The following is a 576,716-nucleotide window of genomic DNA, read 5'->3' as shown; positions in this document are numbered from 1 at the left end:
ATGTTCAAAAGAATGAAAAACAACTTTGGTCTCCAGAACACAAGAGCAAACATATGTCTCAGCTCTCGTTTATCAGGCTTAAGGAGTAGTTTCAAATGTCCTTAGGTGGGATGGTTTCAGAGAAGAAGATACAGGGCTAACGTTAAGCTAAGCATATTAAGCTAAGCAAACTCTCAGATGATGAATTTTTTTCTTTTTTCTATGATCTGGGAGAAACTCAGACAAATGAGAAGGTGAGTCATGCTGCGGTGTCTACAGTGGAACACAATGGACTCAATACACACCGCTTCCCCTGCTGTGTAAGGCACTCCCAGGCTAAAAACCCCACTATTAACGCCTGAGCATCAGAATGTTCTCTGGATCGTGAGGAATGCAGGTGCATTGTGTGTGCCTGTTCAGGTCACTTAAGCTCAGTTGGCATGACCATATTTAGTTACAGTGTCACAAGTGTCATTTAAAATAACACAAACTGACATTTAAAGATTTGACCCTTAGATGTCTAGCCAGAGGTTCCTATTGTGATCACAGTCCACTTTTTGAGTATATGATGGGTAGACTCTCAGAACACTTACCCCCAGACAGATTTGGACCAATTATAGAGAACCTCTAAACAACCACCACCAGTGTTTTCTTTACATACCTTCTTTTGCACGCCTGTCTCATGGAAAGCCAATTTTTTCTCCAAAGAGTTTGGTGATGTATTGCACCTACAGCAGTTTAGACCTGCCCATTCACACTACAAGTACTAAAACAGCCACAGTAAGTTTTTGTCTGATCATTTCCAGCCTCTCTTTATTCCATGGAATTAAACATGCTGTTTTTGTTACCCATAATGTTTTGTCATGCATTAGTTTAATTTAGCTTCAAGAATGATTGATAATTCTGAGAATTCTTTAGATTTCTGCCTGATTTGCTACCACTGCTGTTCTCACTGCACGTTTGTTTTGAAGAGTTCAGTGGTGTTTTTCCATCCTTTCATGGAGAAAGGAATATTTGGAGATGAGGCTGAGAGGTGTGTCATTCATAATTATGCAAAAGTTGTGTACAAAAAAATTTCCTTTTGTTGAATTACATGAATATGCTAATTCTCCAGAACACCCATAGAAACTCACATTGAGCTGGTCACGATAATCCTTATTTCCAGATGAGCACAAACATTAAAAACACTATGTTGGCGATTTATTTGGTATTATTAGTATTTGGCAGCCCTGCTCAGTAGATTTGTTCACATGGGCAGAATTGAGTGTGTGTTGGAGTGTAGTGTAGTGCTTACAGTGTAGTGTATGTGAGTTTCACTGGTTTTGAAGGTTCCTTAGGGACTCTAATACGACTTCTAATACTGAGTGAAAAAAACTTTTTAAAATGCCTCTTTTTCTGTTTCCCTCTGTTTCTCACTTTCTCTTGCTCTGTCTGTATTTCTCTGACTTCTCTTTTTTTTTCCTTCTGTCTCGCTCACATTTTTTTTTTTTCCTCTCTCGCTCAATCTTTATCCTGGTCTCTTTTCCTCCTTTTCTATCTTCCTTTTTCATTTTTTCTCTCTCTGCCCTTTCACATCTTTATCTCTCTGTGTCTTCTTCCTCCATCTTTTTCTCTCTTTTTGTTTCTCTTGGTCTTTCTTCTCTCTCTTGCTTTCGTCTCTCTCGCTCACATTCTGTCTTTTCTCTCTCTCACACTCATTACTGTCTTTTCTCTTTTTCTCATTTTCTCTCCCTTTCCCTGCCTCTTTCTTCTTTCTGTCTTGATCTGTCTTTTTCTGTCTTTCTCAGACTCTCTTTGCCCCTCTTTCTTTCTTCTCTCTTTTTTTTCCCCTCTCTGTCTGTCTGTCTGGTAATTACAGTTTGTGAGCTTGTATGTAGTGTGTGTGTATGTGTGTGAGTGATGCTGTAACTCCTGCATGTCTCTGCAGGTTCTCCTGTCTGTTCTCACACATGCTGGACTCTTGAGACGCTCCTCAGGAGCAGAACATTCTTCTGTCACACCAGCAGTTTGAAATTCTTCAATTTGTATACATCGTCTGCTAAAAGTTGGGAGGCACCCCTGCTTTCTTTTGACATTTTCAGAAAAATGTTTGACTTTCATTGTTACGTTTTTTTTTTTTTAAAAAAAAAGAAAAAGTAGAAAGAAGGATTTAGCAATAATAAAGCAGCTGTGTGCTGATCCTCTGGGTGCACAGTGAAGCACATGTTGGTTTTTTGACACAATCTTTTGATGTAGTATGTAATCATTTGTTACAAGTAGCAATTCAGCCCAGACATCTTTTTAGATTAGCTGTACAGGACAGCTCATTTACATAGCAAAAATCGTATTCTCAATAACAAACTTTTCATGTGTTCCCTTTTCTATTCCCTTTAACTCCCTTCTGTTTCTAAATCTATACTGTATAAGCTGTTATTGCAAAATCACCAGAATGGTATAATGACAAGTCCAGGCTTTTGAATGTTAAGGTGTAGATTCTGACAAAAGTTGTTTCTTATGATGATGTTGAGTTTCTAGTTTAAAATGCTGTGCTACCAAACTGGGCTGTAAAAATGTATTTGATTTTCTGTCAAAGGGCATGTATGATGTTTGATATTGGGGTGGAATATCAGAGCAGGGGACACTAAACCACACCTGCAGTTTGTGAAGGTGTGTGTTTTCAAGCTGTCACTCATGGCTATAAATGAATGAATGGGTGAATGCATGCATGCGTATGTGTGAAAAAGCAACAACCCTAGTCCTGGAGATCTACTATATTAACCTATATTAACCTGTTCAGAAGTTCTTAACCCAGTCAGATGCATTAATGGTACTAGATGGTGGGAGAGGGCAGCATGTTAAATGCAGGTAGGACCCAAACTCTACAGAAGGAGGGCTGGTGACCACTGCTGTAAAACTATTTATCTGGGTAGTTTTTTTTTTTTAAAGTAAATGTTAAAAAAAGAAACACTTGGATTAGAATAAATCCAAATAAACAGTCCATTCTGATTGTTCTGTGTTCGGTGTTAGCTTAAGCATTTCTAAAGATCTCCTTGAAAATGTCCAGTATTTACAGTTACCATCCAACACCTAGTTTATCTGATCTGGCCTTCACTAAATTAAATTAAATTAAATTAGATAATTAAATTAAATTAAATCAGGTCCCCCTGATGGAATTGAGTATATCAATATAATGTCTAGAGTGCAGCTAGAAGTCAGGAACCAAACCTGTGCTCTTCTAAACAATAATCTCTGACTGTATTTATGTGTGTTTGTATTTATTAATTATTAGATCAAGTAAACAGTATATAGCATTATAAAGTGCTTTTTAAATGAAGCAGTAGAGGTCATATTGCCCCCTACAGTTCCCATAGTGTATTACAATCTGTCACAATGACTGACTGAATCATATAAACGTAGTGGAGCATTATAGAGAACTTTTTAAAATAAAAGATACCCATCCTGCTCTGGGCTACACTGGGTAGTGCTGTTAGGGTGCAAGTAAGACAAGTTTAGAGGGATTGTTAAACAGATGCTTTGGAATGATTGTGGTTTTCGTTCTTTCTCTTTCTGTTCCCCTGATCATAAACCCATTCCTTCTGTCTCCAACACACATTGCTCGTGTAGAAGATTCCCACGGCCCTGCAAAAACCCATCATTTAATCATGAATAACAAACACAGCTTACAACATTTCGCTTTCTGTCTTTCTCTGTCTCGCTCATAGTGCTCTACTGTCATTTTTGCCAAAGCAAATAGAATACACTAATAAAAAGTAAAAAAAAATCTATAGAAAAAGTTTTCAAGCAGCCTTTATGTGAGTGCATAAAGCTATTTTAAGATGCATCCATTACTGACAAAGAGTTCCAGTTCCTTGTAAAAAAAAAAAAAAAAAAGCTTATATAATCTACCTAGAAAAACACTGACCAATAGAATGGACACTCTAGAGCAGCCACACAGGAATAGAGATCATCATGTGCAATGCCAGGCGTCAACTTGATGGGTATAAAGCATTCTCCTGGAGTGAAGGAGCTCCATCCAGTATCTTTGGAGTAAGTCTGAGTGATCCAGAACTAATCGTCTGACGTAAGTACCTGACCTTACTAATGCTCTTGTGGCTGAGTGCAGTAAAAACCTCACAGCAGTGTCACAACATCTAGTGTAAATCCTTCCCAGAAGAGTAGAGGCTGTTACTGCAGCAAAGGGGTACAAACTCACTACTAATAATCTTGATATCAGAAGAAACGTTGGAGCAGCATATGTCTACAAACTTTTACATTCACCGTCAAAACAGAAACACATGTCTATGTAAACTCACTGGCCACTTTCTTTTTTTTGAAGAACGTACCTTCAGTCCATCTTATCAGCTCCACATACAATTTTAGTTATATGATTTCAGACTGTAGCCAATCTGTTTCTATGTATAGATTGTTTGACCCCCCATTAACCCCATTCATCAATGGTCAGGACCACTACAGTGCAGGTATTATTTTCCCACTGGGGTGACACTGGCATGTTAGTGTGTGCTCCAGACATCAACATTGCTGAAAGTATTTGGGATTACTTGCATCGTTAGAAGCAGAAAATGCAACCAAGTTCTAAGGGGTGTGTCAAAAATTCCCTGTAGAGAAACAGTTTACTTATTTTCACTCAGCACATCAGCAAAACATTTGCATACAACAATACATGACAGCTGTCATGTCTAACATTTTTACCATTTTTTTACAGCCTTTCCTTTTCCAGCTGCAGTGTCATGGCAGTGAATGTAATCCTCACACACTCACAAAAAACTTCCACATAATTCTGGTATGCTGCATACTGCCACCCCCACAAGGGCTAAAACTGTCTTCTGCTTCTTATACGCACTATGAGTGGAAAGCAGACTGCATTCGCAACAGGACATCAACATGTTTCTGTCAGGGTTAGGTTGAAGGGCAAGATGGTTTGTAGAGCTGATAAGATGGACAAACACACATTTACACTTGCTTTCTAGTTTGTTATAGAAAATGAGTGTAAATTAGCATGTAGAGGTGTGTGTGTGTGTGTGTGTGTGGTTGAGGATGTACTGTTTGGGTGTGTCTCTCTCTTAAACCTACTGTGGTGGAGCAGAACTGAACTGTGGAATGCATTAATCACCACACACACACTCTCACTCACTCTTATTCTCTCTCTCTCTCGCTCTTGCTCTCTCATTTCCCCTTTGATTTTACACAGAAAGGAATGAGAACTTGATGATACACATTCTTTGCTGTGGTGAATCTGTCCTTATTTAAAGACATTAATATAAATACAGGTGATGATATTTTCAACAGAGAGCCTGTATGAGCTCATTCTGATGAAGAGGGCTGGTAGTGCCCTGAGCTTCATTACTGTGGTGTGTTGTACTGTACACAGCTCTGAGAGAGCATCACACACTGCATTAATACATTTCATTATTATTGCTCATTTCAGTAACAACTCTCTTTAGTGGTGTGTGTCCTCTACTGCTTACATAAAACATCCTACGTTTGACTCTCCTTTCATTACAGCAGTGCAAGTTGCTGACCTTACACTGATTTCATTCCAAGTTCCAAATATTTTTGCACCTAATATTTCAAACTAGTCTTTTGTTATAATCAATTATAGTTAATTCAGACATTCCAAAATAACCGCCATCAAATCAGTGCATATTTATACCTCTTTTAGATGGCATATGTTTTTTCTTCCTTAATGGTAGTTGGTTGTTTTGTTGGTTTGGTTTATTGTCTTTTAGCTGTGATTAGAGGCATTTATATTGAACTTGACGTTTAAGCTTATTGATCTTTCTGACCTCATATTTTACTCTAAATTTTCCATCATCTCACCTGATTCTAATTTCACTTTTTTATGTTTTTCAAGTTTTTTTTAATTGATGGCACAAATTCTTCCTGTGTTTAAAGTGATAGTTTAGTCAAAATTCCAAACGCAGTTGATTTAACCAGTGTGCTTATATCCCACCAATAGCCAAAACCATCACATACTTGCCTTAAATAGTGTTTAATTGTTAAGTAGTCTCTTATAGACATGCTTAGGCGGTTTCTGACACTGTCTGACACACTCTTATCTATGGAAGCACAATCAGAATCACAGATTTTTGCTTCAAACACTTGACTGGCTGATCTGTGTTATGGTTTTATGAGGAAAATGACGTGAACACTCCATTTGTATGTATTTGAATGCTGCTGCTGCAGCACTAGTTTCAAAATGTCCCATCCAGAATTCTGTATGACTCAGTGTGCTAAACAGAAAGGCTAACAAAAATCAGCCAGTTTCACGGTTAAATCTTAATTGGCATTAAAACTTCATAATCACTGCAACCACAATGTTCTCTATAAAAATGAGCAACAAAACATGACCTTTCTCAAAACAGTAGCAGCATCTTGAAGCCTGAATTCAGTTCATATTTGTGCCTGTTCATATATTTGTAGTCATACAGTGTCAGAAACTACACATGCAGGTCTATTGGGGCAGTCATGGGCTGAAGGTTAGGGAACCAGCCTCGTGACCAGAAGGTCGCCGGTTCGATCCTCAGAGCCGACAGCACATGACTGAGGTGTCCTTGAGCAAGACACCTAACCCCCAACTGCTCCCCGGACGCTGCGGATTGGGCTACCCACCGCTCCAGTGTGTGTGTGTGCGCGCTCACTAGTGTGTATGTGGTGTTTCACTTCACGGATGGGTTAATTGCGGAGGTGAAATTTCCCCATTGTGGGACTATTAAGGGTCACTTAATCTAATCTGATTTGACATTTCCTAGCAACTCTCAGTATGAGGCAAGATTGTGATGATTTAAGCATGCACTTAGCACCTTGCTAACAGGTTTTCATTGCTTGTTAGCTGCATTAGCCTCGTAGCTCCAGTGTAAAACTAAAGAAGCAAATTCAGACACCAGACATGTCTTAGCTGATCTGTGTTTGAAGTAAGTAGAGAAACTGTGTGTAAGTTAGACACCCCCCCCCCCCCCCAAGCTAATCCCATAAACAGTCGTCTACATTTCTTAATGCTCACGTATCTTCCGTGCGCACCTTTAGCTTCATTAGCGTAAAACAGTGTATGCTCGCTTTAACGGAGAAAGCTAGTCAGCTTCCACATAATGCTTTCAAAGGAAAAAGAAAGAGATAATTGGAGTTTGTTCACAATCCCCTCCTTGAGGCAAACTCAAATGAATGTCCTCCAGTTCCTTTATTTATTACATTTTTCTCCCGGTTTGAAGATTAATTCGTTTCTCAGTTTGAGCCTGATTTCTCTGTAGTCTTTTTTTTTTTCCTCATGCATAATTTGTCGAATTAATGTAGTTTTACTTTTACTCCTCAGGAATGGATAATGTTTGCTGTATAAGATTGACAGTTGTAAATGCAGGCTGTGAGTGTGTTTAGCTGGTGCTTAGCTGGGGATACTGCATAAATCACTGGAACTGCTTCATCTGCAAGCTATAATTGATTTTTTCATTAGAATACGCCGATTTGCTGCTTTGGCTTTTTGGATGCTGCTGTGCTGTGAATATGAACGAGTCGCATTGGTGTTCAAGAGATTTGCATTGGCCCTTTTCACTGTTAAGTAAAAAAGGCTAATGCATTGGCAGAAATCCTGCCCCTCTCTTACCCCAGATGAGACATGTTTGGTGTCTGAAGTTTGCTTCTTTAGTTTTATGCTGGAGCTGTAATGCTGATGTAATTCGAATGTATGCAGTAGTGCTAACACGTTATGAGGCTTGTAAGCCTGCTAATTAACATGGTGATTAACTTCTTGATCATCACACTAAATCATCACACACTCCTCTTATACCGTGTTGAGGGGACTCTCTGGCTAAAACAACACATTTAATCATTACTCCATCTAGTGTAAACACGTTTATGTTTACTCGCCTCCTACAGCGGTGCTGCAGTAGTTTCCAGAGCGAACGATTTTCTGTGTGAATGCAGAAGGAAGGTCTACTAGGTCACATGTGGTTCTTGGTTTCTTCTCTCTGCAGGTGGATTTTCTTGTCTTATCTCCTCAGAAATCTCTCTTAGCCGTTTTAGATGCACTTGAGAAAGAAATTTGTGAGGCAGCTGAGGGGTGTTTGGGTAGTGTGAATGTTGATTTCTCTTGTCAGTGACTGGCTTTTGTTGAGAGGACACAGCTGCAACTGGTTGGGATTGGAAAGAAGGTGTTAAAGTGGCATAATAGTAAAGAATGTCAAATACCAATAGATTAGATATTATACTTGGAGTGTTGGAACTCAGTGGAATTTCCTGTTAAATATGTTTCCTGCTTCTTTGCCAATGCTGAACAATAAAATAACAAGTACATAACAGCCGTTTGGACTAGAGATTAAATAAACGAGAGGGGGCTTTCTTGCTTTTGCATATTACCAAAAAGAATGGTATTAAATGGCCATGTCTTTGGAGGCAAATGTGCGATGATTAAGGCACACGGTGCTAAATAGCATGCTAAGCCTCCATTGCTTGTTAGCTACATTAGCGTCATACTTCCAGTGTAAAACTAAAGAACAAACCAACCCTAGCCCTCACACCTGTCTTGGTTGATCAGCTGCATTTGGGGTGGGGGGACTGTGTATATTTGATTTCCAAACTTTCACTTTGATGCCTGTATTATATGCAGGACTCCAAAGACTCCAAAGCCGACTGTGTAAAACTGTGTTTGTTCAATCATAAGGAAGCGTATTTACTCTTCTGCCCTTGTTCTGAAGCAGTTTGTTTGCTTTACGGGGGAATTGTTCATTCTTTCTGTGGAATCCAGATGGATTCTAAACAAAAAGCCTGAATGTGTAGCTTTGGGAAAAAAAGGACATTGTGTGCTGTTTGCTCGTCTTCACACAGGCTGTGTATGTGAATGTGTTTACTGCAGCGAGAGACTGCAGAGGCTTTCAATAATCTTTTCCAGTTTGTCAAGAAATTTGTTCACGGAGTCTGGAAGACGTGTTTGACTGTGGGCTGACAGGGAGGGGAGCTCTTTTTGGTGGATTTATGTTTTGTGCCACTCCTCTTGTGTGTGTCCCAGTGCGTGTGTGAGTTGATGAAAAAACGTCTGCAAGTGTGAGCGAGGTGCTCACATTTTTAATAATAAAGTAATTTATATATAAGCAACTGGATCTGACCATATGAGTTGATTTTGTTTTGAATTTTGGTTCTGTAGGAAATTATTCAGTGTGTTATGAAATTCACTAGAATTCAATTAAATGAATTACTGAAATTATTAATTGAGGAAAATGCATGGTTTAATCGGGACTGTAGAGCTACGACTAGTAATAATTTCTATTAGCAGAAATAACCGATAGGATATTGTTTAGGTGATAGACCAGTCTTCTTTGGTTCTTCTCTCTGTCATCATTTAAATTTCCCTCTGTACAACAAGTAATTTCAGTACATCGCCCCCACACTTCCTGTATTGTATTACAGGCTGTCAGAATGACCAACAACAAAAACATATGCATATAACATTATTTATCAATAATCAACTTTGTTGATAATTAGTAGACAGAAAGTTCTCCTCTCAGCAGTGGTCTTTCATAACAACACAATTATATTAGAAGGCATCTCAATACACAAAATACACTAGTGTTTGCAATCCCATGTCATATTAATAATTGCTTTTTTTATTCATTTATAACTCATACAGTTTAGATGGTTTTTTTTTTCCTCAATATTTCAAGTTCTTGGGGACACCACAATGTTACTAAATGGTACTAAAATAAACAGTAATTATATATTTAAAGTAATTTCTTGATACATCATCTGCTTCATATTTGATCACCACATTTAAATACAGAGACATCTGGGCATGGCTTCATAGGAGGTTCATTTTTGATGTTTTACAGAGTTCTCCAAATTCAGATGATCTACTCCTCTGTTCACCATTCTGGAAGTGTCTAACATTTTTCTTTTTTCACTTCCTACTATATGAAAACTGAAGTTGTAGAATAGTAGCATCATGCATCAAAAAGAATACAGATATGTAATTTATCATGATAACAATAATCCTGGCATATCAGACCCCCCTCCCCACCTGCTCTAGCAGTGATTGCTGAGGAGTGAGCTGGACCTGCTGTCTTGTTTATTTTGGCCATCCTCACAGCCACAGTTATAATGAGGTTGTTTAGATCGGAGTATTTCAGGAATCTGTACTGCTGTAATTAAAATTAAATTTCACCATTGTACTCCTTGAGTGTAATATCTCTTTGATTTTCTTCCATGAAGTGTCCAAGGCAAACGAGACTGTTCTGGAGCAGCTGCCAAACAAGTGAATGAAGTTACACAACGGGCATAAAATTAAAAAAAAAAAAAAACGGCCGGCCCAAGGTCACTGTCGCTGTGGCCTGTGTTTACACAGCATCCTCCACTATTGGGCTCTGAACAGCCTCCTGCATGCAGTATGGATGGAAAAAGCTGCTGTGGCAGATTTTTATCTGCTCAGCTGAGTGCAGTGTGTCAGAGTAGAGCGTCCAAATCAGTAGATTCCTCTATTTTTTATTTACTTTAACCTTTTTTTTTTTTTTTTGGGTCAAATATTTTCTTGATTGATCTGTCCCAGTTTAGTCTTGGCCTCTTTTGTTCCTAATCTTTAGTTCCTCCCACTAGCTAGGTCTCTCCCTATCACTCGATGGTACCATACTGGAAGGGTAAAGGCTAGCAAGAGCTTCCTCCAGGTGAAGCTCCGCCTCTTCTTTTCAAACTGCTGTGCCATTGGATAGCTCAACACAACAGCTAACAGATGCCTGCATTGGCGTGCATCATACTGAATGATGGAGAAGGGAGGAAGATATACCTGCTTGCCCAGAGAGTACGAGTACAATTATATTCTCTTGTAAGTTTGCACACCCCTGCATTTCAGAGACTGCATCCCTGTCCCTTATGGCCACATGGAATACAAATAGACCTTGTTCTTTTCAAGTAAATGTTTCCCTGAGTCTAAAAAAATCTGATTGAGAATCGTCACTACAGAAACATTTATACTGCTGAATTTGGTGACTGGAGCTTCCTGGTATATCTAATTTGCATTACTCTTAATTTTAAGACTCACTTCTAGTGGTATATGTGTTTTTTGTATGCTATTTAGATTGATAGTATGCTGTTTGGGACGCAATAGAAGTAAAGCATCAGGAAATCTCAGCCATTTAGATTTCAGCTTTCATTAGTTTGACTGCAGCAAAAAAATCTAATTAAATCAGAGCAGTACACTCAAATATTTTGGTTAATACGCTTTAAAATGAGATTTAACCAAATGTTCCAACAGAAGTGTTTTGCTGCCTTGCTGGATCACTTATGGTTTTGCTTTCTTGTCAGATTACCACAGCACTGCTGAATGATCTGCCTACCAAAACGATGGCGTGATATCATCAGAATGCTACAAATAGCAAGCTAGGTAGAGTGACTTTTAACTTAGCTGTTGAAAGTTAGTTTCATAATTTAATGTAGATTTAACCAGACTGTGATTTGAAATGAACATGAGTTCAGATAAATACTAATGTACTTGTATGTGTGCATTTACATCACTAAGTTTGACAGTAGACAGCATGTATGTTGCTTTAGGCTATCTTAAGAAGCAGCTTCCATCACTCAAAGCCTGCTCTTTTAGCACTGGCGAAAAGATTTCCCCAGTTTCATTAATGTTAACGTTGTTTCCACAATTATTTTAGCTTTAAACAGACTTACATTCAGGTGTTCTTGATTCTCAGATGTATGTCAGCACTAAATATTTGTAGGTTTTTTTTCCAGATTTACCACTATTTTACTATCCACAGCATTACTCATAAAATTTAGACATGTGGCATTACTGGTCATTTTGGGCAGCAAAGTTGTAGACATTGTGGCCCCTGCTTCTTGTCACACCACTGTAACAAAATCTGAATCTGTAAGTTTCTTTGCAATTAACCAATTATAACCATTTCCGAATCAGACCACTCTGAATGACTGTTACATCTCAACAATTTAACTTTTTCAAGTTAGAGTTCCCCTTTAATACCATAAAATTGACCTCCAGTCACCACTGGTAAACAAATAAGTTAATAAATCTCTAAAAAAATTGGCTAGTGAAAGTGTGTGTGTATGTGTGTATATGTGTGTGTATATATATGTGTGTGTGTGTGTGTGTATATATATATATATACATATATATATTAGTCCTGCTCACCATTATTGGCACCCCTTCATTTTTTGCATAACCTGTACAATATCTTCAGAAATAAATGGAAATTTACCAAATTTATATTATCAGGATTTTTAAATTGGAGGTTCAGAGTAATATAAGAACATTGTTTTTCAGCTTACATGCTGTCATTTTAAAGAAGAAACAGAAAAAAACGGCATGTGCATTAATAAAGGCAACCCTCCTTAATATTTGGTAGCACACCCTTTGGCAGTGATGACAGCCTCCAAACGTTTCTTGTAGCAGTCTATAAGCTTCTTGCACTTCTCAGCTGGTATTTTCTCCCACTCTTCCTTTGCAGTTTGTTCAAGCTCTTGAATGTTTGCAGGGTTCTTTTTCCCCAATGGCAGATTTCAGCTCACCCCACAGATTTTCAATGGGATTGAGATCAGGACTCATTGCTGGCCATTTTAAAACAGTCCACTTCTTCGTTTTCAACCATTCCTGTGTGCTTTTGGATGTGTGCTTTGGGTCTTTGTCTTGCTGGAAGACCCATGATCTTCGACTCAAATGAAGTTTTCTTACACTGGGTAGGACATTTTGCTGTAAAGTCTCTTGGTAATTCTCCGATTTCATGATTCCTGTGATACGGACAAGGACCCCAGTACCAGACGCTGCAAAACAGCCCCACAGCATTATGGATTCTCCACCATGCTTAACTGTAGGTAGGGTGTTCTTTTCCTTATATGCTTCATTGCGCCGTCTGTAAACAAACTGTTGGTGCGCATTACCAAAAAGCTCTATTTTTGTTTCATCTGTCCACAGAACATTTTCCCAGAAGGATTGTGGTTTGTCCAGGTACTCTTTGGCAAAGCCGAGTCGTTCCATTTTATGTCTTTTCTTCAGCAATGGTGTCTTTCTTGGCCTTAGCCCATAAGACTCTGCTTGGTTTAGTGTGCGCCGTATGGTACTTGTTGAAACCATGACCCCAGACTGTTCCAGGTTGGCCTTCAGGTCTTTGGATGTTTGACGTGGTGTTTTTTCCACCATTTGCACCAACCTTCAAAGACATCTCTCATCAATTTTCCTCTTCCCTCCACGTCCAGGTAGATTCTTGACTGTTCCATGCTTGGCAAATTTCTTAATAACATTGTGCACTGTTGAAACAGGGATACCAAGGTTTTTGGAGATGGCCTTATACCCTTTGGAGATCTTGTGTTTGCTAATAATGGCACTTCTGATGTCCTCAGACAGCTTAACCATTGTGACAAAGGAACAGGGAATAACAATTGGCTTTTTAAAACACTCAAGTCATCATTCATTGGGTAATTAATGTCATATGGGCACTGACAATTTATCACAGGTGATTCTCATTTGGGATTTAGCACAGGTGAGTCAAAATGTGTTTCCATACTGATTTACTGTAAAGGGTGCCAATACCAGTGCCACAGCAAGCTTTAGGTTTTTCTATTTTTTCTCTCCTGTTGTTTTTAGTTTTAAATGTTGTTTATCATTTGCTCTTTTGTATCAAACAGAAGTTCTCCACAGAAAAAAGCTGTTACACTTGATACATTTTTTCCAGGAGATATTCCACATTATGTACTTAAACATCATGGGTGCCAATAATGGTGAGCAGAACTGTGTGTGTGTGTGTGTGTGTGTATATATGTATATATATAATGCAAATACACAGTCACAAGCTTGCCATGCATTAAACGGCTTAACCACAAATATGCCCAGTATCTTGTGTACATTCTGAGCATGTGATTGTGATTGTAATTTACTCATTTATAGATGGGAAACAGGGACGCTGTTTAAATCCATACACCCCAGGCTGTGCTTTCTGATCTGTTGCAGAGTCTCAGCTTTGGTTAGGCCTGAAGAGTTCCTGCTGTTTGGAATTCATTAAGTACCATCGGATGGGTTTAAAGCTATCAAATGTCCCCTAATGTCTGAGGAATAATATGAATTTAATTAGGATCTGGTTATTCTCAAACGAACACAAGGGATCAGCGTGTGTAAAAGACTTTTCCTGCGGTTTCACTTTCACATACTAATCAGCTCCTGAGCCACCTGCACCTTCGGATTCAATAGCAAACTGATTCATACACATTTTATTCGCGTAATGAAAAGGATCTGAGTGCAGCAACTTGAGCCTTCTATTTGATGTCCCACTTAATCACTTTGGTCAATTCATTTTCTGGACCAGTTATTCTGTCGCTATTAAACCTTAAGGGCCTGTGTAATAAATAAATTGGGTTTTTTATTACCTCTCTCAGTATTGCAGCCCATTTCTGAATTGGGCAATTTGTTTTACATTTAGGATGGCAAAAATTAAACATCACAATACTTGAAGGCATTTTATGATACATGATGGGTGCCACAATATTTTGTTTTGACACAAAATGTCCTAGCAAAATAGCAGTGCTGCATTTAAAAGTGCTCTGAACTAGGGCTGCAAGTAACGATTATTTCAATAATCAATGAATCGGGCGATTAGTTTTTCGATTAATCGATGAATCGGAGGGTGGTGGTCATTTCCATGTCTTTATTCAGAAATAGAACATTGAATAACAGAACAAATAAATGCTTACAATAATTAAATAATAGATTAAATCAAATAACATTTATTAATAAATTATAATAAAATAAATTAAACAAAGAAAAATAAGTGCTTCTCTGATGCAAACACTAAATACAAACTAACTCACTGATACAAACTCACTCACTCCCTTTCTTTAGGAACTTTGCATTGCAAAAAGTGTTGAAGTACCAGGAATGCATAAATAGGACTTGGCTAGCCTAGCCAATATAGGATATCTATCTCTGTTAGCTTTCCACCACTGCAGTGCATTTTGTTCCTTGGCAATGTTTCTTTCTCCAAAGTATGTGAGGACTTCATTTCTCACTTGGTTTTGAACATCGTCCCCTTCGCTTGCTCTGTCCTCGTCTTCACCATCAGAACCAAGGAGAGAATCCAATAGGGTGGCACGAGGTCCTGATTCAGCACCTGGAGTATCGGTGGAGGTGCTACTGCAACTGCCATGCTGCTGCACATCCATCTCCCTTTTCTCTGCGTCGGTCATGTTTCCTTTGTAGAATTTATTTATATGTTAAAGATATGTTAAATGTTAACTTAATGTTAAACTTATTTTAAAGAATCCGCCTCCGCTCCGGCTCCGCCTCGCTATGTTCAACTCGCTCTTTTTTTTTGCGTTGACGAAGCGCCGCAGGTGACGTAAGCTAATATGACAAGGCGAGTGAAACATAAATCGTGCGACACAACGAATCGATAATCATATTCGTTGCCAACACTTTTAATAATCGATTATTATCGATTTTATCGATTCGTTGTTGCAGCCCTACTCTGAACAGCTACGTTCTAGTCAAGCGGCATAATACTGAGACTTGTCTACAGCCAAGATGGTAAAATGTTACTTCAATAAATGGACATAAAATCTTGTGCATCCCAGGGTGGGTTGACTTTTGTTGAAAGTGAGGCAGGGGTGCCTAGAAACACGTATTTATAATTAATGATGCTCTTTTCACTTCTACACAGTGTTCGCTTACATGGAAAGTTCTGCAAGTATTTAATAAATGTGATCTGTTTAGATAAAGTGAAATGGGATTTTATGTACTTTTGAGCACTATAACATATAAAAAGTGGACATTTTTAGCAACTTATACAAGGATTAATATGTACAGCTTATTCGAACCCAGGAGAAATTATTGACCATGGTTGGACTTTTGACTAGAGTTAACATACCCTCCAATGTCACTTAAAGATTTTTTTTCTCTAACCATGTTGTGCCCTCCACTAAAACTGTGATCAGCAGATCAAATTAAGTGTCATCATTAAGAACACTGAAGACTGACGCTTGCCATTTCAAGGGTAAAACAGATGGAGATAAAACACAGTAACCTTTGTGATCTTTTATTTTTCCATTCATATTTTACCATGCAGTCATACAGTCTTCCTGAAAATGGTCATTTGTTGTCTTTTCACTCAAAGTTGGCTGTGTTTGAGTGTGTGTTTTGCTAAGATGCCAAAGACTGCATGAAGCGCCGGCCTCAGGGCAGTTTAATTTCTGGAGCAAGAGGCCAGAAACATCTACATCTAACAGTGTCCCACTAGCACAAACCAGTGTTTAATTCACGTCCTGTGGATTAGTGTAGTTGTAGTGTGTCTGCGTGTGTCCTCTCCAGGCTCCAGACTATCAGGTGTCTCCTCGTGCTGTGAAGCTCTAATCGCTCCTCCAGACTCCTCTCAGGCTACTCAGCCTCATGCAGCAGGCAAAGCTAATTTATTTATATTTTGACTTAAAAGAATATTTTGCCAGAAAATCAGATTTACCCAGTTTCTCCCTCCCTTCCTTACCCCAAATGTTTCCAGTCAGCAGAGAGATGCTTGGTGACTGAAATTTGTTGATGTAGCTAACAAGCGTCTATTACACCAGTTAGTGGTGTGCAAACTGTATGACTAAATCATCGCACATTTGAGTTAAGCAATCTCAAATGGACTTAAGTGGTTTCTAACATACTGTTGTCTGTAAGCATGGACAAAAATACATTAGCCAAACTTCAAATCTACTGTACGTCTGCTTTCATAGATTAGTTATATAACATCAGAAACCACACAAAGGTCTGTGAGATTACAGCTCAACATGGTTTGAGGGGAGTGTGTTGATTTAGGCATTTTGTCAGCTAATTGCTGTGCAAATAAGCCTTCATTACGTCTTAGCTACATCAGCCTTGTAGCTCTGTATAAAACTAAAATCAAATCAAATTTATTTGTATAGCGCTTTTTACAACGGATGTTGTCACAAAGCAGCTTTACAGAATTTCAGAAAAGACAAAGTTTCAACAGGATTGTAAGAATGTACAGAAACCCCCCAGTGGGCAAGCTGGGGGCAACAGTGGCAAGGAAAAACTCCCTCAGAACTGAGGAAGAAACCTTGGGAGGAACCAGGCGAAGAAGGCAAAGAAGCCGTGTATAAAACTGAAGAAAACCTGATACACCTAACACATCTTGGCTGATTGCCCACATTTGGGTTGAGTATGAGGAAAACGTTTTTTCCCCATTTTTGTTGTTTTTTCATCAGCGTATTGCTTTGAAAGGCTAGCATATGGCCAAAGGTAGAGCAGCGTTTGAGGGCCAAAACAAATCCTCAGTTTTGGCAGTGTCTATGCTACACATGTGGACTCTGCTTTGTTCTTAGGCTTACAATCCATCATGTCCACACTTAGGATTCAGACTTGTTTAGTTCCTTTTTTATTATTTTACCAAGACACCTGAGGCTTTTTATTAGCTGAATGTAATATACTTTTCGCTGTGGAGAGCACTCTTTCTTCTGTGTGTTTTTGTATTCTTTTTTTCTCTATCTGGACAGGAAATGAGAAGAGGTGAAGTGCAGGGGTAGCAATGAGCTGCAAGTGTGTAGTACAAGTTGAATGTAATGCTAGTGGACGCCTGAAATCATTGCTTCTGAGCAAAACTGAATAATCATATATTTTGTCATTTGGTGGTTGTGGATGTTTCTTTTGCATGCTGGAATAAACTGAAGTTTTTGTTCCATGTCATGTGTTTCAAATCACGATTTATGGCCAGAAAAACGAATTACATTTGGCTAGTTCACAGTTTAGTGAAGAGCAGAAGTTGCTACGTGGTTACACAGATGGTTTGAGTTAACAATAATTAGCCTGGATTTCCTAAAGCTTCCAGAGTCTTTCTGAAATACTACCTCTGCTGCACTAGCTAGTGGTTTGCAGTTGAGAAAATGTGTGGAAAAATAGCTTTGATATGATCAAGACTGGAATTAAGGGTGCAGGTATTTTTAAGACTTCCAAAAATGGAATGTGATGGAATGTTTTATTACAAAGAGAGCATATGTAACACAAGTTTTGTTCCCAGCTTTTTAATGTTATATTCCAATTGCTTATGTCTAAAACAAATTAAAAATTGCTTACATTCATCATAAACTTCGCTTTTGTGACCACGGCAATGAAAATTATGAATTTTTATTATAGAAACAGACGATTTTGCATCTTCTCATTTATACAGTCAGACTAAGAACACTATAGGCATTGCAAATTTACACAGATTACCTAAAACTGTTCAGAAGTGTGTGGTTTTCCGAGATTTACGACTATACTGCAAATCAGATTCACGAATCAATCCCCAAATATAGTCGCCAATCATGTTCTCATTATATTGTCCTTGGTAACGGCATTCAAAGTTCATAATGTCCTGGTGGAAGCGCTCGCCTTGCTCCTCTGAATAAGCTCCCCTGTTCTCTTTGAACTTATCAAGATGAGCATCAAGGATATGGATTTTGACATCCTGCAGCCCATTGCAGCATAGTTCTTTATCAGAGTCTGGACCAGTTGTACATAGTTTTCATCTTTATGATTGCCTAGGAAGCCGCGAACCACTGCGACAAAACTGTTCCAAGCCGCTCTCTCCTTCCTATTCAGCTTCTTGGGAAATTCACTGCACTCTGTGATCTTCTTGATTTGTGGTCCGACGAAGCTTTGATCTTTGCTTCAGACAGCTTAGGGAAAAGATCTTGGAGGTAATTGAAAGCTCTCGACTCCTTATCTAGAGCCCTGACAAATTGTTTTATGAGCCCCAACTTGATGTGTAGTGGTGGCATCAGCAACTTGCGTGGGTCCACCAGTGGCTCCCACTTTACATTGTTCTTCCCCACAGTGAACTCTGTCCGCTGAGGCCAGTCCCGCCTGTGGTAGTGCGCTTTTGTATCCCGGCTGTCCCAAAGGCAAATAAAGCAAGGATACTTAGTAAAACCACCTTGGAGGCCCATCAGGAATGACACCATTTTGAAATCTCCAATAACTTCCCAGCCGTACTCATCATACTTCAAGGCACCTAGGAACATCTTGACACTGGTGTATTCCTCTTTCAGGTGCACAGAGTGAGCTACAGGAAGAGATGGGTACTTGTTCCCATTATGAAGCAGCACGGCTTTGAGGCTCTTGCATGAGCTGTCTATGAAGAGACGCCACTCATTCGGGTTACAGGTGATACCTATAGCCTCGAATAGACCGGCCACATTGTTGCAGAAGCACAGTCCGTCTTGATGACTGAAGAAGGTGGAAAAAACTTGGTGACGCCTCCTCTGACCTGTGACTTGGACGCTTTCATCTAATAAGTTCCATTGCTTGAGCCTTGATGTCAGAAGCTCAGCGTTGGACTTGGCCAAGGTCTCTGATCAGATCGTTGAGGTCTTTTTGGTTAGGGTAGTATGGCTTCCACTCCTCATCTGCACATGAAGAGAAATCGTGATCTTCAACATCTTCCTGGGTGTCTGACCTGCTGCTTTCTTCTGAAGGTGGTGTTGCTCTGTCTGGAGGTGTTGGTACAGGAAGTTCAGGGCAGTGTGGTACTGGGGCAATGGATGAAGGAATGTCAGGATACGTTACAGGCGTTGCATTTTTGCCAGTGCGACGTTTGGAAGGGTCCACCATGCAGAAGTAGCAATTTGTTGAGTGATCAGTCGGTTCACGCCAAATTCTTGGGACAGCAAAATGCATGGCTCTCTTCTCTCCCCTGTACCAACCTATAAGCAAACAAAATAAAATTTGGATTGAGAATTTGATTTAGGCCTATTTCACAGTAATGACTAGTGGTATGTGCGATATTAACACAGTTTGAAATCTGTTATATATCAAACAATAAAATATATCTGTATATATTTGATATATTTAACTACAACATGTGAAAAGGTGTTAATTAAAGCTCTTTTAAACTTTTAACTGATTTAAAAATTTTGCAAAATAAAAATTTAAATCTGCTATTTAAGAGAGTATCATTTATCCGCTTACCTTCAAGAGTTTTCTTGCAGTGCTCACATGTGAAATGAGGAGCCCATGGTTTGTCTTGGTCACCAACAGGCATGCCGAAGTATGCTTTGTAGGCCTCACACATCTTAGTAGATGCTTCCACAGAGTACTTTTTCGCTCTTGTCTTTATAAAATGGCCACATACATAGCAAAATGCGTCTGCTGGATGTATGCAAAAAATGCGTCTGCTGGATGTATGCAACCTCTTGACCCGGTAGCAGAGTAACACACAATATATACATTTGAAAGTAGTGGTCCTTCCTAAGCTCCTCCTGTAATGGGTGTGGGGTGAAGTGTGAATACTGTCGTTATCAGAATCTGAGTAGAGAATGAATTCACACCTGTCTGTCTAGGTCAATTCCCCTTTGTCTGTGATGGCTGTTGCCCACTTACTATGCAATCCCAATCAATTAGATCATGCCTCTCCGTCTCTCAGGAAGGGCTATAGTGGCCCTATATAACTGTAGTTATACAGCTACCTACAATTCTGTACAGTACCAGAAAGTTCTAGATAACTCTGGACAGTTCTAGAAACCTCTTGATAGTTCTCACAATTCCAGAAGCTTCTTAAGTATCTTGAAATATGGCGAATATCCTTAAAAATAGATCAATTTCAAAATATCATTGTGCTGACCACAAAAGCAAAGTTTACAGGGAATAATAACTTTTTTCTATTCATTTAGGGTACAAACAATCAGAAAAACACACTTAACAACTGGGAAAACATTATTTTTGAAAATTGTTACATGGATCCATGCCATGCAGTGAGTGTAACATTGTATTAGATAGTTGTAGAAAATGATTGTATAAAATGATTGTACTTATAGCTTTATCAGTTTTCTTAAATGTGGCAGTACTGGGGCTTGGTGTGCCAGCCAAACGATCAAGGTGTTTCCTACTGTTTGCACAAAGACCTCTGGGATAGGTTCCAGCGTCCCCATGACCCAGGAGCATAAGTGGATTAGATTTTGTGTGTGTAGCTTTCTTTTGCAGTCCTCTACATTGATGCAGGATGTAGTATCATATCTTATTATTAGCAAGGTTGTAAGTACAATTATACTTGCAGTAAATATCAAAGTAATCTCATATGCTATATTGCCAGTATTCGCTTTTCTGCCTTCACACGCATATGAACTTGAATATGACATCCCATTCTTAATCCATAGGGTTTAATATGATGTCGGCCCACCCTTTGCAGCTATAACAGCTGCAACTCTTCTGGGAAGGCTTTCCACAATGGTTAGGAGTGTGCTTATGGGAATTTTTGACCATTCTTCTAGAAGCGTATTCATGAGGTCAGACGCTGAGGTTGGACGAGAAGGCCTGGCTCACAGTCTCTGCTCTAATTCATTCCAGAGGTGTTCTATCCTCTACTGAGGTCAGGCCAGTCATGTTCTTCCACACCAAACTCACTCATCCATGTCTTTATGGACCTAGCTTTGTTCACTGGTGCGCAGTCATGTTGGAAAACGAAGGGGCTGTCCCCAGACTGAGCATGAAATTGTCAAATCTCTTGGTCTGCTGAAGCATTAAGAGTTCCTTACACTGGAACTAAGGGGCCGAATCCAACTCCTGGAAAAACAACCCCACACCATAATCCCCCCTCCACCAAACGTGGCACATTGCAGTCAAGTGCCATTCTCTGGTCAATGGATTGCCAGATGGAGAAGTGTGATTCGTCTCTCCAGAGAACACTAGAGTCCAGTGGCGGTACTTTACACCGCTGCATTCAACGCTTTGCATTGCTTTGGTGATGTAAGGCTTGGATGTAGCTGCTTGGCCATGAAAACCTATTCCATGAAGCTCTCTACACTGTTCGAGCTAATCTGAAGGCCACGTGAAGTTTGGAGGTCTGTATTGACTGACTCTGCAGAAAGTTGGTGATCTCTGTGCGCTATGCACCTCAGCATCCGCTGACCCCGCTCTGTCATTTTATATGGCCTACCACTTCGTGGCTGTGCTGCTGTCATTTCCAAATGCTTCCACTTTGTTATAATACCACTGACCGTTGACTGTGAATATTTAGTAGTGAGGAAATTTCACAACTGGAGCAAATTTCACTGAGCTGCTTTTACTCTAGGTTCAGTTTTGTTTATATGCACTATAAACAGACAAGCACATTCTGTGTAAGACCTCTATGTATTTTATTTGTGTACAGTCTTTTTGCATCACATAACTACCCTACATTTTGACCTTACACAGTACTGTGGAGCTTCTACACAGTTAATATGTAGAATCTTTGGCATTTCAGTGTGATTTAGTTGAACTGCCTTGGAATCTGCCATTATGATAACCAATATAATTACCTGGTGCTTTAGAGTTTGTACCTCACATTTACCTGATTATTACTTAGAAATTAGGGCTCTTTGACCAACCACTTTGACCTGCATTTACCTTTTTTTTCGTTTCTGAGTGACTCTTGTAAATAATAACGCAGTTGCAGTGGAGACAGTGTTGATTTTTTTTTCCTTTGTAAATTCTTTGCTTTCTGCATGTTTGCTTAGTTTGATTGTTTTACTTCTTAGAAAAATAAGCCACTTTGATCATATAGGCAATTGCCTTCTTAATAAATGGCATGCTTTGAAACAACTTAACCATGGCTGTGTTAGTTTTGCTTTAAGTTCAAACTGTTAGAAACCCCAGAGGACCATGATCAGATGATAATGTCAATGCAGCACGATATGGAAAGAATCTGTGATGTGATTATATTGTTATATTGTGTTTACGAATCAACATGCAATACATTTAATATTGTTATATCAGTGTGACATCGTTAAAGATTGACCTACATTATTTTAAAATGATTTTAAAGTGATTTTTGTTGGATTGCATGAATACATTGATTTGTCAAAACTTCCACAGAAACTCATCTGGAGCTGTGATTGGTTGCAGCAAACAGTAAACAACACTGTGATTGGTTAGAGGGCTTGTCATGGCCAAGATCATGCTTAACGATTAAAAAACTGCAGTAGAATTAAAAATAAAGTTTTTCTGATTGCTATGATTCATGACCCAAGAATAAAATCGCATTTCTAGATTTCCAAAACCAGCGTTTAAGGTTTTTTCAGCTGATGCAGGAATGTGCAGTTCAGTATGAAGAGATTTATGTGACCCATTTAGCAGCAGCGTCTCAGATGCCAGCAGTATTTGTTTTGTTGCTTTAAGACATTATCTCCCCAATTAGAGATGAGAATGGCTTGCGTCCAGTCTGCTGAAAACAGAGTGGAACGACTCGGGATTTTTTGGAAAAGGTTCTCCAAGCCTTTTGCTTTCTGTTGATAGACAGTTTTGGTGGGTTTTTTTCCAACCAGCACTTCTTTCCTGCTAGTACAAACATTATGTGGTAAAATCATTGTGCTTTAAAAGCCTTTAATAAAAAGCCTTTGTTATAGCACAGCTGTGGACAAAAAAATCTTGTGCCTTCATCAGGGAGAGTAATTTTTTTTTTTTTCATAGCCATGAAGAATGCCATGATTTTATACTTTTTCTTTTTTTTCTGTAGATTTTGCACCCCTGGCCATAGATCACTATCAGTACTAAGTGGTTATTTCCTTACCAGCAGGGCTCAATTCCTGTGTTCAGTACTGTGTTCTTTACTCTGTTGAGACTTGGAATGGTACTTAAACTGTGATTCAGTGAAAAACGTCTTTAGTTTTACACTGAAGCTATGAGGTGAATGTAGCTAACAAGTAATAAAAAGATTGTTAGCATGCAAATTAGTGCTAACTGTATGCCTAAATCATCTCACACCTGCTTCAAACTGTGTCGTTAAGTAATCCCAAATAGACTTCTTTGTGGTTTTAGCCACTGTATGACATGCTGTTATCTCTTCACGTGGACAAAGACAAACTTCAGGCTTCAAGATGCTGTTACTGTTTTACGCTATGCTAACATAATTCGCTCTGTCTACGGTTGGCTGTGTCATACAGTGTCAGAAACCACATGAGCAAGTCTGTTTTATTTATTATTTATTCTGATTATTTAACTGTTTGACATGATTTGACACATACAATTAGCATGATGCTAATCCGAGGTCTAGAAGATTCTGTTACTTGTTAGTTACTTGTCTTATAGCTCCAGAGTAAAAGTAAATGAGCAAAAAAAAAATGACCAAACGTGTCATTTTAAATAGTATCTTCCTATGTGTGAGATTGACCTGCTGAAAGATTCGGCCTGAATGAGCTGAAAGGCTGGCAGAAAGTGAGATATCTTTCAGTGCTCAGCGGCTTTTTTTTTTTTTTGTAAAGTACAGGAGGACTTCAGGTCTCTGCGACTCTTTTTGTAGCTTGAGTATGTCTGGATGGAGGCCAAAAAGAAAAAGAAAGAAAAAAAAAAACCGACATGAACACTTTACAAAGCTTGTTGCTTGGCTCCTGCAGCGCCGGCTTGTTCTGTCAGATAAACTCAATCAGAGAGCTACACAGCAGATGGTTTTCTCCTCTTTAAGCAATTGAAAGGTTTACTCACTACAATGTCCCTGCCAAGAAAGCTGTCCCTCTCTCTATCTGTCTCTCCTTTCTCTTTTTCTCTCACCCTGTCTCTTTATCTGTCTCCTTCTTTTCTGTCTTTCTCTCTCGCCATCTGTCCGTCTCTCTTCTTGTTCTCTCTCTCTCTCTCGGGGCTGCTGGTACTGCTGTTTAAATGGTTGGTCACAGTTCTGGATGTAATCAGTGTTATCTCATTGTGTGGTGTGTGTTTAGCAGGCAGACCAGGTTAGGGGGTTGGATAACATTTGGATGCCAGAGATTCTTAGAGTGTGAGGTGTCTGTGGAAGTCTGGCTACACACACATTCTGGGATGCCTTGCCTTGACAGTTGCGGGTCAGCAGGTAGCAGCTATTGAGAGGCCCATATAATGAAAAACAGAATTTACCTGAGTTTTCTGAAATAAGTTTGCTTCCTCCGGGAAGCATGAAGCAGCACTGCGTCTTGTCAGCCTGTTGCTAACAAAACATCACTGGACAGCTCAACATGCTTGGAGGAAAAAACTTGCTGTAAATTCTGTTATGTAGGCTAACAGACATTAGTGCTGAATGATGAGGGGGGAAGGAGGATCATCCACCCAGAGAGAGGGAAGCAAATTGTTATATCTTTGACTCCTGACCGCGGATGGCAGCGTCATGGAACAAATTGAACTCTTTCCCCACTTGATCAGTTTTCTTTAGTGTGCTTCTGTACTTTTACACTGTATGTACAAGGCTAATGTTAGGCTTATATTTCACCAGTTAGCATGGTATCAACATTTGAGTGGCATTCTCTTATCTGTAAACATGGGTGCGTATGGACGCAAGTTCAGGCTTCAGATGGCTGCTGCTGCTGTTTTTAGCTGTGCTAGCTTATATTTCTGTCCATATTCAGGGTCAGAAACTACTTAAGCAAGTCTTAAGATTACCTATCACTGAACTGCATACAGTTTGAGGAGAGTGTGTGATGTAGACATGACATTAGCTACATTAGCCTTGTAGCTCCAGCAGCTCTAAACCACAAAAGCAAGTTTCAAACACCAGACATGTCTTGGCTGATTGACTAAAGTTCAGCTTGTAAACTAAACTGTTGCTTTAAACCTGTATGTTTATGTCTACTTGCTTCTGGAATAAATCCCAGCAGCAGCTTATTGGTTGACAATGAGTCAGCAAGTTTGGTGACCAGATGAGAATGGACATCATTAGATAAGAGGGACAGTAGGAAAGGCTTGCTGCTGTAGGAGGGTTGGCAAAGAGTGGGAGAGAGAAAAGAGGAGTGTAATAAGGAGGAAAGGGAGGGAGAGTGATGGTGTGACTGGTAGGTTAAAATTTGTCCTTTTGCCCTGGATGTTCTTTAGCCTGGCTGAACTTTTCATGAACTCTATTCCTGTGTTGGTGGAGTGAATGTGTATGAGCAAGAATAGAAGTATGTGTTTATGGCTGAAATATAAAGCCAGGCTTTTTGGCTCAGTGTGAAGTTGTGATATTTCTGGTTTCTGTAACCAGACTATTCAGAATTAGTAGTAATTAAATTGATTGTATTAAATTAATTAAGTGCATGCTGGCATTTTGGAAGAGAAGTTGCACAAATTGGACACTACAGTTGCATCACTGTTGCTGTAGCTACAACCCTGAAGTGGATGATGGCCAAGAAAAATAGCCAGAATGATAACGCAGAAGATGAAAAGCAACCGCTCCAACTGTCAGTCACTTGTGCATACTTGTTTGGTCATCAAATTATGAGCTCGGTTAACACTTTAGGTAAAATGAACAATACCTTGTTGGAGCCTGTTTTATGTGTATGGCACCTTTTTTGTAATTTGGCATTGTCCAAAATAGCTCAGTGTATTGTTTGGAAATTGCTATGGCAAAATTGATGTTTGTAATGCTGATTCTGACACTGTATGGCTTACTGTTATCCATAGTCAAGATGGTGCTACTGTATTTAGCTATGTGATGTATTTTTGTCCATGTTTATAGACACAGAACATAATATAGAACATTATAAACAGTATACAGTGTCAGAAACCACAAAGTCTTTTTGAGATTACATAGTCTGTGACAAATGTGTGATGGTTTAGACTTGCAGTTAGCAGCATGCTGATAAGCTTCTGTTACGTCTTTATTATATATTATATATTATATTATTATATATTATATATCATATAATATAGCCTCATACCTCCAGGGTAAAACTCAAACGTCAGGCTCTAAACGTGTCTTAGCCGATTGACTTGTATGTTAAGATAATATTTTTTGGGAGGGTGGTGTTAAGACAAATTTACCATCTCTGTTTGCTAATTTAGCAGTGAAGATGCTTGAGTGCTTCAGCAGCGCTAGATATTTCTCCTTGGTTTGAGTTAGCTCTGTGCCTCAGAACGAATAAGCAGATGTTAAACTTATTTGGCTGAAAGTTAGAGTTCTTTTCAGTACTTGCACTCTTCTCCCGAGCTGTTTTGTTTGTGTTGTACACGAATAGTTTCATAAGAGGTTTAGTCAGATATGAGGATATGAAAGGTTTTCTATAGATGGATCCATCTTTATATCATTATTTTTCCCTTCTCTGTATTCCTTCCATCTGTGGTTTGGTTAAAAGCTTGCTGTTAGACATTCTCCTGGCCTTGGGTCTCTTCTGCTCCATTCATGTTGTAAATGAAAGTGGCGTGTTTGAAATAGGTTTTGAAAGAAACCCAGCACATGAATCAGAAGTTATGATGCATCGGGTCTTTGTGGAGCTTCTCAGGGTTTCGTGTCCTCGAAGAGGAATAGAATGTACAAACCAAAAACTCTGAGCTGGTACATGCAGCAGGTAATGATAACCTTGCTAATCAAGCACAAGAGAAAACAAACACCAGAGTCTGTCAAACTGAAACTTGCTATTACGTCATAAGCAGAAGCATCTCTTCACATTTACAGAATGTATGTGTGTCTACATGAATAATGATAATGATGATGATAGCAATGACTTTATTTGCATAGAGGCTTTTCCAAAAAATCTGATCCAAAATCTAAAAGTGCTCAACAGAGTATGTAAATAAAACAGTCTATGTAAAACGTGTGCAGTGTAATGACAATATAATACTGGAATGCAATGTAGCTCTGTGCTCTGGTTGGCCGTTATTGGGCTTTAAACAGTTTTAATGCCATTTCTTTTAGTACAAATGGACGAACTTGGGTGGTTTATGACAGAAAACGACAGTTTGTTTTTCAAGCCATGTTCATTCTCTATTTTCAGAGCAGTTATTATTTACTCATATTATCTGAATAATGCACATCTTCCTCGCAGTAAATTCAGCTGAACAGCCTGCAGCTAAATGCATATTAGGAATTAGAGGCAGAACCATGTAATTAGCCAATCCGCCAAATGATTGGAAAATTACAGAGTGGGCCGTATGATCAGCAAATTTCATGCACTCAGGCCGCGTAGCAGCCGCTCCAACTGTCAGTCACTTTTGTGCCTGCTTGTTTAGTCATCAAAGCAAGAGTTTGGTTAAAGTATCACACCCCCCCAAAACCCAGATTAGGTTGATCAGCCAAGGCATATTGGGTATCTGAAGTTTGTGTCTATAGTTTTATGCAGGGGTGGATTTACCTACTCTGGGGTAAAAGACAGGAATGAGGCCCCCTGGTTGCACATTTTTAAATTAGTTGAAGCTCAGGCCTGCTGAGTGGCTGTTTACACTGCAGAAAATGAAATCTAGGTAAATGAAATCATCCTAAATTAAGTTGATATAACTAATATTTATCATTTTCAGATAGTGGGACTTTTCAAAAATAATATTCGAAACAAGCAACATTACGAGGCAGTACAATGAAATTCTTTGGAATAGACTAACATAGGAGTGAAGTAATGGGTAATGACAACACTGGATCTGTACTAACGTTATATTGAGTCTATGCCTCATGCTGTCCTGACTGTAAAAAAACAACATACCAGTGTGTCTTTTTGCAATTGAGTTATCAAATAACATGAAATAGTCCATTATAGCCATGGTCCTTGTGTGTGTGTGTGTGTGTGTGTGTGGGGGGGGGGGGGGAGGGGGATAACCTATGTATTTCAGAACAGGTTATTTTACACCAACATGTACAGAATTTTCCCTTGGCTCATTGATCCCCTGGGCGAATACCCCTGTTTTTTCTCTGGAGCGATGAGCTCCAAAGCTGATGCCCCACCAATTGGCATGGTGTTAAGTGCATGCCTATATCATGTCACTTGCCTTGAATAGTTTCAGTTTATCTTAAATATATACTTATATAGTTTCTAACACTGTAAGGTATACTGTTATCTATAAGCATGGATAAATGTATGATTCACTACCCTTTATGATTCAATTCACTACTATCTATATAATGTAAATTTTGTCAGTGTTGAGACGTAACAGTATGTCATAGTGCCAGTAACCACATAAGAGTCTATTTGTTGTTAATTGGAGGGGTATTAGCTTCCATTCCTTATTTTCACATTAGCCTCATCTCTGTAGTGTAAAACTAAAGAAGCAAAGTTCACACCCCAAACAAGCAGCTTTACCTGAACACCTATTTGTCATTTTGGCAATCCTCCCATTAATTGGCTTCTGATTGTAATTATAGTGATATTGTCCTTGGCAATAGTGATATCTTAGAAGTCTTCAATGTACTTCTGACAGTCGCTGTGTGTTGTGAGCTTCCTGACCAATCACAGCTATGTATAGCAATATGAGTTTCTGAATAAATATATTCAAGTAATCCAAATGTCAGTTATTTTAATGAAAATAACAAAGGATAATCTTTAAACATTTTATCTGCATAGCTGAATTTTTCTTTTTTTTGGTCCATTTTTTTTTTACCTAGAGCACAAATATTATATTTTTTTCTGTTGAATCAAAACATTCAGCCAAAACATAAGCCAAAAATCGAGCTTTTGTAACTTATAATTTTCTTACATTGTGAATAAAAGAGAAACCGTATGCACTGCTAGATGTTCATCCAAGATATAACTGTACAAATTTCATCACTTGAGCACTATGTGTTTTTTTTTTTTTTTTTCTCATCACACTGAATTTAGTTGTTGGACATGACTGGGTTAAGATGTGAGGAGTGTTGCAGTCTCAGTAAATACAGCCATAGTGGACAGCCCTTATTGAGCCTGTGTCTGTGGCCGCTTGGTGAATAAAGAGGCAGCTGGACAGGGCAGCAGTTGGAAATTACAGTGTAAACCGTAGGGCAACACGTGTAATTCTCACAGACCGGAGATTTATGAGCTGCTGGCAAAGGGTTTTAGCGACTTGCTGGAAATGTCTGGGTTTGGGAGTGAAAGCTACCATTTTAGGAGAGAAGTCTGCTTCCTCAGACCTCCAGAACATTCCTCCCAAGCCTCAAAATATGGCCAGAAGACAAGCCACCCAAACCACGGTGGTTACGCACCCAGACCAGAAAGATTCTGCTGAAGTGCTGCTATATACTCCACTGATTAAACTCCAGCAGAGCCCTAGTGGTGGTCTTGTTCTTTTGTGTAGTACCAATAATAGAAGAGGTGTCGCCCACATCCATTTCTGATATTTTAGAATAACAGCAAAGAGAAGAAACTCATGAAAGTAAGCAAAAAGGTGTCCAAGAAATCCAACAAATTCAAAGTAGCCTCCTCTTTTGTCTTAATGTAGCTTTTATGGACACCTGCCTGTCGTTTCTTCTGACATTTAAGGGTAATAAGTGGGAGTTTGCCTCCTTTGCTGCAGTAACAGCCTTTACTCTTCTGAATTTAGAATTTACAACCATTTGTCTCTGTGGTTGCACACTGTGAAATTCCATCCATACATCCATCCATTTTCTAAGTCGCTTCTCCGTCAGGGGTCGTGTCCTGCCTTCCGCCCGAAGACTGCTGGGATGGGCTCCAGCACCCCCCCCCCCCATGGCTGTGAGAAGTTGATTGCATTCAGCCACAAGAGCATTACTAAGGTCAGGTATTGATGTTGAATGATCAGTTCTACATCACAGACTCCACTCCAACTCATCCCAAAGGTACTAAATGGAGCTCCCGCACTCCAGAGAATGCAGTTCCACTGCTCTACAGCCCAGTTCTGGGGGGCTTTATACCCCTGTAGCTGATGCTTGACATTGGGCGTGTTGTCCTTGGATGCCTTTGGACAATTTGTATAATCTCGTCAACTGTACATTAGCTTTTATGGAAGTACAGTTTTACAGTGAAATTGCTTTTTATGGGCCTAGTGGTCTGCAGGTGTTGATGGAATAGTTTAGATTTTGTGCTGGCTTGTTAAATTGAAAAGTCTCTTAATGGTGAAGGTGCTGTTTCACCTCTTTTAATGGGATCATTGTGTTTACTTGCCCTTGGTGCCTTTTTCTTCTTTATGAGGCCAAATCCCAAATCAGCCTCATGCTGAAAAATCCTCAACATTCTCAGGAATGTTCTGAAATAAAATAAAAAATAATGATATTTTTCAAAACAGGGGGACAGAAAGCAGGCAGAGAAGTGACAGGTGATATATCAGCTGCTGGAAGACGGATCAGTGTGTGTAGTTGGCCATGGATGGAGGCCTGAGAGAAAAAGGTTTATGCTTTATGATTTAATAGCCAAAAGCTCCCCATCTACTGATGCTGCCAGGGTGTGTGTGTACAGGGCAGTATCCAGAGCAGAATGTACAATAAATATGTAGTGGATGTGAAAAGCAAAGAACTGGATGCAAATAAAGAATATATAAGTTATTCATTGCTGCTTTCACCCATTCGCTATGTCTCCCTCTAATCATACAGGGCTACCAATCTAGGAGGATGGCTAGTAAATGTGCTTCCACATGCCTCTAGACACACAAAGTGCCACTATATCTTTTTAATCTGCCACTAACTAATATTATTGGACAGCTCAACATGCTTGGAGGCGAACACTAACCGCTAATTCTGTTACATCAGCTAACAACGTTGGCTAGCATTGGTGAAGCCAGTTATACTCTTATTGGACTCGCAACCACGGATGGTTGTGGCATCACTGGTGGTTGCCTGATGATGGGGCCAATGCTTAGATGGTTGCATGATATGTTGCACTATATTTGAGGATCATTTGAACTGCTCAGTCTTGTTCTTGTTCAGGTCAAGTACTGTCACTGCTTGCTTCACAGATTTGCACAGTGCATAGCTGGGGATTTTGGTTATGAGCGTGAATTGAGGCTGAAACTTTCACATGCATATCGGCCTTAAAAATGTATAGATTTCCCATATTCATGTTGGCCTTTTTAAGTCTTGCAGATGCAATTCGACTTCACCATTCTGGATGCTTATAGGTCCAGCCCACAACGCTGGGTGGAGAGCAATGCACACACTTTACTTAGCTGTCATATTACTAGTATGTCGAACTAATACCAGCTAATACTGCATCTACAAACTAAGTTAATGATTCCTAACCTCAAAACTTTAGTACTGTTACCAGCTATTAGTAATGCTAGCTTAACCTAGTTCTCAGTCTAACTACAGATTTTTCAATCTTATCTTCAGCATGTAGTTTATTATAGTCCAATATAGTTGCTGTAAACCTTTCCTTATGTTTGTCCATGCTTTTAAAACTTTTAAACAATCTGAACAATGATGACAAATTAGCCACGACACGAGCATTGGTTTAATTACAAAAAAAAAATACACCCGATGTATGCTGAACATGTGACCTTTCAAACACACTCAAAATAAAGGTCATTTTAAATGAATATCTCACTCTAAATGTAGGTATTGTGATGTAAACTGAGTTGTGAGCTGCAGTTTCTCATTAGGTTGAATGAATATCTCACTCTAAATGTAGGTATTGTGGTATAAACTGAGTTATGAGCTACTGTTTCTCATTAAGTTGAAGGGGATTTATGCTTACATTCTGTAAAACTCTCTCTCTGCTCTAAAGTGTAATACATCGTCCTAATGTTTTTCCAGGGCAAACAGCGTTTGATTTAAATGTGCAGTCATTAAGCTCAAAACATAAAGAAGCAGAAGCAGCGCCCCCTGTCAGACTCTAATGATAAACCTTTCTGGCCTAAAACTGACCAGTGCCTGCAGACATCTTACAGCACTCCATAAAAAGAAAGGCATGTTAGTGAAAGGATCCAGATGAGAGCACGCCATAATAATCTCTATAATGATGATGTGTCAGTGCTAGTGTTTGTGCTTTTCCAAAAGTGCTGAAGTAGACCAGCTTCTCATATTTTGATAAATAGTGAAGTGGTTGACAGACCTAATACAAATGAGCATGTTTTGTTTGCTGGAATATAATAACATGCCATCTTAAATATAAAACTATTTTGATTTTTCTTTGCAAAAACTGCAAATCTAAAGGCACAGCCAGTAAAAGCCTTAAATAGGGAATAAAGCCACACAGTTGATCTCCTTTGTTGTGATGTCAGCACTCATCAGTACTCAATCCTTTCAGCTGTTTAAACCACATTTACACTAAAAGAGTTTCATATGTGCTTTTAACAACAGTTTACAAAACAAAACTTCCAGATCATTAAGTAGAACCTGCTTTTCATACCCAGGAAGACACTTTGATGAACATTAAGCTGAGTGTTGTAAAGATACCCAAAGCAGTCACAGTTCATTTTTAACCAAACATTTTTCAACCTCTCTTTATCCCTCAGAATGTGACTGAGACATGCAAATGAGCTCTGTTCTGATTGGTTGCCCAATCTATTCAAAAAGCAGTTTGGGTTGAAATACTCTATATCTTCAGTGGAAATGGGCAGAGCTCAACTGCTATAAGTTGAATAGGCATACAGTCCTGCTTGAAGGCAACTTGTGAACAGTATCATTTTATGAATTTCTACATAAATTTGACCTAAAATATGATCCGATCTTCATTTAACTCATAACAAAATGTAAAGCGAATCCAATTCAACTAATAAAAAAGGTTTATTATACCGTAATGACAGCAATGAAACCAAATGGTTTCCGTAACTGTTGATCAGGCCCGCATATTGACTTGGAAGAGTCATGGCTCATTCCTTTTTACAGAGCTGCTTCAACTGTGTTATGTTGGTGGGCTGCCTTGCACAAATACAATGCCTTAGATTCTGCCACAACATTTCTATTGGATTAAGATCTGGACTTTGACAAAGCCCTTCCAGAATGCAAAATTTCTTCTGCTTTAACCATGCTTTGTAGACTAACTGGTGGTTTTAGGGTTGTAATGTTTGTGCAGAACCCACCTTCTGTTGCGGTTCAGTTGGATGGATGCCCTAACCTTCCCCTGTAGAATTGACAGTCCAGAATTCATATCATCAAATGATGGCAAAACATTCCCAAACTGTGATACTGCCACCACCTTGTTTGAAAGTTGAGGTTATAGTAGAATACATTGTTCGGTTTTGCCAAACATATCGTCTCTCATTTAAGCCATAAAGATAAATTTTTGCCCTTTTGTCTTGTCCTTATCCTTGCCAGAAGAATACTGAAACTGGAGAGGAGTGGCCTCCACTTTGCTGTCATTGCATACACATATTCTTTTTCAGTGTTTGATTTTGTGCTCATGAACGCTGACCCTGTAAGAGAGGCCTGCAGATCCTTAGATGTTACCTTGGGGTTCTTTGTGATCTGATGGAATATTGTACACCTTATTCTTAGAGTCACTTTAGGTGGATGGTCACTCTTGGCAGGGATAACAGTGGTGTTGACTTTTCTCTATTTGTACACTATCTGCCAGTGAATCAGCAAAGCCCAGACTCATCAGCAACCACTTCTAGCCTAATAAGCATTTGCAAATAATTTTCTGAGGTCCTCAGAAATCTCATTTGATTGCTACATGACATGCACTAACAAATGTGTGTGGTTGAGAAACTCAGTGATATTTTTTAAACAGTGTGGGGTTTGCTACACTCATACCTGATTTTCATCCAGCAGATGGAACCTTCTGACCCAAATTATCACCCATACCAAAATTATAATTCTAGAGGTTCACTTTTGTCAACAAAGAAGTTTAATGTTGGATCACTTTTTCTAATAAATAGATGAAATACAATGTAACGGTGTTATTTTTTTTTTTTCTATTCTTGTGACTTAATGAAGATCTGATTATGTTTCATGTGTTTCATTATGTTGTGTGTGTGTGTGTGTGTGTGTGTGTTATTTAAAGAAGACCATGGGCCCTTTAATTGAAAAACATTTTTCTCTGATGGTGAGTTGTGAGCTTTCGAGGATGTGATTTACTCTTTAACGGACAGAGTTGGATCCTTTTTGTACCTCAAAAAAAGACAGAGAGGCCATAATACTAATTTAAATTTTGCCATGTTGGGCATTCTTGCTCTAAGGCGAGAGATAAATTGTAGATTGTTATTTATGTTTTTCCACCGGCGGGATGCGAGTATTTCCAGCCGCACATGCTTTCCTAATAAAGCAGAAAGAGTGGAAGCAGATGGAGGGATTTTTCTCCTTTCTTTGCAGCAGAATCGGTAGAAAGTTTTTGGTGTGAGGTGCCCTTGTGTTTACGTGCAGAGAAAAGGTCAGCAGCTAATTTCTGACCAAAACACTTGTCTGTCACTGTGTAAACAGGAAAGAGAAGGAATTTGGTGTCAGCTGCTTCTAGTCTATTTTCACTCCCTCTCCTCCCTCTTTCACCGAGATAAACTCACTACTAGTAACTGTGATAGTGAATATAAATCTTGTTCAGGATTGTTTAGGTGAGTTATTTTAAAGATTTACAGCCGTTCAAAACTTGTATGAATCAGCTACACTGATTAACTAGCCTGCTATCTCTGTTTGTCTCTATCTCAGTTCTGCAGTGGCTAAACAAGTGACAGCTTTGTCACATAATTTCACTAAAAAGGTAGCATAAAATCCCAAGGGGGATTAGCTAGTAACATAATGGGTTTTAGCCTAATATCATGGCCATTAAGTAATTGCCCTTTTCTCCTGGATTTGGGTCAGATTTTCTGTGTAAAGCAGTGATAAATAAGCCTCCAATTATGAAAACTGTCAGGACTAAATGAGAATGTTCTACAACCCCAATTCCAATGAAGTTGGGACGTTGGGTAAAACATAAATAAAAACAGAATGCGATAATTTGCTAATCCTTTTCAACTTGTATTCAATCGAATACACTACAAACACAAGATATTTAATGATCAAGAGGATATACTTTATTGTTTTTTGCAAATATTCACTCATTTTGAATTTCATGCCTGCAATATGTTCCAAAGAAGTTGGGACAGGGGCATCTTTACCACTGTGTTACATCACCTTTCCTTTTAACCACACTCAATAAGCGTTTGGGAACTGAGGACACTAATTGTTGAAGCTTTGTAGGTGGAATTCTTTCCCATTCTTGCTTGATGTATGACTTCAGTTGCTCAACAGTCCAGGGTCTCTGTTGTCGTATTTTGCGCTTCATAAAACGCCACACATTTTCAATGGGAGACAGGTCTGGACTGCAGGCAGGCCAGTCTAGTACCCGCACTCTTTTACTATGAAGCCACGCTGTTGTAACGTGTGCAGAATGTGGCTTGGCATTGTCTTGCTGAAATAAGCAGGGACGTCCCTGAAAAAGACGTTGTTTGGATGGCAGCATATGTTGCTCCAAAACCTGTATGTACCTTTCAGCATTAATGGTGCCTTCACAGATGTGCAAGTTACCCCATGCCATGGGCACTAACACACCCCCACACCATCAGAGATGCTGGCTTTTGAACTTTGTGCTGATAACAATCCAGACAGTCCTTTTCCTCTTTGGCCCTGGAGGACACGACGTTTCCAAAAACTATTTGAAATGTGGACTCGTCAGACCACAGGACACTTTTCCACTTTGTGTCAGTCCATCTTAGATGAGCTCAGGCCCAGAGAAGCCGGCAGCGTTTCTGGGTGTTGTTGATATATGGCTTTCGCTTTGCATGGCAGAGTTTTAACTTGCACTTGTAGATGGAGCAACGAACTGTTCACTGACAGTGGTTTTCTGAAGTGTTCCTGAGCCCATGTGGTAATATCCGTTACAGAATGATGTCGGTTTTTAATGCAGTGCCGCCTGAGGGATCGAAGGTCACGGGCATCCCAATGTTGGTTTTCTGCCTTGCCGCTTACTTGCAGAGATTTCTTTTGATGATGTTATGGACTGTAGATGATGAAATCCCTAAATTCCTTGCAATTGCTTGTTGAGAAACGTTGTTCTTAAACTGTTGGACTATTTGCTCATGAAATTGTTCACAAAGTGGTGAACCTTGCCCCATCATTCACATTGCTTGTGAACGACAGAGCCTTTCAGGGATGCTCCCTTTATACCCAATTATGACACTCACCTGTTTCCATGTAACCTGTTCACCTGTGGAATGTTCCAAACAGGTGTTTTTTGAGCATTTCTCAACTTTCCCTGTCTTTTGTTGCCCCTGTCCCAACTTCTTTGGAGCTTGTTGCAGGCATCAAATTCAAAATGAATGAATATTTGCAAAAAACAATAAAGTTTATCTGTTTTAACATTAAATATCTTGTCTTTGCAGTGTATTCAATTGAATATAGGTTGAAAAGGATTTGCAAATCATCGTATTCTGTTTTTATTTGTTTTACACAACGTCCCAACTTCATTGGAATTGGGGTTTTAGAATTCTTGTGGGAACCCAAGACCCACCTGTATATCACTTGCAAACATAAAGGCCTGCAGGAAAACAACAAAAAAGGCTTTAAAAATCATTTTTGGACAGGCAGTGTTTGGGAGTCGTAATATTTGATGTGTATTACTGAATATAAAATATTAACCAATTAGATCAACATAACATCACTGTCAAAGAAAAACTTACACCTATCAGGCGTAACATCATGACCACCTCCTTGTTTCTACACTCGTTGTCCATTTTATCAGCTCCACTTACTCTATAGGTGCACTTTGTAGTTTTACAGTTACAGACTGTAGTCCATCTGTTTCTCTGATACTTTGCAGCAGGACGCTGTTGGCTGGTGGACTATTCTCTGTCCAGCAGTGACACTGAGGTTGTTTACTGCTCCATTTTTTGTGTTTTTTACGTTCCTGAATCATTTGAACAAGGCCGATGTCCCTCACGTTGTGTGACAATTTCATGTTGAACAGACCGATAGAAATGCTTCAGAATTGCTTGGAATAAGTTTAGATGTTTTTCTTTGGACAGTGACAACCAGCTTGGTTAATGGTTGAAATCAGACAAAATGCTAGCATGCAAAGCAAAATGTTTGGCTCATGACTGAACAATTTAAATTTTGTTTCTAGAGGCAAGATATAGATGAAGCGGCTTTGTGTGCTGCTGTTGCATAGCTGTATTAATATTATTTACAGTTTGAAAACATTCAAGGTTTCTTTCAGATTATGTGTTATTTTTTCTATCATTTTAATAACAAAATGCCATCACTGACCCAGTACATTGGCTCCCCCTAAATACTGGCCTGAGGACCACCAGAGGGTGCTTTTCAGCCCATGTCTGCAGTCCAGTGGTTGAGAAACTCTAATCTAAAGGGTTAACAGAAGATAAACCTTCCAAATACTAAATAAAGAAACTAAAACCAATGTAACAAATTAATACTCAAGTAATGAAATTATTCAACTCAGACCTCCGTGAATTTTTAAAAATGATTCTGAACTGTACCAGAATAACAACTGTAACTGAATGGAGTCAGTATGAGGTGAAAGATTGAGATCCCTTATATAAATAAAACATTTTTATTATTATAGCAGTAAAGGTGCACCAAACCTGCCCTTAAATGGGTAACTCAGTTTCAGTACTTAACCTGTTCCAGTAATAACAACTGACATTCAGAGTGGTCAGTGTTGCAGTTGTATTGCTTGTATTGTTTGAGTTTTGATAAAATCGCTGTAATGGGTACCAAGACGTTGAAAGTGAGCAATAACATTATTTGGGTATGATTCTGGATAAACTGTTATTGTAGTTAAAGTGTAGTGTTAGAGGCCACTCTGCAGTCAATCACTGATTTACAGCTTTATTTATATGTTTTTATGACTGCTGTTTTTGTTTTTGTACTATGCTTGTATCCAGTGGGATTTTAGTGGTGCCTTAACATCTCCCCCTGAGAGTGAGTCACATCCTGTGTGTGTGTCTAGGCTTTTGTGTGTTACAGTGTCTGTCTATCAAACTCACTGGCCACTCTATTAGAAACAGCTATGTTGGTTCTACGCTTATTGTCCATTTTATGAGTTCCATTAACCATATAAGTGCATTTTGTAGTTCTGTCATTACAGACTGTAGTCCATCTGATTCTCTGCATACTTTGTTAGCCTTCTTTTACTCTGTTCTTTAAAGATAAGGACCTCCCACTGGACCACCTCAGAGCATGTATTATTTGGGTGCTTTATTCTCATTGCTCTAGTGACACTAGACACTAGGTAGAGGTTTGCCTGTTAATTTTTCTTTGCCTTTGCTGCGGTTTCATGACAGTTAATGTAATGCTGCATTCGTATGTTTGCTTTGAAAATTGTTGTTCTGCTCACTCATGGCAGTATGTGACAAATAGCAGCGTACTTGCGTGGAAGTGTTGCTATGGTTACAGTGTTACAGGTGAAAATGGATGATTATCAGAGTAGAGCTTTCACAATGTTGTTCGTTCATTTGAGGTGGAAAAGAATCATCAGTGATCTTAATTGTTTGAACTGTAATACTGTATAAACCTGGTCTTCAACAGTCAGAAATTTTAAATAAAAGGACCCCAAAAAAATCAGCATCCAGTTTTGACCCCACTGCAGGTGACTACATAAGTTTGAAACGCTGAACTCTCTGTGGAACGATCTGCTTACTGTTGCGTTACGGTGCAGTTTTCTGCCGCTGCCCATTTAAAAGCAGTATCATTCTGCTGTTGTCTGTCTACCACCGATATGTCAGTGCAGCTTCAGTCTTACAGGGTTTGCACTCTCAAAAATACTTTGTTTCACAAAATTCAGGTGTGCTGCACATTGTCATCACAGCAACAGCTAATACTGGACTAGGCTGCTTATTGGCAGTTCACTGGCTAAAATAGCATCATCAATATTAAAGAGCACATTATTTTACAGATGATATTATCTATGCCAAGGTGGTATTACAAAAACATTTTTTTTTTAATTGGCCCTCCAACCAATCACAGCAGTGTTTACTGTGTGCTGTGAGCATAAAATCACAATACTGGAATGTCATCTGCATCATGCATTGTGCACTTTATACGTTGTGTTGTCACAGTATAATATTTTCTCCATTAAACACAGCATCATCTTCATCATTTGCCTTTGGTAACCCACGTTTGCCTGAATGTGTTTTTAGAGTTTGGATGAGCTGGATGATGATGATGGAGGAGAGAAGGAGAGGAAGCGTGAGGAAGCCCTAACACAGCACAACACAGTCCAGAACGAATCCATGACCTCTGACCCCGCAGGACACTCAATACAGGTCAGACTGATTGTGTGTGTGTCTTTGTTTATATGTTAAGTACATTAGTATTACCTGCAGATGCTTATACATCAATTATTTATTAATATTTATTATTGCTTTATATCATTATTACTGTTATTATATGTTTTGTGACACATATACAACCATATAGTGATCGTATGACCAGACAGTAGTGTGTGTCTGTGTGTCTGTGTGTCTGTGTGTGTCTGTGTGTGTTTGGTGCTGCCACTGAGTTGCCAAGCAGTGGCACTGTTGGCCAAAGAAAATCAACAGTGTGACCATCAGCATTAAAGACCATAAACACCTGTGTTTTATGTATTTATACAAAGTATTAATATTTATACAAAGTATTATATAAAACAATATATCATTGCTGTCGAAAGAAAAACATGCATCTCCATTTTTTTTTCCACTTTTTAACATCATTTGCGCATGACAGCGGGCCTTTACATTGTGTGAACACTGTATGATGAATGGACCAATAGAAGTGTTTAAAAATTGCTTGGAATAAAATCATTAACTTTTTACAGTGACCATAAATAAACATTTTTCCTGTCTCCTTTGAAGTTATAATTTGTTCGTTGGACAGCGACAATATTGCATAGATTGTGTATATATAATGTCAAATTATATAATAAACATTTCTTAAGGGACCCTGGTTCAGTATTTTGGAGTTTATGTGGTCTCTCTTTATCCCTTTAAATTAAACAGGTTATTTTTCTTGCTGTAACTTTAAGACTGATGCATATAAATTACGTTTATTCTGATTGGCTCATTCAAAAATGACTCCTGTTGCACACACTTATCACTTTTTTACTTCATATTACATCATGCTCTTGTTTAAAAAAAAGGAAAGAAAATACATTAAAGGCCTGTTTTACATAAAAAATTACACATATCTAGCCTATTATACATGTCTTAATGTAGTATTTTTAGTGTATCAGCTGTGGAATTTGCCTCCTTTCTTTGTAATCGTTTTAATTCTCTTCAGAAAATAACAAAGGACAAAATGGCCTTAAAGCACTTAAGCAATGAGAAAATGTATCATTCACTGGCGATTCCCACTCTGACTCACTGAACACGAGTGAAACAAAGTCCCGGATTGTCATAGAGCATTGCTGGAGTGCTGCGTGTTTTCTAGATCTAATTTATTTTTGTTTCACTTTGGCTTTTATGTTATTCTTATTCAGCTCAGGACAGAAAGAAAGTGAGAGGGTGGAGACATGAAGAGAAAGAAGATAAAAAAGGTCCAATTATATTTTTCAAATGGAAGTTATTACTATGTATTCAGCTTGTGATTTTGACACGTATTATTATCGATATTATTGAAGAACTGAAGAATTGAAAAAGTTTCAGTATTAGAAAAGTTATACTTCGTAGTACTTTATTAGAAATCCCTACCTTTTACTTCCACATGCTGGCCAACCTTACATTTCCAATACAGAATTACTCAAGAAATACTAACCCAACTGCCAGCGTTGATATTTATTTTTGTATTTGTTTTTTGGTAATTCCTACATTTTTATTTTTTATTTATTTATTTATTTATTTTTAAAAGACAGAAGTGCTTGTTGAAGGATTAACTGGCACAAGTCATTTTCTTAGACAACATAAAATATAGACAAAATATAAAGTGCAATATCTAAATAAATGTAACAAAAATGAAAACTATAAGGCTACATGTCAATATTAAATAAGCTAAATGTTTGTATATATATATATATATATATATATATATATATATATATATATATATATATATATATATATATATATATAAATAATATAGTGTGGCTCTTACCTTTTGCCTGAAATGAGTGAGAGGGCATTTTGGTAGCTTTTAACATCTTTATGAATTGTTAGCGTCACAGTTTCTCCTTGCTTGTTTGGATAGCTTCCTGGACCACAAAAGCCCTTCCTGGATTGGGGCCTTGTCGTGGCAGAAGGGCTTGTGTGGTCTAGGAATCTTCAGAGCTACGTCGTCGGGAGCAATATATGCTCCTGGTAGGGTCTCCCACGGCGAACAGGTCTGGAGTGAAGACCCAGACTAACCCAGAAGCAAAATCTAGGGTGTAGGAAAAGCTCGGCTTCAAGGAGGTTCTGGACAACTGTCCGGCGACTCAGGAGTGGTCGGGGTGGCTGCGCCCAAGGTGTATTTGGCAGGGGTGGAGAAACTCTGACTTCAAGTGAGGATATTGTTGGTTGTTGGAAGGAGCACTTTGAAGAACTCCTTAATACTGGAGCCTCCCTCACAGGAGTCAGGGCTGGAGGCTTCTGGCATGTCAAGCTCCATTTCCCTGGTGGAGGTCACTGAGCTAGTTGGCAAACTCTTCAGTGGCAAGGCACTGGGGGTGGATGAGATTCGTCCAGAGATGCTTAAGGCTCTGGATATTATGGGGCTGTCGTGGCTGACGTGCCTCTGCAATATTACATGGACCTCAGGAACAGTACCCTTGGACTGGTAGACTGGGGTGGTGGTTCCTATTTTTAAGAAAGGGGACTGTAGGGTGTGTGCCAACTATCGTGGTATCACACTGCTCAGCCTCCCTGGGAAAGTCTATGCCAAAGTGCTGGAATGGAGACTTCGACTGATAGTTGAACCTCAGATTGAGGCGGAACAATGCGGATTCCATCCCAGCTGTGGAACAATGGAACAGCTTTTCACCCTCTCAGGGATTGTTGAGGGAGCATGGGAGTTTGCCAACCCAGTCTGCATGTGTTTTTTGTGGATTTGGAGAAGGCTTATGACCGTGTTCCCCAATGTCCTCTGGGAGTATGGGGGGTTGGGGCTACTACTCCAGGCCATTCAGTCTCTATTCCCGGAGTGAGAGCTGTGTTTGTATACTCCCATTAAGTCGGACCCTTTCAGTGTTAGCGTTGGACTATGGCAGGGTTGTGCCCTGTCTCCACTCCTATTCGTGACATTCATGGATAGGGTGTCAAGGCATAGCTGAGGTCAATAGGGCATTATGTGTGGAGGCTGGAGGGTGGCGTATCTGCTATTTGCAGACGATGTTGTTCTTTTGGCTGGATCACATGGATGTCTCCAGCACTCAGTGGAGCGGTTTGAGTGTGAAGCGGTTGATATACGGATCAGAACCTCCAAGTCTGAGTCCATGGTCTTAGCCTGGAAAAGGATGGCATGCCCACTCCAGGTAAGCGAAAAGGACTTGCCCCAGGTGGAGGAGTTTAAGTATCTTGTGGTCTTGTTCACAGGTGATGAAAAGAGGGATTGTGAGATTGGCTGCAGGCTGGGACAGGTGGCAGCAGTAATGTGGTCACTGTACCAGACTGTAGTGGTGAAGAGTTTACCGTTTGATCTACATCCCGACCCTCACCTATGGTCATAAACTGTGGGTAATGACCGAAAGAATGAGATTGCGAATACAAGTGGCGGAAATGAGCTTTCTTCACAGGGTGGTGGGCTAAACTCTATTTGATAGGGTGTGGAACTCCGCCATCCGGGAGGAGCTCAGAGTAGAGCGACTACTCCTCCGCAATGAGAGGAGTCAGCTGAGGTGGTTCGGGTATCTGATCCGGATGCCCCCTGGATGCCTCCTGGTGGGGTGTACCAGGCATGGCCTAGTGGGATAAAACCTTGGGGTCGTCCTAGGACCCACTGGAGGGATTACAGACAGTCAGACGGGTGGGTGGGTAGCTAGGTGGGTTATTGATCCCAGAGGAAATCTTGCAATTTTGTTGTTAATGTCACTGCTAGGTTGAGAGTGGACCACCACCAAAAAAATCTTCAGTCAAGAGCGGCTCTTCTATCCAGCTTGTGTGTGTGTGTGTGTGTGTGTGTGTGTGTGTGTGTGTGTGTGTGTGTGTGTGTGTGTGTGTGTGTGTGTGAGAGAGTGAGAGAGTGAGAGAGTGAGAGAGAGAGAGAGAGAGCGACGTACAGAGAGAGAGAGAGAGAGAGAGAGAGAGAGAGACAGAGAGAGAGAGAGAGAGAGAGAGAGAGACAGAGAGAGAGAGAGAGAGAGAGAGACTCAGACTCCTGATTAGTGTGGGGTCCATCTGCTTCTGTTTAGTCAGCTTTTCCTGCCTCTGTTCTTTCTGCCATAGAAGGAAAACTCTCCGCTTTACAGAGAATCAGCGGAACATGCAGGACATTCCAAAAAATTCCAGACTATCTTCTCTGATTCCTGTCTCAGACTTCTCTGAGTTTAACTCTTTTTCTCCACTTGCTACTTTTGAAAAAGTTTATTTAATGAAATACCAGCACAACTGCACATTATTTTTCAGTTTTATTTTGTCTTGTGTAGAGTGAGTGGGGGGATTTTTAATTTTTTTTTTTTTTTTTTTTACTCTACCATTTTTTGATTTTGGGTCAAACACTGCATTAGATGCATCACATAGAATCGATGTGTAACTATTATTAACTTATCAGGGTTACCAAGGTTAATAGTTGTCATGTCACAAATGTGAACACATTTAATTGAAACTGCCCATTCAGCCTATAAAAATTTAGGTCCACCCTTCTGGCCTACAGCAGTTTACCTCCACCCATTAAATCTGTAGCAGTTCAACTCAACCCTTTAAATCTATAGCAGTTGAGCTCCACCCAATAAATCTATAGGAGTTTAGCTCCACCTATTTAACCTATAGCTGTTTAGCGCCACTAATAAAGCTATAGCAGTTTAGCTCTACTCATTAAATCTACAGCAGTTTAGCCCCACCCATCACATCTACAGTAGTTTAGCCCCCCCCCATTAAGTCTACAGCAGTTTACCTCTTTTTGTTCATAAGTCAGTCTTAAAGGTACTGTAACAAAAATAAGAATAAAGAATGGTTGGAAAATGGTCATGTAGAAATAACTTTCAACTCTTTGATACATAAACCCCCACAAACGTAGGTGGAGGCAAAAAATAAAAAGCAAGAAAAATGTAGCACACCGGCCCTTTAATTCCAGATGTTGCCTCTCTCCCTGCCCTCCACTACTCTGACAGCTCGGCCTGTCGCTGTCCACACCTCGCTTATTTGCATTTTTAATTAGCACCTTTTCAACTTGAGATATTTATAATCGTCTGTGAGGATTTTCCCATGCGCTCAGAGTCGACCCACATCACAGTTAGACAGATAGCACTGGCAGGCTGTAATTTTCACAGAGACAAACCATGAGAAAAGCCTATTTTAAAGTAATAGTTTGGCAAAAAATCAAATGTGCTTGGATTTTCCTTCCTTATGTCAAATACAGTTGATCAGTCAAGACATGTTTGGTGCCTGAAGTTTGCCTCTATATTTTTAGTTACAAAGCTATTGTACAACTCAACACGTTTAAGGCAAGTGTGGGATGATAGGCATTTAGTTAGCACAATGCTAATTGGCATAATAATGAGTATTCATTACTTGTTAGTTATATTAGCCTCGTAACACCAGTGAAAAACTAAAGAAACTTCAGTCACCAATCATGTATTTTGCTGATTTCTTTACATAGTCATTTACGGGGCAAAACTGAACACTGTTATATCAGGAAATTAGCAGACAATTTTGTAATTGCTCATCAGTTTGATTATATTTGCTAGTCTTGACCTTATTTCTGATCGCTTTATCATATGTGTGCAAACATTGAGAAACGTGTGGGACCAGGCTTTGGCTGCCTGCCTTGGACTCAACTCTACAACGTTTATCAGATTAGCTGGGAAAAGATAGGGAATTCAGAGCACATCCACAAAGCTGTGGAATACCAAAGCAGCTCTATTGTTGTACCTGAATTAGGCTTTTGCCTTTTGAGATTTTCTAATTTTAATGGGCTGTCAGAATCACAAAGGCTGGAAGATCACAAACACCTATGAATTTCCTTCTTCTTTTTACAAAATGCGCATGTGATTTATACGAGAGGAGATTTGGCATGAATAATGCATCAGAACACACATGCCCACACACACACACACACAAACACACACCTGATGGGCTGATCCTTTTGAAATTAAAGAGCCTATACCCTTGTACCCTTGGATGACTTCACTGTCTACTGCTGTTCGAAATAAATAGACAGAGATTACTCCCTGTTTAAAGTGATAGTTCAGCAAAGCAATCAAATCTCTCTTTACTTCAAAAGTAGCTGATTAGCCAAACATGTTTAGAGTCTGAAGTTTGCTTCTTTGATTTTATACCGGATCTACGAGGCTAATGTAGCTAAGAAGTAGTGGAAACATATTAGATTGCTAATGGGACCAGCTGCATGCCTAAATTATCACACACTTGCCTGAAACTTTGTTTAGTTGTGAAGTAATCTGAGACTTGTTTATGTAGTTTTCTCAGCGCATAACATACTGTTATCTATATAACAAATCAAATGTTGAAACTGAGAAATTTTACTGTTTTTTGAAAAATATATGCCCATTTTAAATTTGATGCCGAAAACATGTTCCAAAAAAGTTGGGACAGGGCCATGTTTACTACTGTGTTTCATCACCTCTTTTAACAACACACTGCATGCTTGGGAACTGAGGAGACTGACTGCTGTAGTTTAGGAAGTGAAACGTTTGCCCATTCTGGTTTGATATAGGATTTCAGCTGCTCAATAGTTTGGGGTTGCTTTTGTTGTATTTCATAATGCGCCAAATGTTATCAGTGGTGAAAAGTCTGGACTGCAAGCAGGGCACTTCAGCGCCCAGACTCTCTTAATGCAGAGCCATGCTGTTGTATATGTGCAAAATGCGGTTTGACATTTTCTTGCTGAAATAATCAAGGCCTTCCCTGACAAAGACGTCATCTGGATGGCAACATGTGTCCTTCAGCATTAATGGCGCCTTCACAGATGTGCACATCACAGTTATCATGTACACTAATGTCCCCTCATACCATCATGAATACTGGCTTTTGAACTGTGTGCTGATAACGAGCTGATTAGCCTTTAGCCCAGAGGACACAGTGTCCATGAGTTTCATAAAGAATTTCAAATGTTGATTCGTCAGACCACAGGATACTTTTCCACCTCCTCCCAGTCCATTTTAAATGAGCTTGTGCCCAGAGAAGGTGGCAGAGTTTCTGGATCTCATTTATATATGGTTTCTTCTTTGCATTTTAGAGTTTTAACTTGCATTTGTGGGTGCAGCGACAAACTGTTGTCACAGACAGTGATTTTCAGAAGAGCCCATGCAGTGATTTCCACTACAGAATCATGTCTCTTTTTAATGCACTGCCAGCTAAGAGCACAAAGGTCAGTGCCAGCAAATACTGTTTTTTGGCCTTGTCCCTTGTATACGGTAATTTCTGCAGATTCTCTGGATCTTTTAATGATATTATGTGCTGACGATGATGAAAAGCAAACATTCTTTGCAATTTTATGTTAAGAAATGTTATTCTTGACTTGTTGCATTTGATTGTGCAGACTTTCACAGTGTCGTGAACCCTTCCACATCTTCACCTCTGAAAGACTCCACCTCTCTGGGATGCTCTTTTTATATCCAATCATGTTACTGACCCATTGTCAATCACCCGGTGTTTTACACAATGTTACCAACCTTTTGTTGCCTCCATCCCAACTGTTTTGGAACTTACTGTTGGCATCAAATTCAAAATGACCATATATTTTATAAAAAACAGTAACATTTGTCTTTGGTAATGTTTCACAATGTTGCTAACTGGTATTTCATTCAGTTCCATTGCCACAGGTGTATAAAATCAAGCACCTAGACATGCAATCTTTGCAAACATTTATGAAAGAATGGGTTGTTCTGAAGAGCTCACTGAATTCGAGCATGGCACTGTAATAGGATACCATGGCTGCAGCCAGTTCATGGGATTTCTTCCCTCCTAGATACTCCATGATCAACTGTGAGTGGCATTAATGAAAAGTGGAAGCAATTAGGAACTGCAGAAACTCAGCCAGAAAGTGGCAGACAATGTAAATTTACAAAGCAGGTAATAGTGCATAGTGCATAAAAGTCACCAATGCTCTTCTGACTCAATAACTGAGTTCCAAACCTCTTCTGGCATTAACATGAGCACAAAAACTGTGCACCAGGAGCTTCATGGCATGGCTTTCCATGGCCGAACAGCTGCATGCAAGCCTTACATCACCTACCACAATGCTAACCATTGGATGGAGTGGAGTAAAGCATGTCGACACTGGACTCTGGCAGTCTCAAGGATGAGCCTGTGTTTGGCAAATGACAGGAGAACATTACCTGCCTGGCTGCATTGTGCCAACACTAAAGTTTGGTGGAGGAGGGATAATGCTGTGGGATTGTTTTTCAGGGGTTAACCTAGGCCACAGTTTCAGTGAAGGGAAATCCTAATGTTTCAGGATGCCAAGACATTTTGGACAACTGAAGGCTTCCAAATTTGTGGGAACAGTTTGGGGAAACCTCTTTTTTTGTTCCAGCATGACTGTGCCTCAGGCATGAATGGGTAAGTTTGGTGTAGAAGAACTTGACTGGCCTGCACAGAGCCCTGACCCCCATTGATCACCTTTTGGGGTGAACTAGAACAGAGATTGTGTGCCAGGCTTTCTCACCTAACATCATTGTCTGACCTCATAAATGGTCTTGTGGATGAATGGGCAAAAATTTGTAGAAAGCTTCCCAGAAGAGTGGTAGCCGTTATGGCTGCAGACGGGGTGACTGACTACTGGTGACCATATGGTGTTTCTCCAGAATGTCTGTTTCACTCTTGAGGTTTCTCAATGGCTCGTTCATGATATCCATCTGATCAGCTGATCATCTTCCTCTTGTCCCTTAAGCTGAGTAACACTACGTAAAATGTAACATTTTTCCCAGATAATTTGTTCCTCTGAGAATATATCTAAAATAAGTTAGTTTTAGTGTGGTTATCTGAGGCTTGATTTGGTTGAAGATCCTTTTTTGCCAAGGTACTCGCAAAAGCCTTCATCAACACTAAAGTTCTAATGATTCAATATTTTTCCTGTCTTACTTATTTATTGTCCACTTTTCACATCAGTAAAAACCAACAGAGAAGACCACAGCCTGGACAATTCTGATCTTTGTCTTTTAAGACAAATCATTGCATTTGAAAGTGCTTTCTAGCTCCTTCATTCTTGGTTTGCCAAGTGCCAATCTGTGGCATTCTTGTGTGCTGGATCTTTTGTTGTTAATAATTGATCTTAATAGGGAAAAGCTGTCCACCATTTCCACATTGTCTCCATCAGTAATGATATTAGTGGTCCTTCCTGTTGTCATAACAGTCATCCTCTTCATATTGAGCTGCAGTCCCATCTGCTCACGCTGTTCTTTAACCTTCAACATAAGGGTCTTTCAGATTTTCAGGTATGAGTATTGTATCATACACTGCAGATCGGAGGTCATTGATTCTTCCACCATTCCTAAATCCTTGAACATCTTCCTTCTGTCCAGCTTCTCACATTAAACGTTCTGTATGGTGATGGTGTCAGGAAACAAAATATATCAAACTTCGTGGCATTTATTTTAAACAGACCATTCCAAAACTGTTATTTTCAAGTAGTCCTTTCAGGTGGCAAGTGTGCTTCAGATCATTATTTCTTTTTAGACCTCTGCAGATTTGTGTCCAGAATGCCTTGGCACACTTCTTAGTTCATGATCTCATCAATGAACACAAGCTCACCAACACCACTATAAATCCTGCTTTTATGCTCTTGGTGTAGTCTCATTGCAGTTCAGGCTTTCTCTACACAGAGTCTACGATCAGTTTGATGTTGTGCTAAAAATATTTACCATTTTGTAACACATCTTTTAGAGTCCCTTAAGTTCAAGACATTAAATATGTTATACAAACTCCAAAGTGCTATGGAATTATTTGGGGTAAAATAAAGGAAACCAACACGGACTAACTAAATTACACTCTTATAGATTATAACAGGTTATAGATATGAACCTATTAAATGGCATAATGAAATATCTCATGATTGGCTATTTAATTATTTGGAATAGAAAGGTACTAAGGACTAACATACTCTAAATTTCACTGAAATGTGACACATTTAAGCATTAAAGATGGTAGTGAAAATGGTAAAGATGTCAGAAAATGTTTCTTTTACAGCCTTTTCCTGCTTAAATTTGTGACCTCCACAGTGATCCAATTGTAAATATCTGTGTAAATTTAAACTTTAACTATTTAAGCTATTGGTATGGCATTTTAAAAGGCCCATATCCTAACATTTCCTTGCATTTGATTTTAGGTTCACTGTGGTCAAATATGTGGTTTTATTTGGCTAAATCAGTCATTCAATTTTACTCAAGCAATTTCCAATCATTCTTTATTAGAATTAAATATAAAGTTGTTTTTGGTACTGTGCCTATGACTGATGTACACTATATTTCCTAAAGTATTTGCTTGTCTGCCTTCACACACATGAACTTGAGTGACATCCCATTCTTAATCCATAGGGTTGATGTCGGCCGACTCTTTGCAGCTATAACAGCTTCAACTCTTTTGGGAAGACTTTCCACAAGGTTTAGGAGTGTGCTTATGGGAATTTTTGACCTTTCTTCCAGAAGCGTATTTGTGAGGTCAGACACTGATGTTGGACGAGAAGGCCTGGCTCACAGTTTCTGCTCTAATTTATCCCAGAGGTGTTCTATCAGGTTGAGGTCAGGACTCTGTGCAGGCCAATTGAGTTCTTCCACACCAAACTCGCTTATCCATGTCTTAATGGACCTTCTCTGACCCTACTCTGTCATTTTACGTGGCCGACCACTTTGTGACTGAGTTGCTGTGGTGATGTCGTTCGCTTCCACTTTATAATACCACTGACAGTTGACTGTGGAATATTTAGTTGTGAGGAAATTTTGCGACTGGACTTGTTGCACAGGTGTTGTCCTATTACAGTTCTGTGCTGGAATTCACTGAGCTCCTGAGAGCGACCCCATTCTTTCACTGTTTGTAGAAGCGGTCTGCAGGCCTAGGTTCTTGGTTTTATACACCTGTGGCCATGGAACTGATTGGAACACCTGAATTCAATGATTTAGGTGGGCGACTGAATACTTTTGGCAATATAGTGTATGTAAGTTCGGTCTTGATTGGCTACCTTGATTTGTGCCTTATTCAAAGTCTATGGAGCTAAACCGCTGCGTGGTGACTAGAAAGATATATGTGAATGTGTTGGTTTTCAAGACGTTATAAAAACAATTAAATATGGGCTGTTTTGGCAGCGTATTTCCATATATATATGGACTGTAAAGACTCAGGAGTGAATGTTGATTATTGTAAATTAAACCATATTCACATACCATATCAGACATTCATTTGAAACCAGTGAGGAAAATTCAGTTTTTCATGATGGGGACCCTTTTGATAATCCATCATAATTCTAGCTAATATAATAACCAAATTACTGCAGAATATTCCATTTTACACTGTCTTAACAACAAATCTCTTGACAAAATCAGTTTTCGCCTAACACACAAAGTAACTTTTCTCCAATATATACTTCTTGCTGTTATCAAAAGGTGGGATATTATTTGAGCTGAACTGTTTCTTTTCAGCATTTCTTTTCTGCATTAGCTTATCTTGTGGCTAGAAAAGAAAAGGGTACTTTATCTGAAGCTGCTGCATGTCAGACTGGAGCGAGCATGTATTGTGCTGGCTGACAGTGGAACTAAAGCATGAAAAATCCAGCGACTCCACCTGTATGCAGTTTCCCTCAAAGCTCACTTGCGTGGTATTAACCCTACACCTTCTCTATCACATACACGCACACCCCATACGCTTCCAGTGCAGACATCATAAATGAGCGATTTTACAGTGTTCTAGTTCATTCAGACCTGTCACACTCACAGAATGGCTCAGATTTTCCAGTTTTGCATAGGAATAGAGCTCCTTGGTAACACTTTATTCAAGTTGGATTGCTTGTGTCAAGGGACTGTACTTACTCTTTAAAAGGCCCATAACTGACATTTTTCTAGTTAGGTCATTTTGTAACTTTTGTGCAGGTTTATCTACCAAAAGCATCATCATTTATTTTTACATTTTTACTCCCCAGACCATATAGGTTATATTTAAAAATTATACTGTAAAAAAACTAAGTAAGGTCAATAACTAAGGTCCTCGGACAAAAAATTAGTCACCTTGCCTGTTAAGGTGGTACTAACTTCAGGCTCCTACAGATGGCATTGCATGAGAATGATCAAGCTATAAATACCTGCGGGGTATGCAATGGGATTCATAGATTGAATAAAGGTGGTACAGTGCAGTGAATGTCTCAATGTGTGGAAAATGGGTTGCAAAGCAGATGTTAATGATTGTGGTTGCATTTTGATGTGTCAGAGGCCATAGTGTACAGTCATGGAGTTCTACCAGCAGTGGCAAAACTCACAGTCTACAGGAAATTCTCATCAGAATTATGGCCAAAGGACAAAACTGACGGACGGGGACCAAAAGATTCCCATTATTCCAAGATGGAAGTTCTTGCGTTCACAGGGCTGCAAATGTGACTGACTGGCATGATGAACATTCAAAAGAATTCTGCACTGGCCTGGATTTGAATCTTAAAAATCTGTGGGACTACCTACATCTAGAAACTTGGCTGTACTGAATTAAATCGTAGCTGTTATTCATGCTCTTGGATTACACAATATCAGGTACATTTTAGTCACAGGTGACCATTTTTTTTTGTCTGGTGAGCTTATTTATACATGTATAATATTCTTCCTATGCTTGATGTGGTCACTTGTAAAACAACAAGTAAATCACATGTAGTAAATCTGTGAAAGCCAGGTGTCCCCAGATTTTTGACATTTTTGTTGTATTCACTTTTAATGCTGCTATGAGTGCTGTTATAAAGGTCATTCTAGTTTTTGTATTTTTAAAAGGTATGAACTCTTTATTTAAGGCTGCTGTTGCTGTAATGAGCAAAGCATTGACAGAAACGTGATAAACATGCACTCTGTCCTCTTGTGGTCTTTAGTGAAGCAGCTGCATCTGTCTGTGTAAAGGTTATAGTGAGTGTGTTTAAGCGCTAGGCTGACTGTATTGGCTGTTTGTGCCAAAGGGTGTGTAAATCACAGTGATGGAGAGTGTTTTGATTAATATGTGCTGGATTGCAGTGCTCTGTTTGACCATGGACAATTCCACAGAGTTTTCTCTCAGAATTTCAGATAAAGAATAATCGAGAGGAAATAAAATGTATTGTTCCATGTTGTCAGTATTTTCCAAAACGTACTGACAACATACAATACTGTGCAAATGTCTTACTACATCAGCACATTGTTTAAAACCATTTATCTTGGCAAGAAGTGTGTTTCAAGACTCGAGATTCGACTCAGACTTGCACCCCATAGACTCCAGACCCAACTTGGCCTCACACTCCGCTCGACTCAACACTCGACTCAACACTTGCAAAAAGCAACATCTCTGGTATATATGCATTCAACACTGAATGTATGCGTGTGCAAGTGTGTGTGTGTGTGTATGTATATGTGTGTGCGTTTCCCATCTGTTTTGTGTCATCTTTCAGATTTCTGTCTCAGCAGTTTCTTTGCAGGCTTTCTATTCACTGCTAATGAGAAAAATCTGAATGTGCAAATTACACTGTCCTGGAATTTCAACGTTGATTATAATAAATGTTTTTTTTTTTCTTTTCACCAGGACACTCCAAGATCTGGCACCAGCCGCCATAAGACGTAAGTTACCCCTACCCTGCATCTACCTTGTATTTACACTGACTGACCATTTTGTTAGAAACCCTTACATTTTGCTTCCACTCATTGGCCACTTTATTAGAAACACATACCTTTGTTCTTTCACTCACTGGCCACTTAATTAGAAACACATACCTTGTTATTTCACTCACTGGGCACTTTATTAGAAACACCTACTATATAGTTCCACTGTATAAGCGTATGAAACTGTAGCTCATCTTTTTCTGCACAGTCTATCGGCCCCCTCTACCCCATTCAACATTTAGACAGTTTCTGACCACAGAACTGCTGTTAACCAGGTATTATTTAGTGTGGTGGACAGTATATCAAAAGATGGGCTACAGTCTATATTTGTAAGGCAAGGTGGAGCGGCAAAGCAGGGGGTTTCTAATAATTTGGCTGTTAAGTTTATATTGAGGAAGGTGAAATGTGTTTTCATGCCATATTACAGTTGCATGCTTGAAGCATTGAAAATACAGATTTTTGCAGCTAATTACAGATTATTTGTCTTTGTTTGTCCTGAAGGTCAGGAATAGTAGCTAATACCCTTTCACAAACCTGAAAGAATTTCTTTTTTTCAGAGGCCGTCTCAGCAAAGTACCAAAAAGAACTCTTTTGTCTGAACAAACTGCCGTTTCAAGTCAATTTAAAGCTTCTGCAATCTCTCTCTCTCTCTCTCTCTCTCTCTCTCTCTCTCTCTCTCTCTCTCTGTCTCTCTCTCTCTCTCTCTCTCTCTCTCTGTCTCTCTCTCTGTCTCTCTCTCTGTCTCTCTCTGTCTCTCTCTCTGTCTCTCTCTCTGTCTCTCTCTCTGTGTCTCTCTCTGTCTCTCTCACTGTCTCTCTCTGTCTCTCTCTCTGTCTCTCTCTCTCTCTCTCTCTCTCTCTACTATCTCTCTCTCTCTCTCTCTCTCTCTCTCTCTCTGTCTCTCTCTCTGTCTCTCTCTCTGTCTCTCTCTCTCTCTCTCTCTCTCTCTACTATCTCTCTCTCTCTCTCTCTCTCTCTCTGTCTCTCTCTGTCTCTCTCTCTGTCTCTCTGTCTCTCTCTCTCTCTCTGTCTCTCTCTCTGTCTCTCTCTCTGTCTCTCTCTCTGTCTCTCTCTGTCTCTCTCTCTCTCTCTCTCTCTCTGTGTGTGTGAGAGTTATTGTGTGTGTGTGTGTGTGTGTGTCCGCCAGCAGAACTGTTCACTTTCTGAAGGATTTTTCTGCTAAGCCTTGGCAGCAGCTGTGGAACTGAATTTTCACTCCTCATTGCGATGTGGAGAGTGATTTTGGGATCAGGCCATCCACTAAAGTCTAACATCTAGCACTCCTGACATTTCACACACAGTTTGAGTGGGATTGAGATTTACTTTGCTTTATTCTTTTATTATAACAAACACTTCTGAAGTTCATATCAGAATGTGACCTGCTGATAGTATAATAAATAATACAGGCATTTGTATAAATATATGCAGTATAGTTTGATTTCATGCTATAAAATTTTTGATAATAGGAATGGTTTCAACTGTTATATTTAAAACAAACCATGAATTGGCTTAAAAGTGGTAATCAGCAACATTAAAAAAAACTACTGCACAGCTCTTGACACAAAAAAATTGGATTGGTTAGCCTTTCTTGGATGGTTGATTAGCAGAGCTGTTTGAAATACTGAGGTTTCTCAGTCAAGTCCAGTAGTGATGGACAAAAGGTGCTAGGGCAGTTGGTGACTGTGTGCTCACCACAAGGATCAGATAACTGTGCTTATGCCTTAACTATGCTAACTTTTTTGTAATGACAAACCCCCCCAAACATGTCAGTTACAAAACGCAAAGATAAAGTTTGCCAGCTTCCTACTTGTATTTTCCATTTCGCCTTAAACAGAGCAGCAAGTACGTGTTACTAAATTTGAATATAAAGCTGACAAATAGGAAGCCCACTTCATCCTCACAGAGGAAGCACAAGTCTCAGCAGGTGCTTCTCACAGGATTCAAGCAGCCGCTAAACGCCGACTCTGAATGAGGGAAACAATAACTTGCTCTGTAGGAATGTTAGTAGCTACCAATTTGACCTCTACTTGTAGTTGTAGAATCCATCTCTGTTCAGTTTTAGAGTCCACCTCTGTTTGGTTGTAATTCGGCTATAGAGACCACATCTAATCAACTGTAGTCCTATTTAGTTGTAGTTTGGTTGTAGAATCCAGCTCTCTGTTTGGCTAATAGAGTGCATGCCTGTTTGGCTGTAGAGTGCACCATGAAGACACTGGAAAGACACTGACTTCAAGTGTAAATAAATATAAAAACACATTTATTAACATTGCCCTGCTGCAGGCAAATTATTATATCTATTGCAAATGCACATGTTAGTTACATACAAATAATAATATCAATAAGACTTTCTGTTTTCTTGATTTATTTATTGGTCCTTTAATTGCAATTATGGGACTGTGGAAAACATTTTTTTCTGTGAAAATAACATGCTATAGAGCAAATGTCATTCTGTTTGCACATCGTGTTTCTTCTTCTCAGCAAATTAAATACACATGACATGGTATGTAGATCAGTTTTTATGTCATAACTGTGCTAGTGATGTAACGGATGGCAGTTAATATCTGTTTCTGATGGATTTGGCTCCGGTACCACACCACTGCTCATATTGCTACACATACCACTACCCATATGACGAACCAAACCACTGCTCATATCGCTACTCATACCACTACCCACACGACCAACCAAACCACTGCTTATATCGCTACACATACCACTACCCACACGACCAACCATACCACTGTTCATATCGCTACCAACCATACCACTGTTCATACCCCGAGCCAAACCACTGTTCATACCATCAACCAAACCACTGTTCATACCACCAACCAAACCACTGTTCATACCACCAACCAAACCACTGTTCATACCAGCAACCAAACCACTGCTGATACCACCAACCAAACCACTGCTCATATCACTACCCATACCACTGCTCATGTCGCTACCCATACCAGTACCCAAACGACCACCCATACGACCAACCAAACCACTGTTTATATCGCTACCCATACCACTACCCGTACCACAACCCATACCACTGTTCGTACCACCACCCATGCCACTGCTTGTACCACCAACCATGCCACTGCACATATCGCCACCCATACCCCTACACGTGCCACCACCCACGCCACTGATCGTGCCACCACCCATGCCACTGCTAACACCACCACCCACGCCACTGCTTGTACCACCAACCACGCAACTGCTCGTACCACCACCCTTACCACTGTTCATACCACCACTCATACCACTGTTTGTATCACCACCCATGCCACTGCTCTGTTTGTATCACCACCCATGTATCACCACTCATATCACTGCTTGTTGCTGCCTGTACAAATACCCACATCATTCCTCATAAAAATGCCCCCCAAAAATACTGCCCACATAAATTCCTACATCACTGCCCATACAAATACATATATTGCTGCCCATGCTTAGTTCCAAGCAGGTGCTTATAACTGAATAGTGAATTTACTGTTTACTTATGTGTTAGTTATTAAACAATAACAGAGGGATGGAATTAAGGAGAGCATACTTAATGACTTAGTAGTTTAGGATTATGCAACCTTAGAGATGTATCTGCTTAATAAATCAAACACCACAGGACTGATTTAGGAATCACACATGCATATATAGGTTTATGTTATAATCTATTTAAATGAAAGGCATTAGTATAGATAGTACATACAAAATTGTCATTTATCCGGTGGTTTCTATTACACAGCAGTTGTGACCAAATAACACACTCAGTGAGCAGTTAGATCGCAACTCCTGTACCCTTATGAATTGTCACTAACGGAAACACATTTTCTAAATTCAGTAAATGTTTTTTGTGTTTTAATGAAAATATTATTCATTCATTTTATGAATGTACAACTGTTCAAAGCTGTGTTAAGTCATGTATTGGCTAGCAGTTTTGAGTTTCGCTCAGAATTGGCTAAAATTGTCAGTAGCAGAATTGTCACTACAACATGGTCACATTTGGTAACGTTTTGATAGTGTAGTGATTGTTTTGTTAATGACATAATGGAATGTTCGATATATGTAGAGTCAATAGGCTCTTCATATAGTTACTCAAAGCAAAAGGATTTTAGTCTGAAGTCCAAGTCAGTTAAAAGTCTGAAATGTTTTTTGAATTATCTGTACAAAACAATAAAACCCAAGATTAGACTGTTAGAATTTAGTGTGTTTTATCCCTGATTGTAGTTGTCTATTTTCAGTCGTGCAGGACATTAGGTTTCCTCTGTACAATGGCAGATAAATCCACGTTACTCTCATCTAGAGCAGGAGATTGAGCATACACATCACTAAACGACAGATAAATAAAACAATAACAGACAATAAAGTGGCCTGTCAGATTGCGGTATAGTTCAGACACACAGATGACACAGTGTTCCATCACTTCTATATAAAGCATTCCTTTTTCTATATGAACACAAATGTCTGTGATTTGTTTCCTGGACAGTTATTTGATTTCTACAGTGCAAGTTATAGCCCATCTTTACAAAAACGTCAGGAAGCTTGTGAGATTGTGGATTGCGATAGCTGGAGATTCAGCTTTTTCTGACCATTGCAGTAGTAAAATATCAGTTGATCAGTCAAGGGCAACTAGGATTTAATGGAAATATGAAAGTTGCAGAAATTAAGGGGAAAAAAAGCCTGAATTTTTATCTTGTGTCATATTTATACTCATGTGATTCCTGACACTGTTTAACAGGGACAGAAGAGCATGGACTGAAGAATATTAGCATAGCTGAAAACTGCTAGTATGGTCCATCAACTCAACACGGTTTGAGACGAGTGTGTGATGATGTAGGTAACTTCAGTGAGGTGACTATAGTGACATAGGAGTGAGATTTCATAGGAGTGCTTTTCCATTGCAATCTTGCTTAAGACAGTCATTTGCCTGTTTTAGCATGTAGCTCTTAGACCTCTTGTTCTCAAAGGAGAAGATTCACTCTGTATTCTTTGTTCATACTGATTGTTCTTACAGTCAGAGAATCACTTCCATCATTTCCACCAGTGCTTACGAGCCAGTTTTAAACAAGGAATGACGCATCAAGCCTTAAACCCACAAACTTTGCTTAAAAGAAGAGCATCAGTCAGTTGACATTTGTGTTTCTCCCAGTGGATAATGTGCAAATGTTCATCACATGACTGTAAACTTACCTTGGCATTTGTAACGATCAATTAGTCTATAATATAAAGAGAAAACCCCAAAGCTCCACCTTTCTGGTGGAGTTGTTTCTCACTCCGCTCAGCACTTCAGATGCTCTCACATCTGTCCATGTTACTTATACACAAATAGCAGATGGGATATGCAGCCAGTGTCATGAGGAGCCAGTAAAAATACAGAAAGAACAAGAATAGTTTGTCTGTTCTGACCATGGAGGTTAGTTTGCCATTTACTGTACTTGCACAGCGCAAGAGCTTGAAACTTTTCTGTCTTGCACACATCCATATTCTTTCTCTCTTTCTCTCACACACACACACACACACACACACACACACACACACACACACACACACACACACACACACACACACACTCACACACACACACAGTCTCCAGCAGCACATCATTACCCATGTTTCCCTCTGTTTCATCCTAGCAGGGGGCTCATGCTCCTGAGTGACTTTTATACTCCCTGGACATGAACATTTCCAATTGGACATCTGCTCCATTCCCCCAGAGCACATCACACTCAATCTGCCTTACATGCTCCGCTTTAGCAGAGTCATCAAAGAGGAACACACACTGTTTCTGCCAAGCCTCCCCCCCTCCAAATGTATTCTCTCTCGCTTTTCTGATTGTCCTGTTTTGTTTCCATAGCCGCTCTTCTTTGTAGCAGTGATTTTATGTGAAATTGGTTTTAAGCACTAGAGAAATAAGGTGAGGAATAGCATCCGCTGCAGACATTAGCCTCAGCCTGCTAGGCAGAAGAAGAAGGGTTTGCTTTTGTTGTTTGTGGCATGTTCACCCATGTTCGTATTGAAAGAAACAGCAAATTTCCCCACCCTTTTGCCAAAAGTAGTTAGTCATTCGACATAGGTTTGGTGTCTGAAGTTTGCTTCTCAAGTTTTAGCACTCTGTCTACAAGGCTAATGTAGCTAACAAGTAAAGGACCTCCGACCATTACCTAATTTCATTTAACTAATGATCTTCTTCTTGCCTCTGATCAAGGCTACATATCTCTCTTAGTGCTACTTGACCTTAGCGCAGCTTTTGATACAATAGACCACAATATTCTCCTAGAAAGGTTAGAAAACATGGTTGGAGTCATGGTTCAGATCTTACCTATCAGAACGTTATCAGTTCGTTACTGTAAACAATTTATCGTCCAGTTATTTAAAAGTGAGATTTGGAATTCCGCAGGGGTCTATATTAGGACCATTACTATTTACACTATACATGTTACCGTTAGGCACAGTTATAAGTAACCATGGAATTAACTTTCATTGTTATGCAGGCGATACGCAACTGTACATATCAGCCAAACCTGATGACCAATACAGGTTAAAGAAAATGGAGGACTGTGTAAAAGACGTGAAATGCTGGATGTCACGTAACTTCCTCCTATTAAACAGTAACAAAACAGAGGTTCTCCTTCTGGGTCCAAAATTAGCAAGAAGTAAATCACCAGATTTAATCTTAAATCTCGCCGACTTTCCAGCCACACCTGGATCAGCAGCAAAAAACCTTTGCGTTATAATAGATTCAGATTTATCATTCGATCAACACATAGGCAGCATCACTAGGACAGCTTTTCTGCATCTACATTTTATTGACTTATAAAGCCCTACATGGTCTCGCTCCCGAGTACTTACAAGACCTTGTTTCTCATTATGAGACATCACGACCACTCAGATCCCAGAGCGCTGGCTTATTAATAGTCCCCAGAATTCAGAAGGTTTCATCTGGGGGAAGAGCTTTTTCTTATAAAGCCCCCAAACTCTGGAATGATCTTCCAGAAACTGTTCGGGACTCAGACACAGTCTCAATCTTTAAGACTAGGCTGGAAACTCACTTGTTCAGTTTAGCTTTTGGTAGCTAATGTTCCCCCTTAGATAAAGGCAGCAGATCCAGGGGTCCATGGACACAGGGAATTATAGTAAACTGAGACGCTGTTGCTGTCGTCCCGCTGCTCGCACGCGGTCACTCAAGTTTGGACGGTGGAGCGGAGGGATGCCGAACTGTTTCAGAGTGCTGCCGTGTCTGTGTGTCCTTCTGGTTCTCTCCTTTTAGTTAAGCTGTCATAGTCAGATCTGCCGGAGTCGTTAGCCACACTCTGTAAATGTTTACATTCCCTGTTTATGTACAAACGGATAGAATAAAACTAATTCCATCTCCCTGCTTTCTTTCCGAGTATACAATCACCCATATGTCCAGCTGGACACTGAAGGACGACTGACTGCTGAGCCCTCCTGCTACCCACTTCAGACCAGCTGCCCCATGCCCCAGCTGCCATCACCTGCCTTGGACGAGCTTCCCACCCTACGCTGATGTTCTCATAGACTCCTAGTTATTCCTAATACCAATATTACTGCTATTAATATTAGTAGTATAATCACTTGTAGGTAGTTTGACCAGAGGAGGATGGGTCCCCCCTGGTGAGCCTGGTTCCTCCCAAGGTTTCTTCCTCAGTTCTGAGGGAGTTTTTCCTTGCCACTGTTGCCCCTGGCTTGCCCACCGGGGAGTCATCCTTCAGTGTCCGGCCGGACATGTGGGCGGTTGTATACTCGGAAAAAAGGCAGGTAGAGGGAATTAGTTTTATTCTGTGTCTTTGTATGTAAAACAGGGAATGTAAACATTTACAGAGTGTGGCTAACGACTCCGGCAGATCTGACTATGACAGCTTAGCTAAAAGGAGAGAACCAGAAGGACACACAGACACGGCAGCACTCTGAAACAGTTCGGCATCCCTCCGCTCCACCGTCCACAAACCTGAGTGACCGGTGCGAGCAGCGGGACGACAGCACCAGCGTCTCAGTTTACTATAATTCCCTGTGTCCATGGTCCATGAAAGTGAGTTTTCAGCCTAGTTTTAAAAATTGAGACTGCAGCTCCAGTGCAAAACAAAGCTGGTTAACTAGAGTGAAATTTTTGTGAATTCGAGCACTTAAGAGCACTTAACAAAAGTTTTGTCTCACAATAATATATGCACATAATAATGCTGCAGTCTGAATAACACATCAACCAAACCAGGAATCTCTCAGAACATGTGAAGGTGAGGATGAAGTGTTGAAGGGAGATTTGATTCCTCTGTTCTGTATAACAGCTTTACATATCTGATAGCTGATAAATCTGCTGTTATTGTTGCTGAGAGAGATGGAATAGTGTGTGTGGAAACACCTTTATTTCTGTTCAGAAACCTTCTGTAGCACATTCCCTTCAGTTCTATTCATAGGGCTTTTGAAGTGTTTAAGTTAATCTTCCTGCTGTTTCTTACTGTCATATATGCTACACTGGTGTGGCTGTTACAGGCTTATTTATGGTTTAAGAGTGAACAAAACATGCATTGCTATGTAGAGATTTAAATGTTGCATCCTGCACCACAACAACGCATAGTATAGCTAAAAATAGTTAGTTGGGATTGGGCCATATCCATACTTGACAGAAGGCTAAAATGTCTTAGCTTCCATAGCTAGCACACTGTTTAGAGAGTGCTGAGCAATTTGGGATTCAGCTTGTGTTTGATGCTGCTTCTGACTGAAACTGACTGAAAATTTAAAGCATGTAATCCATTCTGGTGATTCTTTAGACTTTAATATTGCAGTTTTACAGTGTGTCATATTGTAAGTACTTTAATTCAAGCCCATTATTACTGATGGCGTTGTTTAGGCTGTTAGCTATTTTTAGCCTGTTAACTAGCTGACCAGCCTAGTTCTACTTAAGAAAATAAGTTGCAAGCCCCTCAGTATAAACAAAAAACAGGTTCTTACTTTATCAGTACACTCTGTGGTCAACATGAGCAGCATTAGAGTCAAAGATTGTTCCATTAGGAGCACAAGCAAATTTTGCGACGTGACAATTGCTGTGAGGCAGTCATAGGTGTAAACATCATGTAGTTTACGACTTCGAGTGCAGCTCAGCGAATCGGATTTTAGGACAAACTATCCTTTTAATAATGGCCCTTTAAGCATCTGTAAAACACCTACACTGGACCATCCAAATAGTGATTTAGCCTTTTAATTCTGTTTCTTGCTTTTGCTTACTCCGTTCTTCTTAAAAAAAAACAAGTGAAATGGTCCGATAAGCTTTTACATGCAGCTGTTACATTTCTTTTGTGAAAAGGATAAACATAATTTTTTATATTTATTCATTCATTTAATTTTTTATTTTTTCCACACCTCTTGAGAGCTCGTCCATTAGCGATACAAAATACTCTGTGAGCGAGTTATGGATTGACAATGCCATTTCCACAGCATGATTTTCTGTGCACATGAATAGATGTTTTTCAGCTGATGTTTTTCTGTGTAGGCAGGTACATTAGTTAGCATTAATGCTGTTGCATTGTTGGTATGAGGTTAGGTGGCACGTTTAAAGGGTCCATGTCCTACATTTTTCTTGTATTTTTTCCCCCTGAGATCCACTTATGTTTGTGTGGTTATTATGTACCAAAAACAGGCAGAATTCATTTTTACATGAACATTTTTTAACCTCTCTTTGTCCCTATGAATAAAACAGGCTGTTCTTGTTACTTCAACTGCCTTCAACAGTGATATATGTAAATAACTTGTCTGGCTGACTCTTTCACAAGTGATTTGAGGCACATCATGGTCTTGTTTAGAAGTAAATGAGGAAACTCTATGAGGTATATAATGTCAGTGTTGTGGATATTAATCAATGTGTGTGAATGGTCAGCTCAGGTGTACTTTTTTGTTGCGTCATTGAAGTAACATTAGTATGGTGGCTAATACTAACATTTCCAGCCTATCTTGGATTAGTTGCAACAACAGTATAGTGTTTTAAACTGTGAACTTTTCTATGTAGCAACTGTAAACAAAGATTGCTACAGATTTTTACATGTTTGATTTGATCAATTTAGTTAGGGTATTTTGGTTTGATTAGGATTTAGTTGTTAAAATACAAGAATACACAATTGTGACTGGAGGATGCAGAAAGGCCCCACAAAGACAGGAATGTTAACTACTGTGTATGTGTTTGTGTTGTGTGTGTGTGTGTGTGTGTGTTTGCAGTGAGGATGATGCGGGAAACAGGCATCGTCAGGGTTATAGTCGCCATGGCAGAGAGAGCACATCACCTACTAGACTGGAGAGGAGGATCGAGGAACTAGAGAAGGTATGGTGGTGTGTGTGTGTGTGTGTGTGTGTGAAAGACTGTGTATGTGTTAGAATCCTGTTTTATCTCACTCATCATCAGTTCTGTTGTGCACTTTGAATCTGGTCTGTAAAATTGAATTAAATTGTATTTAATATACAGTAAGAACATTGTGAACAGTTGTGTAAAAGTTTAGAGTATTAGACTTTTTTTTACAGAGTTTATAGGACCATCTTATAGGAGTTTATGGATCGTCTTTTTACATGTGTATTTACCTATATGTTATATGTATGAGGAATATTACTACTACATATAAATATTGACATACATAATACACGTAAAATGTAAGGGCCATATTACACACACACACACACACTCATAGGAAATATTGTTATTACATACAGTACTATAATACTTATGATATGGGACATATTCTAATATAACCTCATATCCTGTCAAGGTATAGCTTGTACGTGTATTTATGTGGGCATGTATCCAGAGAAGCAGCTTTCTCCTTTTGTTCTGTAACATATGAAATTCTCAAGGCCAAAAGGACGGTACACTTATCTTCACTAAAATCAATCCTACACACACACATACTGTGAAACATTCTCCTATCTAAAGCTATGGAAAATGTAGCCTTTGCAGGTCTTTTGGGAGGCTGAGAGAGGGTTGAATGTCAGGACTCAGTGCAGCTTGGATTTTGTGGGGTTTTTTTCTGGCTGAAAACCTGCTTCTTTTGTACTTGAAGGTTTACTATGAAGCAGTAGACTAAAAATCAAATGTGCAAATTATGTATATATGAACACTCCCCTTTATCTCTAGTGTAATTTATGAACCAAGACATGTTTGGTATCTAAAGTTGGTATCTGAAGTTTACATCTTTAGTTTGCACCGCATGTAACTAATGTGGTAAACAAGTAATGGAAGCTTATTAACTTCCTGCATGCCTACATCATCACTCACTCACAAACTGCCTGTAATCGTTAAAAAACCTTAAATAGACTTTCTGAGAGCTATCTGTAAAAGAAATGGCAATGAAAACCAAGTAATATGCTGCCTACCTCTTATTATCCAGGTTTATTTTGTCCATCTGAATTTACATGCCCAAATTGTAAGGCAAATTATTCAGTAACTGCATGAAATTTATTTTTTTTTGTAAAACCTCCCATCAAATTGAAACAGAAAATGTGTTTTATGATCATACATATATAGCAATATGCTTACATTTTCCTGCTTAAAGCCAAAAAGCTTAGATGCTCTTTATATTTTTTTTTTTATAAAAATAGTTTCTACAGAGTAAATTGCTGAAGAGAGGGATCCAGTTTATAGCTCAGATTTGTGGAAAATGGGTCGACTTTCAGTAGAAAAAATTGTGAGTTCAGCTTCTTTTATTATAAAGGTTTAACATTACATTACCCATCTATTTGACTGGAAAGAGGACAGTTTCTTATATGACACCCACCTTTTGAATGTAGCTTATGAAATATGAAAGTTATGAAGAATATGTGTGTGGAACCACTGGTGGTCCCAAGGAGTTAAAAAGGTTCACTTGTGCGAGCTGACATATTGAAGCTTAATTTTTATCTGTAGGTATTTGTATGTATATAAAAAACAGTATGTCATATTTATGGTGATGTTGGTTCTGACTCTGCATGACACTGTTATCTGTAAAATAGGCAAAAGTACTTCACATGGCTAAGAAAAGTATAGCCATGTTTTGCTTAAATAAACCAGCAGAGCTCATTAACACTCTTCCACACACAGCTGTTTAGTAGTTCAGTCCCACTCTATTTTGGACAGTTCCCTCTAGATGATCTTTAGATCTTATAACAGACAAAAGTACCAACAAGATTCAGACTTCATGATGCTTAGCTGTGTAAAAGTGCTTTAGTCCTTGTTTAACTTTATTAATGATTAATTAGCTGTAGTGAGTGGCTAATGGATAACTACAAGCTTCTGTTACCTCTGTTAGCTACATTAGCCTTGCAGCTCCTATTATGGGTATAAAGAATATACCACAAACATATATTACAGTCACATGCAAAAATTTGGGCACCCTTTACATGTTGAAGTCAATAGGTGGCATGATGGGTTCTTTAAATGTAGCCTGTGTAAAAGTTATGGCACGTGTTTTTTAAATTCAGCAAATAAATAGAAATTGTTATTTTCACTGAGAAACTTTTACATGCGACTGTGTAAAAAAAAAAAAAAAAATCTCCCTCTTTCTCATTCTCTCTCCTGACCTTTCTCTCAGAGATATCTCTGCTCACTCCTCTTATGAAACGCCAAAACTCCCACCTTCACTATTCACTGTCAAATGCCAGTGAATTTCACTTTCAGCATTGCCCATGTCCTTTATGTCCAGATTTAGTAAGGCTTTAAAACTGCACTTCTTAGATTCTGAACAATGCCTGGCTTTACACTTCACATTCTAGCATATTTCACCAACATTGCTAATAACTGCTCTCACTTTATTGCCTTCTGTTATATTATGCAATTATAATTCAAGCGTAAAAGTTCAGCTCGGTGCTGTTTTACATTACAGAGACGAATGCTGTGACTTACAATTCAGTTCAGAAGCCCCTGGCCACAGAAAACGCTCATGCTTTACACTTTCTCAGGGTTTCGGCAGAAGAGGACTCATGCATTATGATAAAGGAAACAGGGCTCAGTTGGCAGTGCAGTCTTTTATTCACCCAGCATAAAGCTCATAAATAATAATGTTTTACTCAGAATAGGACACGATTTGCAAGTAATTCTGTACTTTAACACTGTGACACAGCTGAACTTGAGGTGAATAAGTTGTTTAGCAATAATTAAAAAAAAAAACAATATTACTACTACTACTAACAACAACAGCAACTTGTACAAATTTATGTTGATGTCTTGCATATAACAAAGTATGTGCAGGGGTGTTACAGCTAAGTTCTAAATATGTGTAATGTAGTATTACTGTTACTTTAACTTTTAAACTGAAGATTTATGTTTGTAAGTAAAAACAACAGAAATCACCAGTGTGCATCATGCATATGATTGTGAGTGATAATGAACCACTGTTATAGAATAAACCTTTATAAAGATGAACATTATAAAGTTTAAATACCCTCAGTTACATAAAATATTGTTGATAATAATAATAATAATATGCAGTAGGCATGTGTACTTATGTACATATTGGTGATTAATTTGAATACTAAATTTATACAGTTAAAGTTTGACTATTATAAATATTTACAATTAATGCACATATTGAAGACTTTTAAAGTTATAAACATTATACATTATCTACACGTTTAAGGATGCTAGCAGTATAGGTCACTTTGGATTGATAAATTTCAATTTTATTATTAAACTGTAAAGTAGCATAATCTTACAGTATATACATTAGACACATAACCACACATATTACCATACTGCACAGATACATAATGTGTAATAAGAACATTGATAGTAATAGTAATGATGTGTTATTGTTCCTTACACATAGTCAAAATTGCTTTACTCATAGTTGTAATTTTTAGAATTTAAGTTTTGTAAACTGTGTGTGTGTGTGTGTGTGTCTGTGTGTCTGTGTGTGTGTGTGTGTGTGTGTGTGTGTGTGTGTGTGTGTGTGTAGGAGCTGGCTCTGGAGAGACAGGAGAACAACCGGCTGTTGAAATCTCACCAGGACAAGGACGAACTGATCGTTAAACTGAAGGAGGAAATCGATCTGTTAAACCGGGTAAGGAACACACCCCAGTCTGCCAGCAGGGGGTGACAGTGAGACTGATCAGTAATTGGTGATGGTGATGATGAGAATAACTCTAATAATTATAATATTATAATAGTAATAATAACCTTTCATATATTCAAATGCAGATCAGAATGTTTTACTAAGAAAAATCGAGCAAATTTTAAAGTAAAGCAATTTGACTTACTGCATAACTTTGATGCATAATGTACAACATTGACCAAAAGTCAAAACATCAGCATTCTGCATTTAAAATAATTAACCTTCTATTTATATCCTCCCTGGCCGCTTTATCGGAAATCCCTCTCTTGTAGCCCCATCTCGCTGGTGTCCAGTTGGAGTTAATGTTGTTTGTGTTAGCCGCCCCCTATCCCTTCATCAGTGATCAGTTTCTGACCAGAGAGCTGCTGATGGATGGATGTTTATGGTCAACTCTGACAGATGTAAAAAACCCTAACACTGCTGTGTCTGATAAACTCATACCAGCATCATACCAGTGTCACTGCTGTACTGAGAATTATCCAAAATATCTTGACAGTACTGCCTGTAAGTGCACATCTATGTAGTGGAAGTATAAATTATGGGTTCCTAAAAAGTGGACGCTGAGATGACGCACAAGGTAGGAGTTTGGCCAGCTTGCAGTTTTAGGGGTTGATGAAATTTCTATGTATTACTCCGTCTCTCAGATGAAAAAATCTATCCTCTCCATGTTCAACAACATTCCACTTTACCCTTCTCACTGTTCAGAAACAGATGTGAAACAGTGACCAAATTGCGACCCCAATATCTCCCTGCAATCAGCTGCGTATTGTAAAGCTCTTCTGCAGCTTAATGGGCGATTACAATTATCCTCCTCTTTTCACCAAGTCACCCTCACAGATCCAGCTGTGCGATTCCCCACCGCTCAGCTTTCCGCACGCTGTGGCTCAGTTGGACCTGATTGGTGTTTGATCAACATTTTAAACTGATTGTAAGCTGCGGAGATTAATGCTCAGAGCTGAAATAGCAAAAAAATTGAATTTCTTCCTGAACAGAGTTTTCTGTAAAGCTGCAAGTCTAACCCTGTAGCTAACAAGTAACAGTAGTAATACAAAGAGTCTGCGTCACTTGATTTTCACTGCACCTGTGCAGAGAATGTTACTTTTTACCAGCACCACCCAGGCTGTACGGCATACATTTAAGCATTTTATGGCAGTTTAAAATTGTAGTTGAGCCATAAAAAATGACCATGTTCATCAGTCGTATTTAGGGGTGCATTGTGCACTCTTCCCTGCTTGGTTGGAAAGCTATTGTACATGTTTATCAGTGAAAGCACAAAGCTTTAAAGGTGTGATTATCTACCTGAGCGGTTCTGTTTTGTGTAAGATAGCATTCTATGCCTCTATGGGCGCTACAATAACAAAAGTGTGAAGAAAGCTGGGCAAATTTTAGGCTCATTCTCAAATGGCTTCATTCTCTGTATGTAGTGCGCACTACAGAGGTCATTATATAATAGCTTCTACACACAAATAGTGTCTAAATAAAATTTATTCATATTCAGTCAAAGCTACTCATCAGTTAGTGCTCTATTCAGGTGTAGAAGCCATAGTTTCATTACCTATGCAGCACATTACATAAGGATAAGGAGCCTTTGGAGATTCAGCCACAGACAATCTCTCAGACTAAACCAAAACGATGATGTTGATGCTTTTAACCTGAATTTTTTCACCCATAGAAAGAAACTTAATTTTAGCTAGTATTAAACCAGGAAGGAAAATAAGACAGCAAATGTTTTCAGCATTAAATACTCCAAGCTAATCCGCTTATATGAAGTCATAAAAAACATAGGAATGCAGGGTAGAGCGATTGGGCAGTACATTTTGTTCTGATTCTTTTCATCTGCCCTCAGTTGGTACGTGGAAATACGCTACTATACTGGGAACGCGTGCTTATGGAGGCCACCAGTCTAATTATGTCAGTTCAGTGCACAGTAGCATGTAACATGTTAATATTCATGATAAACATCATATTTCAACTGTTTAACGACTTTGTAATTTAAAGGATCCAGTGATATTCAAGAGAAGAATGTTCACAGGACAAAACGTATCATGTACTGAACATTTTTTCTACCGCAGGGTGCGATAGAGGCGATTTCTCGAAAACCTAATTCATGAAATTGAGCTAAGTTCCTAATATGGGCATAAGAGTATGACGCCAACTACAAAATGACGACACCGCTACAGTGGTCTATGGTGCACGTGACTTCAAATAAGGCAGACGACGCAGATCGTGTACCGACAGGGAGCGTGCCCATTAGCCTTGTACTAACCACATGCCTAAATCACCTCGCTTGTCTGAAACTGTGTGGAGTTCCAAGGTTAAGATTAAAACCAAGCAATTCAAAGCAGTTTGAAGCCATTGTTAAAATTATTTATTTGTTTGTTTGGTGCATTAGCACATAATATATAATACGGTTTTAATAAAAATTGATCAAAAACATGGTCTTCATATTGAAACCCAGGCAGGTTAGAATAAAAGGTAGAAAGACAGTTTTTAATCTCTGATGAAAAGGTTCTTAATATTCACAGAAAAAAATTATGTTCAGTGTTTTCACTCTGTGAATGACAAGCGCTGCAAGGCATGTTTTCAAACAGTGTTTTTAGGACAGTTTTTTGCTTAAAAGTTTATTGTAAGGTGGAAAGTTGTGCTTCAAATCGTTTGATATTCTGTAAATGTAAAGCTTGCTGATAAATCTAGATAGCTTTATTGGGATTTTCACATCACACCGCTCTGTATGACTTTGTTTATATCTTGACCATTTAATTATGGACAGTTTTTTTTAATCCCAGATAGCCTTGCTTATGTGGTTTCTAGCACTCTTACATTGTCCATAAACATGGGTAGCAACATCATAAACTGAAGTGTTTCTGTCATTTTGACCATGTTTATAAAGAACAGTATATTATTTAGAAATAACAGTAGCAAATCTATTAACGATTATTTAACCAACTATTTGTTGTATGTGTTATGCTGGTACGAGTGGATCAGACACAGCAGTGCTGCTGGAGTATTTAAACACTGTGTCCACTCACTGTCCACTCTATTAGACACCCCTACCTTGTCAGTCCACCTTGTAGATGTAAAGTCAGTGACAATAGCTCATCTACTGCTGCACAGTTTGTGTCGGTCATCCTCTAGTCCTTCATCAGTGGTCACAGGACGCTGTGTGCTGGATGTTTTTGGTTGGTGACACTGAGGTCTTTAACAACTCCAGCAGCACTGCTGTGTCTGATCCACTCAGACCAGCGCAACACACATTAACCGTGTTGGTGTTACTGAAGTGCTGAGAATGATCCACCACCCAAATAGTACCTGCTATGTGAGGGTCCATGGTGGTCCTGACCACTGAAGAACAGGGTAAAAGGGGGCTAACAAAGTATCAGAGAAACAGATGGACTACAGTCTGTAACTGTAGAACTACAAAGTGCAGCTATACAGTAAGTGGAGCTGATAAAATGGACAATGAGCGTAGAAACAAGAGGGCGGTCATAATGTTATGCCTGATTGGTGTATAAGCTTCTGTTTACTTGTTTGCTACATTAGCCTAAAGCAGTAGACTTTAGACACCAAACTTAGCTGATCGCCTGTATTTGGGGTAAAAGGGGAGGGGAGTGTTATTAAATCAGAATTTTTATTAAACTGTTCTTTTGACAGCTGTGTTAAATTGTCTTTGATGTAGCAAATCATGTTCTATTTTAAATAATATCTCCTGAACCGCTTCAAGTCATTATGTTGAATTCACATTTTTCTCTCCAGCTTACGCCTCTTAACATGTTTGAGACATTCAGGCAGGATGAGTTAGCCTCCTGGCAACAGTAGCGCCTCCAGAAACGCTCGACTTCTGTCTGCTGCAATCCTGCCAAGAATGAGATTTGTATTTTTTTTTCCCCCTCACAAAGATCAGCAAGGTCTTTCTGTCTGTCCCAGAGCTCTGGCACTTGCTCTGATTCACTGTCCCACACAGCCAGAACTGTCTTTCCCTGCTGCACTCTGATCCAGGGTCAGCGCTAGCTAGCAAAACACGCCTCAACTCTCAGCCTTTCAGCAGCGAGTGGGTCTAACCCGCTCATGTCAGAAATAACTCCGTCTGAAGCTGCAGTCCAAATCAAACAGCGCTTCAGAGTATGCTGCCAAAAGATACACGCTGTGCTGCTGCACATTTCAAGCCCAGAAAAGCATCCAAAACTACTGCAAATATTTGAAGAAATAAATAAAATAAAATATGAGGTGGTTCCCTGCATATCACTAAAGGGACCATGTCATGGGAAATCAAATTCTCTTCGCTTATTTATGAGTATGTGATACAGTATGTAAACACTGTTGTAGTTACAAAATACACCATTCCATACAATCCATATATGGAAACTCAGCTAAATTCAAAACCCAGCATATTTGCATATTTCCACACATTCATCCTATAGCACTTTCAGATTGAAGTCCAGCTGCTTTTTGAACCAGGCTCCATACAGGGCACATTCAGAGCAGAGCATTTACATATAAAAACACAGTAAAGCTGGACATGCACTACACAACTTTAAGTCCAGAAGACAAGAGCATCACACTTCACATCAGTATTTCATAGAATTTCTTGACTTTTTGTCACAAGTATCTAACTAAATCATGTAGTGTTCATTCCTACAGTACGGCTAACTAGCACTATATTAGTGTAATATTTCTGTCAGTGACTGGACAGAAAAAAGAAATACAGAAGAAAACACTGCAGCACAAAAAGACAACATATATTCTAAGTAACACTTTGACTTGATTCTGCACTAGTGCCTCTATGTTTAAACTTATTTGTGAAATAATTTAGAAGCCTTAGATGGTAGTAGATGAGTGTGGGACTGAAGGAACAACATCTTAGAACCGCTGCTGTACACTGAATATTTCAGGAGATTCAAGGCAAAACACAAAACTAAGCACGGTCACTAAGTGGATGAATCAGTAAAATCCAAAGAATGTTCTTGCGCTTTCTGGGCCCCACAAATCTGCCAAAATATGGAGTGTTTTTAAATTATCTGGAAGATTTAGCTGCTCTCACATGAAAAAAAAATCCCAAGCAATTCCACTGGCAATGTTGTTATCAGAAATAAAAATATTTCCAGACGCTTACTCAGTCAAACAACAAGTAACAGTAAAAGATTAGCAATACATCATACATTGTACATGGCAAATAAGAGGATAGTAAAAGGAAGCATTGAAAAGTAATGAAAGTTCTCAGTTATTTTTGGGAAATGTTCAAGGTCCATATCATACTTTTTTTGTTATTTTTCATTGCTGTTTTTTTATTTTATTTTATTATTTTTTTTACACAACTTTTTTACTATATCTTTGTCCCTTAGAATTAAACAGGATGTTTTGTTATTATGGCTTTCTGACTTCAGCATGAGTGGGTGGGGCAAAATTATTGCAGGCTCAATAGTACTTGTGGGCAGTATGACCAAATATTTGTCACAGTTTGATTAAAATGTATTACAATTTTACTATATATCACAAGTTTAGATGCTTAAGTGAACCCATTTAAGATTAACAGTGGCTACTTATTCTGTGATTTGGCTTCACTTTTTAATAAAAAACATTTTAACAATATAGGTAAAGCCAGTATTGCTTTCTGGCAAGAATGGTACTAAATGTTAAGTCACGTCTGAATTTGGCATTTTGGAATTTTCCATTCCACCTTAAAGGCAGCAGCAGTTACACATGTACCTATTCAGATGCTTGAATGTAACTGCTGCACCATTTAAGGTGGAACAAGAAAATTCAAGTAAGAGGTCAACTTCAGCTTTATTAATTTCTCAAGTCATTTACCTCATACATGCATCCCATACCATCTCGTACCTCCGATTGTCAAATGCTGTCAGAAATAGGAAAATATTATAGATATTCCTGCTTCAGTATGAGCTACAACATGGTATTTCCCGGCAAGGAGGGGAAACTGGGACAGTATCCAATGCAGCTGACCAAGTCCGGCGGCTCATCAGCCAGGCTTCATCTGTGTCCATGTTAGAGGAAGACTTACTCTAAAAAACCGCAGTTTCTTTGTATCTGCTGCCTTGAAAACAACATGGACTTCAAACAGACTCAACAGCAGGAGGTGATTTGAAGCATCCTTGGCACAGCCACCCAGCTAATGAGGCTTACATTAGTGTGGTTTGGACTATTTGTATGCCACATTATCTGCAGGTATTTGTGGTATACTAGTATCACAAAGCTTGAAATTTCAACCAGTATATCCTGTATACCACCCACTACTACTAACAGGCCAGAATGTTGAATATGTTGCTCTTTTTGACATCACAACCATGATTTAATTCAAAATTATGTGTTTTTGCAGAAAATAAAACAGGAGAATAAACTAATTTCTCTATACTTATACATATGTATATTGTTTTTTTTTTTTTTACCTCCACTTTGGATCAGTGCAGTTGGCAGTGTTGGTCCAAAGGAGGACACAGTTGCTAATTTGGTGACTTACCAACTGTAGCAGTCAGGCTGTGATTTCAAGTGGGAATGAATGGTGTTTTCCATTAATCACCGTGCTGAGGCGTGCCCTCTCTTGTCCGCTCTCGTTTTAAACTCGTGTCCGACTCCCGCGTAATCTCCCCCACTCAAGACTCTGCGACAGGCTGCTAATCCAGCCGATTGGCTGCATCCGTTGTTGATGGAGGAAAGTGAAAATGAGAGTTGTCACTTTCACGGCTGTGCTTTGATGAGGCAGTAGGACGGCTCATTTGCAGCTAATCAAAGCTGCTGATGTTTAATTTGTTATGATCAAGCATGCTCGGCTGAAGGGCAGAGCCATTGTCTCCAAAACAGCTCACATGAACTGGAGAGACTTTGAACAGTGCGCTACTGTAATTAAATGATCACTTTCTGGTTTTATATTGGAATTAAACTGGGGAATATTCACTTGCTGGCCACTTTAAACTCCACTTACCCTAATGCTTCACTGTGCAGGTGTACAATTTCCGATCTATTGCTGCACAATTTATCACCCCTTCCACCCCCTCATTCTTTTTGGATCAGTTTTTGACCACCAGACTGCTGCTGACCAGGTGTTATTTGGGTTGTGGATCATTCTCAACTAAGAATGGCTGTGTGGTCAGAAACTGACTGTTGATGAAGGGCTATACCGGTGGCCATCAACCCCTTCTCCTAGAGTTCTACTTTCCTGCAGTTTTTAGTACCAGTTTGCATCTAACATTCTGCCCTCTCCTTACCTGACAGTCAGAGGCTTCTGAAGTTAACTATCTCGAGCAGGTTTGTCAAGTTGTTGTTAAAACTAGACTCTGCAGGAGAGGAGATCTAGAGGACCAGGGTTGGTAACCACACCACGGGATAGAGGATGGCCAACAGAAACAAATCAAATCAAATCAAATTTATTTGTATAGCGCTTTTTACAACGGATGTTGTCACAAAGCAGCTTTACAGGATTTCAGAAAAGACAAAGTTTCCACAGGACTGAAAGAATGTACAGAATGTTCAGAAACCCCCCAGTGGGCAAGCCAGGGGCAACAGTGGCAAGGAAAAACTCCCTCAGAACTGAGGAAGAAACCTTGGGAGGAACCAGGCTCACCAGGGGGGACCCATCCTCCTCTGGTCAAACTACCTACAAGTGATTATACTACTAATATTAACAGCAGTAATATTGATATTAGGAATATCTAGGAGTCTATGAGAACATCAGGGTAGGGTATAGAAACAGTCTATAGTTGTACACCAGGGGTACAAAGGTACTATAAATACTTGACATTCTGTAAAATACATATTCATCAACTCAGATCTCAGAGTAAGTAATAAGTAGTTTCCTACATTATAGCAGAGACACTGGAATTGTAGTGGGCAGTGCATGTGAACGGTGCAAACCTAAATTTTCCAAGAAAAACAAAATCCTGTGTATGCACAGAATGTTACTATTTTTTCTTTTTAGTAGTTTAATAACAACCATAAATTATATCATTAATGGAATGAAGTGTGTAGTGTTCTGTTCAAAAGACAAAATAAGATATGAAATATTTATATAATAGATAAAAATGAAATATGGAGTGGAGTTGGCAGGGAGGTGGCATCATGATGCTGGCTGAACATTGTAACGTCATCAATGACGATGGACGACGGCATTGCCCATCAGCCGAGCCCTAATAGCGCCAACATACTTGGTGCTGTATAAAAACCTTTTATACATCATAGAGAAGAGCCATTTAACCATGGCAAGAACCTCTTACAGATTTGCGTTCTCAGAGTGTTTATAGGTCTACCCATAAGCTTTGCCTTTACAAAAGAACCCTAAAGAACTCTCAACAAGCCACATTTGTAAAGGTGTTGAACCACTTTCACATCCCTAAAGAACCTTCCGGTAAATAGCTCCTTAAAGAACCATGTTTTATACATGTTCAAAGAACCTCAATCTAAAAGTTCTATACCAGTTCAAGTATTTTTCCTAGAACCAGTCATCACAGCAAAAAGAATCATTAGGAACCTTTATTTTTCAAGGCCCATATCTCCCTCTGTGTGTGTTCTGCAGGATCTGGATGATATTGAAGATGAAAATGAGCAGCTGAAGCAGGAGAATAAAACCTTGCTGAAAGTCGTGGGCCAGCTGACAAGGTAGAACAGGAATGGGAAGTGACATCTACCCTCCAAAATCCCACGAAGAACATGGGCTTCTTTCTGCTTTGGCCTGTTCCGTCTGTCCGTTTTTCTGTCCATGATGATGATGTTGCTTTTTCTGGAAGAGGAACGCTGTGTGTTGGTGTAGGGGAAAAAAAGCATATGATCTCTAAAGATGCTTGGAGATGACACACCTTCAGTATCTCAAAGTCATGATGTTCTATTTAATGTAAATGTGTGTGTACATACAGCATTCCAATTGTTTTGAGGAACTTCAAAGAAAAAAAAAATCACTACGTAAATTGAATGTACCATCTCTCTTCCCCATTGTTTTTCTACTTGAGCTGAAAAGGGCCCTGATATTCAAACTAATAATCTCTACAACCAGCATGAATGAATGTGTACTTCTATGTATGTATTTGATGTTCTGGTGAGACTGAGAGTGTCTTTGGGTCAAACAACAAAAAGAAAAAAATTGAAAGAGTCATCATGACCAAAATCAAAAGGAAAAAGTTCTTCTTTTGGCCAAAGTTGTTACAATACCGTGCACATTTCCGCAATGTCCCTGAAACACATACTACCATTTCCAAAGGCCTGGTGCTCTCGGATGAGAAATGTCAGTGCCGGCTCTCCTCTCTCCTGCTACATAGTACATAAAAGGAATATTCTGGTTGAAAAGAAGATTTACAGTTTTCATCCTTACCTCAAATATAGTGAATTAGACAAGAAACATTTATGTCTGAAGTTTGCTGGTTTTCATGGCTTGCCGTTTTTAAGCTTACACCAAAAATATGAGAAAAGTGTGCTTTTGGGACCGAACGCAGGTTTTCATACAGCATTCATTCAAAGTTTTTTTCCCCCATAATTAATAAATGGCAGAATATTGAGAACATTCAACTCTTAACTGCTGCAAATGAAGTTACAAAGGACATCTCTGTTACATAGAGAGTAACAGAGTAGCAACCACCTGGGATAACATAGCAACAGCCTAGCAAAACCTTAGCAATTACCTGGGATACCATAGCCAAGGCCTAGAAACACCTTAGCACCCGTCTAGAAAAACACCAATTACCTGGCAACCATCATAGCAGTGGCTTAGCAGCACCTTAGCAACTACCTGGGATGCCATTGCAATGCTTGGCAACCAGTTGGGATACTGTTGTAATGGCCTAGCAAACCTTAGACACCACATCTGATTCCATAGCAATGGCCTAGAGACATCTTAGGAACCACCTGGGATTTCTTTGCAACAGCTTTGTCGAACCAATTTAAAATGAACTTTCCCCTTTTAGGTTACTTTTGCACTATAACTACAAGGCTAATGTAGCTAACAAGTTTAGCAGTTAGCGTCATGCTAAATTATTATGCACCTAGGTCAGGTTGTTACATAATCTCAAATTGACTTGCTTATCTGGTTTCTGACAGTACATCATACAATTAAAACTACCAGTTAAAGAAGCCGATTAGTGTCATACGAGCTGTTGTGTTTTCTCAGTGTCTATAAATAACAGTGTAGTGTCAGAAACAACAGAAGCAGCTCTGTTTGACATTAATTAACAGCTCTACACAGTCTGATTAGGCTTGCAGTTAGCACAATGTTAATATAGCTTGCTTTACTTATTTGCTACATTAGCCTTGTGGCTCCAGTGCTAAAACTAAAGAAGCAAACTTCAGACACCAAACGTCTTGGTTGACCAGCTACATTTGGAGAAAGGTGGAAACTGACATTTTTTGCTAACCTATTCCTTTACATTCCTAATTTTTGTCAGATCTATTCACCAGCCGTGCGCCTTACACACTTCCAGAACATTCATAGAGGTTTTTCCACTTTCTAAGACTTATCTTGCTGTATGATGTATGTAATATCATGATTCCTATGTGAGACGCATCATTTGAATGTTTACAAGTTTGTTTTTATTGGCGAGTATCATTAGATGTAGCTATTCTTGATATACATTTAGGAGATTTCTAGGCTGTAGACTCCTGCGGTGCATTTTAAATAACCAAATCAACTGATGGAAGAGGCGTTATAGACGGCCGGAGAGCTGAGACTGTGTTGCTTTTGAGCAGTGCATTGTTCTGCTGTTAGCTTCTTTGCTCCCCATTGCTGGGTTTTATATCCACATAAATGCAACAATGCTAGCAAAGCTCAGCAGATGCTGTGGAAAAGCCTGATAGAATGTTTTATTGGGAGCGCAATCTACATCTCTCGCTCTTTCTGTGTCTCTCTCTTCCTCTCTCATTCCTTTGCATAATGCATGTACAGAAGATGAAGTCATTTAATAAAAGTTTGATTATCTCTATCACTGTGCGTATTTGTTTATTGATTGTGAGTCAGATGTGGGTATATGGAGAATTTTTTTTGTGGCAGAATGAAAAAGAAATGAGAAAATGTTAAAGAGCACTGTCCACGTTAGTCATGTCATTATAAAGTGGTCATGGATGTCGAACAGTGTTCATTTAAATACTATTTTCTTCCCATAGGAAATGAATGGTGGGAGGTAGAAAATTCATACTGCCTGCTAGTGATGTCACAAAGGACCTCTCTTACACTGCCCCTCATAGACATTACACAAAATATAAGCAACCACCTGGGATGTCATAACAATAGCCTAGTAACAGCTTGGCATCCAGCTGGGATAGCAACGGCCAAGCAACACGTTAACAACCTGGTGGATACCGCTGCAACAGCCTAGCACCACCTTAACACCTAAGAGACCATAGTGATTGCCTTATAAGTCACCTGGGATACCTAGCAACCTTGTCTTTATTTTCAAAATCCTTTTAAAAAAGATCTTTTTAAATTTATAAGTGAAGCTGAAAGATTTGTTTTCATGTGTTTAATTTTTAATGAAAAAGTTCTGTCACTACAGAAACACAAAAGCTGCATTTGGAATGGTCCACTGTTTAACATTTGCTCTGTAGTAAACTGACTGGGAGCGGCCAGAAGACTTTTTGGGCACTACATTCAGAAGCACTGCTTTATAAAACAGACAGATGCATCATGCACATGAGAGATCCGTGAACTTCTTGACCTGTATTATTGATTTTGGAAAATGCTGTCTGTAAGGATGTTTACACATTAAGTAAAAAAAAAATTCAAACTGAATCATGTAGGAGAGGAAATCTGCCAGCAAAGCATTTTTTATAGTTGACATTTGAACGGTTTTGTGAGGAGCTTCACCAGCGTTACACAGCTGTTTGTCGCAATAGGTTTCATTAATAAAAATGTTCCCTGTGTCTGTTTTGTTTCTCACTGCGCAAGTTTTATGTGAATAAAAGACAACTGCTCATATAGCTCTCTCTCCTACATCTCAGATATTCTGACGCATCCAAAGAACTTGTAGAATTGCCACTCTGTAATGTCTTCCAGGTTTCTCAAATGCTAGAGGGCGCTCCAGAGCGAGTCTAAAATGAATGGGTTAAGACGGAGTATTTGAGCAAAATCATAGTTTATAAATGATTAAACATTTTTAATGTAAAATAATGCAATAACATCCTCAACACAGAACAGCATAAAACTTACCACTGCTGTTATAATTTTGTGCATTTTTTAACTTTATAGGAAATTTTTTTTGTTTATAGGAATTTAAAACGGTGCCTGATGTACATTCAGGATGTCAATGAATGCGAACAGCCAACGAGCTGCTCCGCTTGCCAACTAATCCGCACTCAGTAGCAGTAATGCTAACGCCCTGCTGCCCAAAACCCATGTGCTATAGAAAAATGGAAACACAGGTACATTTTCTTTATTTAATGAAATCAAAACTTTTTTACACATTGAGGACTTGTGGGCATCCTCTGCCGTTTTCCAGTCCTGTTTTTCACATAACGAGGGAAATGGGAAGAGGCCAGGCTCCTCACTGACTGGCTCTAATGCATTTCACTCAAATTCTCACACCATCTTCTGCTACCTGCTCATGGTCTAAATCACTGCATTAGTGAATCATAACAAATGAGTAAGACACCGTTGCATCCTGTTATATGTTGGAATTTGTAGTGTTCATTGTCTGTAAACTAAAATGTGCAATGCATTATGGGTATTTTATAGTGAACTATATTGGGAGTGAAATTTACTACAAAATGATTGACAAACTATATAGTGAAATATTCCTGTAGTAATGAGCTTTTCCAAACACAGTGAAAGAGGTTTTTAGTTCATAGTGGAGCCTTATTTTTGCTACACAGAAAGGCTGCATCCCTGTCCTTCATGACTACATGGCGAGCAGTTAGATCCCATTGTTTTGAAGTAAGCATGTCTCAAAATCTGAAACTCATTACATTGTCAATACTGAAACACATTTTCTGCAATTAAATAAAATATAATATTTTATGATAAATATGATATTTTGTGTGTACAACTGTTCAAAGCTGTGTTTACTAGTCATGTACTGGAGTTATACTCAAAACTAGCTGAAACAGTCATGACTGAAACATTTGGTAAAGTTTGGGTTGTTTGTTTTGTTGATTGTTTTGATAGTCACTAAAGGGAATGTTTAACCACTTGTTTTAAGGAAATAAACAAAAAGTATAGAGTCACTCAAAGCAAAAGGATTTTGCCTGGAATATGTCTTGAGTTCTGACGGTTCGGTAGAATGATCCATGTAATCCTGGGTAATGCCGTGTCCATATCCTACACTTCTAATTTCTAATTTCCATCATATTTTGGTTTACATTTTACAGCATTAAATACACATTCAGTTTCTTTAAAAGAAACCCATTGATTTTGTTTGATTTTCACTGATTGTTATCAGGTGACAGTATACAGATTTTACCAGTGCATTTGATAGCTACAAATGATGGGATACAGTATTTATTTTATTTATCAATAATATGTAAATGCAAAAATAGCCAAATTATTACAAAACCTGTACTTCATACCAAGCTTCACCAAAGGAAGATTGAACATAAGGCTGAGCATTATACCCAAAGCATCCTTTAATGTTTCCTTTCCAAGACAAAAAGAAAAAAATAGATTTTTTTGTTGATTTCAGAATCAAACATAAACAGTCCAACAATTCTGAAAAATACAAAATGTCTCCAAACTTGTGAAGCACAAAGTATTAACACCCCCTCCACCCCCAAGCCTAACTCTGTGTGTGTCGCGCTATCAGAAGGATGCAGCTCCTGCAGTAAAATCATGTCTGCATATTAATAAAGTGATGCCACTGCGGTCATTAAAGCGCTCACTATGAGTGCGTTTCTCCTGCTATCGCTCTAATACTCCAGTAATTGCTTCATCCCCCTCTCCACAGCTCCGGGACACACACACGTCTGGATTAGCATTTTTATGGGTAGAGAGAGAGGCATCTTTTTTCTCTCACATGTACTCTTTCAGCCTCTTCTGCTTTCCCTCCCTCCTTTCCTCTGTCTTCTGTTTGTACAGAAGCCTCCTTCTCCTCCTTTCTTCTCTTGCCTTCTGGTCTGTCTGTATTTTGACAGGGACGTCCCGTTGAGAACTAAAGACGTTTCCAGGGGGCCAAGCAAAAACAAACATATTAAAATTAGCTCATGCAAACGCAAATGGATAGTTTGTTGTAAAAATGGTGTGAGTGAGCACCATGGCCCACTGTCCTGCACTGTTTCTGCTGATTTAGGCTGAGTTCAGACAACAGAGCCTTTTTGAGAGCCCATAATGGTATCATATACACCAAACAGGCATAACATTATGACCTCCTCCTTGTTTCTATGCTCATTGTCCATTTTATCAGCTCCACTATCTCTATAGGTGCACTTTGTAGTTCTACAGTTACAGACTGTAGTCCATCTGTGTCTCTGATACTTTGTTAACCCCCTTTTACCCTGTTCTTCAATGGTCAGGACCCCCGTGGACCCTCACAGAGCAGGTACTGTTTGGGTGGTGGATCATTCTCAGCACTGCAGACGGTAGTGTCATGAGGTAACCAATCAGAAAAGGAGGTGGTGGGTAAAACTGAACTAGAGAGAGAACACAGGGCTGAAGAGAACAGTGTTGCTTGTATTTGCAATGTAAATATTCTCAGCTCAAAGATGTACATTAATTCACTGGCATACGTACCATCCTGTACACTATTATCACTGACATTTGCTGAATAACTTCAAATAGACAATGAAAACTCTTAACCCTCTTGATGAGTAGTTTACATTAATGTAGAAATATGTCTGCTGGTTGTGGGGTTAAGGCACTTGCTGAGCTTTGTTTACATGGGCTTATAAGTAAGAATAATAAACCTGGTCAGAAGCGCAATAAGTGATAGTTATAGCTTAAAAATAGCAAATATGAATAAACAGAGTAACTTAGTGCTTATTGTTCTGCTTTTGAAGGGGAAGGAGGGGGGGGTAAAAAAAACCCCTAAGCACCACTGGGTACATGACGTTCATCAAAAGAGAGAAAAAAAAAAATCAGCTTGTCTGTGAGCTTTGCTTTGATGATGCGTGATTTATTGGGTACTTTTGGCTGAACAAGGATGAGTTTGACCTCCTGCTTCAAGTGATTCGGCCCACAAACAAAAGATAAGATACCTGGTACTGAGAAGCCATCAGTTCTGCTGGAAGGCTGTGTGTTTACCTCAGGTGAGCACAATGTGTACCAGCTATGGTATTCATATTACTCAAGTGGACAAGTGACACATGATGTTGATGGAAATTGTCTACTTACATGCATGTCCTATGACTTTTATGTTCTGTCTGTTTATTTCAGGTACCTGGCCACAGGAGACTCCTTTCATAGCATAGCTTTCAACTACCTTCTGGAGTAGTCTTGTATCACAGTACATGGCACTGCTGAAGATGGAAGACTAGAAAGCCACTGCCAGTTTTACCCACAGCTCTGGTATTTCACACATTGTGTTGGTGCAATTGATGGGAAGCATACAGTACTTCAGGCTCACAGTACTACAGCTCTATGGGGTCATTTTTTTGTTGACAGGTGGTAGATGCTACTGCTTCAGAGTAGTCGATGTCAGGACATATAGGTGAAGCAGTGATGGAGGTACACTGGCTTCTTCTGCACTGGGCAGAGCTCTTCACTTGGGAACACTCCATCTCCCTGAAGATGCACCTCTACCTGGAGCAGTCCATCTAGGACCTGTGCCACTTGTGTTTGTTGGTGATAAAAACTTTCCTCTCCACACTAATCTGATGAGGCCCTGGTAAGAGTCTGCCAAAACAGACAGGCAGTGTTCAAGTACTGGCTGTCCTGTGCCAGGTGGAGTGCACTTTTGGGATACTGGTTTCCCAGTGGTGGATATACAGGAGGTTGCAGAAGTTGCTGTGAAATCAGCCTGTATTCAGCTGTCACTAAAGTACAGGATGTATAAACACATTTTACAGTAGCAAATTGTGTACTGTACTGTAAGAATACTGTAAGTAACTAGCTTTAATTGGTAAATATGTAGTACTTACAAGTCATTTTCTGGCATGTACATAGTAACATATAAAAAGTACCAGCACCACAGCAGCATTTAATGACGTATGTAGTACTTACACATAATACTTTGTGCATACTTTGCAGGTTCAGTACGTAAGAAATATCAGGAATATATAAGTTACAAAATAGTGGTAAGTACTACAACCTAACTGAATACATGATAGATAACTACTTTTATTCCAATACAGTAATTCCTTGCATTTTAATTGGTATGTTTATGAGTTTTAAGATGGAAACAGGACTGTAAAATAACTTTGTGTAACTGTGTGCACAGTAGTTACACAGCAGTTGCCTGTTTTCTTGCCTTTGTGGGTATGCAGAGCATAATCATAACTCAAAGTACCAATTAATATGGAATTAATTAACATACTGGAGAAAAGGTACTTACTAAATACTCAGTAACAGGTACCCTGCACACATGCACCTTGTACCTACTCTTCTTCATCATTTATATTAGAGAAGGCATGTATTTACTGAAACAGTTTGGTTGTGCACAAGGCTGTGTAACTTCTTAGAATTAAAAACTAAAATATAACTCATATTTCTCACATTATTTGTATTTATATATCGAATTTGCAGAGTATATACCAAGTATTCCTTGTAAGTACTATTTATTTATTACTTGCCATTAAATCCTAAATTAATGATGATAACATAATGATATAAACACAAGTAGTGCAACTACACAGGAAAAAAAATTCAAAGTACTATTAAACATAATAATTTTTTAAATTTAGATTTTATGTTAGTTATGATTTATTTATGATTTTCAGAGCAGTGAGAGCATAGGATTAAGATAAGACTAGCTTAGCACTAAGACTAGCTCAACAAACTAAAAACAACCACTAATTTTAATTGTATTTAGACAACAACATAAACCAAAGCAACCAAGCTGAACAGTTGACAGAAACGTTTACAGAAAAGACAGCAAAATGATGATGAATGATGAAGCTGAAGGTGGCTTCTTTGATTTGTCTGTTCCACCTTAAATGGTGCAGCAATTTCATTCTGATGTGTCCAAATTCCAATATGAAGCTGGCAAATAAGAAGCCAAATTCAGCTCATGGGTGAATGCTGCACTTGTTTTTAGTTGCAGAAGCTGTTAAAATCAGTCGAAAAAGAGACATCTGTGTTTCTTTTGTTTTACTAACATGAGGAAAAGGATCATTTCACCAGGTACATTTCTCCATAAGACTGCAGTGTAAGCGCTGAGTGAGGGCTTATTAAAGTTATTGATGCTTTGCTTGCTTCTAGCTTAAGCATAAGCAGAGACATTTGACGACACTGATGTATATCAAATTCATAACATGAAACAAATCCATTCACATGAAAAGTAACTGGCTGTACAGTTAGATGCCACTCCATGTTTCTTCCACTTTGGGTCTGGAGCCTTTCCGAGTCATAAGGCTGAAGTCTGAGTCAAGGCCCGAGTAATTGGTGCTCAACTCAGTCAAGTTGCAAGTTTTTCTGTTTTGTCAAGTCTCAAGTCATCAAATTCGTGACTCAAGTTGGACTCAAGTCAAACTCATATGGCTCGAGTCCACACCTCTGGTGTTTGTGTTTATCACAAAGTCATGAAAACCATTTCATGGCTATAAAAAGCCATAAACTACTGTATTTCACATATCTCAAGCCAACATCTCTAAAAGGATAGTATGGAAATCTAAAAGCCCATCTAAAGATAATCTTCCATTTAAACTGCTGCCATCATCATGTTTATGGTTCACCAAACTAGTTTACTGCCTTAAAATTTCATTCGTACCTCAAACCTTTTCTTATAAGAAAAACATCTGAACAGTGGCAGAACGCTTTGAACGGGACAATCAAGATGATTGAGCAATGCTCTGTGGTATTCAGACATTTCTTGGTGTGGTAACACATCTTTTTCCGGGGACTACCTCCATCTCTTCCTGCCTGCCTCCAAGGAAACCTGCTTCTGCTCCCTATCCTCTGTTACATCACTCCCTGTAGAGCTCCAAACTGCTTCTCCAAGCAACATCAGCAAAAGAACGGCAAGCATTTCATGAAATGGGTTTCCATGGCTGAGCAGCTGTACACAAGCCTAAGAATACTATGCACAATACAAAGTACCAGCTGGAGTGGTGTAAAGCACAACACCACTGGACTCTGGAGCAGTGGAAATGTGTACTCTGGAGTGATGAATCACACTTCACTATCTGGCAGCCTGATAGGCAAATCCGGGTTTGTCGGATGCCAGGAGAACCTTACCTTCTGGAATACATAGCGCAAACAGTAAAGTTTGGTGGAGGAGGGATAATGGTCTTTTTTTCAGGATTTGGGCTCAGCCCCTTCATTCTAGTAAATTCAATTGTTACTGCTGCAACATGCAAAGACATTTTTAGACAATTAAATGCTTTCAATTTCATTGCAGCAGCTTGGGGAAGACCCTTTCCTGTTCCAGCATGACTGTGGGGGGGGGGTGTCAGGTGTCACATACTTTTGCCCATACAGTGTATGTGGCTGGTCTCATTGTACCTCATACAAAAAGTGGTCTGGGCTAACCTTGTAACTTCAGCATGAGTAGGTGAGGCTAAACTGCTATGGAGACATGCATGTGTTGGTTTTGGTAACCACAAAAATAGGCTTTTCTCAAAACAGGCTTATTTTGCTGCTTAGTTTCCACGTATGAACTGTGTGAACTTGGTCGGGGTCAATTTAGTTGTGACTAGGGCTCTTTAAAATAGACTGATTTGTTTACACTGCCCATATAAAAACTGTATATATTGCAACATGTTCAACAATGTTTCACAGTGCAAACCATATATGTTGTGATATTTATTTTTCAGTGAATCCAAGGCTGTGCCAGTCGCCATCAGTAATGTTCAGATTTGTTTTGTCTGACCAGGGACATTTAGTTGATCATTTGCTGTCAGTTTTGGGTCCCATCTTAATTAACAGCTGCAGCTGGGAGCCATTTCTGTGCTTCAGATGATTTGTCCTGCATCTTTTCAGCTTTTTAAAGAAAATAACTGAAGCAAACCCATTACACACACTCAAATGGATGTTCAAGTGTGTGTTTGCTCGTTAATGGCTCATTAACTGTGTGTTGAGGGGAAAGACGATGTACAGGGTGTCATGTAGAGCTCAGAGAGTTCAGAGTCATCAACATCAATTTTTCACTCAAAATCTATTCATCTGTCTCAGAGTGACCACAGAGTGAATCAAAAAAACATGCTGAATAAAGGTAAAACTTCAAATCCGCACTTTATGCCAAACGTTGTCGATCAGTAAAGATGTTTGGCGTCATCAATAAAGTTTGCTTCTTCACTGGAGGTATGAGGCTAAAGTAGTTAACAATTAGCTTTACACATGCTGTCTGAATTTTGCTAGTACATTTACCGTTTTGGTTTGATTTGTATGATTTTTCCAGATTTCTCCCCAAATTTGTTGTATCTAATCCTACCCAGCTTGCCCTTGCCCTTTCGATGATACATGATATATCAAGCTGCGAGAGTGTAGGCTAGCAAGTGTTTCCTCCAAGACACCACTGCATCTTTTCAAATGGCCACTAACACAACATATTGGACGACTCAGAATGCTTGGAGGAAAATGCTAACTGCTAATTTTACAATGTCAGCTAACAGATGCTGCATTGGCTAACATTATTCTGAGTGATGGATGAGAGGGAGGATCATCCCACCTACCCAGAGAGAGTGAGAACAATTATCTCTTGGAAATGGAACCTGTACTTCAACTTTTACCAGATTTACTTCTACATTTATTTGAATAATGGATTTGGTACTTCTGCCACTTCTGCCACCCAAAGGTGACCAGATTTCTGAAATGAAAACAAGGGACATATCCAGTTTGGAGGTCAGTATATCATTAAAATAACTAATGTTTTTATCTATCTTATACTAAGTAAAAAAGTGAGGGAATGCTCTGTGAACAAAATGGGAAACGGAGATGACCTGGTCACCATAGGTTACCCCCAAACCGCTAATTCATGATGCTAATGTAGCATTACTGGTTAGCTGCATTAGCCTTCTTTCTTCATTGTAAAACTAAAGAAGCAAACTTCAGACACCAAACATGTCTCAGCTGATCAACTATTTGCAGTAAATATGTTTGAATTTCTTACCAAACTACTCTTTAATCATCACTTCATAACAGGATAATGCTGGAAAGCAAGCTGAACTTGGTGACATTTGCATGGCATGTCACGGAAATCTGTTTATGCCACAAGGATGACGTTTTCTGATAAAAATGTCTATCCTGTGTTCCATCCATTGCTTTTAAAGCATGGCCTGTAGATCTACACTGTGATGAAACTGCTGGCTGGAAACGTAGAAGGATGTAATGGTGTTTAGGAGGGTCAAAGTCATGTAAACCGAAATGCATTTGATCCTGAGGAGCTGATAGCCTTGAGAGGCGCGCACACACACACACGCGCACACACACACACACACACATACACACGCATGCAGCCTCTTATCTTCTTCTTGAAGGAGCCCATATTTCATTACCCAGAGAACCGGACCCACTCAATCTCCACTAGCATCTCTGTGGGCTCTACACTCAACCAACCCCAGATATGCTTTTTATCCTCTATTTCAGCCTTATCCCATAAAAATACAGACATTTCAGCAATCAGAAATACCCTTTAACCCCTCCATTAATACCTGTTTTGCCATATCATATCTATTAGTGCTACTACAATATGACTCTTATGTGTTTATGTGGCTCATGTATAATACATTTGACAAAAAATAAGATAACAGTTTCCCTTCTTACTCCAAAAGTAGTTTACCAACCAAGACATTTTTGGTGTCTGAAGTTTGCTTCTGTAGTTTTAAGCTGGAGCTACGTAGGCTAATGTAGCTAAGACATATTGCATGCATATTAGCACGCTATTTGCCTCAAACTGGGAACCTTGACTGTTCAAATGTATTGACATGTAAGCCTCAGTATGGTGTACATATCCAGTGCTATTTACAAATGTTGTATTAATTAAGAACTTTACTTAAAATTTACTTAAATTTTTTAAATTTTAAATTTCCTTTACTTAAAATGACAAAACAAGTATTGGTTGCCATTTTGTGGCATGAAATGATCGCTCTCTCTCTTCACACTGCTTTAAAGATCTAATATAACTCAAATATATAATGCAGCCTTTGGTCCAGATGACATACCTGTGGAGGTATGGAGATGTTTAGGAGAGAAGGCAGTGGACTTTTTAACCAGGTTGTTTAACAAAATCCTGGAGAGTGAGAGGATGCCTGATGAGTGGAGAAGCAGTGTACTGGTCCCCATTTTTAAGAACAAGGGCGATGTGCAGAGCTGCAGTAACTACAGACGTATAAAGTTGATGAGCCACACCATGAAGGTATGGGAAAGAGTTGTTGAAGCAAGGCTAAGGCGAGAGGTTCAGATCAGTGAGCAGCAGTTTGGTTTCATGCCCAGAAAGAGAACCACAGATGCAGTTTTTGAGTTGAGTGTTGGTAGAGAAGTACAGAGAAGGTCAGAAGGAGCTACATTGTGTCTTTGTGGATCTAGAGAAGGCATATGATAGGGTGCCAAGAGAGGAACTGTGGTACTGTATGAGGAAGTCAGGTGTAGCTGAAAAGTATGTTCGGGTGGTGCAGGACATGTATGAGGATAGTGAGACAGTGGTGAGGTGTGCAGTTGGAGTGACAAATGGTTTCAAGGTGAAGGTAGGGTTACATCAGGGATCAGCTTTGAGCCCCTTCTTGTTTGCAATGGTGATGGAAAGGTTGACAGATGAGGTCAGGCAGGAGGCTCTATGGACCATGATGTTTGCAGATGACATTGTAATCTGTGGTGAGAGGGAGGCAGGTGGAAAGGTGAAGATGCAAGCAGTAGAGGTCGTAAAGGTGGATGACTTCAAATATCTTGGGTCAACCATCCAGAGCAATGGACACTGTAGAAAAGAGGTGAAGAAGAGGGTGCAGGCAGGATGGAGCGGGTGGAGACGGGTATCAGGGCTGATGTGTGACAGAAGGATAGCAGCAAGAGTGAAAGGGAAGGTTTACAAGACAGTAGTGCCTCCTGCTATGATTTATGGTTTGGAGACTGTGGCTCTGTCTAAAAGACAGGAGGCGGAGCTGGAAGTGGCGGAGATGAAGATGCTGAGATTTTTGTTGGGAGTGACAAAGATAGACAAGATTAGAAATGAGCAGATCAGAGGGACAGTGAAGGTGGAGCAGTTTGGAGATAAGAGAGACCAGGTTGAGATGGTTTGGACATGTGTTGAGGAGGAATAGTGATTATATAGGTCAAAGAATGTTGGAGATGGAGCTGCCGGGCAGAAGGAGAAGAGGTAGACCCCAGAGAAGGTTTATGGATGTAGTGAAGGTGGACATGGAGATGGTTGGTGTAAAAGTAGAGGAGGCAGTGGATAGGGCAAGATGGAGGCAGATGATCCGCTGTGGCGACCCCTAAAGGGAGCAGCCGAAAGAAGAAGAAGATATAATACAGTCTTTCCAACTTTAGCTTGCGCATTGACATTACCCAAGAGAAAAAAAAAACTTTTATTGTTTATATTATTTTTTGAAAGGCTACAACCAGAGGACATTATCACAGTGCGACTGTTGTGACCAACTAAAGGGCTGAACCAGCACCAGGCCAGCATAAACCGGCTTGTTTTATTCAATAAGGTATGCAATTACATCATACAATCATTGGGAATCCCTGCAATGCTCAACCAATCCTGTATAATAATAAATAAATATAACCAAGCTAGCATTAGTGTAACCTCTCCTAGCTAGTAGCTAACGAAAAGACAAAGAAAAAGATTTGAAACAAACATTGATAATTTGGAGACAAATGGACTTATTTGTGTTTAGAATCACTCCAGCTGGTTTCCTGGTACGTTTAATCTGCAACGAGAAACTGTCAAACACTAAATAAACCACAAAGCTGAAGTTTCTCGCCAGCTTCTTGCTCGCCAACTTCTTGTTTGAACTTTCCCATTCCAACTTAAATAGTGCAGCAGTTATATTCTACATTTAAGGTGGAATGGGAAAATTCGAACATGAGCTGGCAAATGAGCAGCTAATTTGAGCCTTGTACAAAGTTGAACATTCCAAGAAGAAAATATTCCGCTTCTGCATAAAAGTTTCCTGCCAGAGATGCAAGAAAAGTGACCATAGCTGAGCTAAAGCTTGAAGCAGAGCAAAGTCTGCATTTTTTTAAATATATTTTTTAGCCCGTACGAGTACATTAGCATGTACTGCGCACATATTTACAGCCAAGATGGCAAAGTGGACATAAATGTTGCAGCTTCCAAGGTGGTTTGAGTTTTGTTCAAAGGACAAAATGGCTCCTCTTAACATTTGGGTTGCTCTAGACATTACAGTGGCACTAGCTTTTTACAACAAACATACAAGCATTATATTTTTCATTTTGGCCAGATTGTCCCTTTAAGTAACCTCAATAGACTTGCTTATTCCCATTGCTCCATTGTAAAACTAAAGAACAAAATTCAGACACCAAACATGCCTTGGCTGCTTGACTACATTTGGGATGGGAAACTGAGTAAATGAGCCTGCTTTAAGATATTAGTTTTTAGTCAATCAGTTTTTTGAGTTCTCTCCACCATGTGTAGGGAATATGGTGTAAGCCTGCTGTCTGGTGTTATCCCGCGGTTGTTTTTCCCACCTAACATGAAGCGTGACGGTGAAAGCATGAGTCCTGCAGAGGCCCCAAAGGTCAAACTGCCTTTAAAGGGCAGGATCATTTATCCTTGTCACAACAAAAGGCCTTTTTCCTCTCAGATTCTTGTTTATTGTGGTGAAATAAGCTCAACTCAAGGAAAATGATTTATTTATTTTTTATGCTTGTTTCATCAGGACTATTTGGGCAGTGTAAACAGATAGGAAATAGTCTCTCAAACTAGGCGCAGTGGCGGCGTCTTCACAGTCAACTAGGGACGATCAGATGCACTAGCTTTGGTAAGCAATTCATTTTGGTTTTAGGGGCATAAATTAATGGCAAAAAGATAAAGCTGATGTGCAAATTAAAAAAGTTAAGCTTCATGTGATTTGCTCTATCTAAAATTAAATCAGATAAATCAAATCAAAATGATTTACATATCATCAGTCATTTCAGAGCCACTAGCTTTATTTATGGTATGAGTGGGCGCTCATGTGTAAATGTGTTCACAGTTGTGACATCATTTCAATGACTTCATTTTGATGAACGGACCAATGTGTTGATGTTCGACTTCACAACCATGATTATGTTCAGGCTTTTTTATTAACTGTCCAATTTATTAAATGGCCCAAAATGGGAGTAAATAAGTTTTTCTCATTCTCCTGTAATGTTAATATATATATAAGTGAGTCCACTTCACAGTGAACATGTCCAAATTGTGCCCAATTGTGTTGTCCCTCCCTGGTGTCATGTGACTTGTTAGGTGGCATGTGACACGGTTCCAGGTGTGAATGGGAAGCAGGGCTGTTAAATTTGGTGGTTTGGGTACAATTCACTCATACTGGCTACTGGATATTCAACATGGCACCTTATGGCAAAGAGGATGTGAGAAATAGAATTGTTGCTGTCCACATAGATGGCCTAGGCTATAAGAAGACTGCTGAAGGAATTTATTGTTTTGAATTGTGCTATATCTGTGATATACATTCTGTGTCTGTGTGCATGTGTTGACATTTGTATTCTAAGCTGTCTATTTCTGTGGTTCCCCCTATATGGTCATGTTTGTCACACCTATTACTTGTCCTGTGTGAGCTGTGCCTATTCTTGGCATCAGTCCAGCTATATAATTGTGTTAGCCCAATGTCTTACGGACTAGCTGGTTGTCTTGCGCTTGACGTGCTTGACGTGCGCGCAATAAACTGCACTGCTGCAGACAACAGACTATGTCCCCTGGATCCTGAGGGTTTGAAATTATTAACTGGTAACACCCTGAAAGTCAGCTATAGCACGGTGGTCTAGGTTATACAGCATCCAGGACAGGTTCCACTTGGAACAGGCCTCATCAGGGTCGACCAAAGAAATTGAAAGAGAAAAAGAGTCCACGTGTTCAGCATCATATCCAAAGGTTGGCTTCAAAAATAGATGCATGAGTGCTGCCATTGCTGCAGAGGTTGAAGAAGTGGGAGGTCAGCCTGTCAGTGCTCAGACCACACGCCGCACAATACATCAACTTGGTCTGCATGGCCGTCGTCCCAGAAGGAAGCTTCTTCTGAAGCTGATGCACAAGAAAGCTCGGAAACGGTTTGAAGACAAGCAATCCTACAGCATGGATTACTGAAACCATGTCTTGTAGTCTGATGAGACAAAGATAAACTTGTTTGGCTCAGATGGTGTCCAGCATGTGTGGTGATGCCCTGGAAAGGAGTACTGAGAAGGCATGGTGGTGGTAGCGTCATGGTCTGGAGCTGCATGAATGCTGCTGGCACTGGGGAGTGCTGCTGGCACTGGCACTGGGCTGTCACCGGTTCAATGAGGTAAACATGAATTCCAACAGGTACTGTGACATTCTGAAGCAGAGCATGATCCCCTCCCTCAGAAACACAATAATGACCCCAAACACACCTCTAAGATGACAACTGCCTTGCTGAAGGTAAAGGGGATAGACTGGCCAAGTATGTCTCCAGACCTAAACCCAGTTGAGCACCTGTGGGGCATCCTCAAGTGGAAGGAGGATGAGCGCAAAGTGTCTAACATCCACCAGCTCCATGATGCCATCATGGAGGTGTGGAAGAGGATTCCAGTAGCAACCTGTTCAGCTCTGGTGAATTCCATGCCCAAGAGGGTTAAGGCAGTGTTAGATAATAATGGTGGTCACACAAAATATTGACACTTTGAGCACAATTTGGACATGTTCACTGTGAGGTGTACTCATTGGGTTGCCAGCTATTTAGAATGGCTGTGTGTTCTTTTCAGAGGACAGTAAATCTATACTGCTATACAAACTGTACACTGACTACTTTTTATTTATATACAAGTTTCATTTCTATAGTGTTGTCCCATGAAAAGATAGAATAAAATATTTGCAGAAATGTGAGCGGTGTACTCACTTTTGTGAGTCATATATTCATATGCAAAAGTTTGGGCACCCCTGGCTAAACAACATGTCCAGCATGTTGTTTAGCCAGCTTTCTGCTTTAGCCAATTACCTTTTTCAGAAGTCTCTGATTGGCTGGATCAGAAGTATGCTGACCCCTGGACTATACACATTGGTTTTCTTATGACAAAAAGAAAGAAAAAGGAAAGATAGAAAATATAAACACATAATGCTGTAGATTTAAGGGAAAAAACACCACTGTACCCCAGAATCTGTTCTGTATCAACAGGAAATAAAACATTTTATTGAACATTTGTGTATATGAAGTTATATAACAACAGTCAGAAACTTCACAGAGTGAATCACTACACAAAGTCAAACGAAATTGTAAAACACCTCGTCAAAAATGAAGGTATACACAGCAATATAACCGTTGGCCGCCGCGGGGCCTTATGGCAGGAAAAAAACACTCCAAACAGTTCTACAAGATTACAGAGAAATTTTTTTTCCACACACAAAAATACTCAAGCAGGCAGTTGATATACACAAAGGCAACTGGGATCTTTCTACAGCATCAGATTCTAATTCTATACACAGCTTCTCCTCGAAAGGTTAAGTGTGGCTTTCAGTTCACTGGTTGGAAAGAATTGGAGGAGTTCTTTGTCACAGAGCGAGTCATTGGGTTGTTTTCTTTTATCCTTTTAGTGTGATAGCAGGATCAGGGTGAGTGTTGTGTGGTCTTAAAGGAATACTTAAGTGCTTTTTGAACTTAATCTCTATCTGCTGCATTGGTTGCATTGCCTGTGAAAGCTCCACCCATATATACAGTAATTCCTGCAAAATGACTAGTGCCATCTCTGAAAGAACAAATTACACAGCTTAACAACTTATTTTATAAGTAACTTTGAAAGTATTCTACAAAAATACATTTGGCAACTGCCCATTGTCTTATTAGTGAATTTAGTGTCAGTAAGTTTTCAGCTCTTTAATAAACACAGGGAAACATTTCAAAATGGCTGTTTGTGTTAATCGTCCATACACTACCAATGCTCCTGACAGAGGTTAGGTCAAAAAGTGCTGGAGTATTCCTTTAATTGAGCAGCTTTGCATGCTTTGGTAAGCTGCAGTAAAAGTCGGCATTGCTTTGCAGGGCTAGAAATGGCTTTTTCTTGGGCTACTTTACAAACCTCTGAAGTGCACAAAGCAGTGCTGCCTCTTACTGTGTCAACTTCTACACTCTTTGTGAAACGGTATAGAAATTACAGTCACACCCCAGTGATGCATTAGTGAAGGCTGTAGAGTCACTCTACAAAAAACTGCGCTTTGTTTTATAAACAACCTTATCCTAAATGATTAGATATCGATAGTATAAACGATTAAAATAGGAATTATCGTACCTACAGCTGCGGTTACATTTGTTGTAATATGTTTACGGTTTAATATGTTTGGGGTGGATTCTTCTTTCTAGGTTCTTCCCGACAGGGGTTCTAAAATCATAATCAAATCGATATGATTGAAAAAAGGTGTGAGTCAATATTTATTGCGACATTGAAATGAAAGTGCCAACTATAACTTGGTCCCACAATAGAAGCAAGAACAAAAAAGAAATTATAATAATAAAAACAAAAACACACAGTCCACACTGTACATTCTGAGTTTCATCATACTAAATATAAAATGATTCTCCAGAGGGCACTAAAAGGAACAATAACCAGATGTTAGCGGTGAACATAATTAAAAGCGACAATAACAAAATCGTCAATCCATACTGATACTGCAACAGATGGGTTTCCGTAACAACGTACAATTCTCCGTATAGTATCCATGGTGACCTCGATAATAATGAAGAAAGTATATCAGGACAAATATAAAAATATATACACACATTTTTGGAGGGGAGGAAGGTTATATCTTTATATATATATTTATATATATATATTTATATTTGAATAATTCGGCACATCCTACATGAGTTAAATCCATAATATTGAATGGCTGGATCTGTGTGTGGAATAACAAAAGGGTTTGGGAAAAGGAAAAAGGGAGGAAGCCTTTATAAACACGTTTGTAGATGTTGAGCTCCGATATTACACAGAATCTACATGTGCTGTGTGCTAATTACATCATAGTACATCTAACTGGATAAGGATAACCCTTATTGTTTTTTTTTGTTGATTTTTTTTTGTTTTTGAGTAATTATTATTATTCTTCTTCTCAGGGCAGCTCCACCCACTTTAACACTATGGGGATGAACATAGAAGTATTGCACAGTGCTCAACGAAACGCTGTGTGAAACGACCTAAATCTTCTCGCTTTATTTGAGAATCTCCGACTTGACCCAAAATGGTCAGAAACCCATGATGCTATACATACAACTTCTCTCTTTCCACTCTTATCGGTCTTGGTATGTAGGCAGGGGAAATGGCTGCACGACAATCACTACAGAACAAACTGGTTGCTACCTATTGATAAAACTCTACGTTTCTAAGCACACACGGCAGTCACAGTGATACACGAAGCAGTCGTTAGAGACTTCTATGGAATGACGAATAGTTTTTTTTTTTTTAAATATAACAGTGCTATCACCTACACAAGAACATTGAAAAACATTTAGAAACTCCTCCTGAAGCTAGCATCTAGTATACAAGAGGTTCCTCCAAGATAAGAGTCATGGTTTAAATGGAGTAAAACATTTTCTTTGTTGCTTCGTCCTCTTGTCAGACCCGTACTAAAGGACATTATGGACTAATGTTATCACCTGTGCAGACCATTAACTCTTACGGTTACTATTCAAGATGCTTAAACGTGGCCGCAAGAAACAGGCCCACCATGGCTATTTCTTGGCTAATAGCGCTAATAGTTCCTTTCTCTAACCTGGTGTCCTGGAAGAAATGAAAGGCTACGTTCACATTACAAGTTCTGAAGACTGGCTAGTCTCACCTTGCAAATGTCCTCGTTTTATATTTGAGGACATTCCAGAGAAAGTATTCTTTGCTGTGAAGGCTTGTGCTAGCTTCATTTTATCACTACAGCCCTGCAATTCCCTTCATTTTTCCTTATTGTTGACTTCCACCTCCTGAGCTTTGTATCTGCACCGTACATGTATGATGCAATTGCAAGGAAGTGTGTGGTGGTGAAGTTTAAACATTCAAATGCAAACAGAGTTGCTGTAGCTATGTGCGCTACACTTGGCTAATTAGCAGCTAATTGTCAGGGTAAACGAAGCTAACATTAGTTCCTATAAGCTTTTGCTTATATTAATTACAAAAAAATTGCAATTGCATTCAGCAGCACAGATAATGTTAACACATGGTTAACTAACACAGGTCTATTACTTTTACACAGTTACATTTAGCTAAATAGCAAGCCGATCTGCTATCAGGGTAAGCTAATATCAGTTAATGTTGGTGAGTGTCTAAATTAGTTTCAAGACATTGTGGTTTACTAAAGTTTAGAGTCAGCATGCACAAAGAATGATAAAATGATCAAATATGGCTATCATTAGCTTTGAACATTATCTGTAGCTAGTGGGCCATTCTGCTAACAACAAAAGGTAGGCTACCATTAGCTATAATTAATTTCAAAAGACTGCTGTTTACTGAAATAATCTGTAATCTGCATGCATATAAACACAACGATAAAATTAAACCACACAGGACTAGCTAATGCTAGCTTCCACAGATAGTTACACTTAAATAACTAGTGGACCACACTCCTATCAATGCAAGGTACAACAATTAGTTACTGTTAGCCAGCGTTTATATTAATTTCAAGCATTTTAATAAAAAAAAACTGTAATCAGCTTCCATAGACAACAAAGATGATGGGGACAACTCTTAAAATATGAATTTATAAATATATAATGCTGCTAGAAGTCTACAGTTTTGTAGACTCCCTCCCTCACAATCGTGACAAATTTGAACAAAGGACTGTATCTGAGAAATGGCCAATAAAGATGCTTGTAATGTGAACGTAGCCTAAGTCATTGTTGCTGTAATCCAAAGAAGGCTATTTTTTTCAGTAAGCCATTGTTGTTTCCAAAATTACAGTGCAAAACAGTAGCCACAGCAGAAAAAAGACTGGCAGTAAAAGCATGGCTAGCACTATTGTCACTGCAAGAAGGCAACGGAAAGCAAAGACTGCTATTTTAGGGCACCATCGTGGCCAAAGGACATTTGAGTTCTCAGCGAACCAAAGCTACAGCCACTGTCTAAGTAACGTGTGCATGAGGAGAGATTTGTTATACATTTCTTTACCTCCCTGAAAAAAATGGCAGTGTTTAAAAGCTTGTCTCTCTTTCTTCAGGTTCAGTATTAAATACTGACCTGCCTGGATAACAAACCAGCGTCAAAGTTATACTTTAGCCATTGACATGCGCATAACTTTTGAGTTTTTTTCCATTCTTACTTGAAGGCAGAGGGGTTTTTTCTGAAACGGACACATACCCCCAGTGTGAGTAAAATTCGCCGACACCCAAAGCCTTTAGCAAAGATCAGTTAAAAAAATCATGCAATTACCAAAAATATTCCAACATTGACTTAATCTAAAAAAAAAAACCCAAAAACAATATTTCTTTTAAAGCTAGAGTCCATTCTGAAGACTGCGCATCAAATTCTGAACTAAAGAAGTCCACCTACAAGGCTACTGAAAGTAAAAAGTCAATGAAAGATCAAAAGGTCAAGCTGTTAATCAAGCTTTAAGGATACAATGGCTACAGCTTGTGACTCATTTTTACATGTTGTCAGATTCCAGAGGGGCTATAAGAGAGTGACAGTTGGTTAAAAAAAGGGTGGGAAAGGTTCAAATAAAAGGATTTAAGAAGGTAAAAGTGCAGCGGAGGGAGGGGGGGGCCTGAAACTAAGGACCAATTTTGCTAAGAGTTAAACAGTAGAAGGTTCTTTTGGGTTGAAACGAGCTGAAAGGAAAGAAAGGCTGATTGGTTTGCATCAAGTAAAAATTCCTCTGAATATCATGGTCCAAGCATAGGTCCTCAGCTTGATAAATTAGTACAAAAAGTCTTTAAGAAATCATGTGCTTGTATAATTTCCAGCTGCATATTTATCCCAATGAACCATAGCAGTTAATGGCCTATGTTTACCCATAAGAAAATGAAATATACTGAAAATATATCACAATATATTGAGTTTATATTGTGGAGAATACACAATATATTGAACTATATATATATATATATATATATATATATATATATATATATAGTAACATATTGCAATATATTCCATCATATATAGAGTTTACATTGTGTAATTCTAACAATAGGTTGAAATACATATATGGAATATACATTGTGACACAGTGCAGTATATTATAATATTCCACATATATTCCATGTTGAGTTCATATTGTGGAATACACACAATATATTGCAATATATATTACAATATATTCATCTTAAGGTGTGGAATATATACAATATGTTGCAATATATATGGCAACATGCTGCAATGTATTCCACCATATATTGTTTATATTGTGGAATATGCTCAAAATATTTACAATACAGAGGGAATATATTACAATATATATGACATTTTCATACGGGTTTCTCTTTGTATTTTTCAACATATCTAATTTTTTAATGGTTCTTCAAGTAAACATGAAGCCTAAAATTGTCCTTTGAAATGTGAGTACCCCTCAACTCGCATCTTGCAGGTTGGAATTCATTATGTATATATTATATATATATATATATATATATATATATATATATATATATATATATATATATATATATATATATATATATATATTCATAAATATATATTTTACTGGAATGCAATAAGGTAGAATTCTTAAATCCTGTTCATATATATATATAATATTGGCTCTTCTATATCTGCATTTACATAATTTAAAATAGAACATCTTATTAAAAACATCAACATGTACACAGATTAGGAAACGGGTAACAACATATAAACACAAAAACTAGAAATCATTTTTGTCTGCATACTGATATATACACCTTGTGGTACACTTTTTCCATTCATGCGCTATCTACACAAGATCATATTGCTTAAAAGAAGGGGGCATTTTGGTCTGGGGTTAAAGGTGATGGATGGATGATGGTCAGAACAAACAGAGGAGGGGAAAGGGACATAGAGAAACGCACATAGAAACACAACTTTCAACTCTGTGTGTGTTTATGTGAGTGTATATTGAGGGGGCAATCAAAATACCAATAACTATTATAAAAGAAGGCATTTTGTCAGACAAGAGAAGATTTAGAGGGTGTGAAGGATCCATATAATCACTGAGGTATGTACACACTGGGTTAGGAGCACTATGTAGGCAGGGCTTGGGGGGATTTCTTTATTTCTTAACGGCCAATTGGGCGTCCACTTCCTCCTCGGGCTTGAGGACATGCCACTGGGCGATGGGTCTCCGTGGATTGGCCAGCATATCCGACCAATGGCGAAGCTCCGTTCCTGTGCTGTTCAGCCCCACAAACACTTTTCCAATGGCATCATTCTTGCCGATCTTGTCATAGTCCAGAACAGTTATAACAATTTGAACTTTCTGTAGGGGGAAAATCAGAGATATGGTGGTTAGAGTTGAAAATATTTATCAATTTGTAATGTGGCAATTTTGGGATAATGTTAATTACTTTTCTTAGACAACATAAAACTCACAAGCTATTTTTGAACATAAAACCAAACAAAGGCATCAATGGCATGGTGACGCATTGATCTGAAGGTGCTGATTGGACTACATATATTTGAGAAATGTTATAATTGATCATTATCATTTGTAATAACATTTAACAAAGAATGTGCTCAAATTTTGGCCAAAAATAAAACATACATTGATCTGAAATCAATTAATCAAAAGTATCGATTTTAGAATTTTGATAATATTCACTAAACTCTTTGCTTTGTTGTTCCTTGGGCAGTATGATGGTAAAGTGTGTATGCATTTTTTTGGCCAAGGTGAAATTCTTGAGTTTTTTTCAACAACAAAAAGAGAAGGAAACTGTGAATTGATGCATCTGAATATCTGAATATAATGAATGTGGTAACAGAACTCCATTAATTGTGGAAGAGTTAGAGTTGATTATAATAATATTAATTATTTAAAAAATCTATTTTTTATAATGCTTGTGTATTTTAATGTTTCCATACACAATGGGCCTCAATCACCAACTCTCCACCAACCGTTCTTTATAAAACCCATTTACATAGTGTCATGAAAATCCAGACATTCACTAATGTTTTCTTATATGGGATTTGTTCGTAGGTAAGAACAGAATCTACAGACAGTCAAAATCACGAAGGTCTGAACAATTCTGCGGTTTAAACACAGAATAAATTTATGAAGATATTGGTGAATGAGGCCCATTGAGATTACTACTAATACTACTACTGCTACTGCTATTAATAATAATAATAATAAATATTTGGTGTACTGTTTTTATTATACACTGTATATTTCACTATTCTGGATTATAATCAAACCTTGATACAATCTGAATATTATCAGATGTAATTCATCATGTGACTATTTATGCAACTAATAGCATAATTGCTTAAAGATGTGTCTGCTGGTGTGGATGAGACTATTTTTTAGAATAAGGCTGTCAGACTGCAGTGCTAAGTGTTTTCAAAGACCTAAAATTAAAATTTTTTAATGAGCTGAAGAGTTGAGTCAGGTTTGTTAACGTCCCTGGGAACAGCATGTAAAACATAAAAAATTTGTATGATGCTAAAATTGAATGTTATATTAAACATCCAGCAAAGTGTGAATAAAAAAAATAGAAATATAATTAAACATGGCTTAAAAATTGCTACTCAGACATATCTGAGATCTGTCTATGTGTGGCCTAACATTCAGGTGAGCATGCGGTATTGGCATGCCTCAGTTCAACACTCCTGGTTATATCAATGAAGCAGAACTCAACAGCATGAGTGAAGAGAAATGAGTGAAACAGGCTGTACATATTATCAGTGTCAAAAAAAACTAAAACATATATTGCCATTTTTGTTGATTTTTATTTTTCCACATTATTTGAACACAGCGACTGTTTTCAATTGTGTAAACATTTAATGATGAATGGACCAATCTGCTCCAATATCACCTGGGATAAAACCTATTTACATGAACTTTAAAAGTTAAGAATGTTTTTGTCTTCTGTCAAGGTACTATTTTGGAGATGCATGTTTTCTTTGGACTGTGAGAATATGATGGTGTTCTACATAATGCAGGCTCACTAATAGCATACAACCTATATATCACTGCTGTCAGAAGAAAAACTCGTATCTCCATTTTTGTTGTTTTTCAGTTTTTGACATAATTTGAAAATGCCTGTTGCCTTTTACATTGTGTATAAGTTTCATGAAGAATGGACCAAAAGAAATGGCCCATAATACGGAGAAAACCATCTGGTTCCTTTGGCTTACATTAGAAGTGAAGTAGTTTTTTTCCCTCTCCTGTAAAGTTACCATTCTGGAAATATGAGGTTTTCTCAGGATAACAGTGATATGGAGATGTCCTAAAGAAGCTAAGGTTCTTATGCACTTTACTGTTGGACGTGCTTCCAGGGAATGTTGACATTGCTGGCTAAATTAGCAAATGGCAGAAATGGACGAAGTACACAAATCATGTACTTGAGTTAAAGTAGAGATACCCAAGGTGAAATACTACTCCAGTAAAAGTATAAGTCCTTACTCTAGAACTCAACTTGAGTAAAAAGTACAAAAGTATTTGCCTTCAAATGTAAAGTATTGAAAGTAAAAGTACTAAAAGATTAATTATAGCTCTGATGTCCTGTTATCATTTTTATAACAAGACTCGCTTCATGAACTCATTTTAGGTGAAAATCCTCCAGCGTCTCTCTTGGTAAACCAGTCTTTTAATAGAACGTCATTAATTAGTGACGCTGACGTCTATTAAAATGATAATAAACACAAAACACTGAAGGTAAACAGTTTCCATCAGGGAGAACCGAGTGGCTCTGAAATCACTTTTTACACACAAGCAAAGTTTCAGTTTAAGATTACTTTGTAACTTAGTTACAAGTTGAATAAAATCTTGCTTTAAATGCAGGATCACAAATGAGTTTTCCTTTACTGTATTGATCTGTAGGTCTCTGCTCATCAACATAAACTAACCAAAACTTTAAACAAAAATTTACAATAAAATGAAAGTGTTTGTGTAAATAGAACACAATATAGAATTATGTACACATATGCAGCTGTGACTGGCATGTTTCTTTTTTTCTGAATTCATACAAAGTTAGGTTAGTTCATCATTTAGGTAGACGTATATGTTCCCAAATTTTTACGCTGCTGCACTGACGTTGAACAGTGTGCTGCACTCAGTCGGTATGACCAACAGGTCAAAACAAGCTCAGAACAAAGTGACCGCTGTGCCCTGATTGGTGCTCTGGCTTTGCACTTCTTTTGTTTTGACATGTTGTGTTTTTATACACACAAAAACCAAAAGGAACGACAGATTTCTCAAAGTGTAGTGGAGTAAAAAGTAAGATATTTGACTCTGAAATGTAGTGGAGTGAAAGTAAAAAGTCGCCCAACATGGAAATTCTTAAGTAAAGTACAGATACACAAAAAAACTACTTAAGTACAGTAACTAATTACATTTACTTAGTTACTGTCCACCAAATGGATGAATGGATGGACAAGACAATGGAGAGACAGCTCAGTTTTTCTCATGCTTTCTGGTTAGGCTAGGTTGCTCATCTTTAGCTTTCTCTTAATAAGGATTTCTGATTGTGTGGGTGGGTGGTGGGGGGATACAGGCTGTGGTGGAAATAGCCTAACAAATATTTTTCACATACTGATTGTGAAAAGATGTAGTAAGTAGTATGCAGTATGTGACCAACATTTATTTCTCTAGTACACCAAATACCTGGGTGACGTACTGCTCTGGCCAAACATTCTGATACGTGGACAGAGCTATCTCTGTAATATATTGCATCCCAAAATGCAACATGGTCATTTCCAGAGAATGCAACTGCCTGGTTCGCTCTGAACAATTTACCAGCCTGGGATTCAGTCCTATATTGATATATAGATGACATGAACTAAATCATTTGTCCTGTCGCTGCAAGCGGTGTAACACTGAAGCCCCATCAGTTCTGACTTCTGGTCTTTGTGGTGGGTTTGTTCACTTTATCTATTTAATAAAGTTAACTTACTACATGGATAACGTGGTTGAAACAGTAAATTAACAAAGTGGCTCTCAACTTAAATATCCGTATAGCTCAGCTTTTGAGTCTCATGTGTCGAGTCACACTGCTTATTATTCAGTCAAACTATCTCATATCACCATGTAATGAAAACAAAACATCTAGTCGCGCCCCTGTAGCTCAACTTTGGTCTCATACTTGATACTACACTGTATCCTTCTATGATGAATAGTACACAGTATGCCATTTCAAACGCAGCCACGGTTTTGTTAATGTTATGTGGGCTTATGAAGAAGTTCCAGAGGGCTGGGGGTTATCTTGGCTTTTGAAAGAGACTCGGCTCAGTGTAATGAGTTGAGCCTTGGATATTCTGATTAGCAGTCGAGCTCTGAATTGAAAAGCAGGACCCACAGAGAGAACGTCCTGAACCATGAAACGCAGAATCAATTTGGAGCAATTTGCTCCTTTTGCAGTACGTCTACTTTCCTTTTTAAAATTACACTCTTTGCAACATTTTCTAAAAAGGCACCCCGTAGGGCATGATCACATTTAGCACATTTAAAGTGTAAAAGCTGCTTAATCGCATCACTAGAAACAAACAAGAGTGCTGTGTTTACCTGGATTTGTTCAAATGGCACTTCGAAACTGAAAGATTCATTGTAATAGGGGTTGAGGGTGTTCTTTTTGATTGTCGTCTTTTTCTTCTTCAGACGCTTTCCGTTCTGCATCAGGTGAATCTTCACATATGGATCTATGAGGAAACAAAAGACAGGCAAGGACAACATTAAAGGAACGGTTCTGTTTGTGTAGAGATAGTTTGTTTGTGTACAGCACCACACACACACTTCCATGACTAGTACCATGTCAGTGTCACTGCTGTACTGAGAATGATCCACTATCAAAATAATATCTGGATGACAGCAGCCCTGTGGTCAGAAACTGACCAATGATAAATGGTGTAGATGGGGGCTAATAAACTGCAGCAAGAGATGGACTACAGTCTATAACTGTACACCTACATCATGTGTGGAAGCAGGTATGTGTTTCTAATGAAGTGGCCAGTGAGAGGAAGCACTAAGCAGTTGTTTCTGATATAGTGGCCAGTGAGTGGAAGCGCAAGGTTGGTGTTCCTAATAAAGTGGCTAGTGAGAGGAAGCACTAGGCAGTTGTTTCTGATACAGTGGCTAGTGAGTGGAGGCACAAGGTAGGTGTTTCTGATAAATTGGCCAGTGAGAGGAAGCACAAGGTAGGTGTTTCTAATAAATCAGCTGTTGACTGGAAATAGAAAGTAGGGGTTTCTAGTAAAGTGGCCAGTGAGTATACACTGAAAAAAAATTTATTTAATTTATTGGACTGAAATGTGTAAATGTGAATAACATATATTCAGTTTTGGCCTTTACTATTGTTGTGCATTTTTTATTTGTGTGGAAATCGCAAGTAAATTTGCTGTATTTTTTAAAGGGTACATTCTCTCTCTCTCTCTCTCTCTCTCTCTCTCTTGCTCTCTCTCTCTCTCTCTCTCTTGCTCTCTCTCTCTCTCTCTCTCTCTCTCTCTCTCTCTCTCTCTCTCTCTCTCTCTCTCTCTCTCTTGCTCTCTCTCTCTCTAGTAAATGTGCACAGTGAGCAAATTTAATCTCATTAACCATGTACAAGCACAAATTTAAAACAGCCAAACCAATCAGGAGATTAATCTGTACATGTTCTGTTGGAGCAGCTGCGGAACGCCAGCATGTACAGATGTGCGCAGATGTTAACATTAAAAAGATTTGCATTTCCACCAAAAAAGCATTTACAAAGAACAAAGATGGAAAGCTTTAGTTCAGCAAAAAGAGCTGAGAGGCAGAAAGCCCATTAAAACACCCTGACACATGAGGTTACAGGGAAAGAGCCAGGATTCAAACATGAAAATAAAAGAAAAAATGGGAAAAGTTTGTTAGAGTCCAGAAAAGCCCCAGGGGTCTTAAAAAAGATAAAAGCCTCTCTCTCTCCACTGACCTATCCTAATGCACTAAACTATCTGACCAGAAAAGTGTACATTTTAGACCTTCAACTGAAACATACAGTGACCTTCCATTCACCTGTGTCTTAACTGTGTCAAGTTGTTCAGTAATCTTAAACAGACTTGAAGTTTCAAAATAGAGCTACTACTGCATTTGGCTAAGTGACATGCTTTTTATCTAGATAGTCAACATGATGTTAACATGTTAACCTGCTAATAATCTTCCATTTCTTGTTACTTACATTAGCCTCATAATTCTAGTATAAACTAAAGAAACAAACTTCATACATCAAACATGTCTAACTACACTTGCAGTAAAGTTGAAGGGAGTGTAAATGTTTTGCTGAACTATCACTTTATCATTGTGAGTGGCCATAATGGTGTATGCGTGTGTGTGTGTGTTTGTGTGTGTGTGTGTGTGTGTGTGTGTGTGTGTGTGTGTGTGTGTGAATGGGCTCAGCTCTATCTAAAAGAGAATCTCCCTCACACCCTCACTGCGCTGGAGTCCATCAGAAGCATTAACACATGGCTCCTTTTCATCTTTTACTATCTTCGCTTCATCACTGCACTCTTTCTCTCTCTCTCTATCACTCGCAGAGTGCTCCTCTTCACTCTTCACTTTCACCCATTACTCCAATACACAACACACTTTTCATCCAGCTGTGCACATACAAAAACATAAAAGAATTTAAAAGAATAAAAGTATTTAATGTCCTACTATTATGAAAACACAGAATACTTTGTTTCTGTTGAAGACTTTTTAATGTTTTAATGTGTACTCCCTTGCAGTAATAATTATTAAACAGATAATATACATATTAATAATACAGATATACAGATACTAAAATATATATTTTAATCACAAAAGATAAAGTCTTGCTTCTTTCCTTTATATGTGTTAAAGTGGATTTTTAGCAGCAGTTATTCAGTAGCCTACTCATCTGATTTACTTCAAAGAATCCTGTGTAATCAGGACTAGGCTTAATCCTGCTGATGCTGGGTGATGTGGTGCTTAGACATGCTGAATAGAGCTGGAAGTGGAGTGGTGGTGGTGGTTTGTGCACTTAAAACCACTGATTTAACATTTCTGACACGATGGCCTTATGGGTCGAACATCACTTTGTTCTGTCAGGAATGAAATATGCAGCTTTGCTTTATCAAGTTTCTACATGTTTTCATTCACTGGCAAATTTATTGCTTTTTTCATTTTTTCTCTGTTGATGTTGATTTCATGTGCACACACACACACACACACACACACACACACACACACACACACACACACACACACACACACACACACACACACTGTTGGTTCCTCTTGCTATCTTCCCAACCTGTCACTCATTCCTTTCTGTAATTTGCTGTGGAGCAGATAAAAATAATAGTAAAAATAATAAAATATATCTCTGGCATTTTTCTGGCATCATATTTCCACAGATCAAAACACTCTTTATCTACAGAGAGAGAGAGAGAGAGAGAGAGAGAGAGAGAGAGAGAGGAATACAGAGAAATGGAAAGAAAAAAGAGAGAGAGAGAGAGAGAGAGAAGAGGGAGAGAGAAAAGAGGGAGATAAAGGGATAGAGAGAGAAACAAAGAAAGTAAAAGGTGTGTTGAACTCAGAGCTCTATATTCAACTCTACATAATATTGGATGTAAAACAACCTTAATGTTAAGCAGTGAATTTAGTTTTCATTGAATTCTAAATTCAGAGCTCCTTTATGAAAGTGAAGCACTATTTGTGGTCCATGTTGTGTAAGTTAAAACTCTGGCTGTTTTTTGGTGTGATGTGCATCAAGCTCTGATTTTGAAATGATAGCACACACTGCCTCCTGTTGAACAAGACTGACACTGCATCTGGTGAAATACCAGTAAAACGCATACCATTTCTCTGTACATTAGCATAATGTTGCTGTGCCATATGGGAACTATGTAGCTGCACTGTTAGCAGTCTGCATACTGTATTTTTCATAGGTCTTTCCTACTGTATGTCTGTTTATTTGTACACTTTTATTATGCTAACATACGTTATGTTATTGCTGTTGTCTTGTCGTGCATAATTTTGTAAGCCTCATGCTATATAAATAAAATAAAATGTAGTAAAAATATTACAATACACTGTTATATACTATGTACTAATTTTTGTTATTACCATGGTGGGCTATATAATGAGGAAAAAAATACACTGGTACTTCTGTGGAGGGCAGATAGGTAATTGAATTAAAGAGAGATGCAGGATTTTGCAGTAAATTTTTTGATTTTTAAGCAGTTGCCTGGCAACAGGCAGACAGATATTTCGGGCTGTTTATGAAATCTGTGACAGTCTACCCTCACGCAGAGGAAACAGCAAAAAACGGCACTTCAAAAGTCTGTTGGCGACAGTTCAGACACTCGTTTTTAGGTCAGACCCTGACCCTTTTCAGCAGAAAATGTCTACAAGAAATAACAAAAATCCAAATGCTGTAAAACTGGAGCCACAAGCATCAACTTTCTCAAGGTAAATGTGCAGATCCTGGAACAGTTTGTACTGTTATCTTCTATGCTTTTCTGTGCTCTGCTGTAAACAAGGGTTCTTTGTGTGATGCCACAGAAGAACCATTTACTGGTGTTTAAAAAAGAGATGTGTGCATGTGAAGAACCTTTTAAAGGTTTAAAGAAACATCACATAACGTAAAGGTTATGTACCAGCTTAAGGCAGCTTTCACGCCTACCTTGTTTGTTGCAGACTTATCAAACATTTTATTTAATTTGGTTCATTTTAACAGGTGTGGATGCGCCAGTCTGCACCAAACAACAGAACCATGGTTCTCACATAATTCTCATGGTACTGTCAACATAATTTGCCTGTCTTACATCTGAACAGACATTCATATTGTGTTCATAAGTGTCTCTATTTTCATGCAAAAGTTTGAGTTTTGAGGTTCATAACGTGGTATAGTGACAGTAACAGAGCCCTTAAATACTTATGAACTTGCTCTGACCAATAATCATACACTTACTTTAGCTGTTGCAATGTGAAACCAACTGAACCACATAAAAAAGACACAAAGTTACAAACTCCCAAAATTTGGTGTGGACTAGGTGTGAAAACAGCCTCATTTAACCCCCTCTAAAACCCACCCCAATTTCTTCAGTTTAGCTCAAATTCAAAACTGATGGCTTGACTTTCCCAAACTGACAATTCTTTTGACATCATATACTCTGCTGTATCTTCAGAACTGCTGCCCATGCCCCAGCTGCCACCACCTGCCTTGGACTAGCTGCGCACCCTACACTGATGTTCTCATAGACTCCTAGCTATTCCTAATACCAATATTACTGCTATTAATATTAGTAGTATAATCACTTGTAGGTAGTTTGACCAGAGGAGGATGGGTCACCCCCCTGGTGAGCCTGGTTCCTCCCAAGGTTTCTTCCTCAGTTCTGAGGGAGTTTTCCTTGCCACTGTTGCCCCTGGCTTGCCCACTGGGGGGGGTTGTACATTCTTACAGTACTGTTAAAACTTTGTCTTTTCCGAAATTCTATAAAGCTGCTTTATGACAACATTCGTTGTAAAAAGTGCTATACAAATAAATTTGATTTGATTTGATTTGAACTGTGAATGGTGGATGCCACATACAGCCACTGCCAACCCGATGTATTCATTTATCTCTAGCCCAGTGATGTCTTCTAAAGCTACAGCAGACTGTTTTAGCGTAACTATTTTTCCATTCCCAGCAGTTATGTTTATCTGCTCACACAACACACATCTAACATGCTTAACTGGAGATTTTTGGCAGGACGTTTCAGCTATGCTAACTTATGTTACATCCATGTGCTAACGACAGGCTTGATGTTCGTCGGACAATGTTCAGCTATTGCCTTATTCTTTAAGCTCTGCATTCACAAATCATTGGACTCATTTAAAAATTTCTCTTTCATCTCCTGTGAGACTAAAACCACATGTTTTACCACCATGAAGTTCACTTTTCATAGGCAGTATATAAATGTCATGTAATATAAGCAAGTCTATGATTTGACAACTTGACGATGTAGTTAGCTACATTAGCCTAATAAGTCTAGTGTAAAACAAAAGAAGCAAACAAAATGTAAATAACACTTGGTGAATGTTTTTAAAAAGCAAAAAAAAAAAAAAAATTGTGCTTTGAAAGTGACAGGATGGCTCAAGAAGGTTGTCAAAATCAAGGCCCTGATGACCTCCTGTAGAAACTGTTCTAATTACATGTATTCTAATTGAAAGAGCCCATGTCTTGTCTTTGAGTTGCACCAGTGAGCGATTAGTCAGGGTAAACAGGGTTCGAGCGAAGAAAGGAATAAATTATAGGCTGCCGATGAGTTATTCTCCCTTGGTTCTGAGTCATGATGAAGATAGTCACTAATTATTGGCATGATATATGCAGGCCTATTGTTCCAGCCATGTGACAGCTCTTTGGGCATGCTTTGAAGTCTCTCTCTCCCTTTGGGACAATAACACACCCACAACCACAATTACACGTTGCACCATTAGCGATGCCATTTTCATGGAGGCTTTGAAAAAAGCACATAAAATGAAAAAAAATGATTTCCAGGGTGAGTCTCAGGCCTGCTTTGAAAATGGACTTTTTAAATTCATGTTTAGTCAACCAGGCTGAAAAAAAGTCCCCATGAAGGTTCAGCCAGAGACTTTCCCCTTTCCAGTCATGTCATGCATTCAGTTCAGATGGATTTGAATTACCTTGAATGGTTGGATGGAAACCACTTTAGCCAGCTCTCTGATAGCCAGCAAGAGTGAGGTACCAATGCTAGCTTTAGCAAAACGTCAAAGCACAGCCATCTAGCTTAGACAGCTCTTGGAGATATGTCCAAATCTGAACCTGCTTCACTAATGCTTCCCCCAACCTATCTGCTCCCCTACAACTCCATCAGAAAGGCTTATCAGAGCCGACTGATAGTGTATGAACAGCTTAGCCTAGCGATGCTAAGGGATTCCATGGGGAGACTCAGCTGGGTTGGCATTTTACAAGGTAGAATCCTATCACTGTATAAAATCCAGATCTATCCTACACATATATTCTTGGGATACGTTTACTACTCTCTGTTCTGTTGAACAAAAATGCTTGACGTAGCTTACATATCCACTGACTGCAGTATGACAATCAATGTGAAAAAAATGAAACGATGTTTTAGAGGCAGGGTAGAAATCATGACATTTTGACTCTCAGAATCGGCTGGAAGCAGATTAAATGCACTGTGTGTTTGTATGTGGTCTGGATAGTAGCACAGGCTACAGTGAGTCACTGCTATGAAATAATACTAAAACTAATGTCTGGCCCTAGCCATCAAAAATGTATTTTGCAGACCCTATTACAAAGGACCAGTAACCCATGACATTGAATAAAACGCCCTACAAAATAACAAGTAAAATTGGAGTTGCAAATGTTAAACCACTTTTTGACATGTTCATGCCCGGATGCTCACACTTCTTGTAAAAATGTGAGAACTTGTACCCATCAAACTTTGACAAACTGCATTAGAACACATTGCGTTTCACAACAGCCAAAAGCTACAATCACAACAAGCCAAGCAGAAAATCAGATCAAACCTGCAAAAGATGAAGAATGAGGGAAGTTAAGTTTGACAGAAATGATGTGCGCAAAAGCTTTTAAGTTTGCTTTTTAAATCAAATTTATTAATAAGGAGCTCGTCTCCCTAGGCTTCACACTAGATGTTGGAACGCTGCTGTGAAGATTTGATTGTGCAAAAGCATAAGTGAGGTTGGGTACTGTTGTTGGATGATCAGTTCTGGATCTCACAGAAATTCCACTCCAACTCATCCCAAAGGTACTGGATGAAGCTCCATCACTCCAGAGAATGCAGCTCCACAGCCTTTATACCTTTTAGGGCTTTATACCATTCTAGCCAGAGCTTGGTACTGAGCATGCTGCTCCAGAGTAACCCATTCTATTGCCAGTGCTTTTCTGTGGAGATCATACAAGCTGTCTGTGAGCAATTGAAAGAAAAAGTCTTCAGTGTGTTGTAGTAGTAAAGCAGTATCTTAATAATTAATTTTTGCATGTGTAATACATAAAATAAGCTTATTTATAAGTTCTATAAGGCACTGTCTTATCCTCCTTAAACCTGTGGATTGAAAAATGCCCAAGATGAAGAAGCATGTGGTGATCACTGTACCCTTCCTTCCCTGGTCACCCTTTGGAAAATGCTTCTAAGTAGTGAACGCCTAGTCAGCACACTCACTAACCAGCTCTACACAGGACTCTTCTTGCATGTTTGTGTATTTTCTGCAGGACTGAATTTTGCACATTTTACAGCCATATCTTGTCTGATCTATACTGCTGCAAATATATTCTGTATGCTCGGTTTTCATACTGAAGACGCTATTTGTTGCCGTATTTAATGTATTTTTTCCTATTTCTATTCTGCAGTGGCAAACAGTGACTGTTGGAGCTGGGCCTTCTGTTCAAGCCACATATGTCAAAATTCTGTCAAAAATGAGACACCTCTATTATATTGCTACTGCTAGTGTCTCTATGGGATTTCTCATAGTATGTTAGCACTAAGCCTGTGAACATTTTTGGTCATTCTAGATAACTGACATTTGCTAAGACATTCCATATATTGTATCTGAAGCTTGTAACAAACAATAACATATTTTTGAACTTGTATGTAACTGTTGTACTGTGACTGTATTAGTAAAGAACCCTGTCATAGAGCTGCCACTGCTGTTTTCCATGTCTAACCACTGAGTGAAACCTGGTTAGATTACGACGTATTCAGTCAGTGACTTATCTCAGGCTTCCAGAGGAACTGGTGTGACTTTTTTACACAAAATTAGTCCTGTCCATTGCCAATCAAAATGTAATCCACTGTCACTACCTAATTTTGATGCTTGTTAATCTGTCTTCAGTCCAGCTCCTGTAGTCCTAACCAATAGGAGAGCTCTCGTGGTTATATCCGCCTAGTTACCATGGGGAATTCATCCTGGTTGGTGAATTTTCTGTTTTAACCCTGAAGGGTCCAAACTGGTGTTCTGTTTTGTCCGTTTCCCCAAACAAATGCAAGCGAACGTGACAAATAAAACTATCATGGTTGTGATGAGCACTAGGAGAGATCCTTTCACTTTGTAATCTTTTCTTACCTGACAGGCCTCCCACATCCATCTTCTTCAGGTTCTTAGCCTCCAGGATAACTACGGTCAGTTTTCCAGCAGTAGGCACGTAGCGAAGAGAGAAACAAATGTCTCCAAGCTTCTCTTGCTGTAGGAGATGATGGACATAGAAGGCTCAGCATATGCAAGATCAAGATCAAGATGATTCACTACAGTCATGCTATGATAAGACTCTTGTAGCAAAAAGGGTTCTATATCAAACCGTTAAAGGTCTAGAACTGTAATAGGTAGTGGAACCCTTTTTGTTGCTATACAAAACATTTTTAAAGGTTCTGAACATAAAAAGCGGATGGAGATGCATAACAATGAGGCCTTAAAAGAGGAAAATAATGATAAGGAATAAAAAGAAAATGAAAAAGAAGAACAAAAAGAATTTGAGCAAAAGAGAACATGATAACTGAACATCATAATTTTGCAGAGGCAACCGTAGCATCATTATAATGTTACACATAAAAAGAACCATTTGGTTTGGTTCTATATATAAACATTGCCTTTACTAAAGAATAGCCTTTTTTAAGAATGTGGATCATGAATTCTCCAGGGATTCTGTAGTTCGACACCTCTCACTGTTTGCATAGCCATTAAATGCAATTTCTGCATTTTTTGAGTCTTTTAGCTGAGCTATTTTTTCTTGAACAACAGTGATGGAAAATATTTTGATGGAAATGTCTATGATTTACAGAACCAGACGCAAAGTGGATTTTCATCTTCATAGGCATGCAAGCAAGTCAACATTTATAAAAGTGTTTTTATAAAGCGCAGTAATTGTTAAGTTTTCATTGTTTTATTTGTACAATATTTTTAAGAACACTGTAATTAGTCCTCACTCCTACCCTTCTAGCCCTCATTATTCACTAGCAGCTCCACACAGAGTCACACATATAGAGCCAACATTGTCTGCGTTAATCTTCTTAATCAGTGTCCGAGTTAATGTCCTTGTTATTTGACTATATTAATTAAAACGTTTTATATTCCACAGAATGGCCACTAGGGGGACTGCAGACAGCACTTAATAGGAGTGTCTGCTAAATGAATAGATTTAATTGAAAGTGTAAAGCGACAACATACAGGGAGACAGAACACAGAAGCTATGGTTGTCTACTCAGACTGTTTATTTAGCTTTATTGCCACTATTAGACATGATGTACTATACTTTCTTGCCTTTCTTTGATTCAGAATTGCACCTATTGTCCTTGACCTTGCAACCAAAATGTTCCTATGTATAGTGAAACCTCTTTATATATTTAGACTTTTATTTTATTTGTTCATTAGTAAATAAAGTCTTATTATTTGTTTTTTAGTCTTTATTTTTATCTTTAATGGCAGGCATCACACTTTGGGAGTTGCAAACTTAATTTAGTTAGTATTTCTATTCTATTCTATTCTATTCTATTCTATTCTATTCTATTCTATTCTATTCTCCTCTGCTCTATTTCATTCTATTATGTTGTTTTATACTATTCCGTTGTATTTTCTATCATACCTTTCTCTATTCTATTCTATTCTATTCTATTCTATTCTATTCTATTCTATTTAGCTATTTTCTATTTTGGTCTGGTCATTCTATTATGTTCTATTATGTCTATCCACTGCATTCTATTCACTTGTATTCTATTCTATTTTAACCTATTCTATTATGCTGTATTGAATTCTATTTTTCTATTTTACTCTATTCTATTCTATAGACTTATGGTTACAGATCTTTGGATGCACTCATAATGAAAGCCAAAGAAATATAGGCTACAAGGACTTTCAAGCGCTTGGCAAAATATATGTTGTCCTTGCGCTCTGTTATATTGTCCATGTTTTACACTCCACAATAGGTTCAGTACTGTGCTTATATGAGGGCATTTGTGATTGACGCCGTGTAATTGCATTTCATATGTGCACACATGTACGTGTCGTGGCAAGATGGATGCTAAGCATGTTTCATATGGCATGTCCTATAGTATGCATGAAAGAGGCATGCAGTGAGCTAATAAACAGGGCAAAACTAAAGGTTAAAGTTTTGGCTGTAGTTTGAAATGATTCATGCAATCTTCCAAACAATCAATTTTCCACCCATTAAAAGGTCATCAACACATTAAAAAAAACAACGTTTATGGCTCAATTAGCGGAATTCTTCTGAGTAAATAAGCTCGCTCAGATGCTGTGCTGGAATGCACAAATCCAACAGCAGCAGCACGAAATCATCCAATTATTCTCACATAATAATCTCATTTCAAAAACACTTAATTAGTTTTGTGCAAAAACCGAGTACACAGGAGTTCAACCGTGCTCTGATTACTTTCCTCGCTCTTCCGCATACTTTTCTCATCATTTTTAAAAACAGGCACAGTAACAGCAGCACAAGGAAAAGAAACAACTCCAGAGGAGCCGAGTTTCAGAAAATATTGCTAGCTGCTCCTTCCCTCTTTATCAAATCACAGAGACTCTGGTGACCTTGTAAGTTCGTAACTTGAGTGACACTAGAAAGGTGACTTGTTTGGAACAAGTGGAAGGATCTGAGCCGTGTCACCAAATCCCAAAAATAGAGATTAGTCTTTTTTTTGAATGTCCTGTGGGACTCAAGAGTGTAGAGGTTCATTCCAAGAGCAGTGAAAAGAGCATTTCTAGTGGAGTTTTTCTATGTATACTCATGTACGCCACCAGATTTGTACTTTACTTGAATATTATTGAAACTGAACACTTGTTCTTTTACTTGAGTAAAAATTATACTTTATATTTTTTCTTTTTTCATTTAGACCCTTAAAAAAATTTGGTTACATCCCTATATTTTTTCTTGCAATATGCATCCTTATCATGGGTGGGTAAGTAATGTTTAAATGTATTTGAATTGTTTGAACATTTAAATTAATGTTATATTTGGCACAGCATTGTAACAGCACTCTGTGTCTTTTTTACATGTTCATTCATCAATGATCTCTCTCTACAGTACTCAGCATGCCTTATGCGAATACATAATACAAGCAATGGAAGCTCCATTTAGTGTAATAAAGAAGGTTTATAAATACTGACATGCTAACGTTAGTTAAAGGTAATTTTTTTTCAAAACTTTTTTTTTGAAAGGTTTTAGTTTATTGGTTAATGGTGCTTTGTGGAGACTGATGGTGTTTGCTGAAGAATAATGGTGTTTATGGAGAATAATGTTTGAACATGGTGCTTGTTGGAGAATGACGTTTTCTGGAGAATCATATTCATTGTAAAATGATGGTACTGTAGAATGATCTTTAGTGGAGAATGATGGTGTTTGTTGGAGGATGTTCATATTTGTTGGAGAATGATGGTGTTCGTTGGAGAGTGTTGGTGTTTGCTTGAGAATGATGGTGTTCGGAGAATGTTGGCATTTGTTGGAGAATGATGGTGTTTGTTATTTGTGAATGTATAGGTTGGTTTGACCAGGCAATATTCTCTTGAGTGCTCTGGAATGTATCATGGATAAATGATAGTATCTGTAACTGTAACAAACACTGGCCTTTTTAAAGAGACTGTTCAGTCATACATGTTGCTAAGAGTGAAATAAAGTGAAACGTCGCCATTTATTAAGATATAAAATTACATGATGCTTGCTTGTTAGTATGTTGTATTTATTTTTAGCTATGTTTGCCTGTTTGGTTGACCTACTCATTTAATGTGTCTTTCAAAAGCTAAGTATCCCCAAATGTTGTATGTGTTTGAAGGCAATTTACTGTAAGACAACAACTTTGTCTGAGAGAATAGCATGAAAATATTCTTTGTATTGACAATGTACTTCATTTTTCTCAAGTGTTATGGGTGATTCCCAGTGAACCCAGGCCTAGAGAACTAGAGAAGAATACGGACTAGGCATGGCCTTTCCCAACATGTGGATGCCCTTCAGCTCTGCCCACCAGCAGAGTTATAATTAACCTTTACATAAAGCGACCATTCCACAAAAACAACTTTCCCCTGACAACCACAGCCTAAATGCTGTACACCATGACATTTACCATGAAAATTGAATCTCCTGAACCAGTGCTTGGGAAGTCACACTTTTATTAATAGGAGTGTGGCATGGACAGATGACTAAATGACATTTCCACTGGAGATGGATTGCCCTCAGCTCCTCTGGCTCATAATGTTGAGAGCTCTTCGTGGGACTTTCTAGTGGTTTGGTGGAGATTGATGGTGTATGGTAGAAAATGATGGTGTTGGCTGGTAAATGCTTGTTTGGAGAAGGTTGGTGTTTGATAAAGAATGATGGTGTTAAATGTTAAGTTGGTGCAACTAGGCAATATCTTTTGACTGATTTTAGCCATTAGAAAGGGACCATTATCTGTGTCTTATTTAAAGGAACAGCTTAGTCAGAAATGCTTATGTTGCTAGCAGTGAATAAATGACTATAGCCACAATATATCATGATGCTAATCACTGGTTACTGTCTTCCATTTATTGATATCTATGTTGACTTATTTGAGCCTACTCCTTTAAAAGGTGTTTGAGACATGTAGCATGTATTAATGTTCAGTAATACTTAATTCTTACTTCTTCTTTCTCAGCACTCTGGAGGTCCCGCCACTCCTCGGTCACATGACTAAAGTCCACCTTGTTCATGGGGACCTTGACATCTCCAATGGCGTCATGTTTAGAGAAACGGTCAAAGTCATACACCGTCATCACCAGGGTTTTTCCTCCCAGCTCTGTGTAAGGAACCTGTGTGCAGCAGAGGGCAGATTATTATGTCATTATATGTTGCATACATGGTGCTCATAATCTCCTCATGTTTTGCACCTTCTGTCTTGTCCTTACTGTATTACTTTATTGTTTATGCTGGACTTCTGATAACCCAAACACTATTGTGTGGTAACAACAAATGGGAAATTGCAATGTGCATTGCCTTGCAAGGCATCCATGATACGCTGGAAGATTGATGAAGAAAACCATTAATTTTGGTGCAGATAGCAAACTGGCTAACACACAAACAGTAAAATCAGACAAGCAGAGATAATTATAATGACCGCTATACTTTTTAATCCAGCCACCTGTCTCACTGCATTCTATACCACCTCTCTTTAATGCATTTATTTATAGTAGGATTGGGAAAAGTGTATTTATAGCATGTATTTAAAGTGTATATATAGCATTTCCTCCATTTTGGAGCTTCAGCTCTGCTCCAAAGAGTCCATGATGTGAAGTTGTGTGTCAGAGGTCACCATAGTTATTCTTAGTGTTATGAGAGCAATGTCTGGAAAAAATGTATTAATTTGCACAAAATATAACTGATTAAACCATTTTTAATTAAGTGTGTGGCGGGCTCTTTTGGAGTAGGTTGCCTTGAGGCAACATTGTGTGGCAATGGAAAAAACAGAGCATCACTAAAGACACAATTTTTTTTTTTATAAATATTTGGTACAAATCAGAACTACACAAATACCATAAATGCTAAAAAAAACACATAATAGTTTTATTTCATAGAAATAGTTTTCGAAAGCTTTTAATCAGAATGCAGAAGCATGTCCTTCATGAACTGCGCCATGCCAAAAAGGGGGTTTAAAAAGCTCACCAGGAGATTATGTGACCAAGTACTAGTTTTTTATGGGCTTTTGCCCTTTGATATTAACCCTTTCATTGTCATTAATTCATCATGCCATTGAAAATTGAAGAAAGTCAGTTTGTTAACCTGAGGCAACACCATGTAATAAAGGGTTAAGAAAAATGAAACTTTTGCAAAGCAAACCAAATTTCATCTCTACCAGAAATTTGCAATATACAATTTTTCATCAGAGTGAATTCCACTAAAACAAAATGCTGAGCCACAGGGCTTTTTTTCCAAGCTAAAACTTGTCTCATTTGGTCTAATCATGGTCATAGTAGGTACAATCAAATGAAAGTGATTGCAAACTGGCAGTAGGAGTCAGAGAAAATGACCTTAAGACCGGACCAGTTTGACACTAGGCTGAACGCAATCAAAGAAAAATCATCCCACATCAGTATTCATGGAAAAGAGAGAAGAGCTCATTTCCAGAGTTTCACAAAGTGTGTGTGCATGCTCTATTCATTTATTTTTTATTTACCTTTGTTTAACCAGGGTTTCACTCTGAGATTACAATCTATTTTGCAATAGATGCAATATATGCCATAAATGTGCATTGTATATGTGTTGATATTGTGCATTAATCACACCTTCAGCTTTGTCCTTGTATCAACCACCGGTCTTATTTACTGCAAGGGTGCAGGAATGGCACTCTGTGTGTGTGTGTGTGTGTGTGTGTGTGTATATGTGTGATCTGATTTGTGATTGCCTCAAAGTGAGCTGTTTTTCAGACAGAACTCATTATACGAGGGAATTGTTCCAACATGGTGACAAACTGCTTGATTGTCCAGAGAGAGAGAGCGATAAGACATCAGGCTGCTATTTTGTCCTTGATACTGAACACACACACACACCCACACACACACACACACACACACACACACACACACACACACACAAACTATACTGCACTCTCCCTACTGTCCTGCATCTTTCAACAATACAATAGATATGTAATATATAATAAATATGCATGTCCTATTTGAGTGTTCTTACACTATAATGTAATTAGAACTATTGTGATTACTCGATTGATCATCTACTACTCAACATTATATATCAGTTAAGATTTGCCTTGTTGATGAATCGGCAGTGATTAGTTGTCAGTTTGCATGTTTATAATGTGTATTTTATATTCTCGTAATATTCTCCTCTTTTTTACTGTAAACAGTTTTTGCTCATTTTATTTTATTATTTGCTCCACTTTAATTGTTTTGCCTTGAATACACAGTCAAATGAATAAGTAGTTTACTTCATTACTAATATTGCTAAAAAACAGCAGTAAATGTAATGGTCTTTAGACAAAAAAAGAACAGGGTTCCCCTGACAATAGCAACTAGTTGCAGATGCAAAATAGGCAGTATGGGCCAATAAAAACTTGGTTTTTATCTGACACATCGTGAAAGCTGCAAGAGTCACCAAACAGGAACACTGAGACTTTTGAAGAGGGTCACCTAGCGGATAAGAGAATATCATCATGCCTCTGATACACGCTGCAAATATAAATGCAATCATGCACCCCTTCCATCCTCATTCACCTGACACTGGGTGCAGAAAGTCTAATCCAGCCTTTGTATTGATGTAAACATTCTCACATTTTTATAACATACATTACCAGGTAAAAATACATCGTCTACAGTGTGTATTACTGTATCCATAGCCTCAAAATAGTTTCATTTAAACAATTCTATCCATAGAATTTTATCTAATTAACAATTTTACAGTATTTTAACCATCGACCACAACAATTTATTTTAATAAACAATAAAAGAGTGTTTTTATGCATATACTAAAAACAGTTCAATCTAACAACTCTTTCAATGTGTTTAGGTCATAAACTAAAAAAACAAAAGCTATACCCAAAGAGTAAGAACAGCTTTTTGTTCAAAAACAATTTCAGAGTGTTTTTAGCTACACACTAACACAATTTCATGTACATTTATTTACAGTGATTTTATCCATTGCCTAAAATGTTAGTGTTTAAACGAATAACAATTTAATCTGATTTTTAGTGCTGTGATCACAAACAAAACCGATTTAATTTAAAAATAATTTGTACCCATGGATTCAAATGTTTTCATTGAAAAATAATATGCAATAAAATGGAATAAAATAAAAACTAAAAAATGGAATAAAAATAATTATATCTAAATTGCTAATTATCAATTTCTTAAGAAAAAAAGTACATGAATTTTAGAATACTATAAGAGTGTGTTTTTATACATTTCTAACTATAAAAATGTCATCTATGAACAATTTGCACCCATAGCATAAGTGCACTGGTATCTCTCCATGCAAAGTATATTAAAAATGACAGTCATTATTTACTATTCACCATTTGGCCAGAATATAAACAAACATCTGCTCCCGTTTACCTCCACTGAAGTGTATTGACACAATAATGCAGTGGAAATAAAGGGAGACTGAGTCAGGTTCGGGATGAAACACACCTGCTGCCGAGCAAATGCTGCATCTGTGAGGATTCTTAATAGCTATGAGAGGGTTTATCATGCGTACTACTTTTTTTCATACCTCGGTCTATCACAGGCTTGTTAATGCACCAGCTGCTTGCAGTTAAAATGAAGCATATAGTGCAGTAGACTCTGAACACGAACAACAGAAGGCTAATGACAGATTTGGAGGACAGTAAAAATCAGGCCTGCAGAAACAGAAGATTTTGAATCCTTTAGTAACAGGTGGTTAATGAGGTTGGAGGTAAAGATGGGTGATCATTTTTTCTATTTGAATGTGCTTGTTTTTAAAGAAATGGAAAACTAAAAGAAAAGAAATGGTTCCCCTACCAAAATCTGATTAGCTGAGCAACATTCAAAGTCTTTGTAAAATACTTAACATCCATATGTTCGACTAAACACAGCAGTTGTTATTTTGCGTTAATGCACCAAGATGCATAATGCATAGACATTTGCATTAAACAAATTTAATTCCTTGGCAGAAGAATCATTTACTGTAGTTATATAATGTCATATTATTACATATAATTGAAAGAAATGAAACATGGGTTGATCTATCTGAACATCTGTTGATTTATACCACTAACACTGATATATAGATCAGTGGGATACACCTATGTGGTTATGATACACCCAGTTCCATAGTTACAGTAGACACATTTCCATGAATGTGTTACACCCATTTCCATGGTTTTGATACTCCCATTTAAATGGTCACAATACACCATTTTCCATAGTTACAATTTTTTAAAAATATATTTGCAGTATAACATTTTCCATAGTTATACAACACTAATTTCAATAGTTGCATAACACCTACTTCCATGGTGATAGTACACACACATCTATGGTTACAGTACATTCATTTCTATGGTTACAGTACACCACTTCTGTGGTTACAATACACCCATTTTCCATAGTTACACTACAATCACTTCTGTGGTTACACTACATCCATTTCCATAGTTACACTACATCCATGCTGACAGTTAGGCTACACCCACTTGCACTAAATGCATTACACTTAACATCACACACACCTATTTTTAAGATTACATTACACCCATTTCCATGGCTACACAATACCTATTTCTATGGTTAGAGTAGATTTTTTGAAAAACGATTACTGGATAAATTATTTTATAGTAAAATGACACAATAAAAAAGTGAAATATTGTAAAATCTTGAACAAGAGATAATAATGTTCAAGTTGTGTAGCTGCTCATTACAAAATAAGCAGGGAAATGAGGTGACTTTAGCTAACATTAGCCAACACTGCTATTAACTGTTGCTATACATCACTAGGTTTTGTTAACCCACTAGTAAGTAGCTCCTATAACAACAGTTAGCTTACTAACAGTCATAATTAACCAATAGAACACAAAAGGGAGTGTTATAGGGGTGATGCTATTCATAATAACGCCTCAAGTGTTCCACTTCTTACTGCAAAATAAAGGAAAATGTAAAGCAACTTTGCATCAAATGTTCTTGAACACTGGCAATACCTTCTGCCAAAAAAGGCCTTCTACATTACTGACAGAACCAGAAAACTGAGGCAATATCAGGTTCAGCTCAGATTTCTCAGTATTTATAAGGTTAACCTGAATGTGGTTTTGATGCTGCTTACCTTGAAAGTGAACTGCTCGTTGAAGGTGGGGTTCAGGGTCTTCCGGTGGACTTTAGTCTCAAACTTCTTCTTCTTGTCTGGCAGCAGGTAGACCTTTACATAGGGGTCAGAGGTGCCACCCATGTCCATGGCGGGCAATTCAGCCGCCTGGATGATCCCCACTATGAGCTGGAGGCCAGAGGTCAAAAGTGAAATACTGGTCAGGTTAACAATATAGCAATATAGCAAGCTAGTTCTTTTATGTCCCTTAAAATACCTCTACTTACATTTAGTATAATTACGTTTTACTTTTACTCTTTTTATGTCCTTACAAGCTTATAACCCACCAACCAGCTTTGTGGCAACTGTACACTCACCTCAAACCATGTGTAGCTGTTAAATAATCTCAAATCTGCTTGCTTATATGTTTTCACTGACATTATATGATGCACTGTTTTCTATAAATATCAACAAAAGTAGAAGCTTCAGGGGGGCTGCTACTGTTTTTATCTATATGACATAATTCTGCCCACTGTTACAGATAACAAGATGTCATATAAGAGAAATATATTGTGTATATAATGGTGATACTACATTTTGGTTTTAATGATATACTTTTTTGGCATCCAGAGCCTAGTTGTTAATTGCAGTGTATGCTGTAAAAATGGTAAAATAAAAATATTACTTCATGTGGTAAACAAGGTTTTTAAGTCATTCTTTCAGTACAGAGTAGTAGCACACAGGAAACTTGGGCTCGTTAACTTCATTAATGCTAACATGCTAACTTTATTAATGCTATCTTATTAACTTAACTAATATGTTAAATAACTATACTAAAGCATGGGTTCATCAATGCTACTATTGCTAATGTATTAGCATTAATATGCCAAATCAATAACTTTATTAAAGCATGGGTTTGTTGGTGTTATCACTGCCATTGTATTAGCATTATTATTGCTAACTCAATAACCTTAATGACTATAGGTTCGTAAATGCTATTAATGCCAACATATTACTGACCTATTAACCTTGTAAATGTTAACCTATTAACTTCATTATAACTATATAACTTCATATAACTTTGATAATGCTATATTATTATTATCCTTTATTGATGTGAGGAGAGCATGTGATGACTTAGACATGCAGTTAGCATCATGCTAATTGGTGCGGTATAAGCTTTTATTTCTTGTTAGTCGCATTAGCCTCATAGCTCCAGAGTAAAGCTGAAGAAGCAAACTTCAGTCACCAAACATGAGTTGGCTGGTCGACTACGTTTGGGAAATAAAGCGAGGAAATTGGCGAAGCTTGAAACAGGTGATGTCAGACTGTGCTCTCTCTTCAGTAGCTGATCTACATGCTAAAGCCTGACTGACCCGCTGTTCTCCATGAAACTGTCATGCCTTTTCAAAGGGGTCAATCAACATGGTGTCACACACTGACCACTCATACAGATTACTCGACGAACGCTATGAAGCTGCTCTCTCTCTTTCTACATCTCTCACTTTTCTCCCTCTTTTCCTCATTCTCTCCCTTCATCCTCCACTCTTACTTCCTACTCTCTAACTTTCTATATCTCCTGCTCTCTCTACTTTTCTCACTCCTTTTCTCCATCTCTCTATACATCTCTCACTCCCTCTATCTCGTTTCCTCCCACTCTGCCTCTTTTCCTCTCACTCTCTCTTTGTCTCCAACTCTCTCCTGCTCTCTCTCCATCTCAATCTCTTTCACTACCTCAACCTCACTCCTTCTCTTTGTCTGTCATTCTTTCTTGCCCTCTCATTCTGCTTTCTGCTCTCTGTGTGCCACTCAATCTTCCTCTCTCTCTCATTATACTTTCTGTCTTCTTTATCTTTCTCTCATGCTGTATTCTGTTCTAATATATGCAGTGCCAATCTGTCGCTGTAAGTTTTTTTACTTGCTTAAGTAAAGCCCTCCCACTGAGGTCTGACTGGATAAATGTACAAACAATTAGGGAGTCACTTTTTTATCAAAAGAAGGAAGAAGATATTTAAAGAGGAATAACACTGCATAGCTAAATGTTTTTTCTGTAATACTGCTTTACCATCTTCAACATTGCATATAAAAACTCAGAAGACACATGGCTGGTCTCAGAAGACACATTCACTGGTGGTTTTGGATAGTAAATACAATAGCTACAATTGTGTTGCAGGCATTGCACCCACTGGTTCCCTTCACCCCCACTATAAAGAAATCTGAGTCATTAACCCTTTAAAATCCCAGACTATTTATATATTCAGGCTCAGTATTCAGTAACTTCAGGGATGTTAGTACAAACCAGAAGAACTAGACTAGCTCTAACCCTAGAGCTATTCTTAGGTTACAGAAGTGTGTAATAAAACTTTGGTCCCACCAATGCCCATTTAAGAGGTTAAGTTTGTAGTTTTTACAAATGAACCATTTCACACCAAATCACAAATTCGTCTTTAATCTTTTCATCTTCTTAGGATTATCCATGACTTTAGTAGTTGTCATTTAGATTTCACCACAGACAGATTAACGCTGTCAACCAGATTTCACCACACATATCAAGCTGTTAGCTAGCTTTCATCTGCTCCTCAAAGTGTATTAGACTTTCACCAGAAATGCTGTCATTTTCAGCACACACACACACACACACACACACACACACACACACACACACCTACACACACACACACACACTCACTCACACACACACACACACACACACACACACACACACACACACACACACACACATCCAGCTCGGCTGTCGACTTCATTCATGAAGACATGAATGAGTTGTGACTGGTCAAAAGCCAAAACTGGACAGACCCTGAATATCGGATTATCTAAAAATAAGTGATGGAGCATGACATTTCCTCAATGTCAAGACAAAAGGCAGAGAGGTTTATTACAGAAAGTGAAAATGAAACGGTTTCTGTAAATGTGATATATACTTTTTTAGGGGCTGCTTCAACATGCTGCAAGGTGCAAGGTGTAAGATCCATTGGTGCCCCTGGACATTGGACTTATGATGCCTCTTCTCCATTAAATCTGAAAATCTGCATCCCGCTGACACACGTATTCATAGCTAGTAGATGTAAGACCCTCCCACAGCTTGCTGGAGAGTTGTCTTCATGCTTCACTAAATACTGAACTAACATTAACTCCTCAGCTAAGGCCTACACACTTAGAAAAGATGGATCTTCAGTGGTTCTTTTGTAATGAACTCTATGTAGTTCTACATAGAACCACTTCATGCTTCATGATCATTTAAATTCGTTTTTCATAATGATACTGCTTATTGCTTATTTACAGCTGGTTTTAGTCGGAAACTGTCAAGCCTGTTGTGTGCAACAAACTAGATTTGAAACAAACTGAATGTTTGCTCCCTTCCTGGATCAGGGCCTTGTCGTGGCGGAAGGGCTTGTGTGGTCTAGGGATCTTCAGAGCTAAGTCGTCAGGAGCAATATGCTCCTGGTAGGGTCTCCCAGGGCGAACAGGTCTGGAGTGAAGACCCAGACTAACAAGATCCAAAGTTCCCCATGCATATCGTGCACAAAAAAATTTGTACCCTGCTCGGGAAAGGGTCACCAGGACCTACCCCTGGAGCCAGGTCTGGGGGTAGTGCTCCACGACGAGCGCCTGGTGGCCGGGCAGCCCACGTAACCCGGCTGGGCTCAGCCCGAAGAGGCAACATGGGGAGGCCATGTGGGCCCACCACCCGCAAGGTCCAGCATGGGGGAGCGGTGCAGTGCCATATTGGCAGTGAGAGATTGCAGGGAGGCCCTAGGTGACCTAGGCCCCTGCAGCAGAAACTAACTCTTGGTACATGGAATGTAACCTCACTGGGGGGGAAGGAGCCAGAACTTGTGCAGGAGGTTGAGAGGTACCAACTAGATATATTTGGGCTCACCTCCACCCACAGTGTCGGCTCTGGAACCAGACTCCTGGATAGGGGTTGGTCTCTCTCCTACTCAGTGGTTGCACAGGGTGAGAGGTGCCAGGCGGGTGTGGGGATACTGACAATTCCCTGGCTGGTGACCATGCAGTTGGAGTTTGTCCTGGTGGACGAGAGGGTCGCCTCAATGCAACTTAAAATCGCAGAGAGGAAAACTTTGACTTTTGTCTGTGCTTATGCACCAAACAACAGGTCAGAGTATTTGGGCTTCTTGGAGCGAGTGGGCGGGGTTCTGGAAAGGGTCCTGCCTACAGACTCCATAGTCCTACTGGGAGACTTCAATGCTCATGTTGGCAATGACTGGGAGACCTGGAGAGGCGTGATTGGGAAGAACGGCCTGCCCGATCTAAACCTGAATGGTGAATTGTTATTGGACTTCTGTGCCAGGCATGGATTGTAACGAACACCAAGTTCGAACACAAGGATGTTCATAAGTGTACATGGTACCAGAGCTCCTTGGGTCAATGATCGACTTTGTTGTCGTCTCATCTGACTTGGGACCATATGTTCTGGACACTAGGGTGAAGCTAGCTGTCAACTGATCACTGGTGGTGAGTTGGATCAGATGGCAGGGACGACTGATGGTCAGATCTGGTAGGCCCAAGCGAATAGTGAGGGTGTGCTGGGAACGACTGTCGAAGGCCCCTGTGCGGAATGATTTCAACTCCCACCTCCGGGAGAGCTTTTCTCACATCCCAGAGGAGGAAGGGGACATGGAGTCTGAATGGACCCTGTTCAAAACCTCCATTGTGGAAGCTGCCAGACGTAGCTGTGGCCAAAAGCTTGTGGGTGACTGTCGGGGCGGTAACCCAAGAACCTCCTGGTGGACAGCGGTGGTGAGGGAGGCTGTCAAGCTGAAGAAAGAGGCCTTTAGGGAATTGTTGGCCCGACGGACTCCCGATTCAGCAGATAGGTACCGACAGGCTGAAAAGGTGGCATCTGCAATGGTGGCAGAAACAAAATACAGGGCATGGGAGGAGTTTGGTGAGGCCTTGGAAAAAGACTTTCGTTCGGCCTCAAAGAGGTTCTGGACAACTGTCCGGCGACTCAGGAGGGGTCGGGGTGGCTGCGCCCAAACTGTATTCGGCAAGGGTGGAGAAACTCTGACTTCGAACAAGGATATTGTCGGTCGGTGGAAGGAGCACTTTGAGGAACTTCTTAATCCAGGAGACGTGCCTCCCTCACGGGAGTCAGAGTTTCTGGGCTTCTGGGGTGTCAAGTTCCATTTCCCTGGTGGAGGTCACTGAGGTAGTTGGTAAGCTCCTCAGTGGCAAGGTACCGGAGGTGGATGAGATTCGTCCAGAAATGCTTAAGGCTCTGGATATTGTGGGGCTGTCATGGCTACCATGCCTCTGCAATATGGCATGGACCTCAGGAACAGTCTCCCTTGGACTGGCAGACTGGGGTGGTGATCCCTATTTTTAAAAAGGGGGACCAGAGGGTCTGTGCCAATTATCACACTGCTCAGCCTCCCTGGGAAAGTCTAAGTCTAGATAGATAGATACTTTATTGATCCCGAAGGAAATTTAGTCTATTTCTTTTCCGAAATTTTGTAAAGCTGCTTTGTGACAACATCCGTTGTAAAAAGCGCTATACAAATAAATTTGATTTGATTCGATTTGATTTGATATGCAAACGTGCTGGAAAGGAGACTCTGACCGATAGTTGAACCTCAGATTGAGGAGGAAAAATGTGGATTCCGTCTCGGTCGTGGAACAATGGATCAGCTTTTCACCCTCTCACAGATTGTTGAGGGAGCATGGGAGTTTGCCAACCCAGTCTACATGTGTTTTGTGGACTTCGAGATATCTTGTGGGAGGTCCTCCGGGAGTATGGGGTACTACTCCGGGCTATCCAATCTCTGTACTCCCGGAGTGCGAGCTGTGTCCATATACTCGGCAGACTCTTTCAGTGTTAGCGTTGAACTCCGCCAGGGTTGTGCTCTGTCTCCACTCTTGTTCGTGATATTTATGGACAGAGTGTCAGGGCGTAGCCGAGGTCAGGAGGTCATTATGTGTGGAGGCCGGAGGGTGGCGTCTCTGCTATTTGCAGACGATGTTGTTCTTTTGGCGGAATCACATGGATGCCTCCAGCGCTCGCTGGAGCGGTTTGCAGCTGAGTGTGAAGCGGTTGGTATGCGGATCAGCACCTCCAAGTCTGAGTCTTGGTCTTGGTCCATGGTCTTGGCCTGGAAAAGGATGGCGTGTCCACTCCAGGTAAGGGGAAAGGACCTGCCCCAGGTGGAGGAGTTTAAGTATCTTGGGGTCTTGTTCACGAGTGACGGGAAGAGGAATCGTGAGATCGGCCGTAGGTTGGGACAGGCAGCAGCAGTAATGCGGTCACTGTACCGGACTGTAGTGGTGAAGAGGGAGCTGAGCCATAAGGCAAAGCTCTCTGTTTACTGGTCGATCTACATCCCAACCCTCACCTATGGTCATGAGCTGTGGGTAATGACAGAAAGAATGAGATCACGAATACAAGCGGTGGAAATTAGCTTTCTTCGTTGGGTGGCGGGCTACACGCTATGTGATAGAATGAGGAGCTCGGTCATCTGGGAGGAGCTCAGAGTAGAGCCACTACTCCTCCGCATTGAGAGGAGCCAGCTGAGGTGGTTCGAGCATCTGATCCGGATGCCCCCTGGACGCCTCCCGGTGGGAGTGTTCCCCAGGGTCGTCCTAGGACCCACTGGAGGGATTATGTCTCCAAGTTGGCCTGGGAGTGGCTTGGGGTCCCCGGGAATGAGCTGGAGGAAGTTGCGGGGGACAGGGTCATCTGGGATTCTCTGCTCTCCCAACTGCTACCGCGACCCTGTCTGGACTAGCGGTCAACGATGTTGATGAATGTTTGCTTAGTGTCCTCTAGTGTCTGCTAGTGCTCTTGGTGTCCCTAGACATTTGGTGCCCCTGGGCAGCCACCAAAGTCACCCATTTGGTAGATCCTGTCATGGCACGCTGTATGCTGCTATGATAGAATCTGTGATTGTAGCACTCTGGTTGCAATGCACCTTTTAAATGGCTTTTAAAGTGATAGTTTCAGCGCCTTCAGCAGACTACACTGAACAGTGCTCGCAGGAGATCTATGGATCAATCAATGAGCAGCAAACTAACAAAAGTGGACACTTTCAGTTCTCCTTAAGAGCTTCCACTGTAACAAGAATCCATAAACTGTATGAACGACAATCATGGAGTAATTTAATCATTAACTATATATATGAGATATATTATATTTACACTTAGTGTTTCTCTCACTACATGTTGATGATAAAAATTAGAAATTGCGTTCGCATGTGGTTTTCATGTTCAGGTTCACATGAAACCTGCGTTTACATCATGAAAGTAATGTTATTGAATTATTGACATTAATAAATTAAATCTGATGGTTTATTATATAGCTATAACAACATGTTCTAGTTTTATTTCTAGGTCAAATAATATGAGAAAATAATATGAGTAATCATGATTAACTACACAAAATGATATGATTTATTGTGATTAACTATCCCAATCATTTGATTTATATGCAATATCGCAAAGTTCTTCTCTAACTAGGGCATACAAATGCTGTGAATAGCTTGTATCTACTCTGCTAGAAAAAAACAGCCTATGTTGTCTTTTGGATGCTGGTATGCTGGTCAAACAGCATGAATGTGCTAGGTGACCAGCTAGACTAGCATCAGACCAGCATAGACCAAGCAGGGTAGGTAGCGTTAGCATATCTAATTTGTGTGATTATTTGTGTGATGGAGGTAGACAGTAATGTTAGCACAGTTAAGACAGGCTTGTGTTTTTTTGAGACATAGGTAGGAGGCCAGGCCTGATGGGATTTTATCCATAATAACCTGTTCCCGGCTCTGCATGCCATCAAAGCATTTCACAACTTGAGGAGAGGGAAAGATACTGCTGCATTTCTTGTCCTCAGCGGGTTAGCTGCACACAATTTGTCTACACCAGGTTGAGTGCTGTCAGCTGAAATGACTGGTAGCAAAAGAAATTTTAGGTTGAAACAACTTTTGGATGAAGAAAATATGTTTCTAATTTGGTGTGAAGTAAAAATGCTGAGTATACAAGCTGCTGAGATATCATGCTAGCTGTTAGTGAGCTAGTGGATAAAACCTCAAATACCTTGTCGCTGATCTGTCTCATAGACATATGTCTCTGTCATATTTCTTGCTCATTTAAGCTAAGGATATGTGAGAAAAACTGCCAATTCGATTAGTAAGTGCAGAGTGGGGCTATTGTCAATACACTGTTTGTTATTTTAGTCTATTTAAATAGAGTCGCTGTAAAAATTTTCATTTCGTGAAATAAAAAGCACGGTCTGGTTTGAAACTGCAGTCAGGTGGCTCTGCTTATCTTGTGGTGAGCAAAAATGTCCCAAGGCCAATATGCATATATTAATGTATATTTCTACATACTCACCACAAGCAAACTAACATGCCTGCACATGTAATTGATGTGACTTTTATTCGTCAAGTGATGTGACTGGCTACTACCAGTGGGGTGACTATTAGAGTTAGGCCTCAGTTTGTACCATAAATATCATAACTTATTAAAAACAAGGAAAAATGCCAATATGATGATGCTAATTTCTGCTAGTGCTCCTATGGGTTTTTAATTGAATATGGAACTTGGTAAGACTGCAGCTTGTATTGACTGTCAGTGACATATCTACAGCTTTCAGAAAGAGTGTAATGATGTTTTTTCTCATGAAATTGATTCCAACCATTGTAAATCAAATGTGATCAGCTAATTGACCTGTCACTTCCTAATTGTGTTGGCAGTTAATCTAGTGTATAAGGCCTTCAGTCCAGCTCCTGAAGGCCTAACCAATGGGAGGATTCTCTTAGCATTACTACAATACTTGCAAAGTTTGAATACACAAACTATGATGATTATATTAAATTAAAAATATCTACTAAAATCTACAGACATATTTTTGGTGACACTTTATTTTGAGTGGTCCTCTTTAGATTAAACAAACACTCAACAGACTCTCAGTAATGTCAGAAACATATGAGGGTTAAGTTAGGATTAGCATTATGGCCAGGATTAGGGTTGAGGTTTACAAAGGTTATGAGGGTTAACGTATTAACATTTTCAGAGGCTCAAAAATAATTGGACAGTCAGCTGTCCCATGACCAGGCATGTATTATCATTTCACTTACAAGGCAGCAGATAAAACGTCTAGAGTTTAGTTCAAGTGTGACATTTGCATTTGGAATCTGTTGGAATTTGGACTCTCTGGTAGACGACTAAAATAATAATAACTTTGTCAACATCCAAACATTTATAGACCTGACTGTATATGTTTTTCCTGTATTTATCTGCTGTTAGTAGCCTGGGTTTGGTGTGCTTAATTATTTGACTTTTAACTATTGAATACTGATTAAATAACTTGTTACTGTTTCATTGCTGATAATTGAAAATATTGAAAATATCAATTTCTTCCATTGCTTAGTTCATACCTCCTATCCTTTGTCTCCTAGCCTCATGAGGTTAACCCACAATGCTGTTAATTCAGCTAGCATCAGTGTGACTTTTCCCCATGCAGCATCTCTCATTGTTTCCCCTCTATACCCCACCTACCCTGCTCTACTGGGCTGGAAAAGCTAGATTACCCTCAAACAATGGCGAGGCTTAGTTGAGTCTTCCCTGTTGTGGCTATATCTTCCTCTCCATCCCGGTTACTCATATCCTTCTCTGTAGGACTGCTTTATTGTGCTTAAACACATACACTGCAGAAATGTGGTTGGCTTCTGCATTCTCTGGTGTGTTTTTTAAATGTGTGTGTCTGGTTTATTTGAGCTGAATCTGGGTCATGCTGATGCTGGCTGGGTGGTTTTGTATCCGTTATAGCTGTGTTTGAGGCTCCAGCCTGTGCAGAATAGGCCTACCATGATCATGTAATTTTAGCTGATGATTAACTGCCATGAAAGTAAATAAAATTATCGACTGAACTGTATTTTTAGGTTTATTGTATGCAACTCTGAAAGGACAAGTCAAACTGAGTAATTAGCCATCTTGTTTCCTAGCTGTTGATACATAGTAGCTCCCACTGTAAATATAGCTCAAGTTCAAATGAAACAAACATAACTCACTGCTGCCCTCTAAAGGTATTATTTACACCTTTAAATTATTTTAAGTACTTTTAAGTACTTTCTAAGCACTATGAGCTGCTCAAGAGTGAAGAATATATATATATATATATATATATATATATATATATATGTATTCTGTTGCTGTTAATTATGCAATTATGCCAATCAAATAAACACACTGTGTATTTATAATTATGTAATATAAATAAAATATATACTACTGTTACTGTGTAACTGCTGTAATTTTTTAAGACCAACTTTTACAGCACTAGAAACTGGAGTGACAGATGACAGGTAAGCTATGGAAGAAAGACTGCTGGGTCTATATGAATATATCCAGCTGGTTACATTAAGAAAAAAAGGAAGAAAGACTGAATCATTAAGCTTCTAGAAGTTTAAATATTGTGTGTGTGTGTGTGTGTGTGTGTGTGTGATGGCTGGGAGTAGATAATCTGACTCTGTCAGGTTTGTTTATGGAGGTTAGCTGCTGGTGGAGTTGCTCCACTTTCACGCACTGCCTCAATTATCTGCCAGCTAACATCTGCCAAGAGGATATTTATCAGCTCCTCAACACACACACACACACACACACACACACACACACACACACACACACACACACACACACACACACACACACAGAGGTGGGGAATATAAGAAAGAGCAAAGAATTATTGAGGGAGAAAGAAAAAAGAAGAGAGGGGGAAGAAAGAGAGAAAGAGAGAAAGAGAGAAAAGAGAGAGAAAGAGTGAGTAGAGTAATAGGAAACCTGAGTTGATCCTTCACTTTATTGAGTGCTCCTGACTCAGTGACTGAGTGATTTTGCTGACTGATATTGCGCAGACACTGACGGAGTTTAGAAAGAATGTGTGATGTTCTGCATGCCCTCTTTTGGAAGCACATGATTTAAATGAAAACATGTTTTGGAAAAAACTCTGGACATCAAAATAAAAGAAAAAAAATGTCTGAATGTGAATGTGATACCCAGCCATGTAATTAATTATACAATTATGTAGTGACACATAGATATTTAAATACAATTATGTAAGTTAAGTCAATGTAAATCATATGTAATTAACTGTATGTGGAGGAAAGTTTAGAGTTTAGAAAAATATTGAGTATTAAATCCCCAACCTTAGTCCAAATGTACTAGATCAGCCAAAACATGTTTCGTGTCTGAAATTTGCTTCTTTTGTTTTGTACTGGAGCTACAAGGCAAAAGTAGCTATATGGTTTTGTCCAATTCCCACCTATTACCTAGTTCTCCCCCTGTTACATAGTGCTAACAAGCTTTGAGGGAGAAGGCCCTGAGATACGTGGAGTGCTTCTCGACTGCTGATGACTCAACACGCTGGAAGGTGAACACTAAATATTAATTCTATCAAGTTCTCTACATCAGCTCTCTCTCATTGGCTCACGTTGCAATGAATATTCTAATTGTCATACAGTGTCAGAAATCACATAGTCACGTCTATTTGAGCTTACTTCACTACTCAACACAGCTTGAGGCAAGCGTTTTATGGCATGCAGTTAACGCCATGCTAATAAGCTTCCATTACTTTTAGCTACATTAGCCCAGTAGCTTCAGTGCCAAACAAAAGAAGCACAATTCGGACATACATCTTTCCATAATACTTGATCAAACATTGTACAAAACAGTAACATGAAAACCAATTATGCTGGACACTTTAGACACAAAAAAATGAAATTACTCTGTTTACAAAATGACTTTATTCTATTAATTCTCACAAAAAAAATCTCTCACAACATACAGTGAAAAACTCTCCAGAAAACAACCTTACCGTGTTCTCGGTGAAATTGTAATCCAAGGAATACTGTAATTTGCCTAGTTTTTCCTGCTCCTTAGGCTCCGCCTCCTTCTCGTTCTCTGTCAGCCCTGTTTCCACTTCATCTTCGTCCTTCAGGGCCTGAAGGAGACACCCAGCCAACAGTCAGTCCGGCCACAGCTGATCGCCAGCCTGCTGCCCGGAACCAGCCTGCTTGCAATGTAGGGGGCCAAGCACTAAAAACACCACAGCGGTTAACACCAGGACATGCTCGGTGATGGATTTAGCCTTGGGCTGTGAAACCCCACCCCATCCCCAGTGTCAGTCTGTGGGTCCCTAAACTACTCAAAGTGGAGGTAAGTTTGGGAGGGGGAAGGGCAGATCAAGTGCAGTGCTAGAGGATGAGTGTAATGCAGTGTAATACAAAAGACATTCCACCAGTAGATCTTTTTGTACTTGCATAAATTCTCAAAGTATACATGGATGGAACATTACAAATTATTCATTGTTATTTAAATTAGAATTAAAATCTTGTATACTATCCACATTAATGTCAGTAAGTGTGAAAGACTTTACAAGCCAATGAGCTGAGAAGCAGCAATGCTAGCCAACCAGTCAGCACTCAGTAGCAGTAATGCCAGCAAACCAATCAGTACTCAGTAGCTGTAATGTTTGCTAACCAATCATTACTCAGTATTGTTAAAGTTAGCCAGCTTTTCACTGATTATTTAATATAATACAATCTTTTAGTTGCCAAAATTAAAGAAACTTCCTATGTATGACTTGAAAAATATTATACTAACATTTTTAGCCATGTAGCACCACTCGCCCCTTTCAGAGAGAACTGTCTCTTGCGACCCCTAACCTTATACAGTCATGTTTTCGGTAATGATAGGAATGGGAAATGGCCATGCTCCCGTTAAACTGCTTCTAGTATGTACCTCAGTGTGCACAACCCTGTTTCCAAAACCCATTTACCCTGCATTAAGGCACACTAGAGGACTGGCAACACGTGGCGTGGTCGTATGAGTCAGGGTACCAATTGTTTTAGGCTGATGGTAGGGTTTGTATGTGGCATAGACCCCATGAAGACATGGACTCCAGTTGTCAACAAGGCACTGTGCAGCCTGGTGGGTCAATACTGGTGTGGGGTGTGCTCTCATGGCATGGTTTTGGTCCACTGGTCTGTATAATCATGTCATTGACCAGTGACCGCTATGTTTGACTGCCTGGTGACCATTTGCAGCCCCTCATGATAAACAGGAAAATTCTAGGTTTATTAAAAGGGTTGTGGGCCATAACATAACAGCCTTAAGCCTCAAAGAAACAGTAAAACTTTCGATGTAAAGAAATAATGGTTTATGTTTTCACCATTAAAGGACACATATAGCATAAAAACTGTGCAGAATTTGAGACCTAAAACAATGACTGTATATATGTGTATTTTTAACATTCTCTACAAATATTCTTCAAAAAATTTATGGCTGGACAAAAAGCATTCTTTGGTAGAACATCTCACAAGCAGGATTAGGGAATTTTGGGGAGGAGGGACAAATGTTTTAGAATTCTCTTATTTTATTTCAAGCAGATTAATGTCTAGCATTAACCAAGTGTGTGTGTGTGTGTGTGTGTGTGTGGGGGGGGGGTGGGGGGGGGGGGGGTTGTTGGGTGATATGTATGTCCCTGTCTATCCTGAAGTGGTGCCATGGCTGTGCTGTGTCTTATGAGAATTGAATCAATCGTCATTAGAAGGCATGCTGTTGATGAGGCAAATGCAGCTTATCGGTTCATTCAAGTGTGAAAAAGTCGCGTCCAGAAAAGAAAAGGTCAGTCTGGCTCATCAGTAAACATGCAGGGCATTCTCATTTCCCCAAGAACAGTGCTGTAATCTGCTAAACCCCCTCAAATTCTCACTGGCTGGCCATGATGATGACCGCCACGCTCATGGAAGCGTTATATATATGCATCATGCCAGCAGAAGGTGGTGAAAAGAAATAAGAAAATAAAGATATAAAAAACAAACAGGGCTGGTATAACAATCAAGGGGCTGTCCTGTCGGCTGTCAGGTTAATCTCTGAGAGAGTGGAAGGCTGAACGAAATTGATTTCTTTTCTTTCCGGTATCATTCTAAAGTCATGTTGACCTTGTACTTGGGCTAATTAAGATTTTCCTGGGGTTTTCCTGCTGCTGTCAATATTACAAACCAAACTGTAAGCAAGTGTGAATGTGATTTTTCTCATTTTGTCAGTCTGCATGTATAATTTGGAACTATAGAAATGAGGCAGCTACAGTTTTAATCATAAAACCCAATGGGAATCTTACTCATTTAAATATTCCATTGCACATTTCATGGGAAACCAAATATTCCTCACGTTTTAAGTTTCAAAACATTCCCTGGTCCACGTATAGACACTGCAAAAACAGCCCATTTTGAATTCATCTTTTGTGACATCACAAAAAAACTCTGTATTTATATATGTATGTAATCAATATACATATATTAATCTTACAGCAGTTTAGCTCCACCTACTTATGCTTTCAAGTTATAAAGAGTGTTTCTGCCAAGACTGCTTTTTAAATGAGGCACAATACAAGACAGGCAATCGGAACAGGGCTTTTTTTACATATACAAGATTAAAACGCACAGTCACAAAAGAAAATGGTCATTTAAAAATGAATTATGACTGATTTTGGTAGATAAATGTATACGACCAAGGGGAAAAATAAACTACAAGAAAAATGCAACAATTCAATGATCTAATGACCGTGCACCATATGCTAGTGCTCCACTTTTAATAAAACATCAGTATATCTGAGGTAAAATTATGTGTGTTTGCACAGACAGTTTCAGGATATTTTCAACATACTATAATAATTTAGCTCATTTATCCCATTTTCCTATCATCCTATTTTTGTACCCATTTCTTTACTACAGTTTGCACTGCATGAGAGTTGTTGCTATGGCAACAAGAACATCACTGATGGTAACATGTCAGCTAGCAGCTTGGATTTACTGTTTGCAGCAGATTCATGATGGTATATTCATGAAGTTAATTAACTGTAATAAGCCCAGGAAAAACTTGATTAGTCTCCTTTTAACAAGTGTGCACTCATTTACATATTATGTATCAAATCAGTGCAAAATTATGTCCTGAACCTTGCAAGCCTTTTATTTTTCAAGCATTGGGAACAGTAATCAAAAACACCACCAACACTGCAAAAATGATAACTTGGCAAGTGAATCATTTCAATTCTAGCCAATATATCTACTATTTCTCATTATGAGATTACTGTAAAATTGTCATGAGAATCAATGTATTACTGGACATATTTTACTTGGTTTGGTTTGGTTTATTGTATTAGCAGATTATTTCCAATTATTTTTACAGCAAGCAAAATGAACGTTTAATAGACCCCCTTTTGCATGATTTTGGATGCGAAGGCATTCCTATATTAGGAACTCAAGAGTCTAAGCTATGGATATCTATGAGAAAAATGAATGGAGTTTTTAAAAATCCCCATATCCAGGGTATACAAAATGTTCCAAAGTTGATATGTTTTGTCCTGTGTACATTTTTCCATCATATGTTACTGGATCTGATAGAGATTGAGTATCATCGAAATATCAAAATATGAATATTGCTACATGCAAGCTAACACTGCTGCACACTGACACTGACTGAGAGCAAGAATGGTAACCTCATCAAAATACCCCACACAAACCAGAAGACACTGTCTAGTGTGGTGGTTGGCAGTTTTAGGCTACAGTTTGAGTAGCTGGTGTTATATAACAGTTGTAATTGAGTATTGTAGGTCAACAGACCTATTGGATATAAATAAACATGTTCAGTGCATTTCCAAAGTATAATTGTAATTGTAGACTTACTTTCACATGACATTAAGCAGGAGTGTTAGCTTGCTTGTACTATGTATATAGCGATATTATAATTTTGACTTCTTGTATCGCAAAGAATGCAATATCATTCAGAGGAAGAGCATACAGAGAAGAAGACATATCAGGTAGAGAAAAACAGCTTAGACCTGGAGACCCTTGTTTTGGGCCAACTTTAACTAGATAAAATGACTACTATAAAAATGTTGAATGATCTTACAATATTCTTCCAACAGTCTCAGAAGGAAAATATTAGATATATTGACTATATTTATGATGATTTCACTTTGTCAAAATATCTTTGTTGTTTTTTGTTTTTTTTTTGCAGTGGTAATTCCTAGAAAGCTAATTAATATAAATGGCAATCCGCATAGGTGGTGTACAAGAGGAAAGTGAAAGCTTTCGAGTTTCAGGATGGTTACAGTGTGCTAAATTTAGTGTAGAATTAAATAAAATAAAATATGCTCACTTATTGAAGAGGTAGAAATGATTAAGGCCAGAATATTCAGTTCATTCAAAGAATTCTAACTGATCATCTGCTGTCTTTTGTGATTGCATGTGATCTTCCAGTGTAGGTGACCTTTCGGACTGCTTGACAAGAGGGGCGAATTGAAAAGCGTGTCTTGAGGATTTTGAAAGATCAGGCTGGTCACTGCGACTCAAAAAATGCTTTTTGCATAATTTGTACAGCTAATGAGTTGAGTGGTATTTTCCCGCCAGACATTTGTCAGAGTCAAAAGTTCAAGTGGGCCAAATGAGGGCTGTTTTGGCACTCAAGGCGGTGGTGTGAAGCGTACGTATAAATAATAACTAAACCTTCTCTTTGACGTCCTCCTCAAAGAGTTCGCCGACAGTCTGGCAGCTTAATCATCCTACGGTGATCCATTTTTCATCACAAATATGCTTGAAAGGAGAAATCAGTGTGGTTCAGCCTTGTCAAAGCGCACACAAGTGCTTTTTTCTTTTTAATTCATTCATATATATATATAGAGATATATATGTGCATACACCAGGGTTACACACATATATAGTGTAGATATACATGTACTGTATGCATAGTTACATATATTGTTCTCTACAGGAGTAAGTTGTTGTCAAGAGGCTAGAAAAAACATCATTGCAGCAGGCTAAAGAAGATCCAACAGCAATTGGGAACCTACCGCCAGTGCCAATCCCGAAAAGTCATCAGACAAAACATAGATAAGGAGGACATAGAAGGAAGAAACACAAATTAAAACAACCACACACAGAGGCCACCACATGTGTCTGGGCACACCAGGAGAAATGACCGCTGAGAAACTTAAAGCTCCATTTCGATCCCTTTATCTCTAAAATAAAATGCCTTTTTGTACAGGTTTTGACTGAGTGTGTGGTGATTCAAGGTATACTTCAGCAATCCATTAACCTAATCTCTATCTGCTGCATCAAGACTCAAGAGGCTTTCAATAGACGTCAATGGGCAATGAATTCTGTGAATAAACGAAATACGTGACTATATTCTACATAAAGTGAATTTGAAAGTGTAGTACTGGGAAATATCTTACATAATGTCTTACAAAGACATTACAAAGAAATTGTCTGTTCCGTAAGCTGGATAAGTTTTATTCAACTCATAACACTTGAGCAAGACAGTAAAAAAGTTGTTCTGGTTACTTTCACTTTTATTTATGTTCTCTGATATTCATAGTGATTACACTGAGCCTGAGGAAACTCCTTTTATGCCGCTGTGCTGCAAACAAACTACCACAAATTCCTGTCTTTGGAAAACAGTTATACAGTACTGTTGCAACAGATAGAGATTTGGTTGTAAATGCTGGAGTATTTCTTTACCTGGTGCAATTTGTTGGTAGTACTTCCTGCCCTGTTCATAATTTCATGTAGTATGTGTGCATTAGATACAGCAGATAGATCAATTGCAAAATAGATGCTTGAAGTCAATGTTAGCATGGATGGCTAATGTTAGCATTGATCCTCAGACTTTGGTAAAAAGTAATACAGAATAATTCATTATTGTATAATGTGTTACAATACATAAAACATATTGCTGTCATAATGCTAAGAAGAATAAAATCAATGTCTTGAAGAATATGGATATTACAGAGCTAGCACACATATACAAGGAAACTGTAGTACTATTGGGATGTAATTAGTTTTACATGGGGTAATGTAATTTTACAGAATTACGTCTGTAATATTTATGACCAATTTGCATGGGATATCAGTTACAGAGCTGGGATTGGCTACTCAGTTTATGCAGTGCCACCACACAAGAAAGTTCCAAACACAATATGTTCAGGTGTCCAAACATTACTTCAGTCATAATTTCATTTATCATCTACTTAGCTTTTTTAGGCTGATATCAGTTTTACATGATTTTTAGAATTGTACACCTGCAGTAGGATAAAATTCATGCCTAGATTCATTGCCTAGATTTATTACTATGTTTTGTTTCTCACAACAGGATTAATATAATCCTGAGTTCTTTATATGTTTAGCTTTTATAGGATAAGATTAATGTAAACTGGGCTTATTTCTAGCATTTGTTTAAAAGCACAAAATTAATGCAAACAGATTATTTTTACAGCAAAGTATTTTAAAATTTTGTTTAATTTTATAGCATGAAAAAATATAACCTTGGGGTAATCCTGTGTTTTGTTTTATAACACATGATTAACACAATCTGAGTTTATTTATGTTTCATAATATAGCTTAGGGTTAATATAAACTAGGGTTATTATGGTTCATTTTAATAGCATGGCATTAATATATACTGGAATTATTTCTAGAGTCCATTTAATAACATGGAATTAATATAACCCAGGGTTATTTCTATGATTTGATTGATATCACAGGATTAATATAACCTGGGGATCTTTTGTCTTATAGCATGAAATAAAATAACCTGGGTTTATTTGTAAGTTTTGTTTTCTTCAGACTTTTTATAGCACAGGATAAATATGACCTGTCAATATTTCTATTGCTTGTTTTATAGCATGGAAAATGCTATAATCTGGGGTTGTTCCTACAATTACTAACATGATGGAACTAAAATCACTGACAAACACCACTAGTAATTAAGTTACCCCACACCCCAAGTAAAATGAATTCAGTCCTAATAGTACTAGACTCAAAACTTGTGCAACTCTGTAAAATAACACTGTTTCACTATTTAATAAGTAAATATGCAGTTATTATAATATCCGGGACATAGTTTGCATGTTGTGTATTAAAGTATATAGTACCTACCAGGTACGTACAGCAGTGTATAGATGCGGCACTGAATCTTGATGAATACTTTGTAAGTATAACTAATGTGAGAAATAACAGGTAATTCTAAGCAATCATTGCATCATAGCACCATGTAAAACACCACCCTAGTGTGTGCTTTAGGAAGCTGTGTCTATAATTCAGTATATGTCAGTGTCATTACATGGCAAATTAAGGCGACTTTGTCAATTATTCTGTTAGAAGAGTGTAGTGTGTTATAATGCAATTAGTATGCAAACCAGGGTCAGAGTGTCAGTGTTGGATGTAATTTGCAGTTGCGTCTGAAAAAAGGAGGAGGTGAGTTATTGCCCTCACTCCCCTGTTTTTAATTAGCCACCGTCATTTCTCTGGGTTGATACCACATTATAGCACAGCATAGTCATATGCAGCACTACTAAAAAAGAAAAAAAAAAGCTAAACAATGTACATAACAAAACACAAAAACATGTACATTTAGCTATTAGCAACAGAAAGCAGAGTCTGTACGCTTTTGTGTCGTTTTTTACCCTGCCAGGTTTTCAATCCTGTAATTAAAGTCAGCAGTCAAGCAACAGTGTTAACAAAAGACATTTTAAAGACATTTTTCTTTCTTGAGTTCTTTCTTGTCAATCTAGACCTAATTGCTATTTCAAGACAATAACTACGTTACACAACGCAAACACTAATAGCATAATGCTGCAAGACAGTGAGAGAAATGCTGGAATAGAATCAGCCTCAGCAACTTCATGCATTTGGTGGTGATTAAACCAAAAAGGCAAGACTATAAAGTTTAGGTGCATAGTAAAAAAAGTTTTTACCTCGGTTTTGGTCCCATCTATGACATCCTTCATATTAATGGCATTCTTGCCCTTGTCCTTGCCCTTTTTCTTGTTCTTCTTCTTGAATATCCACTTTTTGCAGATGCAGAAGCAGCAGGACACAACTAGCACGACGGCCACAAATGCAATAGCCACAATAGCCCATGATGGCACTGCAATAGAGGAAAAAGACACCACTGTTAGCATCAGCAGTAAACAACCACCGCAAAGAGCTGGGATGAATCAAATCAAATCAATTTGTATAGCGCTTTTTACAACGGATGTTGTCGCAAAGGAGCCTCACAGCATTCCAGAAAAGAGTTTTAACAAGAAGTGTAAAAAAAAAAATTAAATGCTTCCATTGCTAGTGTCACATGACCTGACAGTTGCTTTCCTAAGTTGCTTTTTTTGCTCCCATTTGCTTGGAATACCTAGAATTAACATAAAGCAACTAGCATGCTACCTGCTATTATGAATAAGTGACTAGACATCATATTATTTTCTTGGAGAGTTTTCTTCCTGAGCTGCTTGCCTGGGATGGCAGTTCAGGATGGAAAAATACAGTTTAGTGTAGAAAGCCTTAGCGTTAGGCTGCAAGTATTGGAGTCTGAGCCAAATGTCTGCCATTAGTAATACCTGTCTATACAAAATAGCAGCGTTTTCCTGTTGAACACTGACTTTCAAACCCTAGAGCACCAAATAAGTGGACTGAGACCCCTTGAGCTCCAAATGGTGACGTTTGTTTGAAGTATGAACACAAAATGGACCAAGATGTAATTGGACTAAAGACAGAATAAACCATCATCTTCTCTCTGCAGACCTTCTTTGATACCTACAACAGATGAATTGTTGATGCTTTTTGACATATGCATACATTTTATTCATCTATTCAGTTCAGAATTGATAATGAATTGATGTGACTGAGGTGCATTCAAAACTGAGTAAAATAATCCAGACATATGAAGACATACATCATTTACATATTAATGTGCTAGGTTTTCAGTATAAAAGCAGTAATCTGTTCGAGGCTGTATACATCACAGTGATTTTACTCTGCTTTCTCCCACCTTATGGGAAAACCACCAAGCCTCCAATTTAGAACATAATAAGACAAAGATAAAACAAGACAAGCATAAAATCTTTGTGCTCAGGCAGGTACAACATGGTTCCCACAGATCCAATATATCATTTTCTGCCTTGGTCCAGACCAAACTGCAGTTAGAAATAAATGCATCCTTAAATGACTAAGCATAAAAGGCTAAATGCTGAGCAAATTAGTACAGTTTCTTCCTGGGTTGCTTTATTTGCTTGTGCTTGCCTACGACACAATTTAGAATAGTAAATGTAGTTAACATGTTCAGTCTATCTGTACAAAATGTTAGCATTAGCATTAAGCAACTGGCTTAAAATGTCTATCATTATGAATGTATTACAAGGCCTGACATTATTTCAGTGTACTTTCCTTCCTGTGCTGCTTTATTTGTTAGGTTTTAGCATGGATTTCATGCTCGTCTAAACTGGTTCATGATGGTTTATGCTGGTTTCTTCTGGTTTGGTGCTGGTTTAGCTGTTCACCCAAACTGATCATGCTGGTTGACCAGCATACCAGCATTCAAAACACAGCATGCAGGTTTTGCTGGTGTTCAGGTGTGCTGCTCTATGCTATATATTTTGAGAAAGGATTATTAATGATCATCAGGCACCGTGTTTATTCGCTGGTGCTTGCTATTTGGCCATCTGTGTGAAGCATTCTCCTTCTCCTTGATGTGATTATCATTGAAGTCTTAACAAGAATGGCTGCCTTTGTGAACATACAACAAGGCTGCACATTACATTCCTAGTGAGTTTTCTTCATGGGCTTCATCTCTTGTGCTTTTTTTGGTGCTGCATCACTATTGCGAACACATACTAAGCCACGGAGGAAATGCCGTCTGTCTGCATCTAACAGCGCTTTGATCAATTGAAAGAGAACATGTTGCTGTCTAGACATGGAAGCTTAATGATCTCAACTCAAACAGAGACGTTTAAACACTCAAGTGAGCGCCCTCAGCCAATTTAGTGTGAATAACAAATGCTGGCATTCTAGACTCACCTCGCTAAGGCACAGACCTTTCAGGAGCCTGACACTGTTGTGCCAATCACCAGCGGCAGAGGATTTATTTAATCAGCGAAGAAGGTGTTTGTCTTAAATAAGTATTTCATTTAAAGCCATGCGACTGTCCACTGCTTCTCTCCAGGGTTTGTGCTCATGACTCAGTCCCTCCAGTTAAATTCGGTCAAAACAAATGAGGCTCACACAGAGAAGGCTCTACACCCTCTAAGCTTTAAGCATGTCCTTTTTTATAAAAGCTGCTCTTTCCAGCTGTGATTGCACCAGATACTAAATTAAAGTGATTCTAGATAACTTTATTTTTCATGACTTAGGCTGCCTAGAGTGCTGTAGCTCCGCAAGGATAAACAAAGTAAAAATAATTGAATATATAAATAAAATTAATGACAACAATAATAATAACTACACTGTTAATTCCAGGATTGACAAGTATTACGGCAACTGCTTTCTATAAATTGCTACCACTGTATTTTTCAGTCAGTAAACTGCCAGAAAAGATTATTTTTCACCCTTTTTCATTTTTGAATGGGTATTTTGGAACATATGACTACATACATGCATGAAACATATGCACTGGCATATGCATGCCTTAATTTTATTCTTGAGACTCCAATCTTACCAGGTAAAGGAGAGAAAAAGTCAGCATTATGTCATGTTGATGTATATTGTCAAAACTTTTTTATTGTGTCAAAATAATGACTTATTTTCTCCAAATTCTGACTTATTATGTCAAAATTATATTATTATATTATATCAAAATAATATTTTTTTGACATTTTTTCTTGAGATTTTGACGTAGTGTTGAAGTAATGACTTATTTTCTCAAAATATTGATTTATGTTGAAAGTTTGACTTGTCTTTAAATAACGCCTTGCATGAAAAAAGTACTGGCTTACCACTCACCATGTTAATCCATATTTGACAAGTAGGGGGCATTTTTACTCTTAACCTTCAGGGAAAAGGTGAAAAAATTCACTAGTGAGCAAAGTGGCTAACAATTATCATGATAGATAGATGACACAACACGACACATCTCCAGGTGCCTTCTTTTTCCCATGTGTCAGGCACATCTATGAACAAGCATCTGAACAATCTGATTATCTATCTTATCCTTCTGAGTGGCAGAGGGTGTTGGAGCCTATCCCAGTAGTCATAGGGCTGAAGGCCACCAGGTCGCCAGTCCATCAAAAGGCAGAATGATACAACAGCAGAAAATATATACAAAGTGGAAGTTTTCTCATGTTATCTTTTAATGTACACAGCACGATCGTGACAGTCGGATCACTCAAGTATTTCAAACGAATGTCTTCAATTTGAATCAGTAGCTCAGTTTGAGTCTGTATGATGTTAAACATGCATGCCCCCCACCCCCCCCCCCCTTACACACACACAATAGAATAAACCTTTCCAAAAAGTTCAGATCCAGACTTTAACGCATCATCAAACACCTAAGTTCATGTACACCCAATATAATGTTCTCTGTATTCTCTGTACTAATACAGAAAGAGAAAAGACCAGTAGAAGAGAAAGAAAGACCAAGTCTAGTGCATCTGTAGGAATGAGCTTCCAGCGAGGCCCAAGCATTCCTAGTTTTATATATTTTGTGGCATTCACTATTATTGTTTTTATGAATTTTCTGTATTCTTGTATTGTATCTGGCTTCATGCTGTGGATTCATAAAGTTTTGTGAGATGCAGTACATTCAGCAGTACACAAGTCAATAAAGCCAAAGGCAATATGGCAACGAAGTATTCTTACTTGACACACTGGATATATGCATCTGTTATTCTGCTAATTAAGTAACAAAACACTATAATCATACATAAAAGCCATGAAATGAGTTTCTCACCAGAGTGAGCAGGAAGTTTGTGTCTATAGTTTTAGGGTACTTGATGGTCTTTTTTGGATCTGTCTCAGACTAAATACAGCTTACAGCTTTAGCACTTGCTGTCAGTGAGAGACAAGCTGCTGTCCTCCTCTGCACACAGACAGGAAGAATAACAGCCTGCTGCTGAGCGCAGGGGAGACGTGTCCAGAACAATGGAGCTAAAAGCAGCCGTACTGCACGCATCAGCAGACCACACAAATCACACGCTCCCCTGGCACACATGTGCCCGAATTAATTGGGCAACAGATGCATTGGAAGATTCCTCGATTCAGAGAGGCGTACAGTAATTACAGCTTCTGCAGCTTCTCTAAAAAAACAAACACCTGGCAACCCACACCGCATCTTTACAGTGAAGTGGACACACAAAGTTTCCCAGAAAAAAACAGGATAAATTAACCTCAAATTTTGTTTTGATGCACATCAGAGCAGCAAAGAGTAGGATCTGGGCCCAGATTCACAAAAGTTTCTAAAATGTTTTAAATTATTTTTTTTCTAAGCTTTAGACTTAAGAATAAAAGTAAGTTGCTTTTGATTGTCTTACTATCTTTCATACTCTTTCTTCATTAAGGTGTTGATGTGGTTTTAGAGCACAGTACAACTTACTGTGAACTATAAAAATGAACTAAACTTCATAGTGTGGCTAAACACAGCAGACAACCACTACAGAGAACACCTGTTATTCATCTATTCACATGTCAAGCAAGAGCCACAGATAATGTTCATGATTTCTATTGTTTCTACGTATTTAAATAAGTAGTAATCTTGAATTCTCAACCAAAAGATATATGTTTCTGAATAGAAAGGGGTATTTCTGATGGGGAGCTGGATTCTGCTGGGGTTGGAACAGCTGTCTGCTGTGTTCAGCTACACAGTAAAGTTTTGCTCATTTCTGTTGCTCACAGTAAGTCTTACTGTGTCCTAAACCACAATAATAAGTTGACATTCATTAAGCCCTGGATGTGTTCTGAGTGGGTTGAGAGTTTTGGGGATACAGAAAAGATTTTGGTGACTATTGACTCCTAGTGTTTGTTAGGAATGTTAGCCTTCTTGTCAAGCTGTTCCTTTAATGGATGTCAAAAGGTTATATGATACATACTATCATAACCCAACTTTCTTGATTAAGACTTTCCCTTAAGAGGCTACTTGAGAACACGTTGGGTGTTTTTGAGAATGGCATATACTTCTACACTTCTCAGTGTTTGTTTTAAGGTCCTTCATAGGACTTTTCTTTGGGATGTTCAGGACTTACATCCAGCAACTAGAACAAATCAAACTGCCCAGACCTGACAGAATGCGCTGGTGAGATTTATTTTTCTTGATACTTCATTCTGTTTTGAAGACTTTATATTTCTTTTGTCAGCGTCGAGAAATATCACCATCGCTCCCTCTCTCCCTCACCCTTTTTCTCTGGAGGTTTAGATTTGCTGCCGCAGCATAGCGTTTCCCTCAGCGATGTCTTTGGGGTGGGGGTGGCAGACAAGAAAGAAAGAGTGAGGGAAAAAAAATCAATGTGCTGTTGACAAAATCAATACGCACTCTCCTCCAAGGAAAAACAGTGAGTGATGGTCTAAAGTAATGCTGGAAGTCATCAGGGAGCACCTGGCCTTGGCCTTGAACAGGATGGGTGCTGATAGAAGTGCCAACCTCGTCTTCTACTTTATGCACTTTTGGTATTAGTGATAGTACACTAAAAAATCCCACGTATAACAAATGCAGTTGATTAGTCAAGATAGGTTTAGTGTCTGAAATTTGCTTCTTTCGTTTTTAGGCTAATGTAGCTAACTATTATTGGAAGATTGATAGCACATCAGTTAGCATGGTACAAACTATATCACATACATGCCTAACAACTTGAGTTGTTACCCTTTTACTGCATGAATATTGAAATTACCAATGAAAATATAAAATATTTTTATGACGCGTCGTGTTTAAAAAGGTTGAAAAAAGTTAAATTTACATTTTGTTGCCATAAGGCAACAACATGTGGCAATGACTCTACAGTTTGCAATATACAGGCCACATTCAACTTCTAAGCAAGGAAAGAAAACATAAGATTAATAGCCATACAGTGGCCCCCAAATAGTATTTAGGCACTTTATAGATTCAAAAACTCTAAAGAAGTTCTTTAGTTTACGCTATACCAGTGTAAATGCAACTGTCTCTCCCAAGACACATTCGACAACCAAAACCCCTCCAAGTACAACTGAAACTTGTCTGCGAGGAAGATAATAATAGAGAAAGCACATCATTGGGGACCAGATGAAACAAAGGGCTTAAATGCAATATGGACAGACACTACTTTACAAAACAAACTGCAGGCGACTTACAGGAACCATGCAATCAGCTTGACGGTCATGCATTTGACTACTAAGTGTAAATGCATATGGCTAAACTCTTACCAGCATAGAATCTAGATACTAGCCACATGAAGTGTATAGATGGGGTCTCAAAACATTGAGATGAATTCCAAAAACACTGCACTGAGAGTAACATAAAGCACAGATATGGAAACATCAAAGACGGGGGCTGTTTTTCTGAGCTTGGGAAATCAAAAGTGTGGAAAGGCATTTTGGATGCAAAGCTGAAGAAGTCTTCAAAGAAACAATCTGAAACACACCAGGCACCTTTAAAAGGCATACTTTCCCTAAAAGAAATGACAGTCTTGGATTGTCTTTTTAAAATAAATACCACTTAGTTTGACATGTTGTTTCCTAAAACAATCAAATTAATACATTTTAAATATGGCATAAATGTCCAGATACTTTTTGGGGCCACTGTGTATGCATACATGTTTTAAGAATTCAGCTAACTGGTGAAAACATTAATGTGAAAAGTAAAAAATGATATGCAGTGTATTAATTTACTTACATTGTATATATTGCAGTTCTATAAGTTGTTGCCAAATGGCAGCAATTCTATTTCATTTAAGCAATAAAACATAAGAGGGCTGTGATTTAATTGATGGTACAAAATGTATAGCAAATCAACACAGTACAGCAGATCAACACAGCTATGATATTATTCATGATAACACACTGCCTCAAACTGCCTCACACTTTTATAGAACAGTTCAGCCAAATAAAGCAAAAAGTAAAGCAAAGAAGCCCAAAGGCTGTATCAAGTGTGTTTTATTCCATGTACCACAAAAAGTAGTACACAATTGGGTTATAGATAGAGCCTCAAGATCTACATCAATACTTATATCAAGTTGCTTCAATATCAGGTTTAGCTCAGCTTTATCAATACGTGCCAGATAAACTGAATATGGGTTTGTGTCAGTCTGTAAAGCATTTTACAGCGCATCTTTGTGTCCTGAATTGTACTCTGTTTGTTTCTGGCTAATTTAGGTTGTTTAGTTGTTTCCTCACAGATGCCAACTGAAAAACCTTGCTCAGGGTAAACAACAGGTTCAGAATTTGATGCATATCTGCTGTCACACTCTTTAGAATCTGACCAAACAAGCTGCTGATCTAAAAAATATTTTGGATTTTATTGCCATATGGCAACAGCATGGGCCAATAGAACTGAAAGGTTATCTAATGTATCCCTTTTTTCTTTCTGTATGTACTAAAGTAAAAAGTTACCATTAGCTGCAGTGTAAAGTGAGTCATTACCTAGCGACCAGTGCTCAGCGGAATAATAAAAAATGTGGAAAAAATGTGCTGTTATCATAAATATCAACACATGTTTAATATTTCTACACTAATCAGATTGTGCCATCAGAACTAACAGTTCTAACCCATGACTTAAAATCCATTTTATTTTTGTTATTCTAGCTTCTAGAAATTCTAGCTTCAAACAGATGGTTTTAAAGTATTGTATAAAAGTGGACAAAAGTACAATTCAGGCCTCAAGCTGCTACTACTGTTTCTGTCTCTGCTAACGTTTTAGTCTATGTTCATACAAAACAGTGTGTTATACAGAGTCAGAAACCATATCACCAAGTCTATTTATGAGTACTTAACAACTCAACACAACTTGAAGCAAATGTGCGATGATTCAGGCATGATGCTAATTAGCATTCCTATGAGAAATCTAACAGCATTCTTTAATAATCAATCCCTTAAAAGTTAAGTACACAAAATTGAGCATTTACTGAATGTGAATAAAGGATCACTTCAGTGGCAGCATGGCAGTTTTCAAAATGACATATTTTCAAGGTTTTAAGGTTTTATTCACTTATAAAACTCATGCCTCATTAACCTCCATTGTAAGCCTCCTGGGAAAACTTTCTACAGAGGAAAATGACTAAATAGAGCCTCATTCACTGAAATAAGTGACTAGGGTGACTGGCAGCATAACATTATGGCAAAAAAATCATGTCTAGATCCAAAAATCCTAAACTTCAGACCTTTTTCTGTTGCATATTTAACACATTTATTTTCTGTTGCTGACCAGTTGACCTCTAGAATGCTACTACTAATATGCTATACTTTTCATTAAGTATTTTAATTCTTCAGAATACTGTACATTTGTGTTCTCACACCAAAAAAACAACAAGGCTTTGTTTTCAACCCACATCTCTGTCCTTTCAGCCCTGGTTTAAAAAGAACAAATCACTTTGTGGATCTCTGTGACAGCTGGAAATCAGAGGCGTCCTGAGTGTCACTCAGTCAGTGAGCGGAATGCCTCTGCCTTGCTGTTTAGATCCTGAGCCCATAATTACCCATACAGGGGAGCACAGGGCTGCACAACACATTGTTTGGTAAGCATTATTGTGATATCGGTCTTTGCAATACTGATGTTGCAGAAAGCTGCAATATGTAACTAAGACTTTTTTACACTGGAACAAGGAGAGGTCCAGATGAGTTCCTGATGGTGTTTTGATTAATCAAGATATTCATGCAATCCAACAAAAGCTCCACATTCAAAGTGATCTAGGGTTTGTATGAATTCAATAAATATTGTAGGTTTACTAGTAATGGTTCAATAGAAAGTGGTTACAGTGCGTCTGTTTTCACGCCAATTTTCATGGTTATGCAACACCCATTTCCATGATTACACTACTTAGGTTTGCATGGATATGCTATGCTCATTCCCATGAATACATAGGTTTGCTTGGTTACGCTACACTCATTTCCATGATTACTTAAGTTTGCATGGTTACGCTACACCAATATCCATGGTTACACTACTTAGATTTGCAAGGTCATGCTACACTCATTCCCATGATTACTTAAGTTTGCGCAGTTATGCTACACCTATGTCTGTGGTTACACTATAATCATTTCCATGGTTTTGCTACACTCATTTGTATGGTTACACTATAATCCTTTCTTTAGTTACATTACACCCATCTCTGTTGTTCAGCTAGACCCATTTCAATACTTGGAGTAAGGTTATATCCATTTCCATGATTACACTGCACTCATTTCCATTACAGTAAATGAGGCATGAATTGTCCAATTTTTGGCTGAATTCTGCTAGAGTGAAAATGAAGAAGCAAAGAAAATTGTTTGACATATTAGAAAAATGACAAAATGACAGCAAAAAAAGTAGGACATACACACAACAATAACTTTACATCAAATTCTATTCATAAAAACTGACAAACATAAATGTAGTATGTAGTAGATTGAACATTTATCTGCACTTTCCACAGAATTTTTCCACTTGTTTTGATGAACAATGAATCAGAAATAATAATACAAAATTATAGCATGCTTTTGTTATCAGCTTTTACTTCCTCATATTCATCTACTTGATCTGACAGTTTAAGCTGGGGAAGGTGTGAGAACAATGTGCAAGAGTCCCTTGGACTCCACGAATCTATAGAAGTCTCGGAAACGGCTCACGTCTACAACTTGCAAAGGGTGAATGTAAAGCGTGAAGGGAAACACTTCTCTCTCTAGCGCCCCCCAATTGACATTACTGACACGTCTTTAATGAAACCGCACAGAAGAGAAGGAATTATTCACTCTGAGGTTGAGCAAATTAACTGGTGTGATGAGTACATACACAGTCGTTATGTTTTTTAATTATGCGAACTGTTTTTGTCCCGGATCTGATTACTTTCGCTCATCACAAAGGGAAAATTTATTTGCTTTTAATGCTTCTTCCATTCAGGCAATTGTTTTAATACTTCTCTCCAGTCTAATACTGTGTTTGGAGCCCTGTTTCTTTGGCTGTATGATGTTTTGAAGCGAACGACAGGAGCGCTGCAGAAATCCAGTGCAGTTTTATCTAATTCATCAGGCACATGTCTCAGTCTGAAAGACACTTTTGTGTTTCTTAATTAAAAGGACCTGAGTCCCTGAAAGCAATTGAAGCATTTGCTAATTAACTCTATTGTGCGAGTGTCTATTCTCCCGAGAGAGTGCCACGCAAGCATGTGCTCTTCAACTTGAAGCTGTGGTTATCTCTTGTTCTGCCATGCACACACACACACCCACAAAGAAACACACTCATGCACACAGAGACACGCTCAGTGGGATAGCATGATTGTTTTTCACAGCTGGAGCAACCAACAGCGAGTCAGCTTTTCTACCATTTCTTTACTCACTTTAAAATAAAGATACCTAAAGGGTCATATGTAGCAACTTCACATGCAAAAAGACAAAAAAGAAGCAGGGAGGAGCCCTAACAAAGTATTTCATTTGTTATTTATATACTTGATGAATCCTGTTTCTCTCACTTGTAGAAACTTTACTACCCCCTACACCTTAAAACAGTGCATTACAATCTGTCAGAATGCCTGTGTGGATCATATGTACTTTATAGTGCGCTTAAAAAAAAAAAAACAAAACAAACAGTAGAAGTCATATCACCCCCTACACTTCCTGTAGTGTATTACAATCTGTCAGAATGACCGTGTGGATCATCTGAACTCTTTTTTTAATACGCCAGGGATGCTAAATAAAAGTGGTGCTTCACATCAATAAGCCAATATGTGTCCTTGTTTCCGTTAGCTTCCTGCTAAAGCTCATCCGGAGCAGCAGCTTGGCAAAGCCTGCCGCGTCCTGGAGAGACAGCCATAAGCTGCCTCCTTTCCACTGCTTTCAAGGACGACACACGTGTTCTTATGGCTCACACACACACGGCCTGCCACTGAGGGGTCCTCCTCCAGCAGAGTGTGTGTCTGGCACATTGCATACTTTCGTTCTTCCTCTTTTCCTCTATCTCTAAAAGAAGAAAACATTATCTGTGTGTGTCCTGCTTTATCTGAAAAGGATGGAGAAGGGTCTGAGCTGGACAGCAGACAGAATTCTTATCAGAGATGACGCCTGAAAAAAGGAAAAAAGATCCTTATGTTCTCGTATTTGGCAGCCATCTGACAATTTTGACGTTTGAGACAGTAATAACTGTAGGACAGACACAAAGCACTTTATCATGCTCACTTGTCAAAACTGAATTCAGAAGTGTAGATTGTAGGCTGCAAAAGCTTGTTGTGGAAAAATTAAATCAACATGTGTCCTGTCTTCAATCACAAATGCTGCTGAGATATCTCCCAGGATCAGAAGTGGACTATTCTCCCAGCCAGCTGATAAAATCATGCTGTAATTTAATATGAATTATTTCTCACTCAAAGTGGAAAGCACAGATTCTAAAATTGTGATGCATACATTTGCATTTGAATAAGAGAAAAACATTTTAGTATAATTTGAAGCTAATTGTCTTAATCTTCTTTATTTTCACTGTAACTGCATTTAGCCAATAACAGTGCATTGCTTTCTTACGAATCATTACTCCTAGCCATGAAACTGGCTAGTAGTGTAACCATGGAAATAAGTGTAGTGTAACCATGGAAACTGGTGCAGTGGAAATATGGAAATAGATGTGAGTAACTATGGAAATAGGTGTAATATAACCATGGAAATAACTCAACAGTGGAAACAGGTGAAGTGTAAATATTAAAAAAGGTGTACCCTGGCAATGAGTGTAGCATGACGATGAAAATGGGTGTAATATAACCATGGAAATGGGCGTAGCATAACCATGGAAATGAGTGTAACACAACTGTGGAAATGGGTGTAGTGTAATCATGAAAATGAGTGTAGTGTAACTATGAAAATGGGTGTAAAGTAACCATAGAAATTGGTGTAGTTTAACCACGGAATTGAGTGTAACCTAACTAAAAAAAATAGGTGTAAGGTTATCATGTGTCATTGTTGGCTCCTGCCACTACTCCATGTGCTCCTTTGTTTTGGTCTTCCATGTGCATTTATTTTGGTATCTGTAGTCCTGCCCCTCTTGTAACTCCGCCCCTGATTATGTGCACCTGACCCTCGTTATCCCTATGTATTTAAGCCCTGTGTTTGCCTCTTGTGCTTGCCGGTCTTTGTTTTGTTGTCTTTGCTTTGTTGTCTCGGGCTCTGTTTGCTGTGTTTATTCTGTTTTATGTCATGTCTGCCCCTGATCTATCCATGTTGGCTCTATGACCCTGGACTGTCTTGACTATGACCCTGGATTTGCCCTTAATAAATCTCGCTTATCTCAGCGTATGCGTCTGCCTCTTCGCTCCGCGTTACAGAATGACAATTGGTGTAGAGTGACCATGGAAATGGACACAGCATGACCCACATTTGTAAGCAGAGAAGATATTTTATAATGACATAAGTCTGATGAAAAGTTCTTGTTCTTTGTAATATTTTTCCTTGGTTTTTGTCAATTTTTTACAGTTGCAGACTCAAACCTGTCGAAACAGAATATAAACTTAATGTAAATGATGTTCAGTCATGAGTTACTTTACTATGGAATTACATTTAAATAATTATGCAAAGTTAATCAAATATATAGCAAATACAACAATAATACATCTGAACTTCTAAAGCATAAATAGAGGAAATGGAGACATGAGCTGTTCTCTATGAAGTCACTGAGTTATCAGGCTGCCACTGAGAAAACCCAATTGTGCCTGATGTAATTTATGCTAACATCAGTGTGCGAGATGTCAGCCATGTGTGGAATGTGTCTGTGGGGATGTTAAAGGCAGTAGGGGGCTGGTCAGCATTCTGTGAGTCTCTTTAGGCTGCCTGACTCTCATTACACAGATATTGGGCTGATCTGAATGCAATAAGAGGTTTTTTAGCCAGCGAGTTAGCAGGGGTCTGAAGGGATATGATCAGTAACATAATCCGAATTCTCAAATTCTCAGAGCCCAGAGGTACACTCCTTCACTCTCAATAACTCACCAACAAACATAATAGACGTGATTTGATAGAGAGAGTGCTGCTGTTGTGCTCAGCAGAGAGAGAGAGAGAGAGAGAGAGAGAGAGAGAGAGAGACAGCCAGGCAGAGTAAAAGGATCCAGCAGAGTAATGTTCCTCAACCCAGACTAATTTGTTGTGACAGATCGTTGTTGGTCAATTAACCCCAGTAGTAGGACATGTTATGCAACAAAAAAGAAAGAGAAGGGGAAAGAGATTATTACAGGTAACCTTTTTGCCCTTCTAATATATATGCCCTTTCATGTTGGAAGTGATTGGATGTATATGTTTTTGTATTGATCTGTTGTGCCAATGTATTAGTATTTAATACAATTAGGGTTCACCCTTCGAGCAACAATTAATCTTCCATTTTTAATTAAACGTGAAATTTATATAGATCTACAACATGTTTGAACCACAGAGTACAACCATGTCCATATAACATGAACAAGCAGCAAACTAACAAAAGCAACAGCAGAGTGGACAGCTACAGTTCCCCTTGGGAGCCTCCACTGTGACAAGAATGCACATGCTGTATGAACAAGAGCAAAAGGCTACAACCGTTACCTTTGACTGTACTTATGATATATGATCTACGCACTCATTGGTTGGAACATGAAGCCACCGTTGCTCTCACTTGATGTTGGTGTTGAAAATTGGAAACTGTCCACTCTAACAAAAAAAAATTCATTGGAACTGAGTTTATGTAATAAAACTAATGTCACTGAATTGTGGAAACACGGTAAAATAAATACTTTCTGAAGAAGTTGTATGTACAGTAGCTGTAACACAATACATCACTTTTTAAATGGAAGTAAATCTTACTTCAAGGTTAAGTCACACCAAGTGGGACAAATAAAATTAATTGTGATTAAGTACATAAATTATATATTTAACTGCAATTATTTATTTGAGATGTTTGACAGCCATAAATTGGAACACACTTTTTAAACTGTGAACTGACACATGTGTCCTTCAACAAATACCAACAAACTCATGCACTGTGTGAATATTCAGAACTTCTAATATGTTCATGCTGCTTATTTTGGCTTTCCAGGTTTTTTCCTGATAGTTACAAAACTCCAAAAGGCAACAATACACATGTTGGTGTTTGGTGTTTTGTTAATATTTGTGACATTTACACAGTAAAGCAACAGGTTGAATAACACAGATGAACAGCCTCAATTAAATTGAATTTTAATGAAGAAAATGGGTGTTTGAGAATGATGGAGTCTGGTGGAGAATGTCGGTTTGGTGAAGAATATTGATATTTCATAGTGACTGAAGGTGTTAGGTAGAGAATGTTGGTGTTTGGAGTAGATTGGTATTGTTTGGTGCATAATGTTCTTAGTTGATCAAGAATGATGGCATATAATAGAGAATTTAATGGAGAATGACTGTGTTTAATTAGGAATGGAGGTGTTTGGTAGAAAATGATAGAGTTTGATGCACAATATTAGTATTTGATGAAGAATGGTGGTGCTTGGTGGAGAGGTGGAGAATGATGGTGTTTGGTGGCCATTAAGGCATTTGCTGGGGAATGTGTTTGTTGGAGAATGATAAGTGTCATGTGGAGAATGTTGGTGTTTGGTGGGATTTTTTTTTTTTAGAGAACGAGGGAGTTTAGTGGAGAATGATGGTGTTCAATAGAGGGGTTTGATGACAATGACTGTGAATAAAGTCCTAGTTCTAAAACAAGGGTAATATGTTCTGGTCTACTGGTGTTCAGCACAGTTTACTAATTTTCTTGCTTTAAGTCCTATTAAACCTGGCAATTAACAGGTAAGTTGAACTAGGTGCATTTTAGCAGGTCAGATATGAAATGATGCTGATGGAACTGATGTCCCTCCTTTAGACAAAAGGTCCAGTAGTCAGTTCCCTGATGAAGTGTGTTTTAAAGCTCAAAGGGCTTTGTTTACACCACCATTGTTTGTAACCAAAAACATGAATGTTCCTTGAGCTCTTAACCCCAACACTAACCCTGCTAGGAATTGTTTTCATAAGTGAACAATTACATGCAATAAAGTTGATGTAAACAAGATAACTTAAAGAACTGTTACTATTAAACGTTTCTTTGCTGTAAGCTACATCTGCATTCATTCAAGATAGGATAAGCCTTGTTTTATTTTTTGTGGCATTCTTCTCACTTTAGCTTCTGCTGTTTGTAATGTTCTATAAGTTTAATAATAAGCATGTATAAAACACTGTGAGACCAATTGTTATAGCCAGTTATCAAAACAAACATTTTTTCCCACACAGTACTTTGAAAGAAGCAATTTACCAAATGGAACTACTCTGTCTGTTCAGTACAAAATCAAGCGTCAAGACAAGAAACACAGTTTAACAATCAATCCTACACACAGAACTCTGGAACAAATGCTGTAAATTCTCAGGAAAGTGTGCATTTCAACAAGCATGAAATTGGCATAAATTGAGGCTTTTGTACAAATCCGATGTAAATTTGCTCCAGTTCAGAGAGAAGTGATTCTAAGGACCACACTCTGAGAGATCACGTATTCTGGAGCCTTGCTGCATTGTCTTCATTATTTAGAGTAATTGTGGCAGAGTGTGCAATAATGGCTCAGGCTGTCGCTGTGCTGAGAGGTTAATTGTCATTGAAAACAGGAGCCTTGGGCTGGAGCAAGGGAGATTCATTAGAGCTGGCTGTGACACAATCGCCCACTCGATACTGCATGTACTCAAGTGAGCCATGCAACCACAGCAGTGAGCAGAACGGCAAGAGCTAAGACGGCTATTCCGCTGAGGCTATAACAGCTGGGTTTGAATGTTAAGCAGAAGTCTACGAGTGGTCTTGAGCCAAGAGTGCACTGACCAAGCATCATGTAACAAAGACCGCCATTCTCCAAATGCTTCTGTAATTCTCCAACAGACATCAGTCTCCACCAAACATCGTCATTATCCAAGAATCATCATCATTCTCCAACAATTATCATTATCCTCCAACAAACACCCTCATTCTCCACCAAACACCATAATTTTTCACCAAACATCATCCTCCAAAAAACATCATCATTCTCCAACAATTACCATCATTCTCCAGCCAAAACCCTTATTCTCCACCAAACACCCACATTCCCTACCAAACATCACCTTTCTCCAACAAACACCCTCATTCTCCACCAAACATCACCTTTCTCCAACAAACACCCTCATCCTCCACCGAACACCATCATTTTTCACCAAACATCATCATCCTCCAAGAAACATCATCATTCTCCAACAATTACCATCATTCTCCAGCAAACACCCTCATTTTCCACCAAACACCATCATTCTTCATCAAATATCATCATTCTCTAAGAAGCATTACTATTCTCCAACAGTTAACCTCATTGTCCAACAAACATCCTCATTCTTCACAAAATACCATCATTCTCCAACAAACACCAACATTCTCCAACAAATACTGTTTTTTACCAATTATCATCATTCTCGAACACCTTCATTCTCCAGTTAACACCAACAGTCTTTGCCAGATGCCGTCATTCGCCAGTAAACACTGACATTCTCCAACAATAAACATCATCCTCCACTAAACACCAACATTCTCCTCCAAACACCATCACTCTCCACTAAATACCAACATTCTCCAAAAAAGTCATTTTCTCAACAATTACCATCATTCTTCACCAAATAACCTCATTCTCCACAAAACACCATCATTCTTAACCAGACACTGTCATCCACTGACACCAACATTAAAAATTCGATGTCCACTAAACACCATCATTTTTCAACAACAACCAACATTCTCCAACAAACAACATTAATGAAGGAGTGTAAGTGGGAACAAACATTTTGGTATTCCTGTATTCAAAGCACTTCTCTGGAACTTGCAGTCAGTTTGTGGTCCTCACACAGCTGAAGTACTGGTTGTGCAAAAATGTCTACAATCTCCTTTTGTGCCAGCCAGAAACATGCCAGTATCTCCTTGCATAAACATACTGCATTGTTGTGCCCAAAGGCCTGCTCTCTAAACTTTGATCCATGAATTTATCCAGGACCTGTTCAAGGTGTTTTTCAGGGTACACCTCATGCCTGTAAGTCTAAATAGATTTTTTGGTTCTAGAATGACGGAAAATAGTTGTACTTTTGGTTATCCATGGTCCTGATTAGCGTTTTAATGCATAGGTAGTGTGACAAAGTGTGTGTGGCAGATGGACAGCTACCTGTCCAAGTGATTCTGCACACAGCTCCACGTGTGAAGGGTGACGCAAACAGAAAGTGGCATCGTGTGACGGCTAGTCAAAAGAGCTGCAGTGACAGCAGGCCAGATGAGCCACCATGAATATTTACTGAAGTTCAGGGGGAGAAAACATATCATGTTACTAGTAACAAGTGAAATGGAATGAAAAACATCACACATTTGAACTTTTATTTTCCCTCTCTCCCACCTGCAGTGGCATGGAGTCATTGTTGGAGCGAATAGTTACATGTTTAACGTTACATCGTTACAACGTTTTTCACGTTTTGGGTTAGTGGAGGAAGGAACCTTCATTAAATCAGTTCTACAGCAGAATTTTCCCTGAATTCAGCCAAGACAGGTCTGGTGTCTGAAGTCTAGTTTTTAGTTTTAGTACTGAAGCCACGACAATGTAGCTAACAAGTAATACCACTTTAAACTCCACCTGTCTTGAACCAATACATTTAGCCTGCTAATGTTTATAGTGTTTTTGAAGATGCAGACATCTGAGTAACATCAGGGGACCTAATTAACATCCTAAGTGCAACCGTTTGTGTTCACTTCATCACCAGGAGGTGGTGAATTTGGCCCCGAGTGATGCCACAGCCATTCATAATTGGCAGCCCATAAGCAGAAAATGCCTGAGGTGTGGTGGAAAGAGTTCCAACTAGTGGGGCAATTGAGAAAAAAAGCAAATTCTATATTATTTTCCTAAGATGCAGAACTATTAAATGTAAGTTAGGAGAACATTTGATTAAACCAAGAAGTTTGAGCCCTCAGGTTAAGTGAACTCAGGCAAAACTGTCTAATAAGTTACTTTGTAAGTTGTGCTGAATTATAATTTCTTATAGCCTATTTATAGATAACAGTATGTCATACAGTGTAAGGAAAAATATAAGACAAGACAAGACAAGGAAAAGAAATAAATCTACACATTTTCCTTCTTACGTTAGATGTAATTGATGAGCCAAGACATCTTTAATATTCCAAATTTTCTTCTTTATTGCAGTATTGAAGCTCTGGGACTAATGTTGCTAACAAACACTAGACGTCAATAGTCACCCAAATATTTTTCATAAATACATCCCCAAAACCTCTCTCAGCCTGCTCATACTGCCTCGAGGTCTTCATTGATTGAACAGCTATTTATAAAAAGAAATAAGAGAACTCACAAATGCAATCTAGCACCTACATGCCAGAGTGATGGACGTGAAGGTGAGTCAGGATCAAGCACAACACCTCTGTTATCTATAGAGGCTACTTACTGTGTTAAGCTACATGGTGAAATTTAGTTCATTTTTATTGTTCACACTAAATCATACTGTGTCTGAAACACCTTGACAAACCTGCATAACCTTAATGAAGAGTGAGATGTGGTTTGAATGGGTTGAGGGAGGTGTTGCGAAGGTTCTTATAGAAAGTTTTAGGTAGTTACTGACTTCTAGTGTTTGTTTAGCTAAATTAGCCTCCAGTGTAAAATTAAAGAAGTTAAATTTGAACCACCAAACAGGTCGACTAGATTTGCTGCAAAGGGAATGGTGGGTTGGATGCTGTGTACATTTGATTTTTGGCCTGACAGGGGCGTTGCTTTTTTTTTTTTTTTTTGCAGAAGATTCACAAGCGCAGAATAAATCAGTAGCACATGCTAGCCAGTGTGTGCAGTACATCCATGTGAGCATTTGTCCCTATTTTCCAGTGCATATCTGTCTCTGCTGACAGAATCAGTGGTCTGAGGCAGAGTGAAGCCCAGTCAGGCATGGCCCTGTGTGTGTGTGAGTGTGTGATGGAGTTGGGTGACTAAAACAGTAATTTGAGGCACTATAATGGACTGACTCTTGGCTTCAGCTCAGAAGGGGCATATCTGTCTGAGTCCAATACGGCAACCCTTTATTTTACAGTTGTCTACAGTAAGGCAATGTGGTAATTAAAGTGGCGTGTGTGTGTGTGTGTGTGTGTGTGTTTGCATTATAAAAGACAGAGGCAGGTTCTTCTCTTTAGCCTTGACTCCAAGAAAATGATGTTCTAACAAAATGAATATCCAGAATGAAGTTCTAATACTAATTTCCAAAATGATGTTCTAATAAAATTAGTATTCAAGATGAAGTTCTAATTAAATTAATCTCCAGAATTAAGTTCTTCTACTTCTATTAAAATCCAAGTATTTTCTTGAAGGTATTCAAATAACCACAGAAATGGATTTGTTGCGGTCTTTCATGCACGATCCATGCAGTCTCTCAGACTGTTCAGCTGCTGAGTGAAAGCATGCTGAATCCTGACTTCAGCGCTGAACTCCTGATTGCTGAGGCAGGCTCCACAGCAGCTGTGCATGAACTTCTGCTGAGTTTTTCTTGATTGTTTGCACACAGTTCAGGACACGGTGTTCCTGCTCTCAAATGCTCACACACATTTTAAAAACACTACACACATTCAGAAGATTCACTTACACTAAGATCAAAGCGAACCTCTGGCTTCAAAACCATGAATTGTCTACAATTATTTAAAATGTATTCTTCAGTCCTGACTCTGATGTTCCTCAATGTATTTGAGTGACTTCAACTGGGTAGCACAAGCCAGCACAAACTACAAACGTCTTACAGGTCCTCACCTTCATTATCTCTACACTCTTTGTCTTCCTCTTCTTCTTTCAGCCTGCTTCATCACACAGCAGGTAGCAGTGCAGTGGCTGTATTGGCTGTTTTTAATCGTGAGTTTGCTGCTGGTTTGGAACTCATTGGCTGAACTCTGGCAGGTGTAACCAGTTACTCAACATTACTGTTTGATTTTACAATGTGGTGCAAAACATGCATATGTACATTATACGTTACTAGACACTTAGGTCTGTCGCTGCCTATTTGCATTATATATGTTATATATTCTGATATTTATATGGTAAATGACACTTTTTCCCTCATTCTCTCACTGATACAGGAGTGTAGAGAAAAGCCCTGCAATGTTTGTTCCATTGCAGTCAGAGCTCTGTAAATAATCCTTATATGTCTGCATATATTGAGTTTTGCTACACTGACACAAGTAAATAAACTTTAGATATTCTAAACGGTGTGTGTGTAATAAAAGCCTGTAAGAAATTGAGAAAAACTATAACCTGAAAAATAAAACTAAAATCTTGACCATTTACCTTGTTGAACGTTCGGTTTATTTCATCTGTGGCTCCCCAAATAGGAGTCATTTGTCCAGAACTGACAAGCTATGAGGATGAAGATGATGACATAATGCAAAAAATATGGGGAACAGAATTTGAAAATGAACCTATAGTACTAGTATAACCCCTACCTTGTGCTTCCACTTAATGACCACTTTATTAGAAACACCTACCTCATGCTTCCACTCACTGGCCACTTTATTAGAAACACCTACCTTGTGCTTCCACTTAATGACCACTTTATTAGAAACACCTACCTCATGCTTCCAGTCACTGTCCACCTTATTAGAAACACCCACCTTGTGCTTCCATTAAGTGGTCACTTTATTAGAAACACCAACCTTGTACTTCCACTCACTGGCCACATTATTAGAAACACCTAACTTGTGCTTCCATTCGCTGATTACTTTATTAGAAACACCTACCTTGTGCTTAAATGGCCACAGACTAAAGAATAAAATATTCTGCACGGTTTGTGCAAAACAGCATCTGGAATCCCATTACTTTGTGCTGAGAGGCCTCCTACCTGGCCTGGTATTAAAACTCCAATATGTTCCTCTGTCCTAATTTAATTTAGCCCCACTCTGGCTCCCTAACTCAGTCTATATGAGATGCAAAGCTGACACATAGAAGCTCCAGTCCATCATAATCCATCGGCACTGGCATTAAGGCAATACTCTGCTCTACAGCTGAACTAGTGACTGGTATTACTTCCCAAAAGGCTAATTGAATGGAAAACAACCCCCTCATTAGCTATGCCATGACACAAATCTGCACACCAGTGACATGACATGTGCGTCATTCATGCAGTTCACAGAATAGTACAGATCCAGGCTTTTAAAAAAAATTTTTTATTGCTGCCATTTCCTGACACCAGACTCTCTTCTACACAAGCCAATGACACTGAATGCATCTATATTTAGCCTATGCCTACGTGCCATTTTGAACAGTGTAGTAGCATGCAGCTGGACTGCATTATGCTAAAGGAATAGTTAGTTACAAAATTTTCCCTTTACACCAAATGTAGTTGATAAGCCAAGACGTGTTTGGTGTCTGAAGTTTCCTTATTTAATTTTAGTACAGGAACTATGGGGTTAATGTAGCTACAGATGACTAGCATTGCAAAACTGCATGCCTAAGTCATTGCACCATCACCTCAAATAGCATCAAGTTGTTAGGTAATCACAAGATAGACAAGAGTATGGTCAAATTTCATGCTTCAAGTTGGCTGAAAATTCAGTTTTAAGCTATGCTGTCCTTTTATGTATACAAACCTCAATTCCAAAAAAGTTGTGCTAGTATGTGAAATGCAGACATTTGGGCAACATGTTATATGTTGTGTATATATAGCTGTTCATTTGTTGGGAAAAAATATATAGTTTAATTCATATTCTTGTCAATTTACTTCTTGTACAAAAAGTGCAATAAAAATATACTAATGAAACAAAACGGATTGACTAGCAAATCCACTTTGATGCATATTTAAATGAAAACAATGCAAAGACAAAATATTTGTTTTACCTTATCAAAATCATTGTTTTTTGTAAATATGCTCTCATTCTGAAAATGATTCCTGTAACATGTTCCAAAAAAGCGGACACATTTAAGAATAGAAATATTATGAAAGAAACATCTTAAACGTGTAATGCAATCATGCGTCGGTATAAAAGGATCATCCATGTAAAGGCAAGTTTTTTATGAGCTAAGATCGTTTGAGGCTTGCCAGCGGAAAATCCAACGGGTCAAGAATAACATTCCTAAACAAGCAACTGTAAAAGTATTTCACCCTCTATATTGCATGACATCAAAAGATTCCTGGAATCTGGAGAAATCTGAGACGTGAAATAAAAACCAGCATGCTTCTGTGATGGATATTACTGGGCTCAGGAATGCTTTGACAAACTGTTGTTAATAAACAGTGTCCGTCACTGCATCCACAGATGCTAATTAAGACTGTACTTTGCACAGCGGAAGTCATAAGGCAGCAACATCCAGAAACCCCACTGACTTCTCTGGGCTTCAGTTAATCTGTTATAGACTAATGCAAAGTGAAAAATCGTACTGTGACTTAATGAATCAACCTCTCAGATTATTCATGGAAATAATGAACACTGTGTTCTCCAAAGTAAAGGATTTAAAAATAGACTGTTTTTACATGTTAATTTCCATGTATAGACTGTATAGACTGTATTGTATTACTGCTACTGAGTGCTGATTGGTTTGTATTACTGCTACTGAATGCTAATTAGTTTGCATTTCTGCTACTGAATGCTAATTGGTTTGCATTACCGCTACTGCGTACTAATAGGTTTGTGTTATTACTGCAGAGTGCTGATTGGTTTGCATTTCTGCTACTGAGTGCTAAGTGGTTTGCATTACTGCTACTGAGTGCTGATTGGTTTGCATTTCTGCTACTGAATGCTAATTAGTTTGCATTTCTGCTACTGAATGCTAATTGGTTTGCATTACCGCTACTGCGTACTAATAGGTTTGTGTTATTACTGCAGAGTGCTGATTGGTTTGCATTTCTGCTACTGAGTGCTAATTGGTTTGCATTACTGCTACTGAGTACTAATAGCTTTGTGTTACTGCTACTGAGTACTAATAGCTTTGTGTTACTGCTGCGAAGTGCTGATTAGTATGCATTACTGCTACTAAGTGCTGATTGGCTGACAATACTGCTGCTGAGTGTTGGCTGGCTAGCATATTATTTTTACTAACATGGAAACTTCAAGTATAAGAGAAAGGGAGGTCTTGTGTTCAGTAGTGATGTAATGTCTGTGTATGAATGATGGATTCCAAACCTCATTTAGTCTCTTATTTACATACAGATTAAAGAAAGAGGAAATGCTCACATTATGTCCCTTTTTTCATTCATTATGTCTGAGGTGAGAAAAATTGAGAGCTATTAAACATAATAAATAAATATAAAATATGTCAGGTAATGAATAAAGTCTGATTGATGGGGCATGTTTTCTGCAGGCATGATTAAGTGCCATTCATTTCAGGACAGGCTCAATAAGTGTTCAAATTATTGCACATCAGAAATGAGATGGAGAGAAAAATGAATGATGAACATCTTTTTGTTGCTGTTTGCATCCATTCTGATGAAGCACAATTAAAGATTAGTATAACTACAGAAAAGGATGTAGACATGGAAATGAGTGTAACTAGCTATATCCCATTTAAAATAAAAAATCTTTTAAAACATATTTTAACATGTTTTTAACAAAACATGCAATGCAAACAATGCATAAAAAGAAGCAACTGCAAAAAAACAAAAGATTTAGAGACATTTTGTGTCAAGAAAGACATTTTTTCTGGATAGACAAGCAACATTCTGCTAAAATTCAGAAAAATCCTGGATGGGTAGCAACCCTACCATAGCAATGAAAATGCAAAGATTTAGAGCAATCATGAAAATGACTGTAGCATATCCATGGAAATGGGAGTACATTTAACGTGATCATGGAAATCGGTGTAGAGTAACCATGAAAATAGGTATAGCGCACTCATGGAAATGATGATGAATATAAACCAGGGGTCTCAAGTTCCAGTACTATTGGCCAAGATCCAGCACAGTTTGATGATTCCCTCAATGAATTATACCTGATCTGACTCATCACTTAATTACCAGGTTTAACCCTTGTGTAGTGTGCAGGTCTGTGGGGCCCATTTTCAATGCTTACCAAAGGAAAGATTATGCAATATATAATTATTTCAACCTCAGATTTCTTGGCCTTTCCTCATTTTCTGTGAAGAACATATAAAATATCACATTTTCAAACACTTCACACTGAACACCTCCTACACATTTACATTACACATGAAGTGTTGGGGTGAACCTGCAGGGAATAACAGTCTGGAGGTGCTGTGTCCCTTCCCGTTCTCCTCCTGCTGTTTGTGTGTGTGTGTGTGTGTGTGAGGTGGACAACATGGACAGGCTGCTGACTGGCTACAGCTGCTAAAGGAGAACCACATGCTGGACACGTCATATTTTAAACATCAGGTATTTTTACATGAATTGTTATGGCTTTATTGATGTAAAAAAAGCAATAATGCGGTCCACCAGACCCCCTGAGTAACAAAAACATGAACACCACACACAAGGGTTGATAAGATGTGTTTGGTCGGGTAAATCATCCAATTTTGCTGGACACCAGTCCTTCAGGACCAGAGTTCAAGTCCTCTGGTGTGGACCCAGTGTAATCAATGAAATGGGTGTTGACCTAGTGTAAACTATATCAAAATTGTTGTAGCCATAGAAATGTGTATGTGTGCAAACCTCCTGTAGCCACAGAAACAAGCGCAGCATAACCACAGAAATGGGTGTAGCATAACCACTGAGGTGAAAACCTAGTGCAGCCGTAAAAATTTGTATAGTATAACCACGGAAATGGGTGTAGGCCACTGATCCATTTACCAGTGCTGTAGTTGTCTGACTAATGAAAGTAAGAGTAGTTTTAGGATTATTTAGGAAAACAGCAAAGAGGTGAAAACTGCACTTTGAAAAGATCTTCGAATTTCCACAGGAAAGTGTGTGTATGTGTAACTCACATGGTATTTTGTTGAGCTCGTTCATGAACTTGTCTTTGAGTTTGGAGAAGGCCTCATCCTTCGGACCACCGCCTCCAGGGGCGGCAGGCTCTGTGCTGTTAGAGAGGGTTTCAGGCCCTGCGCTGGGGGCTGGGTTTCCCACCAAAGCTTCCCTCCGACTCATGGCTACGGCAGCCAGGCACAAGCTGACAGAGACAGAGAGAGGGAGACATTACAATCCATTCATTTTTACTGTCAACATGTGTTTCTGGAAACTTGTAAATGACAAATTAGCTCAGATGACACACATGAATATACAGATTAACTCTGTTCTATTTACATACATTTTCTGAGGCATCTATATACAAAAGGTTTGTTATTACAACAATACTATTATTTTATAATATTACTGCAATGTTTCTTATCTTATATATTTGTTAAGGTATACAAGTTTTATTGGTGACTGCATCAGAAATGCCATGGCTGTATCCGAACAGGGTTCAACAACAGAGAGGATCCATAACAAACGGTTGGTGTCAGAGAAAGTCAGATGTGAGTACACACAGTGAACTTTGCCTTTTTTTCTGTATGAAGTAGCAGATGAATGAAAGCAGCTGTGTAAACACCACGTCCCACACACATACTCCTGTACAAAATTAAAGCCTGTCATATAACACTCACACCAAGGCTGCACTGATCTTGCACACAGAGTCAAAAGTTTCAAGTCATCTTGTCTTCTTTTCCCTATAAGGTTCTATTTTCATGGTTATTTTACAGTTAAGACTGGAGCTGGTTTATCAGGAGCCATTTATGTTTGTATGTATGTGGGAACTCCCTTTAATTATTTCATTAATTTTAATTAATTTCTCACAAATCACATCAATATATCTCCATATAGCAAAACGTTTTAGAGGAGTAGAATGCTAGCATTACAGCTACTGAATGCCAATTGGTTAGCATTATTGCTACTCACTGCTGATTTATTGCCATCATTGATGCTGAGTGTTGATTGGTTGGCTTTACTGCAACTGAATGCTGATTGGTTAGCATTATTGCTACTGATTGCTGATTGGTTAATATTACTGTTGCTGATTGGTTGGCTAGCAATACTACTACTGAATGCTCATTGATTAGCATTACTGCAACTGAATGCTGATTGATTACAATTATTTCCACTGATTGCTGATTGATTGCCATCACTGATGCTGAGTGTTGATTGGTTAGCATAACTGCAACTGAATGCTGATTGATTAGCATTACTGCTACTGATTGCTGATTGATTAGCATTACTGCTACTGATTGCTGATTGATTAGCATTACTGCTACTGATTGATTAGCATTACTGCTACTGAATGCTGATTGATTAGCATTACCGCTACTGAGTGCTAATTGGTTAATATTACTGTTGCTGATTGGTTGGCTAGCATTACAACTGCTGAATGCTGATTGGTTAGCATTACTGCAACTGAATGCTGATTGGTTGGTGAGCTGATCAGGCCACTGGCTAAATACAGCAGTTTGCACAACATTCAGAATATGACTGCAGTGTTGATTTATACTGTTCTGTGTGGAGAAAATAAGGTAATTTGTACGTATAAAATGATTAAGCACTTACAAACTACAATTTTACACTAAGGCTCCATATGAACCTACTTATTTTAGACTCTCAAGGGGGTGCCTGCTAGTGTTTGACCAACCTGAAAGACATTACGGACATTAGAAATTTTCTAGACTACCTGAAAATTTTCACTTAGCATTAATAGCTACTTGCTAATCATTTGCTTAGATTTTGCACTGCCACCTGCTGTATAGAAAGGAATGAAGCATGGGAAATGTGTTGGCACATATTATGTATGTTCACAAATTCCAGTGTTTTCCAGCAGAAATGATAATGACACAGAAATACTGGAAATATCATATACATTATTATTAAAATCAACCATTATTATATCAACATTATTTAAAAAAATACTGTAATAAACTTAGCTTGTCAACAATTTTCTCTCAGTCTCTCTCTTTCTGTCTCTCAATCGAGATCTGTCTTCACCTTGAATCTCATTGTTTCTTTTTTCTTTTTAATCCTTTTTCTCTTTTTGTCTCTCTCCCTTTCTGTCTTTCCTCTTTTGCCCCTCTCTCCCTCTCTTTTAGCTCTTTCTATCTTCTCTTCAGTCTCTCTGTCTTTCTTCCTTTCAGTCTCTCCATCTTCCCCCTTTTATCTTTCATTTTCTCTCTCTGTTTCTCTTTTTCTTTATTTTCTCTATATTCTTTTCATTATTTTCCCATTTCACTCTTTTCTTCTCGCTCAATCCCTCTCTTCTTCTCCTCTTTTTTCTTTCTTTTTTCAGTCTTTCCTTTTTTCTCTCTTTTAATATCTCTGTGTATTTTTCTCGCTCTCTCAATTTCTTTACTTCAATCTCTATTCCTTCTCTCGCTCTCTCTCTCTCCCTCTCTCTCTTAATACCCCCATCTTTTCTCTCTCCTCTTTTTCATCCTCATTTGTCTTTCTCTCTTTTGTCTTTGGCCCCTCCATTGTCTCTCTCTCTATTCTCTCTCCTCAATGATTGAAGTTCAATCTATCTTCTCTCTCTCTCTTTCAAGCTCTTTCATACCCTCTTCTTTTTCTCTCTTTCAATCTCTCCCTCTTTGTTTTGTCTTGATTTGTGTTCTTGTTCTTTTTTGCTGTTTTTCTCTTCTCTCTTATTTCTCTCCCTTTCTCCCACTGTCTCTTGCTCAGCTTCAACTGCTACATTTTTGAAGTTTTCTTCTCTCTCCCACCTTTGGCCACTTTATTGGATACGTTTCCCACCTACTCTCTAACTCCTCTGTAATCATTTGCACTCAAACTTGTCTATAATTACATCACTTTACCGTTACTCAGCTGTAATAATCACACACTGGGCAAGTTCAGCAATTAAGATTACTGAAGTACTGGAGCGGATTCTGAACGCAGGTTTTGGATTGGCTGGATTGAATTGCTGTTAATCAATAATGTTGTTTAAAAGTTGATTACATCCTATTTTTTTCCCCATCTGTGATTCTATGTTTTGGCATTACGTGTGTGTGTGTGTGTGTGAGTGAGTGTGTGTGTGCTCATCGTCTCTCTGCAGGAGGTTGGCTGTAGAGACAATAGATCTTGTTATTGCCACTGTTCTGGGCAGGTTGTCATCATCGCGCTCATGTCGCTATGGTGACAGCAGGGATAATGGCTCATGGTGCATATGGAGTGTGTGTGTATGTGTGTGGGTGTGTGTGTGTGTGTGTGTGTGTGTGTGTTTGCTGTGTTTTATGTTTGTGTTTGAGTTCAATGATGACGTATATTTTTACGATGACAGAGATTTTGCACTTTGAACGTAGTCACATTGACGCGGATGAGTAAGTGTGAATCTGACCTTTATTTAAGTAAAGCAGACAGCTGAGCAGTTTTTCAACTTTTTTCCAGTATATGACGCCTTTCGGGATGATTTACCTTTGTATGGACGTAAATGAGTAGTGCTGCACTGGATTCATGTGAGTAAAATGTGCACAACATTTCTCCATATCTATAAGTATATTACATCAACACGATTAGTGATAAAAGTAAGTAAACAGAAAGATAAAACTGTCTTCATATCATATTTAATCAACGTGAAAAAGATCTTTGCATTATGTTTTTCTTTTTATACTTTAATAGAAACCCCTCCTGACCTCAGGCCATGCCCTAGAAGAAGGGTGCCCAAAGTTTGCCCCACAGGTGTTTGATTCGACCTATCAGAAAGTTACCATAACTCCAAACAAACAAAAGAACTTATTCCTTATATCAATCTTATTTCAAATTTTATTTTTGACATATTTTAGAAATAAAATATAGTATTATGTAATAAAATACATTTTAAAAACCTGATTCAAAATCCTAATTTGTGTACTGTTTTGACATTTTGAACCTCAGTCCACCACAAATAATTGTACTTTTGCCCCCAAAACAAACAATCGAGCACCCCTGCTCAAGGCTTTTATCAGTGGTCACTTCCCAACCACAGAGATGGTCTTGGTTGGTGGACTAATGTGCATTGATGTGTATATAGTGGACTTATAAGGTAGGAGTTTCTAATATAGTGGACAGTGAGTAGAAGTACAAGTTAGGTGTTTCTAATAAAGTGGCCAGTGAGTGGAAGCACAAGGTAGGCATTTCTGATAATGTGGTCAGTGAGTAGAAGTACAAGGTAGGTGTTTCTAATAAAGTGGCCAGTGAATGGAAGCACAAGATAGGTGTTTCTAATGAGTGGAAGCACAAAATACGTGTTTCTAATAAAGTGGCCAGTGAGTGAAGGCACAAGATTGATGATTCTAATAAAGTAGATGGAGGGTTAGGTGTGGTTAGAGTTGGGCAAATATTAAAGTGGCTTTGAGGTACACAGTAGGCCAACAGTTGATTGTGTAGCTCCTGCTAATATGATTGGTTGCTTATGTTTGTACACGGGTGCATAGCATGTGTAATCAGCTCTTTTATAACGCCTTAAAGGAATAGTGTGGAAACCCAGCTCAGCTCAAATATAGCTTGGATAGTACATCGCTTTATGCAAGATTTTTTAGTCTTGTCTACAAAACCACTGTTTTTCACATGACATCTAGAATCAAAGGTCACTTTGCTTTGAGACGCTGTCCATGCCAATCAGCCATGCAGAAAACAAAAGCACTGACCTTGGAATTAACTCGGAAAACAAAAGGTCACTTTGCAGGAGGAAGAATGTACCAAAGATTTCAGACTAACTCCAGTCAGCATAGAGCAGAGGCTAACATCTGAAGGTTTTATTATGGTAATTTCCCCTTGAGTCCAGAAAAAGACAGAAACAGAGGGGGAGCACAAGAGAGAGAATATCATAATGAGTAAAGTAAGGAGAAATTCCTCAAATTCAGTTTAAGAAATACACAATTTCAAAATTGTGCTGGGGGAGGGATCATCATCTACAACTGCAGTGAGACACTGCTGAGATCATATAACATGCTGTGCCTGTCATATAAACTAATTCTGATCCCCCTTTTTGAGCGTTTAACTACAAACTGCTCCAAACACCTGCACTACTCCAGCATTTTGCAAATCACACTGACATTTCTTTAATCAGTCTGAGAAATAAACCCTATCTCAAATGACTAAATCACAACTCAATGACAATGTCAAAGTTTGATCCAAACTCCATGTCTGATTAAAAATTCAAAGGAGAATGACTCAGACTGAACCTAGACGTAAAAAAGACAAACAACAAAGATCATAGTCTGATTAAAAATGAAAAAAAGATGTATTACCCAGATCCCTTTTTCTAGTGAACAGCATACACTTCCTTCATCACAGCTTTTTTGATATTGCTTTATTGACATAAAAATTTACAATAGTTTTGTCAAACTTTGCAACAAGCACTGTATTGGTGGCTGTTATATCACACATTTTTCTCATTACAGGCTGCCACCTGTCCAGGATTACCCTGGATTGTCCAGGTTTTTGGTTGCCTGTCCAGGACAAAAATGCATTCCAAAATGTCTTGGAATCCACGTGTATTCATTTGTACACAAAGAATGGGTTTGATTAGTTCAGATCAATGTAGGGAAAATGGTTTGGGAAAAGAGCATGGTTGGTGACATGGTTAGGCACCAGGTAGCACTGCAACACGATGACTGAGAACATTGGACTCTGCAGCTGATCTGATCTTTCAACCCAACCCTGCAGCATGGGGGCAGCTAATCATCCACTGAATTTAATAAAACAAGCCACTGATTGAATGTCAGCAAATTTCACAGGGCTGAGTTTGCAAACCTGCTCATGACATATTTTCATATTTTTATAGACCATTTAAAAATTCCAGTTGTCCTTCGTACTGTGCGATGATGGTTATTCACTCAATGAAAAGGGCACCTGTAATTTTAAACGGGTGTAAAAACATTACAATGTTTTTATATAACAGCTACAATACATGTTGCTTGTTGCAAAGCTCGGACAATCCAAATGTAAATTCTTAATGATGTTGATAAACTAAATACTAAATTAATTTGAACAGAAAAGAGAGGGATGTATGGACAGAGGAAGTGAGAGAGAGAGGGATGTGGATGAAGAGAAAGGGGACAGGATGTGTAGAGAGAACAGGATGTGTAGAGAAAGAAGGAGTTTGTGGCTGGAGGAGGTTTGAGCATCATCAGGACTGACAGCAGCTCCTGGTGACACTTGAAAGGAGTCTTGCAGTTTCAGGAGCTGAGTGTCATTCTGGGCATGTAGGTGGCTGGCAGGCCCACTGAACTCTCGGAAGACTGAGGACATTTGTGTGTGTGTGCGTGTGTGTATGTGTGTGTGTGTGTGTGTGTGTGTGTGTGTGTTTGCCTGTATGCTACTGTGCTCTATCTGAATGGTCCTAATGCACACCTGCAAGTTTAGCTTGCTTTCTGCAGAGTGAGTCAGAGATTTACATAAAAGAACTGCCACAAAAGGCCTATAATTACACCTACAAGGTAGGAGCTACAAAATAATGTCCATTAGGCAAAATTTGCATTTACCAGGAAAAAAGAAAGTATCTTCAATTAAATGCCAAAGCTGCAAAGTGATGTTGCTAAAGGTCTTTCCATATCAGTCATTCTCCATCAAATTCCACTATTTTTAAAAAAACACCATCAAGCCCCAATGTTCTTCAACAAACACCGACATTCTACAACAAACATGAGCATTCTGTAAAAAACTTTATCATTTTCCAAGAAATGCCATCCTCCACCTCGTACCATAATTCTTCTGCCAAACATCATCATTCTCCAACAAATGCCAACATTGTTCAACAGTATTATGCCAACAAAGAGCATCATTCTCCATCAAATTAAAATGTTCTAAAACAAACACCATCATTCCCCATCAAATAAAGATGTTCTAAAACAAACACCGTCATTCCCCATCAAATAAAAATGTTCTAAAACAAACACCATCATTCCCCATCAAATAAAGATGTTCTAAAACAAACACCATCATTCCCCATCAAATAAAAATGTTCTAAAACAAACACCATCATTCCCCATCAAATAAAGATGTTCTAAAACAAACAGCATTGTTCCCCATCAAATACCAATGTTCTAAAACAAATCCCATCACCCCCCCCCCCCCCCTGTGTATTTATACCGTTGTGTTTGTTCAGTCTCTGTCTTTCATTGTGAGTATACTTGTGATGTTACCTTGTCTTTTGTTTTCTTACATTTTGTAGTTTGTTTTTGTCGTGGACTTGTCTTTTCTTCAAACCTCTGTTGCTTTAGACTCTGATTTCAATAAAAGCAACTTGCGTTTGCATCCCGCCTCCTCACCTCAACCGTTACACACCATCATTGTCAATCAAACGCTATCATTCTCAAACAAGCACCATATGTTTCAAAGACCAAACACCAACATTCTCCATCATTCTTTAAAAAGCACCATCATTCTTCCACAAACATCAACATTCTTCAACAAACACCATCATTCGCAGTCAAGCACAAATTAGATTCAGCCAAATACCAACATTCTCCAAACTCTTTCTTCAACATATTTCATCATTCTCCAAAAACACCATGATTCTCTGAATACACCATCATTCTCCACAAAGATACAAGAAACACCATCCCCCACCAAACACCTTCATTTTCTGCCAAATACCATCATTCTCCAACAAATACCAATATTCTCGGACAAACACTTTTATTTGCCATCAAACACCATCGTTATCCATCAAAACCATCATTCTCAACCAAGCAACATCACTCTTCAACACCATCGTTCCCCAACAAACACCATCACTCTCCAACAAACACCCTGTTTTTCTACCAAACACCATTGCTCTCTGTATCTTACAATACTACAAGAGCTCATGGTATAGTTATATTTTATCCTAAAAGCTGTAAGTGGAGAAGGTTGGAGTGAGTTGTGGTTTACTTGTGTTGTGAGAAGCACAAAAGCATCTTTGAGCTTCTCACTAGGGGATACTGCCATGAATCTCTGGAATCATATCTCCATTTCAAGTGAAGTCAATACTTGCCCTTTCTCACCTTTTTTCAGCATCCTTCAGGCTGCTACTGAATGATTCATCACACACACACACACACACACACACACACACACGCACACACACACACACACACACACACACATATATACACACAGTTATTTACTGTTGTGAATGGATATTACAACTCAATGGTGACCTTTAACACAATGGCCAGAGAATATCTGTTCTGCTATTCAAAATAAGCACCCTCTGAAGTCGATCTATTTCCCATCAGCACAAACAGCTTAGTGAATAGAGCCCCGTCTCTCTATTGTATAAGAAACCAGCACTTATGAATAAAACTACAAAAGCAAAAACACTGACGTACAGATGAAGGCAGCAGATGACAAGTCATCCAGCGTTTTTGTAACGTTTTCTGTAGATCTATTGAAGCTTAAATACATTCTGGGAACAACAGAACAATCAAAATATTGTTCCACTCAGTTCAGCTCAATTTTACTTGTATTGGCATTTATAACAGACTTGGCCATTAGGCAGCCTGTCCATACATGTAGAAACAGGCCCATAATGAGCATCACTGAGGGAAACAGTGTCAGGAAAAACTCCAAAGAACATGAGGAAGAAACACAGAGAGGAACCAAGACTTAAAAGGAACATTTACCTAAGAGCATGAGAAAGAACCAGTAAGAAGAACCAAGATTCCAAAGGAAAAACTCCCTAAGAGCATGAACAAGAATCAATGTTAGGAACCAAAACCTCAAAAAGGAAAAAAAAAACATGAGAAAAAACAATCATTAAGAAGAATCAGGACTCAAAAGGAAAGACCCCCTAAGAGGATTAGGAAGAACCACCAAGAGGAACCATGTCTAAAAAGGAGAAACTCCCAGCAACATAGATAGGAACCATGACCCGAAAAGGAACAACCTCTGGAGGAAGGACTCCAAGTAGGATATGAGTAGAACAAGTTTGCAAGGGAGATTAAACTGAGATTATTTGTTGTATCATTTCATCTTGTGCTCACATAAAAATCTAACAGGGTCCAGGGACCCATTTCCACTATGTCTGGTCTTGCTGTGAAGCTGTATAAAGGTGTTAAAACCCTTACCCAATTACCGCTCCACTAGGCAGCACAGTACGTCTTTCACTTTTATTCTCCTCCACTCCGCTCATCCCTCTTTCTCCCTCAATCACTCTACCCAACTGTGTTTCACACTCCACTCTGTCATTCCAACTCCACAGCAGCCGCTGAACGACCCACTGTTTATCCCCTGAAGTGAGAGCCATCGCCTCCTTCCATTTCTGTTGGCACCGCTTTCTGCATTCGGTGCCTGAATGCTGGCAGTTTTGGTTGGACTGTCACAGTTTAATTTTCAGGTGGTCCAGAGGGTCATTTCTGTCTTGTTCTTGCAGCAGGGATGGACTCATATTAAAAATGTAACTTTTATTCAGACTGACCCATCACAATCAGGCAGACACCAGCCATCCTTGAATCCTTCAGTGTGCACTCACTGGTTATTTTATTTAAATGGGGTTTTTCCAAATTTCTGCATAATTAAATGATTCAAATGTTAATAGTCATTTAGAGGTGTTTGATGTGAAACGCTTAATTCTAAAGAAACGTATGGTGGGGATAGGAACCAAATGTCAAAAGAGCTTAATGCTTCTATTAGCTCCCTCACAGACAGTTATTATGAAATTATTATGAATACACTGTGTGTGGAAATGTGGAGGTTGCTAAATCACCCAGACGATAATCTCCAGGTATGTAGCTGGGCAAGGTACTGCAGGGGTGTATTCTAGGTCCATTTCTGTTGCATATTGTTTCATCATCTGGAACCTTAATGCAGCCTAACTCCACATCATGGCGTGAATTAAAAATGAAGGCTGTTTCTCCAGCAGGGCTTAAATGAACTTGTGGGTCTCTGTCTTCACATTTACATACAGAGCTCAGTGAAGTGTTTAATTATCAATTACATCCACTTAGCAAGAGCTGACGTCCGTTTGTCACCGTGATGTGCCACTTCAGTATATCTGCTGTGTGTTAAAGCATAAATACATTCATTATGCAATCAACGAAAGGCAGCGAGCTTTAAAATACACAGTGGAGGTTCAGTGATTAGAGAATTTTCTGAATCTCAAATGATGAATCAAAGGATGAACATATTCCAAATTGAATGCATCAAAACCATGTGACCTTTCGCTCCATGTCAAGAAAAGAACTTCTTATGGGTTAACACCATTAATGAAAACTAATATGAAAACAAAAAAATTGATAAAATGTACCCCTCCAGGACCAGAGGTGTGCACTCCTGATTTAAAGTCATACTACCTTTTTCTCAGCTATATTTTGTGAGTGAAGTGACATTCATTTCAGTGGAATTTGCTGCGATGAGCATTTTTGCATCACAGATGTCTGAAGAGAAGTTTACAAGCAAAACTTCACATCGAATTCAGTTCGCACAGACCTTCATTTAGCAGCATAGAAACTCCAAAATTAAGGAAGTGTTAATGTTCATAGTATATAAGTGCAGACCTTCCCATTCAAACATTTCACAAACGATATGCACATTTATGACATTTTGGCAGGAACAAAGTTGTGTGAATTAAGTTGTGTTTCCACCCATTACAGTTATGCAAAGAGGTTTAGATGATGTAGGCTATGATTAGATGCTGTATTGGAACAAGCAAGATGGAGAGATTTAATTTGGTTTTTGCTTTAAGTAGAATTATCTGTAGAGCCATTTATCATTTTTTTACAGCTGTGTTTTTGTAGCTCAGAGAAGCCAGCCAGGTGAGAAATGGCCCATCTAATGAGAGCTGAAAATTCCAAGCCACCCTGGCAAAGATCGCCTTGCATCTGGAAACACAAACACACCAGACAATTCTGGAAGCACAGAGCCATTTTTTAAATGAGCTTTGATTAAGCATTTCTGAAAAGCTGTGCGGCACAATCGGACCACCGTGTGGTCATTGCTATCATTTCCCACTTACGGCTTAATATGCCAGAATTCATTCAAAAAATCCCCCCATCACCCTTTTCCACCTCATCCTATCATAAAATTCCTTTTGCAACATTTAGGTGGTTTTTATATATAATAAATAAATAAATATATATATATATATATATATATATATATATATATATATATATATATATATATATATATATATATATATATAAATCAAATATTGAAAATGCACAAACCTGGTGGATGAAAAACCTACTAAACCTAATCAACTGAGAGGCTGTGTTTGGTGGTGTCTTTACACTGCCTTTGTGTTTTTATTGTTTATATCAGGGGGGTTCAGCAGCTTGCTAACTGGCTAAACGCTACATGCCATTTACCTACTCCTGCCGATCAGGCCAGTTACCCTTTTCTTTTGGCCAAACTTATTGCAGCATTATGCTTTCACTCGCATATAATTGTCTGGCATAATTAACTTGGCTGTTTTTGGTTTTGTTAGCTAGCTTGCTAAATGCTCCAAAGTGGAGGATTATTTTCCGCTTAATTCCAGTCTAGCTGTGGTCACATCGATTTCACAAACTGCAAATGTCTTGTATGATGCAAGCATACAGTTAGCACAATGCTAATTAGGGCATTTCCCCCTTGTCTTAGTTACATTGGCCTCATAGCTCAAAACCTATGAAGCAAAATTCACGATCGACTAATGGTGGAAGTGTGTACTCTTGATTTTCCAATGAGCTTTCTCTTTAAACGTATACCATGCTGGAGCTGTAGATTGCTGATTGCATGTAAAGTTCAGCGCTAATGATTATCCGAGGCAGGCTTTAGGCATCTGGCATTCGTGAAGGGCATCGCTTAGAGATAATCAGTTTAAAAAGGGCCAGAGCAGGAAGAGGCTAATCATGTGTAATTGTCTTGCCAAACAACAGATCACGTACACAAAAAGGCAGAGAAAAGGAAAAGAAAGCAAAGAAAAACAAAGAAAACTTTAGTAAGAACAAGAAAACAAGCCTTGGATTGATGCTAGTGCTACTAATCAATAGCATTAACTAATGACAGAGTAAAGAGAGAGAGAGCAAGGGAAAGAGAGATAGAGACAATCAGACAGAGAAAAAGATAATGAGAAAACACAGAGATAAAGAGAAAAAGGAGAGAGAGAGAAAGAAACTGAAGAGACAGAGAGAAAGAAGAAAGAGAGTGTGAGAGAGAGAAAAAAGAATGAAAGGAGACAGAGCCAGATAAGAGAGAGAGAAAGGGAGAAAGAGAAGGAATGAGAAGGATGAGAAGTAAGAGAGGAAAAGGAGACAAAAAAACAGAAGAGACAAAAGACAATAAGAGATCCAGAGGAATAAAGAGAGAAGGACAGAAAGACAGAAGGGGAGAGAATTTGGCCTGCATGCAGGCTTAATCAAGGTTTTTGGATGGTGGTTGAGTGAAGGAACAGAAAAAAGCCCAGGCTGCTTCAGTTGGTCAGCCATGCAGAAAATGACCACCAGTAGCAACCATAAAAACTGTGGCTTAACACTCACTGGCTACTTTATTAGATACACCTACCTTATAGTTACACTACAAAGTTGTACAATTACAAACTGTAGCCCATCTTTTGCTCTACCTCCCTCTCCTCCATTCATCATTAGTCAATTTCTGACCACAAGCATGCTGTTGTCCAGATGTTGTTTGGATGGTGGATCATTCTCGGTACAGCAGTGACACTGACATGGTAGTGGTCATCATAGACTTTGTGGTGCTGGTATGAGTGTATGAGACACAGTGGTGTTCCTCAAACTTTTACACACATTCTTTTCACTGCTAGCTTGAGAGTGGACCACCACCTGAATATCAAGCCAAAAGCAGCTCAAAAAGGATGTAACTGGGGATGGCTAACTGAAAATATGCGTTAACAAATGGACTACAATCTCCAACTGTACACCTGCAAGGTGGAGCTACAAGAGAGATGTTTCTAATAAAGGGGCCAGTGTGTTTATACAAAACTCCTGAAGTGATCTTCCAAAGTATTTACAGTAAATTAGTGGTTATGCTGTTAGCCGGCAGTGTATATTCGTACATCCACAGAGAGAAACGGTGATAAACAAAAAGAGAATCAGAGAAATCATCAAAATGAGAGAGAGAAAGAGAGAAACATGGAGAAAGAAAGGGGGACAGAAATAAAGAGAATGGGAGTCAAAAATAGTGGACAAGGAAAAACAGAATGACTGAGACACAAGACAAAGAGAGAGTGAGAGAGAGAGAGAGAGACATACATAGAGATACAGTGGGTCAGCCATTTAGTCAGCCATTGATTGTGCAAGTTCTCCTACTTAGAAAGATGAGAGAGGTCTGTAATTGTCATCATAGGTACACTTCAACTATGAGAGACAAAATGAGAAAAAAAATTCAGGAAATCACACTGTAGGATTTTTAAAGAATTTATTTGTAAATTATGGTGGAAAAAAAGTATTTGGTCAATAACAAAAGTTCAACTCAATAACTTTGTAACATGACCTTTGTTGGCAATGACAGAGCTCAAACGTTTCCTGTTACTCTTCACCAGGTTTGCACACAAACTGTAGCTGGTATTTTGGCCCAATCCTCCTGCAGATCTCCTCTAGAGCAGTGAGGTTTTGGGGCTGTCGCTGGGCAACACAGATTTTCTATGGGGTTGAGGTCTGGAGACTGGCTATGCCACTCCAGGAGCTTGAAATGCTTTTTACGGAGCCACTCCTTCGAGCGGTGTGTTTGGGATCATTGACATGCTGGAAGCCCAGCCACGTTCCATCTTCAATGCTCTCATTGATGGAAGGAGGTTTTGGCTTAAAATTTCACGATACATGGCCCCGTTCATTCTTCCCTTAACGCGGATAGTCGTCCTGTCCCCTTTGCAGAAAAACAGCTCCAAAGCCTGATGTTTCCACCTCCATTCTTCACAGTAGGTATGGATGCAACTCAGCATTCTTCTTCCTCCAAAAACGACGAGTTGAGTTTTTACCAAAAAGTTCTATTTTGATTTCATCTGACCACATGATATTCTCCCAATCCTCTTCTGGATCATCCATATGTTCTCTGGCATATTTCAGACGGGCCTGGACATGTACTGGCTTAAGCTGGGGGACACGCCTGGCACTGCAGGATTTGAGTCCCTCTTGGCGTCGTGTGTTACTGAGGGTTACCTTTGTTACTTTGGTCCCAGCTCTCTGCAGGTCATTCATCAAGTCCCTCCGTGTAGTTCTGGGATATTTGTTCACCGTTCTCATGATCATTTTGACCCCACGGGATGAGATCTTGCTTGGACCCCAGCTCGAGGGAGATTATCAATGGTCTTGTATGTCTTCCATTTTCTTACAATTGCTCCCACAGTTGATTTATTCACACCAACCTGCTTGCCTATTGTAAATTGACTCTTCTGAGCCTTGTGCAGGTCTACAATTTTCTTCCTGGTGTCCTTCGACAGCTCTTTGGTCTTGGCCATGGTTGAGTTTGGAGTATGACTGAGGCTGTGGACAGGTGTCTTTTATACAGATAACGAGGTCAAACAGGTGCTATTAATACAGGTAACGAGTGGAGGACAGAAGAGCTTCGTAAAGAAGAAGTTACAGGTCTGTGAGAGCCAGAAATCTTGCTTGTTTGTGGGTGACCAAATACTTATTTCCACCATAATTTACAAATAAATTCTTTGAAAATCCTACAGTGTGACTTCCTGGATTTTTTTTTTCATATTGTCTCTCATAGTTGAAGTGTACCTATGATGAAAATTACAGACCTCTCTCATCTTTCTAAGTAGGAGAACTTGCACAATCAGTGTCTGACTAAATACTTTTTTACCCCACTGTAGATGAAGAGAAGGAGAGATAAAAATGTATAATATAGAATAGAATAAAGAATAATAATTCTTTAGCAAAAGAAAACAATGTCAGACAAAGTGAGAGAAAGAAACAGAAGAAGAGGAGAAAAAGAGAGACACTGAAAAAGAGAAGACAGAGAGAGAGAGAGACAGAGAGAGAGATTTAGAGGGAAGGAGAGGGAAAAGAGGCTGAAAGAGATCACGCATAAGCCACACAGATGCAGGTCAAGTATTGGCAGTCATTTAAACTCCATTTGAAACGCAGTGTGTTTGTAAGTGAGTTAAAATCTGCGTCGACCGCAGCGAGGTGTGTTTTTGCATTATTACGGATAAGACAGTTGAAAATTGCTTCACAGTGAGAATTAACCAACAATCATAACAAGGACTCTTGTTTTGATCCAGAGGGAGCTCTAACAGTATAATTGCACTACAATGAAATGGAAAGAAAAAAAGAAGTGAACTAAATTAAACACAATGAAAGAGAATAAATTGTTCACTCTTGCCGCATCAAACAATTAATTGCACTTTATTAACTTTATTTGATTGTGTGATGGTTATCGGGCAACTGCAGAGAAAAAACATAACGCAGCAGAAACCCATCGTCTCATTTTTAAATGGTTCAATTTACATAATCAAAAATGCAAGTGTTATCTTAAAAGGAACAGCAGAAAGATTAAGTAACTATATGTACTGCATACTGATGTACTCCACTAATGATAGTTGTGCAGAACGGACCCTAATCTGCACGAGAACATTTATTTAGTGCTAAAGAGTTTAGTTTGTGTTGATTTGCTTCACTCTGTAAACAGTGATGTCTTAGATGAAGCTTTTAAACAGGATCCAGTTTTTACTTATTCCCTTTTGAAATTTTTATTTTTCGATTTCTGTAAAAGAGAAATGTGGCAAAGTGGCACAGATTTCATATTTCACAACTTCTTGGATGGTAGATGGCAAGTAATGTATATGGCAATAACAAAGCAGCAGTAGCACTTCTCTTTATCCCTGTCACAAAAACATGTCATGGTAGATGTCATATGCTGTCATGAGTTCTTAGGGCCGATTGCCTACCAATATAACAGTGTCATGCTACCACTACCGGTAACTGTCATGACAGATGTCATATTATTTGAGGTCACGATGGCTGACTAGAGCACACAGCCAAAATTAGCATGTGCCATTAGATGTCTTGACATCAAACATTCTGCCATACGTCACTACAGTTATCGGAAATGTGAAATTCCACACCGTTATATCACTGAACAAATTCTGTCATGACAACTCATGACAGCATAGGGCATATTTTTGGCATTATTATGTTAATGCTATGTAGCAGGGTTCAATTAAAGTGTTGCTAAAGCAGGTTTGTTCATGTCTTCTTCAAACTGACCACTGTGTCGCCCCAGGTCAATTTAAAGAAGTGGTTAATGATGACACCTCACAACAAGAAGGGCCTGGGCTCGGTTCCCCGGTTGGGTGACCAGGGTCCTCTCTGTATGGAGTTTGCATGTTCTCCCTGCGTCTGTGTGGGTTTCCTCCTGGTGTTCCGGTTTCCTCCCACAGTCCAAAGACATGTAGTCAAGCTAATTTGACATTCTAAGTTGACCCTAGGTGTGAGTGTGTATGTCTGTGTGTCTGCCCTGCAATGTGTCTGACCTGTCCAGGATGTTTTCAGCCTTCTGTCCAGTGACCACTGTGATAGGCTCTCCTGTAAAGTTACCAATTTTGGCGATGTGAGGTCTTTTCATGGCAAAATGACTGTAAATACTCCTTTCATACACATACACACACAGGACAGAAGGACAGGACAGAATAGACTTTTCCCCTCATAATGAGTGTGTGTGTGTGTGTGTGTGTGTGAGAGAAGTGAAGTAAGATAAGAATAAGCCGTCCTAGGCCTCTCCTGTCCTGTGGCAGGTTTTAACTTCGCTGAAGGCAATCTCCAGTGTAATAGCAGTGGAAAAGTTATTAACCCTGCTTTACTGTGAGGCCACTGCTACTCTATTTAGCCCATGCACAAAGATTTCCATCCCTTTTTTCAATTACCTCTCACAGAGGACAAGGGGAAAAAGCCCTAATATGACAACTTTGTTGCTCACAAGCTGCATTTAAGAGCAGCAATTCTGTAGCTTATGGAAATGAGTGACCCTTGTGGCTTTCTGTACTGCGCAGCGCTCCTCAATACAATTTAAATTTCCATCCAAGCTGAAAACACACAAAGGGGATTAGGACCAACTGCCCATTCGTCTTCATTCAAAACAAAGCAGTTAGGCATCTCAGCCTTATTGAGAATTGCTACTGCTGATGCAGTTGCTAAATTATTTCTGTGTTCTGACTTGCTGTTTTGAAGCTTTAGTCAGCTATAGTTGGTAGCTATATTTCTTAACCTCTTAACATCTCTGACTTATTACACATATATTCTTCAGTAACGACTTCAGTGCAAAAAAGCTGAGCTATTCCTAGGTTTTAGAAGTGTCAAAGAACTAAAAATTTGGGTCTTGGGGTTGCTAAGCTGGGCCTCAAGAAGTTTCTAAGAGTGTAAGTTGTTGGTAGAGCCACCAGTTCCTCCTCTCATATTTGCTCTGTCCATCCTATCAGCTCTACAGTTTTGATTGGTGGGGGGCGGGATTATTTTTTAGATTTATTTCAGAACCAGCAGTGGCATGCCCTGCTAGCGTTACAAACAGCTTTTCAAAAGGAATGCCATTTTTAACACACTGACATGTTCTGTTCAAGTCCAGGACTTACATGTAAGGCATCATGGGACAAGAAGAAATGGAAGAAATTGAATCAATGAGTAATAATGACATTATAACTGCAGCAAATCTTCAGCATTAAAAACAAGCAGATCAACTATAGGAGTAATTATGACAACATAACATCTGATCGGTGAGCCTGCACAAGACAAATCCAACTGACCGTTAAAAATTTGATGTGGTGTCACAGTCTGTGAGCTTTAGACTTCATGTCACAGATGGCATTAATGTGCATGTGTGCATCACTTCACTTGGGCAAACATTCATCATCATGTGCTGACCCAACACAAACACATTCGCAACCCAATTTGGGCCACAACCTATAGTTTGAAGGTGGAACATACTGTTTGGATTGTAAGACTTACTCCTTTACTAGCTGTACTCTGGTAAAAATGCTGTTCTGAGAAGGTTGAGGCTCCTTGGGTTAACACTGTAGCAGACAAATCCAGATATTCTCTGGTTGCACGCGAATAACACACTAATGCAATTTACTTTGCTAACTGTTGAATTCGATCAATGTTTGTTCTTTAAATATAGGCAAGGTTGAATTTCTTAGAAACTCAGTATATTTACTGTTCAAACAAACAAACAAGCAAATAAGTAAGTAAGCATACCGGACAAGGCGAAAAAGCCCTGAATATATTGCATGCAGGATGTGATTAAGCACAGCAATTCTGCAGTTTCCATTATGTTAGTAAAAGCTTGTTTCCTTTGTTAGCTACATTAGCCTCATAGCTCATATACAAAACTACACACCACACATGCATTGGCTAATGGCCCTGCTGGAAAAACCAGCACAAACCAGCATAACTACAGACCAGCATAACTGATCACCAGCATATGTTGTGTTTTGGATGCTGGTATGCTGGACATACAACATGACCATGCTGGGTGACCAGCTAACCCAGAACCAAGACTAGCATGAACCAGCATAAAGCAGCTTAGACCAACATGTTGGTCTGTGCTGCTTTGTTTTTTAGCAGGGCTGTAACTAAGCCTATATTTAGTCTAGCTTAAAAACTAGTCCATAAAATCTGCTCATTATCGTGACAGTGCTCAAACCTTAGCTCATTAAAACCTATTAGTCATCCACTGTGGGAGGTGCAGATGACATTTAATCATTTTATTTAGTTCTACTTCATGAAAGCACATGAACCCAACACCTTTACAAGGATTACTGGGGAAGAGGTATTTTTGACAATAACATATGATATGTAGCAGGCTTAGAGTCAAGACTTGATGTTTGAGTCTATCTGTGTGTGTGCTAGAGATGCTTAGCCTTTGGCAGACAGGTGAGTCATTGAGTCAAAGAGACACATTGTTTGCCCTAGTCTACCAGTGAGGGGGAAAAAATACACACCCACACACTTTTTTTACATTTTATTTTTCTTATTATTTTCTCAGTTTTCTTATTAGTTTCTCAGTCAAGTTTTTGTAAGCTTTTTTTCAAAGTCAGAAGCAGTTTCTTGGGCCTGTAAGTTAGCGCTGTTGTGCTCTGGACATGTTTTGTCATGAAAATGTAAGAAAGCAAAGACCTAAAGCAGCACTCACAGCGCCTTGCCTCTTTTCTTGCTAAACATGAACTTTAACTGGCCAGTGAATGAGAAGGGAAAGACTGACAGTTCCAGCTAAAGCCCGTCCACCTTTGGTGTTCAGACACGGCGAAGCTCGGCCTAAGAGGAACTAGCAGATCTTGTCGGGTCAACGAGGAAACAACATAAGGTTAAGAGCCTGGCTTAGGGCCACAATGGCAAGGACTCAAGCCAGGATATTCAATCTGACAGAGAGAAGTGTGTGGTGATTGACGTTTCTGGCATAAAGCCAGCGATCCAGTGCAATTCACAGCCGACCGCTAATGCCAATCTGTGGTAGTAGTAGCAATGCAACAGTTTTGTGAAAAAAAAAAAAAAAAAAACTTTCTTCATTACTTCAAAGGGCCAAGATTGTATGATATTATGTGTAAAAATTAATAAAAGTATCAACACAGTTTAGCCTTCTGTTACAAAGCAAAGTTAGCATTTTGTCCATTCTTATTGATAAAAGTGCTATACAGTGACAGAAACTACAGAAGTCTGAGGTTAAGAGACAAATAAATGAAGTTGAGGTTGAATTAATAAATGACGAATGAAATGATTTAGGAATGCAATTTAAAGGATGCTAATTAACACGCAACCAAGCTTCCTTTATTGTTAGCTATTTTGGCCTCATAGCTCCAATGCACAACTGAAAAAAAGCAACAAATATGTCTTGGCTGATTTGAGATAAAGAGCCAAATTAAGCCAATTGAAATATTCATCAACAAATTGCTTTAATAAATGACACGTCTTCATAACAGGCATTTTAAAACATCCACTTGTGTTTCTACTCAGCAGTGTGCTTCTTCCCTGCAACCAGATGACTCACAAAAACCCAGCTACAATCACGACGGGTCACAAATCTCTCAATACTCATGTTTGTTCTTCTTCGTCTGATGCCTGGAGTGTTTTATTGACTTCAGGCGACTGAGCTAAGTCTCCATTTTGTGGCAGATTTTGCTGCCATTTTACCATGCTGTAGTTATATAGTTGTGTGGTGTTTATAATAGAGAAGAAAGCCTTCTATTTCACCATTATCACTCAAAGAAAGCTATTAAATGGAAAATTACTCACATAACACCCACTCACAGCTCCACAACGACAACAAATATCAACATTTGCATCATCATTATTAAAACAAGCTAAACAGCAAACCTCCTCCACCGATAACTGATGCAGCCATGCCATCTCCACTGTCTTAAAAAACTTAAAAAGACTTTGGCAAACTGTGGGCTAATGTGATACAAGAGCATTGATTGAGGTTGTTTATGGACTAATATCTCCTATTCTAGTGTATAGTATGATTTTTTCAGGGTTGTTTACAGGCTACTACATTCTATTCCAGTGTATAGGAGTGTTTATTGAGGTTGTTTATAGACTAATATCTCATATTCCAGTGTATAGGAGTGTTTATTGAGGTTGTTTATAGACTAATATCTCATATTCCAGTGTATAGGAGTGTTTATTGAGATTGTTTATAGACTAATATCTCATATTCCAGTGTATAGGAGTGTTTGATTGGGTTGTTTATAGACTAATATCTCATATTCCAGTGTATAGAAGAGTTTATTGAGGTTGTTTATAGACTAATGTCTCATATTCCAGTGTATAGGAGTGTTTATTGAGGTTGTTTATAGACTAATATCTCATATTCCAGTGTATAGGAGTGTTTGTTTGGGTTGTTTATGGAATAGTATCTTCTATTCTAGTGTATAGAAGCATTTATTGAGAGTTGTTTACAGGCTGCTACATCTTATTCTAGTACATAAGAATGTTTATGGAGGTTGTTTATGGATTAATATCCTATATTCTGGTGTATAAGAGTGTTTATGGAGGTTGTTTATGGAATAGTATATTTTATTCTTGTCCAATCAGCATTTACTGAGGTTATTTAAAGGTTACTATGCTCTATCCTTGTGAATAGGAGTGTTTGTTGGGGTTGTTAATGGAATTTTTCCTCATATTCTAGTATATAGTAGTGTTTGTTGGGGTTATTGGTAGACTAATTTTTCCTATTCTATTGTAAAGGAGTGTCTACTAAGGTTGTTTATGGATTAAGGTCTAATATTCTAGTGTAGTGTAATCATTTTTTGAGGTTGTTTGTGGACTAATTCCTCCCATTTAAATACAAAGGAGTCTTTCTCAATGTTGTTTATGGACTAATTTTCTTATTTTAGTGCATAGAGGAATTTATTGAGATTGTTTTTGGAATAATTGATCGTATTTTGGAGTATAAGAACATTTATTAAAGTTGTTTATTGTAAGAGATATAGTACTTGATGTTACTGTGAAAAACAAATATACTGATTTGGCAAAACACAAATGCATATGTGTGCAAAAGTGCATTAAAGGCCAAATGTATGTCAGAAATTGTTACATTTAAATGTAAAAATAATAAAAACTTATTAAAAGGAATTCCAGTAAAACTCAGGGCATTTGTGTACAGAAAGGACAAGTTGGCTTGTAAGTGCACCTACTGAGTAGAGCATAGAATAAAGCGAGAACAGTACTAGCTATTTCATAATACAATAATACAACACAATCTAATTAGGGGGAGAGAGAGAGAGAGAGAGAAGTAGAAGAAAACCAGGAACAGGAAACAGAGAAACAGGAGGGGCAGAAGATATTGAAAGAGAAAGGCCTGGGAAGAGAAAAGGGGGAGAGAGGGTAGAAAAGAAGAGGAAACGACAGACAAGAAAGGAAAAAAGAGGGGGAGACAGAGGAGGAGAGTAAGAGAAAAAGAAAAAAATGAAAAGCTGGCTCAGGGCAAGAGGAAGGAGGAGCTCAGAGGAAAAGATGAGAAGTGACAAGGTGAAGCAGAGCATGATGGGATATCTCTCTGAGACTGGGCTGTATATGAGGTTATGTAAGGAAAACTCATTTATAAACTCATCCATGGAGAGATGAGCACCACTAGAGTTTCAGCTTCAGCTCAGTGGAAAAAATAACCCAACTAGAACAGAGTTCTGTTCTGGGGAGAATGGAAGCTACTTGACCAAAGGATAAACACAAATAATCAACTATTTATGCGGTTTACAGTAGAACGCAAGAGCGGATTTTTTAACGTTTAGCATAATTTGATGGTTAAAATGCAAACAAAGTAATTCCAAATTGTTTAATATCAAAAAGTTTCACTGTTGCAAAGCCTGTCTTTACAGTGGTGGTGATGAGAACAAGGAGTCACAATGTCTTCAGTAGAAATGTAGCCATTTTATTTATTATCTAATACAATAAAACAGTTAACCTGCATGTGTGCTCTAAGTTTTTATTCGTAATATTGAAAATGATAATGTTAAATCAGACAAGTTTCTTTGGAAACTATTGTGCCTTTACTTTTAAAACTGTTAAAATATGTTTTAGATCAAAACCTTTTTGGTTGTTTTTGCTCATGGTTTTGTCTCAAATTTAAATGATTAGTTTCATCAAAAAAAGCTGATGTTGCTCAGAATGAATGAAAGTAAATAGCTGCAAATTATAAGGTGAAAATGCCATCATGCTAACTGATCCTGCCTTGTATACAGATTTGGTCACCTGCAGTTACCTTTATCAAAATACTACCAGTCTAACTGGTGGCTATGAGCTTATATTTAAACATAGTTGCCACCTGTATTTCCTGTTAGCAGTCTAAGGTGACCAGACGTCCCTGTTTTCCAGAGCCCAGTTTTGATGTTCTGTCCCAAGCAATGTCTCTATTTTTAACTGTGAATTAAAAGCACACTGGAAAGTCAAACTTGGGCTGATCCAGCAACCAGTATATAATTCCTACATAGTGCACTATGTAGGGAGAAGGGAGACATTTGAAATTCAGCCCCAGCATTGGGTTAAGCGGCGCCATTAGGTTCGTGCTATATAAGCCTTGCAGTGGTAATTTGGTGACCAAAATGTTCTTATAAACAAAGGTTTTTGCTTTAAACAGTGCTGTGTTACGATATGTTCATTGTTTTTACAACAGAAAGCGATGGACGACTGAACATTCTTCTCCTCATTCAACAGTCAGTGGTTTCTTGACAACGATGCCATACTCTAAAGGAACCACATTTCTTGGTGAAATACTTGTTTATGTCCATCATTATTACAATAACTTACATTATTTTCTTACAAAAATGTATATTTTATCATATTTTATGTTGGTCACTGTTTTACAAAAGCGATAAGGTCACTGTTTTATTCCACCGCTTACTACGTTTTGCAAAACTCCAGAAAACTTCTACTGCTCCTTGGAAGCTCATACTTATGACTTTGGAGGTCAAAATGCACAGCTTGTAATTTTTTTTTCATTTGTTTTTTATCATCAAAGAGAGGAAATCACTATGCGTTTCTGGAATAGCAGATTATTCTGAGTGTGGTTTTTTTTTCCGATTAGAAGCATTAAGTCCCATAGCATATGCTCATGTACCAGTCTTTTTGCATGTACAGTTTAAGCTGTAGTGGTCTTGTGGCTGCTGAATAACTGAAATACAACTAGTTTACAATACAAATGACAGCATCCGACATTACTTTTTCAATGACGCCCAACTTGGAAAGTTGGGGATTATTGGAAACTCTGTATTTCCTTCTAGAAATCATGGCATTGTGGTAGCATTCATGTGTAACATTTCATGTTTCATGTGTAATGTTATACATAAATATATAATTAATGGTGAAACTACATTTGAGTAGTAGACTATAGTATGAACACTAGGCTCCACATCTATAGGTGAAATGTCCTTTGCTATTGCTAGTCTAGACAGTTAGCTTTGTTCGACAGCTGTACATTATTCTGTTTGATTCCTGTTCCAAACACAACGTGGTTTAGTGTTAAACTGAATCAGCTCATGTCCTTTTCACACACAGGCTGCATCACACATCATCTGCTTATCAATATGCATCCAGCCCTGCACACACACACAGCACTTAGCATTTAGCAAACACCACGTCCACTTCACACCGTCCTTCTCTCTGCATTTCACGGATCGAGAGAACATCCTGCCCACGGCGCGCTGCAGTGTGAATCTGAATATTGCATTACTCCATTGTGTAACACCATGTCTTAGAGGATGTTTGCTAGCTGGAAAACTTTCCTGGGCCACCTTTTTTTTTTTTTTAGAAATCCCTCTCTTGTTGCTCCACCTTGTGGGCGTACGGTTTCTTTTAGCCACCCCTTAGAGCTCTTCATCATGTACAAACTAGGAGTTTCAAATGGTGAGTGGACAAATCTTGCATGTCCACTATAACTGATGCCTTACTTTTCTTATTTTTTTTAATTAAACTTTTTTTTTAAACAAAAAATGTTAAATTTGATGTTTCCTTTTGAAAAATGCAAGTAATTCAAGCTGGTCTAAGCTGGTGATGTTATAGGTCACTGACAAGATCCAGGTGGACTAGATGAAAATGTATCCTATGCTGTTCAGCTAGTTAGTTAAACTGGTAGATCAACTTAACAATGTGCAGTCAGTGACAATTTCCCCAGATTTCCTGTATACTTTAAAACTTGCTGGTAAGAAGAACCTCAACCAAACCACTTTGGCTAAGTCTTAAATTGTTAAGCTAGTTAAATTGGTAAACCAGCAGGATATGTTTTCATTTGAGTTTGATGATTTAGCTGGTCTACTAGCCAACTAGCCAACCAAATTGACCAAGACGGCCATGTGGGTAATGTGGGTCAACCAACTTGGTCATGCTGGTCATGCTAGTTAGCTAACTTGGTCATGTTGATAGTGCTAGTGAACTAATTTGGTCATGTAGGTTGACTAATTTAATCATGCTGGTCATGCTGGTCAACCCACTTGGTCATGCTGGTTCAGTCAAAAACGCTTTATAGCATTATAGAAACAATCAATATAATTAAATAGTTATAATATTTACATATTATATATTATATATTTATAATATTATATTTAAATATAATATTTACAGAAATGCTATCATTATAACTGGTAGCTTCTACCTGTGGTACACATAGTTGATAGCTATTGTTTAGCTATGTTTGATAAGGCTGTTGCTTTACACCAGTGTTCTGACCACTGCACACGGTCAGTCTGCCTGTAGCAGCAGCTATCACTTGCTACATTTACCTTTCTTTGGTCAGCACAGAGTCATTTCCACCCAGACAAACTGCCCGGACTAGAGTGATGATAGAAAGAGGAGAAAAGTGGGAATAAATGACAAACTGGGGGAAGGAAGGCAGGACAGTGAGATGATTGAGAGAGACGGTTTTAGATGGTGTCGTGTGTGTTTGTGTGCGTCTGTGTGATGGTTTGATTCTGACAGGTAATCTACAGCGCTGCTGTTTCAGACTGACTGAACGGTGACTTCTGTCCTTCAGTCCTTACACTTCTAGACACACTGTAATCTCTCTCGCTTTCTCTCTTCTGTCTCTCTCTCTTTCTCTCTGTTTTGCTTTCTCTACATTTCTCTTTCTCTGTTTTTTGTTCCTTTTTACATATATATATATATATATAAATATATATATATATATAAATCTCTCTTTCTCTAAATCTCTCCCCGTCTCTCTCTCTCTCTCTCTCTCTCTCTCTCTCTCTCATGTGATGTCCATGGTGCTGAAAAGAAATTATTAAGAAATATTCATGATTAACAACACACACACACACACACACACACACACACACACACACACACACACACACACACATACACATTGTGTCATGTATTGATGAATGTAGCTGTATGAGTGAATACAGAGGATCTGTTCACTCTCATTCATTCTCTATTAATCCAATATATTTCTTTCTCTCTGCTCCATCTTATTTTTGCTTCTCTCTCTCTCTCTCTCTCTCTCTCTCTCTCTCTCTCTCTTTTTTCAAAGCTGTGTAGATGCTCCAGTCCCTAAAAAGCTCTATTGACTATGCCAAAAGAAACAAATAATTAAATAAATCACTAAATAAATAAACAACCTTGTCTGGCTTTTCTCCAGTTATGAGGTTTAAAATAGCAGCATAAATAGAATAGTTATTGATTTCCTTCTACTGTAACATCTCAATGACTGATGCATCACACAGAGACAGTGAGAGAGTGAGAGAGAGAGAGTGAGAGAGAGAAAGAGTGTGCTGTACATAGTGTTTACGTAAAGCAAGGCTTCCATTTTGAAGACCAGAACATAGATTTTAAGAGATGCAAACAAACCGGCAAAGTGGCTATTGTAACCTTCCTGTGTGGAACAATACTTTACAGCAATAGTTCAGTAAATCTGTAAATCCAAATCCATGTTGAAACCAAGACTACATTGTTTGATATTTTTCAGCTCCTGAAGGGCTTAAATCTATTTTGGGGACTGGGATAGAAATGGCTGTTGTAAATTGGTCCACTGTGCTGTCTACTTTATTAGGAACACCTATTTTGTACTTCCACTTACTGGCCACTTTTAAAGCGCTACCTATCTTATAGGTTCACTATACAGATGTACAATTACTGACTGTGGCCTGTCTGTAATATATAAGCCCCCCTGTACTCAATTCATCATTGGTCACTGGTCATTACTGGACCACTGTTGTCTTGAAGTTAGGGTGGTAGGTCAATCTCAGCACAGCGGTGACACTAACATGATAGTGGTCATTGTAGTGTCTGTGGTGCTGGTATGAGTGTATCAAACACAGCAGTGTTGTCAGTGTCACTGCTAGGTTAAGAGTGGTCCACCACTCAAAAATATTCAGCCAAGACAAGCTCTGTGGCCAGAAACTGACCACTGATTAAGGGCTAGAGAATGACCAACACAAACTGTGCTTCAGCAGATGAGCCACAGCCTCTAACGGCACACCAACAAGGCTGAGGGGTAATAAAGTGGCCAGGAAGTTAACTTTCAATCCTAATTTTAGCAAATATTTCCTTTGATATCAAACACAGACAGGACTGACACGCCACTCAGGTACAAAATGAAAACGGTTCCCATGGCGCCTCAGTTGCAAAAACAAATACGGCTCTAAACGTTTCACATGGCCGATCCGTCAAATAAAGCCATCTGCTAATTCCCAACAAATGGCTGCTAAGACTGAGAGGCTTAAGCTGCTCTTTTAAAAAGCAGCATCGTGTTTGGCCCTTGTCTTCTGGCCTGGATCTCTCTAAGCAGGCCAGACAGTGGGAAATTTAAATTAGCCTGGGTAATTAATTAGGCACGGCTGAGTGGAGCTTCAGTAATGGGAGTTACCGGAGATGGCAGAAGAAAGTGAAAGAGTGTGTGTGGAGGGGTTTGGTGATTATGTAGGGAGTTCGAAACTCTTCGCAGTTATGACTGGCATCAACAAAAGCATGCTGTAAGTTTTTTACAGAGTTATCCTTGACTTGTAGCTCACTGAAACAAGTAGAAACTGTGTGATAGTTGAAGCTGAAGATGGAGTTATAATTAAAAAGAAAAAAACAGAAATACTTTTTCAGAGCTGGTTAGTTAGTAAGAGTAAGTAACGATAAATAACTTTCTCAACTAATATCAACAGCTTTGGTCAGGCATTCTCTCACAGTCTTATCATAACATCTGTAATATTAGAGTGAAATAACTGTTCAAGTCTCAAATTTGCCTTTATAGTTTATACGCATTTCAAATTGAAGGTTATTCGTACCATTCAGCAACTGCCCATTGACTTCTATTAAGTCAAGGGGAGGCAAGGGGTTTTCCATTCTTTTGTAGAATGCCTCCTGCTACTCTTGACCAGGATTAAAAATGACAAGAAGACAGACAAGAGAGAAAAGAAAGAGTAAAAGAGAGGGGGTTTGCTCAAGGCTGTGCTAAAATAGCTTCATTATCTGAGGGGGTGAGAATGTGGAGCAGTAAGGGAGGACTGGGTACATGCTCTATGACCGGACCACGCCTTTGTTCCCTCTCACTTTCTAGGGGTCAGTCTGTTGGATGAACACTTTTTTATTCTTTCTGTCCTCATAATGACTCAACCTGCCTCATGTTTGACTCTGCGATGTAAAACCTTCCAAAAGGAGAGACATGGCACCTTTAAATGGCCCATAACACAAAAAAATACATTTTCCTCTTTTTTTCATAGAATTTGATGTAGTATGTAAACATTCTTAACATTTCAAACATATCACTTTTTCTCCAGTCTTTACAGTCCATATATGTAAACTAAGCTATTATTGGCACTGGAACACTTGGATAACAAAGCAATGACCTAGCAACATCTTAGCAACCAGCTGGAATACCACAGCAATGACCAGGCAACATCTTGGCAAGCAGTATTATGATAGTAATTGCCTAGTGACAACTTGCCAACCACATGGGATTAAAAAGCAACAGCCTAACAACACCTTAACAACCATCTGGGATAACACAGCAACACCTTAGCAACCATTTGGGATTTCAGCAATAGGTTTGTCAAGTCAACTTTAATTTAAAAAATGATGTATAGTTTTAAATACGTCTTAGATGTTATGAACACTTCTGTTTTCTAATGCAGGTTAAATACTGTGCCTTTTCATTTCATTATATCTTGTGTATTTACTTCCATCCATCCATCCATCCATCCATCCATCCATCCATTTTCTAAGCCGCTTCTCTGTCAGGGTCGCGGGGGGTGGGGGGGATGCTGTTGTGTATTTTAATTATTTTATTTTTGCCAGTATAAAATGCTTTGAATTTACCTCCAAATAAGCATAGGTAAAAATCCAAAGCCAAGCTGCTGCAATAGAGTGTATTGCAATGGATCTTCTGTCTAACAATAGTAAACGCCATTGAAAGTCCAAACCTACCAAGATGGAACTGAGATTTTTTGGATGATAATATTAAGAGGTCTTCATTCCTGCTTTAAAAGAGAACACATTTAAAGGAGAACCCTGGTGACAGCTTTTGTCACTCCCTGAATAACAGCAATAGCCGTAATTATTGAGTAATGATACTTCTAAAGGAGTCTGTGGACGCTTTATTTAAAATGAGCAATTGAAGCTTCATTCTTTCACTCCAGATGGAGGAAAAAGAGAGGGAATATGATTAAATCTGATTGAATGTGTGGCTTCTTCACTAAGGAGACAATCAGAAGCAAGGCCAGCTGTGATTACACAAAGAAGAGACAATACGTTTCCTAAGAAAAGCAGTAATAATCATCTTGTCATTTTGCAATATGAGAGATTCACCTTCTTTTACTAAGCCATTGTGAAGTCCTGCTTTTGTTATAGTGTTACAAAGAGTGAAAAAGGGAAAAAGTGGCATGAGTGTCCTCAAAAAAGGAAAGAAATGATGAAGTGCTGTGAGGACAGGCCAGGTAGATTTTGACTGATGGTGTAAATTAGGAAGCAGTGTGAATTAAGGTCAGAGTCTTGGGTGGAAAAGCATGAAGATTGGATCGATGGCTCTTCTGGGGACAACCTAAACTCAGTTTGATTAGACTTTGGGACTGTGGATGACTGTAATTTAAGTCGTTGTCTTCTTTCTGACAGCACCCGTACACACACAAACAAGCCAGACAAACCAAATCAAGCTTTCATGCTTCTCCATTAGCTGCTGTATTGGGAGTGAGTAATGGGAGGTGATGTGCTGTAATCATGATGGACACACAAAGGTCCATTTCAGAGCTATGGACGATAAAATTGATTAAAAAATACCATTGAAAACTCTTACGAAAACAGCATTAATAGAATAAGAAACCACAAGACTTCTACATATAAGCTGTACTATATGATACAGTGCAAATATACATGCATATCGCTGCTGTTGGAAGAAAACCTCATATCTCCAAAATAGTAACTTTACAGGAGAAGGAAAAAACCTACTTCACTTTCAATGTAAGTCAATGGAACCAGAAAATTTCCCATGTAATTTCTTTTAGGCCATTCATCATAAAATTTACGGACAATGTAAAGAGTAACAGATACTTTCAGACGTATGTCAAAAACAGAAATGCCAAAAATGGAGATACAAGGTTTTCTTCCGACAGCAACAATATGCATATTACAGCACATGCACCTATGCTTGCATATATGCTAATATATTAGTGTGTGGATAGCATATTACATCACAGCTAATACAGTTTGTGGCTCACAAGTTAGCTCAAAGCTAGCTGGGGTAAGACTACATCTGGGCTTATGTATTGGCTTGTGGCTAGTTCATTCAATATGGGCTTAACTTGAGGCTGTGGTAGATCAGACCTAGCATGTTAGCTTGTTGCTAGCAAATTATCTTTAGGCTAAAGTATTAGCTCATGGCTAAGATGTTGGGTCAGGTATAACATAGCTTGTTGCCAGCATGTTAGCTCATGGCTAACTTATTAGCTTGTGATTATTGTGTTAGATCAGGGCTAAAATATTAGTTCATGACTAATGTGTTAGATCAGGGCTAAGATGTGACTAGCACTGTAGATCAGGCCTAACAGCCTTTGGCTAGCGTGTTAAACCAGAGTTAAGATATTAGGGTTAGGGTTAGGGTTTGGGCTAGTGCATTATATCAGACAAAAATGCTACAAATACACAATTATTATATACAGTATAATAATATTCATTATTTAATAGTTTTTATTATTCAGGAACAATATTTGAAGTATTGAATAAACATTTTAGAATAACTTTTTGGTGACCAGCTTATAATGTACAATAATATTTCATATAATACTATCACTATCGTGTCTACATGATATACTGTAAATAAATGAACAGAATTATTTAATATAACAAGTGATTGCAAAGTGCATGAATGTAACATTGCTAAATTCCACACAACTGCAACTGAAAGGCTTATTCTGAAGCTGAATTTATTTCTGCCTCGAAAAGAAATCTAAAACAAAGAGCAACACAAATGCAGAGGTCATGCAGGACAGAGTGAATGAGAAAGAAAGAAAGAAAGAAGGAGGTAGAACGTTCCATCACGGAAAATCGCCCACTAAAGGTTTCCAATTGACCCCATCAGGAGCATCTCCATCTCTAAGTGGGCTGAGTGGCTTTCAATCAGAACACATTGTTCCTGGAGTAGGCCTTCGCTTCAGTATAGTCACGAGCCAAATGCTGACAGAACCAAACACTCTTTACCTCAATATAACATTTGCTTTGAGGACTGCAGAGTGCCATTAGCAATTAAGCAGCCAGGACAGATTCATTTGAGAAAATAAAGCCTTCATAGTCACAGCTTTTATTGGTGATAACAAACTCACTTCATTGAAACAAGTAGAGAAAATACATTGAAAGTGCAGACCCTAGAATTTCAGTCCATATCATTTTTGTATATATTTTATTATGATACAAATTTGATGAACAGCTATTATTGGGTGCATAGTCTGATTTTGCGCCAAGGAGAAACATCCTTTACATGTTTGCTGTTTTTGTTGGGGGAAAAAACTCAGAAATGCAGGCTAACTATGTAAGTAGCTATGCAATCAATAATGCAATTACACCTCTAAGGACCTATAAGGTAAGTGGAGATCCTAAAGTGGCTAATTTGTGGAAATACAAGATTGGTGTCTCCAATAAAGTGGCCAGTGGGTGAAAGGATAAGGTGGGTGTTTCCAGTAAAGTGGCCAGTGGGTGAAAGGATAAGGTGGGTGTTTCCAATAAAGTGGCCAGTTAGTTGAAGTATAGCCCTTTAGTAACGTGAATAATGAGCAGAAGAAAAGAGGCATTCCATTGTGGCAAATCGCCCACAAAAGAGTTTCAAGTGACCCCATCCTACATTTGTATGCTTGTGTGGGTGTGTGTATATATATATATATATATATATATATACATACACACATATGAACAGTACCTGTTAGTTCCTTAAAATAATATAAGCCTAATGGATAATAATTTCAATGAAAGGCCCTTATTCTATAAATGGTCATCGCAATACAAAAAACCTTTATTTTAGGTCATAAAATCACAATTAATAGTAAAGAACCAAGCAGTCTACTTCTTTTTGTTCATGGTCAGCAAGTATCTATTCAGTAATGTTAAAAAGTTCATTGTTCAGAATGTGAATTTTCCTACCCATAACAAAGGTCATGTACTGGACATTGTCTGCTCTACTGGCATAACTCCTACTAACCTGCATGGAGTTGAGCTGTTTATATCTGATCATAAGGCTGTGTTTTTTAATGTTGTTCTACCATGTTTTCAGCGTGGGCAGCGCAATTCACGACAGTTCTCATTCAGAACTACAAAAAACATCTCTCCCTCTGTCCTTATGGACATGCTCAGTCAGATTGATCACTCTGACTTTAATAGTGACAATGCAAACCAGCTTGTGACTCACTATGACATTACCCTCTCTGCTATCTTTAATGAATTGGCACCATTAAAGACTCGCAAAGTATCTTTCACCCAGTCTGCCCCCTGGTTTACACCAGAGTTGCGCAAGCTAAAGTCTGCTGGTCGTCTGCTTGAGCGTCGCTGGAGGAGAACTGGCATGATGGTGCATGCCCTTGCTTATAAGGATCATGTTGGTTACTATAAAGAGGAGCTGCAAAAAGCAAAAACACTTTATTTTTCAAATGTCATTCAGTGCTCCACTGATAATCTGCGAGGTCTTTTTCAAACAGTTAATAAGCTGATCTGCCCTCTGAATTGTTTTCCTTTAACACCTTCGGCTGATCTCTGTTCAAAGTTTATTAATTTTTTTAATCTGAAAATCGACTCTATTTACTCTCAGTTTGCTTTTACGCGGCCTATATTGAATCATCAATCTCTCTCTGTTCAATTCTCTGGTAGTTGCCTTTCTAATTTTTCTACTGTTAATGAGAGTTTTGTTGGTGAGCTTATTATGAAATCTAGAGCCACTACATGTCAGTTAGACCCCATTCCAACACAGTGGGTGAAATCTTGTCTCCCTGCTATTTGTCCCCTTATCACCAAGGTCATAAATGCATCACTCACTGCAGGTTTGGTCCCTCCCTGTTTGAAATTAGCTGCTGTTACTCCTGTGCTAAAAAAACCTGGCCTTGACCCTGAGAATTTTGCTAACTTTAGGCCCATTTCTAATCTTCCATTCCTGGCCAAAGTATTAGAGCGAACGGTTGCTTCTCAGCTACACGAACATCTGGAATCGAATGATTTGTACGAAGTGTTCCAGTCTGGTTTCAGGAGGAACCATAGCACAGAAACGACTCTACTCAGAGTTGTGAATGATTTGTTATTAGCTGCTGACCAGGGGATGCTAAATGTATTGATTCTTTTAGACCTGACTGCTGCGTTTGATACTGTTTGCCATAACCTGTTACTTACCAGGCTTGAGACACTTATAGGTATAAGTGGCACCGCTCTTTCCTGGTTTAAGTCCTACCTATCTGATAGGCAGCAGTTTGTTTCTATTGGTGGCTACAAGTCTGATTTGTGTGCGCTGTCCCGTGGTGTCCCCCAGGGATCTGTACTTGGCCCTCTACTTTTCATTTTATATATGCTTCCACTTGGCAACATCATTAGAAGGCATGGGCTCCAGTTTCACTGCTTTGCAGACGATGTGCAGATCTATGTTTACTCTAAACCATCTCATACCTGTCCGCCTGCTGTGCTAAGTGACTGCTTACTTGATGTACGTGCCTGGCTGGTTGAAAACTTTCTAAGCCTTAATGGTACTAAAACTGAGGCCATACTGATTTCCTCTCCTGCTACTGCCAGAAAGCTCAGTAACCTTGCTTTCTCTATACCAGGGTTTGTTGTCTCCTCCTCTGCACAGGTTCGAAATCTGGGTGTAATTTTTGACACAACACTGTCGTTCGAACCCCACATAAAAAATGTCTGCAAAACAGCCTTTTTTCATTTAAAGAACATTTCCAGAATTCGCCCATTTCTGTCCTCTGCTGCTGCTGAGATCATTACTCATGCATTCGTGACCTCTAGATTAGACTATTGTAATGCAGTGTTGCATGGTCTCCCTACCCGGCTTTTAAACAGACTGCAGTATGTGCAAAACTCTGCTGCTAGGGTGTTGACCCATAAAAGATCTTGGGAACATATTACACCAGTATTGAGGGATCTCCACTGGCTTCCAGTCCGGTTTAGAGTACAGTATAAAATACTGGTAACTGTTTTTAAATCTCTCCATGATCTTGCCCCCACTTATTTGGGTAATCTACTTCAGATGTATGTTCCAACTCGCACTTTACGCTCCTCTTACTCTCATCTCCTAATTGTGCCTTCTACAAAATTCCGTACTCTAGGTGATAGAGCGTTTGGTGTTGCTGGCCCAAAACTCTGGAATGGGCTTCCACTACAGCTCCGTACATCATCATCTCTATCATGTTTTAAAGACGGTCTTAAAACCTATCTCTTCCAGCTAGCATTTGAGTGAGAATTTCTCTCGAACTTCTATTTATTTTAGTTAAGTCTTTTATTATTGTTTTATTTTTATTGTTGTTATTTTATATATTTTTTTTTTCTTAGTTTATTTTATATATTGTTATAAATCTTAATGAATTATCTGTTTTACTTTTTTGTATTGTACAGTGTCCTTGGGTCTCTTGAAAGGCGCTTTATAAAATAAAAGTATTATTATTATTATTATTATTATATTATTAAAAGCCTTAATCACAGGAGAGCTCACTGAGGGCTGGAGGACCCTAGCTGTATTTATACAAATGAGGCCATAATAGCCTAAAATAAGCCCCTGTGATTAGCAGTACTATTCGGTCTGCTGATTGGCCAAGGGTAAACACGATAAATCACGATAAATCATGATTAGCTAGCAGGAATCAGTTAAAGCTGAGGCACAAAGAGAGGATATGGACACTGAATTGTCCGGCTGCAGGGTGGCTTTTCAACAAAGTGATGGATCTTGTTCATTAATGGGTGGGGATGGAGGGAGTACTTTAACAAGCTTTATTGTTTTTTTGGTCAGTGCAGAAGGTTGGCCTGTTAAAAAGAAAAGGAGTCTGCTTTTTTTTCCTTTAATGTCTGCACTGAGTCCATTAATGATGTTGAGGAGTGCTCAGATGACTCAGGAGGAAAATGGCATTCAACGATCTGTGACTACATCACACAAGCCATAGACCGAACTGTGGTCAATTCTGACTAAATGTACCATAACCTTTAACCTTAAATCTGAGAATTCAAACATTCAATCATTTGAAGGCAATCTACACAGTGACTTCACATATGTGCATAACAATTGAAAAATATATTTAAAAAATCAATCCTAGAGTATTTGTGAACAGCTTATATCAGTATTCACAAGATGACATAAGATCTTTTAATGGATATTGACATACGGCTCTTAAAATGATGGACAGTTGTTCCATTTGTAATGCTGTTAAGAAGCCTTATTCCCCAGTGATGAAACTTATAAGACAGAGGCCTAATAAAGACCACCATTTACTAGTTCTATGAAAACTGGTGAAATATGAATGAAAATTATCAGGGCATCAAAATCTTTCATAGCACTGATATATGGTGTTCTTAATGAAGGTTCTGCCTTTTAATGTTCCATTCTTTGGGAATGATGCTTCATAACAGTGTTATAAATGGAACAACTGTCCTTCATTTTAGTTTAAGGGACCCTATATTCAATGCATAAAGCGTAACTCATAAAGCATTTTAAGTTATCTATGGACAACATAAGCCGTCCATAAATACTCAAGTACAACTTTTTAAAAAAAGGTTATTCTTTTCTTATATAAATGTTATGGAGTCTCTATATAAACAGTGTTAAAATACGGTCTTACTGAAAAATATTTACATTTACAGTTGTTTGAAATCTTTCAAGAGCAATAATTTCCAACCAAACCTATCCAGATCTCATTTACTCTCCAAAATAGTTACTTTACAGAAAAAGGCAAAACTTTCATCATGAAATATATAAAATAACATAAAATTAAATGCACAATCACAGTTTACCAATGGGGCATATTAGAAAAATATTTTATATGGGTGTTATAGAGTATGTGGTATACAGTACATATTATATCATATACTATATGGCCAAAAGTATGTGGACACCCAACTATCACACCAACATGAGTTTCTCAGACATCCTATTACAAAACCATAGGCCTTAATATGGAAGTGCTCCCCTTTTGTAGCTATAACAGCCTACACTCCTCTGGTCTTGTGAGAAGACTAGAATGTGTTTGTGTGATCTGATCCAACTAATGTTGGATGAGAAGGCCTGGCTCAAATATTTGAACACAAAGGTGAACACATGGGGTTGAATTAGGACTCTGTGCAGGCCACTGGATTTTTTTCCACACTGAACTCATCAGACAATGTCTTTACAGACCTCACTTTGTGCTCAGGAGTCATGCTGGAATAGGAAAGGGCCTTCCCCTGAAGCAGATAACTGTCTAAAATGTTAGAGAGTGAAGCCTAGACTAGACAAATTCCTTGTATGTGCAACACACTTGGTGAAATAAAGTGATTCTGATTCTGATTCATCACTCCAGAGAACGTTTCCATGGCTGCAGAGAGCAGTGGCAGCGTGCTTTACACTATAACAGCAAACGTTTAGCATTGCACATAGTGATCACAGGCAGATATTTCACATCTTATGACAGTGCCATGCAATTCTACTGCCAGAGTGCATGGCTATGTGCTTTAATTCATACACCTATTAGTAATGGGTGTGGCTAAAACACCTGAGCTCAATAATTAAGAGGGGTAAGCATATACCTTTGATGATATAGTGTTTATGAACCCCATAAGCTCTCTTTATTTAATTTTCTGTAATTTCTGAGACATTAGAGCAAATTGCATTTCTATAAATTACGCTTTTGTTCCACATTTACACTTGAAAGCATAAGTGGTCCTTTTTGGTAATCTTGCCTATACTTTCCTGACTTCATCATATAGAATTCATAGTACTTTTTCCTTTGAAAAGACATTTTTTAAGTATAAATTTATGATCAGAGTAAGAACAGTGTTATCCATGCTAAATTACGCCTTTGTGCATGCATCAGTTTCAGGTGACTCTTTTCTGAGAAGAAAAACTCAAAAGGAGAGCAGAGACAGAAAAGAAGGAACGAAAAATGTATCTGAACCAAATGAAGAGAAATGCAGAGAAACTGTACAGAATCATAATCATATTTCAGTGGCGGAGCTGCGCAGTAACCACCCCCATATTTGATCATGTTTATTGTCTGAAACCATCTGCAGCTGATAACCCTTGACTGAACAAGCTGTTAGCCGGGCCGAGAGGGAGTAGAGAGGGAGAAATCAGCCGTGATTTAAAATGGCTCCATCAGCACACACACACCGCTGCGAGCGCAAAACCGTTGAGAGGAAATGACACACACGCACAGAGACCTGCCATTCTTAATGCATGTCGACAAATGATTATATTACATTTTGAGCCAAATGACAGAAAAACAGCTAAACTCCTTCTGTTTGTCTGGAAAAGTACAGCAATGCACCTGAATGTATTAAAAATGGCCAATTTTTTATGCAGTGTTTATGCATAAAGACTCTCATAAAGTCTTTATGAAGCCAAACGAAACAGATTTTTCTGCATATGATGATAATGTGTTGTTTTCTTCTAATCCAATATTTCCATTCTAATTTGAATCATGATAATATACATTCACTGCACAACAACATTGTACTTCTACTTACAGGCCACTCCATTAGAAACGTCTACCTTATAGGTCCATTATACAGGCAAGCAGTTCTAGACTGTATTGGATCAAAATCCAATTATCATTGGAAGCTGCTGGTGTCCAGATATCATGGAAGTCCAGAGAAGACTGAGTTAACAATATTGTGATCTCAAGATGACAAAAGTTGTGAATCTTGAGATTATGAGTTATCTTGTGATTTCAAGATAACAAAGTTGTTATCTTGAGATAATGAGTTAATTATTTACACAAGATAACTAACATGCTATCTCAAAATAACAGCTTTTGTCATCTTGAGATCACAAGATAGTTAACTTGTTATCTCAAGATAACAATCCAGAAAATTACAGCAACAGCTCATGGCCTCTCCGGACTTCCGTAAGATATCATTAGGGTGGTGGATCATTCTCAGCACAGCAGTGACACAGACATGGTAGTGGTCATGGTAGAGTGTGTGGTGCTGGTACGAGTGTATCAGACACAGCTATGTTCCTCAAGTCTTTACACATATCAGTGTCACTGCTAGGTTGACAGTGGACCACCACCCAAAAATATCAAACCAAGAGCAGCTCTGTGGTCAATAATTGACCATTGATGAAAGACTAGATGACTAAAAGAAACTGTGCATCAACAGATGAGCTACAGTCTGCAACTGTATACCAGGGTGGAGCTACTCCAGTACTCAGTACTGAGTACTCAGAACCGAAACTATTCATTTTATAATGTGAATTCAATTACTAGGATTCAGGGCCACTAGCCTGAGAGCAATTTTGACTGTTGCCCTGAGCTTGTTTTTGGCTCTGGGCACAAACAGAGCAAGCCTGACATTTGTCTTATGTAACTTAAAATCCATTTGCTGTGCTCCCTCTAACTATGTAGAAGGGGTATTTTCTGTTGTTGAAACACATTGCTTTAGCTTTGGCCTCCATTGTAGCATACAGCAAACAGAGCAATTTCTAGTTGTCCAAAAAAAAAAGCATCCTGTAATCAATGCCCAGCAGGTATAAACCATGATTGCATCTCTTGTTCCATAAAGGCCAAAGCTTTTGAGAAAGGAGTGGTTATTAGGAAAAACTGCACTGCTGTACGTGCAGCTCTTGTTCTGATGATGGAGAATGGATGGAAATTTCCATCACGGTCCGAGAAGCAAAGAGGGCAAAGTGGCACGAAATTGAAAAATCAACACGATGGCTTCAGAAGTACTATTAGGAGAGGCATGCAATCTGCATGTAAATAGAGGAGCATCACCAGGGGGGCTGGCCATTCTGTTCTAGACTATTTCTTTTTAAGCAATGATTTGGCCAAAGACCTAATTTTCCCCCTTACCGCAAATGTCTAACAGCAAAGACATATTTTGTGTCTGAAGTTTGCTTCTTTAGTTTTGCACTGAAGCTACAAGGCTAATGTAGCTAAAAGCTTTTAGTATGTGAAATAGCAACATACTAACTGTATGTCAAACATCCTGTGCTTCTTAAGTAATCTCATACAGACTTGCCTATATGGCATCTGACACTGTATAACCCACTGTTATTTACAGACATGAACTAAAGTATGTACACAAGAGCCTAAGGTCACCATACCCAATGGCAAGCATTAGCTAGCAGTGTATAAATACCCCAGCATTGGGTTGTGGAGCAGTGGAACTTTGTTCTGGGGGAGTTTAGTGTGAAGCCTTCCCAGAAGAGTAGAGTCCGTTAATGCAGCAAAGGGGGACAAACTCCATACTAATAGCCTTTAAAACTGCTGATTTCAGGGTTTTGGAGATGGTGTGCATGTGTGGACCCTAAAATAGCTCCTCCCTCCACACAGCAAAGTCGTTCATGTCCCACTATGTCGAACTCTTTCCATCCTTCATTTCCCTCCATCAGTGTGTGCGTGTGTGTGTGTGTGTGTGTGTGAGAGAGAGACGCACTGCAATGTTCTGCTCACACGAACACACACTGAGCCACTGAGCACTACATGCCAATAAACCATGAGAAGAACCATGAGAACTTTCTCTCTCTATTTTTCTCTCTCTCTCTCTCTCTATCTCTCTCTCTCTCTCTCTCTCAATCCCTCTGAATGCGTATTATTTCTCTAGTCTTCCTTCTCTCTCTTGTTCTCTATTTTTCGATCTGTCTCTATTCATCACTTTCATCACTCTTTCTTGTTTTTTTTTCTATCTCCTCCCTCTTTCTCTCTATTTCTTTCTTTCTGTTTCCTCTTCTTTATAACTCTTTTTCTCTACCTCCTTCTCAATTCTCAGCTTCTCTTTCTCTTCCGGTTTCTCTTTCTACGTATTTTTGAGTCTGTCACTGTCTTTCTCTTTCTCCATCCATTTCTTATCCTCTCTTTCTCTTTCTCTCACCTCACTAATCGAGTTTCTCCATAATTTTCTTGAACAACTCACACCGATAGCCCTGCTGTGACCTCTCTGTGACCTTTGTGTCCAGTGCAGTCCAGCTGGCTCAGCAGATGTGTGTGTATACGTGTGCGAGAGTGTGTGTGTGTGCGTCTGTTGCTGCAGTAAGCAGAGTGGACCTGCGGGCTGCGAGCGAGCTCAGCAGAACGAGCAGAGAAACGACAGGACGGAGGAAATTAGCTTTAGTGTACAACAGCTGTTACTGTTTGTGACACACAGAGAAACAGTGCAGGTCAGAGACAGACTCAGACTGGACAAACTGCTTACACTGACTTTAACCCTATCTGACCAGCTCCTATTCAAACATAGTGGAGTTTATTGAGGTTGTTTATGGACTAATACCTCCCGATCTAGTGTCTGGGAGTGTTTATTGAGGTGGCTTGCGGGCTAATATCAATAAATTTAACATACAGGAGTCTTTTTTGAGACTGCTCATTGACTTAGCTGTAGTCAAAGTAGAATTTCAAATGAGACTAAAAAGAGTCCAATGTTTTAAAGCCGTCCCCAGAAAATCACTTGTAAGCTGTTTTTTCCACTGCAACAGCAAACACTTTCAAACAATAACACCACCCCTGCTGGTATGTGCAGTGTATTTTGCTGATTTCTGATGGTTCTGCAGCCCCCCTGCAGCACAAAATTAAACTGCAATTTGATGCTTTGCTTTGACAGTAATTCCTGTTTGTCTCATTAACCTCACACTGGGTCTGACGCAGGAGACTGATCAATACTGGTGTATCAATAACCCTTTCACTTTTACCCTCAAAGGGCAAACTAAGATATGACCTTCTCCCAAATTACCATCAAACATATTTACACAGAACTATTGACACAGCAAGTTAAAAGCTTTGGGACACATAACTCAAAATGTTTGCAATGCAAATTAGCAAACTTTGTTATACGTGCAGTAACTTCAACAGTCAGAATTGTTCACAGTGATGGATGATAGGAACCAGATGTCTGAAGAGTTTCACTTTCACAGTAACATGAAATGTTTATGGAAACACTGTCTGATGTCTGAGACGTTGTTTTATGATCATTTGACTTTAGCCTTAAACATCATTTTTAAATCCATTCATGGTACATGGAAGGTGATGTAATGCAAAAAAAGTGCAAAATAGTTTTCTTTATTTGACACTATTTACCATATAAGCATTATATTATATAAAAACTCAGGAGACACATGTAGGTTCACAGGTGGTTTTGAATAAAATGGCTATAAATGGGTCATAGACATTGTGGCCTCTTGTTTCTATCACTACCACTGTAACGAAAACTGCATCAGTAAGTTTCTCTCTACAATTAACTCAGAAAATTTGAAAAACTGGTGAAATTCCCCATTAACTTTAAAGGGCCCATATCACACATTTCTCTTAAATTTTTTTCCTTTTAAAAAACATTTTTATGTATTTATGTACCGCAAATGACCATAATTCATTTTACACATTTGTTAATTTAATTTATCATTTATTTAATACATTTTACAACCTCCTTTTCAATTAAACAAGCTTTTTTTTGTTATAGTGCATTTAAGTCTAATATATGATACATAAGCTCTGCCTGCCTCAAAAAAGCACTCACAGCTGAAACACTCCTTAGTTCCACACACTGTCCATTTTTAAAGAGCCTGTGTTGACTGCAGCCTTAGCTTTCTGTTCTTGGCTGACAGAAGCAGAACTTGGTCTTTCGCTGTTGTAGCCCATCTGCCCCAAGGTTTGATGTTTGATGCTCAGTGAGTGTATGTAAATGAGCTGGTTTGTTGCATCACAGAAACAGTTAATTCAATGCTGGCTGTTTTTGCAGCATAGTTTCCTTACATGGACTGGAGAATGAATTGTACATTTTGAAACTTTAACAATGTTTACATAAAACTAATTTATTTCCAGATAGAAGAGGAAAGTCATTTCCATGATATGCATAGGACTGTATGTTATTTCAAGAAACTTAGGATATTATAAGATTATTTATTATATTATATTATATTATTATAAGATATTTTGATATGACAATGGATACATGCCAATGCTTTCTCATTTCTGTCAGCGCCAATTATAAATTAATGGATATGTCTGTGAATTCAGTCTAGATTAGAGATGCTTTTCTCACCTGGAAAGTGAAATTCTGTGATAAGTGATCTCTGGTTATAGACTGTTTGCTGTTGACATGAAAATGAATCGCTGTGCCAGTCGGGTGATAAAAAGCTTTCCTTTTCTAGGTCAGGCTGACATTGGGGGGAGTTCGGGGGGGTGGGTGATGAGGTTACTCCTCCTGATATGAGCAGCAGAGAGAAAATAACATGCTAACAAGGAAAACCTGGAAGTGTTAGATGTTCTGTCTGTTAAAGAGCCTATACTCTTCTATTTTTCCTGTATTTTATTTTTATCTTTGAGGTCCACTCAGAATGTTTGTGCAGGTTTGTGTACCAAAAACAGTCATAATAAATTTTGACACAACCAGCTTACAACCTCTCGTTATGCCTTAGAATTAAACAAGCTGTTTTTGATACTGTGGCTTTAAGACTGATATATGCAAATGAGCTCTGCTCTAGATAGACATATGGAACTGTGTCATTTCTTTGTGACATCAGAAAACAGCAAAGAAGAAGTATAGTTGTATGGAGGGCAAATTGTTTTGTAGGCTGTCGTGGTTCTGTTTGACTTTCATACACACACACACACACACACACACACACACACACACACACACACACACACACACACACACACACACACACACACACACACACACACACACACACACGACCCAATGTTTAATCCCATGATTATGCATATGGACACCAATTTCCCAGCAGGCATCTTCCTTCCTTCCTTCATTCCTTCCTTCTGTCCTTCCTTCCTTCCTTTCTGTTACTCTCTCCCTTCTCTCTCATTCCTTATTTCTCTCTCTCCACCTCACTCATTCATTTCTCTCTGCCCCTCTTCCCCACTCTTTCCTTCTATCTCTCTCCCTCATTCTCTTTCTTCTACTTCACTCTCTCTCCTTTCTCTCTCCCTCACTCTCAATCTCTTTCCCTCAGTCTCTGCTTTTTTATCCTATTTCTCTCTTCTTTTCTTTCTCTCCTTTCTCTCTGTCTCTCTCTCCCTCACTCACCATCTCTCTTTGTCTCGGTCTCTCAACCTCACTCTGTATTTCTTTCCTTTCTCGCCCCCTCCCCTCCACGCTATACCACCAAAACTAAATCAGTTCATTAGTATCATGAGTATTAGTGATGTTTTTTCTTCATATTAACAATGCACACTTCAACTGTACACACACACACACACACACACACACACACACACACACACAGAAACATACTTCACACACAGTGCCCTCAATCTGTTACAAAACACAGTTCTGAGGAGCTCACAGAAGACAATAGAGCATCTCCTGTAATAGGCCACTCGTGTCACGCCCAGTGTGTGTGTGTAGATTTATTTGAGTCAGATCTTCAGAAGAACGTTTTTCCATCTCAAACTGCGAGGTTCAGCTCCACACCGTCGCGTGGAAGGTGTGTATATTCTTAGCCAGGCATTTACCATGCCTGACATGATCCTATTTTGAATGACTCTTTGCAGTAATAAGGTCATTTGTCTTCTGCTGGAGGCAGAGAAGCGTTAGTTGTCATCCTGGCCTGAAGATGGATGTGCTAGATGGATGCTGCACATTGCTACAAAATTTCTTTTCTGTTTCCTTTCTAAAGTGCATTTTAGAGATGTAACAATAGACATCTTTTTAGATTTGATACAATTTCCGATTCTGAGATTTCACTTTCTATATTTTATACATAAGTCCTGATTCTACAGAGCTCTAATTCTATTCTATACTGATTGGTGGGTCTCAAATAAATGTTCTCCAACAGAACACTAGGCCAGTTTGTTAGTAAAACGAAACTTTCAGAGAAGGCCTGCTGTAGAAACATGTTTATGGGTCAATATCATTATAATGCTCCTTTCGTGTCCCCCAGCATAGTCACTTACATTTAAGTCCATACATAGTGTGGGCCCACCAGAAGGCCCAAAGTTTTATTACACAATTATTACATTCTATAATCTAAGAATAGCTCAACCTGTTTGCATTGATATAGTATGTATAGCTTTAGTATGTACAGCTTTAGGATGTAATAATCCTGGGAGTGTAAGGGGTTAATACAAACATTGTGAAAAAATGTATATAGTATGAATATATAGGAATATTAACCTTCACTTTAAAACTGAAATGTGACGTATTTTATCCATGGGGATTTCAATATGTATGAGGTGCTGCGTGCTTAAGTTGAATAATTGTTTTGAGTGGTTAAATAAATAACTTTTTAAAAATATTCTATATTGGCTTTGAGTATTAAAGTTGATAATATTTTAGGCATTTTGATTATTCATTTTCTCATTTTCATAACAATATTAGGTAGTTAGGTGTTTAGTGAAAGGAATATTTTAAGTGATATTATGCTGTTATCACTTAAATCTAACATTATTGGTTTAAAATCTTTAGTGTGTAAAGCTAACATTAACACTGGTAGCTAAATGTATGTTACATTATTCTTTTCTTTAAATTACACAGTTTGGTGAGTTTGATCACTTAAGACCGCTCTTTCAGTGTGTGTTAACTAGCTTACTTTGTCGGAGTAACTCCGTTAACTAATTAGCTAACCTATCATTTTAAAGAAATTATATCGTCTTCTCCTACTTCTGCTAGTTCAGGTCAGTCAGCAGGGCTGCAGCTGAATATTTATGCCTGAATGTAACATTTCATTCCAAGAGAAGCCAGAATGAAACTGCGAAAGGCTAACACTGCGATCACAGCCAGGAGGTGCAGCTCTGGACGATTTCGGCACTGAATGTGCGTTTCAGTGTTTCTCCTCCTTACTGTGCACAGCAGGCAGGGCCTCAAAATCAAGTCCCGTTTTATGCTGCCTTGTTTTTCAGCAGCCATCAAGAGCTCATTTGGAGGGAGCAGCAGCCAAAGCTGCAGAAGAATATTTGATTACAAAGCTTCTGCTTTTCCTCAAACCAGACAAGATCTAATTCTTTCGGAGAGGGTGTTTTTCTTCCCTGCAAGATGTTGGATGTTTTTTCCACTGTGTTACAATTTGGCTCCACATCCATCAAGGTGTGGAGTTTGTTTTTTTTTAAAATACAGGTTATATTCGTTGTTTTTATGCTGCAAAAACCTTCAGTTTGAGCCTATGAATAACCCAAAGGCTGTATTTCTTGGCCAAAGTACCAAAAATCATTTGTGAAATGTGGTTGGTCACGTTGGGAAAAGTCAGTTTCCTTCAGGTAAATTAGTGTAATAATTGAGAGGATCAGCTTTTAAAAAAGCAGAAAAAAGCAGAAAGAGAAATGATGAGCTTATCCTCACTGTTACAGTGGGGGGAAACTGATCGCAGTGTGGAGATTGTGGTTGCCACGGCAACAGAGGCTCTCAGAGGATGGTGTTAAGACTTTATATATAGCATCTTCCCCTTACACATTCCAGGAGAGAGGAGAATCATATGGAGATATGTGAGAAATAAACAATCCCACCTTGTGCATTTTGTATGCTTTGAGAGAAAGGAGTGCAGGAAAGAAAAAAAGACTCCTTCTGCCTTTCTCCTTTTTTCAAAGTGCTGTCGACCTTGCTGAATTCAAATCACAATGCTTTTGAACCATTAAGGTTGGCCATCTGTACATCCACATATGCATATAGTGCAGTGTTAGCATGGATTAGTACTTGTCTGAAGTGTGCAGTAACTACTTACGTTTAAAATTCTGCAGGAAAAATAGTGTTGGACAAAAAGGAGACAGTAGATTGTTAAAGTTACTCACAGCATCAAAACTAAGAAGGCTCTTAGTCTTGGGTGAGAAACAGTTGAGTCTCTGTATTTAGGTCAGTTGCGGGTGAAGATAAGAGTTATTATTTTGCCAAATCTGACCACACTGGATGATTTATTGAGTTCTTTACTAAAACTCTCAGACAAAAATATCTGAGATTACTGGAGTCTGTTTCTCAGAGAAATATCTGAATAGCAGGTGAGCAAAGAAAAGTCTCCTTTGTCTTTTCATCTGATCTTAATGTTGTCTGTGAGAAACTACTGAGATATTAAGAAGATCTGTTGTTGCTGTTGTTTTTCCTTCCTTATAGGTCTACATTTTGCCTGTCCATTGAAGCATATATTTTTCTGCAAAATGTAATCAAAAAGCACAACATCTAGTGGAAAACTGCCCAATCTGGCATGATAAGTGTTTGCTAACTTTACCCAACCCCCTTCTTTGGGCAGGAAAAGTATTTTTCTTCAGGCAAAGCAGAGCAGACTGCCCCCATATAATATTAACACACACACACACACACACACACACACACACACACACACACACACACATAATAAATGTTTCTTTTTATGAGTTGTGATCTATTCTGTCCTGCTCAGCGCTCTAAAGGGTCGACAGTCTGAATGAGAGGGAGCAAAATGTTATCAGCAGACATTTTCAGCTGAGTACACGCACAGCGCCGAGTTTGTTTTGAAGCGTTGCATCTGCACTCCGGGCGCCATGGCGATTTCAGCAGATAAGAGAGAGCGAGAGAGAGAGAGAGAGAGAGAGAGAGAGAGAGAGATAGGCTCTGTTAAAGAGAAACTCCAAACTCTGCTCAAAACAACCACGGAGGAATAAACACAAAGGAGACAGATAAACTGATGGAAAAGAGATAGAGAATGAGATAGAGGAGAGAGAGAGCGAGAGAGAGAGAGAGAGAGAGAGCGAGAGAGAGAGAGAGAGAGAGAGAGAGAGAGAGCGAGAGAGAGAGAGAGAGAGAGAGAGAGAGAGAGAGAGAGACAGAGAGAACAGTGTAGCAGGAAGAGACAAAGAAAGAAAGTTGGATATTGGTTAAGACAGAGAGAGAGAGAGAGAGAGAGAGAGAGAGAGAGAGACAGAGAGAGAGAGAGAACAGTGTAGCAGGAAGAGACAAAGAAAGAAAGTTGGATATTGGTTAAGACAGAGAGAGAGAGAAGAAAGAAAAAATAGAAGGAAAAAGAAGCTGAAGGGTAGAGTGAGGAAGGATAGAAAGAAGAATGAGAGATAAGTGACTTAGAGAGGGAGACAGAGAGAGAACAGTGTAGTAGGAAGACAGGAAAAAAGAGAAAGAGAAAGAGAGAATTGAAGAGAGAAAAAAACAAAAAGGCAAGAGAGGGTGAAAAGTGACCGAAACAGAAAGAAAACAGTGTAGAAGGGAGAAAGAAAGATATATAAAGTGAGACAGAAACAAAGAAAGAAGAAGAAGAAGATTAGAGAGAGAGATGGTAGAAGAAAGAGAGGGAGAAATAGAAGAAGATCATGCAGAGACAGAAGGGAAAGAGACGTAAGGAGACTGGAACTTTAGTTTCGTGTCCTTCATTAGAAAAAGGATGTGTCTCAGTTAATGCAGCTCAGCTTTATCTCATTATGTACAGTCTAATCTTACACTGAGGCTGAACAACACTGTTTCTCTTCAACAGCGAATGTGTGCACACCTGCCCTGATCTACAGTGGGATGTTGTATTTGTCCTGTTGATCCAGCTTTAGGATTTGTTTTTTTTTGACGCTTTTTTTTGCTGTATCGAATCACCTCGCCTGGTTCCTGGACCATGCAGCCCTGTTTACCACGCTCCAGTGGACACAACCACACACAGACACACGGCCGCAAACAGATACTGGTGAGCCATACAGGGTCACAATGAAATCTAGAGTGGAAAATGATGCCCTTTGGCCTCAGATGCTGAAGGGCTTGTGCCATAAAAACTCCCTGTGTGGCACAACTCCATTTATTTATCAGAAGCCCCTCTCTTATAGATCCACCTGGCTGGCATACAGTTAGAGACTGTAGCTCATCTGCTGATTGTTTATGTTATTGATATGTTTGTGCCTCGTCTTTCATCAGTGGTCAGTTTCTGACCACAAAGCCATTTTTTCAGCTTGATATTTTTGGGTGGTGGGCTTAGCAGTGACGCTGACATGCCTGATACACTTGTCCCAGCACTAGCATGACCACTGCCATGTCAGTGTTACTGTTGTGCTGAGATTGACCCTCCACTCACAAAATATCTGGACAGCAGTGGTCCTGTGGTCAGAAAATAACCAATGACATGTGCGGTAGAAGATGCAGCAACAGACGAGTCATAGTATCAGCCATAAAGTGCATCTATAAGGTAGGTGGAGCTCATAAAGTAGCCAGTGAGTGGAAGCACAAGGTCAGTGTTTCTAATAAAATAAAGTTTCTAATAGAGTGGACAGCGAGTGGTCTAATATGGTGGGACTTATGAGTGGGACAAGTGCATGTGCACTGTGCATTACTGTGTGTGTGTGTGTGTGTGTGTGTGTGTGTGTGTGTGTGTGTGTGGTTACTTCCAGTAGAGTGCACACAGTGCTATAAATAGTTCAGTCTCAGAAAGCCCTTAGCACTAATGCAGATTTCTGACTCTCTCCATTAAAAGGTGATGCTCCGTGCTCACTGCCACGTTCTGGCTTTTTTCTTCACCAACACAACCACTCAGAATCACAGCATCCAAATTGGTAATTTCTGTTATTGTTGCTCAGTCATGACCACTGGTGGGATTCGGTCAAGAATAAAGATGAGAACTTAATTAAGATGACAAAGGAACTTAACAGAAAACTGCAAAAAACAACCCTCAGTCATCATGTCCCACAGAAAAGCTGTAAGTGTAAGCACTTTTTCATGCAGCTTCTACATCAGCAGGGAACCAAATGAACCAGAAATCCATGAACAGCTGCTCCTTCATGCAAGCAACCATGTCATATACTTGGGCCAGCTGCAGACAGAGGAATTGAGAACAAAAGAAGAATGAATAATGTAATATAAATATGTTTTTGGTTTATTGTATTAAGTGTATAGGCACTTTAAGAGTCTAGCCCTGGGCTTTCATTCTTATTTAGATGAATAACAATTCTGATCCAGATGGATTCTTCTGATTCAGACTGACCTGATTCTGATCTACACAGTTTCTAATTTTGATTCAGATTCTGATGCAGATGGAACCTGATACAGACAGAGCATGTTTCTGACCCAGAAAGATGCAGATTTTGATTCTAATTTATACTGGTTCTGGATTTGATTCTGATCCACTCGGATCATGATGTTGTCCCTTTCTGTCCATGAGTGCTGTGCTCTCCTGATGCATCGTGGGTAATTCATTCCCCCCCAAAGGGGGTTTCTCATCTCTACAGGCTGGCGAGCGATTCACACTGACAGCCGTGGCACGCAGGGACCTAGTGCTAGCGGCATAGCTAAACACACACACACACGCACACTGTCAACAGTATGTCTCTCCACAAGCCTGTACAGGACTAGGAGTGCAATTACTACATGAGAAAGAACCATTTTTGCTAATAAGATGTTCGAAGAACCCTTACTTAATGTAAATATCCTATAAGGTTTTTCCTAGAAACATAGAGAACATTTCTAGGAACTTTATTTCATTTTAAGAAAAAAGAGCTTTAAGAGCTGATGCGATGATTTAGTTGTATTAAACTGGGAAAAACATAAAATGAGAAGACTAGGATTGAGACTAGGATTGAGAAGTACTGATTTACTGTCTGTCTTGATCAAGAGGCAAAGGCCGTCCTCAGCTTGAAAACTCTCTGTTCCACTCTCTCTGTCTCTCTCTCTCCTTGAATCTCTCTCTTCACACTGATGGAGGAAATTCTATCAGGCTCTTAATTTATCTGAAGCTTTTCAGGAATCTGCCTGCATTATTCCACACACCCAGGTGAACACAACACAGAGAGATGAATAATGCATGAAATTTATCTACTGATCATTAATCAGAGAGAGAGAGAGAGAGAAGAGGGGTAGAGTAAGGAAAAGAGAGAGAAAGTGAGACAAGAGGGGAAATGAGAGAGAAAAAGTTAGAAAATGAGAGAGAAGAGAGGGGAAGTGTTAAAGAGGGACAGAAGAGGATGAAAGAGAGACAGAGATAGAAGAAGAGCAAGAGAAGAGAGGAGAAGAAAAGGAGGGAGAGAAAGAAACAGAAGGAAAAGATATGGAAAGACAAATAGGGAGAAGCAGAGAGAGAAAGAGGAACAATAGAGCAGAGAGGAGGCAGAGAAAGAGCAAGAGGGACAGTAAATGAAGGAAAGATAAAAGAAAAAAGAGAAAAAGGAGAAATAGCAAGAGAAACAGAGTGAGAATGGGAAAGAAAGAAAAAGAAGAAAGATAGAGGAAAGTGAGAGGAGAAGAAGGGTGAGAGAGAAAATAGAGAGAAAAAGAGTAAATGCTGCTTGTCACTCCTCAGTTAAGTCTATCTGTCGGGCTGCTTTAGTGAAAATGCAGAACCCAAAATGGCTCCATACATGACGTATGGCACTCTACACAGTGAGCTGATGGAGGCGTTTGGTATTCAGTACGGGTCTTTATGGAGGACAAAAGAGTCTGATTGCTTTTGAATTTTGCTCTAACCCCCTGCTGGACGACGAATGAACCGGAAAAGCATCTAGCGCTCATCAGAAACCTCTCTAACCTCAGTCAGCCCTGAAAGGAGGACGATGCTTGGTCTTTGAATAAGCAACCAGTGAAATGACCTCTGCATTGATCCACTTGGCCCTTGTGTGAAATTTTAAATGATGTTGAATCACTTTGATGAATAAATTACCTTGACAGTGCTGTTAAAGATTGTATCAAAGACTAAAGACGGGGAAAAAGGCTTTGCCATCCCTAGACAAGGCTAAAGAAGAGCAAAGTGGAGACGCACTTAGAACATTTCTCATTTTAACCCTCTTACAGGCCCCCATGGTGTTCATTTCTTTAAAAGGCTTTTTTTCACATTTTTTAAAAGAATTTAAAAGGTAAGTGCTCAAATCTGGCATTAAAGTGAATGAACTTGCCACATGCCACAGTGATCATTAACGTGAATGACGTTTTTTTTTTTTTTTGTCATCACTAGAATACACCCACTATATAGTATGCGCCAATATTATATAGCAGCACCATCTTCTCAAACTGCCGAACCCAAGACTGCACTGTGTAAGACCTTGGGAAATTTTTGTAGCACCAATTGTGTTTAAGAACATAACAAGAATGAAAAATGTAATAAAATTATATATTTAACTTTTTGTTTAAAGTGTATGGGCACCTTAAGAGCATAGCCCTGATTCTGATTCTAACCTAGAGGGATCCTGAGTTTGATTTTGATCCAGGAGGTCCTGGTTGTTAATGTAATCCAATGGATTGTGATTCCTGACGGACTATGATTCTGATTCTGATCTGAATGGAACCCTTATTCTGATTTGGATCCAGAGGGTTTGATTTGGTATGATGTGGGCTAGAAACCTACATCCTGCTCTTTTAACTCCCACATTGGACAAAGCTTGCTGGATTGTATGGGGTATTGTACGCTGGTTGTCAGTCTCATGATGTTAGTTCAGCAATGTAAGTTTACACATATTAGCATATCAACAATTTAGTGGCCTCATTAATAAGAGGATCCAGTGACATTTGGCGAGAAAATGTACGCAGGACAAAAAGCGCATCAACTTTGGAACATTTACATGTATATATAATATATTTAACAGTGCAAGACTTGTAAATACTTACAAAATGACAGTAATAACTCTCTCCAGACTGCTAAGCGTTAAAGACTAATAGATAAATAAATAAATAAATGGGCTTTGCCATCAGTAGATAAGACTGAAAAGCAGTGGAGGGAAGATACACTTAGGATGCTTCTCTTTTTAACATCATCCTCTCTGGACCTTAGTGATCGCAGAGCAGATATGACCTTGCAAATGGCCGGCTTACAGTAGTAATTACTCCAAATACTGAATAATCTGCCTCTCCAGCGAACACATCAATGAACGACAAGCAAGAGAAGCATGAAGGAGGAAAAAAGTGCCAAGCTTTTACAGATAAAACACGGCTCCTTTCCCAATCATCAATACAGGCGTGCTTCTGAAGATTTCAATCCATTGCAGTCTTTTAAGAAAGCTTCCGATTGACTTCTATTAAAGTGACAGTTTGGCAGAAAAATCTAAATTACACAACTGAACCAACCATAAACCACAATATATATATATATATATATATGTGTTTGTGTGCTCATTGAGTTGGTAAGGTGGGGTATAAGCTTCCATTACTTGTTAGCTACATTAGCCTCAAAGCTCCAGCGTAAGACTAAAGAAGCAAACTTCAGACACCAAACATACCTTAGCCGATCGTCTAAGATCAATGTTAGAGTTACAGAAACCCAGTTTAATCAATTATTTCAGGCACAAATAAAGTCACTATTTTTAGAACTGCACCACAATTAACAGGTCCAAAAGTATCCAGACAGCCTTTCTAATGAGTGAATTCAGACACATGCGATCAATTGCTCACACACTGTTTGTATAACCTCCACAGAAAACCACTGACCAATAGAACGGGAAGCTCTAGAGCAGCCACATATGAGACCAAGGTCACTAGGCCCAATGCCAAGCATCAGCTACAGGGGCAAAAAGCCCCCTGGCACTGTGCTGTGCAGCAGTGGGACTGGGTTCTCTGGAGTGATGGATGAGTTTATGTGGAGTTTGTGATCTAAAACCAATCAACCAACATCAGTACCTGACTTCACTAACGCTCCTGTGGCTGAATGCAATCAAGCCCTCACAGCAATGCTCTACCATTTGTGAGAAATTCTAGAGAAACAGTGCCTACAAACACAGTGTGTGTAGAATAGTGCAGTATAGCAGTTTTGCATGCAGCTAATGTTTACTAGTTAGGTAACTACATCTAATCTTACTTGGTAAAGAAATAATTGTATAAATGCGATGTGGTGCCAGAGTATTGCTTGAAGGCACAGTAGTGGGAGGTCCACTGCCCTTTGTGCTGCTGTAACTGACCGAATGGAAATGATATGAAGGTCATTAGAAGCGAAAAAGCCATCGTTTCTAAAGGCTTGTCAGTACGTGTGCATAAAGAGAGGACAGATAAAGGAGGCTGTAAAGAAGCTGTTATATAACAATGCTAATGGGGGCTGGCAGGTAGGAAGTCTTTGTATGTGTGTGTGTGTGTGTGTGTGTGTGTGTGTGTGTGTGGGTTGGTGTGTGTGTGTGTGTCATCCTGTGCATTCAGAAATAGAATCTTCTAATCGTGAACCAAAGGGCGAGTCGTGGCGCTCAAGGTTGTTGAAGTGTTTCAGCCATTTATTCCACACATTCGCTTATAACCTTTAAAACACTGAGGGTGTAATGCAGGGATGGGGGGAGAAGCTAAGTAACACACTGATCACCCCTTACTAGTAGACTTAGCTCAGGGGTCGCAACTGAAATGTTAAGAAGAGCCGTTTTGACCTTTCAACAAAAATGAAACCACCTTGAGAGCCACAACATTTTATGTCCGTTTTACTGTATCTTGGCTTTAAGTCTCAGTGTGTGCTAACCAACTAGTACAGGCTAACCAATATAAATGAAAACGCAGACTTCAATCTGCTTTAAGCTTTGGCTCAGCAGTAGCTGCTTTTTTCGTACCACAGTCAGGAAACTTCTCTGCGAGTTTCTTGTAAAATGTCTCTCAACATTGGACTTATGAGGCTAAAGTTCAGTTTCTCATTCACCAGCTTCTCGTTCGAATTGTCCAGTTCCACCTTGATGGGCGCAGCAGCAGAATCTGGTGCCTCAGGTACCATTTAAGATGGATTGGGAAAATTCGAACCTGAAAAAGGAGAAAGAAAACTGACTATAGCTCCGTGAGTTGTTGCAGATTAAAGGTATGAGGAAACCAGCAGAGCACTTATAAATGCAAATAAGTCCGTTCATCTCCAAATTATCGATGTTCATCTTAAATTTTGAATCTCTCTCTTTGCTGTTTCATTATCTGCATTGCTGTGTCCAGCAGTCTGCATGTCAGTCTTCAGCGTTAAAGGTTGGTGAGTTAGCAGTTCTACATTACCTCCAGGGTTTGAGACCATTTATTGTAAAAACTGTATTAGAACTGTGTGTTATAAACATTTTACTGCAAATGTTATTTTACCTAAAAATCTAGTTCTGCTGTGGAGCTGCAGCAGCTCTGCAACAGTGGAGAGATTATTCAGGCCTGATTCTCACCTCAAACACAGTCAGGGTCAATAATGAGGATTTTGAGGCTAAAGTGTAGCTGAAACTTAATAAAGGACTCTGAATGTCGTATATGTACATTTTAAATTGAACAATTTTATTTCAACAGTTGACAATGTTTTGCACAAAGTTGTTTGTTGTGTATCCGGTTATTTTTGTTGATTTTTGTTATGAGAAACTGAACAAAAAATCTGGAATATGAATTTCGTATATCACGCTTTTGGTTGTGTAAGTTTGATTGTTGGTCACACATTTTGGTGAGCTTTTTGTATATTTGCAGCTTTTCATGTTTTTGTATATTTTTTTTTGGCTCTATTAAATACAGTGTCTTGTTCACATTATCAGTTGGGCTTGTTTGGTATGTCAGGTGGAGATTTACAAATGTTCTGACAATCACGCTAGGAAAGTAGGACACCTTGTTTCTCCATCTCTGTTAATATTTTGACTTACTTTCTTGAAATTTTGACTTAGTAATTCAAATGATTTATTTTCTCAAAATATTAATTAAATATTAACTGGTATCTCAAAATAATGGCCTTCTTTATCAAATGATTGACTTGAAATAATGATTCATTTTCTCCAAATATTGACTTAGTATCTCAAAAAAACAGTTATTTATGTTCTTGAAATGTTTTGATCTCAAAATAATGACATATTTTCTTAAAATAGGCTTATTATTAAACTAATGACTTACCTTCTTGAAATAATGACTTTTTTCATGAAATTAGAATCTCAAAATAATGATTTAATGAATAACAATGACATTTTAATAAAATAATGAAAATTTTCCTGAGGAATTTGAGTTTTGCTGGGGTTTCTAAATGTCAAAACTCTAAGTTACTAAATTTCAAGTAAGTATAATTATTTCAAGCTAATAAGTCATTATTATGACACACTATGTCAATATTTTGCATATTAAGTAATTTTAGACATAGTATATATTTTGGGGCAATGCATCATTTTTTGACATAGTGTCACAATTGGCCCCTCCCAGACTCCCCCATGTGCTCCTGTTGTGTTTACTTCCCAGTCCTGTCCATGTGCTTTTGTTTTGGTTCAGTCCAGCCCCCTTGTTGTCTGACTCCACCCCTGACTGTTAGCACCTGTTTCCCACCTGTCCCTCATCTTGCCTCTGATATATAAGCCCTGTTCCGGTCTGTGTCTTTGTACTGTTTGATTGTGCTTGTAGGTGCTGTTTGATGTAAGGTTTGTGTGTGTAGTAAATGTATTATTTATTTATTTTTGTTAAGTGTTTGGATTTCTGTGTTCCTTGTCATGTCTGTCCCTCCTGCTGTTTGTGTTAGCTACCTGAACCTGGACTGTTACCTTGACCCTGATTTTGGATTTGCCGATAATAAATTTCGCTTGTCTCTGCACATGTGACCGTCTCCTCATCGCTCCACCTTACTCTCACTCAAGAGCTCATAAACTGCAGATCAGTGGTCACCAGTCCTGCTCCTGGACATTTACCTTCCTGCAGACTTAAACTGGGAGGAAACACCCTGGACAGATCGCCAGTCCATTGCAGGGCCATTCAGAAAACACAAGCACACACATTTTCTAAATTGCTTATCCTCCTGAGTCGCGGGGGAGCTGGAGTCTATCCCAGCGTTCATAGGGCGGAAGGCAGGAAACACCCTGGACAGATCGCCAGTCCATCACAGGGCAGACGCCATTCAGAGCAAAGATACAAAAACAGTTTTATGCCCTAAAGAAAAAATACGTTTATGAATTAGATGTATGAGTATGAAGAACCTTTTTTTTACAAACATTTAAAGAACCTCCACTCAGAGGCTTTTTGTAGCATCTGTACATCATGTACAGGTTCTTTAACTTAAGAAAGGTTCCTCACACTCATTTACATCTGATATACAAGAACGGTTCTTCAAAAACTCCCTTTGATGATCTTGTTCTTCAGGTGTGTTTTATATGTCTAGACCTACAGGGACGCTGACACAAGTCTGTGCTCATTGGCTGATGAAGAGGAAAGGCAGCCAAAAGAACCTCATTGGCTGTTGGATGTGAAGTGATTGGCTGCCAAGGTGCAAGTGCTCATTTATGATTGGAGGGATGTTTAACATTGATTTTTTACAGAACTAAACTGTGACTTTAATGTTACGAATGCAGCATGAGATCATATAAAAAGAGCAAGTGTCCATTGTTCTAGAGGAGCAGCCAGGCCACTGACGTACATGCTTCAGCGCAGAGAGGACAGCTGCAGTTCAGCGAAATGGAAACATCCTCTCTCTCTCTCTCTCTCTCTCTCTTCTGTCTCTCTCTCTCTCTGTCTCTCTCTCTCCCTCCAACTCTCTCTGTCTCTGTCTCTCACTCCCTCCAACTCTCTCTCTCTATTATTGGACCCATCTGTTGGAAGCCCCTACTGGCCCACCTGTGAAAAATCCACTGTGAAAGTCCACCTGGACCTTTCTGAAACAGCGACATTCGGTCTGCTTTAAAATTGGTCAAAAATAAAAGTACAAAACAATGTAAAGAAACAAAATCATGTAACTGTTTTCCTCATAACATAGTTGAACAGTTGACAGCTTGGAAAAGGAAACTAAAAAGCATCACAATAGTGGATGAAAGAGTGTTTACCATCAATTTAGTGTAAACAAAAACAAAGTTTACCAAAACAGAGCTGTGATGTGATTTAGTCTTGATGCATACAGCACTTGATACAGAGCTCTACAACCTTCAACAGCAGGTGGGCACATCCACACATGTAGTTAGATGAGAATGAGAGAGAGAGAGACAGAGAGGGAGAAAGAGAGAGAGAGAGGCAGAGAGAGAGAGAGAGAGAGAGAGAGAGAGAGAGAGAGAGAGAGAGAGAGAGAGGGAGAAAGAGAGAGAGGCAGAGAGAGAGACAGCAGTTCTGGTGTGAGAGAAAAAAGAAAAAGACTAAAAAGAGGCAGATAGAAAGAGAGAGGTAGAGAGAGAGAGAAAAAGAGAGAGGCAGAGTTCTGTTTTTAATAGTCTACAGAAACACACCTACCTCATGCCTATTTCATTATGCTAATGAACATATGCAAATGAACCATGTCTGATGCATCATCTCAATTAGGTGACATACTGCAGAATTTTCTGTTCACTGCTCAAGGTGGATAAGCAAATAGGGAATGTTTTCTAATAAAGTGGCCAGAAAGAAATATAGAAAAAAAGGAAAATTAATAACAATAATAATAATAATAATAATAATAATAATAGTATGATTATGACAGCCCTGCGATGGACTGGCGACCTGTCCAGGGTGTATCATGCCTTCCGCCCGAAGACTGCTGGGATAGGCTCCAGCATCCCCCCGCGACCCTGACGGAGAAGCGGCTTAGAAAATGGATGGATGGATGGATTATGACAGTGATATTATTATTTAAACTGCTTACAAACAAAGATGTCAAAGAGATCTAAGGCAATGCCATAGAAAAACAACTTTACTTCACTAAAAAGCCTTCAAAGAATGGTTCTTTAAAGAACCACTTTGGGAAATGACATTTGAAAAACACTGGATAAAGTATAAAGATGCAAAGCTTGTTAGGAAACCCTTTAATTTGTCTAGAACCATTTCATTATGTGTGCATTCTTTAAACACTCTCATTTACAAAATGGTTCATTAAAGAACCATCGAGTGGAAGGTTCTTCAAGGAACCAAAAGTGGTTTTCTATTTCATCTTGGCAGATCGACTACATCTCGGGTAAGTGGGGTGTTGTGTAAATGAGATTTTTGGCCAAACTATCGCTTTAAACTGCTTTGATCTGAAAAGTCACTTTGGTTCTTGTAATATAGTTTATAATCTGCCATACATATATCAACATCCGCCAAAGCCAGAACCTGCTTATTTGATTAATGGAACAGAACAGTTCCAGACAACCCCTTTGGGTACTCTATTCTGTGTTAGCCAGCATACACAGATTGCCAGTAGTGGACTTTAAATGGAACAATAAATCAGCATCATTACTCGACATTCACTCATTTTGCTGGGGTTTGTAACCATCATGTAAAACATTGTGCATTCAAATCAATACGGTGAATCAACGCAGTCATGATGATAAATCATGTTCACTATGGCCCAGGAGGGATTAGTCATATTGATTTGGCCTGAGAGACACACTGTGCTGGATTATGGGAGGAGAGCAGCAGTGCTTTAGTGTTATCTCGGTTGTACTGTACCTGCGATGGAAAGGAACATCAAAAAGGCTGATCTGAAGTATTTTTGGTTAAACATCATTTTGCAGTGATGACTGGATAATTTGTGACTAGTTCATTTTCACAGTTGTATTTTATTGCGGTGGGGAACCTCAGGACCTTCTAGACCCTGATGATTTATGATAATGATAAAAATGATGAGGTTGTAATCTTTAGATCATATATATATATAGATAGATCTGCTGAGCTACAACTGTAATTCTGACACACCTGGGCATCTGAACATACTAACTAAAACCAAAAATCGTCCTTAAAAACAGCAAATCAAATACATGGAGATGTAATACATACATGGCATACTATCATAATATATGGGTGCTTACATATCATCACTTTCCAAACAAAAAAAATCTCCAAATTGGTACGGGAGATGGCCAAAACCTTTTTTTTTACTTTTTTAAACTTTTAAGACAAGTTAAAGAGACTATATTAAAGAGATATTGGAGCATTTCCAAACATTTTTACAAGGCACAAAAAAGCAAAGAGTGAGTGTGAGTGTGCATAATCTCACTCTGACAAAATGAACTTGAAACATCCATCATATTTCCTTTTATGTGAATATTCCATTATAACAAAGGCTTAGAAGAGAGCAGCCAAGTCCTTGATTGTCCTCTCACTGTGCCACCTTGACCATGCTCGGAAGTGCAAATCCGTTTTTCAGGAGCAGTGAGTACAAAAAATTACATTTCAAAGTAAGACAGTACAAAAAGCACCAGCTCCATTAAAAACGCAGACCAATCACAGCCTGTCTCTGCGTCGCTGTCCGCACATGTGTGGTGCTGAATGTGTTCAGTAGAATGCTGGCAGTGTATGAATGGAGCTCAGTTCGAGAGAACATGACTGACCTTACAGTGGGTCAGTGCTAAACTGAACAGTCACACAGCTAATTTCTGACAGCAGGCCAAAACCTCTGGATTATCTAAATCCTCAGAGTGTGCGTGTGTGTATGTGTGTGTGTGAGTGTGTGTATGAGGAGATTAAGTGAAGCAGATTTTGCCACTGAATCTCACATCGCTGATCATGTGACTCTAATCCCCCCCCCCCCCCCCCGAGTGATACAGAGACAGCCAATCAAACTCACACTCATGCATACACACACACACACACACACACACACACACACACATGCAGATTAATACTCTCACTCATGCGCATATTCATATGCAACTCAGATGTTGCATCTACAGATGTACATACACACTCATGCTTCTATTTTGCATTCTTTTCTACTTAGGAAAATAAAAACAGTAAACCTTTTTATTACAAATTATAGATTCAGCAACAGTATGATTAAAAAGATTCATCTTTTGATGTTTAATTTCATTTATATATTGTTCCATCTTTTGTTTTAATGACAGCGTGACACTCTCTGAAGAGAAGACCAAATTTTGAGTACTGATCATTCTTGCATGCATATACACTTGCTGGTTCCCCACACTTGTGAAATGTCACAGAGGTTTCTGCTCTAATCGTCTGGTTCATGCGTGCAGGACTGTAGGCGGAAATTCGGCTGTGTGTGTGTGTCTGCGTTGATTACTCATGGCACTGCTGAGCAACTCTGCTCTCATGTCACTGCTAATGGTTTCCTCTACTATTTACAGTTAAAGAAAAGCAGCTTTAAACCTCAACTCAGTTTATACCACAGTACCTACAACCTAACGAGAAACTGCAGCTCACTGCAGTAATATTACATTCACTAGTATGATACATGCTGCAATAACAATGAAATAATATTTTCATTTATCTTTTCATTACCTTATTGATTGCATATTATTTACTAGGAGTTTTTTTTATCAAAATAATTTAAATTATTAAAACTCACAGATCATGTGAGGTTGATCAGGGATGTAATAAATGTAAAATGAACCAATTTAGCAGCAAATTTAGATCAGAATTTGAATCAGAACAAATACACCTGTTAACCTATTTAGCCAAACATCCTTCACATTCAAGGCATTTGTCTTATCATGTCATTAAGACTAAGCAGGCACACCATTAACAAATATACAATAGAAATACAACATGTGATGAACACATTTAGACTATGTACAGGCTAATTTTCAAAGCTCACTATCATGATAGGAATTAGCAAGCAATATATTGTGTCGCCCTACTTTCTTTCCAGAAGAGCAGACAACAGCAGGCCTTAACCAAACAAAAGCAGCATATCAATAGAGAGTCTGCCAGAGTCACTCATTAACAATTAATGACACCACAGCTGGACATACACACACACATACACACACACACACACACACACACACACACACACACACACACACACACACACACACATACACACACATACACACATACATATACAGTGCTGTACAAAAGTCAGAAACTCTCTTCAAAGCAACTATTAACTGCACTGTATTAATTTTTTTGTGTCAGAAAAATACAAAATCATTCACACCTAAATACATATTTCTTGTATTCATTGTGTTCAATCTTTATTCATTGTTTCCACTCTTTATTCATTGTGTCCACTCTTTGCCTTTATTACAGCTTCTGGCCTTACACCTCCAAAGTTCAGTGTTAGAAGTTTTTTTAGAAGTTAGAAGTATTTACTGCTTTACACAACACAAATAATCATAAACACATTCAGTGATGTTGAGGTCTGGACTCTACTTGCAGATTAACTTCTTGTTGGTCTATTTTCTTTTCTCAGTAACAGCTTCTTAACAGATCATACATCCTTTCAAACTCATAGTGCTGAGTTGTCTTCTCACAGTGGAAGGATAGACAGAAACATCTTTGGATTTTTTCAGACCTGAAAAAAGCTTGACTTTCTCCTCTCTCAAAGATGAAAGTTGTAAGTAACTTTATCTGATGGGGACAGTTTTGGTGGTATTCCAGGTCTTGCATGGTTGCTTTCTCTGTAGATTTTAATCATTTTTAAGCTCCAGTTTTGGAAACTCCTGACTTTTCCCTTCTTATTCAAGTCAGTTATCTTGTACTTAATGGCTGTTTTGACTGGAAATCAAATACATGGAGATGTAATACATACATGGCATACTATCATAATATATGGGTGCTTACATATCATCACTTTCCAAACAAAAAAAATCTCCAAATTGGTACAGGAGATGGCCAAAACCTTTTTTACTTTTTTTTTTAACTCTTAAGACTTTTTTTTAAAACTTAAAGTTAAAGAGACTATATTAAAGAGATATTGGAGCATTTCCAAAAATTTTCACATTAATTAATGGACAGCTGATTTTCTCATATTACAGCTCATATTCTCGTATCATGTAATTTCTCATTTTCTTATATTCTCATACGTATCATGTTATATTGGTGTATATTATGTTAGAACACATAAAGGACGTGTGTAACTCTTTACATCTTTACAAGGCACAAAAAAGCAAAGAGTGAGTGTGAGTGTGCATAATCTCACTCTGACAAAATGAACTTGAAACATCCCTCATATGGCCTTTTATGTGAATATTCCATCATAACAAAAGCTTAGAAGAGAGCAGCCAAGTCCTTGATTGTTCTCTCACTGTGCCACCTTGACCATGCTCGAAAGTGCAAATCCGTTTTTCAGGAGCAGTGAGTACAAAAACAGACAAAAAGGAGCAAGAAAGGAGTTCATTTGAAATCAGTGCAAATTCATTTCTATGAAAAGTGCATAAGAAAAGGAAAGAGCGTTCAGGGCAGCTTTACGCCTTTATGAAGAACAATGGAGGCAAATCCACGAGCCGTTTGAAGCTTTGCAATTAAATCTATCCTTCCATCCTTTTCTTCATGTTTCTAAATGAAAGAATGAATGAATATTAAAGGAAATAGATTGATCTAATTTCTTAATCTGAGTGAATAGAAGCTACTAGCACGATGATCAGCATGATGTCATTTGCCTACTGTTGTTCACTTTCATTCATTTTTGGCAACATTAGCAGTGAACCTGCCATCTTTGCTTTCTGCGTCTTAGTGTGTTTTTTAAGGAAATATGAAAAACGGAATTACGGAAAGTTCTGTTGTGTTTAGAAATGCTAGAACCTGTTAGCTAAAGTTGTGTTCAATCTAAAAGATGGTTCTTCAAGATTTCCTTAGTAAAGAAAATGAAAATCCATCAATCCGAAGAACCATGGAAAAAACTCCTAATCATGCAAAGAGTTCTTTGAGTGTTCATGGTTCTATGTAGAACCATTTTTATTTACCAAATAACCCTCGAAGAACCATCTTTTTTTAAGAGTGTGTGAATGTTAAAGGAATAACTTGACCAAACATACTAATGCTAATTTAACTAAAGGCAAATAGCCCTGAATGAAATGCTGATAGTTAGCTAATCACTTTCATTAGCTAATGTTTGGTGCTATGCACATTGCTAATCTGTTGATATTCATTTTTATTCATTACAACTAATAATTAATATTTTTGACTGAACTGCTCCTATCATCACCAGTTTGCATGATCATTTATGCCATGCTAATTTGTAGCTATGTTTTCAGTCATAGTTGATAATATTAGGAATCTGACTGAGCTTTACGTTTATCCATTATCAGGACACCATTTATGTGATACTTTTATCCACAGCAGTGTTCAAATGTTTGACTGAACTGTTCCTTTAGAAACACTGTGGTCCATCCATGCAGGAGCAGATGGAAAAGTAAACCTACTAAAAATACATCAGCTTCCTGCACACGCTGCAGGTGTATAATGAGCCCTGTGGTCATATTTTGGTTAAACCTGCCCAACTCAATTCAGGCTTTCAGATGGCTGTTAGTCCTGTTTCAAGCTATGTTAATATAATTTAGTCCACGTTTATAGAAAACCATGAGAGAAGCCACATAAGCCTATTTACTTAACAACTTAAATTTGTTTACGGTATAAAAGTGCAGACTTGCTAATTGGTGGGTTATACACGTCTATTACTTGTTAGCTACATTAGCCTTGTAGGTCAGAACTAAAGAAGCAAGTTTTCAAATATGGCTTGGTTGAACGACTACACTGGTGGTATGAGGAGAAACTGAGGATGTTAGATTTTTTTGGCCAACCTATTGTTTTAAAGTGTCACACACCCAAGCATCCACTAAGCCTGCTTTCAAGGGAAAAGAGAGAACTGTGGGCTGTACAGAGAGAGAGAGAGAGAGAGAGAGAGAGAGAGAGAGAGAGAGGAAAAGCAAGTGGAGAAAGAAAAGAGGGAGAGGGAGAGAGGTTAGAGAGGAGAGGCATAGAGGGAGTAGGAAAAGACAGAGAGATGGAGATGGAGAAAGAGAGAGAGAGAGGAGAAGGATTGAGAAAGTCAGAGACAGAGAGAGAGAAAGAGAGAGAGCGAATGACAGGAAATCCTTTATTCATGTGCAGAGATGAAGTCCCCTGAGCCTGAGCCAGAAATAGAGCGCTACAGCGGGGAGAAAACGCCACTGAAGTTATTCAACCCCCTAAAGCACACACACAGGCACACACACAGACACACACACGCACGTCTCTCTACTCCTCATTACTTCAAAGCTGTGCCTCACCACCGCTGCAAATACACAACACGTCCTGAATTCAATCTTACTGCTATACACTTCACTCATGGTACTCTACACACACACACACACACACCCAGACACTGCTTGGTGATTGTCGCTCAAATGCACTATCCAGTTTGTCTCACTTTATCATTTTATAGCACCATATAGCATCATATAAATATATATCTGTGTGTGTGTGTGTGTGTGTGTGTGTATGCGCATGTGTGCTTTAGGGGGTTGAATAACTTCTTATGTACTCATTATGTTCTATAATACTTACACATGCACACATTCTGTTTCATATATTTATAGGGATGGGTAATATAATGACATGTATCGTTATTATGATTATGAATTACATCTATATATTTACTGGATTTCATCAACACTTATAGAACACCAACTGCAGGAGAGCACAGTTAGTCCCTTTTAATTAAATCGAGAACAGCACAGTGTGGAACACTGACAGAAATCAAAAAGTGAACAAACATCATACGCATAGTTTGTACTCATATTTTTTTTCTGATAGTATATATAAGCTCAAATATATTTATACATACACACGTATGTGTTTACTATTCAATATGCTTTACTGTATATAGTACATTTCCATAAATGCACTTTAAAGTCTTTCCTGTTTCTTTTTGCCATTGTATAGCATAAATATATTGTCCACTGTAATGTGTCCAATATATTAGAAATTACACACATTACACAACTCAATCTCTCTCTCTCTCTCTCTCTCTCTCTCTCTCTCTCTCACACATATCCAATATCACACATATTGGATAGATATCACAAAGCACACAACCCAACCACACACCAGTCTAGTCCCTCTTCTTATTCTGATACAGTATGATACAGTAAAGGTTCTTTTCTCTTACCTGGCAGTGCGCTTCCTCTTCTGGCTTTAATTCAGGCTGCAACCAAACACCACTGCTCTCACACTCGTTTATTTTCTCCTGCAGGAAAACGACACACACTCGTCTACATCCACACGATGCGCTGAATCCCTCAGTTCCTCCCTCTCCTCTATCACCCTGTTTCTCTCTGAGCATCACTCACACTCCTCTACCCGCCCACCTACCCCTGACCCCTCCCTCTCTCCATCTCCCTCTCCCTCTCTCTCTCTCTCTGTCTCTCTCACTCGCTTGCTCACTCTCCAGTTTTCCCCCACTCCCTCACGCTCTGGCTCTCTCACACACTGAGTAATGCTCTCTGTCTTTCTCAAGCTCTCTCCATTACAGCATCCTTTCTTTCTCTCTCAGTTCTGTACAGTATAAGATTCGCTGATTAATGGATATGTAACTGCATTGTTAAACAACACAAACACACATAACAGTAAAGAAAATGTTAATCACACAACAGCTGCATTTATTACTGTGTTGATGTTTGCAATCAGATACATTTCTCTTTTTCTATCTTTTCTCTCACTCTTTTCTCTCACTCCTTTCTCTCAGTTTTTCCTTTATTTTCTCTCTCTCTATTCTATGATTCTCATTTCCTTTTCTCTCTCTTCCTTTTCTCACTTTTCATCTCAGTTTCTTTTCTCTCGCCATCTGTCTCCCTCCCCTCCCTTCTTTTCTGTCTCTCTTTCCATCTCCATCTATACCAGCCTTTCCCTCATCCTCTCTCTTATTTTCTCCCTTCCTTTGTCACATTCCTGTCGTTCCTGTCTCTCTTCTCTTTCATTCTCTCTCGAATTTTGAATCTTTTCTCTCATCATCTGTCCCCATCCTTCACTTTTTGTCTCTTTTGGCAATTTTCTTCCTCTCGCTCCCTTCTTTTCTGTCTGTTTTCACGTCTCTCTCTGATATGTGCTCTTTCTTTTAGACAGGCTCTCACACTCGTTCTGTCTCTTTGCTCAGTAAACTCACGCCTACCCTGCTTTTGTCTTTGTACGGGCTGATGTAAACACTTGTGTGCGCACAAAGGCACACAAACACACACAACACACACACACACACACACATGCACTGTACCCACGTGTCTGCTTTATAAGCCCCTCCCCCTCAAATACAGTATGATTCACATTTTCAGCAGTTTGTTTGTCTTTCTTAGTTATTGTACCTGCTTCTCCTTTTCTCAGCTCTCTCTCTTTTCTCCCTCTCTCTTTTATTTTTCCTCCCACCTCCCTTTTGTTCATCTGTTCTCTCTCTATCTCTCTCTCCTTCCTTTTTCTCTCTTTCGTCCTCTATTTCTCTTCTCTCTCTTTTGCCTTCCTGAAAATCTGCTTTCTCTTATCTCGTCTTTTTCTTCTGTCTCCATCTCCTTTTACCTCTCAGTCACTTCCTGTTTTACAGTCTCTTTTTACCTCGCTCTCTCTCTCTCTCTCTCTCTCTCTCTCTCTCTCTCTCTCTTGATCATTCACTCAGGAGCAGTAGGAGATTTTCTGGTCAAGGGCATTCCTGGGGTAAATGTATGCTAATGCTAATGCTGCCTGAAGCAGCAGTCAGAATGCACAGTGGCCAGAACAGCCACCACAGCGCTTAATACACCTATATTCTATATTCACCTGTTGTTGTTTTTTTATTATCATTTTAAATAGCACAATAAAGCACTTTACAGTGAGCATGACTGTGTCTGACTGAGTAAAAGGGGATACATTAAATTGGGGGTGTAATACCTGAACATCTGTTATTAAAATGTTAAAATAGATAAACAACAGTGGCAAGGAAAAACTCCCTCAGAACTGAGGAAGAAACCTTGGGAGGAACCAGGCTCACCAGACCCATCCTCCTCTGGTCAAACTACCTACAAGTGATTATACTACTAATATTAATAGCAGTATTATTGGTAGTAGTAATAGCTAGGAGTCTATGACAACAACCAGTGCCTGAAGGCAGCGCTCAATTTAAAACATGAACCCAATCCAAACCAACGACTTTGACACCCGACCAGACCAGACCAATCTGGTACTGCTAAATTTCAAATCTGAACCCAATCTGAATTTAAAATCTGACCTGACCGAACCAAACTGGTACTGCTGATTCTGAAACTCAAACCAGATCCAAACCCATGGCTTTGAAACACAATCTGACCAGATCAATCTAGTACTGATAAATTTAAAAATCCAAAGCTGATCCAAACCCACTGCTAAATTTGAAACAGGAGCCTGATCCGTACCAGACGTTCTGAGACCCAACCCAACCAGGGAAAACTGGTACTGCTAACTTTGAAGCCCAAACCTGCCCCCAACTCATGACTCTGACACCTGACCTGCTAAATTAGACACCTGAAAGTAACCCAAACTGGTGATTTTAAGATGTTACTCAATCAGGCCCTAGTGGTACTGCTTGAAACTAGCGCCCAACCCAAAAATGCAACTTTGAGATCTGACCCAACCAGACAATATTGGTGTTGCTAAATCTGAACCTTGATCTGTACCTGTGACTATGAGACCCAGCCATCCAGGCCTGACTGTAGTGTATGTATCCACAAGGCCTCATGGTACCATGTGGGGTGCATGTTGTGTGCTCTATTGTGTGTGAGCTTGGTGACCTGTGAATGTTTATATTCTGGATAGAGTGCCAGAAGTTTCCTTGAAGTCCTCCTGAAATGTATACATTATGTTATATGTGGTGATAAATTGTTTAGTGGGCTCAAAAAAAAAATTGAAGAGGGGCCCGTTCAGGAGGAGACGGGGTCTTGGAGGGAATAAAATTGTATGAAATATTCCCCTCAACTCAGTTCGGCATTCTCTTCATGGATGTTCTCCATGTCTTTATGAAAATAAAGGGATTAAAGCAATAAATTAGGCTTCTCATTTTGTCTAAAAGAATCACAAATTGTTGTGAGGTCATATATTTACACCCCCAATAACAATCATGCAAGAGCTGTTATGTCAACATAAATGTCACAATCAGTTAAACTGCACTTAGACGGTGAGAAGCAAAAACTGTAACCACCTCAGACAGTTTATGTATATATTATTATTTATGATGGATTTATTATATTGAAGGTGTGGAAAAAAATATCCCTGAAGATTTCTTTGAAAAACTGAGAGCAAGTGAAAGAATGGAAGCTGTAGTTAAGGCAAAGAGTGGACATATTAAACATGAAAAAAATTATATATGAATATATGAAAGCATACACTCACCGGACACTTTATTAGATACACCTTGCTAGTAAAAGGTTGGACTTCCTTTTGCCTTCAGAAATGACTTAATTCTTTGTGGCAGACTTTCAACAAGGTGTTGGAAACGTTCCTCAGAGATTCTGGTTGGTTATTTGAGTTCCTGTTGTCTTTCTATCATCTGGAACCAGTCTGCCCATTCTCCTCTGACCTCTCACATCAACAAGGCATTTTCATCCACACAACTGCCACTCACTGGATATTTCCTCTTTTTCAGACCGTTCTCTGTAAACCCTAGAGATGGTTATGCGTGAAAATCCCAGTAGATCAGCAGTTTCTGAAATACTCAGACCAGCCCGTCTGACACCAACAACCACGCCACGTTCAAAGTCACTTAAATCCCCTTTCTTCCCCATTCTGATGCTCGGTCTGCACTTCAGCAAGTTGTCTTGACCACCTCTACATGCGTAAATGCATTGAGCTGTGGCCATGTGATTGGCTGATTAGCTATTTGTGTTAACAAGCAACCTAATAAAGTGGCTGGTGAGTGTATATTTTTACTTATAGCTGTTTTGACTGGATAGTATATAAGTGAAGTCCAGTAAACAAAGATCGTCCATGGACATTCAAAATGTGTTTAAAAATAGTTGGTCAGTCGGGGACATGTTATGAGCATCAATAGACATCCTAAATCAGTTTTAAAGAAGTCAGTCCATTGGTGACTTGTCAAAACAGTCAATAGTCCAAAATCCATTTTGAAAAGTCAGTTCATTGGTGACCTGTTAATAACGTCCATACACGTTCAAAAAATTATTAATTAATAAGTAAGACGAAATAAGTAAGAATAAGTATTAAGTATGATGTTAAAATGGCTTTCACAGATCTGTCTGTTTTTGCCAGGAGATTTTAATGCTTTGTTTGTCCAATAATTGGAACAGTCTTTGTAGCTGACGCTCGCAATACAGCAATGTGTTACTTTGGCAATGCCTTAAGTTTATGAGATTATCATATTTGATTTCTGATTTGTTTTTTTATGTTGCATAAATTAATGATGAAATCCGTAATGCAATTCATAGTTCTGCTGTTAGACCTTATTGAAATATTAAGTTTAATTTGTTTATTAATTTGTGGAGAGACGTCATTTCCTGTCTGGGTAACGTGCGCGGGAAATTGTGAGTGGAAACTAAGAGAAAAGAGACGAGAGAAAGAGACAAGGAAAAGATGAGAGATGACTGTCTACTACTGGCTAAATAGGCGCACATGGTAACTATTGTAAATATTGAAAATTGTGTACCTTTGTAGAAGAAATGTTTCTGAAAATGATGTATATGCAATGTGTTTTTGTTGTTGTCAGTTTTCACGGTGTTCCGTAACTTGGTGAAGAAAATAAAATGGTTGTGGACATCAGTAAGAGGCGTGAATCTTATTACCAGAGTAGATACAGTGAAAACGTGTCCTAATCCATCCACGAGGCTTCAGAGTGCAACTTCGCTACGCATCCAGCGGCAAGCTACAGGCTACGGCGAACGGCGGCATCGTTGCTACGCATCCAGCGGCAAGCTACAGGCTACGGCGAACGGCGGCATCGTTGCTACGCATCCAGCGGCAAGCTACAGGCACACTCTGTGGAGCAATTTCAGGCTACAAGTCCTCAGGTTAGACTGTGCAATTATTATGCCTCAGGAGGTTGATGGATAGAACATAAGCTAACGTTTGATCATAGTAACCAAGAAATTAAAGGGATTCAGAAAAAAAAAAACAATCAGAAATCAAATATGATAATCTCATAAACTTCTGGCATTGCCAAAGTAACACATTGCTGTATTGCGAGCGTCAGCTACAGTCTTGTTTGTGTTTTATATTAGCTGCAGTTCTGAAGTGGAACAACAAAGCCACAGCTCATGAGATGGATGGATCACCTCAAGCATAACTTTTTTTTCTTTTCATATTTGACTTTTCAGAAACTAAAATGAACATGATTTTGTCTTGTAAAATAATTACATTGATTTCCTTTGCATTAAAACATTGAAAATCATATACAATCCTGACACAGCTTATGGTTCCAAGGTGATAATTCTTTCTGAATCGATGCACAGGATCTTTGTCATAGTCCTGACGAAGTTCATGGGCTAGACGAAGTTCAAGGTTCTTCTATTGTAAAGTGTATTAAGCATGACATTGTTCTATATAGGATTCATGGTAAAGTGCTATCTTTTTTGAGAGTATACTAGTGGAAATTAATTTTGTTAACTTTGTCTGCTAGGTGACTCTGGAAGTATATTTCAATATACTTTTTCCAAGGCCTTAGAACACCTTAAAATCACTTTTTAGAAGTCTTTTCAACAGCTAAGCTTGGACATCTTTTTAACTTTCATTTTCAACCATAACAAAACCTAAATTAAACAGCAGCTACAGTGGGGCAAAAATGTATTTAGTCAGCCACTGATTGTGCAAGTTCTCCTACTTAGAAAGATGAGAGAGGTCTGTAATTTTCATCATAGGTACACTTCAACTATGAGAGACAAAATGAGAAAAAAAATGCAGGAAATCACATTGTAGGATTTTTAGAGAATTTATTTGTACATTATGGTGGAAAATAAGTATTTGGTCACCCACAAACAAGGAAGATTTCTGGCTCTCACAGACCTGTAACTTCTTCTTTAAGAAGCTCTTCTGTCCTCCACTCGTTACCTGTATTATTGCACCTGTTTGACCTCGTTATCTGTATTAAAGACACCTGTATTAAAGACACACAGCCTCAAACAGTCAGCCTCCAAACTCAACCATGGCCAAGACCAAAGAGCTGTCGAAAAACACCAGGAAGAAAATTGTAGACCTGCACCAGGCTGGGAAGAGTGAATCTACAACAGGCAAGCAGGTTGGTGTGAATAAATCAACTGTGGGAACAATTGTAAGAAAATGGAAGACGTACAAGACCATTGATAATCTCCCTCGATCTGGGGCCCCACGCAAGATCTCATCCTATGGGGTCAAAATGATCATGAGAACGGTGAGCAAAAATCCCAGAACTACACAGAGGGACCTGACGAATGACCTGCAGAGAGCTGGGACCAAAGTAACAAAGGTTACCCTCAGTAACACACTACGCCGAGAGGGACTCAAGTCCTGCAGTGCCAGGTGTGTCTTGCTTAAGCCAGTACATGTCCAGGCCCGTCTGAAGTTTGCCAGAGAGCATATGGATTGGGAGAATATCATGTGGTCAGATGAAACCAAAATAGAACGTTTTGGTAAAAACTCAACTCGTGTTTGGAGGAAGAAGAATGCTGAGTTGCATCCATACCTACTGTGAAGCATGGAGGTGGAAACATCAGGCTTTGGGGCTGTTTTTCTGCAAAGGGGACAGGACGACTGATCCATGTTAAGGGAAGAATGAACGGGGCCATGTATCATGAGATTTTAAGCCAAAACCTCCTTCCATCAATGAGAGCATTGAAGATGGAACGTGGCTGGGTCTTCCAGCATGTCAATGATCCCAAACACACTGCTTGGGCAACGAAGGAGTGGCTCCATAAAAAGCATTTCAAGGTCCTGGAGTGGCCTAGCCAGTCTCTAGACCTCAACCCCATAGAAAATTTGTGGAGGGAGTTGAAAGTCCGTGTTGCCCAGCGACAGCCCCAAAACATCACTGCTGTAGAGGAGATCTGCAGGAGGAATGGGCCAAAATACCAGCTACAGTGTGTGCAAACCTGGTGAAGAGTAACAGGAAACGTTTGACCTCTGTCATTGCCAACAAAGGTCATGTTACAAAGTACTGAGTGGAACTTTTGTTATTGACCAAATACTTTTTTTCCACCATAATTTACAAATAATTTCTTTAAAAATCCTACAATGTGATTTCCTGAATTTTTTTTCTCATTTTGTCTCTCATAGTTGAAGTGTACCTATGATGAAAATTACAGACCTGTCTCATCTTTTTAAGTAGGAGATCTTGCACAATCAATGGCTGACTAAATACGTTTTTACCCCAATGTATGTATCTGATTTCAACGGTTAATGAATGGCCTTAAAACACCTTAAAATTATGTCTTTAATGTGACTATTTTGGTCATTTTTTTAAGTTTAGACGTCCTTTTCAACTTTCATTTTGAACCTAAATAAAGCGTAGCTTAAACGTCAGTAAAATACTTGATTTCAACATTGTTTCAATGGCCAAATGTTTACTGGGAGGGGGGTCTCTGTCTTTTTCACAATACTATATGTGGAGGGTTCCAATCAATTTCTAAAAATGTATTTTATGTATCTATTTTAAAATCCAATTTGTTAGATTCTTAAATCTGTTTATCTCCAGCTTTAATATGCAGGCCGTTAGGCTTGGTATTGATTGGTAGATATATGTATGTATGTGTGTGTGTGTGTGTGTGTGTGTGTGTGCGTGCGTGTGCGTGTGTGTGTGTGTGTTTGTGTACTTAGTTCAGGCTTCAAGGTCGTGACCTTCAGAGAGGAATGCAGGAACAGAAGGAGGTTTTCTGCCCTTGTAGAACACACACACACACACACACACACACACACACACACACACACACACTATACATCTTGTATTTGAGCGCTTGAGTGCACAGTATAAACCCTAAAACCATGAGCTACTGAGCTTATCATCCTCTTCACTGTGTGTGTGTGTGTGTGTGTATGTGTGTGAGTGTGTGTGTGTGTGTGTGTGTGTGTGTGTGTGTGTGTGTGTGTGTGTGTTAGTATGACAGCGTATACTAGAAATGCCCTCGGCTAGTAGAGAAAGCAAATGTCACTGATTATATACAGTCACACACACACACACACACACACACACACACACACACACACACACGCACACACACACTCTGCATGTGCACTATTACAGCGTACAGACTATTTACTGTGTACTATTTTTGTTTACAAGAAGGTTACACAGTTATTCTGGTTTGTTCTGAACTTTTAGTTATTAATTTTTTGTAATGTCATTATTATTATGCTGCACTCTGTCATCCAATTTCAGTATAAGTATTTAGTGTATTAACTGTATATTTTCTAAATTCACTGCATTTACTGCATATTCATTGTATTAACAGTGTTTATTTTATTATCCGTGTAGTTGTCATAATTACTATTTTCTATTAGTAATATTTTCTGTGTAATTACTGCAATTATTGCATATTTACTGCATTTACCATATATTTACCATATTTACTGTACTTACTGTTGCTGTTGTTTATTCTGAGTTGTGTTGGTGGGATGACGAAAGCTCTGTAGACACTATCTGAATTTAAACATGAACAACTTTATTTCAAATTAAAGATAGCGCTTAAAGCCCTTGTTGCAGAGACCCAGAAGCCAATGTGGAATCTCCTTCAAGTCCAAGATGCTTCAGCTTTTTAAACAAAATTTACCCACACACATAATGCAAAATCCATACATTAACATGTGAAAACATCTGGAAAAGCTTATTCTTACACCTGACAAGGCAGCAAGGCAGCCTCAACTCTCCCTTGGGATCCTAGAGCCCCAAGCTCAGGCTCCGTCGATGCACACAGAGCCCTCTCTTTTCAACCAGGGCTCCATTGAAACATATGGAACCTTCTGATAGTACTTTCAGACAGCAAACAGCTACATGTATGTCAAAAAAATAAAGGGAACACTTGAACAACACAATGTAACTCCAAGTAAATCAAACTTTTGTGAAATCAAACTGTCCACTTAGGAAGCAACACTGATTGATAATCAATTTCACATGCTGTTGTGCAAATGGAACAGACAACAGGTGGAAATTATTGGCAATTAGCAAGACACACTCAATAAAGGAGTAGTTCTCATTCCTTTAACAATAACCCAGCAGCAGGACCGCTACCTCCGCCTTTGTGCAAGGAGGAACAGGAGGAGCACTGCCAGAGCCCTGCAAAATGACCTCCAGCAGCCCACAAATGTGCATGTGTCTGCACAAACGGTTAGAAACCGACTCCATGAGGATGGTATGAGGGCCCGATGTCCACAGATGGGGGTTGTGCTCACAGCCCAACACCGTGCAGGACACTTGGCTTTTGCCAGAGAACACCAGGATTGGCAAATTCGCCACTGGCACCCTGTGCTCTTCACAGATGAAAGCAGGTTCACACTGAGCACATGTGACAGACGTGACAGAGTCTGTTGATGCTGTGGGGAGCGACCTGCTGCCTGCAACATCCTTCAGCATGACCGGTTTGGCAGTGGGTCAGTAATGGTGTGGGGTGGCATTTATTTGGAGGGCCGCACAGCCCTCCATGTGCTCACCAGAGGTAGCCTGACTGCCATTAGGTAACGAGATGAGATCCTCAGACCTCTTGTGAGAGCATATGCTGGTACGGTTGGCCCTGGGTTCCTCCTAATGCAGGACAATGCTAGACCTCATGTGGCTGGAGTGTGTCAGCAGTTCCTACAAGATGAAGGCATTGAAACTATGGACTGACCCACCCGTTCCCCAGACCTGAATCTGATTGAGCACATCTGGGACACCATGTCTCGCTCCATCCACCAACGTCACGTTGCACCACAGACTGTCCAGGAGTTGGCGGATGCTTTAGTCCAGGTCTGGGAGGAGATCCCTCAGGAGACCATCCGCTACCTCATCAGGAGCATGCCCAGGCTTTCGTTCATTTGCTTTGAACGACTAAAACAAATAACTGAACTTTCCATTTTGTCACTACAAGAACAATCAATCAGTTGATTTTGCATCATGCTATAATGCTCCAAAGAATCACTACTCAAATACGTGGGAAAGTTTAATTAGTGACTGTTTCAGAAGTGACAGTTTTAAATTATTTAAAGCATGTCTCAAGAACGCTAGCCAGTACATGATGAAGCAAACACATCTTTGCACAGTTTTACACATTCATAATATTTGTCATTAAAACACACAAATGTTTACTTTATTGCAGAAAGTGTGTTTCAATAGTGACAATTCTTATAGTAACACAGTAATTTTTAAGCTTTTACTTCAAAACAATGAAATCAAACTGCTTACCATGTGGCCATGAGGGATGCAGGGGTGTGGCTAAAATAAGGCTCCACCTATGGGCAAAAACCCTGTGATTTGGTACTGACATGAAAACATGGGGCAGTATTTTTTGCTTTTTTTTTTCAATTTAAACATTAAACTCACAATTAATCAATATATTTTAACTTCACTTTTAAAAAATCTAAACAATCTTGCAAAAATGTCTTATTTACACAAGATGAAATTTTGGATTTAAAACAGCCACACCCTGATAGAAAGTACCCTATAAATTCTGGATTTCCTTTTAAATTCGATTCGTATTTTTAAGTAATTAGTAACAACATATGGTATAATATTATAATATTTACTTACAAACCTCCCTAACTTTTGCATTTGTATATTATTTATAGCTCTAAAAACGTTGGACACCCTGCCCTACAGGACTTCATTCCATTTCTATTTATACGGATTGGATGACAATAAAGCTCTTAAAGGAGTACTTCAGCTTTTTTCCTATTTCTGTGTACATGAATGTGGTTTGAGTTTACTGATATCTGCTATAGCAAAAGTCCTCATTCCCAGCACTGTGGTCTTTTCTCTATGCACCTCTATAATTATGAAGTCCTCCACATGCTGAATAATGAATGCTAGAACAGAAAACCATGCAGAACCATTGTACTATACAGTCCAGTCGGTTGATACAACAGCACAAGACAATTACCATTCTCCTCATATGACACAAATTTGAGGTCAGTGGTGGGAAAAGCTGATTTATCCTCAGACACACTGCGCGAAGAGTCAAAAACACTCCAGAGCAAGCTCCTTGTGTGTCTTTTGAGTGGAGATGGTGTCTGGTGGATAGGATGGAATAATCATTCAGGCAGCAAATCAGACCCAGCTCAAACAAAGAGCCAGGGCTTAATGATTACCCTTCACTAAGCCCTCTGCTACAAACAAACAGGCTTCTGTCCGGAGACCGGGCTGCGTCCCAAATCACACAGAACCTGCCTACATAGTAGGGCTGAATGAAACCTGGAAAATACTAGTATTTCAAACCAAATTGCTTCTTATTGTAATTGTAATATGTTTTGCTGTTTGTTCAAATGCACTAGTGAATCAATAATGTGACTCGATAAGACTGTCATCTGTTACAGAACTTGTTAGCTCATTTGCATATTGTGGCCTTCTCGCAATGACTGACAAATGATTAACAAATGATTTATTGTGCAGCAGTGATCTGCATTGAAAGAAAAATCACAGATATCAAGTGAAAAAGTAACATTCGCGCATTTAAGAAAAGGATTTTAATGGTTCTAGAATCTGACAGTTCTAGAAAAAAACTTTAAATGGTAAAGAAATCAGGTTCTTTAGCTTAAAAGCCCCTTACACTCATATTTCTCATTCACAAAAATGCTTCTTTAAAGAAGTGTTCACTGAAAGTCTCTTCAGGGAACCAAAAGTGTGTCTTCTATGTCAAAATGAATTCTTTGGATTGGTTGCTAGAGAAACAACTTCTGATGCCTTAAAACCTGTTATTTAAAAGTTAAAAAGCTTCTCCACAGTAGCACATTTTACAAAAATATCTATTAAAAGGTTACTTTGAGAAGCAAAAGTCATTCTTCTATTCCAAAAAGAGTTCTTATAGTGATTCCAAAAAAGTTTCTTAAATATGCTTTATGTATATATTTTTTTAGTTTTTTAAGAAGGTCTTTACAATTAATTGACAGATTTTTTAGGGAACAGTGGTTCTTCTATGTCAAAATAAAGGTTATTTGGAGTGAAGTCAAAGCTAAATCAGCTTGATTACCTCATAAAGCATGTAAACATTCTGATATGGCACTCCGTTTTCCTTGTGAATTCTTTTGTACCACCATTTGCTGTCCGTTTAACAACCAGTATTTGAAAAACGCGAGTGAGCCCGAATCTTCCTTTAAAAGTTTACTTCTAGACACAAAATAAACAGTACATCGGACTCGATATGGCTCGGTCAAAAAACTGTGTTGCTTCCCACGTCTCTAGCTGCCATATGACCTTAACGCACAAGCAGCAAAAAAAAAATAAAAATAACTAAACAAATTCTTTAAAATATCCACATTACCAAATTATGCATTTTAGAAAATACAATTACCATGAATTCTTATTAAATTATCTTTACCATATTTTAACCATTTAACTAAATCATTACAACAAATGAACTAACCCTTAACTGGCTCTTACATACCAGGCCCCTAATTGGTTAGGCAGGAGAACTAAGCAATTATGAACTTAAAACCTTAAGAGCCAAATTACTTAAACTTCAAATGTCCTTAAAGATTAACTTGTCTTTCCTTGTTGGTCTTCTAACGTCACTTCTTTCAGCAGGCACAGTTTATTTACAGGCCTTTCCAAAGTGCTGGTCCTGGTCTTCAATTTCACTCTCCGCACCGTTCCACTGGAGTCTGGCAACGTTTCAACTATCTTCCCCATGACCCAGGAGTTGCGAGGGGAAGAACTGTCCACTAATAGCACAACATCTCCCATCATGAAGTTTCGTCTGGGTTTCAGCCATTTCTGGCGCTCCTGAAGAAGTGGAAGATATTCACGTGTCCATCTAGACCAGAATAAATCTGCAAGATATTGGACTTGCTTCCATCTTCTTCTTGCATATGTGTCATCGTTTGCATCATCTGAGACACTCGTGAGTGGCCTGCCATTGATGATATTTTCGACTTCACACATTATTGTATGAAGACACTCATCGTTCACTGCTTGCTCTTTCATTAGGGAATTAAGGATTCTTCGCGCGCTGCGGATTTGTCTTTCCCAAACTCCGCCCTGATGGGAGGCAGCTGGGCTGTTAAATATCCACTTTATTCCCTTTGGTTGCAAGGCTCTTTCTATTTTGTCATTATCCAACTGTTGGATGGCGTCCCTTAGCTCATTTTCAGCCTCTGCAAAATTTGTGCCATTGTCTGACCTTATGATGGTGACTTGACCTCTCCTACATATAAACCGGCGAATTGCGTTAATGCAGGAGTCTGTATCAAGGCTGTCAGCAACTTCGATGTGCACGGCTCTGAGAGAGAGGCAAGTGAACATCACCCCATATCTCTTAACTGTACCCCGTCCCCGTTTGACCTCAAACGGGCCGAAGTAATCAACACCGGCGTTTGTGAAAGGAGGTTGGTCTGGGAGAAGGCGATCTTCAGGTAGGTTAGCCATCCTTTGCTCACCAACTTTTCCTGTCATCCTACGGCACACTGTGCATTTATTGATGATCTTCCTAATTGCGGAATTGGCTTGTGGAATCCAATATTTGCATCTCAGTTGTGCCAACACATAATTGCGTCCACAGTGGCCTGTTCTTTGATGTATGTCTCTCATGATCAATGTGGCAACCTTGCTGTGTTTAGAAAGAATGGCTGGATGTTTGGCATTTTCTGGCATAGCAGATTTGTTAAGTCTTCCACCAACCCTTAATGTGCCATCTTGAAAAATCGGATCCAGTTTACACAGCGCACTGTTGCGATTAAGCTGTTTGCCTTTCTGCAGGACTTTGACTTCTTCTCCAAAATGCTGTCTTTGACTAAACTGTATTATTTCTGATTCAGCAGTGTCCAGATCATCCAAGGTAAGTGATGTCCTTTCTGAAGTAGCTTTAAATTTCTTCCTATGTTGCTCTAACTTTAATTTTTGCTTTCCAGGGTCCTTTTCAGCTTGTTTGATCGTTCTTAATGCCTCTTTAAGATCTTCCTTACGTTTCCACAGAGCATCCTTTACCTTTACAATCCAAGCCACTGCTCGTTTAAGCTTATTCCAATCTGAGTAGTAGCTGATCAGCTGGTTCATTGGTTCCATATTTTCCTCAACTTTGACTGTATTAACAGTGACTGAGTTTTTGACCTCCGGGTCCTTGTCAAAGCTTTCCTTCCTTCTCACAGGCTGTTCCGGCCAATCATCTTCATTTGGCAGAAAATCTGGTCCACTTATCCATGTTCCTCCTTGCATCAAGCTCTTTACAGTCAAGCCTCTGCTGGCTTGATCTGCAGGGTTTTCGTTTGTTCTGACATACTTCCATTGAGATGGCTTGGTTGCTTCTCGGATCAAGGAAATTCTGTTCGCAACAAACGTTTTAAAACGAGCAGTTTCACTGCAGATATATCTGAGCACCGTAGTGCTGTCTGTCCAAAAGACAGACTGTTGCAGTGGAACTTGAAGTTCTTGCTGCAACATCTTGTCGACCTTTACTGCGACAACTGCTGCTGTCAACTCAAGCCTAGGGATTGTGACTCTTTTGAGTGGAGCCACTCTTGACTTCCCTATAAGGAAAGCACAGTGTTTCTTGCCTTGTTCATTCTCTAGCAGCAGATAAGACACAGTGCCATATGCATACTCCGAGGCATCCGAAAAATGATGCAATCGTGCTGAAGTAGTGCGTCCAAACTTGGTGGGCTTTAAACATCTACTCACATGGAAATTGGTGAGGTGGGTAACATCTTTCGTCCATCTCTTCCAATCTTCAGCATGCTTTCCATCAATGTTCTCATCCCAACCAAGTTGTTCTTTACAGAGATCTTTCAACAAAAGTTTAGCAGTCAAGATGACCGGGGCCAGAAAGCCAAGAGGGTCGTAGATGGAATTGATGATTGACAAAATGCCTCTTCTGGTCATCAGTTTGTCTGGCAGCTTCATGCTGTAGGTGAAAGTATCCATTTCTGTGTCCCACTGTATACCGAGCGTTCTTTCTACTGGCAGAGTATCGTGTTGTAAATCCAGGTCTTTCACTTCACTGGCTCTGTGCTCTTTAGGGATTGATAATAACACCTTTCTGTTATTGCTCATCCATTTTGTTAAGTTGAACCCTCCACTGTTGCACAAAGCTCGAAGATCATTGACTAAGATCACTGCATCATCATCTGTAGCTACACTTCTCAGGCAGTCATCTACATAGAAATTGCACAGGACCGTCTGAACAGCGTCTGGAGATGCAACGTCTTTGTGATCCTCTGCAGTTCTTCTCAGCGCGTATGACGCTACACTTGGTGAAGAAGTGGCTCCAAAGAGGTGCACGGTCATCCGGAACTCCTTCAATGGCTCATCCAATCTACCTTTGGGCCACCAAAGAAAACGGAGTAGGTCTGAATCATATTCTGGCACCTTAACTTGGTAGAACATTGACTCTATGTCTGCCGTTACTGCTACTGACTCCTCACGAAACCTCAGAAGAACACCAACCAATGTATTTGTCAGGTCAGGCCCCTGGAGCAACTCACTATTCAGACACCTATCTTGGAATGAGGATGTGCAGTCAAATACCACCCGCAACTTTTGTTTCTTCGGGTGATAGACGCCATGATGTGGTATATAAAACACCCTGTTGTCATCTCTGTTCAGTTGATGTGTTGGAACTTGGACAGCATAGCCCTTGTCAATGATGGTTTCAATGAAATCCTTGTAATCTTCAAAGAACTCGGGATTCCTCTTAAACTTCCTGAGCAAACATGCTATACGCTGTTCTGCCACACAACGGTTATTAGGCATTTGGAGCTTCTCATTCCTGAGTGGCAATCCGATGCTATAATGTCCATTCTCAAAAACTGTTGTCTTCTCCACTGACTGCAAAAATTGTTTGTCTTCCCAAGACATTTCTTCCTTGTCGTCATAATTGCGCTCTGGAAAATCAATATTGTACTGTTGAACCAATAGCTTCTCAATCTCCATCAGAGAGATTCTGTTGACTGAGAAATGTGGTTCATTCTCTGTCTCGTTCAGATCCTTCCTTATAGGCCCGTTCACAACCCAGCCAATGGCTGTCTTCACTGCATAAGGACCTCCAGCTTGACCATTAATGATGCGCCAGGGCTCCATTGCTCTTGAACAGTTTGCTCCAATAAGTAGTCCTACATCAGCTTCTATCTCTGGCAAGCTCACTTCCTGAAGGTAAGGCCACTTCTGGATATCTGACTGTTTGGGTATGTTCCCAGCATGAACAGGTATGCTGCTATGAGTAAACACCTTGGGTAACTCAATGAACTTAGTGTCTTTCAGCCCGCACACTTCCAGGTCTGATATCACAAAACTGTTCATGAGCTTTCGTTCTCCTGGTTTATCTTGGCCCATGGTGCTAAGAAGTATTCTTGTGGGTTTCCCGTTCACATTCAATTTCCTGCGCAGGTTTTCTGTGCAGAACGTTGCTGTGCTTCCTGGGTCCAGAAAAGCATATGTTTCTATATGCTTGTCACTATTCTTTGACTTGATCTTTATTGGTACTATTGACAGCACACATTCAGCTTCTCCAGCCCCCGTAAGGCCACAGGACTCTTGTGTGATGGGAACTTCAGCACAGGACAATTATTTACCTTGAGCACCAACTTTCTTTTCTGGTGAGATAGAACCTTCATCTTTCTCTTTGTGCAGAATGTCAGGGTGCTTTAATGCACATTCTTGGCACTCTAATTTTCTTTTGCAGAATTTGCTGAGATGTCCAGGAACCAAGCATCCAAAACATAAGCCCTTTGATTTCAGAAATTCCACTCGCTCTTTATGTGGCTGACCTTTGATCTTACTGCATGAAGCAAGGGTATGAGACCGCTGGCAGTACAAACATGGTTTATCAAAGGCATTCACTGTTTTACTCACATTAGCAGGCTTGACATGTGTTTCTTGAGGTGCTTTGCTTTCAGCAGCAACATTGGTAGCGAAACTGCTTCCACGAACCTCTTTTCTTGCCAGCTGCTTTTCCCTTTGGTCCATCTTTCCAATTGTGGTTGGGCGGCTGTCTGAAATATTACCAAAAAGGGGATCCATAGCTATCTTAACTTGGCGGTCTATGAAGTTCACCAAATCAGCAAACCTTGCTCTTCTACCTCTTCGCTCTTTGAGCTCGAAAGCTTCGGTGCGCCAACGTTCTTTCATTTTGTAAGGCAGTTTGGACAACACTGTCCGTAGGTTGGTAGGATTATCCATCTCTTCTAAAAGTTCAATGTCATCCATAGAGTTACAACATCCAATTAAAAACATTGCGTAAGCATTTAACGCTTTCCCATCATCTGACTTCACCTGCGGCCATTTGAGTACTTTATCAATATAGGCGCTGGCAATCCGAAGCTCATTCCCATAATGCTCATGAAGTAGCCGCTTTGCCTTGCGATAACCTTTGACAGGTGTCATGTGAGCACAGCTGCGAACAAGCTCTTGAGGCTCACCATCTGTGTACTGTTCTAAGAAGTACAATTTATCTTGATCATTGTCTGTCTTATGTTCAATCGCATGCTCAAATGCCCTTATGAAGGATTTGTAATGGAGCGCGTCACCCTTGAAAACAGATATGTCCTTTGTCGGTAGCTGAGAAAGCTGCTGTTGCTTTACAAGTAGCTCAGTAATTACATTCTGCTTTTGCATGACTGTCAAGATGTCATCACCTTTGTTATTCTGAGCTATATGACTTTGATTGGAGACTGGTTGTGGCCTTTGTGGTATTTGTGAGTGCTGCACTTGAACTGGTACACGAACATTCACATTAGCTTGTTGCGGTAGCATCATGCCATTTATTTCCTTCTTCACTTTCCCACATAGTGATTTCCGCACTGACGCATAACTACTCGAACCATCTTCAGACCTCTCAAATTCTTTAAGCACTTTTAGTTTTGCTTGGCTTTCTGCTAATGCAGTCTCCAACTCCAACTCTTCTTTTTCAGCTTTAATTCTAGCTGCTTCTAACTCAAACTGCTGCTTAATCCTAGCTGCTTCAAATTCAAGCTCTTGCTTTTTCTTCAGTGCAGCAGCACGTTCCAGCAGTGCTGCATGTTCTGCTTCCTGTTTTGCACGTGTGGACGATACACATGAAGTACTTGATGCGCTACTTACATTAGATCCACATGAACGTTCCTCTGCAGCACTGTGGACCCCTATCTGTGAAACACTGTCACTTGGTAGAACAACCTCTTGTTGTTCATCTATCACATTATGTTCTTCTAGCTGCATGATTTCCTTCACTGTGGATTCGTGCTCATCTGCAACCCATCTTTTAGTCGTTTTCATAAAGTCTTTGATTAATGCCATTTTAGATTCAAACCAATTATCATGGTCAAGCATTTTTTCATCTTCAGACAACAGATTGCAAACTTCATTGTTGAGACCTTTGAACTCATTTAGAGACCGTGCAAAATCACTTTCCATCATATCTTTCACATTTTTTACATTTTGAGCTTCACTCTTCATTGCCTCTATCTCTTTCATTTGTCTTGTTATAGTTCCCAAAGTTCGTCTCCTCGATGCTATGAGCCTTTGCAATCTCTCCTGTAAACCCTTCTCAGTTAGCCTGTGTGATCTTCCCTGCTCTACTCTATCCTCGTCACGTCTCATTTCCTCTTCGTCAGCCATCTTAAAAAATCGCAGAGTTAATTCTCACGTTGCGTGCACAAAGTTTAAAGCACTTACTTCAAAGTTGCCTTTCTTCACGAACCGAGTGCAAACAACCTTTCCGAAATAAAAAAAAAACTCCACATTGACCGAATCCAATCTTGCTATTCACGTGTCTGTTCTCACAGGGCAGAGATTCTCACAGGGCAGAGACTCAGCTCGCTACCTCGAACTACCTTCGTTTTCGTCCAAACGTATGAACCATATTCATGCATGCGTATCGCGTCCTTTCTTCACAATGTTTAAAGATAAAGAAAGCTTTTCGATACCTTTTCCTGGAGAACGCTTCAGAGAATTACCCGTTTGTTATTGACTTCTCAGGGCGAGCTCATTTTTTGCTTGAACCGCGTTATTCAGGTAATCCAGCGAGGCTCCGTTAAGCTAGTTTTTTGACTTATGATATGGCACTCCGTTTTCCTTGTGAATTCTTTTGTACCACCATTTGCTGTCCGTTTAACAACCAGTATTTGAAAAACGCGAGTGAGCCCGAATCTTCCTTTAAAAGTTTACTTCTAGACACAAAATAAACAGTACATCGGACTCGATATGGCTCGGTCAAAAAACTGTGTTGCTTCCCACGTCTCTAGCTGCCATATGACCTTAACGCACAAGCAGCAAAAAAAAAATAAAAATAACTAAACAAATTCTTTAAAATATCCACATTACCAAATTATGCATTTTAGAAAATACAATTACCATGAATTCTTATTAAATTATCTTTACCATATTTTAACCATTTAACTAAATCATTACAACAAATGAACTAACCCTTAACTGGCTCTTACACATTCATTACAGTTTAAAAAGTTTCTTCACACTCTGAGATCTGTTTTACCATAATGGTTATTTAAAGAACCATCTAGTGAAAGGAACCAAAAGTAGTTTGTGTCTTAAAAAGAGTTGCAATAAAGGGTCAATTTTAGTGGTTTATAAAAGAGATTTGTAGGTGTGAAGAACCTTTTAAAGGTTTAAAGAACCTTACATAATGCAAAGGTTCTTTATGAACAGAAGAGCTCTTTCTGGAGCATTTACATTATGTGGAGGTTCTTTTCATTTTTAAACGATTTCTCACATTCACACATCTCAAAAGAACCATTAGTTGAAATGTCAATAAAGTAAAGGTTCTTTATACTTTAAAAAGTTCCTTCACACTTGTATGTCTCAATTACAAACAGTGCTCTAAAGACCTCACCAGTGAAAGGTTCTTCAGGGAACCAAAAGTGGTTATTGTATGCCAAAAGGATTGTTTGAAACAATGCCAGAGAATAAGCCCCATGTGGACTTTAAACTTTAAAAAGGTTCTTCACACTCACAACTCATTTACAAATATAGCTATTTAAAGAACCATCCACTGAAAAGATCTTCAGGGAAGCAAATGTCATTCTCCAATGGCATAGCTCCGAGAACCGGGATTGGGCTTGGGTCTTGTATAGTTTAGATTTAGACTGGTTGTCTCACCTTCAGTGATATGGATGTAGTGTGCCAGTAGAAATTTGGGATGCAGCCCAGGTGAGCTGCACATCTGAGAGTGAAGGGGTGTTAAAGTGTGTATTCTTGATGGGACGGCTGGAGACATTTCAGGATTTTGACCGTTTTTGCTCCGTTGAACATCAAGGCTGGTTTTAACGAGCAGTCAACAGAGAAACAACACAACACCCTCAACAAAGGGCTTATTCCCCATCTCTAAGGCAACGCACTCTCGCAAATGCACATACATCTGCACACACACACACACACACATTTTTCTCTTAGGGTGGTAAAATAAAGGCTGTCTGTCTAGAAAATGGCACGCTACAGAAATGGAGATACAATTGTGCGCTGCTGGCCATCCGCACCGCATTTTTTTTGGCGTCACGATAAGGCATCTTTACAGAGCTGAAATAATAGGCCACAATTTAAAAAGCTCTCAGCCCACGGTAGCTATTTTAGCGCTATTTACCTGAAACAGTTAGTAGTGTGGCTGATGATTACAGTGGAGCACACACAGTGAGGTGCATTGCTATGTGTTTTTAGCCTTTGGAGGAATTACCTTTCACCTGCTGTTTGGAAATGGCCAGAGATGATGATTCTCATTATATGTTCTTCAATTCTGAAGTATTTATCCTGCTGAAAAAACCCAGAGAACCATAAGTGTTTCTGTTAGTTCATGATGGTTTTGTAATGTGTTTCGTCTTTCTTAAGGAGTTGATATTACAATGTAAAGGATTCTTATGCATTTGATGGTTTCCTAATAGTATCTAAAAGTTTTCTACAGGAAGCTAGTGGCTGGAAGTGGTATTGGAAGCCAATTCCCATTAGCAAGCAAAACCATTAGGTTTTAATCCAAGGTTTAATCCTAGTGGTTTCTAATGATCCTTTTTCAGCAGGGTAGTGCATAATCTCATGTTAGAAAATGCTGAAGCTTAACGCAGGTTAGAAAGGTCTATAATAGCATTCAGTCTCAGGTGAATTAGCACTCTAACAGTTATGCTAGCATCTAACAACAAGCTAGAAAGCTCTTTGATAATTAGGCTAACATCTAATCTCAAGTTTATTAGTACTTTTATATTTAAGACAGTATCTGGTTATCTAGCTCATTAATAAATAAGCTAGCATTCAATCTTAGGTTAGTTCGCTCTCTGAAAGTTAAGACAGCATTTTAACTAAAGCTAGATAGTTCTCTAACAGCCTCTTAGCATCTTATCTCAAGGCTTGAAAGCTCTCTTATAGTCAACCAAGCATCTACTATATGATTAATTAGTTCAGTGACACATATTGGCATCTAATTTCTGTCTGACAGTAGCATCTGGTGTCGAAGTAGATAGCTCCTTGATTAATAAGTTGCCATTTAGTATTAGGTTAGATAGCTCTATGATTATTAGGCTAACATCTAATTTCAAGTTGTTAGTTATGTGAAAGTCAAACCAGTGATAAGCTCGCTATAAACACAGTGTCTAACGATAAAGTTAGCTTGACTATGCTGATATTTAAAAATCAGTTCAACTCACTCATTATTGAGTTTCAGGTATTTAGCAAAACAGCTCTTCATAGAAAACTACAGTGTCTAACCATACATTTTACATTGTTTGATAGCCTGTTATTCGGATGTTATGCTTGATAGTTCTTAGGCAATATGAGAGTAATGCACAATGCAAGGTCAGTTATCTGTTCAACAGTTGATATAGTATCTAATTTCAAATTAGACAGTTCTCTGATAGCCAGGCTAGCATCTAATTCCATGTTAGACAGCTCTCTCATAGCTAAAATAGCATCTAATCCCAGGTTAGACAGCTCTCTCATAGCTAAAATAGCATCTAATTGCAGGTTAGACAGCTCTGTCATAGCCAGGCTAGTATCTAATCCCAGGTTAGACAGCTCTCTCATAGCTAAAATAGCATCTAATTCCAGGTTAGATAGCTCTCTCATAGCCAGGCTAGTAATTAATCCCAGGTTAGACAGCTCTCTCATAGCCAGGTTAGTATCTAATCCCAGGTTAGACAGCTCTCTCATAGCTAATATAGCATATAATGCTAGGTTAGAAAGATCTCTCATAGGCAGACTAGTATGTAATCCCAGGTTAGATAGCTCTCTCATAGCCAGGCTAGTATCTACTCCCAGGTTAGACAGCGCTCTCATAGCTAAAATAGCATCTAACGCCAGGTTAGACAGCTCTCTCATAGCTAAAATAGCATCTAATGCCAGGTTAGACAGCTCTGTCATAGCTAAAATAGCATCTAATGCCAGGTAAGACAGTTCTCTCATAGCTAAAATAGCATCTAATCCCAGGTTAGATAGCTCTATCATAGATAAGATAGCATCTAATGCCAGGTTAGATAGCTCTCTCATAGCCAGGCTAATATCTAATCCCAGGTTAGATAGCTCTCTCATAGCCAGGCTAGTATCTAATCCCAGGTTAGGTAGTTCTCTCATAGCAAGGCTAGTATCTAATCCCAGGTTAGACAGTTCTCTCATAGCTAAAGTAGCATCTAATGCCAGGTTAGACAGCTCTCTCATAGCCTGGCTAGTATCTAATCCCAAGTTACACAGCTCTCTCATAGCTAAAACAGCATCTAATTCTAGGTTAGACAGCTCTCTCATAGCCAGGCTAGTATCTATTCCCAGGTTAGACAGTTCTCTCATAGCTAAGATAGCATCTAATGCCAGGTTAGACAGCTCTCTCATAGCCTGGCTAGTATCTAATCCCAGGTTAGACAGCTCTGTCATAGCTAAAATAGCATGTAATCCCAGGTTAGATAGCTCTCTTGTTAGACTAGCATCTCGGGTTAGAAAGCTCTCAGGTAGCTAGGCTAGCATCTAATCTCAGGTTAGACAGTTTACTAGTAGTAAGGCTGGCAATCTCTTATAAATAACATCTTATCTGTGGTTGGACATTTCCCTGGAGTACCACTGAATATATGCCAATTTTTAAAATAAAATTCTTTGATGTCCTATGCAAGCATTATTAAACCTTCAAAATGCACCATGTACTCCCCATTCCTAACAGTCCTTCTAAGAAACCAACCTAGATAAACTGACTGTTTAGACCTAATTGTGGTTGTGATGTCACATTCCTGAACATATTTACATGTGACCACTCCTTCAGCCAATCCAGCAGTTAAAGAGTCAGGCCAAGTCAGTGTTTTGTGAATGTTCTGCTGATGTAGATGGTACAGCTAAGCTTCTTCTGTGCTTCTGGGAATTAACATGCGGCATCCTTTAGTAATGCTGCATTTTCCAATATATCATGAAATTTGCCCACTTCTGCATTGTACCAGTTTTTATTTCTTTTTACTGTATGAGTATATTCACAAGACAGTCTGGAGCAAAAATCTATTTGGACAGTTCAAACCTTTCCTGATGGAGTCACAAGGATTTGCTCTGGAAGCTTAGCGGGAGGACTGCGTGCATGCCCGCTCAATTTTAGTTCGGTTGCCAAAACAGGGCAGGGTGCTCATTTTTTGAAGATTTGCCAGGAGAAGGGCAGTTAATCCGATATTCTTAGATGCACTGCTGGCAGAGGAGCGTCTGGTCAGCCTCAGGAAAATAAATTAAGAACAGTGCTCTCAGCTGCGACAGTAATGAAGTAAAGGAAAAGAGTGGAGCGCACGTACTCCACGGACCCACAAGGAGCTCTAACTCAGGGACTTTTCACATATTAGACAGAGAAGCAGCTGTGTCTCAGATGTACTGAGCCTTTTACAACAGGTTTCAGGTGCAACATCTGTTTACAAAAACATGCATTCAAACAAGGGTGACGTAGTAGGCCAACTCTGCTCAAGATAAGGCAAGAGACTTCATTTCAATTTGAAAAATGTGGCAGTCATTTCTGTTGGCGAATGCATTTATATATGTGAGTAATTTCTTGTATTCTGTCTTCATTGCTTTGGTAGACTATCATATTCATTAACACTTGTACTTTTAAATTGCTAAAAGTCTTTCCTGTGGTTAAATTTAGGCAGTTTGCTTATATAACATGACTTGACAGACTGCAAGTGTAACACATTTATGTGCAGCAAACATTAGATAGCTTAGCAAGTGGAATAGCTTATGTGTAGAAAGCTGTGTAAATATCCTGTATCTTCAGTCACCATTGAGCAATGGAATAAACTTTGCCTACAGCTACTCCAACAAGCCAGACTGCATCTCTCTGAAATTGCCTGAAGCTATTTCCCTGTCCATTTGTTTGCTGTGACCTGTGTATGCCACTGGAATTCCCCTTGCATTAAAAAAAAAGGAACTTGCGGCTCCATTACAGACACTAATATCCATCTGAAAATACGGCTTGGTAGCTGCGTAATGGCACTTTTATTTGTAAACTGTTTCAATTTGATTCTAGACTTTGATTGTATTCTACAGTATGAGTAGATAGTGCTTGTTTAGATAATTTTCTCTCCTCAAGGTGTCAAGAGAGGAAGAGAGGTTATTGCTCTTGAGCAAACTTTGCACAGAATGGCTGAAATCAGCCAACTTTTCCAGTGTGTCAGGGAAATACATGGTGGGAACCAATGCTACAGATTGACATTGTCCCAGGAAAATACTGTAAATTATAGGATCATATAAAAGTTATGAAATTGAACGACTTCTAAATAGACACAACAAATGTTTATTTTACCTGCCTCCAAAGTCCAGTCTTAGAAGTTGGTTGCATTTTTTAGTTTTCATGATCCATGTGACACCAATTACAAATTTAGACTCATCAATCCATAAACCCTTATTTTACAACTCAAATGTCCAGCTAGCTAACCACATAAGGTACCTAGCTAGCTAAAGCTACATACCATTATCAGCTCAGCTGACGTCTCAGGTATACATACTGCAGGACGCATAATTGAAGGAGGCTAGCTAGATAAATCTCCCCAAAATCAGTAGACAGTGCCCCTGTCACCCTATATAACAAGTACACAATCTGCTTTATCCACCAAACTAACATTATAGGAGAACAGCCCCAGCTACAGCTATAGCTACATACCTGAAGCTGTGTTAGAGGCGGCATTAGCTACCTGCTTTGCCCACTCATAAACCGGCAGACATCACAGGCACTCTGAAATTATTCTACTCTTTATCATTAAAATAGCACTGATGACTGAAAGCTTAAAAATAATTAAAACCTCAAATACAGTCATTTTCAAATGCAAAATAATTGCAATGTTACATTAAAGTGTAAGCTTCTCTTTAGTGCCCCCCCAGTGGACATTTGTTTCTCAAAAGAGCAGCAAAACATACTCGAGGGCACGTATTTATGGCTCTGCAAAAAAGTGGTCAGATGTACGTATTTCCCATGAGATCAGGTTGGGTAAAATTAAACATGACCTGTTGAAATGTAAAAAAGTTAAACAAGATTTTGCATTAACTAAATGCAAAGATTAAAGATGTCAAAGGACAAGTACTAAAAGTTGACACTGGGTTGAAAGCAGCTATTTGTAGCCACTGTGATGTTACAATCAGAATATAAGTGATGCAGAAAGAATTGGCAGATATGTTTTCAAACAAAGGAACACTCAGATGTGTTTGAGCTGAATAATGCGCCACCTGTGCTGTCATGGCCAATTAAAAAGCATGCAAAAAGGACACCAGTTATCTGCTTTAAACTGTAAAATCTGCTGTAAACTTGTGCAACTTTGTCAACAGCTACAACAATGAGCCAGAATACATCTCTCTAAATTGTCTGAAGCTGTTTTCCTCTCCATTTCTTTGCTTTGACCTGCATATGCCCCTGCAATTCCCTTTGCATTCAAAAAAGGACCTTTTTCCTCCATTACAGACAGTAATGGACGTATAACCAAGTCCTGGCGAGGCTTGATAAATTAAACTTTTACTACATCCATAAACAAGCATAATATTCTTCAGACGAAATATTTGTTGAATGGATTGTGTGTTTGAGCACAACTCTTATTGTGTGTTTGAGCACAACTCTGACAATACTGAATTAAAAGACTTTTCTGAAGGGTATTTTCCTCTTGACTTTGAAGAATGAAGGTGAGCTAATGGCATTTCACACTGGCTAGCTTGCTTTGCTTGTGTTATTGACTGTATGCCAGACATTAGAAGAGCACATACTAGAGGGACTTTTGGGGTGGGTTTTAGAGGGGAGTACCAGCACTGAAGGTTTAAGAAGTTTCTCCCAGTGGAAGGATGGACAGAAACACCTGTTTTTTTTCTTCTTTTTTTTAACCAACGTTCTGTGAAGTGTTCATCCTCACCACTGTAGCACACATCTGCATGTAGATTTAGATCTTTAGCTTGCCATGAGTGCCCACATATCTGGCCCAAAGAGAGAAAGTTAGGGAGAAAAAGGGCGAAGAAAAGACGTGATGATTGATCAAAGCGAGTCTTCAGAAGAAGAGGAAGCTCTCAGGAAGAAAACAAAAAGGTCAAGATTTTTTTAGTATGAGTGAAAGAGCTGAACAGTGAGAGTGATTACAGATTAGTCTCATTTACATCCAGTGCAACTGACCTCAGGTCTGACTTTCCACAGTAAATCTCTGGAGGGTGTGCATTGCTTTGTAGGCCAAGACATATCCTAATATGCTCCGAGACATGCTCCTCCAGCACTAAACTGTTTGCGATCAGTAAAAAATGAATTACAGCAACATTTGCAATAAAAAATGTTCCAAAGCAGTTTTTCCTTGAAATATATAAAAGACCAAACAGATAGGCAGAGAGAGGAAAAAGAGAAGGAGAGAGATGAAAAGAGAAAAAGAAAGATGAGACAAACAGATGGAGAGAGAGAGAGGAATAAAGAAAAAGAAATACAGTGAAGAGAGACAGGGAAAAAGAGAGATAGGAATGAAGAGAGAAAGAAAGAGTAGCTGGACAAGAGAGAGAGAGAGAGAGAGAGAGAGAGAGAGGGAGGAGAGAGAAAGAGAGAGAGGAGAGAGAGAAAGGGAGATAGGTATAAACAAAGAAAGAAATACAGTGAAGAGAGACAGGGAAAAAGAGAAGCTGGACAAGAGAGAGAGAGAGAGAGAGAGAGAGGCTTTGAATGTGTTAAAAACTTCCCCTAATTATGGCTGATGGTTTAATTACACATCCTGTTCGCCAGCAGCACAAAACCTGCCAAAACCCACAGAAACAGCTTCATCTGAAACTTTCTTTCTCTCTCGCTCCCTCTTTCAGTTGGCTGGCACACACTCCAGTGCAGGTGCTCCTTTCACACTTGTCTGTGATAAAACCCCCTCTCCACTTGTTTCTCCTCTCAGCACCTCCTTCTCTCCTGCTGGATCTGATGCCACTGTGCAGATGTTGTGTTGAAATGAGATCCAAGCAGGATTAGGAACTATGAAAATGCATTAAACTTGCTAAAATTAATGTCATAGTGTCTTCAAAAAAATTATTTACACAACATCCACCAACCCCCCAATCCCCCACCAAAACTGTCGATCAGCCAAGACGTGTTTGGTGTCTGAAATTTGCTTCTTTATTTTATCTACAAGGCTAACAAGGAATGGAAGATTATTAGCATGCTAATTAGCTTAGCACATTTGCCTCGAACCATGTTGAGTTGTTCAGTAATTTCAAATAGACTTGCTTAAGTGGTTTCTGACACTGTATGACACACAACACGGAAGAATGGCTTCAGGATGGCTGCCACTGTGCTCATGTACTTTGACTATTTGATTTTTGGCTAAATCGGTTTAAAATTCTACATGAATTCTCTGATAGCCTGTCCAAAACAGCTGAGTTTCGCCACAGAAGCCTTCCTGTCCCCAGCGCCTCTCTGTGTGATACACTCTGATCTTCCGCTTGACTGGATCAGACTCAGTGGTCTAAATTTAGTTGCTGTGTGCTGCGCTGTTAGCCGTGCGGGTGTGTCGGAGTGGAGGAGGGTGCATGTGGCAGTGTGAGCGACACTGTGAGAGCCACTCGAGTATTAATGAAGGTCTACGTGAGCATGTGAGCTCAGGATACTAAATTTGACATCAAGCAGTTAGCGCAGCAGGAAGATTCATAAAGCTGCAAAAGAATCTGATCCAGGGAAAGGAAATGTTTTTCACTCTTGAGTAGTGACAGAGTAGAGTCAACCTGAAACCTTTCTCACCTTTTTATTTAATCTATTTGGTCATGGTAAGCAGGATTCATCATATTATGACATTTAAAAGAATTCTTGTTTTCCATCAAAATAAAATGACTTTTAGTCTGCCTCTAAAACATCTTCTGATTTTTCATTATGTTACCATGAACCAATTTGAAACATATTCACTAAGGGTATAATGATATGAAAAATAAGTGTTGTTGTTATCGGATCATGACACAGTATAAATATATTTATATATTATATACAGAATTAGAAAAGAAATGCTAACCCTCACAGTCATTTATTTATTTTCCCCCCCAAGTGCTTGTTAAAGGGATTTTATCAGAAGACAATAAAAAAACAAACAACAACAACAGCAACACAAAAAACAACAACAACAACCTATAAACAATATACAAGATGTATCTTTTTAGTGTTTGTTTGGCAAACAAGTGTTATTACTGGGTTTGGGATGTAACAGAATACAAGTATTGGTAAACATATTCAGAATACAGAAATTAAGTATCTGTATGCAGTCCAGGTTAAATTTTGTAAAGACAGTATTCAGATTGAATTTTTTACATTTTTAGAAAAAAACTTTTTGAATTATTACCCACTAAATAAAACATATACACCATCTTTAAAAGAAACACTATCACATCTTGTTTACTAATTATTTCAGAACAGTGTATGGCATGTAGTAAACGGCTGCGCTGCACTGGAGTTCCTGCTAAAGCCTGAGTAGACAGATAAATCAATGTGATGAGTAAATTGTCTTAGCATTACTAAACCCTTTTTCAGGGTTGAGATAGCTACTGAAAAATTTATAGTCAGCTACTTTTTGAAAAGTAGTGCACTAATTTTTAGATACTTTCACAGCACGATTGCCAGAACGTTTGTGACTCCATCTGACACACCAAACAAGCCCACCTAATAGCGTGAACAAGAAACTGCATTTAATTCTGTGCCACAAAAGAAACATTTAAAAAGCTGCACAATTAAACACAATTAAAAAGCTGCAAATGCACAAAAAGATCTCCAAAAAATGTAACCAACAATCAAACTTACACAACTAAAGGTGATATCCAACAACAATTTAGACTAAGTAATGCCAATCATTCTAGGTTTTTAACCAAAAACTTGTGTTGTGTTTTAACTGTGTTTTACCACGATAAATTGTAAATGATTATATTACTTTTTAAATGTACTGTAATGGAATATGTTACTGAATACATTTAAAACAGTGTATTCAGCCATCACTACTTTGTCAAAGTATTTTGTCCAACCCTGATTACTGTGGCTTAAAATAATAAAAGTGAACAAAACATTGTGGATCTCAAAATTACATGAACTGAGCATTACAAGTTCACTTCCAGTTGGCCTTGTATATGAAGTGTGGCTCTGACCTTCTGTTTGAAATGAGTGAGAAGGGATTTCGAAACGTGGCTCAATCACATGCAGAAAGCAGGACTCTACATCAAAGTAGAGGTGCCAATTCTGTTTTCTCTTTGCCCTGAGACATGTGAGTGATGTCCAAGCATATATGAGCTATTACCATGATATTTGTGTTCCTAAACAGATAAATACAAAGATTTGCTTTACATCTTCCAGATAAAGCTTGGTCTTTTCACTTGCCATTTCCAACAGTTTGGCTAATTAACCATACAATGTAGACGAAGCTGAAGCTTATTACCAACCTGTGCCCAGAGCTTCTTATTTGAACTGGTGTAACTGCTACACCATTTAAGGTGGAATGGAAAATTTGAGGTAGACTAAACAAACCAGGTTTTTACAGTTCTGAGAGCTGCAAAGTGGAGTTTACTTTGCACTGATGACACTTTTAGGAATATCGCTGATTGCGTTAAGTGGAACAACTATTGCCAACAGTTATGTGGAGCATGAAATCTAACATTATTTGATTAAAAGTATGTATTGTCTCACAAATTCTGTTTTAAAAAAATCTATTGTATTAAGGTGCAGACTTTGACTTGGCAATTCCAAAACCCAATATTTCATCTGCTTCAAGCATTCTTTGTTAGACTGGTGTCTATGTTGATGTTTCTCATTTAGTTCTATTAGTTGCCTTAATAACCCAAATGACATTTGACTTTGAGCAGTCTTCTGGCTCATCCAAGTGGTGTTTAGGAAACTTTAAATAGGCAGCAAAGTTCTTCTTGGAAAAATGATGGTTCCTCCCTGCCATTAAGCTATTGTTGTATAATGTTTGCTTGATGGTGGCCAGTGCATCTAATATGCCTTACATTTGTGCACTGTCTGCCTCACATTGGAAAGCTGAAGTCCAAGCTCTTCAGAAATTGTTGTCTGATGACCATCAACAGCTCTTTTTCCTAGATCCTCTAAAATCTTCATTGACCAAGGCCTTGTGTGTCCTTACAAATGTTTGTGGTGAAGACCAGACTTTGATAGGGTTTGAGTTAGGTGACGTGTTTTATACACTGATGTGTCAAGAGTCATGGGACAGGAACAAGTATCATGTAGGACCCCTCTAGCCCAGTGAAGTGCAGCATCTTGACGTAGCATCAATTCCACAAGTGGACAGAAGCTGTCTAGAGGGATATTGAGCCATGCTTTCTGGCTACACCATTCATCAGAAATCTCCAGAATACTTCTCAAACCAATTCTGGACAACTTGGATCCCATGGCACAATGCATTATACTGCTGGAATGTCCCATCATTCAGGGAGTACATTAAGTCTATGAGGCACTGTAAATGGTCACCAAGCAGTAAAACATAGTGGTCACTCATCAATGATGGTTTTAGGCAGACCAGTGGACCCAACCCATGCCATGAGAACAAACCCCACACCAGTATGGAGCCACCACCAGCCTGCACAATACCTTGTTGACAACTGGGGTCCATAGCTTTATGGGGTCTGCGCCACACACAAACACAACCAACAGCCAAAAACAATAAGTACTATAATGCCACATGTTGCCAGTCCTCTAGAGTCCAGTTAGCAAACTCATGAGCCCAGGTAGGCACTGTGACTGTTGTCATGGTTTTAACAGAGGCACCCTAGTGGGTCCTCTGCTCCCATGTCCATGGAAGCTAAAGAAAGCTGCTCTGAGCTGTGGGATATGTATGTGCATTGAATGCCAATATGATTTCTGCCAGAGTTGCTTGTCTGTTTGAATGGACAATTCTAGCCAGGTACCGCTGGTCACACTCATTAAGCACCCATAGACGGCCACTGCGCTATCCACTGTGGGTGGTAAAGCTTTCTATGATGTATTCCTGGTACACACATAACACTGTGAATCAAGGAATGTTAAATGCCCACACAACTGGAATGTTCCATCTGTCTGGCACCCATGGTTATGCCTTTTTATATACTGTTATACACAACATGATCAGTGTCTAACTTATACAGGTGTGGGCACTCCCAAGCCATGCCACCATAAATGGTGAGGTAACACCATTTATGATCAATTTACATACTGCTATCTCATGACTTTTGGCACGTCAGTGTAATTAGGATGGGGTCACCCACACTCCCACTCACACTTGACACAGTGGAGGCGGAGTCAGCTGCTGTATTTGCTTACAGTTGTCTCATTGGCTATTCTATGCAGCACATGTAATTAAGACATTTCCACAGAGGCATTGAAGGCTAGATTTGACCTTATGACTTCAAAGTGACAGAGCTCCACTGTGCACATGCACAAGACACATGCGCACACACACACTTTCCCTGTCAAATATTACACAGTTTGCTGTTGTTTTTAGTGTTTTTGTTTGTAATGCCTGTCTGGTTAATGATATACTAAGCCTGTATGTACACAGTGACAGACAGCAGGCTAAATGTGTGTGTGTGTGTGTGTGTGTGTGTGTGTGTGTGTGTGTGTGTGTGTGTGTGTGTGTGTGGAGGCCCCTGGGGCCAGGTCCACTTTGTGGAATGAGTTGGGGATTAGGCAGGATTTGGACAGCACTCATTAGCCTGGTCTGTCGAGCCTCTGATAATTAAATTATCACACACATACGCGCACACTCTATGACAAAATGCCTCACCTAGCAACACACTCACAATACTGCAATGGTTGTAAAAATCAGCTTCTTCTTGTAGGGTCACAATAGACACATACAAGCACCTACTCACATACTCCCTGTCCTGTCCTCTTTGGTGCCAAAAACACACATGCACACACACTACAGTCCACCTGGTCCCAACAAAATATTGGGTTTCAGGCTGAGCTAGGCCTCTTTTATATACAACACTGGGCTCAGGTTGGGTTTAGGCTCATTTTGTGCACTCTCAGAAAAAATTCAAAATTCAATTCTCATTGAGGTGGTACTCTCAGTAGTATGTCTTCAGTATCTTTATTCAGGGAACATTAATAGATCATATTCCACTGCAATTACATAATGAGCTGTGTTGTAATCATACACTGTGTTGAAACCAGATTTTATATTTTATTTTTCTTTCAAGCTAAGATTTTGCTAACTGATCACAATAGATGAAAAATAAAGAAGTAGGAGTATTTGGGTTGGGTTTCAAAATTAACAAAACTGAGTCAGATCAGACCTCAATGTCAGGTTTGGGTTTCGTGACATTTTTTCAGGGTTCATGACATTTTCATGACCTCTAACACTTGGGTTGAAAGATTAATCATTTTTATTTCGAAACTTCAATTTGAATGTAATTTGAGAGCAATCATCAAAACGCAAGAAACTTTTTTTTTCTTTTAGAAAAGTTTTTATTATATCCTACAGTATCAACAACAATGGCTTAACCAGTGTTTACAAGTAGGGAATTATAACCTAATAACTCAGAGTTCATGAACTACCCGTAGTCCATGGGCTTTATACAACACAACTGTCAGTCAGACACATGGCATTCAGCATTCAAGCTTTAAGCCAGAAAAAGTGTTTATGCTGTGCTTTTTGGCCACTGAAAAAGACAAAAAAAAAAAAAAACAATAAAAAAACAGGCCTGGACATCATTCATAAATAATCATACATTTAACACACACACACACACACACACACACACACACACACACACACACACACACACACACACACACAAACTGTAGCTTCCACACAGATCTGTTGATTAAAAAACCTCAAAGAAAAGTAACAAAAATTCTACACAACAAAAATCTACAGCACACAGAAGAAATATAGAAATGAAGCTGCAGCTCTCATTTCAGTGACTCATACACATGTACATGCACAAACATACACACACGCACACACACATACATGTACACTGTGAAAGTGGTTCACAGCAAGAGCGCTGAAATAAGTCTTTTACACAGACACAGAAAAACCCAAAGAGATCCAACTCAACAGAGAAGAGAGAGAAAATAGACAGATACCTAGATAGAGAGAGAGAGAGAGATTGAGAGAAAGAGAGAGAGTGAGACAGAGAGATAGAGATAGAGGGAGATATATATATATATAGAGAGAAAGACAGAAAGAGAGAGGGGGGAAGAGAAATACAGAGAGAGAAAGACAGAAAAAGAGAAAGAGAGAGAGAGAGACAGAGAGAGAGTGAGAGAGACAAAGACACTGACAACAAGAAAGAAAGCAGAGAGAAAGAGAGAGAGAGAGACAAAGACAGAGAAAAAGAAAGAAAGCAGAAAGAGAAAAAGACAGAGAGAGAGAGAGAGGATACAGAGAGAATGAAAGAAAAGAGAGAAAGAGAGAGAGAGAGAGACAAAGACATAGAGAAAAAGAAAGAAAGCAGAAAGAGAGAGAGAGGGAGAGAGAGACAGTAGAGAAAGAGAGAGAAAGAGAAAGTGTGGGTGTGGTGTAGGAGGTGTGGGAGAAGTATATATATCCAGTCATAATCAAAAGTTTCTGCGTCCATGCTAAAATGATGATTTGTTCAAAATAAGTTAAAATATCCTCTATAAATACAATTATTTACTACCAATTATTGGTAATTGAACAATTGAAACCATTCCATTTATATACATATATTGATTGATCCAGAATATCCAGTCTATTGGATCTGCAATATTTTATATTTTTATCATTATTACAGGTCAACAAAACGTTACATTCATCTCCATGTCATCTAAATACATCCATATCTCATGAATCTAAATACAACTGTGAACAGCAGTTGTGTATATGGCTGTATATTGAGTACACAATTTGTAGTACAGCTCTCAAACTCTCTCATACTGGTCACTTTAAGCTCCAACATGACACACACACACACACACACACACACACACATATATATATATATATATATATATATATATATATACACACACATATATGTATATATATATATATATATATATATATATATATATATATATATATAAAAATACATAAGTATATGTAAAAATATGTACAAATTTCCATGTGTGCTGAAGTGGCCACTCATGACTGGATTTCATGACTGGGGCAGGAGTATTGCACACATTTAAAGCATTCCTTAGTTGATGTCTGGAACGCATCGGGTACCTTTATCTTTCAAGCAACAAATGTAGTGTGGTCACATGTGCCCCTGACCACCTCCAAAGTCACGATCAGATCACATTGCATCTCAGAGACCACATCTGGGCTTACCACTGTCAATTTATAACTGGATTACACAATGCATATTAACGCTAAATGTATACAAGAGCTATAAATCATTAAACGTTAATATGTAAGGATTAAAGACAGAGCACAACTTTGCTGTTCATGTACCATGTTCATCACAGCAACAAACCAACAGAGTTCAGTTTAATTCAACATGCATTTAAGAACCTCCTAGAAAATCTCGCTTAGATCAGCATAGCTGGTCACCAGCAAATCCAGCATAATAAACCAGCTTCAACTAGTATGGAATTCATGCTGGTCTGGACTTTTTTTTCAGCAGGATAAATAGATCAAGTTTGCTAACTGGCAAACATTAGCAATCCCGTCACCAAATAGATTCAACTAGCACATCCTCCAGATTTCTGCCTACAAAGTAGATCTTGACTGATATGAACGTCTCATGAAACTAAGGAAGTAGATCATGCTAGCTAACAAGCTAAGCATGCCTCTAACTCAACAGCACATAAAACCAAAACTCCATAAATGGGTCTGATTGTTTTTTGTGACAATTGAATTAGATCAAGCTACCTAACTAGGAAACATTGGCGCTACATTGACAATAATCTTGGCTAGTAAATCCTCCATGTATTTGACGAAACAGAGCCTGGCAGATACGATAATTAACATGCTAACCATGTCTGCACTTGGACACAAAAAATTTTGCAATCATGTGTTCACAAGTGTAAAACAGGACCATTCCGATGGCAGGATTATAGCACAGAGTCTTTCCTCTCAGTAATTGAGACCCATCTCACGTTCTGCTAGTTCAGAACAATTAAGAACAATTAATGGAAGTCTGTTCTCATTACTTCATCCCATATAGATTACACTCGTTCTTCTCTTTCCCTTCCTGACAGAGGTCACTGTGATGGAGAAGAGGTAGCAGATGAAATTCACACACGAAGGAGACAAGTCTCATTTGTGAAGGAGAGTGTTTCCCTCTGCTTTTCTCTCTTTACTCCAGCCCCCAATATTAAGCTGGCTAATGACCCAACGCTGTGCTCAGGTTTGTGTAATAGATCATGCAGGCTGAACTAATCACCTGCACTGACGTTTAGAGGAACATTCGCAATGTCTTTGCAGAAAAGTTACACTTCTAGAATTGGAGAATGTAAACACTTCTGAATCCTGAGTCCTGAGTCCTACTCTTTTGTGAGTCAGTTTAACCTTCATAAGTCTAGAGTTATTAAAGCCACTGAAATGTGATTGCATAATTCGTTGATTTTTACATTCAACCTAATCGTAAATTGTACAGCACACCTCAACCAGTCAGAGTTACCCACATTTAGAGTGTTACACTGTTAGAATAGATTTAACTACATATGTGTTGTGTAATCAAGATTTCAGAGATTAACATATGATTTACAGCCTAAGCAGAAAATTCACCAGCTTTCAAGAGGAAATCCATTGATTTTTGGTGTAAATAAAGTCATTCAGAGTGGTGAGATGAGAAATGCTCCTTATATGATGTGAGCTAGGAACCAGACATCTGAGTTTGATGCTTCTAAATGCCCTTAATTGAAATATACTGTATAAAACAGTTATGAATACACTGCCTGGTATCGGAGACATTTTTTATGATGGTTTTGAAAAGATCTGGCCTAAAACCTTTTCATTTTTTAATCCATTCATGGCAGAGAGGTACATGAAATGTAAGCAATAAAGTCTCCAAAAGTAAACATTCATTTGAGGTTCCATGTCATCTCATTTGTCTTATTTCCTTCTATTTTACCATGATCAACAATTATAAAATTAGAAGACACATGTGGGTCCGCTGATGGTTTTGCATTTTAAATAACTATATTTGTGTTGACTTCACAACCCCTGGTTCTTATCAACACCACTGTAAAGATATCAGTACATTTATTAATGAACTTTTTCACATCAAACCACTCTGAACAACTTTGTTTACACAGCTATTGACTTATGGTGACATACTAGAAAAATTGTGGAGTTCTTTTTTAACTAATGCAACATGGGATGCAACTAATGCAATGGTCAAATGCAGACCTCATTATCTCCCAAGAGAAATAAACTGCATCATAATCACTGTAGCGTATGTACCCCCGGACGCTAATGCTAAGCTGGCTATGAAAGAACTTCATGCAGCCATTAGCAAACAACAGACCAAATACCCTGAGGCTGCTTTTATTGTTGCTGGTGACTTCAACCACTCCAACCTGAAAACAATCCTCCCCAGATTCCACCAACATGTCTCCTGCCATACCAGAGGGGACAAGACTTTGGACCAGGTTTATTCCAACCTGCCTGGGGCATACAAAGCAACACCCCTCCCCCACATTGGACAATCTGACCATCTCTCCCTTTTCCTCACACCTCAATACTCACCACTCATCCAACGCGTGAAACCCACTGTGACGACGATAAAAGTGTGGCCAGAGGGGACAGACGCTGTGCTCCAGGACCGGTTTAAAAACACAGATTGGAATATGTTCTCTGACACAGACTTGGATCAGTACGCCTCATCTGTACTGGACCACATCTCCACCACTATAGACAGTGTCACCACCCAGAAACAGATCACCATGTACCCCAACCAAAAGCCTTGGATGAACCGGGATGTTCGTCTCCTGCTGAAGGCCCGCAACATCGCCTTCAGGTCGGGAGATGCACAGGCCTACAGTGCAGCCAGGGCTGAGCTGAAGAAGGGCATCAAAAAGGCCAAACACCACTAAAAAGGGAAGGTAGAAGAACACTTCTCCAACTCCGATCCCCGGCGTATGTGGCAAGGACTCCAGATTATGACAGATTACAAGACCACCAACCCCTCCCCCGCCTCCTCTGATGTTTCCTTCCTCAACGAGCTCAACAATTTCTATGCTCGTTTTGAGGAAGGGAACCCAACAACTGCAACCAAGGCAGATGTGTCTGCAGACCACCAACCACTGACTCTTTCTCCCACCGACGTAGGAGTGGCGCTGGGCAGGATTAAAGCCCACAAGGCTGCGGGTCCTGATGGCATCCCTGGACGTGTTCTCAGAACATGTTCTGGTGAGCTGGCAGGAGTGCTGACGGACATATTCAACCTGTCCTTGGCCCGTGCTGTGGTACCAAGCTGCTTCAAAACCACCTCCATCGTTCCGATACCCAAAAATTCCAAACCATCACGACTGAATGACTACCGCCTGGTAGCCCTCACCCCCATCATCACAAAGTGCTTTGAGCGGTTGGTCCTAGCACAGCTCAAATCCTGTCTCCCCCCCTCCCTGGACGCCCACCAATTTGCATACCGCCAGAACAGGAGCACAGAAGATGCAGTCTCCATAGCATTGCACTCTGTCCTCTCACACCTGGACAATAAAAATACCTCCATCAGGATGCTGTTCGTAGACTTCAGTTCAGCATTCAACACAGTCATCCCCTCAAAACTCATCACAAAACTCACAGACTTGGGTATTAGTTCTCTCATGTGCAACTGGTTACTGGACTTCCTGACCAACCGACCCCAACATGTCCGGTGGGACAACCACTGCTCATCCACCATCACCATAAACACCGGTGTACCACAAGGCTGTGTGATGAGTCCCTTCCTCTACTCCCTCTTCACCCATGACTGCAAGCCTGTCGATGGTTCCAATACCATCATTAAGTTTGCGGATGACATCACAGTGCTTGGCCTCATCAAAAACAACGATGAGACAGCCTATAGGGAGGAGGTGGATCGTCTGGCTGAGTGGTGCGACACTAACAACCTTCTGCTCAACGCTGAGAAAACTAAGGAGCTCATTGTGGACTTCAGAAGGAATGCTGACCCACATCCACCCATCCACATCAAGGGGACGGCAGTGGAGCGTGTGAACAGCTTCAAGTTCCTTGGTGTCCACATCTCCAAGGATCTCACCTGGACGACCAGCTGCTCCAAGCTGGTAAAGAAGGCTCACCAGCGCCTCTTCTTTCTGAGGAGGCTGAGGATGAATCACCTGTCCTCAGACATCCTGGTGAACTTCTATCGCTGCACCATTGAGAGCATCCTGACCAACTGCATCACAGTATGGTACGGGTGCTGCTCTGCCTCAGACCGGAAGGCGCTGCAAAGGGTGGTGAAAACTGCCCAGCGCATCATCGGTGCACCACTTCCTGCCATAGAGGACATCTACAGGAAGCGGTGTCTGAAGAGGGCTGGGAAAATCATCAAAGATCCCAGTCACCCAGCACACAGACTCTTCACCCCCCTGCCCTCTGGGAGGCGCTACAGGAGCCTCCGGACTAAGACCACCAGGTACCGGAATAGCTTCTTCCCAACAGCTGTCACACTCCTGAACTCTGCCTCCTGACATCTAAATAACAATGGACTGTACACACAGACTTACACACCACTCAACACCACTTACATCTGCTGTATATACTGCGCATTATTGTATATACTGTGTAAATACTCTACCTGTTCATAAGTACATACTTATCCCCCTTCATATTTATAACCTGTTCATAGTACTTTATACCCCCTCATATTTATAACCTGTTCATAGTACTTATACCCCTCATATTTATAACCTGTACATTCTTGTTTATAACCTGTATAACCTCCTTCATGTTCATACCCCCTCATATTTTTTAACCTGTATATACTATAATTACTGTACATTGTAAGATAAATATTTATATTGCTGCTAAGCACTTCTGGATGGATGCAAACTGCATTTCGTTGCTTTGTACCTGTGACATACGCAATGACAATAAAGTTGAATTCTATTCTATTCTATTCTATTCTATTCTATGGGTGAAGGTACAGTAAGAGATTTTCCACATATACATTGTAGGTAAAGCAACATTACAGCAGAAACAGGAACAGGAACTCTGACTATGTGTAGTCTCAAGCTACATCAATAAAGAGGGAAAAAATAGAGATTTAGCTAGTAATGCTAACGTTTACATCTGCACTTCCATCCACTTTTGATTAATGTTTGGTTATGTTCTGTTTTTTTTTTTTGGAAAAATACTATACACAATATTTTTTTCTTAGAAAATGTCTAATATTTTATAAGTATTTAAATTAGTCTTTAATGTCATCACTCCACACACCATTTAAAAAATACCTGTAAACACACGACAAATGCACCAGTAGAAGTTGCCCAAAGTTACTTATGTAATCTTTTTACATTAATGCAGATAATATGTTATTCGTTGTGTTCTAAAGTACTCTCTTGTATCTCTAAGCTACATTTTATATTATTTTGTGTTTATATCCATCAGTGTTCTCTCACTACCCAGCATGCATTTTGTAAATACATCATAAAGTAACTGAGAATCACCTTACAGTAATAATGCATAGCCATTAATGAAGTGACTAAAAAATACACATGGTATTCAGCTTCCTTGCAGTAATGTTAGCTATTCTTCCATCTGCATTTGCCAGCTAGAATGAACAAATAAATAATTCCGACACCCTCATTCATCCGTCCCAAGCAGTTTTTCAAAAGCTCTTCCCATCTTCAAGATGCGTGATCAGAAGGGGGTTTTCCTGGTCTTTAACAGGACAATCTCACTGTGGTATGTGAATAAGCATTTTGACACCCCATATAGCGATAGCTGAAATTTTATTTTCATTATAATTCTATTTATTTTTAAAGTTTTTTTAGAGAATTTTTCAGTGTCGCTTTAGGAATGTTTTTCTTTCAGTAACTTTCATAGAAGGTTTTGTTACAACAGCTACAAAATAAACTCTGCACTACGCAACAAAGAAAAAATGCACTTATAATAAAACATTTAGAAAAGTTGATTAACTTTTGACAGGCAGTGTGAGTTTGTACAGATTAGAAAAGAGACTGAACGTGTTGATCAGCAGAGCAGCAGTTATCAGCAGGAGGACGTCTGATAACCAAGACTATGAGTCACAATCACTGACCTGAGCTATAGCGTTTCATGAGGTTAATGAGTTTGGTTTTTCTCACCACTTCCCTCTTTCCATCCTTTCTCTTTCCGTCTTTCTTTCTCACTCTCTCGCTTCTCTTTTTCTCTTTTCTGTTTCTGTCTTTCCCTTTCTTTCTCTTTGTCCTATCTCTCTTTCTCCCCTCTCATTCTTCTCTCTCCTTCTTCTCCCTCCTTATTCTTTCTTTCTTTCGCTTTTCTCTCCTTTCTCTCTCTCACATTTTCTCTTTCTCCTCTTTCTCTCTTTTCTCTCCTCTCAGTTTCTGTCTCACCCTAGTCTTTTTTCCTTCTTCCTTTTCTCTGTTCTTTCTCTCTTTTATCTGCCTTATTTTCTCTCTCCCCCTTTCTCTCTTCCTTCGTTCTCTCCCCTTTCTCTTGCATCTATCCTCCTTCTCTTTTCTCTTTTTCTGTCTTCCTTCCTTCTCTTCTCTTTTTTGTCCCTCGCTCTACTCTCTCATTTCTTTCTCATACATCTGCCTTGTTTTCTGTCTCCTCTCTTTCCCTCAGTCTTCTTTCCTTCTTTCTCTCTTTTCTCTGCCTTGTTTTCTTTCTCTGCTCTTTCTCTCTTCTTTATATCTCTTCTCTCTTTCTCTGTTTTGTCTTATTGTCTCTCTCCTTTCTCTTTTCCTATCTTCTCTCCTTCTCTTTCTCTCCTTCCATCTCGCTCTTCTCTTATGCATAACCACACTCAGACACTGCAGTGATTACAGTATGAGTTCAGTGTGTGTGCTTTCAGTGATAAATCGTGCGGCTCATGATAAGGAAGTCTAAACAGACACTCATTTCTTTTCAGCACTCCGTTCACCTTCAGCATGGCCTTACAGAGAAACTTCACTGCTACTCCCTCATTACAATTACAACATTTCATGTTTAATTGCTAGTGATTGATTTTAAAAGCAGCCACTGATTATAGAATAAATCTCTGTTTTACCTCATCTTAGTTATTACTGTGCAGTGATAAGAACAAAATTAAGGACTGTAAGCAATGCTAACAGCATATGTACAATGTTTGTAGATATCAACACATCATGTAGTGTCAGAAACCACCTGAGTCTTGAGGCCCAAATAGCTATCCCCATTATAATTAGCATGATAACAAGCTTCCATGACTTGTTAGCTTCATTAATCTGTCTCATGAATCACATTCAACATAGTTTCTGACTTTCAGCTTCACAAAACCAAAAAATATAGGTGCGGTTAACTTGGTTTAGGAGGCTGGTGAACCCTTTTCTCTATTAACCACGGATTAAATAATCAAGCTGAGATTAAGTCAGGTATAGATAGAGGGAGATAGGGGCTGAGATTAATCCAGGTTTAGATACTCAGGCTGAAGGCTGTCCTTACTTGGTCAGAAGGCTGGCTTTGATTGGTCAGAAGCTCAGTCCTAAGATAAAGGGATGACATTTGGGTTTCTGTCTCTCACTGTAAAATTGTTCAGGTAGAGTGTGTGAGCAGTGTGTAAGCAAGAGAGAAGTGTGCATCCACTCCTCGCTTTAACCCCATCGTCAGTAATGGCCACTGGTGAATTGTTTTGTTTTTATGGTGGTTCTGTGGCGGCTCCTGGAGCGAGGGATGAATGAGGAAGAGTGTTTGGCCTCCTTCGGCTCTCCGGCGCCCGCCGCTCTGCCACTTTGGATATGTCACACCCAATAACGATGAAAAATTGTCTCTCTCTCTCTCTCCCTCTCTCTCAGCTCGCCCAGTCGGAGTTGGAGCTCCAGCTTCCCAAGGTGCAAACTCTCCACGCACAAAAGAAAAATGGCATTTTAACGAGGCCTGAATGGCCATCCAAACAGCCACTGATCCGACTCTGTCTGAGGCATCAATAAACCTGAGCACGAGAACACTCAACAAAAGAAACTGTGGTATGACATGAATTTAAAGCAGGCTGAACTACATCCTCTCTTTTCAGAACCTCTTTTTGGGACCTAAAAATCAGAAAGCAAGATGCAGAGCCTCCAGGAATATCCTGCTTATAGCTCACAAAGGCTACAGCCAGCCCTGTAAACAATGAAATGGGGCTGCTGCATGTTGCAGTTATAGCTTGCCAATGCAGTGTTTTAGCTTATGACATGGATCTGACAGAAAAATAAAGGGCGCTCAGGGCCATCAGGACTGACACAAGAATTTGTCAAAAAATACTTGTTTATATTTTGTTTATATCTTTTTTTACTTCTTATTATGACTGTCAACCTTTCTCCTCCCCAATATGCAACAGTCTGATTCAGTTCAAGCCTCTGTCTGCTCCTCTGGGATTTCACCATTTTTCTCAATGGCTTTGCTTTTCATATTTCAAATAAGGAGTGTTTGTATCTTTCCAGGAAAGAAATCAATATTTCATTAGTCCAACTCTTTAACCCATGAAGGTGAATAGGAGTGGCTGACAAATCCTTTTTTTTCCCCACTCCATCCCCAATATGGCAACAATAACATTACAAGTGTGTGTATGTGGTCATGAGGAGGTCATATATATATGTGTGTGTGTGTGTGTGTGTGTGTATACATTATATATATATATATATATATATATATATATATATATATATATATATATATATAAAATGAAAAATACATGCTGCATTTTTCTTTTCAGTATTTTAAGCAAGAAAATCAATGTATCACATTTATCAGTCTATGTATATACAGAGAGTGGGAAAAAGACGTTAGAGACACTGGCCTGTTATATTTTTCTATAAATGTATGTATATATGAGTGTAGTGGAATAGGCATTCATTTCCTCAGGGTTGTGTATATTAGTGTGTGTTGTTTTCTGGCTCAGTGCAGTGTGTGTTTGGTGAGGTGTGAGAGATAACGTTCAGGCAGAATGGAGGTGTCAGCCAGACAGTGGATGAAAGCAGTGCAGGTGTTGGCCAGTGAATGGCTGGGGCAATTCTCCAGCCTTTGGCATTTCTAATGAAACTGTGTGTGTGTGTGTGTGTGTGTGTGTTTATATGTGTGTCTACCATCTTTGAAGCTAGAGAACAGAGACTAACCTTTAACTCGACGGCGCCTGCTGCTGGACTTCTCTTTCCCACGAATTGACGGCAGTTGTGCTTCTGATCTGAAAGACAGAGGTCAAAGGTTTAAAAAAGAAGCTGACACAGACTTCCCAAAAAGTCCAAATATAAGTGTCTACACGCTACAGCAATCACAGAAAACCCTGGGATTCAGATTCTGTTTAGAATCAGAATCACAATCACTTCACTGACATTACAATACAGACAATACAGAATACAAAGCATTCGCAAAATAACACAATACAATAAATATAATACAGAATGCACATATACACAGTATGCAAATTCAATATACAGTTAATATGCAATATTTACTATCAAATCTAATTCTTTTCGACACAGATTGGTTACATTCTCCACTTGAACTTTTTCAGCTGAATCTAACAAAATAAAGCCCAACAATCACAAGCTATTCTGAAAACTATTCAGAAAAAAGGCCGGTAATTTGGGTGTGGGTGTGTCTGTAGCATAAGCCCCACAGCCCCACCCCCTCTCAACCACTTTACTCCTAAAGGCTCCACCAAGATGCCTAATTTTGATTGGATTAACAGTGGTTTCCATGAAAAACCAAAAATGAAAGAAGCTTGCGAGTGAGTGATGGCCATATCAGCTTTACAGTTTTCCTTATGCTGTCATTTATCATTCACATGCATTAGGATTCAGAATTTCAAACATCATTCATATATTTACCACTGGTGCACTGTTTCCTATTTTAGTATACTGCGTTGCCATGGTAACCAAGAATGTTCTTGCTGGTGATACACCACAACTCAACACAAACTCTTGAACTCATTAACAAAGAACATGCATGAGTTTGATACTTGTATTTACAGCTAATGGAGAGCAGTTGTGTTTAATCTTGCATGTCAGACGTCTGTCTGTTGTCAGTCTTGTGTGTTTCAATGTCGCCAAGAACTGTTTATTTTTAATGAAAAAGGAGATTTGAGGAATCATAAATCATCAAACTCACTAGTCACAGACTACTCTTTTGTTATGCCACGTAGGAGAAGCTGAGTCTCAAAAAAAATCCAAAAAACCACATGAACTAAGCAGAGTGGTAAATAAAACACATACTTGTTTGTAAACACAGGAGGATACTAACTACTGAAAAAAAACCCTAAGTAACTTCAAGAGTTAAATGACTTATGAGACTCCTTTTCTGTAAACATGATAAGTTTACAATTTTGTGTTTTGTGATAGTGATAAAACTCTCAGTGACTAAATTGTCGCATCCAGATAGCAAAAATATTACAGAGCAAGTTTCACACATTTTCTGTGAGCCTGGGTTTGTGTCACTCATGGTCAAGTTGAAGTTGATGATATTATTTACATGCTAATATATTGTTTTATTACTGTAGCTGATATTATAATATCTGTTGAACTTTCTTTCTCCTCTTGTTGATGCTCTCGCAATGTAGAGACCAAGTAAGTGTTTCATATAAACATTTGCTCTCAGAGAATAAAGTAGCTGCAGTCAAAAACCTTCTTTTCCAATCTGCCTGGGAAAACATGGAGATGTGTATCTGGATGTGGCTAAAATGATCAGAGCACCACTGGGTTTGGTGAAAAAAATGTAGCAAATTTGGCTTGTAATTTTGTCGGGGAGGAGAAAGAAAACACTAAAATGGCCAATCCAGACGGAAATAAAGTCAGAAAAAAGCACCTGCAAAAGAGGGGATGATGCCAGGATCCTATGTAGGTTTAATCCTATCTAAAAGGGGCTGTACATTTAAAAATAAAGGTTCCTCAATTGTTATTGGCTTAGATGCACAGCTGGAAAAAAATCTTTACATTATTTGAACCTTTACATTAAGTGGAAAATGTTTTTGCTGAAATGTTCCTCTTTAATGGCACAGAAGGGTTAATGGCAGTATTTCTAAAAATCCTTATAAGAAATAGCAATCAAACCTCATATGAGTTTAAAATCACCAATAAGACAATCTTTGACCTTGGTGACCTTCGTGCTATTAAAACTCATGAGATTACTGAGTTCTTCTGCTCAGAAGAAATATCTAAGTCTCCTTTACCTTTCCACTGGATCTCTTTGCTTTCTAATTTACATTCTTTAAGCTTTGAAAGGTTTAGTCCATCTACAGAACTGATTCTTTAAGGAACCATCCATTTAAAAGTACTTTAAAAAACCAAAAGTGCCTCTTCTAAGGCACTGCTCCAAAGAACCTTTTGGTACTTAATTTTTTCAGAGTATAAGATCCATCTATAGGTTTGTGGGAACAAAACCTAAAGAGCAAGCAAATGTTTTCTGGCTGCCCTGAAGTGAAGATTTCCTGAGCGATCGATGGCCCTAAATGTAAGCATAAAAAAAAAACAGCCTGAGGAGCCTGTGTCATTTCCTCTTGTTGATTTTCCCATCAGCCAGGTAATCTCTCGCTCTCTGTCCGTAGGGGGGAGAGAGTGGGGGGCAGGCCTGTATCGATGGATCATTTTCACGGATGACGTGCTAGCTTCATTAGTAGGCTGGTGGAATGGAGCCACGTGCTGGAGGAGCAGGATGAGGAGCAGCTGGGAATCTCCTCCCCACAGATGCTGTACGTTGGTGGGGTGGTGATGGGGTGTTGATGGGCTGTGGGATGGGCAACGGCGCCTGCAGCAAATACAGCGGGGAATAGAGAGGCAATCTTTCGCCATGTGGACACATATTAAAGGCCTAATGGTGTAACACAGCCCTTCAGTCATGACTCTCAGGACTCAAATTCCCAGAACCCTCTGGGTGAAAATGTGACATCAAAGGCATCTGGTTCCACCTGTTGAGATCAGCTCACCCTGACTGTTGATGTTCTTCACCTGACTGATCTATCACGTGACTAGATTCAGTTAGTTTATAAGCCCGGGCTTTAGGCTAGGTTAGTAGCTTCTTTCATAGAGCTACTCACTGCTGCCCCCTAAAGGTGTTACTAACAAACATCAAATAAACAAACATCACTCACTGCTGCCCTCTAAAGGTGTTACTAACAAATATCAAATAAACAAACATTGCTCACTGCTGTATTGAGTATTGCACCTGTTCAAATTATCATTGCTTTTGTAAGAACCATTATGTATCTTAATGTATGCATTGCCTAATTTACTGCATTATTCACATTTTGGCCCTATTTTTGCATGCTTTTCAACATTTGAGCAGCAAATCATGCCACTGCATATAGAAGATAATCACCTAAACGAACAGCCTTTAAACACACGGCTGAATTCTTCTTCAAAGCTGTATCAATACTGACAGCTAGCGAAGACGTAGAGGCAAATGAACTGGATATCATTCATATGAGACGAGCGCTATCGTCCTTCACTCTTTCATTTGAAAATGAAAAAGTGATAAGTTCTGGATGGGTCAGTGAGGCCCAGTTATCGATAACACTGCAGCAGCAGCCAGGAGAGAGAGAAAAAGAAATGAGGGAGGGAGGGAATGGGTCATTCGTTTCGTCTCTCCATCAGGAGGCTGTTTCTCACTGCTTTGATGCACAGATTAAAAGCTATTGCTTTGGCCTGACAGGTGTGGAAACGAAAATCGTGGACAGACAATTTATTCACTGGCATATGAAAAACACGGTTCTTTATAACAAACCCAGCCCCTTTACCGCCACAATAGATAACACCTTCCTGAAACTGGGACAAAAAAAAAAAACGTCAGCGTGTGCTGGGCCATTTGGCAGTCCCATCAGCCGAAAGCTGCTTTATCTCTGCTTTGGACCTGAGCCAATAACGGAGAAAGATGGTCCTTTGAAATCTCATGAATAGGTAGCACCTCTGATAGCCTTTTCGTGAAACACTCTCAGAATGGTAAAGTGAGAGAATTAACAGGCGTCTATGCCCCTTTGTTAGGTTTAAGAATAGAGCACTAGTACGCTATTGTAAGCTAGCCTTTGTCATAGTTTATCTATGTACCAAGGATTTAATGTATGCTATAGTATGTTATTAGCAATATATCTAAATTGATAGATTTGAACTTTTAGAGAGTTACTGCTGCCGCTTTGCTATGCTATTTAAACAAAATTACACAGTAACATAATGGACGTCACAGTCAGCCAAAGGAGCAATAGCACTGCTCATAGCACTTAGTTGTTAAGTACTATTGTGTTCATGCTAGTTCAGGCCAAGCTGCACTGAACATCCTTGATAAACATGTTGAGAACTGATAAAATATGAATTAAGATTAAATTAACAAAGGATTCTGGAAACCATGTTTGCTTTAACCAACCCAGCAAAGACTTTAGGTGGTTTGATTTTTTTTCCAATTTCTTTTGAGCCATTTTTTTTGGTCCATTCATCGCAAACTTTAGGGCTGGCACATTGGCGTGGTGGGTAGCGCTGTCACCTCACAGCAAGGAGGGCCTGGGTTCGATTCCCCAGCCGGGTGACCGGGGTCCTCTCTGTGTGGAGTTTGCATGTTCTCCCTGTGTCTGCGTGGGTTTCCTCCCACAGTCCAAAGCCAATTGGACATGCTTAATTGCCCATGGTGTGAGTGATTCTCTCTGCCCTGCAATGGACTGGCAACCTGTCCAGGGTGTATCCTGCCTTCTGCCAGCTGGGATAGGCTCCAGCACCCCCCACAACCCTGAGGGAGAAGCGGCTTAGAAGATGGATGGATTGCAAACTTTACACACAATGTAAAGAGTGATAGGTATTTTCAAATTATGCCAAAAAATGGACATGGACAAGGTTTTCTTCCGACAACAGTGATATATTGGGCCAGTTCTGCAAGCTCCAAGCTTCACACTAACAGGCCTCCAGATCCCACCCCAATTATTCTGGAAGCTCCACCTCAGTATTTGTGTAAGCCCTAAGGTAATAACTCTGCCCTTATTGATCTGGGAGCCCCGCCTACAGTTAAGCTCCACCCTAATTGCACTACATTTCAACAGCTGTGCAAGCTCCACCCTAAGAGTTGTGTAGCCTCCAGCCCAAATTGTTCTGTAAGATTCATCCTAACAGCCCCACCCAATTCACTCTGCAAGGCTCGGCCCAGTTGTCCCACCTGTGCAGTAGGAACTAAAACTGGGTTCCTCCACTGGGAAAATAGATCTTTATTTCTACTGGCCAGTGGCCAGACCATCCAGCAGCTGTTTTGGCATGTACATCATCCAGAATAATGATGCAGAGCTTCAGGAGCCCATTCAGTACTGGCTTCTCATCCCAGCCTCGCCAGCTAATCGGTTTCAGCTGGTTATGTGTGAGGTTGTTTTGAAACTATACAAGAAATAGTGACCCACAATTCAGCGGCTTGTTTTTCCTTTCATAACCAGCCAATACACTCATCGATAACTCTTTTCTTTCCTTCTGCATGTATGCTCGTGTACTGAGCTCATTCCGGCTGGATCCCTCCTCTGTTTATATAGTGTACATATATTAGCAAACACGACATTTGTACTGACTTTGTATTAACAATATTCCAACATGTCCACCCTGTCTCTACTTCAGTTTTGAATCTTTAGCTGTCTTTCTGGGTTAGAGATGCCATAGAAGGTGGAAAGGAACAATTTAAATAAGAAGCTGACAAACAGGAAGCCAATTTCAGCCTTAGTTAAAGATGAACATCAGCCACGCCTGATGACAGTTTGGTTCCTTGGGAAATGTATGAAAAGTGACAACATCCCCTTCACATCCTGGAATGATACAATTTCTGCAAACAGTCTGTTCTTTTCATTGCTGCTGCTCCCTTGTCATTGTTTCCTATTGGGATAGAACATGGGCTGCTGTGTGTAAATTTTGGATGGTCACTTCTGAAGCAGTTTTTTCATCACAGCAGAAAACAGTACAGTTTCAGTGAACAGTAGTACATAAATGTTCCTTTTTCTAAATGCAATTTAGGTTTTAGTAGTTACTGATCAGGCCATATACATTTGTTTACATCTGTAACTAACAGTGTAGGCTATATTTAAGATTAAGTGACCCTTATTAGTCCCACACTGGGGAAATTTTCACCTCCACATTTAGCCCATCCGTGAAGTGAAACACCACATACACTCCAGTGAGCACACACACACTAGGGGCAGTGAGCACGCTTGCCCGGAGCAGTGGGCAGCCCGATCCGCAGCTCCCGGAGAGCAGTTGGGGGTTAGGTGTCTTGCTCAAGGACACCTCAGTCATGTGCTGTCGGCTTTGGGGATCAAACCGGCGATGAGGCTGGTTCCCAAACCTCCAGCCCACGACTGCCCTAACTAGTGTTAGTGGAGTCATTCTAGAGTAACACACAGCATTCAGTGACAAGAATATGGGATCTTCTAATGAATGCATTTTAAGCTTAAATGCACTCATTTTGAGTTTTGGTTTCTATGTCACTCCAGCTCAAAGTACTTGATTAAGAGGAAGTAACACCATTTCAACCATTTCAGAGGAGCCATGTACAAAAAAAAAAAAAAGATTTACTCTACATTTACTTTACTTTGTTGTTAACAATGATAGTTTTGTGTTCTTTGTCTTTGGCATGGTCCTTTAAGCCTAACATGGCCACCCTGTCACAGAAATTAGATAAAGAAAGATGTTTTTTGCGATTTTTTTTATATTCATAGAAAAGGCTGTCATTGGTCAGTTAAGACTTAAAACATTCTACCTCATCACATTCCCCCCATCACAAGCTGAGTATAATGGGATTGGCTATTTGAAACATTGATACAAAAAGGTTACTGACATTTTTTTTTATGTATAATAAAATGTGATTTCTTGCCATCCAAATTTTCTAATGATGACCACTTGGCACCAATCTCATAGAATGGCTCACTGACAAATCTTCTATATTACTCCACAAAAGCTCTACAAAGCTTCATAATTACAACCACCCTTCGCAAGTAGGAAACATCAGCATGCATTGAGAACATGAATCTAACCTGTAGAGCATAGGTTAACCCCACAAACAGCTCCCCTCAATACTGTTTTTCTAGCTCTATTTAACTTTATTTATCTTTTAATTTGATGGTTTAAACATTTGTTGAGTGATGGTTGTTTGAACCCCCTCATCAACATCGGTGAATAAACCTACAGTGGCTGCTGTTTTGGTGCTACCTTGAAACAGTCTGCATTAGCTTTGGAGCTTTGGTTTCCCTGGAAACCAAGTGAAACTGGAATCTAACTGATGTTGGAGCGACATTCATTTGAATTTCAGCAGGTAAATGACCATATTCATAGGATAAATGGGACAAAAACTAATATGCATTTCATATGCTTGGCTTAGCCTTGAGGAAGATTTCCACTGTTAGAGCAATAAATTCAAGGCCAAACAAAGCCAAAAGTGAAGTTAGAATAAAACGTGCCTGGTGAATGCAGTTTAACCCAGTAAATGGCCCACTGGCAGACCCAAAGTTGTATTACACATGTTTATACCCTAAGAAAAATGCTGCTAGTTTGCATTGCAGTCACTGCAGTTACAGAATAATAAGCTTTAGTATGTAATATGACTGAGATCTTTTTCATGATATGGGTTCCTTAATGCTAATGCACAAGTTTTGTTGCTTTTCGATAGTCTTATGACTAGCATAGAGGAAAAGTAACCTGACCTTTGAGTGACGGCCGTGTAGTAGCTTGTGTGGGTATGACAGAGCAGATATTAAGAGTGTAATGGGTTTTGCGGTTTGAGATGTAGAAAGCTGACCCCTCTGACTCAAACCACCAATCGTGACAGTCCTCCAACAGTTGATGATTACTAAGACTGACACTTAGGTCCTAGATATGTCTACTGGCCTGCCTGTATGCCAGTGTAAAACACAATTACACGTCAAAATGCTTCTCTGGTCATGTTTTGATCAATATTCATGTGTTGGTGTGTTCAAAGGGGAAAAGCAGCAGGGCCCACATAAGCAATTTAATCAAATGACATCTTTGGAAAGTGTGCAGAAAATGATTAATATAAAAAAATGTCAGAGTACATTCTGTGCTGAGTGATAAGACAGCGTTTGAGTCATCTTCAAGGATAGAGTGCAAAAAGTGTCTTTCATTGGCTTTGTCCACTTTGTCCACACTAAAGTTAAAACAACTAGGATGAAAATTCAGTTTAGTCTCCCCAAAACGTCCTCGGTGTATGACTTAGTTGCATGAACCCCCAGTCTAAAAGAAAAGTTCAGCAAATAATCAAGTTTAAACAGAACCCTCCTCCTCCCTTTACTCAAGTGTAGACAACCAGCCAAAACATGTATGTTTCTCTAGCTTTACATTGGTGTTACAAGGCTAATGTAGCTAACAAGTAATAGAAGCAATAATAGCAGATAATCTGAAGGTTGATTGTGTGGTTTGTGACACTGGATAATATACTGTCTAAAATACAGGAAAATGCAGCCTTCAAGAAGACTGCTACTATTTTATGACTTGTCATATTGATATTTTTGTCATAATGTACACAGTAAAGGGTCATACAGAGTAGATTTAAATAAATTATGTGGCCAAAAATGTGTGATATTTATCTGAGTTGTGAGACCCATCCCATCCCATTCCAAAATTATGGGCGTTGATATTGAGTTGCTCCTGCTTTCTGGTTCTAACAGCTTCTGTTCTTCTGGGAAGGCTCTTTTTCCTGTGGGAATTTGTGCCCATCTATTTGAAAGTGCATTTGTGAGGTCAGGCCCTGAACTGATGTTGAACGTGAGGGCCTGGCTCACACTTGTCATTCTAGTTCTTCCTGAAGGCGTTCAGTGGGGTTGATGCCAGGGCTCTGCACAGGCCATTTTAGTAAACGTCAGTGGAGTCTTCCATGGTGACAGCGAATTGGAGGCCATGTTGGTGGAGTGCACTGCCTGTTATTTTCTCTGTGACGACTGTACCTGCTGCTTCCAAGTCTTTCTGGACCCCTTTTGGAGCAGTCCTTGGTTCTTGGGCTTCAGCACTCAGTGACCCCGGACTGTGAGTTTGTGTGGTCTACCTCTTTATGGCTTAGCTGTTGTTACTCCTACACACTTCCATTTCACAAAAATAGCACTTATAGTTGAAAATTGTATTTAAAAATATGCTATTCAATATTTCATGCATATTGGCCTCAACAAGAGTCATTCAAAGATAAAACATAAATTGTAAGCCAGGTTTTCTGCCAGGAGATTCGATTATCACTTCTGAAATATGAGGAATTTTGGATGTTTATCTTATTAGAACTTCATTCTTGATGCTCTACAGTTTTCTCTGTTATTTTAAAACATTTAACGCTCTATTCATCAGCCTGGGCACATCCAACATTTCTTCATTTTATTTCCAGCTTCCTAGTGTCCTACTAATTATTTGAATGCCATAATAAATACATATAGATCTCACTCTGTTCTACAGTTTTTGTAAACTGGTGACTAACCACATGCTCAAGTGAACTAAACTCAAAGAACTCACACAAAACATGATTTTGTATTAGCAGGAGACATAAAGAAACAAATGTGGAACAGCTTGCGGCTGCTTTCATGTTTTCACCACTGTTTTTGCTGACACTGTAAGTCAAGTGTGTGTTTATTAATGGGGAGTTCACAGCGGACGTATTTTTTGTGGACCTATTTTATTTCTATTGTTTTCAAAGAGGGAGACATCCTGTTTATGTGTTCTGCCTACAATATGAGTGACAGCTGATCAACCAGATCAAAAGGTAGAGATAATTACAGTTTCCAAGTTCTGTGAACTATATGACATACAGTGTTGGAAATGAGCATTCAACATGACAATGACCTTTTATGAAACTTATTTCCAATGCACATCAGTTCACATTATTCACATCAATGTATTCAATCACATCAATGCAACTACACAGCTAAATCTTGAAAAAGTGTAGTAACACAGGAAAAAAACAAATTAAACTGTACTAAAGATATATTTAATACTTACAGTTGAAGCTACGAGATGTTTCCTGTACAAAGGAACTCATTTCTCTTAGTGTTCAGGTGGGATGCTGGTGCTTTCTTTCACACAGGCAGAATAAAAATTTTGAAGATGCTGGGGGAGATCCATATTCTGAAGTTTTAGTCATCAATTCAAATGGAGGCATAAAAGAACTAAACTAGTATTTTAGTAAGTCAATTTTAATACTATACTCTGAAGATAATTTCATAGCTTTCTGTAGCCAAATGGGATGTGTATTTAAGAGTTTAATTCATGCTCAATAATTAGCATAATAAAAAATGTACAGTGTTCATTTTTTTATTATTAAAGCAATTATTCATGTTTTTCTCAGTACAGTCCAATTATGCACTAACACAGGTCACAATGGATAAACCTTAAATTAGCTCTAATTAGGTTTTTCTGAAAAAACAAATTAAGACCTTAACACATCCTCAATATGTGTTTCTTAAAATGAAGCGTTAACTACATTAGCCTTGTAGCTCAAGCGCAAAACTAAAGAAAAAACTTCAGACTCCAAACATCTTGACTGATCGACTATGTCTGAATTAAGGGGGAAAATGTGTAATTTTTTGCCTTCCACACTGAAGAGCTAGCTATCAGTATGTCAGTGACAGCATGGGCAGTCTACACAAGTGGGCAATCAGCGTGAGCAGTCTACCCAAGCCTGGACTCACACAGCCACTGCAGTGATTACCCACTGTCCTCTCTTGCTGTCCTCTAGGCTTTGCTTTGCTGGATGGAGACCAGAGAGCACCATCTGCCCCAGCCAGACTCGCTCCACCATACATACACAGGTCACCTTTATAATGACTGTCACTACTACACCAGAGGGAATGCATCGCTCTGAACTGAGGCTCTGTTCTCAATCGCCTTATACAGCCTGCTTCTAAACACTGGAGTTTAGTGTTGGCCTACAAATGAGATTTTCACTATAATCATATCTGTACTCCATCCACAGATGTGTTCTTTTGTAGCTACTTTTGCAAGCTTTCCAGAACACTGTTTGAAGCAGGAAGCAGAAAGGATACTTCATAAAATGTGTAACAAAATTATTTTTTTAGAGAAACACTTCACAACATCAAACTAGAATGTTTGTGGAGAATAACTTCAATCAGACCGCACTAAGTGTACTGAAAAGCAGTGACTGAAACAAAAATCTGGACCATTTAGGGGACCATGAGGGCTGTTTTGAGAACCACTACTGTAAAGTACAGTGGTGGAAACTTCTCAGTCTGGGGCTGTTTATCATGCACTGGTGTCAGTTGCCACATTTCCATGCAGACAATCTGTTAATAATCCAACTAATAGCTCAATCGGAACAGAATACGTCCATGTATACAGGTCAATCGGAACAGTCTAGTCTGATTGAGGCCTTTCGGAATACAATTTCTATCTGATTGAATGAGGTAACCCTGCAAATAATTTAGTAATAATTAAACAAGTTAAATAGAAGAATAATAGCCGTGTAAACACTTGAATCCGATTACATTCCCAATCGGAACGTGTAAGTACGTTCTGCACACGTGCATTCGTGTCACAGCAAAAGCAGAGAACTCATAAACTGGCTCTGGCAAAAGTTTGTAACATTCAAGTTTTGAATGTTTGAAACATTCATTGTTAATAAGTACATGTGAAGTACATTGTTCTGAGTTTGACATCATTTTAAAATAAATAAAAACACAAGCGCGCCAACTGAAAACTCTCACTCTGACGGGATCTATATGATGTTCGTCATCATGGTAACGTTTACTCTAAGTGGTACTCCATGCATGTATATCATTTTCGATTGGATTACTTGTAGTGAGCGTCAGATTGTTTAATAGTTTACGAGTGAGCATATAAACACCACAGTCTTAATCTGCTACTGGAATTCATTCAATCAGATTGGCAAAATTCTTTGCCTGTAAACACAGCCAGTGAGCTTGTTGCTTTTTTAACCACTGTATCTCCCGCTTGGTGTCCATTTGAGTGTTGCCGTAACTTGGCTATGGGTGACACCATTGGATACATGTCACAACCTGATTGGTTGCCGCTCAGTTTATTTGCACATAGTTCACCCACAAGTAGAAACAGCAGAGTAAGCAACAGTTTTAAGACCACATGGCTTGTCCAGTGATGATTTAACCTGGGTTACCTGCAGCTATATGCAGCCTCATTCACCGCTAAAACTGATGTAAAAAACAGTCAGGTTTGTCCCAAAAAAGACAATCAGTCAGATTTGTATTCGAGATGAACATTGTGATGTCACAGTCACTACAGCATGTGAAAAAGACACCCACTATTCTCAGCAAACAATAACATTAAAAATACCAAAATACATGTACTCACAGCTGAGCAGCGGTGAGAATTTTTTCCACAACTGTTACCGTTCCAACAAGCTGCTGACAGAATAAGTTTTTCTGAAATTGTCTGAAGCTACAGTACTTTCTAGTCTGTGTTTGTGCTGAGACCTGTGTTTCTAGCTGGAATCCCTTTCACATTTCAAAAAGTAACTTGCTCTTCTATTATGGACAGTAATGGATATGCAACCATTTAGAGGGCAGTCGTGGGCTGGAGGTTAGGGAACTGGCCCTGTGACCGGAAGGTTGCCAGTTCGATCCCCAGCACTGACCGTCCGTGACTGAAGTGTCCTTGAGCACGACACTTAACCCCCAATTGCTCCCCAGGCGCTGTGGATAGGGCTGCCCACTGCTCCGGGTAAGTGTGCTCACTGCCCCCTAGTGTGTGTGTATTCACTAGTGTGTATGTGGTGTTTCACTTCACAGATTTGTTAAATGTGGAGGTGGGATTAAAAAAGTATCACTTAACATAATGGACATATAACATCAGATTTTGTGTTTTAAACCCTTATGTGGTTGTAAACATTGGCCAGGCTTTGTAAACTAACACAGAGTTAATGTCTTGGTATTAAAAAAAGTATTTACTAAAGACAACTTTACTAGCTAATTTATTAGGTTTGGGGTGGGTTTTAGAGACAGTGTACCTTTGTCCAGCAAAAAACTTTATCAGGTTGTCTCTAGACAGGTATTCTCAGTTCGATCACATCCGGCCCCGCAAGATTAGATATGGATTAGTGATTTGACATTTTGCAACATTTTGCATGATGTCACTGTGTATGTCACTTGTATACTGCTCAAAACTGAATCCCTGTACAGAGCAGTTAACTAATATATGCAATGGTTTAAAGAGAGAATGGAAAGTCTGTAGAGATGACTAATTGTATTTTCAAAGAGCTAACATCTTGCCTGCTAGCTCATGCTGCTTACTGCTAGCTCATGCTGAAGCACATGGTACTGATACTGAGGAATCATTATTTTGCCCAGCATTTGTTTGGAGTTGAGTGTGAGGTGTCAAATAGGCCAATAGTAGAAAAACAAGCAGCATCTTTAACCAAAGAGAGTCTTTCCATCACACTGATTTTCACTGAGCATTCTGCAATCTGAATCTTCAGTAAATCTCAGAGACAGAAGGCACTGTCAACCAAGGCAGCCTCTCGCTACTCTAAAGACATTAAACACTGCTGGGTTTCTTATGAAAACAGCAGCCACGGACCGTGCGCTGTGCTTTCATTTCTAAAATGGAGCACGTGTGAGTGAGTGAAATATAAATGAACAGAGGGAAGCCTGTTGAGTTGTGTGAAATGGAAAAGAATGACAAATGAGAACAGTGAGGTGTCTTATTGTTCTGAGTCAAGTCAATCCATTCTCTTCTCTTTTTTTCCCCTTGACTTTTCTAAAGCTCTCTTTCTTTTCCCCAGGCTGTTCTTCCCTTTGCTCTGCCGCTGAGCCACAATCATAAATCTAGGAAAGAAGGGGCACTTTTCTTGTGTTGTGTTCTTTTTCCTCCGAAGGCCACTCATAATTCATTTTACATGACCATTTTCCAACTCTTTATCCCTTAGAATTGAACAGACTGTGCCTTTAAGACTGTTATATGTAGATAAGCTGTGTTTCTGACTGGCTATTCTGTATTGTACTTCTTCAAAAAGCGGTCTGAGCATAAATGCAGGACTATTAAATTTAACTTAAGCTGCTCCTTTTGTATGTGTATGTCTTTGGATGGCTGTAATGATTCATCTGTTTCCTGACAGACAGAAACAGCACCATGTTTAATAATTCCATGTTCCGTGTAACTTTGCTATGCACTGTCTACGGGAACAACACTCCAAAAGGAAGGAGTGGGGTGAAACCACTGCAGGCTGAATGGTTGGGTCTAAGCTTCTGTATATGGATGGATGAGGCTAAATTTCTGTGTACAGAATGTGCAGGGCTAAACAGTTATAGGTTGAATGGGCAGTGCTCAGCTACTGTAGGCTGCATGGGCTGGGCTAAACTACTGTTGGCTGTAATGGAAGGAACTAGGGGCTTAAAAAAAGTGAGTGGAGCTTAACTGATATTTACAGGGTAGACAGAGCAAAACTGTTATAAGTTGAAAGGATGTTGTTAAACTGTTTTCTGCTCCTATAAGCTGAATACTAGCTGTAGGCTGAATGAATGCACTAATGTGCTAAACAATAAACGGACATATATAAATGTGTTCAGTGTTGTGACATCACTACCATGATTCAAAATGGGCTGTGTTTACTGTTTAGTTTCTATATATGAACTGTATGAGCTGGGGAGTGTACTACCCCAATTCCAATGAAGTTGGGACGTTGTGTAAAACATAAATAAAAACAGAATACGATGATTTGCAAATCCTTTTCAACCTGTATTCAACATTAAGGCCCAATCCCATTTCACCCCTTGCCCCGATCACTTAGCCCTTAGCCCTGTGTTTTGTGTATTCATGGTCCTCCAAATAGAGGATTTTCAGAGGCACACTTTTGGGAAATAAAGGAAAAACGGCAAGATGGCTGCACAAGCGACCAGAAAAACCCAGAAATGTGAGAATTTCCCCCATTAAAAAGTATGTGTACCACTGTATTATCTTTCTTTAATGTTGTGTCAATGTATCATGCACCTTTTCTTCATAACAAGCATAAAAAAATCAATAATGGTCTTGTGTCTCGGCAGCTAGCTAATCGAACATCCCGTTCCACCTTAAATAGTCCAGGAGTATTGATGCCTGAAGTGCCATAATGTAATTGCTACTCCGTTTAAGGTGGAATGGGTAAATCTGAATGAGAATCTGGTGAAAAGCTTACTTCAGCTTCATATCAACTGAAGATTTAGGGGAGAGCGATGATAACTAATTATTTTTAAAAAGTTCTTTTTTATGTGATATTTTCCTTTAAAAGCCCATCTCAGAGGAACTCCTGAAAAGCTACTATGACATCTACACAATCCTTTTTCTCTTACGTGACTCAACCAGTGAGTAATAATATGCTTGTGCTGTATCATGACAAACACTGGAAACAGTGCCAGTCCATGCAGTCCATACGGTCAATATATAGAAACTAAGCTGCAAAAACAAGCCATTGAATTCATCATGGTTGTGATGTCACAGCTTAATTGGGGCATGGAATTCTGATTAAGAACATGCTGGATGATTCCATGAAAATAGATTAAATACCTAGCAATGAAACCAGTGATGGTCCATTCTTTCAGAGAGGAAATCAAATGGTGAATGGATAGAAATGGTTAATAAGACATTTATTAAAGTAAAAAGGCTTGCTATTACATTACAAAAAAATGGATATATTCTTGAGCCTCATTTTTTTAGTTGGTACCCATTGATGCTCTGCTATACACTACTGAGCAAAGGTTTGTGATCAGTATTTTCAATAATATTCAACCAATCTGGATGTAGATAAATGTATAAAGTGATTCTAGTATGTTAGTCATGCTATTAAACCTGTTAAACCTGTTAAATCAGCTTCACAGGTTTCAAATAATCAGTAGTTCACTACTTTGCCGTAAACAAAAATGAAGAAATGTTCGGGTTGTGTCCAGCATGACATAACAAACAAGTTCTACATCTGACAGAAGCATGTTTACCACTGTCTTACATCATCTTTCCTTTAATAACACTTAAGAATTGTTTGAGAACTGAAGACACCAAATTAATCCAGTTTTGAAAGTGGATTTTTTTGGTCATTCTTCCATTATATGTATATAAGTCTTCAGCTGCACAGAGGTACAGGCTTTCGTTGTTGAATGTTCTTGATAATACAACACATATTTTGAGTGGGATACAGGTCTGGACTATAGACAGGCCAGTCTAGCACCTACACTCTCTGCTTAAGCAGCCATGCTGTTGTAATTGTCTAGTGTCATCTAGAAGGCAGCATATGTTGCTCCAAAAGGTGCATACATGTTTAAGCATTAATGATGGCTTCACAGATGTGAAAGTTAGCCAATGGACACATTTGGCCTGAAGAACATGACAATGATTACATAAACAAGCATAAAGATTAACTTCTTAGACATAATGCATGCTTCCTCTGTGCATCAGTCCATTTCAAATGAGCTGAAGCCCAAATACATATGTTGCTTTTCTGGACATTGTTGATATGGCTTCCACTGTGCATTATAGTCTTAAACTGCATTTTCGGATGCAATGACGGATGGTGTTTATTGACAATGGTTTTTGATACAGTGCCTTCTGAAGGAACCTATTGGTCAACAATTAAGATAATTCTAACTACATTCCTGTATGACATACCATTACCTATAAAAATAAATAAAAGCACGTTACATTGCTAAAAACAGTAGCATCCACAATGTGAAGCCTCTAATGATTAAGGAGAAACTTGAGTAAATGTATTTTCTCTGAACTATTGATTTAAGTGATTTAAACTACACATGAAGGAAAAACATTCAGGTATTAGCAATGCTGAGTGGACTTTTAAGTTTGTGCTTTCCACATCAAGCCAATTAAAAACACAAAGCGACTCTAGCCCACACAATCTTCACATAAATAAAGCATTCATTTCAAAAAGAGTCGCCTTCGTTTTCCCCATAATGTCCTCCAGTTGAGGTTTTCTTCAATAATCCTGTCCTTCTGTATCACAGCCTCATTCTGAATCTCAAACGCTTCTCAGGTGGCCTTGATCCAGGCCCAGTGCATCTTTTCATGCACACATGCTCACGATCTCAACCTGAGCAGGAGGCTGTGCATCTCTTTTAAAGCAAGGTTCAAAGTCAAATCATCTCAAAAATATAAACAATTTCCCTCTTCCCTGTGCTCCAAAAGCAGCCAAATCAGGCAAGACATTTTTGTTGCCTGAAACTTGTCTCTTTAGTTGGAGCACTGCAGCTATGAAGCTAATGTAGCTCAGTAGTAAAAGACTAGAGAACAGAATATTTTAGCCTTTAAATTAGCATTGTGCTTAGGGAGTTGCCAATTAGCCAAGGTGGCTAAACCGGCTCCTTTGTAGAAATGCTTATTAGTGTGCATAACCCTTGTAAATTGAAACTAATGAAAACTAAAATAAAGCAATACTTAACCTGGTGTTCCCATTAGCAGGCAATACAGTGAAATGCGACAAGATGCGAGTGATTTAGCAATAAATTTGTCAGTTTGGTCAGATTCTGAAGAAGAGTGTGATAGTAGGGCTACATCAAATTCTGACCCTAACCAAGCTTTTCAGCCAGAAGCTGAAACGGTTACAGATAACAGTGTCTCACAGTTTCAGAAACTACATAAACAAGTGTATGTGATATTATTTAACAACTCCTCATAGTTTGAGGTGGAAGTGTGATGATTTAAACTAGCAGTTAGCACCACTCTAATAATCATGCTAGTAAGCTCCCATTATTTCTTGCTGCATTTATGCTTACATGTGCTAAAAAATGAAACAAGCAGCACATTTAGGGTAAGAGGAGAAACTGGATAAAGTGATTTTTGGCCAAGACTTGCTCACATTTGAGATGGCGTTTTCTTCTTGAGCACTACTTTGTCCTCCTGAGCAAGAGCCCTGAGAGTAAACAGGATTACTTTGATGAAGACAATGAAGACAAGCAGTGTGTTTACTTCTCTACTGAAGGTGCTTCAGGGGTGACTCACTCCTAAAAAAACTCTAGAGCCAAAAGCTCACTGGTGATGTGCGCTGATACACTGATACTCAAGTAGAGTAGTGATCACTAGCATCTTCACTACAGAGAGAGTAAGAGAGAGAGAGAGAGAGAGAGAGAGAGAGAAAAATGAACTCCTCAACATTCATTTGAGAGGAGAAAGTGAATGAGAAAGGGGAGAGAAAAACTACACAAGAAGGAGAGCAAGATAGAGACGAAGAAGAAAGGGTGACAGAGAAAATGAAAGAAAGATAGAAAGCCCCAAAAACACAAGCACACTACCCCTGTATGTTTATACACAACAGCGTGTATAATAACATAGCAATGGCCTAGCAACACCTTACCAAACACCTGGGATTTCATAGCAACACCTTACCAGCAACTAAGGATTTCGTAGCAATGGCTTCACAGTTCATAATGCATCTCATCTTTGGCAAATGTTTTCAAACAGATGCTAAACCTGCAACATGACATATTCATTACCTGTAACTTTAGATTCTTAAACAGTAACTCTAACATAAATATTTAGGTTAGTGTTTTTTAATGATAAACATTTAGGCTGGTGGGTGGAGTGGCATGCCTTGATTTGCATGACCAAACAAGCAAACTGCCTTTTCATTTTTGAATTTATTGAATAATCTTTAATAAAAGTTTTTTTTAAATCAGAATCAGATTTATTGGTTGACAAACACAAAGAATTTGGCGTCTCTCTAGTATTAAATGTAATATACAATATACATACATATAGGTATATTAATATTAATAATAATAACAATAATTATTAATAATAATAATAATAATAATAACAATTATTATAATTATTATTAATAATAATAATAATAATAACAATTATTATTATTATTATTATTATTATTATTATTATTATTATTATTAAAAATAATAAGTTATTTTGCAAAGGGGGCCATAAGATCCTGATTGTGCCACTGGTACTGTACAGTGTAATAACACATCTCAGAATGGTACCTGCAGACCAGCAAGGGGCTCTGGATGGGGACCAGAAGACAGTGGCTACCTCCCCACCACCTGGCAGTAGAGTAAAAATGCTCAGAGGCATTGCGGTTCCTGGTGTTATTGTTTCATTTATCTGTTGAAGGTAGTTGCCAAGCCTCCACAGGATCAGGCTTGTTTAGCTAAATACATTTGGTCCCCTGCTCCTATTTGTCCTGCATTGGATGCTGGACACGAACATAAATGGTTGTCAAACCCAGCCTGATGCTAACATGCCTCTGCTTTGTCACCAGAAAGGCTACACCGCTTCTAAATAAGATTCAGCCAGACATCTTCCAAACAGAGCTGACACAAGTAGGATGGTGTCCACAGGTAGGTAAAAACCTTGCAAATGCTTTTTGTGTATTAGATTTAAAATGATAATTTGGTGAAAAATTAAATTTACAGGTGATCAAATGTTCTCCTTATCCCAAAGCTAGTGCATTAGCCAAAGGCTGTTTAGTGTCATAAGTTTTTACTGGAGCTAAGAGGCTAATGTAGCTAACATGTTAATAGAAGCTTATTAGCACACAGATTACCTGCAACTGACACATAAACTTTACTTACATTATTTGTTAGCTACATTAGTCTGGTTGCTCTAGTGCTCTCTGGTGCAGTAGACCTTTCATTACTTGTTAGCTAAATTATCAACATAGCTCCAGTGCAAAAAGGAGCAAGTTTCAGACACCAAACATGTATTGGTTTATCACTGGTTCATCATTGATGACAGGTATGTGGGAAAGCTAAGTCATTTTGAGTTTTTGCTAGAATATTCCTTTAAAGGGGAAATCCAGTTTTTAAATTTCCTGTTTAGTTACACAGTTAATATATAAACAAAATCATGGCTTAGTGTGAAATGCTAAATCCTAGAGAAACTTGCTGATTTGCTCACAGTGGTGGTGATAGGAACCAGACATCTCAAGAATTTAATGCTTCTAAAAGCTCCCACACAGAAAGTTATTACATGAAATGGCTATAAATACATTGCCTGCTGTCTGAAACAGTTTTGCCGTAGCTATATGATAAAATGCTTGGTCTTTGGATTTTAATATGTTTATTTTAATCTATTAATTGTGGAAATAATACAGGAGGCGTGTAGTTTTGAACAGTAAATAAACTGCCTGTATTGGCATTGGTTTCTATCACCTCCACTGAAAAAGAAATCTGAATAGGTAAATATCCCTACAAATGAACAATTTCACCTCAAACCACTCTGAATGACTTTGTTTATATCCCAACCACTGAATTACACAGACATTTTGAAAGTTCACTAGAATTCCCCTTTAACTTAGTACACCCCAATACACTCTGCTCTTGCTCCAGGGCTGTTTTGGTGTGGGTTGCATCATGTCAGAGAATGACAGTCTTTTTATTCCCTCTCTGCCTTTCCCACTGTTGAGGCTCCTGAGCTGGAGGCCCTCGGTAGGGATGATGTGAGGTAAGATGATTTTTATTCTCACGCAAGCCTGCAGCATCCTACTGCATTCAGCCTGGACTGGGGTTTGTGCTTCACCTAACAAGACTGAAATCTCAGGTATAGACTGGAAGAATGGAGTCTATTCAGGTTATTTGGATTCTCACAGATAGTCGTCTGAATAAGTAATTCTCAATACAGCAATTTTTGAAATGCTAAATCTTGTTCTCTTGAGGTCCACTTATGAAGGTTGTGTGAGTTTATGTACCACACCAGTCATAATTAAATTAATTTACATAACCATTTTCCAAACTCTCATTATACCTGAATCAAACAGATTGCTTTACTTACTGTGCCGTTAACTCTGATATATGTAAATGATATGTTCTGATTGGTTTCCTCATTCAAAAAGCTGAAACACTCCTCATAACTTGAATAAGTGAGACTAAACTGCTATTGGCTGAATAGGCAGCTATATGCAAATGCATATTTTGTGACATCACAAATCACTGATTTCCTAGTTTTGCAGGTACTGTATGGACGCTTGAGTAAACAGTATGTTCTGAAACTTGTTTACATGCTAGATCAAACCCACACGTCATTCAAGCATGGAAAATTTGATTTTCCATTACATGAGTGCTTTAAACATCAACAAAATTGCATAGAGGATAAACATACTTTGACAAGGCTGTAAGTTAACATTGTTATGTTAATAAAGCCTCTTGAAAGTGAAAGACAGCTGAAAATTAGCAGTTAAAACCCAAGTATAAAATGCTAGCATTTTAACTTTGAGATAAGCAAATTTTGTTTAATCACATCCTTTCATTTAACAAACAGAGTAAATTAGCTTTCACTGTGAGTCAGTTGAATGAGTCAGGCATTTTCGTGGGATAAAAAAGAGCCTAAGCTGCAAATTTAGCGCCCCAACACATTCATCTCCTCAGTTCTCCACACAGGGTTGGAGCTGTACATTTTCACCTGATCTACACTCCTCTGCCACTTTACTGTGTACAAGTAGAGATTGTTTTTGACCACTGAGCCACTGTTGGCTGGATATTTTAGAGTGGTGGTCCACTCTCAAACGCGCAGTGACATTAATGTGTGTAAAAGCATGTAAACACTGCTGTGTCTGATGCACTCATACGACCACTACACACATTACTATGACCAGTACCATGTCAGTGGCACTGCAGTGCTGTGAGTGTTTTTACTGGATAATTTCAGTTAAAGGGAGGCTACTGTGAATATTTAATGAAAACTAATTAAAATTGTTCATGTATTTGAATTTCAGTAAGGCATCCAACCATCATCTTCCCCGGGATCTCATCCCGGGTGGACTTGCCTGTGACATCTCCCAAGGGAGGCGTCCAGGAGGCATACTAACAAGATGCCCGAACCACCTCAACTGGCTCCTCTCGACGTGGAGAAGCAGCGGCTCTACTCGTCCCTCCCGGATGACCGAACTTCTCACCCTATCTCTAAGGGAGAGTCCAGACACCCTGCGGAGGAAACTCATTTCGGCTGCTTGTATTCGCGATCTTATTCTTTCTGTCATTACCCAAAGCTCATGACCATAGGTGAGGATGGGAACGTAGATTGACCAGTAAATCGAGAGCCTTGCCTTATGGCTCAGCTCTTTCTTTACCACAACAGACCGTTAAAGAGCCCGCATCACTGCTGACCCAGCACTAATCTGCCTGTCAATCTCCCGCTCCCTTGTACCATCACTCATGAACAAGATCCCGAGATACTTAAACTCCTCCACTTGAGGCAAGAGCTCATCCCCGACCCAGAGAGGGCTCTCCACCCTTTCCCGCCTGAGAACCATGGCTTCGGATTTGGAGGTACTGATCCTCATCCCGGCCGCTTCACACTCGGCTGCAAACCGATCCAGTGAAAGCTGAAGTTCACAGCCTGATGTCCCCAATAGGACCACATCATCTGCAAACAGCAGCGATGTGACCTTGAGGTCACCGAACCAGACACCCTCCATCCCCTGACTGCGCCTAGAAATTCTATCCGTAAAAATTATGAATATAATCGGTGACAAAGGGCAGCCCTGACGGAGTCCAACTCTCACTGGGAACGAGTCTGACTTACTGCCGGCCATGCGAACCAAACTCTTGCTTTGTTTGTACAGGGCCTGAATGGCTTGTAGCAAAGAGCCATGTACCCCATACTCCCGAAGCACCTCCCGCAGAATACCCCAGGGAACACAGTCGAATGCCTTCTTCAAATCCACAAAGCACATGTGGACTGGTTGGGCAAACTCCCATGAACCCTCCAGAATCCTGGAGAGGGTAAAGAGTTGGTCCAGTGTTTCACGACCAGGACGGAACCCGCACCGCTCCTCCTGAATCCAAGGTTCGACTATAAGCCGGACTCTCTTCTCCAATACCCCTGCATAGACCTTACCAGGGAGGCTGAGGAGTGTGATTCCCCTGTAGTTGGAACACACCCTCTGGTCCCCCTTTTTAAAAAGAGGCACCACCACCCCAGTCTGCCAATCCAGTGGCACCACCCCCGATGATGTGTCAGCCAAGACAGCCCCACAACATCCAGAGCCTTGAGGAACTCGGGACGGATCTCATCCACCCCTGGAGCCCTGCCACCAAGGAGCTTTTTAACTACCTTAGCGACTTCGGGCCTCAGTAATGGACAAGCCTATTCCCGTGTCCCCAGACTCTGCCTCCTCACTGGAGAACGTGTTGGTGGGATTGAGAAGGTTCTCAAAGTATTCTTTAAAGCAATTAGTACGAAATTTTGAGCGAAAATGGCGATCAACCAAACTGGAAGTATTCCACTCTGCTTGGAAAGACAGTATTGTTGAATATAGAAGAGAAATTAATAAAGCCCGCTCAGAGTATCTGGCCTCTCAGATCGAGATTAATAAAAACAACCCTAGAGTTCTCTTTAGTGTTATTTCTAAACTGACTAAAAATCAGGCAGGTACTGATCCTCAGATTCCAGCAATCCACACTAGCAATGCTTTTATGGACTATTTTGATAATAAAATCGAAAATATTCGGGACAAAATTCAACAGATAAATAGCACATCTTGTCTGTCATCTGGTGTGGCTGATATAGAACAAAATCCAGCTACCGAAGTCAGGTTGGAAGTTTTTAACCCACTACATCATTTAGAACTGGAGAAAATTATCTCCTCATCAAACTGCACAACCTGTACACTTGATGCAGTTCCCACAAAACTATTAAAACAGGTATTACCAGACATAATTAAACCACTATTAACAATAGTAAACTCATCATTAAACCTGGGGTATGTTCCCAAAGCCTTTAAACTAGCAGTAATTAAACCTTTGATCAAGAAACCAAATCTTGATCCTAGTGTACTATCTAACTATAGACCTATTTCAAATTTACCATTTATTTCTAAGATTTTAGAAAAGGCCGTGGCCCAACAACTTGGCTCTTATCTGCAAAGAAACCAGATCTATGAAAAATTCCAATCTGGATTTAGGCCTCATCATAGCACTGAGACAGCTCTAGTTAAGATAACAAATGATCTGCTTCTTGCCGCTGACCAAGGCTGCGTTTCTTTACTGGTACTTCTTGATCTGAGCGCAGCTTTTGATACAATAGATCATAATATCCTCCTAGAAAGATTAGAGAAAATGGTCGGTATAACTGGAACTGCCTTATCATGGTTCAAATCATACTTGACCGATCGTTTTCAGTTTGTGAGGGTAAATAATATACCCTCCAATTATACAAAGGTTAGATATGGAGTTCCACAAGGCTCTATCTTAGGACCGTTATTATTTATGTTATACATGCTCCCCCTGGGCAAAGTTATTAGAAAACATAATGTTAATTTTCATTGTTATGCAGACGACACGCAGCTCTTCATATCAGCCAAACCTGATGACAAACAGAGAATAAAGAAAATGGAGGATTGCGTAAAAGATGTGAAATCATGGATGTCACACAACTTTCTTCTATTAAATAGTGATAAAACAGAAGTTCTTCTATTAGGCCCTAAAGCTGCTAGAAATAAATTATCACACCTAATGTTGAATCTGGCCGACTTCTCAGTCACACCTGGTTCAACAGCTAAAAATCTTGGCGTTATCATAGATTCAGATCTAGCATTTGATAAACACATATCTAATGTTACTAAAACAGCTTTTCTACATCTCCGTAACATCGCCAAGCTAAGAAATGCTTTATCCTTACATGACGCAGAAAAATTAGTACATGCCTTCATTACGTCAAGGCTAGACTACTGTAATGCGCTACTGTCAGGATGTTCTAGCAGTAACTTAAATAAACTTCAGCTAGTTCAAAATGCTGCAGCCAGGGTCCTTACTAAAACTAGAAAATTTGACCATATTAGTCCAGTCCTATCAGCTCTTCACTGGCTTCCAGTCAAATTCCGCATAGACTATAAAATTCTCCTGTTAACGTATAAAGCCCTACATGGGCTCGCTCCTGAGTATCTGAGAGACCTTATCTCCTATTATGAACCACCACGATTACTTAGATCACAGGGTGCTGGCTTCCTAGTAGTTCCCAAAATTCAGAGAAGCTCTGCAGGAGGAAGAGCTTTCTCTTATAAAGCGCCCCAACTCTGGAATAATCTCCCCGATAATGTTCGGGACTCAGACACAGTCTCAATCTTTAAGTCTAGACTAAAAACTTACTTGTTTAGTTTAGCTTTTGGTAGTTAATGTTAATTCCCTTTAGATAAGGCTGCAGATCCAGGGGTTCATGGACATAGTGAATTGTGGGTAAACTGCTGTCACTCACTACATGCAGTCACTCAGGTTTGTGGACGGTGGAGTGGGTGAATGCCAGTGTCTCAGGGAGCCTCCGTGTCTATGTTACCTTCTGGCTCTCTCCCTTTAGTTAGGCTGTCATATTCAGACCTGCCGGAGTCATTAGTCACACTCTGATAAATTTTTACATTTTCTGTTCTTCATAAATCCAGTCTAAACTAATTCCTAAATCTTTCCTTCCTCCGAGTTACTGACTGTCCACCGGTCCGGCCCAATACTGATGGATGTCCCACCCTCAAGTCCCCCTGTCCCCCTGATTGACCAGACTGATGGAAGTTTCTGGAACGCAGCTTCTCCACTACAGATCACATCCAAATCTATATGAACTCTAATTGTTTCCACTGTTGATTATACACACCTGAATATATTAGAACTGCGTGGATGTAAAATTGACTTTTCAATGTTTAACTTATAAGTTGTCTGACCAGTGGTAGGATGGTCCCCCCTTTAGATGTGAGTCTTGGTCCTCCCGAGGTTTCTTCCTCCTCCAGCTCTGAGGGAGTTTTTCCTTGCCTCAGCGCTCACGGGGGTTCTGTATATTCTGTATATTATGTTCAGTGTTTTGTCTGATTCTCTGTGCTGTGATTCCCATTTTTGTAAAGCTGCTTTGTGACAACATCAGTTGTAATAAGCGCTATATAAATAAATTTGATTTGATTTGATTTGATATTCCTTCCACCGCCCAATGACGTCTTCAGTCGAAGTCAGCAGCACACCATCTCCACTATATACAGTGCTAGTGGCACACTGCTTTCCCCTTCTGAGTCACCTGACAGTTTGCCAGAATCTTTTCGGAGCCGACTTAAAGTCACTTTCCAATGCCTCACCGAACTCTTACCACACCCGGGTTTTTGCCTTGGCAACGACTGAAGCCGCAGATCGCTTGGCCTGTCGATACCTGCCAGCTGCCTCTGGTGTCCTACAGGCCAACCATGCCCGGTAGGACTCCTTCTTCAGCTTGATGGCATCTCTCACCTGGGGTGTCCACCACCAGGTTATAGGATTACCGCCCCGACAGGCACCAACTACCTTGCGACCACAGCTACAGTCAGTCGCTTCAACAATGGAGGAGCGGAACATGGCACATTCTGAGTCAATGTCCCTCACCTCCCCCGATATCTGGTCAAAGTTCTGACGGAGATGTGAGTTGAAGATCAATCTGACAAGTTCTTCTGCAAGACGTTCCCAGCAAACCCTCACTATACGTTTGGGTTTGCCTGGTCTGACTGGCATCTTCCCCCACCACCTGATCCAACTCATCACCAGGTGGTGATCAGTTGACAGTTCAGCTGCTCTCTTTACCTGAGTGTCCAAAACACATGGCCGCAAGTCCGATGACACGACTACAAAGTCAGTCATTGAACTGCGGCCTAGGGTGTCCTGGTGCCATGTGCACTTATGGACATCCTTGTGTTCAAACATGGTGTTCATTATGGACAAACTGTAGTTTGCACAGAAGTCCAAAAACTGAACACCACTCAGGTTCATATCAGAGAGGCCATTCCTCCCAATCACACCCCTCCAGGTCTTACTGTCGTTGCCCACGTGAGCGTTGAAGTCCCCCAGTAGAACAATCGAGTCTCCAGGAGGAGCACTTTCAAGCTCCCCTCCCAAGGACTCTAGGAAGGCTGGGTACTCTGAACTGCTGTTCGGTGCATAAGCACAGACAACAGTCAGGACCCGTTCCCCAACCCGAAGGCGTTGGGAAGGTACCCTCTCATCCACCGGGGAAAACCCCAACATACAGGCGTCGAGTCGAGGGGCTATGAGAAAGCCCACACCTGCCCGCCGCCTCTCACCATGGGCAACTCCAGAAAAGAATTTTAAAATTAAACTCATGATGAATCCAAATATTTCAATGAAGAAATCAAATATATTTATAATGAATATCTAGCTTCTTTACATCTCTATTAATGGTTAGGGTTAGGGTTAAATCAGAGCCAATTATCAGAGCCTTATATGCTTATATGCTTATACATGTCTTGCCAAAGCTGCTTTTTGTTTACAAAAGAGGATAAAGCAGAGCTGTCAGTCTGATCACAAACAAACCAAAAAAAAACATGAGAGTGAACTCTGGGAACAGCAGTCAGGTACACTTGTGTTCTCTCCTCTCCAAGTTTGATGTCAGCAAATAACAGTAATGTTTGATAAATGGCAGTGTTTACAAACTGCAGCTCGGAAAAGACAACTATGTTGAACGTAAACATTCACATATTCATTCATATTATGCGCAGGAACAAAATTAAACTCGTCCTTTGCAGCAGCAACATCTCTGGAAACCAGTCCAGTCCAGAAGAGTATTTGGGCATGATGGCAGAGTTCTCACAGATGCACATCATTTTAAAACAAGACAATGATTATGTAGCCTCTCAAACAAGGTTTAGTTACAACTCTAGCTTAATGTAAATTGGAAAGCCATTAATTGACATTAACTATTGATTAAATATTAAATTTAAAATGTTGATTCTCTGGCCATTATAGGTTATATGAATGCACATTTCTCAGTAAATAGGGTTATTCAGCCAAGCCATTGTATAAATAGTGCTTTTTATTTGAAGATGTATAAAAGGAAATCTTGGAATCTGCCAGTTTGAATAGGCTTGATGCAGCTGAAAACAGTATTATCTATCATTATAAATAATGTTTGTTTATATCTCATTCTGTTCTGTATAGGTCTACTTATTCTTAGACCAACAGACGGAGCAAACTGTTTCAAAGGAGTGAGGATTGTAGTGGTAGGGGTGTAAATAGTTTACATGCCTCACAGGTCAGGTAGGAGGGCCCCTTTATGGAATTTTTGCCCCAGGGATATTAGGACTGGTTCTGATTTAAAGAGGCCATGGCATAAACCTTGTAAAAATCAAAGCTCTGAATACTATATGCACACACACACACACACACACACACACACACACACACACACACACACACACACACACACGCACAAACACCAAGCCTAGGTGTGGTAAGGTAGTACATATTTATATTACTCCCACTTTTTTTCCTCAGTACTACAGCACTAGGTGTTACATGGTGTTTGGGTGTGAGTGGACACCCTGCAGTAAAAGTGAAGGCTCACTGTGGTTTGAAATGCCTGTACAAAATGCTCCTTTCAGACTGCTTGCAGTTAAGGACAGGGCTAACTGTAGGCTATCTGCTGTCTGCACACGAACAGGCTGAGTAGGAGCTTAATGTCAGACTGCAGCGGGTTTCCATTTTAAACGGACTGAAAAGCAGGGGAAAAAGGCCCTACCCATCAGCCCCTGCACTTACACTGTGCTGAAGTGTTTCAGAAAATGAAATTAATGGGGCGTTATATGAAATGACACAATTAACCCTTTCCAGGGTTTTCCTTAGAATGAGTCTATAATGAACAGATGGAGTAATGAGGAGAGGTTGGTGTGTGCGTGTGTTATACACCAAAATTGGGCAGTAATTAGGACTGAAAAGGCACTTGTAAGTGGGCCGCTGGTCATATGGGGGGTGGGATGGTGGGGGAGCGGGGGGCTAGCACAGATGTCAGCCAGTTACGAACATGTAAGTGTGTTTGTGTGTGTGTACAAGCACGATACATCTGTGTGCAAATGTGTGTGTATATGTGATTCCATCTAGGTCAGAAGGAGGTCGCCATGGCGACGGCACATGTGTAGTACATGTAAGCAGTGTTGCTTCACTAATGCAAGTTGCTTTGCTCTTCCTCTCCCACCACTGGTGGGTGAGAGGTACTGTGGCTTGCAATTAAAAAGTGGGAGTATGTTTAAAGTTTGGAGATGCCTTGCCTTCTTTGGTACATATCAGGCTGTGGGGTGATACACGTTCCACATGCACTATATATATATATATATATATATATATATATATACATACAAACATACATATACATATACACACACACACACACACACACACACACACACACACACACACACACGTATATATATATATATATATATATATATATATATATATATATATATATATATATAATGTATTGTATTAGCTCCCCTTAATATATAGATGCATTCTACAGTTTCAGACTACAGCCCACCTGTCTCTCTGCATAGTTTGTTAGTTCCTTTTACCATTTTTTTAAATTATCAGAACCCCACAGGACCCCCACAGAGCAGGTATTATTTAGGTGGTGTATCGTTCTCAGCATTGCAGTAACACCGTGGTGTGGTGGTGACGTATTAGTGTGTGTTGTGCTGGTACAAGTGAATCAGACACTGAGGTCCATGTCAGTTAAAAGTCCAAAATGTGTCAGATAATATTGTCTCCTATGTATTATATATAGGTGGGTGTATATATGTAATAATAATATGTCCCATATACACATATATTTGTACTTGTGATATATTTAGTTATCAGGCATCCTCAAACGTCTAATGTTCAGTTTAGATTGATCAATTTTCTCACTCTCCAATACTTGACGAGAGTGGAAAATACAGAGCAAGGAATCTGAGCGCACTCTTCAACAGAAAATCTCTCCTGATCTTCTGGGGTCTAGGTCCTCTCTTTTGGACTCTCTTCTTCTCACACCACAGCTTTTCAACAGTTTTGGTCAGGGGACTGGGAAAAGGCTTGCTAAACTGTTTTTTTGTGGATTCGAATGTATGTGCTGGATCATTGTCTCACCAGAAGGTCTAACTATGGCCCAGTTTTAGCTTTTTGGCAGAGGCAGCCAGATTTTACATCACAGATTCTACACCATAGTTAACAGTGGCAATGAGGTTCCTTTCTGATAATCATCCTCCTCTTTATACCTTATGGTTTTGTATTTATTTCACCTAATCACAGAACCTAATTCCAAAGTTCCCATAGTGTCAAATGAACTCTGGACCCTTACATGGTTACATGAAAGAAAAGGCTTTCTTAAGGGAATGTGGCCTCGTGCATCTATGACACCTCATTACCTGAACTCTGCATGAACATGTATGAAAGAGAATTATAAATAGCAATATGCTTCAGTTACATTTTCTATTCCTTAGCTGCAGTTGCTAAGTTGGAGGGGCTTTACAGAACACTAGTAAAAATTCCCTTGAAGATGAAGACTGTGGCACACAACTCAGGTTATACAATAATATGTACATTTAGAGTGAGTTATTCATTGAACCTTATGAGAAACCGCAGCTCACAGCTCAGTTTATATCTGTCACGCTTGGCTCCTCCCACTCCCCATGTGCTTTTTGTTTACCTTTTGGTAGTCCACATGATTCTTTGTGTTGGTATCCCTAGTCTTGCCCCCTTGTTTTGTGACTCCGCCCCTGACTGTTTTCACCTGTCCCTCGTCTTTCCGGTGTTGTATTTAAGCCCTGTGTTTGCCCTTTGTTTTCACTGTTCTTTGTTTGATGTATGGATGAATCTTGGTCTTTGTGGTGATTCTGTGTTCTGTTCATCATGTCTGTCCCGCGATCTCTCTCTGTTGGTTATACGAACCTGGACTGTCATGACCACGACCTTGGATTTGCCCTCAATAAAAGTCACTTTTCTCAGCACGTGCGTCCACCTCCTCGCTCCGGTTAACAATATCATAGTGTCTACATTTAGAGTGAGATATTCATTCAACCTAATGAGAAACTCTTGCACACACTTTCAGATAGCTATGCTTGGGTAGGTAGCCTTTTTTGCAGGCTCCCTAGTGGTTATTCTGCCATTGGAATGGAATTTAAATGAAATATTTTAAATAAACAAAAGTCAAAGAAAACATCTTTCCCCATATCTCTCTTTGTGTGAAGTAATATAATTGTGCAGTGGTATAACACAATAATATGATGCAACAGTGGAGATATTGCCCAGCTTCAAGTTCCTGGGAGGGCACATCACTGACAATCTCTCTGGTCCTAGAATACCTCCTACTTAGTGACAAAGGCAAATACATGACAATACATGAAAAGTTATATTTACTTTTGTGGATCAGCAGCTGATCTACTGTTCAGTGTCTAGTCTAGACTGTCCTGTGCATTATGGTTATATAGTTGCACGTTATTGTATACTGTAGAGAAGAGTTTACTGAAAAGTGGTCTGTCTGTATTTACTGTATGTCTTCAATGCTGTCTGCTGCTGTTAATTGTTATCTGTCATGACTCTGTGTTGAGCTGCTTGCAAGCAATTCGAGGTGAGAGGGGAGGGCTGAATTCACATCTCTTCACAGGGACAGGTGTGCCAAGATAAAACAGATAGCACAACTGCAGCTTTCTTAATATTGAAACATGATGTACAAATGCTGCAATAAAAAACACAATAAAACACTGGCTTGCTCACTCACCTATAAGAATGAAAATCCAATTTGCTGCTGGTTTCATAAATCATATTAATTTTAATTTTAAAATATTCCATTAACATTATTGAAGAAATAAATAGATAGTTCAACTGAGGGACCTCCAAAAAAGGCAGGAATTTTACAGTTTCTGTGAAAAAGAGGTTAAAAGGAGTGCTGTTCCAGAAATAACAAAGAGAAATACTTGAAGCATGCATGTTGACCAGGGTGTTGTCATTTGTGTTTGTGCGGTGTGTTTCAGGCTTAAGATAGACTGACACTAGTTATTACACTGCCTATACTGCATCACCATGACACACTTTGGTCGCAGCATTAATGTGGCACACATGTCACACACACACAGCAGGCTCAGAAGCACAGAAACTCAAAACTACTTCAGGCCGTGGGTCACTATTGTACTGTCATCCGCCGAGCATCTTGAGTGTTTTCTACAGCGGATCCCTGCACACTGCGCATTTTAACAAGGTTAAGCTGACTCATATCACCTCTCACGCTGTGTGTGTATGCTTTTCTTGCTCATCTTTGATCCGTAGCACATATGCAAAGAACCCATATCTTAGGTTTCTCTCATATTTTATTTTTATTACCTGAGCTCTGCTTATATGTGTGTGTTGTTTAGTACCAATAACTGTTGTAATACATCTTTGCCTTACTTTATTAATAGAATTAATCATGCTTATTTGGCACTATGCTTTTAAGATTGATATATGTAAGAGAGCTCTGTTCTGATTGTCTGCTTCATTCCAAAAGCAGTCTGAGAATGTATTAGAGTAATATATTATAGAATAACGTATCTTCTGACTCTTCAAATCTTCTGCTAGCACTGAACAGCCATGGTTTCTTCTAAGTTGCTGGTGGAGGTCTAAAACTGATGCTAAATTGATACCTTTAAAACAGTGGGAAAATATGAAAAGATACCAAATGCTTTTCAGCTTACAATTTCCACTATCTGAAATTTCATTAAGAAATGTTAGGGGAACTGAGGAAGTCAAGACAATATCTGAAAGAACAAGACAATTCTCAGAAAGAACAGCTATATACTGGCAAAGCAAAACCCCCGTATGACAGCAAAGGACCTACAGGAAGGTTTAGCTGACAGAGGAGTGGCAGCGCATATTTTCTTCTGTGCAGCATTGCTTCAAACATATTCTGCGTAGTATCTGAAGTATGCAAAACATTGTATAGATAAGCCAGATCTATATACTGCTATGTACTGAGCTTTATTTTACAAATACGTGTCATGGATTGGCAAAGTAAAAATGGTTATTTTTGGCCACAGTCTCTAAAGTGAATGGAAAAACCAAGGAAGAGTCTTCTTCTTCTTTCGGCTGCTCACTTTGGGGGTCGCCACAGCAGATCATCTGCCTCCATCTTGCCTTATCTATTGCCTCCGATACTTTCACACCAACCATCTCCATGTCCACCTTAACTACATCCATAAACCTTCTCTAAGGTCTACCTCTTCTCCTTCTACCCGGCACCTCCATCTCCATCTCCAACATTCTTTGACCAATATATCCACTATTCCTCCTCAACACATGTCCAAACCATCTCAACTTGGCCTCTCTGGCTTTATCTCCAAACTGCTCCACCTTCACTGTCCCTCTGATCTGCTCATTTCCAATCTTGTCCAGCCATGTCACTCCCAACGAAAATCTCAGCATCTTCATCTCCGCCACCTCCAGCTCAGCCTCCTGTCTTTTAGACAGAGCCACAGTCTCCAAACCATACATCATAGCAGGATGCACTACTGTCTTGTAAACCTTCCCTTTCACTCTTGCTGCTATCCTTCTGTCACACATCAGCCCTGACATCCATCTCCAAACAACTCCATCCTGCCTGCACCCTCTTCTTCACCTCTTTTCTACACCGACCATTGCTGTGGATGGTTGACCCAAGATATTTGAAGTCATCCACCTTTACGACCTCTACTCCTTGCATCTTCATCTTTCCACCTGCCTCCCTCTCATTCACACACATGTATTCCGTCTTGTCTACTGACCTTCATTCCTCTCCTCTCCAGTGCAAACCTCCACCTCTCCAGATTCTCTTCCACCTGCTCTCTACTCTCACCACAGATTACAATGTCATCTGCAAACATCATGGTCCATGGAGCCTCCTGCCTGACCTCATCTGTCAACCTGTCCATCACCATTGCAAACAAGAAGGGGCTCAAAGCTGATCCCTGATGTAACCCTACCTTCACCTTGAAACCATTTGTCACTCCAACTGCACACCTCACCACTGTCTCACTATCCTCATACATGTCCTGCACCACCCTAACATACTTTTCAGCTACACCTGACTTCATCATACAGTACCACAGTTCCACTCTTGGCACCCTATCATATGTCTTCTCTAGATCCACAAAGGCACAATGCAGCTCCTTCTGACCTTCTCTGTACTTCTCTACCAGCACTCTCAACGCAAAAATTGCATCTGTGGTACTCTTTCTGGGCATGAAACCAAACTGCTGCTCACTGATCTGAACCTCTCATCTTAGCCTTGCTTCAACAACTCTTTCCCATACCTTCATGGTGTGGCTCATCAACTTTCTACCTCTGTAGTTACTGCAGCTCTGCACATCACCCTTGTTCTTAAAAATGGGGACCAGTAGACTGCTTCTCCACTCATCAGGCATTCTCTCACTTAAAAAGTCCACTGCCTTCTCTCCTAAACATCTCCATACTTCCACAGGTATGTCATCTGGACCAACTGCCTTTCCATTCTTCATCCTTTTTAAAGCTGCCCTCACTTCCACTTTACTAATTCTCTGCACTTCCTGATCCACTATCTCTCCCCCCGTTGTCCTCCTCTCTCTCTCATTTTCCTCATTCATTAGTTCTTCAAAGTACTCCTTCCATCTACTCATCACTCTCTGTTCACTCACTAGTACATTTCCCTCTCTATCCTTTATCAGCCTAACCTGCTGTACATCCTTTCCAGCTCTATGTCTCTGTTTAGCCAAATGATACAAGTCCTTTACTCCTTCTTTACTGTCCAGCCTCTCATACAGCTCATCATAGGCCTGAGCCTTTGTCTTTGCCACCATTCTTTTTGCTATGCGACTAGCCTCACAGTACTCCTGCCTACTTCCTTCATCCATCTGGTTATCCCACTTTTTCTTAGCTGCCTTCTTCTTCTGAATACTCTCCTGGACTTCCTCATTCCACCACCAACTTTCCTTGTCTTCTTTCCTCTGACCAGACGAAACACCCAACACATTCTTGCCAGTTTCTCTCACCACCTTAGCTGTAGTTTCCCAGTCCTCAGGTAGCTCCTCACTGCCCCCAAGGGCCTGTTGCAATTTTTCCCTGAACTGCCTGCAACCATCCTCCTCCTTCAGCTTCCACCATCTAATCTTTGGCTCTGTCTTCACTCTCTTCCTCTTCTTTGTTTCTAATCTCATTCTACAGACAACCACCCTATGCTGCCTTGCTACACTTTCCCCTAGTACCACTTTACAATCTCCAATCTCCTTTAGGTGGCATCTCCTGCTAAGGATATAATCCACCTGTGTGCACCTCCCTCCACTCTTGTATGTCACCATGTGTTCTTCCCTCTTCTGAAAATACGTGTTCATCACAGCCATTTCCATTCTCTTTGCAAAATCTACAACCATCTGACCTTCTGCATTTCTGTCTTTCACACCACATACATACCCAGCACCTCTTCATCCCCTCTGTTCCATTCACCAACATGTCCATTGAAGTCTACACCAATCACCAATCTCTCCTCTCTAGGGACACCATCTACCACTTCATCCATCTTACTCCAAAATTCCTCTTTCTCCTCTAACTGACAACCAACCTGTGGTGCATATGATCTGAACACATTCAAAATTACACCATCAACCTCCAACTTCAGGCTCATGATCCTGTCTGACACTCTCTTTACATCCAGAACACTTTTCCCAAGCTGTTCCTTTAGGATTATCCCTATTCCATTTCTCTTCCTCTCTACACCATGATAGAACAGTTTGAATCCACCTCCAATGTTCCTGGCCTTGCTTCCTTTCCATCTGGTCTCCTGAACACACAGAATATCTACCTTCCTTCTCTCCATCATGTCTGCAAGCTCTCTGCCTTTACCAGTCATGTTCAGAGTCCTATGTTCAGAGTCCCTGCTCTAACCTCCACACTCCTGCCTTTCCTTCTCTCTTGCTGCCTTCTAACCTGCCTTCCTGCTCTCCTCTTTGATGGTCTTCGACCTACAGTAGTCCAATTTCCACCGGCACCCTGCTGGTCAACAGCACCGGAGGCGGTCGTTGTTAACCCGGGCCTCGAGCGATCTGGTATGGCAATAATATCCGCATGATAGTTTTGGCACAAGTTTTACGCCGGATGTCCTTCCTGACGCAACCCTCACCATTTATCCGGGCTTGGGACCGGCACCAGAAGTACACAAAGTACACCCCTAATGGCTGGTTTGGAAAAACCAAGGAAGAGTATTTAATGAAAATAACATTGTGGCAACTGATAAGCATGTTGATGGGTCTATTATCCATTGAGGTTGGGAGGCAATTTACATATTCTGTGAGCAAACGTGCCTCAGCCAGACAAGAACCTGTAGCTGAACATAAGTTGGATACAACAGGACAATGATTCAAAACATACTTCAAAATCCATCCACCTTGATATGATTCAAGAATTACAGGATGGAGCTTTTGGAATATCCTTTACTGTCCATGAACTTGAACGTCTCTGAAAATCAGAAAAATGGCCCAAGTATATTTTAGAGCCAAAAGTGTTCTGCAAAAAGACTGGGCAAAGAACAGAAAGATGTTTGCAAGCTGTGAAATGTTGTGAAGACTTGATTTAGATTTTCTTAAGTTAATCAAATATAATGTAGCTGTGCATTACCATTTGCAGGCAATTGTTATTTGTAAAAAACATTTGCTGCAGATATTGTGTTAATTTCTTTTCACTTTAAAAAGTGTAACAGTGTAATTTGGCCAGGGGTTCCCAAAATTTGCATAATAAATAATAAATGTTCAAACATGATGAAACATGAAATCATCAAATAAAAATTTATACATTTTGTATCTTGAAATTTATATTTATAGTTCATATTGTATTTGGCAAAAAAGTCTTTTCTAAATCCACTAATGTGTCTTGCAATGCTCGATGTATCAGACTTGTGCGTAACAGACAAAGGGCAGTAAATGGAGGATGCTATTACTGTGCCTTCCTGAAGCCCATATGATTATCCCTCCCTCCATTCCTCTAATGCACTTCTCCAGCATCAGGGCTGAGCTGGGGCTTCAAAGGCAGTGAGGCTTCGGTAAAAGCCGTGTCTGGAGGCTACAGCGAGTGACTCAACCCCTATCCCCGAGCCCTTACAGGACTTTTATGTCCCTCGGTGTGGGCGATCATTACACAGAGTGGCTGCCCTGCTGATTCCTGTTCTCTTTTCATCTGTAAATGCATGCCCTACCAGGTAGGTCTGGACGCTTGGCAAGTTTGAGACGTAGCCATTTGCCCTGGTGGTAAGGCTGGGGTTTGTGGAGTAAAAGGCCGCCTCCTGCTAGACAATAGCTTGGAGGAAAGAGAGTGCACTTTGTCCTGTGTTAAAGCCAAGAGTTTTATGTCTGACTTGACCTTTCCAACCAATTTTCAAAAGTGAACTGACCTTGACTTTTTTGTGCTCCGCCCACAAATGTGTTCTTTTGTGCCTGTGGTCTGCTGTGGTCCCCTACCTCTATGCATACATATCCAAAATTATTCAGACAGGTTTTCAAATTGGTGAATTTAGCTGCACTCATTACTAATACAGTCATGTACAGCTTATATAATCTCCACAAAAAAGCAAGCTCACCACGCCTAATGCCAAGCATCAGCTAGAGGGGCATAAAGCCCACCCAACACAGGGCTATAAATAGTGGAATTGTGTTCTCTAGAGTGACGGAGCTCCAACCAGCATTTTAAGCATGAGTTTGAATGGTGTTTGTGATCCAGAACTAATTGTCTGACATCAGTGCCTGACCTTACTAATGCTCTTGTAGTTGAATCCATGCCAATCTTCACACAAATCTTCCAACATTTAGTGTAACGCCTTCTCAGATGAGTAAAGGCTATTATTGCAGCAAAGGGATGACAATCTTGTTATTAATACTTCTATTTTCTGAAGAAACATTGGAGGAATAGGTATACAAACTGTATCTATTTCCATTTTGGTCTCAATATAGCTTCATTTCCTGTTTAGATTTACTATCTGTACTATATATCTTATTAGAACATACTATTTGTTCACTCCAAATAAGATGGTCACATTCCTGGTGTCAGATTATCAAAATGTGAAGAGAACTGTCTTTGTGTCTGTAGATACTGGTTAAAAAACTATCAATGTAGTTATACAAAGACCTCATGGCTGATGGTAGGAAAAATGTCTGATTTAAGAAGCACAGATCATTTGATGTACAAATTTTGCCCCTATTTAGTTTACCATTGTAGCTATACGTCTAATGTTGCTAACACAAACTTAGCAATCTTTTCTGTAAATGCACCCCCAAAACTTCTCTCAATTGCTCAAACCACATTCGGATCTTTATTAGAGTAGCACAAACCTGTTGATGTAGTTCAGGCAGGGCTGGCTCCAACATTTTGGGGCCCTTAACCAGGATTTTAGGGGTGCCGTTCATCTTGCTATCTGAGGCACTCTATCTTAGATTAACCCCTTAAAGTCCCAGGCTTATTCTAAGACTTTTTATTCAGTTACTGCAGGGACGTCAATGCAAACTGGCTGAGCTATTCTTCTACAGAAGTGTTCAATAAAACTTTGGGCCTGCTAGTGGGTCTTAGCCATTTGATTAACTACCACTGCCTACATTAAAGCTGTCCAAATAAATGTAGACCTGGTTAGTTATGTATTGCTGGTGACTGGATGCTCTAATAAGTTACAATTTTATTTTTAATTTACAACCACTTGTCACTGCGTTTTGCACACTGTGAAATTAGACCTCTGCATTTAACCCAGCTGTGCAGTGAAACACCCACATACATGCACGCTAGTAAACACACACACTAGGGGGCAGTAAGCACATTTGCCCGGAAGCAGTGGGCAGCCCTATCCACGGTGCCCGGGGGGCAATTAGGGGTTAGGTGCCTTGCTCAAGGGTACTTCAGTCATGGACTGTCAGCCAAGGGGATCAAACCGGCAACCTTCTGGTCACCAGCAGCCCATGACTGCCCTGCCCAATTTAAAATACACATCACCTTCTTAGCATTCTCGATCAAGGGGTTTGTCTCATGAGTTTGTTGACTTCTCGTGTTTCACATGATTGGCTGTTCAAGTCATACTCTGCATAAGTCTGTGCATCCCTCATGAAGACCTGAATGCAGTTTGAGCAGGTTGAGTTTTAGGGGTGCATTTACAGAAAGGGTTTGGTTGACTATTGACTTCTTGTGTTTGTTAGCTACGTTAGCCTCATAGGTCATGTGCTAAAGGAGCCAAATTTAATTTATACATCAAACATGTCGACTAAATGTGTATGTCAGAGGTATCTGAAAAAGTGTGTACATTTGAATTTTTGCTGAACTATTCTTTTAACAGCCCTGCTTATGTTTCAGACAGTGTACTCCATCTTTATGCGTGATAAAAAGAAGATGTTTGAAAAAAAAAGAAGAAATTATGTGCAAAACTGATCTTTTGTCTGAGATGCTCTGTTTTCTAAGCCTGTTTATATGGATTTTATAAGTAGAGTATTTTATGTGCAGCTCAAGCAGAAAGAGCAGACTGGTCAGCTGTCCATTGACCTGCACTGTGACCAGACGAAAGGCCTTTAGCTTTAGCTAAGCTTTAGCTGAAGGCTTGTTTCTGTTGTCGACCTCAGGCTGGTCGGGGTCAGTTTGACCCGGGCGTGTATACAGAGTGAAAACACCGGTCACTGCAGTGTCATAAACAGACACAATACTGAGTGATTCACACACACTCTCTCTTTCTCTCTCTCTCTCTCTCTCTCTCTCTCTCTCTCTCTCTCTCTCTCTCTCTCTCTCTCTCTCTCTCTTTCTCTCTCTCTCTCTCCTTGTTTGTCTCTGTCTCTGTTTTCTCTTTCTTTGTCTCTCCCTCTCTTTTCTAATCTCTATTTCTTTGGTCTCCTTTTTTTCTCTTATTTTCTTTCTGCTCTTCTTCCCTTTCTTCTTCTTTCCTGCTTAGTCTAACCTCTGTCTCCTTGTATTTTCTTTATTACTCCCTCTCTCTCCCTTTTCCATCTTTTTTTTCCCATTTCGCTCCTCATTCTTTTTCTTCCCTGTCCTTTCTCTTCCTTGCCCTCCCCCCATCTCTCTTTCTTTCTCGTTCTCTCTCTCTCTCTCTCTCTCTCTCTCTCTTTTTGACCTCTACAGTGTTTAGAGGAATAAATATTTTTTGCGCTGTTCCGCTCTATGGGGAAGAAGCTGTGACCCGGACATGCTAATGTGCTCTCAGCTGAAATGCCGTTGCCGAGCTGAGCTGACATTTCAGCATTTTACATTTCACTCTGGGGGGAAGATTGACAGGTTGAAGGACAGACAGATGCCGTGTCAGCTTTATACACATTTACATTTATTTTATCCCATGCGCTGTCACTTTCTTATTGTTCTATTGCCAGTTTGTCATTTTCCACACCGAAGCATTCTGTGTCTGTGGAGTCTGTGTCTGTGCTATTTCTGGACTGATACGTATTGTAATTCTGTTGAAATATTTGGTGTTTGGAGGTCATGCTTGTTCCTCCTTTCGGCAATCAGGATTAAACGATTGATCATGAAAACTGAAAAATGTATGCATAATCAGTCAATTTTTAAATCCATGGTGAATCAACATCATTTGTATAAAACTAATGCTGGTTTCCAAGCTGAGTGAACCAGCAACCAGGAGGATACAAGTTCAAATCTCAAAACTGACTGGGCATTTGGAGGTCTGTCCAAAAACTGGCCAGCACATACATATACATTGGCACTGTTGAATAAGGAGGGTTCAATAAATGGAATGGACATTCTGTGAATCTTGAACACTTTTCTCTCCTCATTCAAATACAAATCCTACATTTGACATACAGGGCAGTAAAATGGGCCAATTCCGAAATCCTAAACTATTGGTCTTGAATTTTGATTAAAATGTATGCCCCAAAATTTACATACAGCAGCCCACCTTCTAGCCCAGTCAGTATTGTGAAGAATGAAACACGGAAAATAAAGCACCAGCAATGAAAATGGCAGACTATGCGCAGAAATGTACCATCCCCGAATGTGAAAGGGCTGTCTTCTCAACACAGCTATAAAACTGAATAAACTGATATTGGCCCCTGGCAGTTACTGTGCACTGTGTGAGGGTGTGCCAAGCTTGCTGGTAGGCAGGCAATAATGACTGTGTTATGAGATTACATCACCTTGTACCAAAAGAAAAGGCTGAAATTTCAATTAGGTGTTTCTGGCAGCTAAGAAAAGTGTTTCTTGTTACTTTGCAAATGATTTCAAGGAAAGGGAAAAACTGGAAAAGCAAAACAGGCCCACTTTAAGATGCCACATTCCTGTTTCTGTTACTTTTTCTCTCTTTTTTTCAAGATGTCTTTTATTTGTTTGCATGATATCTTGCCTGAATGCTTTATTTTATGTATTGATTTTCCATGGAAACATTGAGTGGTTAAAGCACATACTCTTCCCTCTCATCTTTTCTTTTTTGCTTTTCGTCGCTCTTCGTCGCTGCTGCACTTACACTGGAGGTGTGAAAGCTGTGACGTGAAAATCAGAAATAGCACGAATCAGAGGAGCCAGCTTTGTTCCTTAGCAACCTGGGTGAAACCTGCTGTAACTCAGTCACGTTAATAGCAGTGCTGAGTGTTAATCACATGGAAGGAGCTGCTGGTTTTTGCTGGTATTTTTGGATGTGATACTGTAGTTACAGAATGCACCTACAGGACCACACTTAACTACAAAACTCTCAACTACTGACCTGGGTACTGTTTTCACTATAAACACAACCATCCAAAAGAATCAATGTTTTCAGTAATCTAAATGCAATCTGATTGCAGATCATTGTATAAAATGATGCTAACATGCTTGCTCTGTACAACTTAATAAGTAATTAGTGGGATGCTAGGAAGCTACAAATGAAATGAAAAAATGTCAGAAAAAGTGTACAGAATGATGAACAGAGCTGTTGAAGATTATAGATGACTGAGAATGTAGAACATTCAGAACTGTAGAACATTCAGAATTACTTAATATCTTAATATCTATTATATTTCAGAAGTAGAAAGTGAACATCAGGGCAGATAACTTCAGCTGAAACTGTAGCTCCCAACTCAGTTTATATCACAATATCTACATATAGAGTGAGATATTCATTCAACCTAATGAGAAACTGCAGCTCACAACTGTTTATATCATAATACCTACATTTAGAGTGATATAGTCATCTCTAATGATTTTCATTTTTTATGTGTGTGAATGCTCACACTGTTAGGATAGAGTGGGTGTAGTTATTGTCACGTTATCTCACATTGCCTTAAAGCTATAGTATTAACATCTGGATAATCCCCCGACTTAATATAGACTTTGTAGGATTTATCCTTTTATCATTTCTGCTTCTATTTGTCTCTCTCTGTCACTGTCAGTGAGCAGCTACATTGTCATTCTTTCTCTGTTTGCTGTAATGTCAGTATATATGGCAGCACAATCCCTGACAGTAACTTTAGCCATGCCACAGTAGCTGTGGAGTGTGACACTAACCGTCACTGCTACATTGAAAATGGTCCACCACCTAAAAATATCCAGCCAAGAGCTGCTCTCTGATCAGAAACTGACTCTTGATGAAGGGCAACAGGGTGACTAATGCAAACTATGCATCAACCAGCATGGTGGAGCTGGGAATGGAAGCTAAAGGTAGAGGTTTTTGACAAAGTGGCCAATGAGTGGAAGCACAAGGTGGGTGTTTCAAATAAAGTAGCGAGTGTGTGCAAGCTAAGGTCAGTGGTTCCTGACCAAGTGACCAATACAGCTGAACGAGTCAGTGCTATGGCAGCAGAAACCTGAACAATCTGAATCAAAGGCCTTGGATGAGCACGTAGGATTTAAGAACGAAACCTTGGTTTAGGAGATCCAGGTGTGGTTTGAGGTTTATGACACTTAGATCATTTTTCTGATCCTAAAGCAGTCTGGATGATTCCCTGTCTGAAGCGTATAGACAGCGTATTCCTCCTTATCTTTGAAGAGCCCTGCAGGTTTTTCAGTTCTCTGCTGGGGTTTCCCTTTGAAGCGTTGATAGACGTCTCCAAAGGGAGAACACAACTGCATCCTTTTTACAGAACCATTAACACCACTCGTCTCTTTTCCTGGCACTGGCAACGTGCTAACAGGCTTTTCTCACAGGACTCAGAGTTCTGGCTTAAGTTGTTGATTTGACAGCCAAAAGCATTACAAAAGTGGAGTAAGTTATCTCCATGTGTGCATAGCATTACTGTCTAATCTGCATAGGAGAAGAGACAAACTTTCCTAATGTCTGCTAATGTAACTTTTCTATTGGTTCATTAATGACCACCTGGTCACATAATGGAAATGCATTATTTTCAAAAGATGCTCAAAATAAATAAGCAAACAAATAGACCTATGAAGTTTTCATATGTCAGTGATTATTTATGAGGAAATTTATATACGTATGTATATTTAAGCCAAAAAATGCGCAACAATAAACAACAAAATGATAAATAAACAATAAATATGTAGTAGTAACATGCACTGAGGCAGCATGTGAGTCTTTACAGCTGTGTGGATGGCATAGAAACTGATACTGATGCGCTGCTCTGGTACGTTGTGTCATAAAGCAATAGTGGGGCGAAATACCTGAAATATAGCCACTTAGAGACGTGTTTGACATCAGAAGTTTGCTTCTTAGATTTTGCACTGGAGGCTAATGTAGCTAAGAAGTAATAGAAGCTTATAAGTACACTCATTAACATCAGCATCCAAAACACTACACATGCTGTTTTTTCTAGCAGGGTAGCATTAATGCTACTGAGTGCTGACTGGTTGTCTAGAATTATTGCTACTGAAAGCTGACTGGTTGGCTAGCATTACTCTTTGCAACCTGCAACTTAATGTGCACATGCGCGTGCGTGCATGCTGCCTGTTACAGTAGCTCCCGTTTCTGCAAATTCCCTCTGGGATCAATAAAGGATTCTGATTCTGATTCTGATTTGTGAGAGCTGATTGATCAGCTGATAGTTCTGCTACTGAAAGCTTATTAGCACACTAGTTAACATTATGCTAACTGCATCTCTCAGTCATCTCACACTTATTGGGATCCTAAGTAATCTCAAACAGACTTGCTCATGTGGTTTTTAACACAGTATGGCACTGTTAGCAATAAACATGGTGATGTTGCAATTCTTTTAGCTATGCTAACAACATTACACCAGTGTTTCATATAGTTTCAGAAACCACACAAGCAAGTAGATTTGAGATTACCTAAGAACTCAACCCTGTTTGAGGCACGTTGTGTTGATTTAAACATGTAGTTAACACCATGCTAATTATCATGCTAAAAATATTCCATTGTTTGTTAGCTACATTAGCCTAGTAGTTCCAGTGAAAAACTAAAGAAGCTAAATTCAGACAACAAACATGACTTGGATGATTGAGTACATTTGGTGGAAATGCTGTAGATTTTTTTTTTTCAAAATCTCACTTTAAAAGATACACTACATGACTTAGAGTCCTGACACATAATAAAAAGACGGAGTATTTCCCACTTTCCCACTGGTTTTTGTAGGCTGGCAACAGGTCATGCACTAAACAAATTTTTAGGAAATTCACACTTGGCAAGTTTGGTTTGATTAAAATGAATTCTGGTGTGATTATTCTGTTAAGGCAGTTCATTGGTATCGAACAACTGCCATTAAAACCCCAGTGCTGAAACCCCTGATTGTCCAACCCATTGAAAAAAACAGCTTGCATTCTTGCTGGTTTAAGCTGGTCTGTACTGGTGTACACTGTTCTGGTGCTGGTTTACCTAGCTACTTAGAATGGTCATGCTGGTTGAACAGCAAACCATTATCCAAAACACAACCTACAGTATGCTGGTTTTGTATTTAGCAGTGTATTTGCTACAGAGTGCTGATTGGTTGTCTAGGATTACTGCTACTGAAAGATGACTTGTTGGCAAAGCATTACTGCTTCTGTGATCTGATTGGTTGGTGACTCAGCTAATTGGCTGAGTAAAACAATTCACACTCACTGACATGATGAACGAACATCAGGCCCTGTTAGAAAGTCCTACAACTAGAGTCTAAAAGTGCTCAAGGATATGACAGCAGTGTTTAAATATAGTGATGTTATGTGTTGAAAATGAGTCAGGTGTCTGTATATAAATGATAAAGCATTTACAAAGCATGGTTTTGTACAAAAGCTCTGTAGGAACCTACTTATTTCACACTCTCTCTGGAACGCCTTCCATCTGACAACCCAGAAGACATTACTGAGTGGCAGCTCCCTTCACTGGAAATTATCTGGCATTTCTTGGCAGAGCAGGCATTTCTTGCAGTCTGTGTCTATAGTGTTAAATAATGGAGTGGACTGTATTGTCATACTGGACTGTGTGATTTTCATTGATTGAAGCTCAGTCACATCCCATAATCTGCCACCAATCCTCTGTAGTGCAAACACCCCAAAGGTATGTCATCTTATACCAATAATGCCAAAAACATGTGGTCTAGAGAAAGCTGCAAAGATGCTTAGAGCTTAACTTGAGCTTGCCTTTAGGTTGTAGGTCACTGGCTTTCAACAAAAGTCCTGGAAGATGTTTCAAAAATCAATATTTATAAGTTTAGCTGGATAAATTAAACCATATCAGAGGGTTATACATGAGAAATGTCAGTTAGCTTATCTGCTGTGAGCTCATAAGAAAGATGGTTCTTCATGGGATCTTAAAGAAAATGGTTTTATACAGAACCATAATCAATCAAAAAACCTTTTTCATGATTGAAGTGCTTTGTGCATTATGAAAGTGTTCTTCAGATCGATGGAGACTGTATTAGTTCTATATAGAAATATACATTCTAATTCTAAAGGGAACTTTTTAAAAAATGGTTCTACATAGCAACAAAATGGTTTGTCTATGGCAATCTGTCACAATAACATAACCTTTTTTGGTGCTATAATAGAACCCTTCTCAAAAATGTTCAATACAGAATCATTCACAGCACAAAAGGGTTGGAAAGAGGAGATGGTCATTTTGCCTTTCTTTTTTGACAGAGTGGACGGCATCCTCTCACTCTCAAGCTGAGCCCTGGCTCTACTATATTAAAGAGTTGATGTAGTAGGCCAGCACTGTTAACTTCTGTTAACTCCTCAGTCCATACAGTGCATATGTGTAAACTAAGCTGCAAAAAACAGCCATTCTTAATTGCAATGTTTTATGAATGCAAGTGTGAAGAACCTTTTTAAAACATTTAAAGATCTTCCACAAAATATAAAACGTCTTTACCGATTAGTGTTTTTTCCAAGCACCATGTGACCAAGCCATGAACCTTTATTTAATTTAGGAACCTTTAGGAGTGTGGTCTGATTTTCATAGCTGGAGCACTGCGTTTTTGCAGCTGTAGCTAAGCGGCGTTATCAGGAAAGCCCAGCTCCGGAGCCGTGAGCTCCCTTGGGACATGAGCAGGTCACTTTGGGCCTGAGAAAAACAGAAGTATGCAACACACACAGAGAACTCTAGGGAATATATACACTCAGAACAAAAAAAACACATCTGTTTGAGGGTTCTGATAACCTCCACAGGCATTTAAACACCAGATCATTCAGGAAGAACATCCTCGCTGCTCTTTGTGTGCTTTTTTTATGTCTCTGCTATTGTGCGGCTGCTATTGTGCGCACTTTTGTAGTGACACATGCTATCTGTTCCAGCTCACTAATTATAACATGTTCTCTCGCTAACATCTTCAGACACTTCAGATTCACTCATTCAGTGTTAAACGACATAGAGAACAGAAACTCAGTTAAAGAGGAATTAAAATTTTTCAGGTTTCTGCAGAATTCTGTCATCAGATGTACACAAAGACATTCGGAGTGGTTTGATGTGAAATGGTCAATTGGAGAGAAACTTACTGAGTCTGATTTATTTACAGTGGTGGTGATAGGAACCTGGGATCATGATATCTATAATGATGTCTTTACATGTAGAAGTTTTTATATCTATGAATGAGAAGAGAACATTCTAGAGTCCATCAGCCATCAAACTGGGGGTACAGCACACCAACCAAACACTTGGTGCTTGTTCATGGCCTTAAGAGAACCATTCTTCTTCTTGAGACATGTTTTAAAGGTAGAAGGAACCTCTGCATAAAGGTGCTAGGGAGCCTAAAATTGGTAAATAACCACTATACATTGTACTTCATTATTTGATCTCATTTAAAACCATGGTTTGTAGTTCACCGTAAGGGAACTAAAATGGTTCTACTATGGAATTGAACAAATAACCCTTAAAGAGTGTGGGAGTATTTAACTCTTCAGATATCTGGCTCCTATCACCAACACTGTGAACAACTTTGTTGACATCCTAACCACTTTATTTTACAGAACATTAGATTTCCTCTTTAATCCTGCCTCTATAGCACATAACTCTGGTTTGTCAGGCTGAGATGTTTCAGGGAAGCTCTGCAGGTGGCTGCTTGTGTCCACTTTACCCGTAATCACTCTCTTCCCTGGGGACGCCATTTTCTGGTGCTCTTTTAGCACATCTGACTCTGTTGTTAAAAAAGCTGTAAAGCATTTATGAGACGAGTCAGGTGTATTAGGACAAGAAAAAAAGAAAATATGGACCTGACGAGGCTATTTTCTTCTCTGAATTTGTTCTTTAACTTCTAACCCCGCTTAGTGGTCTCTTGTACTGCCTCTTTGTGCACATGACTCCAGAGCTAAAACTAACAACAACTGTGACACTTTAGAGATTAAATTATGAAGTAGAGGAAAATGCAAAGCAGGTTAGTCATAGAAGATGTTTCATTATTCATTCAAGGGTGCATTCATTCATTATTCATTCAGTGGGGTCCAAAAGTCAGACAACGTTGAAAATCTGGGATTTTTTTTTTTTTTCATTTAAACCTGGAGCTAAAAAACAAAAAGTTTTATAATTTGGAAACATTGAAAACAAAGTCACGGGCAAAATAAGAAAGAAATATATTTACGTCACTATTCGAACTGAAGCAAATTTGAGACACTGATCATGGTAAAGCCTTTGCATAAAAAGGTATTTTTTAGTGTTATTCTCTCAATTGAAGCTCCCAGGTGGATTTGATCTACTCATCAGAGGCTTCTGCACAAATTTGTGGAGTCATGTGTACACTGGCCCATATTTATCAAGCATTTTAAAATAAGGACACTGATCTAAGATTAATGTTTAATCAGCTCATTTATGTATTCAATGTTATATAAAAGCTGTAAGCTGACCCCAGATTAACATTCTTACTCTGAGAAGTTTAATTTATATGGGTAGCTATCATTTAAAGCAAAAGAAGGACATACCAAATAATAAGACATTTTTAAATTGCAAAATTTTAAATAACTCAAATAGTGTTATTTAGTAGTAAATATTTCAAAGATTACACTTTTTACCCAAATGGTAAGACTGATAATGACATTTACAATAGAAACCTTTGTATTAAATTCTTTTTTTTTTTTTTTTTTTTTTTTAACCTGTCATATCTGGCCATTTTTGCAATCGGAATGGTAATCCGAATGTACTGATGTACCAAACATATTTGTTTTCACAAGAAAAAGCTCTATAGGTTACTAAAGCCTATTCTTGTTAAAGTTTTTATTTTATTTGTTTGGCCAGGCCTGACAGGCAATAAAAAAGAGGACAGGAAAGAAAGAGAAGAAGGGAGGAGAGAGAAAAAAAAAAAAAAAAATAATAATAATAATAATAAATCATAATAATGATAATTAAGTAAGTAAATAAATAAATAGAAAAAAAAAATAATAATAATAATAAAAAAGAGAGAAAAAACAAATAAAATAAGTAAATAAACAGACAACTAAATAAAAATAAATAGATAAATAAGTAAGTTAAAAAAAAAAAAAAAAAAAAAAAAAAAAAAAAAAGGGGAGGGGAAAAAAACAATTATACAGATATACATACATATACATATTCACATATACATATACATATATACACCCAGACATAATTCTACTATTTGCTGCTACATACATACACATGTTTACATATCTATACATATGCCTCTATACATATACACCCACCCACCACACACAATTCTACTGTTTGCAACAATGTGTATATGTGTGTATATGCGTTCACGTGTCATGTGTCATGGAATGTGCTCAGCAATGAGGGCAAGAAGCCGCAACCATGCCCCCGTGGTCCAGAGACAGATAGGGAAGGACCCGGGGGACCCGGACCATCCACAGCCCATTAGGAACTCAGGAGACCTGAGGCCACACGCTCCGACGGCCACCGCGTGCACGCCCCAGAGGACGAAGAATGGAGGCCCCAGACAGAGCGCCCACAGACAAAGGGCAAGTGACCGGAGAGCCAGAGGCAATGAGCAGCCCACCCCCCCCGGCAGGCCAACATCCCCAGCATGAGCCGAGCATGCGGCCCCCGAGGGCCCAGGCGCCCGAGACCGGCCGACCCCCGGCAGGACCCCCCCCCCCATGCCAGAAAGGCCCAAACCACCCTCAGGACACAACCGCCAAGGGAGCAGGGCAGGGACCACGCCACGATGTCCAGTCATGCACCCAGGGACCCACAGGGCACCCATACCCCGGGTGTGGGGCGGAGTCGGCAAGCAGCGGGGAGCGGTGGGGAGGGGTAACTCCTGCCCACCACCATGTACCACAGATGTCCAGGCTCAGCAAGTCATAGACCCAGGCCCAGCTGTCCACACACACATGTTCACATGCACCCACACACACCCACACCCACACTCGCACACACCAGTCACCCACTCATGCATACACACGGAACATACATGGACTCACAGTATCGGCGGGCGGACACCAGCACGGGTCAGCGGTAACCCAGGGAGGCAGCCACCCCGGCCCCGAATGACCGGCCGGTCTCCCCACCAGGCAGGGTGCACCAAACCGGTGTGAGAGGACCTGCCCACCCCCCCCCCCCCACACACTCAATATGTGTGTGAAATGAAAAGAATGTGTGTGAGCTACAGTGCAATTAAAATTGGAGGGACAGAGGCAATGTAGTACTGAATAACAGCACACTGCCACGCTGCCCCCCAAGGCCCTCAATGTCTAATGTGTAAATAAAATTGAGGGGCAGGTAGCAGTGAGCAGATAAGTGAGGTCACATCAGCAGCGCCACCCACCATCCACTGAGTGACACCTGCCCCCCAAAGCCCTGTGTGTACTGTACTGTGTCATGAAATGTGTCATTGTAAGGGGGGAAAAAAGGGGAGGAGTGGGACATCACGCATCACAGCGAGCAGAGCCAGGTAGGTGGCCCTACTCACTGTAGCATGGGCCCCCCTCCCCCAGAACCCCCATGTGTAGTGTGATGTTTGACTGAGTGGGAGGAGGGGAAGGGTCAGGATAAGAAAGACCGAGAGGCAGAGAACTACCCCTCGGAGGAAGAGAGCCAGCTGGCGCTAGCTCACTAGGCACCCCGGTTTCCTACACCCGGCCGCGGCGCAGGGAAGGCCGGCCCAGGGCCCGAAGCGGCCAAGCCCCCAGGACACCACCGCGCTCCAGGCCGGCGCCCGCCCACACAGCTGACACAGCACAAAACATACACACCCACACGCACACAAGAGACAACAATTATCACACATACACATACTCACGGTTACAATACACATACTCACGATTACAATACAAACACACACACATACATACCAACACAAACACACTCACCCGCACAAACTTCACACACACCCATATATACGCAAACACAGTGGTCCTGGGTCCAGAACCAACCAGCCCTATGTGGTTGTCCCCCTACTTGAGTGCCCCACCCCTCCTCCCGGGAGGCATCAAGAATCCTGGAATGCCAGACAGACACCCCGGCGCGCCCCAGACCCCCATCACCCGGCGGTGCGCCCAGGGGGGCACAGACCCCTCCAGCGCAGGGAGGAGCCCAAACGGGGGACGGGCGACCCCAGGCGCCAAGGCCCCAGATCCCACACCCCGGCCCACACAGAGGAGGCCAGCCCCCCGGACGGGGCCAGCACCCACCCCCACGGGTCCCCAGGTCCCCACCCCAAGACCGTGAGCGCACACATCCAGGCCCCCCACCATCAACAACAGGGCCCGCACACAGAAACCGCAGAGCGTCAGCCCCCATCTCCAGTCCAAGAGCCATCAGACATCCAAATCCCCCAGCCCACCCCCAGCCACCTGCTGGGTACACCACAAGACAAGACTACAGCCGGTTACCCCCATCACGTGATGGAGCTGATCAGTGGGGACCAGAGGGATTCAAATGTAGTCAATTGATTTTTAGTGGTAGCAGACATTCTTTCCAGACTAATGTGGTCTAGAAGTAGGTTTCTGTAGTGAGTTATACATAAATCATTTTTTGATTTCCACTTCATGAGGATAGTTTTCTTGGCGATGCATAAGGCAGTAAGAACTATAGGTGATATATTCGTTTCTATGTTTAATTCACTTATATCACCTAAAATGCACAGTTTTGGTGAGGCTTGGATATCACAATGGAACCATGTGGATAAGTCTTCACATATTGTCTGCCAAAATCTCTGAACTGGCATGCAAGACCATATAGCATGCATATAATTTTCAATATAATTACCTGTGCAGTTAGTGCATATATTTGTTTCTCTGAGGCCCATTTGGAACATTCTGTGCCCTGTATAATGTATTCTATGGAGAGTTTTGTATTGTATAAGTTGTAAATTTGGATTTTTAGTCATTTTAAAAGTATTTAGACATATCTGTGTCCAGAAATTTTCATCCGGGATGATGGAAAGATCTCTCTCCCATTTTGTAATTGGAAGGGATATTGAATCATTAATTTTTAATAATAATTTGTATATTTTTGATAACAGTTTAGGGGTATAGAGGTTTAGAAAGTCTGTTATCCACACAGGGATTTCTAGATTTAGATTACTTAGATTAAATCTTGCCTGTATGATGGACCTCAATTGGTGATATTCCAGAAATTTGCTACTGCTAATTTCATATTTTAAAATAAGATCTTCAAATGAAATAAAGGTCCCATCATGAATAACATGTTCTAAATTATTTATTCCTTTTTCTTGCCATTCTGAAAAATTCAGTACTGTCTTTTTCCGACATATATCGGGATTGTTCCAAATGGGTGTTAATTTACAAGGGATTAGTGAAGACTTAGCCATCTTTAAGAATTCCCACCAGGCTATCAGGGTGGTGCTTATTGTAAGGCTTTTAAAGCAATTGTAATGTTTAATGCTGGAGCTAATGAGAGGTAAGTCAGATATTTTCAATTTCCCACAGAGTGTTTGTTCCAGATCCAGCCATGGGCTGTCTGAGCGGTTTGATTTCATCCACCTTGAAACATACTGTAGTCTATTGGCTAAAAAATAGTGATAAAAATTTGGTAGTTCTAGACCACCGCTGCATTTTAGCTTTTGTAAAGTCTTCAAGCTTATTCTAGATGTTTTACTTTTCCATAAAAATTTAGAAATATATGAGTCTAGCGACTTAAACCAAGCAATAGAAGGTTTATTAGGGATCATTAAGAACAGATAATTTACTTTAGGCAGAATCATCATTTTTATTGTGGCAACTCTCCCCATGAGAGATATAGGTAGAGAGTTCCAACGTGTGAGATCGTCCTCTATTGTTTTTAGTAAAGGAATATGGTTCAGTCGTACCAGATCTAACAGCCTGGGAGAAAAATTTATACCTAGATATCTAATGTTGCCCGACTGTAGTGATGTAGGTATGATGTTCTGAAATTTACAATTCAGAGGCAAAACTGTTGATTTACTCCAATTAATGGAGTAATCTGATACAGATGAGAACTTATCTATAAGTGTGATTGTCTTTAGAAGAGCGGTTTGTGAGTTCCCGAGGAAAAGTAATACATCATCAGCATAAAGGCTTATTTTATGGTCTGTATTTTCTGTTTGGATTCCTTTGATGTTTACATTCTGTCTGATTTTTGCTGCTAGTGGCTCAATGAAGATGATAAACATTGAGGGAGAGAGTGGGCAACCTTGTCTAGTTCCCCTCTGCAGACTGAAGCTTTGTGAAATAAGATCATTTGTCCTAACCCGTGCATTTGGAGAGCTGTATAATGTTTCGATCCAGTTTATAAAGGATGGGCCAAATCCAAATTTATGTAGAACTGCTAACAAAAATTTCCAATTTACCCTGTCGAATGCTTTCTCTGCATCTAAAGAGACTACTATTTTTTCTAATTTGTTAATGGAACAGTAATCTATTATATTTATTAGTCGGCGTGTGTTATCGGCTGAGTGCCGGCCCTTGATAAAACCTGTTTGGTCCGAATGTATAATATATGGAGTGATTTTTTCTAATCTTCTTGCGAGAACTTTGCAAATAATTTTAAGGTCTACATTAATAAGAGAGATTGGGCGATAGCTAGATGGAAGTGTTGGGTCTTTGCCTGGTTTAAGAAGCAGGCTAATGTTGGCAGAGTTCATGTTTGGGGAGATTGTGTGGTTATTCTTGATTTGAGTCACCATTCTGAAAAAAGTAGGTTCTAACACAGGCCAAAATTCTTTATAGAATTCTGCTGGGAACCCGTCTGGGCCTGGGGCTTTATTATTTGGAAGGTGCTGTATTGCCTTATAGAATTCAGATGATGAAAACGGTGAATCAAGAGTTGTAATCTGATCCTCATTTAATTTAGGTAGATTTATATCATTAAGAAATTCTTCAATTTCAGCATCAGATGGATTAATCTGTGATGAGTATAAGGCTTCATAAAAGTCTTTAAAGGAGTTATTTATTTGTTGTGGGTCATGAGTAATATTACCGACCGAGTCTTTAATAGAGTGAATAGCTGTTTTTTCTTTATTCAGTTTTAACTGATTGGCCAGGAATTTTCCAGATTTATTTCCATGTTCAAAGTTTTCCAGACGCAACCTCTGCAACATAAATTGTGTCTTCTTATCAAGTATTTCATTTAATTCCAATTTAAGTTTCCTCAGGCTGTTAATTATATTTTCTTGTGGTGATGCAGCATAGGCATTTTCTAAAGATTTAATTTTCTGTTCCAATTCTAATATAAGTGTTTTTTCTTTATTTTTCTTATGTGCGCAGTAAGAAATTATTTTACCCCGCATTACTGCCTTTCCTGCTTCCCATAGAACACATGGCGATATTTCCGGCAGATTATTTTGTTCTAAGTATATAGCCCACTCTCGTTTAAAATAATTAATGAAATCTTGTTCTTTAAGTAATGATGTATTAAATCTCCAGTTCCTAGTTGGTGGTGTAACTCGTTTCTGTGTCAGAGACACAGATACAGGTGCGTGATCACTAATAGTGATCGGATGTATCTGAGTGTCTGTGATTTCCGTCATCATGGAGCTACTGACTAAAAAGTAATCCAAGCGGGAGTGGGAGTGATGTACTTGTGAGAAAAAACTATAATCTCTCTTTGTATTAAATTCAAAACAAAGGCAAAATAGAAGCATTATTAGTGGTCTCAGGGCTTTGGATCACACTGTAGGTACCTGGTAGAGCCTGACAAATATATAAATTGGCCCAAAATATTGACCAGTATTGATAACCCACTGCTAACACAGCCATAATTTTTGCTCCCATACTTCCACACAAAATCAGGACCTCCACAGTAGTTAACTGCTCCAGGTCTGAGACTGCACATGTTGTATGTGAGACACAGACAGAAGGCACCAACAGGGTCTTCACCAAAATGTAAAAACACTTTAACTTTCTGAGACGTCTAAAGTCATGCGTGATATTAAAACAGACATTAGCCGACTTCTCCTGCAGTGCAGTCGATTTCACTTTAATGTTTGGCATTTAAATCATCTGCTACTGCAACACCTTCACCCAGTACTGGAAGCAGCTACAGAGAACAGAAGATGATAGGCTGCGAAGTTGCACAGAATCCATTTTTACAAAGTTCACACAGTCATTAATGAAGTCACCCAGCCCAGCTTGGGGCCATATCATCACTATGATTAATCATTCAATAGCAACTCTATTTTGCACATTTGTGGCTCAGTGCGGCTCAAAGTATTTACATCAGTGTATTCACATCTGTTGCTATAGTCGTGCGTCATTCTTTAGTCGGCATCACGCCCACATTAAGAACTATGGGTCTAAGCTGAGTCTTTAACAAAAATGAATGGGAATAGAAACAGTAGCAATACATTGGAATGTAAACCCATCTAACCATTAGAATGCATCTAAACATACTTAATGTTGGTCTATAATCATTTCTGAATGTGCACATTAAAATAAACCTTTGCTGTATAGCATAAAACTCAAACTCTACAAAAACTGTTTACCCCCAACAGCTAGGTGAGAAGTACAAGCACGTACACTAACCACTAGATTCCTTAAACACTATTTTATCCTGAAGCATTGGCATTTCTATTTAGCTGGAGGCCTGAACAGTGTTCATACTGACAGGCCTGACTATTACACACACATTTTCATTAAATCCACAATCAAGCACTTCAGAGAAACAAAGTGGCAAAGCCAGTGCTGATTTTTTACAAATAACAAAGCAGGGCTGTGTTTCAGCACTGTCCAAAGGAAAACCAGTATCTTTAACAGTAACTTTAGAGGAGAAGACAAAAACTCTCTTACCTTTCAATGTAAGTTACTGTAAAGAGATTTTATTAAATTTTTATCCAAGTTTTAGCATATTTCTATTGGCCCATTCATCATGAAATTTTCACACAACATAAAGGACAGCTGGTGGGTTGAAATTGTGCAGAAAAATAAAAATCAACAAAAACGGTTTTCATTGGTCAGCAACAATTTGCTGTTATTTTTCACTTCATGCGATAACCTATAGTCATCGTACTTAAAACTGCACAGGCCCTGTTTACAGTTGCCATTAACCAATTACTGTAGCTGATCTGATGATTGCATGGTCCAATCATGTTTGTGTTTACATTTGCCTTTTTCAAATGTAGCTTCTGCACCCAGATCTCACTTCCTGGCATACTATTTGGGTGGCACAGTCCCTACTTATTAAGACAATGCTATGTTAGTCTTGTGTAGACAGACATGATATCGTAACAAGACTGTCTGGACCACAACCTTAAGAATTCTGGGCTAAATATGGGTGGGAACATAGACTTATTAGGTTGGGATCAAACTGAGTGTGAAATTTCTAATCCAATCTAATGTAGTAGGATGATGGTGCGCTTGTCGGCTTTTTGTCTGTCGGTAGTTCACGTGCATCGCATGTACGGAGAGGACATTACATGTGGAGAAATTAAAATATTACTTTCTACAAGGGAATAATTATTTCATTAGCTAACAGTCGCATTTCACTAGCTAGCTTGTTTTACTTTGATTAATTGTTATCCAGATGTTAAACGAGCAAGGAATTTGGGGGGGGGGGGGGTACCCTTGTTAGTGGCAGATTTTGTCTTAATCCAATACTAAAAGTGTAAGTTCTCCCCAGAAGTGCATACTTATTACTAAGTTGCTGAAAACACATGTGCTATCTCCTCCCACTTACTGTGGGATTCTCCTATGACGCTCAAATATCTACGCCTGATGGAGGGAAGTGTGTTTGGTGTTTTACCATGCACATGGTCCAGTAACACTGGAAAGTATACATTGGAAGGCAGAATTAGCTCAAATGACATCTGCAACTGGCACAAATGACTCATCAGGCTCTGTAAGTCCAAAAGTCTGTAGACACCTGCCCTTCTAAAATGGAGGGTATTACTGAAGGGTTTGTCCCCTTTCTACTGCAGCAACAGTCTAAGAAGGCTTTACGCAAGGTGCTGGAACATTGCTGTGAGAATTTCATTGCATTTTGCTACTACAGCGTTAGTGGGGTCAGGTACATATGTTGGCTGATTAGTTCTGGACCACGAATTCCACTCCAACTCATTCTAAAAGTATTGAGTCTAGCTCCACCATTTCAGAGAATGCAGTTCCACCACACCACAGTTCAAGGCCAGGGGGCTTTTTATCCCTCTAACCATCATTAGGCATTGGGCATGGGGAAATTAAGCTCATTTGTGGCTGTTCTTGTTCTATTAGTTAATACTTTTCTAGGTGAGCAATATGTGTAGCTTGTTTCACTCATTAGATTGGCCTGTCTGGATACTTTTGGAAATACAGTCTAACTATATTGAGTAAATGTCTTGTTTTCTGTGTCAGGTGTCTGCTGAATGAGAAACTAATACAGGGCAATAATATATTCTAGTGTAGCTGTGCTTGTACTGATTATACAAACAAAACCCTAAACCCTGAAATGACGAGATAAGAGCAGAGGAAAGCTCCTGGAAGCGTCTGTTGTGATGCGGCTGTACGGGCAGACGGCCTGAACGTGTTTGAACACGACAAACAGACACTCTGAATTACCTTCTGATGTTCAATTTATGGTGCGCTATGAGCCAGTGTTGCATTAACCGTGCAGCTGGGCATTTTGGCTTGAGCTGCAGTCGGCCATGCTGAGAAATCCCTCCGAGCACAATCAGTCTGCTGCTACAGGAAACACAGATCAAGTAGGAGCAGCATAGTTACATTTTACTCTCGTCATCAAAACCTAGAGTAATGTGAGGAAGCTCAGGGTTTCATGGGAATTAACAGTGACAAACCATGATTTTTAGAGCTAAGCCTTTAGTTTGGGCCATAAATGTCAAAACATGCTCAAAAAAGAGGAAAAAAAATTGTCGCACCCACTGTAAATCAAAACATGATTGGCTGATTCTTCTGTCATCTCTTAATTAGTGTTAGTGGTTACTATGATGGGTTAGGCCTGTGGTATTTTCTGTATTCAGTGTATTTTTAAGTTGAGTTGTGCCAAGAATTAAATTGGATTGTATCATGTTGAAATCTAAGATATCTCCTAAAGGATCAGCTAGTATTTTTATGTAATTACATTATAATTACATATGTAGTTACATAAATTCACATTTGATTTTTCCATATGAAAATACTTCAATCTGCATTTGTGTTCATTTTCTCTTTGCTTTGACATCAAAAAATAGCAAAAACAAAATAAATGTATCTTTGTATTTTGTCTGTAATACTTGTGTAGTTAATTAAACATTAGAACATGACAGGGAGTAAGTTATCGCTAAGTTATCTCTCATGTGATGTTATTTGTGATAACCCATGACCTCAAGTGTTCTATTGCTTTTATACAACAGTTAAATAAATATAGTAATAGGGTTAGGTGCACAGTCTGCAGTAAATCACCTTTTGAAGTATGGACTGAACCAATAAATCTGCTGTAATATCAAGTTCAGCTCAGTGTGGTCATTTTTTTGCCAGATCAGTATTAATGTTGTTTTGTTCCAGCCAGTCTGTAAATCATCTTACAGCCCATTGTCACGCATTCAGCGAAGGAGCTGGACTTCATCTCCCAGAGTGCTAGGGGAGACCACGTGATCAATCACGTGCTAGGGGACTCCATCTTAGAAAACTCCAACCCCCAGGATTCACAGACTGATCATGTGGTTTCCCCACACACCTATCAGCGCTCTTAGTCGCCTGATTATTTAACTCCTTCCACCTGATGTTCATCCTCTACTGATATTTAAGCAGGGAATCAGGTTGAGAACTTTGCGAAGTATTGTGTATACAATCACTGAGCGTTCTCTAATTCTACAGTTGTAGATTTCCGTGTATCGACCATTGGATGAGTTTACCCAGGTATGATTTGTGTTTTGCCCCTTTGGTACTGTTGCCTGTTTTTGGATTGTTTCGTGTTTTGGATTATTGGACTGGACTTTTCATTGGGAGCTGTGTTTTACCCTTTGGACTGTGTGGACCATTAAAATCACCTCATCTTATCTGCGAGCGTTTGCGAATCTGTCAGGAGTGATATAGTGTTTGTGAAAAAAACACGCTGTTATGGTGAAATAACAGAATATTTAGCCAGAACTTAGGTTAGGTCACCAGGTCAGAAGCTAGCTAAATGTTAAGAAAGTTGGCATTTCCTGTGTAGATGTTGTGCACATGCTCTCATAATGTACAACCTTGTTTCCAAAAAAATTGGAATGCTGTGCAAAATGTAAATAAAAACAGAATGCAGTCATGTGCAAAAGTATCTGCACTTTCCACACGGTTTCTCCACTTGTTTCACTGAACTACAAGTCAGAAATAAGTATTAAACACATCACCAATTTTCTAAGTAAATATATTTCTAAAGGTACTATTCACATGAAATTCTCACGAGATGTTGGTAACAGCCCATCCAATCCACACATGCAAAGAAATCAAACCATAGATGTCCATAAATTATGTGTAATAATGAGAAATGATGCAGGGGAAAAAGTCCCTCTTTCATGACACCAGCTGAAATCTATCAGCTATAAATCTATCAATCCCGCCACTTGGTGCAAATTAATATCAGCTGATTCAACTGATGGCCTATAAAAAGGTGTCTCACTACCAAGGTGCCACACAAGAAACATGTCATCATGGGTAAAACCAGTGAGCTCTCTCAAGACCTTTGCAACCTTATTGCTGCAAAACGTACTGATGGCATTGGTTACAGAAGAATTTCAAAACTACTGAAGGTTCCAGTGAGCACTGTTGGGGTCATAATCCGGACGTAGAAAGAACATAATTTCACCATAAACCAGTCATGAGCAGGTGGATTTCAGACAGGGGAGTGAAAAGTATTATCAGAAGAGTGTCCAAGAGCCAAGGACCACTTGTGGAGAGCTACAGAAAGACCTGGAATCAGCAGGTACAATTGTTTCAAAGAAAACAATAAGTAATACACTCAACCGCCATGACATGTATGCATGCTCACCACGCAAGACTCCATTGCTGAAGAAAAAGCATGTTGAAGCATGTTTAAAGTTTGATCAATAACATTTAGACAAGCCTGTGAAATACTGGGAGAATATAGTCGGTCACGTGAGACCAAAATTTAACTCTTTGGATGCCATAATACACACCATGTTTGGAGGTCAAAAGGCACTGCATATCACCCCAAAAACACCATACCAACAGTGAAGTTTGGAGATGTGAACATCATGGTGTGGGGCTGTTTTTCAACATACAGCACTGGCACGCTTCACGCTTCAAGGAGGGATGAATGGACAAATGTACCAAGAAATTCTTTATAAAACTCTGCTGCCATCTACCAGGACGATGAAGATGAAATGATGGTGGACATTTCAGCAAGACAATGATCCCAAGCACACAACCAAGAAAACTCTCAATTGGTTTCAGAGAAAGAAAATAAAGCTGCTATATTGGCCCAGCCAATCAGCTGTCCAGAATCCAGTTGAAAATCTATGGAAGGAACTAAAGCTCAGAATTCATAGAAGGAGCCCATGGAAGCTTGAGGATTTGAAGAGTGTTTGTAGAAAAATGGGCCAAAATCACACCTGAGCAATGCATGCGGCTAATTTCTCCATACAGGAGGCGTCTTGAAGCTGTCATCACCAACAAAGGCTTTTGCATGAAGTTTTAAATAAATTTCAGTAAGCGTGTTCAATACTTTTTCCTTGTGTCATTTCTCATTATTACATATAACTTAATTTATGGACATCTATGGTTTGATTTCTTTGCATGTGTGGATTGGATTGGTTGTTACCGACATCTGGTGAGAATTTCACGTCAATAGCACCTTTAGAAATATATTTACTTAGAAAATTGGTGATGTGTTCAATACTTATTTCACCCACTGTAACTGTTTATTGGGGTTGTTTGTTGGCTACTATCTTCAATTGTAGTATATAGAAGTGTTTACTGAAGATGTTTATGGACTAACATCTACTATTCTATTGTATAAGAGTATTTACTGAAGTTGTTTCTGACTAAATAAGCACTTACTGAGGTTGTCTATAGACTAAAATCCCTTATTCTTGTGTACAAGGGTGTATACTAAGGTTATTTATTAATGTCCTAGTTTTTGTATAGGAGTGTTTATTAACATTTATGAGCCAGTATCTCCTATTTGAGTGTATTGTAGCATTTATTGAGATTTAAGGACTGTTTTTGGAGTGAAATCTTATTTTAGTGTATAGGAGTGTTTATTATGGTTGTTTATAGACTATTGTTATATGTATGTAATATATGAGTGTTTATTGAGGTCCCTTATCTCCTATTATAGTGTATAGGCTGGTTTATTGGGGTCAAATATGGGGTATATAATCTTATTCTAGTGTTTAGGAGTAATTGCACTAGGTTTTGATATCAAAGCTGAAATTCTGGTATCATGACCGCACTTTGCTTGTCATGATAGCAGAGAGTTACTGTGAGTTACTGACAGCCAGAAAATGGCTAGCGCCTCAAACTTTGAAAAAGACATTATCTTGCTTTCCAGAAAGGGCTGTGAAGTTTGCAGTCCAAGTAAATGGATGGAAGGAGTGGATTCAAAGAACACCACACTTTTCTGTGCTATTAAAAAAAAGACTTCTTTAGCCTCCATGTGGTGACATTTAGGCTTTGAATGGGCTGTTTTGACTGAGGACTTCACTATCAACCTCTCATCATTTCTATTGATTTCTTGAAGAGGCTGGAGAGGATGAAAAAGTAGAAGAGTCCAGTCTACTCCAGTCCACCGGAAATGAGAAAAAAAGCGATGAAAACATGGTGAAAAATTGACAATTTTATTCATTTTTTATCTATCGCTTGGTTGATTTAATTGGTTTATTTCCTCCAGAATGAAAGTGGGCCTGTACAGGAGTCTGTGTGTATGTGTGTGTGTGTGTGTGTGTGTGTGAGTGTGTGTGTGTGTGTCTGTGTGTGTGTGTGTGTGTGTGTGTGTGTCTGTGTGTCTGTGTAGTACAGAAAACACTGAAGCTTCAACTTAATCTCCAAACACACCGCCCACACTGCATACTAAAGCATGGAAGAGGGATTTGGATGATAATATTATCATCAATTGATTGCAGTATGAACATACATACACAGACAAATTCCTGTTTTCCTTCCACTTCCACTTTCAACACAGATGTGTTCAAATGTTTTTTTGTAATGTATCTCTTCAGTATGAGTTCTACTTACACATTCTAAATTAGAGACATACAAACATTTGAAGACAGCGTTTCTTCTGGAAACAATAATTCTGTTCATCTGGGAAGGCTTTACTCTAGATATTGGAAGTTTGATATGAGGATTTGATTGCATTCAGCCATAGGAGCATGAGTGAGGTCAGGTACCGATGGATGATCAGTTCTGGATAACAAACTCCACTCCAGCTCATCTCAGAGATATTAGATAGAGCTCCATCACTTCAGACAATACAGATCCACTTCTCCACAGCCCAATGCTGGGGGACTTTATACCCCTGCAGTTGAGGAGGTATTTAGTTTATTTGCTCAGTGCTTTTCTATTGAGATTGTACAGGATGTGTGTGTGTGTGTGTGTATGTGTGTGTGTGTGTGTGTGTGTGTGTGTGTGTGTGTGTGTGTGTGTGTGTGTGTGTGTGTGTGTAATTAAATGCCTATATCAGCAATGGGTGCACTTGAAAAAAGCTGAATTCACTCATTAGAAAGGTTGTCTGGATACTTTTGGATTGATATAGTGTATGCTATGTTTTTGTGGCTGTGCATCAAGCTAGATGATCACTTGCATTCACATGCAGTTCAGTACATAAGCAGTTAACTCAGCTTGAAAAGCCAGACACCATGCCTGATATTTTTATATAAAAATGTGCTAAAATTATGTTGTCAATTAACACACCATTCAAAAGTGACTAAAATGCCTACACACAAACACACAGGCACACAGACACACCCACCACCATATACACTGACATAGCAGCTATTTATGTTTTCTTAGTGTTAACACACATATTTTCTAGTTTTCCTGTCATTATGAGGACAATGGACCCTCAGAAACCAATTAAATCACTCAAAAGCTCTGATACATACACCAGCACGACAGCTATTAATGTCTTTTTTTAATGTGTGCCTTTCACAGGAGCTGCATCTTGCTTGTGTGTGTGACTCACCACTGCCTCATCTGGAGTAAACCTGTCCCAGATATTTCATACACTTCAAGAACAGATTAAAAAGCTCTTACTTTGATCCCTTTAATGTGGTTTCTGCTGTACTGCCATGTGTAAAATGATTAGGCCAAGGTCAACTAGCTGACTATGTGATCTATGTGTTATGTGAATAACTCACTCTAAATGTAGGTACTGTGATATAAACAGAGTTGTGAGCTACAGTTTTAGTTAAACACTCTCAGACTCAAAACTGCTACTGGAGCAGTTCCCCTTTTGCCACTGGGGGTACACTCAAGGGTAACCCATTGAAATGATATGTTCTAAGTTGTATTGACTCCACATACCCTGTCTCGTCTCCAGGCATTTTAATACATTAGGTTATGAAAACGTACAAATATGTACTTTCACCTGGGAAAACTTATTTAAGGTTCACAATTAGACCTTAAAACCACTGTTGTACCTTTGAGGGAACATTAAATTGTACCTTGAAGAACAAGAAATGTACCTGCACTGTACCTTTATTTCTCATAGTGTATAGATTTTTACCTTTTGCATTCTGTAAAGCCGTCCAAGGTCACAACAGTAGCTATGGAAGAACATATTTGTGAGTGGACCAAAATTTAAAGCCTTGTTGTGAGCAGTTCCTGTTTCCTTGCTGTAGTTTGTATTTCATGAGATCATGTGTTTGTTTTAGTTTGTCCCGAGTCATTTTTGTTTTTCCTTTTTTAATAGTATCTGGGTTAATTGTAGTTATGCATTTTTTTTTTTTTTTTTTTTTTTTTTTTTTTCCAGTGTCACTTCAATACTAGCTGCCATCTACATGAAGATTTATAAATATGCTATATGCTAATTTCCTTTTTGGGCTACATTAACAGATTTTTAACTCCTAAAAACATACTTCTCAGAGATGTCAGGATTTCCAGTTATACCTGCATTGCCCCTGCCTGACCTTGGCTACAAATTCTGACTCCTTTGAATGGAATGATCCAAATAAAACAACTCTGCACACCCAACCTCCAGTCTTTCCAAAAATCTGTGTTTGGCTGAGTGCTGGTTTAGCTGCTGTTGTTGTTGTTGGTGGTGGACAGTAATCTGCAGGCCTAGATGATGGACAGCTCCACAGATCAATGCTAGCATCTGACTTCAAAGCCCCCCGAGGCTGCTTGGCATTCATCACGAGCAAAGCCAGCATGGAGTGGCCTCCACACACACCGAATAGATAAAACAGTTCGTGAGTCATCCTCCGCTTTCTCTCTGAGGTTCAGCTTGGAGAGCGTGAAGACTGAGAGCTTCTTTAGGACTCCACATCTGGAGCAGTGACTCAGATACAGCCCTAACCTGTTTGTACGCTCACTGAATTCTGAGATTCTGCTCTTCGCCTGCTGAGTGTAAAATCGACCTGTCCATGCTCCGCCTATTTATGTGTCCTTTTATAGCTATTGTTGTGAGATAAGCTTTACAGAATGCAGCTTCCCATTTCTAATTCCCATTTACTTCCTACATTTCCTGTAGTGTATTACAATCTGTCAGGAAAAAAGGGTTCTATATAACACCAAAAGCAGAACCCTTCTAGGTCCTATAAAGAACCATATACAACACATTCTACATAAATCTTAAGAACGATTACACCATGCAAAGGACCATTTAAGCATGAAAATCATTCTTTGAGTGATCATGGTTCTGTATAAAAATACTGTCTTTACTAAAGAACTCTTAAAGAGCTGTCTTTTTTAAGACTGTACTATTTTGGAGACGTGTATTGTCCAGATGTGTATGTGTCTAAGTGTGTGTATGTATGTAAGCTATGCATGATGTGTATACTATGATGATTATATAAATTATACACTTATTGGTATATTTACTTACAGCTAAAATTATCTTCCAAAATATCAATAAAATATATTTTATTGACAGTATTATATTATATTATATTATAGATAGTATTGACACTATACTGTATGTATCTGGTGTGTACTGTGCCTGCTTTGAGTGTGTCTGTGTGTGTGCTTGTTTGTGTATGTAGCCTCCGTCTGCATGTGTGTGTGCCCATCAGTGTTCATGCGTGTGCACAATCTGCTGTAAAGCCTCCCCGCAGGGCTGGCCTGTTTCTGTGTGGATAGAGATCACGACACAGAGATGACACACACACACACACACACACACACACACACACACACACACACACACACACACACACACACAGGTACAAACACACACCTTACAGTTCAATGGCTATAGTGCATCTCAAAATGTCTGCCTGCCAGGGCTTAGAGGCACTGGGCAGAAATTGAATTATTGTGTAGAGCGAGCTGTCAGCTGAGCTGAGTTCAGGATCAGATGGAACCGGTGAAATCAGACACACTACTGGAGTATCATCATCAGCAACAAGACTGGATTTCTGATCTAATTACTCACAGCAGTAAATCATTCCTCTGACACCAGCAGAGCTCTGCTTCTGTCTGTTTCATACTCAGAATCACCAGATAAATAATTAGTCTCCTACAGATCAGACATGTGCACATTTAGAATACACACTTACCTGCTTGAAAAATAAATGAACCCCCCAAAAACTATGTTTATTTGATAGATGGATAGAAAGCACCAACAGATCCATAGTTCCTAAAGGTATACTACTGCTACCATTTCTAAAAGTGCTGCTACTACTTTTACTACTAGTAGTAATAGCAATAATGCAATGAAATAAAGGTAGACATCATCACAACACACCACCATTCTCCACCCAACATCATTAATTTCCAACAAACACCATCATTTTCTATCAAACACCTACATTCTACAACACCAAAATACTCACACAAACACGGTTCTTCAACAAACAAGACTGTTCTCCAACAAACACCATCATTCTCCACCAAACACTATCATTCTCCAACACCCCATTCCCTATCAAACCTGTCTGTTCTCCACAAGACACCACCATTATCCACTCAACATCATTATTCTCCAACAAACACCATTATTCTCCAACACCGCCATTCTCTATCAAACACTATCCTTAAACAAACAAGAACATTCTCCAACAAATACCAACATTCTCCAAACCATCATTCTTTACCAAACACCAACATACTCCAACAAATACCAACATTCTCCAAAAAACACCGTTATTCTTCAGTGAACATCATCATTCTTCACCAAAAACCTTCATTCCCCACTAAACATTGTTCTTCAATAAACAACACCTTTCTGAGGAGCTGAGGATTGTGGCTTTAGGCATTCCCTGAAAGTCACAGCACGCATATTATCTGAGTAATTCTGCTGGGGTGATTATTTGTAAGCTGCTCGTTTCATCTCAAGCTCCAAAATGCAAACTCTTACTGTATAACCATGCTACACATGCCTGTGCTAGTGCAGAAGAGATCATCTCTGCAGTGGAGAAGACACAAAGGTTCCTGCGTTCTCTCCATACTCTAATCTTCAGATAATGTCCCTTGATGGATGCATTAGTTATTCATTTCGGTCTAAGTGATGGAAGCGGTGATACATCCTCGATGGCTTATTAACAGAACAATTGCGAAATTCGCGGGGCTAGAAATCGAGCGGCGCATCGGAGATGTGAAATTGCTTCTGGTGTAACTGCAGTCGTATCGGTGCTGTGGCCGCGCTGATTAAGGAATTAGAGGGGAAATGAAATAGTATAATGTGGAAGATTAAAAGAGGAACATTGGGCATAGCCTGTCCCTTTAGACGGGGAAACAGGGGTGGATAAAAAATAGCCTTATCTGTGGAGAGAACGAGCAAGCTTGTTTAGTTGAGGTAATATGAGAGAGAGAGAGAGAGAGAGAGAGAGAGAGAGAGAGAGAGAGAGAGAGAGAAAGAGAGAATGAAATGGAGAAGGGTATGGAGTCCTCTGCTGAAGGAGCACCCTAAAAGCTCACACAAAAGTGCCCCTAATGTACTCTGAAGAGGAGCTACTGCTTGTTATAGTGACAAGCTCTAAGCTAATCCCTTCAAAAAGCTCCTGAAGAGCCACAGATATTCCCTCTGTACAATTTTCATTATTAGCTTGAAGCTGCTTTGGGTGTAAAGGCCCCATATCATATATTATTCTTGAGTTTTATTTTTTCCCTGAAGTCCACTTATGACATTTGCATGCTTTTATGCAGCAAAACTGTCATGGTTCATTTTTGCCTGACTGTTTTCCAACCTCTCATTATTCATTAGGAGTAAACAGGCCTTTATATTAGGCTGTAGGCCAGATGTATGTTAACAAGCTCTGTTCTAATTGGCTGCCCTGTATAGTACCTCATTTCAAAAGTAGGGTTGCAACACTTCTTATGACATCAATGTAAATGGGCAGGGCTCAACTACTGTAACTGAGTAGGTGCCTATATTATGTATGTACATGTGTTTGTTTTGTGACATCACAAAAACAGTGAATTCAAAATGGGCTGTTAATGCAGCTCAGTTTCTATATATGGACTGTATGGACTCGGAAGTGAATAGTGCATTTCATAAAAGCCAGAAAAGTTCAGTTTCTCATTAAAACTTTAATTTCTGTACAACTGTGTCTTCCAACAGTGTTTGGGGAAAAAAGGTGATGCACAGATGGGGCTGATTTCCCCTCCACTTCTCTGATTGTTCTCTATGGACTCTCTCTGCTTTGCATAACAATCCCTCTCCAGCCCCTCCCACCTCACGGGACTCCTGAGTAGCAGTAACTGGCTGAGCGGCTTGTCAATCTAGCTGGTCGTCAGGGAAGCTCAAAACAAGGTGACCTCGCTTCCCTGCTGCATTTCTGACAGCTCCCTTTCAGAACAAGGAACGATTGCCATCTATCACCGGGGAAACAATTAATGAAAACATCAACCCACGTCTACGGTGTCACACAGTTGAGCCCATCATTCTTCCACATATGAGTTATTTCCCATAGGTTATGCTCCATAAAGAGGTAGCCTAATGCTGTAAAAAGCATTTAAAGAAAATATGTGAAAGATATTATAGCTCTTTACACTCACTGTCCATTTTTTGAAAAAGCCTACCTTGTACCTCTACTCACTATTAGAATTTACCTTGTGCATCGACTCATTGGGGATTTTATAAGAAACTACCTTGTGCTTCTACTTACTGTCTACTTTATTTGAAACCACTACCTTGCACGTCCACTCACTTTCTAGGGTTTTCACACATCAGTGTCACTGCTTGGTTGAGAGGGGCCCACCACCCAAAAGCATTCAGCCAAGAGTGGCCCTGTGCTCAGAAACTGACTGTTGATGATGAGCTAGAGCAGGGGTGTCAAACTCAACCAATAAAGGGCACATATAAAACACATCTCAACAAATCCATGGACCAGAAAAAAATGGTTTCTTTCATTTTTAATTAATGTTATGAATTATATATATATATATATATATATATTATATGAGTTATATATACTGTTATATGTATTATAACTTTTCTTTTGCTGCAAGTTCAGTAAGCTCAATTTCTGAGCCGCTGAGTTGACGTTAAGTGTTTATATTGCTGAAATGCAGCTGTGTTGGTTTTTGGTGATGACTGGTGTGGAATTGTGTAGAATTGACGTGTAACTGCTGTCCCATAGATTGTTGTTGGGGTTGGAGAGTAAGAGTGCACAGTGCAGTGCAGTGCATTCTGAGGGCTATTGGGCAGCGTATTGTGAAACAGGCTAATATCAATAGAAAATCAAATGAGCTATAGTCTCTTACTGTACACCACCGAGATGGAGCTGCAAAAGAGGAGCTTCTGAGAAAGTAGCCAGGGAGAGTATAGAAGATATATACAAGCTGGTAGAAGATAAGACCTCTCAAATCCTTCTGGATTATACTGGCACTGTGGGTCCTGGGATCATCTATGTGTTAGCTAAATTAGCTGGTCAGGCTTACAGCTGCTACATTGACCTGTAACCTCTTCCAACTGACCCAATGGCTCAGATTGGCCTCTCGTCTCTTTCCTACATGAGCGCAGCACTGTAGCAGTTATGCCAGGAGGCAATGTGGATTATCACGGGGAGAAATCTAAGAGGATTAAAGTAGGAATGGAATCAGTGATAATACACTGCCACCAAAACAAAGCTTTAGGCTTTGGGCTGAGTTACAAGCTAGCAGCACTGGAGATTCAGAGTGTGGATGCAATGATTTTTAACCATTTTTGCATTAAAATGTTTATACTATTATGAATTTACAGAAGTTCCATTATTTTAGTGATGGATCTACATAGAAATATAAATGAAATGAAATGAAATTTAAAGCGTACTTTAAAACAGGGGTGCTCAGTCCTGGTCCTGGAGATCTACCACCCTGGAGAGTTCAGATCCAACAAACCTGGCTCATGTAGTCAGATATATTGTTGCTGTCCAATAAGAAAACAAGGATATCTGAAATAGAAACTTTACAGGGGAGGGCAAAAACACTACCTTTTAATGCATGTAAAAATATGTGAAATATGTATATTTGATGTTAATTCAACTTTTATTTCATAATATTTGAGATTTGACCTCACTTTAAAAGAAATCAAACGGACCTTTTAAAAATGTAATTGGAAAAAATACCAACAAATTAGTCTTATCAGGAGTTGAAATTTAGTGGTTGCACAATATTGAATGTGGAGCTGGGTTTTCTCACAGTACTGTGTGGGTAAGAGGTTGGATTAGAGCTTAATGAGTAATTAATACTGCTGCTAATGGGATGCGACTGTGCAGTTTAGGTTTTTCTTTTTTATACAGTGTTTGAGTTAGAGTATAAATCACAGGTGACAAATGCGACAGAGACAGAAGGATCCATCATGAGAGAGGGAGAAAAACACACGCTGTTCACGTCTGACAACACTTACTGTATATTAGTATATAGTGTATCCACACCGGAGGGAATAGGAGTTCTGTTTACCGTCCCAGAGCAATATACTCTCTGCTTATTGAACAGAAACTTTTTCTCTCCCCAGAGATCATACAGCTCACTGCCTTCTTATCCTTCTCTATGATCTTAGAAAAGTCTTCCATTGCATATCCCCAGTGATCCATTTGTTGTGTTTGTGTTTGTCTTCCTTTACTGTTTAAAATCTGTCCCCAGAGTAGTTGGTGTCTGCATGTCCAAGTTGGTCAATAAAATGGATCAGCATATGGAATTGGACATTTCTGTGTTCTATTGTGTTTCTTATCACTGTATCATAGAGCTCTATGCTGCCTTTAATGTTGGATGCACTGTTATAGTTTCTAAGAGAGTGTGTACCACATTCAGGACACAATTTTCATTAGAATAATGAATATTGAACAGTGGCGAGGGAAGCACAACACATCACATTTCAGTTTTAGCTCAATTTTAATATATTTGAGCAAGATTTATCTTTTTGTACATGAAACCTACACAAATAACCTGCTACAAATGAAAACATAAACTTAATGCTTTATGCATAAAGTGTAATGCTTTATTTGGAGTGGGCCTTTGTAGATGATTAATAAACACTTAAGGGATTATCAATAACACATCAACACATCTGTGAAATAGCAGTAGTGCAGCATCTGAATACACTGAGGTACCTTGTAGATGTGCTGTTGATACATTACTTACATTAAGTAGATGTATTGTTAATTCCATTACACAAAACCTAACCTACCCAACCTTAACCCCAACCCTGGCCCTAATCCTAGCCCTGACCTTAACCTCAACCCAAAACCTAATGCTAAAGCTCATATGTTTTTGACATGTTACTGAGAGTCTGTTGAGAGTCTTTCATCTAAAAAGGACCACTGAAAATAAAGTGTCACGAAACTATGTCTCCAGCACACACTGTTTATAGACACTATAGCTGAAAGCGGAGTGAGTGTAGACATTCTAGCTAAGCCCATAAGTGTAGTTAGCTGTGACAGACAGTGGGGCTAGCTGTAACAGTCACCATTCTGGCAAATCGAAATAAAACACATTTATTTACTGAACCAGACAAGCTTCCCAAGCTAAATAAACATTGTATTCACCAAATTCCATTATTTTGAAACAGAATAGCAACAGAAAATATCAGAACAGTGAAATTAAATATATTTTATTTGAATGAAAGTACATTTTTTGATTAATCTGTCTTTAAAAATGTTTTGAATTTATAAGGTGGGATATAGACCATACCTGAACGAACATAACCTGCTAAGTGGAGGATGCACTAGCCTGCTAGTGATTTACATGCTTCACAATGGTGCTAAATCACAGCCACTGTGAGGATGATTAACATCATATTCTTATGAATTAGTTTGTTTTATACCCTCAAAAATATTTTCACTGAAAGGGTTACTTCAGTGTTTTTAAAACAGTCTTCAGGTTGAATCTGGAGAAATATTTGTCTGATTGCTGAAAATTCAGAAATAAAGCTGCTATAGGAATATCCTGCACTCTTCCCTAAATCTGTGAATATCAATATTTCAGATTGTGTTCTTTACATACTAAAATGAACGTGACAACAGCATTGAAATATCACAATAATTACAGAAAAGAATAGTTTTAAAGATATATGCTTTGGCCACAGGATTAAAAAGTTAAAGGCATACTCAGTGATATTAGTGTATGTTAGCTGGACCTAGCTGTCTTGAAAATCGACAGCCAAATAAAGCTACCTATAGTCTATTGCCTCAAATAAAATGAGAGCACAAGTGGGTATCAACACTGCTTAGCTAGCTATTAGCTTGCACATATTATTCTGGGATAGTTCTGCATTTGGGAATGGGATCTACTGCATTTGCTATATTAATAAGATTGTATCTATCTAATGTTAGCTCTTGTAGTAGCAAACTATCATGTTGCATTAATTTCCATTACAAGTTAAGAATGTTTTTCTTCTACTGTAAAGTTCCCATTTTGGATACATGAGGTTTTATTTTGTCAGCAAAGATATTTTGACTCTGGCTATGACTGTAACATTCAGCCTGGTAGGTAAGCTCTGATAACAAAGGCTGTAATTCCATAAACATCTGACAGTAGAGCTGAATATGTAGGATATGACACAGATCTGTGTCAGAATAATAACAGTGCAGCTTCATTTGTCTTTATACAGAAACTGATACAGATTATATACAGTGATGACCTGTAATGACCGCATTCTTTCTTTCTCTGTCTCATTCTCTTTGTTTCTCTTTTTCTTCTATTATTTCCTTTGGTAATTCTTCCTTTTCTGCTCTTTTTTTCTTTTCTCACACTTTGTTTATTTGTTTGTTTTGTTAATTTGTTTGTGTCTTTCTTTCTTTCTCTTTGACTTTCTATATCTTTCTTGCTATAAGTATCAATTTTAAATTGAAAGGAAAAATAAGCTTGTCACAGCTGTCTTGAATGTATTGAATTTGCTATGATGTTAATTGGATTGTGGTGAGGAGGTTTTCATAGAAGGCACTTACATAATCTACAGAATGTCCTCTGCGTTCAGCTTCGCTGCTTCTTCTTTTCTGATTACTACAGAGAGAGAGAGAGAGAGAGAGAGAGAGAGAGAGAGAGAGAGTAGTTAAATCTTTTTCCAGACAGACGAGATGCAAAACTTTTTCTGATCATGTTTTTCTCCACATTCTGTGCTGAATTTCAATAACGTAACTCCTAGAAACTCATACATATCATCACAAGAACACATACATCTGTGTGCAAATTACACTCTGGCTTTCTGCACTTCTCAAGACATTCAAGGCAGAGAGCAGAGAAGTTGATTCATGCAAGGCAAGTCTTAAATCTCTGAATGTGAGTCTGAGTCAAGTCTTGAATCTCTGGATACGTGTCAGAGGCAAGTCTCAACTCACCAAGGTGTGAGTCTGATCCAAGTAACTGGTAGCAAGTCTGAGTTAAGTCTCGAGTCTCTGAGGTGTCAGTAAGATTCTCTGGGTTCAAGCCTCAGTCAAGTCTAGGTCAGTCAAGGTAGGAGTCTGAGTTGACTCTCGTCTCTGTGGTGTGATTTTGAGTCAAATTGCTAGGTTCTAGGTTGAAGTCTGCATCAAGTTTCTGAGGTGTAAATATGAATCAAGTCATGAGCTTCTGTGGAGAGAATTTGAGTTCATTCCTGAGTCTCTGGGTGCAAGTCTGAGTTGAGTGTCTGAATTGTGAGTTCAATCCAAATGTCTGATGTGCAAGTCTGAATTGAGTCTCGAGTCTCTGATTTGTGAGGCTGAAGTGAGTCTTGAGTCTTTTTTTAAATTAATGGCACATTATTTTGAAGTTGTATTGACCCTATAGCAGTTTAGCTACACTCACTCATCTATAGCACTTTAGCCCCACCCATTCATCCAGCAGCAGTTTAACTCCACTTATTCACAGTGAAGGTATAATGAATGTTTCACTGATTTTTGAACAAGACACAATAGAGGACAGCCAATTAAAACAGAGCTCATTTACATATTTCAGTGATAGTAACAAAAACAGGCTGCTTCTTTCGAAGAGAAAAAGGAAGTTGGAAAATGGTCATGTAAAAAATAAATTATTATGTTTTTGAAACATAAACCCACACAAACATCACAAGTGAAAAGAAATGCAGAAGACATGTAGAATATGTGCCCTTTAACGTCACGCTTGCAACCAGTCCGCATACGGAACTGCAATTTCCAGAATCCGTTGTAGACTCATGAGGAGGAGCTGTTTCCTTCCCTCTTATTTTCTGACTTGGACTCCATTTCCCAAGATCCTCTGCAAGGTCACCTGACTACAGACATGGCACCATCATCCTATCAGCGATCTAAGTCGCCTGAATTCTGATCATCCACAGCTGTGTGTTAGTGTCATGTGAGGGGTTAGAGTAGTATAAAAGCCCAGGCTTTGGTTTAGTATTGTGTTCCTCTGTGAGACTTACTGAGCAGTTTCCTGTGTTGATTTTGACCATGTATGGACTTCCTGCCAGTTTTACTCTTTACCCTGATTTTGGACTCTCCCTTTTTATACCATTGCCTGGTTGGTTTGTTATTTGGTTCTGACTCTTCACCTGTTTTTTGGATTCTGCCTTGCCTTGCCCTTATCGGTAACGGTTGCCCTTCTTGTTCTGCTGATTTTCCTGGATTTGACCCATGCCTGGTTTCTGACTCCTCTCTGCATCTACCCAAGTAAAACTGCACTCTTTCTGGTCACACATTACATTTAAACTGTTCTGAAGTACTCAATATTTAATATAGACAATATGCTGTCCAGATAAATCATAGCAAACAAACCAGTCTAAACAGCAGTACACAGGTCAGTCCACATTTATCAACAGGAAACGCTTCCCAGCACTACACGCAAAATGTTGCCCTAATCTGAACATTCAATTAGAGATGTCTGGAATAACAGGCTGCCAGGGGCCTGGAGGCAAAACTGTAAAGTGAGCCACTATGTTCTCCATTAATTAACACAGACTTAAATACCACAGATTTTTTCTATTTTATTTTTAAAAAAAGAGGAGAATTAAATTACTGTGTCTGAATGTCCACACAAAGAGGCGTACAGTGAAAAGTCCATACAAATTAAATAGTAGGCAGAAGTGGGTTTGTGCTCTAGAGAATTAATGCACTTTAATAGCAATGGAGCCTGGTAATTACACACGGCTTAATACTATTAATATTGTATTGTGCACTTTAAAAACCTATCTATGTCTGTATGGATGGAGACAGAAATCCCTCCGTCTCAGTGCTATGACTGTAACATTCAGCCTGGTAGGTAAGCTAACAGTTATGATAACAAAGGCTTTAACTCAGTAAACCTCTGACAGTAGAGTTGAATATTTAGGATATGAAACAGATCTGTGTCAGAATAATAACAGTGCAGCTTCATTCGTCTTTACACAGAAACTGATTACAGCCTGATTATATACAGTGATGACCTGTATTGACCGCATTCTTTCTTTCTCTGTCTCATTCTGTCCCTCTCTCTCTCTCTCTCTCTCTCATTCTCTCTTTCACTATCACTCTCTTTCTCTTTCTCTGCATCTCTCTCTGCCTCTCTCTCTTTCTCTTTCTCTGCCTCTCTCTGTCCCTCTCTCTCTCTTTCACTATCTCTCTCTTTCTCTGCATCTCTCTCTCATGCTCTCTTTTACTATCTTTCTCTTTCTCTGCATCTCTCTCTCTGCCTCTCTCTCTCTCTCTTTATCTTTCTCTGCATCTCTCTCTCTGCATCTCTCTCTCTGCATCTCTCTCTCTGTCTTTCACTATCTCTCTCTTTCTCTTTCTCTGCATCTCTCTCTCTGCCTCTCTCTGTCCCTCTCTATGTCCCTCTTTCTGTCCACCTCTCTCTCTCTCTCTCGCTCTCGCTCTCGCTCTCTCTCTCTCTCTCTCTCTCTTTCTCTCTCTCTCTCTCTCTCTCTCTAAGTAGATTATACTTTATTTGCCTGCAGATGTACTGGATGTCACTCTTCATTATTTAACTTCCTGACTTCATTTCCAGACTCGTATGCTGGACGCAGGGAACATTAATGCTGGACAATTTCTCCTCATTTAGGCTGATTTATCATACACCACTGACCACCTACTGGACAATTAAATTAATGCCAAACCAACAGGCTTCATGCAAATAAAACCATCTCAAAAAACACACATCTCCTCCAAATGAGTCTTAAATGGAGCAGCTATTCACTGAGGCACATTAGACAGATGAGTTCAAATGAAGAAAAGAAGCAGCTAAATGATGGAAACACCGCAGACTGCTGTACTGACTAAATTAAAAAATGATATAACTGTGATCAGAGATCTCTAAATCTAAAAAAAACCCCACAAAACTATCCAAAAATATCCAGCCAAAAGAAACTGACCATTGTTGAAGGGCTAGAGGATAAACAACACAAACTGTGCATCAACAGATGAGCAGTCAGTTCAATTCAATTCAAAGGAGATTTACTCCTCATCATCGCAACAAGCAACTGTTCAAATGCAGTAGCTCAGTAAACCTTTGAGATGTCTTGAGTGGAAACATATCTATATATATATATTTGACACGTATTATGTGTATGTTACTCATCACCAATGCTAAAGCTTAACACTCATATACATGTCCACTACTGAAGACATTGCTCGGTTCCAGCATCCTTTAAGGGAGTTGTAACACTCCCGCTGTAACACTCAATAAAGGGCTCATCACATTGGTTTATCAGTCTACTCAGGCTTTAGCAGAAGCATCAGTAACTATAAAGAAGCTGTTTTTACACACAATGATTTGAAAATAGTTAGTAAACAAACATTGATTGTACTTATTTGGTAGATTTATGGTAAATATATATTTTATATATTATTTATTTAGTATGTAAGTATTCTATAAATTTGAAAGGTAAGTCTGTTGGCATGTTTGCAGCATTCATATCTTTACTTTGTACACCATAAACACAGACCAAACAAAACCAACGCTATGCTGGCCACTTTTCAGTGGATTCAACTAGCTAGCTAGACTTTTCAGTCTCTTCACCGAGCTTTTCAGCTCTGTCAGTCTCTTACTGCAGCTTGTCCCCCTCTCTCTCTCTCTCTCTCTCTCTCTCTCTCTCTCTCTCTCTCTTCCCCCTCAGCTCTTTTTAAAGGTGCTCACACTTATGAGCACCGGAGCCGAGAGAGCTCGCCATCGTAACAAGGGGCGGGGCCCAGGGGGCGGGGCTCGGGACTCGCTCCTTCATCTAGTGCCTCTCGTTGCGGCACCAGCGTCCTCGTCCTCCTCCTCCTCCCGCCGTCACTCTCATGATTTGCGTCCATCCGGGGAGCTCGGGCTTTGTGCTCCGCCCCCTCCATCAGCGTCGGGGCCGGGGGCAGCGCATGCCACAACTGCCTCTACAAAATGTAACTAAATTCGTCCATTCTGAATATGTATATCCAATACTTGTATTCTGTTACATCCCAACCTTGGCGGTACCAGAAGCATACAGTATACAAAAATGGAGGACACTTAATTAGCCAACTTATCTAAGTCAGCTAACGTTAATGACATAGCTAAGTTGATATAAAAACATAGCTAATGTACCAGATTTTTTTTGTAATCTGTAATTAAACCCTGTAATGTAATGACAAGTATAGTTTAATGGACTATATTACATATCATAATGTCCATCCATCCATCCATCCATCCATCCATTTTCTAAGCCGCTTCTCCGTCAGGGTCGCGGGGGGGTGCTGGAGCCTATCCCAGCAGTCATCGGGCGGAAGGCAGGATACACCCTGGATGGGTCGCCAGTCCATCGCAGGGCAGACAGACAGACACAGTCACTCACACCTAGGGGCAATGTAGCACGTCCAATTGGCCTGACTGCATGTCTTTGGACTGTGGGAGGAAACCGGAGAACCCGGAGGAAACCCATACAGACACGGGGAGAACGTGCAAACTCCACACAGAGAGGACCCTGGTCACCCGGCCAGGGAATCGAACCCAGGCCCTCCTCGCTATGAGGCGACAGCGCTACCCACCACGCCACCGTGCCGCCCCATAAGGTAACATACTACATACAAATAATATAGTACTAGTACAAGTTTGCTAAAATAAATGAAAGCATTTAATTTACTAGATTTAATGTATAATTCACATCTACTGGTATGAATGAAGTACATCAATATAGTTATTGGCAATTATAAGTAAACTGAAAACAATCATCGTGTAGATGGAATCTGAAAGTTTACGCCTCTGAAATAAAGCCTGTAATTGAAAAGTCTTGCTCCATAACAGTCTGGCATCATGATATATTAATCCCATAAGAATTGATCTCACTGGTCTAGTCAATGTTTTTAACGTTTACAGATTAGTGCACAGCTAATCGAAACACATCTCGACACATTTAACACACAAATCAATTGAGGGTAGTAAAAGCTACTGAATGATTAAGCCAGTCTGGTTTGAGTGATGTGATTAAAAGGCAGACCGTGAGCTTTAGACTGAGATTCAGTGAACGACGAGTCACCCGGGGAAAAAAGCTTAGGTCCTAATCTAGAAAAGAACCTTGTCTAATTTTTCTTCTTGATCTTTCTCTTTCTCATTAGTATCCTTTCTTTTTCGTACTTCATTTCTTTCTTTCTTTCTTTCTTTCTTTCTTTCTTTCTTTCTTTCTTTCTTTCTTTCTTTCTTTCTTTCTTTCTTTCTTTCTTTCTTTCTTTCTTTCTTTTTCAATTTCTTCTTTCTCCCTATCTTCTCTGAGATTCAGCACCACAGCCAGTGGACAGAGGCATAGTGGGAAAAGCTAATTTTCTTCTCTTTTTATTTTTTCCATTTTCTCTTTTTACTCTTTTTTTTATTTCTTTCTTCTTTTCAACGATTTTCTTCTGTATTGTTCTCTTTCTCTTTCTTTCTGTTTTGTCTTTCATTTGCCTCTCTTTTTTCTACTCTACCTCTTCACGTTTTTTTTCTCCTTTTCCTTTGACATTTTAATCTCCTTTCACTTTTGTTCTTTTTCTTTCTTTTACTTGTCTTTTGGTGTTAGTTTACCTTTTTGGTCTATTCCTCTACTTTATTTTTTTCTTTCTTTCTTAATTTCTTTCTTTCTTTCTTTCTTTCTTTCTTATTTTTATACCACTGTTGCCATTTTCCTGTTTTCTTGTTCCCTTTTCCTTCTCTTGTTTTTACTGTCTCTTCTCTCTAATTCTTTCCGTTGTCTTTTTCATTTTTCTCCTTTCTCTCCTTCTATGACAAAATGATCATGTAAATCACATGCAGAAAGGTCTCAGTGAAAGTCTGAAATGGTCACAAAATCCCAGTTACTTCACTTCATAGTTGTTGTCTACACTCTAATGCACATGCAGTGTTTTGAAGCGTCTATGTTACTGTGGAGAGCTCTGACAGCCCCTGTCGCTGCTAAAGGCTCTTCAGCTCCATTTTCCTCTCTCTGACATTTTCCTTTCACCATCGCATGCTGATACACTGTACGATCCGCTCTCATGACTCAACATCAAATCTGCCTGACAAAGGCCACATGCTAACCCTTCAGACCACGTATATACCACACAACATGAGCAGTCAGGGAAATGCTAATGACTACAATGTGACATTTCATGGTGGGTTAAAAACTCAACATGTGTAACCAAGCTGTGCTTTATCTGTGAGGAAAAGAAGTAAACAATGGAAACTCCTTGTCCACTTTATCAGAAACTCTCCCGAGTGGCACAGCCATCTAAGTGTTGGCCCTGTCATCAGGAGATCGCAAGTTCGATCCCTGGTGATGCTATAGCCATCCGTAGCCGGGAGTCCAAGAGAGCACAATTGGCCTCGCTCTCTCTCTGGGTGGGTAGGATGGTCCCCCTCTGCCCCATCACTCAACGTGATGCTAGTCAGTGCAGGCGTCTGTTAGCTGACGTAACAGATCTGGCAGTTGACGCTTTCCTCTGAGCGCGTTCAGCGGTTCTGTGATGTTGCATGAGCAGCAGTTCAAAAAGAAGCGGTGGCTGGTTTCACAGGTCTTGGAGGAAGCCTGCGCTAGCCTTCACTTTCCTAACATTGATGGCATCGTGTGTTTGGGGGAGTCCTAACTAGAGGGTGGAATTAGAGATGATTAAATAGAGGATAAAAATCAAAAGTAAAAAAAGGGAACTCTTCTAATGTAGTTCTGTAGCCGGTGTGTTGACACACCCATGTCCTCTGGCCCTTCATTAATAGTGATTTTTTAATCATAGAGCTGCTCATACTGTGAACAGAAACTGACCAATAAAATTGATCAATGCTGATTGGGGTAGATGGGACTTATAAACTATGCAGCAATAGATGGGCTACAGTCTGTAGTTGTACACCTATAAGCAGAGCTAAAACGTAGGTGGAGCACATAAAGTGGCCAGTCAGTAGATGCAAAGGGAGGGGTTTCTAATAAAGTGGACAGTGAGTGAAATCACAAGGTACATGTTTTGAATAAAGTGGTCAGTGATTGTAAGGACAAGTAGGCATTTCTAATAAAGTGGCCAGTGAGTAGAAGTACAAAGAAGCTGTTTCTAATAAGGTGGCGAGTGATTTGAAACACAAAGTTTCTAATAAAGTGGCCAGTGGGTGAAAGTACAAGGAAGGTGTGTACAATAAAGTGGCCAGTGATTTGAAATACAGGTTTCTAATAAAAGGGCCGGTACGAGCTCAAGGTAGGTGATCGTAACAAAGTGGCCAGTGGGTGCAAGATGTAGGGACGATAATAAATTGGAAAGCATGTGAATTATGAAATAAATCCTGTAGGCTTTCAAGCTTTAAATATTTTATCTAAACTGATCCCACTGATCAGATCAGATCTTCTCCTATGTCTATGATAGACAATGACTTGTGCAGTAATAATAGCTTTTTTAATATTTAGTTATCGTTGCATAATTCAGACGGCTCAAATGGCCCCTATGGACATATTTTTCTCTGATTTCTCTGATATCAGGCCCCTGTTCATTTTCAGGGACCAGATAAATTCCTTACTTCAGTTTAGCAAAGTCCCAAATCCCATGACCCAGATGGATTTTATATTAGGCTTCATAAAAACGTTCAACTGTTCTTTCTACATACACATTTGTCTTTTTTCATTCTTTTTCTTCTTTCGGCTGCTCCCTTTAGGGGTCACCACAGCGGATCATCTGCCTCCATCTTGCCCTATCCATTGCCTCCTCTACTTTCACACCAACCATCTCCATGTCCACCTTCACTACATCCATAAACCTTCTCTGAGGTCTACCTCTTCTCCTTCTACCCGGCAGCTCCATCTCCAACATTCTTTGCCCAATATATCCACTATTCCTCCTCAACACATGTCCAAACCATCTCAACCTGGCCTCTCTGGCTTTATCTCCAAACTGCTCCACCTTCACTCTCTCTCTGATCTGCTCATTTCTAATCTTGTCCATCCTTGTCACTCCCAATGAAAATCTCAGCATCTTCATCTCTGCCACCTCCAGCTCAGCCTTCTGTTTTTAGAGCCACAGTCTCCAAACCATACATCATAGCAGGACGCACTACTGTCTTGTAAACCTTCCCTTTCACTCTTGCTGCTATCCTTCTGTCACACATCAGCCCTGACATCCGTCTCCACCCACTCCATCCTGCCTGCACCCTCTTCCTCACCTCTTTTATGCACTGTCCATTGCTCTGGATGGTTGACCCAAGATATTTGAAGTCATCCACCTCTACTCCTTGCATCTTCACCTTTCCAGCTGCCTCTCTCTCATTCACACACAGGTATTCCATCTTATCTCTACTGACCTTCATTCCTCTCCTCTCCAGTGCAAACCTCCACCTCAACAGATTCTCTTCCACCTGCTCTCTACTCTCATCACAGATTACAATGTCATCTGCAAACATCATGGTCCATGGAGCCTCCTGCCTGACCTCATCTGTCAACCTGTCCATCACCATTGCAAACAAGAAGGGGCTCAAAGCTGATCCCTGATTTAACCCTACCTTCACCTTGAAACCATTTGTCACTCGAACTGCACACCTCACCACTGTCTCACAATCCTCATACATGTCCTGCACCAACCTAACATACTTTTCAGCTACACCTGACTTCCTCATACAGTACCACAGTTCCTCTCTTGGCACCCTATCATATGTCTTCTCTAGATCCACAAAGACACAATGTAGCTCCTTCTGACCTTCTCTGTACTTCTCTACCAACACTCTCAACACAAAAATTGCATCTGTGGTACTCTTTCTGGGCATGAAACCAAACTGCTGCTCACTGATTTGAACCTCTCGCCTTAGCCTTGCTTCAACAACTCTTTCCCATACCTTCATGGTGTGGCTCATCAACTTTATACCTCTGTAGTTACTGCAGCTCTGCACATCACCCTTGTTCTTAAAAATGGGGACCAATACACTGCTTCTCCACTAGGCATCCTTTCACTCTCCAGGATTTGAGTCTCTTATTTAAAGGTGAGTCCAATAAACTCCATTGTGAGCTTTCATGTCATCACTATTATATAAAACAACTTCACTTTATTGTATATTAATGTAACGGTAGTCTATTCCATGAAGTCTTGGACCATTTCTATTGGGCTATTCATCTTGAAATGTTAACATACTGTAAAGGACAACTGGTGCTTTTAAATGATGTTTAAAAAAAAAAAAACAATCACCCAGGTCTTAGTCCTTTACATATCCAGATACTGAACACTATCTGTCCAAAAGTATCCAAACAGCCCTTCTAATGATTAATCTCATCTACATTAAGGCCACCATTTGCTGTGGAGCTCAGCTGTACACTCACAGTTTGTATAATCTCCATAGAAAAGTGTAGACCAATAGAATAGAACAGTCTGGAGCAGCTGCACAAGAGTCACTATGCCCAAGGGCAAGCATCGACTAGAGGGGTATAAAGCACTGGGCTGTGGAGCAGTGGAACTATGTTCTTTTGAGTGATGGAGCTCCACCCAATACCTTTGGGTGTGAGCTGGAGCAAAATTTGTGATCCAGAACAATTATCCAACATCAGTACCTGATCTCATGAATGCTATAGTGGAATTAATACAGTCAAATCCTCAGAGCAATGTTCCAGTATCTAGTGTAAAGCCTTCCTATAAGAGTAGAGTCTGTTACTGCATTAAAGGGAAGACAACCTCTCTATTAATACCCTCTATTTCAGAAGGAAAGTCTACAGACTTTTGGACGAATGTTAACTTAAGCTATTGCACTGCATTTGGAGATCAAAGTCTCATCAATTATTTCAGAAGATCAAACTGATTTAATCAGGGTCACAGTTTCTTTTGCAACTTACTCTTCTTTACACTTGGTAAATTTAAGATTTCCCCAGTTTATATCTTCTAGTTTAATCATATTAATTTCCTGTTGCTTCAGTTTTTACAAATTTACACAGTAAACATATCATGAGATCAGCATGCTCTTTATCCCCACTGTTGTTTGCAGTAGCTATTGACCCAATGGCTATATCACTTCATCAGAACAGCAGCTCTAGTAACATCTGTAATGGAATACAACACAAAGTATCACTATACATAGACAATCGTCTTTATTTATCCTTAAGCTCCTCAATACTGTGCTTATTTTAAACACATTTATACAATTATCAGGCTGTTGACTTACAAAAGAGTTAGTATTCCCCTGTAAATGCTTCAGTCGGAGCATCGCCTCTCTATGATAACAGTAAAGTCTGAATTTACAAGGTAAAGTCTGAATTCTTTCAGTGATTAAAAAAGATGGCAAAAAGGTTCTTTGAAGTGATGGAATTAAACAACTTTTAGTCCTTTCAAGAACGTTTCAATGGATGGTTCTATAAAGAATGATTTTTGTAAATGATGTGATGTGTTTACTGTACTGTTTTTGAGTTTTAATAACATAAAGCTTACATATCAATTAAAGAAGTTTCCTAGAACCGTCCAAAGCTATGAAACATTTATTCACCTGTTTTGATTTCAAAATATTTTGATTTGATACAGAACCTTTACCTATCAAAAGCCATCCACTGAATGGCTTTTCAGGGAACTGAAATGTTTGTTGCAATCGTACAGTCTTATTTACTTTATATTTTAAATGAATTGTTTTTATTAGTTTCACTTTTTAAATCCATATCATACATATGTTGTATTTGTGCAGTAGCCCCGACTCTTGATAGCTCAACTATTACAAAATACTCCAGGTACTGACGCTCCCCCTATCAGGTTAAACAATCCAGATAATAATATAAAAATAAACAGCTCTCAGGTGGGATCACAGGGTTAATGGATATAATAACAGAACAGAAGCATGATATTAAACCTCGACTGACTGGGTTCAGCTCTATAGTATCATATCAGCAGCAGATGGTAAAGGTGAAGCTTCTTGTCTGCAGACATATGTGAGACGCATCGGTTTCTCAAAGAAACACAGACACATTTTCAGAAAATAAGTCCCTCAGGCACATGATCCTGTTCTTGTATCATCACTATAACACTGCCTATAAATGAGGACGTGCAAAAGAGCTGTTAGGTATAATAAAGGTTAAAGCAGAAGCTGCCTGTGAGCCAAAACACTTCCAAACCTGGGACCACACTTCTAAGATGAATATAACAAGGTTTAAAAGAACTAGATGATGACACACAGAAAGAAACACATAACAAAGGAGCCAAATGCAACCATGCCAGCTTCGCTGGAGTGATATAATAGAACTGTTTTTGGTTCCTTACAAAACCTTTTACAATTGAGATGTGTGAGTGTGATGAACCTTTGAAAAGCTATAAAAGTCTATAATACTTAGTCTATAATCACTGCAAACCAACAAAGCATCAACTAACTGAAGAGTATTAATAGTTATTTGTAGATTGAATAACAGTAGTAAGTATTAGTAGCTGTTCATTTAAAATGTAAAAACAAATATTGTTTTTCATAGCTTTATTGAATAATATTTGAATAACTGATATTTTTGGTAGCTATAACAGCTAAATACTAAATGCTACTTGCTAAATGAAATGCTAAATAAAAAACACATATTAACGTACGGCTGAGTAGGAAGTCAGTAACATTAATACTTATTTGTAGATATATTGAATAATGTTGATAGCTATAGTTATACTGAGGACTATTCTAATAACATTTGTATTTTTTGTTGTAGCTATACTGAATAATATTAATACTTGTTATAATTATGTATCACTGCTGTCAGAACAGGGCGGCACGGTGGCGTGGTGGGTAGCACTGTTGCCTCACAGCGAGGAGGGCCTGGGTCCTCACTGTGTGGAGTTTGCATGTTCTCCCTGTGTCTGCGTGGGTTTCCTCCGGGTTCTCTGGTTTCCTCCCACAGTTCAAAAGACATGCATTCAGGCCAATTGGACGTGCTAAATTGCCCTTAGGTGTGAGTGACTGTCTGTGTCTGTCTGTCTGCCCTGCGATGGACTGGCAACCTGTCCAGGGTGTATCCTGCCTTTCGCCCGAAGACTGCTGGGATAGGTTCCAGCACCTCCCCGTGACCCTGACGGAGAAGTGGCTTAGAAAATGGATGGATGCTGTCAGAACAATTGTACCTTCAGTTTATGATTTGAAATATTAATTTTCCTTTATAGTGTGTATACATTTTATGGTGAATGCACTAAAAGAAATGGTTTAATATCAATTAGAGAATGATGTCGGATTTTAATGCAGTGCCGCCTGAGGGATCGAAGGTCACGGGCATTCAATGTTGGTTTTCTGCCTTGCCGCTTACTTGCAGAGATTTCTCCAGATTCTCTGAATCTTTTGATGATATTATGGACTGTAGATGATGAAATCCCTAAATTCCTTGCAATTGCACGTTGAGAAACCTTGTTCTTAAACTGTTAGACTATTTGCTCACGCAGTTCATCACAAAGCATCCTTGCTTGTGAACAACTGAGCCTTTCAGGGATGCTCCCTTTATACCCAATCATGACACTCACCTGTTTCCAATTAACCTGTTCGCCTGTGGAATGTTCCAAACAGGTGTTTTTTGAGCATTCCTCAACTTTCCCAGTCTTTTGTTGCCCCTGTCCCAACTTCGTGTTGCAGGCATCAAATTCAAAATGAGTGAATATTTGCAAAAAACAATCTGTTTGAACATTAAATATCTTGTCTTTGTAGTGCACATAGGCCAAGACTAACAGGCAAGGGAGGTGGAGTCTGTATAATATACCAAAATACTCTCGATATTAGTCAGAAACAATGCGACACTTTTACTTCCTTTGAGGTCCTCTCTATTCACGTCACAAATCCGGTCACAAAAAAGAAGGCGTTGTCATTATTTAACATTTACAGACCACCAGGGTCATACTCTGAATTTATAAAAGAATTTAGTGACTTCGCTGCAAACCTGGCTGTGTGTAATGATAAAGTAATAATTGTAGGAGATTTTAATATTCACTTTGAGAAGGTAGACGACCCATTAAAAAGGGCATTTACCTCAATCCTAGACTCTGTTGGTTTTACCCAAAATGTAACAGGGCCGACACACTACTGTAGTCACACGTTAGATTTAGTTTTGACACTAGGTCTTAACATAGACAAGCTTAATATCCTACCGCAAACCACAGCGATCTCCGACCATTACTTAATTTCATATGAGCTACGACTCAGCCATAACATATATACGTCCCCTCGTTATTCAACAAAGCGCACAATAAAACCTTCTACCGCCCTACAATTTATAGAAAATCTCCCAGAGTCTCCCAGTCTCCACTCCATCAGATCCAATGGAACTAGATTTACTAACCGATTATTTAGAAAATACGTTACGATCCACCTTAGAAAATGTGGCCCCACTTAAAATAAAAAGAATAAGGCAGAAAAAGCTTGCCCCGTGGTACAACGATAAAACCCGGACCTTAAAACAAACAGCTCGGAAATTAGAGCGGAAATGGCGTCATACCAAACTAGAAGTGTTCCACACTGCCTGGAAGGACAGCCTTATAGAGTATAGAAATGCTCTCACAGAAGCTCGCTCAGCATATCTGGCCTCGCTGATCGAGAATAATAAGTATAATTCTAGAGTTCTGTTTAATGTGATTTCCCAAATCACACAAAATCAGGCAGGTAATGAACCAGAAATCCCAGCAACTCTCACCAGTGAAGTTTTTATGGACTTCTTTAATAATAAAATTGATAATATTAGACAACAAATTCAATCCACAGTATCAAATTCAAATCCAGCTTTGCTGCCATCTGACTTGGCTGATATAGAACAAAACACAGCTGTAGAAAAGAGCCTGGAAACTTTTTACCCACTCCCACAGCTGGAGCTAGAGAAGATTATCTCTTCTGCAAATTGCACAACCTGCATACTCGATGCAATTCCATCAAAATTACTCAAAGAAGTACTGCCAGTTATTATAAACCCTATCTCAACTATTGTAAACTCGTCCCTTAGTCTGGGCCATGTACCCAAAGCTTTTAAACTTGTTGTTATCAAACCTCTGATCAAGAAACCAAATCTTGATGTCACCGTTTTGTCCAATTACAGGCCTGTTTCTAACTTACCGTTTATATCTAAGATCTTAGAAAAAGCTGTGGCCCAACAACTTAGTTTATATCTACACAAGAACCATATATATGAAAAATTCCAGTCTGGATTCAGGCCACACCATAGCACTGAGACGGCTCTAGTTAAGATAACTAATGATCTTCTTCTTGCCTCTGATCAAGGCTACATATCTCTCTTAGTGCTACTTGACCTTAGCGCAGCTTTTGATACAATAGACCACAATATTCTCTTAGAAAGGTTAGAAAACATGGTTGGAGTCACAGGGACAGCCCTATCATGGTTCAGATCTTACCTATCAGAACGTTATCAGTTCGTTAGGGTAAACAATTTATCTTCCACTTATTCAAAAGTGAGATTTGGAATTCCGCAGGGGTCTATATTAGGACCATTATTATTTACAATATACATGTTACCGTTAGGCACAGTTATAAGTAATCATGGCGTAAACTTTCATTGTTATGCAGACGATACTCAACTGTACATATCAGCCAAGCCTGATGACCAATACAGGTTAAAGAAAATGGAGGACTGTGTAAAAGACGTGAAATGCTGGATGTCATGCAACTTCCTCCTATTAAACAGTAACAAAACAGAGGTTCTCCTTCTGGGTCCAAAATTAGCAAGAAGTAAATTAAATTAAAATTTAATCTTAAATCTCGCCGACTTTCCAGCCGCACCTGGACTAGCAGCAAAAAATCTTGGCATTATAATAGATTCAGATTTATCATCCGATCAACACATAGGCGGCATCACTAGGACAGCTTTTCTACATCTTTGCAACATCACCAAGATCAGAAATGCCCTGTCCCTGCCTGATGCAGAAACACTAGTACATGCCTTTATTACTTCTAGGCTCGACTACTGTAATGCGCTACTGTCAGGATGTACGAGCAGGAATTTAAACAAAGTCCAACTAGTCCAAAGCGCCGCAGCCAGGGTCCTCACTAAAACTAGAACATTTGAGCATATCAGTCCAGTGCTATCATCACTTCATTGGCTACCTATTAAATTCTGTATTGATTATAAAATCCTTTTATTGACTTATAAAGCCCTACATGGTCTTGCTCCTGAATACCTGCAAGACCTTATTTCTCATTATGAGCCATCACGACCACTCAGATCCCAGAGCGCTGGCTTATTAATAGTTCCTAGAATTCAGAAGGTTTCATCGGGGGGAAGAGCTTTTTCTTATAAAGCCCCCAAACTCTGGAATGAACTTCCAGAAACTGTTCGGGACTCAGACACAGTCTCAATCTTTAAGACTAGGCTGAAAACTCACTTGTTCAGTTTAGCTTTTGGTAGCTAATGTTCCCACTTAGATAAAGGCAGCAGATCCAGGGGTCCATGGACACAGGGAATTATAGTAAACTGAGACGCTGGTGCTGTCGTCCCGCTGCTCACATGCGGTCACTCAAGTTTGTGGACGGTGGAGCGGAGGGATGCCGAATTGTTTCAGAGTGCTGCCGTGTCTGTGTGTCCTTCTGGTTCTCTCCTTTTAGTTAAGCTGTCATAGTCAGATCTGCCGGAGTCGTTAGCCACACTCTGTAAATGTTTACATTCCCTGTTTATGTACAAACGGATAGAACAAAACTAATTCCATTTACCTGCTTTTTTTCCGAGTATACAACCGCCCACATGTCCGGCTGGACACTGAAGGACGACTGACTGCCGAGCCCCCCTGCTACCCATTTCAGACCAGCTGCCCACGCCTCAGCTACCACCAACCACCTTGGATGAGCTGCCCACCCTACGCTGATGTTCTCATAGACTCCTAGATATTCCTAATATCAATATTACTGCTGATAATATTAGTAGTATAATCACTTGTAGGTAGTTTGACCAGAGGAGGATGGGTCCCCCCTGGTGAGCCTGGTTCCTCCCAAGGTTTCTTCCTCAGTTCTGAGGGAGTTTTTCCTTGCCACTGTTGCCCCCGGCTTGCCCACTGGGGGGTTTCTGTACATTCTGTACATTTTTTCAGTCCTGTGTAAACTTTGTCTTTTCTGAAATCCTGTAAAGCTGCTTTGTGACAACATCCGTTGTAAAAAGCGATATACCAATAAATTTGATTTGATTTGATTTGACATTCGATTGAATATAGTTTGAAAAGGATTTGCAAATCATCGTATTCTGTTTTTATTAATGTTTTACACAACATCCCAACTTCATTGGAATTGGGCTTGTACTAAGCATCTGTTCTTCTTACAGACACATGTGTTGGTGGATTCAAAGTTTAGAATCTGCACTTTGCACAATTTTAAACAGGCGTGTTTTGTAGGCTGTGGGGGAACCTGGAGGGTTAACTGAAGATGTCTCTCCAGCAGGCTCAGTTTCTCCATGCATAATCCATAAAGCCTCTGCTCTCCTGTTCCTGCTGTAGCTAATAACCCAGAAACAGCTTCCACTCACAGCTTGGGGATGGAGCTGGGCAGTTTTGAGTAATTCATGACAGGCTAATGACCTTTGTTCTGGTAATTAGCATGGCTGCACGTTTCACACTGCTAATTTTCCTCAAACACTAAGGTGTGTGGACACTCTCCTGGGAAACCTACTCAAATTCCACCTTTAAACTTCACTTGCTTTACCATTCATTCAAGAATCCCATTTAAAGGGCCTATCATATCATGGCAAATTAAGTATTCCTCACTGTTGTGAAGTAAGAGTTTGATACATGATACAAACATGTTTCAAAAATGTTTCAAAAAGTACCCTTCAGTACAAACGGTAGATAAATATGGAAACGAAGCTGCCTGTTACGAATGTATCACAAATCCAACACATTAACATGCACCCACCTCTCCAGTCTATAGCAGTTTAGCCGCACCCACTCATGCTGAAGTTAAAAAATGTACAAAAGCACAATTTTCTCTAAGAATATCTAAAAATCAACTAATTCATATTTGCATACAAATAGATATCAGTCTTAGCATCACAGTAAGAAAAGCAGACTGTTGCCTAAGGGATAACAAGGGGCTGGGAAACGGTCATGTGAAAATGAATTATGACTGTTTTTAGTATAACAACCGCCATAAAAAGTTATAACTGGCTCTTAGAGAAACAGTAGAATGCAAGAAAATTAAGATCTGAGCCTTTTAATGGGTCCAAACCTTTGACAGTGTCCTGAGACAACTCCCACACACTAAACTTTCCTCTCATTATCAAAGTGTGAAGGAAACCCACAGAAACATGACACTGGGGCAGTACGAGGAAATGGAATGACCAGTACAGTGGCAGATGAGTGTGATGTGTGAAGCAGCTGGAGTTGGATCAGTGACTAAGATCATTTCCTTCAGTTCTCCAGCAAGAGAACCTTTAAGGAAAGGGCAGGGCACTAATTACAGCACTGATGAGCCATATCTCACATAGCTCTGACTTTAGCTGGAGCTTGGACAGGTCAGTTGGGAGTAATTGGCTTTTCTTAGTCAGAATAGATGTGACAGAAGGGAAGTGAAGGATGGAGTACATCTCATGACCTTTGACAGCTCAGTAGAAATGCCTTGTAATTGTCAAAGTGTATATTTCAGATTGAAAAATGGAGAAATTTTTAATCATTTAATCAATTAATCATATTGATCATTTTTCAGTAATACCTTAGATGGTATAAACCCAAATATTAAACTAGAAAGTTAAAGTATTTTCATTTAAAAAAATAATGTAACTTTTATATATTTATAATTTTAATTTTATTATAACCCTATTATTTTAATTAATAATATAATAATAATATAATATAATTATTTAATTAATTTAATTAATATTTTAAATGTGATTTTATACATTTTATTAGAGTTTTATTCTGGGTGTTCATTTTTAACTTCCTTTATTTGTAGTTAATTCCATTTATTGGCTTAATTATATATTTATTTATAACTAATGTTATAATTTTCATTCTGGACATCAATTTTATTAGAATTGTATTCAGAATATTTCTGGTTAATATGGATGAATATATATATATATATATATATATATATATATATATATATATATATATGTATATACTGCTCAAAAAAATAAAGGAAACACTTAAACAACACAATATAACTCCAAGTAAATAAACAACACAATATAACTCCAAGTAAATCAAACTTCTGTGAAATCAAACTGTCCACTTAGGAAGCAACACTGATTGATAATCTATTTCACATGCTGTTGTGCAAGTGGAATAGACAACAGGTGGAAATTATTGGCAATTAGCAAGACACACTCAGTAAAGGAGTGGTTCTGCAGGTGGGGACCACAGACCACTTCTCAGTACCTTTCTGCTTTCTGGCTGATGTTTTGGTCACTTTTGAATGTTGGTGGTCTTTCACACTCGTGGTAGCATGAGACGGACTCCACAACCCACAAAAGTGGCTCAGGTAGTGCAGCTCATCCAGGATGGCACATCAATGTGAGCTGTGGCAAGAAGGTTTGCTATGTCTGTCAGCATAGTGTCCAGAGGCTGGAGGCGCTACCAGGAGACAGGCCAGTAGACCAGGAGACGTGGAGGAGGCCGTAGGAGGGCAACAACCCAGCAGCAGGACCGCTACCTCCGCCTTTGTGCAAGGAGGAACAGGAGGAGCACTGCCAGAGCCCTGCAAAATGACCTCCAGCAGGCCACAAATATGCATGTGTCTGCACAAACAGTTAGAAACCGACTCCATGAGGATGGTATGAGGGCCCGACGTCCACAGATGGAGGTTGTGCTCACAGCCCGACACCGTGCAGGACGCTGATTGGATTGGCAAATTCACCACTGGCGCCCTGTGATCTTCACAGATGAAAGCAGGTTCACACTGAGCACATGTGACAGACGTAACAGAGTCTGGAGATGCCGTGGAGAGCGACCTGCTACCTGCAACATCCTTCAGCATGACTGGTTTGGCAGTGGGTCAGTAATGGTGTGGGGTGGCATTTCTTTGGAGGGCCGCACAGCCGTCCATGTGCTCGCCAGAGGTAGCCTGACTGCCATTAGGTACCGAGATGAGATCCTAAGACCCCTTGTGAGACCATATGCTGGTGCGGTTGGCCCTGAGTTCCTCCTAATGCAGGACAATGCTAGACCTCATGTGGCTGGAGTGTGTCAGCTGATGAAGGCATTGAAGCTATGGACTGACCCGCCCGTTCCGCATACCTGAATCCGATTGAGCACATCTGGGACATCATGTCTCACTCCATCCACCAACGCCACGTTGCACCACAGACTGTCCAGGAGTTGGCGGATGCTTTAGTCCAGGTCTGGGAGGAGATCCCTCAGAAGACCATCCGCCACCTCATCAGGAGCATGCCCTGGCGTTGTAGGGAGGTCATACAGGCACGTGGAGGCCACACACAATACTGAGCCTCATTTTGACTTGTTTTAAGGACATTACATCAAAGTTGGATCAGCCTGTAGTGTGTTTTTCTGTGTGATGATTTTTGTGTGATTTTGTTGTCAGCACATTCAACTTTGTACAGAACAAAGTATTCAATAAGAATATTTCATTCATTCAGATCTAGAATGCGTTATTTGAGTGTTCCCTTTATTTTTTTGAGCAGTGTATATATAATTGTGATTTCTTTTATTTTAACCTAATTCTGCACAATAATGTATTGTTAAACAAATATCAGTTAACCTTATTAAAACAGTGACTCCAAGCCTAGACGCTGCTAGCTGCTGCTGTAGTGCAGACTAGAACATTAAAGTCAAAAATCTCCCATCTTAATCTTCCTGCAGGTTTCTGAGGGAATCATGCCTTTTATGGAGCGCCAGAATGGGCAGATGTGAGCACAGCTCTTTTTCTATGAAACTACACAGTTGTAAACAGTCATTAATTAGCTGTTGATATTTGTGACTAGCCGGCAGGAGGCCTGTGAATGTTTCACATGAAGCTCAGACCTACTTTATCCTCTGTGTTTGGAAAGGCTCTGAGCAGCCTGAGCACAGGGAGGAAAAGAGCAGGTTTGGAAATAAAACCATGTGCATTTACTGACAAGGGAGCGTGGAGGGAATTAGCCTCTGTGGGGCTTGCTAATGCTAATACAGTAAGCCTGAATTTTAAGAGTGCTTAGCAAAAGCTAAACATGCAGTGATTACCATAACGTGTCGCATGATATGGATGAATCTACTGAGCTCTAGACTTAGGCCCAAACCCATTTCTTATTTTTACCCCTAACCCTTGCTTTTGAGTGTCTCCCTAAACTCTTGGAACCCTTGGAGTTACAAAGGGCAGTGGTTGAAATCTTGCCCTACGAAATGGGACAACCCGCAAATAATAAAAAAAAAACAATCATCAACAGGCTATTAGCGGTGCTCTGTGGGCGACCCAGCCCAACTTCAGTGATAGGAGAGAAGGGAAAAGTTCAGCAACCTCACTGGGGTAACATATCGCTGCTGTCTGAACAAAACCTTGTATCTCCAAAATAGTAACTTTCCAGGAGAAGGAAAAAACCTACTTTACTTTTAATGGAAGTCAGTGGAACCAGAGTTTTTTCCTAGTCATTCCGGGCCGGTTCTTTTGGTCCATTCATCATGAAATTTACACACAATGTAAAAAACAACAGGACTTTTCAAATTATATCAAAATTGGCATAGGGAGGGGGGTTAGATGGCTTGGGAAGTAAGGGTTAAAGAATGTTTGTTACTGTAACATTGAAAATGATCAATAAAAAAAAATGGAGATACGAGATTTTCTTCTGACAACAGCGATATGCTTTCAAAGAGGGGGTATAAGAAAATGTTTTATCAACCACTGCTTATTCATTGGTGATACAAAGTTGAAGTCAGTTATTCTTGTTCGAATTTTCCCGTTCCACCTTAAATGGTGTAGCAGTTACATTATGGTGCTTCAGGCATCAATACTGCTGGGACTATTTAAGGTGGAATGGGAAAATTAGCTAGCTAGTTACTTAAACATTGGCATACTTTTAGCGATTTTTATGCTTGTTACGAGCAAAATGACCATAAGACATTGAAATGACATTAAACTAAGACAATGCAATGGTTATCATAATCTTTAATGGTGAAAAAACTTAGATTTGTGGGTTTCTTTGGTCGCTTGCGTAGCCATCTTGCTAGCTTTTCTTTTTTTTCTCATAACACTCCGTTTGGAGTGAGCCTCTGAAAAAGCTCCATTTGGAGGGCCATATAGCCCTAACTCTTCACCTTACCCCTCTATCTCAACAAAAATTGTCACACCCTAACCCTAGACATGAACCCGCAAAACAGAGGGCTAAGGGCCAAGTGGTAGGTGCATGGGGTGAAATGGGATTTGGTCTTGGACAAATGGACACAAAATCCTCACTTACACAGGGTTGCCAATGTAGGGCCCAATAATTTGCCATTGAACAAAATCTCATGGGCCCTGTGCAGGCAACCCATGCAGGCACATTAATCGAGCCCTAAATGGGTCCCCATAGGGCCAGTCACAGCTTGCTTGATGACAGGGGTTGTGATGTCTGCAACACAAAATTAGCCATTTTATTTACTATCCAAAACGGCCAGTAAACCTACATGTCCTCTGAGTTTTATTTAATGTTGATGAATAAATAAGTTTTCCTTGGGGTTTATTTTGCCTCACAAAGTGTGGAAAGTGAAGATTCTAAACGTCCATGTTCACCATGTTAGTGTTTGTAAGTAGAAAATTAGATATTTAATTTTATGCTTTGAATTTGTTGAAAAATGATTTTTGTTCAGAAAAAAGGTGTAAATATAGTTCATTATGTAATATACATGTCATGCAAATTGAATGTACATTTTATTAATCATAATACTGATGAAACAGACTATGAAATGTGAATCATATTCTAAATGTGGCAAATGCTCGCTCAGGAACTATCACAGTGCATCCAACAATAAAAGCAGCATTGAGCTTCTTCTTTGCAGTGAAATCAGTGTGTTAGCAACCTTGCTATTAGAATAACGTTTTTGTGATCTGAGCATAAAAAATCCAGGACATTTCTGGAGTAATTTCCTCTTCCATATTACTGTTACATAGTACCAAATAATTGTGAACCTGGACCACAAGATACAGTCATCTCTTGTATTTCTACATAACAACTGTAAATGTAATGCAGCTCAGTTACCACTTATTTATGTACAGAATATCTCAAATATGTATTTTTAAAACCTAATCTGCGCAAACTTTTCCATGGTCCAACATTTAAACAATATTAAAAAAAACTGTGTAAAACTTTAAAACATTTTCAAACATTAAAACTAGAATAATAAAAAAAACACTTGCTGTCATATCCCAGAATACTGAGCAGTACAGATCAGAATCAACATAATTTGCTATGTTATTACCAGGAACTGATTTCACAATCAACTGGCAAATGTAGTTTTTTACAGTTTTTTTGAAGAATTTCTTCAAAATTAGCTAAAATAGTAGAAAATCACCGTGGTTTTCACAGTAGCTATAAAATGCAACTTCAGTCTCAGCTCAGCCTTGAATTTTAATATTTTCCTCATAATTAAAAAGATATGTTAACAAATTTAATCGTGTTTTGAATTAAACTGTTTTACTTGATTATATTGAAACAAATATCTGACAAGTCTATTTCCATTCCTCTGGTGGAAGTGCCACAAGCAAGCCTGAAGAAACGAGAACCTGTACATGCAAGCAGTTCCGTTTCATTACTGGAGGCTTCACGTTCTCCTCCTAGTCTAACACACCTGACCCAGCTCATAATGTGTGTTGTAATTAGTTAATGTATTGTGTATTAGAGCAGAGAAAACACACAGATGAACATGGGGTCATTCGTAATGGGAGTGGGAACCACTGGCCTGTTTTGTAATGTGGCCACCTTCCAGGAATCCTGCTCTACGGCCATTGACCCCATGACCTTGCTGGCATTGTTCACAAAGGAGCTCATTACCTGTGGCTTCTTGATCCTGAGGAAGAGACTTTAGAGTCTCTCAAGGAGCTCATTCATCACCGTGTATGACTCTTGTCATTGCTAGCAAGGAAAGAAATTGAATTCCCAAATGTGGATGACATTAAAGAATTAGATTGTCTCAACAGGCTTGCATGGCTAACAACAAATGGAAACTTGTAGTAATTAGCATGATTTCACAGTCATAATAAGGGTGTAACAGTACTATGTGTTCAATGGAAGCATGTCAAACTGGAGCATTTAATATTTCATATATTGATATGTATATTGCGATTTAATATTATGTTGATTATATTGGATGAATTATAGTAAAAATGAATCATGAAAGCCCATAAAGAGAGCAGACCCTCCCTCCTCTGACAACATGGCTTTACCTTAAAACTGACAGCAAGGAGGAAAAGCATATTCCTTGTATATGTACATCAGCTGTGGCTAACACATTATTATGAAATATGTATTTTTATAATGTTAAATGTGCTAATAAACTCAAAAAGAAATTATTGACCTATTTAACAGAAACAACATTTTTCCTTTTTAGCTACTTTCGTATCACCACTATATCATTTCCTACAATTCGAAACCTAATTATGAATTTTATGAACTGTTTTACCCATAATTCTTAAATATGACTGGATGTACAGTTCCAGGAAGAACTTTTAATTGGTGCAGAACTTTTACCTGATAAAGCCTTTAAAAAGTTCTTCAATCTCACATACCTCATTTACAAAAATGATATTTTTTGGGAAATTAAACATGTTCTTATGGCAGAGTTCCCAAGAATTTACTTGGCACCTATATTATATAGTGCATTTGCATAATGGTAAATTTCACCTACACTATTAGCATCATTAGTGTTGTTTGACTGGACAATAAGAGTTTCAGGTAACATGAGCCATGAGTGGTTGAGAAATGGAAAGGATCTGCTAATAGATAGATCTTAGCACTTGTCTTCGTGGCTAATGAAGAAGCATGTGTAGCATATTCTATTCTGCCGCCAACCTGTCCGTGGTGTCATTACCGTCTCCCTAATTGATAGAAATTCATTGTAGATGTCATAGGAACTAGAGATGAGGTCATTTCTAAAAGAGCTTCTTAAATGTCATAGCAAAGAAAGAGTCCTGGGCCTGATGTAACTAGGAACATGAAATGTGCTGTAGCATCTTGAGAGGGTCACACAAAAAGGTTACGGATATGCACCCTGCCTGGTAATCAAGGAGCAACCTAGCGTAATTGAAATCAGGAAAGTAATGGAGAATTTAAAGAGTGATTATTTATGTTCTTTATACAAGAGGTCAAAGATGTCTATGCACAACAATGTCTGTTATCATTAGAGACAATACACATTTGTAATCGAATGTCTTTCAGGTTAGTGGATGCGTTGGATTAACCCAGGGGTGTCCAATCTTATCACAAAGGTCCAGTATGGCTGCAGGTTTTCACTGCAACAAAACAGGAGCACACACGATCAGTTGTTTAAAGACTGAGACTGACTGATTAACTGAGTGGAATCAGGTGTGCTGTTCTTGTTTGGAACAAAAACCTGCACCCACACAGGTCCTTTACAGATAGGACTGGACACCCTTGGACTGACCTTCGACATTTAGAGTTAGAAATTTAGAGAAAGAAATTTATAGAACCCCCACATAATGTCAGGGCTCTATGCCAATTCAAAGTTTTTCCTAGAACTGTATATCCACGCCAGTCCATGAGTACACATTCAGTATGCATTACATAATTACTTATGAGGAATTTAATTTCAAAATGTCTGTTTACTTCAGTCGTTGAAATGTAAACAGTGGTTTGATGTGAAATAGCTGGCTGTGTGTGTATTGTTTATGTCTATGTTTGGATGTTTCTTTGCTGGTTAAGGGTTTTGCTCACTGTATCAAAATAGATGCAGGCAGAGAGTGACCTTCTCCCGTGGCTCAGAGGCTTCCTGAGCTGCCTGCTTGAGCAACCCTACACTGCAGCAACATGGTTGTCTGGCCCGGACACTTGAGCAATGCTTCACTGCAGCTACGAATCTTCCTGGGTTGTTCACTTGATCGACACTTCACTACAGACACAAGGCTGCATGGGCTGGCTGCTTGAGTGATGCTACGCCACAGCTATGTGGAGATTTTGGAGTCTGTGCTGTCTGCAAGCTACGCCTACAGCCTTAAAAACAGTGCCACAAAAGGTTATTTGAGCGATGTCATAAAAGAACAATTTCTGATTCTCCAAAGAACCATGTTTGGAGAAGAGATCCATAAATTTGAAGCACCTTCACATAAAACATTGATTAGTGAAGACACTATACCACTATATAGATACTATACAGAGTTCTTCCTAGAATTGTTAGACTTTGTGAAGGTTCTTCAAGCTTTAAAAAAAAAATTCTTCACACCCACATATTACTTTTACAAAAATGTTTTTCTAATGAACCTTCCACTAAACAGTTCTTTAGGGAACCCAAAAGTAGTTCTTCTATGACATTGTGCAAAGAACCCTTTGTTATTTAAAAACCCAGGAAGCCCTCGTCTGTGTCTCGATCCAGATACACTAGAAAGCTGCTGCCTTCCTTTAGATGTTACAACCTAAGGAAGCAACATTTCTCCAACAATGTAATGTGTCAGAAATCATCACTGTAAATGGCTAACTGCCTAGACTCATTCATCAAGCGCACACAATGCTACATGTTGTTTTGACTTAAGCAGAATCTGTTTTGTCTCAGTTGGCATGAACTGCAGGGCAGAGAATGCATGCAGGGGAAAATGGTAGGAAAAAAAGTCTCCAGAGCCTTTGATGATGACAAAAAACAGCGAATCATCTCTGGGCAGCAGTGATTGCGCAGGCCGGATTATAAATCCAGTAGCTCCCTCAACACTTCTTTCCAAATCATGTGCTGGCCAGCTTCATGTTCAGCTGGCCTCCTGCAGGTGCTGGGGCATGTGTGCGTGTGGGCGTTGGGGTCAGTCAGACTGTTGCTCATTACATTCAGCCAATGTTGACTGTCTTAATTTTGTCTGTCTAGTAAGGTCACTTGCCTGCAGTGTGTGCTGTGTTTCCCACTGTGGTGAAAAACTAACCCCAGAAGTGTATCCAAACCTGGGGCTTCATGTACATTATATCTAAATAATTATATCTAATAATATGTTACAGCAACACCATCTACCTATCTACATATAATATATATACATATACATTATATACATTTTCTCCTGTAAAGTTATAAATTTGGAGATTTTCTGACCTGACAGCAGAGTGATATATATATATATATATATATATATATATATATATATATATATATGGAGGATTGCATGCTAATTGCATAAGCGCATGCAACTCATCTATGACTATGACTTTTTTCCTCTCCTGCTTAACTTTTTCACATTCATGACTCCTACTGCTGTAAGAGTGTAGAGGTTCTTGGCATGTTGTACATGGACAGATTTTGGCCTGTTGGTCTGTAGTTATTCTGCAGAGCTTGGTGCCCACAAGAAGAGAACCAAAGCTTTAAAGAGGATTCAAACGAGTTCTGAGGAGAGATGAGCAATCTGTCACTCTTCTGTGCCCCAGACCATTCTCTCTCAGTCAGTCGACTTTATTCTGCATTATCTGGACCTGCTGGATAAAACTGTGTGCTGCTTTTATTTCTTTTTTTATAATATTGTGCTATATCAATAAAACTTCAATGCAGCATTACATTAACTTTTTACCTAATTAAACACATAAGGTCAGATTTTGAAATACTATGCAAATGGTTCAGTTTTACCCTTTAAGAATAAATAGTGTAGCTTCCATTGTAGTTCACACAATGTAGTCTTTAATCTCTGATCTCTGAACGTTTCCAGGCTTATTACATTTTACAGCCTTGCTTTGTAAGTTTTGGGGATTTGAAGACCTCTCTGGTGGAAATGTGTAACTGCATGCAGATAGAAGAAGAATAGATTAGATTAGATTAAGTGACTAAGTGACCCTTATTAGTCCCACAACGGGGAAATTTCACCTCCGCATTTAACCCATCTGTGAAGTGAAACACCACATACACTCTAGTGAGCACACACACACACTAGGGGGCAGTGAGCACACTTGCCCAGAGCGGTGGGCAGCCCAATCCGCAGCGCCCGGGGAGCAGTTGGGGGTTAGGTGTCTTGCTCAAGGACACCTCAGTCATGTGCTGTCGGCTCTGGGGATCGAACCGGCGACCTTCCGGTCACAAGGCTGGATCCCTAACCTCCAGCCCATAACTGCCCCCAATATATATTTTATATATATTTTCTAATATCAGTAGTATGAATGAATCTGAGATTGCAAGTGTATTGAAAGAGTATTCACAGAGTTGTGCCTTCCAAGGATGTGAGCAAATTATCTACAATTGTTGTCATCTTCATCAGTATTTGCATTTGAGATCTAAACATTGACTCAGATCTTTTTGGGTCTGTGATTATTATATTATTATATATTATATTATTATACATTAATATTAAAATGTTCAACTTGGTCTGAAAATCTCCTGCAAAATCTTAACCAATGCCTTTAAAATTACTATGTCAGCCTTTACAAAGTGACTGTAAAGCACATGCACACCATATTTTAGCCTGTTTTTCCCCTCCTGACTCAGTAATGTTACTTATTCCAATCTTGTTGGTGAATTATTATAGTAATAAATTACTATAAAATAAAGCAAACAGCTTTTGATGCTTGCACTATCCAAGAGTTCTCATTTTTCAGGTTTTTTTATTTAGGTTTTTTAATCCCTGTAGTAGATTCTGTTATAGACACCTCAGCTCAGGACAGACTATATTCTAAATAATACAGTTCTTAGTTCTGAAAGAACCTGACTGGTTGAGAAGACTTTCTTCACAATAACTGTATCATTTTCCACAGCACTGGTTGCTAAGTAAAGACTTGCTTTACAGCAGCTAACTGTTACTAAGTTTTGTACTTTAGCACATACAAAACCAGAAAATGTACACATTATATTACTTCTATAAACTAATATTAGATTGGCAGCCTGTTTGGTCAGCTTCTGAAACAGAGTGTGACAAGATAAGATATAGTAGATAAGTAATAAGCACTCAGTAATAGAAACGGGAAACAGTATAAACATTATAAACATTATAAATAATAAAAATTGTATTAATTAAAAATTTAAATAATAAAAATAATAAAAATAGGCCTACGTCAAATTCTGGACTTCTTGTTTGCCCCTAAACAAGCTTTTCACCCAGCAGCTGCAACAGGACACCAAAACAAACTGGAACTGGCCAGAAATTAACATAAAACATTTGGGCAAACAAAATAGGCTCTGAAATGCTTTAAAGACTACCTAGGACAAAGCAACACTCAAGTTCATTTGGCAAATATTAAAAAGCTGCACTGAACCTGATATTGTGATAATTTTTATGACCCTATAATGCAATTATATGTAACACAAAAGGCCTCTACTATGAGGTTCCAAACATAATGGCTCCCTCTTGGGTTCTATTGACTAAATGAAGCAATCTAGACCTGCTTTAGATTAATAACAGTTTCAAACTCTAGCTGCAGTATGGTCTTCTTTGTGGTTGTTGAAGCCTGCCATCAGTAACCTTTCCTGAAAAAATAATATCCAATAGTAGGGATCATTGTTTAACGGCAGTAAATAAGAATCAATGCCCTTAAGATCTCATAATTTCCAGACCACATCTTTCTAGAAGCATAATCATAATAGAAGGAAGCATAATTGTAAAACTATACATATGTTGCAGTGTCTAGCATACATTAGATATTGCTTGTTTGAAATATGGTACTATGCCTAAACTCAAAATAGATAAATACATGCATTCAAATTTTGGAAGTGAGGCAAAGACTGGACCACATTATATCCCAGGTACACCTTAGAAATGGTTCTTCAAGGGTACTTCAGTAAGCACAACGTTTATATATAGAATCGTGAACACTCATAGAACCAATTAATGCATAAATAGTTCTTTAAATGATTAAATGGTTCTTCACTATGACAGACCCACTGTATTTGGTAAATTTAAGGACCTGGTTTAAAAACTGTTCTACATAGCACTGATATAGAACTTGTAGAAAAGAGATTGCTAAAAGATATAGGACCTTTTTCGGTACTATATAAAACCCCTTTTGCTAAGAGTGTATGGTAGAATTTCAGTTCTGGAAATGCCTAGGAAGTTCTCTTTCTAACAAAGACAGCATTTTAGTGGTTTGTATGTATTTCCAAGACATTTTTATAAATAAATAAAGGTGACTACACCTTCCTGTGTCTACCTCTCCAAGATTCATATGTTTTCACTACAGACACATGAAGTTTTACTGTTCTACTGGCATGCTGTCACTCATCTCTAAAGAAAACAGTGGATGTCCATCCTCAATCAGGACATTACAGTGACCTCTCTGTTTGGCCATGGCCATTCATTCGAGCTGAATTTTAAGCAAATTGTGGTTCTCTGTAAACCACAAAGACGAGATCAAAGACCTTGATATAGTCCCGCCACTATCTGCCCACTGAAAGCTTTGAAGTGGTGTTTCAGAGACAAAACAAAGACAATTCACAAAATTTCAAACAAAGGCTGCACCAATTGCAATTCACAGAATCAAAACTCAGTCGTGTCTAACAGTCTGTACCATGAAGCAGTATTTGCAGAGGCTTGTCAATCAACAAAGCAATCAGAATGGACCATAAAAAGAGATAAAATTAGAATTCATTACAGAGTCACCTTCTGGAGGTCAGTCTAGTGATGTTTTTACACTGAATCCCTGCAGGTGCCGGTGCCGCCAGGCCAGTCTGCTGGGATTGACAGGATCTGGGTTTTTGTATCATTTGACAGCATTTTTTAGAAGCATTTTCCTTGGAAGATTCTAGCATCATTATCTGTGGAAACGGAATCAGTCTCCACATTGAGGTTAACATTGCCGCTTCACAGGCGGAGGCTAATTACTCCAGACTTCAAAGCAGCACTGGCTAGGCGGAGCGGGCGGAGCAGTAGGAGGCCCTTCAGCTCTGGTATGATTGCTTAAGGGAGGACCGACTAGGCTGCATTTGCTGGAGTGGAGCTTCGAGAGGCCCTACATTTGTGAATCTCGGATCAAACAGCCTGTGTTAGCATGTATCCTCAAAAAAAGAGGCATCTGTTCATGACCAGATCAAGGATATTACAGCAAAAAATCTTGTTCATGACACAAGGGAACCATCAAGAAACTGCTTATGGTATACAGTGCATGGCCACTTTATCAGAAACCCCTCTATTGCAGCTCCTCCTTGCTGGTATACAGGTCAAGACTGTAAACCGTCTGTTGATGCACAGTTTGTGTTAGCTATCCTCTGGGCCTTTGTCAATGGTCAGTTTGGGACCACAGAGGAGATATGAAGGAATCCATAAAGTTGCCAGTATAACTCTTCTCTGTCCTGCCCAGGTGGTGGATCGAACTTCCACTTACTGTCCGAACAGCAGAGTCTCTTGCAAACTTACAAACCATCTTTGAGTGAGTGGAAATACAAGGAGGGTGTTTCTAAGAAAATGGCTGGTGAGTAGACATACAAGAGAGGCGTTTTTAATAAAGTGACCAGTGAGAGGAAGCACAAAGTAGGTGTCTTTAATAAAGTGGTCAGTGAGTGTTGGAAGTACAAGATACTTCTAATAAAGTAACTAGCGAGTGTGACAGTGTGAAAATAAGCTATAAAGCTGATAATCAATGTAAATGCAATGCCACATTTTAAATATCAGTGCCAGAGCTTAAAATAAAGTGGACAGTGTAGAATTCTCCAGAAAAGGTGTTTAAACAAAAAGGTGTTTAAAAAAAGGTGTTTAAAAGTGTGAAAAACAAAACAACCTTTTCCAACCAGACCTTTCAGAAGCTTTTAACCAGAAGCTGCCCTTTACCAAAGCGAAAAGCACTCCAGTTTTTTTTAAGTCTGCCAGCTCTCATCTCCTGTCTTGCAGCCACATCTAATGAACCACACAAATACAACAAAGCCAGCAACTCCCAGATACAAGCTTAATAACAGATGAATGTGATAAAGATATTTTCACATCGATTCAATAAAGGAAGAGAATAGAAACGGGCATGTTGGACAATGGCACCCGGGCTTTCGCCGGCAAGAACATAAGGCTAATATCCGCTCAGATATTGCCCCTGAAAAAACAGATAGACAGACTTTCATTAATGTCGAAATCTCAGGCCAACATCTTCAGAATTTCATCCTGCAATTACATTCTGTCCACACACATGCGAACAGCGTGCTTTGAGCCAGTTGAACATTGGACTGCTCTGAGTCTGGGCCATCTCAAGGCTGAGCTGTGAAGCATATGAATTCTGGCACAGTTAGCTTTGGCATTTCAGCCCATCCCTGAACCTGCCAATTATGATCGGATCTGATTCTGTTCCACCATCTTCCTCACCGGTATGTTTTTTATGTGGTTTTAATGGCCGGAGCATTTTTTTTCAAACACCCTGAGATGTTTTCACAGAGCTGAAAATGGAAATTCGGAAAAGTACTTCCCAGCTCGCCTAAATGATGCGGCAAGTGTGAATATTTACAGAGTGCGAGATATTTACATTTTGTGAACAAGATGTAATTACAGTTTGACAGCTCATCCAAATCTGCATGTAAAATCTCCCACTGAAATGTGGATGTCCATGACAACCTCTATATTCATTCTAAACCTGCAACTAATAATTATACCTAAAGTTGATTAACCCATAGACTATTAGACCAGATGAACTGACTCATCTGTTTTGCAATCTTTGTTCTTTTTGGCAGCATAATTACTCAAAGTTTCAGAGCACTGTTTAAATTAAGCCAAAGAAGCAATATCACCCCCTACACTTCCTGTAGTGTATTACAGTCAGTCAGAATGATTGTGGGGGTAAAACGAACATTATAGAGCATTACGGAGAGCTTTTTAAATGAAACAAAAGAACTCATATCGCCTCCTACATTTCCTGTGGTTTATTACAATCTGTCAGAATGACCGTGTGGATCATATGAGCATTACAGATCTTTATAGAGTGCTTTATAAATGAAACAGTAGAAGCCATATTGCCTCCTAAACTTAAATAATTGAGTCTGGATTACAGAAAGAGAAACATTACTTGCATTTGAAATTTTTCTATTTCTATATAAAATCTTACTAGTACAAAGCAGTTCATATGATAAAAAAAGAGATCAAATCTATTGAATTTTATGTTGGTTTTGGACACTCAGTGCACTACATTTTTTTCAGGGAAGATAAGCAGCAATTTGGATATGAATATTTTAATTGTATAACACTTTTTGTAAGTAAACAATGTGTACTGACTGACAGTAACTCAGTGAAACAGTAGGTTCAGTCCCCTTTTGTCTGTCAGTGCATCAAAAAACCTAATTACTTTACTCTGTTTAATGCTTCATTCTTTCTGTTTTCCAGGCAGGCCTGAATGGAGATAACACACAAAAAAGCAGTCGTTTATTAATACTGCATCAAGAGCCAGGACGGGTTTTGGGGCGAAAATTAAATCCAGCGCATCACTTCTGCTTCAGAGGCTTTTGAAGCCAATAGGATAATTAAATGCAGTCCAGTCTGTTGTCATTTTGTTGTGCTCTTTTTTCTATTGCTCTCTCTTTCTTTTTCCTCAGGCTGTCTGGCCTCAGATAGGTGACGGACAATGAAGGACCATCATAAAGAATCCACTGTTTGGATAGTACACATTACAGCAATAATCCTTTGAATATTCTAATGAAGTAAAAGCACCTAAATGGATCTTGGCTTGGATGTGTGGTCCATTAATTGGAACAGAACTTTTTTCTATTATGTGGTGCACAAAGAACTGTCCATTGAAAGGTTCCTCAGTGAACTCAAAGTGGCTCCACTAGAGCATCGCTCCAAAGATGCCTTTTTGGCACCTTTATTTTACTGAGTGTAGGCCATGCGTTACATTGATTTCCCCATAGTTAAGAACTGTGTTATTTGTGGTAAGCTTAATGCACAAACTGGATTACTGCTTTAAACAGCTGTAAAATACAATGTGATAAAAATGCACCAGTGTTCAGTAAGTCATTATTAATGGTTTTCATAATATGCTGTTTTTCCACCAAGCATTGTAGAATCTTAAAAGCAGGCTATGGTTGCTAAACAACCAGATGGTATAAGATTATTTATTAAACAGCATGATGGTTTGCCAACTTGCCATGTTGCAGAATTCAGTTGATGTATGTGTTCAGCTTTAAACCTGGCTCAGCCAATCATAATTTGGAACCAGAACAATAAATTGATTCATTTGCAGTGTGCTTCACACTTTATAAAGCATTATGGAGCACTTTTTAAATGAAACAATAGAAACAATGTTGCCCCCTACACTCCTTGTAGTGTATTACAATCGTTTTAAATGAAACATATCACCCCCTACACTGCCTATAAATTGAAATTGTGTTATAGAATGAAAATTCATGATAACAATATCATGCTGTATATTAATTTGTATATTAATTATTTGAATAATTTGACTTGTAGCTTTTAGAAACGAGTGGGGAAATTCTAGAATGTACAGATCAATCCAAACCACATTTGTGTTTGTCAGTAGAAAATTTCATATTTTATTATGATTTGAATTTGATCGAATTTGATGTGCACATTTGATCGCATCACATTTATTTTCCAGCGTGGTCTCCAAAGTGAGAGATTCACCCACACTCTCAGTTACCACCTCACTCGTCCTGACATCAAAATGCAGCGATAATCAGGACGCTACAGATGAAGAAGAGGGAAAGGAATCCAGAGTTTCACCATCACTGCCAAACACACACCGCCTGCAAAGCTCTGTCTGTCATCCATATTAATTGTGTGACATTTCACAGCAGAACAAATTGGTTCAGGTGGGTACAGGCCGATTCTATTAGCAAAGCCAGGCTTGTAAGTTACACCGTTCGCAGTTATTGCAGATTCATGTCGCCTGCTTTCATAATGCTGAAATGTAATTTTTCTTCCTAGTGCAGTACATATGAAAGAACAGCTTGTAAGCTGTCAAACCAGAGCGGGATTTGCAAGTTATCTGCTTTTATTTATTTATTTTTTCCTGCTTTGCTCTTTCTGAACAGCGTATAGAACACATTCAGTGTGAGAGATGAATGTTAGAAAGGGGGAATAATTGTCCATGTTGTTCTTGTTTTTTATTTATTTATTTATTTTTGTCATCAGTACAGCTTGTAAGGCTGATTTTTGGGCAGATGGAGTTAGACATCCTGCTCTGATTGATCCATGCACAGAAAAGATTGGATAACGAACCCTCACCGGAGCATCGGAAACCCAGCTGTTTCTCCTCCAGGTAGAAATCACAGAGAGTCAGGAGAACAGGAAAAATCACAGCAGCTGCCTTCAGTTACAAGAAAGCTGCTGGAAAAAGCATGGGAATGAATAATGCAAGTAAAGTTGTGGGGAATTCACCAGCCTGGGCAATTATACTGGGGTAGCCTGGGGAAATAACCTTCATATGTGATTTCTTCATGTTTGATGAGAGAGACAGAGAAGCTGAGCGAGGCAGAGTGAGAAGGAAAGAATGGAATAACATAATATATTACATTTTTATATTAATAATATATATCACATAATAATATTTTACATAATATATAATATTTTAAAACAGAACAACAATAATATTTTAAAACAGAACAACAATAATATTTTAAAACAGAACAACAAAATAAAAAGCCTGGAGATACAGCAGTATTTGTGGAGTCAATACAATTTAGAAAATCTAATTTCAGTGGATTATGATAGTAAGCGCTGTCACCTCACAGCAAGAAGAGCCTGGGTTCGGATCCCGGGCTGGGTGAACAGCCTCCTTTCTCTGTGGACTTTGCATGTGGCTGGGTCTGCGTAGGTTTCCTCCTGCAGTCCAAAGACATGCATTCGGGCCAACTGGACATGCTGAATTGCCCCTAGGTGTGAGAGAGTGTGTGTGTGTGTGTGTGTGTGTGTGTGTGTGTGTGTGTGTGTGTGTGTGTGTGTGTGCGTGCGTGCATGCGTGCGTGCGTGCGTGCGTGTGTGTGTGTGTCTGCCCTGCGATGGATTGGCAACCTGTCCAGGGTGTTTCCTGCCTTATGACCAACGACCGCTGGGATAGGCTGCTGCTCCCCCCACGACCCAGAAGGTGGCTTCGAGTGGAAAATATGTGTGTATGGATTATGGTACAGTTATGTTCCCTGGCTAAAGGTACTGAGATGACCCTTGAGATGTACTGGGGTGCAGTGACAAGAGGGGTACTGCCCCAGTGCCAGTTTCATACCTTTATTTCTGAAAGTGTAGACCTCACTAATTAGTATGCATGCCTACATCATCATAGGCCTCAAACCATATTGAATGCAACCAAATTTCCTGTATAATTCAACCACTGAGTGTGTTGATGTGCATTGTAGAGAAATGTACTTAAAGTTTGAGCAAAACTGTTCATTAAACTAAAGTTTATGTTTAGTGTTATTTATTTTCTATTCAAAGCCATGCTATAGTTTCAGGTGTGGGTGTTTTTATGTTTGTAGTCTGGTTGAAAGGAATGGTGTTGAGATGTAAACAAAGTCATTCAGAGTGGACTGATGTGAAATGGTGTATTGTAGTGAAACGTGCTGACTCTTTATAATGATAGGAATCAATGTCTACAACACAAATATTGTCATTTGATGAGCTATCTAAAACTACCAGTGAACCTACACATATGTTCTTAGTTGGTTCTGCTATCGCTACAAGCTTAGAAGAATCCTTTTCAAAAAGATGCTAGATAGAACCATCTACAACACATCCTCCATCAATCAAAGGATGCAAAGAACCCTTTAATCATGCTAAGGGTTCTTTGAGTGATTATGGCTCTACATCTATCTATATTCCTTACTAAAGAACCCTTGAAGAACCATCTTTTTAAAGTGCGTACTGTACATTTAGAGTCTAACTAATAAAAATGGTCACCACAAGCTTGTGTTTAAATTATGTAAATATATAATTGGCTAATTGTTACTGCTGATGACTGAAATGCCCATTTGGGGTTCTATTAAGTTACAATTTAAATTACAGATCATGTTCTCATTGTTCTTGATTAGCTTTCATAATCAGCATTCTAGGTCTGTCTCATAATTCAGTATTTCTTGCTTAAAAAAGCTTTAAAAACTCTGGTGAGAATGAGGTCAGTGTTAATGTTGTAAATGCTTTATTTTCTTCATACATAGTTAATGTGATTTTCAAGACTCCTTCTTATGTTCTACGCCATTAGCTGTTCATCAGAAATGTCATGCTTTCATGAGCATACACACGAGAATTAATCACAGTCTGAGTTTCTAAACCTGGATTAATGGAGAAAGTTGTTAATGAAGGTAACCATATCTGTGTTTGTTTTGTAAAGCTGAAACTTAGCTTCAGAAGAAGTCAGAAAGCATGTCTAAGTTTAACCTGCTTCATTAGACAGAACCCATATCCACTACTTCATGTTGTCCAACCACAAGCCAGAAACATATGGCATAACATTAACACCACAAAACTCGAGCAACTTACACAGCATAATGGTAAAGAAATAACCCAGATGTTGTTAGCAGGCCCCCTGGTGCCGACAGGGCCTTAAGCAGCTGCTTATATCTCTTATTCGCTATAGCACTGCCATCTAAGTACTAAAAGCAACCTTTTAGGCCAAAATAACCAAAACCCAAACACTTAGAACCTTAGACAATCGTACAGGAATGCCTCAATCATCAGGCAGTGTTTTCAGAGCCACTTTGTGTAATATCTTTCTGTGAGGGAGCTCTTAGAAGCATTAAACTCTTCATGGATCAGGTCCCTATCACCACCACTGTGAACAATTCTGACCTTGCAGAATTTGTAGAGCATTTCACATCAAACCACTATGACTATTTACATCATAATCATTTCATTCTACCAAGGTTTTGAAAACCTTTGAAAAGTTAAGTGATCTCTAATAGACTTGCTTATGTGGTGTTAGACACTGTATAGCACAAGGTTACCTAGAAACATGGATTGACATTTTCAAGGTGGTTAATACTACTGTTTTATACTGTTAATACTACTGTGATGCATGTTAGTAACATTATAATTATTCAGCTACCCCACTCTTCCCTCCCAGGCTGTATTGTTTTGGAGTTGGGCAGTGAGAATGTGGGTATTTTAGCTGTGCTCCACACTGAGCACTCCAAAGCTCTTGATAAATAACTTGAGTGTGCTGAGAGCTGGAAAAGAAAAGAAAACAAAAACAAAGGCTGGATTGGGTCCTTCAGGATTTGGAGATTGGGCTTTGATTCATGTACCTACAGTGCCAGTCAAATGTTTGAGCGCACCAACTTGGAATAATAGTGAAGACCTCAAAACTAGAATCATACAGTGACCAAATAATTATACAGTTGTTATACAGGTATAAAGTGACCAAACGGTTAAACAAAATTTCTATATTTGATTTCGTTGCAGTGTATAATGAAAAAAATACATTACACAGGTTTTTATAGCATCTCTGGTTGGTTTTAAAAGCTGGAAAAAGAGAAAAGCAACCCATTATATCTTTGACTTGGCAACCGCAAATACCAAGATTTGACCTTTATTAGCAATGTTTTGTTTGTTTTGTTTAAATTTTCCCCATTAACTTAACTGCTTCCATGCTCACTGGACACATGTTTTCCAGTATAGCCATCCATCATGTTTACAAACATTTTTTTGTATCCTCTATTTGTAGGATAGCCAAAAACATAGCAATTTCTTCAATTTCTTTTTTGTCAATAAATTCATACATTTGGTTAATTTGGTTGCAGTAGATCATCACAGCTGTGTTTTTTTTTTCTTCTACATAACACACCACCACTAGTGCTCTAATGCCTGTGTACATGCAAAGTAAACAAACTCTAAATATAGCTTTGAATACATGTTTTTAATACTGGCAATTTCTTCTGCCAAATGTAGCTCCAGCTGAGAATAAAGGCCACTGCACAAAACATGCAGCATGTAGTAGAGCACAGGTATAACACATAGAAAGCATCACAGAACTTATGCTGTGACTAGGCTAGTTACTGTAGCCAAGGTAACAGAACATTAACATTTGTCTGTTTATCTTAAAGATTTTACATTGGCTGCAATTCTCTGTGTACATTTCAAGCCACATCTCACCTACTGTAGATATGTGTGGTTTTTCAGATTTTAACTGGATAGAATGCTTTCCAACCAAATAGACTGCGTGGGTGAAGTTACGTGTCAGTTAGCCAATCGTTTATATATACAGTCATATGCAAAAGTTTGAATACCCAGATCAAATAACCCATTTTGTTGATTTTCTAAGTGACACTAGGTTAACACATCCTGTACAAACATAAAAATGCAATTTTTCTATTAAGTTCAATGCACAATTACTATGTATTTGCTGAGTATAACATGTTGGTTAAAAAAATACATATACAAGTACTTGGCCTCTAAAAATAATTCTCATTCACTATTGTATTAAAGTCCAATTTTAAGAATTTAAAGAAAGTTGTTTTTTAACACAGACGGTTAAAAAATGTCAAAATATTTTAACACATGATAACTCAGTTTTGAGCGCTGTTTGCAACTGATAAAGCTGTTCATGATTCAGCACCTCCTGACCTACTTTGTGCTGGACACTGTAATATCCCCACTGTTTAATGCCCTGAAGTGTGATCACACTCACTGATCTGGTTAGGCCGATTCTTTTAATCCGAACCAAGCTAATGTTACTAATCTGTGGCGCTGAGCAGTGTGTGTTGGTTTTTCCTCTAAGAGGCTTCCGCAAAATCATAACACATGTCATGGTTCTGGATCCAGCTTATTCACTACAGCATCCTGAAGCAGCTGTAGTAGGGCGAGGTGATACGATAATGTGTTATCATTAACATGAAAAATCACATCATGGTACTCTTTAAGCCAGTGATAGTACAACTGCATAAACTGCATAGTAAGTCATATGGCACGCCAAATAATAATAAAAAAAACACGTTTTTGAATTTTAGGATTTTTCTTTATTTTTCTTTTTTTCTTATTTCTTTTTAATTTTCTAAATTGAATGTATTTTTTCTTCCACAGGGAATTAATTAAATTCAATTACAAATTAAGTGTTATATCAGGCTCTTATTCTTTGTTCAATTAAGCATTAAATTAGATCCTGCTTTATTCACTGTGAATTAAACTTTACACTTTACACACTGTTTTAGCACATAACTGGTGATATATGAAAATCACTAACAATTCTATCATATGATGTATTATACAACAGTTCTGGCCACAAAAGCTAATTGGTTGAGAAGCATTATAACTGTGCTGATTTTTCACAAACACTGTTCACTCTGCTGAGACACTGTTGCTAGGCAACGAGTTTGACAGCTGTAGGTGATGCTCAAGCCATTTGAACATTTTTACTTCTTACTTTGCGTACAAACAGAAATGGAATCTTTTACACATTTAACCTACAGCCAATTTGGTCAGACTCTGAAGACGACACTAAATGCCCAAACTGTCATCACCACTGAGCAGCTTTTCAGTTGGCAGCTGTAACAGAACAACACCCAAATGAACTGAATACCATTCACCAAATATGTAGTCTCATTTTCTGACCAAATTGGGCTGAGTCATAAAACCGGGCAGTAAAAGACAAAAAAGCTGCTCAGTGGTGATGAAGTTTCAGAATTTACTGTGTGGAGCTGAAGAACGAACTGCTAGCTGTGCAGCGAGTGAGCAGAGCTCGTTATTCTGATGTAGCAACAAGCTGCTTGTTAAGGAACTATAATTTGGCAGAAGGAATTGCTGACATTAAAACATTCACAGCCCAATTTATTAATTTCTTACTTTGTTTATTTAACTGTTTTATAAAAGCAATAGAACATTCAAGGTAGTGAGTTATTGCATATAACATCATAGCCCTGATGTTCTTTCATGATAACACACTCCCTCTTGTGGTCTGCTGCTTAAGTAATACACAATAAACATGTTGTTATGTTGTGTTATGTATGCAATTACTGAATATGTATTAACAAACTAAATTCATAACTTACAATTGGCAGTGTTAGATTAATGTACGTTCTATGTAGTATCAAGTGACTTTTGGCATTTGAAGTAATTCATTGCTTAAAAGCTAATATCAGTTCAATAAGCCACTAATACTTCCATATTCTCAAGTCTTTAGTTATCACTTACTAGAGCCTACAAAGTGAAAACAAGCATTTTAATAAGACAATTTGCAGCACAAACTCAATACCTATTTATATATACATGCAAAAGTTCAAAGCACATCTGGTTGTTAACATGTTTTGAAAATACCTTAAATTATTTCCAGCTTCTGAGTTTGTGGCTACCAGAAAGTAATACATTGTTCTTTACTTCACTTTTGAATGCAAATTGTCTTATTGAAAACATAAAGGAATAAAATGTGGCCAGTTATACAATATGCAGTAAAAAGACATGATTATATAATTGATAAACTATGCTCAAAAATTGGTTTAAAAAGGTCTTAAACTATTTGCTGTGCATTATTACAATGTAAGTTGTGGTGATTTTCACAAAGAATTGCAATATCATACTCCAGTCATATCCCATACCCAGGCTTAAGCTGTAGACTCCATTATTAAGTATATTAGCGCTCAGCTGTCATCCACGATGATAATCTGCTTGCTCTGGATAGATGCGAATCTGAGTTCATTCAATTCTCTCTCTGGAAGCCCATTAAGAGAAAATGACAGCGAGCTGAATCAGGCACGACTATAATCATGCAATCAAAATGCATTATTTGGCTTCTCCAGGTGCACGGCAACCAACGCCTGCCACGTTCCTACTGTACTCAATTGATTCCAATCGAGCTTGCTTTGCATCTGTCTGTCTCTATGGAAATGGTTATTCAGACAGTGATTATCTTGAGCAAAGAGTGGGATGTGATAATATTATGGGATAAGATGTAATTACTGTACTGGTGACAGTGCTTTTCTACTGTAACAACCAGTAAAGCTCTAGAGCAGTAGTCCTCAGGTATGTGCATGTTTTTACTCAATTAAATTATTTGAATAAAATCTCTAAATATTTGATTATTGTTTTAAACAAAATAATAAAAAAATCCCACATGAAATTTTCATGACAAGTTAACATGTCCCCTACATAGCCTTAAGGCTATAGCTTTCATATTACCTAGAAAACAATCACTAATTTAGCCTCCTTAAGTACAGTATCCCTCAATCCAGCCTCACTGAAGATCATCATTGAGGAAGAAGTCATGATGGACAACATTCAAGACCTGCCAAAAGCTATGTGCATTCTTTTCGGGCTTACATACACTCTGCATCTCAACTATCCCAAGTCTATGAAGAACACATTTGAGTTAATCCAACAGATGCTTCTCACGCTGGGCCACAATGAACTAAAACCGAGATTACAAACATTGAAAAACCAGCTTATACTGTAAGTAAATGCTGGGTAATGGATGCTTTTGTTTTTTTTTAAGTGTATTTTGTTTTATCTGTTCTTTTTTGTTTTTTACTGGTGCCTCTGTGTTCATATTGTCATTGTCCCCTCTTTGACTTCAGTAGCCCCTCCGAACCTTAAAGTTTGATAAAATACATCTCACATGGTTTCATTGCCTTTGTCACGAGTGACACAAAAGAAATGTTTAAAAGATGCTTGTAATGTTGTATTATGTAAGAAGTGATTTTAGTTTAATGAGGGATAGGAATGTTCAGCTACTTGTGTTCTACAGTACAAGATATAGAAGTATAAGCTCAGAACTGCATATTAGTGCTCAGTTGATATGATGTAGTTCATCAGTCAAGTTTTGAAGGCTTGTATCAAGTTTGCATCTGGTCATTGACAAAATATAGCAGATACAGTTAAATGCTGTGCATACATATTCCTTCTCCAAACAAGTTGAAATTGTTACCAAGCAGTTTTACATGCTGTCTATTTTCACTTGTCTTTTGGTTGACAAGTTTGTTATTGGTGCAGTAACACATTTAAAGTATAACTTTGCAATGTTTGGTCAATAAAATACATTGGAACATTGAAATGGATGTTTAAATTCTTCCCTTTCAATTTTTTTAAACAATGTCTTTAATACAGTAATCTCAAAATCAATAAGTAATTTATTAAGTTACAAGAAAACATTACTTATATTAACAAATTATTTTAAGTAGTGATAAGTAATGTTCTGTTTATTGGTTATATATTTTTGTATGTTTAACTAAAATTGTTATTATATAGAACTAAAACTTCAGAAAAGATGATTTATGTGAACTAATGATTTTGAGTAAAGACTACTAAAGTAAACTTGATTTGTCTACTGCATTAAATTAAGGTTCTGTGTTAATATAACTTGATTTGTTTGGTTTCACCTTGTGTAAAAACTTAAACAGTATAAGGCATCGAGTTTCCGTGCAATTTTCTAGTAAAGCCAATTAATTTGGGCTAAGAGTGTACAGTGGTGTTAAAGGATTTTTTTGATGAAAAATCACACAATTTTCCACTTAGCCCAGATGTAGTCAGCCAGCCAGAACATGTTTGGCTAACATTGCTAACAAAAACTAGAACTTGTTAATCACCAAAATTGTTTCTGTAAAAATACATCAGCAAAACTTCTCTCAACCCATGCAAACTGGATCCAGGTCTTCATAAAAATGGCTCAGTCTTGTCAATGATGTTTAGGACACAGTATGACTTACTGTTAACCATAAAACCGAAAACTGTAAGTAGCCACTTTAGACAAAAAGGTCAGTGTTCATAAATCACCTCAAGTAGATTTGAGTGGGTTGAGAGAATATTTGCTGATGTATTTTTACAGATATTAAGGGACCAAATAGCCCAAATATCCTAAATAGAGTGTTAACCTCACAATTTTGTTAGTTTTGAGAACGTTTCAGAGTAAAATATTATGAAAATTAATTTATGGTGGACAGGTAGACGCAGGGTAGGGAAAATAGTCACTAAGGATAACTTTTCTTCAGATTTGTCACTATTTTATTCCTCCAATTTTCTCCCCAGTTCAACCCACCAGTTAAGTCACCATAACACCAGCACGAGGAAAGCGAAGACTATTACAGGCTTCCTTTCAGATCTGTGAAGCCAGCCACCGCATCTTTTCGAACTGCTGTTCATGCAACGTCATTTGACAGCCAAATGCACTCAGAGGAAAGCACCAACTGCTGATCTGTTACATTAGCTATCAGTCACCTGCGCTGACTAGCATTGTGTTCGTTGAGTGATAGAAAATAGGTCATCCAACCCACCCAGAGAGAGCCAAGTCACTTGTGCTCTCTTAGACTCCAAGCCACAGATGGCAGTAGCTTTACCAGGTATTGAACTCGCAATCTCTTGATGATAAGGCCAATGCTTCAAAAGTTGCGCCATTCAGGAGCCCATCCCTACTTTACCACCATCAACATTACATATAAATCTCAGCAGACATGTGGACTTTCACTGGTGGTTTTGGTTAGTATTTGTTGTAGATGTCATGCCCTAAGGGTTCATACCACCATCATTGTAACGAAACTTTGTCTTTACGAGTCTTTACGGTTCTCTACTATGAACCATTTCACACCAAACCACAAAGAATAGCTTCGTTTACATCTCTACCATTGAATTATACAGAAACTATACCTTTAAACCAGATTTTGGATGTTCCTAAACCTACTCTTCTAGCAAAAACACTCACACCTAAAACTATAGCATGGTTCCAAATAGGAAATGTCACTTTAGTTTAGGTAAATGAGCAGATTTGCTTAAAATGTAAAACCAGTGATGCATGGTTACTTCATACTGCTATATACTGCAAATTGCTTCCTTCAAATTTAACTACAGACTCACGACTACTGTCTTGACCATGTTTACAAATATCACAGTGAATGTTTGATGTTGCTATTATAATGACTCACATCAAATATATGAAATAGATCCATAATGATCAGCAAACAGTCTGGATAGGATTTCGATATGAGGTCTTGAGTCACTTACAGCATGCGATTAACGCAAACATGCAAAAATGGCAGATGATTCATGCAATGGAGTCGTGTTTACCTAAAGTGAAATGACCTTTGTGTGGTGATAGGAGAGAGAGAGTGAAGAAAAAAGGGAAAAAATCTTGAATGGTGACAGATGGTGCATGAAAGGATGAAAGAGAGAGACAGAGGGAAGAAACTGAGCACGATTTTTCCTTTGAAAAAAAGCCCAGAGTATCTAACTTCATCTAAGAGCGATGTGATGTTTCAACGGTTACTAGGCAACCCTCATTACAGCGTTAAGCATAATTCTGATCAGTGTTGGAGGAGCTGGAGGATACTAAACTGATTTTCAGCTCAAGAATTCAAACAGAGCAAACAAAGGGGGCTAAAATGGGTACAAAATACTCTGCCTTTCAAAATGCATCACTTTTTTAGGTGGCCTAGATGCTTGCTGAAGAAAAAAAAAGGGATTCATCAGATTTGTATGGGTGCCATCTTCCAAGCTTAGATGTTTATCTCCTTTTACCATTACTGCTACAGTCAGATATCTATCCCTATTTTACTAAAGAAATGTAATTTTGTTGTAGAGGAGTGTTTATTGAGGAAGTTTATGGGCTTCTAGATCCTCTTATAGTGTATAGAACAGGAGATATTAGCTGTTTACTGTATTTAATGAGGTAATTTGTGGACTAACATATCTGTACTATTATAGTGTAAAGGATGCATATATTAGTTGTTTATTGTGTTTACTGAGATTGTTCATGAACTAATATCTCATGTTCTCTTGTACAAGAGCATTTATTGAGGTTGTTTATGGATTAATATATATTTTCTAGTATATAGGACTGTTTATTGAGACAATGAACTAATATCTCCTATTCTAGTGTTGTGGGGTAACACACATTGCTTACTGTACAGAAACATCCATATGCTATCATCTGGAGGAATGTGGTGTTGTTGCCACAAGAAGATGCCAACAATGCCAGAGGTGTCATTTATGTATGTGTAAAAATACAGTTTCCAAAAAAAATATACATTTTTAACAGTCAGATGCAAACTGTAAAGCAGCTGGGAAGAAGCCACTTCCCCTCATAGAAAGCCTAGAGAAACTGCACATGACTGCCATCTTCTGCAAGCTCAGCTCAACACTGCTGGAGACCTCAGTGAAAGAATGACAGTGAAAGTGCATCTGCAAGACAATCCTGAATTGATTGTTCAATCTGAAGTAGATGGAAACACTTTTGCATTTATATGCCCATCACTGTTACTGCTTGGTAGCTCAAACAGAGTCTGCCATTTCATTACAGAGAGAGAGAGAGAGAGAGAGAGAGAGAGAGAGAGAGAGAGAGAGAGAGAGAGATGCATTTTCACAGTTCATCTCCCGTAGAGCTCAGCTTTTTTTCTATATTGCTGTGGAGAAATCAGAGAAAAGTGCTGATAGAAGACATGAGGCTGAGAAATGCAATGGCCAGAGAAAGGCCATTGTAAAAGCTTTCTTTCAAATGGAAAAGAGTTTCCGCCAGCGAAGCGCATTAGAATGTATGGTGATAACCTCAGCGATAGAGTCCATTCTCTGCCATTTAGCACTTCAGTTTATCTAAGAAAACTCTCAGGAAAGCTATGGATAGTTGGAAAGAAAGTATGCAAAAGTCAGTGAAAAATGGTTTAAATGCAGAGACAGAATAAAAGAAACCCAGGATAGTAACAGACTAGCATGAATGTAAAATAGAAACAGACAAATATACAAAATAGAAACTAAAAAACAGCACAAAAACAGTATAAAGACAAACTAGCAAAACAGTAAGCAGAAATTGACAAAACAGCATAAACACTAAACAAAAACAGACAGAATAGCATAAACACAAAACATGAATAAGCAATCTAGCATAAATATATAACAGAAATGTGTCCAACACCCCCATTTCCAAAAAAGTTAGGATGCTGTGCAAAATGTAAATATAAATAGAATGCACTCATATTCAAACCCTATACTTAATTGAAACTAGTACAAAGGCAACATATCAAAGGTTGAAAGTGAGCAGTTTTACTGTTTTTTTTCTTTTAATATATGCCCATTTTGAATTTGATGCCAACATCATAACGAAATAAGCAAAGCCTTCCTTGAAAAAGATGTCATCTAGATGGCACCACATGTTGCTCCAAAACCAATACTTCACTTCACCTTTTTCTTAATGTACCTTAGCAGTTGGATTACATTTTTGAATTAAATTAAAACAACACAGAATATAGCACAAACATAGAACAGAAACAAACTAGCACAAATGACAGATAGAAACAGGCAAGGTAATATAAACACAGGACAGACACAGAGAAACTAACACAGGACAGACACAGAGAAACTGACACAGTAACATAAATTAATGTATAAGGACTCATATAAATGCATATTCTGCAACTTCCTAAATCATCAAAAAGCATGTATATTAAAGTATGTATATTAATAAAAATAACTTTTTCTTTCTAAGAGCAGTATGAAACATCATTAACTAGAAGAGAGAAGTAGCATAGTGTCCACAACTTATGAGTTCCAGAATCAGAAAACAAACAATAACAGACAATAAAGTTCAAATGTATTAAAGTGTATTGAAAAAACAATGTGCAAGACAATGCTATGAAATCTCACTGATACATTCAGCAAATGTCCAGCCCTGTCTCAGCTACTCACACTGAATTACCAGGTGGACTGACAGCAGCACAGTGTCTGTGTGTGTGTGTGTGTGTGTGTGTGTGTGTGTGTGTGTGTGTGTGTGTGTGTGTGTGTGTGTGTGTGTGTGTGTGTGTGTGTGTGTATGTGTGTGCGTGTGTGTGTGTGTATGTGTGTGTGTGTGTGTGTGTGCGTGTGTGTGTGTATGTGTGTGTGTGTGTGTGTGTGTGTGTGTGTGTGTTTTGCTCTCACCCCATCTCTATTTTTTATGTCAGACGGTGCTTTTAATGAGCTCCCATGAAATTTCTTTTTCATAGCAGATGATATTTTCTCATCAAATTCTCCTGTTGTTTATGCATTTGCAGTTTCCATCCCTTTCTCTCTCTCTCTCTCTGTCTGTCTCTCTCTCTCTCTCTCTCTCTCTCTCTCTCTCTCTGTCTGTCTCTCTCTCTCTCTCTCTCTCTCTCTCTCTATCTCTCTCTCTGGCACACTAAATTAATTAAGGTGGATCAGCCTGCCAAATGAAAACTTTTTGACCATCATTCAATAAGCTGACATTCAGAAATTCTTAAAAGAAAGCACATATTACAAATCTGCAGTCACTTCCTCTCAACACAGTATAACAAAACAGAAGAACTGGTCCAGACAAATCTGCTTGAAAGACACCTGGAACCACCGTAATAACCACAATTAACGATTTCATAGTCTTTTTTTATCATTTAATGCATTTCATTTTTTATCATTTAATCATATCTTCTTCTTCTTTCGGCTGCTCCCTCTAGGGGTCGCCACAGCGAACCATCTGCCTCCATCTTGCCCTATCTACTGCCTCCTCTACTTTTACACCAACCATCTCCATCTCCACCTTCACTACATCCATAAACCTTCTCTGAGGTCTACCGCTTCTCCTTCTACCCGGCAGCTCCATCTCCAACATTCTTTGACCAATATATCCACTATTCCTCCTCAACACATGTCCAAACCATCTCAACCTGGCCTCTCTGGCTTTATCTCCAAACTGCTCCACCTTCACTGTCCCTCTGATCTGCACATTTCTAATCTTGTCCATCCTTGTCACTCCCAATGAAAATCTCAGCATCTTCATCTCCGCCACCTCCAGCTCAGCCTCCTGTCTTTTAATCATATCATTTAATCATATAAAGCACCTAATTTGGGTTATTAGCTACCTTGTTTGCATTTTATCTTAATATATGGGCCATTCTACTGAACCAGATCTAACGGCAGTCCCACAGTAAACAAATAAAGTACCATTAAAATAAGACTACCTTTATATAGGCTTATGAATGGTTTAAAATGAGTGTATTAATGTTTATTAATTAGGTCATATTGACTTTATGTGCTGGAGCCTATCCCAGCGGCCATCGGGCGGAAGGCAGTATACACCCTGGACAGGTCGTGAGTCCATCACAGGGCAGACACACTCACACCTAGGGGCAATGTAGCATGTCCAATTGGCCTAACCGCATGTCTTTGGACTGTGGGAGGAGCTTTGGACTGTGGCTACCCACCGTGCCACCATGCAGCCCACCACCTGAAGCTCAATCCCAGCAAGACTGAGCTGATATTCATCCCTGCAACTACAGGTCCTCATCATGATCTTGCCATGTCAATCGAGAACTCCCTGATTGTTCCATCTGTAGAGGCAAGAAGTCTTGGTGTGAGTCTGGATGGCCAGTTATCTTTTTCCACTCACATCGCGAACCTAACTCGGTCATGCAGGTATCTCCTGTACAACATCTGAAGGAGCCGACCCTTCCTCACCTGAGAGGCCACCCAGGTGCTAGTGCAGTCTCTTGTTATCTCAAGGCTTGACTACTGCAACTCACTCTTGGCTGGTCTTCCCATGCAGACCATCAAGTCTCTGCAACTCATCCAGAATGCGGCAGCATGGCTCGTCTTCAATCTGCCAAAGTTCAGCCACGTCACCCCACTGCTGGCTTCCTATAGCTGCACGCATCAGATTTAAAACCCTAATGGTTTAAAACCCTACAAAGCCAAAAATGGACCAGCCCCTACCTACTGGCAATGGCAATGGTGAAATCTCGAACTGTACCATGAGCCCTTCGAGCTTCGAGTACAGCTCAGCTTGACCCGCCATCCTTCAAGGTGCACGGAAGACAAGCGTCGAGAATGTTCTCTGTACTGGCATCCAGATGGTGGAATGAACTCCCACTGGCTGTCCGAACAGCTGAGTCTCTTGCTGTCTTCAAACGTAGACTGAAGACTCATCTCTTTACACAGCACTTAAATGAGCAGTTATAAGCTGCACTTATTTTTACTGTACTTCACTGTGTATTGTAGTTTATTGCATTGTTTGTTATTGTATTGCATTGAATGACACAGAGTTCTGCGTTCAACTCTGTTTCTTTTTCTCTTGGTGTCTGCAGTGACATATTTGTTTCTAGCAGTATCTGAGCTCAGGACTGTCTTTTTCTCTAAGCTATTGGTAACTAGCAAAGATACTTTCTCTAGATTGACAAAGCACTTCTTGTAAGTCACTCTGGATAAGAGTGTCTGCTAAATGCTGTAAATGTAAATGTAAATTTGAGAGTATTTAGCAAGTCCGCACAGTTTAAGGCAAGTTTGTAATGATTAGTATCATGATAATAAGTGTCCTTTACTTGTAAGCCTCATGGGTCCAATGTAAAACTAAAAAGGCAAACTTTAGACACCAAACTTGGCTGTTTGACTACATTTTGGGTAAGATAGGAGATCTGGGTACTGGGTACACTTTGTATTGTATCTACATTGTATTCTATTGCTTTATGTGTTTAGATTTCACCCATCTTTATTTTGTATATCAGACAGACACATGGCTCAGTGGTTGTTCAGGGCCTGTATGGGTTTGGGTTTCATGATGCGGATGGCCGCAGCAGCGGATTAGAGTGGCGTGTGTCACTGGTGTGTGACGGACAACTGGTCAGACTGCCGGGCACCAGTGGTCTGAGGGAATATATTAGCACTAGAGTCTGGCAACTATTTTGCACTCATTTGTCCAGTGAAGCACATTAGCTTATTTTCATACACTCAGTGGCCACTTTCTTAGAAACACTTACTTTGTGCGTCCACTCACTGCTCTCAGTAGAAATACATTTGCTACAGCTCAGGTGGGGTCACACTTTATTGACCCCAGTTATTGGTCAACCCATGAGAAGTTGCCAAACTTTTCTCATTCATAAATATTATCTCTCTGAACGTTGACCGGGGGGACATTCCACAAACCAGGATTTCTCAGTTAGCCATATATCTTAAAGACTCCTGTCCAAAATACCTCCTTGTGATGATGTATCTTAATGGTGGGAGAAACCTTTGAAAAATATACCTGCTTTGAGGTTTATACTGGGTGGCTCTATAAGAAGTGTTGAAGCACCATGTGTGCATATACACATTCATGCTGCATTTTGTGTGTTTGAAGTGTGTGTTTCTTTGCTTGCTGGTAAATGGAAAAGAAAGCCAGAGAGCTAATGGAGCTAGGACGCTAGAAAACACAATTTAAACAGCCCATCTGCACATATCCAACCAAAGCAGTTTGTCACAATGATAAAAGTACTAGTAACACCCTAGCAACCACCAAGCAACCCCTTAGCAACCATAAGAGATGTCATAGCAACCACATAGTAGTACTGCAGCACCTAACTGGAATTTTTCAGATCACTAACAAAACACAGTTTTAGTCCATAGGCGGAGCCTTATTTTAGCCACAGTCTTGCATTTTAAAGCAGGAACTGAGACTGCATCCCCGTGTACATGACCACATGGTGAGCAGTTACATCCTATTGTTCTGAGAAAAAAAATCCCGAAGTCTGAAAATCAATGTGCAGCATTAAGAATTTTTACTACCGAAAAAACACTACAAACGTCATTTTTGACTTAAATGTTCCAGCTTTACTGAGAAACCCTACTTTGTGAAATCGCAGTCACCATCCAAACCAGCCTCAATCCCTCAGTTTTTCATTCCTTCTCCCACTTTCTCCATCTGTCTCTTATGCATTTCGGATCAAAGCTTTCAGGAATGAAAGGTGAAATGTAATAATCTGTTAACATTTAGAGAAAAGCTCACTCATATTTGTTTGAACAGCCCTTACATTCTCGTACTGTGTATAACATAAAAAAAAAAACAAGGTCACTTAACAGACGTAGACAGGATAAGCCAAACTGAACTGCAGTTAATCAAGCTGAAGGAAGGACTTGGTTTCTGACACAAATCTTTCTGTTTCTTTAGGAATAAAAAAATGACCTCTGAAGTCTCAGGTTCATAGCTATAAATCACATACAGCAGTGAGTAGATGAATTTGCCCAGCATGAGCTCCAAGGTGTGTGTGTCTCTCAGGTGCCTTTGTCCAAAGTCAAACCACAAATAAAGTAATTACAGGAATAATCACAGTGTCCTTTTGAAGAGACACCATTATTGTGGATGAAATTTAGTTGAAATTAGATTTGATTTCCTTCAAAGTAATGGCTGAGAGGTTATTATCTCAAGGGTGCCTCTCTGTTTAATCAGAAACGTACATGCACCCTTCACTCAGTCTGATACAAATGCAAAGTAATTATTAGAGAAGAAGAAGAAGAGAAAGAGTGCAGGTTACAGTGTACTATATAAAACACATATCATGTGCTTTGCTTTGATATACGTAGTGTGTTGTCTACAGTCTACAGTTCCAAAGTCTACTTATAGGGGTATAGTGACCTGTATTTGTACTTGTACTTTATTTGGATAGTGCACTGTAAATACATTGTAGATCTTGCATCTAAATTGGACTCTATACATTTTCTAATAAATTTACCTTAAATTTTCCTAAATTTAAATGCTAACCTAACCCAAACAACCTCAACCTAAAACCTATACTCAATCCACACTCTGGTCCTAAGCCTAACCCTGGTACTAATCCTAACTTTGACCTCACCAGTGTTGAAATTCAACTGCCTTTCAAGAGAAATTCAGTGAATTTAGTATCTATAGATAATTTAATAGGTGCTAAATGAAATGAGGCTGTAGTCATACAGTGCAATTGTCCAAAGTTGCAGAATGATTTTGGCTGTTTTAGGGTGTTCAATCTATAAAGGGCAGTGATTGCCTTTTTTCATACAAAGCAAGAGCACACTTGCTCAATTGTTTGAAGACAGAGAGCAATTGTTCAAGCAAGCCGAATAAAGTGAGCTCCTACTTGTTTGGAATGAAAACCTGTAGCTTGACCCCATTGGTACAGAGTGTATTTATCTATGCCAGAGGTGTTCTTTGTGTAGTTGTGGAGTGATGGTGTCTGTAGTTGTATAGCATATTTGCCTGCAGCTGTGGAGTTGTTTGTTGGTGTAGAGTGACTTTGTGGTGGAAGTGCTTTGTCTATAGTTTTAGAATGTTTTTGTCTAGTTGTGGAGTATATTTTTGTCTGAAGCTGTGGAGTTTTTGTCTGTAGGTGTAAAGTGAATTTGTATGTAGTAGAAGTGTTTTGACTATAGCTGGAGAATGTAGAATTTTGTCCATAGGTGTAGTCTGTAGTTGTGAAATTAGATTTTTTCAGTTTTGTCTGTAGTTGTGAAATGAGTTGTCTGCAGTTGTAGGGAATAGGCTGTATTTGTAGGATGTTGGATTCCATAATTGTACAGGGTGTTTTTCTGTATGTGTAAGAAGTTTTTCTGATAGTGTGTTGAGTGTTTTTGTCTGTAAATGTTGGGTGTCAACAATTGAAACCTTAATATCGGCTGAAGAGTACTGGCTCTGGCTGTCCAGTGTAATTTGTCTGTAGTTGTAGAGTGTTTAATTGTTGAACATTTTTATCTGTAGCTGTACAGTAATATTTGTCTTTAGGTGTTTGTCTGTAGTTGAAGAATGTTTTATCTGTAGATGTTGAACATGTTTATCTGTATCTGTACAAAGTGTTTGGTCTGTAGTTGCTGAATATGTTTTTCTGTCATTGTACAGTGTTATATTTCTGTAGTTGTAAAGTGTTTGGGCTGTAGAACATTTTTGTCTGTCGCTGTACAATGTTATTTGTCTGTAATTTTGCAAACAAATCCTACAACTACAAACAATTAACATTTTAATTTGTAGCTGTACAATGTTATTTGTCTGTAGTTGTAGGGTGTTTGGTCTATAGTTGTTGAACATTTTATCTGTAGCTGTACAGTCTTATTTGTCTGTAGTTGTAGGATGTTTGGTCTGTGGTTGTAGGACATTTGTATCTGTAGTTGGAGGTCTGTAGTAATAGGGCATTTTTGGTTGTAGGGTGCTGGAGTTTGTAGTTGTATGATGTTAGTAGTTTTCTGTTTTGTTACTGTAAAATTGTTGTAGAATGTACTTCTGTTAGATGTGCTGATGATGGTGGAAAAAAGATGCTTTTTATTGATGGTCCACTCCTCCTCTCAGTGACGCAGTTTCCTCGCTAATTAGCTTGGTTTTTTTTCAGCTGAACTTCTGTCATGACATTCATTAAGGAAATAGAGGGAGAGAGAGTGGGAGGATGGTAGGAGATAGATATAGAGAGAGTGAGAGAAAGAGAGAGTAAGAAAAAGTGAGGGAGAAAGAGAGAGGGAGAGAGAGAGAGAGAGAGAGAGAGACTCAATGCTGGATATTATTCTGAACACTCATCTTTAGGAAACTAAGTGATTGGGAAAGTATAGAGCAGCTATTTGTGTTATGCAAGCATGAAAGCAGAAAGTAAAACCCTGGGTAGCGCTGTCGCCTCACAGTGAGGAAGGCCTGGGAGAAGCGGCTTAGAAAATGGTTGGATGGATGGATGGATGGATGGATACTTCAAAAACTGAAATTGAGTATTATACTTGAAAAGGCTACTTCAGGTGCTAAGTGGTACCACTGCATTTTTGGCAGAACTGCTCCTTTAATGCATCATTTATTAAGTTCACAAATTGCTGTCTGGCAATAGCTCACAACCACATGACAGCAATTAATTTCAGGAAAACTTGAAGAGTCGTTGGAAAGCCTTTTTTATGTAGATAAGCTATTACTACATATTGGATAGTGTAAGTGGTACGGTAGGCCCATCTGTCATTAAAACACCACTTCTACTTCACAGTCAAACCTGTCACACTTCCTGCACAATTCGAATCATCCATATCCTTAATGTGCTTAACACTCTTTTTGGGACTTTTTTATTTAGGATCAAAATGTCAATACATTCCGTCTTACTGTCTGTTTCAGAATAATCAGACTCATTAACCCTTTCAGGCTGACATAAAATATGGCTATTTCTGCCTTTTCATCTGCTCCTCTCCATTAATGCAGTTGCTGCATTGGTTATGATCTAACAACATTTGCATTAGAAACTAACCAAGAAAACCTCTCTAAGAGTTACACATCAGCCATGTTTTAATGTGACTGATTAAACAAGTGCTTTCTGATCTGAACCGTGCTGTGAATGGACTCATGAATCTGAATGGAGCTGGAAAAAATCACTACTATCACAATACTGTCATCCAACAGTAAAAGAAGCCTTGTGCATCTTTTACGCAGTGATGGGAAACATTGCCCTCTCCATGGATCACCACCTTATCGTGGTGGAGGGGTTTGCGTGCTTGAATGATCCTAGGAGCTCTGTTGTCTGGAGCAAAAGCTCCTCGTAGGGTCTCCCATGGCAAACTGGTCCTAGGTGACAGGTCAGACAAAGTGTGATCCATAATAACCCCTATGAAAACACAAAAACAGGACTTGTGTACCCTGCCCGGATCAGGGTTACTGGGGTCCCACCCTGGAGCCAGGCCTGGGGGAGGGGCTCGTCAGCGAGCGTCTGGTGGCCGGGCATTTACTCATGGTGCCCAGCCGGGCCCAGCCCGAAGGAATTACATGAGTCCCCCCTCCCATCGACCCACCACCAATGGGAGGGGCAGTAGTAGGGGTTCGGTGCGTTGTGGATCGGGCAGTGTCCGAAGGCGTGGGTCTTGGTGTTCCGATCCTCGGTTACTGAAACTGGCTTTTGGAACTTGGAACGTTACCTCACTGGCGGGGAAGGAGCCTGAGTTGGTGCGCAAGGTTGAGAGATACCGGCTAGATATAGTCGGGCTCACCTCAACACACAGCTTGGGCTCTGGGTCCAATCTCCTTGAGAGAGGCTGGACTTTATTCTTTTCTGGAGTTGCCCATGGCGAGAGGCGGCGGGCAGGTGTGGGCTTTCTCATAGCCCCTCGACTCAGTGACTGTATGTTGGGGTTTTCTCCGGGTGGACGAGAGGGTAGCTTCCCTATGCCTTCGGGTGGGGGAACGGGTCCTGACTGCTGTCTGTGCTTATGCACCAAACAGCAGTTCAGAGTCCTTGGGAAGGGTGATTGAAAGTGCTCCTCCTGGAGACTCTATTGTCCTACTGGGGGACTTCAACGCTCACGTGGGCAATGACAGTGAGACTTGGAGGGGTGTGATTGGGAGGAATGGCCTCTCTGATCTGAACCCGAGTGGTGTTCAGTTTTTGGACTTCTGTGCAAACCACAGTTTGTCCATAACGAACACCATGTTTGAACACAAGGATGTCCATAAGTGCACATGGCACCAGGACACCCTAGGCCACAGTTCAATGATTGACTTTGTAGTCGTGTCATCGGACTTGCGGCCATGTGTTTTGGACACTCGAGTAAAGAGAGCAGCTGAGCTGTCAACTGATCACCACCTGGTGGTGAGTTGGATCAGGTGGTGGGGGAAGATGCCGGTCAGACCAGGCAAGCCCAAACGTATAGTGAGGGTTTGCTGGGAATATCTGGCAGAAGAACCTGTCAGATTGATCTTCAACTCACACCTCCGTCAGAACTATTGACTCAGAATGGGCCATGTTCCGTTCCTCCATTGTTGAAGTGGCTGACTGTAGCTGTGGCCGTAAGGTAGTTGGTGCCTGTCGGGGCGGTAATCCTCGAACCCGGTGGTGGACACCCCAGGTGAGAGATGCCGTCAAGCTGAAGAAGGAGTCCTACCGGGCATGGTTGGCCTGCAGGACACCAGAGGCAGCTGGCAGGTATCGACAGGTCAAGCGATCTGCGGCTTCAGTCGTCGCCAAGGCAAAAACCCGTTTATGGGAGGAGTTTGGTGAGGCCTTGGAAAGTGACTTTAAGTCGGCTCCGAAAAGATTCTGGCAAACCGTCAGGTGACTCAGAAGGGGAAAGCAGTGTGCCAGTAGCACTGTATATAGTGGAGATGGTGTGCTGCTGACTTCGACTGAAGACGTCATTACGGATAGAATTTCTAGGCGCAGAATTTCTAAGCGCCTTTCGCTGGATCGATTTGCAGCCGAGTGTGAAGCGGCCAGGATGAAAATCAGTACCTCTAAATCCGAGACCATGGTTCTCAGGCGGAAAAGGGTGGAGAGCCCTCTCTGGGTCAGGGATAGGCTCTTACCTCAAGTGGAGGAGTTCAAGTATCTCAGGGTCTTGTTCACATGTGATGGTACAAGGGAGCGGGAGATTGACAGGCAGATTGGTGCTGGGTCAGCAGTGATGCGGGCTCTTTACCGGTCTGTTCTGGTAAAGAAAGAGCTGAGCCATAAGGCAAGGCTCTCGATTTACCGGTCGATCTACGTTCCCATCCTCACCCATGGTCATGAGCTTTGGGTAATGACCGAAAGAATAAGATAGCGAATACAAGCAGCCGAAATGAGTTTCCTCCGCAGGGTGTCTGGACTCTCCCTTAGAGATAGGGTGAGAAGTTCGGTCATCCGGGAGGGACTCGGAGTAGAGCCGCTACTTCTCCACGTCGAGAGGAGCCAGCTGAGGTGGTTCGCGCATCTGGCTGGGATGCCTCCTGGACGCCTCCCTCGGGAGGTGTCACAGGCAAGTCCACCTGAGAGGAGACCCCAGGGAAGACCCAGGACGCGCTGGCGTGACTATATCGCCCAACTGGCCTGGGAGCGCCTCGGAATCCCCCTTGGAGAGCTAGTGGAAGTGGCTGGGGAAAGGGAGGTCTGGGCCTCATTGCTTAGGATGCTGCCCCCGTGACCCGAACCCCGGGGAAGCAGAAGATAATGGATGGATGGATGGATGGATGGATGGATGGATGGATGGATGGATGGATGGAGGGAAACATTGCAGCTCACAGATGGTGTTCTATATGAGTACCCATTTCTATATGAAACAACATGTATGTGCTATAACTCCTAAATAATTAATAGTAGATGTTGAATAATCTTACACACTGAAAAAAATATAGTTGTTTCTGAATAATTCATAGTAGATTTTGAATAATTCATGGTAGTTATAAATTCACAATACATTCTAAATAATTAGCAGGTATTTCATAATTGACATTAGATACTGATTCATTCAAAGTAATACAAAGTAATTCAAAGATACTGAGCAATTGATAGTACTTACCTAATAATTTAGATTTAGATAAGAAATAATTAATAGTTATTATTTAATCATTTACAGTAGTTATGCAATAATTTATAGTAGTTACTAAATAATCTATAATATTTACTGAATAATTTTGAATTATTCAAAATGAATAGTTTTTTGTACAGTGCAATTAAGAGTTTTTTTTGTTATTTTGCAGTGAAGTAGCAATGCATGAATACACAAGAAATAAACAATAAATATAGACTTTTGATCACTATTGATCACTAAACATGCACTTAATACACTTATACATTTATACTCTTAAACACCATTAGTTTCAGTTCTTGCTGCTTTTAAAGCTCCATTCTGTCTGTTTTGTCATATAACTGCAGAGCCCCTGCTGTAAATCCTGCAGATGTGATTGCAGTGCGACAGGGGATATGATGTTTTTATTTTTGTAATTTGCTTTTGTTTTTTTTTACAGCCGATAGCTGCCTGAAGGCTGAATCACAGTGGACTCCAAACCCATAAAGCACCACTTCACTGAATAGATGCTTGATTAAAATGTCAGAAGTAATAAGAGAGAATGAAAGACGGCACTTGCGTTAGGGGGGTCTATCATTTGCCCATCTTTATCAGTTTGATTGACTTTAATAATACCAGGTAATGAAGTTGCACAGTGGCTCACATCCACAAAAATGCACATTACTGAGGTGCTGTTCACACATATACAGATATTTTTGAAAACTGTCCTCCTGTCTATGTGAAGATAGGTTTTTGGAAACTCTTTCCAGGGTGGGAATGTTTTAAAGCTATTGTTTTTGTGTGGATTTATGAAGCCAGAGGAGAACCCTGGAACCACAGAGAAGGCCTAATGATTTCTGGAAACCAAAAAATATGTGTCTGTAATTTTTTTCTTCATTTTTATTCAGTAGAGTCATGCTTGTATTTAACCCCTAGAAGAATTATGGTAATAGTCTTGTTTCATTAAGTTTTGGATGGAAACAAAAGGGTTCAGTTCTCAGAAATTGTTTTCATTTGTATCATCTCAGTAGTTATAGACAAGCAAGCTGTATTCTGGTTACAACTTCAACATCTGAAGAGAAGACCTAATGTTTTAGATGAAACATCAGCATAATCACTGTGTGACAGAGAAATCAACTAATCCGGCTTTGATTTACAATAGGTGGAACCAATTTTGTGAGGAAAAAATGTCATTCCAAGCCTTCTGGAAGTCCTAGATACATAGCTGGCTGAATATGAGCGGCAGCCTAATCAATGGGTTGCAGCAGCTCTATACCAGCCTCTCTACCAAAGGAGTCACTGTGAAACTGCTTTAAGGCCAAAAAGATGCTAATATGCCTGTCATAAGCTTCAAGTAAAACATGGACTTTCTTTAAGAGGCTTTAAATGTCTGCATTTAATCTAGAATGACCAAAAATGCCCATGCAAATTGCTGTTAGCTTAACACTAGTTTTTATTTTAGACAGAGGTTTGACAAATATGCTCCAAATTTAAGACCTAGCTCTAAAATGCACTGTTCACCACAGGATAAAGCTTGATGTGCTGATGCCACAGCATTTAGCTGTTTTGTAGTGGATGCAAGAAAATACACTATATAGGCCCTTTAATTTATTCAATGTTAACTTGGTTTTAAGTACAAGCAAAATCTGGTGGGTGAAGCCTTATTCATCCCACAACCACCCACCCACCCACCTCCACACACACCCACACACCCACCCACACACACATCCACACACACCCACACACAGTTATAAATGCAGGCATGTCCAGTCCAATGTTCCTGTAGATAGTTGCTCAACCACACACTCCATAGAGATAAATTATTGAGCAGTTACATTATTTTGTCACACAGAAATCATTTGCTTTTTTAAGATTTCATTTTATGGAAGAGATTTGGTGCAGCGAGAGCCATTTACTGTAGAAAATTGAATTAGAACATTTCTGCTGCTCTCTTTGAAAGCTTTAATGGCTAAATGCCAGGGAAGTATAGATATTTCTTAATGCGCTGCTCTTTATTCTCTGCCTGTTTCGCCTTGGCCTTGACTTTCACACATTTTCCACCACACAAACACACTCCGCTTCACTCCCGCAGATTTTACAGTGGCTGTGGGTTACCAGGAAGGTGAGGGCTATGAGATGCTTTTATATGTTTTTGATGAATGACCTCACTGCTTCGTTTGCTTTGGACTTCAGCAGAAGTGGATGGTGATGAGATAAATGTCCTGAATTACTAAACTACTTCATTTTTCAAGTACTGTATTCTACATTTATTTTGCAAGCTTCTATCGCTTCTTTGCTGCATACAAAATAACTCAAAATGTACACTCAGAAAAAAAGGTGTGAAACGGTCACTGGGGCAGTACCACTCCTATCACTGGGGTGGTACTCTCAAATGTACATCTTAGTACCTTTAGTCAGGGAACATAACTGTACCATAATCCATTGAAATTATATTTCCTAAATTGTATTTATGCCACACACCCTGTCTAGTCTCCAGGCTTTTTATTTATTGTTCTGTTTTAAAACATGAATTATGGTTATGAAAAACATGGTTATGAAAAGGTATAAATATGTACTTTTCACCTTAAAAAAATATTTAAGGTACACAGTTGGACCTTAAAACCACTGTTTTACTTTTAAGGGGGCAATTTATATGTTTATTTCTAACAGTGTTTAGTGTTTATCAGCCTTCATGAGTGTGTTTCACAACCCTCTTCCCTGCTGCCCAGAATGCCCTCTCCAAGCTCCGCCCACAAATCTGTTCTTGTGTAGCTACTTTTTTTGAGGTTGGACCAGCTTTACTGAACCCTGGTAAAATCCTACCTATTAAGAAACTGCAGCTCATGACTCAGTTTATATCACAATACCTACATTTAGAGTGAGATATTCATTCAACCTAATGAGAAACTATTTCTAAAATCTAAATTCAAAGTTCATTAATTATATTCATTCTTTTTTCCTCTGTTCTTCCTTTGTTTTTCTTAATTCTTTCTTTCCTTCTTGCTTTATCACTTTTGAATTTGGTGACTGCTTGAAAATCATACTCTCACAATGCACTTTGTGTAATCAAGAATTTAAGGATAAAAATCTGATACTATATATATAGCTATATATACACATTTGGTATACAGTTCACCAGCTGTTAAATACTGTTAACTAGCCAAGTTAATATGGTAACCTACACCACTAGCTACTGTAGCATGGCTTTATGCTACACCAATGGGTTTACCCACATTTTCTCAATATTGCTCACTCTTGGCTGGATATTTTTGGAAGATGAATCACTCTCAATAGAGCAGTGACACTGATGTGTAAAAACCTTAACAGCTCAACTGTGCCTTTAATTGTACACCTTCAGAGTGAAATCTAAGGTGTTTCTAATAAAGTGGCCAGTGAATGTAAGTATAAGGTAGGGGTTTCCAGTAAAGTGGCATGTGAGAAGCAGGTGGACTTCTCCCCACAGATGGGAGTGGTGATGGGAAGCACTCTGATTTCTGCTGTAGGGTTCCTCAGGGAATTGTAGATAATCATCTCCTAATTAACCTCCAACACTTAGTCTATGCCACAATCTCCACATCCACAAGTGTCTGTTAAACTGTTAGCACTTCTTAGCACCACTGACAAAGAAAGCAGCAAGTATAGACCTGCCATAACTGTACCTACTCTCACTTCTCAACAACTGTACCTACACTTATCAGTGTATCACCTAACCTATAGGTGCACTTTGAAGGTTTAGAATCACAGACTGTACCACATCTGTTGCTGAATCAGCCCCCTGTATCCTGACTACAGCTGACCAGATATTATGTACAGTATGTATCAGTGCACTATTCAGAAATGCACAATATAAACAGGGAACTGGAATGACTGTACTCAAAAAAGGAAGTTTTGCTGGTGAATTGTGTTGTTTTTAACTTGTTCACAAACCATAAATAAGAAATATTACAGTGTATACCACAATCATGAGAATGTCATTAAGTATTGTGATATTATTGCCTCACTGCCCACCCTTTCCTCCCAAATGTCTCCTCGCCAATCTGTCTAAGCTGATGGAAAAGCTTGCCAATAAACAAACTGCAAATGTACTGTTGCTTTGAGTTTGGTCATTTGGTTTCAGCCTGTTTGCCTGACTGTTGCGAGATGTCTAATGAGATTAGGATCCAGAACGTGTTGTATTGTTTTGCCTCGGTGGAAACATTTGTTATTGTCATTCTTGGCTACGCCCGTTCAGAGCCTCTTTCCTCCAGAGGACAGAGGGACAGAATGACTCACTGACTAGGAGGTGTTGTGAGGCAGAGGAAGTAGAACCCTCTATGGCTTTCCTGCGACACTGTTTGTCATGGAAGTCCTTAGTGCATCTGAAACTGTGGCTTTAACATTAAAAATAAAAGCGTTTTGTAATTCTGCCACAGAAGAATTGCTTTTGTTTCACAAAGAACCTTTAAATGGATGAAGAATTTGTATAAATGAGATATGTTGTCATGATAAACTCTTATGGGGTCAAAAGAAGCTCCACATAATGGTTCATAAAGGTTCTACCTCCAAGCCAAGAAGTTTTCAAGAATATTTTTTTCAAGAGTTTATCCAGAGCAATAGGTTTATATTTCAGCAAAGTTATTGTGTACTTAGTCAGCCAAGATATGTTTGGTGTGTGACGTTCACTTCTTTAGTTTCACACCAAATCTACTAGGCTAAAATAGCTAACATGTAATGGAGGCTTGTACTCCACCAATTAGCATGTATCAAACTGGTTCGAATTGTTAAATAATCTCAAAGAGACTTACGTATGTGGTTTCTAATACTGTACGACACACTGTGATCCATACACGTGGACTAAAACACAAAAGCAGAGTTAAAAACAGGAGCAGTCACTTTTAGAGTTAGTACAGTGCTAAACATTGGGTATATGCTTCCATTGCTTTTCATCCACACTAGCCTCATAGCTCCAAAGCTAAACCTCTTGGCTGACAAGTTACATGTGGGACTTTTTTTGCAAAACCATCATAATAGCTGATGTCAAATGACCTTTAAATCAATGTGTAACAATACAACAAATGATTATATTACGTGGATAATATTACCTACATGATTAACAAATGGCATTTTTTCACATTTCCTTGCCTCAAATGATTCCCCTCACATTCTACTCTGATTCATATTCAGATTAATGTTTGACTAAAAAGACACCACAAGGTGCAATGACTCATCAAAGTTTTCCCAACAGCTATTCACAATAAACCTAGCTTTATTCTGCTCTCTCCAGCTGCTTTCAGTGTATTTTAGTATTACATGACAGATGATCTTGGGTCTATTCAAGCTACCATTGGCTGTACACAGTGCATATTAATAAGCATCTACCAAAATCCAAAGCCTTTTTTCCAGCACTGTGCATCTATTACAGATCCATACGCAGAGCAGCTGGGGACGTTCTGGAGTTTATTGCAGAGTGGGAAGAGTGCATGTGTTTACCATAAGCTCCATTTGCATGTCTGCAGTTTGGGTGCTGTAATTAGCATTATGCAATGGAGCCCTCTTCAGGAAAATCACATATTGATTGCTCATTAGAGCCTAATGAAAATGTAATCATCCATAATGTAAAAACATTTAGAGGTTTTTATCATTGCTGTGGAGCAGACGAGCAGGGGTTGGGACAGAAGTCAGACACTTACCAGATAAAATGGATTTGTTAAGAGATTCTAAGAAGGTGTAGAGTGGTAAAGGCTGTAATTTGGCCAAAAAATCTTATCTACACTGATCAGTCATAACATTATGATATAACATATATATACATGTATATACGTATACGTATATGTATACATATACATTATAACCTTGTTTCTACACTCATTGTCCATTTCATCAGCCCCGCTTACTATATAGGTGCACTTTGTAGTTCTATAATTATATATACTTATCTATAATTATATATGTTAGCCCACTTTCCCCCTGTTCTTCAGTGGTCAGGACCCCCATGGACCCTCACAGAGCAGGTACTATTTGGGTGGTGGATCGTTCTCAGCACTGCAGTAACACTGACGTGGTGGTGGTGTGTTAGTGTGTGTTACACTGGTCTGAGCACCTCAGTGTCACTGCTGGACTGAGAACAGCCCATCAACCAAAAACATCCAGCCAACAGCGTCCTGTGAGCAGTGTCCTGTGAGCAGTGTCCTGTGAGCAGTGTCCTGTGAGCAGTGTCCTGTGAGCAGTGTCCTGTGACAACTGATGAAGGACTAGAGGATGACCAGCACAAACTGTGCAGCAGCAAATGAGCTGTTGTCTCTCACTTTACACCTGCAAGGTGGATTGAAAAGGTAGGAGTGTCTAATAGAGTGTACAGAGAGTGGACACAGTGTTTAAAAACTCCAGCAGCACTGCTGTGTTTGATCCACTTGTACCAGCACAACATACACTAACACACCACCACTACCACATCAGTGTTACTGCAGTGCTGAGAATGATCCACCACCCAAATAGTACCTGCTCTGTGAGGGTCCATGGGGGTCCTGACGAAGAACAGGTTAAAAGGGGGCTAACAAAGTATCAGAGAAACAGATGGACTACAGTCTGTAACTAGAAAGTGCAGCTTTACAGTAAGTGGAGTTGATAAAATGGACAATGAGCGTAGAAATAAGGACATAATGTTGTGCCTGATGTTGTGTAATTCAACTGTTTTCCCTTGAACCAAAGGTAGTCAATCAAGCCAAGATAAGCTTACTTCTTTAGTTTCACACTGGAGTTATGAGTCTAATGTGGCTTGCAAATAATGGAAGCTTATTAGCATGCCAACAAACATGCAAACATTAAGTCTGATGTTTATAATATAAAGGTAAAGTTCTGAATTCAGTGGTTAGGATATAAACAAAGACATTCAGAGTAGTTTGGTGCGAAATGGATCACTGTGGAGCAGTAGTCTAGTCCTGGAGACTTACCTTTCTGCAGAGTTTGGTTGCAACCTGTTTCCAGTAATCTTCCCTGCTACTTGCTTAACGCTAATACACTTGATCTAACCAATCAGGGACTTTAAAAGAGGCTGATTAGCTGGAGCAGGTATGGCAAACTGTAATTGGAACTAGGCTCTGCAAGAATGAAGCTTTCCAGGACCAGGGTTGAAAATCACTGTTGTAAAGAAACTTACTGCCTCTGATTTCTGTACAGTGGTGGCGATAGGAACCAGGGGTCACAGTATCTATAACACACTATACAGCGAACCTATACGTGTCTTCTGGCGTTTGATATGTAATGTTGATGATGTTACAATAATGACAAGTCTGAGAAAAAATGTTAACTGTTTTTCCTTATACTGCCCTGTGTCTATCCCTCCACCATCAGTGGTTTTTAAAAACATGATTTAAGCCAAAACTTTCTCAAATTCTTCAGACGTATGGTTCGTATCATGAGCCTTTCACATCAAAGCACTCTGAATGACTTTAAATAACCATTTCTTTACACATTTTAAAAATTTGTAGAATTCCCTTTTAAAATGTTAGCAATGCTAATACTGTTTTTTAGACAGTTTAAAGCAATTTCCAGCTTCTTCCCCTCAAATGGGAACAAAGCTGAAAATGAAACATAATTTATGGAGAGCAAATGTAGACTTTGTTAGTTGATGTCCAACATCCTTCTGTATTCAGCTTATTTTATATTAACAATAATATGATTTTATTTATAACGGTATTTTATCCACACACACATATACACATCCTGCATGTTCTGTGCTCATTCTGTTTCTGTATGGATCAGAATGCCGTAATGTGCTTTAACAGATCACATAGACACGCGGTGCTCCAGTTCCTTCCAGCAGTGATATGTGTTACATAAGCTTTGCATGTTGTATCATGTGATGTGACCTAGTCTGTTCTGGATGCAGTCACTACTGTGTGTGTTTGTGTGTGTGTGTGTGTGTGTGTGTGTGTGTGTGTGTGTGTGTGTGTGTGTGTGTGTGTGTGTGTGTGTGTGTGTGTGTTAAAAAACGAAGCCAGACTTCAGTCTTAGAGTTGCTTGCATTTTTTTTTGCTTCTCATAATCTAAACCAATTCCAAACACATTCACTGGTGCTGAGCTCTGGACTCTGGGGTGGTCAAGTCATTGTTATGAACACCAGCAGCTTCTTTGTTTGATTTACAGATGGTCTCTTGTTTGTTTTATTTCATTTTGCACTAATGACTTCTTAACAGCTACACATCCTTTCGCACCCATAACAGAAGGATGGACAGAAACACCTTGATCTTTAGAAAGAGAGGAGATAAATGTTCTCCTCTTTCTCACAGCTGAAAGCTCTAAGCACTATTTGTCTGATGGTGACAGTTTTGGTGGTCTAGCAGGTCTTAGACTGTGGTTAGAAATCTTTTAGTACTTTTTTGAACTTCAGTTTTGGAAACTCTTATGATCATTTATCTTGCTTTAATGTTTCCCCTTCCTTACACAAAAGAATGATCTTATATCTGATCTTCCTGAGAAAAACCTCTTATAAATGAGTAAATTGTACTTAATTGCTGTTTAAATTGGAAATTTGATTTGCTACAGCTTCAACCCCAAACATTAAACTGTCTAAACAGTTACCGCATTGTTTGGATTCTGACAGTGTTTAAACAGTCTAATATATTCCCACAATAATTCTGTATTCAGTCTGTTCCGCTGGTTTCACTGAGATGAAGCATCAGGCTCTGGCCTGTTTTCTGAGCGAGGTGTCAGCCGTATTAATATGACATTTTGGATTGGTGAGCGTGATCGGAATTTGTGATTTTGTTTCAAGGATTCTTCTTGTGTTTATTTTCCCTAAAATACTTTTATCCCCCAGGAGTGGCAGAACTAATGAATATAATACTGACAAGCTGAAAAAACCCAAACAAACAAAAAACCCAGAACAAAATAAAATGAATCACTGAAATGGGTACTTATAAAATATAAAAAATACATATTTGCTTGTCTTGACATGTCCTCTGTTCTTAATATTTAATTTCTCTCCTTTTTCATCAGGATTTCTAGCTTTTTGGAGATTTTTCTGCCAAAGTCAGTGTTGCATTCTTTCTCAAATCCTTATAGGATAAAGTTTGTATCACATCTAACACTAATAGGTGGTGTTTTGAGGGCTAAACCAGGATTTTATCATAACATGAACCACTGGTGGAGAGAATTATATGATAAAAGAACTAGAAGTGTTTGTTTATTATATGCAAATGTTTAAAAAGGTAAAATGGATCAACAAGCAAATTAAAATGTCCTGGGCAGCAAAACTGAGCCTTGAGTTGACAGTAGTTTACACAGCACTGTGAGAAAGTCCAATCAGGTGCTGTTGATGGAATTGAACAAATCCATGACTTCTAACTGTATTTTTCTAAACAACATATTCTGACCTCACTGAGAACAACTCAATCTATCTTTACTGTATTTACTACATGTATGTGTATTTGTTCTAATGTTGTAATGTTTTTACTGGCAGAAACAAAATTACTGCCCAGACAAAGAGTTGGATTTTCATTGCTGCTTAAAACTTCCGAAGAATAAAGATGAATGTCCACCCACTGTTCAAACAAAGCTCCCTTGTTTATTATAGCACTATGTTTATTGTATATAATAAACATGAGAGATTTGTTTAAACAGTTTATGGACATTCATCTTTATTCTTTTTAATCCTGTTTTGCGCCAGACTCTGGAGGGATGTGCACTATCTATGGGTTTTGCACAGCACTGTATTTCCCCATTAGATCTCATTCCTTTACTATAATAACAAACTATAATGAAACCAAAGTCGCATTTAAAAATGTCATTATGCACTCTTAAAAAAGATGATTCTTCAGGGACTCTTTAGTAAAGACAGTGGTTCTATATAAAACACTCAAAGAACCATTTGCATACTCTATGTAGCACCAAAAAGCATTCTGCTATTCTTACCATGTAATTCTTGTAACAACAGAAGAACTCTATTTGGTGCTATATAGAACCCTTTTCAAAAAGGTTCTTTATAGAACCACAGACAACACATTCTATGCTAATCTGAAGAACCATTTCACCATGCAAAGAAGAGTTGGAGTTATTATTGGCAGTTTTCTACAGAGTTGACTTATTATATACAATACTTTATATGTTGGTTGATGGATTTCATGATAGCAATATATTAATGGACTGTATTTATTTTCCGTTTATATTTCACAGGTTGGACAAACAGAACTTTTGAATTTTTTCTGTTTGTTTCAAAGTCAAAAAGTTACAAAAACACAAACTATAGCTCTTCTTCTGGCATAACACAACTGAATACGCAGCAACTTCTCATTCAAATCATAATGACATAACATCCTCTCTTCTACTCACAAACACTAATGTGGTATTAATTCAAAGTTTAAATTCTGCAGATTCTCCACTTTTTTGGAGTCAGAAATAATTAATGTAACATGATTTTCTTATCACCGGCAATCACTGAGACTTTAAGAGTTAAAAAGAAGCTGGTTTGAATACCAGTTTAGGCTAAGCACAAACAGTTGAGAATGCATAGTTTTTGCTTGAACTCTATGACTCTGTTACATGCTGAGTTGTGCATTGTGACTTATTTTGACTCTTTAACTTTAGGCCTGACTCTGGACAGGAAGGTTAAAGTAAAAGACTTGTTTGGATGTGTATGAATTTCTCTGTCCTTTAGCAGACGGCCAATGCACTGACCGCTGCATTAGTGTGATGAGTCACTGGATGACAGGCCGAGGGGGGATACATATTCAACATTTCCCTCAGACAACCTCCATCTGCCTCAGACAACCTTAAACAAAGCCTTATGCTCTAACTACACCACTCCTTCACAAAATGCTCATTATATTACGTTATCAAAAGTATCAAAAGTTTAGCTATTGTTCCATTCAGACTGATGTATGAAAATGAGCTGATTTCTGATTGGATGTCTTGTACTGTGCCTCTTTCAAAAAGAGGACTGTATTTAGTCCATATTTATTATATAAGTGTATAAGTAAACAGGATGTTTTGAGCTACCAGCATTTACATACTACATCAAACTATACTATACTAGACATAGCAGTGTGATGAATGGACCAACAGAAATGCCCTAAAACTACTTGGATAAAATCTAATTATATTAACTTACATTAATGTTAAGAATGTTTTTCTCCCTTTTCTGTAAAGTCACCATGTCCGAGATTTGTTATGACAGAGACAGAGTATGGTAACTGCCAATAAATACAATAACATTTTTTCTCCAACTCTTGCTGTAACTATGTGTGGTTTTAGCTTTACAAATAATTTGAGAAACAGTGAAAATGCCACAGACCTTTCTATATTTTTGGGTATAAATGGGAAAGAGCATGGCCTGTTACATTAGGCAGACAATGTAACGTGTGGGAGCGATGAGGAGGCAGACGCATGCGCTGAGATAAGCGAGATTTATTAGGGGAAAATCAGTCCAGGGTCCGAGAGCCAATATGGGCAGAACGAGGCATAGTCATAACAAAAAGAAACACAGACTAAGCACTATAACAGAGACTATGAAATATAACGAAGACCAGAAGAACAAACACCAAACAATACCATACAAAGACCAAACAATATACTACAAAGACCAGCAAACAACTAGGGAAAAACACAGGGCTTAAATACAGAAGGCTTAACAAGACACAGGTGGTAAACACAGGTGAGAATAATCAAGAGTCTAGAAACAAGGGGGCAGGACAGGGAATAATCAAAACAAAGAAAGCATATGGACAATATCAAAATGAAACAAAAGTACATGGAGAACTGGGAGGGGCCAATCGTGACAGACAACTTCTAATATTTAGAAGTTAAATATCCTGATTATAATCTAATATTGATGTTTTTATGATTAAATTTAGTGTAAGATATAATGGGATCTGTCTTCTAAAAAGTTTCACCTTTGACGCATCAGTCCACAGAATATTATTTCCGAAATCTTGGGGGTCATCTAGATGTGTTTTGGTAAATGCCATCAGTCTTTGTGTTCTTTTTGATCAGCAGTGATTTGTGCCTTGCAGCTCTCCCATGGATGCCATTTTTTAAAATAGAAGCGGTGATTGGAGGGCTGAGAAAAGAAGGGACAGCTTGGCAAATGGCATGGTAAGTTGAATGGACATAATAATGACAACACTCACAGAAAACAAATCAACTTGTATTATCTTAAACAAATCAAATGTATTATCTTAAAATCTTCATAAATGTTCTTGCTCTGTTTGTGTAGGCCTGTGATCAATCTGGCCAATCCCTGGTGAAGTCCCTGTGGGGGACATGAATGAAAGTGGTATTTTGACCCAAAATATAATGAATTATATTAATGTATTAGAGTTTAGTATTCAAAAGTGTTAGTATACTAATAATAAAAAAACAGAAACAGCTGTAAATAAAGCATATAAATAATTAGAGTGAGAACTAAAGTGTAGATACACATTCAGATCTTCAATTATAGTCAAGGTTCTTCTGCCTGGTAACAGCCCTATAGTTGTTGCCCTCAAGCTGACGGTCAAAAAATTCAAAGAATATGTTAGGTGGGTAACAAGCAGCTGACAAAATGGCCAACACTCAGTCCCCCTTCACTCCTCTCACTCGCTGTGTGTCTCTGGATGAGGCGATTGCCTCTGACAGTTCAGCCCCTTGAGACTGGCACTCAAATCTGAGGCCAGAAAGAGGCTGTGATTGGCTCATCAGTGATTGGCTGGGAAGGGTTTTCTCGTGCCCTCTGATGAAAGACAGGGGAAACCTGTCATCACACATCATTACCATCATTACGGTCACCGCCATCATCTCTGTCTACTGCTGCCCGCCACCTCATGGTGTGATTTGCCCATTTGAGCAAAGGTCACAGATGTTGTGACCGCCACTTTATGGATAGTTGATTCAGCTGGGAAATAAACAAAGAAAACCTCCACTTCTTCTACTATTTAAATGGTTCCTATCATGAAAAATCAGTTTTTTTCTACTGTTTTTAAATGAAGCCATGTAAATACTGGTTCACTCTTAAGTCCATGCTCTTCATATATGGAAAATAAGCTGCAAAAACAACCTGTCTAGAATTCATCATGGTTATGATGTCATTAAAGCTAACACATTTACTATTCAAGCTATAGTACTTTAGCCGGCCAACTTAGTCTGACGTTATAAAGAATGCTTCAGCATGGATTGTTTTTGAAAGGCAGCAGCCAATCAGAACACAGACAATTAACATATACCAATCTTACAAGCACAGTAACATGCTAATAAAATCATTCAAGACAGAATATAGTATCTGATCTAGAGGTTAGTAAGTGTATTTATGCTACTAGGTAGCAATAGTTTTATAGCACTTGCTTCAAATAAAGAAAAACCAGCACAGATTAGCGTAACTGGTCACCAGCAAAACCAGAAAATGTTGTGTTATGGATGCTGGTATGCTGGTTAAACAGCACGTGTGAACAACTAAATCACTAGACCACCATAAACCAGCTTTTACCAGCATGCTGGTCTGTGCTGTTATTTCAGCAGAGCTGTCTCCACCTGTCTCCACCAATGTCTCTGGTTGAGCTTAGAGCTGAAACCCCATCCTCAGTTCAGGGGCATTTTCTAGGATTTTACATAGTCAGAGGTTTACAATTATGAGGTACAGGCTTCAATCAATTGCAGCATAGACACAAACACACACACACACACACACACACACACACACACACACACACACACACACACACACACATACACACACACACAGACTGCTAACACTGCCAACACCACTATCATGGCAATTGTCTGTTAAATATATAAATGCATATAAATGTTCTCAGAAAATATGTCAAAACTTTATAAAAGTTCGTAGCTCCTAATCAAACTATGCTAATACACCACAGCAAGTATTGTATTCTTTTTATATATGTGTGTGTATAGCCAGCACGTCAAACCAATAGACAGACCATGATGTCATACTGGGATATCCAGCAAAGTGCATTGCAATGAAAATGCAGAAACAACATTTTGCCTTTCAGCTAGAGAAATGGAGCCAAACTGAGGTGAGGTATCTAGCTAGCTGGACACCTTGCCAACTTTACTTTTTTAGTTTTGTCCTGCTCATCTCAAAAGTATTTTTGTCCATATCCATTCTCTCCATTATAACGGCAATTTCACAACAGTAAGTTTTAACATCTATGTAGATGTTAGCTTTAGCTATCTGTTGTCCTTCTGTATGAACCAAAAATCATTAACTAGTGAGCTATTTAATTAAAAAAATCAAACAGCTTGCCACAAATATTCACTGCAAAGTGATTACGGTTTTGCAAAATGTTCACTCACCTCCAAAATAGTGATCAGAATGGATTAATCCCAGTCGTGAAACCTAAAAAGAAACAAACAAATTTAGTAATGCTAACATGTCAACAAGTAGACTTTTTTCGTTCATTTTTCATTTCAGTCTGGCTATCCTACATTCTGTATTTTTTACAGATGAAAAGGAATAAACCCTGCTCCCCCTGAGTTTTGGGAGGTTAAAGGGGACTATATTTTCATCAAGGCAGAGAATCGATACCTCATTGAAGTGCTGCCCAGAGGCCTCTGCTCTTTAGCCGCTAATGTTTTTCTGTGCCTGTGAGCTTAACCTCCACTCAGGAAATACACTCTGACAGAAGCGTCTCTCCTTTTTGTTTCACACCTGGCTCTGTCCTTTACATTGCGGCAGAAAGCAGCCCTCATTTAACCAAGGTTAATATCCAGAGAGGAACAGAAGGTGAGGGTCAGGTAATAGAGCAAGTCATCCACTTCAGCGTGGTTAACTCTGGCTTCCTGGAGACTATGTCTGTGGCATAAGCTTAAAGCCACAATGCAGCATAACAGCAAGTTGCCACAATTTCCCCACCCTTTCCCAAATATAGTTGACCAGCCACATGGTCTTCTTTAGTTCTATCACTGGTGTAGCAAAGATATCATAGCTAACAAGTAATGGAAGCTTGCTGTATGGTACACTGTTGTCTGTCTCTTTTTACTCTGTCTGTGTTTACAGATAACAGTATGTAATGTATTTCATCCATCCATCCATCCATCCATCCATCCATCCATTATCTTCCGCTTCTCCAGGGCTTGGGTCGCGGGGGCAGCATCCTAAGCAATGAGGCCCAGACCTCCCTTTCCCCAGCCACTTCCACTAGCTCTCCAAGGGGGATTCCGAGGTGCTCCCAGGCCAGCTGGGCAATATAGTCACGCCAGTTTGTCCTGGGTCTTTCCCGGGGTCTCCTCCCAGGTGAACTTGCCTCCCGAGGGAGGCATCCAGGAGGCATCCTAACCAGATGCGCGAACCACCTCAGCTGGCTCCTCTCGACGTGGAGAAGCAGCGGCTCTACTCCGAGTCCCTCCCGGATGACCGAACTTCTCACCCTATCTCTAAGGGAGAGTCCAGACAGGGTGGGAACATAGATCGACTGGTAAATCGAGAGCCTTGCCTTATGGCTCAGCTCTTTCTTTACCACAACAGACCGGTAAAGAGCCTGCATCACTGCTGACCAACGTCCAAAACACATGGCCGCAAGTCCGATGACACGACTACAAAGTCAATCATTGAACTGCGGCCTAGGGTGTCCTGGTGCCATGTGCACTTATGGACATCCTTGTGTTCAAACATGGTGTTTGTGATGGACAAACTGTGGTTTACACAGAAGTCCAAAAACTGAACACCACTCGGGTTCAGATCAGAGAGGCCATTCCTCCCAATCACACCCCTCCAGGTCTCACTGTCATTGCCCACGTGAGCGTTAAAGTCCCCCAGTAGGACAATGGAGTCTCCAGGAGGAGCACTTTCAAGCACCTTTCCCAAGGACTCTAAGAAGGCTGGGTACTCTGAACTGATGTTCGGTGCATAAGCACAGATCAGCAGTCAGGACCCGTTCCCCAACCCGAAGGCGTAGAGAAGCTACCCTCTCGTCCACTGGAGAAAACCTCAAAGTCAAGGGACTATGAGAAAGCCACACCTGCCCGCCGCCTCTCACCATGGGCAACTCCAGAAAAGAATAAAGTCCAGCCCCTCTCAAGGAGATTGGACCCAGAGCCCAAGCTGTGTGTTGAGGTGAGCCCGACTGTATCTCTCAACCTCGCACACCAACTCAGGCTCCTTCCCCGCCAGTGAGGTAACGTTCCAAGTTCCAAAAGCCAGTTTCAGCAACCGAGGATCAGAACGCCAAGGCCCACGCCTTCGGACACTGCCCAATCCAAAAAGCACCGAACCCCTACTACTGCCCCTCCCATTGTTGTTGGGTCGATGGGAGGGGGACTCATGTAACTCCTTTGGGCTGGGCCCGGCTGGGCACCATGAGTAAATGCCCGGCCACCAGACGCTCCCCCAGGCCTGGCTCCAGGGTGGGGCCCTGATAACCCTGTTCCGGGCAGGGTACAGTCCTGTTTTCGTCTTTTCATAGGGGTTATTATGGATCACACTATGTATTTTATGTAATTATATAATTATGTTATGTATTTCAGACACTGAATAATCTTATGTAGTTTGAGGGAAGTATGTAATTTAGACTGATTAGACTGGCACAATGCCTATTATCAGGCCAACAAGCAAACTTCAGACATTAAGCACACTTGAGCTGATTGACTACACTTGGGGTAAATTTTATATTATTTTTTTCACCAAAATATAAGCCAACTAGATAACTAGACTTAATAGTGTGTACTGAGCTCAAGAGCAGGAAGCTTGGTACTTAAACTGCTGTTGAACAAACTTCTTCCACACTGTGAAAAACTACACATGCCTAAAATGGCTTGGATGTACAGGTCTGGCAAACACATTTAACTGGTATAGAACCTTTCATTATTAAAGCACAGCTGTAGTTTACGGCACTGCTCCAAAGTACCCTTTGTGAAACCTTTATTTATATTGCAAGGAAATAATTCTAAAGTTGATTTTAATATAGTACACTCCACATAGCTCCTCTCTCTGGCTTGAAGCAGAAACTACAGCCAAGTCTAAAGAATTTGCAAAAACAAGGAAAGTGAGGGAGACACAAAGTGACAACTGTAGATGCTGAAGGACACAGTAAAGAAAAGCCACTAATCCAGTGTCTGCGCTCAGAAGGAAGGAGAAAGAGAGGAGGGTGAGAGGAAGGGAGTGAAGCTCTGCAAGGGTGATTGATGGCCGTTATGAAGAAGATGAGAGAAAAAAAAAGTGTTCAAGGTTGAAACAATGACCAATGAGGCATCAGCGGAAGAGTTAGGATGATTGATTTGGCTGACACAGCAGAAACCCCGGGCTACTGTGTGGATGGCCTGAGCAAAATGAGATTTCAGTGTTCTCTGACTTTATTTGTGCTGTTGTAGAAAAGGGCTCAACCCTGTCTGGCTCCAGAAGTGGAGAAAGAGTTGTTGGCGAGGTGTGGGCCATTTCTCATCCAGTCAATATCAAGATTTTATTACCCACAATTGCTGTGTTGCTGTGTTTTATAGCTGAAAGAGGCATTACACTGAGTGGTACTTGGCTCTCCGAGCCTCAGCTCAGAAATGCTTACTGCAGATAAACCGCGGAAATCCACTCCAACAGGACAAACAACAACAAAGACGAATCCAAACACTGGGATGGTGCGCTCTACCTGGATTGCAGAGAGGCTCTAGAATGTTCTCTACCATTCAGACTGGTTTATTTGGCTTATTGGTTCGTCTACTGAACAATACAAAGCTACCTAAAGACGATAGTAGAATAATATGTGGTGGAGAAGGATGGTGTTTGGTGGTGAATGTTGGTGTTTGGTGGAAAAGGATTGTGTTTGGTGGTAAATGTGTTTGATGCAGAATAGCGATATTTGACAGTGAATGTTTGTCTTTGGTAGAGATTGTGATTGTGGTGTTTCGACAGTAATGGTGGTGAGAGCTGGAGAAACATGCTGACCCATGGATAATGATGGTGTTTGTTGGAAAATGATGGTGTTTGGTGAAGAATGATGATGTCTCATAGGCTACGTTTACACAGCAGGTAAAAGTGGCCCAAATCCGATCTTTTTATTCATATGTGACACAGATGTGTATCTGTATGTCAGTGTGAATAGCAAAAACCGCATTGAATCTGACATTTTCAATTCCTATTTGAGACGCTTTCATATGTGGTACTGAAATCCGATAAGTTTCCAATCTGCAGCAATGCGACTCAGTCTGAACAGCCAAATCGGAATTCATGCAAATTTTACATCAGTCCAAATCGACATGTCATAATTTCACGGTGCTGAGGCTCATAAACATAATTTGATGTTTCTGTAACAAAAAACCAGAAGAAACTTGAAGTGGTTTCGAACGAAATGGCTGAAAGTGGCCGGAGGAGACGAAGGCAGAAGCGTTTGAAGAACCTGAGGGCACAAGCCAAAGAAGCAGCCGTGACCGGATTACGTGCCCTTTTTATGGTGAACTCGAACAAACTGTGTGTGCTGAGTCCAGCTGTCAGCCCTGGAGCTTCATAATCGCTCCTGTGATGCTGGTGAAGTCGACACTGAAAGCTCACAGAGCGACCGGCGTTCTCTGGCCATCATGAACAGCCAAACAAAAAAAAAATCGGATTGGGTAAAAAAAAAAAATGTTTTTACCCACTTTTACCTGCTGTGTCCAAGTAGCCATAGATAATGATGGTGGATAATCAATCATAATCATAGGACTTAGTTTGATAATGATGGTGGTTGATACCAAATGTTATTGTTTGATGGAGAATGATGACATTTGGTGTAGAATGATGGTGTTTTTGGAAAATGATGGGGCTTGGTGGATAATGATGGTATTTGGTAGCAATACTGGTGTTTAGAGAACAATGTTCATGTTAGGAATGAGTGTATAGACTTCAACTGTAATTAAATTTCTTAGCATAAATGAAACCCAACATTACATTTGAAATGCTCTGAAATCTTACATCCCACAGCTAATATGAAATCTGCAAAGATATGCCTGAAACAGAACAACCCAATTCTAAAAGAATAAAAAGGCAACATAATTGTTATGATATTGCTGCAGAAGCAGTTCAGGTTTCAGGATATGTTTTCATGGTGGCCGTTTGGCTTCCTGGTGGGAGGAAGAATCCATGCAGCAAACCAAAAGCACCAATTACAGCTAGCAGCAGCAGTCAGTGAGAGGTACGCTAGCTACAGCGCCGCTTGTATTATTCAAACCCAATTATTGGCCATGCAGTGACAGGGGAAAAGGAAAAAGCCCAGGAGCTCTATGACTGTATTTACACTTCTCACCTCTACCTCTCTCTCTCTATCTCTCTCTTTCTCTCTCTCTGGTTTCCCCCACCCTCTTTCTCTCTCTGATTAACAAATCCATCACCTGCTGTCTTTGTAGTGAGGCATTCAATGCTAAATCTCCTCAAACTTGATTGACGCATCTCTTCCAGCATGGCAAACACTGTCAGACAATGATATTCATAAGGCAGAAGAGGAGGAAGAGTCACACAAAGTGAATAAATCCCCTGTAGGGCTGTATGATATGTACAGATTACTGGTATTATAATTATTTTGCCTCATATTGCAATTGCGATATATCTTGCAGTTTATTAAAACACACTGGGAAATCAATAATGTGACCTGGAGAAAGACTGATCTGCATTATTGTAACCAAAAAAGCCTACTCATGTTGGATTATATGAATCACCTGTTTGATCAAAGGTATTTATAGAACAAAATTAAGGCATTGTGATTGATTAAAGGCCTCATCTGCATATTGCAGTCGTATGCAATGCAAATGAGCCCTTTAACCAATCACAGAATTGTTTGAGCCTCCTGGCCAATCAGAGTAGTTCCTGTTGAGAGTTCTGTGAGTGTTTTGACTTTGGAGTCTTGGAAAGGCTCTGCCGGATTTGTCATTGATTTTTAAAACACCACGATTACTTAATTGTCAAAAATAATTGACACATTACCCAAATGACTGCAGGGAACCCTCAAGACCTTCTGGACCTAGATGCCCAAATGATTTCTGTGAAATTAAAAAATGTAATGTCATTTTTAGTTTATTTTTATTTAACATAATCATAAAGGTGTAAGTACATTAAATGCACAAGCAATCAGGATATTTTTCTCTGTGTTATCTGGGAAGATACAGCCAGGAGAGTCCTCCCATTGGTCAAATTACATGTCAAATTAACCACTAGCATGATTAGAAACTGACAGTCGAATCAACTGATCATGTTTTAATTTACAGTGGATGGGGCCAGTTTTAAGAGAAAAAAGGCATTCTGTAAGTCCAAGATATGCCACTGATATATTACATCAGTGTCTGCTATTAGAAATGTAAATCAGCAGCAGAAGCTCTCTGTCAGGACTCATTACTGAAGGAGTCACTGTTAAACAAGTTAAAATATCTATTGTCTATGTTAATGTCTGTAGCAAATTTCAAATAAAACATGGAATGTCTTTTACAAGCTTCAAGTGTTCAAATTTAATCCAGAAAGGACAAAAATGTCCATGAACCAGCATTAGCTTAGCACTAACATACTAGAATCCCACAATGAATCCCAGGACTAGAATTCCATAAGGGTGCAAGTACAAATTAGTGTGATAAAAGAGGTCTTAAGTTTTTTTTTTACTAACCTTTGAAACGTATGGCGTGAATTTGAGGCCTACCTCTAGCAGTCTAATATAATTGAAAGTCACAGCTTTAATGGTGTAAACTCTCCAGTAAATCTGCTTTCTTATCTTTTCTCTATTCACTCTCTTCCTCTCTCTTTCTCTCTCTCTGTACCTGACCCAGAAAAACAGCTAAGGCGCTACTAAGCGTCATACAAGCAGAAGAGACACTCCCATATGCACTACTTACATCTGTAATGATGGTTTGGAGCTCTGAAAATTTGCAGAGAGAAAACATTCTGTTCCTGCACCACTCGTCTGACAGGGACAGAATGGAAAAAATTAAATCCGTTGCTTTGAATCATAAATCATGATCATTGTAGAGCGCTACAGAGTGCTTTTTAAAATAAATAATAAGTCAGTGACAAAAATCCTCATCCTATTTTGCCTTACAACATGTAACTCTCTGCCCTGATCGTATTTTTAAAAGACATTTATTCCAAAATCTTCTCAAAAATCTCATGAAACAATATCTCAGACATCAGTGTATAGCTTGTTCTGAGGTGGCTTTTAAAGGCAGTAACCTCTTCAGACATCTGGCTCCTATCACTGCTGCCATTGAACCATTCTGACTCTGCAAGTGTCTGTAGAATTAAGGGTTTCACATCAAACCACTCTGAATGACTTTGTTTACATCTTATTGGTTTAATTATGCATACGTTTAAGAAGTGATTCCTCTTTAAGTAACTAAAACAATGCTTTATTTATAGTTTATTTATGGTTAAGTACATCTTTCGTGTGATTAAAGTGGCTACATTGGCTGAAGTATAAAATCACTAGAGGGCAGACAGAATACAGACTTTATTCACATGTAGAAAGAAATAAGAGGAAGACAGATGACAGAAAGTGCTCAGTGACACTGCGTGTGTATGTGTGTTTGTGTGTGTGTGTGTGTGTGTGTGTGTGTGTGTGTGTGTGTGTGTGTGTGTGTGTGTGTGGTGAGACAGACTGTAGGGTAGTGGGAGATTTTTGGCAGAGGGACAGAAACATAGTAGTACTGAGGGAGATTCTGAATGGGAGCAAGATCTGACCTTTAACTGTGTGTGTGTGTGTGTGTGTGTGTGTGTGTGTGTGTGTGTGTGTGTGTGTGTGTGTGTGTGTCTGAGAGAAGCAGAAAGGGACAAACAGGCAAAGAGGGAGAGAGAGATAGGGAGAGAGCGTAAATTTGGCCACATGGGTCACTCGTCCTCTTCATACACTCACTAGATGCTCATACAGGCTGACAGGTCAGGCTAGCCGTCACAGCAATTACACTTACTGCTATCATCCACATCTCTTCTATTCTCTCTCTCTCTCACAGACACACACACTCTTGTGCATGCACTTTATCTACCTCAATAGCCTACAGGTCAGGGCCTTATTTCCATGACTTTATCAGGTGCAATATAGTCAAAACATGGTACAGTAAGTTAAGGCTGCAACTAACCATTATGTCTATAACTGATTAGCTTATCAACTACTATTCATACTATCGTGTCTTCTTCAATTCCTCTCTTCTGCCGTCTTCATTCCATCTGTGTAATAAATGATTTCAGTGAAGTAGTTTGACACATTGACTGCGTGGATCATATGAGCATTATAGAGCATTATAGAGTGCTTTTTAAATGAAACAATAGAAGCCATATGGCTCTCTACATTTCCTGTAGAATCAGTGTCATGATCTAATAATCTTTTAGCTTTATTGATCAGTAATTGGGCCCTACCATAAAAACAATATTAACAAGTAAACTTCTTAAAGTCTCTCTAAATTCAACAGTGCATGCAATTCTGGGTTTTCTCTTGGCTCCATGGACTTTGCTATTCACAGCACACAGCAGAGTTGGCCTGCTCAAGCTTTAGATAAGTGAAGGTCCTCATGCATATTACCCATATTATCCACACAGGTGATAACTAAACTGCAAATAACTGCAAGCTGTTTGTAGTACACATGGACATGTCTGCGCCTGTCTGTCTGATAAAGTTTTCCTGGAATCAGCTCAAAATATGTGCATGTGTGCATGGATCAGGACACCTTGAGAATACTTAGAATATATAATATAACTTACACTATCTTCAAAAATAGATAACTAAATACAAGAAGCAATACATGACTGATCGTTTACAAAATAATGACTAGCATGTTTCATCTGATCACAGACCAGGACAACGTGATATTTTAGTCTTTCACAATGGTCACTGTGGCACAGGAGGACACTGGAGGCAGGATCCCTCTCAGCTCTTTTTAAAAGGCATTCACGCTGCCAGTCAGATCAGCATCAGCGAGCTCGCCGTTCTGCCTCCTCATTACCGCCCCCAGCTGGCAGCTCGGCTGCCTGGGTCGAACATGAGGTGTAGTGAAGCGTAACAGGGGGCGGGACCAGGAGGCGGAGCTCGGCACTCACTCCTTGCCGGCACCGTTGTCGTTGTCCTCCTCCTCCCGCCGTCACTCCTGTGATTCGCATCACTCTCGTCTGTCGGGGGAGCTCGGGCTTTGCCCTCCACCCCTCCACACTCGTGGCTCTCTCCCCGGCATCCTCGTGTTCAGGCTCCGCCTTCCTGCCGGCTCTCGCAGCCGTCATCATCTGGCCAGGGGCAGGCGCATGCCACAGTCAATATGTCAGATTAGGCAATCATAGTGCTATATATCCATGCCATGTCTTGGTCAGGAGATTGACAACATTACAACTCACCGTTCAAGTTCGTGTGCGAGTTCACAAGCAGTGGGGGAAGTGGGTTAAGGGTCAACTGTCAATCAGAAGGGCTATGTGTGATGCTGGTAGTTTTGTCTTCTGAAAAGAAAAAGAAACTGAAGGAAAAAGTATCAAGAAGAGGACAGTATGGACCATCTATCCTTCAAAGAGATCTTGTGGTAAGTATGCATTAACATATCAAGAATATTATATAGATGTAGCTCAGCACCAGGTTCACTGTATGCAAGAAGAAGCTATAAACACTGTTTCTCACCAATATTTATCTTTTCCCCACGACAGCTGCAAAAGCACCATCTTTCTTTCTATTTGCCTGTATTTACATATGTGTGCCAGAGAGCACTCTATCATCCTATTGGTTATCGGCATTGGTTATCGGCATCTTGCCTATCGGCAAGATGGCGGCGCGCAGTAGCGCAGCGGCTTCTCACGCTCCGAGCGTACACCCTGTTTTGAGCTGTTTTTACGTCGGTTCTGAGCCCAACTTCACACGCCCCACGCGTGTGAGTTATAGTAGAACCGAACTTTTGAGGATTAAGGACAGTTTGGGCAGAAAAACAGCAAAAAGAGACAATAATATCAGAGCTACGCTGGGCAGGCTGAAGCTCCTACGAGTGCCGGCGTGGGGGAGCATAGCGCCGCAGACAAAGAGCAAGAGGAGGCGGTGCAGCAGACGGCAGAAGAGGGGGAAACGCGCGGGCGTGCTAGCTAGGCTAAAGGCTAATGCTAACCGACCCCCAATTCCGTCGCTTTTCCTGTCTAACGTCCGCTCTCTGGATAACAAGCTGGACCTGCTGCTGCTGAGGATGAATGTTTCTGAGGAGATGAGGAACTGCGCTGTGATTTGTCTCACGGAAACCTGGCTGAACCAGACCATGCCGGACTCAGCCTTCCAGCTCGCCGGCCGGCAGCTCTTCCGAGTGGACCACAACCGGCTATCCAGAAAAGCCCGGGGGGGCGGCTTGTGCGTCTACATAAACAAAGGTTGGTGCACAAACTGCGTGTTGGTAAACAGCCACTGCTCCGAGGCGACAGAACAGCTGACTGTGAAGTGTCGGCCTCACTATCTGCCTCGTGTGTATTCGGCGGTGTTTTTGATTGCTGTTTACATAGCACCGGATGCTAATGCTAACAACGCGCTGAAGGAGCTTTATGACAACATCAGCTCGCTTCAGAACAAGCATCCGGAGGCGTTCTACGTGGTAGCGGGGGATTTTAACCACGTAGAACTGAAGAACACCCTGCCGAGGTTTTACCAACACGTCAACATCCCAACGCGAGGTAATAACACGCTGGACCGTGTTTACACCAACGTGAGGGATGCGTACAGAGCCTTCCCCCGCCCCCACCTCGGGCTCTCCGACCACATCTCAATCATGCTGGCCCCTGCATACCACCCCCCACTGCGTCGCTCCAAACCCACACAGAAGACCATCACTGTGTGGCCCAGTGACGGCGACGCTGTGCTGCAGGACTGCTTCGGCTGCACAGACTGGCAGGTCTTCAGGGAGGCTGCTGAGTGTGAGGGGGAGCTGGACCTGGAGGAGTACACATCTGCTGTTCTCGGGTACATCAGCAAGTGCACGGAGGATGTCACTACCACCAAGACTGTGACTTGCTACCCGAATCAGAAGCCCTGGCTGAACGCAGAGGTGCGTTCTCTGCTGAAAGCCAGGGATGCTGCCTTCAGGTCTGGGGACTCAGGTGAACTCAGGAGGGCTAGAAGAGAGCTGACTGTTGGAGTCAAGAGGGCAAAAGCAGCATATGCTCTGAAAATCCAGGGACACTTTTCCTCCCAGGATCCACAGAGTATGTGGAGGGGCATCAAGTGCATCACGGACTACAAATCCAACGTTGCACAAAGCTCCAAAGACCCATCCCTGCCTGAGGTTCTCAACAAGTTCTACGCCCGCTTTGAGAATCCTGACACCCCCCCCAGCACCAAACTCACAAACTCACCAGGAGAGGAGCCCCTCAGCGTGACACCAGCAGAAGTAAGGAGGACGCTGAGGAGGATCAACCCCCGGAAAGCTGCTGGCCCGGACAACATCCCCGGAAGGGTGCTAAGAGACTGCGCCTCCCTCATCCAGGCAGCAGTCCCCTCTTGCATGAAGACTGCCACCATCATCCCGGTCCCCAAGAGCTCTGCAGTGACGGGTCTAAATGACTACCGGCCAGTGGCCCTCACGCCGATAGTAACAAAGTGCTTTGAAAGACTGGTTCAGACCCACATCAAAGCCACCATCAACGTCACTGTGGATCCACACCAGTATGCGTACAGGAGGAATCGATCCACAGAGGATGCCATCTCCTCTGTGGTCCACACTGCCCTCACCCACCTGGAGCAGAAGGATTCCTATGTTCATATGCTCTTTCACATCTGCTTTCAACACCATGATTCCTCAGACCCTGATAACAAAACTCTCCTCACTTGGACTGAGCTCTTCCATGTGCAACTGGGTCCTAGACTTCCTGACCAACAGGCCGCAGTCTGTGAGGATCCACAACATCTCCTCCCCCACCATAACCCTCAGCACTGGCTCCCCTCAGGGCTGTGTGTTGAGCCCCCTCCTGTTTACACTGCTTACATATGACTGCTCACCTATCCATCCAGGCTGTCATATTGTGAAGTTTGCGGACGACACAGCAGTGGTTGGATGCATCACAAACAGAGATGAGTCCAACTACAGGCAGGAGGTGGAACACCTGGAGGGTTGGTGCAGAGAAAACAACCTCTGCATCAACGTAAAGAAGACGAAGGAGATGATTGTGGACTTCAGAAGGGGCCATCATGACCACCTCCCTCTGCACATTGGAGGTTCTGAGGTGGAAGTGGTCGACAGCTACAGGTACTTGGGTGTGCACCTGAGCAGCAACCTCACCTGGAGCAACAACACTTCCACTCTGGTCAGGAAGGCACATCAGCGGCTCTACTTCCTCAGGAGGCTGAGACGAGCTGGACTCGGGAGGGCAGTCCTCACCTCCTTCTACAGATGTGTGGTGGAGAGCGTCGTGTGCTCCAGCATCAACGTGTGGCATGGAAGCTGCTCTGCTGCAGATAGGAAAGCACTGCAGAGGGTGGTGAAGGCTGCACAGAGGATTGCTGGAGTCAGCCTCCCCAGCACCACAGACATTTTCACCTCCAGATGCAGGAAAAGGGCTACCTGCATCAGGAAGGATCCCACCCACCCAGCACATGCACTTTTTGTCCCGCTCCCCTCAGGCAGGAGGCTGCGGAGCATCAAGTGCAAAACAACCAGACTCAGAAACAGCTTCATACCAGAAGCTGTAAGGCTCCTAAATTCCAACTGAACACACTGCACTGACACTTACAAGAACAAGTACTGTTACAGGCACTGTCACTTTAAACCACACTGAGACACTTTATCTAGACACTTTATCCACTGCTCTAAGTCAATATCATGCTGCTATAGCAAACTTGCACTCTGGACTTCATATTGCTGCTAACTGCCTACTCTCCTACTCTCCCTCTCTTGTGTACTTTCTATTCATTTATCTATTTTAATAACAGCTCTTGGGTGTAAACTGGACCATGAGATCTTAATTTCGTTCCACCTCATGTACCATGTGATGCGAATGACAATAAAATCTCCTTGAATCCTTGAATCCTTGAATCCTTAATATCAAGGCACACATTGTAGGAGATGCCAAACTAGGCAGGAAAATACAAAAAATTCTGACTGTTTGTCAGGGTGTCATGGGTGCCCCAAACATAACATCTTCTTCAATTATGTCACACTGCAAATCCGTTCATCATTCCCGATGCTGGAAAAATGACGGCTGCAACAAAACCATGTCAAAATTGGACTGAATTTGGATAGCCTGATCCTGGCATAGGGGCGGCACGGTGGTGTGGTGGGTAGTGCTGTCGCAGCAAGTAGGGCCTGGGTTTGATTCCTCAGCCGGGTGACGAGGATACTTTATGTGTGGAGTTTGCGTGTTCTCCCCGTGTCTGCGTGGTTTTCATCAGGCTACTGCGGCTTCCCTCCACAGTACAAAGACATGCATTTGGACCTGTTAAATTGCCCCAAGGTGTGAGTTACTGTGTCTGTCTGCCCTGCAATGGACTGCTGACCTGTCCAGGGTGTATCCTGCCTCCTGCCCGATGACCGGTGGGATAGGCTCCAGAAGGAGAAGCAGCTTAGAAGGTGTATGTGTGAGTGACATGAGATCCAGGCATAACCATTACCTCCACCATCAATCTCTTTCCACCTAAATCTACTAAGAACAAACCTGCAGTGAGAACAACAGTGGCAGTAAATAAGTCAGAAATATATGGCTAAGTAATGTGAAAAGATGTTACTGGCGAATACTTTAATTCAGACATGCTATCCTGATCATCTGGAGTGTGGTGGTGCTATTATTTTTCACTCCACTTGTTTGATTTTTGAACTATTAACAGACGAGATAAACTATATGTGTGTTACTGTACTTGCTATCATTCAGTTTTCAACAGATCATAAAAGGTAAGATCGTCTGAAATGCTGATAGACTGGGCATTGTTTTAGATTTAACAAAATCTAACAAAATGCTAGTTTCTATTTCTATCACTGGCTATGATCAATTACATTAACATTTTAAGACTAATGTATGTAAATTAGTCAATTTTCAAAAAGCAGTTCAGGCTGAAACACTCGAAACTTCAACAATGAGCTAATGTGCAATAGGCCAAATAGATGGGTAAATGTAATTGACATGGTATTTGTGACATCACAAAAAACAGTCCCTCCAACACAACTTGTTTTTACTATGCAGTTTCCATATATGGGCTGGTGAGAAAATTTTAACAGTGTTTACATACTACATACTTTTTTTTTTATTAGAAACTAAAAAAACCTGGGGAAATTCTAGTTTCCAGATAAGGAGCCTTTAAGAATAGAGCTACCACTGTCCTCATTTACCAAGCATCCTTTCTTTTCTTTAGCCTAACTAATTCTGGACCTCCCCCAATCCTACCTGACTGAAACCCAAACCACAAATGAGTTCCTCGGATCACACCTGCCACTACAAACACCACAACAAGCACTCGCTGGAACCGCAGCGTTTTCTTGGCACAAGTCAAGAGCTCCTCCAGCTCAGAATTTAGAGTGTGTGGCTATTCAAAAACCACAGTCCATTTTCCAGAGAAGCAGCAGAGACAACAGGGATGCTGTTCCAGAACAATAATTACCCTCCACCGCTGTGTCACCAGTTGAGGCCCAGAGCTGTTAAGAAAAGGCCGCTTCACCTTGTGTGTTTTGTCTGAGTACTGCTGTGCAATTGTTCCAAAAAATCACCCAAGTGAGGACAAGCTCTCAGATGCAAATAGCCACCTCCCTACACCTGCGTCCAGAAGCATAGCACCGTGCTTCCGAAGAGCTGATGAAACACACAGCAAGGTTGAGCAGAAGCCAGATAGCAACTAGACGGCTCCTGGTGCATCTGAAATATGCAGAAATCCTCAGAAATGTGCATGGGGGCGAATCTTCCCATTTGCAGGCAAAACGCTATTTTTTCAGTGAACAAAAACATGAAAGTCAGCCAAGTCAAAGTTTTTTTTTTTCCTTTCTGACACGTTTAAACTGATTACCCCATCATAAAAAAATCTTGTTGCAGCTTAGCAGGTGTTAAAGTCACCAAATCCACATTTAATCTGCTGCCTACTGTAAAATTGAAGGGAAAAGAAGCCTGACAGTATGTAACTGTGGCCCGTCTAGGACTGTAGTCATATAGGCTTTTTAATCCTGATGTACTTGGAGACTTTCCATTTCCCTGAAGCGGGTAATATCTGGAACGGTCACCTTGTAACTGCGGGCAAAAATGTACAAGGAACAGATACAAGAACATTTCCTGTTCAGGTTAAAATGCAAAATGTAAAGTATCTATGAAAAACGCACATAAAGTTTAAAAAACTTCAGTGCACACTGACCAGCGTTCCTACCTAAACACCATCGTTTTCCTCCAAACACCATCATTTGTCAATAAACACCATTGCTGTCCACCAAATATAATCGTTCCCCAACAAACACTAATGCTGTAACAAACATCAACATTCTCTACAAAAGACAATTATTCTCAACCAAACACCATCATTCTCCATCAAACACCATAACTCTCCACCAAACACCACCATTTCCCACTAAACACCATAATTCTTCACCAAACACCATCATTCTTTACCAAACATCATCATAAAAATTTATTCTCTATCATACACAATAAACAAACACTATTGTTTTTCTCTTAACACCATCATTCTTCAACAACACCATTCGTTTCTAAAAACAGTCTATACCAAAAGTCCTTTTCCACCAAAGATAATCATTCTATACCAAACACTATCATTCTTCATTAAACTTCATCCTTAGCCATAAAACATCATTATCCCCTGAACTTTATCATTCTCCAACAACACTCATTTGTTGCCTTTTGCACACACAGTGGTGTTTAATATCTCCATGTAGTGCCCTCTGATGGTCAAAGGTGTTGAACTGTAATTATGTTTATGCATTCCTTCTATTTCAAACTCCTAAACCTGTATAGAATATTGGAATAAAATGGAAAAAAACATCAGAAGTGCAGACTCGAAACTGTCCACATGAAAAGGTAAATGTAATTCATTACGTAACTAACTGTGTAATTACCACTGGCAAACCATGACAATTAGAGCTACACCTTTAGCTCAGGCCATAAATGTCAAAACACTGTTAAAAACAAACCTGTAAAACAATTTTAATTTCCAATTTAATTTACTTCTCCAGTACCCCTGCATAGATCTTACCAGGGAGGCTGAGGAGTGTGATTCCCCTGTAGTTGGAACACACCCTCCAGGCCCCTTTTTTAAAAAGAGGCACCACCACCCCAGTCTGCCAATCCAGTGGCACCGCCCCTGATGTCCACGCAATGTTGAAAAGGCGTGTCAGCCAAGACAGCCCCACAACTTCCAGAGCCTTGAGGAACTCGGGACGGATCTCATCCACCCCTGGAGCCCTGCCGCCAAGGAGCTTCTTAACTACCTTAACGACTTCAGCCTCAGTAATGGACAAGCCTATTCCCGTGTCTCCAGACTCTGCCTCCTCACCGGAGAACGTGTCGGTGGGATTGAGAAGGTCCTCAAAGTATTCCTTCCACCGCCCAATGACGTCTTCAGTCGAAGTCAGCAGCACACCATCTCCACTATATACAGTGCTAGTGGCACACTGCTTTCCCCTTCTGAGTCACCTGACGGTTTGCCAGAATCTTTTCGGAGCCGACTTAAAGTCCCTTGGTGACGACTGAAGCCGCAGATCGCTTGGCCTGTCGATACCTGTCAACTGCCTCTGGTGTCCCACAGGCCAACCATGCCTGGTAGGACTCCTTCTTCAGCTTGACGGCGTCTCTCACCTGGGGTGTCCACCACCGGGTTCGAGGATTACCGCCCCGACAGGCACCAACTACCTTGCGACCACAGCTACAGTCAGCCGCTTCAACAACAGAGGAGCGGAACATGGCCCATTCTGAGTCAATGTCCCCCACCTCTCCCGATATCTGGTCAAAGTTCTGACGGAGGTGTGAGTTAAAGATCAATCTGACAGGTTCTTCTGCCAGATGTTCCCAGCAAATCCTCACTATACGTTTGGGTTTGCTCGGTCTGACCGGCATCTTCCCCCACCACCTGATCCAACTCACCACCAGGTGGTGATCAGTTGACAGCTCAGCTCCTCTCTTTACCCGAGTGGCCAATACCCATGGCCGCAAGTCCGATGACACGACTACAAAGTCAATCATTGAACTGCGACCTAGGGTGTCCTGGTGCCATGTGCACTTATGGACATCCTTGTGTTCAAACATGGTGTTCATTATGGACAAACTGTGGTTTGCACAGAAGTCCAAAAACTGAACACCACTCGGGTTCAGATCAGAGAGGCCATTCCTCCCAATCACACCCCTCCAGGTCACACTGTCATTGCCCATGTCAGCGTTGAAGTCCCCCAGTAGGACAATAGAGTCTCCAGGAGGAGCACTTTCAAGCACCCTTCCCAAGGACTCTAAGAAGGCTGGGTACTCTGAATTGCTGTTCGGTGCATAAGCACAGACAGAAGTCAGGACCCGTTCCCCAACCCGAAGGCGTAGGGAAGCTACCCTCTCGTCCACTAGAGAAAACCCCAACATACAGGCGCCGAGTCGCCGGGGCTATGAGAAAGCACACACCTGCCCACCGCCTCAACCCCAGAAAAGAATAAAGTCCAGCCCCTCTCAAGGAGATTGGACCCAGAGCTCCAGCTGTGTGTTGAGGTGAGCTTGACTATATCTAGCCAGTATTTCTCAACCTCGCACACAAACTCCCCGCCAGTGAGGTAACATTCCAAGTTCCAAAAGCCAGTTTCAGCAACCAAGGATCAGAACGCCAAGACCCACGCCTTCGGACACTGCCCGATCCACAAAGCACTGAACCCCTACTACTGCCCTTGCCATTGGTGGTGGGTCGATGGGAGGGGGTCAGAGGGAAACAATGGTCTTGAATTTCCTCCATTTGTACACAATCTGTTGGACTGTGGATTGGTGGCTTTTGCGATGGTTTTGTAAGCTTTTCCAGCCTGATGAGCATCAACAACTCTTTTTCTGAGGTCCTCAGAAATCTCCTTTGTTCAGGCCATGATACACTTCCATAAACGTTGTTGTGAAGAGCAGACTTTGATAGATCCCTGTTCTTTAAATAAAACAGGGTGCCCACTCACACCTGGTTGTCATCCCATTGATTGACTCTAATTTCACCTTCAAATTAACTGCTAATCCTACACGTTCACATACTTTTGCCACTCAAAAATATGTAATATTGGATCATTTTCCTCAATAAACAAATGACCAAGTATAATACTTTTGTGTCATTTGTTTAACTGGGTTCTCTTTATCTATTTTTAGGAAAATCTGATGATGTTTTAGGTCATATTTATGCAGAAATACAGAAAATTCTAAAGGGTTCACAAACTTTCAAGCACCACTGTACATTATTTATGGTTATTCATGGGTTTTCCGAGCAACGCTCAAAGAATACAATGAAAAAGGGCTTTGAGTGTCAATGGTTCTATATAGAACCACAGTATTTACTAAAGAACCTTTGAAGAAATGTCCTTTTTAAGATTAACCACAGACATCTGAAGCTTGAAAAACACTCTCCATGTTTTATTTGAAACAGTCCTTGCATAAAACAGCCTCTGCTGGTATTCTAACAGCTCACTGAAACCTTGTTAGGCAATGGCTCGTATTCACAGTCAGTGACATATCTAAAATTCACAGAAGGCCTATCTCTCAAAATTTGTCCCACTGTAAATCGAAATGTTTGATTCTAGTGTCATGTCCAAGTATGTAGGTTAATCTAATGTGTAAAGCTTACAGACCAGCTCCTGAAGGCCTGATCAAAGGGAAAGCTTGCGTGGCTATATCTACCTAGATACGCTTGGTTTCCAACCAATACTTAACAATGACACCAGAGTAGTTTTACAATACTTGCAGAGTTTAAATACAACAGGCATGATCATTTTGTTAAATGATTATGATCTAAAAATAGGCATATATTTTTTAGTTCCCAGAAATCAGTAGACCCTCTCTGAGCTAGAAGACCCTGAGGGTTCCTTACTGATAATTAATCTTTAATTGTGTAATTGTGTAATTTGAAATAGTACAGCAAAATGACAGTGATATCCTGACTTCTAAGGTTGAACATGTGTTTGCATTAAGCATGTTATGACTATTAAGATGAGGGTAATATGATAAAAATGTTCAGGTCAAGTGACAAAAACATGAGCAGGGTCACAGTACTCATTAGGGCACACCCTAGCCAGAACATTTTCAGGTTTGACACAGGGACGTATGCCTTCCCAGGGGTTATAAATAACCTCAGCCATGCAGACGATCAGCCATTAATACCCCTCTGTCCAATACCTCTGCCTAAAGGGAAAGAGTGGCTACATCAATCCATATCCACTTTTCCTCTCTTCTTCTGGCTGTGCGAGTGCTGTGGAGAGACACTCTCTACATTGACTTTCATCAGGCCCTATTAGCCCAAGGGCGGCAGACGGCCCTGCAGAACGAGCTCCAACGCTGGAAACACTGGGCCGTGTATTAGCCAGGCTAATGCCTCTCCACAGTGTGTGTTTGGAGTGCGTCTGCTGGCTGAACTAAACCACTTTTAGTGCAAAGTGAGGATAATGGGTTTGGACAGAACACACACACACATACACAATCAACCTCAAGCATTCCACATACACACAGATGTTGCATAAATGAGGGATGAAATTATCTGTTATTTGCAAGCTGCAATTACCTTAGATACAACTCCAACCAAGAAAAAGAGAAAGAAAGTGGAAATTTCATCTGCAGGGCATTATAACAAATGCATAATGTCACAACTCAAAAAGAATCATGTGAGAAAAAAATGCTGAAGCATTCCTTCCAATGATTGTGTAGATGCTATTTCCAGAGCCATTGTGAAGTAAATACAGATGAAAAAAAGAAAAGCGAAAAGAAAAGTGTAAAACTCAATAAATCAACACATAGCTTTAACATGACACACTCTCAACCATGATTGTGTGTCTGAACAATCTGAACTGTGACTATGCGCAGGGTTGGTACCTCACCTCCAAATAAGTTGGGGTAAAATGTATTTATTTATTTATTTATTTATTTAAAGTAAGTGTCTAGTGGACCCATGACTGACTGACTGAAAAGTCGCATATTTCTCTGACTCACAAAAGACAACTGGACCACTGACAGACTTACTCTCCAGTCATTCTCAATTAAACACCATCCTTCTCCACCATAGTTCTTCATCAAAGAACAACATTCTCCACCAAACACCACTATTTTTCAAGAAACACTGTCCTTCTATATCAGGCATGTTAAACTGGAACCCTCCAAGGCCAAAGTGCGGCAGAGAGTAGAGTTTAACCACAGTTTATGAAGGCTTTGCTAATTTGCTTAGCTGAATCAGGTGTGTTTAATGAGGCTGTGTGTTGAAGTCTGCAGTATTTTGGTCCAGGAGGACTGGAGCCTGACACATGTTCTATGCTAAAAATCCTTGTTCTTAACCAAAAATAATCATTTTCCATCAAACACCATAATTCTTCACTTAACGCCATCGTTCTCAATACATCAACAGACAACATTAACATAGAATGAGTTTCTGAACTCGGAATATGAGCAGGGGTGGCACCACACCTCTAAAAGTGGTTCTTGAAAGAAAGAAAGAAAGAAAGAAAGAAAGAAAGAAAGAAAGAAAGAAAGAAAGAAAGAAAGAAAGAAAGTAAGTAAGTAAGTAAGTAAGTAAGTAGTGGACCCATGGCTGACTGACCCAAAAATGATACATTCCTCAGACTGACAAAAGTAACATTCTCAGCACTGCAGTGACGCTGATGTGGCTGTGGTGTGTTAGTGTGTGTTGTGCTGGTATGAGTGGATCAGACACAGTAGTGCTGCTGGACTTTTTAAACACCTCAATGTAACTGAAAAAACTGCTGGACTGAAAATAGTCCACCAACTAAAAACACCCAGCCAACGGCGTCCTGTGGGCAGTGTCTTGTGACCACTGATAAAGCACTAGAGGATGACCGACACAAAGTGTGCAGCAGCAGATGAGCTATTGTCTCTGACTTTACATCTACAAGGTGAACTGACAAGGTAGGAGTGTCTAATAGAGCTGACAGTGAGTGGACACAGTGTTTAAAAACTCCAGCAGCAATGCTGTGTCTAATTCATTCGTACCAGCATAACACACAGTAACACACCACCACGTCAGTGTTACTGCAGTGCTGAGAATGATCCACCACCCAAAGAGTACCTGCTCTGTGAGGGTCCATGGGGGTCCTGACCACTGAAGAACAGGGTTGAAAGGGGGCTAACAAAGTATCAGAGAAACAGATGGACTACAGTCTGTAACTGTAGAACTACAGAGTGCAGCTATACAGTAAGTGGAGCTGATAAAATGGACAATGAGCGTAGAAATAAGGAGGAGGTCAAATGTTGTGTATGCTCACTTTATTATCCTTTAATACATCATTATTGAGGTATTTTGCTAAAATATTTATAATTTGTAGCAGCATGCAAATCGGCCTAAGAATTTCAGTGACAACTGTGTAAAAGAGAAAAAAAGTAATTGGAATTGAAAATAAAATCTGAATATGTATCAGAAAATCCATATAATCCATAATGCCTTGTTGTTTCTGTAAATAATGAATACTGTTTATTTATGTGTTGTATGTATACTGATGTATAAACCATTACAATAGAATATAAGCTAACTTTGTATATACATATACAAAGTTTGTATTCTTGCTTTCTTTCCCCTTCAAGTGGTGAGGTATACACAATATCTTCATAGTGGCACTCTTGTGGGCCCCCTGGAACCACATTGGAACCCTCAGGGGCTCATAACCCTCAGGTTAAGAACCCCTGGTGTTAGGTATGTGTGTTTAAGGGAACTGTATAGTATGTGTGTGTGTGTGTGTGTGTGTGTGTGTGTGTATGTGTGTGTGTGTGTGTGTGTGTGTGTGTGTGTGTGTGTGTGTGCGTGTGTGTGTGTGTGTGTGTGTGTGTGTGTGTGCATGTGTGTGTGTGTGTCTGAGCAGTAGAAGGAAGTGCTCAACAGCTGTGAAGACATCTCGTTTTCATTATTGGGCAAATATCACAGGGCTTTAAAATACAGGCCAATAAAGCCGACTAATCCTCCAGGCTTGTTCTATGTTAGCACAATCTTTTAGGGCAAACAACTGAAAGAAAATAAGATGTTATCTTCTTGTAATGTAATGTTCTTCATTAAAATGAAGAAATAAAATGATGTTATGGAAACTGCAGATGAGTACTCAGAAGGATGTCTATGAAGGTTACTTTAGACATACTATTCAATGCATATGTGGCAAGATGACCATATGTTGTCTTTGTTATAAATTCAATCACAATACACTTTTCTGAGTATATGATGGGTGTGGTCAGTACTTCTAGAACATACAACAACTGCATCAATCAATTTGACTCACTATATAGAGCCTATAAACAATAACAACATCCAAGTGATAACTGCTTAAACTGTATAGCAGCACACAGCTTATTGGATGTCAGCCTATTATGACATCGTCTTAACTCACAGCATCAGAAACCACTGGGGTATTTCACAAAGCAGGATTTTTCAGTTAGCCAGATAACCTCAGCTCAAAGGTTTTGCATAATTAAATGTTTACGATGCATAAAAAAAGTTCATCAGAGTGATTTGTAAAATGCTCGGTTCTAGATAACCCACCAAGCCAGAACTGTTCAGAGTGGTGATGATTGGAACCAGACGTCTATAATGCCACTAAAATCTCCCACACAGAAAGCTATTAGATGAAATGACAACAAACGCGTTGGCTATGTTTGTGTTGTAAACAAGGCGACCCCTGGTTCCTATCACCACTACTGTAAAAAAATTGTGAGAAAGTTTCTCTTAAAAGCACCAATTCAAATCAAACCAATTTAATTGACTTTGTTTAGCCTTCAATGATTGAATTAGTGGAGTTTCCCTTTAACAACTCAACATTGTTTAGGGAAAGTGTGTGATGATTTAGGGCTTCAGTCAGCACCATGCGTATTTGTGTTCGTAAACATCTACTACCTTGTAGCTATGGCACAAATCTTTAGACACCAAAAATGTGTTGTCTAATAAACTACAGCAAAGTATTCCAACACCAGACTAGCCTGCTATAGCCCATCAATCTGCAGCCACCCTGGAGACCCCCCAGTCTTGGCCTGGAACACCCATTTTACTGATGACTGGAGTATGGATTCAGAATCTGCTGAAGCACCCATGACAGCCCCCCCTTAAACTGCCCTGTGTATGCCCTGTTTGATTTTTCATTATGAAAGAGATAATTCTATAATTGGATCAGAATTGCCTATTAGAATTCCTTTATGATAAGAGCCATATTAAATTGTCTTATGATGTTTCAGGGCATTTGAATGTATGGTATATTTGAAATTAAATTTGAAATGAAACAGGAAGGGAGGGTAATGTCAAATGAGGTTATTAAAAACGTTCATGGGGGGATCAATAAAAAAAAATCAATAAATGAGCAAATTAATAAATAAACACATTTTCTTGCCATTGACTAAGAGGATAACATGCTCTAGTATGTGTACATTTAGCTTAAAATGATATGGAAGAATATTTATTGAATGTTTTCAACTAGGCTTAAGCCCAATGACCATCAGTCTACCAAGCTTTCTTCACCATTATTCTTCAACAAACACCATCCTTATACACCAGACACCATAATTAGTCAATACACACTATACTTCTCCAGCAAATGTGATCAATCTCCACCAAACACCATCATCATTCATTAAATGCTATCCTTCCCCAAGAAATGTTGTCATCCTCCACCAAACACCATCATTCTAGAACAAGGGTCAGCAATCTTCTCCATTAAGGGCCGATGTGTCTGTAGGTTTTCATAGCAGTCAAGCAGAAGCACACCTCATATAACTAATCAATTGCTTGGACAAACAGGATCAAAAGATTAAACAAGAGTTGTGCTTCTGTTTGATTAGAATGAAAACCTGCAGTCACACCAGCCCTTTATGGATATGGTTGGTGACTCCTGCCCTAGAATAAACACCAACGGTCTACAACAAACACCATCATCCTCCACCAAACACCATCATTCTTGGACAAACACTATCATTATCCATCAAACAGTTCACCACAAAGCATTATCATTCTCTATCAAATACCATAATTTGCTAGAAAACACCATCATTATCCATCAAACACCATAAATCTCCAACAAACACCTTCATTTTCCAACAAATGCCATCAATCTTAATCATTTGTAATGATGAAGAAAAGCACTGACGTGTTATATGAATGAGTGTGAATGGGGAAAGCATTCTAAAGACTCCCACAAAAAGGTATAACACTTCAACCCAACATTTGGATTTGTTGGTATTTAAAAATTATTCTGGCCTGCATAATGATATTGGAAATGCAACTGCAATGATAATTAGCTTGTCAAGATGTTGTTGAGATTACATGGAGACTACATTGGAGACTAACTTGAAAGAGCATGATTTACCTTTTTCTACTATTGTCCCACTAGCTGTGGATATGACACCCACCTGAACCGTTTTCATGTTTTTTCAAACACTAGACACACAGAGTTTGCTTGCTACAGCTCATGTTTTTTGGCTTCCTGCCTGCCTCTGTGACTAGGCCTATCTTATGTTTTGTCATCACAAAATGACATCATGTTATTGTGCTGTCGCTGTGAACCAACTCCAATCTCCATTTCCATGCTTTTTCCATCAGTCTAAGCACCTTTGGGAGGGTTAGAGACACAGCAGCAGCCCAACATTTAGACTGTGGAAGTGGTGGTGTTCTCTTGGCCCGGTTCCTTTTGTGTTCAGAGGACAGTCATTACGGATTTTTCCGACACCATGATGGATTTTAAACAAGGTTGTCCAGGCTGTCTGGCTGGGGTTAGTCATTAAGGTAGCTGTAGGTAAAGTAGATGATGAAAGCAGCCACAAGCCCATTACACTTTTAGCAGGGTTACTACAACTCCGTAGCATTCCCATTACACAGGCACTATGAATTATTTATGCACCACGCATTCAAATCGGCAAGGCTAAAGGTGGCGGATGCCATTAAATCGCTGTGATTTTGAATTTAATGCTTAATGAATACTTCACTAACCTGTTTCTTCACCTCACCATCAGCTCTGGCCGTGGAAAGGAACATCATTTAATGGCGAATTAAGAGCAGGTGTGGTCGTGTGGCAAAACGAGACAGAAAAAAAACAGTATTTTGGCTTTGATCACTCTGCAAAAATACTTCCTTCATTAGGCGGCTCATATTGAGTCTTTTCTCAAGACTGTTCTAATTTTTTTTTTCATTTTTTGACAGTTCAGACTTGAATGTCTTTTAAACTAAAAAAAGGTGAACTAAAAGTAATTCTGCTACAGGAAAAACACAAATAACTTAAGGATGCATCTTAAACTATGCCCTTGTTCCCTAAGGGCACCTAATATGACAGGCCAGCAAAGCTAGCTAACATAGGTTAGGGAGACTAGCTAAGTTAATTTGTGGCCTTTAGTAGATTTGGTCACAATGCATCACAGATGTAGGTTGTTGCTGTATGGTAATGCTTTAGGCATTTCTGTAAGTATTTTCATGCTTTAATAATGCTAAAACAGATATTTAGTGAAGAAGTGCTAAGGAATCTAAGGCAGCTGGATTTCTAACTATTCCAGCATTCATATGTATCACTCAAAGTAGCTTTGACTAGTAGTTTTCAAAACTACTCAAATAAATTACTACATTTATTTTAAATTGGTATTTTTTAAACGTTGAAATTTTGTTGTTTTGTTCTCATACCTTTACCAGTCAGTTGGCAGTTAGCTCATAAAAGTCATCCAAGTAGCTTTTGTGTGACATCTCAGCCTTCCCAAATGGTTTCCCAGAGTTCCTGTAAGTCTAATTCTCTTTCATTTACTTTACAGTAGCCACGTTTACACTCAGCCTGATAATCCATTAATAATCCGAATAATAGCTCAATCAGAATAGAACACGTCCATGTAAACACCTCAATAGGAATAGACTAATCCGATTGAGGCCAATCGGAATACAATTTCTATCCGATTGAACGAGGTGGGTAAACCTCTAAATAATACATTAAATATTAGAATAATAGCCGTGAATCTGATTACGTTCCCTATCAGAACGTGTAAGAACATTCTGCGCATGCGCGGCGCATCACAGCGAAAGGTTTATACTGGTCAACATGGCGAAGCAGAAACTGGTCTGCAGAGGAGACGAGGTTTATACTCTGAGCTTTAAAAAACGGCAGGTGGGACGGACGGCCAGCTTATGTGTCTCAGAACACGATGTCTTACTTTATAAGTGCATGTGAAGGATGTTTTTCTGAGTCTGACATCAGTTTAAAGCCATTAAAACACAAGCGTGCCAACTGGAAATTCATCTTGCACTGACTGGACCTCACGTGATGTTCACTGTCATGGTAACGTTCACTCTCATTTTGGATTACTTGTAGTGAGCATGTAAACGAAGATTTTCATCAGATTGTTGAGCAGAGTGAGAATAAACACCTCAGTCTGAGTCTTTAATCTGATTGTATTCAATCAGATTGGCAAAAATCTTTGCATGTAAACATAGCCAATGAGTTTTACCACTTTAACAAGGCTAAAATGGCACAACTGTAGTCTATGCTAAAAGTAGATTGTGAGTGTTACCAAAGTCTTTATATGAAAGTCTCTTCACTTTGAGCTTGCCAGCACCACTGTAGTTATTTCTAGTCATACATACCAGGAGCCTATTTACAGAAACTTCGTAACTCTGAAATGTTATCTGTTTGGTGATTAGTCTTCCCTGTCAGATCTAGACCTGCCGGAGTCTCTGCTACTCTGTTATACTGTAGTCTGTGGTCAGTCACTCATTACAGAACTGACTCTGTGTGCTTTTTCCTTTCTTTGCCGAGTTAATCAGCTGCCCATTCTGTGCGTCTGATGATGTTGCCTCTTCTGCCTTGATCAGGTGCCACTGCTCACCAGCCTTCTGGACCGGCTTGACCACCACTGAGCTTCTTGCTGTACAACGCTGTGCAGTCCTCACCCTCAGGATCTGCTGCTACTGCTGCTAATCATAAACTAGTCAAATTAACCACTCCCCACCTGTTTTTTCCACTTGGTACTATAATACTTTATACTAACAATGCTCTCTGGTGGATGGGTTCCACTTCTGAGTCTTGGTTCCTCTCATGGTTTCTTCCTCTTGCTCTTTCCTTGCTACTGTCACCACTGGTTTGCTCATGGGGGCTCGGACCCATATTTTCTTTCCTTTTTCTTTCTGTAATACTGATTGTTCTGTTAAGTTGCTTTGTGAAAACACCTGTTGTAAAAAGCGCAATATAAATAAACTTTCCTTGTTTGCTTGCTTGTTTAGTCAATTTCAGTTAGGACTGAATTTAGGAGAGAAGCTGTTACAGAACAACAGTTATTAAGTTCATAATCTTATCCATTAACTCCAGATAAGAATAATAATTACAGGAACATCGTAACTAGACTAAATTTCCTAAATATTGTTATAACTTTAAGGCAACACAAACGTCGTTTTTAATCATCTGTTTCTATCATTGTCTACAGTTACAGGCAGCAAAGTCTTCTATAACTAGTATATAGCATATCATATAGTATATAGCATATAATATAATATAGTAGTATATAATAACTAGTATAATGATGTTGCATTTATCTGCATCAAAAATGGTGCTTTGACTTATGAAGGTTTTTTCAAACAGTGTTTTTAAATTCCCAAATCTTGCAAAATCTCCACCTCCCCCTTTTATTACCTTTGTGTGTTAATGATGATGAAAACTTATCAGATAAAACCTCTTAGCTTCCTAAGATTCCTAAATTAAGATAAAATTTGATTCTTCAGTGCAAATGAGGTCAAAATCTTATTTTGTCCTGTCAGATCTTAACTCAAGACAAAAAGAACACGTTTCTGTAATAAGGCCTCAGGTTTCTATTTCTTTGAATGGGGACAGGCCTACAATTTAAACTGAAGGCCAAATTGCTGTTTAAAAACATATCTCATAAATTCTCATAAATAGTTTGCAGCATTTGTCTCAACAATCCATCCATCCATCCATCCATCCATCCATCCATCCATCCATCCATCCATCCATCATCTTCCGCTTCTCCGGGATTCGGGTCGCGGGGGCAGCATCCTGAGCAATGAGGCCCTTTCCCCAGCCACTTCCACTAGCTCCCTGGGAGGGATTCCGAGGCGCTCCCAGGCCAGATGGGCGATATAGTCGCGCCAGCGTGTCCTGGGTCTTCCCCGGGGTCTCCTCCCCGGTGGACTTGCCTGTGACACCTCCCAAGGGAGGCATCCAGGAGGCATCCTAACAAGATGCCCGAACCACCTCAACTGGCTCCTCTCGACGTGGAGAAGCAGCGGCTCTACTTTGAGTCCCTCCCGGATGACCGAACTTCTCACCCTATCTCTAAGGGAGAGTCCAGCCACCCTGCGGAGGAAACTCATTTCGGCCGCTTGTATTCGCGATCTCGTTCTTTTGGTCATTACCCAAAGCTCATGACCATAGGTGAGGGTGGGAACGTAGATCGACCAGTAAATTGAGAGCCTTGCCTTATGGCTCAGCTCTTTCTTTACTACAACAGACCGGCAAAGAGCCCGCATCACTGCTGACCCAGCACGAATCCGCCTGTCAATCTCCCGCTCCCTTGTACCATCACTTGTGAACAAGACCCCAAGATACTTGAACTCCTCCACTTGAGGCAAGAGCTCATCCCCGACACAGAGAGGGCTCTCCACCCTTTCCTGCCTGAGAACCATGGCCTCGGATTTGGAGGTACTGATCCTCATCCCGGCCGCTTCACACTCGGCTGCAAACCGATCCAGTGAAAGCTGAAGTTCACGGCCTGATGTCCCCAATAGGACCACATCATCTGCAAACAGCAGCTATGTGACCCTGAGGTCACCAAACCAGACACCCTCCATCCCCTGACTGCGCCTAGAAATTCTATCCATAAAAATTATGAATAGAATCGGTGACAAAGGGCAGCCCTCCAACTCTCCAACTCTCACTGGGAACAAGTCTGACTTACTGCCGGCCATGCGAACCAAACTCCTGCTTTGTTTGTACAGGGCCTGTATGGCTCATAGCAAAGAGCCATGTACCCCGTACTCCCGAAGCACCTCCCACAGAATACCCCGGGGAACACAGTCGAATGCCTTCTCCAAATCCACAAAGCACATGTGGACTGGTTGGGCAAACTCCCATGAACCCTCCAGAATCCTGGAGAGGGTAAAGAGTTGGTCCAGTGTTCCACGACCAGGGCAGAACCCGCACTGCTCCTCCTGAATCCGAGGTTCGACTATAAACCAGACTCTCTTCTCCAGTACCCCTGCATAGACCTTACCAGGGAGGCTGAGGAGTGTGATTCCCCTGTAGTTGGAACACACCCTCCGGTCCCCGTTTTTAAAAAGATGCAGCACCACCCCAGTCTGCCAATCCAGTGGCACCACCCCCGATGTCCACGCAATGTTGAAAAGGCGTGTCAGCCAAGACAGCCCCACAACATCCAGAGCCTTGAGGAACTCGGGACGGATCTCATCCACCCCTGGAGCCCTGCCGCCAAGGAGCTTTTTAACTACCTTAGCGACTTCGGCCTCAGTAATGGACAAGCCTATTCCCGTGTCCCCAGACTCTGCCACCTCACTGGAGAACGTGTTGGACACCATCTCCACTATATATAGTGCTAGTGGCACACTGCTTTCCCCTTCTGAGTCGCCTGACGGTTTGCCAGAATCTTTTCGGAGCCACCTTAAAGTCACTTTCCAAGGCCTCACCGAACTCTTCCCACACCCGGCTTTTTGCCTTGGCAACGACTGAAGCCGCAGATTGCTTGGCCTGTCGATACCTGCCAGCTGCCTCTGGTCTCCTACAGGCCAACCATGTCCGGTAGGACTCCTTCTTCAGCTTGACGGCATCTCTCACCTGGGGTGTCCACCACCGGGTTCGAGGATTACCGCCCCGACAGGCACCAACTACCTTGCGACCACAGCTACAGTCAGCCGCTTCAACAATGGAGGAGTGGAACATGACCCATTCTGAGTCAACGTCCCCCACCTCCCCTGATATCTGGTCAAAGTTCTGACGGAGGTGTGAGTTGAAGATCAATCTGACAGGTTCTTCTGCCAGACGTTCCCAGCAAACCCTCACTATACGTTTGGGTTTGCCTGGTCTGACCGGCATCTTCCCCCACCACCTGATCCAACTCACCACCAGGTGGTGATCAGTTGACAGCTCAGCTCCTCTCTTTACCCGAGTGTCCAATAGACATGGCCGCAGGTCCACTGACACGACTACAAAGTCGATCATTGAACTGCGGCCTAGTGTGTCCTGGTGCCATGTGCACTTATGGACATCCTTGTGTTCAAACATGGTGTTCATTATGGACAAACTGTGGTTTGCACAGAAGTCCAAAAACTGAACACCACTCGGGTTCAGATCAGAGAGGCCATTCCTCCCAATCACACCCCTCCAGGTCTTACTGTCGTTGCCCTCGTGAGCGTTGAAGTCCCCCAGTAGGACAATCGAGTCTCCAGGAGGAGCACTTTAGAGCACCCCTCCCAAGGACTCTATGAAGGCTGGGTATTCTGAACTGCTGTTCGGTGCATAAGCACAGACAACAGTCAGGACCCGTTCCCCAACCCGAAGGCGTAGGGAAGCTACCCTCTCGTCCACCAGGGAAAACCCCAACATACAGGCGCCGAGTCGAGGGGCAATGAGAAAGCCCACACCTGCCCGCCGCCTCTCACCATGGGCAACTCTAGAAAAGAAAAAAGTCCAGCCCCTCTCAAGGAGATTGGACCCAGAGCCCAAGCTGTGTGTTGAGGTGAGCCCGACTATATCTAGCCGGTATCTCTCAACCTCACGCACCAACTCAGGCTCCTTCCCCACCAGTGAGGTAAAGTTCCAAGTTCCAAAAGCCAGTTTCAGCAACCGAGGATCAGAACGCCAAGGCCCACACCTTCGGACACTGCCCGATCCACAATGCACCGTACCCCTACTACTGCCCCTCCCATCGGTGGTGGGTCGATGGGAGGGGGGACTCATGTAGCTCCTTCGGGCTGGGCCCGGCCGGGCACCATGAGTGAATGCCCGGCCACCAGACGCTCGCTGGCGAGCACCTACCCCAGGCCTGGCTCCAGGGTGGGGCCCCGGTAATCCTGATCCGGGCAGGGTACACAAGTCCTGCTTTCTTGTTTTCATCGGGGTGATAATGGATCACACTTTGTCTGGCCTGTCACCTAGGACTAGTTTGCCATGGGAGACCCTACCAGGAGCTTTGCTCCAGACAACATAGCTCCTAGGATCATTCAAGCACAGGTGGTGATCCATTGTCTCAACAAAGCAATCATTTTTTTCTGGGTTGTACTGGCTATTGCCCTTACAACCTACAGGGGCTTTTCCCATTTGCAGCATAACCAGCAAGCTGATTAGTTGATTTTACTGAAGGGACAGGCCTTTTTTCACAGACATGTCCTTTCGGACCATATTTCAGTCAGTGATTGGTCTCCCTCTTTAAAACATCTCCGACATAACTTAAAGGCATTTCTACCTTCTGGGTATTTGGGTCTGATGTAGAAGGAACCCACTTCTAAACTGTTGTTCATGCATTTAAAATATGAAAGCCAACTTTTTTGTCTCTGTGGTACTATTTAGATTTAGTTAGTTTTGCAGTAGAATATTTTGATTAGGTTTGAGTTAGGGCATTTTCATTTGTGTTACAGTTAACAAGTGCATTTGTGCACTGGTGGTTTCAGTTTTTTAGGTTTTAGTTTTTACAGGACAGCATGTAGCTAAGAAACTAGCAGAAACAGAAGTCAGTGCTAATAGCCTAAATATGTTCATGAGTTAATCTGATTATTCACCTCTAGATAGCGATTTGATATGCACCTAACTAAGGGTCAATTTGAGATGCCACACATTCAATGACTACAACCGTTTCCCCTTCATCACTGAAAACTGCCTTTCTGTTGATTTGATTGATTGATTGGTTGCTCCAAAAGAAAAACTGTACAAGCCTTTGTATTGTGCACATAAACCAGTATGTTGGAAACCATTGGACACATGTGTAAACCCTAGTATGGCTGTAATGTCTATTGCTTCCTCTGCCTGTTAAGGATGTTTTATGCAGTACACACATCTGTTATATTTGTATGAACATAGACTATTTTAGGTGGACAGATTCCGGATCACTCTCTGTTCACTCCAGAGCTCTCAGAAATGTAGGTTTAATTAAATTTCAAAGCCAAGCCTTGGGCTTTTATTAGGCTACAATGTGCATGAGGTTCTCAGCAGGTAATCTCCATATAGCAGCTTGTGAAAGGTCATCAGCCCTGCAACAACACCAACACAGCTTACGTGCATAACATCCCAAAATGCTGGCCTATGAGGACATACAGAGACATAAATTAAGTGGCAGCACAAATTTCATCCAAAGCCACATTAAGATCTTCTTCCATTTGTTTCCATTTAGGCCCATTAGAAAAATTCTCAAAATACTTGAGAAATAGTTGTTAAGATGTAACGGGGAGCAAGGAGGCGGACGCATATGCGGAGATAAGCAACTTTTATTGTGGGTAAATCCAGGGTCATAGTCGTAACAGTCCAGGGTCATAGAGCCAACATAGATCAAAATAGATCGGGGGGCAGACATGACAGACACTAGAATCCAACAGAACATCCAACAGAGCAGATAACAGTTCAGACAACACACAGCAACCAGAAGAACCAGAACGAACACCAGCCAACACAAGGGGCAAACACAGGGCTTAAATACAACAGGGCTGACGAGGGACAGGTGGAAATAATCAGGGGTGGAGTCATGAAACGAGGGAGCTGGACCAAAACAAACGCACATGGGCTAAACCAAAACAACTCTAACACATGGACAGGACTGGGAGGGGCCAATCGTGACAGTAACGTTCTGTGCAAACCATTCTTTCACTTGTTTATTTTCCAGTGAAAATGGCCACTGCATACAAGCTAAGTATTTTTAGGGAGTTGAGATATCATATAATCCAGTTGTATAAATGTCAAAGAAAAATAAGAGAAAAACAAGAATTTCCTATTAAAAATATCAAACAGTACAGAGAAAATAGGTGACCACAGTGAAAGACCTGGCAGACCACCAAAACTGCCACCATCAGATAAACAGCATTTAAAGCTTCTGTCTTTGAGAGAGAGGAGAAAATCAAGCGTCACTCTTACTTCTCATCTGAAAATATTCGAAATTGGACAACTGAGATGTGGAGTAAGGTTTTATGAACTGATGAGTCTAAATGTGTATTTGCAGAACATGATAAGAAGCAGAAAATGCAACCAACTTTTAAGAATGAACTCTTGTTTATGAGAAGCAAGAAAAAATCCCTGTAGCTTTCTCTGAAAAAGCAAGCAATGCAAATTTGGCTAGCAGTGCTCTGAAAAAGCTGAGCTGGTTGCATCTTTATGCAAATCACGAATATCAACCTTGTAGCACCTTGAATAATCAGCAACGACAACCTTTCATTGTCTGTATGCAATGAGGGTAGACCTACATAGTTCCATCTAGGTGAAATGAAAAAAATAATTGAATCATATTGATTAGAATTGCATGTCATTTAAAATTAGATAGTTGATAATAAATGCATGTCATGTAAAATTCTACAGCTATTCCCATAGTCACACTACAGCCATTCCCATGGTTACCCTACATCCATTTCCATAGTTATGCTACACCCATTCCTGTAGTCACACTACAACCATTTCCATGGTTAAACTACATCCATGATTATAGCTATGCTACATTTATTTCCTTAGTTCCACTATGCTCTTTTCTATTTTATGCTGTATCCAGTTCCATAATCACCTAAAACAAAAACTATCCACATGTACAGCCATGATGAAAACCTATTTAGGCTCATGCAATCTTTTGTGAATGTTTCATGTACTTGAAATGCATCAATAAAAAAGTGCCAAATTAATACATAAAAACTTGAATAAGAAGCAGATTTGCTAATGTTTTGAAGCTACATTGAGATCACGTGTGATTGGTTTCCATTTTGGCCCATACTTAAAAATCTCTGGAAATCATCTCTAAATGCTTGAAATCATGTGGTGTAAGAAGCACATCTGCTACGCTGCAGGTCCACGGTTCAATGTATGTCCTGATGCTTTGGCACTGTCACAGTTGTTGCTGCTGAAGATGATGGCTTCAGGAGTGTGAGCTTTATTGTCATTTCTTTCCGCAGTCATTCACCCGCAACGGTGGCAGTGGATAAATAATGCAAAAACTCCTCGCCTTTCAGAATTTAAAAAGAGGTGGAAGAGAAGTAAAAGGAGAAAATGGCATGGCCTGTGAAGCATCACTTCAAACCACACACGCGCCCGCACACACACTCTTGTTGACTTTGCGTTCCCTTGATGTAAATTCTGACATTTCTGGCAGCTCTGTATTCTGCTCCAGTTTGAATTGCCTGAGGTCAAAATCGAAAAAAAAAGTGGTCACAGAAAATTGCACCAGTTTGAAGCCTTAATCACAATGTTATGGTGAATGGGGGCTATGAAAGTGATTTTTCTTTCTCTTTTGAACCAGGTTGTCAATGCCTCTCTTGCGCTTTGCCTGAAACTAGCCATTACAAGAGTGCAATCTTTTTTTTTTTTTGGCATTCAGATCAAAGAGAATGCAAAGCTCCAAAAGTTGCTTCAGCAATGAGATCAGTTTGTTCATCTTTCAGCCACTTCATTTTAAAAGGACATCTTGCTTTGAATGGCTAGGGCAAAAACACGGCCATTCATGGCCACATCGCATTAAGTCAAGTGATGTCTCAGCACCAGACTTGCTTTGAACGTTAAAAAAAAAGTAGAAGTGATGTTTTAAAATGGATGTGAGCTCCTCTCTGTGCTGAAGTGAAGTGGAGAAGGGAGCCATTATTGACTAAACTATCCTAAAACCGCCTGTGCGTACACTTTACTGCCTCTCTACTCTGTGTGGGTGACAGAAAAGACAGATAGTCTGCAATATAAGACCAGTCGAGTGCTTTTTGACATCTGCTCTAATGAAACTCTCTGCCCACTGGCATGGCAGCTGGCCGCACTTTGAAGGGCAGAGCAGGTGGCTTCAGATTTTAACCTTTTGGTTGAGGCTGACAAAAACATTCATATATGCTAAACAAAAAGCTTGACCAAATATGTTAATTCATCTAACAAATGAAGGCTAGCTCAGCCAAAGATGCTAATATCACTAACAACAAAGGGAACAAACATTAAATGGCATCATACCATTTTCTATCAGCATACGCTAAAGGAACAATTTGACTAAAGATATCTAACAACAAAAAAGAGTGCAACCAAACATGCTAATATCAGTATCTACAAATTGAAGCTAACAGTATTAATCAGCTTGCATCCCTTTTCTGGGGATGCCAAGAAAAATATTCACATATGCCAAAGGAACAGCTAACGCTAACATGGCTACCAACAAATAGAGGTTCGTGGTCATGAATTAGCTTCATAATACAAAGTTTTTCAGTGAAGGTAAGAAAAACATATCCCTGCTGAAACAACAGCACAGACCAGGAAACATTGGACTGGTAGTGAGTAGTCTCTGGTAGAGAGTAGCAGCATAATGTTCAGGTAACATCTTAAATAAACAGTAACAGTATAAATATATAAATAAACTAGAAATAAGGCTAGCCAGAGATGAAGCATATAGTCCTCCTTCCATTTTTCAAACATTAGAAACATTGGAAGTTTTATATCACGTGTCCAACTTTTTACAGGCCACAGCATTGCAAACTTCAGCAACGTGCCTCATTAAACACATCTGACTGAACAACTATTAAGGCCTTCATGAAGTGAATTTAATTCACAGTGTTACATGATGGGAAAACAATCTTCGAAGAGCTGTGGCCCAGAAAGAATCCAGTTTGACAGGCCAGCTTTAAATTACAGAGGCACATTTTGGTGAGGCTAAGAAAAACATATCCAAATGTTCTAAAGGAATAGTTTCACTAGACACACTCAGTCAGAATAGAAAACTATCAGCTGCATTTGAATTAAACAGAGTGGGAGAGGCGAAGAAATCATGTCCATGTGTGCTAAAAGGAATAGCTTAACCAAATCTAACACTAAATGAAACCTTACAGTCACCAAATAGAATGTCTCAATTCATGACTGTGACTTTGGATTACATAAAACCTTTCAGAAAGGCTAAGGAAAGCATATCCACACATACTAATAAAAATAATATGCCAACTTGGCTGAAAACAAATATGATATATTATTTTGTTATATAATACAATAGTAACCAATCATCAAGTAGCATGACTTAAAACCCTTTAAAACCCTTTAAAACCCCAGGCTTATTACATACTAAAGCTTATTATTCAGCAACTACAGGGGACTTCAATGCAAACTGGTTGAGCTATTCTTAGGTTATAGAAGTGTTTAATAAAACTTTGGGCTTGCTGGCAATTTAAGGGTTTAAAAGGCCAAAGGATCAAGGGCCTGTCCAGTCTGTAGATATATTTTGGAGAGGATAAGATAAACATATCCACTTGTTAGCATGTATCACTGTTGGTCCACCACCCAAATCATATTTGGGTATAGTGGTCCTGTGGTCAGAAACTAATGGATAGAGAGGAACAACTAATTGTGCATCAATAGAAGAGCTATAGTCAGTAAAAGTTCTGTGGTCAGTAATCGGATGAAGTATGTGTTTCTAATAAGGTGGCAATTCAGTGGAAGTATAAAGTAGGGGGTTCTAATGAAGTGGACAGGTAGTGTAGAGTAGTGTGAAAGGCTAAATTTCACCCTAATGTGGTTATGTGGCCACCAAAAAAGAGTGAATGCTGTTGAGGGAGTCGTGGGAGGTGTCATTGGAAGTGTCTGCTTTTAATCACTGCTGTTTGACGTCAGTGTGGAGGATAATGAAGGAGCAGCTGTGGCTCTGCTAATCACACCCTGCTCACACCTTACTTACATTAGTTCAAACCAACCCCACAGGTTTCTGTGGGTGTGAAAGAATAGTGGATGGGTCAGCAGCGGCCAGTCATCCTTGAAAAAATCTAATTTGCAAATACTCTCCCTTTCCTGTAGCCAATTAACCAAGACATGTATGATGTGAAGTTTACTTCTTTAGTTTTACACATCATAAAAGGAGTAGGTGCACGCATCTTGCAGTCTAGATTTAGCCCATACTAGCCCATAGTCCATGTTTATAGGGAACAGTGTTTCATACATTGTCGGAAACAGCATAAGTACATCTAAATAGGTTTGAAGCAAGAGTGTGAGGATTTAAGATGCAGATAACACCATGTTAATTAGAATGCTAAAACATCTATTAAATTTAGAAAACCATTTGAATAACCAACAAGTTAACTACTTTTATAAACCTACACAGTATATGGAGACTATGATCTGGCACAGACTCACAGTTAGAGGTGACAGTACGTTTTTATCTTCAAGTGCAGATCAGATAAGTTTCTGTTTCATATTGCAAGCTACGTAGTTGTGATGTGTCACTCACAAACGAGTCAATGCTTTGAGCCGGCTCTTTTAGGTGAGTGCTGGGAGAAGACTCACATTGAGGAGTCAATTTTATTATTACTATTTTATTTTATTATTACAAATTATTACTATTTTATTTATGTAATTTATTTTGTTTGTTTATGTTTTGTACATTAGCACAAAATAAATATTAAGTGACCCTTATTAGTCCCACAACAGGGAAATTTCACTTCGTTATTTTAACCCAGCTGTGCAGTGAAATAAAACACTGGAGAATGCACACACACTAGGGGGCAGTGAGAACACTTGCTCAGAGCAGTGGGCAGCCCTATCCACAGACCCCAAGGAGCAGTTGGGGGTTGATTGCCTTGCTCAAGGGCACTTCAGTCACATACCGACTCAGGAGATTGAACACGTGACCTTCCGGTCACAAGGCTGGTTCCCTAACCTCCAGCCCATGACTGCCCTCAAAAACAGCTCTGTGGCCCATATGGGGATGTGACACTATGTTTGAAATTTTCAAGACCCCCGTTCTGGGTCTCTTTGGAATTTTCCAACTTTCCTTTTACTACTTCCAAAACTGCTGCCTGCTTGTTGTGTTTGTTTGGTTCTGCCTTTGTTCTCGGCAGTTTTCATGTAATTGTTGCCTTTGTTGATGACTGCTCAATAGATCTGCCTGCATTTTGCATATCTGCTTTCCTGTTGAAACTCCTCCAGTCAAGCTGCCTTTCAACATCTGACATCAAGTGAAGCTACCTTTCGACATCTGACATCAAATTTGATTTTGTTTTTAATTAGAAACATAATGCATTTTGTCTGTTAGTTCATTAAAAGGAAGGCTAAAGCTTTACTGACATTTAAATGATAGCTAATATCACTGACCTAGTTCATTTTGGGAACAAGTGGTCTTTAAGAAGTTAAAAACAAGCTTCCCACCAGCAGCACACTGTTGCCAGCTCTTCACACCGGATTGATTAAAGACTGCAATCTGGTGCAGATTACTGTTTAAAAAAAGACTGCTACTGAATGAAGAGCCATTTGGGAGTCAAACAAGTTGAAAATAGCCAGAATGCCCATCACAACTAGTTTGCATGTTCTCACTTGCATTTATTACCACGAGTAAAGAGCTGGGTACATAGATAACGGGCAGTTCACAGCTGTAGAAAATGAATCCAGACTGCACTGGCCACTAAAGCCGTGTTTAGAATGAGCTCCAGCATAAAGGGGTTGGGAGCAGGTTTAAACTACCATTCCTCCTTTCACAACAAAGTTGTTTTAGTTTTTATTAGTATTTAGTATTTTCTCTGCTCTACAGAACTGCTGACTGCTGTTCAAACACAGCCAGAAACCTATACATGTAACACGTAGCGATGAGGCGGACGCATGTGCGGAGGTAAGGGACTTTTATTATTAAGGGCAAATCCAGGGTCGTGGTCAAAACGGTCCAGGGTCTAAGAGCCAACACGGACAGATCGGGGTTCAGACATGACAAACTATAGACAGATTCAAACAGGGCAAGGACATACAACAAAGACCGATACATTCATACAAAGACTGGTGAACACAAGGAGCAAACACAGGGCTTAAATACAAAGGAAAAATGAGGGTCAGGTGAAAACAATCAGGGCGGAGTTACAAAACCAAAACAAACGCACATGGACAAACCAAAACAAAAAGGCATATGGAGTGGGAGGAGCCAATTGTGACAATATAACATTACCAGGTTTGGCAGGATTCCTAGTTTGGGATTTTAATGCACCTTGCCATGAAAATATTTCTCAGTAATATTTTTTCATTACGCTGTTTCCTTTATGACAATAATAATAATAATAACACAGTCTACCACACCTGCTCCAGCTAATTAGTTCTTCAGAAGCCTCTGATTGGCTGAATTGGATGCATTATTGAGTGTGTTTACATGCACTCAATAATCAGATCAAAAGTGGATTTCTGCAGTTAACCGATTATTGAAATGATGATGTAAACACCATACTCCAGTCTAGAAATCCAATAAATAAACTCAATAAAGAGAGCTGGATTTTAGCTCAGTGATCATATGTTTACAGTGCATGTAAACTCTTACCCGGATTTCTTTCAGATTTCTCAGTCTGCGAATGTATGGGTCAGACCACGGTGGAACAGAAGCAGTGTTGCTGGGAGATTGCAGCAGAACACTTTTGGAGTGACGCTGAAATCAACTACATTCACGATCTCCTAGAAGATGTATGTTCATATTGTCAGGTAAAGTGGCACAATGTTTTATATATAAAAAAAAGCTGCAGCATGAACTTTGAGTTTTACAATAAATTTATGTCATGTCTTCTTCTGTGAGTTTATTGCCTGGTTGCAAAGCAGAAATCTGATTACTGCCTGACTAATGTAGACCCAGAATTTTCATATTATTTAATTATCCAAGTGTATGTAAATGCATTGATCGCATCACTGACAAAATCTGATTTTCTGCAGTCCACAATCGGATTATTAAGTGCCTATGAATGCACTCATTGTTGGCTAGAGTGAGGCTGCATGTTAGATGCAGGTTGGGACTAAACCCTGCAAGAAAGCAGATCTCCAGGAGGAAGGCTGATGTCCACTGTCATAAAATATTCAAATATTTGAGATAGTATTCAATAGAATGTTTAAAAAAAAATATCTGACAGTTCTGCCCTACTTGTTAGTTATATTAGCCTCATAGGTCCAGTGTAAAACTAAAGAAGCAAACGTTAGATGCCAAACATGTCTTGGCTGATCAAATACATTTGGGGAAAGTGGGGGGAAAGTGGGTGAATTCGATTTTTGGTCAAACTATCGCTTTAAAGATTTTAAGCCTTATGCATGTCCTTAATGGACTGTGTTCATAATTTCCTCCCACGCTGATGGAGGGGATGGGTAATTCTCTCTAATTTACACACACGCACACACTGAATGACACTGCCCCAGACACAGTGGCTGTACCAGCTCACATTTAATCAGTCATTATGAGTGTGTGCATGTATGTGTGTGTGTGTGTGTGTGTGTGTGTGTGTGTGTGTTTGACTCCTGTGTGAATCATCACAGCCCTATGTGTCTTCTGGGGGAGGTCACAGCAGTAGACCACATTACATACCCTCTGGACAGAGATACACAGGCCAAACCAAATGTCTTTACAAATACACACATTTGATCCAAAAAAGCTGGTGGTTTACAAACACTGTGCTCACACTGATGAGGCTCCAACAGCAGAGGAAAAAAAATCCCACTGTTAGATGCTGAGAAATGGCTACCATTTTCTGTTGGTTTAGATCAGTAAGAATCAGCAGGAAAGCTTCTCTAATGATCAGCGCAGTTCAAAGAATGTTCCTCTCAGTCATAACACTGTAATAAACACTTTTAGTAGTAGTATGTGGAAGCATATATGTAATAAACTGTATATTTACTGGCCATTTTATTAGAAACATTATTATTATGTAATTATTAGAAACTCACTGGTCACTTTATTTGTACCTTACACTCATTGGCCACTTCATTTGAAATACCAACCTTATATTTCCACCCACTGGTCACTTTATTAGCAATCCCTGCTTTAAACTTATTATGATTTATTATGATAGCCCCTCTCAATCTTATTCATCATTGGTCAGTTTCTGACCACAGGGATGCAGTTAGTATTTGGGTGATGAATCATTCTCAGCACAGCAGTGACACTGATAAGGTAGTGGTCATGGTAGTGTGCGTTTTGCTGGTTGGAGAGTATCAGACACAGCGTGTTTTTGGGGTTTTTACATACGTCAGTGTCACTGCTAGGTTGAGAGTGGACTGCCACCCAAAAATATGCAGCCAAGACCTGCTCTGTAGTCAGAAACGGACCACTGATGAAGGGCTAGAGGAAGATCAACACAAACTGTGCATCAATAGATGAACTACAGTCTCCAACTCTACACCAGCAAGGTGAGCTACAAAAGAGGGGTTTCTAATAAAGACGATGAGGAGGTTGTCTAGTACACAGTTAGTCTGCAGACAGCAGACAAGAGAGGCTGAAGCAAAGGATCTGCTCTATTACCTCACCATTACCTTCTGTTCCTCTTTTGATATTAACCTTAGGAGAAAAAGAGTTACTTTCTGCCACAGTGTAAAGGACAGAGCCAAGTGAGGGCCATGAGCAGAGAGTGTACTTTCCATTTTTGTAGATAATGTTATGCCACACTGTCAGAGCCAGTTTAAGTGTGGTCTGGCTGCTTCCTATTCATTACTGGAAAATGGAGCTAGATGGAAGAAAAATTCAAATGAAATATTTTAAAAATCTTTCACATATTAATTTTTTTTTCACTCTCACACTGTTAATTTTGTTAATTAGAAGAGTGTATTACATTAAAAACATTGACAACTTACAAATAATTTTCAATTTTTCAAACAGAAAATATGATAAGTGCAGTAAGTGCTAACCTTATGACTACTGAGTGCTGATTCGTTGTCTAGCATCAAGCAACTATTGAGTAACTCTATGGAGTGCTGATTGGTTGGCCAATATTACTAATATTCAATGCTGTTTGGTTGGCTGGCATTACAGCTACTGATTGCTGATTAGCTGGACAGCATTATCGCTTCTGCATCCTGATCAGTTTGCTAGAATTACTATTACTGAGTTCTGATTGGTTGGCCAGTATTACTAATACTGAATGCTGATTGGTTGACTGGCAGTACAGCTACTGGGTGCTGATGGGTTGGCTGGCATTACAGCTGCCGAGTGTTGATTGGTTGGCTGGCATTAAAGCACTGAATGTTGGATAGCTGGACAGCATTAAAGCTTCTGAGTGCTGATTGGCTGTCTAGCATTACTGCTACTCATTGCTAATTGGCTGGCTTGCATTACTGCTACTGAGTGCTGACTGGCTGGCTAGATCTACAGCTTTTGAGTGGTGATTTGTTGGCTGCTGAATGGTTTTTGAACTAATTAGCTCATTTACATAAGACACTGTTTCAAAGTTACAAAGCAGAAAAATATAACAGCTGTGTTAAAACGATTTATTTTAGTCTATGTTAGCAAGTTTGTTTGAGATTACTACACAAGTGCAAATGGTTTGAGGTAAGTGATGATTTTCTCTTGTGCTTAGCATCATGCTCATAAGCTTCTATTACTTGTGAGATACATTAGCCTCGTAGATCCAGTGTAAAAGAAAAGAAACAGAAACTTCAGATACCAAACACATCTTGGTTGATGGATAACTCTTGCAGTAAAACTGAGCAAATATTTTGGGTTAAACTATCGCTTTAAAGACTCCTCCCCTGTCTCTGAGCAGCTGCCAAACACTCGTCTGCTCTTTGGCCTGAGGTTCTGTTCTCAGAGCAGCTAGAACACACACAATATATCAAATAAACGTCAGGCCGTGTTTACTGAAGCAGACCGGCGCCGTGGACAATACTTTCACATCCAGCGGCTAACACAGCAGCCATTAAACGAATGAAGCAACATCGCTGACCGGACAGCAGCGCCCACCCCTCCAAACACACACATTCATTTTGTCAGAGCAAATTAAATGAAGGGTAAAAGGCTGCTGCTCAGGACGCCCACGGAGAGAGAGAGAGAGAGAGAGAGAGAGAGAGAGAGAGAGAGAGAGAGAGAGAGAGAGAGAGAGAGAGAGAGAAAGAAAGAGAGAGGGAGAAGGAGAGAGAAAGGAGAAAGAAGAGGGACAGGAAGGGAGAAAGAGAGGAGGGAGGAAAAGAGGGAGGAGCAAGGGGAAGAAGGAGAAGAGAGATGAAAAGAGAACGAGAAAGAAAAAGAAAGGAGAAAGAGAGACAAAAGGGAGATAGGAAGGAGGCACGAGAGAACAAATAAGAAAGAAAAAAGAAACAGAAAGAGGTGAACAGAGAAAGAAACAGAAAAAGAAAGGAAGAGAGCAAGAGACGAAAAGTCAGGGAAAAGAGGAAGGAAGCGAGAGAGAGATAGAGAGAACGAATCAGTACACAGTGTACACAGTGACTGTGTTGAGTGAGTGTTTACTATGCAGAGACAACATCAGTTTCTTGGAGCTCAGAGAACATCTTACAGCCACAGAGTAAACATACAGTACGTTCATGAGGAGCACACACTAAAGCTGTAGTTTGGCCAAACCTTAAACAGGCAAGGTTTTCCACCTTTTCCCCAAATGCAGTCAATCAGCCAGTGTTTGGCATCTCAAGGTGCTTCCTTCAGTTTACACTGGAGCGATGAAGCTAATATAGCTAACAAGTAATAGTGGTTTATGTACACCAGTTAGCATTGTGCATAAAATATCAGAGGGTTAAATCAGAGGGCTAAACTTGGTCTCAAACTGTGTTGAGTACTCTCAAACAGACGTGGTTATGTGGTCTCTGACACTGTATGAAACACTGTGATCACCTCTATGGACATGCCTTTCGAGTTCACACAACAAGGATCAATTTTCCATTTTGAATTCAAAGAGTACTGAGCAAATCTATCGACATGCCACTCAACTTCACAGAAAGGCATATTAATGATGCTAATCATAGTCCAGTGAACTTTGAATGACCAGTCTAAAGATCAGCTTTTGCTGATATGCCACTCTAAGTTCACAAAATGCCCGCCACCTTTATTGACATGCCATTTAAGTTGAAAAACGCCAGCCAACTTCACTAGATGCTATTTACATTCATGAAATATCAATTAACTTCAATAATATGCCTTGTATATTTACAGCAGACATTTCACTTACAACAAGAAATCTGCATTGATCTGCCATTTAAGCTCACAACATACCAATCAAGTTCATTGATATGCCATTTAAAGTTATGAAATACTGATCAGCTGTATGGATAGCCTATCTACATGTATGGAATAACAATCGGCTTCATTAATATGCAATTTAAAGTCACAAAATACTAATCAACTGTATTGATATGGCAATCAAGTTAAATTAATATCAATAAACTTTATTGATGCTGTTTAAATTTGATGAAATATTGATCAACTCTACTGAAAATGCTGCTCCAAGTTGTATCTTATTGAAATGCACCATACAGGTCAAAATGAATCACTCCAGATATAAAGAAGCACAGATCAGATTTTCAGTTATATGATTATGTGATTAAAATGATATTCCTCTCTATCAGATGCAGATGGTGATGAGGCTGCTTTTGTGTGTGTGTGTGTGTGTGTGTGTGTGTGTGTGTGTGTGTGTGTGTGTGTGTGTGTGTGTGTGTGTAGGGTTCAGGCTGGTTGTCAGGTATAGGAGCAGTATCTAGTGGCAGGATTCCTTCATTGCAGCACGCTGGCTGCTTGTTTAATTAACAGAATAATTACCACAGCACAGTGACCACAGCAGACCTGAAGATGATTTAGCTCCAACTCCAGTGGAGATTTTATAGCCATGGGGCTTCAGTCATATCAGCACTTACCATCTACATTAATACCCTTTAATATATTTAATATTCTGTCTGTTATTCTAATGTGGGAAAACATTGAGGTGGAAATCTATATTTAATAATTTAATGTATATATTACAATGTTTCAGTGTTTATTGCATATAATTGCATATAAAATATACTATATACACTGCATTGTATTATTATTAATAATAATAATAATAATAATAATAATAATAATAATAATAATAATCTCTAAAATACTTTACAAGCAAGAGTAAAAACATTTCAATGTTAGTTTATGCAAAGAGGTTTTTCCAAGCACACACACACACACATACACACACACACACACACATTTTCTAAGCCGCTTCTCCCTCAGGGTCGCAGGGGTTTTCCAAGCAATTCCAAGCAATTTCTTTGTATTTCTATTGGTCCAATCATCATGAAATTTTCATAGAATATAAAGGACATCTCCATTGCTCAAACGATGTCGAAAAGTGGAGTGTTTTTCTTTGAAAAGCACTGGGGGAGTGTTGGGTGTGATATTGATCAAAGTGTGTGCTCTTGGGCCCAGAGGTTCAGAGAGTCTGTGTGTGTGTATATATTGCTGTTGTCCATGATCTGTGGATGAAATGTTGACACACTGAGCTGCTCTGGTCTCCATCAGTGCTGCACACTCTGACACACACACACTCTAAGAGCTACGGCTAAACCTGATTTTTTTTTTTTTTTGCACACTGATCTTCATCCATTTACTCATTCATTTATTCACTCTGTAATTAAGCTTTGCTGCAGCTGATCCATTCATACTTTACAATAAAGACATAAAGGTTTAAACAAAGTTGAACAATAAATAGGTCAATGCCATGTTTCTTCATTTACTAACAACCTACTGTAGGCAGAATGGGTGGACTTAAACTGCTGTGGGCTGAATGGGTGGGGCCAATCTGCTGTAGGCTGAATGGGTGGGCTTGAGCTGCTGTTGGCTGAATGAGTGGATCTGAACTGCTGTAGGCTAAATGGGTGGGCTTAAACTGCTATAAGCTGAATGGGTGGGGACAAACTGCTATAGGCTGAATGGGTGGGGACAAACTGCTATAGGCTGAATGGGAGGGGATAAACTGCTATAGGCTGAATGGGTGGGGACAAACTTCAATAGGCTGAATGGGTGGGATGAATTGCTATAGGCTGAATGGGTGGGGATAAACTGCTATAGGCTGAATGGGTGGGGCTGAACTGCCATAGGCTGAATGGGTGTGGACAAACTGCTATATGCTGAATGGGTGTGGACAAACTGCTATAGGATGAATGGGTGGGATGAATTGCTATAGGCTGAATGGGTGGGGACAAACTGCTATAGGATGAATGGGTGTGGACAAACTGCTATATGCTGAATGGGTGGGGATAAACTGCTATAGGCTGAATGGGTGGGGACAAACTTCTATAGGCTGAATGGGTGGGATTAATTGCTATAGGCTGAATGGGTGGGGATAAACTGCTATAGGCTGAATGGGTGGGGCTGAACTGCCATAGGCTGAATGGGTGTGGACAAACTGCTATACGCTGAATGGGTGGGGATAAACTGCTATAGGGTGAATGGGTGGGGATAAACTGCTATAGGCTGAATGGGTGGGGATAAACTGTTATAGGCTGAGTGGGAGGGGATAAACTGTTATGGGCTGAATGGGTGGGGATAAAATGCCAAACTTTAGGCCAAACAGGCGAGATGGGGCACTTATGTATAAACATATACAAAAAAGCCTGTTTTTGTTGCTACATTTGCTTCTTAGTGACTAGTAATTTAGTTTTGAAGCTTTAATACATACTATATCAACCTTTATTTATATATGTCCTTTTAAACCTTGAACAGTAGGAGCTTTCAAAAACATACAAAAAACGCACACAGAGAATGTGACAGGTTATTTTTCTGATCAGTCCCAGCTCAATCTGCTCTGACAAACTCCACACGTAGCTTGGCTGATTTGATAAATGAAGTGTTCACTGGAAGAATTGAGACAGATCACAGACCACATAGTAACATCTGTACAGCTGCACACCCGGTAGGCCTTTAATAAATACATTAGCCAAATCATCACTAACGATCACACCTTTGAATTAGTTTTATGTGTGTAATTAATGTTTTAAGTGAGTGCCTCTTCATTAGATGCAGCGCGGTTTCAAATCTGTGATCAGATCCATCATTCTTGAAATCTGTTATTACTCACACCTCAGCTGGGGACGCGCACTCATTGCTCATTTCCATAAGCAATTAGGATAAACAGCACAAATGTGATTGGCTGGAGTGTCAGAAATGACAAGCTACTGTACAGACACCTGTGTGTATGTATTATGCATAAAAACAGAAGTTCTCTCTCTCTCGCTTACTTTCTTTTTTCTCTCTATTGCTTGCTCTTTCTCAGTAGTGGTATATATACGCTGTGCATATTTACATATTCATTGCTCATAGCCTAATGATTGGGTCTAGAATAATTGTCAGGTCAAATCGACCTATAATTTATTCCTCTGTCATTTTGTGGTATATAATGATAATACTGATACCCATCCATCTTTGTAATTTTTCAGAGAAAGCCATTTGAAACTCGCTCTGAAGCTGAATTGCCTGCAGTGTGTTTCATTTCCATCCATTACATAATCATCATGTCTGGCCGCCTCTTATAAAGCATTGCATTAGGCAATGATAGGAGTGCCGTCCGGCTCCCTGCTGCTGCAGCGGCGCTCGTGGCGAGAGATAATGAGTGTTTTTACTGGGCTCTGGGTGGACATGTTTTGGGGAAAGCCTTGTTTTTTTTGGCCTCGATTGCCTCATCCTTCAGGGGAGCCCTAGTTCTGCCAGAGCAATCAGCATTTAAAGGAGACGTTTTACAAAATATAAATTATACTGTAAATTATGCTTTCTCCAAACGTAGTCAAGATATTTAATGTCTGAAGTTTGCCTTATTAGATTTAGCATTGGCTACAAGACTAATAGAGCTAAAAAGGAGTGTATGTACAGAAAGTGTATGTATGATGTATAGTGAATGTGCTAACTGTCCAAATCATCACACTATAACCTCAATCCATGTCAAATTATTCAGTAATCTCAAATAGCTTATGTGGTTTCTGTAACTGTATGACACTATTTTCTATAAACACAGATAAAAGTATGTTCAAAGTTCAGGCTTCAGTATGATGTGCAGCTATAAACAATGCCATGGTGAACGTGTCTGTTTTAGCCTCAATAGTTTGATGTTTTGTGTTGTCTTGTTGGTCTATTTTAGTTCTTGATTGGAGCACCTGTAACTAAGAGCCATTTGCTATCTATATTTAGCAAAAAAAATCTACATGTAGTTTTTTTTTTTTGCCCTGCGATGGCGACCTGTCCAGGGTATATCCTGCCTTCCGCCCGATGACCGCTGGGATAGACTCCAGCACCCCCTGCGACCCTGACAGAGAAGCGGCTTAGAAAATGGATGGATGGATGGATGGATGGATGGATGGATGCATTTTTTTAGACTGCAGCAGCATGATGGCATGAGGTCTATCTACCATCTATGTCTATTGTCTATCTACCATCATACAAACATCAGCATTAATAATGAGTCTTCATGATTATGTCTACTCTTTTAGATGAATGTTGGAAGACAGTTCTTAGTAATTTCCAAGGTCCTCCTGGGTCTCTTCTTGGAACATTCTGGCTCCACCCCTTCATTATCTCTAACACCTGTTGCTTCATCAGGTTCACTGGGAAGTAACTTTACCCTACACCATTTATTCCCAGTAAACACAAAGCAAGAACAAAACCACAGAATGGTTATTTTTGGTGTTTTACTGGGTGTGGCAGCTGTGGCCATCAGACTGAAGACTCTGCCCTCTTTGTAAGCTACAAGAATTTCCATATTGTTCACATGATCAGTTGCATTGCAACTTTTTAGAGTGAGTTCATTTTAAAGGTTTTCCAGTTATCATTTCATATTGTTTATATATACAATTTAGTGATCTTTTCTACTTTATTTAGGCTATTCATTAATTTGTAATAGTTCTCTTCATGCATGCTTCAGCCTGCTTCCACCTACAGTGGGCTGGTTTCCTGCCCACTCCCGCATGCAACACAGAAAAATATCCTGTGCCCCAAGATATTGTGCAGACCTCTACATAGCAAATACACACTGTGATGATTTAGCCATGCATTTAGCATGGTGCTAAGTAGCATGTTAACAAGCTTCTATTACTTGTAAGCTATATTAGCTGTAGATGGTTAAAATTGTTTATGCACTAATGGGGGTTTGATTGCAGCTTACTGAAAGAAAGAAAGAAAGAAAGAAAGAAAGAAAGAAAGAAAGAAAGAAAGAAAGAAAGAAAGAAAGAAAGAAAGAAAGAAAATGAGTCTGTGATAAGGCAAGATGAAACAAAGAAGGTGTTGACCTGAATCTTTTTAAAGAGGGTAGAGTGAGTGGACATAGCCTGGGGTATCCTCATCTTTACATAGAATGAGCTGTGGTGGGCAGAATACTTGGTTGCCATGGTGACAAACAAGGATGCAGCATCATTCGAGCTCGAATGGAAGGAGAATTATCTGGAGCTTAAGTTTAAAGCTTCAGAAACCTGGAGAGGGAATGAGGTCATTTTTTTCTCCCTCTCTGTTCTTCCTCTCTTCGCACTCTCTTTATCTCTTTTTCTATTCTCTCTCCCCTTCCATTGTTTTTTTTTTCTCTTTTAGTGGCTGATACTCATTAATATCAGAAAAATATTTAGAAACGCTACTTCCAACAGTGCTAAAGTCTCAGGGCCTTCCAACTGTGCAGGGAAGGCCTAATGATGTCTTTCAATTAAAACATACCTGTCTGAACTTTTAGTTTCTTTTAATTTTTGTTTCTTTTTATCATGCTTGCATTCTAGATCTGCGAGAAGTAATACTGTTGTTTATTGTTAAGACTGGCTGGTTAAAATCTTGCACCTGATGGAAAATGATCCAGTCAAGACTTTTTTCTCCATGCTGTCTAGATACATTCAAGTGCACTTTGCAATTGGTTAGGCCTACAGGAGCTGGGCTATTGAGACATTACAGTGATTTACAAGGGGTGGAACCATTTATGGGAGGAAAAGCCTTGCTGTAGGCTTTCAGAAAGTTCTTAGAGTTGGTAGAAATTAGCAGAAATGTTCTTAGAGTTAGCAGAATGAGCAGAAATGAGGGTTTGATTGCAGTAAAATAGGTTTGATTGTTGTAAAAATTAATTTTTCTTTGTTTCATGACTGGGTTTGACATGTGACATTTAACTGAATGCCTAGTTTTAAAAGTTTTTTTTTAAAAGCATTTTGTCAGTCAGTAATTCCACTGAGATAATGTTAGCCACAGTTAGCTCTGTAAACAGCAATGAATACCAATATATAGCATTATATAGCTGTGATTATATTATTAATGTCTAAAGCTGAAGGATGCAATCACCGTCTGCTTTTGTTAAATGGATTTTGTACCTTACAGTAAAACTTCTCCCAATTCATCTTGCTGTTCTTTTTCATTGTGTGTATTTATGGCATCTGCATTCTGGGATACTGTTGTTACCCCCTCAGCTACAACATGTGTGTGTGGGTGGAATGTGTGTGTATGAGAACAGTATTCATCTGTATCTTACTGTTCTCCCCCTTATTAGATTTATAAAACATTTAAAATGTCCTCTAGCCCACCTTTCAGGCTCAGCTTGGCCTTTAGTAATAATTAATCTCTCCTGACTATCGGCACCTGCAGCGTGTATGTGTGTGTGTGTGTGTGTGTGTGTGCATCCTTACAGCCTGCTGTTCATCTGTAATAACATTTTGCTTCCCCATCCTAGGAGAAAACACTTTTGCTGTGGGAATATGGGGATATTAAGTGTGGGCTGAAAGCAATTTCCTCTTGAAAAGGGGTTTTTAGATTATACCTTGTTTTTAGGTGTAAAGATTGATGGCTAGAGCAATATTGGGCTATTTTTGGCCCTTACATTATAAGTAAGCATTGAACAAGCCCTACTACATTGATGCCCATTAGGAGCATAGCTAAAGGTGGCCTGGGAAGATTCCACAGAAAACAGATTGATTGGTCAAATCTAATTGTTGCAAAAAATATGAGTGATCTTTAAAATGTAATTCACTGTCTTACTGTAGCTGCTCAAATGCCTTTTCTAATGGTTGAAACTGAGCCCCAGTGTGCACAGCACTTGATTGTGGTAATGGCAAGTGAACAATATTGTTAGCTTTTTTTTGTATTGTATGAAGAAATAATATTTTCAACAATCTCTTATAGGGATGGTAATCAGCATAGTTTGATGAAATGATCTTTAAGGCACACAAAGATTTCATTCACATTTAATTTTGAAGGTGTGACTATTAGACCTCCTACTATGTGTACTTGTTGATCTGTCTTTTCATTCCTGAACTCCTGGTTCATGCTTTTATCCTGCTTAGATTACTACAACTCCATTCTCATTGCTGTCCCTTACAAAATTATATGCCTTCTTCAGTGTTTACAAAATCTCTCTAAAAAAAATGAGCTCCCCACCCATCACCCCAATTCTATCTCAGTTACACTGGCTACCTGTCCCAGTTCTTATCCAGTTTTAAGTCCTCCTGCTAACTTACAAATCTCTACATGGTCTAGCTCCAGGCTATTTAGCTGAGCTCCTGCACCCTTCTGCCCTTTTCGAATACTTACGTCATCTGGTCATCTAGCTGTCCTAAAATTGAGACTGGTCACTGGCAGATCTTTCAGCATCATGGCCCCAAACTATGACTTCCCACCACTTTCCTTTAAAACCCAGGTCAAAACCTACCTCTCTTTTCTCAACACTTCCACTCTTCTCTTCACTACCCTTCTGATTCTACTTCTGTAAAGAAACCTAGGGTTTAAGAAATGTGCTATATAAGTTAAACATATATTTTTTTATATTTTTAACAGTGACCCTAGACATCTATGTTAGTGCTGCAAAATGTAAGCCTCTTGTTAAGTGATTAATTACCCTTTACTTGCTGTGGTATGTTTTCAGTTAAGATTAAGAGACCCTTATCAGTCCCACAACAGGGAAATTTCACCTCTGCATTTAACCCATCCGTGAAGTGAAACACCACATACACTCTAGTAAGCACACACACACTAGGGGGCAGTGAGCACACTTGCCCAGAGCGGTGGGCAGCCCTATACACTGTGCCGGGGAGCAATTGGGGGTTAGGTGTCTTACTCAAGGACACCTCAGTCATGTGCTGTCGGCGCTGGGGATTGAACCGGTGACCTTCCGGTCACGAGGCGGGTTCCCTAACCTCCAGCCCATGACTGCCCCAGTTGTTATAGTAAGCAGTTACCAGATTGTTAATGACATAGTTAGAAGGAGCTAGTTGATGCTTGCATTTCGAGTTTTGGTCCTCTAAGGAATTTTTTATGATTCATAGTAAGTACCAAATAATTCATAATTACTTACTCAATTATTCATAATAGATCATTAACTGAAAATAGGGAATATTTCATAGTAGTTACTAATTGAAAATATTGAGTAATTCATAGTAGATACTGAATACTTCATAATGGATGTTGAATCATTCATAGTAACATAGTAACAAACATTTTAATAGACACTGAATAATTCAGAGTATTTATTGAATAATTGACTGTAAGTGCTTAATAATTCATAGCAAATACTGAAAAGTTCATAACAGATATAATAATTTATTATTATATTATATAATATAATAATATATATTATTATATAAATTATTATACCTAGAAATTGATTCATAGTATAGTTACTAAATAATTCTTATTTGTTACTAAACAATGAATCTGATTCTTAATGATGTATAGCAGATACTTAATAATTAATGGCAAATACTGAAAACTTTATAGCAGTTGCTGGATAATTTATGAAGTTAGTTAATCATCAATGACTTAATTAAGCAAATGATAATCCTATAATTCATGGAGTTAATTAATTCAATCAGTTAACTGAAAGCAAACACAGAATAAGGAGGGAGAGGGCGAAAAGTGAGAGAGACAAAGACTTTCTCCACTGTCACTCTGCCTGTGGTATTTTCCCCTGAGTGAATGAAATGAACAGAACATTTCTAGTGGTGAATTCACTCTGTCTGTAATGTTGATGCTCATTAGCTCCCACTTCCACCAAAACCCATTCAATTACTCTGAATTGTCACGTTGCCGCATTCTCGTTGAATTGTCGCTGCTAAAATTGAACCGAGCCTTATACTATGCATGCTCAGCTTGGCTCCACTGCTTGCTTGTCTCTGAGCCATGTGCAGACATTGCATAGAGCAAACTGGCACTGCTGTAAATGTAATTGCTTTTATGTGCATAAAATAGGGCTCCTGCCAGCAGCAGTAGTGGAAGAACAACACTGTGGAAGTGTTCAAGGACACACTGATGCACCACCATTAGCATCAGTAGGACAGATGCATACTGTTTCACACTCCCTACTGTTATCAATAGTTATCATAAGTTTGTAGACACCTGTTCCCCCAGTGTTTCTTCAAAGATCAAGGGGATTAATAAGGAGTTTGCCCCCTTTGTTGCAGTAACAGCCTCTAGTCTTCTGGGAAGGTTTTACACTATATGTTATAACACTGCTATGTGGAACTTGGCAAATTTATTTATAGTAAAAAAAACCCAAAGTGAAGATATGAAGGCATTCAGGTACACTGTACGGCCAAAAGTATGTGGATACCTGACCATCACACCTATTGGATGTCCCATTCTGAAATCATGGAAGCATGTAATTGTCTAAAATGTTTTGTAATGCAGTTTCATTAACTTTACACTTCACTGGAACTAAGAGGCTGAACCCAAACCCTGAAAAACAGCCTCACAACAACAAGACTTTACAATTCGTGTGGCACAGTGGAATGTACATAGAATTGTATGCAAAAGCTTGAGTTCCATTCTGCAAAGAGTCAGGATTATTCACAGTGGTGATGGTAAACAGACATCTGAAGAATATAATGGCTCTTAAAGATCCTGAACAGAAACATATTACCTGATGCATGAGAGTTTGTTTTATAAGAGTTTTGTTATAGAGGATTGAAGATTTTCATCTAAAACATACACATTTTAAAATCTATTTATGACAGAGAGGCACACACAGGATGTTTTAAGGCAAAATAGTCCACAAGGAAACTTTTTTTAAGTTATACCATTATACCATCTTTGACATTCTATATAGAAATTCAAGACACATGTTGGTTTTGTGATTTATGTATGTAAATATTTTTAAAAATTGGTGAAAGTGCCCTTTCAGTTCAGCAAATAAACAGTATTCACTTACACTTGTTTTCACTTAGATAATAAACAAAGCATGTCATGCATCCATTGTCACCTTTTATTGAACTGTTAGTCTCTACACAGGCCTGTCATGATCATATTAATTGCTGTACATACATCTTCATATCCCTATTGTTGGAAGAAAACCTAGTTTCTTCATTTTTGATGTTTTTAAGTTTTTGATATAATTTGAAAACTGTTGTCCTTTACATTGTATGTAAATGTAAATTTCATGATGAATGGACTAAAATAAATGACCCCGAATGACTTGGAAAAAAGTCTGGTTTCATTGACTTACATTAAAAGCAAACTTAAACTTTGTTTTTTCCTTCTCCTGTATAGTTACCATTTTGGAGATACGAGGCTTTCCTCTGACAACAGTGATATATTACATGTGTATACATAACACTATATAAAGAAAGTCTAGTTCAACAAATATCATTATTAACACCAAGGTTCCCATAATTGAATATGCAAATAACACAGTATTCATCAATATACTCTAATACACATTCAGTATATTGTATTTTGAATAGATATGTCTCTGAGTTGGATCCCTGGATGATTATATTGTGTGTTTAAGCTGTAATATGTTTAAGCTGTTATTGATCATGTAATCCTTGTCTTATCAGCACAAGTCTCCAGAGATTAGGGCACTTTAGTGTCAAAGGATAAAGGCCAAGTCTTTATCCAGCTGACAAATTAGCTACTATTAGAATGATGCTTTAAATGGCCTGTATCCTATTCCATTATATCAGGAGGAGTAACACAGCATGGCTTACACTTTGGTAAATGGAAACTGAAACTGGGGAACAGCTACAGCCTTATTAAACAGCACGCAGAGCTATCACAAAGATTTTCTCTGCTGAAAAAGAACTGTTACAAACCATTAAGATTAAAAATACTAGTTTCTTGTAGAACACCTTTACATCTCAATTAGAAACCAACAAATGGATTCAGAGTTAGCTACTAATCATGTGTAAAACAATTAGGATCTTTTACATGGTGATAGCAACACAGCAAAAAAGCCAAAACACTTTACAATAAAAGCACAATGTTGTCTGTTTTTTTTTTTGTTTTTTTTTGCTGCGGGCTAATTTCCAGTTTACAGCACTTCAGTTTTGTTTGGACCTTTGTACTTCAATGACAGTAGTGGTTTAACTAACTTACGTTCATTAATAGCTTAACATTATTTTAATTTTGTGTTTTTGTTTCAGCTGTGCACATGTCATTGGTTGCTTGGTAATAGATATAATAGTTGCTTGTTGACTTCTTTTAAGTAGGTAAATTTTCCAAACTTGAGATGGAATCCTGTCAGATAAAATTCTCAAATTAACAAAAGATTTGCATCTATAGTACAAATAATATGAAAATCTTACCTTGACTTGTCAGATCTTAACTTGGAACAACAGTATCCATTTTAACTTTAGGTGTGGTCCAAATACATTGGGCTCTTATTTGCATTTATTATGGAAAATAAATGATAGTGTGCCAGCTAACTGGTGAGTTTAGCATATGCTATGGTATAAAGCAGTTTTGCCACTTAAAAGCATTGTTTCTGTTCTCTACCATAGAGAGATTGCTGTTCAAACTGAGACTGATCACATTTACATTTTCCCATTTATTGTCAATAAAATTCTGGACATCAACACTATATTGTGGCAACCGCCACAGGCTGCGCTGCCTTGGGGAGCATGAGGGGTGTGACCATGAATATTGGCTCTAGGAGCGCACAATACTCATGGTTGCTGCTAATGTGTTGTTGGCTTCAGAGTGGTTCATTAGAGCAATTAAGTTCATGTAACTTGGGCTTTGCAGCTAACTAGAGGTTGGAAATGTCTACCCTTCTTGAATATCATATCCCCTTCATTGTGTTTTATGTTGGAATAGCAATTGGCTGGGCATTTATGGTCTTTGTAAAGACTTGCTGTTGAAGTTTTTGCCTGCACACGCAATATTTTCTGCATATTTTTCTACACCAATGCTATACTATATAGATGCATTACCCTTACGCTAAAGATTCTAGCTGCTACTGCTCACTGCCTCAGTTATGTTGTATGCTAGCTGCTAATGCCTGTTCTTTAGGCTACAATAAAGTTTATTAGGTATAGTAAATAATATTAAAATGTTTTATGCATTTCTTACTGGAGCACAGCTAAACGTTTTTTCTGAAAACTGAAATGTATTAGTCCCTATGGTAATATTAATGAATGAATATTGGCCATATATTAGTGGCAAATTAACTGTTGGCTGATATATTGTTTACCACCACTCAATGTTGTTCAAATATAAGTGAAAATGAGGTAGCACATCTTCAACAAATGATTTTGTATTATGACATCTTTCTGCAACTTTTAGTGCACCAGGTTAATGAAAAATAACTGCCATAACTTGCACAGTCCACATTTCATGTTTTATCTTTTTTCCAATATGTTAAATTCAGCAAATAAACAATCATCATGTATTAAAATGTGCAGAAGTGTGTAGATGTGTTAATTTATTTGCACTTATGAAATTAACAAAACATGTCAATTTACTGACAGAACCAAAACTTTTGCATATGACTGTATAAACCCTATAATGTGAACCTTTTCTTTAAAAGAAAAAAAGTCTAATTATTGGTATTGGTATCAGCCATAACAAGGTATTAATTATTGGTTATCATTTTGAACTTAGAAGTTCTGTGAAAACTGTGAAGATTCTAATTTCTAATGCTATCTACCTCATATTCTTTAGACAAACTGGGGACCTTCTGTGGAGATAAGTGTTTACCGCCATGATTTGAGTTCTGTTCATCAAGGCCCTGCCTATTAGCCAAAACAGGTATGTTTCATGAGGTATGTGTGCTGAGGTCAGCAAGGATTGGAGCCTGGCGCAAGTGCTTTAGACTATAATATAGATCAATGATGAGTGCACTAGAAAATTACTATCTGTGGCTGCAATATTGGGTCAAGGCCAAAATTATTTTTTCTTTTATTCATCTACAAATTATACACCAGCTGCTGATGTATCTTGCACCTTTGCTCATGGCAGGTCATATGTTGTGGTATAAACTGGTTTTAAACCAAAAGAAGACAGTAAAAAAAAGTACAATTCTCAGTTACTGGTACCAATATCAGCCTTAATAAGGTGTTACTTATTAGTCATTACCCTGAAAATCTATAGGATTTAAGTTGGTGACTCTCAGCTGTACTGCAGAGCTCACAGGCTGAAAAAGTCACATGACGCTTAGTGTTTATGTATATGGCCACCATGGGAACAGGAGAAACACAGACTAGAATCACAGGCAGTCACGACTCTGTCTGTGTCTACGTATCTGTGTATTTATGTATTTGTGGGGTCTGCATTCCCCCAGGATAATAAAAATATGAACCTGTAATGATTGAGGTTGCATTACTCTGCTCCCCTCAAGGACAAATGCTTTTTTCTTCAAGCAAAGACTGCCGCTTTTATTAGGAAAAGATTGCTCAGGTTAAGGTCAATGTTGGGTTAGCATTAGCATTTAGCTAAATTCATAGAGAAACACAGGGAAAGACCACACACACAAATACACAATAGTCTAGCTCACTGTGTGTGTGTGTCTTCTAGAGGGTGTGTTATGGAGTCTCTAGGCTGAATTCTCTGTGGAAAGCTCCTCTGTTGCTTAGCAATGTGTGGAAAATTTAGCTAACGTAAATGGAAAGACCTTGCTGTATTTTAATTGCACAAAATCTGTCTCTCGCTCTCCCTCTCTCTCTCTCTCACACATACATACATACATACATATATATATACATACATACATATATATATATATATACATACACATATATATAAATACATGTGTATTTATATATATATATATATATATATATGTATTTATATATATGTGTATTTATATATATATATATATATATATATATATATATATATATATATATATATAATGCTTTTTGATCTTTCATTTCAAATATTAGCAAAAATCTTCATTTGATGTGCGATGATTATTAATCTGGAAATACATATTTTCCTTAAATTTGTATGTGCCATAATTCTTGGCACCCCTTCATTTAATACTTTGTGCAGCCTCCCACCACCATACTTCACACTGATGGAGTACTTTTCTGCATGGCTGTCTTTGTATCTATGTCAAACTCACCTCTGGGGTTTGTTGCCAAAAACATCTATTTTGGTCTCATCTGACCCTTTAACATAGCCCAACTGAAAGTTCATGCTTTTGGCAAACTGTGAGCACTTGAGTTTGTTGGTCTTTGATAGCAGAGATGTTTGTAAACTCCCAAGCAACATGTGGTTGTATAGGCGGTGTTTGATTATAGTTTGGGAGATGTTCTGACCCTGAGGTATGACTATTGTCAGCAATTTCACAGCTGTGAACCTTGGAGAAACCTTCTCTCTGTATGTGGGGTCAGTATAGACATGAAAATCAGAATTAGAATCAGAATCAGAATCTGATGTCTATACCTCCTCTCCTCGGCAAAATCATCTACAGTCAAATTCAAATTTCTTAATGGACGTTTTCAACTGTCTATCTACAACCCCAATTCCAAAGAAGTTATGACATTGTGTACAACATAAATAAAAACAGAATACGATGATTTGCAAATCCTTTTCAACCTATATTCAATTGAACACACTACAAAGACAAGATATTTAATGTTCAAACAGATAAACTTGTATTGTTTTTTGCAAATATTCACTCATTTTGAATTTGATGCCTGCAACACTTTCCAAAGAAGTTGGTACAGGGGCAACAAAAGACTGGGAAAGTTGAGGAATGCTCAAAAAACACCTGTTTGGAACATTCCACAGGTGAACAGGTTAATTGGAAACAGGTGTCATGATTGGGTATAAAGGCAGCATCCTGTGGGTCATCAGGATGTGAACAACTGCGTGAGCAAATAGTCCAACAATTTAAGAAAAATGTTTCTCAATACGCAATTGCAAGGAATTTAGGGATTTCATCATCTACAGTCCATAATATTATCAAAAGATTCAGAGAATCTGGAGAAATCTCTGCAAGTAAGCGGCAAGGCAGAAAACCAACATTGAATGCTCGTGACCTTCAATCCCTCAGGTTGCATTGCATTAAAAACCGACATCATTCTATAACAGATATTACCACATGGGCTCAGGAACACTTCAGAAAACCATTGTCAGTGAACACAGTTCGTCGCTCCATCTCCAAGTGCAAGTTCTCTGCCATGCAAAGCAAAAGCCATAAATCAACAACACTCAGAAACGCCACTGGCTTCTCTGGGCCTGAGCTGATCTGAGATGGACTGACGAAAGTGGAAAAGTGTCCTGTGGTCTGACGAGTCCACATTTCAAATAGTTTTTGGAAATCATGGACGTTGTGTCCTCCAGGGCAAAGAGGAAAAGAACTGTCCGGATTTTTATCAGCGCAAAGCTCAAAAGCCAGCATCTCTGATGGTGTGGGGGTGTGATAGTGCCCATGGGTAACTTGCACATCTGTGAAGGCACCATTAATACTGAAAGGTACATACAGGTTTTGGAGCAACATATGCTGCCATCCAAGCAACGTCTTTGTCAGGGACGTCCTGCTTATTTCAGCAAGACAATGCCAAGCCACATTCTGCGCGTGTTACAACAGCGTGGCTTCGTAGTAAAAGAGTGCGGGGACTAGACTGGCCTGCCTGCAGTCCAGACCTGTCTCCCATTGAAAATGTGTGGCGCATCATGAAGCGCAAAATGTGACAACGGAGACCCCGGACTGTTGAGCAACTGAACTTGTACATCAAGCAAGAATGGGAAAAATTCCACTTACAAAGCTTCAACAATTAGTGTCCTCAGTTCCCAAATGCTCATTGAGTGTTGTTAAAAGGAAAGGTGATGTAACACAGTGGTAAACATGCACCTGTCCCAACTTCTTTGGAATGTACTGCCGGCATCAAATTCAAAATGAGTGAATATTTGCAAAAAACAATAAAGTTTATCTGTTATCAAAAAGGATTTGCAAATCATTGTATTCTGTTTTTATTTATGTTTTACACAACGTCCCAACTACATTGGAATTGGGGTTGTATTTTCTTATAGCCATTTCCTGATTTGTGCAGCAAACCACCTTTTGTCATACATCCATCCATCCATCCATCCATTTTCTAAGCCACTTCTCCGTCAGGGTCGTGGGGGTGCTGGAGCCTATCCCAGCAGTCATCGGGCGGAAGGCAGGATACACCCTGGACAGGTCGCCAGTCCATCACAGGGCCCTTTTGTCATACATCTTTGCTATATTCTTTGGTCTCTCCCTTAGAGACAGACTGAGGAAATATGGGCTGTTTTTCATATCATATATATTCTCTAGTGAAACCGTAAGTCATGGTTGACCATAATGTTCCTAATTGCTCAGCAGCCAGAGTACAATAGTGGAAAATATGCTCTTTAAACCTCTAGCATGGCCATAGCCTTCTATGACATCCCACCAGAGACTATTAGGCTCCAAACCTGTATGACAGTAGCTCACAAGACCAAACACACAACTGGAACCTTCTATATAAGGCCTCATTTTACTCTATTTCCTCTATTCTATCTATTTCCTCTCTGACCACTGTTTCTGTCCCCACTATACAATTCAACACCACGTATAACATTATATGTGTATATATGCATATATATATATATATATATATATATATATATATATATATATATATATATTAGGATACATGTGTGTGAATGAGAGGGAGGCAGATGGAAAGGTGAAGATGCAAGGAGTAGACGTCGTAAAGGTGGATGACCACATATCTTGGGTCAACCATCCAGAGCAATGGACAGTGTAGAAAAAAGGCTTAAGAAGAGGGTGCAGGCAGGTGGAGTGGGTGGAGACGGGTGTCAGGGCTGATGTGTGACAGAAGGATAGCAGCAAGAGTGAAAGGGAAGGTTTACAAGACAGTAGTGCGTCCTGCTATGATGTATGGTTTGGAGACTGTGGCTCTGTCTAAAAGACAGGAGGCTGAGCTGGAGGTGGCAGAGATGAAGATGCTGAGATTTTCGTTGGAAGTGACAAGGATGGACAAGATTAGAAATGAGCAGATCAGAGGGACAGTGAAGGTGGAGCAGATTGGAGATAAAGCCAGAGAGGCCAGGTTGAGATGGTTTGGACGTGTTGTGGAGGAATAGTGGATATATTGGTCAAAGAATGTTGGAGATGGAGCTGCCGGGTAGAAGGAGAAGAGGTAGACCTCAGAGAAGGTTTATGGATGTAGTGAAGGTGGACATGGAGATGGTTGGTGTAAAAGTAGAGGAGGCAGTGGATAGGGCAAGATGGAGGCAGATGATCCGCTGTGGCGACCCCTAAAGGGAGCAGCTGAAAGAACAAGAAGAAGATATACATATCTTAGGAGGCCTTCAAGAAGACTTCTGATATTAGAACATATACATTTACAGCCAACCAAGTTTACATGCAATGTACATGCAACACATCTGCCCCTCATGATGCCATGAGGTGTAGTGAATACAAACATCAGAGCCAGTACATAAAATCCCATGATGCAAATAGAACCAGTGATGTAAATTTACGCCCACAATTTTGACTGTCACCTGTTGCTTGCCACCCATCTGGGCAGTGTGCCCTGTTATGATCTGCATGGATCACTTGCATGGCTTGCTTGTGCTGATTGTGGAGCTGATGTCAACTAGTGCTTTTAGCTCCTTGCCATCCAGCTGACCTGCCACCATAAGCTGCTGGGTGTGTTCCAGTTGCCAGTTGTTCCATTCTCTATGTTGGCGGCAAGCGGACCCAGCTTCTCTCCACACTGACGCTCTCTCAGATGGAGTTTCTCTCTCCTGTTCATGGGCCACATTTGCTCACCAGACCGCCTCCCCAGGCTGGTGTGAGGTTATGCCAAGTTACTGTAACATCAGCATGGAGATCTAACAGCACCTGCAGGACTTGCCTTTCTAATACCAAGACTAACTGCACCACCTTCCCTTGGTCCACCCAGCCCAGTGGTAGTAGCATTTGCGGAGCTGCATAGGGAACCAGAAGCCGTACTGATTGAGAATGCCATGGAGGACATGAATTCAATGCCAAACTGCCTTATTGACTGCTGCAGTTAGGCTATTTTTTGGCTTACCTGCATGTGGGAGAGGGACACCATGCCCCTCCACCCAGCATGCCACAAGTCTTCAGAGTGTGTACTTATCCCCCAGCTTGGTTCTTCCCATCCTCTGCTGGCCCTAGCTCTCTCCACTGCTCCAGGCTCCTCCTGGTGCTCACTACCTGGCGTTCCTCCAGATCCTTGCACCTCCAAAGGGATTGTCCTCCTGTCGTCACTTCTTCCACTGCTTCTAACTCCACTGACTCAGTATCCAGAATACAATAGAGAAAAATTGTTTACATTTCCATAAATAGGAAATATGTTCTCTAAACCTCTAACATGGCCATAGCCCGCTACAAAATGCCATCAGGTGTTATGAATTAGGACCCAAACCTGAATGATGGTAGCTCACTCTCCCAAGCACAGTACCTAACAGAACTGCTCATATAACCAGTAGGCATTAACATGGGATTCCTCAAAATACAACATATGCTGGTCTAGTTACGTTAAGAAGTGTTTCTGATGCCAGTTGTAGCTCATTTTGTTTTTGTGCATTTATACACAGACTCATATTCTAAAGGGCAGGGCTCTGTGTATGTGTACTAGCAAAGCTTCACAGAGCATTGCAATAACCAGTGTGGGCCCAGCGGCTAACAGAGAGTAGTCATGAGCTAGCCCAAGGCAGAGCAACATTTTATATTCTATATGGCCAGCTGAGTTTCCAGCAAAGCTGAGTTATGGCCCAGAACGTTGACATTGTTCTTTGGAGAACCCCCATACACTACAAAAATAAATGTGAAAAAAGTTTTTGCCTCCTTCCAAATGTCATTAATTTCTTAGCATATTTGTCAGACTTGAATGTTTCAGATCAACAAACTACTTTTAATATTAGACAAAGATTACCCAAATAAACCCAAAATGCTGTTTTTAAACAAACCAGTTAACTGACTTAAGTTGACTATTGGGTTCAGTTTCACTAAACACACCCAAACATGATTATTGCCAGACCTGGTGAATCTAATGTAAACATTATTTAAATAGATCCAGTCTGGCAATGTGAAGCAGCCTAGAAGGGCTCAAAAAGCAGCACATGAGGGCACATTCTAAAGAGATTCAAATAAAGATGTGAAATCTACCAATCTGGAAAGGGTTACAACGTTTTTGCTAAGGCATGTATATTTAATTACATTTAATCCAATTTTATATATTGTTTTACTGACAAAAAAACACTCCAGTCTTGCTGGCTGCCTAAGGCTTTTGCACACTGTGGACATAATTCCATCCATGTACTAACAGAAAATCCCTGTACTGGCTGCTTATCTTATGATATCAGCAGTGTTCTGATGTTTACAAATCAGGCTTTATCTCAGACATTCACAAGGTCATCATACAGATCACACTTTCTTCTTCTGTACAGCACTGTCTGCTTACGACGTACGCAGAAGTACAGTATCTTATTTACCATCTTTCAGTAAATAAACAGACAGTGGTGACAGGGGCTTCTGTAACTCTCACACCCAAGGACAACATTCACATCTTAGAGCAATAATGTCTGGCTGCAGAGCCGCAGATTTACAGCCGCAGTTTCACACCAGTGGTTTCAGACCAGTGGAATGCATGCGCAGTAGGAAAGCACAAAGTCCTTATAGGAAAGTTGAGTGTTCTCGTTCATATTTCAACCAGTGGCCAGTCTCCTCATTTGTAATGTCTCTGATGTAAACAGCGACTGTTTGTGCTGGTTGTATATGTCGCTAACATATGAATCAGCCATTGGAAACAGGTTAAACCATCAGCCAAAACACTTTACAAAACTACCAGAAACCAAGAGAAACACTTAATGGTTTCTATTATTTTTGAGGAATATGTTCAAAAACTAAAATTTATTTTAGCGTAAAGCTTAATATTATGCTCAATTAAAGCTATTTAAGTTTTATTACTGTGCATGTAATGTAAGCGTAAACATAAAGCCCTTGTATTAAGGGTAACACAAATCTTTTGCTCTTTCTCAACCCCTTAATTGGCAACAGGTCAGTAACATGTTTGAGTACAAAAAGAGCATCCCAGAGAGGCTGAGTCTTTCAGAGGTAAAGATGGGGAGGGGTTCACCACTCTGAAAGACTGCATGATCAAATGTGCAACAATTCAAGAATGAAGTTTCTCAATGTAAAAAAGCAAAGAACTTGGATTTCATATCATTGCATGATTCAGAAAATTCAGAGAAATCTCTGTATGCAAGGGACAAGGCCATAAGCCACTATTACATGGCCATAATTTTCGGGCCCTCAGGAAGCATTAAAACAAACATGAGTCTGTAGTGGAAATCACTACATTAACTCAGGAACACTTTCAAAAGTCAGTATTTGTGGACACAATCTGTTGCTTCATCCACAAATGCAAGTTAAAACTCTAGCATGCAAAGAAGAAACCATATATAACAGGATCCGGAGACACCGCCGCCTTTTCTTGGCCTCAGCTCATTTAAGATGGATTAAGGTGAAGTGGAAAAGTGTCCTGTGGTCCGATTGAGGAAAATGTGAAATTCTTTTTGGAAATCATGGGCGCTGCATACTCCTGGCTAAAGAATACAGTTCAAAAGCCAGCATCCATGATGGCATTGGCAGCATTAGAGCCACATGGTATGGGCACCGTACCATTAATGCTGAATGATGTATGCAGGTTTTAGAGACTATGTTACAATCCAGATAACGTCTTTTTCACGGAAGGTCTTGCTTATTGCAGCAAGACCATGTCAAACTACACTCTGCACATACTACAACAGCTCTACAGTAAAAGAGACCGGGTGCTAAACTGGCCTGCCTGCAGTCCAGATCTTTGGACCATTGAAAAATTTGTTGTATTATGAAATGAAACATACAACAAAGCTGAAATCCTACATTAAAGAAGAACAAGAAAACATTTAATTTTCAAAACTATAGCAATTGGTCTCCCCAGTTTCCAACCAGAGTGTTGTTAAAAGAAGAGGTGATAGACAGTGGCAAACATGCTTTTGTTAAATGGATTGCTGGCATCAATTTCAAAATGAGCATATATAAAAAATAAATAAATTAATAAATAAATAAATAAAACATTTCTCAGATTCAACATTTGATATTGTCTTTGTACTATTTTAAATTAAATATAGAGTTTACATGATTTGTATGTCATTGTATTCCATTCTTTACATTTTGCATAGCGTCACAACTGTTTTGTAAACTGGGTTGTATAATATTATAATAAATACAAAAAATACTAATACAATAAGAATAAATCTTCTGTTGATGTTGATGTATGTTGATGTGTTTGTTTAACCCTTTCCAGTCCTCTCCTTGTGGACTTGTGCAGCATTATCTGTTGTTACAATCTATGGTTTGGTTAATCAGTACTTTGTTATATTTAAATAAGAGTGCTGGTGATGTCATTTAACAAATCCATGAAATGGCTGGGGGCATCCATGAAAAATCAGGAACCAATTTTTTTTCTTCAAATTAGCTCACTCTTTTTTGAAAAGAATGAGCTCATTACTTTTTTGAAAACAATTTTTTTATTTTACAAACTCACTTATTGCTAAAATAAAGGGTTTTAAATAATGTGGTTAGGTAAAGGCTTTTGCACAGCATTTTATGTGCATATAGTTGTATGCAAAGGTTTGGTCACCCCTGGTGAAATTACATTTGTTGATTTTATACTAACTAAAACACTTGGTCTTTAGACTAAAAAAATGCTCATAAAAATTCACTCAAAAAAATGAGTGAATATTTGCAAAAAACAATAAAGTTTATCCGTATGTACATTACATATCTTGTCTTTGTAGTGTATTCAATTGAATATAGGTTGAAAAGGATTTGCAATCATCATATTCTGTTCTTTATTTATGTTTTACACAACATCCCAACTTCATTGGAATTGGGGTTGTATGTAAACATTGTTTTGGCATACCAGCTGAGGGAGGGTGATTGGTGGGAAAACTTTTATTTGTATCTTTGCTATCATTGTGCATCTTGTTTTCTGTTCAGTAATAATAAAAAAACAGCCTGTTTCAAACATTGTTTCTGTGTTCTGTCACAGCCATTCAGTCTATAGCAGTTTAGTCCTGAGTGTTGTCCAGGCTGTTTTTTGAAATAGGGCAACCAATCAGAACACTTACAGATATCAGTCTGTGTAATTCTAAGGGATGAACAGATGGTAAATGGTTTTGTAAAAATGAATTATGACTGTGTTTGGTACATAAAAGCACACAAAATGGTTGAAGTGGACCTCAGGAGAAACAATACAAAGCAAGAGAAATGTGGAATATGGGCCTTTTAACTTTGATAATGCAATCAGCAAGCACATATATTCCTTATCCTTGTTGTAAATGGACCCATGTATGCTGTGTCAGTTTAACATGCTCCTCTCAGAGTGTGTCCTTGGAAATCTCTCTATAGTCTGATAACGACATCATTTGTTCAACTACATTTCCCATGAGGCCTTGGCTACTCATAGTATTTATGACCTTGGATTTCTCTCACCCATAATGCACCCCCAAGGCTGCAGCACTGGGCTCTGCTAATGTCTGAAATCCGGCTACTGGTGTCCGTCTTATAGCTCTATTTTGCTCATTTTGGAGCCTGTAGTCCGTCTTCTGATGCATAGTTTGCATTGGTCATCCTCTACTCCTTCATCAGTTGTTAGTTTCTGATCACAGAGCTTATCTTGGCTGGATATTTTGGGTGGTGGACCACTTTCCACTTAACAGTGACACTTATGTGTGTAAAATAAACACAGCAACACTGTTGTGTCTAATACATTACTTGTAGGAAAAGTGTTCAGGGGTGGCACTGTAGAGTTTTGCTACAGGGTGCTGAAGCATTTGAAAGGGAGCTGTACATCTGGCTGTTGAGATGGCAGTTTGTTAACACTGCCTGAATTGGTGAAAGCAATATGTGGAGCAATAGGAAACAATAAGCCTTTTTCCTGAAATCTTTGAGAAAATGCTATATTATGTTTCAATATTCAAACACACATGGTGCTGGAAATTCTTAGAATGTAATCATTCAATTAAATTACATAGGTTACATATTTTTTATGAAAACACACAGTAAGTCTGATTTGCAGCACCACGTTCAAAGCCAAAATTTGATTTAGGCATACCACATACTGTACCAAACTACAAGAAACCTTGTGTTGATTTGGGAACAAAACCATTCCAATCCCCTGGACAAAAGAGACATGGGAGTTTGATGCTGGCTCTGGCCAAATGCCCCTGCAATACAAAGAAGTATTTGGAAAGTCCTAAGACAGCATTATTAGATGAAAAATCATGATGAATAGGTGTAATGTAATGAATGTCCAAGTAAGTCAGTACTTTGCTGCTATGTAACTTGATGTCTGAAATCAAGCACAGGTATCTTTAGATAAATTAGACTTTAGCCATGGTATTCATGTTTTAACATCTTGTGAAATTGTTGTTTTACCCATGAAAATGATTACTTTCCATTTGCCCTGGTGAGATGTACGATATATCAAGTAAATTTTAAACTCTCATAATCCCATACTTTTATCATCTGTGTCTAAATTACAAAGTAAGTCAGCACCCTTAATCAACACACTTAATCAACACACTTAATCAGCAGCCTGCCTTACTGCCAGAAAGTGAATTCATGACAGTCCTAGGTAATGCATTCATAACAATAAGACTAAATGTACTTTATGATGGGCACCAGCAATTCTGTAGACCTGCTTTATATCAATGGGAGGGATCCAGAGAGTAAAATATGTCTCATTGTTGTAATTTTACGCATTTAACCGTTAGATGTTCATGCATCCTTAATTTGGTTCATGCTCTTTAAGTAGAATCTAACCCAGGCTGAATCTCAAATGGCTGCTTCCAAAATTAAGGCAGAGAAGACTGATCTTATACTAGCAGGTTACTTTGTGTTCTCAGTGAAAATGACCATAGACATATATGGATGTTTGCCAGAAAGTGTAAGTGTTTTTAAACTGGTAGGTGACTTACATTTATGTGAAATAAAACACAAATAAAACTATGAACATTTTCAGGAGGTGCTTCAGCTATATTACCACTGGAACTTATGCTGCAGGCCTAAATTGTTCCTTTTTTTTCTGATGTTTGTGGCATAATAAGTTTTTTTCTTAATACGTTTTTTCCAGGTGAAAAGTACATACACATATAGCGTGTGTGTGTTAAAACAGAACAGTAAAATAAAAAGCCTGGGGATGAGACATGTGTGGAGTCAACTTAGAAAATCTAATTTCCCTGATCAAAGGTACTAAGATGTACCCTTGAGGGTACCACCCCTGTCAAGTCAAGTCAAGTTAAACTTTATTTATATAGCGCTTTTTAAGACAGGTGTTGTCACAAAGCAGCTTTACAGAAAGATCTGGGTCCTAGCCCCCATTAGCCTCCCTAAGAGCAAGAGGAAGAAACCTTGAGAGGAAACAAGATTAAAAAATGTATAGCAAACAGACAAGTGGGGTACTGATAGTTTCATCTAATGTGACTCCTTTTTTCTGAGAGTGTAACATGGTGGCAGAGAAGACTGCACTGCTTTTACTGCTATACATGCTTTACTTTCTTTTATGTAGTATTGTTTATATTTCTGTCTTTGAAACTGGGCTGGCTGACTTCTCCTCATGTTTCTTGCGATTAGCTGTTTGTCATATCACACTTTCATCGGAGCATCAAAATCTGAGCTAACAAAGAAAGTTGTTAACCACTATCACAAAAAGAGTAAACTGCAGCTGTGTTTGTTAGGTTTGTGAAGCTTAAACTTAGTCAGGATCACTGTTGAAGGTACTCTGTAAAGATGTCTGTCTCACAAAGCCCCTGGTCTGACCTTGCTGTAAAGGATACACACACACACACACACACCATACACACAAATGCAGACATATATGGGGGTGCACAAAATAAACACCACATGAAATACTTCCACTCACTGGCTACTTTATTAGAAACACCTAATTTGTGCTTCCAAGCACTGGCCACTTTATGAGCTCCACCTACTTTATAGGTCTGTTATATTGGTGCACAATGCCGACAATCCGACTATAGCGCCATCTGTTGATCTAACGCCCTTTGCTTCATTCATCACTGTTTAGTTTTTTGATCCCATTGCTGGTTGTAGATCATTCTTAGCACAGCAGTGACACTGATCTGGTAGCATTCATGGTAATGTATGCTGGCACGAGTGTCAAACACAGCAGTTGGTGGAGTTTTTTCCATGCTTTTACACCACCCAAAAACTATCCAGCCATATTCAGAAACTGACCACTAATGACAGGTTAGATAATGGCTAACACAAACTGGGATTAATACACATACATTGAAATGTCATCACTCTACAGCATTGTGAAGGCTGTGGACAATACCCAAAATTCCAGAAATATCAAAAAGTACCTGGCCACACATACATATACACACAGCAGAAGGGTTTGTTTACTGCCCGTTGCCCTCGGCGCTGCTGGCCCATCTCCTCTCATTAATGGATATTTAACAAGCCTAATAAAAGATGGCGTTGCCCCTGGCAGCAGCAGGGGGCCGTTATTTATTCGGGTCCAAACATCTGCCACATCCAACCAGCCAAACAGGTCCAGCCTACACTGACCATTTCTGGGGGTGGTGTTGACGATGTCTCAAGGGAGTGTGTTACCTGACTCTTTCTCCGAGAACACACACCATCCGTTCTGTCTTCTACAAAAATCTAACAACAAACAAAACTCACAGGAGCATCAAAACACCAAGCACTAATTAACAACCTGGGGCTGTATTACAGAAACTTCCTATCTTTTTGTCTTAATTATAGATATAACAGGTAAAGATAAGAGTTTTTAAAACAAATTCATATTAGACAAGCAATTTAGGAATATTTAGGAATATTATCTTTACAGAATCTTCTCAAATCTTCTCAACTTAACTTATTTGATTAAAGTTGACAATTAACTGTCATGTCTGGTACCTAGCAGCCGACCATAAATTTTAAGGGTGCCATTTTTATTTCATGTTTTAATAATATGTTAAGTACTAATAATGTGTGGTTTTACGTACCAAGAATGACCTTAATTCATTTTTACATGATCAATTTCCAACCTCTCTTTATCACTTAGAATTAAATTCAAGACTGACATGTGCAAATAACCTAATTGGTGTTTTGTTCAAAAAGCAGCCGAAGTGCTCCAAATATAGTTCCTGATAGGTTGACTGAATATCTCACTCTAAATGTAGGTATTGTGATATAAACTGAGCTGTGTGTTATAGTTTCTCAGGTTGAATGAATATCTTGCTCTAAATGTAGGTATTGTGAGCTAGACTGAGTTGTGAGCTGCAGTTTCTCATTTAGTTGACTGAATATATCACCTAAATTTAGGTATTGTGATATAAACTGAGTTGTGAGCTGCAGTTTCACATTAGATTGAATGAATATCTCACTCTAAATGACTTTCCTCCTGCCATGGGCTTACGGCAAAGGCCACAATACAGGACTAAACACACTACTGCTGTCTTCCCCTCCATTCTGTCAATAAGAGGAGGATAATCTACTGGTTTCAGGGTTTGCTTCAAAATGTGCACTCACCTACAGCATAGAGATGAGATGTCCAATCTGGGTCACGGCACCTCTTGAAGAATCCAAACCTTAATTTAACCAGTGGACCAGCCATATATCTGGAGAAGTGAAGTTTATTTGTTTGCGAGGAGGTGCCAGACATCTAGCCAGTATAATATAATGTCATATAATGAAATATAATACAACACTAAACACAGAGAGCAGTATATGTCTACAGTAGGTATTGTGATTATAAACTGTTGTCAGGTACAGTTTCTCATTAGGTTGAATGAATATCTCCCTCGAAATGTAGGTATTATAATATAAACCGAGTTGTGAGCTGCAGTTTCTCATTAGGTTGTATGAATATCTCACTCTAAAAGTAGGATTTATGATATAAACTGAGTTGTGAGCTACAGTTTCTCATTAGGTTGAGTGAGATTTTTTTTCTACAATTTTGTGAAGTCTAGTCTCACAGCAAAAGATACAAAAGAATAAAACTGTGGTAATATAGATAGAGCAGTTGCGTTAAATATGCTCTACTGACCACAGTCACCTTAGCTTCAACTTGAGGGTTCTGGTACAGCTCAGAGTACATTTCGCTGCAGCTCCTGAGAGCTAATGTATTCCAGAAAAGGATCTGCGCTGAGGGGGATAAGCCCAATGCTCCAGCTGAGCTGTCCTTACTCTCTGCACTTACACAGCACGCGCTGACCTGCTCTGGACAGATAGGAGCTAATGACAAATGGACAAGCAGTTGGTCAGTTAGAAACAGGCTCATTTGTCAGGCTTTTTAACAAGCAATTACTCCAGTGTTTGTACATTTTAAGAATAACAGTGTGTCATACAATGTTAGAAACCATCCAAGCATGTCTGTCTCAGATAACTTAATTTTGACTTTGCGTAAGGGTCGCATACATGCAGACACAACCATGCTAACTGGCAGGCTAATAAGCTTACTTGTCAGCTACATTATCCTTGTCGCCTCAGTGGTAAAACTTCAGACACCATTAAAATTAGATTTTTCACCAAACAATTTTTTGACGTATGTAGCCATGTGGAAATTTTGCATAGCTGTGGGTTTTCTGCAGTTGATGTCGACTCACGACTCGAGACAATGGAGTAAAATGTACATAGAAAGAATCTGACGTTAAGAAAGCTAGGCAACAGCTCTAGGCATCATTCAAGTTTTTAAAAAAAAAAAAAAGTCTGCAACAGATTCATGATGTGTTGTTAGAACCTTAGAATTGTTCACACCTTTGTGCTCTTAAGTGTCCATAGATTCTGTTCTTTTCTACGAACAAATTCCAAACAAAAAAACATTGGTGCATGTCAGAAAATTCTTCTTAAGAACAGCTACTGAATGAGGCCCATAATGAGTAAAGCAAAAATTTACTAGGGGGACATGCTAATAGCATTATATGCCTTGATGGACTGGAATTTAGACTTGTTGGACTTGTTGGACACCCCACTGGGAATTCCTACATAGAAAGTTGGAATGGTATTCTCAAATCCCAGCTCAGCATGTGACGTCAAATAGTAATTAAGAAACGTTCTCTACTTTTAAATAAGATTTCCATTAGTCAACATTTAGACATCATAACTGCTTAAAATCTATAACAATGATTATAAAGTTAGCTGTTTCAAAAATACAAAAAGAATTATAACTCGTATCACTAATATTAGTTTGTTGCTAACAAAACCCGCTTTCATGGAGGCATTAATATTCTTCCTACTTTGTTGCTCGAACATGTAGAGGTTATAAATGACGCAGTTCAAAGCTCTGACTTCCCACTTCTGAGCCTGGTTGAAGGCATTTGATTGTGGTACTGCTGGAGGGAGAGCTTGAGAAAGTTACAGGACAAGGGAAATTCTAGAACATATAATATTATGAAAATCATTACTGCCTTCATACTAATTCTGGGAACAATAATTATTATTATTAACAAAGTTATCGCTTTTGAATGTAAAATTTTCTTTCTTTTTTTTTTGCTTTTTTGAGTTTTTTGCTTTCTACAACGCTCTGTAAAATTAACTGTTGATTTTCGTCCCTTATCCTGTTTCTAATATTAGTCTATTGCAGCCCTAACCATGAAAAATGTGACAACCTTGCTGTGCTGTTGCATGAGTTTGGCTGCAGAGCTGTGTGGAGGCTTAAGACTGAAGTGCATTTTTATCAAAGACATTTTTGCAGCTAGAGTTTGTGATTGTAACAGCTGTGGAGCTGCAGTGGCATGGCAATAGCCTTACCAATTCATCCCTTGAACCAGTCACAATGTTGTGTATGACAAAGTCACAGGTTCAACTCTAACCTATCTAGTTTTGCATTAGCTCTAATGACATACCAGACCAATGCAACACAACAGTTCAGTTCAGTTCAACCAAGTTTAACATTACTTAACAAAGACTAGTGAAGAGCTTCCACAAATCACGCAAGGGGTTTGTTTTTATCAGCAGCTATCTGTGAAACCTGTCAAAAGTTCAGGAACTTTGATACGTTACTAAAACTGATGAAGAAAAAAAACGTTGCCGTAGGGACAAAACCTTGCATTTGTAAAATGGGAACTTTCCAATTAAAGGAAAAGATGTTAAATTTTAATAGAAATGCAAAATATTCATGCCCAAGTAAATTTCGCACATTTCTACTGAATCATTTTTCCTGAATCAAAATATGCAAAAAAAAAAGAAAAAGTCAAAAGGTTTTGTGATGATAAGTTCATGTACATTAAAACATACAGAAACTTTCCACAGCTGGTGTACACCCTTAGGTATTTGGAATCAAAAAGACACAGACTCTCATAACTATGTAACCTACATATTAATTATATACGTTAACCAAATAATAAATTACATGTCTCAAAATTAACAATTGAATAATATGTCTGAATTTCAAGGGCTGATCTATCAAGCTATTGCAAACTGATGAAGAGACATGCTAATTTGTATTAGGACACTCAAATTTCTCACTGTGTAATTTAGAGATTAGTGTCAGAGCAGATAAAAATAAACTTACATTATTACTCTGAATTACAGTTCAGGAGGTTAAAAATAGTAAAAGCTAAAACTTTGGATGAACAGTGGAAGTCTACTTGGCTAAAAATGCAAAACCAAAACATACCATGGAGCCTCTGGCTCATTTCAGTCTCATTCCAGTGATATACATTGCTGTTATAAAGCAGAACAAATATGATCTCCAAGGCTCACTCTTTCACTGAGCGTTATCATTCACTCTCTCCAGAGTTTGGTCCAAAGGCGAGGACAAATCCTCAGCGCTCAGAAAACAGTGAAAGAAAAGGAGGGATGGAGTGGTTTATCAGATTTAGAGTGGCTGCAGGGGGGATTCTCTCCCTCTTTTGGATGAAAGCAGCTGCTTGGAACACCTTTCTGTTTGTTTACTATTTATACATTGTATTGTACATTTATATAAGCATCAACACCACTGCTTACATCAATTTATATGAGCACCAAAACATTCCTCATGTGTAATTGACCAATAAAAGTGATTCTGATGCAGAAAACACACCTCCTTCCTGCCATTTCTGTCTTGCATTCCACCCACACATATATGTATGCACACACACCAGCTTTGGACATACTATTTTCAATGCTAATAGAAAACAAAGGCCAGTTGCTTCAGTGCCAAGTGACATTTCTATCAAAGCCACCAAACCACTGTGTGTGCATGTGTGTGTGTGCGCGCATGTGTGAGAGAGAGAGAGAGAGAGAGAGAGAGAGGGAGCAAGATCAAGAAACAGCGCCAAACGCTGTGAAAGCCAAGGGTGGGTTGTGTTTCGCCTGCCAGATTTGCATCCAATCCAAAGCAGCAGAGAAACAGAGCAGAGCTTGCCTACCTGCAGCTGTGGAGAGATGATGCTGCTGCTGCTCGCTTCAGCTGGGAAGATGTGAAGAGAGGGATGGAGGAGAGCAGGAGAAAGAGAGGGAGTCACAGAGGGAAGCAGAGGAGGAGGAGTCTCACCAGGGAGTGGTGGAGAGAGGGAGAGAGAGAGAGAGTAAGAGAGAGAGAAAGGGAGGGGGCTGACGTTGTTATCTGTGAAACCCACAGGGATGCTTGTGCACGACAATGTGATATCACCGATAGAGAGCGAGAGAGCGAGAGCGAGAGAGAGAAAGAAAGAGAAGGAGAGAGAAGTAAGATGGAATGAGAGAAGGATAAGGAGATGGAGAAAGAGGGGAGAGACAGAACGGAAAGAAAAGAAGGGAGAGAAGAGGGAGAAGTGACAGAGAGCAAAAGTATGAAGGGGAAAGAGGGCAGGAGATAGAAATAAAATGAGAGAGAGTGAATCGGGATGAGAGGGGGAAAGAAGAGAGAAGAGGGAGAGAGGGGAAGAAAAGGAAGAGAGAGAAAGCCTGAAAGGAAAATAAGACAGAGAAAGATATGGAAATGAGAGTGACAGAACAAAAGAAAAAAAGAAAAGAAAGAGAAAAGGTCAAAGAGAAAGATGGAGAATGGGAGAGAAAAAGAGTAGGAACAATGGGTGAAGAGATAGATATAGAGATGATATAGATATAGATAGAGAGAGAGTTACTGTAATGGAGAGGGATTTCTTGCCTGTTTAACTGGTAGCATCATCAGGCTCTTTCTTTCCTTTTTTCTGCCTTTGGAATCCCTCCAATCACAATGACCAAGATGAAGTCCTTGGCGTTGATTGGCTGTTCAGTTGTGACGAGAAGGGCAATGGCTTTCACAGCAATAAAGCTAAGATTAACCCTCTGTCTGAGTGTGCGCGTGTTTGTGAATTAACACTCACATTCTGAACACAATGACAAGCAAGGACATTCCCCAGAGAACCATACAGAGTGAATCAAAACATGAGCATGAACATTTTATCAATGTAAACGCAGCTCTTTGAGACCATATGGTATCTAGTGTTCACCACATTGAATCAGGGGCTTGCTTAGTAGTATCTGGTACTCACCATATCGTATCAGGTGTGCATCTAACACCTGCTGCACACATATCTGGTGTTCGCCACATGGCATCTGATGCTCGCCACATGGCATCTGGTGCACACTAGACTTTTACCTAACAATACACCAAATCCCTTCAAGAGCTCTATAATAAAATAACATAAGACTAGGCTTACCTTACAGTATTGGTGTTGCATGAAAATATAGCAGCACAGAGGAACACACTTAAAATATTTTTTGGTAGGTTTTTGTGTTGGATGAATGAAGGGATTACAACATGGTTAACATATGACAATGCTCTCGCAGTCTCTTTCTCATATTTCAAATTCATAACTCTTCAGCACAGCACAAAGAGTCAACATCATCAGAGGGTGGGCTGACACTGGTTGACTAAATTGCATGTTGTGATTCATACTACAGAACTGAGTTACATCATGCAAGATCATAAGGTTTAACAGGCCATAATACTGATACTTTTCAACAAGATGTCCGATGTCATTTATTACTGCAACATATTTCACTTTTTAATGTACAAAGTTTTTATAGTTTTCACTTTTTAGGAACTATAATAAAACAACTGATCTAACTGAAAGAGGTTGTTGGCATGGTGCAAGTTTGAATATAGACAGACCTTTATATCACAAGGAATATGAAGCATGTACATTTAGATAACTTTTCACTGGGCAATATATGTGAGAAACACAGGCCAAATTCCCTGTGAGGTGTCTGAATGGGTCAGGCTGTTGGGTAAGCTGTTGGTTAAAATGTTTAATAAAGAGACGAACCAGCGACAGAATCCAGAAACATAAACAGGTCATACACAGGTCAGAAAAAAGGCTTTGCTGTTAATGACCATCAAGCACCTGCCGTTTGTTAAAGTTACTTGAACTTTCAGTTGGACCATGGTCAGATGAGACCAATACAGAGCTTTTTGCAACAAACACCAAAGGTGAGTTTGGCATGGGTAAAAAGATAGCCATGCTGAAAAGCACCTCATCCCCAGTGTGAAGTATGGTGGTGGACCTGTGATGCTATGGGGCTGTTTTCTTTTCAAAGACCCAAGACAATTTATTCAAATACATGGGATCACTCTATCTAGTATCAAGTATCAGCAGAAATAAAACTGGGCCATAGTTTGGGTCTTCCAGCAGACAATGATCCAAAGTATGCCTCAAATTCAAAACAAAAATCTTTTGCCATATTTCTCTTCCACACTTACTGGTGTAACCGGTGCATGCACTCATGTGCGGCTCAACTGCACCCTCTACACTCCAAAAACCTTCTGCGTTGTACTGTCGTTCTCTGTATCCAAAATGAGAGTGGTAAAACCACAGCACTGAATGAATTCTCTTTCTCTCTCACATACACACACTATCCTCTCAGCTTTTACCACAAACTCAGGATAGTGAGCAGTCCAACACCAATAACATCGCCAATCAAGCCTATTTCAAAATAAAAGTTTGCTACAATAAATTTTCCCTGATGTAAAACCAACCAAAAAACATAGATAAATAAAGAAGATAATAAATAAAGGATATTTACCAAAATAATAGAGAAAGGACTTTATGTGAAATAAAAACAAATCTTCCACATCCACTACATTCACCTCCCTTTGAATTTCACTAATGTCCTGATCAGTCAGTTCCAGAATATATGCTAGACTTCAGTATCTGGAAAGCATATCTAATCACAAATGGCACATGTTATGAAGAACCTTCTTCTCACAGTGATTTAGCTATATGAGCTACCCGCTGAACAGGTCAGGAGGAACTCAAGGTTCATCAGGCCTTAGATTTTCCTGGAATTCTATGGTGACTTGTACACCATATAGTAACCTGGTCCCCATTTACATTCTGAAATTCATAGTGAACATGAAAACAATCCTTCCAAAATGTTCTGCACTAACTTGTCAAAAGGAGCTCTTAAAACAAAAGGAAGTGACTGGGATTTCTTAACGATTATGCTAGCAAAATCCTCAACATTAAAAGACTTTTGAGCCATAGACTCAATCAAGCGACTGACCTTCTTTATAACTCCCTAAAAACTCCCTGTGTGTCAGTGATGTGTGACTGTGTTTCAGTACTAGTGTGTACTGATAAGCCAGGAGCATTTGAGACTGTGTCTGTAATGACTGATTGGTCTGAATCATAATCTGGACTATCTACACCAGCATTATGTGTGAGTTCTTCTTCATTGTCATCTCCTTGAATACTAGATTCATTATCTTCTGGACTGGGATTACCATCTTCTTTAACCCCATGAACAGATGACATCAAACTCTCTGCATCTTCAGAATTATCTGACATCCAGCCAGTACTTCTATCCTCTGGATTTTCATGCTCTGAGGTCTCAAAATAGTCCAAAATGCATACCTCATTCTCTGGACATCCATCACTGAACTGGTCATCGCTTGTCACCTTATTACGTGTATCTACAGGCAGAAAACTGATATCCACAATCAAATTGCAATGTACAACCTTGTGATTTCCTTCACCATTTGTCAATTTGTACATATTGGTCTGAGGATTTCTGTCTTCCACAGTGTAGACTGTCGGGTACCATCAGCAAATTTTCACTTTCTTCTTTCTCCCTTGTTCGCAATGAGTACTCTGTCTCCTACACTGAGATGTGTTCCCTTAACCCTTCTGTTTTAACCTTTGGTTTGTCTATGTTGTTGTTTGGCTGCATGCTTTTGTGTGACACCAGCTGCTTCATGAAGATACGCAAAGAGCTTCCACAGTCGACAACTACAGGATCACACACTATTTGCTTGAACATTACATCAGCAGGGAGTCTTGGAATTTGACAAAACATTAACTGAAAAGGGGCATACCCTGTTGTTTTGTGTACAGTCGCATTGTATGCGAACATCAGTGTTTGAATCTGCTCAGGCCACTTATGCATTTCCTGAAGAGGATGTTGCCAAGTATGTGGTGGAGTCTCTCAGTTCTCCCATTGCCCATGGGGTGATATGCTGTAGTACGTGACTTTAAGATTCCTGATAGGTTCAAAAGCTCTGCTATGAGTGCACTCTCGAAGTTAGCGCCCTGATTGGTGTGTATTCTCTGTTGAAATCCATACACACAAAAGACATGATCCCATAACCCATGGCGGCTTGTTTTGCAGTCTGGTTTGAACATGGAAATGCATGGGCCAGCTTTGTAAAAGGTTCTGTAATTACAAGCACATCCCTGGAACATTGTTTTCTGTCCTTAGTGCTCCAGAAATCCTAACACACTAACTCCATAGTAGCAGTAGTCCTTTCTAATCGTGCTCTCATGGATGGCTCAGTTATTTTGGCCAAAATACATCATTGGCAACACCTCATATACTCTCTGAAATCATGCTCCATTTTAGGCCAGAAAAAGCATTTTCATGCAAGGTAGAGCATCCTTGCCTGTCCTTGGTGACCAGCAATATTATATACCCCATGCAGTTGTAACCAACAGAGCCTTTGGCTGGTTGTGATTGGCTTGTGAGCCCTGTCAGCCACTGTAGTGAGAGGCACTGTGCTGTTTCCCCCTCCCCTCTCTGAAGCACCAGGTGTTTACAATTAGCCATTAGCTTTAGCTTATAAGCACAGTGGCACCTTGTGCATAGACAACTTCCTCCTGCTTGGAGCTTGACTTGGTTGGGGCTGATGGTCATTTGATGGGTGCTGGCGTGCCCCTTCTCCAGCACTTCTGGTGTATTAGCGAGGAGCTCCAGGGTGGTGTCTGTATGCAGGTGTATGGGGGGCTGGTGCAATGGGTAACAGGTGATGAGCCTGTGCATAGTGTAGCCTGGGGAAAAGGTACCACACAGGACACAAATTCTTTTTGGGGCTCGTTTATTTGCTTGTTACTTTGTTTGGAAAAGTACTGTTCTTGTTTTGCTTGCTTATTTTCTTTCCAAAAATTGTATTCGGTTTTTATAAAGTTTCATATGGATTTCAAATCCATGGGGGCGCACTTTATCTTGAGGGAACACAGTACAACCTAAAGTGCAATATACATAAGACCAAATAAATACGGCAGTGCTTTACGACTGTAAAACAAAGAAATACAATACATGATACAGAGAAAACAAAAAGAAACTCACATCTCAGGTACGTTAGAGACTCCCTTTTCACAGTTAAACTGCTCTCAACTGCGTACACATAGTTCTATTTTCAACACAAGAGATTTACAGTTTTAAAGTTACAGAATGTTATTACTAATATCCTCAAGAACATCTAAGATCTCTGCTGGAATGGGAGAGCCAGCTGAATATGATCTCATACACCTCAAACTATATGTAAACGTTTTATTTTTTGTATACTTTACAGGAACACTGTATAATAGTTTGACACCTATTATTAACACCTACTACTACTGGGGTTAAGGATGAAATAATTACCAGTGGATTTCTCCCTCCGAGACATTTCTAACTCCACCACGCAATCTGTACAAAACCATGTGCTCTGATGACAAACTTTCGCTAGAGACACTCAAACCACGCGATAAGTCGAGTTTCTTAAAGGGCCGGTGTTCATTTACCCACCACAATTACACTTACAGAAAGGATGCTGATAACAAGAAGGATATTGTTATTTTCCAAACCGAAAGCTCTGAAATAACAATTTTATTTCCCACCTAGCTACAATAGCGGCAGTTAAGGTTTGGATATGAGCGTCACCATTGACCGGTCTAGGTGGCGCATAACCATTCAAACGTGCAGGCTCTGGAAGCGGCCAACTTGCCGTTAACTTTTGGGTTTTTTTTATTTTATTTTAATACCTACATAGTAATTTGAGCCACTGCTGTTTTGTTGTTTCTCTCGTGTTTATTTGTTTTGTTTATCTTGATTTGAATTTGTTGTTTCAGTTTGTTTTTGTTACATTGACTTGCTTTTGACCCATTTTGATTCATATTTGGTTGGTTGGTTTTGCGTGTTTATTTGATTATACCTTGTGTTAGGTTTTTCTTATTTTGGTTTATGGTTTGTTTTGATTACTTAAGCTTTTGGGATATTTTAAAGTAAATACTTGTTGTCCTCTTACATCAACCAAATTAGTTTTTTGTTTTTTGTAATGTATTGGCTGTGTAGCACTCCCTTTGGATCAAGTGGTCTTGGCATGTTACATTAACTGACTCTCTTTATAGGACACCCGAGTGTGTGTGTGTTATCCTTCTGGTGGTGGGGTGCTCCTGTGGATTCTCCCCTCCTGTCTGTCACTTGTGGTTTGGCACCTTACTTGCTGTGGTGTGTTCACGTGCGCTGCACTTTTGTGTGTTGGAGATTTTAGGTTTTTGGCCAGGCTAGACCAATGAAAGTGGGATGCTCACAGCCAGTACTTCCCCTTCTTGGAGCTCCTATTTTATATATTCTTTTGTTTATTTTAGATTAATATTAATAGTCCATAAAAACACCAATAAATGTCTCATCTCAAACCCATGTCTCTGGATGTCCTTCAGGCTTACCTGTGTGCTTAATTGCTCTAGTTTGTTGATGGGTTATTTCCTGGGGTGAAACTTCCCAGGTGGCGTAGTCTGTTTTTTTTTTTACTTTGCTAGCAGACACACAATGCTTTCTCCCGTAGACTTGCAGGTAAAACAAATTGATGTCTTATCTGCCTTCTAAGAAGGTCTTTTGTGACTCTATAGAGGACACCATCGTGGACTTAAAGCCTGTCCCACTGCATAGGAAGTACTAAGGCTTATGAGTCCATTCTGCCTCTCTCTCATTTCGAAAGCTGCTTTCTATAATGGCATGATCTTTGAAACAGTAGGGTCAAGCTCTTGGCTGTTTTGTAGTTCATCCAAGCTAATAAGTGAATTCACCATGGTCAGAAGGTGTGAAACTCTGAAGAGACTGGATAGCTTGTTATGTCAACTCTGCTGTTGTATCCCACAGTTCGTGTGTCCAAGCAAGCTTTGATGATCATGCTGCCTCAAGGTGAATCCATGGGCTTGTGCATGGAAGCGGTTTGCAGGCATTGTACCATGAGATGGAAAGTGTCTTGAATTCCATCCTCACTCACCCCTTCAGCTTCTTTAATCTAGTGGTTGTAAGCTTCATCAATAAGTCTATGACAGACTGTCTTTGTGAATGGATCCCTGCTCAGAGCGTCAGCTGCGAAGTTCTTGCTACTAGGTATGTGCTTTAGATCAAATGTGTATGGTGCAAGCTTGGATACCCATTACTGTTCGCAAGCATCTTGCTTGGGCTTGGTCATTATATATGTCATTAGATTGTCAGTCCATACTGTAAAGGAATGATACACTCCACTTCAGTGCTAAAAACTCAATCATGTGCTGGATAGTGTTTTTGAGATTTAGTTAAGGACTTACTTGCAAACATGATGGGGCAGGCTTTCTCTTCACCAGTTGACACTTGGGATAAGACAGCTCCAAGACCGTTCAAAGAAGCATGAATTGACAAGACAAAGAGCCATGAGAAATCTGGGTGTGAAAGGACCACACTTTGCAAAAGGTACTCCTTTAGATTGGAGAGAGCAGCATCACATTCAGGAGTCCAGTCGGTAGGTTGTAGACAGCAGAAAGTCCCTGCCTTTGTGTTTGTTATGACTTTCTCTTCCATCCAGCAGTGAGGGCAAAAAGTGGCTTGGCTATAGCAGAAAAATTGGGGATGAAGTGTTGGTAATTGAATACTATACCAAGAAAGGCCTTGATCCTTTTCACTGAAGGTGTGCATCCATCTTCTATAAGATCAGCTCTTAACATCCTTGTTATGATCTCAACCATTGCTGGATCCAGGGAATCCCCATTGCATGCTGTGAGATGGCCAAGAAACTCAACAGATTCATGCATCAAATGACATTTCTTTGAACTGAGCTTAAGATTATGAAGCTGCAACCACTGGAATAGAATTTCCAGTCTCTTTCATGCTTCCGTCTCACTTGGGGCAAACGCTAACAGATCATCAAGATAGCATAGTACGCTACTAAAGTTAAGGTCACCAAAGATGCTCAGCATCATCTGCATAAATGAAGCTGGGCTGTTGGATAATCCTTGTGGCATACAATTGTATTCATGTAGCTCTAGTGACGTTGTAAATGCAGTGTACTTTTTGTCTTCTTCAGCCCTGGGTATGCTGTAGAAACCCGTCAAGTCCATGGTAATAAAAAAGGTGTTTCCACCTAGTGCTGCCAAACAGTCTGCTTGGTGTGGGAGTGGATATACATCTTTTGATGGTTCTAGCATTTAATCACCTAAAATCAGTGTAAATTCTTTTGGTTTGGTAAATGGTTTTGGTTCTGATCAGCATCCTTGGTTCTACCTCGTTGCTGAAGGTGCATGCCATGGATCCAGAATCAAGCATTCCCCCTACTTGAAATTTGTTATTCACACTAACTGGTGCATACAACAATTCATCAAAAAGCTCAATTCTTTGTGTATTCTGCTCTATAACTTTGGCACCTATGGGTGCTTGAGTGCATACATTCTGAAAATATTCAAGATCAGTGAGGGGGTGTTCATTCTTGCCCACACCTTCTCCTCCTGGGTGCAGGCCGCCTAGTTTAAAAGGTGTGTCTCTTCAGATGATTATTGAGAAGCTCGATTAAGTCCAACATTAGTGCAGTTTCTTCTGACATGACTAAGCTGAAAACAGAGACAGGCGCTGTTGTTTACAATGACCAAGAGTGGAGTGCTCATTTGATCTGCAGACCTTACATTGTTTTGCTGGAGGCTGGGATTAAGTGAGGTGCTTGGCTGCAATCTGGCTATTTTGTGTTAGGGCACAATCAACAAGACTTACAAGGGCTTTCATGCAGTTGTCCTCAACGTGACCTAAAAAAGTGAGGAAGATATGAGGTTCCATTGGGCAATTGATTGGCATCATGGCAGCTGGTTTAGGTGTCTGCACATGAACATTCATATGTTTCACATGACTGGGCTGTTTGGGCTTGGCTGGTGTCTGCTCTCTCAATTGAGACTGATAACGGTCAAGATGTTCTTGTATCTGACTCGCTGTCCATTTATTTGTTGCTTGGAACTTGAAAAAAGCAGAGAGAGCAGGATCGGGAAAGTACTTAATAAATATCATGGCTACTTCATGGCACAGGTCCTCAATTAGCCAGTCTAGCCTCCTCAAGCCTTTCTCTGCTGCATCAAAAGCCTTGTTTACACTGACCCAGTGCTCAAAAGGCTTTTCCCCTGCTGCTGGTACTGTACCATAAAAGTCAGCTAAAGGCATACATGAATATTTGATCTCACTGAAGTGTTGCTTTAACACATCAAAAATTTAATTTGGATCATCAGTAGGCCTCAAAGAAGAATTACTGCAAAGTGTTATCCTTACTATGTCTTTGGCTCTGCCCATTAATTTAGAAAGTATCTCTTGATACTGCTCTGACACTGGTATGGCTCACTTTCTTAAATACGCTTGCATTAGCTCCTCCCATTCAAGTATAGTGAATGATTCCACTCATCTGCATGAAAGAAAGGGGGTTCTCTCCCATCATGACTGCATGACTAACCTTACACCTGACAAATTGAGTGAATGTGTCTCTGTGAGCAGCTGACTTGTGCCTAGAAACTGTTGTGTGGCATTGTCACCTTTCCCCTCACAATTCTCTTTTTGGTGAGCTGACAGTGTTTTCCTTATTTGGTGAGCAATGTAGGCTAAGAGGTTATGCAATGCTGGATCATTTAGATCTGGAATAGTTGAGAATGAACTGATGGGATCGCTATCAAGCACAACAAAAACATCTTTCCCCACAACAAAAGTCATGTTTGATTTCGCATTTATCAAATAACACAACCAAATCTTTATCAGACATTGCAATCAAACACTAAACAGACTAGAAAATAAGAAATGAGGAAAAGAATAATAAAAGGAGAGAGAAAAAAAGAAGTGCTGTGTGTACTAATATTTAGATTCTGTAAATGTCTCTTTTTTTGTGCTGTGTAAGTAAGCAACTTGGCTATCACAGTCACATACGGATGCTCGAAGCACAATACTTCAGCTCCTGGTGACTAAGCTGACGCTGATCCACTGTGCGAAGACTGATCTGGAGTAACCGGATCCGGGTCACGGCACCATTGTAACCGGTGAATGCAATCGTGCGGCTCAACTGCACCCTCTACACTCCAAAAACCCTCTGAATTGTGTTACCGGTGGAAAAGAGGAAGACTGGACATGCTGTGCCATATGACTGGAAATTTATTCTCTCGTTCTCTTTCTCTGTATACAAAATGACAGTGGCAAAAGCGCAGCACTGAATGAATTCTGTTTCTCTCACATCACTATCCTCTCAGCTTTTACTGTGAACTGAGGATAGTGAGCAGTACAACACCAATAACACTGCCAATCGAGCCCTGTTATTTCAAAATAAAAGTTAGCTACAAGACTCAATTCAAATAAATTGTCCCTGATGTAAAACCAACCAAAAAATGTAGATAAAGAAGATAATAAATAAATTATATTTACCAAAATAGACAAAGGTAGAGAAGGATTTTAAGTGAAATAAAAGATAAATCTTCCACATCCTCTACACTGGAAAATAAGTTTTCTCCCCAGAACAACCCTTCTTCCTCTGCCTCTCAATGTCACTTAAACATGTTGGTTGTGGCAGAAATGACGACTCCATCCACCATGTTTATCAAATTGATGTAATGGAACTCTTGACTGTTGATTGGTATTATTGGGATTGCCTTAAAAATTGGTCAAAATAAGGTAGATTAGAGGACAGATGACCTATGCCTCCCTAAACTGTTGAAAGACTATAACTTTCTAAAATGTGTTTGTATACTATAACATTAACATTACCCCTCACTGCCACTAAGGGGCCAAACCCAAACCATGATAAAACAGCCCCAGACTATTATCTCTCCTCCACCAAAACCTGTTAGCACTATGTATTCTAGTAGGTAGCAGGTAACCTGGTGTAGCACTTACTACAATGTTAAAAGACAGTTGTTTTTGTTGGACTAGAACTGGGTTCGTAAAAGAGCAGTAATTGGTTAAAGAGTAATTGACCATAGAAAACGGAGAAAACACCACAGACCAAAAGTTAAGTTTAGAATTGCCGGCTTTATCAAAAATAAAAGAGAAAAGAAAAGTAGTAGAAATGTATTATTAAGAAATAGGATCCTTCAAGACATTACAGACACAACATATAACAGAGATAAATAATTGCATATGAATGCAAAGAGAGTCAAACAAGAATCGGAGTCTTACTCAGTTACCCTTTAAGTTAGGAAAACCGATTTTTGAATTCTTAACCTCTAGTTAACTTAGTTGGTTTTAGTAGTTTAATTAGTATCTCAGTTGAGCTCTTATTAGTGTTCTAGTATTAGTTTGCAGTTATTTGATATAACTATTTTTTTTTTATTTTTAATTATCCATCTTCAATGTTAATCAATTTAGGCCTATTTCTGTTATAACTAAATCAAAAGCATTTGGTAATACTCTCTATCAGTAGGTTATTACAACCAAAAAAAAAAACATAGGGCATCTCGCTAAGCCCACATGAGAAAGTTAACACCAGTAAATGCAGTATCAATCAACCTTACAGTTAAACACATTCAAAGTATGTACATATGGTTTATGAACCATAAAACGGTTAACTGTATCAATGTCCATTAAATCAAGTCCTTAGTGCTAAACAGTCCTTTAGCAGATGAAGGGGAGACGCTCCCTTTCACTCAGCAGCGGGAGCACTCCACGCACTTCTCACGTGATTCAGAGAGAAAGTAACGGTTCAAACTTGAACAGTCTTACCACGGTTGGTGATAAAATCTCAGCAGGCAAAGGAAGGGAAAGGCTGAAGCACCCGGACTTCACTGCGATGTCCACTCTCTCCGAATGGGAGAAAAAAGACGTTTCTGTCGACGCACAAACACACAGTCCAGTCGTAGCTCCTAGCTCTGGTGGCTCACCTTGATCACGCGCTGGATTCGTGCTCCTCAAAACTTAACTTTTCTTCCGCGATTCTCGAGAGTAATTCAAAACTAAAACGCTGAACAAAACCACAGTCTATCGACATAGACAGAAGGGTAAACAAAACTCTTACAGAAACAAAATAAATCGTCAAATACACTTAGATTTCTTTCTTCTTACTGGAGCTACTCTCAAACGCGACTTCACCTGTTCTTGCTTCCTCGATTCTGCATGAGAATCCTCCGGGAGAGAACGACTATCAATGCGGTGATTTGCTGATAGACATGATCTTTCAACTTCAACCAATGATAAAATAAATTACCAAAACCATGAAATAATGTTTTTAATTCTATTTATCTATTTTAGATGGTTTTAATATCACTAAAGTAAATTATTTAATTGATGAATTTCTGCTTGATATTTATTCTTATGTATTAACTTTTTAATAACCAATGACCAGTGCAAGTTCTACAAGGGCAACTCCAATGCTATGTTACTCGTCTGACCAATCACTGGCCTCCACCAGTCTTTAAAAAGACACACTTGCTTTACTGCTTTAGGTCTTGTCGTTTCTGCATTCGCCTCCTTCCTCCACACCACCAGATTTGTTCCCACCTAGTTGTCCAGGGAGTAGGTGCTGTCCTTGCCATTCATGTAATCGGACTGTTTGATCCAAAACAAAACATCAGGCAATCCAATTTATGATTGTTTTCAATACATAAACTCACAACATCGTAATTGGACCTTAGTGGTTAAAAATTAAATGCAAGTAAAATGTAATAGATGGGTTCTTTAAGGGTAGGGGTTAGGTTATGACAGTAAAGTTGCATTTACACACTCTTACAGGAGACCATGCAAACACCAAGCATACTGTATTGTGTGGCAGTGCAGCAAGGCATTTGCAGTATAAAAGTATGTTGGTATCATCTACAAGCCCTGGCCTGCCACTTCTCACACCCACTCACATACAGAGGTCTCAGAGAGATTGTGATTTCCCCTGAGAGCTCCATCAACAGCAGCCATTTGTGTGTGAGCTGGCAAGGGCATGCGCTAATTAAAGAGATGAATTCAGTGGCTAAGCTGACCTCCAGTCTTGAAGGAGGATACTAACGGACTGGCTATTATTCCATTCCATGTTCATTAATTTTGGACCAGCTTGGATACACTCCAAGAGTATCAGTGGCCTGCTTCATGGCCGTCATGTCACACACACACAATCACGTCTCTCTCAGGGTCAACGTTCATGCTGCAAAATGGCTGCGTTTGTGTATACATAAACATGTTAATGACAACAACATGAACAGCAAACATGATCATTGTACTGTTTACATTGTTAAAGGAAGTGTTTGTCGAAAAATCAAAAAGTCTGTAAGTACCAGAGGTGGCTTGAAATTAAGAATTTTTTTTATCTTTATTGCCCTTTTTAGAATCACAGACATATTACATGGTTCAAGTGAAACAAATTGTGCTTCTGCATCAACCCCTTACACTTTGACTTTTTTTTTTAAGTAGGTGCTACCTGTACAGGTTTAATTAAATTTTCAAGAAATTAATTAAATCAAGAAATTGATTGAAGTAGATTTCGGGGGATGGTTGAGGAAGTGGGAGAATAGCTTTTTCCACAAAAAAAGGTGACAATTGGGTAAGTTGAATTTAGTTGATAAGTCTGAAAAGACATTATCAATGTAGCCGGTAGGGCTACAGGTAAAACTTTTATTTTGAAAGCCATTCCGGGAGGCAGCCATAGCTGCGGGTTGGTATATAGAGTTCAGTAGAGTATGAGGGGACTTTTATGTTGAAGCTAGGTTGTGGGGGCGGCCATCTTGGCGGACTATTTCAGTCCCGCGATAGTCCGCTAAAATATCGTTTGGTCTCGTTGGGTTTTGGTTGGACGCAGGTGGCAACAAGTAGCGCGTTTAATGGGCTAACTTGGAGAATTATAGCCCTGCTTTGCAGTTTAAGCGATTGGTTGGTAAATAGACTTTTGTGACCGTGGTATAGCAGGGATAAGTGCCGGCAGTAGAATTGAGTCCGGAGGGCATTTAAGAGCTGGTGGAACGCAATAAGGGGGGCCAATACTGCGGTGGTACAGGTAAGAACAGAATTTAAAATAAAAACTCTGATTTAAAATCTCCCTTTTGTAGATGAATCATGTTTTGTGTCTGCGTGTGCCGTACAGGGCGGCGGAGCTAGTGATGATAGCCACTGTTCTATACTGGTTTTTATAGGGTCCGTTAAATTCGTTTTAGGCCCTTAATTCCTGTTCTTTTATAGCTATACTCTTGGCTATATTGCCTTCTATACTGCTCTAGGATGCTATAGTGGTACAACCTGATCTTAACGCTGTAGTTGGTTCCTTATTATTATATAACCCAGTGTGACCTTATGTATTACTTCCTACTACAAGTGGAAAGACCTGTTAAGGTGCCTAAGATCAACGCCAGTAACCAAACTAAATATTAGTTAGGTTGCTCCCCCCTTCTTCTCTGAGAGGGTGGCCTTAGTGTGATATATCTGTGTAATTCAAATTCACCTCAGTAGTGTTTTGTTTTTTAAGTTTTGATGTGGGGTTTTTTTGTTTGTTTTTTTTTTGCGTGTATAATCCTTTTTTTTTTTTAAACTTTCAGGGTTTTTTTTTTTGTAGATGTCTTGATTTATTTTGCGTGCTATGTATTTTTGTGAGTGACGTTGGGGTGACCTGGTCATACTGAGAGGGTTTTGTTGTTGCTGGAGATGGGTTGCAGTGGGTACATTCCTCCTGCTTGAATATTGTTTAGCAATAATCTTACTATTGATTGGAAATAGCTTTTTATGGTGAGGAAGTATTGTTCAAATTTTTAACCTTTTACCTTGAATGTGGAACTAATAAAATAAAATAAACGGTCTATGGTTATGTACTCCTTTGATGGGTTGATTCTTCATTTGCATCGCACTCCATGGAACTGTGTCCTTTAGTTTGATACTGTGTGGGATCACTAAAGTAAGAGTAAAGTTTGGATTGTGGGGTATATTGAGCACGTAAGAGAGGGTATGCTTCGGAGGGAACTTAAGCGATCTGTGAGACTTGATCCTAATGTTTCTTTTTTGACTAACCGTAGTGAAGCCATCCGATGGGTGGAAGAGGGTGAGCACATGGGCAATCCAAGGACCAGGGCATATTCCTGCGACACCCAGATTGAAGTTATGGGTGAGTGTAGTATGGAAAGTCAGACTGTAGCCGTTAAATCTAGTTCGGAATTATCCGAATTAAAGGAGTGCCTTAGAAGGCAACAAGCCCAGTTAGACACGCTGATGAACTATTTTTCTTTGTCTGGTACACAATCTCAGTCTCAGGGGGAGGCTATGGCTAACCCATCTAGACCATTCCGTTATGATTCTACAGGGAAGCCTATCTGTTTACGGTGCGACCAGGCAGGGCACATCGCAAGGTTCTGCAGGGCAGGAAGGGGGCCAGGCATGGTACCTAGAGGTGGGGGAAATCGCTGTAGTCCTAGGACGGGGGTGGTGGCCAGCATCGTGGAGCCGCAGGGAAACTAGTACCCTCTGGTGGTGAGAGCCGAACATCAGATAAGGGTAATGTGGGCTCCATGATAGATGCCGGGGGTGTGTCTAAGCTGATGGGGGAGTGTCCGGTAGTAGAAGTAGTGATGGGAGGGGTTCCGGTGTCTTGTTTTCTGGACACAGGCTCAATGGTAACCACTGTGACGGAGAAATTCTTTTATGAACATTTGTACCCGCTGTCAGGCCAACTTCAAGAGTGCCGCTGGCTTCAACTTCGAGCAGCTAACGGGTTGGAAGTCCCTTACTTGGGTTATCTAGAGGTAGACATTCAGGTTTTGGGTAGGACTTTACCAGGGATGGGAGTCTTGGTAGTAAGAGATCCTAGTGACCCCCATACTAGAGTCCACAAATTTAAGGTACCTGGTTTACTAGGCATGAACGTGATTAACCCATGTTATAGTGAGCGATTCCAACAACATGGTTCTTCCTTGTTTCAGACTCCCGTAGTACAGTCAAAAGGGAATGCTTGGAGACGGGTATTTGCAGAATGCCATCAATTAGACAGTTTACCAGCAACCGGGTATCTGGGACAAGCCAAGGTAGCCGGACGTACAGCAGTGTGTGTCCCTGCAGGGTCAGTGAAACTAGTGGAGGCCATAGGGAACAAACAATTGGGGCCCTCACTCCAGTTGGTACTCTTTGAACCAGTTAGTGCAAGGCTCCCTCCCGGTATTTTATTGTCTAGAGCTCTCCTTTCATTTAATCAGGGCCATGTTGTTGTACCAGTGGTGAACGTAGAGACTAGGGATGTGTGGATCCCTCCTTCAACTGTCCTGGGAGCATTGTTTTGTGCAGAACAGCAGACAAGCAGACAGGCACTGTCTTTTGAGGAACAGATCAGGGGGGAGGGCCGAGTAGCTGTGATTAGTTCCTTGAAGGTAGGACCCAGTGAACTGGACTTGTCTGGTGTTTTGTGGCCTACATTATCTATAGAACAGGAACGGCAAGGAAAGGCTTTACTTCAACGTTTTAGTGGGGTGTTTAGCCAGAGTGAGGGAGATGTGGGGTGCACGGATTTGATAGCCCATGAGATTCCTGTTTTAGATGATGTTCCGGTCCGTCAGCGGTACCGACGCCTTCCACCATCACAATATGAACAGGTTAAAGCCCATATCCAAGAGTTGGTGGAGAGGGAGATTGTGCGGGTGAGTTGTAGTCCTTACTCATCCCCAATTGTGGTGGTACAGAAGAAGGATGGTACTATCCGACTGTGCGTAGACTATCGACAGTTGAATGCCAAGACCAGAAAAGACGCTTATCCGCTGCCAAGGATAGAGGAGTCCTTGGATGCTTTGGCAGGGGCATGCTTGTTTTCCACCCTGGACCTGACCAGCGGCTATAACCAAGTTCCCATGGCTGAAAAAGACAAACAAAAGTCCGCTTTCTGTACGCCGTTTGGACTATTTGAATTTAACCGTATGCCCTTTGGCCTTTGCAATGCCCCGAGTACCTTTCAGCGCTCAATGGAGCGCATTTTTGGCGATGAACGGTTCCATTCGCTCTTACTCTATTTGGATGACATAGTGATTTTTTCTCCATCATTTGACACTCATCTACATCGTCTGGAAATGGTACTGGGAAGACTATAACAGTATAGTTTAAAACTGAAGTTAGAGAAGTGCCATTTTTTTCAGTCGGAGGTTCATTACTTGGGGCATGTGATTTTCTTCTAATGGGGTGGCAACTGACCCCGAAAAGATCTGCGCAGTTGCAGAGTGGAGGCGTACTGAGACGGTGAAAGAACTTAGGTCTTTTCTAGGGTTTGCGTCATACTATCGCCGCTTTGTGGACCAGTTTGCCAAGATCGCGGCCCCTTTGCACAAGCTGGTAGCGACCCTGCAAGGGGGTAAAAGGAAGACAATCGGTGCGAGGTGGCCTTTGATGAATTGAAAAGTAAGTTAGTGACTGCACCAGTACTAGCATACGCTGATTTCTCAAAGCCATTCATCTTGGAAATTGATGCAAGTCATTGTGGTTTAGGAGCTGTTTTGTCGCAAGAACATGAAGGGAAACGAAGACCTGTTGCCTATGCTAGTAGGGGGCTTCACCCAACAGAGAGGAACATGTCAAATTATAGCTCTGTGAAATTGGAACTCTTGGGGCTGAAATGGGCGGTAACCGAGAAGTTTCGGGAGTACCATTTGGGGGCCAAATTTATTGTGTTTACTGACAATAATCCACTGAGCTATTTACAGATGGCAAAATTGGGCGCTGTAGAACAACGATGGGCGTCCCAACTGGCCCTTTTTGACTTCGATATGAAGTATCGCCCTGGAGGGGCGAATCGCAATGCTGACGCTTTATCTCGGCAAGTCGAGCGGCCACCCCCTGTGACGGTTCAAGAGGTAACGACAGGGATTACGGTACCATGTATCGACAACGGATTGCCAGTGTCACGGAACACGGGTATGATTGCAGAAATTGACACTCTCCCTTTGCGACAAAATGTCGACCTACTGGCGCTACAAGCAGATGACCCCACCATTGGGGCATTTTTGGTGTACTGGAGGAGGGGTCATCCGCCTTCGGCAGAAGAATGAAAAACAGAATCGCGGTCAGAATCGCTGGTCAACCAGTGGAAAAAGATCAGAGATCACTGGGGAGTATTGTATCGGCTAACTCACATGCCAGGAGAGAATAAAGAAGTGGTACAGTTGCTATTACCAGAGGCATTGAAAACTGAGGTGTTCGACTGCACTTCACGACAATCATGGACACCAAGGGTGTGAGAGAACCACCTACCTGGTACGACAGCGATGTTATTGGCCCCAGATGAGGAAGGAGATTGAACAGTGGTGCCACCAGTGTTCTCGGTGTGTGGCTGCCAAAGCTGTATACCCTAAGGTAAGAACCTTTCCGGGTAGTCTGATGGCGTATAAACCATTGGAGATCATGGCAGTGGATTTTACAGTATTGGAACGAGCAAGCGATGGTCGGGAGAATGTGTTGGTCGTGACTGACGTTTTTTCGAAGTTCACTCAGGCTTATCCTACCACCGATCAAAAAGCCAGTACAGTGGTACGTATTTTGGCAGAGAAATGGTTCTATCTGTATGGTATTCCACAGCGAATACATTCGGACCAAGGCCGAAATTTTGAGGGAGAGCTGATGAAGGCCTTTTGTAAGATGTATGGGGTGGAGAAAAGCCGTACTACTCCGTACCACCCAGCCGGAAATGGACAGTGTGAACGGTTCAATCGGACCATGCGCGACTTGTTGCGAACACTGCCAGTAGAGAAGAAGCGTAGGTGGTCGCAGCATCTTTCCCAGTTGGTGTTCGCATATAATACCACCGTGCATCAATCCACTGGCCACACTCCATATGAGCTCATGTTTGGCCGGAAACCCCAACTGCCCATCAACTTACTGTTGGGGAGAGTAGGGGGGGGGGTTTGTGGATGGATCCGTGGAGGATTGGGTGACCGAACAGAAAAAGTTCATCCAATTCGCTTATGCTAGTGCCAAACGCCACTTGAAAGCAGCAGCCACCCAACGGGCTCAGAGGCATCAGATTGGGATAGCCCCAGTGCTCCCTGTTGGTACAATTGTATTTAGGAAGAATCATGTGCAAGGCCGTAATAAAATTCAAGATGTGTGGGATGGCGTTCGGTACAGGGTGGTGAAGTGCTTAGACGAAGATGGCAGGGTGTATACAATTCGCCCAGAAGGAGAACAAGGGCCAGATAGAAACATCCACCGGACAGAATTGCGTGTGGTGCCAGGACAAGAGGTTGCTGACCCCCTAGATATCCTGAAAGAGAAGCAGGGGCCCTCAGAAGATGAGTGTGGGGAGGGCAGCCAAAGTACAATGGATGAGGAGGAGTCTCAGTGTTGGGTATTAGATTGGGGCACCGGCAACAATCTTACTGCGGATCCCCAACCTCTTGAGATAGAGGCTTGTGTACCCCAACCAGCTCAGGTAGAACCAAGACGCTTAGACGGTGACATTTCAAAGTGGGGTTGAATGTAGCCGGTAGGGCTACAGGTAAAACTTTTATTTTGAAAGCCATTCCGGGAGGCAGCCATAGCTGCAGGTTGGTATATAGAGTTTAGTAGAGTATGGGGGTTTTTTATGTTGAAGCTAGGTTGTGGGGGCGGCCATCTTGGCGGACTATTTCAGTCCCGCGATAGTCCGCTAAAATATCGTTTGGTCTCGTTGGGTTTTGGTTGGACGCAGGTGGCAACAAGTAGCGCGTTTAATGGGCTAACTTGGAGAATTATAGCCCTGCTTTGCAGTTTAAGCGATTGGTTGGTAAATAGACTTTTGTGACCGTGGTATAGCAGGGATAAGTGCCGGCAGTAGAATTGAGTCCGGAGGGCATTTAAGAGCTGGTGGAACGCAATAAGGGGGGCCAATACTGCGGTGGTACAGGTAAGAACAGAATTTAAAATAAAAACTCTGATTTAATATCTCCCTTTTGTAGATGAATCATGTTGTTTTGTGTCTGCGTATGCCTTACAGGGCGGCGGAGCTAGTGATGATAGCCACTGTTCTATACTGGTTTTTATAGGGTCCGTTAAATTCGTTTTAGGCCCTTAATTCCTGTTCTTTTATAGCTATACTCTTGGCTATATTGCCTTCTATACTGCTCTAGGGTGCTATAGTGGTACAACCTGATCTTAACGCTGTAGTTGGTTCCTTATTATTATATAACCCAGTGTGACCTTATGTATTACTTCCTACTACAAGTGGAAAGACCTGTTAAGGTGCCTAAGATCAACGCCAGTAGCCAAGCTAAATATTAGTTAGGTTGCTCCCCCCTTCTTCTCTGAGAGGGTGGCCTTAGTGTGATATATCTGTGTAATTCAAATTCACCTCAGTAGTGTTTTGTTTTTTAAGTTTTGATGTGGGGTTTATTTGTTTGTTTTTTTTGAGTGTATACTTTTTTTTTTTTTTTTAAGTTTCGGGGTTTTTTTGTAGATGTCTTGATTTATTTTGGGTGCTATGTATTTTTGTGAGTGACGTTGGGGTGACCTGGTCATACTGAGAGGATTGTGTTGTTGCTGGAGATAGGTTGCAGTGGGTACATTCCTCCTGCTTGAAGATTGTTTAGCAGTAATCTTACTATTGATTGGAAATAGCTTTTTATGGTGAGGAAGTATTGTTCAAATTTTTAACCTTTTACCTTGAATGTGGAACTAATAAAATAAAATAAACGGTCTATGGTTATGTACTCCTTTGATGGGTTGATTCTTCATTTGCATCACACTGCATGGAACTGTGTCCTTTAGTTTGATACTGTGTGGGATCACTAAAGTAAGAGTAAAGTTTGGATTGTGGGGTATATTGTTGAGTCCAATTCTGTATTTGGGGTCTCCCCCCCTCACTAATCAGGGAGTGGCGTAGTCAAATTGCCCTAAATGGTGAGTTACGGCCACATCCTTATAGAACTCGAAGACTGGAAAGCCTGTTACTCGACCAGAAGCAGAAAGCTGGGTCAGAGCAGGATGGAGGAAACAAGTGTTTTTTTAGGATGGGCATATCGATTGAGGCACTATGAAAACCAAAATGTTTCCTAAATTGGAGCCAAATTGCAACAGTACTGGTAACATCTGGATTCATAGAAGGTTTAACAGATATAGGAAGCTGGGAGCAAAATACAGCAAATAGAGAGCTACGAGAGGACCACATCTCAATATGAGCACAAGGTGTAAGACCATTTGGTGCTGTCCAATACGCCCAGTAAAGTAATTTATGGATGTTACAAGCCCAATAGTAGTGAAGAAAGTTAGAGCTTCAAGCCTCCTTCAGACTTTGACAGCTGAAGAACTGCCCTCGAGACATGCGGGTTTGTTGTCCCATAAAAGTATAAGCAATATTCAGCAAATGATCAAGGTTAACAAACGGATTTATTAATGACCACTGGGATATGTTGAATAGTATATAAGAACCTGGGAAGTGTGATCATTTTAATCAAGCTGACAGCCCCATAAGGGACTAACGTTGAACAAGCACAATTAAAATCTTAAAATCTTAAAAACGAAACTTTTTTTAATCTTTTAATGTTTAATGAGAGAAAGGACAGAGTCTGGGTAAATCCAAAATCAGAATCCAAAGACAGGCAAAAAGTAAAAAAAAAAAAACACACACAAAAACAAGCGCCCAGAGCAAAAGGGCAAATCCAAAAGAGGAATTAAATAAATAAATAAATAAATAAATAAATAAATAAAAGTAGGCAATGGGTTCCGTACACTGCACAAGAAATCAGAAGAGAAACATTCAGTAAACCAGTAGAATGCAATACCTCGCAACGAGGAGAACAAACCAGTATCCTTTAAAAGTCTGAAGCAAACAAACACAGGTGTTTTGCATTAGTAATCGGTGACTGAATGGGGCAGAGGCCTGTGATTGGTGGAAGGGTCATGATAGGATGTCATGATAGGAATTCTGGGAAATGGAGTCCTGGAGCATGTTACACAAGGGAGGAGAACCCAGAAGCATGACAGTACTCACCCCCCAAAGAGCCAGAGACATTTTGCGAATGAGGACGACCACAACGACCAGGGCTGGAAGACCATACACAAGGATGACCACGGGGACGTGGAGCGGGGCGTGATGGATGACTCCGATGGAACTCCTCCATCAAGGCTGGATGCAACACGTCCTCCGCCGGTACCCAACTCCTCTCCTCCGGTCTGATCCCCTGACAGTCCACAAGGTACTGCAGGCTCACTCCACGCAGGCAAGAGTCCAGGAGCCACCAGACAGCGTAGATGGGTGCACCCTCCATAATCACAGGAGGTGGCGGACAGGCGTCGGGCGTGACCTCATCCAACAGACCAGAAACTACGGGCTTAAACAAAGACACATGGAAGGAATTACACACTCGGTATTGCACAGGTAAGTTTAACTTGTAAGTAATGTTGTTAACTTTATCAAGGATCTTCAATGGACCAATGTTCTTTGGCAGATGTTTTTTTACTTCTCTCAGAAATCAGAAACTATCTGGTCGACAGCCATACTCTGTCTCCTATGGAGTGTGAAGGGGTGTCGCTGATCAGCTTGACGTTTCTGTCGAAGCACAGCTTCGATCCACTGATGGGTCTCCTCCCAAACCTGTTCACTGTGAGACATCCAGGACTCAATGGCAAGAACTTCAGAGGGAATGGATGTCCATGGCATAAGCTGGGGCTGGTAACCATACATACATTGGAACAGAATGAGATTAGTAGTGAGCGAATTCTGAGCAATTTCTGCCCATGGTAAGTATCTGTGCCAGTTGTGTTGGTTATGACAATAAAGCCTCAAAAACTTGCCTTTTTCCTGGTTTGCTCTCTCACATTGACCATTTGAATGGGGATGGTAACCAAATGTCAAACTCAATGTGATTCTCAATATTTCCATGAACACTCTCCAAACTTGTGAGGTGAACTGAGTGCCTCTATCAGACAATATCCTCTGGGATGCCACACAGACAAAATACATGATTAAACAGACATTCACAAGTTTCTAGAGCATTAGGTAGTTAAGTGAATGAAGCAGACACCTTTGGAAAATCGTTCAACCACAGTCAAAACAATAGTGTAGCCTTCTGATATAGGCAAGTCAATGACAAAGTCTACTGCAATATGGGACCAGGGGCAAGAAGGTATGGGTAATGGCATTAGTTTGCCAACAGGTAACGTGTTTTACATTGGGAGCAGGTTGAGCACGATGCTACAAACCGATGGATATCAGTAATCATGCTCTCCCAAATATATTTTGATGACAGCAACTGGTGAGTGAGCAATAGTGTAGCAATACGTCGGTTGTCAGAACTAGCAGGGGAATTAAAAAAATACAATGCGTGCTGAAGCAAAAAGCCTTTGCATAAATTAGGACTTCCATCGTACTTATCGGATTTGCTCACTGGAAAATGATCATCAGAACTGGGCACTGGTGCAGGTGCTGTGCTGTGCTGTTGACTATGGGAGTCGAAGAGATGGATAGGCACTAACTGATTTAACTCGATGGAAGGGGATTTAAAATCTGAGATCTGCAGAAGCTGATTGTGTTGTTCCAATTGCTGATAAGTGAGCTTACCCACAGCCCCAGACATTGACTCAAACAACTGATTATGTTGTGTCAACAACCGACCTTGATTGTTGATGGTGCTGTGGAGTTCTCTCAGATCCACCATCTTTGGTCTTAGGTGATGTATTCTTTAACACTTAGTTGATGTATTCTTTAACACTTTAACACAAGCACAAAGATGCTTGCACATCATAAAAACGAAAGTTGGTTTAATGAGAGAACACTTGGGAGAGAGAACAGAGTCAGGGAAAATCCAAATTAAGAATCCAAAGTAAAAAAAAAAAAAAAAAACAGAAAACACAAGAAACCAGAGCAAAAGGGCAAATCCAAAAGAGGAATAGTCGAAAACCAGGCAATATGTTCAGCACACTACTAATGAAATCAGAAGAAAAATGTTCAATAAACCAGTAGAGTGGCAATACCTTGCAATGAGTAGGCCAAACCAGGATCCTTTTAAAGTCTGAAGCAAATGAACACAGGCGTGTTGCATCAATAATCGGGTGAGTGTGAATGGGGCAGAGGCCTGTGATTGGCGGAAGGGGTGATGTCATGATGATAGGAATTCTGGGAAATGGAGTCCTGGAGCATGCAAGGGAGAAGAACCCGGAAGCGTGACAGGGACAGTGGGAGAGAGGCCCACCTGGTTATGTCTGAATTAAATTTGTCCAAGAGAGGCTGACAATCTTTGGAGAAAAGGTCATTAAATGAGTTGGTAAATAATATTCCCAAGTTCTAAAATCCCCCTAACATCATTCTAAAGGGAAAGATTGACTGCGGAAGGGACTTTGCTAAAGAGTTAACAAAAAATAGCTTGCTTTTTTTCTAATTCAATTTATAACCAGAGAGTTGACTAAACTGGTCCAAAATTTCCTTGGTGGAAGGGATGAGGTGGGATTAGAAATGTAAAGAAGATCATCTGCAAGGCCCTCAACTCTTTCCTGGCTATGAAGCCAAATCGCTAAGGGCTCTATCAACAAATTGAAAAGCAAGGGAGATGACAGGCATCCCTGGTGTATCCCAGGGTATAAAGGAAAAGGTGGTGACTGCATACTGTTAGTATAGATGGAAGCGGTTAGGTCAGTGTATAAGAGACGGATCTAATGAAAAAAGAGTCAAAACCAAATTTGTCTAAAATGAAGAACAGATAACCCTATTCCACCCTATCAAAGGCTTTTTTGGTATCAAGGGACACTACAATTTCAGGGGAGTCAGAAGAAGTAGAGTAAAGAATTTTAAGTAGTCTCTTGGTGTTAAAGAATGAATGTCTGCCCTGTATAAAATCTGTTTGGCATAATCTGCTGAAGCTGACAAGATAGAACTTTGGCCAGAATTTTTACATCTATGTTGAAGAGCGATACTGGTCTATAACTACTGCAAATGGTAGGGTCTTTATCCTTTATGAGTAACAAAGAAATAGTCACTGCAGATAAAGTTAGTGAAAGTCTGCCTTTAAAATGAGTTATTGTATAACCTTGTCAAGATTGGGAGAAGCTGTGTAGAAAATGCTTTTTAGAATTCCACTGTGAAACCATCAGTCCCAGCGGATTTTCCAATTTGGAGTGACCCTATTGCCTCTTGTGTCTCCAGGGTAGAAATGTGCCTATCCATGTCCATGTCTCATTAACTTTGGGGTCATTTACAGCAGTGAACTCTGAGGGGTTAAGAGGCCATTCTAACTTGTAGAGGTTAGAATAATAATCAAAAAAGACTGTTCACTTCAGATGAGTCTGAGGGTATATTACCCAAGGGAAACTTGATCTTAGAATTGAACCTGGAGGCATAGGCCTCACAGGTCTGGTGGGCAAGCAACTTAAGCAACGTATCTCCCTGTTTGAAGAACAATTGTGTAGATTGTTGCAGTTGTCTCACTATTTAGTGCATCATCAAGAGATCATGTTCTGAGTGCAATCGAAGGCATTTCTTGTAAAGAGTGGGGGAAGGTGTGAAGGTATACACTGTGTCAAGTTTGAAAAGTTAGTCTGTTATCACTAGGGACCTAGCTCCCTCCGTCTGTCTCACCTGAGAGGAATAGGAAATCACCTGCCCACAAATAAAAGCCTTAAAGGCCTCCCAAAAGTGTCACTACCAACCTCAGGGTATCGTTAACTGCAAAATAGAAGCTAATCTGTGCGTCAGTAAAGTTCTTGAACTCAATATTGGATAACATATTTGACTTGAATCTCATTGTTTGGCAAAGGTTGGGGCAGAAGGAAAATTAATTTCAACTGTTGTAGGGGTGTGGTTTGAAATGTCAATGGTGTGATAATCACATGAGTTAACATGATGGAGTAGTCTGTTACATAGCAGAAAAAAATCAATCCTTGAGAAAGAGTGGTGTACATAAGAGAAAGAAGAGAAAACTTTGTCCTGCGGATTTTTACATCTCCAAGGATCTGACAGACCTAATCGATATTGATACACAGCACTGGCCGATTTGGACAAGGTGGCCTGCTTAACGGACGACCTATCAAGACTCGCATCCTGGATCAGGTTAAAAAATAAAAAAAATAACTACATAAAAAAATTATGTAGTGACTATCATTTGGAAGATTGGAGAAGAACTTAAAAAATTCTTTGTCATCCTAAGTGGGGGCATACAGATCACTGGCATGTGATAAAGTGAGCCTGAAACTATGATGTAATGCCCATTAGAGTCTAGAATGGAATTTGTTGGTTCATACATGATGTTTTTATGAACGGCAATAGCAGCTCCCCGGCCCTGACAGAACATTTTTTTAAAAATGCCCCATCCAAGTCTTCTTAATACGAGAAATTTCTGTGGTTCGATGTTGTGTTTCTTTCAAAAATATGATATCACCTTGCAGATGTTGTAACTGTGTTAGTACATTACTGATTTTGATGGGACTATTCATCCCTTTAGTATTCCGGGAAATTAAGCGCACTCCCCTACCACTGGAAGTCATGTCATTTCTGGCCATTAAAAAGATATTGTTGAATGTGCTGCCTAAATAAAGGTAGGTATAAATAAAAAGAGAAGAGGAAGAGAATTAACAAAAAAAAGGACACACCCACTCCATAATCTCCAGGGGCTACGCTTCCAACCACCCCTATACACAATCCCATCTGAATATTCTAACTCAAAACTTAACAGCTATTAACAACTTCTGGAGTCTTGGTTCCTTTCATATACACTGCTCCAAAAAATAAAGGGAACACTCAAATAACACATCCTAGATCTGAATGAATGAAATATTCTCATTTAATACTTTGTTCTGTGCAAAGTTGAATGTGCTGACAACAAAATCACACAAAAATCATTAATGGAAATCAAATTTATTAACCAATGGAGGCCTGGACTTGGAGTCACACACAAAATTACAGTGGAAAAACACACTACAGGCTGATCCAACTCCTCCCAAACCTGGACACTGATGTATGTAAAAACTAAGTGTCACTGCTGTGCTAATAATCACCCACCACCAAAATAATATTAGGACAACAGCAGCATTGCAAACTGACTAATGAAGAATGGGGTAGAGATGAGCTGATAAATGATGCAGCATCAGATGAGCAGTAATGTGTAATTATATAACTATATAGTCACCTATAATTTGTTTCTAATAACTTGGCCTGTGGGTGGACATACACGGAAGGAGTTTCTAATAAAGTGACCAGGTAGTCGAAGTATAAGGTAGGGGTTTCATATAAAGTGGCCAGTGAGTGGAAATGTAAGGTAGGGGTTTCTAATAAAGTGGCCAGTGAGTGGAGGTACAAGATGGGTGTTTCTAATAAAGTGGCCAGTGAGTGGAAATGTAAGGTAGGGGTTTCTAATAAAGTGGCCAGTGAGTGGGAATATAAGGTAGGGGTTTCTAATAAAGTGGCCAGTGAGTGGAGGTACAAGATGGGTGTTTCTAATAAAGTGGCCAGTGAGTGGGAATATAAGGTAGGGGTTTCTAATAAAGTGGCCAGTGAGTGGAGGTACAAGATGGGTGTTTCTAATAAAGTGGCCAGTGAGTGGGAATATAAGGTAGGGCTTTCTAATAAAGTGGCCAGTGATTGGAGGTACAAGATGGGTGTTTCTAATAAAGTGGCCAGTGAGTGGAAGTATAGTGGAGAGAGAGTTTATACTTTAGTACTAAAGGTATAACTCTTTATTGTAAGTAGTCTAACTGGTGCCATTTTCCATGTAGATTCAAAAAGAAGAAACCAAGCAATAATGTGACACCTATTGATTTTCTCACTCTATAGTGAAGCAAAACGCTATATCTAGGTAAATCACCATGGTAACATCATTCATAGCAAATCTGGTCTAATATAGTGAAGGTTACTTGCTGGGTGTCTGTAATGCGACATTACCTCACTCGGAAAGACGATCAGCCATTATAAACATACCCCGGTATTTGGATAGTTGTTTGCAGCATGTGTTTTGGATGTTTCTTTGCACTGTTGGTGTGTGTTTTGAGTTCTTGAAGACAGTCATCACAGATGCTGTGCAGCAAATGATCCTTTTCACAGCCGGAGCTGCCAAAAAAGTACAAACTCACTGGCTGTAAATGTAATTTGATGAGAGCAGTGACTTTCTCCATGGCCACCTTCAACGTCCCAGACACACACACACACGCTTAACCTGCAGAGCCTGCAGTTTTATGCATAATGAGTAGAAACTGCATGCTGATCTTTCCTCCTGACATTAGTGCTGCATTGGAATCGATACAAAAAGCAACTTTTCTGTAGAAAATTCAATGTTATTTAAAGCTGACAAAAATTATATGTGGAGGTTCTGCTCTTTTTGTGCAGGTGCTTTGCTTTGATCCTGCTATGACACATTAGATGTTGGTTAGATGTCAGTCTTCATGGTTTTGATGTGACTTTGATAAGGTTTTCAAAGAGAAAAATTCAAAGCAACATTGCTGAGCTTTCCCTGACCCAGCTAACAGTAGGAAGATCTATCAATCCAAACTTATTGAAGTGTTCAATAAAGCAATTTTTCAGTTTTCTCACTTCTACCACAAAATGTCAGCTAAAAGAAACATTTGCTTCTTTAGTTTTGCACAGGAGCTATGGGGCTAACACAGTTAACAAGGAAAGGAAGCTTATTAGTATGTTCATTAGCCTTGTGGACAAAGAATTAACAAGTATGTAACCAACCTAAACACAGTAGTAGCAGGCAGAATTTTGTCTGAACTTATGTTCATGTTTGTTTATATCAGTGTGTCATGCAGTGTCAGAAATCATAAAAGTATGTTTAACATTACTTAACAACTCAAAATGGTTTAAAGCAAGTGTGTGGTAATTTACGCATGCATTTATGATCTGTGTTGATCACATAAAATTAGAGAATATCCTCAGAAGAATGAAAATACCTCCTTGTTCAATGAGGAATCTCTACACTGATCAACAAACCACAGTCAGGACAGAATGTGGACAAACAGAATGGTTCCACATCGGTAAAGGGGTTAGAGAAGCCTGCAGGAGCAAGATGATGAAAGATTCAGGAGTGGTGGAGAAAACATCAGTAACCTTCAAAATGCAGAAAATACACTGCTCCAAAAAATAAAGGGAACACTCAAATAACACATCCTAGATCTGAATGAATGAAATATTCTTATTTAATACTTAGTTCTGTACAAAGTTGAATGTGCTGACAAGAAAATCACACAAAAATCATCAATGGAAATCAAATTTATTAACCAATATAGGCCTGGATTTGGAGTAACACACAAAATTAAAGTGGAAAAACACTACAGGCTGATGCAACTTTGATGTAATGTCCTTAAAACAAGTCAAAATGAGGCTCAGTATTGTGTGTGGCCTCCACGTGCCTGTATGACCTCCCTACAACGTCTGGGCATGCTTCTGATCAGGTGGCGGATGGTCTCCTGAGGGATCTCCTCCCAATGGGCGGGCCAGTCCATAGCTTCAATGCCTTCATCTTGCAGGAATTGCTGACACACTCCAGCCACATGAAGTCTAGTATTGTCCTGCGTTAGGAGGAACCCAGGGCCAACCGCACCAGCATATGGTCTCACAAGGGGTCTGAGGATCTCATCTCGGTACCTAATGGCAGTCAGGCTACCTCTGGCGAGCACATGGAGGGCTGTGCGGCCCTCCAAAGAAATGCCACTCGACACCATTACTGACCCACTGCCAAAATGGTCATGCTGAAGGATGTTGCAGGCAGCAGATCGCTCTCCACTGTGTCTCCAGACTCTGTCACGTCTGTCACATGTGCTCAGTGTGAACCTGCTTTCATCTGTGAAGAGCACAGGGTGCCAGTGGCGAATTTGCCAATCCTGGTGTTCTCTGGCAAATACGAAGAGTGCTGCACGGTGTTGGGCTGTGAGCACAACCCCCATCTGTGGACGTCGGGCCGTCATACCATCCTCATGGAGTAGGTTTCTAACCGTATGTGCAGACACATGCACATTTGTGGCCTGCTGGAGGTCATTTTGCAGGGCTCTGGCAGTGCTCCTCCTGTTCCTCCTTGCACAAAGGCGCAGGTAGCGGTCCTGCTCCTGGGTTGTTGCCCTCCTACAGCCTCCTCCACGTCTCCTGGTGTACTGGCCTGTCTCCTGGTAGCGCCTCCAGCCTCTGGACACTACGCTGACAGACACAGCAAACCTTCTTGCCACTTGTGTGGGTTGTAGAGTCCGTCTCATGCTACCACGAGTGTGAAGGCACCACCAACATTCAAAAGTGACCAAAACATCAGACAGAAAGCGTAGGTACCTAGAAGTGGTCTGTGGTCCCCACCTGCAGAACCACTCCTTTATTGAGTGTGTCTTGCTAATTGCCAGTAATTTCCACCTGTTGTCTGTTCCATTTGCACAACAGCATGTGAAATAGATTGTCAATCAGTGTTGCTTCCTAAGAGGACAGTTTGATTTCACAGAAGTTTGATTTACTTGGAGTTATATTGTGTTGTTTAAGTGTTCCCTTTGTTTTTTTGAGCAGTGTACAACACTCATAGCAGAAAATCTGGAAGACCTGAAGACCCTTGTAAGGAAGGTTAAACCCTTAAAACCCCAGGCTTATTACTAACAAAACCTTATTATTCAGTAACTACAGGGTCTTCCAATGCAAACTAGTTGAGCTGTTTTTAGGTTATAAAAGTGTGTAATAAAACTTTGGGCCAGGCCCTGGTGCGTAGAACAGCAAGTAAGTTATTGCTAGAAGATCTGAGAGAGCGAGAGGGAGTGTAAGAGGTTAGCAGTTCTCTGAGGTGGGGAGAGCAAGATTATGCAAAGCTTTGAAAGTGAGAAGTAAGATTTTAAACTTTATACAGGACAGGACCGGTAGCCAGTGTAGCTGAGAGAGAACGGGGGTGATATGAGCTGAATGCTTAGTGTGGGTGAGAACTCTAGCTGGGAGTTGGTATCTGAAGGTGTGTGTGTACTGAGATATAACTGAATATCATCAGCATAACAATGGAAGTATAGGCCATGTGTGTGTGTGTGTTTAGGATGGTGTGTTAATGTGTGTTGTGCTGCTATCAGACACAGCAGTGCTACTGGAGTTTTTAAACACCTCAGTGTCACTGCTGGACTGAGAACAGTCCACCAACCAAAACATCTAGCCAATAGTGTCCTGCAGGCAGCATCCTGACACCACTGAGTTAGCATGGTGCTAATTGCTTGCCTAAACCATCACCATATGGAGTTCTTAAGTAATCTCACATAGACTTACTTACGTGGTTTCTGGCACTGTATGACACACTGTTATCTACAAACATGGACAAAATTCACACTTCACACGAGTGTGTGTGTGTGTGTGTGTCAATGTCAATTTATTTATAGAGCACATTTTACACATGTTAGTTGACCAAAGTGCTGCACAAATACAAACCTTAAAAACAATTGTTTTTACTAGTACTGTAGAACTTACAGTACTAGTAAAAACAATTGAAAAGAGATAAAACTAATTACATAAAAGCAGTGGAATAGTAATGAGCTTTAAGACTAGATTTAAAACGTGACAGAGTGGGTGCCAATCGAATCTGCAGCGGCAGCTCATTCCACAGTTTCGGGGGGACCGAGCAAACGCCTCGACTTGGGTACCACCAGTCGAACCTGATCAGCAGATCTTAGGGCCCGTGCAGGAACATAGGGCACAAGCAATTCAACCAAGTAGCTGGGAGCTAACCCATGCAGAGACTTATACACTAAAAGCAAAAGTTTATGGAGCCAGTGGAGTGAAGCCAAAACCGGAGTAATATGTTCTTTCCGGGATGTACGTGTTAAAAGCCTCGCTGCAGCATTTAGCTTAGCAACCAACGAATGACCAGCACCAATGTATAGTGAATGGAGTATGGAGAGAGAGAGAGCTACAGATAAAGATGTATGAGTGTCTGTCCTTTGAGGACAGAAGGTGTCCCAGCAGCGGCTGGCTGGCTGTGTTTCTGCAGGTTTGGCTGAGTTTACTGTCAGCAGGGGCACCAGCTGCACCCTCCTCACTGCCCTTCAAAACCTGCAGTCCTTCTGACTCATAGTACTGGCCAGCATCCAGCCAAACCCAGAAACACTGGGCCAGGATTGGCCCAAAGCTTGACCTGTGCCAGTCCACAAACGCCACTGAAAGTTGTAACATATTGTGCATGATGGAGTTTCTATGCAATATTAATAATCACACAGGACATTCAGATAGTGTATATGTGTACTATTACTCAGTTCCGCCTACAGATGGATGATGAAAGAAAAAGCCTGAATAAATAAGTGGAGAAACATATGTAGCCCCTTGAAAGAAAAACAGTTAATAAATAAATAACCTTGATTTGTTCTTCACCATTGTATTAAAATGTTTTTATTTTCAATGTTAATGTTCACTTTTTGGAAAAGAATACGTTCAAGGGTCGGTTGGAATGTACAGGTCCAACATGTGCTTGGTGCAACCTATTTTTCAGTTCGTCTGTCTGTACCCCATCTTTTCTTTTTGGCTTAAATCGTGGGTTTTAGAACATGGTGTTTCGTGATTGGCTCCTTAGTAGAAAAAAGAGAGAAGAGTAGAGAGAAGAGTTGGTTGAGTTTGCGTAACAGAAAGAGAAATTTGGGACTTCAAGGCATTTGAAGTAAAGTTAAGAGCAGTTTTAGCAGGTGTCAGTTAGACAGCTGGTTTGGCTGTGGAGTTCAGTGTATTTTCGACTGTAACCTTGCTCTTAGTGTGCTAGCCTAGCACGCAGCTAGCTTTTGTTTCAGTTTGGCAGGCTTAGCCAAACTAGTCCAGAACACGGATTCATTGTTCATGGTGAACGTGGAACTTTTGCTGTACCGCTGCCGAGAAATTAGTGAGACTGTGACCGAAAGCTCTTCGTTCCAAGCACCGTTGTGGGAAGCCTCGACGGCGTCGAGAGAGACAGAGAGAGCAAGAGTGTGAGTGGATCGTCGCGTTGTTGCGGGTGACGTGACTTCGCTGTGGGCGAGCGGGTAGAGCCTCGACGGAGGGTAGTAATGAGCCAGGAGTGAGACACCACCCAGGAGTTCAGGTATTGTAGCGCTACTCTTTTGTTTACTTTTTTTTGGCTCCGCCTGGAGTGAAGCGGCCAGTGTTTTATTGTTTCAAGGCCTCAACGTACTCTAGCACCATAACAGGCCTGCAACGGGGGTTACAGACTAAGCGTTAACGTGCCAGCCTATATATTAGTATTCACAACATCGCTAAAACGAGCGCGCGTGTTTATATTTCTACCGCGATACTGCGTTGGTAAGTTTCATCACCTTATGTTTGTTTATGGGTTTTTGGTTGTAAATGTAATTGTTTGTTTGCCTATTTAGTTGTGTGACTGTAAAGGGATCACTACATTGTGTATTTTTAAGAGGAGAAAAGGGCTGAGAGAGTATATTATACAGAGCTCCTAAAGGAGCGGTCAATAAAATATGCAAATTTGGGAATTTTAATACCCTGTAAATGCCTGTGTTTTTATTCACGCTGCAGTCCAGTTAGAGTTTAGAGTCAGAGGTAACAAGTACATATCGACTCCCGTGCCCCATCCTTATTAGTTGTGGGTACCTTTGGAGAATATTCCTTATAAAGAGATAGGGACGCTACACATATAAAGTGTAAATACTTCCAGACATGTGAACTTGCTTATACAGTTAAGTCCAGTTTTGGATAAAAATGGCATAAGGAAAAGATCTAAGTGGTTTTGTAAGAGCGTTCATTATTGGGGCACGGATGGCAGACTGATCAGCTGTCCAGTATTAGATAGAAACAATAACTAAAGCGGCCTTTGCATTTAGAACTACTCCAACTCAAAAGGTACTAGATGGAGTTTCATCACTCCACAGAACACAGTTCCACTGCTCCACAGTTCAGTGCTGATGGTCTTTACACCCCTGGCCTTAGGCTCATGTGCAGGTGGTCCAGATCCCATTCAGTTGGTCAGTGCTTTTCTATAGAGATTATAGAAACTGCATTCACCAGTGAACACATGTCAGCAAAGGGTGCACCTTAAAGAAGTGGAATTCATTTTTAGAAGGGGTGATTGGAAACATTAAGAGATATAGTGTATGTATGCTGCTGCATTTTATCAGAGATTTAAATAGTGTCATCTAAAACCGATTCTGCAGTCTTCTTTCATTGATCAAACACTTTAAACCCTTAAATGGTCAGGGCCCACTAGCAGACCCAAAGTTTTATTATACACTTCTATTAGCTAAGTATAGCTTATCCAGTTTGCACTGAAGTCCCATTAGTTACTGAATAATAAACCTTAGTATGCAATAGGTCTGGGATTTTAAGAGGTTAAATCTGTAATGCTTTCCTGAACCGATTTCACAAACCCCTGTCTAGTTTAAAGTTGCACTGTAAAAGTTTGGGGATGGGGAGCCCTCAGTGGAAATATGTGATTCCAAGCAACATACAGAAGAAAGTTTTTATAACGTCTGTTATGGTGAGTTCCCCAAATTAATCTGGGCAACTAGGGCTACTGCAATTAAGTATCATGTTAATTGATTCACAAAGTGACTTACTTTGACAGGCTAATATATCACTAGGAACACTCTTGGTATAGCACTGTGTTTGTGGATACTCTTATTGTTATAGCAATATGTGTGTATACTTCTATAGGTACTGGATGGGGAAAAATCAAACCTTGATTCCTCTGTATATTGTGATTACAGGCTAACATGCTACAACTATCAAAAGGTAAAGAAGCTGTGAAAAGATGAAAATTGAGGTCAATATGAATATTTATGGAGAAACACTATACATATGGCTATCAAGAGTTGGAACCAACTTGATGGCAATAAACAAACAAATAAATAAAAACACTCTCATCCATACACCATCAGGTCCTGTGACCCAGGCCTCTCGCGTTCAAGTGCTGACCCCTTAGCATCCTGCTCCCATTCCAGTGCCGGGTCCTCAGCGTACCACTCCGGTGCCAGAGCCGGCCCCTCAGCATCCTGTTCCAGCTTCACTCCATGTTCCTACTTAGCCACCTGTCCATTTCCCCACTATTCTAGTCACCCAACAACCATTTCAGTTCCCTGCTAGGCCCCACTTTCTACTGTCTGCTCAGTCTGACACCTATCATTCTGTATCTTCCCCTGTCTCCTGTGTCGTCTCTAGTCCAGCCTCCAGTTCTCTCTCCTGTTCTGTCTCATGTTCCAGCTCTGGTTCAGCCCAATGTCCAGTCTCCTCTGTCGTCTCTAGTCCAGCTTCTAGTTCTGTCTCCTGTCCTGTTTCATGTTCTGTTTCATGTTCATATCAGATCCAGCCCTTCTTTTCATCTCACATTCTTATTTACTCTTATATTCAGGGATTTGTACACTATTTATATTCCTGCCTATTCTCTGTATGTTCAGAATAAAGTTTAACAATGGGTGCATCTCCTCATCTGCCTCAGCAGCCCCAGTGTAACAGTATCATATTTTCTGTGAAAAATTCAAAAAATGAATTATGCACACTGCACACACTGCAAAAGTTTAGGCTATAGTTTAGTGAACCCAGCCTGTCCACAGCAATCACACACACACACACACACACACACACACACACACACATATATATATATATATATATATATATATATATAAAGGGAGAGGTTGATTTGAATGACACACTCAACAGTCGTGAGGCATGTCCGCACGTGACCAATCACAGCATTAGACTATCCTACTGTGCATAATGGGAGTTCAAGAAAATAATTACAGACTAATAAAGACTGCAACTGGAGATTCCAAAAAAATGGAAAGTTGACAGCAAATGCTTGTGCCTCATATGCCAAGAGGCTACTGTGGTAGTGAAGGAATTTAATATTCAGAGACATTATGAAACAAAGCATGGGCTTTATACAGTAAATATTCAAGGGATGAGGGGGCAAAGAAACTTAAACACCTGGAAGCTCCCCTAATCGTACAGCAGCAACTTTTCTTCAGGGCACATTGGGGTGCAGGAGAATGTGACCAGAGTGAGTTATTAGATGGCTAATCGCTATGTATGGAAAACCCTTTTCTGATGGCAAAATCATGAAAGAGTGCTTAACTAAAGTGTTCAATGTCATTTGCCCTAAAAAGAAGCAGGACTTTATGACTATCAGTCTTGCCCATAAGACTATAGCCCAGAGAATTGAGGACGAAATATCAGATGTCGAGAAATGACCGAGCAAGAGGGGTCATACTTTTGAATGTTTTTCATTAGTTTGTGATGAAAGTATGGATGTGACTGATACTGCCCAGCTGCTAATCTTTGTGAGAGGTGTGAATGCTAACTTAAAAATATCACTGGCAAATGGATCTCCAGAGTCTGAAGGGCCTGACAAGAAGAATGGATTTATTTCAGTCTGTCCAGTAGAAGACATAAAACTGACCTGGAACCAGCTGAGTGGAATAGTTACTGACCAATGATGATGGGTGAGCAGAGTGGATTAGCCTCACTCGTTTGCAGTAAAGTCAGTGAGCAGGGCAGGAGCTCCATTACACTTCAGTGCTTAATACACTAGCAGGCTCTGTGCACCAAGTGCCTGAAATTCAACCATGTCATGACTATAGCAAATGGACTGTCATGACTATAGCAATGTCATTTACCAGAGTCTGATGGCTCTGTTGTGGATCTGTGTTGTAGCACTTTTACTTACTTAGAACAGACATAGCACAGTTGCTAACTATAAAGGGACATCAAGGGTGGGAACCGATCCTGCTTAGCTGGCAGTTATGGCATTTTTAGGTGATGTCACAAAGTGAATGCACTAAACACCAGTCTGCAAGGAAAAGATGCTGTGGTGGGCCAGCTATATACATATAAGTTCTTTGCTACAAAGCTTCAACTACTCCATAAAAATATGTTGCAAACTAAGCCAAACAAGACACACTTCCCCTCGTTACAAGAGGTGGTTGACAGTTTTCCAAGTGAAAACATTGTTAGACACGTGGGGATATATGCAACTACAGTTGCATCACTCTCAGAGGGGTTTTCTAAGCGCTTTCACTCTTCAGGAATTGAGTACGATATGCCCATTTTCTATTGTCCCTTCACAGTGGCTGTGGACGGTGCTCTGCATCAGCATACATTAAGATGCAGTGCAATGATTATCATCAGCAGGTCTCTCTTCAGAACTTCTGTCAACACCTGAATAAGAAGAGATTTCAGGTCAGCTTGTTTGGATCCACGTACATTTGTGGGCTTTAGCATTTACTGCAGTGAGTCACACTGCAGCAAGAATAAGTTCCAAAGCACCTCTGTATTTATTTTCAGTTCTATACACTCAAGCTAAACGAAAGTAAAAGTAGACTTGTAGATAAGTATAGGGTTGATTACATACATCATATATTCAAAATATAATTTAATGACGGTACAGCACGTTTGTCTACATATATGTCAGAGTATACATTTTGTTATGTATGAAAAAAAGTTAAGATTCAAAATACACTGATAAGATAGTTTAGCATATGTTAAAAAGCTAACATATATTTTAGCCATAGACAATTTTCTTTCCAAAAACACTGTCCAAGTGTCATGTTGAGTGGAAATATATTCCTAAAACCACACTAACACATTCAGCTCCGGTAAAAGATTATTAAGTATGACTTACTATGATTAAGTAAGAGTGAATGTAATATCATGTTGTAAATGTGGGACATTCAGATACAGCCACGATTTTATGGATTCTCCAGATATGATGTCAATTATTTGCTTGGATCAATAGTCCCTAATGATCAGTTACAGAGTTTCTTGGCCTGCAGACTAATACAATACTAAGATCAATTCTGTTTGGAGCTGCTGCTGTGGCCAAAGCTAAGCTATGACGGTGTTCAGTCACGCTCTCTAGAGGCGGCCGGCATCTGCTGCTGTTCAGCTCTAATGGTTGAAATAGGTAAAGAGCAGGCAGGCTAAAGTGCATAAAGTGATGCAGCTGCTGCCTCTGGCCTCATTCGTCCGTCTCTGCATTGATCTGTTGTTGTGGAGAGAAGCGTCTCTCTTGGACGCCGTTAAACACTTTCAGAGTGTTATAATGATCTGAGAGAAAGCAAAGCGGGAGCTATAAGAAAATGGAAGGATGAGGAGGCGTGCTAGAGTCGATTTTGCCTTCATAGCCCTCTGGAGAGTTGGAAAGATGTTTCAAAAACAAACGTGTACATTTCAAGCGGACCAAAATTAAATTTACACCTGTCCTTTGTTACAGGGACAAAGAATGAAAATAATTCGGGCTTCTAAATTACTGCTGCTACTGTTTTTTTTATCTTTGCAACATTTTTGTCTATTTTTATAGAAAGTAGTGTAGTAGAGTAGTTTCAGAAACCACATAACCAAGTCTATTTGAGATTACTTGAAAGGGCTGTCAACTTACACTGATCAGGCATAACATTATGACCACCTCCTTGTTTCTACGCTTTGTCCATTTTATCAGCTCCACTTACTTTATAGCTGTACTTTGTAGTTCTAAAGTTACAGACTGTAGTCCAACTGTTTCTCTGCATACCATGTTATGGTGGATCATTCTCAGCACTGCAGTAACACAGATGTGGTGGTGGCATGTTAATTGTGTTGTGCTGGTACGTGTGGATCAGACACAGGAGTGCTGCTGGAGTTTTGAAACACCTCATTGTCACTGCTGGACTGAGAATAGGCCACCAACCAAACATATCCAGCCAACAGCGTCCTGTGACCACTGATGAAGGACTAGAGTATGACCAACACAAACTGTGCAGCAGCAGATGAGCTATCATAAGGTGGACTAACAAGGTAGGAGTGTAGAGTGGACAGGGAGTAGACACAGTGTTTAAAAACCCCAGCAGCACTGCTGTATCTGATCCACTCGTACCAGCACTACATACATTAACACACTACCAAAACAGTATCTGCTCTGTGAGGGTCCATGGGGGTCCTGACCACTGAAGAACAGGGTAAAATGGGGGCTAGTATCAGAGAAACAGATGGACTACAGTCTTTTGTAGAACTACATAATGCACGTATAAAGTAAATGGATGCTGATAAAATGGACAAAGAGCGTAGAAACAAGGAGGTGGTCATAATGCAATGCCTGATTGATGCGTTTTATGTTTATGTAAGTTTAGTTTTCCACTGGTTTATGTTTTTAGCGATAGGCTACATAAATGCCCTATTGGCTACCAAGTTCTGAACAATGTTGATAATTTAATTTGAGAAATGTTTATCTTTTGTGTTTATGATGCTGACATCAAGTGAACAATCAAATTTTTCATCAGCAGCTCTTTTGCACAGTCCCCCTGTAACAAGGAGTGAGGAGGCGGACCCATATGCGGAGATAAGAGACACATTATGGGCAAATCCAGGGTCATAATCCAAACGGTCCAGGGTCATAGAGCCAACACGGATAGATCGGGGGGCAGACGTGACAGAAACCAGAATCAAACATACAAACAACACCATACAACCAACAAAGACCAGCAAACACAAGGGGCAAACACAGGGCTTAAATACAACAGGGCTGTCGAGGGACAGGTGAAAACAATCAGTGGTGGAGTCATGAAACGAGGGGGCTAAACCAAAACAAAAAGCACATGGAGTGGGAAGAGCCAATTGTGACACCCCCCACAAACCAAAGTCTCTTTAAGTTGTGCCTGAACGATGACCTGTAAGCAAGCTCACTAGCATGCAAAAAACACTCCTTAACAGTGATAAAAAGCACACTAATGAACAACTTTATTGAAAAATATCTGGAGTGCATATTTTACAAAAAGATCAGTGGAAGTACAATAAAGTACAATAAATGTTTCTAATAAAGTGGCCAGAAAGTAAAAGAACAAGGTAGGTGTTTCTAATAAAGTGGTCAGTTAGTGGGAGTACAAAGAAGAGGTTTCTAATATAGTGGCCAATATAGTATAGTGATGTCACTGTTCCAGGATGTTGTGGATCGGGCAGTGTCCGAAGGCGTGGGCCGTGACGTTCTGATCCTCGGTTGCTGAAACTGGCTTTTAGAACTTGGAATGTTACCTCACTAACGGGGAAGGAGCCTTGGTTGGTGCGCAAGGTTGAGAGATACCGGCTAGATATAGTCAGGCTCACCTATAGTCACAGGCTCAACACACAGCTTGGGCTCTGGGTCCAATCTCCTTGAGAGGGGCTGGACTTTATTCTTTTCTGGAGTTACCCATGGTGAGAGGCGGTGGACAGGTGTGGGCTTTCTCATAGCCCCTCGACTCAGCGCCTGTATGTTGGGGTTTTCTCCGGTGGACGAGAGGGTAGCTTCCCTACGCCTTCGGGTTGGGGAACGGGTCCTGACTGCTGTCTGTGCTTATGCACCGAACAGCAGTTCAGAGTACCCAGCCTTCCTAGAGTCCTTGGGAAGGGTGCTTGAAAGTGCTCCTCCTGGAGAGTCTATTGTCCTACTGGGGGATTTCAATGCTCACGTGGGCAATGACAGTGTGACCTGGAGGGGTGTGATTGGGAGGAATGGCCTCTCTGATCTGAACCCGAGTGGTGTTCAGTTTTTGGACTTCTGTGCAAACCACAGTTTGTCCATAACGAACACCATGTTTGAACACAAGGATGTCCATAAGTGCACATGGCACCAGGACACCCTAGGCCGCAGTTCAATGACTGACTTTGTAGTCGTGTCAGCGGACTTACGGCCATGTGTTTTGGACACTCGGGTAAAGAGAGGAGCTGAGCTGTCAATTAATCACCACCTGGTGGTGAGTTGGATCAGGTGGTGGGGGAAGATGCCAGTCAGACCAGGCAAACCCAAATGTATAGTGAGGGTTTGCTGGGAATATCTGGCAGAAGAACCTGTCAGATTGATCTTTAACTCACACCTCCATCAGAACTTTGACCAGATATCGGGGGAGGTGAGGGACATTGACTCAGAATGGGCCATGTTCCACTCCTCCATTGTTGAAGCGGCTGACTGTAGCTGTGGTCGCAAGGTAGTTGGTGCCTGTCGGGGCGGTAGTCCTCGAACCTGGTGGTGGACACCCCAGGTGAGAGATGCCGTCAAGCTGAAGAAGCAGTCCTACTCATGGTTGGCCTGTAGGTCACCAGAGGCAGCTGGCAGGTATCGACAGGCCAAGCGATCTGCGGCTTCAGTCATTGCCAAGGCAAAAACCCGGGTGTGGAAGAGTTTCGTGAGGCCTTGGAAAGTGAATTTAAGTCGGCTCCGAAAAGATTCTGGCAAACCGTCAGGCGACTCAGAAGGGGAAAGCAGTGTGCCACTAGCACTGTATATAGTGGAGATGGTGTGCTGCTGACTTCGACTGAAGATGTCATTGGGCGGTGGAAGGAATACTTTGAGGACCTTCTCAATCCCACCGACACGTTCAGTGAAGAGGCAGACACGAGAATAGGCTTGTCCATTACTGAGGCTGAAGTCGCTAAGGTAATTAAAAAGCTCCTTGGCGGCAGGGCTCCAGGGGTGGATGAGATCTGTCCCGAGTTCCTCAAGGCTCTGGATGTTGTGGAGCTGTCTTGGCTGACACGCCTTTTCAACATTGCGTGGACATCGGGGGCGGTGCCACTGGATTGGCAGACTGGGGTGGTGGTGCCTCTTTTTAAAAAGGGGGACCGGAGGGTGTGTTCCAACTACAGGGGAATCACACTCCTCAGCCTCCCTGGTAAGGTCTCTGCAGGGGTACTGGAGAAGAGAGTCTGGCTTATAGTCGAACCTCGGATTCAGGAGGAGCAGTGAGGGTTCCACCCTGGTCGTGGGACACTGGACCAACTCTTTACCCTCTCCAGGATTCTGGAGGGTTCATGGGAGTTTGCCCAACCAGTCCACATGTGCTTTGTGGATTTGGAGAAGGCATTCGACTGTGCTCCCCGGGGTATTCTGTGGGAGGTGCTTCGGGAGTACGGGGTACATGGCTCTTTGCTACGAGCCATTCAGGCCCTGTACAAACAAAGCAGGAGTTTGGTTCCCATGGCCTGCAGTAAGTCAGTCTCGTTCCCAGTAAGAGTTGGACTCTGTCAGGGCAGCCCTTTGTCACCGATTCTAATTCATAAGTTATTTACTGTTCGATCTCCGTTCCCACCCTCACCTATGGTCATGAGCTTTGGGTAATGACCGAAAGAACAAGATCGCGAATACAAGCGGCCGAAATGAGAAAACCCAGGACACGCTGGCGTGACTATATCGCCCAGCTGGCCTGGGAGCGCCTCTGAATCCCCCCAGGGAGCTAGTGGAAGTGGCTGGGGAAAGGGAGGTCTGGGCCTCATTGCTTAGGATGCAGCCCCTGCGACCCGAAGCCCGGAGAAGCGGAAGATGATGGATGGATGGATGGATGGATGGATGGATGGATGGACTGTTCCAAGAAAGTTTCTCACGATTAGATTCTGCTTCATCTACTTTAAAATGAGAAAATACATCATGCAGAAACCGTCGAAATGAAAAGCCAGTGTCAGAAAGGTGGTGCTTTAATTGTTAACGTCAAGAACGTTTCTAGTCAATTAAAGCATGCTGAGAGTAACTGCTATCCAAAGACAAATTATTTCAGCAGCAGAATTAGTTCTTGACACAGGTTTAGACAACTGAATTGAAACACACTTGTGTACAAATGTCTTGCTCATGTAAATGTATTGGTTATTCTGTTATAATGACACTTCATGCAGCATCGGTTGTGTTGTTCTGCTTGGGAAACTAATTGAATGTCAGTCTGTTTGACACAGAGGTGCTGCCAGAAGGCCAAATTCCATTTTCTTTCCTTTATTACGCCGGCAAAGTGATCTGGGCTTTAATATCTGTGTTCAAATGCCATACAGTACTTCTCCTTAGATAAAGGTGGGTGTGCTTGAACAGCCATTATAATGAACACTGATGTTGTTTTACAGTAATAGTAACTCCATGATAATAATTGATAGAGTACTGAGTATTTAAGAAACTCTTTTCTGGCAAAGCATACACTGTGTGCACAATTATTAGGCAAGTGAGTATTTTCACCATATTATCATTTTTAGGCAATTTTGTGGGCAATTCTTAAACAGGAGATTTACAGTGAAGGAAAACAGTACACCTCTCTGAACAGTGTCTGGGAGGCTGTGGTTGCTGCTGCACAAAAAGTTGATTGCCAACAGATCAAGAAACTGACAGACTCCATGAATGGAAGGCTTATCATTGTTATTGAAAAGAAGGGTGGCTATATTGGTCACTAATTTTTTTTTTTCTTCTCAGAAATGTTCATTGGAAAGTTTTGAGTTGTTTGTTTATAATTCTCACTTGAACAGAAGAAAATAAAGTGAGATGGGAAAATGTGTTTTTTCATTTAGCTGCGTAATAATTCTGCACCATTATAGTTGCCCAATAAATGTGCACATATAGATATTCTCCTAAGAAAGCCAAAACTTCACTTTTACTTTCTTAAACATTCATGTTTGAGGTTTATTAACATTTTGGATTAACAGAGAGCACTGTAGTTGGTCATTAATAAAAAATAATCCTCAAAAATAAGATTTGCCTAATAATTGTGCACACAGTGTATAACTGATATACAGTGTATAACGTTATGATGTATTTGTGTTTTCAAGCAATTTTGCTTTTAAAAAAATCAGATTCATGTAGTTTTGCCCCTTTTCCCCTAATGTAGTTGATCAACCAAGACATGCCTGCTGTCTAAAGTTTGAGTCTTTTGTTTTAGCCTCGGAGCTATAGGCTTATTGTAATGCTTAAGTATTTTCATGCTTATTAGAATGTTGCCAACTGCTACCTAAATCATCATATACTTAAACCATGTCAAGGTATTAATCACTCTAATAAACTTGCTTATGTGATTTCTGACACAGTATGATGTAATATTAAACAAAAGTATGGAAAAAAATTCACATTTCAAGATGCTACTACTGTTTCTGAGTATGCATTGTGCTGTTTTCCATTTTTATAGCTAACAATGACACACAACATGCTAATCAGCAGGGTATAGAGTCTAGATCCAGAAGTAAAAACCCCATTCATAATTTTCATAGGGAATTTTTAGCCAATGTAGAGTTACCATGAACTATGAGATGTTGGTATGATCTTGTTGAAGTCATGAGAAAATCCTTTGGATACGCTGATTCCAACTTTGTATTTAAAAAAAAAAACACTATATTCTTCCATTCCTCTTCAAGAAATACACTACCCACAGTCCTAAAGGGGAGCTCCACTAATCAGATATGTCATTGTTTCCATGGAAATTTTAACTATGTGGTTTGGGAGAAAAGCATGAATCACTCTCTGCTGGATTCCTGCAAACTCCACCACAGTTTCAGTGTCAGATATGTGTTTATTAGGGAAGTGAAGTGGATTGCTGGAAGGGATAACAATCAAAGTCAGGCCGTGTACTGAAGTGTAGTTTGTTTGAGGGACAGGGTGTTGTTCTATCAGTTCTATCAGTGTAAACGACAGGATACACAGTGTGTTGTTGGGTTTTTACAGCCAAATACTCAGATTACAGGCAGCTATTGTGAACTACACACAGAAAAGAGCATCATGATAAACTGCTGCATCATATTAAAAAAGCATGTAGGTGACATTAACATTCTAATACACCTGTGCAGTATTGTAAATTGCAAGGTACTGTAGAAAGTGCTGCAGAAAGTGCCGTAGAAAGCATCTGAGCACACCTGTGTTCTATTTACTTTACAAAAAAGTAATGTTAGCATTTGTTGTGCTCAGTTCATTTGCAGGGACTTCCATTTCGAAGCCCTAGCAGGGCTAGGTTCTGATAGGGCAGTAGTTGTAATGGGTAATAGAGACTAACCAGCTAACAGTAGAGCAGCGAGCTAGCACAGCACTGTGTTTTTGTAAGCTGTTCCTGAAATTTCATTAAAGCTGAGTTATGGACCAGAACCTGGACTGAACCGCCCTCTTAACGGTATGTTTTCTTTCCAAGGTTTGCCTACACTTTGCTTTCGGAATGACAAGGAAACCTCACATAGAAAGACAAGGAAATAATTAGAGTGAGAGTGAATGAAAAAGTTTGTAATTAAATAAAATAAACTGGTTGGACTTAAAAATATATATTTTACTTCTCTACATCTTTGGTGATCTACAACAGGCTCCCTTATACACAGACAAAATGTCAAACCTAAATATTTCCTTTTCTTAGGATAATCACACATTAATAAATATTTTCTACACACCTCAAGTTCCCACTTATTAAAGTGTTCCCAATATATAAGTGAATTAATAAGGTCTTATGAGGATTAATCTAACTCTTAAAATAGTTTTTTGTTCCACAATAAAATTGATGTGCCATGACTCCAACTCTCTGGCAAAGAAGGGGAAAAAACAAAGCACTAAAGCAAAAAGACAAGAAGCAAACACTGAAAGACAATCACAAAAGTTGGTTGAAAACTGTTTGGGAAGAGGGAAGGTAGCTGACATCATTTGGGACTGTAATGCTAGGTTGACAAATTAGACGCTTGTAGACATAAAATAAACCGGGAGGTTTATTTGAAAAAGAACTGATACAAAAAACATGGGAGCAGGTGAAATCCTAGTCATTAACAAGCAAGGGTCAAAACCAAGAGATCTAACTAACATGTAAACCAAGCCAAGAGGGAATAGTCCACAAGTCATAAGAAACAAAGAAAGGTCAAACATGGGCTAAGCCATGAGCAGTGAACAAGTAACCAGCTTAGTATGCACTGATGAAACAGGGGCAAAACTTCACAAAGTAACAGCGAAACAGCCTGGATTAAATATTCAAGTCTACAAGTGAAGGCAATCAGTAATCAGACGACTTAGATCTGCTGGTTGGCTGATGATTAGTGGGTGGCGTCACGCGACAAACTGAGGGATCATGGGAGTTGGAGTTCATAGTGAAGTGAGTCCAACTGAGAACCAGGAAGTGTGACAGGGACAAGTAGTTTATTCACACATGCAGGACAAGGCCTTTCCTGGATGCTCCATTCATACACAAGCATTACTGCATCACCTGTTTAAGATATATTTTAACATTTTTTAAAGGTTTCTAGTACTGAATTGCTCTGTTTTTGGGATGTGTTTCAAGCACCAGTTTCAGAATGAACATTTACAAAATTTACCAAAAAAAAAATAAAAAATACAAAAAAATAAATGAAACAATGAAGTTGATCAGATAAAACATTACATATCTTGTCTCTAAACTGCTTTTGTTTAAATACAGGTCAAGGGAGATTTATAAAAAATTGCTTTATGTTTTTAAGTGCATTGTATTCACTGCCCTAAATTTTTGGAACTGAGTTTGAATGCTTTGTGATGTTTATTACTTGTTAAAAACTTGTTAAAAAAGATTTACGTGTTACCTCAATGCTATGCAAAGCCTGACCTTTTCATCTAAACAACAGTTTTATAAATATAAAAGATCCGTGTGCTTGAAGTAGCAGTCATTTTACTGATGCAAACTTAAAACGAGTCATGTCGGTGTTTTTTCCATCTTCAGTGTGACTTTACAAACAACAACTGAAGTGATGAAGCCATGTCTGCAAAATAAATACGTCATTTTAAAAAAGTGTTATAGTCTGATGAATGAACCCAAAGAAAACCAACCGGAATTGTTAACAACCAATAGCAAAGCACTCAGTAATGGCCACTGATTTTCCAGTATGCAATAATACTGTACGCTCTTCTGCTGACTGTATGCAATTTATTTACCCAGAAATATAGCCAACATTTATGTTTACAAACATTTCAATTGCATCTATGAGCTTTCACATTAGCCTCACAGCCTACATTTGGGTTAAAGGGTATTTTTTCCTGCCTTCATTGTACCTTTCTCTCCTCCACAGCCCGGGTGTGGAAATGTCCTCCAGAGGATGGTGGGTCAGCCTGATCTCCGCCTCCTCCTCTCTCTGACGTCCCCTTGGACCCGCTAATACCTGCTGCCTTTCAGAACCATGCTCTGAGCACACTCCACACACTAATGGCTTCTTTTGTGAGCTGGAAATGGAGCTTGGGGGACAGGAAATGAGCAAAAAACGAAGAAATCTCATCCGCTCCACCGCTGCGAGAAAGAGAGAGACACTTCTGTTACACTGTAGCTCATAGGGCTCAGAGGAAGCAGCCAACCAGAAGATAGACAGATACATAAATAGATAGAGAAATAGAGATACAGTTTTGTCAACATTTAGAATCATGGTTGTCATGAAAGATGTCATGACCATCTTTCTTTGCCGACTGGAACTTTGTTTGAAACTGTCATTGAAGGGGCACCGATACAAAATTAAACCTGTTCCATGGTGTTTAGATCTGTAGCCTTATTGGCTGACTTAACGTAGGCTTAATGAGCTACAGACCAAAACAGTGGCATACCCCGTAGTACAGACTTGATCCTGACTAACAGGTGCTCTGCTGAAACAAGTGTAGATGATAAAAACTAATGTGGTGTTGGAATGACAAAGATTTGTTCTGTGGTATCTAGGACTGTAGTGTTTTGGGTAGGCTAACGACAGCTTAGTAGGACAAACATGCCACCCATCAGCACAGGCTTGGTTCCAGCTAACTGATGCTAAAATAACATGTTTATATCTGAGATGATATCTGAGAGAATACAGTTGAGTGAATGATGTTAGAGCAAAGGCTGAAATATAAAGTGTCATAAATGGTCAATTTATTTGGCCCAGATTTGGCCCATATATAGTGGACCTGTGGATGAGTTGACGCAGCCAGACTTATCCTGAGTCTTATCCTGATTCACGGCCAAATGTGGCCATAAGAGAATGGCAGATGTGGGCTACCTTTGGGCCAAAAATTCATTGCTATCTTGGGGGTGGAAGGTTGCATTATATTTTAGCTGTGAAATTAAAAAAAATTGAATATTTCACCAAGAAACTGTTTTTTGTTCTGTCCTCTTGTCTCTTCACTGCCATTTTTACTTGCACTGCAGTTGAAAATTTTGTCAATTTTCAAGTTGTTTTAGCAAATCTCTGTGATAACAGTCTAGAAAATTATACATATGCCAGTAAATTCATATTAAACTTCAAGCAGAATCTCGTTTTGATTGCAAATGTAAGCAAAACCGTTCTATTCAGTTTTACTTGACCTCTTTTTTTGATTGGCTACATCATGAAAAGTGACAAATGACAGGCTAAATGCTTTTACTGATATTTTTAAAATGAATCTGGAATCTGCATCCTGCTAGAGGATATAATGATGTTTTGGGCAGAATATAATCACAGCCTTGCTGTCCTCAACTAGCCGACTGCTGGCCACAGCGCCTGCTAGTACATTTTTCATTATAGCATCACATTTCTGTTTTATCACATAATGCATAACAATCAAAATGCAATGTAATATAAAATGAACCATCACATGCCTGCCTCAATTATTATGACATTTAAGCCCTGGATTAGGACATTTACTACAGCATTGTGAAAGAAGGCCACTAGAGAACAGTTAAGCTAAAATGACTCTACTAATAATGCTTTCACTTGTCCTGAGACCATGCAGGTAAAGCTCTATTGAACATGATAACTCTGAGTGATCAATGCACCCCATACCATTGATTTGCCTGCGTGCTTAATGTTACTTATGTCTGTCTGAGAGTACTTCATACTGACCCAGCCTGCTGTGGCTTGAGAATTTGAATTGTATCCACTGATCTCTAACAACAAGGCAAGCATGTAGTTTACATATTGAAGTCATTCTTCAAATTTATTAAGAATGTGTTGTACATACATACAACCTGAAAATGGTTCAATATAGCACCGAAAAGGGTTCTTTTATTGTTTCAAGCTTGGCATCATGACAGCAGAAATCTTTTTAGTTCTACATAGAAGCCTTTTGAAAAAAGGTTCTATACATAACTACATACACTCACTGGCACACTTATTATTATTATTAGGTACACTTTATTAGGTCAATTGCTTGTTAACACAAACAGCTAATCAGCCAATCACATGGCCGTAACTCAATGCATTTAGGCATGGAGAGGTGGTCAAGACAACTTGGTGAAATGCAAACCGAGCATCAGAATGGGGAAGAAAGGTGAGTATTTCAGAAACTGCTGATCTACTGGGATTTTCACGCACAACCATCTCTAGGGTTTACAGAGAACGGGCCAAAAAAGAGAAAATATCCAGTGAGCGGCAGTTGTGTGGATGAAAATGCCTTGTTGATGTGAGAGGTCAGAGGAGAATGGGCAGAGTGGTTCGAGATGATAGAAAGGCAACAGTAACTCAAATAACCAACCAGAATCTCTGAGGAACGTTTCCAACACCTTGTTGAAAGTATGCCATGAAGAATTAAGGCAGTTCTAAAGGCAAAAGGGGGTCCAACCTTTTAATTTCTAACACCCTGAAACTGAGCTATAGCACAGTTGCTAAGGTCATATAGTGGTTTTCCAGGAAAGGTTTCACTCAGAACAGGCCTTGCCAGGTTTGACCAAAGAAGTTCAGTCCACATGTTCAACGTCATATCCAGTTGTTGGCTTCAAAAATAGACGCATGAGCACTGCCAGCATTGCTGCAGAGGTTGAAGAAGTGGGAGGTCATGATCCCCTCCCTTTGAAAATTGTGCCGCATGGCAGTTTTCCAACACAATAATGATCCCAAACACACCTCTGAGATGACAACTGCCTTGCTGAAGGTAAAGGTGATGGACTGGTCAAGTATGTCTCCAGACCTAAACCCAACTGAACACCTGTGGGGCATCCTCAAGCAGAAGGAGGAGGAGCAAAAGGTGTCTAATATCCACAAGCTCTGTGATGTCATCATGGAGGAGTGGAAGAGAATTCCAGTAGCAACCTGTGTAGCTCTGGTGAATTCTATGCCCAATAAGGTTCAGGCCGTGCTAGATAATAATGGTGGTCACACAAAATATTTGGACATGTTCACTGTGAGGTGGACTCACTTGTGTTGCCAGCTATTTAGACATTAATGGCTGTGTTATTTTCAGAGGACAGTAAATCTGTACTGCTATACAAGCTGTACACTGACTACTTTAAGTTATATCCAATTTAAGTTTCATTTCTATAGTGTCGTCCCATAAAAAGATATAATAAAATATTTGCAGAAATGTGAGGGGTGTACTCACTTTTGTGAGATACTGCACATATTCAACCTTCTTAAAATTTATCAGATAAGTCTGGATTACAAATAAAAGTCAAAATATGTTCATTTTCAGCAGATCTTAAAAAAATGATGCTTGATGATAAATGATAAGTATTCAGCACACTCAGCCTTGTACTTGGTAGAACCACCTTTTGCTGCAATGACAGCTTTTGGACTGTTCTACCAGCTTTACACTATTTACACACTGATTTTGGCAGATTTTCTTCAAGTTTTTCAGGTTGATTGGATGACACATGTGGGTTGCAGTTTTTAGTTTGTGCTTGGGATTACTGTCCTACTGAAAGGTGAAGCTTCTAACAACCATTAGTTTTTAGCAGACTGACGCATGTTACCTTGCAGTATATTCCTGTATTTTGCATAATCCATTTCTTGTGCACCTTCATGCCAATCTCAGCTATTGAACTTTGTAGTTGCTTAAGAGTAGTAGTCTCTCTATAGCTTCCCTTATAAAACCCCTTCTTGCTTTGCTGCTGACTTCTGAGGGACTGCCTTGTGTAGGCAGAGTTTTTTACCTTGTGCATGTCTATACCTTTATCTCTAATTGCTGTAAAGTGCTCTTTTTTTCTTCATTTTCACAGTCTACAGACTCACAGTCTGACCCTTGAATTAAGGGGGTCTTTTTTGATCCGGGAAATATTCTTCAATAATTCAGAGGTAGAGGCTACTTGTAAGCTAAATGTGTCCTCTAACCCTTTGTTTAAACTTGGAGCTTCCCAAAGCTTTCTATGCTTTACAAGAATTAAAATAGCCAATCAGTTCAACCCAGCTACTACAAAAAATGCTTACCTGTAATACTTAATGCATCTTGACAAAAGTGGAACATAATTAGTCGCAAAAGTTTTAAAATTTTATACCAGCAAATACCAACACACTTTCCTATCCCTCAGAATAATGGAAACATGGAAATCACTAGCACTACACTCTTGAGAAAGAGTAGGTATATGGTTCTATGATTACGTAAATACTTAAAAAGGCATAGAACCTTTATATTTGCATTATATTGTTATATATATTGTTTTTTAATCTTCTATAAGAGTCTTCACAATTATGCAACTCATTTATGAAAAAGGTTCTAAAGATTAAAGCCCTAAAATCAACAGAGGTTTTCTTATGTCAATGCGGCAAAAAAACTTTTTGACACCTTTGTATTTAAGAGGCCCTGCGATGGACTGGTGACCTGTCCCGGGTGTATCCTGCCTTCCGCCCAATGACCGCTGGTATAGGCTCCAGCACCCCCCCGCGACCCTGAGGGAGAAGTGGCTTAGAAAATGTGTGTGTGTGTGTTTAAGAGTAACAGAGAAAAGGTAACACTAAAACTAGACAGTGTTTCCTATGCTCTCTGCTTATGGAGCAGCAATATTGTGCTTAAAATCTCTCCAAACACCCTCTAGTGGCTGCTTAGTGGAATGTAATGGCACAATGAGGGTCAGAGCTATTTTGCCAGCTTATGAAACACTATTTTATTTTCCAGCCTGGCAGCAGTTAGAAATCATAACTCACATAATGCCTCTCAGATTCCTGTCACTTTTCAGGTCGATAAAACAAACAATTACAACTTTCTAATATTGGCCAACAACAGTCAAAAATAGGCTGTTAACATTAATTTAGATGCTTGTTAGTGTTTATTGGAGGTTATTTCATCCAGGCTAAAAGAATAGAAACTGCTTAAAACACAGATGTCTCCAAGTGACCAGTTAAATCTGCTACCACACGCTAAATAAATCTAAAATCATATTAACCCACCAAACACAACCCTACATCATTCTTCACCGAACACTGTCATTCTCCACCTCATGAAATTCTGCCAACATATCATTCTTCCAGCAAACAACATCATTATCTATTGAACACCATCATTCTCCACCAAATATCACACTCATTCATTGCTAACCAAACAACCTGACAGGATAATGAAGCAGTGTGTACATGGGAGAAAAGTCTAGAGCCTCTGAGCAATCATACACAGTTACAGCACAGCAACTCCAAGTTTGGTTTGTCGGGTGTTTGTTAGTTTTAGTTTTATCGGCTTTACATGTACTGCTGAAACACTTCAGAGAAAGCACAGGCAAAAGAGAAAAAATGACTTTGAAACAATGCTAAATGATGATCAGCGCCCACCTGGTGTTAAGCAGTGTAATTGCAGTGGGTGGTTAAGAGCATTTCACTGAGACAAGTGACACCCTATAATTTCCACATACCATAATTTCACAGTATGTCATACAAAGAGAATATTCTGAAATGTACTCAAATGTTCTCTTTCATTTGATGGAAGAGGCGTTATGCTCACTTGAGGGACTTGTGAAAGTGCTATAATTTAAATTGCCCATAAACGTCAGAGGTTATCACTGTGGCTCTGTATAAGCCGCTTGAAAAGAAGAGGTAGAGAATGTACTGGGCATGTAAATTGTTGGCTTAATGTCAATTTGATTCCTATTACAGTTTAGTGTGAGAACAATTTGAAATTGTCTCAGTTCAGACGAAGTCAGTGAAAAGAGGCTTTAGAAACGTCTTTACCCATAAATGAAAAGTGTAGAGTGGTCAAATTTTAGGTACTAGCCTTGACTACATAGGGATGAGATTACTTCAGTGATTGGAAATAAATCTGTGTTGGAAAGTCACTAAGATAGAACTCTAAACTAATAATGGAATTGAATGATTGACAGCCTTTACTCACTAATAATTTACTAATATGAGACTTTAAAATCACAGAAAATCATATCAAAGTTGACCCTCTGTGATCACACTGCGCTGTTGGTGCCTCACAATTATATCAATACTAACAGATAACATCTTAAGAAAAATGGAAAAATCAACTAAACACAGCTTTGAACATTTGTAAACACATAAAGTCACATTATTTTTCATTATAGCAAAAATGTTTACTTAAGTGCAGAAAATATGTATTTCAGTAGTGAATTTCTTAATGTTACACACTGATTTTCAGAGTTTGCAACACATTTAGTTCAAAATTATGGGATCTAACTGCTCACCATGTGGCCATGAAGGACAGGGATGCAGTCTCACTTCCTGATCTACAATGCAGGCTAAAATAAGGCCTATGGAGTCTCTTTGTGTTTCAGGAGTGAAATGAATATGTGAGGCTATCAACTTATGACACATCTAACTCCAATCTAAATTCACTTTAAGAAATCACAAAAGACTAATTACAGTACAGAACGTCGTGCACATACACTGTCTGAAAAACCTGTATCTTTATAACTCACACAATTTACTCCCAATTAGACTTTACGGACTACATTATACATTTGAGAGTCTATTTACCTGGACAGTATGCCTTTTTTTCTGACAGTGTACTCCCAATGCTATGTAACTGAATGCTGTCACATACCATAGATGTGTCTGTGTGTACATGAATATGTGTGTATGTGCACGTCATATTTATCATAATGTACTAACTTAATCACAAACATAAACAAAATGTTTCATGTACATTTTCTGCATAGTTGTAGATATAGCGCATGGGGGTCAAATGTCTTCCCCAATAATTTGTTCTTAACTTTCTGGATTTTCTTTATTTTATGTTTAATTATCTAGTATAAATTGCATCTAATTTAAGAAATCTTAAAATTAAATTAAAATTGCTAAAATGAGCCTGCTTTGCAATTGCTGATGCAATGAATTAGGAAACATTCTAGTTCTTTCAAAGTGTAAACAGGTTATATATTCTATATATATTACTCTAAGAAATTTGCTAAATTAAGCTTTCTGCTAATGTGCTCAGCCTATATATATCCAATTACAGAGGTGTAAATAGGTTAAAGCATCCTGTGATGTTCAACTGGCAATTCTTCCTGGTTGGTTTTTAGGGTCACAGATTTCAACAGGAACAAGTGAGCTTTTCCAGCTGCGATTATGAGACCACATTCATATGTAATTTGAAGCACTGTGCTTTCTTGAGAGGTCAGTAATCTTAACATTGGTGTTCTTACTGTTCTTTCTGTTTCAGTCAGCTACTTCAGCAAATTTCCAAGAATGTGATTTTCTCATTTGGCATATGCATAAGAAAAGAGCCACATAAACAGCCTGTTTCTTGTTTTTGTCTGTTGCTAATGTCAAAAACATCATTATTCTTCTGGGAACTTATTAATTTAGGCTTTTCATTGGACACATGCATATGCATGCAGAATTACAAAAAAGCACAAAGAAGGTTTTAAACTGAAGCAAATTCAGCCTGTGCTTCATGACATGAACATCCTGACATCCATTGTGAGCCGCTGAATGATTGTGGCTGAAGGGCTCTTTCCACCGAAACACAATGTTCCAGCCCCATTTCAATTACATTCTGCCAACTCATGCAGATCAATAAGCAGCTATTATAAAATTAACCACTAATCATTTATTTATCTGTCAGGAGGACAGATGGAGAAAGAGGCTGATGTGGAGGTTAGGAAAGAAAAAAGAAAAGAAATTCACTTTTTAGGGAGAAAAAGCCTTTTTCAGTTATAGCTTAACCCTTATAACATAATTTCAGCATTAATTTACACAATAGTTTATTACACAACTCATTGACATTTACATTTGATTTCCATTCTATTTTTCTGTTTGTTTTGACATGAAACAATGATAAAACCAGCAAAAATGTAAGGGATGGTTTTTCAGATCATAAGCATGTAACTCCTCTGTGACAATTGAATTCCAGAAAAGTTGGCACAATAAATGAAATGCTAATAAAAACTGAAAGCAGTGTTTTGTAACTTTTGATATTGGCCAGAAGGCAGCATAACACTGAACCTTGTTCAAAACATTGGATCTTCTTTTTTGTGTTTTTTCAGTTTTTGAGATCATTTGAAAATGCCTTTTGGCCTTCACATTTTGTGAAAATTTTGTGATGAATTAACAAAAAGAACTGGCCCAAAATTACTTGGGAAAAATTCTGGTTCCATTGCCTTATATTAAAAGTAAAGTAGTTTTTTTTTCCCTTTTCCTGTAAAGTTAGAAATTTGAAGATACAAAGTTTTGTTCCAACTGCAGTGATGTGTTGCTCCAAAAAGTGTACGTACATTTCAGATTTAATGATGGCTTCACAGATGTGCAAGTTAGCCATACAGTGGGCACTAATACATTCTAATACTATAACAGCCCCTTGCACTTTACGCTGGTAACAATCTGGATGGTCCTTTTCTTCAGATGCCTGGAAAACGTGACATCCATTATTTTCATAAATTGAAAAGTTGATTTGTCAGACCTCAATCCATGTTTCCACTGTGCATTGGTCCATTTCAGATGAGCTGAATCGTTGTTGACAGGGCCTCTGCGCATAGTACAGTCTTAACTTGCATGCAGGAATGAGCAGTGTTTATTGACAATGGTTTGTCAAAGCTCATGCGATGATGTCTGCCACAGAAGACTGCTGGTTTTCAGTGCAGTGCTGTCTGAGGGGGTCGAAGGTCATGGGCATTCAGTTGTGGTTTTTATCCTGGTCCTTTACACATAGAGATTTCTCTGGATTTCCTGAATCTATTGATGATATTAAGCACTGTGGAGGGTGCAATAACTAAAATCTCTTCAGTCAGTATTTTGTTCTTCAATTTTTTGTAGTAATATTTGATGCCTTCTTTGGGGGTGAGGCTCTACACATCTTTTGCTTATAAAGGACTTTACTGGATGCCCCTTATGCCTGCTCGTTTGAGCTCAATATTTGTTGCAAGATGTATCCTTGTAGCAAAACTATGGAAATAGAAGTCGTTGATTCAACAAAATGTGGATGCATGATATGGTACAGTAGCTTTTTCAGCTTTCTCAATTTGATAAACATTTGTAAATCATTGAAATATATATAACTTTTAAACTGACATACAGAAAAAATAGATAGTGGCGAACTAGAGGGACAATACAGTAAAAAGAAGAATACGTTTTTAAAAGTAAAGGTCCGAAAAAGGGTTTTTTTGTTGTGGTGCCACAGAAGAACCACTTTTGGTTCACTAAAGATCTTTTTAGTCAGCGTTGTAAATAGGATAAAAATTGTATTAAGGTCCATTGTGCAGAAATGTGACCTACATCTCAAAGTAAATAAAATAACTGTCAAATATGAGCATTCCACCAACCGTAAGTTTCTCTTTGAGGTTTTTTTTTCATTGCTCCTTGTGATAAAGTGTGTGTCATGTCTACCGGATCGGTATCCACAAAATACACTTTATGGGTAGTGTTGGGCGATTAGCCTTGGGCACGGGATGAGCAGAATGTAAAAATTGCAGGAAAGTAGAGGATCCTTTAGAGTGTGAATTTATTTCCACCACAACAGTGCAAGTTTTTACAAGCGCGCAAGACAAAAAAAAAAATAAACAAACAAAAAACAAATAGCCTCTCATCAGAGGATTAAGACTAAATGACTACAAAGTCATGAAAGTCACAAACAATAGATAGACTGTCTACCATAGACTGTCAGCCATCCAACCTCCATATCAGGTAGGTATTTATATGCTAAGCACCTCCCCTGAACATACCATGTTTGATAACAGGTAAGTTACATGACCAGTATATACACAAAAAGTACAATAAATAATAAACATGGGCAAAGGTAAAATCAAACATAGTCCCAATGTCCAATGAAACCTCAGCAGTACATTATAACACCAGCACAATTAATAATGCACATTTTCCCCTTTCATGTAGGTCCACCAGCCCCCTCCCCTTCTACAGAGGATGAACTCACCCAGGTAAGTATAAGCAGAGCTAACCCATAGGTACTCTTTTAGAACCCCACAGGTAAGTATGAACAGTGCCCAATTACAACAGGTAAGTATGCACACACAGGTTACTTAGATGGTAATGTGTAGGGATGCCGTACATTATTACACTCCTTTTTACCCATTCAGAACTGTTATTAAATTTTTCCTTTCATTTGTTCTTTGCTCCACCCTGCATTCTTCTATAAACATCTATTTCTGTTCCATAAACTGGTTTGACTCCTACCCTGCTTAGGCTTGTTTAAATAACCATTTAACTATTTATTTATGTGTTTATTTTTAGCTGTAAACATGTTAAAACTTATACCAAGTGATAGCTTCAAATTGATTTTATTTCATTCTCTCTCTCTCTCTCTCTCTCTCTCTCTCTCTCTCTTTCCATATCTGTCATCACTGATTACTAAAACAGCACAAATAAAACGTGTTATAAGTCTGTCTGTGCCAAACCCAAGCTAACATTAAAAGCTGCTACTCATGCAGTTAATGAGACAATATACAGCTTAATGCACCTGTTTATGCTATATTATCAATATGTTGTTTAACAGTGAATCTTCTCATGCCAGCTTTAGTTTCTTATCTAAATCACTAATATAGCTGATTTAGCTAGTAATGCTGTGAGTGCTCCAAATAAAAATGAAACATGGTCTTCCAAAGCTAGTTACAACCATGATGGGTGATGATTATGCACTTGTTGGATACACATGAGGTGCCTTCCTCAGCTACCTTAGCAGGTAGCTGTAGCCTTAGGCCAGGAGAAGATGTCATCAGGTGGTGTCCAACCTTCTCTGGGTGTTTCGGCCCTAACCACGACACCCTCCAGTTGGTAGGCCAGCAGTGAGTGGCCAGCTCACTGCCCATCTACTCCTGGCTTCCAGCTTTTCTCCTCTCTCTTACTCCAAATCCAGCATGAGGCACGTTCCGCCTCCTCCCCCATCCGGCGAGCTGCTTGCTTTTTACTGTGCTCATCCATTCCTATGGCAGAAAGGAAACTCCGTGCAGACCTGGCTGGAAAGCCTCTGCACCCTATCTCCACCGGGAAGACCCATGTCTGCCAGCCTCTATCGCAGCAGTCTTGGGCCAGCTGTAGATACTTTGCAGCCTTCCTTTCGTGGGCCTCCTCAGAGCCCTCCTCCCATGGTACTGTCAATTCAACCAGGATTATCTTCTGGTCCTTGGATGACCACAGCACTATATCAGGGCGGAGGGATGTTTGCACCACTTCCGGAAACTGCAACCTCCTTCCAAGATCCACCCTCATCTCCCAGGAACTTGCAGTGTGGAGAATGCTAGTTCTTTTCTTTTTGGTGGTTTGTGCGGGTCTAACTCCTTCCTTGACAAAGGTGATTGCTCTCTGTGCGGTTGTGTGGGCTGGTCTCTTCTTAACCCTCTCCTGCTCCATGGTGTCTGCCAATGAGAGGAGTACTTTGTCGTGGCACCATCTATACCGCCCCTGGGTTAAAGATGTTTTGCACCCAGACAATATATGGGCCAAGGTCCCCCTCTTGTCGCACAGCTTACAAAGCGGATCCTCTCTTAGACCCCACGTGTGCAGATGTACTGGGGAGGGGAGAGTATCGTAAACCGACCGTAAGAGGAAGGAGATGCTATAGGGCTCCAGGCGCCACAGATCCCTCCATGTGACTTTGCGCCTGGGCAAGTCCCACTTTGTCCAGGCCCCTGGGAACCTTGCTGCACTGCTCTGGCTACTCGCTTCTCCTCCTCTCTGCTCCTTACTTCCGCTTGCACCATGCCTCTCCTGGTTTTTGTGTGTGCGCCTCCCCAGGTTTGGAATTGTGCAGAGCCGAGGCCTTGTCGATGGATGCACTGGTTGCCAACTATATCCCGCAACTTCAGGGAGCTGACCGCCTGTTCCACAGCTGCGTTGGCAGCCCACTTGCGTCCTGACCTGGTTATCATGCCAGCTTGTCTGATGAGGTCATCGTTGGAGTCCCCCAGACTTAGGGCAACTCTGCATTTCGCCACCTTGTACTCCTCTACTACTGAAGACAATAGGGAGTTGCAGTTGACCAGACCTGATGTAAAGGCCCACTGATGAGAAGCTTGGGGGAATGCCCAGCCACCTTCGCAGATGCTTGTTGGTCCTTCTCTCAATGACCTCGATGGTAGTCATGGGAAACTCGTAGACTGTGAGTAGCCAAAGGAGCCTGGGCAAGAGTCCGTATTGATACAGCCAGGTCTTAAACTTGCCCGGGAGTAAAGACTTGTCAATCTGAAGAAACTGTGCGTAGCAGTGGTTTGAGAATGAAGATACATTAAACTGAATAATCAGAGTAATACTCTAATAAAGTTAATTTTAAGATTTTTGTTCTAGTAACAATAAGATCTAAAATTAAGATAAACTCAAATCCATAATGAGATTATGATAAAAAATTAATATCCAGAATGAGGCTCTAAAAAAATTATATTTAGAATGAGATTCTAATAAAATTAATACCCAAAATTTCAGAAGTGGTAATCAAATCCTGAGGCACACAACGTGATTGAATATTATGGTAAAAAATTACAGAATATTCTTCATAGTTGAATAATTGTTATTCCTAAATTACCAAATAAAATATAGATAAATATCTTATGTCTAATTTATGATATTTAAATCTATCAGAGGTGGACGAAGTACACAAATCATGTACTTGAGTTAAAGTAGAGATACCCCAGGTAAAATATTACTCCAGTAAAAGTAGAAGTCCTTACTCTAGACCTCAACTTGAGTAAAAGTACTAAAGTATTTGCCTTCAAATGTACTTAAGTATCAAAAGTAAAAGTACTAAAAGATTAATTATGACTCTGATGTTCTTTTATCATTTTTGTAACAAGACTGGCTTCATGAACTCATTTTAGGTGAAAATCCTCCAGTGTCTCTCTTGGTAAACCAGTCTTTTAATAGAACATCATTAATTAGTCACACTGACGTCTATTAAAATGACCATAAGTACAAAACACAGAAGGTAAACAGTTTCCATCAGGGAGAACCTTCATTTTGACATGTTATGTTTTTATACACAGAAACGAAAGATTTCTCAAAATGTAGTGGAGTGAAAAGTCAGATATTAGACTCTGAAATGTAGTGGAGTGAAAGTAAAAAGTCGCCCAAAATGGAAATACTTAAGTAAAGTACAGATACTCGAAAACTACTTAAGTTTTACAATTTACATTTACTTAGTTACTGTCCACCACTGAAATCTATACTGTGTAAGTTATTGTTTGTAAAATAACAAAAAATATTAATATGAAAAATGATTCCAAACTCTTAAACAGTAGCATAAACACAAAGAGAGGAAGGAGAGATACAGCAGCTTCAAATTTGATGTTCACTTTCCTTCAGAAGACAGACAGAGATTTTTTTGACAGATTTAACCTGAACTTCATCTTTGATCTGAGAAATGAAGACATGTCTTGACTTGCTGTTCTGACTCTGTGTGTTCTGTCCATTCTCACCAGAGACTGAAAACTTCAGGGCTGCCAGAAAGACATGTTTTATGTGTTGAGGACAAGTTTGAGCCACGTCCCTTTCCTCATATTATACCAAACATATAACACTAGGGGGCCAGAGACGGTCTTTGATGAACAAGAGGGAAATAGTTTTATAGTTCTTCATACAGGTATTACCAGAGAACGTGTAGAGAGGAGAATTTCCACTCTGCAGTGTCTTCTGGGTTCCTCAAACACTAGAGGGCACTGCCAAGCAAGTGCAAAATTAATGGGTTGATATGGAGCATTTGAGCAAAAACATTTTTGATGTAAAAGAATACAATCACTTTCTGAATACTGAATATCATAAAAATTTAACACCACTGTTATATATTTAAGAGCCTTTAAACTCAAGCTATAGGAATTTAAAAGGGCACCTCATGTATGTCCTTGACATCTGTGAGCATGAACAGCAAATGTGCTGCTCCGCTCCCCAACCAGTCATCGCTCTCTAACAGTGATGCCTGCCTGATGCTGCTCAAAATCCATTTGCTGTAGAAAAACAGGGAATATATAGCTAAGCTTTCTTTGTGTTTTAGTGAAATACATCTTTCTACTTTCTAAAATTAAAGAAACCTTCTGGGTGAGTGATTAGAAACTATTTGAACTTTTCATTTTTAACCGTTGAACACCATTTACTCCCATTCTCCCAGTCTCCTCATAAATTGGCTCTGGTATTACACAATGAAAACCACGAAAGGATTTGGCCAGTAGGATGCTAGCACTGCAGCTCCTGAGAACTGGCTGGTTGGCTAGCAATACATCTACTGATTGCTGATTGGTTGGCCAATAACCTTTTATACTCCAGGGTATATTTTGGTTATTCCATCTGAATTTACATGACCAAAGTATAAGGCAAATTATTTAACTGTGTGAAATGCAGGATTTTTTTTAAGCTCCCCTCAAATTAACAGAAAATGTGTTTTATTATGCTTATAATTTACTGCTGAAAGCCAAAATCTTTGACATTCTTTGTATTATTTTATAAAAATAATTTTTACAGAATACATCACTGAAGAAACACCATCTGTTTATACACTGCTCAAAAAAATAAAGGGAACACTCAAATATCGTGCAGGACAATGCTAGGCCTCATGTGGCTGGAGTGTGTCAGCAGTTCCTACAAGATGAAGGCATTGAAGCTATGGACTGGCCCACCCGTTCCCCAGACCTGAATCTGATTGAGCACATCTGGGACATCATGTCTCGCGCCATCCACCAACGCCACGTTGCACCACAGACCTGTCCAGGAGTTGGCGGATGCTTTAGTCCAGGCCTGGGAGGAGATCCCTCAGGAGACCATCCACCACCTCATCAGGAGCATGCCCAGGCGTTGTAGGGAGGTCATACAGGCACATGGAGGCCACACACAATACTGAGCCTCATTTTGACTTGTTTTAAGGACATTACTTCAAAGTTGGATCAGCCTGTCGTGTGTTTTTCCACTTTAATTTTGTGTGTGACTCCAAATCCAGGCCTCCATTTGTTAATACATTTGATTTCCATTGATGATTTTTGTGAGATTTTGTTGTCAGCACATTCAAATTTGTACAGAACAAAGTATTCAATGAGAATATTTCATTCATTCAGATCTAGCATGTGTTATTTGAGTGTTCCCTTTATTTTTTTGAGCAGTTATTACATATCACAAATTGGTGTTTCTTAAGACAGGGGGCCCCTAAGAATCTTTTGTATGACGACGCCTGAATGAAGTAGTTTGTTTTGGCCTTTTGGACTGATTCATGCTCATTTTACTCCAGATCAATTATGAAACTGAGCCAAATTGAAATGTTTTGGTTTGTCATTGAAAGGTTTTTTCACACTTTCAAAGTGAAACAAAATGTAATTATCCCAGTGCAGCTGTGGCCCATGATGTAAATATTCTGAGAAGAGAAGCTATTGTGATATTGTCTCCTGTTGAGAACTGATTTTTCTATTTAATTTTAAGTTTAATAGGATTGTGTGCATTTTAGCAAACATCAATTTGGCACAATATAATGAATAATACCTCTAGATCTGAAGACAGGTGCCATAGAGAACAAGGTAAAATGGACTTTTTCTGTAGTTAAACAGGTTCTAATAGGATGTGCTTTGGGGCATCTTCTCATATTCAAGTAGCAACCTACCAATTTTCACAGCAGACAGTTTTTATACCATAAAACTACCTTTTCTCATCATCAGCATTTGCCAAGTTTTGTGTAAGTCACATAACACACACCTGTACTAATTTAAATTCTTTTCTATCTTATTTTAAACCCCTCCTGGTGGCTGTATATAGCATCTTTATGAAGCATGTAAACACCTTTTTCGGGTATTACCAACAATAGAAAATTGCAAGAAAAAGTGTTTAAGGGACAAAAGCAGAAATAACCATTCTCAGGTGACACCAAACACCATTTATTAGGGTTTTACAAAGACTACAAAATTCTCCAGATGATTTAAATTGTGGTCTCTTATTATTTACATGATATGTTACTTACAAATGTACAAAATATAAAACATTTACGCACAAATGTTCCACTTAAAAAGAAAAACTCTAAAAGAAATAAACTGTATGCTCTCACCAAATTGTATTTGCAAATAAGTAAAAATAAAAAAAAGAACAGAAAAATGAAAAGCTGTACCATAGACACCGTTACAATGTTTAGGAATATTTTGAAGTTTGTGAAGTCTGGATGTTCAGGCAGTTGAGGACGAGATTTAGGAGGCAAAATTTGATCAGCATATTCAATAAAGGGCAGGTTTGGTGATTTTATGTTGGACAAAACCTGTGGTCAGCAAACAATGCAACAGGCACAACATTCAGAGGTTTAAGACTTTTTTTCTACGGAGCAGAACAGTCCAGTATAAACTACAGAATAAAAAAACTCAATTAACAGAAAAAGAACACAAAGAGTATTGAGGCATTGAGCAGGTTAGGAAGGGAGTCATTAGTGGGCGTAACTCTGTGGGATTCATGCCTGAGGTGGTGGATCTGAGAGATATTGCTTCCGAAATTGCTACTTCTATTGTAAATACCCATAATGACGTATTATACCCTTTGGACCAATGCCTTCTACTTTTGGTTCAGTGGAAGATTCTTTAAAAAACCATTTTGGTAAATGGAATGTGGGAAGATGTAATTACATCATAAGCAGGTTTTTTTAACCTTTAAAGAGGATCTTCACACACATCCTTTACAAAAGTAGTTCTGTAGAACCATCCATTGAAACATTCTATAGAACCAGAAGTTGTTATTCTACGGCATCACTCTAAAGAAACCATGTAGCACCATTAAGAGGGTACATCAGGTAAAACGTCATAGTGTGCAAATATGTGGCATTATTACATCCTGTTATCATTATGAGGGGATGTGTCTTTATAATGTGACAGATTCTGGGGACATGGTGTTAAATCAAATACACTTTATGGCCAAAAGTATGTGGAAAACTGACCATCACACCTGTGAGTCTGTTGATGAAGATGATGAAGTAACCCTTATTAGTCCCACAATGGTGAAATTTCACCTCCGCATTTAACCCAGCCCAATCCGCAGCGCCCGGGGTGCAGTTGGGGGTAAGGTGTCTTGCTCAAGGACACTTCAGTCATGTGCTGTCAGCTCTGGGGATCGAACCGGCAACCTTCCGGTCACTGGTTCCCTAACCTCCAGCCCATGACTGTTGGATAGCCCATTCCAAAACCATGGGCATTAAAATGGATCTGCCCACCGTCCTGCCCTCTGTTTTCGGCTTTAATGGCCTCTGCTCTTTTGAGAACGTGTCCCGCAAGATTTTGCAGTGTGTATGCTCATTCAGTCAAAAAAGCATTTGTGAGGTCAAGCATTGATGTACAAGGATGCCTGGCTTGTAATTGAAGTTCTAATTCATCCTAAAGGAGTTCAGTGGGGTTGAGGTCAGGGCTCTGTGACCACTGGAGTTCCTCCTCACCAAGCTGGTCAAACCATGTCTTAATGGAACTCACCTTGGAACAGGAGCACAGGTAGGCTACAATATTAAATGGTCTTCCCCAAAATGTCTTTGTATGCTGTAGCATTAACATTACACGTCACTGGAATTTTACTGTTGACACTGTGTACTCTGGTAGGTAGAGTTAGTTCTCCTGGTCTGTGTCAAATCCTGATTAGTCAATCAGACTACCAGGTAGTAAAGTGTGATCCATCAGATAACACATCCATTGGTGGTGTGCTTACACAACTACAGCCAGTGCTTGGCATTGCACCCTGTTATTTTAGGCTTGTTTACAGGTGCGCTGCAATGAAAACCCATGTTATTACGCTCACAGCACACAGTTCTTGTTCAAAGGCGGTATTTCATGACAATGCGTGTTTCAAGTTACTGAGCTCTTCAGTATGATCCATTCTACTGCCAGTGTTCTGCATGGCTTTGTGCTTGATTTTCTCCACCTGTTAGCAATGAATGTGGCTGAAACACCTGAACCCAATAATTAGTGTAATGTCCACATACTTTTGGCCAGATAAGGTATTTTGGTTTCATATTTAGACCTTTTTGCAACTTGAGCATTTTCATCATAAAACATTAAAAATTCAAAGGTCTTGGGGTAACTTTTACACCCCAAAAAATTCAATTCATCTAAAGTTTATTGGCATAATAAATAAAGCCATTGTACATCAATCAGGAGAATGTTATCTTAAGTGCGATTTCGGATGCAACCTTGGCCTGAGGTTGAGCTGGCGCTATTGGAAAGTCAAGGTCATCCATAGCACCCGTTGTGTGTCTGTTAGTACTTTGCACCTTTAGGACAGCAGGCTGAAACTGTGACTCACTTTCTGTAAACTAATCTGGAAAAAAACTGCAAAACTTATGAAATTAAAATAATTTCACAATAAAATGGTTTTGTTTTTCTGATTTTTTACTTCAGGTTATTCTGTTTTAGTTTTGCAATTCGGACACAGTTATTGTGTCCAAGACGTTACTGAACGTTAGAGATAAATAGAAGAAAAAGTGTCAGGAGATCTGAATTTCAGTTAATGAATCCGACTGATTGAACCACATGATTTTGCACCTTGAACAGTAAATTGAACACTGATGTTTTCAGGATTATAAAAACAGTTCACTTCTCACTGAATATTTTATTTTAGACCAATTGTTACAAAACATGAGGGTTGGATAGCTTGCTGGTTTGCTTTTTTCTTTTTTTCTGTTCTGTAAAACACTACAGCTTACTGCTAGGCAAAAAGAGCAGGTAGGGAAGTTGAACTGGGTAGAATGTTTCATTGAGAAACTGTGAAACTGTGCAAGATGCGAATATTTACAAATAACTTTGGAAAAAAAATCAAATAAAATGAACCTTTTTAACGAAAAAGATGGATGAATTTTCAAATGACTGCACACAAGCTGGTGCCTGGAGTTAACACTCCAAATGCCTCTACACACACATTCACACGTATGGACACACAGAGACAAAAAATAAACCCAAACAAACAACAAACAAAAATACAATGGCATGCTAGCCAAGCAACTTGTCAGATTTGTGCTCATCTCAGTTCATTTCGTCCCAGCTCAACTGGGATCACATAAAGATATCACATATTCTTGCTTATTTTACATTTAGACCATTTTGTAATGCTGCGTCTTGACTCTTAACACTCACTTGTCAAGGTAACAAAAATAAAAATATGTGGACGTGGCATTTATTAGGATACATATGGTTTTGAATTTCATCCTAAGTCGACGCTTTTCATAAGAATCACCGAGGAATATAGGCCTACTCCAACGTCTGCCACAGCTCAGCACAATTAAGGCAGCAAAAAAGCACCAATAATCAGGTGAGTTCCATTCATCTTCTATCTGACCGTCCACAGCACTGCCCAGCACTCTGCTGCTCCCCACTGGAGAGAAAGGGAACTGTATACCCGGCCATAGAGTCAAAAAAGACAGCACTGGACTTTGCTAGCTTTACCTTGTCTTTAGCTGTTAAACAGGGTAGCTGTACGGGTTCGTCGCTATTGTTGGCAGTGTACTGAGTGAGCATGTGTTAGCACTGGCGAAAGGTTTCACAGTAGAAATGACACGAGGCGAGGCTTGTGCTTTGTTGGCTAGGTGTGAACGGCGCGTAAACGACGGGAACAGTGGCACCGCAGCAGCACCAGGACGTCCACTGAGGTCATGATTTAGCACTTCGCCCCATTTTTTCACCAGCAAACTGAAAAAGACTTGTGTAAACAACTGCATTTAACCCCTTAAACTCTAAGAATCTATATGAACGCCCACATTTCATTTTCTTGCATTAAGTTAATAGCTATCAAATAGTTCATAGCGAGCCTTAAAGTAATAGCTTGACTAAACATGCTTCCAAGGCTGACTACAAATACAAGCCAGTAGCCACCATCTAGCAAAATTAGCATTCCATAATGCTAACTGGTCGCTATTCTCTTTCATTCACCATTAGCAGCATTAGCATTTTTGACTTCTTTATGATTAATAATGGAATAATAGGCCTAGGGTTTAAGGGGTCAGCATGGATGACACTGACCAAAAGAAAACAAACTAGAACTTCCAGTTGTTGTTTGCTGCTATGTTTTGTTTTTAAATTGCACGTTTCACCAGTATTTGTTTCTGCACGTGCGATTCTTCCTCTCGCTTCTGCATTCTTCAGCTTCTGGTACTCCAGCCTAAGTGGACACTCGCCCCGTCCACTAAGGTCTGGCAAACGCTCTGATCTGCCATCTCTGAAAACCAATAAGAAGAAGGCTCTGCCTCCTCATAGGCAGATAGGGTTCATAGGGCTGACTCGAGGGAGGAGTCAAGTTGGTCATCATGGTGACTGGCGCTGTCACTGTCACAGCTTTGAGTGCTGGAGTAGTTCGCGGCTTCCTGTAGCCTCATTAACATATTCATCTGGAGGGAGAGAGAGAGGAAGAGAGAGAAAATGAAAGGGTAAAGCAGAAAAAGTGCAATTGAGTGGAGAGAGAGAGAGAGAGAGAGAGAGAGAGAGAGAGAGAGAGAGATAAGAAAAAAGGTAAGGGAAGAATATATAAAAACTATAGGGATCATTTTTACACACAAAAAGGAATTACATACAGAATACACTACAATTGCACAACACACAAACTACACTAATGTGTACTAATATAAAACTAACCACTAAGTTTGGACACTGGAAGTTTTATCACCTTATAATCTCTGAACATCTGTTTTCATTTAAAAAGGAGGAGAGACATGAGAAGAGACAGCAAGCTGAAATGAGGCAGTAATAAACAGGTTAAAAATCACTACGTGAATAGCATCAACAATACTACAATAACATGGTCAATACATTGATACCGAGTATGTGAAACAACTACAGCAAAGTGATCTGCTCTGTCTCATTGGTGCCACCAAGTGAAGAAAGCAAAGCATTGCATAATGTTTCTTTACAATCTCTTTTGTCCACTTGGGGGCAGGAAAGTATTATTGTAATATACACTCCTGGCCACTTTATTAGAAATACCTGTCTTGTACTTCCACTCACTGGCCAGTTTATAAGCTTCACCTACTTCATAGGTCCACTATGTAGGTGTACACTTACAGACAATAACCCATCTGCTGACAGGCTGATTTGTGTTCAAACTGGGAGACTTATTACCATTTAAATCAAATCATTTTAAGTAAATCATTTGATCTGTTTTTGAGACCTCTGTCTGACTTTGACTAGTTATAATCCCAGCCTTGTTGGTCCTAGACCCCCAACTGAGATTTGTTCTAATCCGAGCATTATTTGTTCTGAGACCTCCCCCTGACTGTTATTGGTTCTAACTCCAGCACTGCTTGTTCTGAGTCCTCCCCTTAATTGTGATTGGTTCTAACCCCAGTAATGTTTTATTCTGAGACCTCCAACTGACTGTGATTGGTTCTAATCCCAGTATTGTTTGTTGTGAGACCTTCATCTGACTGTGAATTGTTCTAATCCCAGTGTTGTTTGTTCTGAGACCTCCATCTGACTTTGACTAGTTCTACTCCCAGCTTTATTTGTTCTGAGACCTCCCCATGACTGTGATTGGTTCTAATCCCAGCATTGTTTTTTTTCTGAGACCTCTGACAGTGATTTGCTGTAATCCCAGTGTTTCCTAATTTCAGTGTTGTTTGTCCTGAGTCTTCCCCCTTTCTAATTAAGTGGCTGCAGAATGTACACTGGTTATCTTGAATTGTGTGAAATGAAAATGTAGTCATCCATATAATGAAGCAAACAGTTTCAACAGCTAAAAGCTTCTTTGTTTGTGTTTACTTTCCAGCTCAGTGGACAAATATGAGAATCCACCACTTCCTATCATTTTCAGCTCCATGGGAGGTGCAGGGTTATGAGTTTACTCTCAGACTCCAGCAGGGCATTTCATATTTAAACAAGACAATTTGGAAACTACACAGCAAAACAGAATCTGACATGACTGTTGGTTTCACCTTGCTGCTCCTGTTTACAGTAAACACAGATTAGGGGAAAGATTCTCAGCCCAGTTTACAGCACAATTATCCATTTTCCTTTTTTTCCCTTATACATGTGGAATTCTTACCTAAAACTAGATTGTAATTTGCTATTTGATGCGTTATGCAGTACACAGCATCATATTCCTCAGCCTCAATAGTTCTGTCGAATTCATGATTTAAAATTGTTTTCATGCATTCATTAGTATTCTCTCATTACATTACCCAGCATGCAATTCACAAAAAATACATCTTACAATCAATCATTCAGAATCTGAGTGGTGTCAACCAATCAGGATTGCTAGCCTAGCCACCGAGTTATAGCCTAATAAATACAACCTAGCTAGCATTACTGTTTTTCTTATCTCAGGCAACAATTATATTTCTATTCAGCACAAATTTGATACCAAAGACATGATTTTCAGCTTGAGAAGACAAACTGAGGTTAGAGATCTAGACAGACATCTACCTTGCTAACTTTAGTCTTTAGCTTGTTCCTTTCACCAGATGAGTCATTTCTGTCATTTGAGTAATCCATATTCTCCACTGTAATGATATTTGAAGATAGTTACTGTAGTAATATGACTGCAATATGATATTCAGTTTCCTAGCAGTAATGTCAGCTATCTGACTTCCTTCTGGATTCACAAGCAGGGACGTGGGAAATGGGGGTACTCAAAACCTGGAGTAAGGCTGTGTTTTCATTATAGTGAGCCAAATCTTTTTCTTCTACAACTACTGGTCGCTTTAGGGGTGGATTAGCTAAAACACAAGGTCGAGGTGCAAAGAAGAAAAGTGCATGCAGAGTTATAGACCAGTTCTGAGCTCCAAAGCAACCTAGTATTATATTGAATTTATTTTTAAATTTAAGGAAAAAAAGTCAACTGTTATACCTCCTGCTTGGTGCACCTGTAAAAATGTCACTGCACGACTTTCAGTGTTACAGCTGGTTATCGCGCCATATGTGAACTGGTTGCCATATCTGATTGGTTGCTGCTTACTGTTTGTATAAAAATTAGGTGTATTGGTGCAGGGAAAATGTAAAATATCTGTGGTGTGGTTATAGCATAGATTGAGTGTTTACCAGTGGGTCTCCCTCCGTGTCACTCTGGGATACTTGTTTGGAAGAGGCTCCATCCTTAAACGAGCTGTACCCATCGTACCCAACGTCCTCTGGCCGCAGTTGTAACAGAGACTGTCCGTCGTGCTGCAACAATGCAGCGCTCCAGGGGTATGTGTCCATTACCCATTTACAAGGATCTTCCCATGCAGCTCTTTTACCGTACAACTGCAGAAAAATAAGAGATGATCTTTTATTTGATATTTCAAGCATTTTGGATACAAAAAAAAAACTAATAGTAAATAATATATTATATTGTAATTATAATTTTTTTAGAAATTGCTTGTTTGACATTTTCATTATGGAGCATTATTGAGAACACTGACCTCAAGCTTGAATCACACTCTAAATTTTGGTAATATTCTCTAAAGTCAACTTTTTTCCTACACTGTGACTTAAATAAAAAATAAATAAATAATCCATACTCTAATGCTGTTGACAAGTTTCATCAGTCTATAGTATTTAAAAAAAAAGTTATATAACATTTTTACAACTGAAAGTGAATATTCAGATACTCTGCAGCTTTGACTTATGTCCCACTTTATTAAAGTTTAATGGGTGGAAAACAACTAACTTACCTGTTACTGTGTCATCCTAATTAGTTTGTTTTATTGTGCATTTGCACTGGTGCATGCATGTACATAGCATAAACACACAGCAAAGGATGACATAGAAATGACTGTTACTGTGTGTGTTAAGGTTTGGTTGATCCACATGAAGGTACTACTATTAGTACTATGGTTACTATCTATAATACTATTACTACAATCCTACTAAGTACTACTTTCACTGTTTTATTATTACTACTGTTATTATTATCTTTGCAATTACTACTGCTACATTACTACTATTGTTTTATTTTTACACTAATACTGTTGTGTATTATTGCTTCCCAATATTGCAAGATCATTTTACTGTGAAACTGAAACACAGAGAGAAAGAGAGAACAGTATTAATTCAGATTGGCTAAAAAACCTGCAGTGTTTTCAGTACTGAAGTAAAGGAACCCTTTTGTGTATGCCTGCATGTGTGTGTGTGTGTGCTCAGGGGCCAAAGACACTAGCCTCACGTAACCTACAGTAATTTCATGAAAAATGTACTGACCACACAAAAAGTTAGCCAGGTAAGGCCTACCAAATATTTGCACGGAGGGGCTGATAACCTGGGCCTGGTTTGCATGTGTGTGTGTGTGTGTGATTTACCTGCAGCCCCTCCCGCACAGCCTCCTGTAAGTATGGCACCAGAGAGTAGTTCCACAGGTCAGTGAACCAAACCCGAGATCCGTCCACATCCATTGGGCAGGAGAGGAACAACCGGGGACCTGAAAGAGAAAAACACTTTAATATTAGGGATGCACCCATATGGGAGTTCTGTGCCAATGCTGATATAAAATATTTTTCATGCTGGTGCATCAGTGTGTTGTTTCCAGTAAAAAGTTGATTCTTTTGGTTAGAAGAATACAGCTGAAGAATGCAGTTTTGGTTCTTGACTTTTCATTGAACCCCATACAATTTGTTTCAGTTATATCTACAACACCTGATTTATTTTAATGAGGGATTAGATGAGCTAGATATTGGATGGTAACTGTAAACACTGGAATTTCTTAAGAAGTGCTTTGAAAATCAATTAACACACTCAAACATTTTCAATCACAAAGAATTTTATTGATTTGTACTTATTGTGATATTAATGTTTTATTGCTTACTGTCCAGATAAATGGCTTTCTAGATTTTTTTATGTATGTAGTTCTTTTTTTTGTGTACATGTTGTATGTGTTTGTGTTACCTATAGTAACGTCTGATGAACTGTGTGCTTCTAAGAAGCCGTTGAGATGCTGCCAGGTTTTGGGGATCCAGTCTATGATCTTGATGAGCTCATTGCTGCGCATGTTCTTATCAATCTCCATCTCGATCAGCTTCCTGCGCAGGAAACGACCCAGAAAGCCCCGCACTGGCTCTGTATGATTCGCGCACAGCACCCACCTGCATAGAGAACACACACACCATGCTCAGACAGCTTTTACGCATTATCACTTCATAAATGTAAACATTTTCTTATAATGTTTATATAACATTATATAAAATGATCTAATGAAGTGAAATTATCTTTAAGTTTTGGTGGGTTTTGTTTTCTAGCATCAAATGCTTTGTTTATTATCTGCCAGTAAGACCATTTCACTTCATAAAAATTAATTCACATAAATAACAAGCACCTCTTCAAGCAGCACTTTTAGATAATCATACCTGAAGTTATGATGCAGCTCTAGATTTGGGGAGGACGAGACACCTTGGTTCATTGTTCCAATCACATATGGGCTGAAAACACACACAATTAAAAGAAAATCAATAATTAGACCTAATCAGCATTAATCAGCATTACTCAAAACCATCGATATATACATACATATGTATATATAAACACACACACACACACACACACACACACACACACACATATATATATATATATGCTGCAACAAAACCTTGTATCTCCATTTGTGTCATTTTCCAGTTTCTGACACAATTTCAATATTTACTGGCCTTTACACTGTGAGTAAACACCCAAATTGACTTGAAAAAACCTCTGGTTCCATTGACTTACACTAAACGGAAAGCATGTTTTTTCCTTCTCCTGTAGAGTTACCATTTTGGAGATACACATTTTTTCCCGATAGTGGTTATATGTGTTTCTTATCATGTACAGTTACAGTTTAGTCATTTAACAGATGCTATTATTTAGTATGATTTACAAAACGTGGAAGCCAAAGTGATAAAAATGATTACAGTGTAACGTATAGCTGTACCATGGCTTAATCTGGCTAAATAAATTAATAAATACACATACATAGACATTCAGGAGAATGAGTTATGTGCATTTAAAGAGCATTTTTGGTCCATGGCAGCAAAACATTTTGAGATGCATTTTATACTAATATGCAACAACACTAATCATCACCTTGACCAACAATAAGTTTTTGTTACCATTTGTGGTATTTGCAGTTGAGGAAGCCATTAAAGATGTCACTGAGGGAGCCAATGTGGTGCAGATTATCCAGTATGACCACCAGGGGGAGGTCCACCTCACTCTGCTCTGAATTGCACTGCTCAGCCAGACTGGAGAGGTACTGCTGCAGGTCCAGCTTTAGAGAAATGCACAAACAAATAAACACATAACAGATATCTAAAGATTTCTGGCAAATACAAATATCTGTGCATTTTAGTTCATATTAATGCAATAAAAAAAGCCTTCTGGAAGTCCTAGATACATCACTGACTGAGAAAACGAGTCGCAGCCTAATCAGTCTGTTGTTGGAAATGGAAAAGAGCCTTGAAAAAGGTAAAAAAAGATGCCAATATGTCTGTCACAAGCTTCAAATAAATCACACAATGTCCTTCATACACTTCAAATATCTGTGCTTAATTTTTAACAAACAAGAAATGTTCACATGAATTGAACAAGCAAAGAAATTGTGTGGAAGGTGCAGATTCCAAACATTCAATCCACACCATATTTATGTTTGTAAGCAGAAGAGATATTTTCTTATGACTTTAATTTGATGGAGTTATTATTGTGTGTAGTCTTGTTTTACAGAATGAAAACCATTCTTTAAATTTTTTGCCATGATTTTTTTCTTTTTTTTTTTTTTACATCAGAATAAACAGAGCAAAGACAGAAATAAATGCAATTATATACATAACTATGTAATTATTTTAATAATTGTGCAGTTGGATGCAACTGACTGTGTAATGAAATATGCAATTACAAAGGTAATCACTCTTTATCTACCCCTCCTTACCTTGCTCGATTTCTGGTCCACGTTGAAGCAGGCGAGGTTGGAGTCCGTCACTTCTCGGCCGGTTTTGTTAATGATGTAATGGGCCAGTTTGGTGGCCAGGTGTGATTTTCCTGTGCCACTGGGACCGGACAGGATGATCCTGCGGTGCTCCATCAGCAGGTTTAGGTAGCGCTGCATTATCGGCTTTGGTATCAGAGTGTCGAACACCAGATCATCTATACTGCTCTCTCGTACACCTGCACACAGAGAGGGAGGGGTCATTCACATTTAATTTATCTGTTTGTTAGCAGCCCCTTGCACAACACATTTAAGTTAAATACTTAAGAATATATGAAAAGCTGTGCATTTAAATTTACATTTTGCACTTTACACAGACCCGTATAAACACAGATGTTTTAGTATTAACCAGGTAACTGTAAGACACTGCTGTGTCTGATCCACTTGTACCAGCACAACATATGCTAACACACCACCACCACGTTAGTGTCACTGCAGTGCACGTCACACAAATAGCACCTGTGGTGGACCTGTGGAGGTCCTGACCATTGAAGAACGGGTAAAAGGGGGCTAACAAAGTATGCAGAGAAACAGATAAACTACAGTCTGTAATTGTAGAACCACAAAGTGCACCTATACAGTAAGTGGAGCTGATAAAATAGGCAATGAGTTTAGATACAAGGAAGTATACCTAATAAAGTGGTCTGTCTGTGTATATCTGATACGGTATATATAGGTTTGCACAAATGAGCCACACTTACTAAGAACAGACATACTTCACTTTTTATTCCTATTATTCCATGCTTCGAAGTAGAATACTGTCATGCTAAATTCCATAGGAATGGGAATTCAAGAGTAACTAAGGTTGAAATGTTTTAATAAAACGATCTTGTACTTTCAATAAAGACATAACACAGGTTGTCAGCTGACACATTAAGACCCCAAAGATAAATAACAGGTAATTAATTCTACAATTATTTTTAACATTAATTAGCAGGGACATTAATTAACTTCACTGTAAATTGAATCACACGTTTCAGGCGTTTCTGAGAATGAGGCCACTTTGCCATTAAAAATATTATTAGGTATTGTATACCGCTCTGTACTTACAGTGCAGTACAGTGAAAAAAGTATTTTCCCCTTTTGCATTTTCCTTTATTTTTGCATATCTCTCACATTTTAATGTTTCAGATCATCAAACTCCCTTTAATATTAGACATTCGAAAAGATAACCCAAACAAACCCAAAATGGTGTTTTTAAATAATGATTTCATTTATAGAAGGAAAAATGCTGTTCAGCTCTACCTCGCACATGAATAAGTAATTGCCCCCTTAGCTACTAAATCAAACAGTAAACCAAATTCAGTTGACAACTGTGTTCAATTTCACTTACAACACCCAAACATGATTACTGCCAGACCTATTGAATACAAAGATCACTTAAATCGAACCTGTCTGGAAATGTGAAGCAGGCTAGAAGGACTTGAATGTCCACCCTTCAGTTCATGGCCTAAAGCTCATAGCTGGATTATGCAGCATGACAACAGTCAAAAGCACACAAGCTAGTCCACCTCTGAATGCCTCAAAAGACACAAAATTAAAGTTTTGGAGTGGCAGAGAGTAAAAGTCTTGCCTTGAATGTGGCGAGGTCTTAAAGAGGAAGGTCATGCTCAAACAGCCTCTAGTGTAGCTGAATTAAAACATTTCTATAAAGAGTTGGCCAAAATTCCAAAGTTATCACAAATGTTTAATTGCAGTTGTTACTGCCAAGGATGGCACAACCAGTTATTAGGTTTGAGTGATATAGGTTTTGAATAAACCTTTATCTTCAGTAAATTGAATTAAAAGCTGTATTTTGTGTTTGCTGGGGTTGTCATTACCTTATATTAAAATGAGTTAGATGATCTGAAACATTTCAATGTGACAAATTAGCAAAAATAAAAGAAATTGAGTTTGGGAGAGTTCTTTTTCACAGCACTGTTATATACATGTAACCCTTTCTACGTCCTGTACCAAAAGGACAGGGCCCCAAATTTGTTCTGTAGTCAGGGAACCCAGCATTAGCAGACTATTAGATAGGAACTGGTCTGTGCTGCTACTATGAGGCTGCAGTTAAATTATCCAGTGACAAGAGACTTACGCTTAAAAAAAACGAAATTTATTGTCAGCTGCAGTAATGAAAAAAGAAAATAAATAAATGATTAAAACATTCAGTTAAATGGGAACCCTGTGTCCCTAGTTCACTTACTGTTTACAAAAACTAAACTCTCTTAAACCACTGACAGAGCGTGCAAGGACTTAAAACTTAAAATGACCTTCGGTGCACACAATCAGACAAAATATTAACACCAGTATGGTTTTTTACTCAATAACAAGAAAACAAAAGCCGGCATGTAAAACAAAATAACCCCCCGTTGCAGGCCTGTTGTCTTGGTCCAAACTGGCTCAATGTACTCACAGTCTTTTTGGACCTACTACCGGGGTGCACGCTAAACGCGAGCGAGGCTGAGCTGAAATTGGCTGGAAAGGTGGCCGACGCCGGACTCCACCGCTGCCGGCTGAATCCACAGGTGCGTCCGGAGACCTGAGATGCTAACCGGGGTAGAGGTGCTCCAACGTGGGGCTCAGAGGACCCATGAACGTAAGCCCCACGAACTACCTGGATATCTGAGCGGCGACCGTCTTCTTACAACGGATTCACTCTCACAAGTCTCCAATGGCCGAATGCGCAGCGGTTAGCTGCTAAGCTAACTTGGCTAATACTACTTCGGCAAAGCACTGCGTTGCACACTGTTTCACCACCTAATAAGGCAGTAAAGGGATTACTGAATCCACACTAACACTGGTACATGTACTCACATACAAGCACTTTCCCTACCACTGGGTTGGGACAGAACTTTATCTCTTAAAACTCCCGAAACTCAGAGTCCGCTATGCTCTTGTCTCCCCTCTCTCTGCTCAGAGAGAGAGACTCCCCATTCTCCCTTCCCCCGCGTTCGTCACGCGGCAGCCAATCAGAAGCTAGAAAACCCAACAGACATGTAGACTAACCAATAAAAAGTTACAGACTGACCTGAAGTAAAGCCTGCTCGTATTTTCATGGATCACGTACCCTGTTTAGAACAAAAACTATAGTAAAAAGTATTTTAACAGTTTCTTTTTTATTGTTTTATACAACATGAACTATAAACTTTACAACTGATATTTTAGATTTTTTTTATATGTTTTTAGCCAGAAGATCAACTTTTTACAGTACTGATTTCTTAAATATTTTTATACCTAATGCTATTTTAAGTATAATATTAAATTATACTTAGGGCTACATACATATAACTTTATATGTTGCAAAGTATGTTGCAACATAATTTGCAATACATTTTGCTATATAAAACTGTGGCTAGCCTGGTTGCCTTTATTTAGCACTGTGGTGTACTACAGCTATGTAGGCTAACTTAGCTAGTTATAACTAATATTAAAGCTTCAGTCTTTTGCCTCTGAAAGACACCATTCAAAAACAAATTTGTTAACTTCCAAATAGTTACAAATAACTTTTTATTTGAAATATTAACTAGTTAATAAAAATAAATAAATAAACAAAAACTTAAAAGAGAGAATGTCTGACCTTTCAGTGTAACACTGATGATGTTGTTGTCCCCCACCAAATATCCACAGGGCAGCAGTTCAGGCACCTCAGAGACATGAGATCGGATAACATCCCCCATCTTGTAGCTCACTATGCTGTCTGAATTCAGGCCCAGACTCGTAAGCGGGTCCACACGAAATACATACTCCTAAAACACATGCAAACCACAGAAACAGTTCAGTCTGGATAGTATCTGGGCAATAAATGGAAATAACTAGAATTGCTTAAGCTCTTTATTAGGTATACTCTACTTTAATTACTGATCAAGCACAGTTCCGTCTATAAGTAACTGGACAGTGACATAACTGGAATTGTTTAAACTTTTTATTAAGTATGTTCTATTTTAATTACAAGTATTGTGTACTGTGTTGTCATGTAGTATAAATGTTAATGAATTATTAAATATTGTGAACTGTGCTTTTAGGTAGTCCATCCATCCATCCATCCATTTTCTAAGCCGCTTCTCCGTCAGGGTCGTGGGGGGGTGCTGGAGCCTATCCCAGCAGTCTTCGGGCGGAAGTATAAATTAGGTAGTATAAATACTAATTACTGAGTAAGCATTCTGTGCTGTGCTTTTATGTACTATAAATACTAATAATTGTACACCATGGTCTTGTGCAGTAAAAACACTTACTATACTAAGTACTTAATAAGCCCTAATTACCAATGTGACATCAGTACTACACTTTTGTCAGTATGTACTGTTGTAAAATGTATTGAGTTCTTATCAGAGTATTGAGTACTAACCTTAAACAGCCGTCGTATTACACCATCCAACACATCCCACTTGGTTTTCCCGCTGACACCGATGGAGCCAATCAGATACTCCTGACTGTGCATAGCCTGTAGATTTCACACATATATCACATATTATTTTACAGTACAGTTAATATGTAAGTGTACACACTTACATATTGTACACTAATGTACACACTTGTATGTAAGGAACGTACTATTTGCAAGTATATTCTGATTAAATATGCACTGCATCGTGAATGTTATGTGTCTGACTATCTTATTTTAATTAGAGGACACTAAGGCAAATCCCAACTTGTCTGACTCATGTCATTAAATAAGACAGTCAACATGTTCCCACTGACCTTGGTCCTGTTGGAGCCCCCAGAGATGGTGATGACTATACGCACACTCCGGCCCTCCTTCCGCAGATTGCCTTCATAGCTGTCATCCAGAAGCAGATCTGTGTACAACAAGACAGGGTTATAGAACACCAGTCATAGTTTGGTAAAGAATCGAATTAATTCATTTTGCCCCTTTGGTATGATGAAAATTGTGCAAAACCTGCATAAACTTGGTTTGTAATCCTGCCTAATTGATGAAATGATATAAAGGAGTGTTATATGAGTCATAAATTTTTTGACCTGAAAGGAGAATGACCATGAACAGGAACAGCAGCAGTACTGTGACTTAGATAGAATCAGTTGGTTTATTGTGCCCCATTCTTGTAAAGCTCATGGGCACTCAAGACACTGCTGCCAGATGAGAAGTAAGCAGTTTCCTTGCTAATGTTGCTTCCAGAAGCAGTCTGGAATGCTGTAGTGAGTCATGCAATTGAGGACAGGTGATTTTTACTTACTACACGCTTCAGCACTTGACAGTTCCGCTCTGTGGTTTTATGTGGTCTACAGCTTTGTGGCTGATCTGTTGTTGTTCCTGCTCATTTTTTTCCCACAATAATAGCATGTACAGTTTACTAGGGGAGATCTAACAAGGTAGAAATTTCACAGACTGATTGTGGCAAGGGTGGCAACGTATGGAAACTCAATAGTTAGGAGGGGTGTCCATATACTTCTGATGTATATAAGTACTAATACTATTTAAGTACTCAGTATTTAAAACTGTATACTAATTGTAACATAGAACGCTTTTATTTATCAGTAAAAAACTGCTGAGTAAATACTGGGCTCTTATACAATATTAGTAATACATGCTAAGTACTGAGTATTAAGTATGAAGCACTGAGTGCTCATGTAGTATTAGTACTAACTATAATAATGGCTGCACAGCTCTTATGTACTATCAGCAAAACTGCTATAAAAGTACAAAGTACTCAGTTATTATACAGTATAAATACTAAGCATTGGGCATTAAGAACAAATTATTTATGTATGATTAGTACTAAGTATTATGAATACTAATTAATCAGCATGTAGGTAATATAAGTACTAAGTTAGTAGGAAGTACTGAACTACTGCATAGTATCAGTAATAAGAAACAAGCAAGTAGTCTACTGCACTGTTAGAAATAAAGGTTCTGTGCAGATACATTTCTTATTCATCAAGTTACAAATAATCTAAATATACCCTGAAATGAACAGCAGTAGTTTTTGTCAGGTGAAAATACGTATTTGTACCTTTCCATGATCTAATATTATAAAACAGAACAATAAAACAAAAAAGCTTGCAGATGAGATGGGGTGTTTGGAGTCAATACAATTTAGAAAATATAATTTCAATGGATTATGGAACAATTATGTTCCCTGACTAAAGGTACTAAGATTTACCCTTGAGGGTTCCACCCCAGGGACAAGAGAGGTACTGCCCCAGTAACACTTTCCTATCTTTAGTTCTGACAGTGTATGTACTATGTAGTCTGCTGGGCCTCATGTGTGTATGTGTGAGCTGATCTCCAGCAGGGCTGGAATAAGAGCTGTTAGACGGCTGTTATTGTATGCATGCTGGTTTAACACGCTAAGCTGGAGGATGGCTGTTTTGTATTCGGCCGCTATGCTAGCACTGAGCTCTGCGAAGGAGTGATAACAGCCTCCACTCATCCTAGTTCTCTCCGTCAATCTCTCGCTCTCCTGCTTGCCCCTCCATCAATTAAGCGGCCCCCAAAAGTCCTGAGAGAGAGCACCGCTCTCAGTACTTTTAATTAGCTGGGGCGCAGACTTGCTCAAGACGATTGCCGCATTCAAATCCCCTCATTTCACCATTTCACTCTCCACTGAACTCATTCTGCCTTATTCACACACTCTCTCCCACTGCAGCCCTTTCACACACACACATGAGTCCTCCACAAAGTTGCTACAGGTCTTTTAACAAATCAACTTGTTAAACCTAGCATAGACCTCAGTTGTTCAGCATGCAAGGAATATGTATTGAGCACTGAGTTCTTATTTAGTATGAGTATTAAGTAGTTGCAGAGCAAAGCATAAATTAATGTGGAGCAACAGTAACATGGATATTTTATGTGAATAAACAGCAAACACTTTTGGCTTTTGCTCGAGTTCTCATAGTTCCATAGCAATGCCGTCTGCCAATTTTTACAACAATAAGGTATTTCCAGAGGCAAAAAATGGATGTAACTAACTTTTTTTTTCATCATAACTGTTTTTCAATTATGGAGTGTGCATAAATCACAGAATTCATGCTAATATTATAATATTATATAATATTATATAATATAATATTATAATCACCTCTTGGAGCTTGTAATATAGCATCATTTTTTTAAGCATATTGAAGGTTATAAACAGGGCTAGACAAGCTAAAAAACAGCTTCCATGTTGCAAGGTTAGTTTAACATACTATTACAATTAAGTCTCCTAAAGTAAACACTGAGAGAAATCCATGGCTCCTCATTAAAACACAAACACATTTTGTTTATATTGTGCTGATATTTGCAGTTCTACTTTTGTGGATGACACTAAATTTGCCTCATTTAACACAGCCTCTTTTCACTAATCATATTTGTTGATGAATATGGTTTTATATTTTTAAATTGGAAATCTCATCAGATTCAAACACAGAACTGCATTATATTAATTATGTTTTTAGCAAATTACCAGACATTTTAGTGACTGTTACAACTTGGGGTTAGCTGTAACATTTGCACTCCTGCTATTGAAAGTTTACATTTTCATTTGCAGCAGAGATATGTATGTGGCTTGTATACAAAATTTATTTTGAATATATATATATATATATATATATATATATATATATATATATATGTGTGTATATATATATATATATATATATATATATTTGACGGTGATGGTGAGAGGACGCTGGCGTGGTCTGTCTGACGCTTCTCATCTGAGATTTAACTATTTTTATTACTACTTTTATTAAGTGTCTATTTTAGTCGTTTAGTTGTTTTATTTTTTAAGCGTTTATCTTTAGTCAGTTTTATCTTCAAAGTGCTTGTACCTTTCTCCGAGCGGCTTTTTGATCTGAGCTGGACAACTTTGCTTACCATGACGATCAACTATACTGCTGTCCAGCTGTTAAAACTCAACTCTGCGTGCTATCGCCCGTCCTACACGTCATCAGAACACTACTGCTCTGCTAACTAGTAGTGCTGGAGTTTCCATGACTACGGCTGTCACTGAGCAAACTGGAAAATGTGGAGTGGAATTCAGCATACTCTGACCACTACAGAGGCACATTTCTCCATCTACCATTAAAGTGGAACTGTTCAACGTGCAATCACTTACAAATAAATCATGTTTGATTCAGGATCACATCTCTGATAGAGGCTTAGACTTGATGCGTCTTACAGAAACATGGCATCGACCAGAGGCTTTCTCTGTTTTAAATGAGGCTTGTCCTTCTGGCTATTCATATTTACAGAAAGCCCATAGCAGAGGTCGCGTGGTGGCCTGACTGTCATTTACCACAGTGATTTGAAGCTGTCGCCACTGCCCCTGCCTCATCTGTCCTCCTGTGAATGCATGGTTTTAAGTGTAATTCTTCGTTACCTGTTACGTTTCTTCTCATCTATCGACCGCCTAAATCGAATTCATCTTTCATACCTGAGATGTCAAACCTTCTTTCTATTTTCTGTCCAACATCAGCAAATATTGTCATATTAGGCGATATGAACATCCATGTAAACACTTCCTCCTGCCGTTTTGCTGCTGAATTTCCTCAGCTATTGGATTGTTTCAACCTTAGCCAGCTTATTGATGTTCCCACTACTAATTAGTTGTTAATAATCTGTCTGTGTATGACCTAGGTGTATCTGACCATAAGGTTGTGTCCATGGAAATACCACAATCAGTGTCTTTCACACAGTCAAAGCGGGAAATTAGTTTCAGGAACCTGAAAAATATTAACCAAGAGTCTATGATAAAGGATTTACAACATCTCCTTCAAGCAAATCCATCATCAGCCAATGATGCAGTGGACTGGCAGTGCAGAACCAGAATCCAGTGTTCTGGATTGTCATGCTCCTGTCAAATCTAGAGTGGTCACTCTCTCTCAATCTGCTCCCTGGTTCTCTGAAAATCTATGGAAAATGAAGACAGCTGGTCGTGTTCTTGAGCGATGTTATAAAGCATCCGGGCTCACTGTTCACAGGATCGCCTATCGTGAGCATCAGAAGTCCTATTGAAGGTCTCTCAAGGTGTCTCGCTCGCAATATTACTCCAAAATTATTACAAATGGAATGGGAAATTCCAAACAGCTGATTTCAACAATAAACCTCCTCCTCAAACCCCAAGCTCTCCTGCCACTTAAAACCACACATGAGCAGTGTGATGAATTTCTGACTTTCTTCTCAAAGAAAATTGACACAATTTGCGGTGCATTATCAACCTCTTCCACCATATCTGTGCAGGTTGCTTCGTTACAGTCTGAGGTCTCTGAACCTCTGAGCTGTTTCCCTGTAGTCTCACAGAGAGAGATTGAAGACACAGTCAGAGGCACAAACTCTTCCACCTGTAATCTGAATCCCTTTCCCACAGCCATGGTGAAAGCTAACATCGCCATTATTAGTCCTCTGATTACTACCGCAATAAATCACTCTCTCCAAACTGGTCAAGTTCCTATTGCTCTAAAAACTGCTATAATTAAACCACGGCTAAAAATATTCTCTATCAACCCTGATGTCATTGGAAACTACAGGCCAATCTCAAACCTCCCTTTCCTCTCCAAGGTCTTGGAAGAAAACAGTTGCAGCCTGTCTTCTGCTCATGGCCAAGCTCCCTCTTACTTAAATGAACTGCTAGTACCACAGACACATCTATGAGCCCTTCGCTCTGTGCATCTCCACTGTCTTCTTCCAACCAGAACAAAACTTAGTACCATGGATGACCGTGCCTTTTGTTCTGCAGCTCCACGCCTTTGGAATGCCCTGCCTGACTGATTGTTTTAAAAAGGGACTAAAGACATATCTTTTTAGGAGGACATATGGACAATAAAGTATCATATTTTATTAGTATTATTTGATTATTTTAATTAATGTTTTATACTGTGAGCACTTTGAGATTTACTATAAATGAAAAGTGCGTTATAAATCCAATATATTATACATATATATATATATATATATATATATATATATATATATATATATAATTATTAAGCAGAAATGTAGTAAATACTGAGCTCTTCGGTAGTATTAGTACTAATACTAACTAATACTAACACTATTACTTATACAACTTAATACTTGTAGTACTAACATGAGTCCTCAATCAATACTTAGTATTTAGCCCTAACTAAAAACTTTCTAAGTTCTTATGTGATACTGAGTGAGTACTCATATATTATGGGTTGATTATCAACTACTGAGCATTTCATATTACTTTCAGTACTAAATCTTACATAAATCAGAAAACTTACATAAACCTGGCTTTGATCCCAGCTGCTGGTTGAAACTACTGTGCCTGTGAACAAGGATCACATTTACATTTATAACACCCAGTGCTGACCAGCACTGCATCTCACCTGACATGATGGTATCAGTGATATTGAGGTTGTTGAGTGAGAGCCCCAGAGACTGGCGTGAGGAAGAGGAAGAGGTGCTGGAGGTTTCAGATGGAGGGCGTGCCGTTTTAGCAGGCGTGGCAGCAGGGGTGGTGTTTCCACTGGACTTCAGCCGGTCATTCTCTGCCTTCAGTAACTCTATCTCATTCTGTTTACAGAGACAGGGAAACCATTAAAGTGCCAGTTCACCATGGACAATGGTATGTCACACAGCTAAATATAGAAGCAGCAGCCATCTGGAAATCATGATTTTTGTCTATGCTACGGTCTATGTTGATTGATAACAGTGTGTCATACCACGTTAAACCACAAACAAATC

General features: G+C 39.6%; 3 protein-coding genes and 1 long non-coding RNA gene across 14 annotated transcripts in view; 2 read left to right on the top strand and 2 right to left on the bottom strand.

The window, feature by feature from the left end:
• pawr (PRKC, apoptosis, WT1, regulator) overlaps positions 1-78,316 on the top strand; it is a 107,833-nt gene extending 29,517 nt beyond the window's left edge. The window contains exons 3-7 of the mRNA XM_037539710.1: positions 39,602-39,727; positions 53,261-53,295; positions 63,550-63,652; positions 67,251-67,355; positions 75,928-78,316. Of these exons, the coding sequence (XP_037395607.1) occupies positions 39,602-39,727; positions 53,261-53,295; positions 63,550-63,652; positions 67,251-67,355; positions 75,928-76,014 (456 nt within the window). The 3' untranslated portion in view covers positions 76,015-78,316. The remainder of the gene's footprint in view (positions 1-39,601; positions 39,728-53,260; positions 53,296-63,549; positions 63,653-67,250; positions 67,356-75,927) is intronic.
• A 20,899-nt stretch (positions 78,317-99,215) lies between these two features.
• On the bottom strand, positions 99,216-492,680 carry syt1a (synaptotagmin Ia). 4 transcript variants are annotated; one of them, XM_017709110.2, is made up of 13 exons: positions 492,582-492,680; positions 418,415-418,457; positions 346,957-347,011; positions 275,262-275,329; positions 231,770-231,847; positions 167,239-167,423; positions 142,174-142,346; positions 134,233-134,358; positions 122,409-122,576; positions 117,263-117,430; positions 112,730-112,847; positions 104,213-104,346; positions 99,216-99,970 (listed from the first exon to the last, which is right to left on the bottom strand). In XM_017709110.2, the coding sequence occupies exons 6-13, from the start codon at positions 167,399-167,401 to the stop codon at positions 99,764-99,766; spliced, it is 1,257 nt and encodes a 418-aa protein (XP_017564599.1). In that variant the 5' UTR covers positions 167,402-167,423; positions 231,770-231,847; positions 275,262-275,329; positions 346,957-347,011; positions 418,415-418,457; positions 492,582-492,680; the 3' UTR covers positions 99,216-99,763. The 4 variants fall into 4 exon arrangements, with proteins under 4 accessions (XP_017564599.1, XP_017564601.1, XP_017564602.1 ...); XM_017709112.2 differs by lacking the exon at positions 231,770-231,847; XM_017709113.2 differs by lacking the exons at positions 275,262-275,329; positions 346,957-347,011; positions 418,415-418,457; positions 492,582-492,680 and having other exon boundaries at positions 134,233-134,349; positions 231,770-231,946.
• Positions 492,681-525,107: 32,427 nt separating this feature from the next.
• LOC108434157 lies at positions 525,108-540,254 on the top strand. The gene is made up of 2 exons (XR_001858343.2): positions 525,108-525,539; positions 539,213-540,254. It is a non-coding gene; the product is annotated as an uncharacterized LOC108434157 (long non-coding RNA).
• A 17,287-nt stretch (positions 540,255-557,541) lies between these two features.
• nav3 (neuron navigator 3) overlaps positions 557,542-576,716 on the bottom strand; it is a 366,751-nt gene continuing 347,576 nt past the window's right edge. For 7 of the 8 annotated variants that reach the window (XM_037540025.1, XM_037540009.1, XM_037540015.1 and 4 more), the window contains 11 exons: positions 576,359-576,545; positions 570,764-570,861; positions 570,411-570,506; positions 569,643-569,811; positions 566,024-566,259; positions 565,209-565,366; positions 564,471-564,542; positions 564,013-564,209; positions 563,430-563,548; positions 562,192-562,395; positions 557,542-559,547 (listed from right to left, as the gene is read on the bottom strand). In XM_037540025.1, the coding sequence (XP_037395922.1) occupies positions 559,428-559,547; positions 562,192-562,395; positions 563,430-563,548; positions 564,013-564,209; positions 564,471-564,542; positions 565,209-565,366; positions 566,024-566,259; positions 569,643-569,811; positions 570,411-570,506; positions 570,764-570,861; positions 576,359-576,545 (1,656 nt within the window). In that variant the 3' untranslated portion in view covers positions 557,542-559,427. Of the gene's footprint in view, positions 559,548-562,191; positions 562,396-562,448; positions 563,150-563,429; positions 563,549-564,012; positions 564,210-564,470; positions 564,543-565,208; positions 565,367-566,023; positions 566,260-569,642; positions 569,812-570,410; positions 570,507-570,763; positions 570,862-576,358; positions 576,546-576,716 lie in introns of those variants that run through there. The other variant, XM_037540035.1, reaches the window with a different exon arrangement.

Source organism: Pygocentrus nattereri, chromosome 1 (assembly GCF_015220715.1).
Source record: "Pygocentrus nattereri isolate fPygNat1 chromosome 1, fPygNat1.pri, whole genome shotgun sequence".
NCBI classification, from domain to species: Eukaryota; Metazoa; Chordata; class Actinopteri; order Characiformes; family Serrasalmidae; genus Pygocentrus; species Pygocentrus nattereri.
This window is presented reverse-complemented; position numbering and strand designations above follow the sequence as displayed.

Bases quoted from the DNA above. Each gene is read 5' to 3' on its own strand.
- syt1a (XM_017709110.2), bottom strand. From the start codon at position 167,401: ATGAGTCGGAGGGAAGCTTTGGTGGGAAACCCAGCCCCCAGCGCAGGG. The intron at 104,347-112,729 runs GTAAGAAAAGAT...GTTTCCTCATAG, and splicing joins GGATGTGGGAGGCCTGTCAG to ATCCATATGTGAAGATTCAC. The intron at 99,971-104,212 runs GTAAACACAGCA...TTCCCCCTACAG, and splicing joins TGCCATTTGAACAAATCCAG to AAAGTTCAAATTGTTATAAC.